Here is a 504,471-nt window from a genome sequence, read left to right on the forward strand (position 1 = left end):
ACAACAATTTTGTATAATTTAGTAGTATTTTGTATTTTGACAGCGACACCCGATTTGACCGTCAAAACGTTAATAAAATTATTTTTTCAATTTAATTGTGTCTTATTTCCCATCTAAATAGTTAATCATAAAAATGCCACAAGGAAATAGCTTCAGAACAACATTCCACAGGGTGTTCCGAACTTTGAGGAAAAAACACACTATCATTGTTACACCCGATATACAATGACACTTACCTGTTTGAAACAATATTATTACATTGATATTCTTGAATAATAAAACTATCAAATATTAAAAAATCACTCAAATCGGACAACAGGATTAGGAAATACGAGGCATCAAAAATGTCCCATTTTTAAAGTGGTGGGTTAATTGTGATGCTTAGTGTATTATTTACAGTAACAGGCCAATATTTTCTTGCATTGAATTTTCTCTGAGGAAGTTAATCTGATCTTGTCATTGTCATTGATTCCTAGTTATTATTAGCTAAAATTATAGATTGTTTCATCACAAGCGTTTAAAAATTGAACGAGCACTTGAAAATTGACGATACAATGAAATATAAAGTTGCGATTTATTTGTTCACAAGTGTTTTTCGTAATGTATGTATGTAATGTACTGAAAGGAATTTAGGTTGAAAACCTAGATTGCTTTATTTACTAACTTAGTTTTAAATTAAATGTGTAGAAAAAACTTATCTTACATCAACTAAGTAGGTACTTCAAAAATAGGGCTGGATCCCTCGTATCAAAAAAGAGGGGATTAATAGAAAGCTGAAAATTTGTTAATAGCTTAACGGTGTCTAGTCGGAGAAACTTTGATGAACGGGAACACTGGAACAGGGGAAGTTTTAATTGTGGAACAGGTTAAAATTTGGAACGTCAGACTACGAAAACGTTCCATGTAATTTTTCGAACAGAACTTTCAATTAATTTGTTACCCTTTCATTAAACTCTCATGCAAAAATCAGACTGCTACGTATCACCAACATAATTTCTGTCATTTGGCATGTTCTACGTGTCGGACTTATTAAAATGCCCAGTTGGTGATAAATACCAGTCTGATTTTTGCATAACAGATTAATGAAATGGTAATAAATCAATTGGAAGTTATGTCCGACAAAATACATGAGACATTTTCGTAGTCTAACGTTTCAAATTTTTGACCTGTTCCACAACTAAAACTTCCCCTGTTCCACATCTCAAAAATTAAAATAGACTAAATAAATATAAAAAAATAAACGCATAAATATTTTATATAAGTTTACTATACAATTGTACAAAAATACGAAGTAGATTTACACATTACAATCCTGCTGTTCATACGTCAAACACATTCCCAGATTTTCTTCTGGAGACGCTTCCCGGACCGTTCGTCCAAAGTGAACTCCGACCACAAAGGGCGTCACGGTGCTTTCGATCCTGCAAGGGTCTTCTCCATCGGGACATAACGTAGAACCGCAATGGATAACGTCACATATGCCTTGAATCATATCTTCTTCTCCCGACTAAATTATATATAATAAAAAATCTATTTTATTTCCGAATATACTATCAATATTATAATAAAGTAAACAAAGACATATATAATATGTATGTAAAGATACATATACATAATAATATACATAAATATATTCATAATATTTAACTTAGACACGCCACAAAAAATCAGTTTCAGAACCTTTTAAACAGAGATGTTCAAACGGTGAAAAAAATGGATAGACTCTTGGAATCTTGGATATTTTACGGGTACTCTGGGCTAATTAGCAAAATACAAGGAAAAGCCAAATTTACCAGCAATTTTATTGCTGAAATCGAATCATATGATTGTATACATTAATAATATAGGTATGCACAGTCCGCAGATAGTGTGCTACTTTTTTATAAACAAAATGGCGCCCGAAAATCGTGTTTTTTTTCAATTTTTGCTCTATAACTCAAAAGATTTTAACTTTACACCAAAAACACCCAAATGAAAATAAAATTAACCGTAATTAAATTCTCCATAGAGACCTGTTTTTCCGATTTACTTCGACAAAAATTTTCCCCGGAAAATGCGGGTTTTTCAACAAAATCATTAATTTTCAACTAAAATTTTAGATAAGTAATTGTTTATCAATAATTAAATAACTTAATAGTATAAAAGCACTTTTTGTATAGATTATAATTCCAAAAGCCAATGAAAATTGAATAAACAGTTTAGCAACAATTGAATTAAGTAAAAATTTACGGTCGCTACAACACTTAGAATAATTATGATACATATAAATAACTATTATCTTTGTATAAAACGAAACTGTACCTATCTAATATACTTTACAGAATTGAAATTGGATTATTTAAGCTGTCTCAGAAATATCTTAAAACTATGTATAAACAATTTTTTGGCTTATAAACAAATAGAATATCTCGGAGAATATTAAATTAAATTAAATCATGAAAACGGTATTGGAAAAGAAGCGGCCGGCCTCTTCTTCTAAAAGAAAAAACGTTTAATTGTGATAAGTGGTTCCTGAGATACAACCGGTCAAAGTTTACCGGCATTTACGGCAAAGATATAAACAATAGGGTCATTATTTTCAAACCATCACCTTTTTATCTTTGTCCTCCTTCTTCACACCAATTTTCATATCTTTAAAATATTCATAACATATATTATTATAATAAAAACTATCGATATTATGAGTGAAAATTGCCAAAAAATAGCAAAATTCCAATCAAAAATTAGGTAGGAGAAAATGTAATCTCAAAGTTCAAAATCGGTATACGTTAAAAAATGCATTTTCTCAGCTTCCCGTGGAACAATTTTCTTCATTCTTTTTTGTTCCCAAGTAACTCGATTATAGCCATCCAACTAACGCATAATGAAATGTCAAACTTGCTTTTGTATTGTTATAATAGATTAATTTATTTATAAGAAAAGAAAACTACATATTATTTCCAGTTGTAGACTTTTTTTAGATAAACTTACTACCAGTTTACCTTTTAAAGTTAAAAACACAAATATTCTAATTTAAAAGCTTTATAATTATTTAAGCAATCTTTATTTAAACAAATTAAAAAAAATTGTTATAATAAATAAATTAATTTATTATGACAAAACAAAAGTAATTTTAACATTAAATAATGCGTTAGTTAGATGGCTCTACTCGAGTTACTTGGGAACAAAAAAAGAATGAAGAAAATTGCTCCATGGGAAGCCGAGAAAATGCATTTTGTTAACGTACCTATACCGATTTTGAACTTTGAGATTACATTCTCTCCAACCTAATTTTTGATTGGAATTTTGCCATTTTTGGCAATTTTCACTCGTAACATCGATAGTTTGTATTATAATAATATATGTTATGAGTATTTTAAAGATATGAAAATTGGTTTGGAGAAAGAGGATAAAAAAAAAGGTGATGGTTCAAAAATAATAATCCTATTGTTTATATCTTTGCCGTAAATGTCGGTCAACTTTGACCGGTTGTATCTCAGGAACCACTCATCAAAATTAAACGTTTTTTCTTTGAAAAGAAGCGTCCGACCACTTTTTTCCAATACCGTTTTTATGATTTAATCTAATTTAATATTTGCCGAGATAATCTATTTGTTTATAAGCCAAAAAATTGTTTTTTAAATTTAAAATATTCCTGAGGCCGCTTAAATAGTTCAATTTCAATTCTATAATAGTTATTTATGATATAAGTGTTAAAAGTACACGTTTAAGGCACGCATGTGAAAGTTTGCAGAATTAGCGAAGCGAGTTCTGCAATTCACATGAGTGCCTTAAAAATGTACTTTTTAACACGCATATCATACAATATTTTTTCTACAAACGTAATTACAGAACGACATTCCATTTTTATATTTTTTTGACATTACATCAAAATTGCCTATACAGTCAATACAAACTGCAGTGCCTTAAAAATTTTAAAGCACTAGTGCCTTAAAGTAGCATTCTAACGCTCGTATGGGGTGCTAAAAATTGCATTTTTAACACGGTTGTAGAAAAAGTACATTAGATAGTTACAGTTTATTTTTATACAAAAATCATAGTTATTTATATGTATCATAATTATTGTGGTTATTATAGCGACCGTAATTTTTTAATTAACAATTCAATTGTTGCTAAACTGTTTATTCAATTTCCATCGGCTTCTGGAATTATAATCTAAACAAGGAAAGCTTTTATACTTCCAAGTTATTTATGTCCAACATTTGTCGAAGTTCCAACATTTTTATGTTGACAATGATATTTTTGATTGAAATTAAGCCACAATTGGTTCTGATGATAATTACATTTTTGTTAGTTTTTTACGTTTCGACTTCCGATCCGGAAATCGTTCTAAAAAAAAAGAAAAATTATAAAATCAATTGATGTTGGATTTCCGACTTTTTTTTGTCTTACCAATTCAATTTGACATGAATTCTTAGAAGAATACCGTATTCAAAATTTTAAAATAGAATTTTACCAAAACGTTGAAAATTCGGTTGACCCGGAAGACTTGTCCGGGACGCCGGGACACGACTTAGTAATTCGGGCCATATCCCGGATTTTTCGGACTAGTCGGTCACACTATGCATGACCAACCTGGTATTGGCCAAAAACATTTTAACTAATGGCACGTACACTTAACAACTGTTTACCTATAAGTATCTGAGACATGAGATGAAATTGGGAAGAAACAATCAAACAGAATTAAGCAGGAGAATAGGATTAACATGAGCAGCTTGCGGAAAACTGAGGAAAGTCTTTAGATTAGATATTCCCATGTGCTTGAAAAGGAAAGTCCTTGATTAGCGTGTACTCCAAGTTTTACGCTATGGAGCAGAAATATTGACTCTTATCAGACCAGTAATCAATAGAGGACAAGTGGCAAAGAGAGCAATGGAGAGGTCAATATTCATCAGAAACCCAGTTTCAAATCAAATAGTTAGAATAAAAACTAGTGTTACAAACGCAGTTAAAAGAATTACTACACTCGGCACGGCAGGCCATGTTACCAGAGTCAGAGATGGAAGATAGACCAAAAAACTTTTAGAATGGAGACCTAGACACAATGCTTGTTGTAATCGAGGACGTCTTCCAAAAATATGGTTGGACGACTGCGCATCCATCATAACTGTATTCAAGATGCTCAAAATCGGATTCAACGGAATTATTTACGGGAGACCTATGTTCAACGGTGGACACTAAATGGCTGATGATGATAAGGTATAACTGTGGCATATTTCTTAGACATTCAATAAAAGAATATGTGTAATTTATTTGCAAAATTAACTTACAAAAACTTAACAAAAACCTACAAAAACAAAGAGTGAAGACAGAGAAATCAACTCTACCCCCCACATACACGTGGTAGAGTCATATAATGCTGTGAGGTATATCTTTTTCATTTTCACCCATCGCCAGGGTTTAACATAATACACGCCCATGTAAGACTTTTGGTCGGCGTTTTAAGGGTTTTAACCTATGTATTTTTGGTGGCTTAGCATGTAGAGCTTGCTTAGAACACTGATGATGCTCTCTTTAGAGCGAAAACGTTCTGTCTTTTAATGTAGCCCTTTATTGGGGTTTTATTAAATATACCTTTTACACAGAAGTCTTTCTTCAATTTTTGTAATTAATGGTATACAGCCAGTTACGGGAAATTTTTCCTTATGGATATATAATAATGATAATATATAATAAATGATATACGTACGAGTAACAAGTCGTCAGATTCACAAGGTATTGTAATTTTATCACCACAGCTATCCATTTGTCGTCCTTCAACGATACCAGCTTCATCATCATCATCAGTGTAGTCACCTGAACCTACTTCCATATAGTCATCACCGGAATTTGGACTGATTCTAAATGCGTTTTCATGGCATGGTTCATATACTATACTGCACATGGCATCCTCTTGTCGAATACAAATGTTGTAGTCTTGATTAGCAAGATGGCGACCGTTGTCAGCAAAATTCATAGTTTGTATGATTCCAGTGGTACCTAAATATTAAAAATAAGATTACAAATAGAAAGGATCGCTTTCTTCAATTATTTTATAAACCAAAAGGAAGACGTTTAGAATGCATCATGAAACGATGGAGCAAAGTTTGATACTGAAAGAGATAACAAATATCTATACCCTAGAATAAATAAGAAAAATTAGATTTAATATATTTTTTAAAATAAAAATAAAACTAAATTCTTACCTTCATAATATTGTAGGCAACCCGCTGGAGCTCTTTGAGAAAATGGCATTTGAGTAACTTTCACTTCCCATAGTCTTGTGACAGCTTTTCTGCTCATATTCATTTTTATTTCGATGAAGTCGTTAGTGTTATCGACATCGAAATAAACTAAAAGTGAAAAATATATGTATAATGCATAAGATACATACTTACTGATCAATTAATATACTGTTATACAGTGCTAGTCAAAAGTCCGTACCCCCCCTCTTATCTTTTGAACGGTTATACGTACAAAAGTGAAATTTGGAGGGAGGAAATAAACGGACATAAGCTCCTTAACTAGTCATGACAGGTGACGTAATAGTGACAGATGACGTTACAGAGCCACTGTGACCGATAATTTTAAATGGGACCTTATGGCAAGTAATACCTCGTTTGAAAGGTATTTAAAATACCTATTCAGCCATACTAATTTTTTTGGGTGTAGGTGGATTTTTATTTTGGTGAATAAATTAAATAAATATAATATTGTAGTTTCTCATTTAATTAACAAAAATTCAAATGTCCGCCTATGGTTTCTTTGTCAAAAAATTTGACGTTTTTCAATTTTCTAGTAGTTTTTACGTAAACTTCAACCCTTTTGACAAGTAATCATAGGCAGAATTTTGAATTTTTATTAATTAAATGCGAAACTACAATTTTATATTTATTTCATTTTTTCATCAAAATTAGCTTAAACTCAAACAAAATTAGTATAAATGAATAGGTATTTTCAATACCTTTCAAACGAGGTATCACTTGCCATAAGGTCCCATTTAAAATTATCTGTCACAGTGGCGCTGTAAAGTCATCTGTCACTATTACGTCATCTGTCATGACTAGTTAAGAAGCTTACGTCCGTTTATTTCCTCCCTCCAAATTTCACTATTATAGGTATACCAGTGCTGTTTTTGTGACGGTACGCGCCGGTACGCCGTACCGGTACCTCTTGGTACAAAAAATAAAAAAATCAACAAAATTATAGACAAATTCTTGAATTTTTCCCTTGCTCCCAAATAGCTTTAAAACGCCATTATTGAGGATAAATTTAAAAAGTTTTCCCGGGAGTGGACCCCCCTTATGAACAATCCCCAGACCCCCAGGAACATTGCGTACCGGAACCTAAGCGTACCGGACCATTGCGTACCGGAACCTTATATTGTTACAAAAACAGCACTGCGGTATAACCGTTAAAAAGATACGAGGGGGGGTACGGACTTTTGACTAGCACTGTATAATTTTATGGGGAAATTTAGAGAATCCATTTTATGTCCAAACCACGAGATCGTAAAGTTCCATCGTCCTGTATATGGCCAAAATTTGTAAATAATATATTATTAATAATATTATTAAAAAACGTTAGTGGTTAAGATTCTACGAACCGACTTAACAATTCAAGAACAATAGAACTAAATTACGATCGGTTTTAGAAAGTGGATGTATTTGCGGTTGACGTGAACAATATAACGTTTTTAAAAGCTTCCTAGAAGGTAACGATGGTAAACAAAATTGTTTAGTTTTAGAAGATAGCGTCTTTCTAGCATGTAAGAAAAAAATTAATTTTTGTATCTCCTGGAATTTGGCAAGACAGAAACTTTGTATACAACACTATTTGTTTTTAAGAAAGGAAAGTGGGGATCTAATGTGTAGAGAGAATGCTTGTTATTGGCGAGGAGACTGATGGAGGGGAGTAGAGTGTTTGAGTCGCAGATTGATAAAAAAAGATTCACTGTATAATTAAGACCTGAAGAGAGCAGCCCAGTTCAAAAAGTAGTGATTTTGTGTGAAGTGGTTAATTTGGTGGCCGTGTAGCAGATTTCTGTTAAGACGAAATCGTGATCGAGTCGATAAGTAAAATCTCCTCGTATCCGAATTTATTCCAGTTTCTGTCTGGAACAAGTAGCCGTTTTGTATCAATTTTGCACAAGATATCGAGCTAAGGAAAAAATATTGGAATTATAAAGATTGATATTGTTTGTATCGAGTCAGAGACTAAATTGAGGAGAGATTTTGAGCGTCTGCTGTTTGTGGGTGAAGCAGTTGGAAGAGAAAGACCGTCGCAGCATCCGAAGGAGCACGTGTGGGTGAACCGAGGACAACACAATCGATGATAAGAAGTATAGAAGATAAAAAAGGTTAGTCAGATTATTTGTGAAAGGAGAGAATTTTTTATATTACATACCATATTTGTTTTAATTTAACAGTTTTACCGTTGATTGAGGCCAATACTTCAATCAACGGTTTTACATCATAATTCATTCATTCATATATTCATAGAAGATAATATAAGTAATCTTTTTAAAAGGTGAAAATTAAATTTAGTTTTTTTTATAATAATAAGAACAGTCTACCGAATCTTTTAAACGAAAATTTGTTAAAAAAGGAGATAGTAGAATTAAAGATTAATTTTACATATTAGATAAGAAATTTTTACATTAAAATTGAGTTTTTAGCATACATTTTGAATCGTATATTTATAGTATTCCCGGTGTGCAAGTACTCGGAAGGGAATTGAGAAACGATCGTGCGCGAATAGCGGAGAAATATTGCAACTTTCTTAAATAATTCATATTGTCAATTGAAATTGTCAAATTGACGTACATTTCATACCTATTGTCATTTAAGAAGAAAAATTATATATTGCTCCACAATATTGATATGATATGCAATTATTGTATAAAGGTAAATTTAATTAATTTTATTTTACTTGCAGTACTGCATTTTAATAACTAATTTTATTTACTACGTGCAATTGTTTACGTTTTAATAACATAACCTAAATCTTATTTTTTTTCTTATTATTTTTTTTGGACTATGGCCTTGACAATTATCCAGTAACCAGGACCATATGATTGGCCAATATAATTAAAAGTGCGAATAAGTACAGAGCGTAGAAACCAGGTGTCGCTTTTCCGAACTTGCACGGTCCCAATAGGATATAAATAAATAATATTTATAGAATTTATATGATTTTGAGTACATTTATTTTCCTTGTTTTGTCCTGGATGAAGTGAGCAACGAGAAATACTATAGTTTATTTTTTAACCAGGAGGAATAAACTAAAAAGACAGATTCACATCCAAGAAAGTCACTAGAATAATAACCAAATACATCTTCTTTTTTGGTTGATCTAGTCGACTTTCAACGGTAATCCATAAATACTGTACTAAATTAATATGTCGCTAAAGAGTTCCAAGAACAACTGCTTTTTATATAAAAGCAGACGAACAATCTAAAAATTAAAGGAATAACACAGAAAACACAAAAATCGCCGATATAACTGAATTAGCCTATGAAATGTCACTAGTGTCAAAATTTGATAAATGTGTCAAAATTCTATAGCAGTGGAGTAAACTTGCCTGCGGTTGGACCAATTACAAACAAGCAATACTGCGCGGTAAATTTGAATCACTCCTCTTGGTTAAAAAAAAACAATAGAAGCCACAAACTAAAGGTAATACCTACATTAAAATCAATTAGGCCTGAGAATAAATTTTATTGGAAAGTTTTATTAAATTTTGGTTTTGTTTCCATGAGTAGTAATTAAAACAATTAATTAATTAATCGAATTAATAAGATGCTGATCAATCTCATAACAGAGAGAAAATATAGAGCATAATAATACCTATCATAATTATTATTATTAGAGCCCTATCTTAGCATCTAGTTTTCGTACCCAATTACGCTAGTCATTCATATCCAGTATTTTCTTTGTTATCCCATACATTTCGCCTTCATCATCATCAATCAACCCTGATTCGTCCATTGTTGAACATGGGTGTCCTCCAGATATTTCCATCTTCTTCTATTCTGCGCCTCTGCTATCCAATTGGTCACAATTCTTTTGAGATTGTCAGTCCATCGCGTTGGAGGGTCTTCCCCGGCTTAGCTTATCTGTCCGTGGTCTCTACTCAAGCAGTTTTTTGGTCCACCTGTCGGTCCGCCTCATTTCTTACTCTATTTTTAATCCGTTTATTGCCTGATGCCGTTTATTGTCCGCAAAGACTACAACTATTCTTCGACCAATCTGGTGTAAATTCAACCTTTGTTGAACGTAATCTTCAAAACCGTTAATTCAAACAATATCTCTATTTCTATAATTGAAATTCAGCCATTTTTCCTTCTGTGACTGAAGAAGATATACTGTTTGTCGAATGACCCGTTTAATAATTGGGTAAAATATATTTCGCTTCAGCATCCATCTGGCTTGCAAATTTTAGAAGCCATGGAGGTGTTACCAAGGAAATGGACCAATAAGTTTTCAATTTAAAAATCTTTTAGTAATATTTTAATATTTTTACATATTATTAATATTGCTATTAGGATTTAAAACTACTTCATCTTTCAATTGCCAGATGACGCTAGTCACCTAGTTCATTCACGTCAGTTGCGGTGTGGGGATAAACTCTCGATATTGGTCACTTGGAGTATGGAGTAGCAGGCCTACGTTCTCTCCGATGAGACTCCAACAAGAGTCGAAAATCGTCGATTCAGAGTGCTGGACTGCGCTCCGTATTCTAAGTGAAAAATAAGATTGTTTTGCCTTCGCATTGCAACTGAATAAAAAATGGAATTTGTATTTTATTTTTAAAATATATTTATTTATCTTATATATCTTCTTTTTATTTTTGTATTTCTCGTTTCTTCGCCTGTCAGGTATCTTATTGTTCCTACTTATATAGTCTTAACTACGGTGATCAATCAGTTGTGGAGGTGTTTCAATTTGAGACTGAGTAGGTACCTACATAATATTTGAGTATGTATACGTAATACTTTGGCATTTTCTTTGTACAGTCTCTAAAGTTTAATCATGATTAAAGGTGAATATAAAGATTTTTTTTATTTCTGGCCTTGATTTGAAACTTTTAACCACGTAATTACTAATGAGTAATGTGTAATGTGTGTATTGAGTAAATGTCATGTTACTTAGTAATGTTGACTTAATAATATAAAGGTAGCTACGTTTTGTATTGAATATTGAATACTTACTATGTTGACCGCTGTTCAGTCCACATAAAGTGATGTCCCTGGAATTACTGCCGGTAGTCATAAGAAAAATATCTTCTTCACAAATACCATTTTTTCTATTGGGTTGTCCCTAAATGTTCAACACTGTTAAAAAACAGAAGACAAGATGTATAAAACGTAAGAAAACTGTGTAAAAGCTCTAATGAGATTTCTACATTATCATGATTTAAAAAACTGTTCAGGTATAATTATGACATTAATTATTCATTGCTTGTTCTGGTATCAAAACTGTTTTGCTGCGTTCAGTTTTCTAGATTTTCTCTAAGGAGTTACATGTATGTCTAGTCTAGTAGTTTTCACAACTACTAGTCCGAATCAGTAAAACAAAAAATAAGAAAAAGCAGATCACGAAGAACTTATGCTTCCAAATTGGAAGCGGCTATTGCACTTATCTACTAAATTCAAAGACTTACCAAATTAAAATGTACGAAATCTAAACGTAATTGGCCAATTTCTTCATCCATTTTTTTAACCTTTAAAGAGCAACTGCTCATATCTCTAGTCAAATCGGGAAAATCCGGATTTACAAAATAAGTAATATTGTTGGAAATTTCTTGATCGCAGGTAGCTGTAACTAAAACAAAAAGAAAAAAGTCGTTATTTAAACAATGAGTGACCTGCCTCAGCACTGTTGCGTACTTAGGTCACTGGTAAGGTACATCATATTGTAGGAATTTCCAGGATTTTCGGCACTAAATTGATGAAAGCCGATTACTCGAGGTTTTTTGGGGTTACTGAATAAGAATACGCCATCAGAACCGAACCCCGGAGCACCGGTGCCCAGAGTCACTGCTAAGGCACATCTGGAATTTCGAGGGTTTTTGGTTTTCCGAGGTCGGTTCTGACGGAGTATTCGTATTCAGCGACCCAAAAAACCACGAGTAATCTATTTGCATCAATTTCCTGTCGCAAAGCCTCGAAACTGTAGAATATAACGTGCATATCAGTCACCCTGTGCACTATATGCTCTGAGAGTTAGTTATGACGTCATATTCGTGTTCAGCAACCCCAAAAACTCTTGAGTAATCTATTTCCATCAATTTGGTGCCGAAAACTCTCGAAAATCCAGATAACGTCCAGAGCAGTGACTCTGTAGGTACCAGGTGCTCCGGGGCTCGGACTCCAGGTGATGGTTTCTGATGCTTCTTATTCGGTAACCCCAAAAAAAATCTCGAGTAATCGGCTTCCATCAATTTAATGTCAATAATCCTCATAACTCCAGATGACGTGCCTTAGTAGTAACATATCAGTCAATATTAGTTGTTCCCTCGTTATGGTTGTTATTCGTTATGTAAACATTGCGACATTTATTGTCATAAAAAGACTCTTTAATTAAAAATATACTTACTGGAAAAATACTTTGCTAAACTTACAACTTACATACACAGCAAACTCCAAATCCGTATGCACAAAATCCATATGACTTTCCTCCTTTCATTCTACATTCGTAGGTATTCATACATACTCCTAAAAATACACATTTCTTTGTTTAAGTGTTTTCTATTTAACTATTTATAAAAAAACATAAATAAGTATATTGAAAAACAGCTTTACCTTTTCGACGACCATCGTTTGCATTACACTCTTCTTCTACCGGAACTGGGAAAAAGTTTAAAACTGAAATAAATAAAAATATTTCTTCAGTTTACTTCCATTATCCAGGATACTAAAAAATTGAGATAGAAAGAGAGAAGGAGAAAGAGAGAGAGAGAGAGATAGAGAGAGAGAGAGAGAGAAAGAGAAGGAGAGAGGGAGAAGGAGAGAGAGAGAGAGAAGGAGAGAGATAGAGAGAAGGATAGGGAGAGAGAGAGAGAGACAGAGATAAAGAGAAGGGGAGAGATATAAATAAATGTAAAATAGCCACTACACATCCCATACCTTTTTAACTGGTAGGTGTACAGTTTTTTGTAAATATTAATTTTTACGACCAATAAACAGGACATGACAAAATATAACCAACGATAATCAGATGTAAAAAAAGTGAATAAAGAAATAAAATGCGCAAAATTATTGTTTACCTATTTTAAAAATACATAGTAGTTATAAATACATACACAAAAATTAAAGAATTTACTCGCAACAATAAAAAAGAAAACCAGGAATACTAATAGACGAAAATAGGAAACTAGTGTTTAATGCTAACGAAGAATTTAAGAGACGAACAGAATACATCAACGAGTTGTTCAAAGACAACAGAACAGAAGAGATGTGTAGAAGTAGAAGATAGTGTAGTTTTAGAACATATTAAAAGAGGAAATTAAAATGGCTTTAAAAACCAGCAAAAATGGCCAAGTAGTAGGCCCATAACAAATCCCAGTGGTAAACTTAAAATGCATAAATGATTAAATGTTAGAGATTATAGTATGTAGACTTCTTGTTTAGCACAATATACCAAACAGAGCATATACCGAAACAATGCACCGAGAGAACAATTTCTTTTCTCCTAAAACACTGATTTCTTTGAGCTATCTTTAAAAGTTACTATATCATATTAACTTAAACATACCGCTTCACATATATAAAGAAAAGAGTTTTTTAAACACGACTCAATAATTTCTTCCAGATAACTTTTTCATTACTAAGAAATGCATTAAGAGGAAACAGTAGCGATCAACAGGTAGCAAAAACGCCTTCCAAGATTGCGGCTGTAATTTTGAATATTTTTTCGAGATATTTGGCACACGTATTCGTAATATAATAAAGAATGGCGGTACAGAGCCCAATTTAAAAAATATATTAATATGTGGAAATTACTCTGTAATTAAATACAATATTAAAAAAACGAGCCTGTACCGCCATTAAGAAGAACAAAAAAATACACTTTCTTCAAATAAACTTTTTTATCCGATGCCTAGATTTTGTGTCATTTTGGAACTACTAAATTTTTTTATTTCATTAGTAGTTCCAAAATGACACAAAATCTAGGCATCGGATAAAAAGTTTATTTGAAGAAAGTGTATTTTTTTGTTCTTCTTAATGGTGGTACAGGCTCGTTTTTTTAATATTGTATTTAATTACAGAGAAATTTCCACATATTAATATATTTTTCAAATTGGGCTCTGTACCGCCATTCTTTATTGTATTAATAATACGTGTGCCAAATATCTCGAAAATATATTCAAAATTACAGCCGCAATCTTGGAACGCGTTTTCGCTACCTGTTGATCGCTACTGTTTCACCTTAATTGTTACATTTTAATTTTCTTATCCTAAAGTTTTTGTTTCTTAAATTGAAAACTACAAATATTTCGCAGTATAAGAAATATATGTTAAGTTAATCCATATCTATATTTTTTGTGAACAAGAAATTTTCTTGCAATGAAATAAATATTTTAAACCACAAGAAATAATTCTTCATAAATACCCCCTGTAGTAACTGTGGTTATTAAATAAAAACCTTATCATTAATGCCGAAATTCTACTTGCAAAGAGATTTTCTTTCACAAAAGAATTGCCCAGCAACCATTATTCACTATTTGTGATTTAATCCCAGTGTTGGGCAAGATGGCGTGCATGGCATTAGTTCATTTTCATAGATGGATTTTGGATTTGTTGGTTTTCTTTAAAATCTAAGGGACAGTTTGAAGGTACATACATAGGTATATAAAAGTAAATTGATTAATTTAAGATGTAATAATAATATTGTTGCATATCCGAATATGTAGTTCTAAAAGAAACATAATACTATCTTTATATGCATTTTAGATATCTATAATGATGGACAACTCTGAAAGAAAGGATCTTATTCTAACTGGGAAATAAGCCACAATTTAACTTAAAAAATGATTAGATTGACGTTTTGACTTCCACCTCGGAGAGAATAATACAATATAAAGCTTCAGAACAATATTGAAAGGAGCTATTAACCAACTAGGGGCTTCCATAAATGGTAGAGCTGTATACAGGTAAGTTCCTTTATAAAAATATGTATACTTATGTATAAACTATATGTTTCTTGAATGTATAGTCTTCTATATACGATCCTGCAATTCAACGTTATATCAAACATGGCGTGTGCTTTATTTGTCATAAAGAAATATTAGTTAGTCTAAAAGAAACATCTTAACGGTTAAGAAATTTTATTGCCGAAAACCGTGAATTAGTTAATATGTATTATTAAAAGATGTAAACTAATAATACTTTCCCGTAATAGAATTTCTTAATGATTAGGTTTGCTGTATCTTTTGGATTATATAAATAAATAAAATTACAATATATGTCTGCTTCAATGTTTTACATTGGTTGTTTTTTTTTCTTCTTATTTTAGTTAAACAATGGCTATTGGGTGACTTAATATTATACAGATAAATAACTAATATTTAATATACAAAAAAAATTAACAAAGATGGTAGGATAAATAAAGCCATGTTTGAACTAAATATATGATTGATTATTATTTGTTGAAATGCCAAGAAATGTTTTTGGATTGTAGACTGTTTTACTGATACGATACGTACCGTTCTTATACCAAAACTTAATAGTTTTTTGGGGGCCCGTGTATTTGTTTTTTTTTTTTTTTTCGTATTTCCTTTTGTCAAAATAAGTATGTACTTATATCATTATAAAAATTTTTTTATTAAAATAAGTTTACTCTTTCTACATAACGGTTTTGTTTTAGGTAATTGCTGATATACAAAGTGCTATTAACAAAAAGAAGGAAAAATTAAGGAAGTTGGATTTGTCTCACCATCCTTTTATTATTGTATAGAAGCCAGTGGTTTAAGAGTGGAGAAATTATTTGTATGTATTAATATCTAACGTTTTGCATCCTGTTTTTAATATCTAATAAAGAATAATTTTACCTTAACATAACGATTTATTTCGCCTTATGTAATATCATTTTATTTTTAGGAAATGTAACTTAATTCTAAATATACAATTATATTATCTGCGAAATATATTTCTTAACATTAAGTACATTAATTAATAATGGTAAGATAACAATATTTCTTAATAAGAAATATTATTGCTCAGAAAGAATAGTTTTGTAATGCCAAGAAAATATATTCTTATGACAAGTATAATTTCTTTCTGACAAATGGGTTTGCAGTTTGCAAGAAAGTGATAGTTCAATCATGTTTAAGATATATTTCTTTGGGTATCTTAAAATTTATTTGAAATATTTTAGAAAATTATATCTTACATACGAAGATATATTTCTTAGGCAATATGCCAAGTCGATCTTTCTTAAATATTAATAAAGTTTCTTTATGTCAAGAATTTATTTCTCTCGGTGTGGTACTCTCCACCTTTTGCGCTATCCTTAAAAATACAAACGCTAAAGACTGCCGTAAATATAGAACAATATCATTATTAAGTCAGAACATAAGACAATGGAAAGAAGGGCACAAGAGAGATATGAATGGAAGGACATAGCCAGACAGGCGAAGGCCCATCCAGGGTTATGTTGTCAAAAGCAGAAGAAAAAGAAGAATCAATATTATTAAGTCATGTTCTCAAATCATTCCTGACAATAATACGTGGTCGCATAAATAAAAGAACTTAAAAAGGAATTAATAATAGTCAGTTTGGATTCAGAAACGAGCTAGGACCCAGAATGTGCTAGCTCAAAGATACATTGATATAAATGTAGATGTGCATGTTTGCTACGTCGATTTTCAAAAAGCATGTAACAAATAAGACCTGACAAAGAAGCTCAAAGTATAAAGACAAAAAATAGACAAAAAAGACTTAAGAATAATAACAAACCTGTACTGGAATCAAATGGCACAAATTGTAAAATGATAACAAAGCCAGTAGAGGAATTTAGATCAGGAGAGGAGTTCGACAAGGATATATTATGTCTCCATTACTATTCAATTTATATAGTGAATCCTTTTTAAAAGAAGCATTACTATCTGAAAGTAAAAAATAATAATTAAGGCAAGAACTACAAGAAGCATAAGATATCCAAATGACATCTTGGTTGTAGCACTCTGCTGAACAACTCAGCGTAGAATACAAATAAATACAAAAAAGATTAAATTTGTGACAATCACACAGAAAAAACTAATGAAACAAACGTAGCGAGATATACCGATATAAAGGGTTGAAAAATAAAAACACCTGGGAACCTGGGTGCCAAAAAGCTAGATGGATTGGTGACATTATACGAATGACAGAGAGCCGAAATATTAAAACAATAATGAAGGAGGGAGAAATGAGGAAAGGGTGACAAAAGGACGTCCAAAGATGAAATGGCTGGAGGCAGTAAGGCGCGACTGTCCGAAATAGGCCTAAAGGATTGGAGAAAAAAGCAAGGAACTGGAAAAGTTCCCTTGTTGTAGACGTGGATCCTGTGTTCCAAAAAAAAGTTGATTAATAGCAAGCTGAAAATTTGTTAATAGCTTAACGGTGTCTAGTCGGGAAAACTTTGATGCATGGGAACACTGGAACAGGGGAAGTTTTAATTGTTGAACAGGTTAAAAATTTGGAACGTCAGACTACGAAAACGTTTCATGTATTTTGTCGGAGAGAACTTCCAATTGATTTTTTACCATTTCAATAAACTCTCATGCAAAAATCAGACTAGTATTTATCACCAACTGGGCATTTTAATGAGTCCAACACGAAGAACATGTCAAATGACAGGAATTATATTTGTGATGAATAGTAGTCTGATTTTTGCATGAGAATTTAATGAAACGGTAAGAAATCAATTGGAAGTTCTGTCCGACAAAATACATGTGGCGTTTTCGTAATCTGACGTTCCAAATTTTTAAACTGTTCGACAATTAAAACTTTCCCTGTTCCAGTGTTCTCGTACATCAAAGTTTGTCCGACTAGACACCGTTAATACTCTAGGGTAATAAGCTAGAAATAGACCATGTTCGGGACACACTTAAAGATCAAGGTAGCTGACTACTTTTTAAGTTATTGTATACCTATAGGATAAAAACCTACCTGTTTCCTGCCTAGAGTTCGCGTCCGTTATTTAATTTTTAACAATTTAATGGAAAAAATCGCGATTTTTTCTATTTTTTGCACCCCATTCAAAAGCTAAATAGTTGACATAAAATTACAAGATTTAATTTTTTGTAACATTAAAAAACCTTCAAAATAGATTTTTGAAAGTTAAAAAGTTAATTTGTTGCTACGCAAACTGCAAAATAAGTCAAAATCATTTATTTGTTAATAACTTTTACTAAAACTACCTTAAAACTTTAGTGTTTCACCCAAAGTTGGGTATTGGGTACTTAACAAACCCTTAAAATTTGAGACCGATCCATTAATTAATTTAAGAGTTATTCTAATTGTTTATCCCAGAGACCTTTATTTTGCAATAACATAAGACAGAAAATAATGAAGATAGGCCAATTCTGCCAAATGAAAGTAGAAAACTGATACTATCAAAATGTACTAAAAAACGATTAAAAAATTATCTAATATAGTCAAAAATTCTAATGCCAAATTTGTGAAATTTTGTAGTTTAAAAACATTTAGAATAACTTTAAAAATATTGTCCGTAGAAAAAGTTATTTTACATATTAGAAAGGCTGGTATCTTACACGAATTTTTAAAAATGTAGCTCAATTGGAGACTATACCCTATTCCACGAACATACGCCTGTTTTGGATTACTTCGACAAAGAATATTTTACTGTGCAAAATAAGAAGAACGAAAGTAAATTGCAAATTACATTGTGGTTTATTGGAATAATTATTAGCGCCATTTACTTTCGTACTTCTTATATTGCACAGTAAAATATTCGTTGTCCAAGTAATCCAAAACAGGCATATGTTCGTGGAATGGCCCATAGTCGTGGTAAGTGAAGGGGAAGCTGGGAGCCGACAAATGCACGAGTTCAAAAACTAAAAAAGCAACTTAAAACTACTATCATTTTCTATATCTCGGGATCTAACGAATATATTTTGATCGTTCTTTTTTTTAATTTGTATGTAATTTTTCTGTACATTACAAATTTAGTAGGTATGCACTTTGTCTAGACATTAATAATTAATAAACAGTCTAATTTGTTTAAACAATTTTTGAAAAAATAGTTTTTTCCCAAAAATCCATGATTTTATTCATACTATCCCTATTAATCATAGCAAAAGTTAAGGTATACTTAAATAAATAAATTATCTTCAATAAATAATTATCTAATAAACATCATTTATTTATTAAAGTGTACTTTTCTGTGATCATTAATGATACTACGATTAAAAAAATAGATATCTGTAAAAAATATATTTTTCCAAGAATAATTGTTTAAACATATTAGACTGTTTATAATTAATAAATTTATAAACAAATTGCATATTTGTGATGTACGTAACAATTACATACCAATTAAAAAAAGAAAGATCAAAATCCATTGAGTTGATCCGGATATACATCAAATTTTCGTTTGAAATTGTTTTTTCGGTATTTTAACTCGCTGGATTTGTAGGTTCCCCTAGTAATCGTTTGCACTACATTTTTGAAAAATCGTAGAGGGTGCTGTGAAGGTATAATGTTTGTGCAAATTTTTTAAGAAAAAATACAAATCCCATTCTTTAAAATGGCATTAATGAGATTCCTTAATTCTTATAAATAAATTAGCTGTGAATTAAAAAAAACATATGGCTAACTTTGTCCCAAATGAGCCCAGGCTAAATTTTTTATTTGAAAATTCGTGTTAAGATACTATCTTTTCGAATACATAAAAATATTGTTTCTACGGACAACATTTCTAAAGTTATTCTAAATGTTTATAAACTACAAAATTTTAAAAATTTGGCATTAGGACTTTTGACTGTTAATTATTTTTTTATCTTTTTTTTAATACATTTTGATAGTATCAGTTTTCTACTTTCATTTGGCAGAATTGGCCTATCTTCATTATTTTCTGTCTTATGTTATTGCAAAATAAAGGTCTCTGGGATAAACAATTAGAATAACTCTTAAATTAATTAGTGGATCAGTCTCAAATTTTAAGTGTTTGTTAAGTACCCCAATATCCAACTTTGGGTGAAACACTAAAGTTCTAAGGTAGTTTTAGTAACAGTTATTAACAAATAACGATTTTCACTTATTTTGCAGCTTGCGTAGCAACAAATTAACTTTTTACCTTCAAAAATCGGCATTTTGAAGGTTTTTCAATGTTCTAAAAAAATGAATTTTGTAGTTTTATGTCAACTATTTAGTTTTTGAATGGAGTGCAAAAAATCGAAAAAATCGCGATTTTTGCACTAAATTGTTAATAATTAAAAACGGACGCGAACTCGGCAGGAAACAGGTAGGTTTTCTTCCTATAGGTCCCTATAACTAAAAAAGTAGTCAGCTACCTGGATCTTTCAGTGTCCCGAGAAAATCCTTATTGCCCTGGACTATAAGCTATTAACAAATTTTCAGCATGCTATTAATCAACTTTTTTTGGTATGCGAGATCTAGGCCTATTGCTTTTCCCCTGCTATTCTACAAGGTATACACTATTATAATATAAAGTTGTCACTATTTTTTTCTTTTTTTGTGTATCAAATTAGTTTTATTAATAAAAAGTAATAATATCAATAATTAAAGATATTTACAACAATTGCACGAGAAATAATTAATAATTTTAGTATGTTACATACCTCTAGGCAATCTCGAGTGATTAACGGCACTACTAAAATTAACATTATTTACAAACTGCTCTTCTTCTTGATCATTTTTGTCCTGCCAAATATCCGTCTTCACAGCCGGTTTGGCTAGCACACTCAACTTCCCATAAATCAAAATCCAATGAAAGTAAAACCAAATCTTATTCACTTTCTTCATTTCACAATGCACTCACGAATAAATATTAGCTAATGATCCGAGTTCATTATCAAGGTCTGTTGATTGCAAATGTCACTACTGTACACTGATAACATTTCATTTGATCTTAAGAAGTAAAGGAGACATCTGGGTCAGCAGGTTGGTTGGGTCATAGTCTTCGTACTTTCTGCGATTTTGCGGTATTTATGAATGTTTTATGAAATTGTTGTTATCAGGCCAGGTACTTTTTTATTTGACATTTATTTTGAATAATGTATTATTAAAAGCGGTATTAAAAAATTGAGAGAATGAAGTAAACCATCCACCAGAAATGTATATAACGGTACCTACAAGCGCCTATTTTACCAGTAGTCCCGTAAGACACCTGCCTCGAGCCCGCGACTTAAAGGGGTCCAGCAAGATCAACAAAAAAAAATTTATTGCAATAACAAAATAAATTTTCAAAATTTTTTCATTTTACGAACACGAAATGATAAATAATAACAATGCAATAAACAAAATTGTTAGTCACCACCCCAAAGGATTGACAAGAGGTAGAAATAACAATTTTTATGCGATGGTTTGCCTTAAATTGGCAGAATTGTTTGTATTTCCTTCAGAGTTGAGACTTCTGAGCTTCACTGATGAGGCATAAGGATGCTAAAATAGCTATATGGAGATGGTGGTCCAACTCTGAATCAAATATAAACAAAACCTGCCTTGATCTTTTTTATCTTTTTCATTTTTACTCAGTTTGAGTATTTAGAAACTAAAATGAATAACCATTTTCAATTTCGTTGCAAAACGAAAACACAGCCGAACCATATTCTAGTCCAATCAGAGAGTGCTGCAAGCACCCCTACCGGTTTCGAAACTTATTAGTCTCTCATCAGGAGGCACATATGCTGCTCTCCCTGATCCAACCAAAACAAACCCCAGCGTGCAGTCCCGGATTGCAACGAACATTCTACACCCCACTAGAATGAAAACAATGGGAACCTTCTCTGGTTACACCTGCGAGGCTTCTACAATTTGCAAGTCATACGGATGCTGAGACTAAGGAAGATGAGGGAATTCTCTGTGTGGAGTATGAAGGGAACCATTCTCGTTGGAACTTTACCGCGCTGAGCAGATGGGACGTGAATTGTAAATTGTAGAATTCCCTCATCTTCCTTAGTCTCAGCATCCGTATGGCTTGCAAATTGTAGAAGCCTCAGAGGTGTAACCAGAGAAGGTTCCCATTGTTTTCATTCTGGTGGGGTGTAGAATAGCATTATGTTGTTTTATATGCTATTAGAGTGAAAACTTAGTATTTTTGCTAGCAGTTGCCGCTAGGGCATCTATGGCATTTCGTTCGTTGCAATCCGGGACTGCACGCTGGGGTTTGTTTTGGTTGGATCAGGGAGAGTAGCATATGTGCCTCCTGATGAGAGACTAATAAGTTTCGAAACCGGTAGGGGTGCTTACAGCACTCTCTGATTGGACTATAATATGGGTCGGCTGCGTTTTCGTTTTGCAACGAAATTGGAAATGGTTATTCATTTTTGATTTACATTTACTCTGTGTGGAGTATGAAGGGAACCATTCTCGTTGGAACTTTACCGTGCTGAGCAGATGGGACGTGAATTGTAAATTGTAGAATTCCCTCATCTTCCTTAGTCTCAGCATCCGTATGGCTTGCAAATTGTAGAAGCCTCGGAGGTGTAACCAGAGAAGGTTCCCATTGTTTTCATTCTGGTGGGGTGTAGAATAGCATTATGTTGTTTTATATGCCATTAGAGTGAAAACTTAGTATTTTTATTTAGAAACTGTCTTTCGGTCCTTTTCCTTGACGAAGGGAAGGTAAATGCGTGGCCTAAGCGTCCTCTATTTGCCTTCTCCTACTTTCGTCGTCTCTTGTGATTATATATTGTAAAATCCGGAGATACGGGATGCAGCCAGAAAGCAGTTTATTAACGAAAAGTCTTAGATTTAAAATATTGTTTATTATATTTTTATTTCAATTATTCTAATTGTTTAAAAGGTAGTAAACTTTGTATCTGGGGCTTTTCGTTGTTTTCCTCGTAATATAAGAGATGTCGCTAAATTACCTCTCAGAGGTGGGTTCATTGCATTGCGATGGTTTGCCTTAAATTGGCAGAATTGTTTGTATTTCCTTCAGAGTTGAGACTTCTGAGCTTCACTGATGAGGCATAAGGATGCTGAAATAGCTATATGGAGATGGTGGTCCAACTCTGAATCAAATATAAACAAAACCTGCCTTGATATTTTTTAACAATTTTTAATTGTTTAAATATAAATTTTATTTATTGTTAATGAAAATTTAAATTTTTGGTGCAACTAATTTACTATCTATTAAATGAAAAAAAAGTTCTTATTATTAAATTATATTTGGGGTCTGAAAATTGTGTAGTGTAGTGCCTCGGGCCCGATTTGAAGTTAAATGCGCTCTGATACCTACTAATAAAAAATTTCATTCCTTCCCTAGGTACCTACTCCTTAATTATTATCTAATTGTTATTTCGCAACAGAGCTAATATTAATAGGTCTTGGACCCACCATTAACAAAAGTGATTCCTCCCTCATGAGGTTTTTTGTTATTCAGTTATTCATCTCGAGTCGAACAACTTTTCTATTTTGGAAAATTTTCGGGAGGGGGCGTTTTGTAAATATAGAGGTTTTTCAACTTTGGTGCATCCGACAACTGGAGTAATACCTACCCTTACAAATTTGTCAGATAATACGGTATGCGGCAAAATAAACAGTACTGAAATTCATATGCCTCAAATTTGTATGTCAAATGTGTCATTTGTATGTCAAATGTCTCATGTGCCGAAACGTACTGAATGTTTCCGAACGTCGCTATAGTTTATGTGAATGTCGTGATAATGTTAGGTGCTTCAGAATGGTTCTCAGTTTTGTAGAAAAAGTTTTTATGGTGGAGTACCATTTTCAGTCATACGGTCATACGGAAAAGATCACGAAAACAGTCCAAGCTTAAAATCAACAATGGTTTCAGCAGGACGGGACAACATTCCACTGCCAGGGAGTCTCTTCGAATACTGCGCGATCATTTTGGGAGTTGCTACTCACCAGAACTAATGCCACCAGATGCGTGCATATGGGGAATTTTGAAGGAGTCAAACACGTCCACCGTCTGCCATTCGGAATTGCGGACTAGACTTAAAGATTTTTTCGTGCCGGAGGCAGTGGCGGATCTAGAGATTTGCCTTGGGAGGGGAAATTTGCCTTAGAGGGGAACTTACAATGAAAATACAACCAAAAGATATAAAAAAGATAAACTCAGATTACATAAATGCCATAAATAATAACTTATAGGCATTAAGTTCCCTTCATTTTCCTTACTAGCGTGTTTATTGAGTTGCATTTGTCTTTCTGTGGTTTCGGCTCCATGTCAGCGAATATATTTTTATGTTTGAACAATTTTTTTCTTTAATTTTGGACCTTGTTAGGGGTACAAATTTTTCCAGTTTCCCTCCTTGTAGATCAGCCACTAGCCAGAGGGCCTCTTTAACATCTGTTTTATCTGGAACGTGCGTCGTCGTGAATAATGTTTGCAAGGCTATATCATGTATATTAGGTATATAAATAATCATAATTATTTCAATATTCATTTCAGTACTGTTTATTTTGCCGCATAGTGTTTTTTTTTATAGTGTGTATTACCAGTTAATTATAAATATTTTTTCCGCAAATCGCCAGGAAATTTTGACATTCCTGTCAAAATTTCTTGAAGAAAAAGTCAGGACTTCCTTACTGTAAGGAAATGTCATTTCCTTACTGTAAGGAAATGATATTTCCGTACAGTTGTTAGTGTTCTACATAAATGATAAAAAGTTTGACAATTCAACCTCAATACGTTTCCATAGTAACCCAAGTAATTTTATTAGGAATTTCAAAGCACCATTTATTTGGGAATAAAATTATCGCGTTTTTTTTAAATCAATCAATATCTGTCGAATTTTAAACGATTTGCCGAAAAATAGTATGTTTACCTCGTAGGAAAAGCCACATTCCTGGACTCTGTGTTGCTAAGTCTCGGCTTGCGCCTCGACTTAGCAATCTTCACAGTCGTCCAGGAATGTTAAGCTTTTCCGACCCGGTAAACAATGTACTATTATCAAACAATTCTGCCGAAATCAGGTGTAAGGGTATAAATTTTGCTCCAATGACTCCATAGCGGCCCCCTTCTTTTGCAGGATTGTTTGATAAAAATCATACTTACAATTTACTGGTAATATTGTCGGACAAATTTTTAAGGTTACTCCAGTTGTCGGGCTCACCAAAGTTTAGAAATCTCTATATTTACGAAAGGCTCTCCTCCCAAAAGTTTTCCGAAATAGAAAAGTGGTCTGACTCGACATGAATAATTGAATAAAAAAGCCTCATGAGGGAGGTAATAATTTTTTTAATAGATGTCCAAGAACTATAAAACACCTTATTAAACTTAAGTTTTGTCTTTTTGTGGTGAAAAAAAAATCTAATTCGTATCATGTTAAATAATTAAGATATATTATGTTCTGTTTCCGAGCTCACATACCTGGGTGTACAGATAACTGAGGAAGGCAGCGATTAGGAGGAAATGCGAAAACGAATAATGCTTTGTTTGTATCCAAAGCGATCCATAGGGAAGTAAAATTTAAAATATATAAAACCATTAAAAAAAATAATAAAATCCTTTATAAAAGGTATATTTAAAATCCCTAAAAAGGGTTACATCACAATGACATAACTAGTTTTCGACTGGTTTACCAGTCATCATCAGTGCTTACCTAAAATGAATATAACCTGGTAAAATAATGCAAAGATTTTGAAATTTTGACTACGATTAAGAGAAGTTGTATAGCTTATACTTACGTGAAGTTTACATGTTAACCACCAAGATATAATTTACAAAAATATTAGGGTCAAAGCCCTGTAAAAGTAATCCGTTAAGGAAACATCGATTGAAAATGCTGACTTAAGCGTGGATGTTTGAAATATTTACTAATATGCCCCAGGTAACATCTGAGCTGTGATTCGACTTGTTCACATGCTGGAAGAGTAGCAGCAAGTAACAATGAAATGGATAGAAACCTCTGAACGATGACAACACAGAAATGGCAGTTCCACAGGAAGTTGAAAAATTAACCTGTCATTTTTAAAGACTATGGTGTACAGTTTATTAAAGTTAGAAATGATGTAACACACTCCATTGTGAAAATTATCATTTAAAATTCAGTAAACTAGATGTTACTAGTTAAAAATGTATTCACGTATACTTAGTGTGACCAACTAGCCCGAAAAATCCGGGACATGACCCGAATTACGAAGCCGTGTCCCGGCGTCCCGGAAAAGGCTTCCGGGCCATCCGAATTTTCAACTTTCGGGTAAAATTCTATTTTTTCGTTTTTCTTTTAAGAATACACATCAAATTAAATTGTTGGGACGAAAAAAAATCGACCGTAATTATGATTTTAAAAAATAAGCAAGTAAAGAGTTGGGACGAAAAAAAATCGACAGTAATTATGATTTTAAAAAATAAGCAAGTAAAGAATTACATTGCAAGAATACATCATATTTTGTTTGTTGAGGTCAATTTAAAACATGAATGGATTGATTTTTAAATGTTTTGAAGCTGTTTTCTTGTGGCCTGTTTGGCAATTCTATTTTTAACCTAAGGTTATATTTACATGGAAATCCAACATCACTTTATTTTCTAATTTTTCCTTTTTTGAGAATGACTGGAAGTCGAAACGTCAAAAACTAACAAAAATATAATTATTATTATAACCAATTGTGGCTTAATCCCATTAAAAATATCATTGTCAACCTAAAAATGTTAAATAATCAATAAAATGATGATATTAAAGTCCTATATTTAAAAAATAAAAAATGGCCCGATTTTCATTGAAAAGTCCCGGATTTCAAGTATTTTTTTTCAGTCTTGTCCCGTATTCAACTGAATTGTAGTTGGTCACACTACGTATACTGTAAGTGAAGATGGTTAGGCAAACTACATTACACAAATGTATGTGCTCGAGAACTAAAGTCTTTAGTTCTCGAGCACATACATTTGTGTACCTAATGTAGTTTGCCTAACCACCTACACTTACAGTATGCGTGAATACATTTTTAACTATTAACATCTAGTTTACTGAATTTTAACTGATAATTTTCACAATGGAGTGTGTTGTTACATCATTTCTAACTTTAATAAACTGTACACCATAGTCTTTAAATATGACAGGTTAATTTTTCAAATGTCTGTGGAACTGTCATTTCTGTCTTGTCATCGTTCAGAGGTTTCTATCCATTTCATTGTCACTTGCTGCTACGCTTCCACCATGTGAACAAGTCCAATCACATTTCAGATGTTACCTGGGGCATATTAGCAAATATTTTAAACATCCACGCTTAAGTCAGCATTTTCAATCGATATTTCCTTAACGGATTACTTTTACAGGGCTTTGACCCTAATATTTTTGTAAATTATTCTTGGTGGTTAGCATGTAAACTTCACGTGAGTATAACCTACAACTTTTCTTAATCGTAGTCAAAATTTCAAAATCTTTGCATTATTTTACCAGGTTATATTCATTTTAGGTAAGCACTGATGATTACTGGTAAACCAGTCGAAAACTAGTTATGTGATTTTGATGTAGTCCTTTTTAGGGATTTTAAATATACCTTTTATAAAGGATTTTACTATTTTTTGTATTACATGGTATACAGCCAACTACAGGAAAACTTTTTCCTTGTGGATTTTTATATAAAACCATTATGCAACCAATAACAACATATGGCGTAGAAACATCTTCTTTAAGTGCCATCTCCTAATCGGAGGTTGGATATCATCATCACTATCTTTACTCTCTACCGCTGCTCTAAAGAGTTCTATGGAACTGCATTTAAACTAGTCCCTTAAATTCTTCAACCATGACACTCTCCTTCTTTCTATACTCCTTCCGCCTCTTATCTTTTCCTGTATTATCAGTCTTAGCATTTCATATCGCTGTCCCCTCATTACGTGTCCCAGATATTGTAACTTTCTTATTTTTATTGTGTTTATTATTTCGAATTCTTTACCCATTTCTCGCAATATTTCCGTGTTCGTTTTCTTCTCTTTCCATGTTATTCTAAGCATCCTTCTGTAGAAACATGGATCATGACAAAAAAGACAATAAACCTTTTGATATTTTTGACAGAAAGATCTCTCTCTCCGATCCTGACCTCTTGGAGGGAGTGTAGTGGTCGACGTGAGTGATATCGTGTATTGTCCGTCTCCAAAGATCTCTGTCTCTGGTCATTTCTTTTAACTTATGCATAGGTCTTTTGCATATTCCTGTAATTTGATCGATCCATCTTGTTGGGAATCTTCCTAGTGATCTTCGGCCTTCCACCTTTCCTTATATAATGAGCCTTTCCATGTTTTCTGCGTTTGCTCTCATAACATGTTTAAAGTATTTTAATTGTTGGAGATGGACTTTACTGGAGAGTCGTTGGCTAACTTTTAGCTCTCTTGAAATTGAATTATTTGTTCCATGGTCGATCCAAGGAATTCGTAGCATTCGTCTCCAACAGAACATTTCAGTGGCGTCTATCTTTCTTCTTTCCGAATTTCTCAGGGTCCAAGATTCACATCCGTAGGTCAGTATTGGGAATATTAAGCAGTTGATCAACCTCATCTTTAACGCTCTTGAAATTTGACAGTCCTTCCATATTGTGATCATTTTTGCTGTGGTGACTTTTACTAGATCACATCTACGTTTTATTTCTTCCTGTAGTGACCCTGTGTTTGTGATTAATGATCCCAGATATAAGTATGAGCTCACAATCTCAAACCGATCAATTGTAGTTATGTGTGGATGATTGTTATGTAGTCTATCCACTATCATGATCTTTGTCTTTGATATGTTTAATTGCAGACTAAATATTTGACTTTCGTTTTCAACCAGTCGTATAAGATCAATCAGCTCTGCTTGACTATTTGCAAGAAGGGCTGTGTCATCTGCGAAACGTAGGTTGTTTATTTTATGACCATTTATTGAGATGCCTTTTTCCATCCTTCAAGTGCTCTTCTCATAATATGCTCTCCATGTATATGGAATAATTGTGGAGATAGTATAAATCCCTGTCTGACACACCGTTCTGGGTGAAATTCGTTTGAAAGTGTGTCAAGCACTTTAACTGATCCAGTAGTGTGTTCGCATAGTTTAGTTATAAGCGAAATAAGGTGTTGATGTACGCCTACTTCTTTTAGTATTCGCCATAAGTGTCTCCAGTTGACCCTGTCGAACGCCTTACGATAATCTATAAAGCATATGTACAGTGGAATATTGATTTCCGTAGATTTTTAGATTATCTGTTTTATATTCAACAGGTGTTCTCGAGTACCTCTACCTTTGGTAAATCCAGTTTGCTCTTGTGGAATATCTCTTTGAAGGAATGTTTTTAGTCTCTTATTGATTATATGTAGCATTATTTTACTGGCATGTGATATAAGAGAAATAGTTCTATAATTGTCGCATTTATGGAAGCAGCCTTTTTTATGAATTGTCGTTATTGTAGATTTTGTCCAATCTTCAGGCCATTGCATTGTTTAGAATGCCATATTTGGTTACAGAGTAGATGAAGTAATTTTACGCCAGTTTCTTCTGTGGCTTTGAGCATTTCGGCTCTTATCATATCTGGACCTGGTGCTTTATTATATTTGAGCTTACTGATCGCGAGTCTTACTTCATTTTCAAGTATATTAGGTTCTTCTTCCACATCATCAGAGATTTGGTTAACAGGTTCTTGACGTTGATCATCTTTATATAGATCCCTGCAATACGATCTCCATGTCCCTGCTATATCTTCTCTGTTTGTTCTCAGAGTTCCAGTGTTGTCTTCAATGACCCAAGTTCTGGCTTTAAAGTCTCTTGTTAAGTAGCGTATTTTTTTCTAAATAGATCTCTCGGCTGATTATTCTGATCATGTCTCTCAATTTCGTTGCATATACTTTGATAGTACTGTTTTTTATCTGCCTTGCATCTTCGTTTTATTTCTCTATTGAGGTTTCTTAAACTAGCTTTTTCCCTTTCGCTATGCACGCCCCTTTGACAAATATTTCTTCTATTCTCAATGATTTGAATGGTTTCATCTGTTATCCAGTGTTTACGTTTCACAGGATTATTTACCTTTGGATGATCAATTGGTGTTGTTACACAATGTTTAAAAGTCTCCCATATTTCTTGTGATGTTCCCTTACGAATAGAGGGCATTATTTTATGTACTTCCTGGAGCAGGTCGTCGTCACTACTTCGACAGAAATATATTAAGGAGAATATTGGGACCCATTTGCGACAATGGTACATGGAAAAAAAAAGGTTCAATCACGAGTTATACCAATATTACAAAGAACCCTCTATGGCAAATTATGCAAAAATACGAAGATTGTGCTGGATAGGTCACCTCATAAGAATGGACAATGACAGAACACCTAGTAGAACGCTTAGCGAAACTATGGTGGGACGTCGGCCAGTAGAAAGACCAAGGAATAGGTGGATAGACGAAAATCGTTTCACCAGTGGAAAATTCACAGAATTTGGTGTGGACATGTACATAAAAAAAATCGTATGAATTACAAATTACAGTTTACTTTATTAAATCAACCTTCGACACACTTACAACTGACCCACACTACCAATAATGAAGTAATAACATGGTTATTCATCCCGCGGCTCGCGGGTTTTCCGTACGCTCAAGGTTATCTTGTATGTATATCGAAAAATCACTGTCGTAACATACAAAAGGCAAGCTCATGCTCAATGATATACAATATAAGCTAAAGCTATATGCTAAGCAATATACATAAATATATTGGTTTATTTAGGGTATTATAAGAGTTTCCGTCAATGGAAACAATGGATGTGGACGTTATACAATATGCAACTTCTATCACCACTTACACTTTATACATTCAAAATGAAAAATTTATCACGCAGTAAGAAAAGTCGGCCGTAGCAGTGAGAAATAATTTCACACTGGTTGTCCGCCGGTTTTCCATACATATGATCGCCGTTTCCATGGTAACATGCACAATACAAACACAATTTATTATTGTCAAACAGAATATTTTGAAGTAACACTTACCAGGAATTACCTTTCAAAACTGTTCAAATATAACGTTAATTATAATTTTAAATAAATATATATACCGGTATTTTAGGCGTCAGCTTCCTTCCGGTAGGGATCTATGGGGGAGTATCACCGAACCGAGAGCCCTTATCCCTTGCCGTACTGCTCCCTCATAGGCCGATCAGACGCCCGCATATTCCAGTCTAAGAGCCAGATTCATATTTAGAATTTTATACTGACGCGTTATAGTCTAAGAGCTAGTGAGCCCTCCGAGTAACGGTCGTCCTGTAAGGCTAGAAATTTTTCTAGTGATAATTCATAGCACACCAAGGCTAAAAACCATGCCCTGGCAGGCATCAGCGGTGAAGTGTGAATCGAAAAGTGCAAATTTAGTGGGTAAAATAAACTTTCTCCTGTAAGGTTTAAATTTAAGTATGTGTTTGAGTAAGTCATTTAGAAGAAATGTGTACAATGACAGGCGATTCTGAAGAGCATAAGATCTTGCCAGGCGAGGGGAAAGATTAGGGGTTTTTCCTAAAATTATTTTTTTTGCATCGAACAAACTTTTCTTAAGTTTTTTGAATCATTCCAAACAGAAAAGGTCTTTAGTGATTTTTCTCTTAAGTTAATAGTTTTTGTTATATAAGCGATTGAAAATTTAGAAAATTGCGAAATCGGCCATTTTTAACCCTAAATCGGACATTTATCTAAAAATTTCAAAGTTACCAAGGTATATAGATATTCTTTAAACATTTATTGATGAAATCCCAAAGAGTTTTTTTCAATACGATATCGGAAATCCCTTTGTTTTTTAATTGCTAATCAAGCGGGCGCGACACTGTAGTATAAGTGAGGGCGTTTGAGTTGGCATAAATTCATTATCTCGAGAATTGGCAAATTTCAAGAGAAATCCTCAGACAGGTCGATTTTTATTTTTAAATTAGGACTTTTTGGCATATATATAATACTAGTGACGTCATCCATCTGAGCGTGATGACGTAATCGATGTTTTTCTTTTAATGAGAGAGGGGGTGTGTGATAGCTCATTTGAAAGGTTATTTATTAATTCTATATTTACAAATATAAACATTAACATAATTAAAAATGAATAACCATTTTCAATTTCGTTGCAAAACGAAAATACAGCCGAACCATATTCTAGTCCAATCAGAGAGTGCTGCAAGCACCTCTACCGGTTTCGAAACTTATTAGTCTCTCATCAGGAGGCACATATGCTGCTCTCCCTGATCCAACCAAAACAAACCCCAGCTTGCAGTCCCGGATTGCAACGAACGAAATGGCATAGATGCCCTAGCGGCCAAAAAGTCTGTCTGGAGTATGAAGGGAACCATTCTCATTGGAACTTTACCGCGCTGAGCAGATGGGAAGTGAATTGTAAATTGTAGAATTCCCTCATCTTCCTTAGTCTCAGCATTCGTATGGCTTGCAAATTGTAGAAGCCTCGGAGGTGTAACCAGAGAAGGTTCCTATTGTTTTCATTCTGGTGGGGTGTAGAATAGCATTATGTTGTTTTATATGCCATTAGAGTGAAAACTTAGACTTATTAACATAATTATTTATACAGGATGTACGAAAAAAAGTTTTTTATTAACTTAACTTTGATTAAATTTCACAAATAGAAGAAAAACATTTTTTGTACACCCTGTATAAATAACTATGTTAATATTTATATTACTGAATAGAGAATTAAATAACCTTTCAAATGAGCTATCACACAACCCCCACTCTTATTTAAAAAAATCATCGATTACGTCATCACGCCCAGATGGATGACGTCACTAGTATTATATATATGCCAAAAAGTCCTAATTCAAAAATAAAAATCGACCTGTCTGAGGATTTCTCTTGAAATTTTCCCATTCTCGAGATAATGAATTTATGCAAACTCATACGTCCTCACTTATACTACAGTGTCACTCCCGCTTGATTAGCAATTAAAAAAACAAAGGTGTTTTCCATATTTTATTGCAAAAAACTCTTCGGGATTTCATCAATCAATGTTTAAAGAATATCTACGTACCTTGGTAACATTGAAATTTTTAGATAAATGTCCGATTTAGGGTTAAAAATGGTTGATTTCGCAATTTTCAAAATTTTCAATCGCTTATATAACAAAAACTATTAACTTAAGAGAAAAATCACTAAAGACCTTTTTTGTTTGGAATGATTCAAAAAACCTAAAAAAAATTTGTGCGATGCAAAAAAAAATAATTTTAGGAAAAACCCCTAATCTTTCCCCTCGCCTGGCAAGGTCTTTTGCTCTTCAGAATCGCCTGACATTGTACACATTTCTTCTAAATGACTTACTCAAACACATACTTAAACTTAAACCTTACAGGAGAAAGTTTATTTACCCCCTAAATTTACACTTTTCGATTCGCCTGGTAGATACACGTGCACCGCTGATGCCTGCCAGGTCATGGTTTTTAGCCTTGGTGTGCTATGAATTATCACTAGACAAATTTCTAGCCTTACAGGACGACCGTTAGTCGGAGGGTTCACTAGCTCTTAGACTATTAGCCTTTTTTGTTTTTCCGATGTAGTGGATGGCAAGTGCTGTCAGCTGCTAGTCGCACTGAGCTATCCGATCGACAATTTTTTTACACATCTTCGACAATTTTAAATAAATAAAGTACATAAATATTAAGAATATTAAATATACTGTGGGAGCCTCTAAAAATCTACCCGATCTTAAGACAAACCCCCGAGATTCGAAATTAAATAAAAGCCTTTTTACTTTTATCTTCTATAATTAGCTTTAAGTAAAAAGAGTTTAAAAACAGCTTGCAAAATATTAAAGCGAAAAATAAACAGTATATCTCTAAAATGGATAATTATAACACACCGCTTATAATTAAAGTGTTTGTACCGTAATCCGGAATTTCGACGTGCATTACAGTATCTTCGGAACTTACTTATATTTTACCGGCTCGGAAAATCCGATCACCCGTATCTTGTCTTGTCTGTTCACATACTCATACTACACTCTGATTCTGAAATTCTCGTTACGCATTTCAAGGGTAAATTCTTCACATCATATAAGCGATTCTGCTGATTCAACAAAACAATATGATATGTATCTGACGTAATTATTATCAAAGCAAACCGAAGAATGTTCATGTTCCCATATTACGAAAATATTCACTATCCAGCGCTTTTAACAATTCTCAATAACTAATGGTTTTGTAAACAGGGTGCACACAAAACAAGCAACACTTAGGGCTGGTTGTTCGAACGCTAATCAATAACGATCACTATCAAATATTTAATTACTGTCACCAACTGTCAATGTAAACTCTTATTGGGTTGATGAAAACATAATTGATTATAATTATGAGATTAGTTAATCAATTAACATAACAATTACTAACATAATTGATTAAGTAATTTCATATTTATAATCAATAATTATGATTTCAGCAACCCAATCAAAGTTGGCATTGACAGTTGGTGACAGTAATTAAATATTTGATAATGATCATTGTTGATTAGTGTTCGAACAACCGGCCCTTAATATGATATTTAAAATGGCTCGAACATATACCTACCTACACATGTGTATGTATTGTATTTCAATTTAGGCATATTTTCTAATTTTTCTAATCTTCGGGCTCAGTGGAGGATGATCTTCAGTTTATTGAAACACCAATAGCACTTAGCAATTTTATTGATATCGACTGACACCAGGGTAGTATAACCTACAACCCCGAGAGACCGTTTGATGTACTGGTATGTTGCTTGTACGCTAGTTAGTTGAAGACTCTATTTGATGCTACATATTGATTCTAATGAATGAAGTTAAAGGCACCTCTAGCCTGGTTGAAGTTATTCTTGAGAATGATTCTAAAATGTATTATCTCTTGTTGACAACATGAATTGGGTCATAGCCCACACGCCAAAAATAACAAAGGTTTTTAATTAGTCAGCTTAAATTATGTCCATTGCCAAAATATTGTTTATAAATTGCAACAATTAAACAAATGAAATATCCCGCACATGTTTAAATATGATAACAAATTGGTTGATGTGATATACGGGGTGATAAAAATATACTGTTAAATATCGGATATGAATAATGAATGTTTGGTATTTAACACATATAATATGGGCTCCGTGCGTCACCATGGTGAAGATACACGAAACTATGCCAGCACCCGTAACGGCGATATATGACAACTTTGGCGGATAATGATTATACAGGGTGTCCCGAAAAGATTGGTCATAAATTATACCACAGATTCTGGGGTCAAAAATAGGTTGATTGAACCTCACTTACCTATATACAATAGTGCACACAAAAAAAGTTACAGCCCTTTGAAGTTACAAAATGAAAATCGATTTTTTTTCATATATCGAAAACTCACAGAGATTTTTTATTGAAAATTGACATGTGGCATTTTTACGACAGCAATATCTTAAAAAAAAAATTAAGTAAAATTTGTGCACCCCATACAAATTTTATGGGGGTTTTGTTCCCTTAAACCCCCCCAAACTTTTGTGTACGTTCCAATTAAATTATTATTGTGGCACTATTAGTTAAACACATTATTTTTAAAACTTTTTTGCCTCTTAGTACTTTTTCGATAAGCCAGTGTTTATCGAGATATTTTGAATATTTGTCGAATCCACCACATATTTGTATATGGTTTAGTACGGTTATAGAGACCTGTTAATAATCTGAAAATTTATTTATAATTTACATTTTTAGGTATATTTTGAAAAAGAAGCTACATCTCGATAAAAGGTGACTCATGAACAAAATACTAAGAGCCAAAAAAGTTTTAAAAACGTTGTGTTTAACTAATGGTACCACAATAATGAATTAATTGGAACGTACACAAAAGTTTGGGGGGGTTTAAGGGAACAAAATCCCCATAAATTTTTTATGGGGTGGACAAATTTCACTATAATTTTGTTTTAACATGTTCCTGACATAAGAATTATACATGTCCATTTTCAATAAAAAATCTCTAATAGTTTTCGATATATTGAAAAAAATCGATTTTCATTTTGTAACTTCAAAGGGCTGTAATTTTTTTTGTGAGCACATTTATACTAAGGTAAGTTAGGTTCAATCGAACTATTTTTGACCCCAGAATGTGTGGTATAATTTATGACCATTCTTTTCGGGACACCCTGTATAATAATTTTTTTCAATAAATATTTTGCTTACCTTATTATTGCCGTTTTAATTTTTATTATTTATTTTTATATTTTTGTACTGACCTCCTTTCCTTCCCCGATCTGATGGTATATTCCTATCGCCATCTATATCCATTTTGTGTTACACACGCCACAAAAGTAATAGTTCAATAGACCCAGCTAATGTTAAAATCTGCTAATAATAATTCACACCGCCTAATTGCTTTCGATGTACACTTAATTAATGTTAACATCTACAACTAAACTATAACGAAAAAGTGAAGAAAAACCCTTAAAATTGATATTTTTTTCAGATAACTTCCAAATCTCCGTTTTTTAATTCGACTTTTTTTGACACTCGTTAAAACTTACTATATGTATAATAAATTTTATTAAAAATGCTAAATAAAAAAACGTCAAATATGTCATATGTGTATCATATGTTTAACGTCAAATTGTGTTCTCCAAAAATGTTGGGCGGCTACGCTAGGTGTCGCATCAGTCATGCACGGAGCGAATACTTAAAAGCACCTAAATTATTTAATTTTAAAGCTTGAACTCTTGACGAAAACGCATCCATAGAAAAAGTACAGTGTACAACACGTGAGAAAATGACACATTTCTCGCTCGCTTAATTTGCGGCACTCGCCGTCGGCTTGGGCAACAAACTTCTGCGCTCGTGAGAAATAGGTCTTTTTTCTCACTTGCTGTACAATAGGTAGACTTACTATTTTTTATAGATACTATACAATCTCTCACTTCTTACATACATTCAAAACGAAAAATTTATCACGCAGTGAGAAAAGTCGGCCATTGGAGTATAATTTCTCACTGGTTCTCCGTTCTTCGTGGTTTTGATTTGAATTAAAACGAAACCGTTTATTTTCATTTTGTTTTATACCATACTCTGTAGTAGAGTGCAAAAATGATGACGATTCAGGTGGGTAATCCGAGATGCATTGTTGGAATATTTTCCTAAGCGTCGCCCTTTGGTATTTTAGTACCTGGGTTAATAGACTATAGGCTATTGATTATGTTCAAAATAAGAGAGCTAAAAGGAACTACAACGTTAACGGGATTATATTGTCTCATATTGTTAATGGACCTCTAAATTTGAAAAAACCGCGGAGTGCTACCATTTACATGGGTGCGTTTTTGAGAAAGGAGTGAATTAGTCCCTAGGCACAGGGTGAATTAGGGTGAGTACTATGCACTTTTGGTACAAACACGTCTACCGGAAAATTTTTCCAGGTTAAAATTACTATCAAAATATCACATTTTAGAGTCAAAAGTATTTTTTTTACAAAAAGAAAAAGCAAGAAAAAAACACGAAAGAAAGCAATTTTGTTGTTTGCCCCATAACTTTTTTCCACAGAGATATGGGTATGGGTATGGGCATTGCTGCAGCGAAAAACAACTTACATCCTTTCTCTTAAAAATGGAGTTTGGTAAATGGCTCTAGGATTTATAGTTTCCGAAATAGTATTTTTCAAAGTTTTGCCGCGCACAGCATTTTTGGGCCATTTTCCCTATTATTTCGCAAACTTTGCTCTGTAACTTTTTTCTACGCATTTCTACGTATATGCCATGGTGCATTTAGTAGAAAGAGAAGTCAATTACCTTTAAAATGGTGTATTGTGTAAGATTATACAGCTCTCTTTAAGCAAGTTATGCTTTTTCAAGGATTTATACTTTTAATGATTTTTGATATTTTTACAATTTTAACTATTTAGAATGGGAAATAAGCCACAATATTATTAAAAAATGATTTTTATTAACGTTTCGACGCCCAAATCGGGTGCCGTTGTCAAAATACAAAATACTATTAATATAAACAAAAATGTTGTTGCTTAGTAAAAAAATTCTTCTAATAATTTATTTAATTTGACTCATTTATATCGGCAATTCAGATACATATGATACATTTTAAAGTAGAAGACTTTAAAATGATATTGTCAATATTTATGAGTTGCGTTCCTGGGACGACTTTACTGAAAGATAGTTCATTCGATTACATGAAATCAACCCCAACTCAAGAATATCCGTCACAAAAAATCATAGCATGTGATCTGTCTTTAAAAAGACAACCACATGCAACGGTGACATTAAAATTCTCGCGTTAGAGATCTCATAGTAAATCACGAGGGAAAACCTGGTTTTCCCTCGTGATTTACTATGAGATCTCTAACGCGAGAATTTTAATGTCACCGTTGCATGTGGTTGTCTTTTTAAAGACAGATCACATGCTATGATTTTTTGTGACGGATATTCTTGAGTTGGGGTTGATTTCATGTAATCGAATGAACTATCTTTCAGTAAAGTCGTCCCAGGAACGCAACTCATAAATATTGACAATATCATTTTAAAGTCTTCTACTTTAAAATGTATCATATGTATCTGAATTGCCGATATAAATGAGTCAAATTAAATAAATTATTAGAAGAATTTTTTTACTAAGCAACAACATTTTTGTTTATATTAATAGTATTTTGTATTTTGACAACGGCACCCGATTTGGGCGTCGAAACGTTAATAAAAATCATTTTTTAATAATATTGTGGCTTATTTCCCATTCTAAATAGTTAAAATTGTAAAAATGCCACAAGAAAATAGCTTCAGAAAAACATTGATATTTTTAATGATTATTTTTTAAATTCCCTATTATGATTTTTATTCTTGTACATTTAGGTATATACATTGTGAAATAAAAAAAGCTTATTTTCTTTACTTTAAAATGGCGTTTTGCAAAAAATTTTATGACTATTTTTAAACAAGATATCAGTAGAAAATCCAAAGGTATCCGTAGTTTGAGAAAAATTTTAAACTTTTTTAATTTTTTTCAATTCGAAGAATATAATTGCATATTAAAACATAATTTTTAATTCCAAATAACTTTTCTTAATAACACTTTTTGATATTGTGAAATATAAAGATACTTTATTAAAGGCACTATTAATAAAATTTTATATCTGATGATTTTATCGTTTGAGCATTTTATAAAAAGTATTTGTTTTTCATAAAGTTAATAATAAAAAAGTTTTCCATGTGGTTCCAGCTTAGTGGGACCTATTGCATGTGTATAAATATGTCACATTTTGAAAAAGCATATCTTGTTTAAAAATAGTCCTAGAATTTTTTACTATTCACCATTTTAAAGTAAAGAAAATAAGCTTTCTTTTTTATTGTACAGTGTATATACCTAAATATACAGTGAGAACGTAAAAGTTGGAATAAATTCATTTTCTCGAGAATGGACGATTTTGGAAAAGAATCCCGAAACAGGTCAATTTTTATTTTTAAATTACGACTTTTTGGCATATATTTCATACTAGTGACGTCACCCATCTGGGCGTGATGACGTCATCGATGATTTTTTTAAATGAGAATAGTGGTCGTGTGATAGCTCATTTGAAAGGTAATTCAATTCTCTATTCAGTAATATAAACATTAACATAATTATTTATACAGGGTGTCCAAAAAAATTTTTTTTGAATTAAATTTATTGACATAAAAAGAAGAATATCTGTAATTTATTTAATTCAAAATACATTTTACTGCTCTCAGAAAACAGAAAAAAATGAATATTTGAAAAATAATCATTGATATTGGCTTAAATTAAATGTTCAAATTGTCACGAGGCTGGTGGGTGGCTGCTTTAATATTGAATTTAAGCAAAAAACAACATTTATTTGCCAAAAAACATTTTTTTCTGTTTTCTGATAGCAGTAAAATGTATTTTGAATTAAATAAATTACACACATTCTTCTTTTTGTCAATAAATTTAATTCAAAAAAAAATTTTTTAGGCACCCTGTATAAATAATTATGTTAATGTTTATATTACTGAATAAAGAATTGAATTACCTTTCAAATGAGCTATCATACCACCCCTATTCTCATTTAAAAAAAATCATCGATGACTTCATCACGCCCAGACGGGTGACGCCACTAGTATGATATATATGCCCAAAAGTCGTAATTTAAAAATAAAAATTGACCTGTTTCGGGAAAATATATCAAAAATCATTAAAAGTATAAAATTTTGAACAACCATATCTTACCGTAAATTTTGCATATACCTAAAGCTACGTAGAAAAAAGTTACAGAACAATGTTTGAGAAGTGAACAAGGAAAATGGGCCAAAATCGCTGTGAGTGGCAAACTTTGAAAAATCATAGTTTGAAAACTATAAATCGTACAGACTATTACCAAACGTCATCTTAAAGAAGAAGGATGCAAGTTATTTTTCTGTGAAGCAATGCCTATATCTATATCCCCGTAGAAAAAATTTATGGGGCAAAAAACAAAATTGCTATCTTTCGTGTTTTTTTTTCTTGCTTTTCTTTTGAATATAGTTTTATAAAAAAATATATTTTTGACATTAAAATATGACGTATCGATAGTAAATTTAACCTGAAACAATTTTGCTATAGACGTGTTTGTACCAAAAGTGCATAGAACTCACCCTAATTCATCCTGTGCCTAGGGACTAATTCACCACTTTCTCAAAAACGCACCCCTTTAAATGGTAGCACTCCGCGGGTTTTTCATATTTACAGGTCCATTGACTGTACGAAATAATAAAACCCCGTTAACGTTGTAGTTCCTTTCTAAAACACATAATCAATAGCCTACTACTTGAATCGCTGTCGACACTCATTTCCTTTATTATATGATTGCAGTATTAGTATATACTTCCGTTCTTTCATCGCAAACTGTAATCAAAGATCTTGGGATATGGCTAGATACCTCGCTAACTTTTCATGAGCACTTTAAACCCGTCATTAACAAATCTTTGAGGTTTCTTGGACACATCAAACGGGTTATTTCTGATTTTACGTTTATCCAACCCTTAAAGATACTATATCGTACGTTGGTTAGATCTCATCTGAAATAATGCTCTTCAGTGTGGTCCCCTTTTCTATATGCTTTTAAAATCTATCAGTAGGGTGCTAACCTAGCTGTAGATCCCCTCCTTCTTTATCCGGGCTTGGGACCGGCAACAGTTCTGTCGAGCTACTCAGATGTAAAGCCAATCAGATGTGAAAAGGAAATTTATGGTATCAGTATTGAACAAGTACCTGGACAAGCTACGGATACCTGATATCTGGGCAAATAAGTGGGAAATCAGATACAAAAAGCAAATAGACTGGCAGGATGTCTTAACACAATATGGCGAAACCGACATAATAACACAGAAATGAAGTCAATAATTTATATAGCCAAATTACTACAAATATTGACATATGCAACAGAAATAAGACCCGATACAGCCACAACACAAAGACTACTAGAAACGGCAGATATGCGAGTACAGGAAATACTATATTTCTATTTCTTATTCCTGCTAGTTCTTTGACTTTTTTATGTAGGTTGAAGTTGTCATATCTGTTTTGCAGTTATTCTATTTCTTTACATTTTTCAGAGAAGTAGGTTTCTTTAGCCTCCCCAATTTTTCTTCTTATTTGGTTTTGAAGCTGTTTATAGCGGGTCTTAGTGATGGTTTTGTTTTTTCTTCTTTCATTCATCAACTCTAGAATTTTCTCCGTCATCCATTGTTCTTTCTTACATTTGGTTGTTGCAAATACTTTCTTACTTGGCTCTAATATAGAGGTTTTGAAGAAATGCCACTGCTGTTCTACGTTGCAATTATTTCCTGGGTTTCTGTCTAGATTTGTGTTGATTTCGTGTTTCAGATTTTCTTTTGTTTCTTTTGACTTTAGTTTCTGTATGTTAAGTATATTGTTTGTTGGAAATTCCGATAAATTGATTTGTTGTGTGAATAGTTCGAAATCATGTCCCTCTTTTTACCCTTGTCGACGCCCGTGGTTCCTCGCTCGCATATTTTTCGAAATCCACCTGTGACGAAGAAAGGGATGCTTCAATCACTTGCGGTCCCAAGAATTCTTTCCCCGAAGAGAAGCATTGAGACGGCCAACGCGTAATCACGTAAAATGGTGACTTCGTAGATGATGTCCGATCGTAAGTACATACCTAGTATTTTCACCTTATATTTTGTTATTACCTATATCCTGTTATCGTTTTTTGTGCTATTTGACCACCAACAATTGATTTAAATGTGCGTATTAAGTTTATATGCGCCTATGAGGATTTCCATTTAATCTCTACCAATAGTAGCTATTCGAAGAGACATAGTAATTGGCAGGTAATTTGTATTGTTTATTGCTTGTGTTGATTTTATTAAATTGTTTTCGTTCAATACCCGCTAATAACCTCCATTTTTGGTCCTTCGAGCCGGATATGAATTATTTTTTAATATTATTTGATACACTGTTTAAAATTTGAAATGGTGGTTTGATTGATTCGTCGCAATTATAATACGTATTTATATTCGGTTATTGTTATATATTACAATAGGTTTGTAATATAGACTTGATATGTTAATTATTAATTATATTTGTTTTGTTTGATATCGGGATATGTACCTATTAGGAAAGTTTTATCGTTAATTTTGCGTCGTGTCGAAGCGAAGCTTATCTGTTTACCGTGACGAATTTAAGGGTTCTCGCCGCCAGGTGATTTATTGTCCAAAGTAGGTACTAAATAGTTTGAAATTCGGTTCCGTGAATGGGTCTAAAGATTTAATTATTCTTTGGTTAAAGAAACCAAATATTTTGTATTTTTCCGAGTGTCGCCCCATGGGCGTAGAGAAATATTTTTTTGTGTTATACTTTTAATTTTTTTGATTTTAGACTATAATCGCATTTCGTGTTAGTATTTTATTATTACTTTATTATTGCATTTTTTTATCGTCGCACTTATAGTACAGTTAATAATATTTTATTTTGATCATTTCATTTCTGTTTCAAATTTTTATATAAAAGATTAGAATGGATAGATCGAGAAAATTGAAATTCCAGCGACATACAGCGCTCAATGACATTCAGTCGATTTATGATCTAGGTAGTAAAGCTGTTTCTGATCATAGTTTACGATCGTTGTTTAAAATAAGGTGTAGCGAGTTAGACGTGATTAAGGAGGAATTTTTAAAGCAGCATACAAGCATTATTAATAATGTTTTGTCGGTACCGGATTCAGATACGGGGGACGAAGAAAAAGTCCGAGAATTATTCTTGGACTTATTCTACAAAATAAAAGTTTTTGACGCGGAATTCTTCGGGTCACCATCTGAAAGTCCAGGTTCAGCGTCTTGTGCTTCCGGCGGAGCTCATCCTTCGCACATTCGCTTACCTCGTATTGATCTTCCGCGTTTTCAAGGAAGTTTTATTAATTTTGCATCCTTTATAGACCTTTATAATTCGATAGTGCATAATAATGCAGCCCTAGGAAACGTAGAAAAATTCAAATATTTGAAAGGTTGTTTAGACGGGACTCCGCTTAGCTTAATTCTCAATTTGCCCATAACTAACGATAATTACCAAGTGGCTTATGATTTAATTGTTAAACGGTACACAAATGTTCGTCGTTGTGCGACCGCCCATTGGGATGCGATAATGGGCGTTCAAAAAATCTCTGCGGTTAACTCGAAAAATCTAGCTAAATTAGTAGACACCTTTTTAGAAAATTTAGCCGCATTGAAAACTTTAGGCCTTCCCACTGAGCATTGGGATTTCATTATGTTCAATTTGCTTTTGTCGAAATTAGATGTTGATTCCATTAAGTTATTCGAGTTGGAAAATAAGTCTAATCAAATTCCTTCATTTAAAAAATTAGTAGCGTTCATCGAAACCCAATACATCGCATATGATAATTTAGACAGTAGTATAGGTGAGGGAAAGAAGTCGTCGCGGGCCCCAAATAACACGGAGCCAAAGGCCAACTCCAAGCACCAGACTGGTGATTCAAGGCACAATCGTAGTAGCTCGTCGTTCGTGACAAATTCGTCTTCAGTATGTTGCGCTCTATGCAAACAAAGCCATTATCTCAACCAGTGTTCGTTGTTCTTGAAAAAATCGCCAAAAGAGAGATATCAGTTTTGTAAAGAGTTTTCTTCCTGTTTTAAGTGTCTTAATCAGGCTAACCATTCAGTCAAGTCGTGTCCTAAATCCTTCAAATGTAGCAAATGTAGTAGTCATCTCCATAATAGTTTGTTACACTTCGAGAGAAACCGTTCCAATAGTCAGTCGTCCTCAGAAAATAATAGTCCAGGGACATCGGGAATCGAATCGTCTCCTGAAGTATCCCATTGTGCAGCTAGTTTTGTAGGAAATAAAAATGAAACCAAAAAGGAAATCTTGCTCGGTACTGTTTTGGTTCATGCAATTGACAGTAAAGGGTGTAAGCAACCCTTGAGATGTCTTATTGATTCGGGTTCGATGAGTTCGTTCATTAGTCGAAAGGCTGCCAATCGATTGGGATGGCCTAAAACTCCTTGCTCGTTCGAAGTTAACGGACTCAATTCGATGCAAACGAAACTGAATCAGAGGCAAATAAGTTTCTCTATCCAACCTCGTCATCTGGAGTCACCGGTGTTTCATTTGGAGGCTATTATTACAGATCGGGTTTGCTCGGATTTGCCCAGCACCCAAATAGATATTTCTGCTTGGAATTATATTAAAAATTTGAAGTTAGCTGATCCCAAATTTAATTGTAGTCAATCGGTCGATTTGTTAATTGGTTGTAGTATATTTTCGAAGGTGTTCTTAGAGGGTAAAATTGAAGGTAAACCGGGACAACCTGATGCCCTAAATACCGTTTTTGGATATATTTTGTTGGGCCCAACTAGCACACCTAACCTTTCGTCAACTTGTTCTTCTTCTTCGTCGCTTGTTTGTCTTTCAAATGTGTAAGACTCGTTAGATTCTTCGTTAAGGAAATTTTGGGAACTGGAGAACATACCGGAAGAGCCAGTTTCAGAACCGGAAGACGTTCTGTGCGAAACCATTTATCGGGAAACACATAGTCGGGACGTCTCGGGAAAATATGTTGTGTCTTTGCCTTTTCGTGAATCGCCGCCTTGTTTAAAAGATAGCTATGATGTTGCTTTGAACAGATTTATTTCGTTGGAACGTCGCTTGTTTCGTCAGCCGGGTTTGCAAAAGGATTATTCGTCCCATATGCAGGAGTATATTGATTTAGGTCATATGCAATTGGTTCCTGAGGGCGAAAAGACAAAGGGAAAGTATTATATCCCACACCATTGCGTTGTTAAATCGGAAAGTGTCTCTACTAAAATTCGAGTGGTATATAATGCGTCTCAGAAAAGTCCCAGACTTGGTAAATCGTTGAATGATTATTTATTAGTCGGTCCTAATCTACAACAGGACATCGTCTCGCTTTTGTTAAATTTTAGACTTAATCGTTTTGCGTTGTGTGCAGATATTCGTCAGATGTATCGTAATATTTTAGTAGTTCCTGAGCATACGGATTATCAACGTGTGTTATGGAGATTTTCTAGCTTTGAGGAGATTCAGGAATATCGTTTGTTAACTGTCACTTTTGGAGTTGTATCCTCGCCGTATCTCGCTCTAAGAACCCTTCAACAACTAGTGTTGGACGAAGGCTCTCGTTTTCCTAAAGCCGCGTCGCTCGTTTGTAATGCTTCGTATATTGATGATTTTGTTTTCGGTGCTTCGACGCTCGAAGAAGCACAAAGTTTAGTCGAAGAGTTAGTCGCTTTGTTGAAGTTAGGAGGCTTTGAGTTACGGAAATGGTGTTCGAACGAACCCAAATTGTTGTCGCAATTTCCTGAATCGCATATTAATCCTCATTCTATTAATTTTGATCCAGAATCAAATGGTCCTTCTTTAAAAATCCTTGGTTTGAAGTGGATTGCACAGTCCGATGTCTTTCAATTTGCAGTCAAATTGCAGGATGTCCCTTGTACCAAAAGATCGTTTTTGTCCGAATTAGCTCGAATTTATGACCCGTGTGGTTATCTAACACCTATTACCTTTTCCATCATTTCACAGTTTAAAATTCCTCGTTTTTTGAATATTTCCTCTTGTCCCATCTTAGAACTTCATGGATTTGCTGATGCCAGTGAAAAGGGATACGCTTGTGTCGTTTATATTCGTAGTATTGATAGTCAGACCATGGTTCAAGTTAATTTACTCTGTGCCAAGTCGAAAGTAGCTCCTATGAAACAGATTACGATCCCTCGATTAGAATTGTTAGCTGCTGTTCATTTGGTCAAACTTATGTCGTTTGTGTCACAGTCGTGGAAGAATATAATCTTTCAAAAGGTTTATGCTTGGGTAGACTCGCAAATAGTATTGCACTGGATTAAAAGTTCACCTTCTAGGTTTAAAACTTTCGTCGCAAATCGCATTTCGTATATCCAGACCCATAGTCAAAATTATTTTTGGCATTACATTGAATCTCAAAGTAATGCAGCCGATGCGCCTTCGCGAGGCATGTTACCGGCCGCTTTTGTATCGAAACTAGACTGGTTGACAGGTCCTTCGTTTTTATATAATGTTCCATTAATCTTTCCAGAGGTTCCTCCATCATTGCGGGAAAAATCCCCTTCGGAAGAGGTAAAGAAAAGTTTAGTGTTTGTTTCCACTCGTGAGGAACATTTTTTGTCTTGTTTGTTAGAAAACCAATCGTCTTTTACCTCTATCCAAAGAATTTTGGCCTTTATGTTGCGATTCGCGCACAACTCTCGTTTGAAAAGGTCAAGACGTGTAGGACCCTTGAGTGCAGTAGAATTGGAAAGCTCGTTAATTATTCTTGTTAGGTTTACACAGGAACAGTATTTTGAAGACCAGCTTCAGTCGACCTCGTTTCCAAAACCATTTCGCAAATTAGGAGTATTTTTAGATGATAATACTCAGTGCTTAAGAGTAGGTGGTCGTCTATCGCAGTCTTCCTTGTCGTATGAGGCAAAACACCCCTTTTTGTTACCAAAGAAATCTCGTCTTACGACTCTCCTAGTTCGTCATTATCATGAAAAGTACTTACATGCTGGATTTAAGAGTACTCAATTTTTGGTGAGTCAAAGGTTTTGGATATTGTCTTCTAAGCAGTCCGTTAATTCAGTCTTGTCTAAGTGCATTAGATGTTGGAAGCAATCTCCTAGGGCTTTACAGCCCCCTATGGGTGATTTGCCTAAATTTCGTCTCGGAGCCATTAAACCCTTTTCGATTTGTGGGGTAGATTATGGTGGGCCCTTTTCGATAACTATGTCTCGTTATCGAGGAGTTAGAAGTCAAAAAGCATATTTGTGCCTCTTTGTTTGTTGTGCCACAAAGGCTTTACATCTTGAATTGGCTAGTGATTTGTCCGCAGAAGCCTTTTTAGCCGCTTTACAGCGTTTTATTGCTCGGAGAGGTCGAGTATCGCAAGTATTTTGTGATAACGGTACCAACTTTCATGGCGCGTATCGACAATTGCGTAGCTTTATGGAGGGTGCTCTTGATAAAGAAAATATTAAATTTTCTTTTGCTCCTCCTGCGGCTCCACATTTTGGTGGTATTTATGAGCGCGGCATTCGTTCTGTAAAAGAACATATTGCTTGGATAGTCGGGGCTCAAATTTTGACATATGAAGAGTTTTACACTGTTTTGACGTTGATTGAGTCCGTTTTGAATTCGCGTCCTCTCACCCCATTGACCAATGATGTTGAAGATCTCAACGCTTTGACCCCAGGGCATTTCCTGACTCTCGAACCTTTAACATCATCGCCTGTGCCTGATTTTTCGGAGGTATCCCTCAATCGTTTGTCCAGATGGCAGTTATTGCAACGCATCCATAGGGATTTTTGGGCTCGATGGCGTAAGGAGTATTTACATACTTTACAACAAAGGTCCAAATGGTTAGATTCTGGCTTTGTACCTAAAATCGATAGTTTAGTTGTTTTGAAGGAGGATAATTTGGCTCCGTGTAAATGGCCTCTCGCGCGTCTTGTTGAATTGCATGCGGGCAAAGACGGGGTAGCTCGGGTAGCCACCGTGCGTACGACTAACGGAACTTTGAAACGGCCTCTTGTCCGACTCTGTCCCTTGCCGATAGAGGACTAGATGTCAACTTTTCGTTACTTTAGATTTACTTTAGATTTACGTTTCGTTACTTTAGATTTAGTTTGTTTGTTCGGGTTTGTTAGTACGACTGCGACAAAACCACCATTTTAATGAGCTTAAGTTTTTAATATAAGTATTTTAGTATTTTTTTGTTTATTGGATTTGTTTTTTTTTTGTCATTACTTGTTGCCCAAGTAGTGATATATAGTATTAGTAATTGTTAAATGCCTTATGGCCTTTAAAGGGGGGAGAATGTTGGAAATTCCGATAAATTGATTTGTTGTGTGAATAGTTCGAAATCATGTCCCTCTTTTTACCCTTCTCGACGCCCGTGGTTTCTCGCTCGCATATTTTTCGAAATCCACCTGTGACGAAGAAAGGGATGCTTCAATCACTTGCGGTCCCAAGAATTATTTCCCCGAAGAGAAGCATTGAGACGGCCAACGCGTAATCACGTAAAATGGTGACTTCGTAGATGATGTCCGATCGTAAGTACATACCTAGTATTTTCACCTTATATTTTGTTATTACCTATATCCTGTTATCGTTTTTTGTGCTATTTGACCACCAACAATTGATTTAAATGTGCGTATTAAGTTTATATGCGCCTATGAGGATTTCCATTTAATCTCTACCAATAGTAGCTATTCGAAGAGACATAGTAATTGGCAGGTAATTTGTATTGTTTATTGCTTGTGTTGATTTTATTAAATTGTTTTCGTTCAATACCTGCTAATAACCTACATTGTTGTTGCGGCTTTTTTGCGTATTTTTTAGTTGAAGTTGAAACCTAGCAATAAGAAGACTGTGATCAGAAGATACGTCCGCTACTGGATATGCCTTTACTGCCTGAATTGAGTTTCGCTATCTGTGCTTTATTAGCATGTAGTCAATTTGATTTCTGACGATTTTGTTGTCTTTGTCAGCTGGCGATTTTTCCATGTATAAAGTCGTAGCTTAGGTAATTTAAAGAATGTATTTGCGGCTATAACATTATACTCCTGGCAAAATTCTATTAGGCGATCCCCTCTGTCGTTTCATTCGCCAAGCCCATATTATGGTCCTACATTAGGGTAGCATTTTCCTTCGCCAATTTTTGCATTGAAATCACCCATGATCACTGTTATGTCTCTAGATGCTGTGAGATGTAATGTTTTTTGAAGTTCGCTATAAAAGTTTTCTATTTCTTCTTCATTTTTGTCAGCAGTTGGCGCATAAATCTAGATTAGGTTCATTTTTCCATGGGTTGTCAATAACTGCAACATTATAATTCTTTAGGCCTCGGAACGAAGCCTGTTACGGATTTCGTTCCTTTTTCACTGAGGATCCATAGCAACTTCATATCTGTGTTGGGTGTCGCTGCTTCCAGAGTAATAGATTCGTCCATTGTCTGTATTGAGTTCGCCAGAGCTAACCCATCTTTTATCGCTTATTGCTAATATATCGATATCTAGTCGCATCATCTCTTGCTGTATATTCCTCAGTTTCCCAGGTTCATACATACTTCTTACATTCCATGTAGCGATTTTGTAGGTGGATTTGTATATATTGAGTGAACAGGGATTTCGTTGACTAACGGCCTGGGAAGCCCTGTCCTTACTGTTGTTTCTTCTCCTGCCGAATCTTGGCATCCGAGAACCATGATTAGTAGGTTGTTGATTGTCATTTCTGTAAGCCATGACGATTTATAGGGATACTACACGAATCTTTAATGCAGTGGTTTCCCGTTGCCTTCTGCATTCTTATACCGTTGACCATTCTGTAGGGTTCATCCGCCTTCGAGACCGATTTCTCAGTCTCAGGACAAAAGAGTGCCCTGTCACTTACCAACTCATCCGCCCGAAGCCGTTGGTCAGTAAGTGGGGGATTTCTTATACCGGCATTCGGTGAAGAGCACGTATGTAGTAGAAAGAGATATAGTGACCCGTCTGCCCTCGGAAGCCTAATAGCCATTCGGGGTCGGAAGAAGAAGAGGCAGCCAAGAGAGGCCGATAGGAAAGATTAGACATTTGACTCAAGACTAGTTGAAATAGAGTAAAATGTGAAGGCCCTTATGATCCGCCAGGTACGTTTCATAAGTGTATGAGTATTAATACACTTTGTATTCCCGCTCATACCTCGGGGTGTTGACTACAGGTTGTATGGCTCGTCCAGCATGCCATAGCACGGAGGATAGGATGTACGCCATTTTATATTGTAAACACCCCAACTCCATGACGTGACCTAAAAGCAAATAATAATTATTTGCAATTATTGCAAATCAATTTCAGGATATCGATTTCTCTTACAACTAATGGAGTTTAAATAAATTCAGGGCCATGTTGTCAAATATTACAAGACGTAGATTATTATCAGTAGTAATTGCACAAGAGGTCTAAAATTATTGAATTTTTCCCGAGTGACACTTTGACAGTTTTAATTTAAATTATGTCAAAAGTGTCACGAGTGCAAAAATTCTATATTAATTTTAGAGATCGAGTGCAATTTGTTGCGATTATTTTATGAATAAAACTGTTCAAAACCAAAAATGTATTGTAATTTATTTATGTAAGTACAAATTAGTACAATTAACACGCAGTTGTTATAAATATTTTACGGTTGAAAGTCATCACTTTTATAATTTTTAAAACATTAATTGTCATTAATGTCACTGAATGTATTTTTTCGTAGCAACGAAGGGCATCTGACGTAATATACTTGACGACGGGAAATTATCAAAAATTATCGATTTAATTTAGATTCCTGTAGCTTTCTATTGGTCAGAATCTCCTATGAATGAAATAATTAGTAGTAATTGCACAAGAGCTCTAAAATTATCGAATTTTTCCCGAGTGACACTTTGACAGTTTTAATTTCACGAGCCGAAGGGGAGTGAACTTATGTCAAAGTGTCACGAGGGCAAAAATTCGATAATAATTTTAGAGATCGAGTGCAATTTGTTGCGATTATTTCATGAATATAACTGTTCAAAACCAAAATTTTATTGTAATTTATTTATGTAAGTACAAATTAGTACAATTAAACACACAGTTGTTATAAATATTTGACGGTTGATAGTCATCACTTTTATAATTTTTAAAACATTAATTGTCATTAATGTCACCGAATGTATTTTTTCGTAGCAACGAAGGGCATCTGACGTAATATACTTGACGACGGGAAATTGTCAAAAATTATCAGTTTAATTTTTAATTCTGTAGCTTTCTATTCAGGGCCGGCGATAACGGGCCTGCAAGAAATGCACTGCAGGCGGGCGCCCCTGTTTGGGGGGCGCTATAATGACCTTTTTTCTGTCGGTGCTATACAAAATACTAATTTAAAAGACACCGAAGGGCGCCTATGCTTCTTTTGCAGGCGGGCGCCTTATGCCCTAACGCCGGTACTGTTTCTATTGGTCAGAATCTCCTATGAATGAAATAATCAGTAGTAATTGCACAAGAGCTCTAAAATTATTGAATTTTTCCCGAGTGACACTTTGAGTCAGGACATTGTTCAGAAGACTTTGTAGTGGGTACGTGATCCTAGCCCAACGTCACATTCAAGATGGCTTACTACTGCAAACCGAGTTTTGCGTTTCTACATCAGTGTGTCCAAACCTTCTGAAAATCTGAGAGAGATTTTCACATTCATTCTCAAATGGGACTAGACATGATTACAAAATCATTGAATCTTCAAGGTACTTACCAGAAGAGCTTATTCAAGTTGTTGATCCCGTTTTACAACGGAATGCTTACTTTGCCCATCCCGAAAATTTACTTACGAAATTTTACGAAATTATCAAATGGAACACCAGTACACTGACTCCCCTCCACTGAACAGAACAGTGACTAATGAAGAGATAAAACAGTATGTGAGCAATGACTTCAAGCCTGTTATAAGTATAGATACTTTCCCATGCCATACACAGGCAGTTGAAAGGTGCGTTAAGCTAGTGACTGAAGCTTCAAGTAAAGTATGTGGACACAGTTCCAGAGACGGCTATATTAGAACCACATTATTGCACCGCTCAGCGATGCCAACTTTGACATTGGGCCAGGATCACGTACTACAAAGTCTTCTGAACAATGTCCTAACTTGACGACTTCTGATATCTCAAGCAAGTACAATCGGTCCTTGCTATGAATACGCTTTTCAACTTTTTGAATCTCACAATCGATAAGATTAAAGTCAACAACAACTGGTAGTCTTTCACAATCAGGTAGGGCCTTTCCAATCGGTCCGGATATCCTTTTGTGCCTGTTGTATTTCCATATAAGTGTTGGAAAAGGTGGCGGAATGACAGTTCGTTGTAGTGGAGAAGACAAGTAGACTCCATTGTAGAGGTCTTCCCACATGTATCTCTAGTTGTGGCTGGGCGCGCTTCGCTGGCATTCGTCACTTTCGCTTAGCCTCTCGGTAGTCTGCTATTTTTTACGAATCTGCGCCACCGAATTCCACTTGAATATCAAAATGTATCTTATATGCTTGGATTGTAAATATATTATTGTAATTGAATTAAACTATAGCATCTCTAAAAGTAGTATGATTATATTGTACTAAACAGTCAAACTTTGAAATTTTGCAAAAACTACTAATTTTACTCATTTTGTATTACGTTGCGCGACCGGAAGATATGAAACAAATGTATAATAAGTGCATTTATATTGATTTTACATACTTTTAGTAGTTAATTCATGGTCTAGGAACGCAATTAAAACCATCTGGCCTGTTTAAAAAAATATGAAAAATTAAGGTTGTTCACAATTTGTGTTAATTTCGATGGCATTGCGCGACCGGAAGACAAATTAATAAAAAAATAATAATTAGTGCTTTTTCAAGTCTATACAAATGGCAACTTTTGCGCACTATAGCAATCCGAATTAAAAAAAAATTTTCGAACCACCCTAATATAGGTACATACTTAGTTTTTATGTTTAGTACTTTTTATATCCACAGAGAACGGCAGTTCTCACCAGTGGCGCACAACACCCCTACATGCGACACTATATATACACGAAATTTTCGATTTTCTAAACCTGACTGAATTGAAAATTGGGCTAAAACCCATCTTAAAGTTGTTCTGAAGCTATTTCCTTGTGGCATTTTTATGATTAATTATTTATATGGGAAATAAGCCACAATTAAAATGAAAAAAATAATTTTATTAACGTTTCGACGCCCAAATCGGGTGCCGTTGTCAAAATACAAAATATTACTAAAATAAACTAAAGTGTTGTTGCTAAGCAAAAAAAATTCTTCTAATAATTTATTTAATCTCACTCATTTATATTGGCAATTCAGACATATATTATACATTTTAAAGTAGAAGACTTTAAAATGATATTGCCAATATTTTATGAGTTGCGTTCCTGGGACGACTTACTGAAAGATAGTTCATTCGATTACATGAAATTAACCCCAACTCAAGAATATCCGTCATAAAAAATTATAGCATGTGATATGTCTTTAAAAAGACAACCAAATGCAACGACAGTAAAATTCTCGCGTTAGAGACTTCATAGTAAATCACAAGGGAAAACCAGGAAAAACCCTGTGATACTATCCCGACATCGTAAGTATTTGGTCTTACATTAATTTACTCTCAAAAAATAATACATTTACCCATCTTAAAGTTTAGGAAAAGAGTCGTCCATTCATATGTCAACCATCAATTTTGGTCCAAGGGTGTGGATTTTACGGCCCTTCCCATTTAAAGCCTGTTTTTCGTTCTCGTCCCCAAAACTCCCAAAAATTTCAAAAATTTAAGCCCGACGTTTGCGGCTTCTGATAGCACAGATAATTACCTTTCCAACGCATGTTAAATTTTGAAAATCGGTTTTACCATTCAAAAGTTATCGAGCTCAGAAATATGACTCAATTTTTATTTAAAAAATTGAAAATGTTTGTGGATATGTATGTATGTATGTATGTATGTATGTATGTATGTATGTATGTATGTATGTATGTATGTATGTTTGTGTGTGGAAAAGTTACACCGATCTGAATGATTTTTTCTGTGTTTCAAGAAGGTGTGAGGGCCGATTCAGAACCGGTCTAATTTTTGACTTCTGACTACCCTTAAGCCAGCTAGAGGGCTAGGTAGATACAAAATAGCATATTTTTTGGGCGTATATATCTTAGGTTCAAGGAAAGACAAGAAAACCGCAAATACACCAAATCAATAGGGTTGAGTTAAGCTTTTAAATGGCGCATAAGCGATCAAGCTGAGGCATATACACTGCTCACCATAGCCAAAAAACTGAAAAATTAAACTTTGAAAATTTTGGTTTTTCGACAATTACTCAAAATTTCAACCTACGAATTGTGCCAATAACTGAGCGTTTGTAGAAGGACTTAGGACGCGTCTAACGGTGTATACTTCATATCTGGGAAAATTCGAATTTTTAAGTTATAGGCTTCATAAGTATGATCAAATCTATTTCTTATGGGAAAAACGGGTTTTCAAGCTCAATAATTCCTGTAATACGTTCAGTTATCACACTCGATCTTGGATGCATCAGATACTACTTGTCAATACGTTTCAAACTCATGTTTGGTGATCAACATCAGGTAAGCCGTTCAGAAGTTATAGAGCTCCAAATATATAATTAGTCCAGGAACTGTAATTTTTCACTTCGCAATTTTTACAGAATGGATAGATTTGTTTGAAAATTTGACAATAAGTAGTGGATAGTCCAAGCATCAAAATCTATATGATGCAGAAATACGCTTTTACCATGGGGTGGTTGCCACCTCATCTCGAGAGTGGAAATTTTTTATTATATTTTGACCGCAAATGCTGGTAAAAATATTAATTATAAGCAAAAAAATGTTCATTATACATTTTTTTCATAAAATTAATAGTTTTCGATTTAGTGGTTATCGAAGCTATTAGTTTTATATCGAACAAATTACCAGAGACCGGCAGTTTTCGCCAGTGGCTCAGAAATACACCCCCCTACACGCGACACTATTATATGCACGAAATTTTCAATTTTCTAAATCTGACTGAATTGAAAATTGTGCCAACTCCCATCTTCAAGTTAAGAAAAAGACTCACCCATTCATATGTCAACCATCCATTTTATTCCAAGGGTGTCAATTTTACGGCCCTTCCTATTTAGGGTCTGTTTTTCGTTCTGGTCCCCAAAACTCCCAAAAACTTCGAAAATTTAAGTCCGACCTTTGCGGCTTCTAACAATACTGATCATTACCTTTCCAACTCATGTCTAATTTTGAACATTACCAGAGAACGGCAGTTCTCGCCAGTGGCGCACACCCACACCCCCCTACACGCGACACTATATTATACACGAAATTTTCGATTTTCTAAATCTGACTGAATTGAAAATTGGGCCAACTCCCATCTTAAAGTTCAGAAAAAGACTCACCGATTTATATGTCAACCATCGATTTTGGTCCAAGGGTGTAGATTTTACGGCCCTTCCTATTTAGGGTCTGTTTTTCGTTCTCGTCCCCAAAATTCCCAAAAATTTTAAAAATTAAGTCCAACCTTTGCGGCTTCTAATACAACTTATCATTACCTTTCCAACGCATGTCTAATTTTGAAAATCGGTTATACCATTCAAAAGTTATAGAGCTTAGAAATGTGACTCAATTTTTATTTAAAAAAGAGAAAATGTTTGTGGATATGTATGTATGTGTGTTTAAAAGTTAAACCGATTTGATATTTTTTCTCTGTGTTTGGGCCGATTTAGAACCGGTGTAGTTTGTGACTTTTGACCACCCATAAGCCAGCTATAGGACTTGGTAGGTACAAAACAGCATATTTTTTTGGGGTATATATCTTCGGTTCAAGAAGAGACAGGAAAACCGCAAATACACCAAATCCATAGCGTTGAGTTAAGCTTTCAAATAGTGTCTAAGCTGTCAGGATCAGACATACACACGGCTCAGTATCGCCGAAAAACTGAAAAACTAAACTTGGAAAATTTTGGTTTTTCGACAATTACTCAACATTTCAACCTACTAATTGCGCCAATAACTTAGCGTTTGTAGAAGGACTAAGACGAATCTAACGGTGTATACCTTATATCCGGGAAAGTTCGAATTTTTAGGTTATAGGCTTCATAAGTATGATAAAATCTATTTCCTGTGGGAAAAACGGTTTCTTAAGATCAATAATTCCTGTAATAGCTTCAGTTATCATACTTGACCTTAGATCCATCAGATACTACTGATCGATACGTTTCAAACTCATGTTTACTGATCAAAATCGGTTAAGCCGTTTAGAAGTTATTAAGCTATAAAAGTATAATCCAATTAACGATTATTCCCGAAATGGTTTATGTAGTTGTAGTGGTTACGACGCTAAATTTGATCTGGCAACGGGCAATCCGATTTCATTTACCGGCCATCTCAATATTTTTGTTTCAATCTATTTCGAATAGAAAAAAATCTAGTGTACATTCGATGGATACTAGATTATCTGGGATATAATGCAACAAAGGTGACCATTTATAAAGCTTGACGTGTAATAGGTAGTGTGACCAACTCCAATTCAGTCGAACTCGGGACAAAGCTGAAAAAAATACTTAAAATCCGGGACTTTTCAATGAAAATCGGGCCATGTTTTTCAAATATAGAACTTTAATATCATCATTTTATTGATAATATAACATTTTTATGTTGACAATGATATTTTTGTTGGGATTAAGCAACAATTGATTGTAATTATAACTACATTTTTCTTAGTTTTTGACGTTTCGACTCCCAATCCGGAAATCGTTCTTAAAAAAGGAAATTTTTTATGTGGTACTAGTAATACAAAGAGCACTGAACGCTAGAATGCTGGAAAAAAGACCGGTTGGAAAGCCAAGAAAGGGCTGGGAAGACACAGTAAACAGCGACGCACAAGCACTTTTAGGAGTCCGTGTATGGAGAAGAGCAGCCACATACAAACAAGGGTGGAGGCAAAAAATAAAGGAGGCCAAGGCTCAATTTGGGCTGTAGCGTCGTAGAAGAAAAAAAATTAGTACATATTACATTCCAGACATTGTCGACTTTTTTGCGTCCCACCAATTCAATTTAATGTGAATTCTTAAAAGAATAACGTATTCAAAATTTCAAAATAAAATTTTACCAAAACTTTGAAAATTCGGATGGCTCGGAAGCCTTGTTCGGGACACCTGGACACGACTTCGTAATTCGGGCCATGTCCCGGATTTTTCGGGCTAGTTGGTCACATTAGTAATAAGGGAAAATTGCATTCAACTTCATACATTTAATTTATAAATAACTTTGAAAAACTCCTGATACAAGAATAAAAAACCGCTAAACGCCGTAAAAATGAGTGGCGCATAAAATATTCCAACTACAAAATATCTGATATGAATATTACGTGGCGCGAAAATGGATTTTCATTTGATGCAAAACAAAATTCTTGTTTTATTTTAAAAGATTTTTCCATAATATTTGCTAAATTTGAAGTAAACGCGCCACAAAAGAGTTTTAAAATGCAAACTGTATCAAAGTTACTCTTTTGTGGCGCGTTTACTTCAAATTTAGCAAATATTATGGAAAAATCTTTTAAAATAAAACTAGAATTTTGTTTTGCATCAAATGAAAATCCATTTTCGCGCCACGTAATATTCATATCAGATCTTTTGTAGCTGGAATATTTTATGCGCCACTCATTTTTACGGCGTTTAGCGGTTTTTTATTCTTGTTTACTTATATAAGTATTTTATATTTATTTTGCCAATGTACATATTTAATTTTTATTGTTTATAGATTAGCTTATAAATGTTTACGTTGGTATACATCTGTAACTTGTAAATGGTAGGTTTTAAATTATACTTATTTTGTAAAATGGGTTGACTGATAAATAAATAAATAAATGTGTTCACCTTCGCTATCTACGAAAGATACGCTGCTGCTAAAGCATATTTATTACACGTTATTATCTGGTGTTTTGAATTTTTTAGTGTGTTGCTATCTACACACAGTGGTCTCGCGATCTCTCGCGGAAATACATTAAAAAATACAATCTTATTCGGTTCATTTTCTTTTTACTTTTAATCAAAATGGACTCGAACGAAAAAGTAAACTCGAAAGAATTAGTAGGGCACTGGGTGAAGCAATTCATGACGCGACGGCGGATCCAAGAATACCAAATCGTGGACGATATAAGCACCATAGAAAACTGCGGTTATTTAAGTGATATAAATCTAGTGACAGTGAGTTACTTGACTGAAAATAACAAACCAGAAACATTAAATTTGATTGTAAAACATGATTTCTACAAGAAGTCGCCGTTAATAGCACTGGCATTTAGAATAGAAACACACATTTACAAGACAGTATTAGAAACTTTCAACCAGTTCTTAGAGTCGAAGAATTTGCCAAGTTTGAATGTCATTCCAAGGTATTTTGATAGTTTTACAGATGAAAACGCGCAAGTAATTATAACTGAAAACATAGTTAAGTTAGGATACAGGTTAATGGATAGAATAGCTTGTGCTGATATGAATCACTGTTACGTTTTGCTCGAAGCTTACGCCAAGTTCCATGCTTTATCTTTTGCTTTAAAAGACCAACAACCAGAAAAATTCAAAGCTTTATGTGATACAGAAGAATTTTATAGTGTATATATAGATGATCAAAGAGACAGTATACGAAAGGATATAACTGAAATAAATAAATTATTCAAAAGGAAAGGAGATGAGGATCTAGCTAATAAACTAGAACAAGAATTAAAGAATCGTTTTACCGGAAAAATTAGTCTCGACTCTGAAGAAGAACAGGCTGTTTTTGTTCATGGTGACAACTGGAATCATAATCATATGTTTCTTTACGATGTAAGTAATATTTCTGTTTCATATCATTAGTAAATACTATTTTTTATTTCTTACTCCTCTATTTTACGCCACTACAGCTCAAGTTGGACCCTAGCCTTCCCAGCATTTCCTCCAAGCATGCATTTCCTTAGCTGCTTGCCTCCAGTTATCCACTCTCAATACCTCTTTAGCATACCCTCCACATAACATTGACACAAATGGGTCCCAATATAAATAATTATAGTATAATGGGGAGTGCATATAGATTTTCACTTCGGAAAAAATCAAACAAGATAGAACTTTTTGTAATTTCATTTTAGAAATGCTTAATAAACAGCATATCAAAAAGTTCTACTCGAGAAGTGGGTGCTTCATTTTTTATTAAACAAATGAACTACGAAATTAGATGTTTTGTTTAAATAACTCCGAAAATATAAATTTTAGAAAAAAACTGACTGGCCCATTGAAAAATTCAGAAAATTTTACAAAAAAAGCTTATACAGTATGTCCCTGTAAGTTGTATCCATATAGAAAACTTTTTTATTATTAATTTTACGTAAAAAAGTTATTCTTTATAAAAAGCTCTGCATGGTCCAAAACCTAAGATTTAACCATCAAATATCAATTTTTTTGAATATTATACGAGGTATGTCAAAAAGTTTGAATTTCACTCAAGAGTAAAGTAGCTTTATTTTTCGTAATATTGGAAATTGCTATTATGAAAAGTTGTTTGGAATTAAAAACTGTATTCTAATATGCAATTACATCCTTCTAATTGAAAAATTTTTTTTTGAAAATTATAGATAACTATCATTACTTTTTCAGTTATTTCAATTCTGATAAATCTTTTATTATTAATTTTACGAAAAAAAGTGATTCTTAATAAAAAGTTCTGGATGGTCTAAAACTTAAAATGCAACCATCTTATATCAAATTTTATCAATTTTATACGAGGTATGTCAAAAAAGATAAATTTAGATCAAAAGTAAAGTACCTTTATAGTTCAGAATATTTCAATTAGAAGGATGTAATTACATACTGAAACATAGTTTTTAATTCTAAATAATTTTTCATAATAACAATTTTCGATATTGTGAAAAATAAACTTATTTTACTCTTGAGCGAAATTCATATTTTTTGGAATACCTCGTATAAAATTGATAAAATTTGACATAAGATGGTTGTATTTTAGATTTTAGACCATGCACAACTTTTCATTAAGAATCACTTTTTTTCGTAAAATTAATAATAAAAGAGTTATCTGAAATAAAATAACTGAAAATAATGTTAGTTATCCATAATTTTTCAAAAAAAAAAAATTCAATTAGAAGGATGTAATTGCATACTAGAATACAGTTTTTAATTCCAAACAACTTTTCATAATAGTAATTTTCAATATTGTGAAAAATAAAGCTACTTTACTCTTGAGTGAAATTCAAAATTTTTGACATACCTCGTATAATATTCAAAAAATTTGATATTTGATGGTTAAATATTAGGTTTTGGACCATGCAGAGCTTTTTATAAAGAATAACTTTTTTTCGTAAAATTACTAATAAAAAAGTTTTCCATATGGATACAACTTACAGGGACATACTGTATAAAGAATTTTCTAAAATTAAATCTGTATCTTCTATAATTTTTTAATTATAACGCTAAAGTCACCCTTCTCACAAACATTGGCGCACTGTAAACGAACGTATGGCGAAGTGCATGGTTGAGTTATTTTAATGTAATTCTTTAACTAATGGATCAAATGAAATTTTACAAATTGAACATGTAAGAAGAATACTTAAGCTATCTTATGGTTATAATAGAAAGAAATGAAATGTATGGGTATAACTATGGTGTGGGCGGAAAGTGAGCTTTACATGAATTTTGCTTAAAAATTATTTAAAAATGTGTAACTAATACAGTTTTCCTTATAAAACTCTCAGTTTTGTACAACTTACCTTTCAAGCATCTTACTAAATGATGTTTCATTCAAAAAAAAATCTCAAAAATTGAATTCAAATGATATGACGTCTCAAAAAATGTAATTTTTGAAATCTTCGTAGTTTTATAGAATTACCACCACTTTAAGACGGTATTACTCAAGTTTGAACAGATATATTACAGTTTTATAAGTGCTTTTTTAAAGTTTAGGATGTAGTCTCTAAAATGCACTGAATTATTTTACTTTAGCAATGAAAATTTCATTTAATAAACTATTATTTAATAAACTATTTCTTATTAAGAAAATTAAGAAAGATAGCAAAAATGTAATACAAAAACCGAAAATTACCAGCTAAAAAAATGTTTGTACAAAGTGATCAAAACTTTTTTCTGTAAAACTTACCTAAAATACATTTAATAATAAGCTTCAACATAATAAATGTTCAGCAAAAAAAATTTTTTGTAGCTCTTATACAGTATGTCTGCGTAACTTGGAACCTATTGATAACTTTTTTATTATCACTTTTACGAAAAAAAGTTATTCTTTCTAAAATACTCTGCATCGTATATAATCTAAGATGCACTCGTCAAATATCAAATTTAATTAATGTTATACGAGATATGTCAAAAAATATGAATTTTACTCAAGAGTAAAGTACCATTACATTTCACAATATCGAAAATTGTTATTAAGAGAAGTTGTTTGGAATTAAAAAATTTGTTTTAGTGTTCAATTACATCCTTCTAATTAAAATATTGTAAATAATAAAGGCACTTAACTCTTAAGAAAAATTCATATTTTTTACACACCTCGTATAAAATTAAACAAGTTTGATGTCTGATGGTTGTATCTTAGATTTTAGACCAGGGAGAGCATTTTATGAAAAATAACTTTTTTCGTAAAAGTGATAATAAAATGATCCGTAATTACAATATCCGTAATTTGAGAAAAAAAATTTTTTTTTTATTAGAATGATGTAATTGTATATTTAGACATAGTTTCTAATTTCAAACAACTTTTCATAATAGCATTTTTTGATATGCTGGAATATAATGGTACTTTACTCTTTAACGAAATTCATATTTTTGACATAACTCGTATAAAATTGATAAAATTTGATATCTGATGGTTGAGTTTTAGATTTTTGACTATATAGAGCATTTCATTAAGATAACTTTTTTTCGTAAAATTGATAATAAAAAAGTTTTCCATGTGGTTCCTAGCTACGCAGACACACTGTATAAGAGCTTCTGTATAAGAATTTTCAAATTGCAATGCCATATTCGGATTCAGCATAAACAAAAACAAAATAAAAACATAGTTGATCAAAGTAAAATGATGAATTTAACGATATTTTTAAAATTATTTATACAAAACAATTGTTATTGTTTAAACAATTAATAAACAATTAGCGGCCAAATCTGCGAGTAGAACTTTTTACTTTAAGATGTATATAAACTAACAAAAAAAGTTTTAGAAAAATATAAGCTTGTTTGAATTTTTCCGAAACAATGCATATTTTCGTTCTAATTGCACTCCCCTAATAATCTAATGACACAAATGATGTAAATCTAGTAAGAGTACATTCATCATCATCCAGCCTCAAAAGTCCACTGCTGAACATAGGCCTCCTCCCCTCGTTTCCAACCCCATCTATCCTGCGCCGCCCTCATCCAGTTTTTATTTACCTTTCTTAAGTCGTCAGTCCATCTTGTAGGCGGTCGACCGACGCTTCTCTTGTCTTCTCTTGGCCTCCATTCCAATAACCTCTTCGTCCATCGCCCATCTGTCATTCTGGCTACGTGTCCTGCCCATCTCCACTTCAACCTGGCTATCCTCTCGATGACGTCAGTCACCTTTGTTCTTCTCCTGATTTCTTCGTTTCTGATTTTGTCTCGCAGAGTTATTCCTAACATTGACCGCTCCATTCTTCTCTGCGTGACTCTTAGTTTGGTAGCCGAGGCTTTAGTTAAGGTAAGTGTTTCTGATCCGTACGTCAAGACTGGGAGGACGCACTGATCGAATACCTTTCTCTTTAGACATGTGGGTAACTCACTTTTAAAAGTTTCTCTCAGTTTTCCAAATGCTGCCCACCCAAGACCGATTCTTCTCTTCAGCTCATGAGTCTGGTTATCCCTGCCAATCGTAATTTCATGTCCCAGGTATTTATATCTATCTACGAGTTCTATTTCCTTCCCACCAATACTGATGTTCTGGTTGGGTACCAAATTTGTCATTATTTTTGTTTTTGAGATGTTTATATTTAAACCAACATTTTCTGTAGCTACAACGAGTTCTTGTACCATCTCTCTTGCCATACCTAGATCCTCAGCTACTATGACTATATCATCGGCGAAACGTAAGTTGTTTAGGTATTCTCCATCTATTTTACAAGAGTACATTACTTGACAGAAAATAAAAAACCAAAAACATTAAATTTGATCATAGAACATGATTTCTACAAGGTTGCCGATAATAGCATTGGCGTTTAGAATCGAGACACACGTTTACAAGAGAGTGTCCTATACTTTCAACGAGTCCTTAGAGTCGAAAACTTTTCCAAGTTTGTATGTCATTCCAAAGTATTATGATAGTTTTACAGATGAAAACGCGCAAGTAATTATAACTGAAAACATAGTTAAGTTAGGATAGAATAGCTTGTGCTGATTTGAATCACTGTTACGTTTTGCTCGAAGCTTAAGTTCCATGCTTAATCTTTTGCTTTAAAAGACCACATAGGCGTAACCAGGGGGGGGTTTTGGGGGTTGTAACCCCCCCCATTGGGATGTACTTTGAGCTCTATACGCTTAACACCATAGCCCTCAGAGACCTTCCAGTAGTTGTAACCCCCCCTTTCAGGTAGTTGTAACCCCCCCCCTTAGGATCATCCTGGTTACGCCTATGAAAGACCAACAGCCAAAAAAATCCAAAGCTTTATGTGATACAGAACAATTTTATAATGTATACAGGGTGAGGCAAATAAAGGGCCTATTAGAAATATCTTGAGAACTAAAGGCAACAGAATCATCAAAATTTTAATTAAGGGGTTTTGAAGAGTCATCTGTTTAATGAGAATATTTTCATCTATCTGCTACTTCCGGTTATACCGGAAGTTACTTATAACTTCGCTTTTTTCAATGGGACACCCTGTATATTTTTACATTTTTGGGTTCTTTTCGATGTCTTCTTTCTTAAAGTATGAGGTTTTGTAATGTTATACAGGGTATTTTAAAAGATAATTACGTTTTTTTATTAATTTCGTAGCAATATTCACACCCTGTAGAATTGTAGTAGTTTGACATCTAAAACTCTACTTACGTTTAAATGATTTTTAATATTGTCTACTATTGTTAGGAATCATTAGTATAGCTAAATTTTTAATTTTAGTATACAGGGTTGGTCGAAACTCGGAATGAGTATTTTCTGAGTTTTCTTAAATGAAACACCCTGTATTTTATTATTGTAATGAAATGATATTTTATGGTACTTTTTTATTTCTTAAGCATTCCCTATACCTAACTGCTTTAATTTGTGCTTAATTGTTAATCGCACCAACAATCTTAACTACGTAGGTGTTTTGATAGCTACACCATTATTGGTAATTTTAAGGATCAGTCTGGATTAATATGTATTTATTTCTGAAAAATTATTTGTGATTGAATATTTTCACGGCCAACCTAATAAAATTTTACGTTTTTTTTTGCAATTAATGTTTTTGCTTGAATCACCAATAACTCACAAATTAAAGCAGTTAGCTATAGAGAATACGTCTAAAATAAAAAAGTACCATGAATTATCATTTCATTACAATACTAAAATACAGGGTGTTCCATTTAAGAAAACTCAGAAAATATTCATTCCTAGTTTCGACCAACCCTGTATACTAAAATTTCAAAATTAGCTATACTAATGATTCTTAACAATAATAGACTATATTAAAAATCATTTAAACGTAAGCAGAGTTTTTTATGTCAAACTATTACGAAATTAATAAAAAAACGTAAATATCTCTTAAAATACCCTGTATAAGTATAATATTACAAAACCTCATATTTTAAGAAAGAAGATATTAAGAAGAATCCAAAAATGTAAAAATATAGAGGGTGTCCCATTTAAAAAAACGAAATTATAAGCAACTTCCGGTATAACCGGAAGTTGCAAAGAGATGAAAATATTTTCATTTAATAGATCATCCTTCAAAACCCCTTTATTCCTATTTTCATGATTCTGTTGCCTTTAGTTCTCGAGATATTTGTAATAGGCCAGTTATCTGCCTCACCCTATATATAGATGACCAAAAATACAGTATAAGAAAGGATATAACTGAAATAAATAAAGTATTCAAAAGGAAAGGAGATGAGGATCTAGCTAATAAACTGGAGCAAGAACTGAAGAATCGTTTTAATGGTAAAATTAGTCTCGATTCTGAAGAAGAACGTTTTTGTTCGTGGTGACAACTGGAATTATAATCATATGTTTATGTATGATGTAAGTAATATTCTTGCTTCATATCATTAGTAAATACTATTTACATTCTTATAAGGTGACCCTGCCCAGTGCAATCTGTGTATGCTTGCACAATTTGCTATACAGGGTTTTTTGTCATTTTGGTATATCTCTTATTCTCCACATACTATTGTCGCATACGGGTCCCAATATTCTTATATTTTTCTTTTAAAAGTATTAATATGGTTCATGGTATTTTCTGTCTTGATCCATGTTTCTACGCTATGTTGTTATTAGTCGTATGATGATTTAATATATTTTAGACTTCAGTTCCCAGTGGGCGTCTTTGGATCCAAGCATATCCTTTTCCATAGTTCCTCCTTCTCGTTGCAGTCCTCAGTTATCTGTAGGCCCAGGTATGTGAGCTGTTCTACTACTTCAATATTAGCGTCATCTATTGTCAAATTTTGCAAGTTTCGTTGTTTTCTTGCTTGTATTAGGACTTTAGTTTTAGCTACGTTATTTCTTTCGCATTTTCTTCAAAATCCAATAAAGTCCTGTGTTGTCTGTTGCGGTTCGTCCCACTATGTTTTATGCCTGTTTATGTTATTATAGGGTTGTCGAAAATCTACAAAGATTTGGTAGATATCTATATTGTGCTTCTAAACTTTAGCTAATATTTGTTTTACGTTGAATACGTGGTCAATAGTAGAGAGTCCTGGTTTGAATCCGGCCTGGTATTATCTTATAAATTGCTCTGTAAAGGGACAATCTCCTATTTATGATCCACGTAAACACCTAATAACAACACAGTATAAGGATATGCCTCTATAGTTTTTGTAACTGAGTTTGTCTCCATCCTTGTGGTCATATAATCGCTTAGGTACTCCTAGTGTACACCCATTCAGCGATTATGAAGTTATATCCTTTCTCCAATTTTCAGTTATCCTATATAGACCTACAGTAGATGACTGGAATTGTAGATGAACAATTTTGGTGTACTTCTGACAGCTTTTGGCGGCTTCATATTTACCTCATCATCATCATCATTCAACCCGGATCTATCCTCTGTTTGATATAGGTCTCCCTCAGTATTTTCCATGTGTGCTGTTTGCATCCAATTTCTGTCGATCTGTTTTATGTCATCAGACCATCTTGTTGACGGTTAGTTAGTTAGTTAGTTATCTTTATTCCAAAAAATCACAAATTTACAATAAATATAATTTTAACAAAAATATTTGTACAAGAACAATATTTGATTTTAGCCTAAGCGTTGGAACCGTCTAGATCATTAAAATTTATTAAAAACAATTCATCCAGACTATAAAAAACATATTGACAATATTGACCTAACAATTTTTTAATTTTTTTTTTAAACTTACATATTGAAAGTGCTTTAATCCCAGTGGGCAAATGGTTGTATACTTTAATACCGGAGTACAATGGACCATTTCGAGTAAGTCTATAATTATAATTGGGAAGAATTATATCTTGCCTGCGTGTATTGTGACTGTGTATATCAGAAGGTTTTAACAATTCATGTCGTTTTCTATGTATAAGTAGAGACATCTCAATGTGTTGGAACCCAATCGATTCGGATGTACGGTAAAAATTGCTAACGACTATAGTGTTTCAAGTTTTTACGGTCGCCGTAGTTTGAGGATTACAAAAACAAATACGTACCTTTAAAATAAGTAAATTTTAGTGTATAAGTTATATTTTTAATAATAGTTTTAGTGTATAGTTTGAAAAAATAATAACAGTGGTTTGGTTTATGTGCATTTTTGTGAAGTAAGTGACAATGGAAAAAGAAAGTATCCCGCCAGATCGGGGTAAATCAAAAAGGAGTGAACAGGATGAGGAAATTATGGAGACGGAGATCAATGGAAAAAGAAATAAGGAAACCGAAGAGGAAAACGAGAGACTAAAAAGAAGAAAACTAATAGAAAATCCAAATAATGAGGCATCGGTAAGTATTGAAAAAAATGAAGAAAAAAATAAATATGCTGAGACAGACCAAGGACCTTATTTTGTATTTATACAAAACCTGGAGGGGAACATCGGGAGGCTGCACAAGGTAGGGACTGCTCGTTTGATTATTAATTCAGCTCCAGAAATTAAAAATAACATCATTAATATGACAGTCGTAGGAAAAAATAGGGTTAAGGTAGAGTTAAACTCTTCTAAAAGCGCAAACATTTTAGTCAATTCACAAATTTTGAAAGAAAAAAGATACGAGGCTTACATACCAACTTTTTTAACCCAACGTAAAGGTGTTATTAAGGAGGTTGACCTTGAGCTATCTGAAAAAGAACTAGCAAAAATTATTGAATCTCGATATGGAAATAATTTAGAAATTCTAAATGTAAAAAGAATGGTACGAAAGAAAGATAACGAATTGGTCCCAACTTCTACTATAATTGTGACATTCAGAGGTCAAATCGTTCCAAATCAGGTAATAATAGAAAAATTGATTTACAACGTTGAACTATATGTTCCAAGAGTCATTCAATGCATCAAATGTATGAGATACGGACACGTAATGGACAACTGTAGAGGAACTCTGCGTTGCAGACACTGTGGAGAAAATCATGAAACGGATGTATGTGAAAAAACAAGTGAACCAATTTGTATTTTATGCGGAGGCGATCATTCAGCAACAGATCGTAAAAATTGCCCAGAATTCGATACCCAAAAAAAAATAAAAAAGATTATGGTAACGGAAACCATACCATATAATGAAGCAAAAGAGAAAGTTGAAAAAAGTTATGCTAATGTAGTATTAGACCGAACTTCAAACGTAGGACATCGATTTACTTCCTACAAATCGCAATATAGATATAAAAATATCACATCTAATGCAGAATCGTCGGGATATTCCCAGCAACACAAATCAATTTTGGGAACTCCTAAAATAACATCTCACCCTGTATATGAAAAATATCCGAATATTCCAGAATATAGTGAACAAAATTTTACACAATCTCAAAATAATATACACCAACAAAAGTCAAAAATAGAAGAGTTGTGCTCTATTATCTTAACCTCATTTAAAGAACTTTTAACAAATAAGAATTTACAATCCGCAGAGGATTCAATGTTAGTAGATACATTAATAAAAGAGTTAAACAAAACAATAAATAGGTAAATTCAATATCCTTCAGTATAATATAAGGTCATTAATACACAATAAAGAGTTACTAGAAAAATTTTTGTTTGATAATAATATACATTTGAGTATTTTAAGTGAAACTTGGTTGAAGAAACATTTGAGACCAAACTTCAATGGGTATCATTTGTTTCGTTCTGATCGCGAGGACGGTTTCGGTGGCGTTGGTATTCTTCTAAAGAAAAATATTGCTTTTAATAATACAAAGATTTTTAAGAGTATTGAAAATTTAATGACTGTTTCTCTAAGTGTTAAAGTAAGTAACTCATTTACGCTAAATGTTTATTCGATATATGCTAAACCGAAATTAAATATATCTGAAAGAAATTGGACATTGTTTTTTGAAAGCTTGGAAAAACCTTTTATTTTGGCGGGAGACTTTAATTGTCACCATCAAGTGTGGGGTTGTGATATTACTGATAGAGCAGGAATTAATTTACTTTCAGCAATTGAAAATTGCAACTTAGTTTTTCTTAATAACGGTGCAGAAACTCTCATTCCTACATTAAATCAAAAAAATAAATCGGCAATAGATATTTCTATTGTATCTCCTGATTTGGCTACATTGTGCAATTGGCAAACAAAAATAACTAGTTTAGGATCTAATCATTTTCCCATATTAATAGAAATTAAAAGTGATAATGATATTATAAACACAAATAAAAACAGATGGAATTTAAACAAGGCAAATTGGTCGCTTTTTTCTGAAAGTATTGAACAAGGTATTAATCAAAATAATATAAAAGGATATGACAAGTTTATAGCAGAAGTAAACAAAGCTGCAGGCAATTCAATACCCAAAAAGAAAAAAGTGATCAATTCGAAATTTAATAAACATTGGTGGAATGAAGAATGTGACATATTAATGAAAAATCAAAAAGATGCTCTTTTGCGATTTAAACAAAATTCAAATGCAGTAAATTATATTTGCCTACAAAGAGCAATGGCTCTATGTAAAAGACTAATAAAAAAGCGCAAAAAAGAATCTTGGAAGAATTTTTGTACTTCTATAAATAAAAATACTCCAATAACACAAATATGGACAGAGGTTAGAAAGTTAAAAAATATTTATAAAGAACCAGTCAGTAAAGTAGTAGCAGGGGAGTGGACAACAATTTTTATAAACCAAGTCACGCCGCCATGGGTTGCAGAAGAAGAAGAAGCTTATCCTCGTCAAGTAGAAAACATCAATACAATTGAAATGGGCAGTCTACTAAAGAAATTTAGTCTAAAAGAGTTGCAGAACAGTATTAAAAAACACAAAAATACAGCTCCTGGTATGGACAACATTCATTATGTAATGTTATACAACCTTCCATTGTCCTGCAAAATTTCTTTGTTGGAAATAATAAATAATATATGGGAAACTACGCAGTATCCAGAAGATTGGAAGAAGTACATTATGATTCCAATGTTGAAACCACAAAAAGATCCAAATTTAGCAGAATCCTACAGAGGTATATCACTGGCTTCCTGTGTTCTAAAAACATTCGAGCGAATGATCAAAACAAGAATGGAATATTGGCTAGAATCCAACCTCAAGCTACCAAAATATCAGTTTGGGTTTAGAAAAGCTCATTCCACAATAGAAAATATTACTCATTTAGTAGCTGACATTAATATTTCGTTCTCTTTAAATCGTTCCACTATAGCGTTATTTATGGATATAGAGGCAGCCTACAATAAAGTAAATCTTGAAACTCTACATCGACAAATGACACGAATTGGATTTAGTTATGAATTCTCTACAAAAATAATAAAATTATACCGGAATCGAATAATTAACTTTAAAGTAAACGAGGAAATTTTAGATACAAGAACAACAAGTCTGGGATTACCTCAGGGCAGCGTTTTAAGTCCTCTATTATACACAATCTACACTTTTGACCTAGAAAGGCTGTCAGACGAATTTAGGGACATTAAGATACTGGAGTATGCGGACGATATATGCATTTACATTGATAATTGTGATCTTGAATCTGGTTACAGTTCTTTAAACCAATTTTTTCTTCAATTTAACGAATGGTGTCATGAGAAAGGCTTAAATATTTCACTAAAAAAATCAAAATCATGTATATTCACACGAAAACGCGCAGTTCCCAACCAGATTGTACTACAAGAGCATAGCTTTCCCGTTACTTCTCACGTAACATACCTAGGAGTAACTATTGATAGAAAATTACTCTGGAAAGAACACATAGAAAGAATATTAAAAAAAGCCGAAAAAGGACTAAATATATTAAGGGCTGTAAGTTCTTACAGCTGGGGAGCCGATCCAGAAATGTCCCTGTTATTATATAGATCATTTATTAGATCAATTCTTGATTACGGAAGCTTTCTATACTCCCAAGCAGCCTCCAGTAACTTAAAAAAGATAGATAATTTAGTAAATAAATGCCTAAGATTGTCCATTGGAGCCTTTAAAAGTACACCAGTTTCAAATCTTTACGTGGAATGCTGCGAAATGCCTTTACAGTTAAGAAGAAAATATCTCTGTAATAAATTTTTGTGGAAAATTTTATCTAAAAATAGTAGTCTAGTTAGTAAACTTCACAACCTATTTATAATGGATTTGACTAATAAGTACTGGAAGAAAAAGGAATCACTTATTTTATGTGAATCATATAAAGACTGTTTAGAATATAAAGACACAATGTATAGAAACGAAATGTTACCAATATACCAAACAAACTTAACTGATGTGCCTGAGTTAGAAATACGATTTCTAAGAGATTATTCCATGTATCCGAATTCGTTGAGAAATATGATGTTTAATTCAGACATAGAAAATTATTTTAAAAATCATCATATCGTATTTACAGACGCATCTAAAAAAGACGATAAAACGTCTTGTGCATTTTGGGACCCTATAGAAAACTATTTCGAGGCAAAAAAACTTCCGAGTGAATTTTCAAGTTATTCAGCTGAGCAAATCGGTATATTAGAAGCCTTAAAATATATAAAAAATAGCTTATTTAGTAAGCAAAATTTTTTAATAATATCAGATTGTAAAAGTATTTTAGATAAACTTAAAAACATATCAACTAATTGTAATATTAATTATCTCTTACTAAATATTTTAGTTAATTTTAAAAACTTGCACGAAGAAGGAAAAATAGTTAAGTTTGTTTGGGCTAAAGCTCACTGTGGGATTATCCATAATGAAAAAGTAGACATGCTCGCCAAGGAAGCATTAGATTCTGATAATTTTGTGAAATATTCGTTCATTCCAGAAGACCTATATACTATTTCCAAAAATATAATTAGGCAGGAATGGATGGATATATATAGTCATTCCACCAAAGGACTTTTTTATAAAAGTATTCAGCCGAAAATTCCTACTAAACCATGGTTCTCTAATGGCATTGTAAAAAAAGATGTAATTAGAATTATTTGTAGAATCAGATTTAATCATTCACTAGCACCTTCACACTTATTTAAATTAAAAATGGTAAATTCCCCAAACTGCGAATGTGGAGAATATAGCACACTAGAACATATGATATTAAATTGTAATAAAAATAGAACGAAGATCAATATGTTTATGGAATTAATTATGAAAATGAAATTTTTAGTAAAACCAATCAATCTTTATGAATTAATAGTGTCTAACAATTTAGAAGTTTATAAGTTGTTATATCAACACATAAGCAGTTTAAATATAAGAATTTGAAGTATTAGTTTATAAATAAAATGTATAGCAAAATTGTACATAATTGGAAAAGATAGAAAAAAAAAGTAAACAAAAAATAAAAGAAAGATCATTTTAATACAAAAAAAATATTGGTTAAAAAAGATAAAAAAAATAAAAAAAAATAAGACAAAAAAAAAAAGACCAAAAAATCAATAAACAAAAAAAAAAGAATTATGAGCACAATAAAAAAAATATAATAATAAAATAATAAAAAAATATTTCAAAAAAAAAACCAAAAAAAAAATCAATCACTGGGAGCGACACTGAACAATACGGGAGAAATATAACCATTGGATTCGGAACTAGATATGGAACTGGATAGTATTAGAAAACTGTGTACGAACATTAATATTATGTGATTTGCAAGTTTGCCAATTGTAGAATGTAGAATTTTTTACCATACTGATATTGTTTAAAAACATTAATATTATTGATATAAAATGTTAATAAATGTTATTTTTTGTTATAAGAATCAAAGGTAAATATGATTAGGCGAATGAAGCCTTAGGTTTCGCAGTCAATATCCCAACCACACACACACAAGTAGAGACATCTTATAAATATAAATATTAATAAGCGTCATTATTCCATGATCTTTGAAGAGAGGTCTACATGAAGTTCTATTTGTTAAGTTGAATAGTGCTCGAATTGCTCGTTTTTGAGCCACAAATGTGGATTCTGCTGTGCCAGCCGCGCCCCAAAATTCCACACCATATTGCATAATACTTTGAAATTGAGCAAAATAAACTATTTTTGCCACACAAAAATTTGTATTTTGTCTAATTGCTCTTATGGCATATGTAGCTCTGCTGAGGGTTTTATTAAGTTCAGTTATGTGGTAACTCCAATCAAGTTTGCTGTCTATGTTTATGCCTAAAAATTTAATTGTATGACAAGAAGTAATGCTTTCTTGATCTACTTTAATAACAAAATCTTCCACATTTTGATACAAATTAAAACGGATACTTTGTGTTTTATTAATATTCAGAACCAATTTATTGGCGACAAACCAGTCTGATATCTCTTCAACTGTAGTAGCGGCACAGGATGTTAATGTATCAGAACTATCGCCTTTAATTACTATACTCGTATCATCTGCAAAAAGTGAAAATGTGCTATTCGGGAAACTAGCTACCAAGTCATTGATATAGATAAGAAACAGTGTTGGTCCTAAAACAGACCCTTGTGGAACTCCACACTGAACTTCTGCGAAATTTGAATAGGATGCTTTACGGCTACTATCAGAATTATTTATTCTAACACACATTTTTCTGTGTGATAGGTATGTCTGAAACCATTTATGTGGTGTACCTCTAATGCCGTAGTAGTAGATCTTGTCCAGTAGTATTTGATGGTCTACGCAATCGAATGCTTTCGATAAAACACAGAAAATACCACGACCTCTTGATATTTAATACCAAGAAAATACGGACGACCTCTACTTAGATATGCTTCTTGTCTTGGTCTCCTGTGTATTATTCGCTGTGTCCATATGTTATCCTACATTTTGGCTATGTGTCCAGCCCAGTTCCACTTTAAGGCCATAAGGCCAGAGGTCTATGGCATCTGCCACTCCTGTTCTTCGTCTTATTTCCTTGCTATAGAAAGGCCTAACATTGAGCGTTTCGCTCAGTAAATAGTTATAATATGAGCGGAACGCTCATATTTACCTATATCATAATAAAAATTCACAAAACCAATTCGTTGAAAATGCTATATGATTATTTAGATAAATACAAAAATCATCATCTATTTTCGTATCCTCTTTTTACGAGGTCTTTTATAGATCCAATTTTTCATCATCTTTCGCAGATCATCTTGCCATTGTGCAGTTGGTCTTCTCCTGTTTCGATTATCTATTCTTGGTCGTCGTTAGGTTAAGTTTAATAATCAACTATTTTCAATTGGAAATAAGCCACAATTTTACCAAAAAAATTATTTTATTAACGTTTCGACGCCCAAGTCGGGTGTCGTTGTCAAAATACAAAATAATACTAAATTAAACAAAATTTAGTAGGTATTTTTTTTTCAACTTTTTATGAGCTATATTTTTACTAAGAATATTTTTTCTCTATAATACTTACTTTTTGAGTTATATGCGAAAAACCGTCCAAAAACATGATTTTTTTTGTTAAAAATGAACATATTCACTCGAAAATAACTCGGAAAAGTATTGACTTAGTGAAAAAACTCTATAGAGCAAAAGTTGCTTAGAATTAGTCATTTTATCCAATTCCGGGCCTATTTTGAACGTATATTTTTTCACTCCCGAGAAAATATTTTTCACCCCGTATTTCCCAATTTTTGTAAAATGGAGGGGATGTAGAATTGTAAACTTTTTCTCATATAATAATAGACAATTTCAACTACCTATTCCCAAATTTTCATCCTTCCTTTAGTTTTTTGGAGGTTTTCGTAAAATTTTCTGCTCCCTGATCGGACTAGAATGCAATATTAACAGTCTTTCATTTTCATTTTATTTTATAATATTTTTTATTTTAGAACGAAAATCCTACAAAACCGGCAGCAGTAATGCTAATAGATTGGCAACTGGCATGCCTTAGATCACCAGCTTTTGACCTGGCATTACTATTATTCTTAGTCTGTTCCAAGAACGAACTGGACCAACTAGAACATCTCTTACAAACTTACCACAAATTCTTAACAAATTACCTAAAGCAGCTAGGAAGCAGCGAAGATCTATTCACTTTTAAAGACTTGAAAAGACATTGGAAGGACTATTCTATCTTTGGGATCGTTATAATGATACTGGACTTGAAGATTGTTGTAAGCAATGACTTTTACAGTGGCTTCAACTTTACGGAGAGCGTTGAAGAGTTGTATTATCCGAGAGCAAAGGCTGTTCTGGAGACATATTTTAAATTTAAAGAACAGTTCTCAATATTATAATAAAAATTTGTATGTATTGCTATTTTAATCTAATAAAGGCTAAAAGTTGTTAGTTTTATACCTCAACTATTTCATTATTCGTTTCCCGAATTCCTATTATTTATATTGATCGTTAAGGGGATCGGTACAAAGTTTCGGCTCCAATGCTATTTAAATGAGATTCATTTTATCGAATCCTGAGAAAACTAATAAGTATTTTTGAAAAATTTAAACGCAGAATGAAAGATTGCGTTCTTACCGAGAGCCGAAAGTCCCTGAAATATTCTATAATGTTTATTTTAATAAGTTACAGGGGTGAAAATCTAAGAGAAAATGTAGTGTTTTTTATTTTTAAATATCTCATTCAAAAGAAACTTTTTATTTATTATAAGTGACTTTCGGCCCTCGATAATAATTAGTCTTTCATTCGGCGTTTAAATTTGTTTTAAATATTTATTAGTTTTTTCAGGATTCGAAAAAAATGGACACCATGTCCGTGGTGATATTTTCCAAATCGAACCTTCGCTATCGTTGTCATACAGCGCACTGAGTCGAATAGAATATGGTGACAAGACAGTGACAATTTTAAATATTTGACATGGCATCGGGAATATTTTGAGTTGTTGATTAAATAATATTGATAGTGTATTTGATAAATAATTGATTTAAGACGTGAACTTAACGACGTTCTATACTTTCGGCAAATAATTAAGGATTTGCATGAAATTTTAGTATGTTATAGTTTACTTCAAAAAACTAAGACTTGATTTTTTAAAAATTGTTTTACCGTGCCGTTTAATTACTATTAAGGGTCAAAGTTAAGTTTTAACATGGGCTCTTATGGGAATTCTTAAAAAGTTAATAACTTTTGACCCAAATTTACGATTTTTAATTATTTGTGCTTAAATTAAAGGTTTTTTTGTGAGGAATAACATATTAAAAAATGAGGATTGTTTACCGTACCATTTATTTTTAATTTATTTATTATAATTAACACGTTCGCGGACAAAGCGGCATGCCTCTCTACTTTCTGGGACAAAGCGCGATATCCCATCTAATGTTGAGAACGGCCAAAACGCAAAGCGGCTTACCACGCACATTTTTGTACATGAAATACTATCCAAGCACCTTAGGTGTCCCAGCAAATAACATAAAACATTGTGAACTGTCCGTGTCGGTCAGTTTAGCTTTGAAATATTAGACGTGTGTTAGGCGGCGAGCACGTGGTACTATATCACTTCATTTTTGTTGTTTTTTGTTGGTGTTTTGTTTATTTTGACTAGATTTGTTGGAGAATAATAAAAGTAAGTAATTGTTTTATTACGATTGTGTTATTTAGTAATGTGTATGCTGCTTATCAGTAGTAGAGACAGTAATAAAATGTTGAGGTTATATTTTCGGTAAATATACTATTTTTTGTTTTTACAGAAAATGGATTCTAGAGAAGAAGCAAGGCTTCTTGGACTTATGGATGAAGTGAGCACAGATGAATTTGAAAGTTCTGAATCAGAACCTTATAGCTCTGATGATGATTTACAAGATCCATCATATCAACCCAGTAGTGGTGAAGATTCGTTGGCAAACGAGAATCTGTTTTCAAACGAAAATCACGAAGACAGAGTTGAGCCAGAAAATGACGAAACAGGTGGTACAAAATTTGCTAGAGGTGGGCGATATTGGAACTGATAACGAGTGGGATGATATTGCCGCAGATATTCCAGATTTTTTGTTTGACGATTCCCAAAGTGGCCTTCATCTTAATTTTGACACAGATACTCCTAAAGCTACAGACTATTTTTTTAAATTTTGGGATCAAGAAATTATGCAGCTAATTCTTGATTCAATGAACAAATACATTGAAATATTGACCAATGTAAATAGGCCCAAGCAAAAATACAGCAGACAAGCATCCATTAGGCCATTTACTATGGAGGAACTTCAATCATTTTTAGCTATATGCATATTACAGGTTCAAATAAAATACCCCTCTGTAAGGAAGTTGTTTTCAATGAATCCACTTTATTATGCACCAGTTTTTCATTACACCCTATCTGGTAGAAGATTTAAAGAAATGCTGCGGTGTTTTAGCTGTGCTTGTAAAGAGGAAACAACAGGAACTGATCCACTGAAAAAAGTCAATCCTCTGCTCGATAAACTATTACTCAATTTTCAAAAAGCTTATTACCCTGCAGAAGAAATGTCACTAGATGAATCATTGCTTCTCTTTCGTGATCGTCTGAGTTTTTGGGTGTATATCAAAGGAAAAAAAGCGAAATATGGCATTAAGTTCTACGAGCTATGTACAGCAGACGGATACGTATTGAATATAAAAATTTATAAAGGAAAATCCGAAGATGTAGAAGGATTATCTAAAATTGAGTCGTTAGTACTGCAACTTATGGAACCTTATTTGGATAAAGGCATCATTTATTCCTTGATAACTTCTACAACAGCATTTTGCTGTTAAAAATTCCTTTTGGAAAGAAAAACTCATTCTACAGGAACTCTTAGACGAAACAGAAAAGGAAATCCAAAAGCTCTTGTAAACACCAATCTAAAGAAAGGAGAACACAAATGGCGAAGAGACGGTAGCATCTATATTTCAAAGTGGAAGGATAAAAGGGAAGTACTCTGCATAACAACCAAATATCACCCAAAACCTATAAATGTACAGAACAGGTTTGGAAAGACAGTAATAAAACCTGAAGAAGTTGCCAGGTACAATGAGTACATGTCAGGAATAGATAGGAGCGATCAAATGGTGAGTTATTATTCTTCTCCACGGAAACTATCAGGTGGTACAAAAAAGTGATGTTTCACTTACTATATGGAATTTCTACTATGCAATGAAGAAGCACAAAAATGTAAAACTGACCCTTTTGGAATACAGAGAAAATTTGGTAAGAGAATTATTGAACATTCCAGAAGATATGAATGATGGGAGAAAACTGATGCATAAGGGAGCTTTGCACGGTGGAAAACGACCTCGAATGGAAGCGAATATAGTTGTCAACCCTAACAATGAACAACACTTTCCAGATATAATTCCACACCCTACAGACCCCCGCAAAACTCACCATGTGAGGTGCAAGTGGTGTTTACGAAACAAAAAACGCAAGGAAACCAGATACTTGTGTAAAACGTGTGCCGATAAACAAGCACTTTGCATTGTACCGTGTTTTGAACTGTACCACAAAAATTAAATTTTTTAATATAAGCGTATCTCTGTATTATATTTTCGTTATAAGGATATTTCTTTATTATTTTTTACAGAAATAAAGATTTAGTTGCATTTACTAATCGAGAGCGGCATGTACCGCTTTGTCCAGTTGCACAACTTTTGTGACATATATGGACATAGCGGTATTTACCGCACCTTTTTTTTTATAAAAAACAACCTAAACATTCTAAAATATTATGAAACTACTTTTTTATGACAGAAAAATAACAAATTTTAAGATTTTTACAAGTGTGTTTTTTGCAACCCCCTATTAAAACTAGGTGTCCGCGAACGTGTTAATTCCGTAATTTATTCCGTAATTTCCGTAATTTATTATAATTTATTTTTATAAAGTATTCAATACTGAAACATATGATTTGAGTATTCTGCTATAAATGCATTGTTACCAACTTTCGCTTGCATATAAGTTTCCCCCCTTTCCTCTGAGAGGCATACCCCGCAACGAAGGTGTAGAACGTCGTTAATAAAAAGGTATTTATTGCTTATTATTTATGGAAGATCCAAGGAGAGAATACACCAGGATATATTCTGTGATCCAAGTATTTTGTTGTTAAAGATGTTCAAAATTGTAAGCGTTCCATAGTAACAATATATTATTAAAAAATCACTTTATCACTTTTCCTCTTTTCTCGATTGAGTATTACCTCTGCTTCTCTTGTCCATGCGAGGTCTCCATTCTAACAGTCTTTTTGTCCACCTGTCATCCTGCAGTCTCGCTATATGTCCGGCGAAACTCCATTTTAATCCGGTAATTCTTTCTATGATATCTTGCACATCCGTTGTCTTATTCCTGGATGGATATTTCCATTTTCCGCTGTGCTATTCTAAGTTTTGACACCCCTGCTTTAGTTAATGTTAGTGTTTCAGCTCCATACGTAATGACTGGAAAAACACATTGATTGTATACTTTCTAGGCAAAATCACTAAGAGGTATATGGTAGGTATAATTACTTTTGATTAGTTTGTTCTTAATGTAAATAAATATAATTCGCTTTAAAAAAACAAAAAAAAATCGTACTATAAAAAATTATTAAAAGTCCTGTGGTAAATGCATGCAGCTTTTTTTCTATTACCCGTTTATGAAAAGTTCTTAAGAGGAAACAGTAGTTAGCTATCAACAGGTAGCAAAAACGCGTTCCAAGATTGCGGCTGTAATTTTGAATATTTTTTCGAGATATTTGGCACACGTATTCGTAATATAATAAAGAATGGCGGTACAGAGCCCAATTTGAAAAATATATTAATATGTGGAAATTACTCTGTAATTAAATACAATATTAAAAAATCGAGCCTGTACCGCCATTAAGAAGAACAAAAAAATACACTTTCTTCAAATAAACATTTTTATCCGATGCCTGGATTTTGTGTCATTTTGGAACTACTAAATTTTTTTATTTCATTAGTAGTTCCAAAATGACACAAAATCTAGGCATCGGATAAAAAAGTTTATTTGAAGAAAGTGTATTTTTTGTTCTTCTTAATGGTGGTACAGGCTCGTTTTTTTAATATTGTATTTAATTACAGAGTAATTTCCACATATTAATATATTTTTCAAATTGGGCTCTGTACCGCCATTCTTTATTATATTACGAATACGTGTGCCAAATATCTCGAAAAAATATTCAAAATTACAGCCGCAATCTTAGAACGCGTTTTCGCTACCTGTTGATTGCTACTGTTTCCCCTTAATCTATTCTTTCTAGTTTAATATCTCGTTTATTTAATATTACTCAAAATGTTCATGTATTAGTTTTTTCTAGAAGTGAAGGATCCCAATTTTTGCGCCTTAGGAAGTTAATGTGGGTTCCACGGCACCCGCTGTGGCTACGCCTATGTAACTATGTGGCCTACATACCATAGAAAGTATTTACTCGACTCAATTATACAACCAGTTGCAAACAAAGATAAGTGACAAACTATAACAACACCGTATTAAGTATAATGTAGTTTATGACAGGTTGGTTGGTTGTTTATCCACCACTACCTAGTCAATATTATTATTTGTTTTGATTTTGATTACTATCTAGTACCTACTCACGCAGTGTTGTGCAACATGATATCATTATAGTTCAATATCGGTGTTAAAATGGTTTCTCAAGCAAAAATTAAATCGTGGGTGATCCAATTTCTACGAGATCAAAAATACGGAGACTACCAAATCGAGTTCAATGGAAAACCTGGTAAAGACGCTGGTTATATGAGGGATATTAACTTTTTAACTGTGAAGTGTGCGCATTCAAATGAAGAAAAAATCCTGCACATCATTCTAAAACACGACTACTTTCAACAGCGTGAAACAATCAAAAACGCGTTTATTATAGAGACATTAATGTACCATACAGTATTGCCAACATTTAGGAGCTTTGAATTAAGGAAAAATGTAGACGACGTTTTTGATAGTGCACCAAAATACTTTTATAGTCTCCAGGATCAAAATACACAAGTTATTCTTATTGAAAACGTAACGAACAAAGGATACAAAATGCATGACAGAAGAAGAGCTTTGGATATGGATCACTGCAAACTGATCCTTCGGGAATATGGAAAACTCCATGCTCTTTCATTGGCATTTAGAGATCAACACCCTGAAGAGTTTAGAGACTTATGTAGACGTTTTCCAAATATCCACGCTATATTTGCCGCCCAGAAAGATATGCAGGAATACGTGGAAAGTAGAATAGAAGAGATGGTGAATGTCCTCAAAACCAATGGAGATGTAGAACTCAGTGTACGGCTGCAAGCTGAATTAGAAGATGGATTTAAAATTGAAGATGACGAGATTCGTGCAGTAGATGAGCAGTATGTTATATGTCATGGAGACAATTGGAACAATAATTACATGTTTAAGTATTCAGTAAGTATACCTTGGGTTTCACATGAACTTCACTTCTCCTCAATCATGGACGTCTTTATTTGAACAGAGTCAGCGGCGTAGCGTGAGTGTCAGCTGCCCAGGGCGGAAGACAATTTTGCCGCCTTCTTATTTAGGTATTTCAATTTAATGTATACTATACAGGGTGTCCAGAAACTCTACCGACAAACGAAGACAGGAGATTTTTTAGATAATTTTCATATAATTTAACCCAATTCACCTAGTCCGAAAATGCTTCCTAAGGGAGCTAGAGCTCTTTGAAGATGGCGTCATGTTATTACTTTTTCTTAAATAACTCCAGAACGCTTCTATTTAGAAAAACAAAAATTGGCATGCGTATTTACTTTCCAGAAATGAATCGATTCCATCCATTGTGAATTTCTAGTACCGGTCATAGGCGTCCGGTTTGGGTAGGGCAACGGTTATTTTATCGCATAACTTTTTTGTCTTTAACTTTTAAGCACTTCTGACATTGGATTATTAAATTGTGAGGTATTCTAGTAGTACTAAAAGGTACTCTTGCTTTAAGTCGGTAGGACACACCGTTTTCTAAAAAAATCGATTTGAATGTTTTTCGTTTTGGGAATTTGAAAAAAATTGAAAAATATTTTCAAAAAAAAAACGATGTATTTTACTAAATTAAAGCAAGAGTAACTTTTAGTACTCGATTACCTCATAATTTAATAATCTAGTGTCAAAAATGCTTAAAAATTAAGGACAAAAAAGTTACGCTATAAAATAATTGTTGACCTACCCATAACGGACGCCTATGACCGGTACTAGAAATTCGCAATTAATGAAATCGATTTATCTCTGGAATATAAATAAATGTACCAGTTTTCGTCTTTCTAAATAGGTTTTCTTTGACATTTAAAGAACGAAAAATTTTCAAATCGATTTTTCTAGAAAACGGTGCGTCCTACCGGCTTAAAACAAGAGTACCTTTTAGTACTAGAATAACTCACAATTTAATAATCCAGTGTCAGAAATGCTTAGAAGTTAAATACAAAAAAGTTATGCGATAAAATAACCGTTGCCCTACCCAAAACGGACGCCTATGACCGGTACTAGAAATTTACAATGGATGGAATCGATTCATTTCTGGAAAGTAAATAAGCATACCAATTTTCGTTTTTCTAAATAAAAGCGTTCTGGAGTTATTTAAGAGAAACTAATTACATGACGCCATCTTCAAAGAGCTCTAGCTCCCTTAGGAAGCATTTTCGGACTAGGTGAATTGGGTTAAATTATCTTAAAATTATCTAAAAAATCTCCTATCTTCGTTTGTCGGTAGAGTTTCTGGACACCCTGTACATTAAATACACTCTGGGCCAAAATTAACCGGCCATCGTAAAAATGGGTCATTTTCGATGTCTTATATCTCCTAAACCTGTTGTCGGATTTAAGTGATTTTTTAAATATGTTACAGCATTCTTCCTTGACAATATCGTTATAATAATATTGTTGCTGAACAGGTAAATTTCAATTGTATACCGGGTGTACGAATCAAACTGTGTTTTCTGATAGTTTACATCACCCTGTGGAATATTCTAGCATTTGTAGAATACTGAAATTAAATCCTAACTATAGCCTCATGCTTTCTCAACATTTTGTTGTTTGATTGATTCGGTTATGTTGAATAATAAAAAAGTTAGGTGCTTTAACAACTAGACATGTTTTTTATCAATACAGGGTGTTTTTAAAAAAAATTGGCAAAGTTTAAGGGGTAATTTTGCATGAAAAAATAATGACAGTTTGCTTTATAAACTTATGTCCGCAAATGCTTCGTTTCCGAGATAGGGGGTGGTGAAATTCATTATTGTGTCATTATTTTTTCATGCAGAATTACCTCTTAAATTTTCCAAATTTTTTTAAAAACACCCTGTATTGATAAAAAACATGTCTAGTTGTTAAAGCACCTAACTTTTTTATTATTCAACATAACCGAATCAATCAAACAACAAAATGTTGAGAAAGCATGAGGCTATAGTTAGGATTTAATTTCAGTATTCTACAAATGCTAGAATATTCCACAGGGTGATGTAAACTATCAGAAAAACACAGTTTGATTCGTACACCCGGTATACAATGGAAATTTACCTGTTTAGCAACAATATTATTATAACGATATTGTCAAGGAAGAATGCTATAACATATTTAAAAAATCACTTAAATCCGACAACAGGTTTAGGAGATATAAGACATCGAAAATGACCCATTTTTACGATGGCCGGTTAATTTTGGCCCAGAGTGTATTTAATGTACAGGGTGTCCAGAAACTCTACCGACAAACGAAGACAGGAGATTTTTTAGATAATTTTAAGATAATTTAACCCAATTCACCTAGTCCGAAAATGCTTCCTAAGGGAGCTAGAGCTCTTTGAAGATGGCGTCATGTAATTAGTTTCTCTTAAATAACTCCAGAACGCTTTTATTTAGAAAAACGAAAATTGGTATGCTTATTTACTTTCCAGAAATGAATCGATTCCATCCATTGTAAATTTCTAGTACCGGTCATAGGCGTCCGTTTTGGGTAGGGCAACGGTTATTTTATCGCATAACTTTTTTGTATTTAACTTCTAAGCATTTCTGACACTGGATTATTAAATTGTGAGTTATTCTAGTACTAAAAGGTACTCTTGTTTTAAGCAGGTAGGACGCACCGTTTTCTAGAAAAATCGATTTGAAAATTTTTCGTTCTTTAAATGTCAAAGAAAAATTTCAAAAAAAACCTATTTAGAAAGACGAAAACTGGTACATTTATTTATATTCCAGAGATAAATCGATTTCATTAATTGCGAATTTCTAGTACCGGTCATAGGCGTCCGTTATGGGTAGGTCAACAATTATTTTATAGCGTAACTTTTTTGTCCTTAATTTTTAAGCATTTTTGACACTAGATTATTAAATTATGAGGTAATCGAGTACTAAAAGTTACTCTTGCTTTAATTTAGTAAAATACATCGTTTTTTTTTTGAAAATATTTTTCAATTTTTTTCAAATTCCCAAAACGAAAAACATTCAAATCGATTTTTTTAGAAAACGGTGTGTCCTACCGACTTAAAGCAAGAGTACCTTTTAGTACTACTAGAATACCTCACAATTTAATAATCCAATGTCAGAAGTGCTTAAAAGTTAAAGACAAAAAAGTTATGCGATAAAATAACCGTTGCCCTACCCAAACCGGACGCCTATGACCGGTACTAGAAATTCACAATGGATGGAATCGATTCATTTCTGGAAAGTAAATACGCATGCCAATTTTTGTTTTTCTAAATAGAAGCGTTCTGGAGTTATTTAAGAAAAAGTAATAACATGACGCCATCTTCAAAGAGCTCTAGCTCCCTTAGGAAGCATTTTCGGACTAGGTGAATTGGGTTAAATTATATGAAAATTATCTAAAAAATCTCCTGTCTTCGTTTGTCGGTAGAGTTTCTGGACACCCTGTATAGTATACATTAAATTAAAATACCTAAATAAGAAGGCGGCAAAATTGTCTTCCGCCCTGGGCAGCTGACACTCACGCTACGCCGCTGACTCTGTTCAAATAAAGACGTCCATGATTGAGGAGAAGTGAAGTTCATGTGAAACCCAAGGTATACTTACTGAATACTTAAACATGTAATTATTGTTCCAATTGTCTCCATGACATATAACATACTGCTCATCTACTGCACGAATCTCGTCATCTTCAATTTTAAATCCATCTTCTAATTCAGCTTGCAGCCGTACACTGAGTTCTACATCTCCATTGGTTTTGAGGACATTCACCATCTCTTCTATTCTACTTTCCACGTATTCCTGCATATCTTTCTGGGCGGCAAATTCGCAATTAATGAAATCGATTTATCTCTGGAATATAAATAAATGTACCAGTTTTCGTCTTTCTAAATAGGTTTTTTTTGAAATTTTTCTTTGACATTTAAAGAACGAAAAATTTTCAAATCGATTTTTCTAGAAAACGGTGCGTCCTACCGGCTTAAAACAAGAGTACCTTTTAGTACTAGAATAACTCACAATTTAATAATCCAGTGTCAGAAATGCTTAGAAGTTAAATACAAAAAAGTTATGCGATAAAATAACCGTTGCCCTACCCAAAACGGACGCCTATGACCGGTACTAGAAATTTACAATGGATGGAATCGATTCATTTCTGGAAAGTAAATAAGCATACCAATTTTCGTTTTTCTAAATAAAAGCGTTCTGGAGTTATTTAAGAGAAACTAATTACATGACGCCATCTTCAAAGAGCTCTAGCTCCCTTAGGAAGCATTTTCGGACTAGGTGAATTGGGTTAAATTATCTTAAAATTATCTAAAAAATCTCCTATCTTCGTTTGTCGGTAGAGTTTCTGGACACCCTGTACATTAAATACACTCTGGGCCAAAATTAACCGGCCATCGTAAAAATGGGTCATTTTCGATGTCTTATATCTCCTAAACCTGTTGTCGGATTTAAGTGATTTTTTAAATATGTTACAGCATTCTTCCTTGACAATATCGTTATAATAATATTGTTGCTGAACAGGTAAATTTCAATTGTATACCGGGTGTACGAATCAAACTGTGTTTTCTGATAGTTTACATCACCCTGTGGAATATTCTAGCATTTGTAGAATACTGAAATTAAATCCTAACTATAGCCTCATGCTTTCTCAACATTTTGTTGTTTGATTGATTCGGTTATGTTGAATAATAAAAAAGTTAGGTGCTTTAACAACTAGACATGTTTTTTATCAATACAGGGTGTTTTTAAAAAAATTTGGAAAATTTAAGAGGTAATTCTGCATGAAAAAATAATGACACAATAATGAATTTCAACACCCCCTATCTCGGAAACGAAGCATTTGCGGACATAAGTTTATAAAGCAAACTGTCATTATTTTTTCATGCAAAATTACCCCTTAAACTTTGCCAATTTTTTTAAAAACACCCTGTATTGATAAAAAACATGTCTAGTTGTTAAAGCACCTAACTTTTTTATTATTCAACATAACCGAATCAATCAAACAACAAAATGTTGAGAAAGCATTGGTATGAGGCTATAGTTAAGTTTTAATTTCAGTATTCTACAAATGCTAGAATATTCCACAGGGTGATGTAAACTTTAAGAAAAAAACCCAGTTTGATTCGTACACCCGGTATACAATAAAAATTTACCTGTTTAGCAACAATATTATTATAACGATATTGTCAAGGAATAAGGCTATAACATATAAAAAGAATCACTTAAATCGGACAACACATTTAGGAGATATAAGACATCAAAAATTACCCATTTTTAAGGTGGCCGGTGAATTTTGGCCCAGAGTGTACATTAATTATAGAGAACTTTTCGGCGAGAACAGTCATCATTATTTTGCATTATACAGGTTAGGTTTTACATAAAAAAGTTTATCTAAGTTTTACAATCACGTTTATTAATACAAAAATTCAATTAGATCCATTGATATAACTTAGGTACCTATCACTTAAGATTAGGTACACCTTAACGATCGACAAGATTAAATAAAATCAATTTTTAATTAGAACTAGAACGATACTATAATGTTCTATTTTTATTTTTATTGAAAAGTAATATGAGTATTTTTTATAATTAAAAACAAAAAATCCGTCTTTAATTAAAAATGTATACGTCTACTTGAGTCGTGTCATATCAAAATTAACAATCTGCAATTTTTATTAAAATGGGGATTTTCGTTCTCCCTTGCACTCTAGCTATTTCTTTATAGGATAAGTCGGAGTATTTTTGTCAAAGTAGACAAAATCCCTGACAAATTTATATAATAAAACTGGCATTTGCTGCAAAGTTAACAAACTCCTTGGGGTATTCACAGCATAGTTGACAATATCCAATTCAACCAATGAACATCAAGATATCCATCACGTGACTTAACCACACTTGATGTTCTTCTTCTTCTTCTTCCTTTATTGGGTTATATCCCTCGGGATAATTCGCCCAGCTTACACCAGGGAAATACTCTTGTCTTGCTCTGGGCAGTCGAATATTTCCAAATATATATGTTAAAGCCTCAATTTTTTTTTTAAATATATATTAGCAGGAACATCTTCGTATAGGGCCAGACAGTCCCTACAGGAAAGGCAATATTATACCATAAGGGTTAAGGCTTTTATCATTTGGAGGTCCAATATCTTTTTATATCTTTATCTTCTTAATTTTTTTAATTCAAATTTGGGAATTGATTAATTTATAAATTAAGTTTGGCTAAGTTAAGGAATTTAAGGATCAGGTTAATCCTACGTGGATTAAGGTTGGACATAAGTAAGCAAATTTCAATGGGAGTAGGGATATTTGTCTTGGCTAATTCTTTATATAGGTCAAAATTGGGTGACATATTTATAGGGCACTCAAAAATCAGATGATTTAAGGACCCAACTCGGCCACAGTCACAATATGGGTCATCTTTTACTCCTATCCTGAATAGGTGAACTGGAGTAGCACAATGACCTGTCCTCATTCTAATAATGGTGGTTATATGTCTTCTGTCTTGGTATGCAAAATTGTGGTACCAGGGGAGTTTATCTATCTGACCTACAATTTTAGAGTAAAATGAATTATTTCGATTTTTCCCCTGCCATTCTTGCTTCCACCGATTCCAGATGGAATGCTTGATGTCTGGTAGAAAGTTGGAATAGTGAAGAGTGATACCAGCAGCTACATTTAAGGTTCTACCTATATTAGCTAGTTTATCAGCCACCATGTTCCCTTTAATATTCGAGTGTCCTGGAATCCATGCCAGACTAATATTAACGTTATTTTCTTTCGCTTCAATGATGCCTCTCTTGGTCATGAACGATGAATGTTCTGTTTCCATAGAATAGGTTGTACTGCCTATTTTCTGTAAGGCACTTTTAGAGTCCGAGCAGATGATTGCTTGTTTAATCCCATTTTTCAAAATAATTTGGAGGGCATGATTAATTGCGACAATCTCAGCCGTACATATTTGGGTATACTTAGGTAGTTTACTGGTATAAGAATAGTTGATCTCTCGGCTAAAGACACCAAAGCCTGCTGATCCTTCATCATCAACCGAGCCGTCCGTGAAGAATTTGGTGTGACTAGGTTTATTTAGAATTATTTTTTGGAGTTGAACTGAGGCAAGTTCATCTGAACGATTAGATTGGATATTTATGATTGGAATTGTTGATAATTGATGGTCTAGTTCAAAGTTATGGCATGGGTATAAGTCACTTAAATATAAGTTGGGATAAATACTTTTAAATTTGTTTTTTAAAAGCACTAGAAATGGAATACTTCTGTTTTTCCAATGATTTTGGTTCCTTTGAATTGCCAAGTCTAACAGGTCGAGAGCGGAAATAATTGGGTTGCCAATTAACATTAAATTTTTTAATATAAATTTAGAGCTAAGCCATTCCCATCTAGATTTAAGCGAGATCTGACCACTTTCACTTAAGAGAGCATGAATTGGGGTAGATTTCATGCATCCAGTTATAATTCGGATACTTTTGTATTTTAGTTTCTCCAATCTTTTAATTAAGGAAGTTGGACAATCGAAAATTACCTGGCAGCCAAAGTCCAGATGGCTCTGAATCAGACCATTGTGTACAATTTGTAAAGTTTTTGGATCACTTCCCCAATAAGTCCCACAAAGAGCTCTCATCACATTCAGGCCACGATTTACTTTTAGTTCTATTGAGTTTACATATGAATTCCACTTTAAGTTTTTTTGAATATTTACCCCCAGGTATTTGACTGAATCCACCCAACCAATATTCTGGTTACAAAATATTACGTTAGGGGGAGAGATTTTCGTGTTTCCTTTTGTAAATAATATTGCAGAAGATTTGTTCTCAGACAGATTTAAATTGTGGTCTAGCAACCATGATTCCATCTGAATCAATAATTTATTTACATTAATTACCAATTCATTAATATCACTCCCTCTAATCAGAAGAACCAAATCGTCTGCATACTGAATTAGTTTGCATGAAGAGGGGATTAAATTATACAGGGAAAGACAATATAGGTTGAAGAGGATAGGGCTTAATGGGGAACCTTGGGGTAGTCCCAGACTTGATTTTCTTGGGCCATGGGTTTGTCCCAGTTTGTCTTTGACAAATAGCTCTCTATCATTTAGAAGGCAGAAAATCAAATTAGCCAGTTGGGTTGGAATGTTATACTTTAATAATTTGGAATACAAGAGTGATATATTGACATTATCATAAGCAGAAGAGATATCTAGAAATATGCCAACAGTGTATTGATTTTGAGCGAAGCCTATTTGAATTGTTGAGGTGAGGTATGTAAGGCATTCCGTACAACCTCTACCCCTTCTAAATCCTAGTTGTAGTGGATTAAAAATCTTATTATGTTCCACAATCCACTCTATTCTATTCTTTATAAGAGTTTCGAGCATTTTGCCTACACATGAAGAAAGAGCTATTGGTCTAAAGTTTAACGGATTATTACAATCTTTATCTTTTTTGATTATAGGTAAAATTACTGATTGTTTCCACTGAACAGGAACTATACCCGTTCTAAGACTTTCATTGAAAAGTTGAATTAATAACAAAGATCCAACAACGGGAAGATTTTTTAACATTGAGTAGGAAATCTGATCCAAACCAGGAGCCGAGTCAGATTTAATTGAGAGGGAGTTCTGATACTCGTCGAGAGCAAATGGCGGTTCTAGGGCTTGAGGAGATCTAACCAATACTTTATTGACAGCGGAAAGGGGGGTTAAGCAACATAGAATTTCGTGGGATATAGGAGTAGAGGGCAATTGTGTATATATTGAAGGTTTCGAAGCCGATACCTTATTAATTTTCTCCCACACAACTTTTAGAGGAGTGTTTCTATTTAATTTACTGCAAAATAGTCTGAAACTATTTTTACGTTTTGATTTTAGGAATTTTCTTGATTTGGCTATATTCTTTTTAGCCTCGATATAGTTTTCCATTGAGGGGATATTTTTAAATTTTTTTAAGGCAGACACTCTCGCAGAGACGACTTCAGCACATGAGTCATCCCACCATGGAATGTGGTATTTGGAATTATTAGGAGGGTGAAGCCAAGGTATTGTTTCATCAGCTACCGATGATATGGAGTTAGTAAAAAATTCGTAATCTTCCCTGGGAGAAGCTAAGAAAATGCTGTTTAAATTGTTATGATAAGTAGACCAATCAGCTTTCTTTAGATTTCTTCTTTTACATGAATGCGGGGGAGATTGAGGACATACACCTATCTGACATATTATGGGGAAGTGGTCACTAGTTCCAGTATCTGAAATAGTGGACCACTTGCCCACACTGGCTGCCACATCGACTGATGCCATTGTTAGATCTACTACCGACTTACTGCCTCCTGGGGCCACCAGTCTAGTTGGGGACCCATCATTGAGAAATACTAGCTCAAGTTCCTCCAAAGAATCAAAAATAATCCTACCATTGTGACTGTCTCTAGAACTACCCCATGCCTTATGATTACAATTTAGATCACCCATGATTAAAAATGGCTTATTAAGTAATTTAACAAGGGAAAACCAGTTGGATTTGGAGATAGAGTTGTCTTGTGGACAGTATATATTAAGAATATTCAAATTAAAGTTAGGGAGAAATGTGAGTTGGAATTGGACATCATGATTGAAGCCTGGATTGGCAATTTGAATTTCCCTATAATCAATATTATTTTTGATAAGAGTAATTAATCCGCCATAGCCATCCTCTCGATCTTTTCTGATTATTTGATACCCTCTACATCTTATAACATGTTGGTTTGAGAGCCAAGATTCGCTAATAAGGATTATATCTGGGTTAAGGTTTTTTATAAGGATTTTTAGATTGTCAGAATTAGTGTTATACGAACGTATATTCCACTGAATAATAGTTATCGGAGTGTTAGGATTCATTATAAAGAGTATGTTTGCTAGACCAAGGAGTCAAAAGATCTCGAATCCTCAGGCTCGAGATCCTCTATTTCCCTCCGACCCTGGTTTACATTTGTATTGAAAGGTGATACACTTTTGTTTATGCTAGTCTTTAGATCTGCCATATTGTAAGGAATGGAGTATGATTTTGAGTTTATTAAGTCCCCAATGAAGGTCATGACGAGCTCCCTGTGAGATTGGTTCAGCATAGACATGGCCTGATTGAAATCCAAATGAAGTTGGGATAAAGATTGTGAGTTAGTGATTTGAGAATCAGAGTGAGCAGGATTGAATTTTGAAGTCGAAGGCTCATTTATTCTTCTACCTGATGGATTAATAAGTAGTCTTTGGTGGGAGATTTTATCATAACCTGTATTTTCTTGTATTGAAGGTCTTCTTCTTTTTGGTGGAGATTGAGTGACTTGACTAAAAGGTTTTGAATATTGAGCTGAGGCTGCAGACCTCCTCTCCTGTGGTAAGATGCCATTAGAATTATTCTGATCGCTATGTAAGGGGGGGAAATCGTTTATGTTTAAAGATGAAATATTATGGATCCTAGGAACCTGCTGACTTGCCTCATAGAAAGATAGATTAGAAAAGGACATTAGATCCTTAATATCTTTTTGTCTGACTCTCTCTCTACAATTACGACTATTTGATTCATGGTCAGAAGATTTGCAGAAAATGCAATATTTTGTACACGTATTAGATGAAGAATCCTCATGAGAAGTTCCGCATCTAGCACATTTCTTTTTTCCTCTACATTGGTTCGTAGAATGGCCATAAAGTAAGCAATTTCCACATTGAAGAACAGGGCTGATGAATGGTGTGACCCTCATTGGTAGTTGATATATGGAAATTTCTTTAGGAATAGTTTTTCCTGAAAAAGTTATGCTAATAGTTCCCGTGGAGACAAATTCAACCTTTGAATCCACTTGTACTCTCCGGTTCATTCGCTTTACACTTAATATCTTACATAAAGCCAAGTTGGTTTCTGATGCCTCCTTTATTTCTTCCTCTGTGAATCTTTTGTTAACTCCCCTTACTATACCCCTACAAGAAATCTGATGAAATGGAATGAACACGTCATACCCTAGGGCTTCCCAATCTTTCCTCACAACGAAATCGTTGGCTGCTTTTCTAGTGGCAAATAATACCCCTATCCTGTTTTTACCTTTTCTACTGATTTTCGTGATGTCTTTAATTTTTAAAACAGAAATAGATTTAGCTATACTTAACACGTGGTAATCTCCAATATTTTTATCCTGACCCTGTACAAATACTTCATAAGGACCTATGTCGGTCTCCGAAAATAGTATTTGTTTTTTTGCTTTAAGACTTTTCTGAATAATTGGAGGTTGAGATTGACATTCATGTTGGTTGATTTTATTAGGAGGGTCAGGTGGTGGAGGAGGATCGGGAGGAACTTCTTCCTCCATCTTATGCGGCAGATTGACGAATTTAAAATCTATGCCAGTCGATGCAAATTAGAAATTAACAGGGAAATATAGATAGTTTTGGCCCTTACCCTTTGGATGAGTCGTCCGTTCACCTCGAACGATAATCACAGATTTGTCTATTTTAAGTTTTCTTCCAAAAAATCAAATGTCAAACACAACAAAATTCACAACAGATATTCACTGCGAAAAGAAGCCGAGGCTGTTCATCCCAGCGGACCTCGACTTCTTATCAACGATAAATAAAAAATTAACAAGAATTAACAACTGTTTTCACACTAAATTAGGTTTGATGAGGTTTTTTTAGCAAAAATTAAAAACTGTCAACTGTGACGTTTTCTAAATTACTAATCATGTCCAGAAAGTCAACCTTAAAATGTTTTCCACACTTGATGTTGATAATATAATGTCATTTTAGTATGCTTGTAAACATACAAATGGTGGTTGTTTCGTGAAAAACACAATTAGAAAATTTGGTTTATTACAAAAGGTATTCAGTTTTGAGGAGTGGTATAACGTATTTTTAATTATGGAACAATATCCTACTGAAACAAATCAAGAAAATTCCAGACAAAGACCTTCAAATTCGAAGAATTGGAAAAGAACTTTGAAGAAAGAATCAAGGTATGTAGCCTACAATTTTGTTGTAGGTATATCTACACTATACAATATGTCGTTTAAGTTTAATTCCTAAATAATTTGTTCACTTTAAATACCAATAAATTATAATTTAAGTTGAATGTTAATCATTAATCCCCATCTTCACTCATAAACGCATATGTTAAATTATCTGGTGCATAGTCAACAATCTCCATTATGCTATCACAACAAAATAAACAATCTCCAACGGTTCATATCAAAGTCAGCAATATCCATTATATTAATGCGATTTTCTTTTATATTAATGAGACTACAAAGTATTTACTCTTTTTATTATAGTTATGAATGTAACAACTTTGTACCTGTAGAAATAAATGTTTTAAAATTTCAGATTTTTATGTCTAAATTGTTTTTATAAATTTGCTCAGATTGGTCTGGGTGGGAGATTGTCACTTTTGATATGATAGCCCAATAAATGACCGTTTTGGAGTGTAATTTCCAGGGGCAACTCCGAATTGCATGAAAATTTGGATTTAGGTTCTACTTACCCTCCACTTGAAAGTTGAATTTGTGCCGTTGGTTGCTTTTACTTGGGGGGTGACATTTACCCCTTCTCGGGGGGTGAAACACGCGTGTTTAAAATAAGGTCGGAAATGGATAAACTGACTTATTTTAAGCACATTTTGTTCTATAAAGTTTTTTACGTAAGTCAATACTTTTCGAGTTATTCGCGATTTAAAATGTTGATTTTTCGACAAGAAAACTACGTTTTCAGACCGTTTTTCCCAAATAACTCAAAAAGTAAATATTTTATCGAAAAAAATATTTTTAGCAAAAGTATAGGCTATAAAAAACGAAAAAAATGGTGTACCAGTAAAGTCTACAAATTGAGTAGAAGCAAAGTTGTAGCTCATGAAAAATACATTCTTATTCGTCTAATTCCAAATCAAATAATTCAACGCGAAATCACCGAAGAAAGAAGCGTTTTTCGGGAAAACCTTATTAACATTTTTAAAGTATCTATCGAAAAAGGCTTATTATTTGTTTTTTACAAAAGTTTACAGCATCAAAAATAAACGAGTTACACTGAAAAAAAAAGTTGGCCCCTTTTTTTGGTAAAAAAAATAGTGAAAACCTCCCTCTATTTAGCACCCTAAATGAAATTAATCGTTTGGCTTTACCATTTATTTTAACTGTATGTGCATTGCTTATATGATCTGTAAGTTTGATTGGTTTGAAGGGCTTATTTTTGAAATCATTTGGTTTTATAGTAAAATAAAATTTTCTAAAAATTTTTGAAAAATTTCATTTTTTCAAAAAAAGTATTAGTGACAAGAAAAATCTTAAAGAGTAAAAAAAATGTAGATTTTGCTATTATAAATATGCTAGTTTTATTTTGTTTCTCCGTAAGATAAAAATTGGTTAAGATATGGCTGTTCAAAATTTGCATACGCTCGTGATTAGTGACCCATTCAAGCTTTCTCAATTATACCCCTTTCAAAAATAACACTTTAAACCGGTGAGACTGACAGATCATATAAAAAATAGATAGGTAAGTAAATTGTTTGTAAAGCGGTGGCGATTCATTTCATTTGGGGAGCTAAACACGGCGAGATTCTCATGATGTTTTACAAAAGAAAAGAGGGCGAACTTTATTTTGAGCGTAACTCGCTTATTTTTAATCCTAAAACTTTTGTTTATGGGGGTAGAGGGGGCTCCTTAGCTGTGGTGAAAGCAACCTCTCTAAGAGAAGGAACTCTGAAATCAAACCCTGGTCCTCCAAGGTGGGGGTTAAGGCATCGGGCTAACTCCTCGGTACTTGTAAAAAAAAATGACTGAAGTGGGGTAGAGAGGACTCCTTAGCTGTGGAGAAAGCAACCTCTCTAAGAGAAGGAACTCTGAAATCAAACCCTGGTCCTCCAAGTTGGGGATTAAGGCATCGGGCTAACTCCTCGATACTTGTAAAAACAAGCAAATGTTAAACGACCCAATAATCAGACTCGGATGAATGGACGGATCACTCGGCAACGAAAAAAGCGACGAAAAAGGACTATGAATTTTGTAACGTGGAACGTTCAAAGCCTCTCAAATAAAATGGATGAAGTTATATTAGAGCTAAAATACATGAAAATGGACATCGCAGTGTTGACAGAAACTAAGAGGAAAGGCCAAGGATCACAGAAATTGGGCTACTATGATCATTTTTATAGTGGAGTTCCAAAACACATAAGAGCTCAACAAGGAATATCGATCTTCATACGCAGAACATTAAGAAAGCACATAACATCGTGGGAAGGAATAAATGAAAGAATGATAAAGGTCAACATGAACATATATGGCTATAGAATAACTATTTTGGGAGTATATGGTGTAAACGAGGACGCACTGGTAGCTAACAAAGATGAGTTCTATGAACAGCTCAACGATGAAATCGTCAAAATAGGAAATGCCAGAGAAATTATATTATTAGGAGACCTAAATGGCAGAACAGGCAATAAAAAACAGGATGACGTAGTAGGCAGATACGGCGAGGAAGTACTCAACAATAATGGAACAAGAATAATTAACATCTGTAAACAGAACCATTTAAGAATTATGAACGGCTTCTTCCAGCATAGATGCATTCATAAATATACTCGGACCCAACCTACTATGAACCAGAAAAGTATAATTGATTATCTTTTGATAAAACAACGGAGTCGAATGAAAATTAACGATGTAAGAGTTTATAGAGGAGCAACATGCGGCAGTGACCATCATCTTCTAAAAGCGGAAGAACTGTTCCCCGGAATGAAATCTCAAAAAAATCTAAATCCACGAGAACAAAGAGGAAACAAATTGGCACCAAAAAAGAAATACAACCTAGAAGGCTTACAACAAACAAGCATAAGAACGTTATACGAAAAGCGACTGGACGAGAAACTGAAAGGACAATATACATTTATAAATACGGAACATCTTCATACACATATAACACAATGTATACACGAAGCTGCATATGAGGCATTGGGGGAGTACAAAGACAACATAAGAAATAAACCATACTGGTGGGACTTAGAAATAGCCACCGAAATAGACGATAAGAGAGAAAAATACCGGAAATATATGAGTACACAGAAAGATTCCGATAAGGTTTTATACAAAGAAGCACAAGCAAGAGTGCGGAAAAAAATCACACAGAAGAAAAACGAAACGTGGACAAACAAATGCAATCAACTTAACGCCTATATAGGGGGGACAAGAAACACAGAGAGCTGGAAATTCCTTAAAACGTTGAGAACAGATACCAAAAGGGATATAATAACACCGATTACTCTGGAAAAGTGGGATGGCTATTTCAAGCAGTTACTAGTAGAAAATAGAGAAGATTTTATTAAAAACGAAGATCACGAAAGTTTCAATGTAATTGTCAGTGGCTCACCGATTCGGTTAAGACTGGAAGAAGTACGAAATGCATGCAAATCCCTAAAAAATAGAAAAGCGTCAGGGCCTGGCGACATAGCACCAGAACTGCTCAAATACGGTAGCAACACCCTGTATGAATACCTAAGAGATCTATTTAATAGATGTATGAATGGCGAAGTCATACCAAAAGAATGGCAATTGTCTGTAATTTCTACAATACACAAGAAAGGCAGTAAAAATATATGCGATAATTACCGGGGAATATCTGTCACAAGCACCATCAGCAGAGTTTACGGAAAAATTATCAAAAATAAAATAGAAGAAGAATACAAGGACTTAGAGGCCGAAGAGCAAGCCGGTTTCCGCGCTGGCAGATCCACCACTGACCACCTATATTGTGTAACACAGTTAATAGACAAACAAATAGCCTACAATCAAGAACTGCATTTAGTGTACATAGACTTAAAAAAAGCATACGATGCTGTACCACAAAGTAAACTTTGGGAAGCCCTCGAAAAAACTAACATCAGTCTGAACCTCATTAAAGCTGTAAAAAATCTATACCAACATAATATAGCAAAAGTTAAGCTAGGCAAGGAAATCTCGTCAGGATTTGAAGTGAATAAGGGTCTTAAACAGGGCTGCTGTCTATCGCCGACACTATTTAAAATATATTTAGAGCAAGTTTTGAAATCCTGGAAAAGGAAATGTAAGAATATGGGTATACCGCTAAATGATGATAACATGCTATACACTCTATGTTTTGCGGATGATCAGATTCTTATGGCCCAGGATTATCACGATATTGAATATATGACCCGAAAAATCATAGAAGAGTACCGGAACTGGGGTTTAGAAGTGAATACCAAGAAAACTGAATATATGTGCGTTGGAGGTATACAGCAGGATCTAGCGTTGGAAAATGAAATAACTATTAATCACTGTCAGGAATATAAATACTTGGGTCTTACAATTACACAAGATGGAACGTTGGACAAGAATATCCAAGATAGGTGCACACAAGGAAGGAAAGCTATCGCATTATTGAACAAAATCCTATGGGACCAAAGTATCTCCAAAGAAAATAAACGTAACATCTATAACAGCATTGTTAAGAGCATTATAACATACAGCAGCGAAGTTTGGCCACTTAAAGAAAAATCCGAAAATATGCTCAGAACAACTGAAATGGACTTCTGGAGAAGATCTGCTGGTATATCAAGAATACAAAAAATCAGAAATACAAGAATATTGGAGATAATGGATGTAAAGCATACAATAATGGACGATATAAAAACAAAGCAACTAAGATGGTTTGGCCACGTACAACGTATGGAAGAAGACAGATTACCCAAGCAAGTGCTACGATGGGCACCAAAAGGACGGCGGAAGAGAGGAAGACCTAGGAAAAGCTGGATAGAAGGAATCCATAGGGAAATCGGAGAAAGAGGCTTGAACGAAGACATGTGCTACGATCGAGAGCAATGGCGATTGGGAATCGGAAGACGTCGTAGAACGTTATGAACCGATTATATATATATATATATATATATATATATATATATATATATATATATATATATATATATATATATATATATATATATATATATATAATATATATACTTTTGTTTAAAAATTAAAACAAAACTTTTTATAAACACTTTAAAAAAGTTTAAATGGATTTTTCCAAGTGCTTAATTTTTCGGTGATTTCACCTTGAAATATTCGATTTGGAATAAGACGAATAAGAACGTATTTTTCATGAGCTACAACTTTGTTTTTATTTGATTGATAGACTTTACTGATACACCGTTTTTTGGGGTTTTTTATAAGCTACACTTTTGCTAAGGATACTTTTTTCGATGAAATATTTACTTTTTGAGTTATTTGCGAAAAACCGTCTGAAAACGTAGTTTTTTTGTCGAAAAATCAATATTTTCAGTGGCAAATAACTCAAAAAGTATTGACTTAAGTAAAAAACTCGATAGAACAAAAGTTGCTTAAATTAATCAGTCAATTTATCCATTTCCGGTCTTATCTTGAAGGTATAACCAACGGCACAATTTCAACTTTGAAGTGGAGGGTAAGTAGAACCTAAATCCAAATTTTCATGCAATTCAGAGTTGCCCCTGAAAATTACACGGTATCGCCGAGTTTCCCGTTCATTTACTGGGCTATTATAGCAACTGTGAAAAATATTCCAGCTTGGATTTAACAATTTTAAATAATTCAAGTGCGTCTGCATTAATCAATTTATTTTCGTTGCCTGTAGCAGCAACGAAAGTCCGCAGTCGAAGTCTATTTAGCTTGAAATCCTGCTCGTGAATTTCGTCAGATGCGTAGTCTAGATCAGTGGTTCCCAACCCGTGGTCCGCGGACCACTTGTGGTCCGCGCCGAGTTTACGTGTGGTCCGCGGGCTGTTTCAGAGTACGTCTTATAATTCACGGTTTTCTTCATCAATACGAGTATAACAATGTTTTTACTGGCTATATAATGAGACATTCATCCTCGGAGATACGTTTGTTATGAAAGTATGCCACATGAGTAATGCTGTTTTTATTTCTGATGTTAGGCGTGGAGTGACAGTGGCACAGCGCGAGCGCGGAGAGGGTAGGCTATTAATAGTCACTGCGGGGCGGGCGGACACATGCTTCCACCACTCTCAAGCTCGGTCATTCCCCTCTGCCGCTGTGTAGCCGCACCCCCGCCCAGCATTGTCTACCTTCTCCTGAGTTCCATGGCCATTTGTCTGTCGTAGTGTCACGTACCGTGTGTACAGAGTGAGAGACTGCAATGAGTAAGCAAGTGAATTTGTTTAAGTTTTTAAAAAGAGCACATGATGAAAGTGAACCCGGACCTAGTGCTAGTACGAGTGTTAGTGACAGGTTTGTTTCAAGTGAACCTAAAAGTAGAAAACCAGCCAATCGTAAGTACAGCCCAGAATACTTAAAATATGGGTTTACTTTTAAAGAAGATGGAGATGTTCATTTGCCTCAGTGTGTTGTATGTTCAGAGGTTTTATGCAATGAAGCTATGAAACCGGCCAAACTCATGTGTCATTTTGAGACAAAACACAAAGAACTTGTTCAAAAACCATTGGATTTTTTCAAGCGCAAGGAAACTCAGCTTAAAAATGCAAAACAAGTAATGAAACAGTATTCTTCTCAGGATAAGGCTGCTTTAAAAGCATCTTTTTTAATTTCATTGAAAATAGCAAAAGCAAAAAAACCATTTACAATAGAAGATTTAATTTTACCCTGTATTTTTGAAGCCACTAAAGAAGTACTTGGTGAAGAGTCAGCTAAAAAAATGAAAAACATAGCTCTATCAAATAATACAGTTACTAGAAGAGTTGAATCGATGGCAGCAGATGTTGAAAACCAACTCATAATAAAGCTTCACCAATCTAAGTGGTTTTCTTTGCAATTAGATGAGTCTACCGATGTTACAAATAAAGCAATTTTACTGGTGTATGTAAAATACATTGATCATGAAGAAAAGAAATTAAATGAAGAATACATGACATCTATTGAACTGCCAGGTCATACAAAAGGTCGGGACATTTTTAATGCTGTTGATGGGTATTTAAAGTTGCATAAACTATCTTGAAAAGACTGTGTTGGATTGTGTACTGACGGCGCGGCTGCTATGACAGGCTCCAAACAAGGCCTTAAAAGTTTTGTACTGAAAGAAGCGGGAACCGAAGTACAAATAACACACTGCATTATTCACAGAGAAATGCTAGCAACCAAACAGTTGAGTCCTGAACTCAATGAAGTCCTCCTTACAGTTGTAAAGGCTGTGAATTTAATCCGGAGCAAAGCTCTTAATTCAAGATTGTTTGCTACGCTTTGTGATGATATGGGCTCGCTTCATTCCAAACTTCTCCTCCACACTGAAGTACGATGGTTATCCCGAGGGCGTGTATTGGCCAGATTTTATGAACTTAGAGAGGAGGTTTGTATGTTCCTTGACAAAAACAATCCAGAACTAGCGGCTGTGTTTCGGGATGGACAATGGGTGGCTAAACTTGCTTTTTTGACTGATATATTTGAAATTATAAATGTGCTGAATCTTGGTCTTCAAGGGCCCTCACACACAGTATTCGATCTGTGGAAAAAAATTGTTGCATTCAAACAAAAGTTAAAGTTATGGCAAACTGAAGTAGAGAAAGGATCTTTTGCTATGTTTAATCTGTTTTCTGAATTTATAATAGAAACGGAAGGTATGAATATAAATAAAGAACAGCTGTCATCTTTGGTAAAGGCTGACATAGCATCGCTTCAAGGGTATTTTGACAACTATTTCCCTGCCAGTTCTGACGTCAGTTCTAAAAACTTGTGGGTGGCAAATCCCTTTTTACCACTCAAGGATATTGATCTTACACTTAATGAACAGGAAGAACTTATTGAGATATCTTCTGATCCTCAGCTTGAAGTTGTCAAAATACAATGTGACAATATTGCAAGCTTTTGGATCAAGTTACTTGATGAGTACCAAACCCTCAGCCAAAAAGCCTTGAAAATTCTACTTCCTTTCAATTCTACATATCTTTGTGAAACAGCATTTTCAACACTAAATGTTATTAAGAATAAGCATCGTAACAGTTTGTTGAAATTGGATGCTCCATTCAGGTTGAGTTTGACCTCTTTGAAGCCAAATATCGAAGATCTTGCCAGTAAAATGCAAAACCAAGGAAGTCACTGAGAGACTTAGTGTCATATTTTGTAAGCGTTTTACAATAGATTTATAATGTTTATATAACTACACACACCGGCAAAATTAGCCGAACACGTTAAAAATGGGACATGTTTGATGTCTCGTATTTCATAAACCAGTGTTCCGATTTGAGTGATTCTTTTAGTATGGTATAGCCTTATTATTTAAGAATATCGTTGTAATAATATTGTTGCTAGACAGGTAAATACCATTTTATACCGGGTGTACCAATCATACTGTGTTTTTTTCTTAAAGTTTGGAACACCCTGTGGAATATTCTAGCATATGTAAAATATTAGAATTAATACTCGATTGTAGACTTAGGCTTGCTTAACATTTTCCTTTTCGATTCATTTACTTATGTGAGATAATAAAAAAGTTATGTGCGTTAACAACTATCCATGTTTTTCATCAATAAATCCTCATAGTAGGGGAGGAAAGTATACAAAATTTGCAGTTACTCGAGCGTTATGGGGACCTATTGGATTGTGAAGAGTATGTGCTAAAATCAGAAAAAGGTTAAGTTAAGTTTTCCATAAAGTGGGGGACTTTTCATTTTTTAATTTAATTTTCCATTTGAAACAATCATTTTTCTCCGATTTTAGCGCTATCTATCCATAATTCGAAAAAATATGTCGAATAAAAGTTGCTTATTTTTACGTAAATAATCCAAATCCGCAATAAAAATCGGGGGCTCCTATTTAAGATTTTAAATTAAATCCCCCACCCCACCTCCGTGGGGGCTCGTGACACCACACGGAGAGGGGTGGGGGGTAAATTAAAAATTATAAATACGAACCCTGCAATATTTTTCGAAATGAACATCAGATCGTAAAACTGCAAAATACACCTATTCAATATTTTTCAAAAATCTACCGAATGGCACCAAACACGACCCCCCACGGAGGTGGGGTGGGGGGTTACATTAATATATTAAATAGGAGCCCCCAATTTTTATTGCAGATTTGGATCTTTGACGTAAAAATAAGCAACTTTTATTCGCAACATTTTTTCCTATTATGGATAAGTGGCGCTATAATCGAAAAAAAAAACGATTGGTGGAAATGGAAAATTAAATTGAAAAATGGAGAGTCCCACACTTTATGGAAAACTTAACTTAACTTTTTTTGGTTGTAGCACCCACTCTTCACAATCCACTCCAGGTCCCAAGAACGCTCGAGTAATTGCATATCCCACATAACAATTTCATGTTCTTAGTAGATTCATAGAACATACTTTTCAGAAAAAGTATATACTAAGAATATGCGTAATTACCATTGCGAATGTGCAGAGCACATACTGAGTATATACTACATTACAGTACTTAAACGTTCTATGTATATACTTAGAATGTACTACCGCACTTCTTCTCAGTATATACCAAGAATATACTTTTTAGGATATTCTAAGAAGGTGCTATAAACCTTCTATTTATATACTTAGAATGTACTACCTCACATCTTTTAGTATATAGGAAGAATGTACTTTTTAGTATATGGGAAGAATATTACAAGGAAGTGCTATATTGCTCAGAAGCATGTTTTCAGCATCACCGAATCTCATCCTAGGTTCTACTTTCTACTAAATTTACATATTACATATGAGAATGTAATTAGTACATTCTACAATATTACTTAAAAAGTAAATATAAAATATTATATAAATTTTAGTTAGTTATATCAATATTATATAGGTAAGTAGGTATATATATTTAGTTATTATGTGCATATAAAAATAAAAATGCTGAATATATAAATTTATATATTCATATTCATATACCTATCGTACCCAAATAAATATTATGTAACATATGTATGTAAATAACTAAAATTTATATGTTGCTTATATGTACCTATATACATACTTACTATTTAAGTAATATTGAAGTACCAAAATGAATTTTTTATTTGTAAGTTGACCGCAAACAAAATAAAACGTTTAATTATGCATGTTCCTATTCCTGGTTGAAATACTCGGTCTTCCTCACAACACAGCATAGACATTGTTAGTGTTAAGTGTAGACACAGACACAAATGCCAAATGCCTATTCAGTAACTATTTTCATATTTTGTATTTTTCCTTTGTTCCCAACCCCCTACCCGCTAACCCCTATGCAGGTATGCAGCGGTCGTTTCCGCTTTGTTTGTGCCGGTTGTGGGTTTTGGCTCAGCCACACAGCTTACCTGAATGTCAATTCCATGTAAAAATAAAATTCTTCATAAGAATACTCAATAAAAATCAAAATAGTAAATGCATTTCAGTTATGAAAGCGAAACGACAATTTCTCCTTTTTCGTTAATACAATTAATTCTTAAACATTTTTACCATACAATTAAAACAATTTTAAATAATGAATTCGGTAGTTTAATTAATAGTACCTACATACATAAATTTTTAAATTTCATTAATTATTCTTAACGAAGTTGATAATCTATAGGCTAACATTATTCTTCCTATACATACATATATATTATTTTTAAGATATTTTAAAAGTATCTACTTATAAGTATGTGTTAAGTATGTACTTATAAGTATGTGCTAAGAATATTCGGTAAAAGTATATTCTGAGAATAGTATCTACTTATAAGTATGTGTTAAAAATGTACTTATAAGTATGTGCTAAGAATATTCGGTAAAGGTACATTCTAAGAATAAACTTTTACGAATATTCCGAGTTACTACGTACACGAATGTACTCAGTATATTCGGTACGAGAATATACTTTAAAGTATGTGCAAAGAACATGAAATTTAGAATGTTTTTTAAGGTACATGCTATGCTTGTACTACGCATATACTAAAAAGAATATACTCTGACGAATGTTGGTAGTATATGCTTAGAACATGATACGAACATCATTGTTATGTGGGATTTAGCATACTTTTCTCCCCTACTATGAGGATTTATTGATAAAAAACATGGTTAGATTTTAAAGCACATAACTTTTTTATTTTCTAACTTAAGCAAATGAATCAAAAAAGAAAATGTTAAGAAAGCATAATTCTACAATCGAGTTTTAATTTAAATATTTTATATATGCTGGAATATTCCACAGGGTGCTCCGAACTTTAAGAAAAAAACACAGTATGCTTGTTACACCCGGTATAAAATGACATTTACCTGTCCAGAAACAATATTATTACACCGATATTCTTAAATAATAAGGCTATAACATAGTGAAAGAATCACTCAAATCGGACCACTGGTTTATGAAATACGGGACATCGAACATGTCCCATTTTTAACGTGTTCGGCTAATTTTGCCGGTGTGTGTATATTAAGACTATAACTATGTTTTTTTTCTAATTACTTACTCTTAATACAATGTATATTAAAGGATTTAAAATATATTTCTCTAGTTCTCAATTTAATTTACCTAGTTATAAAATCATGTGGTCCGCAGACGTTTTCTTATAGATCTTGTGGTCCTCGAGGGAAAAAGGTTGGGAACCACTGGTCTAGATTACATTCAGTGTTGTCTGGATCTAATAATATAGCCGGCGCAGCGTTAGATAAGCAAACTTATCCGTTAAATTCTGTAGCTGAAAACGCTCACGATTTTCTACAATAACTCTATCTAACGAAGAAAACAGCTTTCGTCTCAACTCATTTTCACAAGACAAGTTAGCATCTCTAGTTCTGTCATCAAAAATATGCTTTCTTGTTATGCGCTTTCGAGGTTTTATGGAAATTCCAAGTCCTTCACACATATTTTTTGCATAACCTACAGTGCCATTTCTCTGTCAATCTCATCTGCAAAGCATTTATTTTCTGATTTTAAAGGCATTTAAAAAAATTGTAATTGCGATAAAAATATAAAATAGTTCAAATATTTACAAAATATTTTTATTATTTATTGTTAAATTTTGCCGCCCCCTCAAAAGTTCCGCTCGGGCGGACCGCCCCTACTACGCTATCCCACTGAACAGAGTGTACCTAATATTAGATGCGGCAACACTTGAGCTGTCATTTCATAAATTTACACAAAATATTACTTATTTTACTTAGATAATAGACACAGTCATTATACTCTGGGCTAATTAGCAAAATACAAGGAAAAGTTATTGAATCTTATGATTGTATATATTAATAATATAGGTATGCAAAGTCCGCAGATAGTGTGTTACTTTTTTTATAAACGAAATGGCGCCAGAAAATCGTGTTTTTTTCAATTTTTGCTATAACTCCAAAGATTTTAACTTTACACCAAAAACACCCAAATAAAAATTCAACGTATGTAATTAAATTGTGCATAGAGACGTTTTTCCAACAAAATTTTTAATTTTCAACTAAAATTTTAGATAAGTAATTGTTAATCAATAATTAGATAACTTGGTAGTATAAAAGCTCTTTTCGTATCTAGGTTATAATTCCAAAAGCCGATGGAAATTGAATGAACAGTTTAGCAACAACTGAATTGTTAATTAAAAATTTACGGTCGCTATAATAACCACAATAATTAAAATATATAAGAATAAGTATGATTTTTATATAAAAAGACACTGTACCGATCTAATGTACTTTACAGAATTGAAATTGGACTATATTAACCTTTAGGCAAAGGTCTTATGGCATGTGCTGCTTGTTCTTATAAGGACTAGATCGGGGCGAATGAGACGGCTTAGTGGAGTTTCATTTAAGCATTTGATCATAACTTCCCAACGGTGCGGTGGGTAGAGGATGAAAAAAAAGTTGTACACAGACTGAACAAGCCAAAAATACGATATTCCATTTGAGGGAAAATACGTTAGCCAATCTCTTTAAATTTTTGTTCCACTGATTTGTTTTCGAAAAACCATAGATTGTAACTTAGTTTCGGTTTCTGGTTCTTTAAGTTCTTGAACTGGAATAGAACTGCAGTTACATGTTTTTTCATCTTCTTCAGTTAGGGAAGCTATGTTTCCCTCAGTTATTTCTATTCCATCACGTGCATTTTCATTGGTTGCAGCTTCACTAGCTATGGATTTCCGTGTGAAACTGAGTTTAAATAAGTTTTGCTTCTGTTTTGGATTTTGATTAAGGATCTTTTCTTTCTCCTGAGTTTTCTTGTGTTTTTTTGCTCACTTTCGAATCTTGTTTTCTTGTTTCCATTTGTAGTACTGGTCCTTCTACCAAAGGGCATTTATTAGCGATGTATTCCCACAGCATATAGTGCGGCAGATTCGTGCAAATATTATTAAGACTTGCACATTTAATGATACAAGCATATAATTTGGTCCACATATACTGCACATATAAAGGTACAAATTTAGATATGAGGCCATCTCAGATTTTGCCTTTTACAAAAATGGCGGTCATTCAAAATGGGCGACTATACATATGTGACTAATAGCACGATATCTTTTGAATGAAAAGTCCGATCTCAACCAAATTTGCTACATAGGTTCTTTTTGTGATTTACAAGATCGATATCGTGAACTGGAAGAATCGGTTTACCAGAAGTTATGTTTTATCTGGTTTCTTATGTAAAACTATTTTATATTATGTAAATAATTTATTTTCAATTTTTTCACCCTGTATATATTAATTTTTCAAAATGGTAATACCGCCATTGAAAAGAGCATAAGAATGTGTTTTAGGAAATATTTTGAACTTTTTAGTTATGTTAATTACCATTTAATAAATGCATAACATATCTTCACATGTACCTATGTGTGGTAGATTCGTGCAAATATTATAAGAATTATTGTGCATTTAATGGTAGAAGCATATAATTTGGACCACATATACTACACATAAAAAAGTTCAAATTTAGATATGAGACCATCTCAGATTTTGCCTTTTACAAAAATGGCGAGCATTCAAAATGGCGGCTGTAGATATGTGACTAATAGCACGATAACTTTTGAACGAAAAGTCCGATTTCAGCCAAATTTGGCACCAAGGTTCTTTTTTTGATGAATAAGATCTAGATTTTGAACCGGAAGAATAATTTTACCAGAAGTTGTGTTTTTACTGTTTTTTATGTAAAAATATGTTGTTGTTTTTTCAATTCTTCCACCCTGTATATATTAATTTTTCAAAAAGGTAATACCGCCATTGAAAAGAGTGTAAAAATATTTTTTAGGAAAGATTTTGAACTTTTTAGTTATGTTAATTACCTTTTAATAAATGCATAACGTATCTTCACATGTAGCAATGTGTGGTAGATTTATTTTGAATGCCCGCCATTTTTGTAAAAGACAAAATCTGAGATGGCCTCATATCTAAATTTTAATATTTGTATGTGTAGTGTATGTGGTAGAAAATATATGCTTTTAGCATTAAGTGCACAATAATTCTTATATTATTTGCACGAATCTGCCGCACAAGTTTCATAGGTACATGTGAAGATACGTTATGCATTTATTAATTGGTAATTAACATAACTAAAAAGTTCAAAATATTTGCTAAAAAATATTTTTACGCTTTTTACAACGCCGGTATTACCTTTTTGAAAAATTAATATATACAGGGTGAAATAATTGGTAAAAAAACAACATGTTTTTACATAAAAATTAGGAAAAACACAACTTCTGGTAAATCGACTCTTTCAGTTCAAGACCTTAGTCTTATAAATCAAAAGAAAAACCTATATGCCAAATTTGGTTGAAATCAGACTTTGCGTTCAAAAGTTATCGTGCTATTAGTCACATATGTATAGTCGCCATTTTAAATGCCCGAGATTTTTGTAAAAGGTAAAATCTGAGATGGCCTTATATCTAAATTTGAACCTTGATGTGTTTAGTATATGTGGTCCATATTATATGATTCTACCATTAAATTCTCAATAATTCTTATAATATTTGCACGAATCTGCCACACATGGCACATGTGAAGATCAGTTATGCATTTATTAAATGCTAATTAACATAACTAAAAAGTTCAAAATATTTTCTACAAAATATTTTTACGCTCTTTTGAATTGCGGTATTACCTTTTTGAAAAATTAATATATACAGAGGGAAAAAATTGAAAAAAAAACATATTTTTACATAAACAACCAGTAAAAACACAACTTCTGGTAAACCTATTCTTCTGGTTCACCACATCCATCTTGTAAATCAAAGGTAAATTTGGTTGTAATCGGACTTTTCGTTTAAGAGTTATCGTACTATTAAACACATATGTATAGTCGCCATTTTGAATGCCCGCCATTTTTGTAAAGCAGAATCTGAGATGGTCTCATATCTAAATTTGAACCTCTATATGTGTAGTATATGTGTTCCAAATTTTATGCTTGTATCATTAAATGTGTAATTGTTTCACATATCGGCCGCACTAATATACTTTATATGTGAACAAAAGTATGCCTTTTAATGTAGCTGTATACGTCCACCATAACTTTTATGGTATTGTGCGATATTTGAATCTTTCAACATTTTTTCGTTTTGGCCTCGCAAGACCCCTTTGTGGCCGAGGCCCCTAGGCAACTGCCTACTTTGCCTAATGGTTAATCTGGCACTGGTCGTCCGCATACTGTAGGTTGCTAATTGGTATGGCGTTCACCTTAATACCTAATTCCGTGCCTTCTAATGCTTCCGCGAATATATTCCCACATATAAATTAAAAAGCATAGGAGAGACTATGCAGCCTTGGCGGACACAGACACCCTTCCGGATTTCAAATTCATCCGTATATTGGTCTTGATCAATCCTCATCTTTGCCACTTGGTTCCAGTAAAGATTTTAAATAATTCTGATCTCTTTCTGGTCAATGTTGGCTTTATGTAGTAGTTCCATCATGATATCATGCTTAACATTGTCAAATGCCTTAGACTAAGGTGAGGTAGACATAGTTTCGTTGATTTAAGCAGTTTTGTATTAAGGTGTTCAAACATAAAATTGCCTCTCTTGTTCCTAGTCCTCCCCCTAAGACCAAATTGTGTTGTCCCGCTTAAGTTCTTCTACATAGTATCTTGTACATTCTTGAGTGTAATATCCTAAGGAAGAGTTTCAGCAAGCGGCTCATTAAACTGATTAAGCGGTGTTCATTGCATTTTGTGGCATTAGCTGTTTTTGGGATCATTATAAACATACTCCTATGTAGGTACTTAAATTAGAAATTCCACAAGAAAAAAATTTCAGAACCTTACTCATCTTTTTATCTAATTTTTTATTTATCTTAAGATAAGATAATAAAAATAACAAAGCTAATTTTCAATTATAGTCAAGGTTACAGCAACCTGTTTATATGTTAAACTAATTGCTATTTATTAATTATTTAAATACATATAGCATTAAATAGGTACTTATGTATACGTTTGTTATATTTTTTTAGACTTACATTTGTTAAATTGCAGAACCTTTTTAGGATAACGGCTGCCAAATCCCCAATTCAGTAATGCTTTTAGACTGGCAACTCTCCGGCATTAGATCTCCTGCTCAGGACCTATCGAACTTCCTATTCCTCACTTGTTCCCAAAAAGAACTAAATCAACTAGAAAACCTTCTACACATATACCACGACGCCCTTACAGATCGTCTCAAACTTCTAGGAAGCTCAACAAACCTATTTACTTTTGACGATTTGAAGAGACATTGGAAAGAGCATTCATCGTCTGGACTTCTCAGTATGGTCATCGATTTAAATATCGCGGTGAAAGAGGATCAAGATTCTGATGTTATGGAAAGTGCGGAGATTTTGTTTTATCAAAGAGCAAAAGCAGCGGTTTCAACTTATTTTAAATATCAAGAAATATTTTGAATAAATGATTTGTATTTTAATTTATTTTAAACATTCCATTTAAATTATATATACCTATACTTATACACTGGTGTATTAAGCCTCAACACCCTTCCAGTAGTAATGTATGGAGAAGTATCAACGAACTGCAAGCTCTTATTCCTTTCCGTACTGCTCCCCCATATGCCAATCAGACACCAGCGTATTTCAGTCTAAGACGTAGATTCATTTTAGAATATTAAACTACTGCGTTAGCTTTTTTTATTTATTGTGCACCGGGACCAGATTCGAACAAACATCAACACTAGGGCACTTTAGCAATGAAGCGAAGTGAATTCGACCGCCTGTCTCGCTTGGCTATCTGACCGACGTCCCTTCCCCATTTTTCAATCTGTAAATTTTATAATAGGCAAATGTTAATGAAAATAACAAATCATTTACAAAAACTGTCCAATGACAGTTCTTGAGGTGAGCTAATTGACATTTGGCTTATAGTATGATAAGATTGACCCAAAAGATGGCATAACCCAGACATCCAAAGTGAAAGTTCTCCTCCAACACTAAATTGTTCTATATAGTCCACATAATGTTCAGAAAAAGTCACACCATTTGGTGCGTCGGGTTTGGGGGGGAGAGGGGGGAGAAATCGGCAAATTCGTAGTTTTTTAAGTTTTTCGTCAATATTTCTAAAACTATGAGGTTTAGCATGAACAACCTTCTATACAAAAATGTTCTACATTAAATTTGAAATAAAAAAGGTCCAATGCATAATCCTTCAAAAATGAAAGGTTCCAAAGTTACAGAGGTAAATTATAGTATAATTGGTCCAAAAAAAGGCCTAACCCAGACATCAAAAATAAAAGTTTTCCTCCAACACCAAATTGTTCTATATGGTCCACATATGGTTCAGTAAAAAGTTACACCATTTTGAGCGTCCGGTTTGGGGGGGAGATGGGGGAGAAGTCGGTAAATTAGTAGTTTTTTTAGGTTTTTCGTCAATATTTCTAAAACTATGCTTTAGCGTAAACAATATTCTATACAAAAATGTTCTACATAAAATTTAAAACAAAAAAGGTCCTATACATAATTGTTATAAAATCAACGGTTCCAGAGTTACGGAGGGTGAAAAGTGGAGGTTTTCGATACTTTTTATATATTTTGGGCAATTGATGATGATTTTGGGTGGTGAAGTTAACGTTTCTTCAAGGGCTTATCACTAAAATACCATCGGCCACTGAAATAGCAAATTTGATTTATAAAACCCAATCTTGTTAAAGAAAATCAGTAGGAAATTGCCCAAAAGATATAAAAAGTATCGAAAACCTCCACTTTTCACCCTCCGTAACTCTGGAATCGTTGATTTTATAACAATTATGTATAAACCTTTTTTGTTTTACATTTTATGTAGAACATTTTTGTATAAAAAATTGTATACGCTAAAGCATAGTTTTAGAAATACTGACGAAAAACGTAAAAAAAACTACTAATTTACCGACTTCTCCCTCATCTCCCCCCCCCCCAAACCGGACGCTCAAAATGGTGTAACTGTTTACTGAACAATATGTGGACCATATAGAACAATTTGGTGTTGGAGGAAAACTTTTACTTTGAATGTTTAGGTTAGGCCCTTTTTTGGACCAATTATACTATACTACCTCCGTAACTTTGAAACCGTTCATTTTAGAAGGATTATGCATAGGGCCTTTTTTATTTCAAATTTAATGTAAAACATTTTTTTATAGAAGGTTGTTTATGCTTAATCGTATACCTAGTTTTAAAAATATTTACGAAAAACGTAAAAAAACTACGAATTTACCGATTTCTCCCCCCTCTCCTCCCCAAACCCGACGCTCAAAATGGTGTGACTTTTTTCTGAACATTATGTGGACCATATAGAACAATTTGGTGTTGGAGGATAACTTTCACTTTGAACGTCTGGGTTTGGGTCTAGTTATACCATACTATTATGAGTTGTGTCTCATATCACTTTTTGTATCGATCTTCTAAAATGTTCCACCGTGCTCTCTATATCAACACTGGTTTTTAAAGGAATATAGAGATACAAAAATGGACTTTTATTTATTGTTCCTTGGTCACATTACAAAGGCTACAGTATTTTCCGCACAAAATGTTTTCGTACTTGATTCCAATACTTAGGTATGCTACTACACAAAAACAATCGGAATTTGGTTTTAGGACTTTGATTTAATCTTCCTTGCTATGGGCCATTCCACGAACATACGCCTGTTTTGGATTACTTCGACAACGAATATTTTACTGTGCAACATAAAAAGTATGAAAGTAAATGGCGCTAATAATTATTTCAATAAACAACAATGTAATTTGCAATTTACTGTCGTTCTTCTTATTTTGCTCAGTAAAATATTCGTTGTCGAATAATCCAAAACAGGCGTATGTTCGTGGAATAGGGTATAACATTAACAGTGCAACATCATTTTGCACCATGAAAAGTCTTCAAATTTTACCTAATACTTGTAGAAGCTACAAATATGGTTGTCTTTGGACTTTAATTTATTATTGCTTGGTAAAATTACAGAGGCTACAGCATTTTTTTCCACGGAATATCTTCATATTATTTGGCCTGATACATAATCATAATCAATGGTGTTAAAACTCTTCGTGAGTCTTTGCCGCGTTTACGATTGCCTTCCATGTTTGTCGGTCCTATGCCACTATTTCTCATGGTTTCACTCCCATTTTCTCCAGATGTTTTCCGACTGCATCTTTCCACCTTTTTCTAGGCCGTCTTACAGACCTTCTCCAATCTGGCCTTTCCCGAAACATATTGTTTATAAGGCGATTGTCGTTACTACGTATCACATGCCCTGTCTATCTATTGGCCTTTATATATCAGACTACATATATTTTCCTTTCCGAAGGAAGACTCTAACTCGTTATTTTATCTGCACCTCCATTCGTTTGCCATGCTGTCTTTGCAAAGGCATATATCATTCGAAGGATTTTACGTTCTCACACCAGTAATTTATTCACTTCTCTTTTTGTCAGCGTCCATACGCGACTGCTGGTCGTATTAGACCTAGGTATCTGAATTTTTGCACCTCGTGAGAGCAGTTTTGACTTCATTACATGTTGCATTGCAAAGAAAGTACTCTTATTATTGCCATTATTCGCGTTTTAACTTCTCGATCTATTTCAACAATGTCGATGATTGCTGCTCCAAGATATTTAAATTCTTTAACCTCTTCGAAGTTATGATCGTTTATTATAGCGTTATTCCTAAATAGTAATATTTTCCCTTATTCGCCGTCGTTTTTGTTTTGAGACAACCATGTATTTTGTTTTGTGTTCATTTATTTTTAGACCGATATTTATTGCAGGTTCTTCAAAGCTCGAGAAAATATCCTTAACTTCTAATGATGATTGTGCCACTGCATTTAGACATCGGCAAAGGCTAGTACTATTTTTGCTCCCCGAGCAGCTGTGTCTGGTTTAAGTTTTGGATAAATTTTTCGCATGACATATTCTAAGGCCAGGTTGAGACAAAAATGGGGAGAAAGGATCTCCCTGTCTCAATCCAGACTTGTGCAAAGGATACTTACACACATTTGCGTTACCGCTACTAGTTTATTGGGTACGCCCAGATCGACCATTGCATTCCAGTGTTGGATGATTAATTGAATCATAAGCCTGTTTGAAATCTATAAAGATCTGACGCACGTCTTGATTATACTCATATATTTGATAAATAGTCGTTGATAAATAGTCGATCTTCCATGCCTGAAACCACACTGGTACTAACCAACTATTTCCTCGGCACATGGGAGTAATCTTTTTAGTACTACCGAGGCCAACACTTTATACATAGTATTGATTAGTGAAATTCCTCTGTAGTTCACACATGGTTACTTTTTTCCTTACTTGTATATTAATACAATAATACTACCACACCATTCTTTCACTAGAGATAGCGGGAATAGAGCTTTCTTTCTCTTTTTCACTAGAGATAGCGGGAATAGAGCGCCTCACGCTGGCCTGCATTGATCGGGGTAGGATTTCATATGGGAGTCCGTGTACCCAAGACTCCCATATGATAAGCACTTTGCTGATTGAGAGCCCCTATAGCGCATCAGAGTGCTATCGGGGGGTAAGTGGATGGTCTGGAGCATTGAAGCGGGGTGGAGCGATTCCTGCTTACGGGAGTTAATCCTCCTCGCCCCAATGAATTGTATCACCCGAATGTCATTCTCTAGGGGTGAGCAAGTCTCTCAGGCTGGGTTAAATCACTATGCTTGCACACCATTCTTTCGGTATTATTTTATGCTGCCAGGTCTTTTCTATTAACCTTCCGCAACTAACATAGGTTTTCTGAACATTAAAGCTAACATCGGGTCTCAGAGACCGACATAAAAAAATGTTTCCATTGACACACTTTCAAGCGTAGGATTGTGGTTACTCCCTGGAGGAGTAAAATTAAACATAAATGATACCTATTTTAAAATTATTAAACCTCTTTAACATTAGCAAAGTACCAAAGAAAATAAAACAATCACATAACATCTGATTTGTCAAAAACAACCTCAATATTTCCATTGCCGTTTTCTTGTACCTAGGTTCACATTTTACTCCTTGGCAAATTATCAGCACTTGTTTGCACCGTCTTTCGTTAATCTAAATATTTTTTTCGAGTAGATCATGGGTCCAACATGGGTCTCTGAGACAAGATTTGCCGATAATTGCATAGGTAGTTGACACTGAAGACTCAAACTTCAACCCTAAAAACAGGCATCTAAATTAGGCAGCTACTGATGGCGGCGAAGATTCATAACGAACGATTTGGATATAATCGTAAAAACTCTAACTGGTCGGTCTCCCAGACCCAATGTTAGTCACGGAAGGTTAATTGATGAATTTTACTTACGAATCATAAAAACTGCCAATATTTTCTTTTAGATCTTTATTTTACAAAACAATACTGAAACAATAAAAAAAATCGTGTAAGTCTACTTTTTCCCTAGTTTACTATTGACATGTCTCCTCGGCGTCCACCTTAAGGCAGTGCTGTCCACACACAACCTGGGCCTCTTATATTGACTGGATTTTATATGTTCTTCTACTAGTTTTGGCGTTACGCAGATCACATGGTGACCTTTCCAATATTTGATCATGTTCATGCTTTGTAGAGTGGAGATTATATCTGTTTGGCTGATGCTCGTCATTTGACTGAAGTAAAAGATATTATTGTATCAGTGACAATATTATACATATATGACAAAATTCAATCTTAACATTACGTAATTGATAACACAATAAAAAATTACACTTACCTTAAATCTTTTATTGAAATTGTCCCCCGAAAACCTCGCAACACTTCCAGCAGTACCCAACTCCAATAACTCCTATAACTTAACTTGCCTAGATCACTTAGAGGTTGTTCGGGGCTACCAACTGTACCTTCCAGTCGAGATAATTCATAACTGAAAGCTATGAGTAATTTGCCATAACCTTGTCTTTGGTAGGGAGGTAAGGTGAGGATACAGGCTACGTTGTTGCCATCTGGAGATTCCTTTTCCTAAAAATTTTGAAATTATTTAGTATACATACACAAAAATTTAGTAACACAGAAAATATATAGTGGATTCGCTAATCTGAGACACAACTTTCTAGTGACGTTAGTAATTTCTTTTTTGGGAAGTTAGGTTGCTAGACGTGACTGGAAATTACTACACAACCAAACATACCTGCTCATAGCCAATATTATTAATAGTAAACAGACATAAATAACATAAACAAAAATAACAAATGAGAAAATTATTTATTGTACAAAATAAAAATATTTTGAAGAAATAAATTCCACAAAATTTTATGAGTTTAGTATACACTCCCACTATTTTCAATAAATCTTCTTTTTTTAATAAAATATTAAGTTGATTTGAGCAGTTAATAGTGTAAGGTAGGAATTTTTGTGTTGTATGTTTCCTATTCCGAATTTGTCAAAATGAATATCGACTAAGCGAATTCACTACAGTCAGAAAAATTGATAACAGAACAGTGAAAATGTATCAAATAATAATTACAGAAGTACCTTACCTTTGAAAAATATCCTACAATATGTGCGCCCTGTTTGTCGACTTCACACAAAATATAAAATAAAAACGGTTCAACATCAAAATATAAGGTTTTGTGGTCCAAAAACAGCTTCGCTAGTAGACATAAATTCTGACAGTACACTTTATGATCCTTTCCATCGACTTCATACACAGATAGGGTTCCCTTTCTATAAATTTCTTTTCCAACAGGCTGGCGTTGAGTACATTCACTCTAGAAATAAAAATTATGCTTTAAATTGTTTAAAAAATCTTGGTGATAAGAGATGTAAGTGTAGTATGTACACCTGGTTCCAAAAAAAACTGATACGACTCTTGACGCGTATTTTGTAGAAAATTGAGCAGTGTATTTTGAAGGATAAATACTTAATATTTACATACTGTCAATGTCACTGCCAAATCTTAAAATTTGTCAGATAGCTTATTCTGTTCCACGGTTATTAGACTTTATTATTAATACTTTCTCCGCAACTGAGGGTATATTATCAACTGTATTGTTTTTAAACAATAGATGATAAAATAAAAATATTGACAGTTCAAAAATGTGAACATTATTGCATTGTGTGTGGCCTAAGTTTGGGCTGAAAACTGAAATGTATTACATTTTTACAAAATTTTGGAATATGTTTAATTACGTAGACCAATTTTAACAGTTGTTTTCAATACAGATTTGAATCATCTACAAATAGTTTCTAATGTCTTTTGATGTCAAATAATTAGGGAAGCTGGAATTCAACAGTTTAGAATTTTACATTGAGTTAACGCAAAATTGTGACGCATGTCAAAATTCTCAATGTATTTTAATTGTATTCATTTTTTTTCGAATCCTAAGAAAGCTAATAAATATTTTTGAAAAATTTAAACTCAGAATGAATGACTACATTATTACCGAGGGCTGAAAGTCCCTGAAAACTTCTATAATATTTATTTTAATAAGTTACAGGGCTGAAAATAAAAAAAAGTGTGATATTTAATTTCAAATATTTCATTCAATAGAAACTGCTTGTTTATTCTAAGGGGCTTTCCGCCCTCGGTAATAAAATGTAATCTTTCATCCTGCGTTTAAATTTTTCTAAAATACTTATTAGTTTTTTCATGAATCAGTTGTTTGTTTATTTTATTATTTGTCTGTCATAATAAATATAATGTCAGATCCATCAAATACACTGCTCAACATGATGAAATCTTACTAAAAGTCGTATCAGTTTTTTTAGGAACCGGCTGTGCATCTATTCTCTGGCCTTACAACATCCTTTGTGGTTTTTACTGTTCCAGACTGAATTGGAAGGTTTTTTGTGTGATTTTCTTAATAATTATTTGTGTTTTATGCTTCATATCTTCAACAGACGATCACTTAACAAGTAAGTTTTAAGTACATGTAAGAATATTTTGACAAGGATAAGTGGTTCTATACATATTTGATATACAGTAGACTCCCTCTATAACGAGAGCTGAAATGGCGGACTAATTACCTCGTTATAAGCGGATCTCATTATATCAGACAACGATAATATTGTGCATATATACGAATATATTAGTTTTCTAAAACCTTAACTTCCTATAGTGAAGCCATTCGGAGCAATATAAGATGCTAAATATTGTTTCCTCAACAACATAAGGCTTCGCCATCATAAATTGTAAATTTTCTTTCAATATTCAATATTGGTTGATAGATAAACGGAACAGCAAGAAGTTTATTATAGGCGGTGGATTTTATTACAGCACTATCCTCGATAATCACACAGATGTTGGGGATTTTATTTACAGCCATTACAGTGCTAAAAACAGGTAAAGATACTATTTCTACGATTTCATTTTTCCTCGTTATAAGCAAATATGCCTCGTTATAGAGGTGTTACAGTTCAATAGGAATTTCATGGGATATCTAGTGTACCTCGTTATAAGTGGAACCTCGTAATAACCGTGTTCGTTATAGAGAGACTCTATTGTATTTGTGTCCATCTTTTCAGCAAGATAGAAACCATTTACTCTTATCAAAATATTATTACTTTAACTTGAAGATTTAAACATTAAAAAACTTTTTGTAGAATTACAATCGATTTAGTAGTTTTTTTAGGAAAAAAAAAATCTTAAAAATTACAAATTGAGTAATTTTTTTTTCAACAAAAAATTGCATATAACCGAAAAGTAAACATATGATCAAAAAGCCCAATAGGGGTGCCTATGACTGATACTTAGTAGAAATTTGAAATTTGTGGAATCGATTATCTCTGGAAGATAAATAGACGTACCAGTTTTCGTTTTTCGAAATACAAGCATTCTAGAGGTATTTAAAAAAAATAAATAAAAGACGCCATTTTCAAAGAGATCTAGCTCCCTTAGGAAACATTTTCGAACTAGGTGATTTGGGATAAAGCTTAATATTTGGAGCCTAGGAATCTAGTTAAAATATTTCTACTTATTAATGAAACACCCTGTATAAAAAACATACCATGTGATATCTATAACTTTTTTCTAATCTCATATACTTTAGGCAATATTCACAGATCCATAATTTACTCTGTCTTCCATATTCTTCTGGAAAGGGACTAAAATACCAGGTGTCAATTTCAAATCTGCCAATCTGTATTTTGTCTATATACTTCACTTTTGTTATTTGTTCGTGTTCTTTCTCTAAAGCTGCTGTTGTGGGGTCCATTTCAGCATAACTAAAATGCAGTAAGTACTTACAATACAATAAATAATAATAATTACAAAACAACAAAATGAAAAATTGTCCTAATTTATTAAATATTTGTTAGAAAAATGACAACAAAATGGCCAAATTATTGAGAACAATAGCAATAGTCTTTAGAGTATCTATTCAAGGAAGTTCTTACAATGTTTCAAACAGTTCGAAACTGTGACTGCTGTAAAAAACCTAGACAAAATCTATATCTACATATCTATTTTATCTACTCATATCACACAATCTTTAAGATTACTTATTTATCTAATAAATACTTACGTTTTTTGTATATGATTTATTTCATCATGCCTTCGTTTTTGGTTTCTAGTTATCTTCCTATCAGAATTATCAGATAGTAAGTCATTGATCAATGGTCTATCTCTCAATACTTTCATATCCAACATTCCTTTCTGCCCACTTTCTGTCATATTGAACCTGGAAGACATTATTCTTCCTCTTGGTACCTACCCACAAAAATTATATTTAAATATCTGAAAATGTGTGAAAATCGAATGTCTAGATTTAAAAGGCACTTAACACACTCACTGCCATATTGATTCTATAGAACCAACACTGATGTTGCCTCAGCGGGCCACATTGGTTCTATAGAGCCAAAATATATTTTGCCTTATCAGGCTATATTGGACATAGCTGCTGGACCATTAGAGCATATTTAACTATGTATGGTTGTAGAAATGGACCAACATGGTCTAGAGTCTAGAACCTATATGCTGCACATAAGTATAATTTCTTAGTTTTTTCATAATGAGAAATGTAGTCCCTATTGGAACACGAACACTAAAAAAACATCATACAAAGAGGGTTCTGGCTTTAAAATAGACTCTATTTTTGTTACTGTTTTGTTTTGCTAACAAATAAACATGTTTGTAACAATAGACTCTACAGGGTGATTGATTAGTGCGGTAAAGCTCAATAGATCCTTTATAGTAATAGATAGCAATAAAAGGTAATAACAAAGATTGTAGCCAACTTTGAGCTTCACATTACAAAATTAGTTAGAATGTTACAGGTTGTTCGATAACACAGTGACAGACCAAACTTATGTTTTTTAAATGGAACACCCTATATTTTATTTTATATTCGAAATCCTGTTAACTATCCATTACAAAAATATAAAGGTTTGTTATGTTATAGGGGAAAGGTAGGTAAAGTGGAATAATTACCGATTCAAGCTTGTATCCCGGTAGAAGTATTCGTCTTAAAAGTTTGAGTTTATGGAAGAAGCCACTTACGTTATAGCCCTACGTAGTACTGTTAAGAAATTAAACTAATATATCACCACTTCGGAGAAAAACGTCAAAAGTAAAAGTGGTGTAATATTCCACTTTACCCGCCATATTGGAGGTAAAGCGGAATACAAAAACTTAAAATGAATTAATATTATTTATTCAACTAAGCATATAAACAGAGCTCAGGAACATTGAAAAACCCTCGTCTTAACTGTTTTGGTTCATTAATAATCATTTTAATGTCCTTAATGTTGTAATCTAATACATCATCTTTATTAGGCCATTTGAAATATTTTTGCGTCCTTTCCATACACTTTACAGACGCTGATTCACCTGATTTTGAAATTACTAAACCGGGAAATGTTTGTCCGTTGTACTCTACAGCTACATATATCCCTTCCTTAATATCTTCTGTTTTTATGGTAGGAATTTGAACTGGTAGGTCCAACTCTGAACCGCTGTCGGTGTCACTATAAATGCTGATGTTTGCATCATCTTCTTCTTCGCTGTCGCTTTGAAATAGTTGCTTCGTAACTTTCTTGGTTGGATTTTTTGGGGTCGGAGCCTTCAAATTATTTAACTCTTCAATAAAAGGGGTAGAAGTTGCTACTACAGTTTTTCCTGATCGAGCCCTTTTCTTCGTTGGATTTTCGATATTTGAAGCGACCCGTGGGATAGGTAAAATATCCGCAGGACTAACAATAGTCTTATGGAGGAGAATGTCATTTGATACTGGAGTGGACGCTGATGGCAGGTTAGATGTAGCGAGTAGAGGCCCAGGACGATCAGTTGTATCTGCAGCCACGAAAACGTTTGGATCAGGTCTCTCAAACGGCCAAATACCCGTCTTCTTAAATCCTGAGATAGCTGTTGCCATACTAGCTGCCTTCAAGTAAGCTTCTCCGAAGAGAGGACCGACATCATGAATCGTCACAACTTTCCACGGGTGGGTTCGCAGCCACACTCGCACTGCCTGTTCATAGAAGGTCGACATGGGATACATAAATGATACGTCCAGTGGCTGAAGTCGATGTGTGCAATGTGGTGGTAGCACCAGGATGTCTACAAAGTTTTTCTTAGCAAGCTCTAAGACTTCAATGTTTTTTATGTGGGTTGAATGGCCATCTAAAATTAGTAAAACCCTGTCCTCGGAGGTAGGCTTCGCAAATTTAATAAAATGGTGAAACCAAGCCGTAAAGATTTCGGTCTGCATCCATCCAGAAGCATGCGTGAAAATTTTGGTATTCAGAGGAACTCCAATGTCGAATGTCAAGTGATGTCTCACCCGTGGAAAAATAAGAGCAGGAGGGATGTATTCCCCTGCAGCGTTGAAGCAAATTTCTGCAGTTGTAAGCGTACCTCTTTCAGCTGATGATAAAACTCCTACTTGCTTTTTCCCCTTTTTTGAAATAATCTTTGAAGGCTTATTTGGCACGGTAGAGATTCCGGTTTCGTCACAATTATAGATGCGGTTAGGTTTGTAGTTGTGTTTTTGGTATAAGTCTTCCAATAAATCAAAGAACTTTCCGACACTAACTGCGTTAAATGCTGACGCTCGCGCTGCTGACCTTTTTTCTGGAAGTCGAAGTGAAAGAACTGGGTGCCGTTTCATGAAACCAAGCAACCATACTTTACCAGCTTCTTTCTTCTCATTATTGAATCTATGTTCAATGTTATTTCGTATGGCAAACTCGTAGGTAAGATATTTTAAGTCAGAAATAGTTAGCCCAAACAGGCGTTCTTCCATTTTAAGAATATAGTCTACCAACATCCTCTCTTGATCTACCGTGAACACGCAACGGAATCGTCCAAGTTGCTTCACTAAACGTTCTTCTGGTGGTCGCTTTAATCTTCTCAAAAGAGTTGTCGATGGAATGTTATATTGTTTTGCAGAAGAATGAATTGATAAACCACCTTGACATGCAGTTAGAGCCTCAGCCATTGCCTTCTCGTCCCAACTCTGCTGCGAAGTCTTTCGTTTGTAAAAATTAGGCATGCTAAAAAAATGTTGTCACTTAATAACATTGTTAAACTTTTAGGAGGTAAAGTGGAACGTCATTCCGCTTTACCCGCATACGTTTCATTCCACTTTACCCGCATCAACATTTTTTCTGTACAAACACGATAGCTACTAACCAAACGTGCTAATAAGTTAAAGAAAGAGTATTTATGTCCACAAATAACCATTTTATACAATAGATAATAAATACGGTTAGAAAAACTTACCTGTTGCTGATAAGAAATTTCGTCTTAGTCACCAAATATTACAACTTTTTGTTAAAAAACAATGATCTTGTTTAACTCATATGAACATATCAATGAAAGTGCGCCATATTGAAGTAAATATTGCCAAATGTCAAAAGGTATATTGTGGTAGGAGTTACAACAAAAACCGCCAATTTTGAAATTAAATTTTAAGCTTATTCCGCTTTACCCACCCATTCCACTTGTCCTACCTTTCCCCTACAGGGTATTTACAAAGTTATAACCAATTTTGTATGAAAATCGTAACAAGTTCAACTCCCTGTATAAATAAAATAAGCACAACAGCAATCGTTTATTAATTTTTTATTTATTGTCAAATTTTCAAGAATTATTGACATTGCTAATTTTCTTTATATCAAATACAGGGTGAGTAAAAACGCAAGTATGTACATTATTTTCTCAGTAATGTTAATGGAACTTAATGTTGTTCTGAAGCTATTTCCTTGTGGCATTTTTATAATCAACTATTTTCAATGGGAAATAAGCCACAATTTTACCAAAAAATTATTTTATTAACGTTTCGACGCCCAAGTCGGGTGTCGTTGTCAAAATACAAAATAATACTAAGTGTTATTTTGTATTTTGACAATGACACCCGACTTGGGTGTCAAAACGTTAATAAAATCATGTTTTGGTAAAATTGTGGCTTATTTCCCATTGAAAATAGTTGGTTAAATGGAACACCCTGTATTTTATATCATTATTGATAAGTAACATTACTGTACTTTAATTTTTATAGTCCCTATGTCCAAATTTATTAGTTTTCGAGATATTTTCACTTTTTTCAGACTGAATTGACAATTGACGATTACTGATTATCAATCCGGTAATCAATGTAACAATGTAGCAAATAAAGAAATAAAAATAATTTATTAGTAACACATTTTACAAAAAAAACACAACCACAACATGCAACATTTTTGAAACAATTAAAAACTACTTTTTATGTAGATGTAACAAATAAAGAAAGAAAATTAGTAATAAATTTTACAAAAAAATACACAAACACAAAATACAACATTTTGTGAAAACAATTAAACACTACTTTTGTATGTAAATGTAACAATGTAACAAAAAAAATTTATCAGTAATACATTTTGCAAAAAAACATGTTTGAAAAAATTAGAAGCTACTTTTAATAAAATATTTTTAATATTTAATTACATAAGGTGTTCCTCCTAACACATTTATGCACCCCTAAAAACGATCATTGAATGAGCTACTTACTCTACGAAGCATTTGTAAATTAACACATCGAAATACAATTTGTATTCTATTTTTCATCTCATCCCTTGTTGTTGGAGGTATTTTATAAACTTCATTATTAACTTAACCCCAAAAAAATCAGTCCACTTTTTTAAATTTTGGTGATTTGGGTGGCCACGCTACTGGTCCATTGAAAAATGAAAATAACTCAAAAACTAGTAAATTTAGACATGGGGCATGTTATCTAAAAATTAAATTACAGTAATGGTACTTTTCAATAGTGATATAAAATACAGTGTGTTCCATTTAAAATTACTGAGAAAATAATGTACTTGCGTTTTGACTCACCCTTTATTTGATATAAAGAAAATTAGCAATATCAATCATTCTTGAAAATTTTGACAATACGTAAAAAATATGGCATTAATAAACCATTGCTGTTTTGCTTATTTTTATTTATACCGAGTTGAACTTGTTATGATTTTCATATAAAATTGGTTATAACTTTGCAAATACCCTGTATAACATAACAAACCTTTATATTTTTGTGATGGATAAGTTAACAGGATTTCAAATTTAAAATAAAATATAGGGTGTTCCATTTAAAAAAACATAAGTTTGGTCTGTCACTGTGTTATCGAACACCCTGTAACATTTTATACTCCGGTCAACTTACGCATCCGAGGCTACAAAAATTACCATCAAGCTGAAAATTGGCAGGATTGTTCAAAATACCATCATAAATGAAATCTAAAAAGTCCTCATAAATCCGACCCCTGCTAAAAATTTTACGCGGGGTCAAAAGTCACCAAATATGGTTTTTAGCGATTTTCAGCGAAACGGTAAGCTTTATGGTAAAATTAGTGCTAACAAAAAATGTAGATTAGAAAATTATCTATAAAAAATGCCTTATTACTTTTTTTCCTGGGAGCCACCGTTTTTGAGATATAACGATTCAAAAAGTGGTAATCGTCATAATATGCGCACACGTTTCAACACCACCTTTGAGGTAGTGTACTTAGCGCGTTTTTTAACGTGGTTTCCCCAGTAGGCCTATTCCACGGATCTGTTATGATTCTGTTTAATTTAAGGCTATTTAATAATTGATATTGGCAAGGGTTAAAAATGATTAAACTTTATATAAAGCGGTATAAATTAAAAAAAAGGGAAATTTATCAAACTGGTTCATAATTTTCTAATACTTCTGCTTCCCTTGTTCTTCTTCTCATTGTTCTTCTTCCTCTTCTTCATCTTCTAGTTCTTCTTCTTCTTCTTCTTGTTCTTATTCTTCTTCTTCTTGTTCATCATGGGTGCAAGTAAATTGTCCCAATAATAACACATCGCATGGCTCCTCGATAGAATCAAATGAATCCTCAATTGTTGGTGATTCAATATTGGAGCATGACCGGTTTTGACAATTAGTGCATGCTACCGAACAAAACAGTCCAACTTATTTGCAACAACATTTAGCGCTACATCCCTTTTTACAGTTGCGAAAAATTGTGTTCAGGAGTTTTTCCGGCGCAGGGGGGAGTAAAGTTTGAATTGGTTCTAATGAACTGTCGACTAATTTCCATCCCCAGTCTTTTGGATCTAGCTGATAACCAGGCCACACTTGAACTTGGTAATATACCCGAAAAAGATGTTGATAAGCAGCCGCTTATATACCCAGCCGATATAACTGTACTTGTTTTTTGTTTCGAGTACTTTTAAAAAAACATGCATATCGAAACTTATCTAAGCACGTAGTTTTCTTAGGCGCTCCATACATAGAGAGAAGAAAGCTAATTCCGTTGGAAATAACTTCTTGTGGAGTTGAATTAGTTTTTTTAAAAACTTAGTTCCAGTCCATATAATAACCATAGTTTTATGGTCGTTTTTTTTCATCGACGATTTGGGTTTAAAGACTATAGGTTTTAAAAAACGACCTAGACCATAGGTTTAACACGTATTTTCACTCCGGAGTAGTACTCAAGACTAATTAATACCTCGAGGGTGTCATCTACCTGAAGGATTTCGCCACCCAGAAAAATTACGGTGTAATTTGCATAAGTATTTATTAGTACTTAGCAATAAACATTTTGCCTAGAAAGTTGTCTTTCATTATTATGTTCAAACCCTTCCGAGAAGAGAATAGGTAGGGTGATTAGATTAGCTGACCAACGTGTTTATTCCGACAAAACCCATCTTTGCAAATTGAACTAAGGCGCATAAATAAAAAGAATTATTATAAGTTAATACTTTGTCATTTGTTGTATTTTGTTGTGTATTTTTGTTGGGATTAAGCCGTAAAATTTAAATAATTCTTATTATTTTCGCGTTACATTCACTTTGTAAAGATTTTTTTGTTGGCACTGTAATATAATACAGCTTATGGATTGCATCCCTCTATAGACCGCAAGCTGTATAGTAGAAACATTATCATATTTATAATCTTATATTATTATGTGTAATATAAGTTAAGTTGACCTTAGAATATTATGTTTACTTGTATTACAGCTTCAGTGATGTATATACCTGGTGTACTAATACATATATTATGACCTCGATTATGACAATTAGAAGTCTTTCAACTCTTTGAATCGTTGTATCTCAAAAACAGTGCCTCTTAGGAAAAAAACTATTAAGATATTTTTTATAGATAATTATCTAGTCTACATTTTTTGTTAGAGCTAATTTTACGATAAAACTTACCGTTTCGCTGAAAATCGCTAAAAACCATATTTGGTGACCTTTGACCCCGCGTAAATTTTTTAGCAGGGGTCGGATTTCTGAGGACTTTTTAGATTTCATTTATGATGGTATTTTGAACAATCCTGCCAATTTTCAGCTTGATGGTAATTATTGTAGCCTCACTCCTATTTTTGAGTCTAACTAGACCGGTCTATTTAACTAATTTTGTAATGTGAAGCTCAAAGGTGTCTAAAATTTTTGTTATTAACTTTTATTGCTATCTATTACTATAGCGGATCTATTGAGCTTTACGCTACTAATCAATCACCCTGTATTTAACAAATAAGCATTAAAACAAGTTATGCACAAAATGGCTCGTTTGCACAACTTTTAAAAAAGGTATCTACTTTTTAGTTTTGTTCAGTAGGTACACATATCTAGTACAGTTGCATATCTTTCTTCGTTGATATTTAGTTCCATCTTTGGACTTCAATAGCATAATTAACAATTATTGGTGTACATATTATTTGTTTATGTGAATTTGTCTTCATTGATTGGCAATTGATGCTTCACTATTTGCTTTTTAAAATATGTACTACAAATTTAAAATCAACTGTTGCTTTGCCTTTATTCTAGTCTAACACGTTAAGTGCCAGACACAATATTGAAAAATTGCACCCCAGGCCAAGGCATTTTGTCAAAGCAGTTTCGTCAACACAGCGGTGCCTAGGGACCTCCATGGCATATGGAGAACTTCCTACATCAGTCCCTACAGACTGCCATGGCGCTTATCATATTAATATACCTCATTTGGTTTTATTTTAGTTTGCTGATTATATATATACCACCTCGTGCATGTAATGTTCATCTTTAGAGGAAAGGATATAAATATTCCTTCTGTTTCTCTAGTTGGTGATGGTTATTCCATCCTCGTTTTCAAGAGAAGTAATTTCTCCTGCTTTGTTTTGTTACGTGGCACCAGACCAACGCCGCACGACAGTACTAACCTACCTCACTGGGTAGCACTGTCCCGATGGGACCTACATTTTTCTTATAATGTGACTCACTAGAGCTCAATGTAAAATATATATTTGGCGTAATGGGCACATATTAAAAAATATGTCTGGAAGCAAACATGTTAATACCAACATTTTCTTGCAATTCAGATCAGATATATAACTTTGATTCAAACAAGGACTAGACGAAAAACAAATATTTCATTTTTAGGTAATTGGTGTCATTTATTACTTACCCATTCATCCAATCTTCTGTTGTATCCTTCATAATGCACGTAATATTCGTACTGTCTTTCGAGCTCATTAAATCGAGACTGTATAATCTCAGCAGGATCTAAAATAAACAAACATTAAGAAACAGTAAGGATTGCAATTCATTTGTTAAATTATGTTTATCGTGTTTGTGAAGAATTAATTACACCAAATTAATTCATATTTTGATCAAATATTACACAGTAATCTAGTCTGTCATTACTAATAGTCGCAATTCTTTTCTGTTTATAACACATGCAAGTTTTGATGTTTTAGCCCTTTGTATATTACTTGAAATTGTAAACTTACGCCAAGTGTCGTCAGATCTTCGCACCAAATAGTGTTCGCCAACATCGAGAGGCTGTTCCTCAGCGCTTTCGCTGTCTTCATCCTGAATATTTGGTTTATTTTCGTTATCGCTTTTTTTCGGCATTATTTCCTCGTTAAAATCTTGTCTTTTAAAATCCGCCATCTTACGTCAGACAGAATGTCAGTTTGAAATTATTCCGCTTCGTTTCTTATTTAACAACGTAGTTGATCTGGTCTCGACATTTTATGAGTTCAGTTAGGAAAAGGTTTAAAACTCTCTAAAAAAATGGCCATTATTGGAAAAAGTTCAAAAGTCTGTATTGTTATTTATATGTTCCTTAAAAGGTTGGTTAGTATGTTTTAAATCTGTATCAGCTGTAGTAAATCTGTATCGTCCAATCCAGCTTTTTCCATTATTTCTAGCATTTTTGTGATGTCGGGTTTTGTCAAAACCCTTTTCAGAATCGATTGCACAAACGTACACATTTTGCATTTATATCTCTGCATATATTAGTACCTGGATGCTAAACAAGGCTTCTCTTGTAGCCAAGCCACTCCTAAACCCAAGGAGACTACCAAGGAGCTCGCCAGACCATTTAAGGAGATAACAATAAATATGATTTTCTTTTTGTTCCTACTCCAATTTCATGAAATAGTAACTTAAAATTTTCGCTCAGACTACAAAATTCCACTCACAATCACATAACAGAAGGTCTTGCTTTGTTGTTTGCTATTAATAAGTAATTCTCTCCTCCTTTTCATGGGACTCTCCCTTTTAGCACCATCTTCTTGCTTTGTCTAATTTTTGTTAGTCCTGGAAATATTTTTGGAACAGCACTTTCTCTAAGCGAAGGTCTTTTTCGTGGAAAAGTATTAAAAACCAACAGAATGCATATTTTATAGGACCTCTAGCCCTGTTGCCAACTTTCAATATTTTAGTCGTGTGTTAGGGGTCTATGATACCGCACATCTCCAAATGCTCCAAGCTTATTTTGTTGAATTATCTTCCATCTCTACTTTAAACAGATGTTCGTGTGCGTGTGTCAGTGTCATTGACGCCAAAACGCCAAATTTGACAGTAATAAATGAGGTTGCTAGAGAGAACGGAGCTTGTTGGTGTATACAGTGTGGGTGTCTGTGGTCATGCTTCTCGATCTTATGTCATATCAGTGTAATCAACTCAATTATTATTGTTTTTAATTAAAACTACAAAAAGTGTTAAATGAAGTGCGAATCGGACTTACAATTCGTCAATATATTAACATTATGTTGAAGACCAGCAACTGTTCCATCAAGAATTAGAATATTTTTAGTGAAAACTTAAGAATAAAACCAAGAGAGAGGGTTTTATATGCAAATTGTTTAAATATAGTTTAGTACTTAAACATATGTAAGCAACAATAATGGAAATCGCAAAAGATGATCAAAATTTAAATCAAATCCTTTTAGAAGAAACGTTTTATGTACTAACGAAGAAAAACTGTGTGTTCAAAGTGCGTTTAACACGACAAGGTCTTCATTTAATAAAAGAAAGTGAAGAAAATCACAAAGAACAAGTCGTACCAATTACAGACATAGTAGGCTGCAGATGTCTTAGAAGTAAAAAACAATCAAAAAGATGTGTATGCCAATCAATTACTCGATCAGGTAGTTTGGAAGTCGTAGAAGAAACTTCCGGGGATCTCGATATCAATGACACTAGTGCCTATTTGTACATTTACGCGTATTTATTCCAAAACACAAAATCGTCAAACAAAAAAAGAGAAAGAACCATAATAACTTTGAGGTTTAGGTCCTTTGATAAATTCGAAGATAACAACAGGGAAGCTCAGAGGTGGAGGACAATAATCAAAAAACTAATCAAAGGGGAGAATGTTCCTAACACCAGTATTGTCGAATTCACAACCATGCATAAGCTCAGAGAAGATAGGAAAATCCTGGTTTTGTGCAACCCAAAAAGTGGAGCTGGCAAAGCAAAAGACTTGTTTCAACAGAAAGTGGTACCTGTGTTACAAGAAGCAGAGATTCCGTTTGATCTGTATTTGACCAAACATGCCAACTATGCAAGGGAGTTCATGAGGACCAACAATGTCTTCCAGTGGACTGGAATTGTTACGGTAAGTTTTTTCTGTGTTATTCCATTTATAATATTATTCTTTTCTTATTGCACTGTCTCCTTTTGAAGGTTGGCGATCCAAATATCAATAATAGCTTGGAAACTGCTGCACGAAAGATTTCCATTGATGAGTAGTTGAACCATCTCCTCAGGTCCTTCAACCACTCGTTCTGGTAACTTCCTGCTGATCTTTTGTCTTGCACTTTACCTTCTAAAATGATTTAGACTTCATATCGTTCACCTCTCAACAGATACATAAACCAGACATTGTATTTTCCTATCTTTGATTCATCATCATTCACTTTGCCTTATTCCTATGCGGGGTCGGCTTCCCTAATTGTATTTCTCCACACAATTCTATCTTGGGTCATATCAATGTTATTCCCCTTTACCAACATGTCCTGCCTTATCGTCTCTCAGCACGTTTTCTTTGGTCTTCCTCTCCTACTCCTTTCAGGAATCTGCACTTCAGCTATTCTTCGTATTTGGGTGATTAATGTCTCGGCGTTGAACATGACCAAACCATTTTAACCCTGGAAGCTCACACTTGGGTGTGAGATACTCATCGCCACACTTAACTGCATGTAGCTTGCGCAGCTGCATTTCAATGGTAATGCTGCTTTATGTAAATTCAGTCTCTAGTCTGCCAAGGACAGGTGTGTAGTTGCAGTCTCATTTGAGCAATATTTCCAATCACGAGAATTTATTGAATACAGACTAGGGTATGTAGCACCCATGTGTGAGGTTTGCGATCAAGTGTGCGTTCAAGTTAATGACCTAACAACACAACATCCCACAAACTTAGTAAAGCAAACTAAGTGTTATTCCTGCAAAGGCAAAGATGTAAAAGCAAAGCGTGCATGCTCGGCTTGCTATAAAGCATAATGCATGGAGCATAGAGCCACACTGTCTTATGAATGTAAACTGGTTGTCTTATGAATACCTGGCTAAGAATGAATATGAGTTCTATAATCAAAAGGTGTTATATTTTAGTTAGAAAGACCATTTTGTTGTTAAATTAAATTAAAATATTTTGAATTATGTTTCCGGTTGTTTAGAAAATGTTTTTTGATTATTTTTAGGTATTTTTAATATTTTTTTTTCTTTTGTGTTACTACAATTAAGAGAGAGAGAAAATAAAATTATTGATTTAATTATTCTTATGTATTCAATAGTGATTAGAGAGTCTCTGGAAATCATAAGATATTTACTTTTTTTTTATTTCTTCACAAAAAATCATTGGGTATCTGATACCCATGTGTGCGGTTTATTTAAAAAAAAATAGGTGTGATCTTCCAGGGTTAACCTATCCCCTCTCATTTTGGCATCAATTGGTGCCACCCCTAGACTTCCCCTAATATACTCATTTTTAATTTTATCCTTTGTCATTCCACTCATCCATCTAAGCATTCTCATTTCCGCCACATGCATTTGTTGTTCCTCTTTCTCTTTCACTGCCCAACATTCAGTTCTGTACATCATAGACGGTCTTATGGCTGTTTTATATAATTTTCCCTTCAGCTTCATTAGAATCTTTCTGTCACACAACACACCACTCACTTCTTTCCACTTAATCCATGCAGCCCTAATTCTACTGCATGCATCTCCATCTACACTCAGGTGCAAAAAAATCGATCCACTAAAAATTTGGTCATTTTTTAAGTTTAGAAATTCCTAAACCTGTTGTTCGATTTAAGTGTTTTTTTTACCACGGTATAGCCTTATTCATTGACAATATCGCTGTAATAATATTGTTGCTAGAAAGTCAAACTGTCATTGTATACTGAGTGTACGAATCAAACTGTGTTTTTTTCTCAAAGTTCCTATCGCCTTGTGGACTATTCTAGCACTTTAAAATACTGAAATTAAAACCTAACTATAGCCTCAGGTTTTCTTAACATTTTGTCTTTTGATTCATTCGCTTATGTTGGATAATAAGAAAGTTAGGTACTTTAACAACTGGCCATGTTCGTCATCAGTACAGGTTTTTTTTTAAATAAGTGCGGCAAACTTTAAGGGGTAATTTTACACATGAAAATAATGACAGTTTGCTTAATAATCATATGTCCGCAAACGCTTCGTTTCCGAGATACGGGATGTTCAATATTTTTTTTACAAACTGACAAAATTTATTTATTGCTTTAAAACCAGTTGAGATATGCAAATCAAATTTGGTGGGTTTTAAGCCGTAGTTATTGCACATTTTTTGACATACATTTAAGAATTTTATATTCACCATTGGCGTGCGTACGGGTAATATTATGGGTCATAATACCCGTTTGCGCGCCAATGGTGAATATAAAATTCTTAATTGTATGTCAAAAAATGTGCAATAACTACGTCTTAAAACCCACCAAAGTTGATTTGCATATCTCAACTGGTTTTAAAGCAATAAATAAATCGTCAGTTTGTAAAAAAATATTGAACATCACGTATCTCGGAATCGAAGCGTTTGCGGACATTACGATTATAAAGCAAATTGTGATTATTTTCTCATGTAAAATTACCCCCTAAAGTTTGTCACACTTATTTAGAAACACCCTGTACTGATGACGAACATGGCCAGTTGTTAAAGTACCTAACTTTTTCATTATCCAATATAAGCGAATGAACGGAAAGACATAATGTTAAGAAAACCTGTGGCTATGGTTAGGTTTTAATGTCAGTATTTTATAAATGCTAGAATAGTCCACAGGATGATGTGAAATTTGAGAAAACGGCACAGTTTGATTCGTACACTCAGTATACAATGACAGTTTGACTGTCTAGCAACAATATTATTACAGCGATATTGTCAATGAATAAGGCTATAACGTGGTAAAAAAATCAGTTAAATCCAACAACAGGTTTAGGAAATTCGAAACTTCAAAAATTACCAAATTTTTAGTGGATCGATTTTTTTGCACCTGAGTGTATTTCTCCATTACTCTGTAATACCGATCCTAGGTACTTAAAACTATTGCTTTTCACAATCATTTCACCATCCAAAGATACCATTTTATTTGCAGTAACTCCATCTTTAAATGAACATTCCAAATACTCTGTTTTTGTCCTACTAAGTTTTAAACCTTTTTTCCTCCAGAGCTTGTCTCCACTGTACCAGTTTTTGTTCTGTCTCTTTCACTATTTCCTATTAACACTACATCATCAGCATACATTAGGCACCATGGAATACTACCCTATAGTTTCGCTGTTATCTGGTCCAAAACTAATGAGAATAAATATAAGGACTAAGCACCGAGCCTTGGTGCAATCCTACTTTCACCTGAAATTTATCAGTCTCTCCCACACTTGTCCTAACACTAGTCGTTACTCCCTCATACATATCTCTCACAATCTTTACATATTCGCCAGGGACTCTTTTCTTATTGAGTGCCCACCACAGAATCTCTCGAGGAACTCTATCATATGCTTTCTTAAGATCAATGAATACCATATGAGGGTTGGTCTCTTTATTCCTGTATTTTTCCATCAGTTGCCTTACAATGAGAATTACATCTGTTGTTGATCTGCCCTGCATAAAGCCAAATTGATTATCGGATATTTCGGTTTCTTCACGTATCCGTCTATCAATTATTCTCTCCCTATTTTCCTCTCTTTGATTATTCTTAGTATGTAATTATTTTTGTTCTGTTCCATAATAAATTAGAATATTTTTAATGAAAACTGAAGAATAAAACCAATAGGTCTGGATCCTGCGTATGAAAAAAAAGTTGATTAATAGCAAGCTGAAAATTTGTTAATAGCTTAAGGGTGTCTAGTCGGACAAACTTTGATATATGGGAACACTGGAACAGGGGAAGTTTTAATTGTGGAACAGGTTAAAAATTTGGAACGGTCAGACCACAAAAACCTCACATGTATTTTGTCCGACAGAACTTCTAATTCATTTGTTAGACCCTTTCATTAAACTCTCATGCAAAAATCAGACTGCTATTTATCACCTGTCATAATTCCTGTCATTTGACGTATTCTACATGTTCCACTCATTATAATTCCCATTTGGTGATAAATAGCAGCCTGATTTTTGCATGAGAGTTTAATGAAAGGGTAACAAATCAATTGGAAGTTCTGTCGCACAAAATACATGTGACGTTTTCGTGGTCTGACCATTCCAAATTTTTAACCTGTTCCACAATTAAAACTTCTCCTGTTCCAGTGTTCCTATATATCAATGTTTGTCCGACTAGACACCCTTAAGCTATTAACAAATTTTCAGCTTACTATTAGTCAACTTTTTTTTCATACGCAGTATCCAGACCTACAAGAATGAAGTTTTTATATGCAAATCATTTAAAGATGGTGTAAGTAGTACTTTATTATTCGTGAGCAAAAATAATGTAAACCGCAAAAGATGATCAAAATTTAAATCAAATCCTTTTAAAAGAAACGTTTTATGTATTAACCACGAAAAACTGTGTGTTCAAAGTGCGTTTAACACGACAAGGTCTTCATTTAATAAAAGAAAGTGAAGAAAATTATAAAGAACAAGCCGTACCAATTACAGGCATAGTAGGCTGCAGATGTCTTCGAAGTATAAAACAATCAAAACAATGTGCATGCCGGTCAATTACTAGTTCAGGTAGTTTGGAAGCGGTAGAAGAGACTTCCGTGGATCTCGATATCAATGACACTAGTGCTTATTTGTACATGTACGCATATTTATTCCAAAACACAAAATCGTCAAACAAAAAAAGAGAAAGAACCATAATAACTTTGAGGGTTTAGGTCTTTTGATAAATTCGAAGATAACGACAGGGAAGCTCAGAGGTGGAGGACAATAATCAAAAAACTAATCAAAGGGGAGAATGTTCCTAACACCAATATTGTCGAATTCACGACCATGCATAAGCTCAGAGAAGATAGGAAAATCCTGGTTTTGTGCAACCCAAAAAGTGGAGCTGTCTAATCAAAAGACTTGTTTCATGCAAGGGAGTTCATGAGGACCAACAATGTCTTCTAGTGGACTGGAATTGTTACGGTGAGTTTTTGTTTGTTATTCCATTTATAACATTGAAGGTAATATAATATTTACTTTTCAGAAGTTTTCGTTCAACACTTTATAGAATCATTTCTACCTCAATTTGTTGTTTGTTTTGCAAATAAATGACAATATTTGATAATATTAACAATATGACTTAAGTCATTTATAAATTCTTTACATTTTCCTACCTTTTATCTACTTTTCACGTCCTTATTCGTGACAAATGAGTAATTATTTCTTCATAACAAAAATATTTGTAATTGCTATGGAATTGCGAATTTTGTAGTATGACTCCATTTACAAAAGTTTTAAAAAATCTACAACTTTACAACAATAAATTTTTAAAATATCAAACATCTCAGAATAATAATCTATAACAATAATACAACTACCAAGGATTTGACATGTAAAATAGATCATTTATTATAAGACACCTTTTAGTTGTTTTTTAAATAAACTAATTTTGGAGTCAAAAATATTTATTTGTCTTGGCAGTCTGTTAGTACTCTGGACTATTCGTGGAGTCTGTTTACTGATACCGTAAAATTAGTGTGGTGAAATGGCACTGAAAAGATTTCCAATAGTCTGTTGTTTGTACTAGGTATTGTAAGACTAATGAGTGATAGTGATAACCATTGAAAATAATCTATAACAGCATTAATGACTTTGTGCAGGAAACATAAATCTACCAATGTCCTCCTTGACTCAAGTGTTGGTAAATCAAGACTGTCTCTTACCCACTGATAGTCATATTTCTAAAAGCTGCTATCCTCAAAATACTCATACTCTCCAAGTCTCCAGCTAAAAGCTGCTATTCTCAAAAATTTATTTTGGACCCTTTCAATCTGTTCAATGTAACAGTTGTATGATAGGGACCATACAACTGATCCATACTCTTAGAATGGGCCTAACGAGATCACAATAAATTCGTCTAAATGTGAATAAAAGCAGGTCGATATATAGATGTGCATTGGATAAATTGCAGTACAGTACAACCTCGATATAACGGACTTATTGGGGGGACGGGGAGTCCGTTAAAGCCGAAAGTCCGTTATATTAAAATACTTTTAAAATAAATCAGACTATTTAGAAATGTGTCCTCAATTTGCTATATTAAAAAGTTTATTGAAATTCTTTGTAAATTACAGCGTTTGGGGTCCACGGGGACCCCTTTGTTATGCAGTTTATCTTGGTAAGGGCAGGGTTAAGTATGTATAATATTAACACAACCTGTTTAATTTTTTTACATTTGATCGGATTTTTTGTCCGTTATATCTCCGAAGTCCGTTAAATAGAGGTCCGTTATCTCGAGGTTTTATTGTACTTTCATTGCATTGTTTTTTATTTGATTGGTGGCTTGAGAATGACAGTTTGGTGTCTAACCAGATTCCCAAGTCTGATACTTACTTCATTTTTAGAGGCTAATAGCAAGTGATTTATAAAGTAAACACATGTAATAATTGGTTTTCTTTGTCTCAAAAATGTCATTTTATTACATTTAGGCCACAAGCCTTGTAGCACCTCTGATGGTACTTGGTATTTATTTCATAATTTGTGTGACAGCTCGTTAATGGGTCAGATATGAGAATCATGTTTAGCTCTGAGAAATAAGATTTTTCTCAGTAAGTACTGTGATAAATTCAGACATCTGAAATTTTTTTAGTTATAGCCTATAAGTTCCTTTCAGAGATTTCAGTGTTTTTTCTTAATTATTGACAATTTAAAGACCAAAACTCCATTTTGTATATAGGACCAAAAATTCATTTAGGTCTTTCAATTTGGTTCATTTCAATTTCTTATTTAATTAGTTCTTACTTAAATCGTTTTTTATATTACAAGTTTTTTATCTCCACTAGCTTTTTATCTCTATTATGTTGCTGTCAGTATATAAATTAAAGAGCTTTGGTGACACTACAACCTTTTCTTTAATCCTAGGTTTAAGTGCCTAGTTGTTGGCAATACAAAAATGGTTTTTGATGCACAATAAATCTAGCTCAAACAGCTTCCATTGTTAAGTCTGTTTTCAGTTTTGCAAGGAATTAAAGGGTTTCTATTAAAAAATCCACGAGGAAAAAATTTCCTGTAGTTGGCTGTATACCATTTATTACAAAAAACCATGAAATCCTTTATAAAAGGTATATTTGTTAAAATCCCTATACAGGGCTACATCATAAAACAAACAGAACTAGTTTTCAATCGGTTGACCGATCATCATCAGTGTTTCCTAAAATGTTTATAACCTGATAAAATAATGTAAAGTATTTAAAATTTTGACTGTGATTTTAAAAAGTTATGGGTTGTACTCACTTGTATCGAACATGCTAACCACCAAAGTAAAAATATTAGGGTAAAAACCCTTTAAACTTAATCCGTCATAGGAACATACAAAAATGATATGATTTTACACATGGATGTATAAAATATTCAATGTTTCACTCTCGAGGTACCATTGAGCTAAAGACTTGATCACATCATGGCTGTGTAGAAGCAAGTGACTTTGATAGCGGAAACCCTGAATGGTGACATGACAGAAATGACAGTTCCAGAGGAAGTTACAATTTCCCTGATGGTTTTGTGATATTTATTGTAAAGTTTGTTATTATATATTTATAAATTAAATATTTATAATCACGAATTAATTTGTGAAATAAGAACTGATTGTACTAATTCAACAAAATACAAGCAATTGGACTTCATATAAGTCCTAGGTTTTCACCCAACGTGACCGGAAGTAGAACTGAAAGTCGATATTTGTACTCTTCATGTAAGTTTGCATGAATTGATATGATTTCACCAATTTTGAGTAATTTTTGCCAAACTTCCGGTCATAACTTTTAACCAGAAATAACATCAAAACCGGAACTAAGTATTCGAGCTCGATTTTTCAATACGCAATGATCGATAAATCACTTGTACTGTGATTATAATGTAGAACTGTATTTCTGCGACTATAATGTGGCACTTCGGATTACACCTTTTTAACCGGAAGAGATATAAAAATCGGAAGTATGTAGTTATTCTCGTCTTGCCAAGGCGCGTCGAGTAATATATCGCTTGAACCATTTCAGCAACTTTAAAACAGTATTTCCAGTTGCAAATCTGCAACCGGAAGTCCGAGGTTAAATTTCGCACCTTTAATACTATCCTCACTATTATGCTGTGAGAGTTAAAAGCTATCACTAGACGCCTCATTTGTCATTCTATCATTTTCAATAACGTAGGAGTTATATTCGCAGAGAAACAGACGGACGAACAGACAATTATGAATCCGAAGTACCTACCTACACACATGTCCAAAAGTTTGGAATACGTACAAATAATATATCTACGCCTATGGTGGTTTTAAAACTGTTGTTGATATTCATTTTAGAGCGTTTTTACATGAAAATTATAAAAACTTTGAATCGTTTTTGTATCATTTTGCCGATTTTGACCACATTCAACTGATTAGCGTATTTACACATTATAGTCCTGTCGCCAGGGGGGGTACAACGGCCTCGTTAATTCAGATGGACTTACCCAAATTTTTTTTATGTATTTTGACCCGTAGAACACGAATTTTTTGGGTAACAGTTGATCCGGATGTCGATAAGATTGTTATAGACCAAGAACTTGAGGAATCAAATAACAGCGATTTTTGGCAAAACAAAACAATATTTTGTATTTTTTGGGTCATTTTAAGCAAAAAATATTTCTACAAGTTTTTTAGTAGGATGCACAGTTTTCGAGATAAACGCGGTTGAACTTTCAAAAAATCGAAAAACTGCAATTTTTAAACCCGAATAACTTTTGATTAAAAAATAAAATAGCAATTCTGCTTAGCGCCTTTGAAAGTTCAAGTCAAATTATGTCGGTTTTGATTATTTGCATTGCTAAAAATTTATTGTGTTATTGCTAAACAAAGCTACAAACAACTAGTGCGTGAGTGATGTTTCTATGATTTCTCATTTAAAATCGAACGAGTAGGTAGAATAGGTACTAGTGCAATCAAGACTATTTCTACGTTACATGCGTTAAAACGCATGTAAAAGCACGGGAAACCCTACGTGTTTATAGCTTTGTTAAACAATAAAAAAATAAATTTTTACCAATGCAAATAATCAAAACCGATATAATTTGACTTAAACTTTCAAATGCGGTAAGCAGACTTGCTATTTTATTTTTTAATCAAAAGTTATTCGGGTTCAAAAATTGCAATTTTTCGATTTTTTTAAAGTTCAACCGCGTTTATCTCGAAAACTGTGCATCCTACGAAAAAACTTGTAGAAATATTTTTTACTTAAAATGGCCCAAAAAATACAAAATATTGTTTTGTTTTGCCAAAAATTGCTGTTATTTGATTCCTCAAGTTCTTGGTCTATAACAATCTTATCGACATCCGGATCAACTGTTACCCAAAAAATTCGTGTTCTACGGGTCAAAATACATAAAAAAAACTTGAGTAAGTCCATCTGAATTAACGAGGCCGTTGTACCCCCCCTGGCGACAGGACTATTATTTCAGTCTGTGTTTAAATTTGAATTGAGCCGTTTAAAAATGCCTAGAAACGTGATATCTCACTTTGACAGATCTAGAGTAATTGCTTTGTTACAACAGTGCTTTAGTCAAAGTGATATCGCGAATATTTTTGATGTTACTCAGAGTGCTGTATCTAAAATTAAAAAAAAAATTCCAAGAGACAAATGACGTCAAGGATCTTCCAGAAGTGGTAGAAGTCGATGTACAACAGCAGCACAAGATCGGCAAATAACATTGATAGCTCGAAGAAATCGTCTGGAATCCACAAGTGGTATATCCAGAGAAATTTCTAGGTTGCAAGGACTAAATATTTCACGGCAAACAATAACACGCCGACTAAATGCGGTAAATTTGTATCGTAGAAGGCCCTTACATGTTCCTAAACTAACGTACCAACACAAAATAGTAAGGTTGCAATGGGCTAGAGAAATGGTGTAACATGGTCCTAACTGGAATAACTTGATGTTCTCTGATGAGTCAAACATTGGCTTGGTATCTGATTTGCAAACACTGGTTTGGAGGGCCCCAGGACGACAAGCCCGACTAGAAACAGCCCAACCGCGTGTCCCGTTTGAAGGTGGCAGTATTATGATTTGGGGTGGAATTATGAGTGGTACACGGACGCCACTGCTGGTTCTGGAGAGAAGTGTTACTGGTGCTGTGTACATCGAGGAAGTTTTAAATTCTGTCGTACGTCTATTCCGAGGGGCAGGAGGTGATGAATTTGTGTTTATGCATGACAATGCACCTCCTCATCGAACAGCAGCAGTACAAAATTTTCTGCAAGAAGAGGGAATATCTACATTACAGTGGCCCTCGAATTCCCCCGATATGAACGTTATTGAACATGCTTGGGACATTCTCAAAACACGCATCAAAAAGCGAAACAATCCCCCTAGTACACTTCGCGAACTAAAAGATGCTGCTCGTGAAGAATGCGAGAGAATTCCGCAAGCCCAGCTCGACCAGTTAATCGGCAGCATGCCAAATCAACTACAGGCATGCATACTGGACTATATGGAGGAAATACTAATTGAAGACACGAGTGGATGAAGGTGCTATGTTACAAAATTTAGATTTTGAGAAAATTAAGGTTAAAGTTTTTCATTGTAAACTTTTCTCACATTCACTTTTATTAGGTCAAAACTTTTCTATGTCGTTACTAGTATATGGAATATGTTATTCACGGAAAAAAATATCAACAAAAAAAATGTGTCTTACCAAAATTTGAAAAAAACAGTACATAACACCTTCATCCACTGTATAATTCTAAAGAAATTAAAACAACTACTGTTTTATGGAAGAATCATGTATTAAAGAAAAACTTATCTAATCAGCTAACAAGATGTTATTGCTTAATATAAGGTAATAACAGTAATATAACGTAATACATTATTTTTTTTCTAAGATTGGTTCATAGAAATATCGATATTCTGGTTTTACAAACTTAAGCTGTTCTTGGAGATTTTTTCTTTTTTCTTCAGAGATAGTTCCATATTTCTCCCGAATTCTTTCGATTTCAATATTCTCTGGCGCTGCTGTTCTATTCTTATTTTGAAGAATATTTACTTTTCTAAAAGGAACTGTTTCGTCATATGATTCTTTATACAAATAGGAACCATACTCTTCCACTCTTATCCATTTAATACCGTCTCTAAATCTGACTGTTTCATTTAGTTCGTCCTTTTTTCTGTTAGTAAGATGAAGTTTTTGCGGTAGATCAGCAATCCTTCTAAAGTGTTGAGCCATGTCGATGACTTGATTTTTTCGGCTAGCCTTTGAAATTATTTCCCGGTACGTATCTGGTACATATACCGTGTCGTGTTTTCGTAAAACCTTCTCGATTCTTCCGAAGTCTCTGTCACAATCTAAGTAAGTATGGCCAACCTCAGGAAACTTGTGGTCAATACAACGGAAGTATCCCTTCAAAATAAGATACTGATAAAGGCAAATCATGTGGAAGTTCTTGTTCTGGCCCGCACATGAATCGGACCAGATGATCAGATAATCCTTTTTGGTGATGCTTTCGTCGACTTCAATATATCTGAGTAGAGAACTGCATATTTCTGCACTTCCTCTGTTTGCAAGATCTTCGGTCCAGGTACAAAAACATGCTTTGTCTAGGCCTTTTGTAGTAATATGCACCCCAAAATTATAAAACCACATTTGCCTAAGGTAAAATGCTTTGGACGTTGTTATTTTTGGCAGTGGCATTGTTTGTTGCATATCGATTGTAATATAGACCAAGTTGTCTGAATCTTTTGCTTTTTCCTTGTCAACTTTGAGCGCTTTAGTTGATGCTGTGTAGTTTTCTTTATGTCCATCGTTAGATTCACCTCCATCACAGATACTACACGTATCACTTTTCGGATACCCAAATGATAAATTAAACTCTCGCGAAAAAATATTGGAATATGAACATTTTTTAATTCTAAATTTTCCAGGAAGTTGTGCCAGATTACATTCCTCAAGATAGAACTCATACATTTTGCTCACATTTAGTAGGGGAGAAAGATATTTTTTATGAGGATTTCTATTTCTGGAATAGTGCGACTCTTCGACAGGAAATTTATTTATGTGCTCTATCACAAAATCCCTAACATCTTGCCTATTTTGTGTGGCCTATTGGAGTGCTTACCTCTGCGATCTGGAGGAGGTGCTGCTACACTACTATTTATACGATTCTTTATAACATCAAGTTTTTTTCTGCCTATTTGGTATAGAGCGCATAACGCTTCTTTGCACACCTTTACGGTAAATCCATTTTTTGTAACGTTATACGTATATGACGCAGTTTTATGTTTAACAGCATCTTTTCTTTCCCTCAACACTGGTTTTTTAATGATTGATTTAAATAGTAAAGCATTTTTTGCATTAATATCAAGTCTATAAAATTCATCCAAAAATGCCTTCCTGTCATCTGCTGAAAATTTAGTGCTACAAGAAAATCTACAGCCTTGTCTACAAAGAATACCTTTTTCTGGCTCCTTTCTTGGAACGAGAATGTTTTTGTAAGACAAATATTCTTCACCTTTTGCTCTATCTAAAGCTGCTTTGTGTTTCTTCCACGTATTTGGATCTCGTTTTCGTTTTTTGGAAACTTTTGCTGTCGTTGAAAAAATCTTTTGCTTTCTTTGTTTTTCATTTTCTTGGTCAACCTCGTTAGACCCGTTAGAAGGATTAATTATAGGCTTTTGAATAATCCCGCTTCCTTCTTTGTCTCCAGAAATGAATGTACCTCCAACAAGGTTTTTTACATGACTGTGGTCCGCTCTTTCTTCGTCCTCCGTGACACTAGTTCCTGAAGAACTGCTTCCTTCATTACTCGGAAAGTATTCAGCATCACCACTGCTGTCTGACAAGAATGGTTGGGTCCCCTCCAAATCTGAAAATAAAAACAGCTATTTACTTCTTACAGCTCCTTCTTTGTCTCCAGAAATGAATGTACCTCCAACAAGGTTTTTTACATGACTGTGGTCCGCTCTTTCTTCGTCCTCCGTGACACTAGTTCCTGAAGAACTGCTTCCTTCATTACTCGGAAAGTATTCAGCATCACCACTGCTGTCTGACAAGAATGGTTGGGTCCCCTCCAAATCTGAAAGTAAAAACAGCTATTTACTTATACTTATATTTTAATTCTTCCTAATTATTATTGTTTAAAAATTACTTTTGAAAAGATAGGGGAATCCCCGGAGCAATCAATTGTAAATATTTGTAACAGATGACAGTTGGGTTATGTATTTCAACCAGCTCATTTACACTTTTATATAAATATTATGATCTAAATACCTATTGCCCAAAATATAATAAAACTTAATTATTTCATAACAACAGGATTGCACTTACCTGTTACATTTGAAATTTCAATGTTGAGGTTAGAACTTGCTGTGAATTCATTTTCATCATTTGGCAAATTTTGTTCACAGTTTATTTGTTCCTGCACTAGTTTTAACATTTGTTTACCTCTGGAACTCATTATAAATGTTAACTAGCATTAATATTATGATATTACTGCAAAAAACTGTAACAATGACACAGAACACGTGCGCGCAATACCAACTCACCAAGTAAAACAAAATGGCCAGTGAGTGGATGAAGGGGTTATGTGTGTCACTTAACACCATCATTCATATGACGAAGGTATACAAAATATTACATGAATGTGGATGAAGGTATTTTGTGCCTATAACACCTTCTTCCATTATTCACTGGAAAATAATGTAACATAACTCCTTCATCCTTTAAAAAACCTAGACTTCTGTTACGAATCTTAGAATTCTAATGTGGCCACGTGATAAACAGGTACATAACACCTTCATCCATACAAAAAAACCGTTTTTAGAAAAATGTTACATAGCACCTTCATCCACTCGTGTCTTCAATTATTAGTTTTATTGAAAATTATTTTTTTCTTTACTAATTTATTTTTAAATGTAAGTTGTACTTTCTAAGTTTTTCACTCCAAGAGAATAAATATTTTTTTTGCATATCGTTTATCTGGTTTTGAGATTTATTTAGTATTGTTAAGAATTGAAACCAAATGATGTTTAACTATTCAGAAAAGTTTATATATAAAAGTAAAAAAAGTTTATATATAGGGTGTCCCAAAAGTAGTGGAACGGTCGAATATTTCGCGAACTAAACATCGGATCGAAAAACTGAAAAATACTTATTCAATCATTTTCAAAAATCTATCCAATGACACCAAACACCAACCCCCACTACACCCCCTGGAGGTGGGGTGGGGGTAACTTTAAAATCTCAAATGGAAACCCCTAGTTTTTCTTGCAGATTTGGATTCGTTACGTAAAAGTAAGCAACTTTTATTCAAGACATTTTTTCGAACTGTGGATAGATGGCGCTATAATTGGGAAAAACGATTTATCCTGATACCATAGGTAAATTATAGAAACGGTCTAATATCTCGAGAAATACACTTCCAAATGAGAAACCAAAAAACAGGTTTTTAATATTTTTCAAAAACCTATCGATAAACACCAAAAATGACCCTCCAACCCACCCCCTGGAGACGGGGTGGGGGGTAAATTTAAAATCTTAAATAGCAACCCCCACTTTTTATTGCAGATTCGAATTCGTCATGAAAAATTAAGCAACATTTATTCGAAACATTTTTTAAAATTGCTGATAGATGGCGCTAATAAATCGTATTTTTCCAATTAAAGCGCCATCTATCAAAAATTCTAAAAAATGTTTCGAATAAATGTTGCTTAATTTTTCATGACGAATCCGAATCTGTAATAAAAAGTGGGGGTTGCTATTTAAGATTTTAAAGTTACCCCCAACCCCACCTCCAGGGGGTGGGTCGGAGGGTCATGTTTAGTGTTATTCGATAGGTTTTCGAAAAGTATTAAAAACCTTTTTTTTTGGTTTCTCATTTGGAAGTGTATTTCTCGCGATATTAGACCGTTTCTATAATTTACCTATGGTATCAGGATAAATCGTTTTTCTCAAATATAGCGCCATCTATCCACAGTTCGAAAAAATGTCTTGAATAAAAGTTGCTTACTTTTACGTAACGAATCCAAATCTGCAAGAAAAACTAGGGGTCTCCATTTGAGATTTTAAAGTTACCCTCCACCCCACCTCCAGGGGGTGTAGTGGGGGTTGGTGTTTGGTGTCATTGGATAGATTTTTGAAAATGATTGAACACGTATTTTTCAGTTTTTCGATCCGATGTTTAGTTCGCGAAATATTCGACCATTCCACTACTTTTGGGATACCCTGTATATAAGTGTATATAAAAATCAATAAAAAGGCGAAATATTCCAATATTCCAAACTTTTGGACATATGTGTATATTTTGTTTTCGTCTTACTCAGGTACGTCAAATAATATATCGGTTGTACTATTTTCTCAACTTTAGAGAAAATGTCTCACCTCTATTAGAACAATATCGAAGGTATAGAACAATCCCGAAAGGTATTTTTTATGACTTATACTCTTAGTACATAGCACGTATAGCTATTCTCATATGAGTATAGTGTCACTGGTATTATAGGTAGGTCATCAAAGGGTGGATTATGAAGCAAAAGAACCTTGCACATATTTTTAGAAATATTTTCTCATGCATACTTATGGTAGGGGAGCCCAAGCGGGGATTTTTGCAGTTACTCGAGCGCGTCAGATTATTACATGGGGAGAATCCTTGTACCCTGAAATTTACCTCTACCATATATTCTCTCTCAACCCTTGTAGGACCAACCGTTTATTAGAAACACCGAGGGCCAAGGAGGGTCAATAAATGTCCACACATAAATTAATCAAAAACGTGCTTCTTTATTTAAACTAATTTAAAAATATCCTATATTATTCCTAGACGTTAATGGAACAGTTAAAAGATACGAATTTATAATTTACCCGGAGTCTTCGGCTTCAGTGGAATTGGCATCATCGTAGGATACAGTAACATTTTTGACTTCTTGCTGTGCTTACCGCATACATACTTGCATTTTGAACAAACTATGGTTGTTTTTGCCCACTTATTGGTCTTTTTTCTTTTAGATGTTGCTAATTTGACACATGAACGATATCGTCCCTTTCCATTTTGGGGTGGTGTTGAAGGTATTCAAGGGGATTATTTATAGTCCACTATCAAGTTTTTATAAAAGTATGAGGAAATTAATTAAATTATAGAAATGCTAATAATTATGCTATCTAATAGGGCAGTAGTACGCCGACAACTACTAATTATTCGAGATTTTTATTAACAAAGGTATTTAGAAAATCGGATGTAATGCAAGGGGAGTTAATGCAGGGGAGTTCGTTAAGGGGGGCCGAAAAAAAAATCTATCCTTAGAAAAACTTGAAATCGTCAGATGATAAAGTAAGTTAAGTACATGCAAAACAGTGTATATTTAAAAAATCTGACGATTTGAGCGGGGCGTAAGGAAATGGGTGAGTAAGGAAATGGGTGAGTCCCAAAGTTTCACAAGAAAAAAAACTATTATTTCGCGAAATGAATGACAGATCGAAAAACTAAAAAATACGTGCTCAATATTTTTGAAAAATCTATCGAATGGCACCAAACACGACCCCCCACGGAGGTGGGGTGGGAGGTTACTTTAAAATCTTAAATGGGAGCCTCCATTCCTTACGTAAAAATAAGTGTTGTTCTGAAGCTATTTTCTTGTGGCATTTTTATAATAAATTACTTTTAATGGGAAATAAGCCACAATTTTACCAAAAAAAAATTATTTTATTAACGTTTCGAAGCCCAAATCGGGTTTCGTTGTCAAAATACAAAATATGTACTACTAAAATAAACAAAAATGTTGTTGCTAAGTAAAAAAATTCTTTTAATAATTTATTTAATCTGACTCATTTATATTGGCAATTCAGACATATATTATACATTTTAAAGTAGAAGACTTTAAAATGGTATCGCCAATATTTATGAGTTGCGTTCCTGGGACGACTTTACTAAAAGATAGTTCATTCGATTACATGAAATCAATCCCAACTCATGAATATCCGTCACAAAAAAAAATCATAGCATGTGATCTGTCTTTAAAAAGACAACCAAATGCAACGATGACAGTAAAATTCTCGCGTTAGAGATTCCATAGTAAATCACGAGGGAAAACCTGGAAAAAACCTCGCGATACTATCCCGACATCGTAAGTAGTTGGTCTTACATTTAATTTACTTTTCATAAAACTAATACCAAATTCTGACTTTAATATGTTTAAATTATAAATAATATTAATAATACATAGATATACAATAAGTAATACTAAAATATAAAATTTGTACTAACTCGATATGTTATTGACTTACTAATCGTGGTATTTTCTTTCTATTGACTTCGTCTTTCAGTATGGGTAACCACATCTTACTGCATTCTACCGAGGAATTTGCGACACAATTGGTGTCATTTAGCATAATTAGAGCCGCTTCTTTGATTTTTCTCTTTTTACTATCTGATTCTTTCAGGACTACACTTGAATCTCTCCACTGAACTCTATGTTCATTATCCCATACATGTTGACATATTTGAGATCTATCAAATTCTCTATTTTTAATATAAGACTGATGTTCACTTATTCTAACGTTTAATGGCCTTGATGTTTCACCTAAATAAAATTGTTCGCATTCACAAGGTATTTTATAAATACAATTCTTTGTTCTTTCTTGTTCACTGTTGGGTTTAGTTTTAGATAGAATAGATCTCAATGTGTTTGTTGTTTTGAATGTTGTTGAAATGTTGAATTTATTTCCTATTGTTTTAAGTTTCTCGGATAGTCCTTTTATATATGGTATTGATATTTTCCTCGTATTATTTCTTCGGGATGTTATAGGATCCCGTTTTACGTTGTTTTGTTCTATTCTATCTGGTCTTGACAATTCCTTATTTATAAACGATAATGGATAATCCCCTTAATAATTCCCTTCTTAACGTTGATGTTGTGATTTGATTTGTAATTGAGATATCTGTTGGTGTGTGTTGGTTTTCTATACACTTGAGTCTCATATCCAGTATCCTTCTTTGATACTAAAACATCGAGGAAAGGTAGAGTGTTATTATATTCCTTTTCCATTGTAAATTTTATTGTCTCTTCTTGATCGTTTATAATATTTACAACTAGGACAAATTTTTGTGACATTGACAACTAGGACAAAACTAAATGTATCAGCTATAATGGAGTTATTGACATTATGTACTAATAATACCTATTTTCAACTAAATAATGAATTCTATAAACAAAATTTTGGTCTAGCAATGGGCTCTTCTTTATCTCCATTATTGGGTAATATATTTATGGAGGATTTCGAAACTAATATCATTTCTAAACAAAATTTAAAACCCACAGTATGGTGGAGATATGTAGATGATGTGTTTTCAATATGGCCTCAAAGATCAGAATTGTTGGATACATTCCTAAATATTATAAACGATCAAGAAGAGACAATAAAATTTACATTTACGCAACTCATAAATATTGGCGATATCATTTTAAAGTCTTCTACTTTAAAATGTATAATATACGTCTGAATTGCCAATATAAATGAGTCAGATTAAATAAATTATTAGAAGAATTTTTTTACTTAGCAACAACATTTTTGTTTATTTTAGTAGTATCTTGTATTTTGACAAGGAAATCCGATTTGGGCTTCGAAACGTTAATAAAATCATTTTTTTGGTAAAATTGTGGCTTATTTCCCATTAAAAGTAATTTATTGTAAAAATAAGTAACTTTTATTCGAGACATTTTTTCTAATTATGGATAGATGGCACTATAATCTAAAAAAAGATTGGTGGAAATGGAAAATTAAATTAAAAAAGGAAAGTCCCCACTAAAATGGAAAACTTTACTTAACTTTTTTTGGTTTTAGGACCTACTCTTCACAACCCAATAGGTCCCCATAACGCTAGAGTTACTGCACATTTAGCTTACTTTGCTCCCCTATCATTATAATAAAAATACAAACCATCTATTAAATATAAGTAGGTACATATATTGAGAGAATCTTACAATAATTTTATCCCAACGCAAAATCTTTTTTTTTTTTTAGCTTCACCCACATCTTTAAAATAAAATACCACATACAACTTTTGATAAAATGTGACAAGATATAATTCAACTGTTTTCAAAATGTAAAAAATAAGTTTTTGATGGAATAAATCTCGTTAATCTCGATATTTAAGGCCATCCGTTTCTTTTGTACACACAATAAATTTACAATCACTTGGGATTTCCAAATTGCTCACAAGAGAAATCAACCTGGTAACCTTATTTTAAAGAAATTACACAACTGTTCTTGAAATGATAACTCTTGCAAATACCTCCGTCATTTAAACCTATTGACCAAATATATTAACCAAAAATTGTAGTCAACAGACTATACACATACTCCAGTCATCTGAAACGGAAAAGCCACTGAACCTATAAAACTTATACAAAAAACTGAATTTTTCTATTAGCCCAGTAAATGAACGGGAAATACGGCGATACCGTGTAATTTTCAGGGGCAACTCCGAATTGCATGAAAATTTGGATTAAGGTTCTACTTACCCTCCACTTCAAAGTTGAATTTGTGCCGTTGGTTGCTTTTACTTGGGGGGTGATAGTCACCCCTTCTCGGGGGTGAAAAAACAAACGTTCATGATAAGCCCGGAAATGTATAATTTGACTGATTATAATCAACTTTCGTTATATAGAGTTTTTTATGACGTCAATACTTTTCGAGATATTTGCGATTGAAAATGATTATTTTTCGACAAAAAAACTACGTTTTCGAACGGTTTTCCCCAAATAACTGAAAAAGTAAATATTTTATCAAAAAAAATATTCTTAGCAAAAGTGTAGCTTATAAAAAATCTAAAAACGTGGTGTATCAGTTAAATCTATAAACCGAGTAAAAGCAAAGTTGTAGCTCATTAAAAATACGCTGTTAGACGTCTAGTTCCAAATCGAATATTTCAACGTGAATTCACCGAAAAATTAAGCACTTCGGGAAAAATACATTTAAACTTTTTTAAAGTGTTTACAAAAAGCTTCATTTTAATTTTTTATACAAGTTTCTAGCATTGAAAATAAGCGAGTTACGCTCAAAATAAAGTTAGCCCCCTTTTTTTGGTAAAAAAAAATCATGAAAATCTCCCCGTGTTTAGCTCCCTAAATGAAATAAATCGTTACCGCTTTACAAACAATTTACTTTACTTTTCTATTTCTTATAATATGATCTGTCAGTTTCACCGGTTTAAAGTGCTTATTTTTGAAAGTGTTCTAGTTGAAAGGGCTTGAACGAGTCACTATGTACGAGTGTATGCAAACTTTGAATAGCCATATCCTAACCAATTTTTGTCTTACGGAAAAGCAAAATGAAACTACATTTTTTTTACTCTTTGAGATTTTTCGTATCACTAATACTTTTTAAGTTATTTCGAAAAAAGGATATTTTCCACAATTTTTAGAATTTTTTTTAATATACAACCTAATTTTTTTAAAAATAAGCACGTCAAACTGATCAAACTTACAGATCATATAAACAAATATACATACATTTAAAGTAAATGGTAAAGCGGTACCGATTAATTTAATTTAAGGTGCTAAATAGAGGTAGATTTTCACATTTTTTTTTCCAAAAAAAGGAGCTAACATTTTTTTCGGCGTAACTCGTCTATTTTTGATGCTAGAAACTTTTGTAAAAAATAAAAATAAAGCTTTTTTTAAACACTTTAAAAAATGTTAATCAATTTTTCCCGAGAATTGCTTAATTTTTCGTTGATTTCACGTTGAAATATTCGATTTGGAATTAGACGAATAAGAACTTATTTTTCTTTAGCTACAACTTTGCTTTAACTAGGTTTGTAGGTAGACTTTACTGATACGCCATTTTTTTAGTTTTTTTATAAGCTACACTTTTTCTAAGAATATTTTTTTCGATAAAATATTTACTTTTTGAGTTATTTGCTGAAACCGTCAGAAAACGTAGTTTTTTTGTGGAAAAATAAACATTTTCAATCGCAAATATCTCGAAAAGTATTGACTTACGTAAAAAACTCTATAGAACAAAAGTTGCTTATAATCAATTTATCCATTTCCGGGCTTACCTATCTTGAACGTATGTTTTTTCACCCCCGAGAAGGGGTGACTGTCACCCCCCAAGTAAAAGCAACCAACGGCACAAATTCAACTTTGAAGTTGAAGTGGAGCTAAATAAGAAAAAAATAACATAATAAAAAAAATAATAGTAAAAAAATATAATAAAAAAAAAACAGTAAAAAACTTAGTAGTAGCGTGTAGTAATAATAGTTTTAAATGTAGATAGGTACTAAGCATATCTTTTGTAAAAGAGAGTGTGTGTGTTTGTGTTTTATTGGCGCACTGGTTTAAGCAACCAACTGGACAATGTGTTTTGAATTCTCTCTTTTACAAAATACATGCTTAGTATCTAAATTTAAAACTATTACTACTACTAAGTTTTTTATTCTGTTTCTTTATTATTATTTTTGAAGTTATACTTCTTTACGCGCAATATGAGGGTGAATTTTTATATGTTAAAACCTACGATCCCGGCGCATGCGCATTATAACTTTGTTCTGATTGGATGTTCAAATGATATGTCAAAAATTATCCAATATGGCAGCTGTAGCGCAGCTGTGGTTTGGACGGTTGACGGTTTGGTTATGTATGGATGTTGCGTTTTAAAATTTGTGGGAAGAGAAACAACAAAGGTTAGTTAATAGTTATACTGCCTTTTTAAATAGTTTTCATATTATATTTTTGAAGTTATACTTCAAAATGTTTTAATTTATGTATGTATCAGTCCAGAAAAGGTGTGGAAAGAATATATTAGTGTTTTTAAATATATTTTTCTACAAACTTGTTAAAAATGCAATTTTTAGGACTCCATAGGAGCGTTAAAAATGCTACTTTAAGGCACTAGTGCTTTTTTTAAGGCACTGCAGTTAAAAGTGAATTGTCAAATTGTGAAACGTCAAAATATTTATATTTCATTTATTAACATTAATATTAATAATACAACTTGCGCAATTTGAAAAAGGTGGTTTAAAAGGTTTTTTATTAAGAAAGTAGAAAACTCAAAGAGGTACCACAAAAATGTATATTATAAAAATGTCATACAAGGACGCGTTTCGGCTCTTACCGAGCCATCATCAGCTTGAAATACAGGAGCAAAGTCTAAAACTGTCCTACAATATAAAAAGGAAATTTTTTAAGCATGTGGTGATCACGCCCACCTCGGCAAAGGAACTTACCAGACCAGGAAGGAGGAAGAATCTAATGGCTTACATTGTATTGGGTTCTTTAGGTTTCATTCTAAGTTATAAGTAGTGTATTAGACATTAAGGGTCTAAATTCATTTTAAGATTTAAATGACTTCCTCTTTGAGAGAAACCATCTTGCGAACAGATCAGGTGCAAGGAACTTTTCGGTGAACTGTCAAATTGCTGTCAGTGATGACAGATGACATGTAGTACTCAAGAATGAATTTGTCGTTAGGTGGTAAATGTTGTAACTAGAAGACCCCACAGACTAGGGAAAGAAAAAAGAAGAAGATTAAACGTCAAATTCAAAATTCGTAAGGTGAAAGAATAGAGGAAAATAAATAGGACAATATTGAATGTATTCGGTATTAAAACGAAGAGGAAAAGCTGAAAAACAATGAAGAATAGCAATAACCAATAAAATTTGATAAGTAATTACCGAGGTGGACAAGACCACCCCAAGTTCAAAAAGAAGTAGGACAGTTTAAGAAAAAAGGACAAAGATTCAATCAGGACAAAACATATTAAGATAGCTCCATATAAAATACATTAAAAAGTCAAGTATCACAGTGCAGTTGTGTCAATACAACTTATTAATTAGATATCACAGTTTTTTTTTTCTCTCCCGTGTCACTGAAAGATTAAACCCAACCATAACAACACCTAGTTCACTCATAAGTATTTGAAATAGAAGAGTCTATAGACTCGGTGTATAAAGTTATTAGGTGATATTATAGGTGTTGTCACGGTTCTGCTGCAAGATGTTACAATCGTAATGAAGCCCTACAATGATAACAGTGACAAAATTATTATTGAAAATTAAAGGTGTATTTGAATGTGTTACCTGGCAGTGGTATCATTAGTAGTATTTGAAATAATAAAGAATTAATGTTGAAATGTTGTTGTTTGATTGAAAAGTATAAAGTAATTTATAACTTTATTATGACAAAATATTATATTTATTGTAATGTGGGAAATGAAGACAAGTAGAAAAGGTGGCTATGTTATTGAAAAAATTAATTAAAAAATTATTATTATTATTTGTCAAAGAGAACGTTAAAAACAGGTCATAACGACAACAGCAGCTCAACCCCAAGTAGACACCACCAACTTGGGGTTGAGCTGCTGTTGTCGTTATGACCTGTTTTTAACGTTCTCTTTGACAAATAATAATAATAATTTTTTAATTAATTTTTTCAATAACATAGCCACCTTTTCTACTTGTCTTCATTTCCCACATTACAATAAATATAATATTTTGTCATAATAAAGTTATAAATTACTTTATACTTTTCAATCAAACAACAACATTTCAACATTAATTCTTTATTATTTCAAATACTACTAATGATACCACTGCCAGGTAACACATTCAAATACACCTTTAATTTTCAATAATAATTTTGTCACTGTTATCATTGTAGGGCTTCATTACGATTGTAACATCTTGCAGCAGAACCGTGACAACACCTATAATATCACCTAATAACTTTATACACCGAGTCTATAGACTCTTCTATTTCAAATACTTATGAGTGAACTAGGTGTTGTTATGGTTGGGTTTAATCTTTCAGTGACACGGGAGAGAAAAAAAAAACTGTGATATCTAATTAATAAGTTGTATTGACACAACTGCACTGTGATACTTGACTTTTTAATGTATTTTATATGGAGCTATCTTAATATGTTTTGTCCTGATTGAATCTTTGTCCTTTTTTCTTAAACTGTCCTACTTCTTTTTGAACTTGGGGTGGTCTTGTCCACCTCGGTAATTACTTATCAAATTTTATTGGTTATTGCTATTCTTCATTGTTTTTCAGCTTTTCCTCTTCGTTTTAATACCGAATACATTCAATATTGTCCTATTTATTTTCCTCTATTCTTTCACCTTACGAATTTTGAATTTGACGTTTAATCTTCTTCTTTTTTCTTTCCCTAGTCTGTGGGGTCTTCTAGTTACAACATTTACCACCTAACGACAAATTCATTCTTGAGTACTACATGTCATCTGTCATCACTGACAGCAATTTGACAGTTCACCGAAAAGTTCCTTGCACCTGATCTGTTCGCAAGATGGTTTCTCTCAAAGAGGAAGTCATTTAAATCTTAAAATGAATTTAGACCCTTAATGTCTAATACACTACTTATAACTTAGAATGAAACCTAAAGAACCCAATACAATGTAAGCCATTAGATTCTTCCTCCTTCCTGGTCTGGTAAGTTCCTTTGCCGAGGTGGGCGTGATCACCACATGCTTAAAAAATTTCCTTTTTATATTGTAGGACAGTTTTAGACTTTGCTCCTGTATTTCAAGCTGATGATGGCTCGGTAAGAGCCGAAACGCGTCCTTGTATGACATTTTTATAATATACATTTTTGTGGTACCTCTTTGAGTTTTCTACTTTCTTAATAAAAAACCTTTTAAACCACCTTTTTCAAATTGCGCAAGTTGTATTATTAATATTAATGTTAATAAATGAAATATAAATATTTTGACGTTTCACAATTTGACAATTCACTTTTAACTGCAGTGCCTTAAAAAAAGCACTAGTGCCTTAAAGTAGCATTTTTAACGCTCCTATGGAGTCCTAAAAATTGCATTTTTAACAAGTTTGTAGAAAAATATATTTAAAAACACTAATATATTCTTTCCACACCTTTTCTGGACTGATACATACATAAATTAAAACATTTTGAAGTATAACTTCAAAAATATAATATGAAAACTATTTAAAAAGGCAGTATAACTATTAACTAACCTTTGTTGTTTCTCTTCCCACAAATTTTAAAACGCAACATCCATACATAACCAAACCGTCAACCGTCCAAACCACAGCTGCGCTACAGCTGCCATATTGGATAATTTTTGACATATCATTTGAACATCCAATCAGAACAAAGTTATAATGCGCATGCGCCGGGATCGTAGGTTTTAACATATAAAAATTCACCCTCATATTGCGCGTAAAGAAGTATAACTTCAAAAATAATAATAAAGAAACAGAATAAAAAACTTAGTAGTAGTAATAGTTTTAAATTTAGATACTAAGCATGTATTTTGTAAAAGAGAGAATTCAAAACACATTGTCCAGTTGGTTGCTTAAACCAGTGCGCCAATAAAACACAAACACACACACTCTCTTTTACAAAAGATATGCTTAGTACCTATCTACATTTAAAACTATTATTACTACACGCTACTACTAAGTTTTTTACTGTTTTTTTTTTATTATATTTTTTTACTATTATTTTTTTTATTATGTTATTTTTTTCTTATTTAGCTCCACTTCAACTTCAAAGTTGAATTTGTGCCGTTGGTTGCTTTTACTTGGGGGGTGACAGTCACCCCTTCTCGGGGGTGAAAAAACATACGTTCAAGATAGGTAAGCCCGGAAATGGATAAATTGATTATAAGCAACTTTTGTTCTATAGAGTTTTTTACGTAAGTCAATACTTTTCGAGATATTTGCGATTGAAAATGTTTATTTTTCCACAAAAAAACTACGTTTTCTGACGGTTTCAGCAAATAACTCAAAAAGTAAATATTTTATCGAAAAAAATATTCTTAGAAAAAGTGTAGCTTATAAAAAAACTAAAAAAATGGCGTATCAGTAAAGTCTACCTACAAACCTAGTTAAAGCAAAGTTGTAGCTCAAGAAAAATAAGTTCTTATTCGTCTAATTCCAAATCGAATATTTCAACGTGAAATCAACGAAAAATTAAGCAATTCTCGGGAAAAATTGATTAACATTTTTTAAAGTGTTTAAAAAAAGCTTTATTTTTATTTTTTACAAAAGTTTCTAGCATCAAAAATAGACGAGTTACGCCGAAAAAAATGTTAGCTCCTTTTTTTGGAAAAAAAAATGTGAAAATCTACCTCTATTTAGCACCTTAAATTAAATTAATCGGTACCGCTTTACCATTTACTTTAAATGTATGTATATTTGTTTATATGATCTGTAAGTTTGATCAGTTTGACGTGCTTATTTTTAAAAAAATTAGGTTGTATATTAAAAAAAATTCTAAAAATTGTGGAAAATATCCTTTTTTCGAAATAACTTAAAAAGTATTAGTGATACGAAAAATCTCAAAGAGTAAAAAAAATGTAGTTTCATTTTGCTTTTCCGTAAGACAAAAATTGGTTAGGATATGGCTATTCAAAGTTTGCATACACTCGTACATAGTGACTCGTTCAAGCCCTTTCAACTAGAACACTTTCAAAAATAAGCACTTTAAACCGGTGAAACTGACAGATCATATTATAAGAAATAGAAAAGTAAAGTAAATTGTTTGTAAAGCGGTAACGATTTATTTCATTTAGGGAGCTAAACACGGGGAGATTTTCATGATTTTTTTTTACCAAAAAAAGGGGGCTAACTTTATTTTGAGCGTAACTCGCTTATTTTCAATGCTAGAAACTTGTATAAAAAATTAAAATGAAGCTTTTTGTAAACACTTTAAAAAAGTTTAAATGTATTTTTCCCGAAGTGCTTAATTTTTCGGTGAATTCACGTTGAAATATTCGATTTGGAACTAGACGTCTAACAGCGTATTTTTAATGAGCTACAACTTTGCTTTTACTCGGTTTATAGATTTAACTGATACACCACGTTTTTAGATTTTTTATAAGCTACACTTTTGCTAAGAATATTTTTTTTGATAAAATATTTACTTTTTCAGTTATTTGGGGAAAACCGTTCGAAAACGTAGTTTTTTTGTCGAAAAATAATCATTTTCAATCGCAAATATCTCGAAAAGTATTGACGTCATAAAAAACTCTATATAACGAAAGTTGATTATAATCAGTCAAATTATACATTTCCGGGCTTATCATGAACGTTTGTTTTTTCACCCCCGAGAAGGGGTGACTATCACCCCCCAAGTAAAAGCAACCAACGGCACAAATTCAACTTTGAAGTGGAGGGTAAGTAGAACCTTAATCCAAATTTTCATGCAATTCGGAGTTGCCCCTGAAAATTACACGGTATCGCCGTATTTCCCGTTCATTTACTGGGCTAATAGAAAAATTCAGTTTTTTGTATAAGTTTTATAGGTTCAGTGGCTTTTCCGTTTCAGATGACTGGAGTATGTGTATAGTCTGTTGACTACAATTTTTGGTTAATATATTTGGTCAATAGGTTTAAATGACGGAGGTATTTGCAAGAGTTATCATTTCAAGAACAGTTGTGTAATTTCTTTAAAATAAGGTTACCAGGTTGATTTCTCTTGTGAGCAATTTGGAAATCCCAAGTGATTGTAAATTTATTGTGTGTACAAAAGAAACGGATGGCCTTAAATATCGAGATTAACGAGATTTATTCCATCAAAAACTTATTTTTTACATTTTGAAAACAGTTGAATTATATCTTGTCACATTTTATCAAAAGTTGTATGTGGTATTTTATTTTAAAGATGTGGGTGAAGCTAAAAAAAAAAAAGATTTTGCGTTGGGATAAAATTATTGTAAGATTCTCTCAATATATGTACCTACTTATATTTAATAGATGGTTTGTATTTTTATTATAATGATAGGGGAGCAAAGTAAGCTAAATGTGCAGTAACTCTAGCGTTATGGGGACCTATTGGGTTGTGAAGAGTAGGTCCTAAAACCAAAAAAAGTTAAGTAAAGTTTTCCATTTTAGTGGGGACTTTCCTTTTTTAATTTAATTTTCCATTTCCACCAATCTTTTTTTAGATTATAGTGCCATCTATCCATAATTAGAAAAAATGTCTCGAATAAAAGTTACTTATTTTTACAATAAATTACTTTTAATGGGAAATAAGCCACAATTTTACCAAAAAAATGATTTTATTAACGTTTCGAAGCCCAAATCGGATTTCCTTGTCAAAATACAAGATACTACTAAAATAAACAAAAATGTTGTTGCTAAGTAAAAAAATTCTTCTAATAATTTATTTAATCTGACTCATTTAGTAGACACCACCAACTTGGGGTTGAGCTGCTGTTGTCGTTATGACCTGTTTTTAACGTTCTCTTTGACAAATAATAATAATAATTTTTTAATTAATTTTTTCAATAACATAGCCACCTTTTCTACTTGTCTTCATTTCCCACATTACAATAAATATAATATTTTGTCATAATAAAGTTATAAATTACTTTATACTTTTCAATCAAACAACAACATTTCAACATTAATTCTTTATTATTTCAAATACTACTAATGATACCACTGCCAGGTAACACATTCAAATACACCTTTAATTTTCAATAATAATTTTGTCACTGTTATCATTGTAGGGCTTCATTACGATTGTAACATCTTGCAGCAGAACCGTGACAACACCTATAATATCACCTAATAACTTTATACACCGAGTCTATAGACTCTTCTATTTCAAATACTTATGAGTGAACTAGGTGTTGTTATGGTTGGGTTTAATCTTTCAGTGACACGGGAGAGAAAAAAAAAAAAAAACTGTGATATCTAATTAATAAGTTGTATTGACACAACTGCACTTGACTTTTTAATGTATTTTATATGGAGCTATCTTAATATGTTTTGTCCTGATTGAATCTTTGTCCTTTTTTCTTAAACTGTCCTACTTCTTTTTGAACTTGGGGTGGTCTTGTCCACCTCGGTAATTACTTATCAAATTTTATTGGTTATTGCTATTCTTCATTGTTTTTCAGCTTTTCCTCTTCGTTTTAATACCGAATACATTCAATATTGTCCTATTTATTTTCCTCTATTCTTTCACCTTACGAATTTTGAATTTGACGTTTAATCTTCTTCTTTTTTCTTTCCCTAGTCTGTGGGGTCTTCTAGTTACAACATTTACCACCTAACGACAAATTCATTCTTGAGTACTACATGTCATCTGTCATCACTGACAGCAATTTGACAGTTCACCGAAAAGTTCCTTGCACCTGATCTGTTCGCAAGATGGTTTCTCTCAAAGAGGAAGTCATTTAAATCTTAAAATGAATTTAGACCCTTAATGTCTAATACACTACTTATAACTTAGAATGAAACCTAAAGAACCCAATACAATGTAAGCCATTAGATTCTTCCTCCTTCCTGGTCTGGTAAGTTCCTTTGCCGAGGTGGGCGTGATCACCACATGCTTAAAAAAAATTTCCTTTTTATATTGTAGGACAGTTTTAGACTTTGCTCCTGTATTTCAAGCTGATGATGGCTCGGTAAGAGCCGAAACGCGTCCTTGTATGACATTTTTATAATATACATTTTTGTGGTACCTCTTTGAGTTTTCTACTTTCTTACCTCGAGACCACATTTGAGAATGGATACTTCTCTTCAGGTTTTTTATTATAATTTTGTGTCTTTGAATTTGTCTTCCTTGGGCGTAAAATAATAAAACATCTATTTTTATATTTCACTTGTCACCGTGATGTATAATTATGTATATCTGAAAGGTAACTAGCATGCGGCTTGATGGCCTTGTTGGTAGAGCATTGGACCAGAGATAAAAAAATCGCGAGATTGGGGGTTCAAATCCCGGACGATTCATATTTTTTTCTTTTTTTTTAATATTTGGCATTGTTAAGTTTTGGTTCATTTTTGGTAATTATTGTTAATTTTTTGTATTGTAACTGTTAAGTAGGTATATTTATTTCGTTGAAATTATATTATAATAGAAGTATAACTTCTTACGTGCGTACAAAGTACACACACATTCTTTTTTTTTTATTTTATTTTTTAACAATTTTTTTTATTATATTTTTTTATTATACTGTTTATTTTTTTTATTTAAGTAGTTGTTTTTTGTTTTTTTTCTTTTGTTTTTATGTATTTTTTTGTATATTTTTTTTACTGCGCTAAGACCTAAACCCGATTCAACCTCTCGGAGGTTTAGAACTTCTTAGTAACTTTTTATTTTATTTTATTATTTTTTTTTTATAATTTTTTTAATCAGAGCTTTAATTTTAAATAATTAACATGGTTGTATAACATTTTTTAAACATCCAGATTGTTTGATTGTTAAAGGTATATAAGATTAAAAGGAAATTGTACATTAACTTGAACTAGATTGGTGTAGAAATTTGATATTTCAATAAAATGTAAAGGACATTCTAACAACATGTTGTAGATCAGCTAGCTCTCCGCATAAACATTCATCATTATCTACAAGTCCTATTTCTCTTTTGTAGACTGGATCTCAAAACAAATTTACTGGCCAGTTGGTTGCTAAAAACAGTGCCAATAAAACACAAACACACGCGTAATATATAACAGACGAAGAGGTCCTCAGAGTGCCACAGCAAACTCTTTTGCAGCGCTCTACTTAATCCGATAGCCACTTTGCTACGGATTGTCCAAGTTTCTCATTTTTTTTTTCTATTAGGTATAATTTTTTTCGGTAATTTTTTTTATCTATTTTTATTTGTTAGTTAAAAATTTACCAGCTCACGTTGACGAGATTCTAAAATCTCATCAAATTTATCTCAATCACTTCAAAAATTGAGAGATAAAGTTTTTTGTTTATGCAAATTAATGAAAATTTAATATAAATCAAAGGTTAACAACGATTGTTTATTGGATTCAATTACAACACGTTGTTTTATTTTTATTGGTGGCAAGGATAACCAATGTTAAATTAATTACTTTCAATTTCACATGGTTCGAGACAAAGACCCGTACAATGTACAATGATCTGCACGTCTACAAAAATACGAACGATTTAATTGCTTTGACAATAAATCAATTAATTTCATGACTAGCAAAATTGATTGAGTAAATTCCATTAAAAAATATGTTATCTTCGTAACGGAAAAAGTTTCGATAAACAGGTGTCAGGATCAGGTTCTTGTATGTAGGCTTTAAAGCCTGTTTCTTCTTCAATATTAGCCTCCTAAATTGTTTAAGTTATCGCACCATCTTTTTCTTGGTCTGCCTATACTTCTTCGTCCATTTGGTGACTTATCTCGTGCTATTCATACTATCCTATCCTCTGCCATTCTAGTAATGTGTTCGTTCCACTCCTGTTTCCGTTTTGTCACCCATCCATTTATGTCTTCTATATTGCATGATCTTCTTATGTTTTCGCTTCTCTCCCCATCCAACCTACTTTTCCCTGATATTCGTCGGAGTATTTTCATCTCTGTTGTTTGTAGTAGTCGTCTCGTTTTAGATGTGTCAGATCTTGTCTCCGCCGTGTATGTCAATATAGGTCTAATTGCTGCTTTATAGATTCTTGCTTTTGTGTCTTGTGTTTTTTCTTCCAGATTGTGTCATTAAGAGATCCCGCCGCTTTACTTGCTTTTAAGCTTTGTTGTCGTACTTTCTCTTCAACATCTTCGTAACTGGTTATTAGAGACCGACCGATTAATCGACTTCGGCATCGGCATCGGCTTCGGCCACCTTCGGCCAATATTTAAACCTTCGGCCAAAATTCGGCTTCGGTCAAAACGAAGCCGAAGGTTTCGCCGAAGATGGAATAATAAAATGCTCTGTCAGTATACTATACTATATAAATAGGCTATTGATTATGTATTTTGGAAAAGAACTACAACGTTAACGGGGTCTTATTGTTTCATATGGTCAATGGACCTCTATATATGAAAAAACCGTGGAGTGCTACCCAAACGCGTCTACAGGAAAATTGTTCCAGGTGAAATTTACTATCAAAATATCATATTTTAGAGTCAAAAATATTTTTTTTTTACAAAAATATACTCAAAAGAAAAGCAAGAAAAAAACATGAAAGACAGCAATTTTGTTTTTTGCCCCATAACTTTTTACCACGGAAATATAGGTATAGGTATTACTTCACAGAAAAATAACCTTCATCCTTTCTCTTTAAAATAACGTTTGGTGGAAGTCCCCATGACTTACAGTTTCCAAAATATGATTTTTAAAAATTCGCCACTCACAGGGATTTTGGAACATTTTCCTTGTTACTTCGCAAACATTGTTCTGTAACTTTTTTCTACGCAGCTTTAAGTATATCCAATGGTACATGTAATAGGAAGAAAATACAATTACGTTTAAAATGGTCTACTGTTCAACGTTTTATGGCTATTTTTAAGCAAGATATTGTGTTTCAAAATTGTATACTTTTAATGATTTTTGATATATTTTACGATTATTTTTAAATTTCTCATTATAACTTTTTTTATTGTATATTTAGGTATATAGATTGTGCAATAAAAAAGAAAGCGTCTTTTCTTTGCTTTAAAATGGTGTATAGCAAAAAATTCTAGGTCTATTTTTAAACAAGATATGCTGTTTCAAACTGTGACATATACTCATGCAATAGGACCCAATAAGTTGGAACCATATGGAAAACTTTTTTATTATTAACTTTATGAAAATAGTTATTCTTTATAAATGCTCTGCATAGTCTAAAACCTAAAATGCAATGATCAGATATAAAATTTTATCAAAAGTGTACGACATGTTAAAAAATATGAATTCCGCTCAAGAGTAAAGTATCTTTATATTTCACAATATCGAAAAGTGTTATTAAGAAAAGTTATTTGGAATTAAAAATTATGTTATAATATGCAATTATATTGTTCTAATTGAAAACAGTAAAATTTTTCTCAAATTTCGGACATCTTTAGATATCACACGTATATCTTTTTTAAAAATAGTCCTAGAATTTTTTGCAATACACCTTTTTAAAGTAAAGAAAATATGCTTTTTTTTTTTCATTTGACAATGTATATACCTAAATGTACAAGAAAAAAAGTATACTGAAAATTTTTAAAAATAATCATAAATAATATCAAAAATCATTAAAAGTATAAAACCTTGAAAAAGCATAACTTACTTCAAAATAGCCGTACAGTCTTATACAATAGACCATTTTAAAGGTAATTGACTTCTCTTTCTACTAAGTGTACATTGCGTATACCTAAAAATGCGGAGAAAAAAGTTACAGAACAATGTTTGCAAAATAATGGGGAAAATGGCCCAAAAATGCTGTGAACTGCGAAATTTGAAAAATACTATTTCGGAAACTATTAATCCTAGAGAATTCTACCAAACGTCGTTTTAAAGAGAAAGGATGGAAGTTATTTTTCGCTGAAGCAATGCTAGTCCAGGGCGCATCTGTTTTGAGATGGACGTTGAGAGGTGACTCAAATTTTTTTGCAGAAATTGCTTGAAAATAAATCAAATAATAATATTTGAGTTATCCTCCCTCTCAAAAAGGTCCGGAACATTGTTTAAATAATCAAAATGTCAAAAATTGAAGGAAAAATTCGATTTTTTTCTTCGTTTTTTGATTATAACTTTAAAAGTATTCATTTCCGAGAAAAGTTGTACTGACATAAAAGTTGCGTAATTAAATTTCCTACAATATAGAATTGGTTAAAAATTTTAAAAAATAGTCACCCTAGTTGTAAAATAGCAATAATTACGAAAAAACCATACAAAAACAAGTATTTGCATTTTACGTTTTTCAACCATTTATGCTGCACTTAGGACCTTCATATTTCACCCAGAAAAATTTTATGATACAGGAAAACAATACTGTAAATTTCATTAAGATCGGTTCAATAGATTTTGCAAAATAAATTTTGCTATCCAGCTTTCGCAAAAAATATTCATTTTTTCAAAATGTTACAGGATTGAAAATAAAACAGATAGCAAGTTGAAATTTTTTTTGCTTATAGAAGTGTACTGTACCTTTCATTTGCAATTTTCAAAATTAAAATCGATTAATTACCAAGGCGTCAGAAAATTTTTAAAATAAACAATAATTTTTGGTGCTATACGCGCAGGACAGCGGTGTTCGATTCACACAAGTTGATTTCCACCAAAATTTCTTCCAATCTTTATCTAATATATTATTTTCTTACTCTATATTTTGTTGTATTTTAATATTTTAATTCCACAAAAATCAAACTAATTTTATTATTGTTTGTGAAATATTGTTTAAACAATTGCATATATTGAAAAATAATAAACTTTTATTATTTAAGTTAAAATATATGAACACAGAAAGTTTTTGCTAATAAAAGTGTTATTTCAAAGGATAGAGTATGTGTTTTTATTTTGCAATAAACAAATTTATTTATTTATATCGAAATGTAATAAAAATTAAAATGTATCAATCATTATCAAAGGTTATTGGAATGCCCAATCAGAGCAAACTATCCGCTGTCCTGCGGGTAGCACCAATAATTAATGTTTATTTAAAAAATTCCTGACGCCGTGGTGTTAATCGACTTTAATTTTGCAAAATTGCAAATGAAAGGTACAGTACACTTCTATACGTAAAAAAATTTTCAACTTGCTATCTGCTTTATTTTCAGTCCTGTAACATTTTGAAAAAATGAATTTTTTTTACGAAAGCTGGATTGCAAAATTTATTTTGCAAAATCTATTGAACCGATCTTAATGAAATTTACATTATTGTTTTACTGTATCATAAAGTTTTTCAGGGTGAAATATAAAGGTCCTAAGTGTAGCATAAATGGTTGAAAAACGTAAAATGCGAATACTTGTTCTTGTATGTTTTTTTCACAATTATTGCTATTTTGCAACAAGGGTGACTATTTTTTAAATTTTTAACCAATTCTATATTGTACGAAATTTAATTACGCAACTTTTATGTCAGTACGACTTTTCTCTGAAATGAATACTTTTAAAGTTATAATCAAAAAACCAAGAAAAAAATCGAATTTTTCCTTAATTTTTTGACATTTTGATTATTTAAACAATGTTCCGGACCTTTTTGAGAGGGAGGATAACTCAAATATTATTATTTGATTTATTTTCAAGCAATTTCTGCAAAAACAATTGAGTCACCTCTCAACGTCCAAATGTACTAATATTTTTACAGATGCGCCCTGGTCTATGCCTATACCTATATCCCTGTGGAAAAAAGTTATGGGGCAAAAAACAAAATTGCTTTCTTTCATGTTTTTTTCTTGCTTTTCTTTTGAGTATATTTTTGTAAACAAAAATATTTTGGACTTTAGAATGTGATATTTCGATAGTAAATTTAACCTGGAACAATTTTACTGTAGACGTGTTTGTACTAAAAGTACACCCTAATTCACCCTGTGCCTAGGGACTAATTCACCCCTTTCTCAAAAACGCACCCATTTAAATGGTAGCACTCCGCGGTTTTTTCACATATAGAGGTCCATTGACCATATGAGATAATAAAATCCCGTTAACGTTGTAGTTCCTTTTAGCTCTCTTATTTTGAACATAATCACTAGCCTAAAATAATCTCTAAACAATATGCTTCGGCGAGTCTTTGATAATTTGAATAATATTTACACGCTATTTTATACCCTAAACTAAAACGTTTTACAAACCTTCAGGTAGTAGGTAGGATATAAATTTTAACAATAGGCCAAGATGTCTCAAAGATATTCATTTGAATATTTCTCACGTAGTATAATTCTGATAAACTATAATAATTTTATTGTATTTGTTAAAACTCTCAAAGATCTTCATTTGAATATTTCTTGCGTAGTAAAATTCTGATAAACTATAATAATTTTATTGTAATTTGTTAAAACTCAAGATTACTGGTGTTTTAACCCATTTGATCCCACGACATTTTTTTTTCGATAATACAAGATTTTTTGAATGTCCTTGTTGAATCTGGGTTAAATAGTAACAATTCATTGTTATTTGATATAAAAAATTTAAATTTTTAGCAAAAAGTAGGTGTACTCATACGAGTACAATGGGCTGATCGGGGGTCAAAAATATAAAACATTGTGTAAAAAGGAAAATATTTTATGGTCTTAGAATATAGGTACATTCTTGGTTACATCCTGTATTATAATCTATTTAGTATAAAATTGTACAAAACAATCACGTTCAATACACAGAGTAACTTCACACTTTATACAAGTCCAACGTACTCTTTGATGGCATAAGCGACATCGAAGTTGTTTGTTATTTTCTTTGAAAAATGACCGCTTCCATCCATTTTTAGACTAATTGGTGTAGATCCTGCTAGTCGTTTTCTAGAGTAAGTAGATTTCCCGACACTTCTTAAATAATGACGTAGTGGCCTACTACATCTCGTTGAAAAGCCAAAAGATCCATTTCTTTATTTCCAGCAAATATTTGTAACCTCCGCGAGTTAACAAGAGCTGAGTTGAGCATGTGGGTAAAAATGGGCCACCACCATTTTTTACCTTTTATACTGACTCGGTAGTTATTAACCGATTGGTCAAAGAGATCAACACCGCCAATTGAAGCATTGTATGATGAGAAAAGTTTTGGTTGAGGTACATCAATTTTTCGTTTGGCAGCAGCACACCAACGATTCACTTTTGAAAGTGGTTCAATACCATCGTAATTTGATACCATTGTGACGACATTGTTGTCGTTCAATTTTAAAAAAGTACCTAGTAGATATGTCTTATTAAAGCGATATTCGTAATATCCACGATTCTTCTTTTTAATTACGGCGGAAGGTAACAAAGGACATTTTTTTATACGATTTTCACTTGCTGTGCATGTTGCTCTAAAGTCCTTCTCTTTTAAAGTTTCCATCAAATTGTAACTAGTAAAATAATTGTCAAAAAATACTTCGTGGCTAGTAGGCACATCAACGACATCAAGCATTTTTAGAACAACTTGTGATCCTAAAGGCAACGCCGCGACTTTAGATTTATCCACTGATGCTCGACAATATTGGACACATTGTGTCAAAATTGTAGCAATAACCAGTTGAACTACAAAGCATCCATTCCTTGTACCCGAATCTTACTGGTTTTCCCCTTATGAACTGTTTAGATGAGTGATGACCAATTAATCATTTTGATCTCATACAAACCCACTGTACTCAGATGAGTACAGGTCTATTTTGTAACATAAAAACAAAAATAATAAAAAAAATCTTATACTGAATAAATAAACATTACTAGTACTTACCCTTACAACAGTAAAAGTTAAAAAAATGATAAATAATATCAAAATCACAAAATAACAAGCACTTCAATAATCAAGCAGAAATATCGAGGTTAGGTTACAATTACTGCGGCAAAAATTACGAAGAAAAGCGCCACCAAGGGTATAAGTTGTGAAAATCTAGTAGAACACTTCCTAATAGAATCGTACATACACGTGGAGTACCACTATTTTACCAGATGTGTCATTACTAGGCCATTTTTGCTGCTGTACTTAGACGAGTACAGTGGGACCAAATGGGTTAACTACCTAAATATTAATGGAAAAACATCGACCATCGACTATCCCTACTATGAATGGTGACAAGCTTCTTTTTCTTACGTATAATATTAGGATGTTTGATTTCGAATATTAGCTGCCAGATCCATAATCATAAATACTCACTTACTTTAAAGTTTTTTAATGTTATTTATTTGTATTATCGCTTCTATTACCAAATAATGTATAAATGTTTGACTTTTTATCTTATAATTTCATATTTTTGTCTATCACTTATCAGTTAATAAAAATATAAATGCACATTATTTAAATTATTAACATATAATATATGTATTTTTAGCCGCCTTCGGCTTCGGCCAAAAAAATCACATTCGGTCGGTCTCTACTGGTTATATCTATTCCCAGATATCTAAACCTTGCTTCCTGCTTTATTATTTTCCCATCAATTTCGATTTTACATCGTAGTGGGTATTTAGATGTTGTCATACATTTGATTTTTTCTGCTGATATTATCATATTGTATTTCTTGGCTGTTGTATTGAAGATGTGTGTTAATCTTTGGAGATCGTCTTCTGTCTCGGCGATTAATGCGGCGTCGTCTGCATAACATAATATTTGGATTTCTTTGTTCCCCATTCTGTAACCATGACCTTTACGTACTGCTTCTATTAATTCGTCCATTATTATATTAAAGAGCAGTGGGCTTAACGAGTCACCTTGTCTGACTCCGCTTTGTACTGGTATAAACTGCGTTAGTTTTCCATTTATCTTTGCCTGTATTCGATTATGAAAGTAGATGTTTTCGATGGTTTGTATAATATTGATTGGTATGTTTTTTTCTATACAGTAAATGTAAAGGACAATGACTTGGATGCGATCGAAAGCCTTTGTCAGGTCTAGGGCAGGTCTTTTCTCTGATTTGTCTCAGTACAAATACGGCCTCTACGCAGGATCTTCCGGATCTGAATCCTTGTTGTTCATCTGATAAAGTTGTTAGTTTATTGATTTTGTTGGTTAGGACTTTTGTGGTTAGCTAAGTGCGACGTTCATTAGATTTATACCTCTATAATTGTTGGGGTCTTCGTTGTCTTCTTTCTTGAACATTGGTATCATCATGCTGTTTCTCCATGCGGAGGAAGACGATAGTCGTAAATATATGAACAATATTTTCATTTTTTCACCACTTCTGTCCGCGGATATTTACCAAATTTTAGTTAGTATTGTACTTTGAAAAAAAAAGCCTACAGCACTGCTATTTTTAGCCTTCTAGGTGGCCCTGGGTCTGAAATATGCCCCCCGAAATGCTTAGTGCCCGATTTTAGCGTACAAGGTCTCATTTTTTTTGTGATAATATCAATTTTTTGATAAAATAATTTGCAAAATCGCAAAAGGCACGTTGTATTTTATAGGTTCAGAAGAACGAAAAGAAAACTTACAAAATTGTATGGTTTTCAACTAATTGTCAAAATTTAACTTAACGAGGAAAAAAATGGAGAAACCGGTAAATTAAAGGGGTTTTAAATACCTTTCAAATGAGCGCTTGTAAATTAAAATCCATGTAGTATATTCGAAGATACAACTGTTTAAAAATAGCCAGTTTTTCGAAAATTATATTTTTTCGTCATTTGTATCGATTTAAATTTGTCAACCGATAATACTTTTTTCTACGAGTGTGCAAAAATGTCTACTTTCGCGCACGCATTTTAGTTTAGAAGGTTTCACTTTTCCGCACGCGAGTTACTTTTCCGCACGCGTGTTACTTTTCCGCACGCGGTTTTTACTTTTCCGCACGCGTGTTAATTTAGATATGTTAATATGGCCTTAAAGTAATTATAATACATGCAATAAACTAATATTTAGATATTATTTACTAATTTATTTCAAATATATCTTATTGTGTTCCTGTTTTAATGAAATTAACGCGACAAGTCGATAAAATAAAATAATTTTGACATAATATTCGAAAGTCAAATCGGTAGACAATACCAGTCGTTTTGAATCATTGTCATGGAAACAAAGATCGTCGTCATGCTAACTAATTATACTGAAAGTTTGGTTTTGACAACCTTGTCAAAGAATTAATTTGTGTATGTATTTTCATATTAATTAAATTAATTGATTAAGATTTGGTAATTTTTTAAAGACTCTTAGAAAAAATATTGTTCCTAACTCTTGCAGAAAGTCTCTTTTCCGCACTCGACTGCTTGCCGAACTCCCGCTTCGCGTCGTTCGGCAAACTGCAGTCGCGTGCGGAAAAGAATGACTTTCTGCACCTGTTAGGAAAATAACTATTTTCTACGAGCGTGCAAAAATGTCTACTTTCGCGCACGCGTTTTAGTTTAGAAAGTTTTACTTTTCCGCATGTGTTTAGATATTTTAATATGCCTTAAAATAATTATAATACATGCAATAAACCAATATTTAGATATTATTTACTATTTTATTTCAAATGTGTCTTATTGTGTCCCTGTTTTAATGAAATTAACGCGACAATTCGATTAAATAAAATTATTTTGACATAATATTCGGAAGTCAAATCGGTAGACAATAACAGTCGTTTTGAATCATCGTCATGGAAACCAAGATCGTCGTCATGCTAACTAATTATATTGAAAGTTTGGTTTTGACAACCTTGTCAAAGAATTAATTTGTGTATGTATTTTCATATTAATTAAATTAATTGATTAAGATTTGGTCATTTTGAAAGACTCGTAGAAAAAATATTGTTCCTAACTCTTGCAGAAAGTCTCTTTTCCGCACTCGACTGCTTGCCGAACTCCCGCTTCGCTTCGTTCGGCAAACTGCAGTCGCGTGCGGAAAAGTATGACTTTCTGCACTTGTTAGGAAAATAACTATTGCCTGACCATCTCAAAATGCCTAAAAATTTAGGCGAAGGTAGTTCTACCTATGCGTATACAAAAATATCTACCTATTTATGGGATTTCTAGGCTTTTAACTATTTTTTAACGCCTAAAAATTTAGCTTTTTGCTTCATAAGTAAGCCAATAAACGTTGTCGTTAATGATAGTTAAATTCAATGAAATATTAAAATAGATAACAAAACCTAAACTTTAAGCGTTTAAGCAAGGCTTTAAGTGGTCGAGAACCAAAATCACTACGTAAGGTTATCTCCGGACGGTTAAATAAAGTTCTAGTATTGAATTATTGTTAGTTTGGTTTTTGTATATACATATTTATTTTCAAACCGTATTCCTTACTCACCGTGCCCAGTTTATTCATAATTTGTTCCAGTTTTTCTGGTGAAGACGCCAATATAACCGTGTCATCAGCATATCACCGTGGCTTAAAAAATTCACATTGTACAGATTTTTATTTCTTAAACAAAAAAATAATTGTTGAAACTATCGATATCATTATTGACAAATTAGTTTTACTTTATAATTGCCTTACTGAGGGGATTTTCCCAGATGTACTAAAAGTAACAAAAGTGTTACCAATGTTCAATAAGGGGTCTTTAGATGAAATTGGAAATTATCGTCCCATCTCTATCATACCCATTTTCTGTAAAAATTTTTGAAGCATTCTTAATATTCGTTTAATAGAATATCTAGATAAAAAATACTTCACTGTAATCAATATGGCTTTAGAAAAAAGTGCAGCACTACACAAGCTATACAGAAAATTGTGAGAGATATAATCGACGGCTTGGAGGAAGGTCATTTCGTCTCTTTGACATTGTGTGATTTATCCAAAGTATTTGACTGTGTTTCGCATAATTTACTGTTATAAAAAAAAACGCATAAATACAGTAGTAGGGGAACCACTCTCAATATACAGGGTGTCCAGAAACTCTACCGACAAACGAAGACAGGAGATTCCTCAGGTAATTTTAAGACAATTTAACCAAATTCACCCAGTCCGAAAATGCTTCCCTAGGGAGCTAGAGCTCTTTGAAAATGGCGTATTGTAACTAGTTTTTCTTAAATACCTCCAGAACGCTTCTAGTTAAAGAAACAAAAATTTGTACGCGTATTTATCTTCCAGAGATAAATCGATTCCATCCATTGCGAATTTATAGTGCCGATCATAGGCGTCCATTTTGGGTAGGGTAACGGTTATTTTATCGCATAACTTTTTTATCTTTACATTTTAAGCATCTTTCACTTTGGATTATTAAATTGTGATGTGAGGTATGCTAGTACTAAAAGGTACTCTTGATTTAAGTCGGTAGGACACACCGTTTTCTAGAAAAATTGATTTGAAAATTTTTCGTCTCTTGAATTTGAAAAAAAAATTGAAAAAAATTTTGAAAAAAAAACGGTGTATTTTACCAACTTGAAGCAAGAGGAACTTTTACTACTAGAACACTTCATTATTTAATAATCTAGTGTCAAAAATGCTTAAAAATTAAAGACAAAAAAGTTATGCGATAAAATAACCGTTGACCTACCCAAAACCGACACATATGACCGATGCTAGAAATTCGCAATTCATGAAATCGATTCATCTCTGGAATATAATTGAACGTACAAGTTTTCGTTTTTCTAAATAGTTTTTTTTTGAAATTTTTTTTTTTTTGAAATTTAAAAAACGAAAAATTTTCAAATCAATTTTGCTAGAAAAAGGTGTATCCTATCGACTTAAAACAAGTGTACCTTTTAGTGCAAGAATACCTCACAATTTAATAATCCAGAGTCAAAAATGCTTAAAAGTTAAAGACAAAAAAGTAATGCGGTAAGATAAATACGCATACCAATTTTTGTTTTTCTAAATAGAAGCGTTCCGGAGGTATTTAAGAAAAAGTAATTACCAGACGCCATCTTCAAATAGCTCTAGCTCCCTTAGGAAGCATTTTCGGACTAAGTGAATTGGGTTAAATTGTCTTAAAATTATCTGAGGAATCTCCTGTATTCGTTTGTCGGTAGAGTTTCTGGACACCCTGTATTTAGATCATATTTAACAAATAGAAGACAGGCAGTTTTTCTTAATAATAGCTCTTCTGATTTTAACACGGTCGAATAGGGGTTCCTCAAGGTTCGATACTAGGACTCACTCTGTTTCTTATTTATCTGAACGATTTATTTCACTACACTTTTCGTATAAAATGTGCGTGCTTTGCAGACGATACCACTCTCATAAATACTGACATTAATCAAAATAATCTGAAAATAAAAATATAGTGATACTCAGAAAGCAAAAAACTGGTTTTTGCATAATGGTCTGAAGCTAAATGAAGACAAAAATCAGAATTTGATATTTAGTTCCGATCGGAAGTATGTCTTAGGAGATAGTGTTAAACTCTTAGGAATTTTCCTAGATGATAATTTGGTCTGGAAATCTCATACAGACTACTTAAGTTCTAAACTTGCTACAACTATATTTTTAATACGCAACTTAGTTTTTATGGTTCCTAAAAGTACCCTTAGAATGATCTACTTTGCACTGATCCATAGCCATTTACAGTACGGAATAACTGTTTGGGGTGGCTCTTGTCACGCAGACAGAATTTTTAAACTACAAAAGAGAGTAGTGAGGATACTTGCAGGAGCAGAGTATAGGGAACACTGTAAACCTTTATTTCAGAGGTTAGGTATTATGCCACTACCTGCACTCTGTTTAAATATTTAAATATTTATATTTAAATACCTTCATATTTAAATTTAAATTTAACTAGAATTTTTAATGTATTTATGTAATATTTATCACCATTCACACTTGTCAAAAACAAAACAAATTTTGTATATTGACCAAATAAATTCTATTCCATTCTATCATAGGTTTTTGATTTTTTCTTCTTCGCTCCACGTTGCCATTCTTCAGAAAACCACTCCACTATACAAATTTCACTCAATGCCGTCTTTATGAAAGCATTTCCCATGACGTGAGATGGTTTGTAATGTGAAAGTATAAATTCAGCTTTGTTTAGGCATATTTCAAATGGGTTATATTTATTGCCAAGACTAAAAATAAAAATTTCATGTTACATATAGGTTTTGAAGATAAGCTCTAAAAATCTACACTTTTCACCTTTAACGATCATTTTGCTCTTTGTCGATAGCACAATCTGATAAAAAGATGTCAATTTTTTACTCTCCAGTTGATAAAAATTTCTTTTAAAAAATTGATTTCGCTCGCGTAATATTGACATTCAAAATCGCCGGTAGATTCAAGCGTTATTTCTGAGAGAACGGTTTATTTTACAAAAAAAGTGTTAATAAACATGTTTGTTCAAAATTAACTTAGCTACATTTCTTGTTTGAACCTTTTTTTTCTACGGCGCGGCGTAGGTACAGATTCTTGATAAATCAATGTTTTCCTTTTTTGGTCCCCTACTGAGAGGGTTTTAGGGGAAGCCCGGGGGGTAAAACTTTTGAGTTCCCAAAATTGGTATTTTTAGGGATTTTTAGAGGTCAAATGTCTGACGACTGGACTATTTTTTAATACTGAATCTTTCAAATAACCTTGTTTTCGTTTGCTACATTTATTTACAAAAATATCTTCGATTGCAGATTCAGAATATTCCAGTATGTAAGTACTGTTTTTACATTATTTTAGATCTTTTTTTAGCCGTGGCCCAGTGGCGGCTCGCGACCTCAGTATGCGGGTAGGCTACACATATACTTCGGGTAGGCGACAAAAAATATCCTACAATTTGTAATACATTTTGAGCCGTCTTGCAATACTAAATGTAATCTATGAGCGCAACAATGTGTAAAAATTGCTTTTGGAGCATCTACTTTAATTTTTGAGTGTAATCCGTTTAAAGAGCCAGCCATTACACTTGCCCCATCGTAAAATTGAGCAATTTATTTATTTTTGTAATCATATGGCTCAAGCACGTTTGAAATTAAACTAATAGAGCGTCTGCAGATCTATTCTCGCTAACATCAAAAAACCCTAAAAATCTTTCTGTTACCTGACCAACTTTTTTAACAAAACGGATTGTTAAAGTACACTGTGATTTTTCGGTTATATCAGTAGTATCGTCCGCTAGTATAGAAAAAAATTGACTTTCATTAATTTCTGTTGAAATTTCATTTTTTACGTAATCGGCAAGGCAATCTATTAAATCATTTTGTATTGTTTTTGACAAACCCGTGAACACCCCTTCTATTTTTTAATATGATCCTGGATTTCCTGATCGCGTTTAACTACTAAATTAAAAATTTCTTTAAAATTACCCATGTTTGAAGAATTATGGCTCTCATCACGACCGCGAAATGCAGGTTCTTGTTTTACTAACAGAATTGTAACATCAATTTCTTCAACTTCTTCAATCTTTTTCAACTTCTTCATTATATATCTTATTAGATAGAGAAATTTGTCCGGCTAAAGCACTGTCAATAGTTTGTTTATTTTTTCTAACCGTTTTAAACCTAAGCAATTGTTTAAATGTTCTTTCGAAGATTCATGTTTTTTTACACTAGCTGATAAATTTTTCAAATCTGAATATCCCTGACTCACCCAAACATTTTGCTTCAAATTTGAGAGCAACAGACAAGGCCAACAGAAAAGTGAATTTTTAAAATAACTTCCGCTTAGCCATTTATGATTTTCATACCATATTGTTTTAAACGATCTCGAAAATGGTCGATTGTCTATTGTCTTATCTGTGGATAAAATTGTTAAATTTGGTAAAGTCCGGCCCATTGAAATAATTTCTGACCTTTCTTGACTAAAGTTTTTCCACCAATAAAACTAACACACCTACGTTTCAACAACGTCAAATATTACTTATTTTATTTTTGTATCAAATAATAATTTACTCTTCGAATAAATTGATAAGTTAACAATTAACCTCGCTTTAAATTTTTAATTATCTATAAATTCTAATAACACTTCTATCTATATCTATAAAATATAATGGACGACTGACAAATAACTATTCACATATTTATTTGTCGTTAGTGAATTATTACTAAATTAATATAAAATTAAAATGCCCTTCAATAGACCGATCTCAAATTTACCTGTTTATTATTCAGTTTTCATAAACAAATTTAATTTGTCCTACCTAGTTTTATTCAATACTTAACCTACTAATAACAGCCAAAATCAAAAAACAAAATTATTTAAAACAGTTTCACAAGACACAAGAGAAGCAACTGATAAAATTTTGGAGGTCCGGCTATAAGACTTTGTGCCTATGCGCCCTTTCAAAATCGTAGAATACGCGAGACCTGCAGCAGGCCTGCTCGCGTAAACAGAGAGAGATCGAACGTCAATTTGGTGTTGGCGTCGTTCTGTTTCAGGCTACGTTTTCAAGTGCCTGACCCAGGAAGAATATAGAATCTTATACAGTACTACTGATACTACAAGGAGCGTACAATAATTATAACTACGGAGAAAATTTTTTGGATATTTTTACAAATAATTTGGATAATTTTTGCTATTTTATTGTAGGTATTGTGTCAAAATTTATAAATTACAATTTTGAAATAAGTAATTTATATTAATAATTTATATTATTGTACTACATTTGAAGAGGGTAGGCGGCGCCTACCTTGCCTACCCCGACGGGCCGCCCCTGCCGTGGCCTCTTTCTGTATCACATAAAAATAAAAATCACCTTTTGTTGACTGTTTATTGAACTTGAATGTTATTTTTGACCAACTGGTTTAACAAGATTTTTTTTTGTTAATTATAAAAACCTATTAATTAATCGATATTTAACGTTGCTTTGATTTATAAATCATTAAGTATACTTTAATATGATATTTATAAGGATATTTCCCACAGTTACGTCAATAAACAGCTTAGAACGCACCATTAAAAAGTGGTGAATGTCCTGGTTACACAAAGGAGCAAGTGTTACGACACGGAAAAATCCATATTACGGAAAAGATGATTTGTGGTTTTTTCGAGTAATTTTCTACTGACGTTTATAAGGAAATTTATGCAATTTGTTTTTTCCGCAAAAGTTACATAGGTAATATGACCAATGAGAATTTAAGATTGAAAAAGTATCAGCCGTATTGCAATAAAATACTCAAGATATATTTTTGCACCAAAAATTCTTTAAATAGCAATTCTAATAAAGTTTATGAGCCTGTGGTACTTAGTTCTTTTAATCTGATTAGTGTAGGCTGATGGTAAAAATAGGCCATGCTAAAGAAGATTCGACGTAGTGTCAAGTGTCAACCCAAAATATCACACCAGGCTACTGAAGGACCAACACACAAAAAATATCGTAAAATAGTATATACAAAACAACTTGCAGAAACTGCAGATGAACCAAAAACCGGATGTAGTGAGAAGACCCAGAGCACGAAAAATTCCTGTAACTGGCTGTATACCATAAATAATTACAAAAAATAAAAACCTTATCTTCTAAAAGGTATATTTAAAATCCCTAAAAAGGGCTATATCACAACAAAACGTTTTCGGAATCAATATTCCATCATCAGTGTTATCACAGGTTAAGCTACCAAAATATACGGATAAAAACCCTTGAGTTGTTTTTAAACAGTTGAGGTTACATTATATTATCCGATTTTAAAGGATGTTAAAAATATTTCCAAATTAACCCCTGGCATCACATGACATCAACCATATTGGTTGGAAAATTTGTAAAACTGAGTTGTCAGTTTTACGGAAGTTTTTAAGTTTTACTTAGTTTTTAATATCAATTTTACGAAAAAAAGTCATTCTTTATAAAGTGCTCTGCATAGTCTAAAACCTAGGATGCAATCATCAGATATCAAATTTTGTCAACAGTATACGAGGTATGTCAAAAAATATGAATTTCGCTCAAGAGCAAACTACCTTTATATTTCAAAATATCAAAAAAATTTATTATGAAGAGTTATTTGTAATTAAAAACCATATTCAAATATGCAATAACAGCCTTCTACTTAAAAAAAAAAATTCTGAAATTTTCCTAAGTTACCGATTCCGAACATCATTTTTATTTATTATTCTTTCTAAATTCTTTTTAAATTCATATTATTTGACACACCTCGTATAAAATGAACAAACTTGGATAACTGATGGTTGCATCTTGAGGTTTAGACCATGCACAGATTTTTATGAGGAATAACTTTTTTCCTAACATTATTAATAAAAGAGTTATTACATGTCTAATAAATAAAAATGATGTTCGGAATCGGTAATTTAGGAAAATTTCAGAAATTTTTTTTTTTCAAGTAGAAGGCTGTTATTGCATATTCGAATATGGTTTTTAATTACAAATAACTTTTCATAATAAAATTTTTTGATATTTTGAAATATAAAGGTAGTTTGCTCTTGAGCGAAATTCATATTTTTTGACATACCTCGTATACTGTTGACAAAATTTGATATCTGATGATTACATCTTAGGTTTTAGACTATGCAGAGCACTTTATAAAGAATGACTTTTTTTCGTAAAATTGATATTAAAAAAGTTTCCCATATGGTTCTAATATACGCAGACACCCTGTATAATGTAACCTCAACTGTTTAAAAACAACTAAAGGGTTTTTACCCGTATATTTTGGTGGCTTAAAAAAGCATGTGAACCTGTGATAACACTGATGATGGAATATTGATTCCGAAAACGTTTTGTTGTGATATAGCCCTTTTTAGGGATTTTAAATATACCTTTTACAAGATAAGGTTTTTATTTTTTTTTTTAATTCAAAAACATGTGAAGAGTACAGAATAATAATTAGTATAATGAACCACTCAAAATTTAGTTTTAAGTGGTTCATAATCTTGACACGTGTTTAATAGTGATATATTAATAATTATAGAAAATACGAAAAACAAGTTAGTGTCATGGACACAATTTGGATTCCGCGATGCCTTATGCACTAGAGAGGCTCTATTCGCTGTTCAAGTGCTTATGCAAAGGTGCAATGATGTCAACTGTGGCGTATATATTTGTTTTATTGATTACAAAAAGGCTTTTGATACAGTAAACATAATAAGCTCATAACCAACTTTAAAGAAGCGTGCTTAAATTCTTTCTCGGGTGCTATTTAACATCTACTCTGAAGATATTCGAACAAGCACTGGGAGAAATACAGCGAAATATTACATACACGGCTTTTGGTAACCAACAGCCAATTGACAGGGTAAACAGTTACACATACTTTGGTACCAACATAAACAGCTAATTGGACCATTCTACTGAAATTAAAACAACGTACAGCAAAAGAAAAATTAGCGTTTGTTAAGATGAAGTCTCTTTTCAGAAGTCTTAATTTACTTATTGGTATCAAAATCTCTCATCGTATGCTATATGCTGTTTGCTACGTTATTATACCGAGTAGAAGCTTGGACACTGTCTGAAGCTTCTTTAGAAAATCTCGAGGCGTTGGAGATGTGGTGCGACAGACGCATCTTAAAAATTTCATGGGTGGATCGTGTGACTAATGCTGAGGTTCTACGTAGAATCTCAGATAATAGGCAAGGAATGCGAGATTATTAACACAATCAGAGAGCGGAAATATGGAATATATTGCTCAAGTTATGAAAAATGGACGTATCTCGTATGGCTTGTTGTAACTCATTCTTCTGGGCAATTGGAAACAGAGGACCAGGGAGGAGGATAATATGTTAACTTCTAGAATCGGACTATTCCGAATAGATTCAAGCAAAGTTATGATAGCCATGGTGATCGTGGATATCTGGAATGGATAGGCATAGTAAGAAGAAGAAGAAACATTGACAATCAAAATGTTTTACATATGTATTTGTAATATCTCGGTGTTTTAATACTCACGGACAAAAATATTGCATATTTTATCTTCAATCGTTATTATTTGTTTATATTTTATCTTTATAATATTAGGTATTTTTTTATTTATTTATTTATCTATTTATTTTATTTATTTGATGTATTTTAATTTATTAGAGATAAATAAATGGTTAAACATAGCCTTTATAACCGAATATGCAATAATGCCATAAATTAACAAACATTGCATAGTATGGAAATGGAAAGTGTGCTTTGCCGACTTGACAATTCTTGTTTTGTTGAAATGTCAGTTAAAATATGTCAGTAGAGTTTTATTTTTCGATTCTGTATTTTTCTTGCTGGTATGCCACATTTAAGCGAATTAGTGTGTGTTAGAATTGTTACTTTAAGAAATTAGGGTTACAGACAAGAGAATATTGCGTGGATAGCGGATATCCATCAGTCGACTGTTTCTCGTATAGTAAAACGATACAATGAGACTGGAGAATACAAACGGCGACTTGGTCAAGGACGAAAAAGATGTACAACGCCAAGCGGTGTCCAATATTTAAGACTTCAATCTTTGAGAAATCGTACACTACACTTACAGCTCCCCATCTCAAAAATGAATTACTGATCACAAGACAAGTTAAAAGTGTCAAAATTGTGACTAGAAGACTTAAAGAGGTTGATTTGAATACAAAACGGCCTGCCAGAGTTCCACTTCTTCTACCACGACATAAAACTCAAAGGTTGCACTTTGCAAGAGCCCACGTTAACTGGAACGAACATCAATGGAGAAGAGTTCCTTTCACAGATGAAACGAGGATACAATTATGGAAGCTAGATGGACGTGATCGAGTATACAGAAGGTCTGGGGAACGTTTCGCAGAATGTAATCTTGTACAAGTTGTTAGCTTTGGTGGCGGTTCCATAATGCTATGGGATGGCATTAGTTGGGAGAGTCGTACAGAGCTTATTGAGGTGAAAATTCGAATGAATGCTGACTGGTACATACGGAACATCCTTGAAGAGCATGTTTTTCCTTATGCCGGCATCATTGGGTATGATAACTTTGTGCTAATGCATGATAATGCCCGTGCACATACCGCAGGAACAGCCATACAATATCTTGAGGATGTTGGGATTGAGGCACTAGACTGGCCACCAATGAGCCCTGATGCAAATCCCACAGAACATATATGAGACATCCTAAAAAGACATATACGAGCAAGAAATCCAGCTCCAAACTCAATTGCAGAATTAAGAATTGCTGCACAGGAAGAATGGAATCGACTTCCGCAAAAAACCGTCCAAGATATTCTGAGGAGCATGCCTAGGAGGATGCATGCAATCAGTAGGGCTAGAGGAGGAAATACTAGGTACTAAATTGTTACAATGTTGCCATAAAAAATTGTTCTATTGTCGTTATTCTTTCTTTTTCTAATTAAATGTTATAAGCAAAATAAGACTATTTCATTAATTTCTCTACAAATTAGTTGTGACTCTGCAATATGTAAGTTACTTGACAATAAATATACGTAGGGTAGTCCAGCTCAACTTTTTAGCAATAAAAAGTACAAAACTTTTTAAAAGGAAAAAGATTTACTTCAAAAACAAAATATGCAATATTTTTTTCTGTGAGTTTATAATTTTATTCATCGAGTTTTGTTTTCGCTCAGATTATACATATTTTCGTATTATTCGTTTTATAGACGATTAGATTATTTGTTTTTCATAAATTTTTATCTCAACCCATATTGCCCAATAAATTTTTGCCGATTTTTATAGGCAGTTGTAAAATGGACTTGTTAGACCAGGGCCCATCTGTAAAAATATTAATACATTTGGACGCTGAGAGGTGACTCAATTTTTTTTGCAGAAATTGCTTGAAAATAACTCAAATAATAATACTTGAGTTATCCTCCCTCTCACAAAGGTCCGGAACATTGTTTAAATAATTAAAATGTCAAGAAATTAAGGAAAAATTCGATTTTTTTCTTCGTTTTTTGATTATAACTTTAAAAGTATTCATTTCCGAGAAAAGTTGAACTGACATAAAAGTTGCGTAATTAAATTTCCTACAATATAGAATTGTTTAAAAATTAAAAAAATAGTCACCCTTGTTGCAAAATAGCAGTAATTGCGAAAAAAACATACAAAAACAAGTATTCGCATTTTACGTTTTTCAACCATTTATGCTACACTTATAGGACCTTTATATTTCACCCAGAAAAACTTTATGATACACTAAAACAATACTGTAAATTTAATTAAGATCGGTTTAATAAATTTTGCAAAATAAATTTTGCAATCCAGCTTTCGCAAAAAAATTCATTTTTTCAAAATGTTACAGGACTAAAAATAAAGAAGATAGCAAGTTGAAATTTGTTTTGCCTGTAGAAGTGTACTGTAACTTTCATTTGCAATTTGCAAAATTAAAATCGATTAACTACAACGGCGTCAGAAATTTTTTTAAATAAACATTTATTTTTGGTGCTACGCGCAGGACAGCGGATAGTTTGGTCTGATTGGGCATTCCAATGACCTTTGATATTGTTACATTTTAATTTTTATTACATTTCGATATAAATAAATAAATTTGTTTATTGCAAAATAAAAACACATACTCTATCTTTTGAAATAACACTTTTTTTAGCCAAAACTTTCTTTGTTCATATATTTTAACTTAGAGAATAAAAGTTTATTATTTTTAAACATATGCAATTGTTTAAACAGTATTTCACAAACAATAATAAAACTAGTTTGATTATTGTGGAATTAAAATATTAAAATGCAACAAAATATATAGTAAGAAAATAATAAATTAGATAAAGATTGGAAGAAATTTTGGTGGAAATCAACATATTATTTTCTTACTCTATATTTTGTTGTATTTTACTATTTTAATTCCACAAAAATCAAACTAATTTTATTATTGTTTGTGAAATATTGATTAAACAATTGCATATGTTTAAAAATAATAAACTTTTATTCTCTAAGTTAAAATATATGAACAAAGAAAGTTTTTGCTAAAAAAAGTGTTATTTCAAAGGATAGAGTATGTGTTTTTATTTTGCAATAAACAAATTTATTTATTTATATCGAAATGTAATAAAAATTAAAATGTATCAATCATTATCAAAGGTCATTGGAATGCCCAATCAGACCAAACTATCCGCTGTCCTGCGCGTAGCACCAAAAATTAATGTTTATTTAAAAAATTTCCTGACGCCGTGGTAATTAATCGATTTTAATTTTGCAAATTGCAGATGACAGGTACAGTACACGTCTATAAGCAAAAACAATTCAACTTGCTATCTGCTTTACTTTCAGTCCTGCAACATTTAAAAAAAATGAATTTTTTTTGCGAAAGCTGGATTGCAAAATTTATTTTGCAAAATCTATTAAACCGATCTAATTGAAATTTACAGTGTTGTTTTACTACGTTATAAAGTTTTTCTGGGTAAAATATGAAGGCCCTAAGTGTAGTATAAATGGTTGAAAAACGTAAAATGCGAATACTTGTTTTTGTATGGTTTTTTCGCAATTATTGCTATTTTGCAACAAGGGTGACTATTTTTTAAATTCTTAACCAATTCTATATTATAGGAAATTTAATAACGCAACTTTTATGTTAGTACAACTTTTCTCGGAAATAAATACTTTTAAAGTTATAATCAAAAAACCAAGAAAGAAATCGAATTTTTTCTTCATTTTTTGACATTTTAATTATTTAAACAATGTTCCGGATCTTTTTGAGAGGGAGGAAAAACTCAAATATTATTGTTTGAGTTATTTTCAAGCAATTTCTGCAAAAAAATTTGAGTCACCTCTCAACGTCCATCTCAAAACAGATGCGCCCTGGACTATGTCGAAAGTACTCTTTATTTAGCAATAATTATTGTTTTGTTTGTTACGGTGTTTGCGATTATGTGAAAATTGTGGGAGGTCATATTTTGCAGAGTGTAAACAATGACAAAAAATACACAACGCATTAGGTGTTCATATTTGTTCATTGGAATGAGCATTTTTGGCGACTTTTGAATCTATCTTGGTCACAAACCGAAAGATTTTTTGTGCATTTCCAAAATATATGTGGAACTTGGGTCCAGTATTATACACGCGAAATAAAGAGAAACTCGAAAAAGAGTAAAAAGGAAACTATTTTTTGTAAGATGAGCATGGTATCCGCTTGGTATTCTGAGCAGTTGATGGTAATCGGTCTTCGTCAATGCATTATCATTTTAGCGATTTTATCATAATCACAATATATGTAAGTCACAAACCTTCTGCTTAATTTTTGATTAAACAAAATCTGAAAAGATCGAAAATTTTAGCTTTTTGCGCCATATTTTCCCATACAACTCGAGAAATATTGTCCCTAGGGTAAAAAATATACAGGGTAAAAGTTTCGTTTTTAAATAAAATTTTACATAATATTCGACTTAGATATTGAAAATTTAACGTTTATTGCGTAAAAATAGCAATACTTAATTGGAATAAATGCAAAAATATAGTCCTGTCGCCAGGGGGGGTACAACGGCCTCGTTAATTCAGATGGACTTACTCAAGTTTTTTTTATGTATTTTGACCCGTAGAACACGAATTTTTTGGGTAACAGTTGATCCGGATGTCGATAAGATTGTTATAGACCAAGAACTTGAGGAATCAAATAACAGCGATTTTTGGCAAAACAAAACAATATTTTGTATTTTTTGGGCCATTTTAAGTAAAAAATATTTCTACAAGTTTTTTCGTAGGATGCACAGTTTTCGAGATAAACGCGGTTGAACTTTAAAAAAATCGAAAAATTGCAATTTTTGAACCCGAATAACTTTTGATTAAAAAATAAAATAGCAAGTCTGCTTACCGCATTTGAAAGTTTAAGTCAAATTATATCGGTTTTGATTATTTGCATTGGTAAAAATTTATTTTTTTATTGTTTAACAAAGCTATAAACACGTAGGGTTTCCCGTGCTTTTACATGCGTTTTAACGCATGTAACGTAGAAATAGTCTTGATTGCACTAGTACCTATTCTACCTACTCGTTCGATTTTAAATGAGAAATCATAGAAACATCACTCACGCACTAGTTGTTTGTAGCTTTGTTTAGCAATAACACAATAAATCTTTAGCAATGCAAATAATCAAAACCGACATAATTTGACTTGAACTTTCAAAGGCGCTAAGCAGAATTGCTATTTTATTTTTTAATCAAAAGTTATTCGGGTTTAAAAATTGCAGTTTTTCGATTTTTTGAAAGTTCAACCGCGTTTATCTCGAAAACTGTGCATCCTACTAAAAAACTTGTAGAAATATTTTTTGCTTAAAATGACCCAAAAAATACAAAATATTGTTTTGTTTTGCCAAAAATCGCTGTTATTTGATTCCTCAAGTTCTTGGTCTATAACAATCTTATCGACATCCGGATCAACTGTTACCCCAAAAAATTCGTGTTCTACGGGTCAAAATACATAAAAAAAATTTGGGTAAGTCCATCTGAATTAACGAGGCCGTTGTACCCCCCCTGGCGACAGAACTAAGAGTTTTGCTTTGAATTTTTTGACCGCTGAAAAACAAACAAGCTACGTTGAATTTTTGGATAAAAGATCATTTGGGTTCTTTTGAATAAAAATGCCATCAGTTCGAATAACAAAATTGAAATTTTTATAGCTAAATATTTGTGATATTTTTCCCATTCTCAAGCGAAATTAAAGGTTTTTGTACATTTTTAGAGAAGTTGTTAATAATTTTCAAAACATCGACTTTTGAATTTTTGCAATAATTCAGCAACAAATTAGTAACAAGTGACGTTTTATCTCTGGCATATTTTGTTTATTATTGTATATTATATTATATTGTTTATTATATTGTTACCACCAAATTTATCAAAAGCAGTTGTTAAATAATTGTATCAAAGATTGTGAAAAAAAGGCTTTAATTTCTCTGGTCTTTTTTTTGTTTTAGTCAATATCAACCATCTATGAGTGATATATCGCTGGAGAAAACTGTATATTTTTATAAAAAAAAACGTGAATATTCTTTTATACTTTTAATATTACATTGCAAATTCTTAGTTAAATCGTTTAACCTTCCTCCAAATAAAGAAATCTAAAACCTTGGAAAGCAAGTTCTTAATAAAAATCTCCCCAAATGGTATGTTTTAAATTTTAAATGGTAAAATTTCCTTGGCGAGGTCATACTACAATTAAATTTCTTGTTGTTCACCGAGACAAGTGTTGAATACAAGAAAAAAAAACTGTATTTCATATTAAACTGGCACAGGTGACTCACCTTGAGTGTTTACAAACATATCTTTTTACATACAGAGCGGTCACTAAACTCAAGAAGGAAAAGGTAATTTCCTATACATAGTCGGCTGTATACCATATATGTATCACAAAAAATTTAGTAAAAAATCCTTTATAAAAGTTATAGACGAAGAGGCAGCGCCGAAAAATCTCTCTGAATTTACTAAAGCTAGTTTTTTCACAGCTAATTACTGTGATTGTGTAGAGAAACATACTGCGGCAGGTCAAGCGAAACGTAGAACAGGTGGTGGTACTGACAGCTTGTCAAAGTTGCTTACCTGCGGAGGTAATTAAATCCAGTTACTAAGGCTGAAAATCAATAAACACATCCTAAATTGAATATAAATAAAAGTTATTATAGTCGGTTAGCTGTATGACGGGACAGAGCCGGTCGGTCGGCCCCAATGAATGTACAGGGTTATTCACTATATTTTGACCCCCCTGTAAACTGCTTTATTTATAGAATTAGAAAAAAATGTAAATACAAAAGTTATTCCATTTTTTAATTATGATTTTTTGACATATATATCCTACTAGTGACGTCATCCATCTGGGCGTGATGACGTACCTAATCGAGTATTTTTTAAACGAGAATAGGGGTCGTGTGCTAGCTCATTTGAAAGGTTATTCAATTCTCTATGCAGTAATATAATCATTAAGTATAAACAATCATGTTAATGTTTATATTACTGAATAGGGAATTGAATATTCTTTCAAATGAGCTAACACACGACCCCTATCCTCATTTATAAAAATAGTCGATTACGTCATCACGCCCAGATGGTTGACGTCACTAGTACGATATATATGTCAAAAAATCATAATTTAAAAATTGAATAAGTTTTGTATTTTACATTTTTTTCTAATTCTGTAAATAAAGCAGTTTACAGGGGGGTCAAAATATAGTGAATAACCCTGTACATTCATTGGGGCCGACCGACCGGCTCTGTCCCGTCATACAGCTAACCGACTATAATAACTTTTATTTATATTCAATTTAGAATGTGTGGACGGATTTTGAGCCATAGTAAATGGATTTAATTACCTCCGCAGGTAAGCAACTTTGACAAGCTGTCAGAACCACCTGTTCTACGTTTCGCTTGACCGACCGCAGTATGTTTCTCTACACAATCACATAATATACATACATACGTAATATACATATTTCACATATACAAGGTGTCCCAAAAGTAGTGGAACGGTCGAATATTTCGCGAACTAAACATCGGATCGAAAAACTGAAAAATACGTATTCAATCATTTTCAAAAATCTATCCAATGACACCAAACACCAACTCCCACTACACCCCCTGGAGGTGGGGTGGGGGGTAACTTTAAAATCTCAAATGGAAACCCCCAGTTTTTCTTGCAGATTTTAATTTGTTATGTAAAAGTAAGCAACTTTTATTCAAGACATTTTTTCGAACTGTGGATAGATGGCGCTATAATTGGGAAAAACAATTTATCCTGATACCATAGGTAAATTATAGAGATGGTCTAATATCTCACGAAATACACTTCCAAATGAGAAACTAAATAACATATTTTTAATCTTTTTCGAAAACATTTCGAATAATACCAAACGTGACCCTCCAACCCACCCCCTGGAGGTGGGGTGGGGTGGGGGGTAACTTTAAAATCTTAAATAGCAACCCCTACTTTTTATTACAGATTCGGATCAATCATGAAAAATTAAGCAACATTTATTTGAAACATTTTTTAGAATTGTTAATAGATGGCGCTTTAATTGGAAAAATACGATTTATTAGCGCCATCTACCAGAAATTTAAAAAAATGTTTCGAATAAATGTTGCTTAGTTTTTTATGAAGAATCCGAATCTGTGATAAAAAGTGGGGGTTGCTATTTAAGATTTTAAAGTTACCCCCCACCCCACTTCCAGGGGGTGAGTTGGAGGGTCATGTTTGGTGTTATTCGATAGGTTTTCGAAAAGATTAAAAATCTGTTTTTTGGTTTCTCATTTGGAAGTGTATTTCGTGAGATATTAGACCGTTTCTATAATTTTACCTATGGTATCAGGATAAATCGTTTTTCCCAATTACAGCGCCATCTATCCACAGTTCGAAAAAATGTCTTGAATAAAAGTTGCCTACTTTTACGTAACGAATCCAAATTTGCAAGAAAAACTGGGGGTTTCTATTTAAGATTTTAAAGTTACCCCCCACCCCACCTCCAGGGGGTGTAGTGGAGATTGGTGTTTGCTGTCATTGGATAGATTTTTGAAAATGATTAAACACGTATTTTTCAGTTTTTCGATCCGATGTTTAGTTCGCGAAATATTCGATCGTTCCGCTACTTTTGGGACACCCTATATATGTGAAATAACTACAGTGGGAAAAATGAAAGAATACCCATGAACGAACATATAAAACACGCTGTATTTTCCTGTCACCGTGTCACACAAAAAATTGGCCAGCGCAAGTACACGAAATAATTATTGTTACATGTACTTCCACTGGACAATTTTCTTTGTGACACGATGACAGGAAAACACAGCGTGTTTTATATGTTCGCTCATGGGCATTCTTTCATTTTTCCTACTGTAGCTTTAGTAAATTCAGAGAAATTTTTCAGCGCTGCCTCTGGGACTATTATAGTTATTAACAAAATACCCTTTCGGACTAAATCGCAGAACGTTTGCGGAATAAATATTCCATATTTAGTGCTTCGACAAAGTATACAGGGTTACATGGGTAAACACCCTTTATGTCATAGTTCATCCGCTATAACTTTTCCCATGCGTCATGATTCATTTTCAAACAAATTAAGTCAAAACATAAAGTGAAACGTACGCCGATGTGTGTAGTATATAGTATACAGTATACAAAATGTATATACAGATCGACGTTCGTTTCACTTTATATTTTGACTTAATTTGTTTGAAAATGTATCGTGACGCATGGGAAAAGTTGTAGCGGACGAACAATATTACCTACATTAATATTGTGTGTGTGTGTGTGTGTGTGTGTGTGTGTGTGTGTGTGTGTGTGTGTGTGTGTGTGTGTGTGTGTGTGTGTGTGTGTGTGTGTGTGTGTGTGTGTGTGTGTGTGTGTGTGTGTGTGTGTGTGTGTGTGTGTGTGTGTGTGTGTGTGTGTGTGTGTGTGTGTGTGTGTGTGTGTGTGTGTGTGTGTGTGTGTGTGTGTGTGTGTGTGTGTGTGTGTGTGTGTGTGTGTGTGTGTGTGTGTGTGTGTGTGTGTGTGTGTGTGTGTGTGTGTGTGTGTGTGTGTGTGTGTGTGTGTGTGTGTGTGTGTGTGTGTGTGTGTGTGTGTGTGTGTGTGTGTGTGTGTGTGTGTGTGTGTGTGTGTGTGTGTGTGTGTGTGTGTGTGTGTGTGTGTGTGTGTGTGTGTGTGTGTGTGTGTGTGTGTGTGTGTGTGTGTGTGTGTGTGTGTGTGTGTGTGTGTGTGTGTGTGTGTGTGTGTGTGTGTGTGTGTGTGTGTGTGTGTGTGTGTGTGTGTGTGTGTGTGTGTGTGTGTGTGTGTGTGTGTGTGTGTGTGTGTGTGTGTGTGTGTGTGTGTGTGTGTGTGTGTGTGTGTGTGTGTGTGTGTGTGTGTGTGTGTGTGTGTGTGTGTGTGTGTGTGTGTGTGTGTGTGTGTGTGTGTGTGTGTGTGTGTGTGTGTGTGTGTGTGTGTGTGTGTGTGTGTGTGTGTGTGTGTGTGTGTGTGTGTGTGTGTGTGTGTGTGTGTGTGTGTGTGTGTGTGTGTGTGTGTGTGTGTGTGTGTGTGTGTGTGTGTGTGTGTGTGTGTGTGTGTGTGTGTGTGTGTGTGTGTGTGTGTGTGTGTGTGTGTGTGTGTGTGTGTGTGTGTGTGTGTGTGTGTGTGTGTGTGTGTGTGTGTGTGTGTGTGTGTGTGTGTGTGTGTGTGTGTGTGTGTGTGTGTGTGTGTGTGTGTGTGTGTGTGTGTGTGTGTGTGTGTGTGTGTGTGTGTGTGTGTGTGTGTGTGTGTGTGTGTGTGTGTGTGTGTGTGTGTGTGTGTGTGTGTGTGTGTGTGTGTGTGTGTGTGTGTGTGTGTGTGTGTGTGTGTGTGTGTGTGTGTGTGTGTGTGTGTGTGTGTGTGTGTGTGTGTGTGTGTGTGTGTGTGTGTGTGTGTGTGTGTGTGTGTGTGTGTGTGTGTGTGTGTGTGTGTGTGTGTGTGTGTGTGTGTGTGTGTGTGTGTGTGTGTGTGTGTGTGTGTGTGTGTGTGTGTGTGTGTGTGTGTGTGTGTGTGTGTGTGTGTGTGTGTGTGTGTGTGTGTGTGTGTGTGTGTGTGTGTGTGTGTGTGTGTGTGTGTGTGTGTGTGTGTGTGTGTGTGTGTGTGTGTGTGTGTGTGTGTGTGGTGTGTGTGTGTGTGTGTGTGTGTGGTGTGTGTGTGTGTGTGTGTGTGTGTGTGTGTGTGTGTGTGTGTGTGTGTGTGTGTGTGTGTGTGTGTGTGTGTGTGTGTGTGTGTGTGTGTGTGTGTGTGTGTGTGTGTGTGTGTGTGTGTGTGTGTGTGTGTGTGTGTGTGTGTGTGTGTGTGTGTGTGTGTGTGTGTGTGTTTTGTGTTTTATTGGCACTGGTTTTCACAACCAACTGGCCAGTCAGTTTCATAATGATTTTTTAAATTATAACTTATCACGAACTCAGGGGAGTAATGTGTAGTGTGTATTTAGTAAGTGTCTTGTTACTTTGCAAAGTCGACGTCATTGTCTTTGCAAAGAGGCGCTAATTGTATCCGAACGTCTGCGGCCCCTCCGGTGAGTACCTATCCCACAAGGACAGAAACTATTTTAATTTATTAATTTATAATAAACGAAAAATCTCTGACCCTGGTGAGATTCGAACTCACGACCATTCGGACCTTTCGATCCAAAGATAGGCGCTCTTACCACTGAGCCACAGAGGGGGTTACATTGATATTAAATTAAGTTGATTGTTGCTAATTTTATAGAATGTTTAAAATTTGAGCAGATTCAATTCACGGCAACGTAATCTCTCACGTAAGTTACTGGTGCGGAGATGTGTTCTAGACGTGGATCTCGCTTAGCAACTAATCAAAGTGATATTGTAGAACGGCTAATATCATGCGTTCTATAACATCATCGTAGTGACATGTATAGAAAACTGCCAGTGGAATATAATATTTATCCAAAAAGACTATTTGCAAAAATACTATACAGGGTTTTTTTGAGTGAATTTGATGGCCTTGGCCGAGCCAATTAGCCAGACATTTTGTTATTTTAAAAACAAACAAATTTGATTTTTCAATCAGAGGAATTTTTTCTGTATTTCTAACTCTAGATACATAACAAACTAACATTGTTATCTACAATTATTATCTAAATAATACTCTGTTTTGGTTGTTCATTTTTTTTGTAAATTTTTATTTTTTTTTGTATTTTTTGTTGCATTTTTTTTATATTGTTAATTTGTTTTTTTTTATTATTTTTTTATTGTTATTTTTTATAAATTGTTTTTTTTACTACGCTAAGACGTAAACCCGATTCAACCTCGCGGAGGTTTACATCTTCTTAGTTTTTTTTTTCTTTTTTTTTGCTTTTTTTTAGTTTTTCTGTTTTTTTTTTCTTTTTTTTTTCTTTTCTTTTTCTCTTTTTTTGTTCTTTTCTTTTTTCAATTATAATATACAATAATTACTTAAATCTACAGGGTTTAAAACAAAATAACAACAAAACAAACATGTTTGTTTTGTTTTAACAAACATGCCTGCTTTGTTTTAACAAAATTTCTTAAATACAGGGTAAATTTTATTGCTACAATCTATATTTACAGTTTTTGATATGTTCGTAAATTGTTTTTAATATATTAATATCTTCAGAAAATATCAAATTGTTCAGGTAGACGGGAAGTGGAATTTTTAATATATTAAGATTATCATAAAATTTGTTTATATTTACTGATTGATGTGAACATTCGAGGAGAATACGTAGTAGATCACCTTCTTTTCCACACTCACAGTTAGGTGACTCTGTGAGACCCAAACTGTACATATGAAGGGGGGTAAGAGGATGATTACATCTCAATATATTCATAACTCTTATGAAATGGCGATTTGATACAGAATGAAACCATCTTTTAATGGGAATTTCAGGCTGCATTTGTTTGTAATTACTACCAGTTCTCGTGTTTCGATAATACCTTTGCCAATTTTCTTTTTGGTGTCGTCTACTAATAATATCAATATCCGAAATGGGTAGTAAGTTCATGGGAAGTTCTTCGCCTATTTAAGTACTATACAGGGTGTTTCATTAATAATTGTCAATATAGTAACTGGAGAAACCTTAGCACAAAATACGAAGATTTAACCTAAAACCAAACACTTACATAAAATGTGGTTCCGTACTGAGTTACAGGGTGTTTTATCTAAAAATTTAAAAACTATTTTTGCTCACCATTTTAAAACTATTCGACGTATCCTTTTCATACTTAGAAAGTGCGACTACTATATACCCTACTAAATTATGATAAACAAACGTTTCTAGCTACTACCAGAGGCGTACGACAGGGGATAGGGAATGGTTGACCCTTCTCAAATTCTACACTACTGGAGGAATTACTATTTTAGTGCCATTTTTAGATTCTCCAATACTTTCTACGTAAATAATATACTCTTCATTGGTAACGATAAAGTCATTAGTTTTCGAGATGTTTGAAGTTAAATATGAAACGGCACAGTTATTTTTATGATATGATTCATAATATTAAAATGTAAAAATTATTTGTACCCAGTACATTAAAACTATTTGGCGTATCCTTATCATACTTGGCAGAAAGTTTAGGTACTGTAAACTCTACTAAATTAGGATAAATAAACGTTTCTAGCTACTACCAGAGGCGTACGACAGGGAATAGTGGCTGGTTGAGACTTCCCAAATTCTACGCCACTGACGAAATTGCTATTTTAGTGTAATTTTTTGATTTTCCAATACTTTTTATGTAAATAATATACTCTTCATTCGTAACGATAAAATGATTAGTTTTCGAGATATTTGAAATTAAAAATGAAGCGACACAATACATTGATCAAAATAACCGTATCGTTTCATCTTTAACTTCAAAGATCTCGAAAACTAATGACTTTATCGTTACGAATGAAGAGTATAATATTTTCATAAAAAGTATTGGAGAATCCAAAAATTGAACTAGAATAGCAATTCCGTCAGTGGCGTAGAATTTGAAAAGGGTCAACCTTCACTTTCCCCCGTCGTACGCCTCTGGTAATAGCCAGAAGCGTTTATTTAACATAATTTAGTAGTTTGTATAGTACCTATACTTCCTGCCAAGTATGAAAAGGATACGTCGAATAGTTTTAAAATGCTGAGCAAAAATAGTTACTAAATTTTTAGATAAAACACCCTGTAACTCAGTAAGTAACCACATTTTATTTAAGTGTTTTGGGTTAAATCTTCGTATTTTGTGCTAAGGTTTCTCCACTTACTATATGGACAATTATTAATGAAACACCCTGTATAAAGGGTTGTCTACAGCTAGTGCAGTTTCCCTTCCGTCAGTCAGGACTTCCATTTTTCCGACTTCATTTTTACATGATATTCTCGGTCGTCCTCTCCCACTAATTCCTCTTGATATCCATTCTGCAACTTTTTTATATCGTATGTTCTGCTCTTCCTACGTGGCCGTACCATTTTAGTCTTCTTTTATGTATATACTCCAGGGCATCGTTTTCCACCTTCATTCTTCTCCCTATCTCTTCATTTGATATCCTGTCTCTTCTGGTCAGGCCACAGCATCTTCTCTAGTATTCCATTTCGGTCGCCAGAATGCTCCTTTGGTTTTTATTATGATTCAAATGTCTGCTATGTCATGATACTTCTTCATGCTATTGTTTGGTATATCTTTTTTTTTCTTTTATGTTTTTATTCCAGATTACACTACGGAGTCTTATACAAGATCTTGCTTGTCCCAATCTATTTTTTTACTACAATACTATTGCGAAAAAGAAAACAAAAATTGACACGAGGGAGACAGAATGACGTAAAATGCAAATATGAAGACATAAATAGCGATAATTTCATCCTAAAATAAGAATTCTAGAATGATAAAACGTGTATAATATAGGTACCTATTTAGCATTTTACGAATCATAACATGCTGTTTAACCTTCATTTAAATAGTTTTGTAAACTACATACATATTTGTAAACATTGATAGCAATAATGTATTTATTAAAATATATTTGCAATTTGTAAAGTATTGGCGTCAAGAATATTGCAATGTGAAAGTTGTGTTAAAATGATGCATAAGACGGTTGTTTTGAAAAATATTGATTCACCTTCTTTGTCAAAAATGAATAACCATTTTCAATTTCGTTGTAACACGAAACTACAGCCGCATTATATTCTAGTTCAATCAGAGGGTGCAGCAAGCACCTTTACCGGTTTCTAAACTTATTAGTCTCTCATCAGTAGGCACATATTCTGCTCTCTCTGACCCAACCAGGAGAAACCCCGGCGTGAAGTCACGGATTGCAACGAACAAAATGGCAGGGATGCCCTAGCGGCAACTGCTATCAAAAAACTAAGTTTTCAATCTACTAGCAGATAAAATAACATTAAAAATATTACTCTAGAGTTTACTTCATCAAGTATACTTCGTCAAGTTTACTCTGATTGTAGTATGAAGGGAACCATTCTCGTTGGAACTTTACCGCGCTGACCAGATGGGACGTGACTTATAAATTGTGAAATTCCCTTATCTTCTTTAGTCTCATGATCCGTAATGGCTTGCAAATTTTAGAGCCTCGGAGGTGTAACCAGAGAAGGTTCCCATTGTTTACAATCTGGTGGGATGTAGAGAAATATTTTTAATGTTATTTTATGTGCTATTAGATTGAAAACTTAGTCTTTTGCTAGCAATTACCGCTAGGGCATCCCTACCATTTCGTTCGTTGCAATCCGTGACTGCACGCCGGGGTTTGTCCCGGTTGGGTCAGAGAGAGCAACATATGTGCCTCCTGATGAGAGACTAATAAGTTTCGAAACAGGTAGAGGTGCTTACTGCACTCTCTGACTGAACTAGAATATAATGCGGCTGTAGTTTCGTGTTGCAACGAAATTGAAAATGGTTATTCATTTTTGATTTACATGTTTACTCTGATTGGAGTACGAAGGGAACCATTCTCGTTGGAACTATACAGCGCTGAGCAGATGGGACGTGAATTATACATTGTAAAATTCCCTCATCTTCTTTAGTCTCAGCATCCGTTATGGCTTGCAAATTTTAGAAGCCTCGGAGGTGTAACCAGAGAAGGTTCCCATTGTTTTCAATCTGGTGGGATGTAGAGTAATATTTTTAATGTTATTTTATTTGTTATTAGATTGAAAACTTAGTCTTTAGTCTTGCACCTTCTCTGTCTTTATACGTATGCTATATATAATTATAGACCAATTAAGTAAGATTTTGCCAAGACACCATGTGATACAGGTATCGAGTATCTAATAACTGCTTTTGATCAATTTGGTGAAAATATGTAATACAAAATATGCAAAAGATTAAACATCATTTTTTACTTGTAAACAATGTAAGATCGCTATTTGATTCCAAATACTAAAGATGAAGACCGCTAAATTATATGGAAAACTGGCATAATTTTACTGAAACCCCATAGAAAATCCTTGAAAATGAGAGTTTACAAAGATATTTTTATTAATTTGTTGCTTAATTATTCCAAAAATAGCTTCAAAAGTCGAGGTTTTGAAAATTGATAACTCTTTTTAAAACACTTTAAAAAAACTTTATTTTTGTTTGATAATAGGGTCAATATAGCATGTATCTATTAAGCTATAGAAATTTCAAGAAGTTTTTTTCACTAAACAGTGTTTTTAATCATCTTTAAAATAATACTTATACTTAAGATTGATTTTGTTCACTTAGATTTGCATTAAATATTTACAAAACTATTGAATTATTTTTAATTATATTTTGAAAGCAACTATTAAATTAAAAGAAAGCTATATAGTGCGTTCCTTTAAGATATGGATATAATACACAATTTAGAACAAAAAAGTACTATAACATTTTTTTCTAGTTAACCGTTTCCAAGAAAAAAATTACATTGTTCTCCATATAAGTGAATTTTTATTTTCATAAATTTGAATGACATGGCAACGTAGCCTAGAAGAACTTGCTGTGAATGTGTAAATTTAACCTAATAACCCCTAGTTTATTTACTTTTAGGTGTGATTTTTGGGGTTGTTGACATCATAGGTATTTACACTATTTTACCTACCAGATACAACTGACCTACAAACCTACTTTTTTAATCTTTAGATTTTTGAGTTGCGCGTTGTTGCCAGACTTAAATTTGCATATCAAAATGTATTTTCGTTTTTTGGTCAAACAGATTAATTTAGAAAAAAATGTTATAAGACTTTTTTTGCTCTACATTGTGCCTTCTACCTGTACCTTTAAAGAACGCACTATTTTCGGGGACACCCTGTATATTATATTAGGGGAGCGAAGTATGCTAAATGTGCAGTCACTCGAGCGCTTTGGGACCTACTGGATTGTGAAGAGTAGGTCCTAAAACCAAAAAAAGTTAAGTAAAGTTTTCCATTTTAGTGGGGACTTTCCATTTTCAATTTAATTTTCCATTTCCAACAATCGTTTCTTCCGATAATTGCGCCATCTATCCATACTTTGAAAAAATATTTCGAATAAAAGTTGCTTATTTTTACTTAAAGAATCCAAATCTGGAATAAAAATTTGGGGCTCCTATTTAAGATTTTAAAGTAACCCCCACCCCATCTCCGTGGGGGGTCGTGTTTGGTACCAGTCGATAGATTTTTCAAAAATATTGATTAAGTGTATTTTGCAGTTTTTCGACCTATTGTTTATTTTGCGAAATATCGCGGGATTTGTATTTAAAATTTTAAAATTACCCCCCACCCCTCTCCGTGGGGGGTCATGTTTGGTATCATTCGATAGATTTTTGAAAAATATTGAACAAGTATTTTTTAGTTTTTCGATCTAACGTTCATTTCGCGAATTATTCGCATTTTTATTGAAACTTTTTAACTCGCCCATTTCCGTACGCCCCGGTCAAATCGTCAGATTTTTTAAATATACACTGTTTTGCATGTCCTTAACTTATCTTATCTTAGACAATTTCGAGTATTTTTAAGGATAGATTTTTTTTCGGGTCCCCCTTAACGAACTCCCTTGTGTTAAGAGCCAATATATGGTAGAGGTACATCTGCAGAGCACCAGGTTTCTTCCCATATGATAATCTGACGCGCTCGAGTAACTGCAAAAATCCCCGCTTGGGCTCCCCTACCATTATCTTTGCAAAATGATTTTGTGTGAACGAAGACAAACAAAAAAAAAGATAAGACAATATCGAACGCGAAATAATCACATCAATATGCTATATTTTTATCCAGCACTGATAAAATGATTTATGTAATTGTATTACCTATATTATGTAAATGTATTATATTTGCAATATTTACTAGCCAGGTGATGGCAATGAACGGGGAGGGGAAAGAAAGGTTCGTTATACATTTTTGATTGGAAGAAGATCTAATCATTAAGAATACGTATTACATTTTGCATTTAACAAGTCTACATAATATAGAAATCCCCATACGTATAGACAAATAATAGGAAAATAATACAATCACAGAAAGAAATAAAAAGATATGACATTACGGTCTTTGGGGGAAAAATAACAAAAAAGAAAGAACTTAAAACTAAATGGAAGTATAGTCACACAAAAATAATAGTCCAGTATAACATAATAAACAGGGATATACGAAATAAAGTGAAGTAAGCAAAGGAAGAGTGGTTAGAAGAAGAATATCAAGAGATAGAGCGATCATAACTTTCTCTCCGAAAGTAGCCTCAGAAACCTAAGAGGTAGCAATATATACAATATATACTCTCATTAGAGATCTCTGAAGATCTCTAATGAGACTGAAACTTACGTAAGGGCGTTTATGGTCCTCTCTGAACAAACGGAAATATAAAATGCCTCTTAATTTCTTTTTACAGAGAATTATTTTGTATTAGTTTTACTCCTAACTGAGTATCTTGACTAAGTTTTCGTTGGAATTTGGCCATGATAAATAAATATTTATTCGTCTTTTTGCGTCAATTAATTTAATTCAAAAATAATTTTTTTCGTCACCCTGTATAAGTAATGATATTATAGTTTATATTACTGAATAAATAATTAAACACCCTTTCAAATGAGGTGTCACACGACCCCTATTCCCATTTAAAAAAATCATTGATTACGTCATCACGCTCAGACGGATGATGTCACTAGTATGAAATATATGCCAAACAATTGTAATTTAAAAATAAAAATCGACCTGTTTCAGGATTTTTCTCCAAAGTCGTCCATTTTAGAGAAAATGAATTTATTCCATAATTTACATCCTCTCTGTATAATATGTATAGTATAGTTCTGCTGAGCGGGATGCCATTGTCCGAGTTGTGAACTTATACAGTGCTAGTCAAAAGTCCGTACCCCCCCTCGTATCTTTTGAACGGTTATACCTATAATAGTGAAATTTGGAGTGAGGAAATAAACGGACGTAAGCTTCTTAACTAGTTATGACAGGTGACGTAATAGTGACAGATGACGTTACAGAGCCACTGTGACCGATAATTTTAAATGGGACCTTATAGCAAGTGATACCTCGTTTGAAAGGTATTTAAAATACCTATTCAGTCATACTAATTTTTTTGGGTTTAAGTTGATTTTGATTTTGGTGAATAAATTAAATAAATATAATATTGTAGTTTCGAATTTAATTAATAAAAATTCAAATGTCCGCCTATGGATTTTTTGTCAAAAAAGTTGACGTTTTTTAATTCTCTAGTAGTTTTTTCGTCAACGCCAACCTGTTTGACAAGTAATCATAGGCGGAATTTTGAATTTTTATTAATTAAATGCGAAACTACAATTTTATATTTATTTCATTTATTCATCAAAATTTGCTTAAACTCAAACAAAATTAGTATGACTGAATAGGTATTTTAAATACCTTTCATACGAGGTATCACTTGCCATAAGGTCCCATTTAAAATTATCTGTCACTATGACGTCACCTGTCATAACTAGTTAAGAAGCTTACGTCCGTTTATTTTCTCCCTCCAAATTTCACTATTATAGGTATAACCGTTCAAAAGATACGAGGGGGGTACGGACTTTTGACTAGCACTGTATAATACTCTGGGCTAATTAGCAAAATACAAGGAAAAGTTATTTACCAGCAATTTTATTGCTGGAATCGAATCTTATTATTGTATGTATTAATAATATAGATATGCAAAATCCGCAGATAGTGTGCTACTTTTTTATAAACAAAATGGCGCCCGAAAATCGTGTTTTTTTCAATTTTTGCTCTATAACTCCAAAGATTTTAACTTTAGACCAAAAACACCCAAATAAAAATTCACCGCAATTAAATTCTGCATAGAGACGTGTTTTATCCGACTTACTTCGACGAAAACTTTCCCCGGAAAAAGCGGGTTTTTCCAACAAAATCTTTAATTTTCAACTAAACTTTTAGATAAGTAGTTGTTAATCAATAATTAAATAACTTAGTAACGTAAAAGCCCTTTCCGTATATATTATAATTCCAGAAGTCTATAGAAATTGAATGAACAGTTTAGCAACAATTAAAATGTTAATTAAAAATTTACGGTCGCTATAATAAGACAATAATTATGATGCATAAGAATAACTATGATTTTTTCATAAAAAAACACTATACCTATCTAATGTACTTACAGAATTGAAATTGGACTATTTAAGCGGCCTCAGGAATATTTTAAAGTTATAAACAATTTTTTGGTTTATAAACAAATATAATATCTCGGGAAATATTAAACATTAAATTGTGAAAACAGTATTCCAAAGACATCGGCAGGACACTTCTTTTAAAAGAAAAAACGTTTAATTATGACGAGTGGTTCCTGAGATACAACCGGTCAAAGTTGACCGGAATTTACGGCAAAGATATAAACAATAGGATCATAATTTTCAAACCATCACCTTTTTATTTAGAGTCATTAATATTCAGCTCAGCGGGGTACTATTGATGGAAATGTGTACTTAAAAACAAGGGATTATTCCATAAAACAGGTAGACTTGTGATAGATTTTCACACCTTGAAGAATAGCACCCGGTGAGCTGAATAGTAATGACTCTTTTATATATAGTTCTGCTGAGCGGGATGCCATTGTCCGAGTTGGGAAATTATATAAACAAAGGTTTAATTTCTGAACTCGGACAATAGCACCCCGCTCAGCTGAATATTAATGACTCTCTTAGATAGTTTGTCAGACTATATTCGTTATTTTCAGGTCGGCGGTGATGGAATCTTCTTCGAAGTACTCAACGGCATTTTCGAGCGATCCGATTGGGCCGACGTGACGAGATCGATTCCCATCGGGATAGTACCTGGAGGTTCCGGCAATGGACTAGCACGTAGCATAGCACACTATTACTCAGAACCGTACATGACCACGCCAGTTTTACCTTCGGCTTTAGCGATAGTTCGAAATCATTCCGAGTTTATGGATCTGGTGAGGGTGGAGACCACGTCGCAGATCGTTTTTTCGTTCTTGTCCGTCGGATGGGGTTTGCTATCCGATATCGATATAGAGAGCGAGAAATTGAGGATATTGGGAGGACAAAGGTGAGTCAAAACTGTTTTTTAAACATTCATACATGTTTCTTGTTCTTCCACAACATATTTATTATGCATTACCTAATGGAACACTGTATTTAGTTTTGAGAAAGTCTTCTTCTTCTTCTAATGGCGCTACAACCCTTTGTGAGTATTAGCGAGCGTTCACAACGAGGCGCCAAGCCTCGCTCCCTCTCCCTAGTATTGCTCGTACCATATTATCGATCGCCAGATTCATTATGTTAAACGCGAGCGTTCACGTATATGAAGAGTAGGATACTATGTTCAAGGCGAGGATACCATCCGATGGTCTCCGTAGTGAACGCACCCTTAGACTGCTTAACAATGTTCTTCCATTCTGACCTGTCGGATCCTTTCCTTTACCTCTGCCTGATATTCATGGTTTTAAGATGTTCCTCTACGTCGTTGATATATCTTTTATGCCTTCCTCTTGTTCTATTTCCTTGGGGCTTCCATCTCTGTGTGTGTGTTTGAGCATTATTGGCTTCGGAGTCAAAGTCCATTCGCCATCTTACCTTTTTGGAATTATTTTTATTATTTTTGCGGAAGCTCTAAAGGAGTGCTTCCTGCTTTCTACTGGTTTGTTTAGGTAGGTATTCAATCACAATCCTGCTCCAATTTTACAAAGAACTGTTTTATATACCTATATCTAATTTTTCAACGATTTTTATTTCTATTTGGAATTATTTCCTTTCGTGGCTTCCATCTCTGGATTAATTTACAGCTCGATTATCTTGCATTCCTTCTAAAGTGACCAAGTTAGTTTAGTCTTCGTGACTTTACAAATGTGACAATATCTGCGCTCTGCATTAGTTCATCCAGCTCGTAGTTCATTTTAATCCCCCACAAACCATCGCTGCAATAGGTTGGTCTAAATATATTTCTTAGTATTTTGCGCTCAAATATTCTCGGTTGATTTTCATCAGTGGTTGAAAGGGAGTAGCAGGAATTTTTCGTCAGCAGTTTTGAGGAAGTATAGAGTCCAATTATGTATGCAAAATATTTTAATAGATTTCTATGGCAATTCGACCCTATGTTTCCATCCAGTCTTTGTTGTATATTTCTTAAGGATATAGTGATCTTATGTCATTCAGTTGACAATTATTGCTGCCCATGTATATCTTTCTTCTGCATGTTCTTTTCTTCCGATAATGAGTATCCAGTAATATTCTTTACAGTTTCATTGCGAATGAGACACATAAGTTTATCTTTAATAAGCGTGAAAAGACTGGTGATGTGGACTCTTTATTGGAAATCCTACTAAAATCAGTAAGCGAACTGTTTAAATAAATGCTTACATGAGGGTAAGATTCCAAAAGACTGGAACAATGAAGTGATAGTCTTGTTACACCAAAAAGGTGATATTACTAAATTAGAAAATTATAAATCTATCATCCTCTCGACAGCTGTGTACAAACTCTTTATGAAAATATTAACGAATTTTGATTCCATAGAGTTTGAAACAGTACTGGAAGCTCTAAAGAAAAGCCCAATAGATTACAGGTATATGTTACTAACATTTATGATAACATGAAGGCACAGAAAAATTCAGCTTAGGTCGAGGAATAAGACAAGGAGACAATATTTCATAAAAATTGTTCACAGCAGCTCTAGAGTCAATATTTAAAAACACCGAATGCAAAATATGGTCATCAATATAGATGGAGAAAGATTAAATCATCTTAGGTTTGCAGATGAAGTTGTATAAATCGTAGGTAACTTACAAGATACAATTTCTATGATGCATTCGCTTAAAACTCTCTCGGAAAGGGGAGGATTAAAAATAAACTGAGAAAGCTAAATTTATGACAGATCTTTTAATGAGCGGAAATATAACTATTGACGATAATACCATACAACAAACAGAAACGAAACAAAAACGGATAGATCTGGGCAGTTTCCAAACTAAGGCAGAAACTAAGCCAAATTCTAAGAAGTTCAATTCTCATGTGTCTCAAGGGAAATGTTTATAACCAATGTGTTTTGCCCGTACAAACTTATGGAGCAGAAATGTTAACACTGACGTAAAAATCCGCAAATAAACCCAGAGTTACACAACGGGCCATGGAACGCGTATTACTGGATTATTTTGTCTTCTTCCAGTTCTTGCGCTCAGGTCACCAATCATTATTATTTCTCGTTAATTGCCTACCTTTGAAAGTATGTCTTCCAGCTGTTGCTACTATATTTACCAAGTATATGTACATAGACCAGGGCGCATCTGTAAAAATATTAGTACATTTGGACGTTGAGAGGTGACTTAAATTTTTTTGCAGAAATGGCTTGAAAATAACTCAAATAATAATATTTGAGTTATCCTCCCTCTCAAAAAGGTCTGGAACATTGTTTAAATAATCAAAATGTCAAAAAATTAAGGAAAAATTCGATTTTTTTCTTCGTTTTTTGATTATAACTTTAAAAGTATTCATTTCCGAGAAAAGTTGTAATGACATAAAAGTTGCATAATTAAATTTTCTACAATATAGAATTGGTTAAAAATTTAAAAAATAGTCACCCTTGTTGCAAAATAGCAATAATTGCAAAAAAAACATACAAAAACAAGTATTCGCATTTTACGTTTTTCAACCATTTATGCTACACTTAGGACCTTCATATTTCACCCAGAAAAACTTTATGATACAGTAAAACAACACTGTAAATTTCATTTAAGATCGGTTCAATAGATTTTGCAAAATAAATTTTGTAATCCAGCTTTCGCAAAAAAAATTCATTTTTTCAAAATGTTACAGGACTGAAAATAAAGCAAATAGCAAGTTGAATTTTTTTGCGTATAGAAGTGTACTGTACCTTTCATTTGCAATTTGCAAAATTAAAATCGATTAACTACCACGACGTCAGGAATTTTTTTAAATAAACATTAATTATTGGGGCTACGCGCAGGACAGCGGATAGTTTGCTCCGATTGGGCATTCCAATGACCTTTGATAATGATTGATACATTTTAATTTTTATTACATTTCGATATAAATAAATAAATTTGTTTATTGCAAAATAAAAACACATACTCTATCCTTTGAAATAACACTTTTTTTAGCAAAAACTTTCTTTGTTCATATATTTTAACTATAAGAGAATAAAAGTTTATTATTTTTAAACATATGCAATTGTTTAAACAGTATTTCACAAACAATAATAAAATTAGTTTGATTTTTGTGGAATTAAAATATTAAAATACAACAAAATATAGAGTAAGAAAATAATATATTAGATAAAGATTGGAAGAAATTTTGGTGGAAATCAACTTGTGTGAATCGAACACCGCTGTCCTGCGCGTAGCACCAAAAATTAATGTTTATTAAAAAAAATTCCTGACGCTGTGGTAATTAAACGATTTTAATTTTGCAAATTGCAAATGAAACGCACAGTACACTTCTATAAGCAAAAAAAATTCAACTTGCTATCTGCTTTATTTTCAGTCCTGCAACATTTAAAAAAAATGATTTTTTTTGCGAAAGCTGAATTGCAAAATTTATTTTGCAAAATCTGTTAAACCGATCTTAATGACATTTACAGTGTTGTTTTACTATATCATAAAGTTTTTCTGGGTAAAACATGAAGGTCGTAAGTGTAGCATAAATGGTTGAAAAACATAAAATGCAAATATGTACTTGATTTTGTATGTTTTTTTTTTCGCAATTATTGCTATTTTGCAACAAGGGTGACTATTTTTTTAAATTTTTAACCAATTCTATATTGTAGGAAATTTAACTATGCAACTTTTATGTCAATACAACTTTTCTCAGAAATGAATAGTTTTAAAATTATAATAAAAAAACAATAAAAAAAAATCGAATATTTCCTTCATATTTTGACATTTTGATTATTTAAACAATGTTCCGGACCATTTTGAGTGGGAGGATAACTCAAATATTATTATTTAAGTTATTTTCAAGCAATTTCTGCAAAAAAATTTGAGTCACCTCTCAACGTCCATCTCAAAACAGATGCGCCCTGGACTAACACAAATACATAACCAAACAATACCTTTGTTGTTAGTAATTACATTGTCAGACTTTTTCAATGAAACTGCGTGTTTTTCGTTTATAAATGATACATCAGACTATAAACACCAATAATTAAGAAATTCACATCCAAGGCTACACATGTTCGACATTAAAATACAATAGAAAGTTAGCGTGTTGTTGTTCTGATTTGGAAGATGATGAAGCAAACAACTCATTTTTCTAATTTTACGCCTAATTACCATGCTGGAGCGTTTATTGTGTTTTTTTTAAATATTCATCGTCACACTCTGTACACTTCTGCATGCGAGGAAATTTTTAAATATGTAGTTCAATTAGTGCATCTGGCGTTGAAAATCGTTGTCCACGCAATTGATTTTTAACTTTTTGAAACGTCGGGGCTGTCTGAAGAATAGGAGATCAATTATACGTTTTCACAGGTCCCGTATTTGTGGTTCACTTACAAGTTCTACGATGTTTTACTGGTATGGTCAAGTTTTAGACACAAAAAAACTTTTTTTAAATTAACTATTCTACTTAACGAGAACAAATAATTTTAATCAAACATATTTTACATTTGAACTATTTGTGAGATAAAAATAGAAATGCAACGAAGTGGAAATCGAGACTTCGACAGATTTGTAAGTAAGTCGTTGGGCTTTTCGAAATTGTGTAGAATTCGACGCCAACAGAAATTTTTGTTGAAAAATAATGTTGTTACGTTTGGGAAGTCTCGCAGTTATTCTCCGTGGAGTTTCCTGGTTCGTAAATAATAGAAAATGCAGTTTCAAAAGTGTTATAAATATATTGACGGAAAAGCGACTAAAGTATCGAGAAAAACGACGAACAGTTTTCAAAAATGCAGGGTATTTTTTGTAAAAGTGTCAAAAGCGACGAGAAACTATTAATAGCGTTGGAAATTGGTTTTAAAAGCAACTAAACACGGAGTGATTTTAAAAGTGCCTGTTAGAACGAAAAGTATTCAATATAATCAAAATAAGGTTGTAACAGTGACGAAACCCAATGAAAAGAGCGACAAAATCAACGATCCATTATCAAGAGTGCAATGAAACGTTTATAAAAGCGCCAAAAACGGCGATACAGTGTCAAAAAGACTAAAAACGAGAAAAAGGAACAAATTTAACGAAAAAAATCATATAATCGTGTGACGATAATATAATTTTATCGTCTAGAGTACGCCAGTGAATTAATTAAAACGTGTTTTTGTACCGTCTTGGACGATATAAAAGTCGGATCGAAAAGCCTAGTTGATTATTATTCTTGGAGCGTTGGTCGAAGAATAATAAACAACAACGAGGTATAAGAGGTGAGTTTATGTAGGTAGTATTTCCCGACCATTTTCCGCTGTCGTTTTGGCGAGCTGAACGAATCGGACAATTTTCCTCTTACCTATCCTTATACGAGTGGTGATCGTATATTCCTAATATGTCTTTTCATCTGGCGAGGTGAGCGAGATTCCTTTTCTTGCCTTTCCTTATACATTCATGTCGTATTAATAAAAGCAATTCCTATTTCACGCGATCGTCAAAATCATTCATTTATGTACAAAATATCGTCACATCGGCCCGAACAGAAAGCTCGATTCGTAGATTATAAATATATTTTATCAACGAAATTAACGAGTAAGTAAGGCTAATTATCTTATCTTTCGCATGTTTTGATTCCAAATAAAAAGCGAACTCTTTTCTTCGACTGATTTAGTTACCTGGAGCAACAAGGCAACTACCGCGTTACAATCGTAAAGCAAAATCATCAAAGGCATTATAAAATGGGTGTAAAAGTAACAACACACTGTCCAAAGCTCTTAACAAAAGTTAAAAGCGTTGGAAAAACTTGAAAACGCCGAAATAAGTTAGTACATGGAAAACTGTCAACTAGAACGAAAAAACGCCGTCAAATATTTTTATAAGTGACAAAAAATTAATGAACTGAAGTTCATTGTCCATGATCCACAAAATGGGAGAGCGTCAGTCAGTCAGTCAGTACTTATCGGATTTTTTAATGTATAGAGACTGGACAATCGGGAATCACTTGAAAATACAAAATAGCTTCGTCGATATATTATATACTTAGTGCTTTTCCCGATATTCATTCTATAAATCAGCATTATTATACGACGCACGGCAGCGTCACCGCTTGCCGGCGACCGGCCCTTTCTGTCTGTATGCTCGCACCCCTATCACCAACCTACCACTACCGTCGATGCGCAATGGAGATGGAACACCGGCAAAAATATGAAACGCCGTGAACAACCAACAGAAAACTGATTTCGATTTGGAGTATTGATCTGGCAAGAGCTTCTACACTGGGTCTCTGAGCACTGGTGAAAACCCATCGTCCTTTCCCGTACCAGCGATCGAATATTGTTCGACCAAATTCGACCCATCTCTCGCCTAAGCTAAGTACTGATCTGCCGTCCCCATGCTTTTTTGTATTGACCAAAGATCGTCCTTTGCCTAGCTCATTCGAACGCCACTAATATATATGTTTTTATTCTACATACATATTTTATTGAAGTAAATTTTATTTAGATAGATAAAGGCAGTTTTTGTTTTTATTTGACTCAGAGTTGGACCACCATCTCCATATAGCTATTTCAGTATCCCATGCATCTTCAGTGAAGCTATGCAGTCACTCACAACTCTCAAACAAATATCAACAACCCTGCTTATTTAAGGGAAGCCATCGCGATACAATGATTCCACCTTTTGAGACGCAATCCAGCGACATCTCTCGCAATACGAGGAAAACAACGAAAAGCCCTAGATACAAAGTTTACTACTTTTTAAACAATTAGAATAATTGAAATAAAAATATAATAAACAATATTTTAAATCCAAAACTTTTCGTTAATAAACTGCTTTCTGGCTGCATCCTGTATCTCCGGCTTTTACAATATATAAGCACAAGAGACGACGAAAATAGGAGAAAGCAAATAGAGGACACTTTGACCACACATTTACCTTCTCTTCGTATAGAAAAAGGACCGAAAGACAGTTTCTAAGTACTCAAATATGAGTAAAGATGAAAAAGATAAAGGCAGTTTTTGTTTTTTTTTTTTGACTCAGAGTTGGACCACCATCTCCATATAGTTATTTCAGCATTTTTTCATCGTTACTCAGATTTGAGTACTTAGAAACTGTCTTTCGCTCCTTTTCCTAGACGAAGAGAAGGTAAATGCGTGGCCAAAGTGTCCTCTATTTGCTTTTTCCTATTTTCGTCGTCTCTGTGATTATATATTGTAAAAGCCGGAGATACAGGATGCAGCCAGAAAGCAGTTTACTAACGAAAAGTCTTAGATTTAAAATATTGTTTATTATATTTTTATTTCAATTATTCTAATTGTTTAAAAAGCAGTAAACTTTGTATCTAGGGCTTTTCGTTGTTTTCCTCGTATTGCGAGAGATGTCGCTGGATTGCATCTCAAAAGGTGGAATCATTGTATCGCGATGGTTTCCCTTAAATAGGCAGGGTTGTTGATATTTGTTTCAGAGTTGTGACTTCATAGCTTCACTGAAGATGCATGGGATGCTGAAATAGCTATATGGAGATATTGGTCCAACTCTGAGTCAAATAAAAACAAAAACTGTCTTTATCTTTTTCATCTTTACTCAGATTTGAGTATATAGAAACTGTCTTTCGGTCCTTTTCCTAGACAAAGAGAAGGTAAATGCGTGGCCAAAGTGTTCTCTATTTGCTTTCTCCTACTTTCTCGTCTCTTGTGCTTATATATTGTAAAAGCCGGAGATACAGGATGCAGCCAGAAAGCAGTTTATTAACGAAAAGTCTTAAATTTTATTTATTTTTATTTATTTGAGTAGTTTTTATTTAAATTAAACTTGCATTTACTGAGTCTCATGTCTAATATAACCCATCACAGTCCCGCTAGTTCGAATTACAGGTAGTTTCCTATATTATTAAAGGCACTAAATTAAAGTAAATAGCATAATATATTAGCATTCTATGATCTCTTTCAATTTCAGGTTTACCATTTGGTCCCTGGCGAGGCTTATCGGTCTTCGAAGTTACGGAGGAAAACTATGGTATTTACCGGCTGAACTTCCTCTAGTAGAACAACAGAACAACCTTGCATTTTCTAGTATCGTAGGCAGTAATGTCGATCTTCCAAGTGAAGTCAATTTAGAGACTAAAGCAGGTAAATTATATACGTAGCATTTTTTAGCGTTGATCGTGTGGTTTTTTAAATATAGTTTTGATCTGTTTTCGCTTTATAATAGATTTGTTCCAACATGAACTTTTGGACGGTCCAGAAACGTCACGAAAGTACTTGTACCGTTTGTTGTGCGCATGTTCGTAATTGTATCGCCCATGACGGTAATTTGGAAACCGATGTTAAAACGGTTATCTGACTGATAACTGATTTATCTATCATTATCATTTTTGTTGGTAACAGCTGACAGCTTATGTGCTTTTAGTCGATCACGATTACCGCTTTCCCTCTTTCGATTTGCAATTTTCATGTTAAGCACACAATACATTTCCCCCGGGGGATATGTGCTATGGCCCGATTACTGAAATGATCATCACGAAACCGTTACTAAAAGATCACAATTCTTGTTGGAACAGTGGGAAGGACGATCCGATGACGATCATATTTTTGTTGGAACGGATTTTGTTTACTGCGCAGGAGCGTTACCGTTTCGTGACGGTTCTCGGTCGTGTTGGAACAAACCTATATTGTCATTGTCTCGTCTAAAACAGGTCACACAAAAAAAGATTTAGTGATTTACAGTTGTTGTCGAACTCAAGGTCGTCGTAGAAGGGGCTACAGGGTGAGCTGTAGCCGCGCCAGAATCTTTCTGGCTGCCTCAGGGAATTAATAAACCCTTTACGGTGATGTTGGATACACCAAGGTTTTAGCATCTCATACTTTGTACCACCAATGTGTTCACAGTCACCGAAAAGGACAAATAAAAGAAGAATATTATCCAGGAACCGCTCAAACACTACTCTTTAAGCTATTTGAAACGAAAAGGATCAATAGGTTTGTTCTAGCAAACAGTCAAACTAGTGAGAAACCGTCAGCAAACAGTTGGTCAGTGAGAGAACATAATACCACCAGTGCTATCCCCTCTACTGGCGCTGGTCCACTATTCGCTGATGGTTTCAAACCGTTTGAAATTGATGCTAGAACAAACATAATATTAACCCAAACCTAGCTAAAACGCTCAAATAATCAAATCTAGTAATTGTTGTGTTACCTTTTTCATTGACATATTTTATACAGCACTCTACCTTTTTCATTGACATATTTTATACAGCACTCTTGGAGAGGTTCTTGATGCCCCTAAAAATGTTTAACCAAATATGTGTATGCTCAAGCCAGCTTCGTGATCTTGATCCCTTCTCAGAATTTTCAACCAGCTATGTTTATGCTCCAGACAGCGTCTTGAGGGAGTTATTTACCTACATAATGCCCATAAAGGACAGAACTGGGCAAAAATCGACTGAAAAATCTACATTTGCCATAAGAGAAATCCTAGCTCTCAAGTATGAGCTTTTACATGTTGATGCTCGCACTACTGAACTTAAAATCAATCTATTTATGTGGTTGATTGCCTATTACGTTTTTCATAATAAGATATAATAGACTGCGTTTTATTTTTTCATAGTTGATCCAGAAGAACGGACAGAGGATACTAAAATTAAACATTGGTCCTTCGAGCCGGATTGTAATGTTACGGTATAAATCCAAAATATCGCTAATATAAAGAGAATAATAATGTGAAATTATATTTTAACAATAATCAGAGTCTAATTTTGTGACGATTTTAAAAATCTTTCTTCATTTGTGTCATTGCTATCCTTTACCGAAATTTTTTCTTGTATACATTTCCGTCTATAATATATTTTTATTTCGCACTCTAGGTCGACCGCGAGTGGACTCGTGGTACAGCGCAAACTCTCGGCGAAGCGCTTACTTCTCCGCTACCGGCAGCTCCTATCAATCGGCGGCAGACAGCGCCGGCGCAGTGGGTGCGTCGCCGAATCCCGCCGAAAGACCCCGAATGTACGGCCCCGCTTCTCAAATACCAGCAGTATTAGCACCACTCCCTGCGAAGTGGGAGTGTATATCGGGCCGGTTCGTCATGGTCCACGCTTCATATCAAAGCCATCTCGGGGAAGACGCCCTGTTCGCTCCAGATGCTACGTTAAATGATGGAAAAATATGGTGAGTTTAATTCTTTTCAGTTCCACAGAATATCCAACATTCTTTTGCCCAAGTAAGAAATCCCATATTTTTAATGAAGGATCAGTTAAAGCATTTAGCAGATTCTGGCTTCAGTATAAAATTTATTTGGATTAAGGCACGTGTTGGACTCGTAGACTATTTAGCTTAGACCAATATAACATCAGGCACTTTATTGACATATTCTTCATGTGTAACAGATGCCATTACGATTAAAAAAACAACTATCAATATGGAAAGATCAATGGAATTTTACTACTTAACAAAACACATGAGATACACTACTTTACAACCAGTTACTTGGTTTAAGAGTTTTAAAGCTCCACGTAAACATATAACCACCATAAATCGACTACGCTTTGGACTTGCGTGCTATCCAAGTTATTTGTTTAAAATAAATGTGACGGAAGAAGATAATTGCAAACATTGCGGAAAACCGAATGATCTTGGTCTACTATGTACTATGCATTGGTTTGCTCATATATGGCCTATAATGTTGTCTTGTGGGGAAACTCTAGGAACTGTTCTAGAGTTTTTATAACTCAAAAGGGAATTCTTAGACTGATATTGAATATTGATAATAGAAATCATGTCGTAAATATTTTATTGAACACAGACTGTTGACTTTCCATGCTTTATACATTTATAAGTGTATTATTCATGTTAAAACTAAATTTCAAAATTTTACCCTCAACTCTGACTATCATAGTTACCCGACAAGGCACGGGAGGTTGATAAGCGTGTGTAAACATTCCAGAACTCTTTTTCAAACTAGTCTCGATTTTGCAGGATCTAAATTTTACAACTGTTTGCCACATCATAACGAAAACTTTGTTTATTTACGTATTTTAATTCAAAATATAGAAAAAAAAGTTGTTTAGAATTAAAAATTATGTTTTATTGTGCAATTATATCATTCTAATTTAAATGTTGTGAACTATAAAGGGACTTTACTCTTGATCAAAATTCATATTTTTTATATACCTCTTATAAAATTAATAAAATTTGATATATGATGGTTGTATCCTTAGACCATGAAGAGCTTTTTATGAAGAATATCTTTTCTTCGTCAAATTAAAAATAAAAGAGTTATAAATGAAAAGGTTGTTGGTATCCATAATTTGAGAAAAATCTCAAATATTTTTTTCCATTAGAAGGATATAATTGCACATATCAGACCATAATTTTTTATTCCAAACAACATTTCATAAATATAGTCGGTTCGCTAAGCTCAGACACAACTGGCTATTGCTTTTAAATAGTTAATAATTAGTAATTTTGCCAGCAAAATTGGCAATAAACAAAAAAATTACCTACTATAATCACTAGCCAGTTGTGTCTGAGTTTAGCGAACCGACTATAATAACAATTTTCATTTCATAACAAATGGAACAGTCCATTTATCATTGGGTACTACCATTAAAGGGGAGGCCGTATACTCGTATAAACCTTTTTAAAATTGTTAAATTATTGCTTTCAAAATATACTCAAATTGTATTTTTGAACATCGTTTTTATTTTATATAATAATTAAATTCACTATCAAATCTCATTGATATTTTATTTATATATATACACCGTTCTTAGGCGTAAACGCCCTTCGGTAGGGATCTATGGAGGAGTATCACCAAGCTGCAAGCCCTAATCCCTTGCCGTACCGCTCCTCCATAGGCCGATCAGACGCCAGTTTATTCCAGACCAAGTCGTAGACTCTATTGAGTTTTATACTACGGCGTTGGCCTTTTATTAATTTCATGACCTAGCTGAGGCTCGAACCAGCGAAAGCAAATCCACTAAACTTGTCGATCGACTGCGCCTCAGCTAACTAGACCGTCTAGACCGACGATATTTTATTAATACTTAATTTAAAATTTAGTTTGACATTCACGAAGTGTCAAACTCAAATGTAAATAACCTGTGCTTTGCTTAACAAATTCAGATTAAAAAACTAGCCTACTTACTAGCAACGATTTCAGCTGACGTTTAGTGTGTCGGCAGAAAATAAAAGGATTGTGACGTCACATTTTAGACTTTGAGGTCGATTACCTCGAAGACGGTTAGAGATATCGAAATGCCGTTTTCAATTTGGATTCAGAAGACAAAACTACATAAGGATCCATCGATAAATCTGCTCTAAGTATTGCAGGAGCGGCAACGCAATAACACACAGACTTTGCGAATTTATAAACGAAAAGTTTTCGTTGAAAATTCAAAAACAGGATCACAACAAATATACAATATCATATAGATTTCTTGTCAGAGATATGCTAGTATTGAGTTCATTTATAATTAATAGTATAATTTATTCGCACTGGCGACCTTTTCATCATTTTAATCTTTTTTTAGGTTACTGATAGTTCATGCCGGTGCAACCAGATCTCAAGTCCTCCAGTTCCTGCTCGGCCTCAGCACCGGCGCCCACGCCACTTCGAAATCCTCCGACGGCCACGTAGAACTCATCCCCGTTCACGCCTTCCGAATAGAGCCGGACATGACTGAAGAGGGCTACATAACCGTCGACGGTGAACTGGTCGAGTACGGCCCCATTCAAGCCGAGATATTCCCCTCTTTGTGCCGCGTTATGGTTCCTTGATCCGAGTACTCCTCTAGGAGTAGCAACGGTAAAGTCAGAAAGAAATCCAAGGTTGTGATGTTATCTTCGTTTGAGCCTTTACTGATTCGACTTGATAGCTTTTAAGGTTTTGAACTTTGACAGTATTTTCGGGTTTAGGAAAACGGTCGAGAGGGAAAGTTTACTATATTATATTAAAGACATCTAGAAAATATTGGTAAACATGACGTTTATATTTATTATTTTATTAAAAATAATTTTTAATCATATATGTACAAACAATTCCATGACATTTTCGGCACATTTTGGTGCATGGCAATGCCATTTCCCCACCGAAGTGATATACATATGACAGTTGGTAAAAGATAAGTGACAGCTGACAGTTGCTATCTGCCATTGCCTATTTAGTTATATCTTGTAGCAGCCGTAGTAGGAGGGAATTTTTGTCTTAGTTTTTAAGATTTACTGTTTGGGCATTCCTCTATGATTTCTAATAAATATTGTGGTTAATATTTATCAGAATTATTAAAGAACTCCAAGAAAGAATCTTCGATCAAAAGACACTCTTTTCCAGTAGTTATTGTCATTAAGTTAATTTACAAATAGTGCAAGATAATGCACTTTTTCACCGAAGTGATATATGGCATTTGTCATTTGACAAGTGACAGTTTACAGTTGCTCTCTGTTACTGTTGAAGGCACAATAGAAAGGAATTTTTGTCTTAGTTTTTCAGTTTTAGTACTTGGGCATCCCTCTAAGATTTCTAATAAATATTGTGGTTAATATTTACGAGAATAATTAAATAACTTCAAGAATCTTCAATAAAAAGTAAAATCTACACTCTTTTCCAGTAATTACTGTCATATTGTCAGTCAATTTACAAATAGTGCAAAGTGAAGCACTTTTCCAATCGATGTGGCATATGATAGTTGTAATTTGACAAGTGAAAGTTGACAGGTGCTCTATGTCATTGCCTATTTAGTTTTGTCTTGTTGCAAGCATAGTAGAAGGGAATTTTTGTCTTCCATTCGTCTTAGTTTTTAGGTTTTGTTGTTTGGGCGTTCCTCTACGATTTTTATTAAATATTGTGGTTGATATTTACCAGAATAATGAAGTAATCCAAATAGTCTTGAACCAAAAGAACAACCATTAGTTGCTGTTATATTGTCAATAAATTAACAAATAATGCACTTTTCATATCGATGTGACATATGGCAGTTGTAATTTGAAAAGTGACAGTTGCTTTCTGTCATTACCCTTTGGTTTTTATCTTGTAGCAGGGACATTAGAATGGAATTTTTCGCTTTCTTTTGTCTTAGTTAAATAAGGCAAAGAATCTTCAATCAAAAGACACTCTCTTCAGTAGTTACTGTTGTATTGCCAATAAATTTACAAATAATGCAAGTTAACGCACTTTTCTCACCGAAATGACATAAGGCAGTTGACGGTTTCTTTCTATAGTTACCAAATACAACTTTCTCTTTCGTTCTGTTTCGTTGCAGTCACAGTTTTCTGTTTCAATCTGTGTAATTTTTTATTCCTTTTGTCTTAGTTTTTAATTTTTGTCGATAGGATATTTCTCTATAATGTTTATTAAGTATTGTAGTTAAACATACATGTTTGAAATTGAAAATGCAATATTGGGTGTTAAACCAGGTAAAAAATAGATATTTTCGCAAAATAAAAAGGTGTGACAGTTTTTACACTAGCATCTTTGATTTGCACAGAAATACAGAGTGTACAAAGATTCTGGTAACAAAATATAACTGACAAACTTAACAGTAGTTGATCTAAATCTAAACTAATGTGAATCCTAAAACAATTTTATAATTTGAAGTTGTGTTTTGTGGAAACCGTTTTGCACACCCTGTATATATTTATACGCCTCTCTTGTTTGTTCCTGTTCATGTTTTAATAATTATTGATTTTTTGAGTGTATTTTATAATAGTTGGTAAGAAACTGTGAATCTCTCTCGACCGTTTTTCTAAGCCCTGTATATTTTTGTTCTTGTCGTTACATAAGTGATAAATATGGCTTTTAAAAGTTGTGTAGATATAATATAGGCCGAATGCTCAAGTTTAGCTGTAAGTCAATGCATTTAGCTAGTAAAAAAGTTCAGTTTTATGTAACTTAAAAGACGAAACACTTGCCATACATTAATAAATATGAGATTGTGAAAATAACGTTACCATTTAGAATATTTTTTATTTTTCCGTCATTAATGATCATGTGATTCCAACAGTGGATTGTATCAACAGAATAAAGATAGTGAAACAAGCGACATTTGACGTTTGACGTTGACTGTTGACATATTCACGCCTAGAAGTGTCTTCCTGATGCTAATAGTCCAAGAGGCAGCGCCGAAAAATCTCTTTGAATTTACTAAAGCTAGTTTTTTCACAGTTGATTACCGTAATTGTGTAGTGAAACATACTGCGGTCGGTCAAGCGAAACGTAGAACAGGGGTTACTGAGAGGGTATCAAAGTGGCTTTCCTACGAAGGTAATTAAATCCATTTACTAAGGCTGAAAATCAGTACACACATTCTAAATTCAATATAAATAACAGTTATTATAGTCGGTCAGCTGTATGACGGGACAGAGCCGGTCGGTTGGCCTCAGTGAATGTACAGGGTTATTCACTATATTTTGACCCCCTTGTAAACTGATTTATTTACAGAATTAGAAAAAAATGTAAAATACAAAAGTTATTCGATTTTTTAATTATGATTTTTTGACGTATATATCGTACTAGTGACGTCATCCATTTGGGCGTGATGACGTAATCGACTATTTTTTTAAATGGGAATAGGGGTCTAGTGCTAGCTAATTTCAAAGGTTATTCAATTCCCTATTCAGTAATATAAACATTAACATGATTAATTATACAGGGTGTCCAAAAAAAAATTTAATTAAATTAATTGTTTAATTAATAATTAAAAAAAATTTTGGACACCCTGTATAAATAATGATCTTAATGTTTATAGTACTGTATAGAGAATTAAATAACCTTTCAAATGAGCTAGCACACGACCCCTATTCTCATTAAAAAAGATAGTCGATTACGTCATCACGCCCAGATGGATGACGTCACTAGTACGATATATATGTAAAAAAATCATAATTAAAAAATCGAATAGCTTTTGTATTTTACATTTTTTTCTAATTCTGTAAATAAAGCAGTTTACAGGGGGGGTCAAAATATAGTGAATAACCCTGTACATTCACTGGGTCCGACCGACCGCCTCTGTCCCGTAATACAGCTGATCTACAATAATAACTTTTATTTATATTCAATTTAGAATGTGTGTACTGATTTTCAGCCTTAGTAAATGGATTTAATTACCTTCGTAGGAAAGCAACTTTGATACCCTCTCAGTAACCCCTGTTCTACGTTTCGCTTGACCGACCGCAGTATGTTTCTCTACACAATCACAGTAATCAACTGTGAAAAATTTAGCTTTAGTAAATTCAAAGAGATTTTTCAGCGCTGCCTCTCCGTCTATAATGATACATTACCGATAATTGTTTGCATTTACTTTGCATTTAATTGCATTGCATTTTACTTTTTACCGATGTAGCCTTAGAAAATGTATAAAAATGGTGGAGGGTAGACTAATCCGTTCACGTCTACTCTGAACTCTATAACTTATAGAAATTTAAGTCTTGCAGCAAATATTCCGTTATAGTAATGACATTTAACAGATTAAGATAGGTTTGATTCAATCTTAGATAAACAGATTGATCCATAACAAACCCAACGTTTGACTGAAATAGAGGTTCACTGCATGATAACATTAAGGTTGGTGTTGTCAAGTGGATCGAATCACAAAAACTCCTTTTCCTTGTTAATTTTTGTTTGTTTTTCTGTTAGTTATACAAAAAAGATTTTTTTAATATTCTGTTTTTGAAATTTCAATCTAGTCACTGAAAACAGTTTTAACTGAAAAATTAATCCAAGTTGTGTACAGCAAGTGATTTCTATTGATAATCTGTTTGCGCATTAGGTATAATTTTGCCTGGTCTTTCCTTCATCGAGAAAGTTCCGAAATTTTGGGTAATTATTGAACTCGTGCGGTATATCAGTTGGATTTTTGCTCAAATGTGATATTTTTCTCAAAATAAGAATTAACATTTTATAACCTTTTTTTTTTCAGCAAAAAACTAAGTTTTGATATACGTCGTATAAATATCAATGATACAATTTGTGCAAAGATCTAGTGGACAAACACCTACAAAACATCAATTTTTTTTAAAGCAAATTTAGTTTGCAAATCTTCACGAGAGAGAAAAATGTATTATTTGCCATATAAATGAAATGAAATACTGTAAATATATTTGAGATTATCAAAATGTATCATCAAACATGCACATAAACAACTGCAGAACAATGAGCAACGCCAAAATAACAGCAATATTTAAATTTACATCTTAAAAAACATAAAAAATAGTGATATTCGCGAAATGTAGTTTTGGTTGTCTATATCTGAAACAAGTTTAACAATTTTAGAGATACATAATGGACAGACTGTCTGACGTCACAAATGGCACAAAATTGGGAGGAGCTTATATTGACTCCAAACAATTTTGTTTGTAACGTTAATTGGTCATAAGGAATTTTTCATTTATGTGCTTTGTGTGGCAAAATAAAACTTCATTTAGGTATTTCGTTAAAGAAACGTGTTAATTAAGAGATTTTTATTTGTTTTTGCTCAGGTGGTTTTTATTCCTTAGTGGTTGAAAATAAACATAACCTCAAAACTGTTTACGTTCTAATCATTGCATTAAATTAACTCACCTGGGCAAAAACTAATAAAAATCTCTTAATTGGCACGTTTCTTTAATTAAATACCTAAATGAAAAGTCTTATTTTGTCACACAAACCACGTAAACAATAAATTAAAAATTCCTTATGAGTGTTTAACATTATAAACAAAATTGTTTGGAGTCAAATACAAGCTCCTCCCAATTTTGTGACGTCAAGACTTAGGATGTCCATTGGGCGAAGAACATAAAAACATATTATGTGTTGCCTATATGGGAACCAAATTGTTTAATAATTATTTTTTCATTTATTTTCATATTATTACAATGTGATCAACAATTAAATTAATGATTAATTTTGTTGTAACCTAATTGTATTAAAGTTGTTCCTAAATCTAAGGTTCTACTCACTAGTTTCCCTTAGGCTCTAATACATTAACTGCACTAAAACTGATTTGTAGCTTATTTCCCGCACATTACTCTGCTTTGCACTATAATTTAATTTACTGACTCAAAAGGCTTTGCCCTTTTGAGCCTTCTCACTCTATTGTCCAGGAGCTGTATGACCTGAACATTCACATGTTGAAGTAACCGCTGTTCGTGAGCACTGGCAATTTTATAAGTGGTTTGGTAATATATTTCTTGTCGTAGCAGTACGTGCCTTATCGTGGTTATATCGTCTAATATGAGATATTTTAATTGCCCACCAATGCACAAGTAACTTTCATTTATTTTTCTGTACATATAGTTTCAATCGTTTAATTTATGAAGTAAATATAAAATTTTAGAGAAATGAGATATCCCAGATGTAAACAATAAATCTTACTCTGGGCTAATTAGCAAAATACAAGGAAAAGTTATTTATAAGCAATTTTATTGCTGAAATCGAATCTTATGATTGTATATATTAATAATATAGGTATGCAAAGTCCGTAGATAGTGTGCCACTTTTTTTATAAACAAAATGGCGCCCGAAAATCGTGTTTTTTTTCAATTTTTGCTCTATAACTCCAAAGATTTTAACTTTACACCAAAAACAATCTAATAAAAATTCACCGTAATTAAATTTTGCATAGAGACGTGTTTTTCCCAATTTACTTCGACGAAAATTTTCCCCGGAAAATGCGGGTTTTTTCAACAAAATATTTAATTTTCAACTAAAATTTTAGATAAGTAATTGTTTATCAATAATTAAATAACTTGGTAATATAAAAGCTCTTTTCATATTGGAGGAAATGGTTATTAAATGGAATTAAACCGATGGAAATTAAATGAACAGTTTAGCAACAATTGAATTGTTAATTAAAAATTTACGGTCGCTATAATAACCACAATAGTTATGATACATAAGAATAACTATGATTTTTATATAAAAAGATACTTTATCTATCTAATGTACTTTACAGAATTGAAATTGGACTATATAAGCGGCCTCAGGAATATTTTAAAATTATAAATATTTTTGGCTTATAAACAAATAGAATATCTCGGGAAATATTAAATTAAATTAAATCATGAAAACGGTATTGGAAAAAAAGCGGCAGGACGCTGCTTTTAAAAGAAAAACGTTTAATTGCGATGAATGGTTCCTGAGATACAACCGGTCAAAGTTGACCGGCATTTACGGCAAAGATATAAACAATAGGATCATAATTTTTGAACCATCACCTTTTTATTTTTGTCCTCTTTCTCCACACCAGTTCTCATGTCTTTAAAATACTCATAACATATATTATTATAATAAAAACTATGGATATTATGAGTGAAAATTGCCAAAAATGGCAAAATTCCAATCAAAAATTAGGTTGGAGAAAATGTAATCTCAAAGTTCAATGCTTTCACTAACGCATTATTAAATGTCAAACTTGCTTTTGTTTTAATAGATTAATTTATTTATAAGAAAAGAAAATTACATATTTTTTCCAGTTCTAGACTTTTTTTAGATAAACTTACTACATACAAGTGTACACAAATATTCTCATTTAAAAGCTGTATAATTATTTAAACAATCTTTATTTAAACAAATTAAAATGTTTTGTTATAATCAATAAATTAATTTATTATAACAAAACAAAAGCCACATTGACATTTAATAATGCGTTAGTTAGATGGCTCTACTCAAGTTACTTGGGAACAAAAAAAGTATGAAGAAAATTGCTCCATGGGTAGCCGAGAAAATGCAATTTTTTAACGTATAATGATTTTGAACTTTGACATTACATTTTCTCTAACCTAATTTTTGATTGGAATTTTGCTATTTTTGGCAATTTTCACTCGTAATATCGATAGTTTTTATTATAATAATATATGTTATGAGTATTTTAAAGATGTGAAAATTGGTATGGAGAAATAGGTCCGAAGTTAAAAGGTGACGGTTCGAAAAATATGATCCTGTTGTTTATATTTTTGCCGTAAATGCCGGTCAACTTTGACCGGTTGTATCTCAGGAACCACTCCTCATAATAAAACGTTTTTTCTTTTATAATAAGCGTCCTGCCGCTTTTTTTCCAATACCGTTTTCACAATTTAACAATTCATTTAACAACATTCTCTTTGAGAATATCCGTAATGTACCGATCCGCTGCCAAACCCCCTCGGCGACCACCACTGGGAACGAACACAAGCTCTATTTTTGCCTTCTAAAGATATACCACCCCCAAACATCCACGAACCACCTCCATAGCTGTTTTGGCACCGCAGCACTGGCCTAATCGTTCTCCAGGCCACCCATAAAGGCGTCGTCTTCTGATATTGCTATAAAAGCACATTCAACTCTCATCAGAGACTAAAACACTGCTCCATTGGCGAAGGTCCCAATTGACGTGTTCTCGGGCAAACTGAAGTAGAGCTTTTATTTGACGTGCGTGCAATTTGGGCCCTGTGTTAGCTCGTCTGAGAGTCAAAGTAGCAGTCTAAAGGCTTCTCATAACTGTCCACTGAGTGCCGATGACACTTCGTACATTCCTCAAGGATTGTTAAAGCTCAACCCCTATTGCGTGCCGATTCTGCCAGGCACTCAAGACCCTGAATCAATCGTCCCTTTCTGTTGTCACCCGGACTGTAGCTATCGGCCTCCTGGGGCCTGATTCTAATTCATTTCGAGGTCGCAATTAATTTCGACACCGCCATGATGGTCGCAATTTATAGCGATTATTATTCATTTCGATATTAGTTACAACTGGGTATATTAACGTTATCATTTTGACACTGCTCAAAATTTCCGTTGGCACTCCGGTTTATTGGGGCTACGCAACCACCGCAACATTTGTTGATAGTCTGGGAAAATTATCAAAAAAATGCCATTTTTGGGAAACGTTATTTACCAGCTATTTTATTGCCAAAATCGAATCTTAAGATTGCAGATATTAGTAATATGGGGTATGACAAGTCCGCAGAAAGTGTATTATTTTATTTATAAACAAATTAGCACTCCTAAAGCTTCTTTTTTTTTTTAATTAGTGCTCTGTAACTCCTAAGATTTTTCCTTTAAACCAAAAACACTCAAATAAAAATTCACCCTAATTTAGTTCTGCACAAAGTTATTCTTTTTCCGATTTCCTTCAACAAAAATTTTACTCGGAAAATCCGAGTTTTCCCAAAAAATATGCAGTTCTCAATTAAAATTTTAGGGAAGTAATTATTTATCAATAATTAAATAAATTGATGACATGAAAGATTTTTTATAGTAGATTATATATCAGGAGGCCGGCGACAATCTAACCAATAGTTTAGCAATAATTAAAATGTTAATTAAAAAATTTCGGTCGAAATAATAACCAGAAAGATTAGGATACACCAGAATAACTATGATTTTAGTATAAAAAAACACTATAACTATTCAACGTACTTAACAGAATTGAAATTGGACTATTTGAGCGGTCTCAGGAATGTTATAAAGAAACAATTTTTTGGCTTATAAACAAATAGAACCCCTCAGAAAATATTAGATTAAATTAAATTAAGTTAGCGCTGTTGAAAAAAGCACGTCTTCTGTGCTCTTTTCAAAGAAAAAAAATTGAATTGCAAGGAGCGGTTCTAGGTATGTATAACCGGTCAAAACAACAGGATTTCAATCTTTGAACCATTACCTTTTTATTCCGGTCCTCTTTGTACATACAAATTTTCATATCTTCAAGACACTCATAACAAAAAAGATTAATGTCACTAAGTTACTTGATTATTGATAAATAATTTAATTACTTACCTAAAATGTTAGTTGAAAATTAAAGATTTTGTTTGGAAAACCCGAATTTTTCGAGGAAAATTTCCGCCGAAGGAAATGGGAAAAAAATATATATGTGCAGAATTAAATTACAGTGAATTTTTACGTGAGTGTTTTTGGTTTAACGTTAAAATCTTCTGAGAACAGAGCAATAATTGAAAAAAAGATTTCGGGAGCGCTAATTTGTTTATAAACCAAATAGCACACTTTCTGAGGACTGTATTACAAATATATAATCTTAAGATTTGATTCCAGCATGTCCAGCAATAAAATAGCGGGTACATAATTTTCCTTGTTTTATACTAATTTTCCCAGATTATTACCTTACATATTTCATTGTGTTGATAATTCACGTTGTGGAAATTCTCAATTATTATATTTCTAATTTAAAACTATTCTACCTAATTCCTCCAAAACCAGCAAATGTCCATAAAACCCAGCCATATTAATACCTTTTGCTTTAGTTTTCGTTGCAAGAAACAAACACAACACATCTCCTAAACTAAACCTAACCTCGCTTTCGGCCATTCATTCATGTCCGTGTCACAATCATTTCGACTCGAAATTATAATAGTTGCGTTCGCGGGTACAGTTGACAAATTGTCGCCGACAATTTCTAACCTCACTTAATATAAATAATACCGTTAATAGATAAATATACAAGGTATATTTACTTTTAATTAATATTAATAACTAATTATTAAATGATACTAGGCAAATATACCTTGTATATTTATCTATTTAAGATATTTATTATTTATATCATTTTAAAGTGCGCATGCGTTTTGCTGCTAATTTGTCGCCGACTAGTCGCCGACAGACTCCCGCGAACGCACTTATTATCAACCACTTTTTTGGAGTCGCAATTAATTTCGATAAGTCGCTATTTTGTGACATTTCGTTAGTTCAACTAAAATCCACAAGGCTCGCACAGTCGCATTTCAACGTCGCCATATTGCTTGCGACTTGTTTTGAGTCGAAATTTGAATTAGAATCAGGGCCCTGGTAGCGACGGTAAGCCCTTGAGGCTGCTGACTGCGTCATAAGTAGGCGATGGGCGACAGTAATCTGACTATAGCCCTCTCGTAATAACGCAATTACCTAGGCCGCCTTTGCTGGTGAAGTATCCGTTTGTAAAATATTCACTTACTGCATTTCGTAGTGTACATACGCATCAACGTTTGAAAAGCGACTGAAATGACCACCAGCAAATTCATAGAATTCTAACAAATACTATTGACTGTAATACATACAACTCTTGACATTTCCCATTACATTTAAGGAAGCAAAAAAATAGCGCCATCTAGTGGTCCGCGGTGATAACCAGAGCAATCTAACCTTGCATTTATAAAATTGCTTTATTATTGTTTTTGTATAAATGTTTGAACTATTTTTATTTTTATTTAATTTTGCAAAATTGGCTCGTTATTCAAAAATTTATAAAATTAAATTTGAATGTTTACGTCAAATTTTACGTTGTCACAACGTAGTTTCACCGCAAGCCGACAGTGGCGCTAGTGGCAACGTGCTTCCAGATTTCTGTGGGAGTTGGATGTATTACAGTCAATAGTATTTGGTTCTAAATTGCGTAGGACATCCCGTTGCAATGTTTGCTGCATTCCCTATGCCATATATAAATAGGCAAATTTTACAACACGTTGCAAAATTGCATTTGGTGCTAATAGTACTATTCTCTTGGAACTTTATCGAAATATGGAAAGACCAGATCCTAGTCTATCAAGAGAAACGTCCTAATATTTTATTAAATAAGTTTTGTAATTTCAAATTATAATAATTAAGGTGTATATATATCGAGGGTAGTGTGATATGATGGCATCTGAACGTTTTTAATATTTATTTAGGATTTAAATGTTGTAAAAGATTTTTTATTTTTGTAAGAATGGTCGGACTATTATGGATTATCCAAAAAATATGCCTGTAAGCATTGTACCATAAGTATCTGCCTCTTTCGCTTCTGCTTTCAGAAACAAAAGCATTTTGAACGGGTATTTCATGAGACTTTTAGCAATTTTAGTTAAAACATACTAAAGGACTGTCTAAAGCTACATATCTTACCTATCTTAATGACTTAATAATCAAAATAATCAAAATTTTATTTTTAAGATGTTTATACTATCTCTAAATCTCTTTAATAACATTTAAGCGCCACAAACACTTGAAATATGTTTAGATATAGATAAAACCATTTTGAAGCTGAAGAGGAATATGATTTGTACAGGGTGTCCACATTTTTTCTCTATTAAATTTTTTTCCACGTAAAATTTTTCTGTGAAGAACATTTTTGGACACCCTGTACGTATTATATAAAGAAATTTGTTAATATTCAGATTTTTTGATACGTTCGGACTATAATGCTGGAAATACTACTTTGGTGTTTTTTTTATAAGAGTCCGTTTTTTGTTGTTTTTGCTTTCAATATATTCTCCAATCGGAGAAAGTGGTATACCACGGAGATTTTAAATAAGGCGGCGAAAGACTGAAAGAAAGAATATTCCGCTTGACATTAGCAGTTCTGTTTTCTGTTTTGTTCTATTATTTATTAAACAGAATACCACAAGAATGGAGATCAAGCATCCTAATACTTCTCTTCAAAAAGGGAGAAAAATCGGACCCGGAGAATTACAGAGGAATTAATTTATTAAACAAAACACTAAAATTAACGACCAAAGTGATAACAAACAAACTGAATAAAATTATAACATTAGCAGAAGAACAACAAGGTTTTAGGTCGGGAAGATCATGCACCGACACTATATTTATAATGAGGCTGATTCAAGAAAAATCGTTAGAATATAACAAACCGGCATACTTATGTTCCGTGGACCTTAATAAGGCATTTGACAGGGTCAAATTAAAGGACGTTATCCATTTATTGTACACAAGAGAGGTACCTCTAGGAATAATTAAAACGATCGAAAATATCTACCAGAACAACACAATAAAAGTAAAAGTAGATGAATAACTAACTGACCCACATGAAGCTGGCAATGGGATATGACAGGGAGATTCCCTGAGTCCTCTGTTGTTCAACCTGATCATGGACGAAATAATGAAAAAAGTAAGAACAAAAAAAGGATACCAAATAGGAGAAAAACAACTTAAAATAATCTGCTATGCAGACGACGCAATACTAATATCTCAAAGTGAAGATGATTTACAACGTATGCTGCACGAATTTAATAACCGCTAGAAAATTTAACATTTTAATTTCCCCAAAAAAGACTAAATGCATGGTTATAACAGCAGATCTAATAAGGTGTAAATTAGAACTGGAGGGTCAAATAATAGAACAAGTCATGGAGTTTAAATATCTAGGCATCACACTATGCAGCTACGGAAAGCTCGAAACAGAAGTGGAAGATCAGGTGAATAAAGCAAACAGAGCCGCAGGTTGCCTGAATGAAACAATATGGAGACATAAAAACATCGGAATAGAAGTGAAAGGCAGAATTTACAAAACAGTCATCAGACCAATAATGACATACGCGGCAGAAACACGACCTGATACAGAAAGGACAAAAATAATGCTAGAAACAGCAGAGATGAAAACATTGCGAAAAATCGATGGTAAGACGCTGTGGGATAGAGCTAGAAGTGCAGATATACGAAGGAGATGCAAGGTGGACTACATTAATAACTGGGTGAAAAGCAGAAGAGTAGAATGGAACGACCACATAAGCCGAATGACAAAAAATAGAGTAGTAAGGACGGCGAGAGACGGTTCCCCAATAGGAAGACGATCAGTGGGAAGACCACGAAAAAGATGGAATGACAACTTACTGGAGGCACATTGAAAAACAGACAGAGTAATGTCTATATAAAAAGAAGAAGAAGAAGAAGACATTAGCAGTTTGGCTAAAGGAAGAAATGCCGAAACAATGGAATAGCGTTCTTATTTGTCCTATACAGGGTGTCCCCGAAAATAGTGCGTTCCTTAAAGGTATAGGTAGAAGGCACAATGTAGAGTAAAAAGGTCTTAACATTTTTTCTAAATTGATCCGTTTGACCAAAAAAAGAAAATATATTTTGATATGCAAATTGAAGGCAACAACGCGCAGCTCAAAAATCTAAAGATTAAAAAAGTAGGTTTGTAGGTCAGTTGCATTGGTAGGTAAAATAATGTAAATATCAACCAAACCCATATCCATTATTTTGCAGGTAGGTACCTACGATGTCAACAACCCCAAAAATCACACCTCAAAGTAAATAAACAAGGGGTTATTAGGTTAAATCTCCACAATCACAGCAAGTTCTTCTAGGCTACGTTGCCATGTCATTCAAATTTATAAAAATAAAAATTCATTTATATGGAGAACAATGTAATTTTTTTCTTGGAAACGGTTAACTTTAGAAAAAAATGTTATAGGACTTTTTTGTTCTAAATTGTGTATTATATCCATACCTTAAAGGAAGGCACTATTTTCGGGGACACCCTGTATATAAAAAGCAGGCGACAAAACGGAGTGCGAAAACTATAGAGGGCAGGCACTATTAGAAGAAGTCTATAAAATTCTTGCAAAAGTTATTAGGAAAAGATTAATGAAATAACAGAGCACCGGAGAGTGTTTAGAGCAGGAGGAACAACTAATGATCAAATAAGAATGTTAAAATGAAGTCAAAATAATCTACGAATAAAACTTAGGATGACATAATATGTTATTCATCGATTTTAAACAGGCATACGACTCTATAAACCAAAGGATGCTATACATGGCCACGGGAACATTAGAGATAGCAGAAAAGTTTGTAAGGCTAGTAAGAATGCCTCTTAGGAACACGAGAAATAGGGTAACGATGGAAGAAAGCTTTTCAAGACAGTTCACATTAAATAGAAATTTTCGCTGTCAACGAATTTATTGGACCTAGTATTAGAACAAATCGTAAGAAGATCAAATACACTAAGCATCAAAATTAACGTACCACTTTAAAGATGGGACATTTTTGATGTCTCGTATTTCCTAAAGCTGGTGTCCGATTTGAGTGATTTTTTTACTATATTATAGCTTTATTCTTCCAGAATATCGATAATAATAATAGTAATAATAATAGCGTTTATTGCCCAACAGTTACCCATTTACAGAGGAATTTTACAAATAAATAATAAATAATTCTCATGCAAACAAATAAATAAATAAAAAAGAAAACAAATATACGTTATAAAGACAAAAAAAACCAAAATGAAATACCTTAGGTAAGAGCTCGACACTTGTTTTTTAATTCATAAGCACTACAACAGAAGATATCACAATTATTAGATAGTTTGTTTGCGTTTCTGCACATTAAGTTGATTGGTGCTTTCAACATTATATTCGTGTAGGATCTTTCACACACAAATGTATTATTAGATCGAGCTGATACCCGAGGAACAAAGATATCGATTTGTGCTAGTAAATTATGACAGTCAACTCCACCATTTAATAGTTTATGCAAAAATAATATCGCTGATTGATTCCTACGCATTTCTAATGAAATAAAATTAAAACTATCTAACAAAGCGACATAATCACAACCCCTTTGGGGATATGTTCCTGTAACTTTGAAGGTTAAAAATTTTGGATATTTTTTTGAACCCTTTCGATAACGTTGGAATATTTAAAATAAATAGGATTCCATATTAAAGCACCGTATTCCAATTTAGATCTAACTAAGCTCATGTACATAGCATTTAGTGCTGATAGATTATAAAAACTTTTGCAGTTGCGAATAATGAAACCATATGAGCGATATGCCGAGGAAACAATAGAATTAATGTGATAGTTAAATGTTAGTTGACAGTACATGTAAATACCCAGATCTTTGATACAATTAGTTCTTTCTAGTACAACATTATCAATTTCATATGGAAACATCAAAGTATTATATTTACGACTAAAAGTAAGAATCTTACATTTCGATTTTTTTAGGTGAAGTTGGTTTTGTAGACACCAATTATGTAATAAATTAATTTGTGTTTGCAACATAACACAATCTTCTAAGGTATTAATTGTTACATATAATTTCAAGTCATCCGCAAACATATCAGCTTATTACAATATAAGGACTCACTCAAATCATTAATAAATAATAAAAATGTATGTAAAAATCGATGTAATAATATTATTGCTAAACAGGCAAGTGTCATTGTCTACTGGGTGTAACAATGATAGTGTGTTTTTTCCTCAAAGCTTGGAACACCCTGTGGAATATTCTAGCGTATATAAAATATTAAAATTAAAACTCAACTATAGCCTTAGGCTTTCTTAACATTTTGCTGTTCGATTGATTCGCTTATGTGTGATAATAAAAAAATTAGGTACTTTAACAACTAGCCATGTTATTAATCAATACAGGGTGTTTCTAAATAAGTGCGACAAACTTTAAGGGGTAATTCTGCATGAAAAAATAATGACCATTTGCTTTATAAACATATGTCCGCAAATGCTTTCTTTTCGAGATACCGGATGTTGAATTTTTTCTTATAGACTAAGAGCCGCTATAGGTGAAATTTCTTAATCATTTTAGGCACGATGGGACCCTATAATTTAAATAGTAGAACCTAAAAGAAAACGTTTGAACACTGTGCCGTCACTTTTCAGTGGCACATGCGTCGACAGTGGCGCATCAAACTTTCCACTTATGGACGGGATAAATAAATTAAAAGTTAACAGAACTTACTAACAGAATTATTTTTTTTTATTTTTTTAAGTTCTATGTGATTAACACATAGGATTCATCGTGATTTTAACCCACCACCCCCTTCCCCCTGCCCCCACCATCAAAAACTTCATTTTTCGTTTTTATTTTTTTTTTGGTGGGATGCAATCAATTTTAAAATTGCAAAAAATTCACACGCATAGTTGAGGCTTTTATAAAGCATGCCTATTTTTTATAGACCCATAGGTGGAGTGTACATAACCTCAAAAAATTAAAAGGAAATTTTTTTTTTTTCAAAAAAGCGTATAACTTTTTTTGAGGAATAGCTGCCGGTCTAATTTTTTCTTAATCTTGTGTGTTTTATCAAACACTATATTTTAAATTTTTTTCAGATTTTTCCGTAAGTCTCCCCACCTTCAAAAATCCGAAAAACTGTTTTTTGGGGGGTTTTGGGGGATTTTCCCTATTTTATAGACTTCATAATATATCAAATCAATTTTGTTTTTATAGGTTATATGTAACTTGAAGTAACTGAGTTCTTTAGAATATTTAAAAATCAGAAAAACACGTTCAAACCCCCCAAAACCCCCTTAAAAAACAGTTTTTTGGATTTTTGAAGGTGACCAACGTTACAGAAAAATCTGAAAAAAATTAGAAATATAGTGTTTGATAAAATACACAAGACTAAGAAAAAATTAGATCTGCAGCTATCTAAAAAAAAAGTTATATACTTTTTTTCAAAAAAAAAATTTTAAAATTTTTTTGAGGTTATGTACACTCAACCTACAGTTCTATAAAAAATAGACGTGTTTTATAAAACCTTTAACTATGCGTGTAAATTTTTTGAAATTTTAAAATTGATTGCATCCCACCAAAAAAAATAAAATCGAAAAATAAAGTTTTTGATGGTGGGGGCAGGGAGAAGGGGGTGATGGGTTAAAATTACGATGAATCTTATGTCTTAATCACATAAAACTTAAAAAAATGAAAAAAATTAAATTCTGGTAATTAGGGAGGGTATTTTTTAATTTATGTATTCCGTCCATAAGTGGAAAGTTTGATGCGCCACTGTAGACGCATGTGCCACTGAAAAGTGACGGCACAGTGTTCAAACGTTTTCTTTTAGGTTCTACTATTTAAATTATAGGTTCCCGTCGTGCCTAAAATGATTAAGAATTTTCACCTATAGCGGCTCTTAGTCTATTACAAACTGACGATTTATTTATTGCTCTAAAAACGGTTGAGATATGCAAATAAAATTTAGTAGGTTTTAAGAGGTAGTTATTGCGCATATTTTGACATACAGTAAAGAATTTTATATTCACCATAGGCATATTACTCGGTCATATTACCCGTATGCACGCCAATGGTGAATATAAAATACTTAATTGTATGCCAAAAAATGCGCAAGAACTATCTCTTAACACCTACCAAATTTCATTAGCATATCTCAACCGGTTTTAGAGCAATAAGTAAATCGTCAGTTTGTAAGAAAAAATGCAAGATCCCGGATCTCGGAAACGAAGCATTTACGGACATATGTTTATAAAGCAAACAGTCATTATTTTCTAATGCAGAATTACTCCTTAAAGTTTGTCGCACTTATATAAAAACACCCTGTATTGATGAAGAACGTTGCTAGTTGTTAAAGTACCTAACTTTTTTATTATCCAACATAAGCGAATGAATCAAAAAGCATAATGTTAAGAAAGCCTAAGGCTACAGTTGAGTTTTAATTTCAATATTTTATATACGCCAGAATATTACACAGGGTGTTCCAAACTTTGAGGAAAAACACACTATCATTGTTACACCCGGTATACAATGATACTTATCTGTTTAGCAACAATATTATTACATCGATATTATTGAAGAATAAAACTATAACATTAAAAAAATCACTAAAATCGGACAACAGGTTTAGGAAATACAAGACATCAAAAATGTCCCATTTTTAAGGTGGTGCGTTAATTTTGATGCTTAATGTATGAATACAAACAACTATTTTAAATAGCAAGGAACAGTGCATAGGGCAGGCGGATGATGGGGTGCGAAATCGAGAAAACGAAAAGTTTTTCAGAAATTTTAAGAAGAGGCGAAAAGATACATGACACAAAATGAAATGAGAAGAGACAACAAATGGTTTATAAACCAACAGCAAGAACAGAAAAAAAAGTACTGGAAAAGAAAGTTGCTCAAAAAAATTTTTTTGGAGGAATACTGACTGCAAAGAATATTTGAAGAAGACCAACAAATAAAGAAATAATGAGAGTGTATTCTGGAAAAACAATAATTACGGCAAACATACGAGCCCAAACAGCTAGATGCTTGCTGAAATGTTTAAACAATACTGAACGAAGGAGATGTGAGGAAAAAAGAAGCGGACGTTCAAAGAAGAAATGGTTAAAAAAGAAGAAAAAGAAATGGTAAAAACGGACGGGGAAAATGGAGGGAAATAACAAACTTTTTGGAACCAGATGCCTACAAGACCTTTAGCGCTGTTGTATAAGTAATAATTATACTCTCATTTCTTCGATGTATCACTTATATTTTTGATGTTCTCATTCGCGATCTGCTCAGTAATACATAAGATACAACTTTAGTACTACTTTTAGGTGATACCGTTTTTTGTTTTTTTTTTATAACGTACTCTCAGATCTTAACCCTTTTGTCATGTCATATGTCAATGTGATTACAGCTGTTTTCAGTAAATATGGCCTATTCTTTCAGTGACGTAACTTCCGGTTTAGAAATGATGTTGTTAAAGTATTAGCACAATTTAATGCTAAAGAATCTGTTAATTCACTCTCAAATTTCGACGGTTACAATTTTGCAATCCACTCCTGAGACAAAATTTTGAATGTGCGACGAGGGCGCCCGCGTTTTCTCAACTGTCATCAATACGACTAACTTCACGCGTAACTTTGATACGAGAATTATAAAAAGATATATGCATTGAAATCCAGATCCCGTAATTTTTGAGCGTTCTAAAGTGAGTACAAATACATAAATACTTTTTTTTGTAATTACAGCTTCAATTTACCGTACACTTCTCGTAGGCTCTGCCGATAAGGTAGAGTCGTGTTGAGAAAACCTGGCGTGTCCGTGCGACGATAACGACCAATCACGGCAAACGTAGGATGCCGTAAGCTGTCATTCATCTGCGCGAAGCACAAAAATTTTTGATGCGCCGTCACCAAAATGGAACATAGGGAAATAAGGATTTTTTGCAGAGTGACCCTACTAATTTTTTAGCATTATACTGTGGTATTATTATGCCCTCTATACCACCTATATACTTCCTATTTATACAAATCAAAGTACAGTACAACTATCATTCCGGCATAATCATTATCTACTTCATTCCAAATTTGTTAAAGATACTTAGATAAAACTTTTTTGTAATACTTGTTTGTCTAAATCTATTAGAAATAAAAAATATTAACAAGTTTACTTACTGTTGGTGCATGCCATATATAATCCATAATATTCTCTGTAAAATATAAATACATTAATATCAAAACTATGTCATAGTTAATTCAATACAAAATTTTATCGTGAAATGTTACTGAAAATTTAAAAGTTTTAATCAATAGATATCTATATTAATACTAGAAAATTGTACGAGTAAAATTTAAATGAAAATGTAGTTTTATAAATATAATTTGGCTCAATAAAAAAATCTTCCAACATTATTTTGTGTTTTCCTTACTCGTAATTGCTAGATAAGAATTGCTGATACGCGGGTTCCTGCGAGGAGTATGAGAGGAACACCAGGAGATCTGAGTTAGTTACTCGGGCAGGACATATCGGTAAAGAGGTTTAATATTGGTATGATATAAGATAGAAACTAGAATATAATGGTAGGGGAGCCCAAGCGGGGATTTTTGCAGTAATTTGAGCGCGTCAGACCATTATCATATGGGGATAAACCTGGTAGGTACCCCGTAGATGTACCTCCACCATATATTGGTTCTAAACACAGGGGTGTTCGTTAAGGGTGGGGGAGGCGAAAAAAAATACGATCGAAATCGTCAGATTAAGATAAGGTAAGTTAAGTACAGTGGAACCTCGATAAGTCGTATTAATCGGGAGCGCGGCCGATCCGGGTTAGCCGTAGAATATAGTAAAAATTAATAAAATACGGTATCCTTAGAGATAAACTCCATTATAATTGCAAAAACATGAGATTATGCACAGTACATGTAAATTACGTACATTTATACAGGGTGGTTCATCTTATTCGCCTCGGTCTCTGTAAGGAAAACCACTTGATGTTTGAAAAAAATTTCTTTACAGAAATATAAAGGGCCTTTAATACTACAATCTAAAAATAATGTGAATTATATAGGGTGCTCCAATAAAGAGTGGTATATCAAAGTTATACTTTTTGTTATGAAATTCTCTATATCTGATGACATTACTGAATTGGCCTTAAAAAATAAGCTATACTTTCATAAGTGTTCCCTATACCTAAATACAGGGTGTTTTGATTTATTTCGATTTTTATGAAAATGTAAGGTTTTAGAAAAAAATAAATATCTACGAATTTAAGAATCAGTAACAAATTCTTTTTTGGACCTTAATAATAGACTATTTAGTTTACTTAAACAAATGCTTACTGAAACAATATTTTTTACAGGGTGGTCAAAATATGAGATTGTTCTATTAACAAATTCAGGCTGTAATAACTTACTTATTTTAAAAGGAACACCCTGTATCTTACTAGTCTATCGCGTAGAAAATTTACTTAGCTTTCAGTTTATATTAGGGTTTCCTATACCTATCTTTTACAGGGTGGTCAAAATATTAGATTATTCTATTACCAGATTCAAGCTGTAATAATTTACTTATTTTAAATGGAATACCCTGTATCTTACTAGTCTATCGCGTAGAAAACTTACTTAGCTTTCAATTCTTATTAGAGTTTTCTATACCTATCTCCCTTCATTTTTCAAATATTTAAAGATTTCCTAATTTGTAAGCTTTAAAAATTAGAATTAAGTACCTTGTCGTGGTTATGTACAACACATCACCAACACCGGCAATATACTTAACTATCTTAGTCAAGATACATTCGTTAATAAAATTTACATTGTTATTTAATCACACAGAGTGTTCTTATTTTAAATGACATACTCGATATTCTATTCTTTATAATGGAAGATATTTAAAATCTCTTCAATTCCATGTAAACATTCTCAATACACATGTTATTCTGTAAATACCCATTTTTACATATTTTTGTACAATAGGCTCGTTTTCATCATAGTAGCCATTGCATTTAATTGTTTGAAATTGCGATTCAAAGATTCAAACAAAAAGGGACGTTCTTAAATTTAAGTAATAACCGTTGGTTTAAGATATGGAAAATACTTATACGGAATGAAATATAATTTAAATATCTTCCAGGATACGGCATCTAATATAGGGAATGCAGTTTATTATAAACATATTATTCAATGTCACATGTAGGCCAAAATCAACTAAAATAATACAACACTGTGTAATTACATGACAACAATGAAAATTTTGTTAATGACAGTATCTTGTCTAAGTATATTGCCGGTGTTGGTGATGTGTTGTACCATTGATTATAGACACGGATTATATACACGGTTGTACATAACCACGACATAGGTACTTAATTCTAATTTTTACAGCTTACAAATTAGGAAATCTTTAAATATTTAAAAAATGGAGGGAGTTAGGTATAGAAAATCCCCAATAAGATTTGAAAGCAAAATAAATTTTCTACGCGATAGACTAGTAAGATACAGGGTGTTCCATTTAAAATAAGTAAGTTATTACGGCTTGAATTTGTTAATAGAACAATCTAATATTTTGACCATCCTGTAAAAAGATAGGTATAGAAACCCTAATACAAATTGAAAGCTAAGTAAATTTTCTACGCGATAGACTAGTAAGATACAGGGTGTTCCATTTAAAATAAGTAAGTTATTACAGCTTGAATTTGTTATTAGAACAATCTCATATTTTGACCACCCTGTAAGAAACTTTGTTGCAGTAAGCATCAGTTTAAGTATGCAAAATAGTCTATTATTAGGATCCAAGAAGTAATTTGTTACTGATTCTTAGATTCGTAGATATTTATTTTTTTCTAAAACCTTACATTTTTATAAAAATCGAAATAAATCAAAACACCCTGTATTTAGGTATAGGGAACCCTTATGAAAGTATAGCTTATTTTTTATGGTCAATTCAATAATGTCATCAGATATAGGGCATTCCATAAGAAAAAATATAACTTTGATATACCACTCTTTTTTGGAGCACCCTGTATAATTCATATTATTTTTAGATTGTAGTAATAATAGCCCTGTATATTTCTGTGAAATTTTTTTTAAATATCAAGTGGTTTTCCGTACAGACACCGAGGCGAATAAGATGAACCACCCTGTATACAGTATTGTTCATTACTTGGTAAAAATTTCAGTCAGTTTCGGTTGTCCATATTACATTTCGTTTTTATTGTTGAAATGTTGGTCTGATGAAAATCGGTCCGGGTTAGCCGGACTTCCGGGTTATCGGAGGCCGACTTAACGGGGTTCCACTGTACGTGCAAAACAGTGTATATTTCAAAAATCTGACGATTTGGGCAGGGCGTAAGGAAATGGCCGAGTCACAAAGTTTCACAAGAAAAAAGCGAATATTTCGCGAAATGAAAGATATAGTCCTGTCGCCAGGGGGGGTACAACGGCCTCGTTAATTCAGATGGACTTACTCAAGTTTTTTTTATGTATTTTGACCCGTAGAAGACGAATTTTTTGGGTAACAGTTGATCCGGATGTCGATAAGATTGTTATAGACCAAGAACTTGAGGAATCAAATAACAGCGATTTTTGGCAAAACAAAACAATATTTTGTATTTTTTGGGCCATTTTAAGTAAAAAATATTTCTACAAGTTTTTTCGTAGGATGCACAGTTTTCGAGATAAACGCGGTTGAACTTTAAAAAAATCGAAAAATTGCAATTTTTGAACCCGAATAACTTTTGATTAAAAAATAAAATAGCAAGTCTGCTTACCGCATTTGAAAGTTTAAGTCAAATTATATCGGTTTTGATTATTTGCATTGGTAAAAATTTATTTTTTTATTGTTTAACAAAGCTATAAACACGTAGGGTTTCCCGTGCTTTTACATGCGTTTTAACGCATGTAACGTAGAAATAGTCTTGATTGCACTAGTACCTATTCTACCTACTCGTTCGATTTTAAATGAGAAATCATAGAAACATCACTCACGCACTAGTTGTTTGTAGCTTTGTTTAGCAATAACACAATAAATTTTTAGCAATGCAAATAATCAAAACCGACATAATTTGACTTGAACTTTCAAAGGCGCTAAGCAGAATTGCTATTTTATTTTTTAATCAAAAGTTATTCGGGTTTAAAAATTGCAGTTTTTCGATTTTTTGAAAGTTTAACCGCGTTTATCTCGAAAACTGTGCATCCTACTAAAAAACTTGTAGAAATATTTTTTGCTTAAAATGACCCAAAAAATACAAAATATTGTTTTGTTTTGCCAAAAATCGCTGTTATTTGATTCCTCAAGTTCTTGGTCTATAACAATCTTATCGACATCCGGATCAACTGTTACCCAAAAAATTCGTGTTCTACGGGTCAAAATACATAAAAAAAATTTGGGTAAGTCCATCTGAATTAACGAGGCCGTTGTACCCCCCCTGGCGACAGGACTAATAGATCTAAAAACTAAAAAATACGTGCTCAATATTTGTTAAAAATCTATCGAATGATATCAAACACGACTCCCCACGGAGAGGGGTGGGGGTATATTTAAAATTTTAAATACGAATCACGTGATATTTCGCGAAATGAAGATCAGATCGAAAAACTGAAAAATACAATTATTCAATATGTTTAAAAAATCTATCGAATTGCACCAAACACGACCCCCCACGGAAGTGGGGTGGGGGTTACTTTAAAATTTTAAATAGGAGCCCCCATTTTTTATTGCAGATTCGGATTTCTTACCTAAAAATAGGTGACTTTTATTTGAAATATTTTTTCGAATTATTGATAAATGGCGCTATAATCGGAAAAAACGATTGTTGGAAATGGAAAATTAAATTAAAAATGGAAAGTCCCGATTAAAATGAAAAACTTTACTTAACTTTTTTTGGTTTGGGAACCTACTCTTCACAACCCAATGGGTCCCCAAAGCGCTCGAGTGACTGCACATTTAGCATACTTTTCTCCCCTAGTATAACATAGATACCACCATATTTTCATCGACTTCAAAGCAGCCTATGACAGTGTTAAAAGAACTGCATTATATAATACAATGATAGACTTTGGGATCTCACACCTAAGTTAGTTAAGTTGACCCAACTAATACTGCAAAACGTAAGCTCGTTCTTATTGAATTATTGAATTTTTGAATTCAAGGGGAAAACTCTATGTTCTTTAACATTAATAATGGTTTAAGACAGGGGGACGCGCTGGCGTGTCTCCTCTTTAATATTGCCTTGGAAAAGGCAGTCAGAAAACTAAATATTAGAATGAATGGAACTATTTTTAATAGATCGACGCCAATTTTCGCATTCGCTGACGAGATAGTTATAGTGGCCAGTAGTATGAAGGCACGGTGCGGTGTTCAGTGGACGCGGTAAGTGATAGGAGTTGTTGTAAACGAGGAAAAAACCAAATATATGTTGGTTTTTAAACTCCCGAAATATTCAACAGAGAATTAAAATTTACAACCATACCTTTGAGCAAATCAAGGAATTCACATATCTTGGATCGCTAGTAAACTCAAATAAACAGAACTGTTCACGGTCTCCAGAAACATTTAAAAAATAAAAATATAAAACGTGCAGTAAAGCTCAATATATGTATACAAGACCTTAATAAGACCGGTTTTGATATATGGAGCTGAAACGTAGAGCTTATCTCAAAATGATGAAAGACTTCTTGGTAATTTTGAGAGAAACATTCTTAGAAACATTTTTGGGGCCGTAAATGAAAATGCGGGCTATAGCGTCGAAGATACAACTTTGAACTGTATTCGTTATACACCGATCCAGATATTGTGAACTTTGTTAAAGTGTAGAGACTTAGATGGGCTGGACACATTGCTAGGCTGTCAGATCACGAATACACTAAGAAATTAACCTTTTCAAAACCAGAAAACACAAGAAGTAGACGACGACCACGAAGAAGATGGATTGATGACGTGGAAGAAGACCTAAAGATTCTAAGTATCAGAAGATCTCTAGTATTTTATCTACTCTATGTCATATTATGTATAAGTTTTTAGTTTGTGAAAACTGTTATTATAGATAGCAGTGCGTGAAGGGTTTAAAGTGTGCGTGAAGTAACAAAGTATTTTAAATGGGATTTACTTTTTCGCACTGTAGTCCAGAGAAATAAGATTTTTCTCGTGACACATCCCCCTCCAGGCCGAAACCAAATTTTTTGAGTAGTATGGACATCTATATTAATAACCTATATGTTTCCTGTAGCCGATTTTGATGATATACATAGCTATAAACAAATGAAGATCGAAAAACGCTAAATTTTCGCTTTTTTCGTCTATTACTAAAAAATGAAGAATTTTAAACAAATTTTAGAGTAAGAAACTGATAAATCATATAAAAAAATTCAATATGGCGTTCACTGCATATGTCTGTCCTTATTTGTTGCTTAGAAAATTGCAAAATAATTCATAAATTTTGAGATTATAAATACAGTGGAACCCCGATAAGTCGGCCCCCGATAACCCGGAAGTCCGGCTAACCCGGACCGATTTTCATCAGACAAAAATTTAACAAATAAACAATTTAACAATTTTATCAAATAAAAATGTATGTAGGCCAAATAATATTTGAGAGATAATGTGTATTTGTGTAATTTGAACACATAAGTACAATAGTAAAAATGATTCATGCACACGGCGGCAGCCAGAGCGACCGTCTCAGCTTATCGGAAAGAACAGACGCCTGTCTGTATTCCTTTTTCTTTATTTATGTCAAACTGTCTTGGCATTGTTTAAAAAAGACGTGACTATTTAAAAATTCTTTTTTAAAACAATGGTCTTGTCTTTTCTTAAATAACAACATTGTTCCTTGTGACCGTATTGTGTGTAGTACAGCCTATTAATCACTTCCGTTCTGTAATGTAATCGTGCTTCAGATTGTGTTTGCTTTGTCTACGTAATGGTAACAAAACGTAAAAATGTTGTAGTGACAATGGAAAAGAAACTAGAAACATTAGGTAGGATTGATAAAGGCGAATCTTTAAAATAAATTTATTGCAGCATCATAATATGATATTATGCTACCATAGGGCTGGATCCCGCGTATGAAAAAAAAGTTGATTAATAGCAAGCTAAAAATTTATTAATAGCTTAAGGGTGTCTAGTCGGATAAAATTTGACATATGAGAACACTGGAACAGGGGCAGTTTTAATTGTGGAACAGGTCAAACATTTGGAACGGTCAGAACACGAAAATGGCACATTTGTTTTGTCCGACAGAACAGACATAAACTCTCCGAACAGAGATTAAACTCTCATGCAAAAATCAGACTGCTATTTATCACCTGTCATAATTCCTGTCATTTGACATATTCTACATGTTCCACTCATTAAAACGTCAATTTGGTGATAAATAGCAGTCTGATTTTTGCATGAGAGTTTAATCTCTGTTCGGAGAGTTTAAGTCTGTTCTGTCGGAAAAAATACATGTGCCGTTTTCGTGGTCTGACCGTTCCAAATTTTTAACCTGTTCCACAGTTAAAACTTCCCCTGTTCCAGTGTTCCCATATATTAATGTTTGTCCGACTAGACACCCTTAAGCTAATAACAAATTTTCAGCTTGCTATTTATCAATTTTTTTTTGTACGCAGGATCCAGACCTACCATAGGTACCGGTACATCTCTACAGTATGACTGAGTTTTTTACCAAGAAATGAACAAAACTCTACACTCTATACAACTATACGTAATTTAGATGTGTACTGTGCATATGTGTTTCATGTTTTTGTAATTATAATGGAGGTTATTTATTAATTTTTACTATATTCTCCGGCTAACCCGGATTTTCGATAACCCGGATCGGCCGCGGTCCCGATTAATCCGAGTTATCGAGGTTCCACTGTATAAAGGTTCATAACTTATGTAAAAATTAAGTTAGAACTTTCTTATTACACAGAATGCTGAGACTTCTGGTGCTTAAATTACACACTAAATTTCAAAGCAATTGGTCGAATAGTTTAAAAGTTATTTAATTTGTTTATCCCAAATTATTTTTTTTTGCAACACTATAAGTCAGAAAACGATGAGCTTACAGTAATACTTTGGACAGTTTATGAAAAAAGAAGATTTATTCTATTAACTTAATTTAAAAAAATGACAAAAAATAATTATAAATAGTGTAAAATTATTTTGCAAAAACATGTCAATTTTTGCTTATAAACAATTAGAATAACTTTTTAACCGTTACCCGTAGAAAAATTATTTTTCCGTATTTAGAAAGACTAAATTTTTATACACATTTAGAAAGAAAAACAATTGTCCTACGACAATTAGGGACAAAGTTAGCTCCCTTCCTTTTTTAATTCACGGCAGCTTTGTTTATAACAATTAAGAAATAAAATTAGCAGCATTTGAAAGAACATACTTCAAAGTTTTAACGTACCAAGTATACAAAAGATTTCCTTTCAAGGAAATCGTCCACAAAGCTTAAAAATGTGGCCCTTAAAATCGGCCGGCGTTGAAACTTGGGATAGCGATGAGAGGGGGGAAGGAGCTGTTAACTGTATCTCTGGTTCTCGATTATTTATTTCGTTGTTTCTTTTTTTAATTTGTATGTACTTTTTACGTACATTACGAATATGCGTTATTTAAATAAACTAATTGTTATATACACCATCAAATTTGTTTAAACATTTTTTTTTCAATTTTTTTAATAATATTTGATGTAACTTTTATTGTAAAACGTACATATTAGTTATACAGGGCGTAAGAAAAATATAGGTCATAAATTAAATCCCATATTCTGGGACCAAAAATAGATCGATTGGTCCTAACTTACCTTAATACAAATGTTCACATAAAAAAAGTTATAGCCCTTTGAAGGTACAAAATGAAAATCGATTTTTTCAAATATATCGAAAACTATTAGAGATTTTTTATTGAAAATGGACATGTATCATTCTTATGACAGGAACATCTTAAAGAAAAATTATAGTGAAATTTTTGCATCCCATAAAAATTGTATGGGGGTTTTGTTCCCTTAAACCCGCCAAACTTTTGTGTACAACCCAGTTAAATTATTATTGTGGTACCATTAGTTAAACTCACTGTTTTTAAAACTTTTTTGCCTCTTAATATTTTTTCGATAAGGCAGTTTTTATCGAGTTGCGGCTTCTTTTTTAATATGTTTACATAAAAATTTTATGGGGGTTTGTTCCTTTACACCCCCCAAATGTTTGTGTACGTTCCAATTGAACCATTACTGCTGCGGCACCATTAGTTAAACACAATGTTTCTAAAACTTTTTTGTCTCTTAGTATTTTTTCGATAAGGCACTTTTTATCAAGATGTGGCTTCTTTTTTAATATGCCTAAAAATGTAAATTATAAATAATAAATTTTCATACGATTACCAAGTCTTCATAATCGTACTTAACCATATTATACAAATATGTGGTGGATTTGACGAATATTTAAAAAATCTCAATAAAAACTGACTTTTCGAAAAAGTACTAAGAGGCAAAAAAGTTTTAAAAATATTGTGTTTAACTAATAGTACCACATTAATAATTTAATTGGAACGAACACAAAAGTTTGGGGGGGTTTAAAGGAACAAAACCCCCATAAAATTTTTATGGGGTGTCAAAATTTTACTATAATTTTTTTGTAAGATGCTCCTGCCATAAAAATACCACATGTCTATTTTCAATAAAAAATCTCTTCTATATATTGGACAAAATCGATTTTCATTTTGTAAATTCAAAGGGCTGTAAGTTTTTTTATGTGCATATTTATACTAAGGTAAGTTAGGTTCAATCGAACTATTTTTGGTCCCAGAATATGCGATTAAATTTATGACCTGTATTTTTGTTACACCCTGTAATTATTATATTACTAATCCTATTCAATTATTCCTAAATCTAAAATTGGCTTATAATATTAAATTGAAAATAAAAAATCTCAAATAAACTAGGATTTATTTCTTGATAAACATGCTACTAGATAAACGAAAAATGAAATGTAACAAAATTAGAGAGAGGATAAAAAGAACAAAATTATTTTCAGAAATTTTCTACAATATTGTAATAATTGTATCTTACAACATTGAAAGTAATAATTTTAAAATTGCAAAAAAACAAAATATATTTCATACATTTTGGTATGATAGCAAGACTATTAAAATAAAATTAAAGAAGGTTTATCTAGGAATACTTGTATTTTTATGAAAAACGTAACAATTATCAGTTACCCATTTATTATAAGTTTTTGTAAAGTCAAGAGCATATGATCCACTCCTATATTTGCCAACAAAGTCATCCTAAAAATATCGTAAAAGAATTTCCAAAAATTGTTTACACAATTTACATAGTTAATTAAATAACCACTTTATTAACAAAAAACATATCCGTAACGTACGCAAAGAGTACATGCAGATTAAAAAAAAGAAACTCCAAAATAGATAATAGAGAAAGATTGAGGTTTTGATAACCGAAGTCCATAAACTATTTATATCTCTGTACTAACAAGTACTCGGTGCAACCAGTTTTGCAAGAGCAGATAGTTTATTTTAATAAAATATCTGATATAAAGAAGACCTGTTGATCGGATCGGCACTGACGGTTCTTAGCTTAATTTCCAACCCCAATCAATTACGTTTATCTCTTTTTTGGTGGTTCTGTAACTTCAGTTTTTCATTCAGCTAATAGCATGTTTACTAAAAAAATAAAACCTAGTTTATTTGAGATTTTCTGATTTCCATAGACCAATACTATTTTTAGAAACAATCGAATGGGATAATTTGTTTTTTCATACTTTAAATTATTACTAAGTTTAATAAAAAACTATTTATTATTATATTATTCATAAATATGTATGTTTTGTGATTAAAATTACTTCAAATATTATTAAAAAAAATGAAAAAAAATTGTTTAAACAAATTTGATGGTTTATATAACAATTAATTTATTTAAATAATGCATACTCGTACTGTACGCAAAAAGTACATACAAATTAAAAAAAGAAACGTCGAAATTCATAGGCGAGAACAAGAGATACAGCTAACATTTCCTTCCCCCTTCTCATCGATCTTCCAAGTTTCGAGGCCGGCCGATTTTAAGGGTCACATTTTGAAGTTTTGTGGACGATTTGTTTGAAAGTATATATTTTTTATACTTGGTACATTAAAACTCTGAAGTATGCTCTTTTCAATGTGACTGATTTGATTTGTTAATTGTTATAAAGAAAGCTGCTGTGAATTAAAAAATGGGGGCGGCAACTTCGTCCCTAATTGTCCTAGGACAATTTTTTCTTTTTTAAATTTGTATAAAAATTCAGTCTTTCTAAATGTGAAAAAATAATTTTTCTACGGGTAATGAAAATCGACATGTTCTTGCAAAATAATTTTGCGATACTTAGAATTATTTTTTGTCATTCTTTTTTAATTAAGTTATTAGTATAAATCTTCTTCTTTCATAAACTATCCAAAGTATTACTGTAACTTCATCATTTTCTGACTTATAGTGTGACAAAAAAAATTAATTTGGGATAAACAAATTAAATAACTTTTAAACTATTTGACCCTTTCATAATGAAATTTAGTGTGTAATTTAAGCACCAGAAGTCCCAGCATTCCGTATAATAAGAAGATTCTAAGTTCATTTTTACATAAGTTATGAATATTTATATAAACTCAAAATTTATGAATTATTTTGCAATTTTCTAAGCAACCAATAAGGATAGACATATTCAGCGGGAGCCATATTGAAGTTTTTTATATGGTTTATGAGTTTCTTACTTCCAAATTTGTTTAAAATGCTTAGCCATTTGGCAATAAACGAAAAAAGCGAGAATTTAGCGTTTTTTGATTTCAATTGTTTATAACTATGTATATCATCAAAATCGACTGCAGGAAACATATAGGTGATTATTATAGATGTCCACACTACTGAAAAAATTTGGTTTCGGCCTGGAGGGGGTTGTGTCACCAACAGGCTATTTTTTTCCTTATTTCTCTGAACTACTGTTTTTTGGCACACTTTCATATAATCAAATATCCTTAACTTTCGCGTTGTCATGGTGATGACATGTGAGCAATCAATTACAACAAAAGTTTTGACAGTTTTGTGGTTTGAAAGAAGCTAGAATTTTTAAATGTCAAAGTTCTAAAAATTGTAGAATAGAAATGAATTCCTGTGACGGAGTTACAGTTTTTTTATTTGTTTATCGTAGATAAAATATTGTATGAAACTGTGCGTGAAGTACTGTTTGCGAACTTACGCGATGTATAGCATTCGCTCGTGCTCTAAACATCGCGTGCGTTTTGCAAAAGCATACTTCACGAACTGTTTCATAAATAACTATTCCAAATGATCAGCAAATATGTCCGCTTTTTCCTGATTACTCTTAGCCCAAGAACCGTATCTGATTTTCTAATGGGTGGATTTTGTCTTATTGGCCTTTTCGTGGCTCTCCATAATGAGCTTCATAATGAAAACCGGCCCAATTGCTAGTTTTAAGGGGTTACATAGGTCTTGCGGGTAAAAAAGTGACTTTTTAAAAAATATATATCTCGAAAACTAAAAATTATTTATATTTGAAACATGTAAAAGTATAAAGGTACTCTCAAAAAAATTTTCAACCAAAATATTCATTTTTGTAGAGTTGACTACAATTTTTCGACAACAGCTCTTTTTTACGGTGGGCAGCATAACTAAATCCAGTCTCATCTAAAATCAAAAAGTTTCTTGTAGTTTAAACCTCTGGCTAGTGAATGAACGAAGGAATTTTAAAAAAAATGTGAAATTTGATGATTTTACATAAGTTTAAACACATTTTCGACCCCAATTTTTCTCATTTTTTAAAAAATGGCAATTTTTAAAGTAGTTTTTTTTATAAAACAATAGCAACTTCACCTAATAAAAATTCCTTCGTTATTCACTAGCCAGAAACTACAAGAAACTTTTTGATTTCAGATGAGACTGGACTTAGTTGTTATGCTGCCCACCGCAAAAAAGGGCTGTTGTCGAAAAATTGCAGTCAACTCTTCAAAAATGAATATTTTTGGCTAAAAATTTTTTTGAGAGTACCGTAAGTACTATGCTTTTACATGTTCCAATTATAAATAAAAATAATTTTTAGTTTTCGAGATATATTTTTTTAAGTCACTTTTTTACCCGCAAGACCTAGGTAACCCCTTAATAATGAAAGAAAATAATAATATTATATTATTAAATCCTTCTATATGCGTACAAAAAGCTGCTATTTGCCTAAATAGTTTTAAATTAATTGCGCGAAATCTCTAATAAATATATTTGATAAAATCAGTAATAATTTCTCATTAGAAAATGGTGTATAGAGATAAAAATTTCTTATAAAATAAAAATTTGTAATTTTCTAAACGTCTAAAAGTATGAACAGGAAGTGATTTACATAATTTAAAACGAGTTTGATTGGATTACATTCACCGCTTTCAACCCTTAAAAGAGCCAACTCTCGACAGCCGCAACCTCCTCGGCGCAGGCGTCCATACCAGCGTCGCGTCGGCGTCCCGGCACTCTCGATCGACTGTATCAGCCGCCCTAATCTTCAACCCAGTCTCGTCAGGTGCACAGTACCTGCAACAGACTGCCCTATGGCAGTCTTTCCGCGTAGTTAGACCATATGTGATGTATTCGCTGGAACACGGCGTGAATCTGTCAAGGCGGGCATGCAAGACAGGCTACGTGTTGTTGACTGTGTTGTTATTGTTGTTGTTGATCGGAAACAGACACTGCTTTGCCAAACCGCCGAACCATGCTGCCGACAACCACAAACAGCCCTCGGCTAACCTTGACACTAACTCGTATGACTTCAGCAGTTTGTATAAGGCCATTCCGACTCCCTCCGGCCATCGAACGAACCTCGTTCCGGTGGAAGATGTTAAGGACAATACACAGGAGGAGGTTATTACGGGGCTCGTTACCCAGAAAACGCCGGATAAAAAGGAGGTGACCAGATATCCCATCATTTCGGTCTCTTTTCACAGAGTCGAAACACCGTTCATCATTGCTTTATGGATTTTTTGTGCCAGCCTGTCCAAAATAGGTGAGTGTTATTCGCATCAGCTGAGAGCGTTCTTGATGTTTATGTGGCAACCACAGGTACAGGCGTTACGTATTATGTAACTCGCGGGGAGAAGGAAAACTACCTAAAATCCAATCAAATATTACAATGAACTGATACTTTCCTGTTAATATTCACGTAAATTAATATTCTGGTAAATTTTCATTAAAAATTCTCTATTCAACGATTTAATTTCAAATAGTTATTTATCTTGTACCGTTGCCAAGATGTTAATATTTGTCGGTTAATTTAGGGAAATTTAATACTTTTACTTAAAACTGTCCACAGTTGAGGTTGTCTTTCGATAATGATTGAAAATGAATAGATAAACAATTAAAATAAAATTTAAAACTGATTCTTTTGGTATTTCTACAAAATTTATGGACTAAATTATTGCAGCGTTTTCCGTAATCTTCATTAAATGAATTATTTAAGAATTCATAATAATATCTACTATTTTATGCATACAGGTGTTAGTAAATAAATTGCGACAAACTTCAGAGGGTAATTCTGCATGAAAAATAATGACAGTCTGCTATGTATGTCCGCAAATGCTTCGTTTTCGAGATACGGAGTGTTGAAATTTTTGTTACCAACTGATAATTTATTTATTGCTCTCAAACCGGTTGAGATATGCAAATAAAACTTGGTATTTTTAAAAGTGGGTATTTCACATTTTTTGACATACCTACAATTAGAATTTTATATTCATTATTGGCGCACATATGAGTAATAGTCTTGGATCCCGTGTACCAAATAAAAGGTTATTAATAGCAAGCTGAAAATTTGTTCATATCTTAACGGCGTCGTCGGGTCAGACAAACTTTGATGCATGGGAACACTGGAACAGGGGAATCTCTAATTGTGGAACATGATAAACGTGTCATCCTGACAAGTTTATGATTGTGAAAAATAGCAGGCTGATTTTAAGTTTATTCAATAACCAACGTTATATAATATACGAAAGAATGTTTGTCCGACAAAAATGTGGGCATTTTAACCAGTCCGACACATATTTTTTTATTTATTAAGCTCAACAGGCCGTGAAGGCCTAGGGCTGAAAGATTTAATTTTTCCTTACAATTACTATTACATATTTATATATAATGCTATATCCTATACTACTATAATATATACAATATTACATTTGTTTGTATAAAACACTTAATACTACACTTAACATTATAGTCTTTCCATACATTTCTTCACCACTTCCTTCCATTGTTTTCTGTCCAAAGCTTTTTCTTTCCAGTTTACAATATTACTTTGTTTTAAGTCTTCATATACGCTGTCCTTCCATCTCCTTCTTGGTCTTCCTATTCTTCTTTTTTGTATTGGCTTACGTAATAGAACCATTTTTGGCATTCTCGCCTTTCCCATTCTTTCTATGTGTCCTAAGTATCGGATTCTCTGTGCTTTGATTGCCGTCGTTATTTTTGGTTCATTATATAGTTCTTCAAGTTCCTTATTATTTCTTCTTCTCCATTGACCGTCTATTTTCACGCCTCCATATATTGCTCGTTGTATTTTCCTCTCCCATCTTTCTAAAAGGTCTATTTCTGATTTTTTAAGCACCCATGTTTCACATGCATATGTAGCTGTAGGTCTGATAACTGTTTTGTAGATTCTTATTTTTGTTTTTCTTGACACATCTTTGGATTTCATTAATGGACGCAATGCTCCATACTTTTTGTTTGCTTTTGCTATTCTTGCTTTTATTTCCCCTTCCCCATGTCCCTTTTCATCTACTTTTACACCCAGGTATGTAAATTCTGAAACTCTTTTAAATGCGCATACATTTTCTCCTTCTATCTCCAATGTGAAATTGTCTTCATTTTCTTTATCTGTTTCTCCCATTATCATGTATTTTGTCTTTTCCTTATTTATGAGAAGACCAAAAGGTTTGGCTTGTTTTATTATATTGCTCATTAATTTTGTTAGCTCTTTCTTACTTGTCGATAATAATGTTAGATCATCTGCGAATGCAATACATTGGTGGCCATTTTTAAAAATCGTTTCCTGTGTGCTTATTTTACTTTTCCTGATTATTCCTTCCAGTATTACATTAAAAAGAGTCGTTGATAGTGGGTCTCCTTGTCTTAATCCTTCCTTTGTTTCAAAATTATTTGATTTATGTCCCTTCCATGCTATTTCGTTTGTGGAGTTATCCATAGTCATCTTTACCATCCTGACGATTTTACTTGGTATGCCCATTTCTTTCATTAGTGCGTACATCTGTTGCCGCTTTACCGTATCATAGGCCTGTTTAAAGTCGACGAACAGGACGTATACTGCTATTTTATGTTCGTAGCACGTAGTTTGGATTTCTTTTAACGCAAATATTTGGTCTGTCGTCGACCTATTACTTCTGAATCCTGCCTGATATTCGCCCAATATCTTTTCCGTGTATTGATTCAGCTTTTTTCTTAAGATGTTTGTCAATATTTTGTACACGACTTCTAGCAACGCGATACCTCTATAATTTTCACATCTCATTTTATCACCTTTTTTATGTATGGGGCATATCCTTGCCCTGGTCCATTCTCCTGGCATTCTTTCTGTTTCCCATATACTTTTTATCAGGCTATGTATCTCCTTGTGTAGTCTTTTTCCTCCTGCCTTTATCATTTCCGCCGATATTTCCGTTATTCCTGGGCTTTTATTGTTTTTTAGCCCTCTTATTTCATTTTCTATTTCTTCCCTCGTAGGTGTTTCTATTACTATATGGTCATCTTCAATTTCCTGGATTGTTCCCCTTTCTTCTTCGTTTTTGTTTAAAAGTTGTGTAAAATAAGTTTGCCAATTTCTCATTATTTCCCCGGGTTCATTTATTAATATTCCTTCCTCATTTTTCATATATGGGTTATGTTTCTGATATCCCCTTTCCATTTTTCTTGTTTCCTGGTAAAAGGATCTTATTTCCTTTTTTTGGAATTTTTCCTCTATCACTTTGAGTTTTTCTTCGTTGTATTTTCTTTTTTTATTTCTGCATGTTCTCTTCATAATTCTCTTCAATTCTCTATATTCTTGTGTGCTAATGTCACTATTATTTCTTAAGTTTTTTATTCTTATTTTTCTAATTTCTTCTGCTATTTTTTGACATTCCTCATCATACCATTCTTTTGCTTTTTGTTTTCTATTACCTTTAATTAATATTTCTTTACTGGTGTTTAAAACTGCTTCTTTTATGCTTTCCCACTTTTCTTCCGGGTCTAGTGTTTCTGGTTCTTCGTTTAGTCTGCTGGTTATTTGTTGTTCGTACTTCTTCTGTGTCATATTATCTTTTAGTATTGCTGTGTTGAATTGTTTTTTGATTTCTTTGTCCCTTTGATTGTCTTTCTTTATATTAGCATTTATTCTATAGGCTGCTCTTACCAAAAAGTGATCTGAGTCACATTCCGCTCCTCTCATACTTTTTATATTTATTATATTATGGGCGTGCTTCTTCTCTATTAATATGTGGTCTATTTGATTTATTGTCCTTTTGTCAGGGGAAATCCACGTTCCTTTATGTATATCTTTTCTGCGTTGGTATGTGCTTTTTATTACCATTTGTCTTTCTGTGGCAAAACCTATAATTCGTTGACCATTATCATTTGATACATCGTGTTTACTGTATTTTCCTGTTATATTTTCATATATATCCTCTTTTCCCACTTTAGCATTGCAGTCTCCCATTACTATTTTGATATCAAATGCTGGTAATCTGTCATATTCTCTCTCTAGTTGCTCATAGTATGCATCTTTGTCTTCTACGGTGGCGTCTTCTATTGGTGCATGTACATTTATTATGCTTATGTTTCGTTGATTCCCTTTTAACCTGATTGTGCACATTCTATCTGATATCGGCTTGAAATTCATCACTCTGGTTTTCCATCTTTTCTGTATGATAAAGCCTGTTCCTAGCAATCTGTTATTCCCCCCACTTTTAAAAAATACTATATCATCTATTTCTACTATTTCTGTGTCTAATTGTTTTGTTTCTTGTAAAGCTAATATATCTATTTCATATCTTTTTGTTTCTCTAATTAATTCTTTAAGTTTTCCCGTTTCATAAGTGCCTCTTACGTTCCATGTTCCCAAATTAGTTTTCATTTTCTTGTTTTTAATCCCAATCGTCTCCTTGTCCATTGCCGTTGTTGCTACCGTTTCATTTACGTCGTTTAGTTTTTTTGGTTTCTGTTTTGGTTTTCTATTTTTAAGAGTTGTTGCTGATGTTTATTCCATGTCCATACCTCCTCATTTATTTTTATTTTTTGAAATCCTACCTTGACGTTTTTTCCTTCCAATTTAGCCTCTTTTGCCTTCGTTCTGATTTTACCCTGTATCATCCGTTCGTTTTTGTCCATGTCGTCATTAATATATATTTCTTTTCCCTTTATGTCTCTCAATTTGCCTTTATTTTTCATAATTTCTTCTTTGTCCGTTGCATTTTCGAGCTCAATCAAGCAGGATTTACTTCCAATTTTTCTTGCGCTTTTTATTTTTGTCTCAACTTTTAGTGCATTGCATAAAAAATCTTGGACGTTATCTTTTGTTATGTTTTGATCGTAGGTATCCATATCTACTCCCTGCAGTATTATATTATTTCGTCTTTTGTCCTTTTCCATTCTGTCTATTTTATTTTCCAATTCTTCCACTTTTTGTTGGGTTTCTCTGTTTTCCTGTTTCAGCTTTTCATTTTCTTGTCTGAGTTCCTTCATTTCCGCTCTGTACTCTTTTTGTTCTTCTCTTAGTTCCCTTATTTCCATTGTGATAATATTTAGGCTCTCCAATATTTTTTCTAGTTGCCTATCATTCCCAGGCGACCGATGTACTTTTTTACTTCTGCTATCGTCTGCCTCATCTTCCGATTCATCTCCTCTTTTTCTTGTCTTTTCGTCCACACTATACTCGTTCTCAGCCATTTTGTACGTAGCGTTAACTGGGCACACCCGTTTCAACCACGCGGAGGTATGCCCAATTATCCACGCACCAAAATTGCTTTTGTTTTTCGGCAGGTGTTTCTATTTTTTTTAAATCCGGCAACACCGCTTGAAATTTGACCAGCGTTCGCCAGTGTTTATAAGCTTATCTGTTAGCTGTTAACCTCACTTTTATTTGTCCGTTTAGTATTTTATACTATTTTTTACCGTTTTTACTTATATTATTCTTGCATTAGGTAGGGCACAGTTTATACCTTTCCTTTTTCACTCACTTAGCATTCAATGTTCGCTGCACCACGCGAAAATCGGGTAAAATGCAGGCGAAAATTAAAACACTTTGTTTTCTATCTAATGCCACGTTGCCAATCCCTTACAAGTCATGCCAAGTACGACACATAGAACATGTCAAATGACAGGAATTATGTTGGTAATAAATAGCAGTCTGATTTTTGCATGAGAGTTTATGAGACAAACATTTTTTCGTATATTATATGACGTTGCCTATTGAATAAAATTGAAAACAACCTGCTATTTTTCACAATCATAAACTTGTCAGGATGACACGTTTATCACGTTCGACAATTAAAGATTCCGCTGTTTCTGTGTTCCCATACATCAAAGTTTGTCCCATTCGACGCCGTTAAGCTATGAACAAATTTTCACCTTGCTATTAATAATCTTTTATTTGGTACGGGGGATCCAGGACTATAATGGTCTCAATGTGTTTAAAGAAAAAAAATGGTACGCCACTGAGATATGTCAAATTAAAAATTATTTTTGAATTGCTTATTTAATTTGTGACGAAAATTTTACCTTCTCTTTTTTCATATGGTATAGGTACAGTTTTTATTAAAAAAAAAATAGAACATCTTAGCGCGTATTTTTCGTTTCTATACCTAATACATTCAAGACCTATGTAATACAACAACATTAAACCAAAACAATAACAGAAAGCAACACTTAGAAGATTTTGGCTAGGTGTAGAATTACAATAAATGTTCAAAATGATCTCCTTCAGACGTGACACAAGATTCAACTCTTCTCCTTATCGATTGACATATTCGCGCAAATATTCCTGGAGTATTTCTTATTATCTTACAGCCGGCTATAATTCGATTCCGCCGAAAATGTTGATAATCTAAGGGAAGTGGAATAAACCAAGGAAAACGTAAAAGCCAAAAATCTAGAGGATTTAAATCTGGCGATCAAGCAGGTCACTGTACTGTACCTTCCCTAACGACTTGGATATACTGTACGCAAGTACATGAATTCTAAAAGGGGCTGATGCAATATTATGCTTGAACCATAAGTGTTACCTCAGTTGTAGAAGAATTTCTTCAAAAGGATAGGTAACTTTTTCTGTAGGAGACTAAGGCTGTTCGCTAAGATTCGCCTGTTAGTATTTGCCTACGTGTTGTTGACTGTGTTTTTATTGTTGTTGTTGATCGGAAACAGACACTGCTTTGCCAAACCGCCGAACCATGCTGCCGACAACCACAAACAGCCCTCGGCTAACCTTGACACTAACTCGTATGACTTCAGCAGTTTGTATAAGGCCATTCCGACTCCCTCCGGCCATCGAACGAACCTCGTTCCGGTGGAAGATGTTAAGGACAATACACAGGAGGAGGTTATTACGGGGCTCGTTACCCAGAAAACGCCGGATAAAAAGGAGGTGACCAGATATCCCATCATTTCGGTCTCTTTTCACAGAGTCGAAACACCGTCATTGCTTTATGGATTTTTTGTGCCAGCCTGTCCAAAATAGGTGAGTGTTATTCGCATCAGCTGAGAGCGTTCTGGATGTTTATGTGGCAACCACAGGTACAGGCGTTACGTATTATGTAACTCGCGGGGAGAAGGAAAACTACCTAAAATCCAATCAAATATTACAATGAACTGATACTTTCCTGTTAATATTCACTTAAATTAACATTTTGGTAAATTTTCATTAAAAATTCTCTATTCAACGATTTAATTTCAAATAGTTATTTATCTTGTACCGTTGCCAAGATGTTAATATTTGTCGGTTAATTTAGGGAAATTTAATACTTTTACTTAAAACTGTCCACAGTTGAGGTTGTCTTTCGATAATGATTGAAAATGAATAGATAAACAATTAAAATAAAATTTAAAACTGATTCTTTTGGTATTTCTACAAAATTTATGGACTAAATTATTGCAGCGTTTTCCGTAATCTTCATTAAATGAATTATTTAAGAATTCATAATAATATCTACTATTTTATGCATACAGGTGTTAGTAAATAAATTGCGACAAACTTCAGAGGGTAATTCTGCATGAAAAAATAATGACAGTCTGCTATGTATGTCCGCAAATGCTTCGTTTTCGAGATACGGAGTGTTGAAATTTTTGTTACCAACTGATAATTTATTTATTGCTCTCAAACCGGTTGAGATATGCAAATAAAACTTGGTATTTTTAAAAAGTGGGTATTTCACATTTTTTGACATACCTACAATTAGAATTTTATTTTCATTATTGGCGCACATATGAGTAATAGTCTTGGATCCCGCGTACCAAATAAAAGGTTAATAATAGCAAGCTGAAAATTTGTTCATATCTTAACGGCGTCGTCGGGTCAGACAAACTTTGATGCATGAGAACACTGGAACAGGGGAATCTCTAATTGTGGAACATGATAAACGTGTCATCCTGACAAGTTTATGATTGTGAAAAATAGCAGGCTGATTTTAAGTTTATTCAATAACCAACGTTATATAATATACGAAAGAATGTTTGTCCGACAAAAATGTGGGCATTTTAACCAGTCCGACACATAGAACATGTCAAATGACAGGAATTATGTTGGTGATAAATAGCAGTCTGATTTTTGCATGAGAGTTTATGAGACAAACATTTTTTCGTATATATGACGTTGGCTATTGAATAAAATTGACTATTTCACTCATCTTAAAATTTTCACATAATCTGACCAATCACAAACCAAAGACAGCTTGTGTTATCGCGAAAACACCAACTGTCTTTCAATTCTGATTGGTCTATCAGCTTCGTGTTTTCAACGACGTAACCATGGATACCGATCGCAAAGCAAAGTTTGACGTTTGCCAAAAAAATTATTGTAGCTGTATACGTCAAAATGAGTCGTTTCGGTGGTACTTCAAACGAAGTTATAAACCAAAACATTGAAGAAAATATACCGAGTAATACAAGAAAATCTAAATCTTATATATGGAGACAATTTATGATGTTCTGTGTGGATCGCAACTACAAATTAGATGCAGAAAATAACAACGAAAGACTAGCTTTCATTCTAAAAGACTGGGCCTTCAACATGCGAAAAATTGATGGTAGTGATTACAAGGAGAGTGTTATTAAAACCATATGGAACACTACTGCAAAATTGGTACAAGAAAAATATTTCTGTGAGTATCAGAGACATATTGATCCCTTCAAAGATATAACGTTCAAGGAAGCGAGAGCGGCTCGTGATAGTAAGAGAAAATTGTTGCAAACTGTACCCGATAAAAGGAAAATGAGTTCTGTCGCTATGACTTCGGATAAATATAAAAATATGTGCTTACAATGGGACGAAGACACGCCAGAGGGACTCCAAAAGAAGTTTTTTCATATAGCCGCCGTAGAATTAGCTTGGAGAGGTAACGAAGCAAGTTTTTCCATGTTACATTTTTTCAAGGAAGAGACTAACAACAAAGGCTGTTTAACAAACAGAATTGCATATAACCCGATATTCTCCAAAACCCGCCAAGGTGGTGATAAAAACTGTGCAGATAATAAATGGCTTACTCAAAATTTGAAGAATCCTGAAATGTGTCCTGTGAGATTATACCGGAAACTTATATCGAAAAGGTAGATGGTAAAAGGTAGACTATTACCAATGATAGACTTTTTCTGACTGTGAATGGCAAGTGGAATAAATATAATAATAGTAATTGGTACAAGAATTTTCCTATTGGTATTAATACAATATCCAAATGGACAAAAATGTCTGCAGAAAAGAGGATTAGACACTAAAAAAGTGAAAATAACGAATCACTCTAATCGTGCCACTGCATTTAGTCAGTTACTACAATCTGGCGTTAGTGAACAACAAGCTATAAAAATTACTGGACATGGAAGTTCGAACTCGATGAAACCGTATTTACATCTTAGTGCCGAACATCATCAGAACATAGTGAATACTTTTAGGAATACTCCAAGTACATCAAGTAATAATAGCAACAATACATTGTATCCACCTAATAACGGTCATACTATTCAAAATTTTTACAATTGCACCGTTTATAATAATTATAGTCGAGAATAATGTATTTTTTTCGTGTACAAATTATTTATTGTTATAGGTAAAAAATAATTATAACAAATTATTTATAGTTATAATAAATATTTCATGATTATGACTAATTGTGAATTATTCAAAAAAAGGGTAGATTTGGGTTACCTAGATCAAATGTATTATTATTACATTCCTTCCTCTCATTCTACTGAATTTTTGACCTATCGCTTTGTTCGTGAAATAGTCTAATAAAATACCACTCGTGATTTAATTTATCTTATAAGTCTGTCTTTTATTTCTAAACTCAACTGAGTTGCTTAAAGAAAACACCACTCGTCCTACGGACTCGTGGTGTTTTCAAGCAACTCAGTTTCGTTTAGAAGTAAATAATAATAATAATAGCTTTATTGCCCAACAGTTTCCCATTTACAGGACAATGATAAAAATATTACATAATTTATAACACCTATAGGTAAGATTTAAGCAGTAGTACCAAAAAAATAACATTAATAATACAAGTTAGACTAAAATTAATATAAATTCAAACCAAAAAAAAAATAAATTAATAAAAAAAAAATAAAATAAAAAATTAGTGCTTATTTCAGACACTCAATAGCTACTTTTATAAAGTTCCTTTGAGAACATGAAAAAATGTCACAATGCTTACCAATAACATTAAAATTTCTACACATTACATTAATAGGAGCCTTACATAGAATATTTGTACGAGCTCTTGTACACCTAAATAATACATTTGTTCTTAAATTTGACCTTGGAATATTAAAATTAATGTTTTGTAATATTGAAATACAATCAATTGCATTATTAACAAGTTTGTACAAAAAAATTAAAGATGCAACTTTTCTTCTTAATTCTAAACTACACATACTAAAACGATCACACAAGTAATTATTATCTATACCTCTAGCCGGATAAAGACCATTTACTTTAAACATTAAAAATTTTAGAAATTTTCTCTGAACGCTTTCAATTGCAATGTTATGACAATCATAGAAAGGACTCCATACAATACTGGCATATTCAAGTTTAGAGCGGACATAAGTATAATATAGCAATGTTAATGACTTTATATTATTAAATGACTTACAATTGCGAATTAAAAACCCATAAGCCTTCAACGCTTCAGAAACTTTAACACACATATGTTCCACAAAAGTGAGTTTTGTGTCAAAAATTACACCCAAATCCTTAACCGTGTTCTGCCTTTCTAATATTCTATCGTGACAACTATAGTTAAATACAAATAAACTTGATTTCCTAGAAAAAGTGACTACTTTACATTTTTTTGTGTTAAGTTGTAATTTGTTGCTGTTGCACCAATTTTCCAATATTTCTATATTCTGCTGAAGTTGGTTACAATCATCCAGCTCCCTAATAGTAGAAAATATTTTCAAATCGTCAGCAAAGCCCAATCTTTCGCATGAAATATTTTCAAGAAGGTCATTAATAAATAGTAGAAAGAGCAATGGACCGAGATTGGAACCTTGAGGCACACCAGACGCAGCAAGATATTTTTCTGAGACATAACCATTATATGCTACAAACTGCATCCTTCCCTGAAGATACGATTTTAACAATAAAAGAGCACCGTCAGTAAAACCAAATGTTGAAAGCTTGCTAAGTAATACTTCATGATCAATTCTGTCAAAAGCCTTCGAAAAATCGGTATATATAACATCAACTTGGCCATTATCGTCAATAACTTCAGAAAGATATTGGGTAAAATAAACCAAGTTGGTTACAGTTGATCTTTTATTAACAAAACCATGCTGATGAGATGAAATATAAAGTTGAACAGAAGATAAGATCCTATTATATAATACGATTTCGAAAACCTTTGAAAAAGTAGATAAAATAGAGACAGCTCTATAGTTTTCTATTTCTGACTTCACCCCAGCCTTAAATATCGGACACACCCTTGCTTCCTTCCATAGTTCTGGATACTTCATTTTTTGTATAGATAAGTTTATAATCTTGGTTAAAGGTATGACAAATGCACCAGCGCAATCTTTAATAAGAAACGAGGGAATCTTGTCAGGGCCTGATGTCATCTTATCTTTTAACTTTCTGATAGCAGCATTTATTTCATCCTCTGTAACCGATTGAAAATTAATTGATGTCATATATGGGTTTATTGGATAATTGCAACCACCTTCATCATCAGAAACTAAATAAACACTACTGAAAAATTCCGCAAAAGCATTCACTATGGCTTGCGGATCTTTGTAATCACTTCCCTCAAAACTCATGTTTCCAGGAATTCGTGATGATTTATTTCTAGAGTGAATGTAAGACCAGAACTTAGTTTTGTCTTGAGAAATATTTGTTTGAATATCCTCCAAGTAGTTGTCATATGCCACCTTGACCTGATATTTTATTAGTCGTCGTAATCTTTTAAACTCAATAAAATCGGAATGAATCTTAGATTTTTTATATTTGCGTCGGAATTTAACTTTTAGTTTTATGTTTTTTATAATCTCGGAATCAAACCAAGGTGGATATTTATGAGCATGATTTTTGTAAACCGGAATATGCTTATCAAAAATGTCATAAATTTTATTATAAAAAGTTTGTACAGCAATATCTACTTCGTCGCAGCATTCGATAAAACTCCAATCACTCTGTAGGATACTTGAATATAAGTTAACAAAATCTGCATTCCTAAAATTATAAGCTTTATCAAGTGAATTTGGAATAAACGTTACTTCTTTAGAAAATATGTTGTTAAAATTTATTAGTAGAGCCGGATGATGATCATCCTCAGCTACAAGAGGCAAATTATCGTGAGACACAGTACATTTTATATTGGATGCTATCAAATCAAGTATTCGTTCAAGTGTATTTTTTATATTATTATATTGATCCAAGTTATTAGTATTAAATAAATTTAAAATTGCTGCAGTTTTTCTATCCGATATGTCATTCTCAATAAATTTAGGCGCATTAAAATCTCCCAAAATAATCACAAAATTATCATTCAAATAATCAAGTTGCTCTAAAGATTCAAAGAAAAATTCAAAATCTAATAAACTTAACTTATCAGGAATATATAATACCATTACATAAAAAACGATATACCTTATGCTGCATTTAATAACTAACATATCAATTAATGGAAACTGAAGATCAAATGGTGAAGTATCCATTACCTCGGACTTTATAAAAATTTTTATTGCAAGCAAAATGCCACCGCCTTTTGTTTTATCCACTAAATCAAATTTACGATCTTTTCGATGTACATCGTAATCATCAGTAAATAATTCATTACTGGATACTTCCTCATTTAACCAAGTTTCACTTATAGCAATTATATCAAATTCAGAAACACTAGAAGTTTTGTTGGCCGTCCGAATTTTTTACAATAAGTTCCTCTTTTAATTTTTTATAATGTGTAATTTGACGCGGAGTGCGATCACTCGCAACAGAAACATTTTTATAATTTCCATTCCTAAGAACTTTTGAATTGCGAATTAATTTTAATACTTGATTTTCATCGCGTAAAACTACTTTGATCGGTCGAGTTCTTCCATCAGAAAATCGACCAACCCTAAATAGCCTCAGATTTGAAATATCAAATTGCGGATCTAAGAGATTAATAATTTTATTAACCTCCAGCTTATCATTAGCGACTTCACCCTGCTGACTGTGATCTGGAACTCCAAAGATGACCAAATTTTTCTTGCGTCTATTTCTGTCGTTAAGTTCCTCGATGACTTCTTCTAAATCCACCTGCTGTGTACTAGGTTGTATTTTCACATTTTCAGCTTTCAACTCTTGAATATCATTTTGAAGTGATATAATTAATTTTTTCAAATCGCTTATTTGATTGCCAATTACTCTACAACTTGAACAAGACCAATTATATCCTTTATCAGGATCACTCAGGACACGGAGTTCCTCAGATGTTATGTTAACACAAGCATGTCGATAATGTCTATTGCAGACCGAACATTGAATCATTAAGTTGGTTTTAAACGATTTATTACAACACATACAAATTTTTGAAGGCATGGTGTAATAAGAATAAAACAATAAATGAAAAAAGAGTAATACACTAGTACGCCACTGGAACCAGCGAAAAAAATCCAAGTTGATTCTGTATATAAACAGTAGTTCTTTTTTGGTGATTATGTTTTAATTACACGACCAACGCAAAAAAATGCATTTAATTGTTTCACTAAATTGTCGATTAATAGTCTTTGATGGCAATAATTCAAATAAAACTTAATAAGTAAATACCTTATTTCCAGCAAAAATCAATTAAAAAGCACGGGAGCACCAATTTAACGTGTGTACACTTCTAAAGCTAAACTACTACTGACATCGACAGACTTATCGCGTAAATCGTGTAAACTTATCGTGTCGACAGACGTAAATCGACAGACTTATCGCGAAAATTGAATCACTAGTGGTATTACTATTGAAAACAACCTGCTATTTTTCACAATCATAAACTTGTCAGGATGACACGTTTATCACGTTCGACAATTAAAGATTCCGCTGTTCCTGTGTTCCCATACAACAAAGTTTGTCCCATTCGACGCCGTTAAGCTATGAATAAATTTTCAGCTTGCTATTAATAACCTTTTATTTGGTACGGGGGATCCAGGACTATAATGGTCTCTATGTGTTTAAAGAAAAAAATGGTACGCCACTGAGATATGTCAAATTAAAAATTATTTTTGAATTGCTCATTTAATTTGTGACGAAAATTTTACCTTCTCTTTTTTCATATGGTATAGGTACAGTTTTTATTAAAAAAAAAATAGAACATCTTAGCGCGTATTTTTCGTTTCTATACCTAATACATTCAAGACCTATGTAATACAACAACATTAAACCAAAACAATAACAGAAAGCAACACTTAGAAGATTTTGGCTAGGTGTAGAATTACAATAAATGTTCAAAATTATCTCCTTCAGACGTGACACAAGATTCAACTCTTCTCCTGATCGATTGACATATTCGCGCAAATATTCCTGGAGTATTTCTTATTATCTTACAGCCGGCTATAATTCGATTCCGCCGAAAATGTTGATGATCTGAGGGAAGTGGAATAAACCAAGGAAAACGCCAAAGCCAAAAATCTTGAAGATTTAAATCTGGCGATCAAGCAGGTCACTGTACTGTACCTTCCCTAACGACTTGGATATACTGTACGCAAGTACATGCATTCTAAAAGGGGCTGATGCAATATTATGCTTGAACCATAAGAGTTACCTCAGTTGTAGAAGAATTTCTTCAAAAGGATAGGTAACTTTTTATGTAGGAAACTAAGGCTGTTCGCTAAGATTCGCCTGTTAGTATTTGCCTACGTGTTGTTGACTGTGTTTTTATTGTTGTTGTTGATCGGAAACAGACACTGCTTTGCCAAACTTTTTTTTATTAAAAAAATAATTATATTAAAAAATATAATTTTATTATAAAAAAATTTAATAATTTTATTAAAATTTAAAAAATATTATAATGAACTTATACTTTAATGTTAATATTCACATAAATTAATATTCTGGTAAATTTTCATTAAAAATTCTCTATTCAACGATTAAATTTCAAAGTTGTTCTGAAGCTATTTTCTTGTGGCATTTTTATAATCAATTACTTTTAATGGGAGATAAGCCACAATTTTACCAAAAAAATAATTTTATTAACGTTTCGAAGCCCAAATCGGTATTATTTTGTATTTTGACAACGAAACCCGATTTGGGCTTCGAAACGTTAATAAAATTATTTTTTTGGTAAAATTGTGGCTTATTTCCCATTAAAAGTAATTGATTAAATTTAAAATCGTTATTTATCTTGTACGGTTGCCATGATGTTAATATTTGTCTGTTAATTTAGGTAAATTTAATAATTTTTCTTTAAACTGCCTACAGTTGAGGTTGTCTTTCGATAGTGATTGAAAATTAATATATAAACAATTAAAATAAAATTTAAAACTAATGCTTTTGGTATTTCTACAAAATTTATGGACTAAGTTATTGAAGCTTTTTCCTTAATCTTAAATTATTTCAGGATTCATACTATTTTATGCATACAGGGTATTAGTAAATAAGTGCGACAAACTTCAGAAGGTAATTCTACATGAAAAAATAATAACAGTCTGCCTTATAAAAGTATATCCGCAAATGCTTCGTTTTCGAGATGCGGAGTGTTGAAATTTTTGTTAGCAACTGATAATTTATTTATTGCTCTCAAGCCGGTTGAAATATGCAAATAAAATTTGGTATTTTTATAAAGGTGGGTTAAAATATGCATTCAGCTGGAAACTCATTCTGCGAAGCTCTTAGAGCAGCTGAAGATAGAGACCAATGGAGAAACATTGTTAGGAATATTGGAAGAAATCACGATCCTCAGTAATGGGGAAACGACAGGAGAGAGAGGGTATTTCACATTTTTTGGCATACAATTAGGGATGTTATATTTATCATTAGCGCACATACGGGTAATGGGCTCAAATTATTTTAAAGGAAAAAACGGTACGCCACTGATGTTAAAATAAGAATTATTTTTGAATTCCTCGTTTCACTTGTGACGAGAATTGTACCTTGTGTTTTTTTTCATATGGTGTACTTTTTTATGCAAAAGAAAATAAAACACCTTAGCGCGTATTTTTCATTTCTTTAATACGTTCAAGAAATATGTAATACGATAACATTAAACCAGAACAAGAACAAAAACTAAAACTAATATGACTTTGGCTAGGTGCAAAGCTACAATAAATGTTCAAAATAAACTCCTTCCGACGTGACACAAAATTCAGCTCTTCGCCTCATCTATTGTCATATTTGTGCAAATATTCCTGGTGTATTTTTTATTATATCACAGCCATATCACATATTTTCGGCGGAAATGGAGTAAATTAAGTACTTACTAAAAACACCACAAATACAAAAGTCTAGAGGTTTAAATCCTGCGATCTAGCGGGTCACTGTTCCGTACCTCCCCTACATATCCTACGATTTATATATACTGTATGTAGGTAATTACATACATTAATTCTAAAAAGGGCTGATGCAATATCATGCATGCACCATAAGTGTTATCACAGCTGTAGAAGAATTTTTTCAAAAAAGAATAGGTATCTTTTCTTGTAGGAAACTAAGGCAAGATTGTCCTGTTAGTCTTTGGCTCCGTGTTGTTGACTGTGTTTTTATTGTTGTTGTTGATCGGAAACAGACACTGCTTTGCCAAACCGCCGAACCATGCTGCCGACAACCACAAACAGCCCTCGGCTAACCTTGACACTAACTCGTATGACTTCAGCAGTTTGTATAAGGCCATTCCGACTCCCTCCGGCCATCGAACGAACCTCGTTCCGGTGGAAGAGGTTAAGGACAATACACAGGAGGAGGTTATTACGGAGCTCGTTACCCAGAAAACGCCGGATAAAAAGGAGGTGAGATATCCCATCATTTCGGTTTCTTTTCACAGAGTCGAAACACCGTTCATCATTGCTTTATGGATTTTTTGTGCCAGCCTGTCCAAAATAGGTGAGTGTTATTCGCATCAGCTGAGAGCATTCTGGATGTTTATGTGGCAACTGGCAACCGGCAACCACAGGTACAGGCGTTACGCATTATGTAACTCGCGGGGAAAAAGAAAACTACCTAAAATCCAATCAAATATTACAAGAACTTATACTTTCCTATTAATATTCACATAAATTAATATTCTGGTAAATTTTCATTAAAAATTCTCTATTCAACGATTTATTTTCAAATAGTTATTTATCTTGTACCGTTGCCAAGATGTTAATATTTTTGGGTTACTTTAAGAAAATTTAATACTTTTACTTAAAACTGTCCACAGTTGACGTTGTCTTTCGATAATGATTGAAAATTAATATATAAACAATTAAAATAAAATTTAAAACTGATTCTTTTGGTATTTCTACAAAATTTATGGACTAAATTATTGCAGCGTTTCCGTAATCTTCAAACGACGTTCTACACCTTCGGAAAAGAATTAAGGATTTGCATGAAATTTTAGTATGCTATAGTTTACTTCAAAAAACTAAGACTTGATTTTTTAAAAATTGTTTTACCGTGCCGTTTAATTACTATTAAGGGTCAAAGTTAAGTTTTAACATGGGCTCTTTTGGGAATTTTTAAAAAGTTAATAACTTTTGACCCAAATTTACGATTTTTGTTTATTTGTGCTTAAATTAAAGGTTTTTTTTGTAAGAAATAACATATTAAAAATGAGGATTGTTTACCGTACCATTTATTTTTAATTTATTTATTATAATTAATTCCGTAATTTCCGTAGTTTATTATAATTTATTTTTATAAAGTATTCAATACTGAAACATATGATTTGAGTATTCTGCTATAAATGCATTGTTACCAACTTTCGCTTGCATATAAGTTTCCCCCCTTTCCTCTGAGAGGCATACCTCTGAGAGGCTAATTCTGCTTGAAAAAATAATGACAGTCTGCTATTAAATTTATGCATACAAATGCTTCGTTTCCGAGATGCGGAGTGTTGAAATTTTTGCTAGCAACTGATAATTTATTTAATGCTCCCAAGCCGGTTAAAATATGCAAATAAAACTTGGTATTTTTAAAAGGTTGGTATTTCACATTTTTTGGCAAACAATTAGGAATCTTATATTCATCATTGGCGCACATACGGGTAATGGGCCTAATTTATTTTAAAGGAAAAAACGGTACGCCACTGATGTTAAAATAAGAATTATTTTTGAATTTCTCGTTTCACTTGTGACGAGAATTTTACGTTGTGTATTTTTTTTTCATATGGTGTACTTTTTTATGCAAAAAAATAAATCATCTTAGCGCGTATTTTTCATTTCTTAATACGTTCAAGAAATATGTAATACGATAACATTAAACCAGAACAAGAACAAACACTAAGACTAATAAGACTTTGGCTAGGTGTAAAGCTACAATAAATGTTCAAAATGAACTCCTTCAGACGTGACACAAGATTCAACACTTCTCCTTATCGATTGACCTATTCGCGTAAATATTCCTGGGGTATTTCTTATTATCTTACAGCCGGCTATAATTCGATTCCCCCAGCCTCAGATCATCAACATTTTCGGCGGAAGTGGAATAATCCAAGGACCTAAAAACCCCCAAAGGCAAAAATCTATAGGATTTAAATCCGGCTATCGAGCAGACCACTGTTCCGTAACTTCTCTACATATCCAACGATTTGGATATACTGTGTGTAAGAAATTACATACATTAATTCTAAAATAATTTGATGCAATATCATGCATGTACCATAAGTGTTAGCTGTAGAAGAATTTTTTCAAAAATAATAGATTACTCTTCCTGTATGAAACTAAGGCAAGATTCGCCTATTATTATTTAACTACATGTTGTTGACTGTGTTATTGTTGTTGTTGATCGGAAACAGACGCTGCTTTGCCAAACCGCCGAACCATGCTGCCGACAACCACAAACAGCCTCGGCTAACCTTGACACTAACTCATGACTTCAGCAGTTTGTATAGGGCCATTCCGACTCCCTACGGCCATTGAACAAACCTCGCTCCGGTGGAAGATGTTAAGGGCAATACACAGGAGGAGGTTATTACTGGGCTCGTTACCCAGAAAACGCCGGATAAAAAGGAGGTTACCAGATATCCCATCATTTCGGTCTCTTTTCAGAGAGTCGAAACGCCGTTCATCATTGCTTTATGGATTTTTTGTGCCAGCCTGTCCAAAATAGGTGAGTGTTATTCGCATCAGCTGAGAGCGTTCTGGATGTTTATGTGGCAACTGGCAACCACAGGTACAGGCGTTACGCATTATGTAACTCGCGGGGAAAAGGAAAACGACCTAAAATCCAATCAAATATTACAATGAACTCGTTTACAAATTATAATTTCCTGTTAGTATTCACATAAATTAGTATTTTGTTGAATTTTCATTAAAGCTTCTGGATTCAACGATTTCATTTCAATTAATTATTTATCTTGTACCGTTGCCAAGATGTTAATATTTTTGTCGGTTAATTTATGAAATTTAAGACTTTTTCTTAAAATTTCTTACATTTGATGTTGCCTTAGATAATGATTGAAAATTATTATACAGGGTGCGGTATTAGTTCGAGGAAGTTCAATATTATAAGTATGGTATACTAGACCCAAACCCAGACGTCCAAAATGAAAGTTATCCTTCGACACCAAATTGTTCTATAGTGTCCACATATTGTTCAGTAAAAAGTTATACCATTTAGAGCGTCAGGTTTGGACGGGAGGTGGGGGAGAAGTCGGTAAGTTAGGAGTTTTTTGCGTTTTTCGTCAATTCTATCTAAAACTATGCGGTTTAGCGTAAACAATGTTCTATACAAAAATGTTCTACATTGAATTTTAAACAAAAAAGATCCTATGCTGCACACATCTCTCTCCTTCTAAAACGAACGGTTAAAAAGTTACGGAGTTAGTATAATATAATTAGTCAAAACAAAGACCAAACCCCGTCATCCAAAATAAAAGTTTTCCTCCAACAACAAATTGTTCTATATGGTTCACATACTGTTCAGTAAAAAGTTACACCATTTTGAGCGTCTGGTTTGGGAGGGGGTGGAGGGGAGAATTCGTCAAATTAGTAGTTTTTCGTCAATATTTCTAAACCTAAGCGGTTTAGCGTGAATAATATTCTATACAAAAATGTTCTACATTACATTTGAAACGAAAATTTTACTGTTTGAAAGATATTCATGCGACATTGTCCATAGAAAGTTCGGATTGGGTTTCTCCGTACCAGAGACTTATATGGCCTATTAGGCCTACAGTGGTTCCCAACTTTTTATGTCTGCCGATCCACCTTCTGATGTTTTTCATATTCGCGACCCATCCCTCACCCATGATGATATATTATATGTACGTTATTCAGCTACTGTAAGAGCCACGCCGCGACCCACCTGAAATCCTCTCGCGACCCACTAGTTGGTCGCGACCCACCGGTTGGGAAACGCTGCTGTAGAAGCCTCTTGGTGAGGTTGACGTTCCTTCAATGGCTTATTAGTAACATACCACCAGTCAATGAAATAGCAAATTATATTTAGAAAACACAATCCTGTTAAAAATATTAGTTTCTTCAGTAATAATATTATAATTTGTCCAAACAATATAAAAAATATGGAAAAACTCCACTTTACACCTTCCGTAACTCCCGAACCGTTGATTTTAGAACAATTGTGTATGGGACCTTTTTGGTTTAAAATTTAATGTAGAACATTTTTGTATAGAATATTGTTTACGCTAAACCGCTTAGGATTAGAAATATTGACGAAAATCCTAAAACACTAGTGATTTACCGACTCCCCCCAACCCCCCTCAAATCCGACGACGCTCAAAATGCTGTAACTTTTTACTGAACAATATGTGGACTATATAGAACAATTTGGTGTTGGAGGAAAACTTTAATTTGGGATGACCGGATTAGGCCTTTTTTGGACCAATTATTATAATATTCTACCTCCGTAACTTTGGAACCGTTCATTTTAGAAGGATTATGCATCGAATCTTTTTTGTTTATAATTTAATGTAGAACATTTTTGTATTGAACATTGTTCACGCTAAACCGCACAGTTTTAGAAATATTGACGAAAAACGTAAAAAACTCATAATTTACCGACTTCTCCCCCACCTCCCCCCAAACCCCACGCTCAAAATGATCACTTTTTACTGAACAATATGTGGACCATATAGAACAATTTGGTGTTGAAGGAAAACTTTCACTTTGGATGTCTGGGTTTTGCCTTTTTTTGGATCAACTGTATCATACTAATTACTCTTGTTATAAGAGATATGAAAAAAAATTGTAAAGGTAAAGTTGTGGGATACATAGGACCGTACTTTAAAAATATCTTCAAATATACAGGGCCTCCCATATTTACAATGTGGATGGAACCAAATATCTTTATTTTAATGCAACACCCTGTATATTTTTACATTTTTTAACTCTCCTTGATGTTCTCATTTTTTTTTAAATAACACCGTACAATTGTAGGCATTCGACATAAAAAAATCTGTTCTTGTTCAAACGATTTTCAATATTTGTTTACCATTGTTTAAAGTTATTATAGTCCGTTCGCTAAACTCAGACTCAACGGGCTAGTGAATTAAGCTAGTAATTTTGCCAATTTGATAAAATTGCCAAAAAAATTATTACTAAATAGTTAATAATTACTAAATATTTAGTAATTTTGCATATTTTGTCAAAATTGGCAAAAAACAAAAAAGTTACGTGCTAAAATATTTATCCATTTGCGTCTGAGTTTAGCGAACCGACTATAACATACCTATCGATATATTTAATTTTGCTATACAGAATTCGTCGAAAATAAACATAGTCTAATATAAAATTTTAAGCAAGTTTAGTGTCAGTCATAGCCAACTAGGTAGAATATTGTGCGTTTTCATTTATTTTACACACCAACAGTTTCAACTACTTAGGTATTTTGTTATATCATCCAATTTTAACACATTTTGGATCAGCTAAAATTATTTTTGATTTAGTATTTTCTTGGCTAATCTAATAAAAAGATACAAAATGGCTCAAGCTCCACACCGCCCGGCATAATTAAAAGCCGGTGGTGCAGCTCACGGTCTCTCCTAATAAAGAGCCTCGTGACCCGTTACCGGGTATACAGTACGTGGGAAAGTTTCCTGTCATCTCCCAGACCTCACCTCCCATCTTCCATTTTTCTTCAAACTATACGACATTTCCGTCTTTATTGAATTTACGACTATTTTGTATGAGCCTCCCCAAAGATTCTAATTCTTCGCACTAAGTTTTCCAGCATTCTCTTTTGGTCTTATTTATTTCTGTCTTTCTTTGACTTGACTTGACTTGGGATAAAGTTAATGTGGAACACAATGAAAATTTGGGAGGGAACTGTAGAGCAAATGTTAAGAAGAGAGACATCGATAGAAGAACAATTTGGGTTTCGTTAGATGCTGGGTAAGACTAGAAGGGACATGATCAGGAACGACTTCTTCTTCTTCTTGCTATTTATAAGCAATTCTGCTTATTTATTGGCGGATTGATGCCTATATGGAAGGTTGTCACTCCATCTTTTGCGCGGTCGGCCGATACTTCTTCTACCGATTGGTAATTTATCTCGTGCTATTTTGACCACACGTGTCTCCCCCATTCTGGTTATGTGGTTGCTCCATTCGTTTTTTCTATTTAGTGTCCATTCGTTTATACACTGTACGTTATATTGTCTTCTAAGATCTTCGCTCCTCTTTCCATCTCTCAGTGTATTTCCTGTAATTCTTCTCAGTACTCTTATCTCTGCCGTTTCCAGTAGTCTTTGTGTTGTGGCTGTATCTGGTCTTGTTTCTGATGCATATGCTATTATTGGTCTTACACTGGCTTTATAAATTCTTGACTTAATCTCAGTGTTAATATGTCGGTTTCGCCATATAGTGTTATTAAGGCATCCTGCTAATCTATTTGCTTTTTTTACTTGATTTCTCACTTCTTTGTCTAGGTCTCCGTAGGGAGGTGTCGTAATTAGGGAAACAGTCAGGATGATTACAGTCTCAAAAAGATACAAGAACAAAGACTCCAGTTTGGCCAATTTAGACGTAACAATAAAAACTATGTGGGACGAAGGATAGAACTGTTGATGTGGGATGAAGTTGATGGAATAAGAAGTAAAGAAAAACCGAGGAGAAGGTGGAAGGGCTGTGTGGCAGGGGACTTGATAGAGAAAGGTTCAGGTGAAGAAGACACGATGGACAGAAATGAGTGGCGAAGAACGGTAAGGAACAGTGACACCGGAAAAGAAAAAAGCTGAGGAAGAAGATGATTTACTGAGAAAAACAATTTCCAAAACAGTTTTTTTATTTAGTTACTATTTTAAACTCAAAAGGGGAACTTGCACATTTTTTTTATTACATAATAATGTTCAGTTTTGTATAAAAATGAGATTTCCAAAATTTCACGCTTCAAAAACTCATAATAACTTAGAAGTACAAAATTAAAATCTTCTTTATCTTAAAATAGTTCAAACGACCCGTGACGTCACAGAGTTTAACTATGTGGTTCCGTATATGGTTATATTTACGTATATTCTTCTTCTTCTTCTTTAGTTTATTGGCCTCCACCTACTTGGGTATTTAGCAAGCTTGTCGTCGGGGAATAAAGGAAAAATATTTATATTCTAATGACATTTATCGTATGTCGTTGTAATAATAATACCAGTTTGTTGAGATTGGAGTTTGATCCAGTTTTTGAAGGAAAAGAAAGAAGGTGTACTATTGAAAATAAAACCATTTTGTAAAAGTACAGATTTTCTATGAATAGTTCAAACGATCAAAAACACTTTTAACGTCACGTAACTATATTTTTTACTAACGTTTATAATGTCTAATTTAAAATTATATATACAATTTCCTTGTTTAGAATCTTTCTATTTTCTTTGTATTCATTTTTTGCTTCTTGACTTTGACATCTTTATGTTTTCCTTCTTGTTTCTGTACATTTGTTTCTTAAGGTGTCATTTCTTAGTTTTACCAACATGGCAGAATGTAATACCAAATTCACTTTCCTTCATTACTTAATTTGGGCAAAGAAATGTTGGTGGAGAAGTTGGAAAGTTGGAGGAGGCTTACTGAGGGAGGACTTAAGGTAAGCAGGTTGAAAACGGAGTATTTGTGGTCGAGAGGAACAAGATCGGTCGGGTACAAGTAGGAGAATTTAAATACGTTGGCTCCACAAAAAGGCTCAAGCTCCACACCGCCCGGCATAATTAAAATCCGGTGGTGCAGCTCACGTTCTCTCCGAATAATTGTTAGAGCCTCGTGACCCGTTACCGGGTATACAATACGTGGGGAAATTTCCTCCCATCTCCCAGACCTCACCTCCCATCTTCCATTTTTCTACAAATTATACGGCATTTCCGTCTTTATTGACTTTACGACTATTTTGTATGCGTCTCCCCAGAGGTTCTAATTCTTTGTACAAAGTTTTCCAGCATTCTCTTTTGGTCTTATTTATTGCCGTCTTTACAATCCTTCTGTTTTCTTTGACTTGACTTGACTTGACTTGGGATAAAGTTAATGTGGTACACAATGAAAATTTGGGAGGGAACTGTAGAGCAAAGGTTAAGAAGAGAGACATCGATAGAAGAACAATTTGGGTTTCGTTAGATGCTGGGTAAGACATGATCAGGAACGACTTAATTAGGGAAACAGTCGGGATGACTACAGTCTAAAAAAGATTCAAGAACAAAGAATCCAGTTTGGCCACGTTAGGCGTAACAATAAAAGCTATGTGGGACGAAGGATAGAACTGTTGACGTGGGATGAAGTTAATGGAATAAGAAGTAAAGAAAAACCGAGGAGAAGATGGAAGGGCTGTGTGGCAGGGGACTTGACAGCGAAAGGTTCAGGTGAAGAAGACATGATGGACAGAACTGAGTGGTGAAAACGAGTAAGGAACAGCGAGCCCTGAACCGGGAAGAAAAGTTGATGAAGAAGCGGAAGAAGATGATTTAATGTGAAAAAACAATTTCCTACAGATTGTTTTTATTTAACTTACCATTCTAAACTCAATTTAGAACAGTCGTATCCGCAAATATCCCCTATATGGATCACTTAATCTATTTTTAAACGAAACACACAAAAAGGCTCAAGCTCCACACCACCCGGCATAGAACCTCGTGACCCGTTACCACGTATACCGTACGTGGGGAAGTTCCCTCATGTCTTTTATTTTCCGCCAAACTATAGGACATTTCTGTCTTTAGAATAGGAAATGGTTGAATGCTCGAATATATCCGAATTATATATCCTGAATATATCCTAAATTTCCGTCTTTATTATTTTTATTACTATTTTGTAAGGGTCCTCCCAGATGTCTTGTTCTATTGCTGCGCACAAAGTTTTCCGAATAATTGTTAGAGCCTCGTGACCCGTTACCAGGTGTACCGTACGTGGAGAAAGTCCCTCCCATTTCCTATCTCTCACCTCCCACCTTATATTTTCCTTCAGTCTATAAAGCACTTCCGTCTTTATTGTTTTTCCGACTATTTTGTAGGCGTCGCCCAGATGTCTTCTTCTAGTGCTCCACATAAAGTTTTCCAGCATTCTATTTTGGTCTTGTTTATTTCATTCTTTAGAATATTTTTATTTGCTCTGCATTAGTTTTTTGCTTCTTGACTTTGACATCTTTGTGTCTTCCTTCTTGTTTCTGTACATTTGTTTCTTAATGTGTTGGTTGGTCCAATATGGCGGAGTATATTGTCTTTCGTCCCTATTACCAAATTCACTTTCCTTCATTACTTATTTTGAGCAAAGAAATTTTAGAGAAGTTAGAAAGTTGGAGGAGGCTTACTGAGGAAGGACTTGAGGTAAGCAGGTTGAAAACGGAGTATTTGTGGTCGAGAGGAACAAGATTGGTTGGGTACATAGAATTGCTTAGAGAAAAATTAGGACGAGTAGGAGAATTTAAATACGTTGGCTCCTACATAACGCACAAAAAGGCTCAAGCTCCACACCGCCCGGCATAATTAAAAGCCGGTGGTGCAGCTCACGTTTTCTCCGAATAATTGCCAGAGCCTCGTGACCCGTTACCGGGTATACAGTACGTGGGTAAGTTTCCTCCCATCTGCCAGCCCTCACCTCCATCTTCCATTTTTCTCCAAACTATAAGGCATTTCCGTTTTTGTGAAATGAATGTCGACACGTCCGTCTTTATTGAGTTTACGACTATTTTGTATGCGTCTTCCCAGAGGTTCTAATTCTTCGCACAAAGTTTTCCAGCATTCTCTTTTGGTCTTATTTATTTCCGTCTTTACTTCTTCTTGATGTATCTATCCGTGACGAATGTTGACGATCATCATGGCAATCTTCACCTTATCTGCAGCAACGCGGAAAAGCTGCACAGATGTTGTGTTGAACCAGATTCTCAGGTTCTTTAACCAGGATGTTCTTCTTTTTCCTGGACTTCGCTTTCCAAATATTTTTCCTTGCAGGATGGCTTGTAGGAGTACATATATGGCTTCATTTCGCATAATGTGTCCAAAGTATTCCAAATTTCGAGATTTGATGGTGGTCAGTACTTCTCGGTTCTTCCCCATTCTTCTAAGGATATCCTCATTTGTTACCCGATCAGTCCATGGGATTTTAAGAATTCTCCGATATAGCCACATCTCAAATGCTTTCAACTTTCGGCACACATCCTCGTTAAAGGTCCATGATTCAACACTATAAAAAGGGACAGAGAAGACGTAACATCTCAACATTCTTACTTTTATACCAAGAAAAAGATTGATCTAGATTGGTTGAAGATTGATCTAGCTTTTCCGATGCGCTCTCTTATCTCTTGGTTGTTGGTCCATTCTTCATTTATTATGGTGCCGAAATAGTTGTAGTGCCTCACTCTTTCTACAGGGGCTTGGTTGATATAGAGTTGACCTTCTGTTATCTTTTTCTTGCTGACGATCATAAGCTTTGTTTTCTTTACGTTTATATCGAGTCCATATTGTTGACTATAATACGTGATTTTATTCATGAGGACTTGCAGGTCTTCTAGGTTGTCCGCAAATACTATGGTGTCATCTGCATACCTGATGTTATTTAGCCGGTACCCGTTTAGTAAAATACCTTTTTCAGTTTCGTGCAAGGCTTCGATAAATATTCTTTCAGAGTAAACATTAAAAATTAGGGGGGACAAAATGCAGCCCCGTCTCACTCAACGCATGATTTTCACATATTCGGTGTGTTCACCGTCAACTCTGAGGTTTGCAGTCTGATTCCAATAAAGGTTCCTAATAATTTTCAGATCTTGGTTGTTAATTCCTGCTTCTTTTAGTATTTGCATCATCTTGGCGTGTTGTACTCGATCAAACGCCTTCTCGTAATCAACCAGACATGCGTATACGTCGCAATTGACGTCTCTGCATCTCTGGTCTCTCCGTCTTTACAATCCTTATATTTTCTTTGACTTGACTTGACTTGTGATAAAGTTAATGTAGTACACAATTAAAATTTGGGAGGAAACTGTAGAGCAAAGGTTAAGAAGAGATACATCGATAAAAGAACCATTTGGGTTTCGTTAGATGCTGGATATGACTAGAAGGGACATGGTCAGGAACGACTTAATTAGGGAAACAGTCGGGATGACTACAGTCTGAAAAAGATACAAGAACAAAGACTCCAGTTTGGCCACGTTAGACGTAACAATGAAAACTATGTGGGACGAAGGATAGAACTGTTGATGTGGAATGAAGTTGATGGAATAAGAAGTAAAGAAAAACCGAGGAGAAGATGGAAGGGTTATGTGGCAGGGGACTTGACAGAGAAAGGTTAGGTGAAGAAGACATTATGGACAGAAATAAGTGGCGAAGAACAGTAAGGAACAGCGACACCGGAAAAGAAAAAAGCTGAGGAAGAATATGATTTACTGTGAAAACAATTTCCAAAACAGTTTTTTTTATTTAGTTACGATTTTCAACTCAACAGGGAACTTGCACATTTTTTTTATTACATAATAATGTTCAGTTTTGTATAAAAATGAGATTTCCAAAATTTCACGCTTCAAAAACTCATAATAACTTAGAAGTACAAAATTAAAGTCTTCTTTATCTTAAAATAGTTCAAACGACCCGTGACGTCACAGAGTTTAACTATGTGGTTCCGTTTATGGTTATATTTACGTATATTCTTCTTCTTCTTTAGTTTATTGGCCTCCACCTACTTGGGTATTTGGCAAGCTTGTCGTCGGGGAATAAAGGAAAAATATTTATATTCTAATGACTTTATCGTATGTCGTTGTAATAATAATACCAGTTTGTTGAGATTGGAGTTTGATCCAGTTTTTGAAGGAAAGGAGAGAAGGTTTACTATTGAAAATAAAACCATTTTGTAAAAGTACAGATTTTCTATGAATAGTTCAAACGATCAAAAACACTTTTAACGTCACATAACTGTATTTTTTACTAACGTTTATAATGTCTAATTTAAAATTATATATACAATTCGTGTAGAATGTAGACATACAACCCCGTGACGTCACGACGCGTTTTGGGGTGGCTGGTATAAGTTGAATTTTTAGTCATCTTTCGGGGACAAACGAAAGACAAACCAAACTTTTTTTGTCTTTGATACAGGTTCTAAATTATGTTCTGTTGTGATTTATACCATTTTTTTCGAATTTAAAATTTTATGCAAGTTCCCTTCCCTATATTGGCGAGCTAAACTACTATTTTTAAACCAAACACAAAAAGGCTCAAGCTCCACACCGCCCGACATAATTATAAGTCCGTAGTGCAGCTCACGTTCTCTCCGAATAATTGTTAGAGCCTCGTGACCCGTTACCGGGTGTACCCGGGTATACCGTACGTGGGGAAGCTCCCTTCCATTTCCCATCTCTCACCTTCCATCTTATATTTTCCACCAGTCTATAAAGCATTTTTGTCTTTATTGTTTTTCGGACTAATTTGATCGTCTCTGATGTCTTCACATGTTCTAGTGCTTCACATAAAGTTTTTCAGCATTACTTTTTGGTCTTATTTATTTCCTTGTTTAGAATCTTTCTATTTTCTTTGTATTCATTTTTTGCTTCTTGACTTTGACATCTTTATGTTTTCCTTCTTGTTTCTGTACATTTGTTTCTTAAGGTGTCATTTCTTGGTTTTACCAACATGGCAGAATGTAATACCAAATTCACTTTCCTTCATTACTTAATTTGGGCAAAGAAATATTGGTGGAGAAGTTGGAAAGTTGGAGGAGGCTTACTGAGGGAGGACTTAAGGTAAGCAGGTTGAAAACGGAGTATTTGTGGTCGAGAGGAACAAGATTGGTCGGGTACAAGTAGGAGAATTTAAATACGTTGGCTCCACAAAAAGGCTCAAGCTCCACACCGCCCGGCATAATTAAAAGTCGGTGGTGCAGTTCACGTTCTCTCCGAATAATAATTGTTAGAGCCTCGTGACCCGTTACCGGGTATACAATACGTGGGGAAATTTCCTCCCATCTCCCAGACCTCACCTCCCATCTTCCATTTTTTTCCAAACGATACGGCATTTCCGTCTTTATAGAATTTACGACTATTTTGTATGCGTCTACGCAGAGGTTCTAATTCTTCGCACAAAGTTTTCCAGCATTCTCTTTTGGTCTTATTTATTTCCATCTTTACAATCCTTCTATTTTCTTTGACTTGACTTGCTTGGATAAAGTTAATGTGGTACACAATGAAAATTTGGGAGGAACTGTAGAGTAAAGGTTAAGAAGAGAGACATCGATAGAAGAACAATTTGGGTTTCGTTAGATGCTGGGTAAGACATGATCAGGAACGACTTAATTAGGGAAACAGTTGGGATGACTACAGTCTAAAAAAGATTCAAGAACAAAGAATCCAGTTTGGCCACGTTAGACGTAACAATAAAAGCTATGTGGGACGAAGGATAGAACTGTTGATGTGGGATGAAGTTAATGGAATAAGAAGTAAAGAAAAACCGAGAAGAAGATGGAAGGGCTGTGTGGCAAGGGACATGATAGAGAAAGGTTTACGTGAAGAAGACATGATGGACAGAACTGAGTGGCGAGATCGAGTAAGCAACAGCGACTCCTGAAATGGGAAGAAAAGTTGATGAAGAAGCGGAAGAAGATGATTTAATGTGAAAAAACAATTTCCTACAGATTGTTTTTATTAACTTAACATTTTAAACTCAATTTAGGACAGTTATATCCGCAAATATCCCCTATATGGGCCAGTTAATCTATTTTTAAACCAAACACACAAAAAGGCTCAAGCTCCACACCGCCCGGCATAATTAAAGCCGGTGGTGCAGCTCACGTTCTCTCCGAATAATTGTTAGAGCCTCGTGACCCGTTACCGGGTGTACTGGACGTGGAAAAGTTCGATAAATGTGAACATTTTTTAATTATTCTGTTTGGTTAGAAAAAAGTGAGCATTGATTTATTGGAAATGTCGGCCTGAAGAGTGGTATAAATGCTCGATTAATCCTAGTAACGTATTCTGGATTCTAGAATAATTACAAAATGAATTTTCATTTCGCCTCAACTGAAGTGTATATTTATGTAAAATCATCTTACACATATACATATTAATAGCAATCTTTTAGATTCTTTATAATATACAGTGGATTTTTTATTCTTATTTGTAATACTGTGTTATTTTTTTAATTTTTCTTTTCCGTACTGTCCTATTTTGTGCATGGTAATACATTAAGGCCACTTTTATGCACGCGTATTCCGTCGCCTGTCGCGTGGCTACAAAAAAGCGACGTTGTCTAAAGGAATTCTCTTACATGTACTCTTTTATGTAGCAACGTTAGTGAGTCGCTCGATGCCTGTGTCGCGGCGTTTTCAAATTATATCGCCCGGAATAATTAGAGAACGCGTCGCGACTGGCGTTTTAAAAGTACATACGTTGAATGTAATTGACGCTTTTATGAAACGCGTTTATTGTCGCTGTGCAGGAACTTTAACTCACACAGAAGAGTGAGTGCAAGTTCAAAATCAATTGACAGATCCCTCCCAAGGAAGTAAAGGGCTAAAACAGGGAGATGGGCTGGCTCCGACTCTGTTTAGTATATATGTTAACGGCCAAACCCGATTTCATGATAAACTAGTTTGGCCTATCGGCCAAACTAGTTTGTCCTAAGCGCGTTAAGCAAGAAACCCATTATGAACGGCCAGCACGGCACAGCCCGGCACGGCACAGCACAGGCCGGCCCGTCCAAAAACCCATTTGTAACGGCCAGCGCGGCACGGCACCGGAAAAATGATCATTTGCCATAAATGATAATGTATTTTTATTAATAAAATATATACAGAGAGGGGCTAAATTATCGAATAAATTCATTTTCTCTAAAATGGACGGCTTTGGAAGAAAATACCAAAACAGGTCTATTTTTACTTTTAAATTACAATTTTTTGGCATATACAGTGGAACCTCGATTATCCGTCACCTCTGTTAACCGTCAGGGTCCATTAAGTTATATTGTATACACAAGTAAAAATTGAGTCATCAATTCATTTTGTTTGAGCATTGCGATAAGCCAAACGAAATTCATTGAAATGTACACGTGCAGTTATGCCAACACCGCATTTTTTTATGTAAATAATTTTTGTTCTTATTCAGGGCTCTGGATTAAATTTCAATTTAAATAGGTAATGGTAAATGATACCATACTTTTAGAGTTCTATTTTTAGAATCGCAAGCCGAAAATAAAAATGTACATCACACAAATTATTAGTTAATATCTGTGTGTCACCATAACAGTATGATTTTTATTTTTTTAATGTTCTGTTAACCGTCTTCTCGATTATCCGTCATACCCTTGGTCCGGTGCCCTGACGGATAATCGAGGTTCCACTGTATTTCATACTAGAGACGTCATTCATCTGAGCTTAATGATGTAATCGATAATTTTTTTAAATGGGAATAGGGGTTGTGTGGCATCTCATTTGAAAGGGTGTTCAATCCTCTATTCAGTAATATAAACAATAATATCATTATTTATACAGGGTGGCCAAAACAATAATTTTTAAATTACATTAATTGACGCAAAAAGAAGAATGTATGTAATTTATTTAACTCAAAATACATTGTACTGCTGTCAGTAAATAGAAAAAAATGTTTATTTCACAAATAAACATTTCGTTTCACTTAAATTAAATCACAAACAGCCTCCCACCTACCTCTTGACAGTTTGAACATTTAATTTAAGCGAAAAGCAATGTTTTTTGCCAAATAAACATTTTTTTCTATTTTCTGACATCATTAGAAAGTATTTTGAGTTAAATAAATTGCATACATTCTTCTTTTTTCGTCAATTAATTTAATTAAAAAAGTATTTTTTGGCCACAAATGAGATGCCACACGACCCATATTCCCATTTAAAATAATCATAGATTACGTCATCACGCTCAGATGGATAACGTCACTAGTATGAAATATATGCCAAAAAATTGTAATTTAAAAATAAAAATCGACGTGTTTCGGGATTTTTCTCCAAAGCCGTCCATTTTAGAGAAAATGAATTTATTCCATAATTTAGCCCATCTCTATAATATATAGGAGAAAAATGTTATGTATTGTTTTAATTTTATTTTAGAAACGCATCATGTCATCTATGATATATTTTAAAAACTATCGTAAAATAAAAGTTTTTAAAAGACATAAACTACACAATTTTAATGAATATATCATGTTAAAAAAACGAATTCATGGTTAAAAGATAATGTACGTACCTGTCCATTGATCAGAATGTTCGGATATTTGTACCTATGCATTGTCCTTTTTCTTGCTATCGTGATAACCTGGGTCCGATGCATCATACAAAAATGGGTATTCTCTGACACTCTCAATTAAAAGTTCGGCCGTATTATTTCAAAAGAAACAACGCGCTTTCAATTAAAAAATCAACAATATAATATTTTATAACAATTATGACACACTGGCGCCGACTGGCCGTTCCTGGCCGTTCGACTCCAACGGATTTTATTCTACTCGGAGAATTTCGGCCGTTCCGTTTGCGTGCTGGCCTGTGCCGGGCCGGGCTGGCTGTTCATAATGGGTTACGTTGCATTTAAAACTATACAAATGAATTTGGACTGTCCTGTGCCGTGCCGGGCTGTGCCGGGCTGTGCCGTGCTGGCTGTTCATAATGGGTTTCTTGCTTTAGGATAAACTAGTATGGCCTAGGCGAAACTAGTTTGTCCTATCGCGCGTAGGCCAAACTAGTTTGTCCTAGGCCAAACTAGGAGTATGAGCTGTACAGGTTTATGGAATGTTATAAGAAAACTGTCCCTAAATCAAACAAATTTATTGTTTAATAAGTCTAAGCAAATTGTGATGTACGCGGACAATGTAAACTTGATGGGACGAACCGCAAGAGACATCACAGGAGTTTATGTGGAGTTTGAGGAAAATCAGAAAAAAATAGGGCTAGCCGTCACAACAAAATTTGTATAATTTGACAATAGACGACGCTAATATTGAAGTAATAAGACAGATCACATACTTGGGCGGATAATGCTGGCTAACAAAGAACACGACATGTCTTTGACGCAGAGTGTTGGATCCAACATGGACCATGACAGACAAGACAATAAACCTTATCAATACTTTTAAAAGACAGATATTGAGAAGAATATTGGGACACATATCCAACCATTGTATTTGGAGAATAAGGTTCAATCAGGGGCTGTATCAATATTACAAATAACCATCTACAGCAAATTATGCAAAATACAAAGATTGCGCTCGGCAGTTTAATGGATAATGACAGTATATCTAGTAGCACGTTTAGTGGAATTAATATGGGACGTCGACCAGTAGCAAGGACAAATAAGGTGGATAACTGGAGAAGAGCGTAGACAAGCACAAAGCTGGAGAGAGAGAGAGAGCGAGAGAGAGAGAGAGAGAGAGAGAGAGAGAGAGAGAGAGAGAGAGAGAGAGAGAGAGAGAGAGAGAAAGAGAGAGAGAGAAAGAGAGAGAGAGAGAGAGAGAGAGAGAGAGAGAGAGAGAAGTGCAGCTCACGTTCTCTCCGAATAATTGTTAAAGCTGTGAATAAAGCCTCGTGACCCGTTACCGGTTGTACCGGACGTATGGAAGTTCGATAAATGTGAACATTTTTTAATGACTCTGTTTTTGTTAGAAAAAAGTGAGCATTGAGTTATTGGAAATGTTGGCCTGAAGAGTGGTATAAATGCTCGATTAATCCTTGTAACGTATTCTGGATTCTAGAATAATTACAAAATGAATTTTGATTGCCCCTCAACTGAACTGCTATTTATATAAAATTATCTAGTCTTATAAAAGCCTAATGCGACAAGTCACGCAGTCTGTCCTGGACATTTTTCGATATGTAATAATTAAATGGCATTTAATAAACGTCATTTTATTTCTTTTATCTCTTGTATAACAGCTTCAGAATAGACAGAAAAATTCTAATGAAGCTGAAGGGAAAATTCTATAAAACAGCCATAAGACCGGCTATGATGCAAGGAACTGAATGTTGGGCAGTGAAAAAGAAAGAGGAACAACGAATGCATGTTGCGGAAATGAGAATGCTTAGATGGATAAGTGGAGTGACAAAGAAGGATAAAATTAGAAATGAGTATATTAATGGAAATCTAGGTGTGGCACCAATTGATGCCAAAATGAGAGAGCATAGGTGAAGATGGTTTGGTCATGTTCAACGTCGAAACGTTGATCATCCAATACGAAGAATAGCTGAAGTGCAGATTCCTGGAAGGAGTAGGAGAGGAAGACCAAAGAAGACCTGGGGGGAGACGATAAGGCGGGATATGTTGGTAAAGGGGATTAACATTGATATGACCCAAGATAGAATTGTGTGGAGAAATGCAATTAGCTTCAGAATAACTGAACCGATTTAGCTAATTTCAATTTTGAAACATTTGTAGAAATATAAGGAATGTTTAAAAGGTGAGAAAATGCGATAAAATTGTAAAGAAGATACTAAAAACAACAATTTTTATATACAGCTGGAATAAACTCCTTTAGATTTTTTTTCTTCTTTTATGGCCTTTGGGAACTGCGCCCATTTCAACACTTCTTAAAATCAACGCCTGACCATACATCAAGACCATTACGAATCCAGTCGAACAATCAAGGGTAGGAAAGGGAAAAAACTTTTTGCACCCAGGTCGTTCAGGGTGACTAACCACATACTAAGTAGGGATACAGGGTATTATTAATTATTTACACGACTAATTTTATAATCTAAAGTTTCAATTTACACGACTTAACATAATCTAGAAGAATCCTAAGATTGACGGTTTGTTCAAAGCTAGTAAGTTCGTCAGATTATATGAGGGATAAACGTTTTCTTGCAATAGCTGCATGTTAAATAGATTTCTTTGTGTCACATATTTGTCACATGTAAAAAATATATGATGCAAGTCACTTATTGTGTTGCAATTTTCGCACAAATCCGACTGTATTACATCGATTTTATATAGATGACGTCACTAAAAACTGCATTTATCTTCTCTTCCATTTATTTTTTACGTTGACCGCGAATGAGTTCGAATCCCTACCAGTGAGAACTTTTTTATTTTTTAAATCCTTAACTTTTTATCGGTTATTATTTTAAATCTTATAAGTGATTAAAAGATCAATCTAATCAAAATGAAATAAGTAACCAGTGTATAGAGCTGTTCATCGATTGTCATAATATGTTGTATAATCTGTGTATAATATTAACAAGAATAAAAAACCGCTAAACGCCTTAAAAATGAGTGGCGCATACAATATTCCAGCTACAAAAGATCTGATATGAATATTACGTGGCGCGAAAATGTATTTTCATTTTGATGTAAAACAAAATTCTAGTTTTATTTTTGAAAGATTTTTCCATAATATTTGCTAAATTTGAAGTAAACGCGCCACAAAAGAGTAACTTTGATACAGTTTGAATTTTGAAACTCTTTTGTGGCGCTTTTACTTCAAATTTAGCAAATATTATGGAAAAATCTTTTAAAATAAAACTAGAATTTTGTTTTACATCAAAATGAAAATACATTTTCGCGCCACGTAATATTTATATCAGATCTTTTGTAGCTGGAATATTGTATGCGCCACTCATTTTTAAGGCGTTTAGCGGTTTTTTATTCTTGTATCAGGAGTTTTTCAAAGTTATTTATAAATTAAATGTATGAAGTTGAATGCAATGTTCCTCTATTACTCTTTAAGCTTTATAAATGGTCATCTTTGTTGCATTATCTCCCAAATGATCAAGTGTCCATCGAATGTACACTAGATTTTTTTCTATTCGAAATAGATTGAAAAAAAATATTGAGATGACCGGTAAATGAAGTCGGATTGCCCGTTGCCAGATCAAAAGCGTCGTAATCACTACAACTACATAAACCATTTCGGGAATAATCGTTAATTGGATTCTACTTTTGTAGCTTAATAACTTCTAAAAGGCTTAACCGATTTTGATCAGTAAACATGAGTTTGAAACGTATTTGCCAGTAGTATCTGATGGATCTAAGGTCAAGTATGATAACTGAAGCTATCACAGGAATTATTGAGCTTGACAAACCATTTTTCCCTTAGGAAATAGATTTGATCATGCTTATGAAGCCTATAACTTAAAAATTAGAATTTTCCCGGATATGACGTATACACCGTTAGATTCGTCTAGAGTCCTTCTACAAACGCTCAGTTATTGGCGCAATTCGTAGGTTGAAATTTTGAGTAATTGTCGAAAAACCAAAATTTTCAAAGTATAGTTTTTCAGTTTTTTGGCTATACTAAGCCGTGTGTATGTCTGGTCCTGACGGCTTAAACATCATTTGAAAGCTTAACTCAACACTATTGATTTGGTGTATTTGCGGTTCTCCTGTCTCTTCTTGATCCGAAGATATATACCCCCAAAAAATATGCCGTTTTGTACCTATCAAGTCCTCTAGCTGGCTTATGGGGGGTCAAAAGTCACAAACTACATCGGTTCTGAATCGGCCCTGACCGCTCTTCAAACACAGAAAAAAAATTCAAATCGGTTTAACTTTCAAACACACATACATACATACATATCCACAAACATTTTCCCTTTTTTAAATAAAAATTGAGTCATACTTCTGAGCTCGGTAACTTTTGAATGGTATAACCGATTTTCAAAATTAGACATGCGTTGGAAAGGTAATGATCAGTACTATTAGAAGCCGCAAAGGTCGGACTTAAATTTTTGAAGTTTTTGGGAGTTTTGGGGACGAGAACGAAAAACAGACCCTAAATAGAAAGGGCCGTAAAATCCACACCCTTGGACCAAAATGGATGGTTGACATATGAATGGGTGAGTCTTTTCCTGAACTTTAAGATGGGACTTAGTCTATCTTTCAAATCAGTCAGATTTAGAAAATCGAAAATTTCGTGTATATATAGTGTCGCGTGTAGGGGAGTGTTGGTGTGCACCACTGGCGAGAACTGCCGTTCTCTGGTAATATACCCGGATTATACGACATATGACAGAAGCTCAAAACAAATGACTGTGAATGAAAAGCCCTATATCGTCCACATTTACTTCATATTTAACATAGTCTGTAACTTTTAACGCGAATACTTCTGAGCGCTATCCAAGATAATAATAATGATAATGAATAAACATAAAAAGAGGATGAATAAAATAGACTAAAATAAGATAGGTAATCTTCATTTATTCGTCACAAACCAGTAGTTTTATTTTTACAATGTAATAAAAATCAAAATTAAATAATTATTAAACACAAATATAAGCTCATAAAGGAGGCCACAAATGATAGGGCTGATGACATTAAGAAGATTGGAGGACACAACTAGAAGCAAGTGGTGCAAAATAGAAAACACTGCATTAAATTGGGGGGCTTACGTCCAAAGTTGGATTACTTAAGGCCAAAGAAGAAGAATAAGATAATACTGAAAATATAAATAACGAATACATTCTATATTATGTATTACCACATTTGATCAAACAAAGTGACAAAATCGGCTAATTCGAAATAGTTGTCATGTACCTACCATAACATTGGACAGTTTAATATCGCTCATAGGGGAGTGCATTTAGATTTTCACTTCGGAAAAAATCAAACAAGATAAAACTTTCTGTAATTTCATTAATGGTAGGGGAGCAAAGTATGCTAAATGTGCAGTCACTCGAGCGCTTTGGGGACCTATTGGGTTGTGAAGAGTAGGTCCTAAAATCAAAAAAAGTTAAGTAAAGTTTTCCATTTTAGTGGGCGCTTGCCATTTTTTTATTTATTTTTCCATTTCCAACAATCGTTTTTTCCGATTATAAGGCCATCTATCCATAATTCGAAAAAATGTTTCGAATAAAAGTTACTTATTTTTACGTAAGAAATCCAAATCTGCAATAAAAAATGAGGGCTCCTATTTAAGATTTTAAAGTAACCCCCCACCCCACCTCCGTGGGGGGTCGTGTTTGGTGCCATTCGATAAGCTTTTCAAAAATACTGAATAAGTGTATTTTAGAGTTTTTCGATCTGATGTTCATTTCGCGAAATATCGCGGGATGCGTATTAAAAATATTTAATTTACCCCCCACCCCTCTCCTTGGGAAGTCGTGTTTGGTATCATTCGATAGATTTTTAAAAAATATTGGGCACATATTTTTTAGTTTTTCAATCTGTCATTTATTTCGCGAAATATTCGCTTTTTTCTCGTGAAACTTTGGGACTCACCCATTTCCTTACGCCCGGTTTAAATAGTCAGATTTTTTAAATATACACTCTTTTGCATGCACTTAACTTACCTTATCTTAATCTGACAATTTCGAGTTTTTTTAAGGATAGATTTTTTTTTCAGGCCCCCCTTAACGAACTCCCCTGTGTTAAGAGCCAATATACGGTAGAGGTACATCTGCAGGGTACCAGGTTTCTCCCCATATGCTAATCTGACGCGCTCGAGTAACTGCAAAAATCCCCGCTTGGGCTCCCCTACCATAAGAAATGTTTAATAAACAAAATATCAAAAAGTTCTACTCGAGAAGTGGGTGCTTCATTTTTTATTAAACAAATGAACAGCGAAGTTAGATATAAGTACGGTGTGGACGGAAAGTGATCCTTAAATGAATTTTGTTTAAAAATGATTTAAAAATGTGTAACTAATACAATTTTACTTATAAAACTCTCAAATTTGCACACCTTACCTCTCAATAATCTGGCTGTATGACACTATACATTTTCTTGTATCATTTCTAATATCGTTTCTGATATGTCAAAAAAATGCATAGTGTCATACACAGATACAAGAAACGATATCAGAAACGATACAAGAATTTGTGTCAGGCACAGATTATTGTACAAGAACTGCGCCAATTTCTGCGCAAAGAGGAAAAACGTAAAACCTGCTGGTAAAACATCTAAAATGTCAAAATTACTTACTCATAATGGCGGCTGAAATGAAAATGGGATAATGTATTGATGAATTTATTTGTGTTTTTGTAGGTATTATTTATAAATCTTTTATTGATACTTAATATACCGTTTGGTATGGACTACTGTTCTACTAATAACCATATATTTAGCTCCTAGTAAAGTTCAAACTATAAATTTAGGTTTCATGGTGCATAATTTTTTAATAGACGAAAATACAATAGTTCCTAATTTGGATCAAACTGAAGATAATTCTAATGCAAATATTTTAGCACAAATATCAAAACAAAATAAAAACACAAATAATCAACCTCAGTCAACGTAAAATTCTGGTTAACATTAAAATGTTAATTGTATAAAAGTTTATAAATTTTATAAAATATTTAAAATCAGCTGTGTCTGTAGATGCAGTACTACCATAACGTGACACAGGGTGACAAACAAAATTTCGACCAATCACGTGCCGAATTTCATACAATTTTCGATACAAGAACTTGCATAGTGTCATACAGGGCACAAATGTACGTACAAGAAATGATACAAGAAAATGTATACGAGAAACGATATCAGAAACGATATTAGAAATGATACAAGAAAATGCATAGTGTCATACAGCCTTTACTAAACGATGTTTTGTTAAAAAAAAATCTCAAAAATTTAATTCAAATAATACGACGTCTCAAAACTTCGTAGTTTTACAGAATTCCCACCATTTTAAGACGGTATTACTCAAGTTTGAATAAATATAATACAATTTTTTTGATATTTTTTTAAAGCTTTTGATGTAATCTTAAAAAAAAACACTGAATTATTTTAGTTTGAAAATGAAATAAACAATTTCTTTTTGAGAAAACTAAGAAAGATAACAGAAATGTAATACAAAAACCGAAAATTACCAGCTTAAAAAATGTATATACAGAGTGATCAAAACTTTTTTCTGTAAAACTTACCTAAAATACATTTAGGGCCGCAGTTGTTCGAACGCTGATCAAAAATGATCATTATCAACTATTTAATTACAATTACATTTGATTGAGCGTACTTCTGATAGATGTCACATTTTGAGGTTATGTTGACATTTTTTACTGATTTATTTTATTATTTTGGTTTTAATCTAAAATAAACCATAATTAAACTCTTTCTGATGTTAATTTCTTGTTTTTACTTACAAATCAAAAATAATAATAAACAATTTTTAATAATTTAACAGCTGCGGCTATATTTTAATTACTGCTTTACCTACAATCAATGAATGGTTAGTGTTTAACATGTATTTTTGATGTCTCGATTGATTCCCATCAAGAAAATTGATTACAATAAACTGATTGATTATAATTAACTTCTTGATTAGCGTTCGAACAAACGGCCCTTAATAATAAGTTTCAACAATATTAAATGTTCAACAAAAAAATTTTTTTTTTCGGTAAGGTTTTAATTTATTTTATATGAATATAATGACAAAATACTACAGAGTTTCACTTTTTGACATAAATTTAGTTAACAATGTAGTAAATTTTGTATAATATTTTTAATAATTAAAGTAAATAAATTAAAGTTAACTCAAATAAATAATCGATTACTACCATCGACCACTTACATTCAATCTCGATTAATCGCGGCAGGTAAAGTAAAATTCTTCTTTCAGTACAGTAAAGTGTTACTTTACTGCCGCAAATGAGGGCAAATGAGTACAATAATGAATGACTTTAGTGACGGTTGGCGATAAAAACAGTTATTTAAATCGCATTGCATACAAATATACAATTACCCGGAAAACCGTTGCAAACGCCAAAATGAAATTTGTTAGATAATAACAAAAAACTGTTTTGATAATATTACTGACCAATTTTTGTGAATTTGAGTGTTGATTATTTGTATTAGGTACTATAGTATTATTGAATTGAAATTAATGCTAGATAATAAATAGCGTCACTAGTTTGCTTAACGCATAAAGAACGGTTTTCCATTAAAATCTTACTTTATAAAAATTTGTCGCTTACAACGTTTTTCCGGGCAGGTCTTCAAATGTCTCGGCCGTCCATCTAAACTAAAAGCTAAATCTCCACTCCCCTTTTTCTAGTGGAATGTTGTTTACCAAAGTGGGCGAGAAAATACACGATGATTTATATGTGGCATAAAATCCAAAAGTTTTCTAGCAACCTTGACATTATATTCCCATTTTTTGCTATACCAGCAGTTTCGTAATGGTCGGCCGTCTTAACAAGGTCAGCAGATTCGTGATCTGATGTGTATGATGAGATGTATAATACTCCCGCTCCTTCGGCGCCTGGAGTACACTACGAAAACGGGCTAAAGAAAAGAAGTTCTTCCAGAAATCGATACGTTTATGAGGCAACTCGGCAACTGAATATTGAACATATTCTTTTACCTTTTTTATACAAAATGTAAATTTTTTGAAGTATCAACTTCGTTTTGAAAAAGATGTAAAAAAATTGGATATAATTTTTTCTTGTCGTAACTGTATAATAGTTTTTTGAAGTTATACTTCTTAAGGCGCGTTGCGCGTTGGGAGTAAATTTATATGTGCGCGAATTCATCAAAAGTCTTGGTCCTGGGCGCAGCTCAAACGTTATACTGGCTCTGATTGGGTAATTACAATAACTTGTCAACAATTGTTCAATATGTCGGTTATTTTATTAATACGTCAATGGTTATCGGTAAACAAATGTTGTGTATATTAGTTTTTATTGTTGTGAGGACACAGACAAAAGCAAGTTTATAATTGTAGTGACTTTTTAAATAGTTTTTAAAAGCAACATGTACGTAATTATTGTAAATGTTTCAGTATTGTAATAAAAAATTACACAGGTACTTACCTACCTATTTGGAAAATGTGTGTAATACCTACCTAGTAGGTAATGCTTTGATTTACATAATTTGATTACCAACAAAATTTCTACCAATCTTCATCTAATATATTGTTTTCTTACTCTATAATTTGTTGTATTTTAATATTTTAATTCCACAAAAATCAAACTAATTTGATTAAATTCAGAACTGTCAAACAGTAAAACGTTCAGTTGGCCTATCTTCCCAAATGACGGATATGTGTAAGTGGGTAAATGAGTAGAGGCTTCGATTACAAATCTAAGCACCCTAACACGCGCGTGTTCGATCTCCAATGCAAATTTTTATTTTTGAAGTTATACTTCTTTAGGCGCGATTGGGAGTGAATTTTCATTATTCTGCGCGCATGCGCACACAGACAGTATGACGTTTGACGTTAGTTGTTAGTTGCTAAATCTTTCATTATATAAATATGTCAGAGCAAAAAAGGTGTGAAAAGAATATATTAGTGTTTTTAGTAAATATATTTATTATAATTTTTGTGTCTTTGGATTTGTCTTCCTCAGTAGTAATATAAGTATTATTTATTAGTATTTAAAACAAAATATTACATCCTGAATTTTTTCCTCATTTGGATACCCCCCACTACTATGAATATCCAAATACTTATTATTGTTAATTATCTGTAATTTCTCTTATAGCCATAAGTAATTTTCGTTAATGTAAATTTAAACTGAATTCTACAATAGTATTGCACAAAATTGTATTAGATCCAGCCAATATCCATTAATCATATTTCTCACAATCAATTTTATTGTAAAATGACAAAGCACGCAACTGTTACTACATCCTAATAGAAGCAGATTTTGACATTGACTTAACCTCACTCTCAGTGACATTGGAGCCTCCATAAAAACTTTTTTTTTTAATTTTATTCTGGCTTTGGTTCAGAATGGCCATAAAAACTTAATTAGACACTTGACTTTAATTCTGAATTAGTTATTAATGATTTTATTGTTTGACGCTTTTAATATTTTTAATACAAAATTTTTTTAGCAAATTACTATTGTTCAATTTCAATTTTTAAACAAATCAAACAAATTTCACAATCAGATCACAAATATTGCATAACCGACCGATCTTGTCAAAAAATCGCACACCCAATTTTTACATCTGTAAGTTCTTGAACATCCTGAACAACATCTAATAATCCTATATAAATAAAATCTACACTATTAATTAAAAATAACATCACTTTATATATAACTAATAATTTTTAGTTCCTCGGTTTAATGTCATGTATCTTACTAATGCCCTCAAGATCCTGCCAATGTTTTGTTAATATATTACATTCAAATCTATCCCTTTACTAATCATCCCTTTAGCAAAGTGCATGAGAAAAAGTATGATATTGAATACTACTATATTCTTCCCTTATACCGGAAAGTAAGTATATATCTTATACCTACTTGACATACTTTTGGTTGCCACTGCATATGAATGCGTGCATGTATGTGAGTATCAGGATTGTACACCATGCGTACGTACATGTGGGTATTCATGTGCATGCATAAATATATGCACTTTGATATTGGCTTGATCATTAACTTTTGATTTAAACTAGACCACTTAACTTACTCTGGTTTTTTGTTGTTTGTAGCATTTAATTTTACTTTAACCGGGACCTGAAGATGCTGTGAATATTGTAGACAGCGAAACCGGTCGTCAGTTGTAAAATAAATTGTTTGTGAGAACGTCTCTCTTTTCTTTACTACAATAGTATGGACTCACACATGCAACCCATTCATTATTTTTATTATTAAAACATTTATATTTTTATTATATTTCACTTCGTCTATTTGTTACCGTGAATTGTCATTATGTTCAAGACGACATACACAGAGACCTCGTAGCGTGATTGGTATAGCATTCGGCTAGAGATCGAGAGGTCTTCGGTTCAAATCCAGACCATTCCTATTCTTTTTTTATATTTGGAAATTGGTAAGCATTAAAATTAGTTTAGTATTTAAATAAAATTAAAATAAACTGTTTAACCTTCCGATGACAAACCTTTATTTGTTACACGGATGACCAAGAGGGGGGGGGGAATGACCCCAGGCCAAAAATGTCAAAAATGACAATTAACAAAAAAATAAAGTTTTTTTTTTAATTTTTAATTTTTTTGGAATGGACTTTATGTCATTCAGCCAGTCACAACATGAGTATTAGTGTCATGTGTAGTGTGTATGTTGAGTAAGTGTCTTTTGCAAAGTCGACGTATTTTGCGTAAAACTACTTGTAATTACACATAATAGACGCTATTTTACTAAACATCAACTTCAGAATATATTTTTTATTCGTAAAATATAGGGAATTTTTTTTATTTCAAAATATGACGATATCTAGAATCAAATGATATAAAAATTAAAAATACTTTTGAATTTATTAAAGAAAGACATACGCTGGGGTCACAATTTCCCCGCTTGGTCATCCGAAGGTTAAAGTATATTTATTTTTAAGAAATCATATAATAGAAGTATAACTTCTTACGTGCGTACACAGTACACACACATTCTTTTATTTTTTATTTGTTTATACATTTTATGATTGTAAGTAAATTTGTTATATAATTTTTTTTTCAGAAAATGCGTATTTAGTTTAAATTTTTGCCAACAATTATTGTTCAGAAATCATATCTTTGTGGCATTTTTCGATGTGTTTGTGTGTGTTTTATTCTTTTATTTTATTAATTTTTGGTATTGTTTTAATAAAAATTTTTGGAAAGTATTAAGTATTAAAATTAGTTTAATATTTAAACAAAATAAAAATAAACTGTTTAGAGTACATATATCAATTTCGTTGAACTCACATAATAGAAGTGTAACTCCTTACCTGCGTACAAAGTACACAAACAATATTTTTTTTTGTAATAACTAATAATAATCTATAATCTATAACAGTGGTGCTCAGACTTACACTGCATGGGTTCTACCACATAAACTCCAAGCGTCCAGCGATCGACTGCTAGTAAAAAAAATTGAAAATAAAAAACTTTATTTCACATTTCTATTTGATAAAACGTAACTACAGAGAGTTGTAATTAAAGATGTTTTTCATCTTAATTTTACTTGTATGTTAATGCACTTCATGAAGTGCATGGCACTTCATATCATCCACAAGTGAAAGCAGTCTCCACCTTTTCCATGTGTATTTTTTCCGTGAATCGCGATCGACTTCATAAACTTTGGCGATCGACTGGTCGATCGCGATCGACCATTTGAGCACCGCTGATCTATAACATATGTCCTAAAAATATTGGCACAAAATTTAATGGCTTTAATTTTAACAGAAACAAAACAATATCAAATTGCCTTTGGAAACAAAAGTTTGTTTACTTTTTTTACTGTCATTTGAGATTTATTTATGTTGAAGTTTTCACTTTAATATGTCGTATACATTAGAAATAAGAAAAAGTGTAAATACACCAATTGGTTGGACGCCTACCCAAAGCGAACTCTGTCGAATATTCCAGAATGAAAACATTTCAAGAAGAACCATTTATAGAACAATAGCGGAGTGCGAGTAGGGAAAACCATGTCCGAATCTCCCAAAAATGGAAGATCACGTGCACTCACTGGAGGTTCGGACAAATAATCCCCGAACAGATAATCCCTGACAAATAATCGCCACAAATTATCCCTGGACAAAAAATCCCCGCGAATAGTCCCCACAAATAATCCCTGGACAAATAATCCGCGGACAAAAAATTCCCACAAAAATTCCGGACAAATAATCACCACAAATTTTTTTGGACAAAATATCCCCACAAAAAATGCCGGACAAAAAGTCCCCAAGAAATATTTGCTGCCGAATACTTCTGCTTGCTGCTTGCTCTAAAGTCCCGTGAATGCAATCAACGCAAATATTTTTGGGCCTCAGTGCATGAAAGATATAGCAATCGTCATGAAACCGCTTTCCGGTACGAAAATAATGATTAGCAATTAAAATTAAGCATGAATTGTAATTTCGATTACCAAATTTCGAATTCGAATTGTAAGTTTTTTCAAAAATCGTGGAAGATATGGGGAATGAGCTAAGGCTCTGGGAATCATGTAATTATTCACTTAATTTTTTGCTCACTCTACTTTGAATAACTCTGTTCAAAACATTGCCTATCCGTGATGATAACTGCTGATCCTGAAAACGATAATCTTGATTGTAATGTAAAAAAACCTATTCCTTTTTGTAAATTTAACGTCAAAAATTTTTAGTAATCATCATCATCAATACCGTTATAACTCTTCAAGAGTCTTTGCCGCGTTTACTATTGCCTTCCATGTTTGTCAGTCCTGTGCCACTATCTCCCATTGTCCCACTTCCATTTTCTACAGATCTTTTCTGACTGCATCTTTCCACCTTTTTCTACACCGTCCTACAGATCTTCTCCCATCTGGCCTCTCTCCGACCAGCTATGCCTGGTTTTATTTTTGAATAAATTTTCGAACAACGTATTCTAGGCCAGGTTAAACAACGATGGGGACAACGGATCTCCTTGTCTCTGTCCAGAATTTACGCAGAAAGCATTTGATATTTCCCCCACCCCCCCTATTTTAACTTGTGCAAAGAAGTTTGCGTTTCCGCAGTTAGTTACTTGGGTAAGCCCAGCTCGACCACTGCACTCCATAGTGTTGGACGATTAATTGAATAGTAATCCTCTTTGAAATATATAAAGATCTGATGCACGTCTTGATTATACTCCCAATACTTTTCAAGCATTTGTTTAATAGTAAATATTTGATAAAATGTCGATCTTCCAGGCCTGAAATCACACTGGTAGTCACCAACTATTTCGTCGGCATATGGTAGGTTCTAAGGCAATTTTCTAAGGTTCAACACATTATATTGTGTTGAACAAATTTGAATTTTAGTTATTTCCTTATACAACGGTTGTTATGAAACACCAGACAAAGACAAATGTATTTCTGTTCCGATCTCTCTCAAGATTCTCTCAAGCAAGAACCCTGATAGATAATGAATATCTAATTAATAATTTGGCGTCTGAAAATTAGAATTATCCAAAATTATATAATTCTATTTTTTTCTTTGTTTTTAATTGTATTGAGATTAATTAAAATAGGAATTTTATGTTCTAATTTATTTTATAATCATAATAATATACGCTTCCTGGTACATTATAACCTGCTTTATATTTTTTAATTTAATTCGATTTTTACTAATATTGTTAACATACCTAATCATTTTTCATTATGATTGGCGTGTTCCACGTAGCTCTTTTATGATATTCCAGTCCGCAACGGCCAGCACTTTCATATTAATCCGGTCAACTTAGACATCAAAATAATTGGCAAATAGCAAAAATTGCCGAAGAACCAAATTTTGGAGGAGAGCTAGAGTTTACCATAACAAATAAAGTTTTAAAAGTCCCCATCGATCCCATGTGTGCAACGAAAGTTATTCGGGGTCAAAGGTCAAAATTTGAGATATTTAGATTTTTCTCGAAACGGTAAGTTTTATCAAAAAAAAAAAAACATCAAACCAAAGTTGTAGATCTTAACATTCTCTACAAAAATAGTCCTTACAATTTTTTTCCTAAGAGTTATCATTCCTGAGATATCGCGATTTTAAAAGTTACTTTATACATTATATGCACCTATAAGCCACGTACTTATATAATACTATTTTGAAAATATTTCTTCAAAAGATAATCAGTCCCAAATTGAATTTCCTTTCTCCACGTGGCCTTGAAAAACATTTGGCTATAGCATTGTTTAAAAAAAGAACAGATTGTCTATTGTAAACAATGGCTACAGTATTGTCCGTAGGTCTTGTTCATATTATCTGTTTCTTTTAGTGCTAAAGGTTCAGTTTAAGTGAATATAAGTTACTTATTACAAGCGTCTACCATTTAGCAGACATTACGGGCTTACAGTGACAGTGGTATTTGACGGCTACAGTGACTCGACAAAGAATATTAAAGCTGCAGAACAACGTCGTCGAACTACAAAAACATCATCGGGTTCCGAGATTATCTTTGATGAAAATATAACAGCTCCAGCGAATCAACAACAATTTTTCGCTAACATTAATAATAAATCTCGTTTCATTTCCATGTTAACTGACAAATTAACAGCTGCGAATATTGAAGTGAAACAAGCTAAAAATGACGCAGATGTCCTTATAATTGAGACAGCAATTGAAAAAATTTTAAGGCAACAAACACAACAATTGTAGTTGGTGAAGATGTTGATTTGTTAGTACTGCTTACTGCAAGGACCAAGGACTCCAGTAAATAAAGTTATTTATGTTCTGAAACCTGGAAGGGCTCAACAGCGAACAGAGATATTTCTTCGAAAAGTTTATCAGCTTATTCCAAATGCCAAAAGTACATTTTATTTTTACATGCGATAGTCAGCTGCGACACTACGTCAGCAATGTACAGAAGGGGCAAAACGTCAGTACTTAAATTATTCGAAAAAAAAATATTTGACTGACTGCTGTAAAGTTTTTACAGAACTTGATTCCACACCGCAAACAATAATTACAGAAGGAATTCGCTTTCTTCTTGCAGTTTATGGAGCTCCAAAAAAAATTAGTTGTCTTGATAAATACCGATACTTAACTTTTGTAAAAAATACGCGAAACAAGAAACAAGTACAACTATCATGTCTTCCTTCGACATCAGCATCTGCTTTTCAACATTTGTATCGAGTACCTATATTATCAAGTTCAAACATGGCTAGGCAATGAACTGAATTCAGAAGACTGGAATTGGAAATTAATAGATAATACTCTGGAACCGATTAAAACCTTACTCCCACCTGCTCCAGAAAAACTCCGTAACACTATTTTTTGCAATTGCAAAAAAGGTTGTACATAGTGCCAAATGTGGATGTAAAAAAGTCGGGTTGCTGTGTTCTCTAGTACCAACTGTTCTCTAGTACCAAGTGCCAAGGTCAGTCTTGCTCAAATGTCCAGTTTAGTACAACAGAGGAAGACTTCTGTGATTTTAATGAAGAGACCAATGACTCAGTCACATTTGAACAATTTTTGAACACCCAACAAGAGGAAGAGGAAGAAGATGAAATCGAAGAAGACTTGACTGTTAAAGTAGACTTTCAAGAATATGAATCTGATTAAAATATCTAAAGAAATCAAAACAATAGTTAACCTAATAATCAATATCAATAATAAGGTAATATCTAGAACATGACCGCTTTTGCTTTCTTAAATTATCCTAAAATTGTCAAAACAGTTAGTGGAGTAGGCCTACAGGGGAAACCACGGTAAAAAAAACGCGCCGAGTACACTACCTCACAGGTGGTGTGGAAACGTGTGCATATCAAGTATAATGTGACTCTTAGAATCGCGATATCTCGGGAATGGCAACTCTTAAGAAACAAATAGTAAGGACTATTTTTGTAGAGAATTTTATTATCTACAACTTTGGTTTAAAGTTCTTTTTTGATAAAACTTACCGTTTTCGAAAAAAATCCAAAAAATCTCAAATTTTGACCTTTGACCCCGAATAACTTTTGTTGCACACATGGGATCGATGGGGACTTTTAAAACTTTATTTGTTATGGTATACCCTAGCTCTCCACCAAAATTTGGCTCTCCGGAAATTTTTGTTATTTCAAATGTCTATATAGACCGGGTTATATAGCCCCTATCAAGGTCGATAAATTCGTTATTCTATTGTATTATCAGGCATTCCTATCGAGTTTCTGGCCACGGGCCAAAAGCTCCGACGAAATAGGACATGTCGGTGCTGGAAAATTGGTGTTTTACTGTTCTGGAGTGATCAAGCTCGCTAGATAATGATCTTGCTGGAAATATTATTTGTAATTTAGATAATGCTTAATCTAGATTTGTATTTAAGTATATTAGATTTAATTAAAAAAAACAAGTACATGGTCGGTTAGGTGTGGATAAAAATTAGGAAAAATGTGTGGGAAGAACTGTGCTTTTGATGGTAGGGGAGCAAAATATGCTAAATGTGCAGTCACTCGAGCGTTATGGGGACCTATTGGGTTGTGAAGAGTAGGTCCTAAAACCAAAAAAAGTTAAGTAAAGTTTTCTATTTTAGTGGGACTTTCCATTTTTAATTTAGGGTCATTCCATTTCAAATCACTCAATTTTGGAGCAAAAAAAATTTTGGACCTCCGATTTGTCTGAAAATTGGTATATAGCTTCTGCGGGACGTAAAAATAAGATATTTAAGGTCAAAAAATCTTCTTCTTCTTTTTTTCTCAAAATGTTATTTTATGCGATTTTACAGTGATTTGGTGTTTATTTATACAAATCTGCATTTTCTATCGTAAAGTATCAATGGAAATATGGAAAACATAATATTTTAATAGAAGGGACTCAAAAATGTCATTATATGGCATTATAATAAGTTACTTTGATTCAAAACAAGCTTTTGATCAAATTTTATAGTGTAGAAAACGTTAAAATACCGTTTTTTACATTTTTCTCCATTCCCAAAATACATCATAATCGATTTGGCTGAAAATTTGCCCACAGATAGACAAAACATAGGACTTTAAGTGGTGAGAAGGATTTGAATTATATTACAATACCAAAAAAGTTACATGCAATAATATAGTCAAAAATATAGGCGTCTACTGTGAGTACAATTAACTCGAAAATATCGACATCATGACAAAAATTGTTAAAAAGAAATTGTAATAATTGTAAACACGATTTATTTGGAACAATTTCAGTTCCTACCATTTTTGTCGAAAAGTTAAAAATGGCGGAGATATTGAGCAAAACAGGTTCTCCTTTAAAATCAAGATGGCGGCTAACGTAACGGAGGAATTCATTCGTGATTTTAAATTTAGGCTACTATTGACTCCCCTAAAGATTAGAAAAATAAAATTTTGGGCAGCTCGGCATTCAAGGTCAAATGCAATCCCGACTGAACTAATATATACTTTTGAGTCTGATATTACTGCATGTAACTTTTTTGGTATTGTAATATAATTCAAATCCTTCTAACCACTTAAAGTCATATCTTTTGGCTATTATTGGGCAAATTTTCAGCCAAATCGATGATGAAGTATTTTGGGAATGGAGGAAAATGCAAAAAACGGTATTTTAACGTTTTTTGCACTATAAAATTTGATCAAAAACTTGTTTTGATTCAAAATAACTTGTTATAATGCCATATAATGACTTTTTTGAGTCCTTTGTATTAAAATATAATGTTTTTCATTGATACTTTACGACAGAAAATGCAAATTTGTTTAAATAAACACCAAATCACTGTAAAATCGCATAAAATAACAATTTGAGAAAAAAAGAAGAAGATTTTTAGGCCTTAAATATCTTATTTTTACGTCTCGCAGAAGCTATATACCAATTTTCAGACAAATCGGAGATCCAAAATTTTTTGCCTGAGTGATTTGACATGGAATGTACCTTTAATTTTCCATTTCCAACAATCGTTTTTTTTTTAGATTATAGCACCATCTATTCATAATTCGAAAAAATGTCTCGAATAAAAGTTACTTATTTTTACGTAAGGAATCCAAATCTGCAATAAAAAATGGGGGCTCCCATTTAAGATTTTAAAGTAACCCCCCACCCCACCTCCGTGGGGTGTCGTGTTTGATATTTTTACATAAGGTATTTTTACGTAAGGAATCCAAATCTGCAATAAAAATGGGGGCTCCCATTTAAGATTTTAAAGTAACCCCCACCCCACCTCCGTGGGGGTCGTGTTTGGTGCCATTCGATAGATTTTTCAAATATATTGAATAAGTATATTTTTCAGTTTGTCGATCTGATGTTCATTTCGCGAAATATCGCGGGATTCGTATTTAAAATTTTAAATCCCCCCCCCCCTGTCCGTGGGAAGTCGTGTTTGGTATCATTCGATAGATTTTTGAAAAATATTGAGCACGTATTTTTTAGTTTTTCGATCTGTCATTTATTTCGCGAAATATTCGCTTTTTTCTTGTGAAACTTTGGGACTCACCCGTTTCCTTACGCCCCGCTCAAATCGTCAGATTTTTGAAATATACATAATAAAAGTCTCAGATCTTTATCATCTATTCCAAATATTCCTAGATATTCAAACAGCCTATCAAGTTGAACCCTATCAAACGCCTTCTCAAAACCTATAAAGCAGACGTAAATTGGTTTCTGTGCTTCCCATGATCGTTGAGAAATCAGTATGTACTATGATATAGTATTTCCTTGCTGTCCAAGTATACGGATCATTATAACCTCTGCTGCTTTCCATATTTTGGGAATATAATATATCTTAATTTGAACGAGGCATTTATAAGATTTTCCAGCTTTAAATACTATGATAGCTTGTCTAGGGATATGCTCCTGATCATGCCAATCTTAATATGGCTTATTGCGTGATCAAACAAATTAAATTGATCTACAAAAATGTCTATTTTGATCTATTTAACAATTTACGTCTACTTTTTATCCAAATTATAAAAATAAATATTCCACGAAAAAGAAACGTCTAATAGTACAAATTAATATAGACGAAACATGATCATTTATCAAATGTACAACCGAAAAAATAAATGGTAATCAATAGTCTTGCCTTAGATCTTTTGACAAATAGTTATTTCTTTTTCTCTTTTCTCTTCTTGTTTTTTTTGTTGCATTGACGTAAATCTGTAGCCTCAAATAAATGTAATAATTGAGTGCTAGTCTTTTCAATCCAAAGCCGGGAATTCAGCCACACCTACGTCCTAATCAATTTTCCCCTTGTGTATCGAAATAAATTCAACGATCTAGAAAATTGCAAGCTGGTTTACGTCCCCTGTCGCCTTCACATTCCTCCTACTCGACATTCATAATAATAATTGTAATAATGTAGCTAAAGAGTATATTCAGCATTAATGTAATAAATTAGTTTTAAATTATTGTAATAAACCAGGAAAACAACGGTTTTCCGAATTGAGAAAAGAAAACGAAGGGACTATCCGGTTAAGATAGTAAAAAATGTCCCCAGCCAGCCATATTCCAAAATAAAAATACCACGTTGTTCTACATCAAAAACTACTCGACACTAGACTCTTAGCTCCATGTGTAACCCCCCAACAAAGTTAAAACTGTTTTCTCGTTTTTTTGACGATATATTGGGTTCTAATCATCGTAGAAACTTCTTTTTTCTTTCTTTTTGTATTTTCTATAGCACACTATGTTTTGTTAAAATTTTTCAAATCAAATTCAATTTTTTTGCATTTGAAAATTTTAAGATTTTTTTGAAAAAATTACACCGAACAAAATGCAAAAAAAATATATATATTATTTATTGGATGTCAAATTATTTCCATGTTTTTAATAGGGTGGGCATCATGGTCAAAATGACCGTGAAATAATCATGTTTTGGTATTTTCTTTAATCGTCTCGACTATGTTTCATTTAAAATCATTCTCTGCCTTATTTTCCTTCAAATACAGCCCCAAAAAGATAAAAATAATGTTTAGACCCCTAGACCTGAACATAACCTCAAAAAAAATCGAAAAATCTTTTTCCGTTTTTAACGATATTTTCTTCTTTTTTTTTTTGATTTGTAGATCTTTTGCAGGGTGTTTCTAAATAAGGGTGGCAAACTTTAAGGGGTACTTCTAATCCGGTCAACTTAGACATCAAAATGCTTGGCAAATAACAAAAATTGCCGGAGAGCCAAATTTTGGTGGAGAGCTAGGGTATACCATAACAAATAAAGTTTAAAAAGTCCCCATCGATCCCATGTGTGCGTCAAAAGTTATTCGGGGTCAAAGGTCAAAATTTGAAATTTTTTGGATTTTTTTCGAAAACGGTAAGTTTTATCAAAAAAAAACCTTAAACCAAAGTTGTAGATCTTAAAATTCTCTACAAAAATAGTCCTTACTATTTTTTCCTAAGAGTTGCCATTCCTGAGATATCGCGATTCAAAGAGTCACATTATACATGATATGCACACGTTTCCACACCACCTGTGAGGTAGTGTACTCGGCGCGTTTTTTTACCGTGGTTTCCCCTGTAGGCCTTCTCCACTAACTGTTTTGACAATTTTAGGATAATTTTAGGAAACAATACCGGTCAAGTTCTAGATATTACCTTATTATTGATATTGATTATTGATATTGCTATTGATTATTAGGTTAACTATTGTTTTGATTTCTTTAGATATTTTAATCAGATTCATATTCTTGAAAGTCTACTTCAACAGTCAAGTCTTCTTCGATTTCATCTTCTTCCTCTTCCTCTTGTTGGATGTTCAAAAATTGTTCAAATGTGACTGAGTCATTGGTCTCTTCATTAAAATAACAGGAGTCGTCCTCTGTTGTACTAAACTGGACATTTGAGCAAGATTGACCTTGGCTGTTGGTACACACTAGAGAACACAGCAACCCAACTTTTTACATCCACATTTGGCACTACATACAACCTTTTTTGCAATTGCAAAAAATAGTGTTAAGGAGTTTTTCTGGAGCAGGTGGGAGTAAGGTTTTAATCGGTTCCAGAGTATTATCTATTAATTTCCAACCCCAGTCTTCTGGATTCAGTTCATTGCCTAACCATGTTTGAACTTGATAATATACTCGATACAAATGTTGAAAAGCAGATGCTGATGTTGGAGGAAGACATGAAAGTTGTACTTGTTTCTTGTTTCGCGTATTTTTTACAAAAGTTAAGTATCGGTATTTATCAAGAAAAATAATTTTTTTTGGAGCTCCATAAACCGCAAGAAGAAAGCGAATTCCTTCCGTAATTATTGTTTGCGGTGTAGAATCAAGTTCTGTAAAAACTTTACAACAGTCAGTCAAATCTTTTTTTCGAATAATTTAAGTACTGACGTTTTGCCCCTTCTGTACATTGCGGACGTAGTGTCGCAGCCGGTTATCGCATGTAAAAATAAAATGTACTTTTGGCATTTGGGATAAGTCGATAAACTATTCGAAGAATATATTTCTGTTAGCTGTTGAGCCCTTCCAGGTTTCAGAAAATAAATAAATTTATCTACTGGAGTCCTTGCAGTAATCAGTACCAACAAATCAACACCTTCACCAACTACAATTATTGTTGTGTTTGTTGCCTTAAATTTTTCAATTGCTGTCTCAATTATAAGGACATCTGCGTCATTTTTAGCTTGTTTCACTTCAATATTCGCAGCTGTTAATTTGTCAGTTAACATTTCAGCTTTCTTTCAGCTTTCTTCTTGCGGTTTATGGAGCTCCAAAAAAAATTATTTGTCTTGATAAATACCGATACTTAACTTGTGTAAAAAATACGCGAAACAAGAAACAAGTACAACTATCATGTCTTCCTCCAACATCAGCATCTGCTTTTCAACATTTGTATTGAGTATATTATCAAGTTCAAACATGGCTCGGCAATGAACTGAATCCAGAAGACTGGGGTTGGAAATTAATAGATAATAGATAATACTCTGGAACCGATTAAAACCTTACTCCCACCTGCTCCAGAAAAACTCCTTAACACTATTTTTTGCAACTTCAAAAAAGGTTGTAGTGCCAAATGTGGATGTAAAAAAGTCGGGTTGATGTGTTCTCTAGTGTGTACCAACTGCCAAGGTCAGTCTTGCTCAAATGTCCAGTTTAGTACAACAGAGGAAGACTCCTGTGATTTTAATGAAGAGACCAATGACTCAGTCACATTTGAACAATTTTTGAACATCCAGCAAGAGGAAGAGAAAGAAGATGAAATCGAAGAAGACTTGACTGTTGAAGTAGACTTTCAAGAATATGAATCTGATTAAAATATCTAAAGAAATCGAAACAATAGTTAACCTAATAATCAATAGCAATATCAATAATCAATATCAATAATAAGGTAATATCTAGAACTTGACCGGTATTGTTTCCTAAAATTATCCTAAAATTGTCAAAACAGTTAGTGGAGAAGGCCTACAGGGGAAACCACGGTAAAAAAACGCGCCGAGTACACTACCTCACAGGTGGTGTGGAAACGTGTGCATATCATGTATAATGTGACTCTTTGAATCGCGATATCTCAGGAATGGCAACTCTTAAGAAAAAAATAGTAAGGACTATTTTTGTAGATAATTTTAAGATCTACGACTTTGGTTTAAGGTTTTTTTTTTGATAAATCTTACCGTTTTCGAAAAAAATCCAAAAAATCTCAAATTTTGACCTTTGACCCCGAATAACTTTTGACGCACACATGGGATCGATGGGGACTTTTTAAACTTTATTTGTTATGGTATACCCTAGCTCTCCACCAAAATTTGGCTCTCCGGCAATTTTTGTTATTTGAGATGTCTATACAGACCGGGTTATTCTACATGAAAAACTAATGCCAGTTTGCTTTATAAACGTATGTTCGAAAATGCTTTGTTTCCGAGATACAGGGTGTTGAAATTTTTCTTACAAACTGACGATTTATTTATTGCTCTAAAACCGGTTGAGATATGCAAATGAAATTTGCGTATTATTTTTTTTTCACATACAACTAAGAATTTTATAATTCTGAAGCTGTTCCTTTTCTAAGAATTTTATATTAACCATTGGCGCGCATGCGGGTAATGGTCTGATGTTTTTAGAAAAAGAAATAGTACGCCACTGAGATATTTCAAAATCCACCTTCCCTTTTTCTCATAGGACGCGTCGTTTTCATGAAAAAAAATAAAACATCTTAACGCTTACAAAGTATTCGACAAAGTTTATTTTATACATTATATTCATAGAAACTTATGTTGAATACTTTGTAAGGGTTAAGAGGTTTTATTTTTTGCATGAAAACGGTGCGTCGTATGAAAAAAGGGAAGATAGATTTTCTGTCACAAATTCTCAGTGGCATACATTTAATAAGCAAACTGTAATTATTTTTTTTGTAGATTTACCCCTTAAAGTCTGTCACACTTATTTAGAAACACCATGTATAAAGATTTTAAAAACATTAAAAATTATTTGAATTTTGCACCAAAAATTTTGTAAAAAAAGTAACATATTGTAGGCAAAAACCTACAAATTAAAAGCAAAAAAGAAGTTTCTACGATGATTAGAACTGAAGATATCGTCAAAAAACGAAAAATCTCAGATCTAGTTGTCTAAAAATTTTTTTTTTTTTATTTTTTTATTTAGAAAGTATAGCCGCATCCACCTTAATGGTGATTAGCGGCGGCTACAGAATACAAAGGTAAATTCTATAAAATATTCCTATGGATTTCAGAAATGTTACAATATTGTCCATTGAGTAATTAGTGCCCAATAAATTACTTATACATTAGGTATATCCACTTGCACAAAACACGATTCTTAATGTAAGCTTTTATATCACTCGCGGTATTTCGGCACTCATCTTTTCTATATTAGCACATACGGCAATTTCACTCGCGCACTGGTTGGATTTTTCGTTGCCTGTAATGCCAATGTGGAATGGTATCTATAAAAATCTGATTCTTCTAGCGTTTTCTTGAGCCTGCATCAGTTCGAATTTATGTGTTTCTCAATAGGACATTGCGGATAGATCTGTTTAAGGGTTTGAAGAGCGCTTAGTGAATCTTAACTGAATCAGAAATGCCATTAGAATTCATATGCATGATAGCTTTGAGCACTGCATAGAGCTTAGCAGATAAAACCGCAATAGAAAATTCAGAAGTAAGTGTTTGAAAGGTTGGTAGTCGATGGAAAAATTTATCTATATTCTACTCCAGTAGCTTAGTGAATTTTATTATATGAAAATGTAAGTTTACTGGCTAACCTGAGATGACTCGCTCTCGGATTCAGAGAGCTCGTTACCCAAGTGTCGTAAGATTTTCTTTCTGAGAGTGGTGATAAAGCGTTTGAATGATCTGTTTTTCAATTGTGTATAAACTTCAGTTAACATATCGTGTAATTGCATTAGATCAGGAGTAAAATCTTGAATAATAATATCAATAGGATTTTTCGCTCCAGTAATATTGCTAATAAGAAGGTTCAGTTGGTCATAATTGAGGACAAAAGGGGTCGAACGATTTTGGATAAAATTTTTGACAGGTTCAAGGTCATATGATTTTGATGATTTTGATGTTACATGCTCCTCGTCGCTTTTAATCTTCTTGGCTTTAGGTTTAGATGTAGGTACAGTAAAGGGTTTTTCTGTATGACTTGTTTCTGGAGAAGTGAGAACCTCGCTGATACTACGTTTCGACTGAAGGTCGACATTAATGGCTATGGAGGTGTCCATGGTGCTATCTTCTTGACTTTCTTCTATATTAGGATTGTTTAGATTATTTGCGGAGCTTTCTTCGATAGGAATTTGTTCGTGAGATAGAATTGTAGCTGTAGGTTGAGGCATAGTTTCGGATAAGGGAGAAGAGATTGGTTGACTGTTATTTGAATTTGCTAGTGATTCCATTTTATCGGGACAGTTTGTGGCGATGTGTCCAGCCTTTTTGCAGGTATAACAGGCCATAGTTTCTAAGAAAATTCGATATGTTGTATTATCGAAGTCTAAAAGGAATGAGTCGGGTAAGGAGATATTGTGAGGACTAACGTAAATTTGTCTTCTGAAGCTCAAAATATGATTGTATTCAGGAAGATTAGAACTGATTTTTAGGAAGGTGACTGGGGAGAGAAGATTAAGTCCTATTTTTTGTAAATAATCAGTTAACAAACTGTGTGGTATACTGGGACATACGTTTGACAAAACAATATGTTCGGCTGGAGAAATCAGTCTTCTAGCTTGTACAATATTATTCTCGATTTTTATTTGTCCGTGCTTTTGCATAAATTCGTCCACCAGTTGTTTGCTTGAAAGGTACATACATATCCGATTGTTCGACAATCGAGACGAAAATATAATATTTTTTGGTTGAATTAGATTGCCCAACGGAATTAAGTAATCTTGCAGCTTCGTATTTTCTAAGGCGCTGAAGACAATCGCTTGCAGTTTCGACGGAAAAGAAGAAGAAGTTGCTAATGAATAGGTTTTATTGGTATTTGTCTGCGGTTGTTGTTCATGTTGCGAGTCAGAGAGACTCTGAATGTTAGGTTCCATTTTTAAATTTAACACGAGACATGTGTTCAAAACTAATACGGACCTGACCAGTAATTAAGCATGTAATTAAACCAGTAACAAAACTGGAATAAATTGTAGCGTATATCCTACCTTATCGATGTTATTAAATAAGAATTAGCCAAAACTGGTTTACCACGTTATGTTAAATAAAAATAATACGATGGATGCACTTACTGGTATCTAATAAACTTGTCACTGAACTATTTATAAATAAACTATTACTTTTTCTGCACAAAATTTGCCATTTTGTTGAGACCAGAAATAAACACACCTTTCGTTAGGTCATTCAGGGCCGTACTCCTTGTCTAAAAATTGTTTTAATATTTTTTGGGTTGTATTTGAAGGAAAATAAGTCAGAGATAGATTTTAACATTGAAACAAAGTCTAAACGGCTAAATAAAATACCGAAAAATGATTTTTCGTTATTTTGACCATGATGCCCACCCTATAAAAATCTGAGAAAAAATCATAGCGATAATATGAAATAAATAATATATTTTTTTGCCATTTTGTTCGGTCTAATTTTGTTTTAAACGATATTCAAAATTTTCAAAAGCAAGAAAAAATTGAATGTAGCGCCAAAAATTTTGAAAAAATACTGTATTATAGAAAATAAAAAAGCCTACAAAATGAAAGACAAAAGAAGTTTCTACGATGATTAGAACCCAAGATATCGTCAAAAAACGAGAAAAAAACAGGTTTTAATTGTTTTGGGGGGTTACAGGTGGGGCTAGGGATTTAAATTAAATTTTTTTGTCGAATACTTTTTGCCGTAGAACAACCTGGTATTTTTAATTTTTTAATATCGCGGAGGACATTTTTTACTATCTTAATCGGCTAGACACTTTAAACTTATTTGAATTATTGTTTTGCATTTCCTCCAAAAGTTTCGCTTGGCTGGCTTAACTACTATTTCCCCAAAAGTTTTGACTCTCACAACTCTCTCTACATACTTCTGCTATAGTTGATTTTAATTATTTTGGGCAAATGGAACAAACTTGGCTGCCCGAAAGGATAAACTTTGATTCCCAAAGGGAAAAAGGTGAATTCCCAAAGAGACCCTCATCAGATGAGAGAATACAAAATCAAATACGTGAAGAAACAATATATACAAATATAAGGGAGTTTAAGAATCTTTGAACTTCTAAAAGGGCCATGCTAAGTACAAGGACTGTACGAATTTCATACGAGATATCCCGATTTACATAGATAATACGAGTTAGAAAATCATTACTAATTTTTATAAAAAAAAAGTTAGGCATATGATCATATAAAATTGAAAAAATAAACGATATTAAATATTTATTTACAAAACTATTATACAGCTATCATCTTCATCATGAACAGCTATTCTATCCAGCATCGGATGTAAGCCTCCCTTAGGAGTGTCCATTCGTATCTCTTTGCTGTTCTTTGCATCCATTCGTGGCCAGGCATTCGCTTGAGTCATCAGTCCATCTTGTTCGAGGTCTGCCTCTACTTCTTTTGCTTGCCCTTCGATCGTCATTCGAGATTTCGCTTTGTCCAACGGTTGTCTTTCATTCTTCCTATGTGTCCTGCCCAGTTCCATTTTAACATGGCAATTTTCTGGATCACATCTGTTACTTTTGATCGTCTTCTTATCTCTTCATTGAACTTGCGATCACTGAGCTTCTTCTTCTTCTTCTTCAGCCTGTGTTCGTCCACTGCTGGACATAAGCCTCTTCCATTTGCTTCCATCGATTTCTACTCTTGGCAATTCTCATCCACTGTTTGCCCGCGACTTGTTTGATATCATCTGCCCACCTCTTCTGCGGTCTGCCTACTAATCGCCTGTTCACTGAGCTTAATGTTGAGCATTCCCCGTTCCATAGCTCTCTGAGTCACTTAAAGTTTGTGGACTACGCTGTTGTTAAAAGTCCAATTTTCAGTTCCGTATGTCAGAACTGGCAACACGTGCTGACCGAACGTTCTTGCCTTTAAAGTATTTAATAAGTTTGATTGTAATCAACCAAATGTTGCCCATGCTAAGGAACACCTTTTATTTAAATCAGCTTTTAAGTTAAGCTTTGACAGTTTAATTTTTTTGTCCTAAGTATGTATATGACTTAATCTTTTCTATAATATTGTTGCCCAGATTTATATTCCCAGTTACATCTAGAGATTCGTTGGTTCGATATTTAGTTTTTGCTAGATTTATTTTTGATCCTATTTCTTTTGATTTGATATTTAGGTCTAATAGTATTTCCTGCAATTCTTCTCTGTCTTTTGCTATTAGCATAACATCTTCTGCAAATCTCAGATGGTTTAGGTTTTCGCCATCTATCGTAACTCCTTTATCTGCCCATTCCAAATTTCAAACCATATCTTCTAGAGCTAAGGTAAATAGATTGGGTGAGATAGAATCTCCTTGTCTAATCCCTCTTTGCGTTTTTTTTTTCTGTTTTTCCTTCTGTTTTTATTTGCGATGTTGCATTGTCATATACTTAATGATTTTTGAACATCGGTCATCAACTCTATTGTTGTTTAAGGGATTAAGGATTTCCCATTTATACAACTATACAAAAATATTAATGGGTGGAGTGTCACTATCACTAGGTACCATTTGTTAAATAATTAGCTAAAATACATTGAAATTTATCTAGATGAAGATAGGAATTTTCAACTTTGGTCCGGCCGGATCAATACTAGCCGGAGCTGTCAATATTTAGTCAATACTCATGATCACGAAGTAATTCTTATTCAGATCAATACTCTGACAGAACTTTCCTCTGTATTCTAGCGAAATTCCTTTTATATCGTTGCCCGTGATCTATCTCCAGTGCTCATCGATGTTGGTGGAAGGTAAGGTGGGAGTGCGTATGTACAGAGCAGTGGCAAGCCGCCGGCCAGAGCTGGCGATGCTATCGTTACAAGCTGACAGGCATAAGGAGATTGGTGTTTGACGTTAAAACAAGTTATCAGAAGTAATAGCTCTAAAATTATCGATTTGTATCCCGAGTGACGCTTTGACAGTTTTAACCCTTAAGTACTAACACCCCGTCTCTCAGACGGCATCGCTTGTCAAAAATGAGATATTTCCCTCCCTAGAAAATTTTGAAGGTCACCCGTTTATGACTTTTCAAGTTGGGTTGTTCTTTAGTAGTATTAAATTCGTCAATTTGCGGCAGGTTGTTATTCGAAAGATATTTAGGCTCAAAGTGTGATTTCCCTCTAATAGACGGGGTGTTAGTGTTTGTGCCCAGTTCGTCATTACACATAATGTGCCCCAGATCATCAAAAAACATCAAAAAAGGGAATAAAGATCCTGAGGAAACTGTTTTGAAATAGTTTGATGAGGTAGAAGACGACATAAGCAAAGTGGAATCAATTTGTGATGAAAATGTTACCACTGACTACACTGTACTAACTATAGTACCTGTCAGTTTTTTTTTGTTTTAACATTTTTTAAAAACCTTTTTATTTTCATTTTTCTTACGCTTTGTTTAACTCGATTATAAATTTTTTAAAGATTCTTTAATTTGTTTAATTTTTATCACACTTTTTTTCAGGAGTAAAAAGGTACACAAACAATCCTTCCATGTTGTTTTTTATTTTAATAAATACAAAAAAACTAGTAGGTATTTTTGAGATAATCAATACTTTCAGTAAGTCATTGAGATATTTTTTTGCATTAAAATATTTAACAAAAACAAAAATTACCACTAAAATGTTAAACCCGTCTGTCAGGTGGTTAGTTAGTGTTTACATCATTGATTTAAGATGTTAGTACTTAAGGGTTTTTCACGACCCGAAGGGGAGTGAAATTATGTCAAAGCGTCACGAGGGCAAATACGATAACTTTTAAGAGCTCGAGAGTAATTCGATAGTATTATTTCATGAATAAAACTATCTTTTTAAATCAGATTAACTAATATTATATTGACATCTTCGCCTGAAAATTTGCTAAACCTGTTTCTTGGTGTTTTCTGTGACAAGTTGTAAAACATTAATCGCCACGAATGTCACTGAATGTATTTTTGCGTAGCAACGAAGGGCATCTGACGTAAAATACTTGACGACGGGAAATTATCAAAAATTATCGGGTATAATATCACAAGAGAGTGAGAATAAATTGAAAATAATGCGACAGTTTTTCGAAAATTTGTTGTCTGGAAATCGACACGAGAGCCCGCAGAGCTCGAGTTGCTATTGCCCAATGACAACAAATTTGAGTAAAAATGAAGCATTCTTGTCTTATTTATTCTTACTGTCGTGTGATATTCGTAAGATTATTTTTTAATACACACATACAAAAGTTAAGTCTTTAGTAACATTAATTTTATTGTATTAAGTATATTACAAAAGACAACAGCACATCACAAGAGAACTAAGGATTATGTGTGTACAATATTAAAAAAACGAGCCTGTACCGCCATTAAGAAGAACAAAAAAATACACTTTCTTCAAATAAACTTTTTTATCCGATACCTAGATTTTGTGTCATTTTGGAACTACTAAAATTTTTTATTTCATTAGTAGTTCCAAAATGACACAAAATCTAGGCATCGGATAAAAAAGTTTATTTGAAGAAAGTGTATTTTTGTGTTCTTCTTAATGGCGGTACAGGCTCGTTTTTTTTAATATTGTATTTAATTACAGAGTAATTTCCACATATTAATATATATTTCAAATTGGGCTCTGTACCGCCATTCCTTATTATATTACGAATACGTGTGCCAAATATCTCGAAAAAATATTCAAAATTGCAGCCGCAATCTTGGAACGCGTTTTGGCTACCTGTTGATCGCTACTGTATCACCTTAAATGTGAAATGTGAAAGTTGTCAAAACTAGAAAACGTCACAGTATAATGAGCGGTTGTCATGAAACAGAAACAATCTACTTAAAAAAATCTCAGTAGGAATTGCACAAGAGCTCTAAAATTATTGAATTTTTCCCGAGTGACCCTTTGACAGTTTTAATTATGTCAAAGTGTCACGAGGGCAAAAATTCTATATTAATTTTAGAGATCGAGTGCAATTTATTGTGATTATTTCATGAATAAAACTGTTCAAAACCAAAATTTTATTGTAATTTATTTATGTAAGTACAAATTAGTACAATTAAACACAAAGTTGTTATAAATATTTTACGGTTGAAAGTCATCACTTTTATAATTTTTAAAACATTAATTGTCATTAATGTCACTGAATGTATTTTTTCATAGCAACGAAGGACATCTGACGTAATATACTTGACGACGGGAAATTATCAAAAATTATCGGGTATAATATCACAAGAGAGTGAGAATAAATTGAAAAGAATGCTACAGTTTTTCGAAAATTTGTTGTCTGGCAATAGACACGAGAGCCCGCAGGGCTCGAGTGGCTATTGCCCAACAAATTTGAGTAAAAATGAAGCATTATTTTCTTATTTATTCTTACTGTCGTGTGATATTCGTAAGATTATTTTTTAATACGTATATTATGGATATTTTCTGAAATGTGACAGTTGTCAAAACTAGGAAACTGGTTGCCATTAAACAGAAACAATCTACTTAAAAAAATTCTATCGGTAATTTTCTACAGTAGATAATTCTCAGTATAATTTTAATCTGATTGGACAGCATTGAACACGTGATCAAATATCTTACTATACGATTGGAAGTTTTTTTTCCCCTCTGATTCTGGCCTTGGTTTAGAACTAGAACCTTTAGCCACGTAATTGTATAATTTATCGCTAAGTCAGGTGTAATATGTAGTGTGTGAGTGTTGAGTAAGTCTCTTGTTACTTTGCAAAGTCGACGTCATTGTCTTTGCAAAGAGACGCTAATTGTATCCGAACGTCTGCGGTCCCTCCGCGTGAGTACCGATCGATTGGAAGTTAAAATCATTAAAAAATAATCACTGTAATTTTTATTCTTGTATGTTTCTATTGGTCAGAATTTCTACGAATGAAATTATCAGTGGTAATTACACGAGAGCTCCAAACTTATCGATATGTATCTCGAGTGACACTTTGACAGTTTTAATTTTACGACCCGAAGGTGACTGAATTATGTTAAAGTGTCACGAGGGCAAAACAAATAGCTAATTTTTAAGAGTTCGAATGTAATTCGGTAAGATTATTTCTTGAATAAAACTGTTTTTTAAATCATTTTAACTCATATTTTATTGATATCTTCGCCTAAATATTTGCTAAACCTTTTCATGGTGTTCTATTTGGTAAGTTGTAAAACATTAATTGTAATTATGGCACTGAATATTTATTTTTGCGGAGCAACGAAAGGCAACTGACGTCATACTTGACGACAAGAAATTATCGAAAAAAATTACCGCTGTAATTTTTATTTTTCTAGCTTTATATTTTTCAGAATCTCTATGAATGAAATAATCAGAATCATTACATTCCACTTAAAGTATAGATATACCTTTTATCGTGTTTGCTTCTATAGGAGTCAAAATTATGCAAGTGATTCCAATAATACATATAGTAGGGAGGAAAGTATGCTAAATCTGCAGTTACTCGAGCGCGATGAGGACCTATTGGTTTGTGAAGATTAGGTCCTAAAACCAAAAAAAGTTTAGTAAAGTTTTCCATTTAAGTGGGGACTTTCCATTTTTTAATTTAATTTTCTAGCAATTGTTTTTTCCGATTATAGCGCCATCTATCCATAATTCGAAAAAATGTCCTCGAATAAAAGTTACTTATTTTTACGTAAGGAGTCCAAATCTGCAATAAAAATGAGAGCTCCTATTTAATATTTTAAAGCAACCCCTACCCTACCTCCATGGGGGTCGTGTTTGGTGTCATTCGATAGATTTTTCAAAAATAGTGAATACGTGCATTTTGAACTTTTTCGATCTGATGTTTATTTCGCGAAATATCGCGGGGTTTCTATCTAAAATTTAAAATTTACCCCCCCCCTCTCCGTGGGGGTTCGTGTTTAGTATAATTCGATAGATTTTGAATTGAACACGTATTTTTCAGTTTTTCGATCTGTCATTCATTTCTCGAAATATTCGTTTTTTTGTTGTGAAACTGTGGAACTCACCCATTTCCTTACGCCCCGCTCAAACGTCAAACCGTCTGATTTTTGAAATATACACTGTTCTGCATGTAAATACTTAACTTACCTTATCTTAATCTGACGATTTCGAGGTTTTCTAAGGATAGATATTTTTTTCGACCCCACCTTAACGAACTCCCCTGTATTAAGATCCAATCTATGGTAGGGGTATATTTACAGGGTACAAGGTTTCTCCCCATATCATAATCTCACGCGCTCGATTAACTGCAAAAATCCCCGCTTGGGATCCCCTACCATTACAATAAAATAATTATATGTAGTCAAATACTAACAAAAATATTTTTTGCAGGATTTCACATGGCGCCGAAGCTGAGCGAGATCTTTCCCGAATCGTGCCTACTGATCTTCGTGGGCGTGGTGATCGGAGTGATCTTGGTGCATATAACAGATAGCGTACACATGTCACCATTGACACCTGATACGTTTTTCTTTTACATGCTTCCACCGATCATCCTCGATGCCGGCTACTTCATGCCTAATCGACTGTTTTTTGAACATTTTGGCACTATTCTCTTGTTTGCTGTTGTTGGCACTATTTTTAATACTTTAACTATAGGTAAGTGATTATTAAATTATACAAGTCAAGTAATATGTTTAATGACAGGGCTGTAACTACCATTGGGGCAACCGGGAAAGTGCCCCGGGGTCCCCGGCCATCGGGCCATGGAGGGCCCCACAGGGGCCCCCTTTAGTTGGCCATGCGTAGATTTTAACGAGGTCAAATAAACTTTTCAAAGTGCTTTCAGTCAAGTTCTACTTCGAGTTGCCCGGTTGTAATATAGTGCAGGAAACAGTCTATCACGCACCGTTTAGCGGGGGTGGCGCCTGGCGCCCCAAAGTTGACAAGTTTTTAAAAAAGATGTTTTTAAAAAAAAATTATTTTTGCCTAACTGTAACGGAAATTAAAAAGAAATCCTGCGGCAATTAATTACAAATAAGTGGCTGATTTTTTGGTATAGGCTTCATTTAAGGGCAATTGTCCATTTTTTAATTACAAGGTGTTACATTTTAAAAAGCCCCTTTTTATACCATCTGAACCGCTTATGCTAGAGTAACAAAACTTTCAGCGATTTCCCATGTATAAGTATTATTTACAAATTTGTATAATGCACCCCCATATTTTCCCCGGAACCACCCCAAAAAAAGAAGAATCAATAAAGAAAATAAGCAAAAATTGATTTTGGGCCACCACTGTGGCTTTAGGGCACAACGAAAGTAAAATATGCATACGTCATAATGTGTAGCAGACAGTGTGTTCTTTTATTTTCCATAAGTACGTTATAAATAAAATGAATTGGTGACGAAAAAAAAACAAAAACTGGAGCCCGCCAAAGCATTTCTGAGGATTACGGCGCCACTGTGCCGTAACGGTTGCTTATACGAAAAAAAAATGCATATTTTGGACCTTATTTGTAGAGAAAATAGTGGACTTTAATTCTGTATAAGATTTGTTTCAAAAAAATGCATAGGTAATGAGAAAATCGTAAAAACATGCTTGCCAAGGGATAGGGGTAGTTTCTGCAGTTTATTTTTAAGGACAGGTGTAGTTTTCACAGGGATATTGCAATAATCATATATACAGGGTGTCCAGAAACTCTACCAACAAACGAAGACAGGAGATTCCTCAGATAAATTTAAGATAATTTAACCCAATTCACTTAGTCCGAAAATGCTTGTTAAGGGAGCTAGAGCTCTTTGAAGATGGCGTCTTGTAATTAGTTTTTCTTAAATACCTCCAGAACGCTTCTATTTAGAAAAACAAAAATTGGTACGCGTATTTATGTTCAAGATATAAATCTAATCCATACATTGCAAATTTCTAGTACCGATCATAGGCGTCCGTTTTGGGTAGGGCAACGGTTATTTTATCGTATAACTTTTTTATCTTTAACTTTTATGCATTTCTGACACTGGATTATTAAATTGTGAAGTATTCTAGTACTAAAAGGTACTCTTGTTTTAAATCGGTAGGACACACCGTTTTCTAGAAAAATCGATTTGAAAATTTTTCACTTTCTGAATTACAAAAAAAAAAATTCAAAAAAAAACTGTTTAGAAAGACGAAAACTGGTACATTTATTTATATTCCAGAGATAAATCGATTTCATTAATTGCGAATTTCTAGTACTGGTCATAGGCGTCCGTTTTGGGTAGGTCAACAGTTATTTTATAGCATAATGTTTTTGTCTTGAATTTTCGAGCATTTTTGACACTAGATTATTAAATTATGAGGTATTCGAGTACAAAAAGTTACTCTTACTTTATGTTGGTAAAATACTTCGTTTTTTGTTGTAAAGTCCTTTCAATTTTTTTTCAAATTCCAAAAACGAAAAACTTTCAAATCGATTTTTCTAGAAAACGGTGCATCCTACCGACTTAAAGCAAGAGTACCTTTTAGTACTAGAATCCCTCACAATTTAATAATCCGGTGTCAAAAATGCATAAAAGTTAAGGACAAAAAAGTTATACGATAAAATACCCGTTGCTCTACCCAAAACGGACGCCTATGACCGGTACTAGAAATTTGCAGTCGATGGAATCGATTCATCTCTGAAAAGTAAATACGCATACCAATTTTCGTTTTTCTAAATAGAAGCCTTCTGGAAGTATTTAAGAAAAACTAATTTCATGACGCCATCTTCAAAGAGCTCTAGCTCCCTTCAGAAGCATTTTCGAACTAGGTGAATTGGGTTAAATTGTCTTAAAATTATCTGAGGAATCTCCTGTCTTAGTTTGTCGGTAGAGTTTCTGGACACCCTGTATTTATGAAAAACCCTATTGATGGAGCATATGTCCATATGGGTCAAAAAGCAAAAAAAAATTTTTTTTCAACCCCTTATTTTATTTTATTTCTTGCCTTCAGGGGTTGCACTAAGAAATCGCTTTTGGTGTCCATGAATGGGTAATAAGAACGTGCACAAAATGATATATGAAGCATTTTAATAAAGGGCATGGTGTATGAAGGATTCCAAGAAAATCGCTTTCTTTATTAATTCCCCTTTTTTGGGGTGATTCCGGGGAAAAATGGGGATGCATTATACAAATTTATAAATAACACTAGTACAAGGATAATTTCTGAAACTTTTTTTACTCTAGCATAAGCGGTTCAGATGGTATAAAAAGGGGTTTTCTAAAATGTAACACCCTGTAATTAAAAAATAGGAAATTACCCTTAAATAAAACCTACACCAAAAAATCAGTCACTTATTTGTGATTAAACGCCGCAGGGTTTCTTCTTGATTTCCATTACAGTTACGGAAAAATAAATTTTTTAAAAACATCTTTTTTAAATACTTGTCAACTTTGGGGCGCCACCCACGCTAAAGGGTGGGTGATAGACATATGCTATCGGAAAATAAATAATAGGAAATATAATCCTCTTCATTTTAATATTAAGTAAATTTTTTGCAACACCTACAGGAAGTGCTACGTTTCGCAAAAACTACAAATAACCCCCTTTAAAGGGATGAAAAGGGGGGTTCTGGGGAGAAATTTTTTAAGAAAAAGTTAGTCTCATAATAAGCACCCCTTGATATACCGGAAAAAAATAAAACCGGACTTGTGTTCATTATGCAAGGTTCAACCTCTGTTTCTTACACTAATAAGTACACGGCATATTAATTCTAACAACTTCAATGATCGATTTTAATTTGTTTCACCTGCACCATTATAACAAATTTTGTCTCAAAATCTCTCCATGAAGTCACTTCATTTTCTTTCCTTTTATACCACAAAGCAACTCCTTCTTTTAAATGGCTTCTTATAATTTCGTTGCAGTTTTCGAAGTTCTGCATTTGTTGGAATTTGTTTTTTAAGATTTTAATTAAACGAAAGGTACCAGATGTCGTTTTCGAATATTCCCGCCAAATTTAATTCTGCTCTCATTAGAACTGTATACAATTACTTCCCGACGGTCTCCTCCTTTTTGACATTTTTCTATCTCCTTCCATTTTTCTTCCTCTTTTTCCATATCGAATTTTAACGCATTCTCGAATTTTTCTTCCAACTTTTCAATTTCCTGTATCTCCACAACAATCTGGTTTACCTCTTCCTGCATTTTCTCTAAATAAACCTTCATATCTTCATATTTTTCCATTCGGTTTTAAAGTTTCAAGAAATTTTCTTCTTATTGTTTCATTATATTATCTCAGTTTGTTTTACCATCGGTTCATTTTGTTGTTTTTCTTTTAAATTATTTAAAGCTTTTCTTTTAAATTCTTTTAATTTCTTGTCTTTTTGCTAATAGCCTATTATCTCACATTTGTCGTTTATTTTCTTCTTTCATTGCCTGTATTTGACTTGTTTGTCTCTATAAAGCCTTTTATTGTCTTTCCGTTCATAATTTATTCTCTCCTTATTGTGATTTCATCATTTGAAACAACTGTTCAAACCTTGCTGATTATTGTTTGCTTCTAGTTTCCATCTTTGTTTCGTTCTTATTGTACAGATAGACGATAATTGCCTAAAATGTTTAAAATATAAAATTTAAAATGTTCCCTTTTCAATTTATCGCTTAATAATAACATTGCCTATGAGCAATATAACGCGATTACAACCCTACATTGTAGCCGAACAATGTAATAAACATTATAGTATATTTTTTTATGAAAACAGAAAAGATGTTGCCTATGTATACAGTGTGTCAATTTTAAAACTTACAATGGGCTATATCTCACGAACAAAAGCTGATATCGAAAAATGCTTGAAACCGTTTCTAGGAAAGTACGGGGGAACTAAAATGACATGAAAGAGAACTCACCCCCATCAACCCCCTAGGCCCCACCCACCACAACCAAAAAAGTTTAAATTGCAAACCCCTACTTGTGATACATAATTGAAAAGAGTATAAAACATTCTATCCAATGGTATAAATAATAATTATACAGGGTGAAGCAATAATTGTGAAACTTTGGCTTAAATGAAAAATTTAATAAGGTTTTTGTTGAACTAGAAATTTGTTAAAAATGTCAATTAAATAAATGTTCAAAGTGGCTTCCGTTGTTTTGTAAACAATAATACAGCCTATTTTCAAATTCTGCACGAACTTTGGCAAATGTTGTTCTTGTAATAGCGCGACATGCTCGCGTAATTCTTTCTCGCAATTCCTCAAGTGACGCAGGTTGAGTTTTATAAACAACTGACTTGAGGTAACCCCATAGAAAAAAGTCAGGTGGCGGTAAGTCTGGTGATCTCGGTGGCCACTCAATAGGACCTCTCCTTCCAATCCATTTGTTCGGATAGTTAGTATCTAACCAGTGCCTAACTGGAGCTGCATAGTGAGGAGGTGCTCCATCTTGTTGGAAGTGCAGCAAATCTTCGTCTAGAGCTAGGTTGCCTTGGTCGCCCCTTTGGTTCTCTAGTTCATGCACAATTAAAGGTTCGATGGTGTTTTCCAGCATATCGAGATAAATGTCGCCACTTAAATTGCCTGGTAGGAACAAGGGGCCAATTATAGCATCGCCTAATATTCCTGCCCAAACATTCAGTTTTTCAGGATATTGAGTATGACCTTCTCTGAATCGATGCGGGTTCGCATCACTCCAGTACCGACAGTTTTGTTTATTTACATTACCATTCAGCATAAAAGTACATTCATCAGTGAAACAAATATTTTTTAACAAACTCGGTTCAACGCGAATCCTTTCAGTCATGGGTTCACAAAACTCAATTCGTCAGTCTGGATCATCATCGCCTAGTTCTTGAAGAATTTGTGTTTTGTACGGGTGAAACTTATGTAATTTCAACACCTTTCTAACCGACTCATGTGAAAGTCCTGTCATTGCAGATACTTGACGTGTTGATGCAGTAGGCTCTATTGCAAAATTTCCAAGGACCTCAATTTGGGATGCTTCATTCAGTAGTCTTGGGGCATCCCTTTTTTTATTTTGCACTGATCCCGTTTCTCTAAACTTTTCAACTAAATCGCGGACGTCCGCGTGACTTAAATTCTTGTCCGGATGCCTTTCATTAAATATTTGAGCTGTTCGTAAATAACACTGGTTCTGGGACGCAAATATGAAAATAATCTCCACGCGTTCAGGTATACTGTAAACCATTGTGACAACTACAGCTTAATGACAGTACCGATCGTACAAATGATGAAAATGAATGACATTTAAAGGTCTCAAATAAACCAAAAATTATTGTATCTGACAGAAACCAAAAAACAAATGTTTTTAACTTGTTTTGCAAAAACGGCAAATTAAGTTTTTATACAAAAAAATGTACCGACGGACATTTATCATTCACAATAATAGTCCGGGAGATAGCATTACAAATATAAAAGTCATAAAAAGCCGGCTGATATTAACACCCTGTATAAATATTATTTATACCATTGGATAGCATTTTTTATACTCTTTTCAATGATGTATCACAAGTAGGGGTTTGCAATTTAAAATTTTTTGGTTGTGGTGGGTGGGGCCTAGGGGGTTGATGGGGGTGAGTTCTCTTTCATGTCATTTTAGTTCCCCCGTACTTTCCTAGAAACGGTTTCAAGCATTTTTCGACATCAGCTTTTGTTCGTGAGATATAGCCCATTGTAAGTTTTAAAATTGACACACTGTATGGAAGGTACATGTAAAATTATTTCGCTTAAAATAAGGTGATTTCAAAATTATGTGTTGGTGAACTAAAATAACATTATGTATGTACAAGAAACTTCAGTCATGGAATACATTAAAATGCGTTTTCAAGGGGTCAAACATTTTTCCGGACCCCCTCCCCTTCCGCTGGGGAAACATCCAGACCCCCGGTAGGGGACCGCCAGATCACGTTTGCCCCGGGACCCCCAACATCGTACTTACGGCCCTGTTTAATAAGTGCTTAAAAACGAATTTCATAGATAATGGTGTCCGAGGTTGCTAATCACGGGGCACAAACTTAAAAACTCAAATGATCAAAACCAATATGGTCAATCCAATATCTAAAAAAATGCTTTTTAACTCAAAAAAGTAAGTTTTTTTTATGAATTCCATGTATCCAGCAAGATTTCTAGTTAATGTAATATACCTATAGCAAGAAAACTTGACTGAAACTTATTGATATGGTTTGGACATTTGCAAAGAAGAGCGGATCAATAATTAATAAAGGAAATGTTTTATATGGAAAGCAATGCAATATTGTTCTTTTAAACACTTCACCTACTTACTTTGCCCTCCAGCATGACGAATGTACGATCCTAACTAGATGGTGGTCATTGATTAATTTGTGATGTCTTTGTTCCAAAGCAGCCTCATAATTTTTTTTCGAAACCCTCTTAGAATTGGAATTAGAATTAGAATTAGAAATTTATTGTCATGAAAAATTGTACAATTTTATCGACAAAGCTTCTGAAAAGTCACAAAAACAAAACAATAACAATACAATTATTTACTAAAATTACATAAATCGTCAATTAAATAAAAAAATATAATAATAATGAAGTAAACAGAAAAAATCAATTGCAAAATTTAAAAATTTAAATATATTTCAGATTGCATAGTCTACCTCAGTAACTAATAAGTTTATTAGTACTATTAGCTATTATTAGTACTATTAACTATTTGTACAAAGGGTACTGTAATTTCTTAGTTATTGATTAAGTAATTCTTCTACTGAATAATATGGTCTTTCAGATAGGTAGGCTTTTGTCATTTTACGGAATTTAGAGAAAGATGTTGCAGATTTAAGTTGTAGAGGGAGATAGTTGTACAGTTTTTTTGCGGAATATAATATAGATTTCTTTACCAAGGGAGGATTTCTCAGAGGACGGGGTCGGTAAATAGACGTCAAAGGTAGGATTTCTCGTGAAATAGTCATGATTCGGTCTTGCTGGAAAGACATGTAGATGTTTACGAATTAAGCAAACACTTTTTAAAATATATAAAGAAGGAAGAGTTAAAATCCTGTGATCTTTGAAGTAGCTTCTGCAATGTGTTATTCTTCTGAGGCCAAACAGATATCGTAATGCTCTTTTTTGTAATTTGAAAATAACATCGGATTGGGCAACTGTACCAGAACCCCAAAAAGGAAGACCATATCGAAGATGCGACTCGAACAAAGAAAAATATGTTATTTTGGAAGATACTAAATTAAGTTCCTTCGAAACAGATCTTATAGCCATAGCAAGCTGAAGATAATTTCTTCCTTAACACATCGATATGAAGGGACCATTTAAGGTTGCTGTATAAAAAAATACCAAGAAATTTTACAGAATCAACGGTACTGATCTGGCTGTCATTAAGAAGTAAGGGTTGAAGAGCTCCTTTATAAGATATTGCTACTGTTTTATCTACGTTAAACGAGAGCAAATTAGAGTCGGACCAGGTTTTTATTGTAAGTAGATCAGAAGTTATAGTAGCATGAAGTGTTGCAATATTTGAGTTGCTCCAAGTGATACTGGTATCATCAGCAAAAAGAAAGATTTTTTCATGTCATTAATAATGATAAGAAAAGTAGAGAACCCAATACTGAACCTTGAGGTACCCCACATACAATGTTTTTGAGACTACAGTCTGTATCATTTGCTCGAACCAGTTGTTTCCTATCATCTAAGTAAGATTGGAACCAATTTACACAATCAAAAGCTTTGGCGTAGTCACAAAAAACGGTGGCAGTGTGAAGATTATTGTTCAGTATTCAGTGCTTGGTAAACGTCATGTAGTACAGAAAACATGGCATCAATGGTACATTTATTATTTAAAAAGCCGAACTGATTTTGTGATAAAATGTTGTTTTCAACGAGAAAGGACATAAGTCGGGCTTTTATGAGTTTCTCAATAATTTTGGAAAGTACCGGTAGTAGTGTACCGGTAGTAGTGCAGGTCTATAATTGCAGGTAGGTATTAGATCTTTCACCACCCTTATGAAGAGGAATAATGATGGCTGTCTTTAGGCCCTCTGGAAATTTACCTTACTCAAAAGAATCATTAATTAGTGAAATGAGGACTTCCAACACATTTTCTGGGAGATTTGAAAAAAAATTTATCGATATACCATCAGTACTACAGGAATATTTGCTTTTAATACTATTGATTGTTAGGATCAGTTCAGATTTATCAACTGGTTTTGTAAAGAATAAATTCGAGACCTTTCTTGAACTAGGGAGATAGGAAATAGGCAAAAGAGTTGAAGTAATATTTTTACTCACATTAAGAAAGTATTAATTTAGATTTTCAGGGTCTGGAAGGGAAAACGTTTGAGAAGTGTGGGTTTTATTTCGAAGATCGTTTATTATGGACCAAGTTTCTTTTGCAACACTTTTAGAGCGTCCCAGCTCTTTAATGTATTATGTTAGTGCCAGCTCTTGGAAGTTTTGTCGTGTTTTATTCCTCCTTGTTGTGGAAGAAGGTGCTTGTTAACCTTTTGTTTCTTCTATTGTGACTAGGATCAGTATATTTATACCTCTCGTATAGTTTGGAAAAATGAGATAAGAGGGAATAGATCTGTAGCTACTGGGATTTTATGGATTTTCTATCATGTTATCATTAGTTATTTTGACTAACTGAACATTCCTGGAATATGCTGTTGTCTACATCCCATCTACATCTGCTGTAACATTTTCCGTAGCTCTCATATACTTAATTTGCGAAAAAATTTGCATTCCTAAATAATTATTTTTCAGGTATTAAAATGTTTTTAAAGCTTTTAAATACACATCATAAATTTGCACATAACAGGAAAACAAATCGGGATTTGTTTTGTAAAATATTTATCTTGCCCCAGGGAAGCCAACGAGCAATTAAAAAAAAACCTGATGAACAAACATGCAAAGTGAACCCTTTTAACATGACGTGCTCAGCGAAGCTGTTAATCGATTTACACACTTTATATACAGGGTGATTCATTAAGAATGTCAAATCTCTGTGTTGTAGATTCTAGACCTCAAAATATGACTATTCTGCCCAACATGGCTTATAGGCCAGCGGCACGCTCCCCAAAATTACCAGGCACTGACCACGGTGTGCTGAATGACTAACGTTGGTCATAATTTTCGTGATTAAAATTTTTATTTTGAAAACATTTTGATCTAAAACTTTCCAGAAATATTTTCTGTATTCTATGTTTTAACACAAACGTGATTACAACGCTAAATTTCAAATTTCGTCACTCAACTTTTGCGATTAACCTTTGCAATTCAGGAATCTACACCTTTTACTTTAGAAAATTCATAATTTTTATTAGAGTAGAAGTCTGAAAGCTTGAAACAGGTCCCATTGTCTTCAGAAAGGTGAGAAATATATACTGTAAAAATTTCAGAAAAAAATATTAAAATAGAAGAGTTGTAGCGAGTTAAACGCAAAAAACGTGATTTTATTTTTATTTTTAGGGTAAAATTACAATTTTGACAATGTTCTCCCACATAAAATTCAAAATAAACCTCATTTTCATTTTCAGAACCATCAAATCATAAAATATGTTCAAAATTAGCCATTCACCACAACGTGGTCAGTATCTCGAGATATAAGCGTTTTTGGGGGTGTGCTGCTCGTCTATTATACAGATATTGCTAGTTTCCAATTACCGGGTATTTTAAAGTTTAAATATGAATTTGAATTTTCGGAATAATTTTGTATGTTTTCAGAATTTCTTGTTAAAAATTGACAATTTTACGTTTTTTGGCATGAGGATTGCTAAATTAGACTCTAATTTAGCATGGCTAATAAAGGGCGCTAGTTACATTTGGTTGTGTTTAGTAAATCAAAGCAATTTTTTGTTGGGTAAACTATGGGTAAACTAATTGAAAAATATGAAGAAGCGTCAAATTCTACAAAAACATTACTGGTGTTTGATTCATGTAATTCGATCGATTATCGAGTTTTTTTATTCTAAAAGTCAAATAAATTTTAATTTTACAATAAAAAATGTTATTCTTTATTCTCTAAATGTGTAACTAAAAAAAATTTACATAAATAATGAAAAAATAACAAAAAACTCTAAAGCAAATGTTCAAAATGCCCCACATTTACTTTAATAAACTTTAAACTCCGATTTTGTAAATATCCCTTAATATCAAATAACTATTTTGTATTATTTTTAATCACATTTGCGGCTTCTTCTATTTTCTGCTGTAATTCTAAAAGACAATTAATTATTTTCCTGTACCCTAATACCTTCATTTGCAACCAAATTGAAAAATCCAAAGGATTGAAAAAAGGACTCCTTGGTGGCCAAGCAAACTCACTTGGCCACGACCAATACATCGATACGAAAACTGTTGATTTCAGCATTGATGAACTTCTAAAGAATAATTTGGTGGTGCCCCGTCGTGCAAAATCTAGCAATATTTGTATATGGTACTGAAAACCGCAGTGAGGATGGTATACATTTTGACATTTTAGTTAGTAACGTTTCATTAGTAACGTGCTATTTCATCTAGAAAACTGAACTTTTCACACAATACTGCTTCATCATCTGAGCTTTCGATTCAAGCTAAGAAAAAAATTTTAAGTCGTGGGGAGGAGAGCTATAAATTGTTCTAGTGTGTACCAATTTGAAGTAGTCTTGCAAGGAAAAGTAGAAGGGAAGCGCGGACCAGGAAGGCGAAGGATTTCCTGGCTGAAAAATCTACGTACGTGGTTCAACTAAACCACCACAAATCTTTTTAGAGCAGCAGTGTGCAAAGTACAGATTGTCATGACATGATATTCGCGAATATCCGAAACGGATAGGTGTGCATTTTGGTTGCATTGGTGGTGTATTGGCTAAACGTGCAGGGCAGGGTATGGTGCTGATAGAAAAGGCATTCAGGCATCAAATATCCAAATAAAATCTTTTCAGGCCATAAAAATGAAAAGACCTTCTCCAAAGATATAAAAACTCATACTGAAATGATGGCATCTCCTGAGGTAAAATACACCGGAAATAAAATGAGCCTCCGTTCGGATCTCCGGGTGAGGACTAACTCAGGGGGAACACCATTGCTGGTTAGAAAAATCAGGATAGGGTCGTGGAATCTTCGTAGTCTTACAGGTAAGAGTCTGGAGTTAGTGGATGCGCTCAAACGAAGGAGAGTTCAAATTGTTTGCATTCAAGAAACTAGGTGGAAAGGTCAAAGGGCGGAAGAACAAGGTGAAGGTTACAAATTGTGGTATGCAGGGAGTAGTAACACTAGAAATGGAATTGGTATAATTGCTGATAGTGAAATGAAAGATAACGTAGTGGAAGTTGAAAGAACTAGTGATAAAATGATGTCAGTGAAATTTGTAATTGATGAAGAGGTATTGAATGTTGTGTGTGTGTGTATGCTCCTCAAACAGGTCTGGGTGAGAATGAAAGAAGAGCTTTCTATGACCAGTTAGGAGACGTCCTGAGTGATATTCCGTCAGAGGAGAAAGTTATAACAGGAGGTGATTTCAATGCACATGTGGGCCAAGCCAAGGCAGGATACGAAGCAATACATGAGGGATTAGGCTTTGGAACTAGAAATGAAGCTGGAGATGACATGCTTGAATTAGCAACAGCATTGGATATGGCGATTGTTAACACATTTTTTAAAAAGAGAGAAACTCAACTTATTACCTACAAAAGTGGACAACATCAATCCCAAATAGACTACTTCATGATAAGGAAAGAAGACATACGTGAATGCAAGGACTTCAAGGTAATAGTTAGAGAGGTTAGAGAGGACCACAAAAAATTAAGTGGTGGCTGCTAAAAGATGAGAAAGAAGGTCTATTCAGGAGAAGAATAGTAGAAAAAATATGTTTAAACATGAGAGGAAGCCCTAATACAATTTGAAGAAAAATGGCCAGTAGTATTAGAGAGACTACTATTGTCATTTGTGTGAGATCTATGAGCTACCCGAATAAATCTACTAGCTACAACAGAGATCGACAGGTAGCACTGGAATCAAAAATGATGTGACTGTACTATTCTCACCAAGTTTACGGTATGTTGGGAAGAATCATATTTTGAGGTCTAGAATCTACAACTCAGAGATTGGACATTGAACAACAAAAGTGTTCATTTATTTATTAATTAATCGATTTAATGCTTTATCGATTAATTAATTGATTTATTTGAATCTAAGCTTTGCTTTTAAACCAAGAGGAGTAAACTAAAAATAGATTCACACCCAAGAAAGTCACTAGAAATATCACCAAATACATCTTCTTTTTTGGTTGATCATATCGGCCTTTGACGGTAATCCATAAATACTATATTATACTAATACGTCGCTAAAGACTTCAAGAAACAAGTGTTTTTTACATAAAAACAGACTAAAAATCTAAAAATTAAAGGAATCGCTGATATACCTTATGGTAGGAGAGCCTAAGCGGGGATTTTTACAGTTACTCGAGCGCGTCAGATTATCATATGGGGAGAAACCTGGTGCCCTGCAGATGTACCTCTACCATATATTAGCTCATAACATAGAAGGGGGGCCCGAAAAAAAAAATATCCTTAAAAATACTCGAAATTGTCAGATTAAGATAAGGTAAGTTAAAGACACGCAAAACAGTGTATATTTCAAAAATCTGACGATTTGAGCGGGGCGTCAGGAAATGGGCGAGTTAAAAAGTTTCACAAAAAAAGCGAATAATTCGCGAAAGGAATGTTAGATCGAAAAACTAAAAATACGTTTTCAATATTTTTCAAAAATCTATCGAATGATACCAAACATGACCCCCCACGGAGAGGGGTGGGGGATAAATTTAAAATTTTAAATACAAATCCTGCGATATTTCGCAAAATAAACATTAGATCGAAAAACTGCAAAATACACTTAATCAATATTTTTGAAAAATCTATCGAATGGTACCAAACATAATGGTACCACTCCACGGAGGTGGGGTGGGGGGTTAGGATTCCAGATTCCAGATTTGGATTCTTTACGTAAAAAAAGCAACTTTTATTCGAAACATTTTTTCAAATTATGGATAGATGGCGCTATAATCGGAAAAAACGATTGTTGGAAATTAAATTAAAAATGGAAAGTCCCCACTAGAATGGAAAACTTTATTAACTTTTTTTGGTTTTAGGACCTACTCTTCACAGCCCAATAGGTCCCCAAAGCTCTCGAGTGACTGCACATTTAGCATACTTCGCTCCCCTACTATTAATTAACCTATGAAATGCCAAAATTTTATAAATGTCATTAGTGTCAAAATTTAATAACTGTGGAGTAAAGTTACCTGAGGTTGGACCAATTACAAACAAGCTTTATGGCTCGGGAAATTTGAATTAGGGTAAAGCGGGGGAATGGCGGCCCCCTAAGCATAATATCAAGTTGTTAGTTATTTATGTGAGTTATAACAGGGAAAATGAAGAAATAATAAGAACACATATTTCTCAATGTAATTTTAATGAAAAATATTTTTTAATGTGTAACACATATTTTCAAAAAATTATTTTATAAAAAGTGTCCGTGGCCGGTATTACCCAGCTTGGCGCGGTAATGCCAGCCGTCTTCACATACAAAAATCGCAAATAAACCTTTTTTTAAAGTCAAAAGGCAGATATCGAGCACTGAATTTAATTAAATCTTGCCCAAGTATACTTTCGCTCACAAGAGCATCCTCAGGGGCATTTCGTCAATAAAAAGAAGGTATCCTCGAATGTCATTTAATTATTATAGATCATTTTGGTGGCAAACTTAAATTAACAACTAACTACACACTGAACAAGGGACAAACATATAAATTAAATTGCCAGTAGGTTCTACATTTTAAATATGGAGGCAGAACGAAGAATTTGGTTTTGGATTTGCATTTGAGCAAGACGGAATAGGAATGATGTCGTTAAAAGTAAAACTTCTGACCAGTTCCTGACTTTCATCCCTAACTATCTGTTTCTCAGGAGTTCTAGCCTCATTTTCTTTTTGAGGCTCACATGTTGGCTCAACAAATTCAAGCTGTAGGGCTTCTGCGGGAGCAAAGTCTTCGTTGGAAAATACATCGGGGTTGAAGGGAAATAATCCTCTCACTTTAAAGCCTTTAATGGCCTTTTCCGGGGTAGCTACTCTACTGAACGCCATGTTAAATAACTCAGCAATATCCCCAGGATTAATTTTTCCCCAGGATGACTCGTCAAGAATTTGGAACATTCCGAATTAAAAGCTGCTTTCAAGGGTGCATAGAAGATCACATCCAAGGGCTGAAGGCGGTGGGATGAGTGTGGAGGAATTGTCAAAGCTATAATCCCATTTTCTTTGCAAAAATTGTACGCTGATAATGTGCAGTGAGTAACATGATTATCCATAATCAAAAGAACGGGATCTTCATTGGAACATTTTATGAATAACTGGAAATGTCTTAGCCACATAATAAATAGATCTTCTGTGATCCATCCATTTTTTGAGCAACCGTAGATGGCACCTGGAGGACCATTTCGCTGAAGATGTACTGCCATCCTTTGGCGAGCAAATATGAACATGGGTGGAATGTAAGTACCCGAAGCATTGAAAGCACACATTGCAGTAGTGTTTTCCCCGCTCCCAGCGTGTGACGAAACCGACCCGTTTCTGCCCTCGTTCTGTGAATATTTTTGCTGGGCGCTGCACCGTGGTAACGCCAGTTTCGTCACAATTGTATATTTTATTAGGTGGAAAGTTAAATTTTTCCATGAGTTTAGATAAATTATCGAAAAAAATTGTTACCTCTTGACGATTAAATGCCTTAATTCAGTTAATACTAGTCCCTTCGGGTTTTCTTAAGGTAATATTGTGTCTAGACGTGAATCCAGCGGCCCAGTCCTTGCCAGCCAATTGTTTTTCTTTATTGAATGGGACACTGATATTGTTGGATTGTGCATAGTCATATGCACATCTCCTAACTTGAATGGGTGTTAAGCCATAAAAATGTTTAGCCAGCTTTTTAATTTGGTTGGCCAGTTCAATCTCGGCTTCTTTTGAAAAGACTGGCTTACGTCCCAATGAAGGTCCAGAATTAACGGCGTCATTCTTCATTCGGTCTTGTATAGTTGATCTTGGTATCCCAAATCTCACTGCTGCTTGTCTCACGGACACACCATTTTGGATAGCACGTTGTGCTTCTTGCAAATGATCCTTCGACCAGGAAGCTTTTTCCGTTTTTCTTTTATAGTGCCGTGGCATCTGCAAATAAAAAAAAAGTAGATTACCTAATAGTTGTGACATTTTCTATAATGTGGGGAAATACCGGCCACAGCCCATGTGGCCGGTATTACCCCATTTACTGTGGCCGGTATAACCCCAAAATGACATAAGGTAATTTATTTGTGCTGGTATTTTTTCTCATAACTATACGTACAAAATATATTACAATTATTGAAATATACTTAGTAATCTATGAATTTACGTATTAGTTCATCAATTGCTAGTAACCAAATCGTCAATACTTACGTTTGACAATGCCAGTTCCTTATAACGACACGAGCAAAACACGTTTATTCACGATAACGATCGGTACGTACACACAAGTCGGGATTAAGCTGAAGACTGCGTCTGTTGTGTTTAAAATTTTAAAACCAAGCTAGCAATGAACACGCCGCTCGGTTATATACGGTTAGACTCGGAATAGTTGCCGGCCGGGATTACCCCACTGGCCGTAATTCCCCCGCTTTACCCTACTCTCTTGGTTTAAAAACACACTATAGTACTTGTGTCCTAAATAATTATTTTCATGTTGCAGGTGCTTCCTTGTGGGCGGTCGGACTGACAGGTCTGTTTTCCTGTGATACTCCCCTGCTAGACATGTTCCTGTTCGGCTCACTGATCTCCGCAGTCGATCCAGTAGCAGTTCTAGCAGTATTCGAAGAAATTCAAGTTAACGAGATTTTGTACATAGTTGTGTTTGGCGAATCGCTTCTCAACGATGCTGTGACGGTGGTCCTGTACCACCTCTTCGAGTCCTACACGGAGATGGGGCTCAAGAATATCCTGTACGTCGACATGATTTCGGGATTCCTGAACTTTTGGGTGGTCGCCATCGGCGGGACGGTCATCGGGGTGATTTGGGGCATCGCCACCTCCATAGTGACTAAGTTTACGAATGAAGTGCGTGTTATAGAACCTATTTTTATATTTGTTATGGCCTATTTAGCATATTTAAACGCCGAGATATTTCATATGTCCGGAATTTTGGCGTAAGTATGATTCGAACAGTAAACACTACCAAAAGGTTGTAGAAGTAAAATAAAGGCCGTCTGCACATGGGTCGATCGAATACACGTCTCGAAGTTCGCGCGTCTTGCTCGTCTTGTACGAACCCTGCGGCACAAGCGATTGCTCTCCGCACACTAGTCGATTCAGTTTGCTCACATCTTCCAACCAGGAAGAACGCATTTTTTATATATCAACCAAAACGATTATTTTGATCTGCAAAAAGTATGGTATTGTTACATTTTTAGTATAATTTGTATATAATGAGCAGTATACAATTGAGAGTATTTTTCTACTTCCCAACGAATTTTATAATAAACACCTAGAAACAAAAGTCCAATGTTTTCAGAATTTTATATTACAAGCAATATGTTTCCACAAAGCTACTAGCACTACAATCAACGGACATAACATTCACCGATCTTAAAAAAAAACTAAAATCGAAAAAAAAAACGAATAAAACAAATAAAATAAATCGAAAGTCAAATAAGTCAGAAAATAAAATTCGAAATTATTTATCCTCTGAGCTTTTTAAGTTGGAAAAATAAAGCGTAACAGAGTGGCGAAATACTCGACAAGGATAATCTAAAATTGTATTTCAGGTAATGTCATTACTTTATTAATATTAATTTTAGCGAATTATCTCCTTTAATATCCACAAAAGTGAATAAAGTATAAACTAAAAGAAAAGAAAAGATGGTTCAGATTTGATTACAGTACAGAGCCTCTACCATGTGCTTATACGTATTTCGGAATAACCGTTTCCTCATCGGAGCACCTGGGTAGAGACACTGAACTGCAATCAAATCCTTTCATCTTTCGCAGTAATTATCAAAATAATTACCGAAGATGCTACTAGCACCATCTGTGAATCGAAAGTCCAACAAGTCAAAGTATTTGACTTTCGATTCATAGATGGTGCTAGTAGCATCTTTGGTAATTATTTTGATAATTACCCCGAAAGGATTTTATTGCAGTTCAGTGCCTCTACCCAGGTGCTCCGATGAGGAAACGGTTATTCCGAAATACGTATAAGCACATAGTAGAGTAGAGGCTCTGTACTGTAATAAAATCTGAACCATCTTTTCTTTTAGTTTATACTTTATTCACCTTTGGTGGATATTAAAGGAAATAGTTCGCTAAAATTATTATCATGATGAATGACAGGACGTGAAATGCAATTTTAGATTTACCTTGTCGAGTATTTCGCCATTCTGTTACAGTGGCGGCTCGTGACCTCAGTATGCGGGTAGGCGACACATATACCTTTATATATACTCTATACTCTACTATTCGCGGTGTGCAAGTACTTGGAAAGGGAAACGAGAAACGACCGTGCGCGAGTCGCGGAGAAATATTGCAACTATCTTAAATAATTCATATTGTCAATTGAAATTGTCAAATTGACGTATATTTCATACCTTCTGTCATTGACGCAGAAAAATTATATATTGCTCCACAATATTGATATGATATGCAATTTTTATATAAAGGTAAATTTATTTAATTGTATTTTGCTTGCAGTACTGCATTTTAATAACTGATTTTATTTACTACATACAATTGTTTACGTTTGTTAAACATAACCTGCATCTTATTTTTTCTTCTTATTATTTTTTGGACTATGGTCTTGACAATTATCCAGCAACCAGGACTAATATAATTGGCCAATATAACTAAAAGTGCGAATAAAAGTACAGAGCGTAGAAATAGAGGTCGCTTTGCCGAACTTGCACGGTCCCAATACTCTATATAATATTATACAGTGATGAGAGTGCTAATAACCGGCAAAATAGCGCAAAAGATGGAAGACATATTAAACTGTAAGATAAAAAGAAATAAAACTAGTAGAGTTGTTACATTTAGCGATAGTAACATATAAATTGACATTATTATACTGATTGTTTCCCATCTTTAGACGTATCAGAGGAGTATGTCAACTAAAACTGTCACTTGACAGTGGCACTTCTCAAATAGGGCTTTTCATCGATTGTCATTTGTTTCGAGCTTCTGTCATGTGTCATATAATATTAATATATCTACGCCATACGTCTTTGGTTTCTATCATTGTTATTACCAATAACGTATGACGTAGATATATTAATATTATGTGACACATGACAGAAGCTCGAAACAAATGACTGTGAACGAAAAGCCCTATTCGTCCGATACGTCTAAAGGTGGAAAACAATCAGTATAATGTCAATCTATAAGTTACTATCACTAAATTTAACAACTCCACTAGGTTCATCTCTTTTTATCTCACAACTTAATTATGTATTCCATCTTTTGCGTTATTTTGCCGGTTATTAGTGCGCTCATCACTGTATACGCTGTGAGCTCGTACGTACAGGGGATATTTACAAATTCGCGAACGCCAGTAGTGACAAGTTTGTAAACGTTTACCGGAAATTTGACATAAATGTCAAAGTGATTAATTTAAAATTAAAATTAAAAACATTAATTATAAACAATATTAGTTGGTCAAAGCTGTGGTATATATTTTTACCTTAAATATACTTACGTTTTAAATACTGAATTTAAGTTTTTTTAATGTTCCGTAATATCTAATTATAAATAATCTATTATAATCTTAGCGCCATCTACACGATTATTGTCAAAGTATCCGAAGTAAGAAATTGATATTTTATCAATAGAACGTCAAAATGGTTAGAAAAATCTTAAAAAAATCGATTACAATTTAATTACTTTTTTGCGTTGTAAATATTAATCGATAACAATTAAATAATAAATTTAAAAATTACCGGTAAAAGTTGAATTAGTAACCGCTAGGAGCGACACCAGCGAAGCTCAGAGCGTATAATGTCAATCTATAAGTTACTATCACTAAATTTAACAACTCCACTAGGTTCATCTCTTTTTATCTCACAACTTAATTATGTATTCCATCTTTTGCGTTATTTTGCCGGTTATTAGTGCGCTCATCACTGTATACTCATATGTATAACGAGATACACAGTGTGTTGCATTTAAGATGAAGAAACCCCTAGATATATTGCGGCTATCAAAATAAATACAGATTTGAAATTTTACAGTGAAGCAGTGTGCTGGTTCACATTTTTTAAGATGGTCAACTCAAATTTAAATTTTAAACGCGGCCTACTGCGAATCCACAAACATGGCGAATATTCGATATTTTGCTTCGCGTTAGTGCTATCTGAAAAAGTTATTTGGAAAAGTTGTTTCAAATAGTATTCTAACCCCACGTACCAAATTTCATGACAAAATTCGCACTTTTAGTTTTTTCAGTATTTGTAGTCAGGATCCTAAAACATTCAATTGGCTAACCCGAGATGCAGCTTGGGACAACCAGGCGCAAAAAGATCTAGCCTAACCCCAAATAATTCACGGCCAGACAAGCCACAGTTAAAGCGCTGTGCTTAGTGAGAGTGAGAAACGGGTGAAAGAGTGAGAAACGCGTACCATTCTGTTCTGTTCTTAGGTCGGCGCATTTGAAACGTGCCTGACTATTATTATAGGGTAGAGCCATCATAGGGTAGGGTGAGTACACTACTACGGGGAGCGTACAATAATTATTACAACTTCGGAGAGAAATTAATAAGTAGCTTTTTTATTTTAGTTACTTAGGTATTGTGTTAAAATTTATAAATTACAATTTTGAAATAAGTAGTTTATATTAATTTATTATTGTACATTTGAAGAGGTTAGGCGGCGCCTACCTTGCCTACCCCGACGGGCCGCCCCTGCTCTGTTATGCTTTATTTTTCCAACTTAAAAAGCTCAGAGGATAAATAATTTCGAATTTTATTTCCTGACTTATTTGACTTTAGATTCATAGATGGTGCTAGTAGCATCTTTGGTAATTATTTTGATAATTACCCTAAAATGATGCAGTTCAGTGCCTCTACCCAGGTGCTCCGATGAGGAAACGGCTATTCCGAAATACGTCTAAGCACATAGTAGAGCAGAGGTTCCCAAGTCCCTGAAGTACCTGTAGGTGTGCCGTGAAATTTGATTATACTCACTATCATTATAGAGATTATTTACCCAAGTGTGCCGTGGCTGAACCAGTTTTTAAGTTAGTGTACTGTAATCAAATCTGAACCATCTTTTCTTTTCTTTTAAATAAAATAAACTTTCCTCCATGACTGTAAACGTGCGTCTCACTCGATCTTTCTCGTGCGCTACAGATTGCAAGGGACGAGAGTCGCACAAGACGAGGAGATTTGCGATTCTAACCGCTCCGGCTACTGAGCTCAAAGCCACAACGAAGGAACTTGAGTGGCGGGGAGAGATCTACGCGACTGGAATCGAGTCGAGTACTTCGAGCGTCGATTCATGTGCAGACGGCCTATACTTACAATCTATTTTATTCAAGCATAGGACGACCAGTTTCGCGCACTAAAATTTACTGTGCATCTTCACATATCTGGCAAGAAATGATGCCGGTTTAAGAAACATAGTTAAATAGACACGCCTAAACGCTTATTTATCCTATAGTGCTGTCTAAGTGGTATACACAATCGTTACATATGGAAAAGTGGGATGCGTCTTGAGGATGTATTTCTCCCTATTACACACAAGCTATCAGATGTATGTAGTGCAATCATTTCAACATTTAAACTTTAAGTTTGTATAGGTAGTGTCTTGTTGTGTATGACCCCTTTTTTCTACGATTATGCTCGTTTGTACCTCTTTCTAGTGTATCTATATGATCTCTCCTTTTTCTTCTTTTTGCATCATAACCCTGGATGGGTCTTCAGACCTCTATTGTGCCCTACTCTTCCATTGTCTTACATTCACAATTTTCAGGTCGTCTTCCACTTCATCTCACCATCTCGTTGTCCTCCTATCGTCTTCCTATCGGCCTTATGAGCCACACTTTGAAAATCTTTCTACGTATCATCCACAGTAGAATCAGAGATATGAAGAAGACCAGGATGAAACACAATTTGGCTTCAGAAATGGACTGGGAACCCGGGACGCACTCTTTGCACTAAATGTATTATTTCAGAAATGCCAAGATCAAAGAAAAGACGTCTTTGCTGTATTTATTGACTATGAGAAGGCCTTTGATCGAGTACAACATCACAAATTAATTAAAATATTAAAGGATAAAGGAGTTAATAGTCAAGATGTACGAATCATGGAAAAATTATACTGTCGTCAAACAGCGACAGCTTGCATAAATGGAAAATCAACAGAAATATGCAAAATACAAAGAGGTGTCAGACAGGGTTGTATACTGTCCCCACTGTTATTCAATTTATAGTCAGATAGAATATTTAAGGAACCGCTGCATAATTTGGAATGGGGTGTGAAAGGTAATGGAATTCTGATAAATACAATCAGATATGCAGACGATACAGTTATTTTAAATGATGATATGAATGGACTACAACACCTTTTAAATGCCACTGACACAGTGGGAAGAGAGTTTGGCCTAAACATAAACTGTTCAAAAACAAAATAAATGGTATTTAGCCGTTTGGCCCATCAAGATTCACGGTTATATGTTTATGGTCATATAATTCAAAGAGTACCCAGTTTTAAAGAGCTTGGTTACCATATTACTGAACAACTAGATCCATATAAAGAGATAAAATGTAGAATCGAGATAGCTTGCACGAAATTTTTAAAAATAAGGTCATTCTTCTGTAATAATAACTTGCAATTTCAACTTCGAAAGCGCATGATTAAATGTTACATTTGGTCAGTCCTCTTGTATGGTGTCGAAGCATGGACATTAAAAATATCCACCATTAATCGTTTGGAGGCCTTTGAAATGTGGCTGCACAGACGTACACTGAAAATACCATGGACGGCTATGCTGACAAATGTGGCAGTCCTTAGAGAGCAAATGCTGCCCGCGAGCTGCTTGATAACATCAAATAGAAAGATGGCCTATTTTGGATACGTAGTAAGGGGAGACCGGTATAATATTCTTCAACTTATTATGATGGGTAAAATCGAAGGACGCAGAGGAATTGGTAGAAAGCAGGTCTCTTGGTTGAAGAATATCCGGGAGTGGACAGGAATAAATAAAGCAGAACAACTATTTAAAATAGCTCGAGACAGAGACAGTTTCGCCATGTTAATCGCCAACGTCAAGGGGACTTGATAGGCCACGTTAAGAAGAAGATCGGCTTCCATTGTCATATTTCCTTTGTTGTTTATATCTTCTTGTCGATGGACATGTTCCAGTCATTACAATGTCGTAACTTTTATTTAATTCATTAACTTCGTCATCCATATCACCTCACAATTCTGTTTTTTCACAAAATATAAAAACAAGTGGATTCACTCAATTGTATTTCTTTACTAAAACACCTTGGATACTATCCATATCTAGAATATTTCTATTCTATTTGGTGACCCATATTACATAACGACCATTTAACAAATATTTTTTAATAAATAAATAAATAAATAAATAAATAACACATATTTTATCTCTTAAATATACCTCTATAATAAATAAAAATAACTTTATAAATGTTCACTAAAGAAGACAAAAACACCCCAACAATTATAGAGGTATGTATAAATCTACTGAACACCGCACTTAGCTTACCACAAAAGTCCTAACCAACAAAATCAATAAACTAACAGCTTTATCAGATGAACAAAAAGGATTCAGATCCGGAAGATCCTGCGTAGACGCCGTATTTGTACTAATGCTGGCCACTCACTTACGGATATCGAAGAGGCCGAGCGACTGACAGGCGGTTAATTGAAGCCAAAATCATCACATACATGCAGTTTTCGTAAAGGCGTTGGCACGCTCAATCACAAAACTGCATGTGTGTGGCGTCTCAACTGCAGTTCATTAACTTAACTACTCAAATAACGACCTTCAGTCCTGGCCTGCATGCCATAGCCTCTTCGATATCCGTAAGTGAGTGGCCAGCTTAAGACAAATCACAGAAAAGGCCATCAGTACAATAAACCAGCATATCTGTGTTTTATAGACTTGACAAAGGCTTTCGATCGCATCCAAGTCGAAGACGTCTTATAACTACTGTATAGAAGAAACATACCAATCAATATTATACAAACCATCGAAAACATCTACTTGCATAATCGAATACAGGCAAAGATAAATGGAAAACTAACACAGTTTATACTAGTACAAAGCGGAGTCAGACAAAGTAACTCGTTAAGCCCACTGCTCTTTAATATAATAATGGACGAACAAAACAAGCAGTACGTAAAGGTCATGGTTACAGAATGGGGAACAAAGGAATGGAAATATTATGTTACGCAGACGACGCCGCATTTTGCAGCCAAGAAATAAAATATGATAATATTATATGTATCATAGCAGAAAAAAACCAAATTTATGGCAACGTCCAAATACCCACTGCGATGTAAAATCGAAATTGATCGGGAAATAATAAATCAGGAAGCAAGGTTTAGATATCTGGGAATAGACATAACTAGTTACGGAGATGTCGAAGAAGTACGACAACAAAGCTTGAAAGCAGGTAAATCAGCGGGATCTCTTAATGCCTCAACCTTTAAGAACAAACACTTAAGACAAGACACAAAAGCAAGAATCTATAAAGCAGCAATTAGACCTATATTGACATACACGGCGGAGACAAGACCTGAGACATCTAAAACGAGACGACTACTAGAAACAACAGAGATGAAAATACTTCGACGAATATCAGGGATACGTCTGTTGGATAGGGAGAGAAGCGAAAACATAAGAAGACCATGCAATGTAGAAGACAAATGGATGGGTGACAAAACGGAAACAGGAATGGAACGAACATATTGGTAGAAGGGCAGAGGATAGGATAGTACGAATAGCACGAGATAAGTCACCAAATGGACGAAGAAGTATTGGCAGACCAAAAAAAACATGGTGCGATAATTTAAACAATTTAAGAGGGCTAATATTGAGGAAAAAACAGGCTTTAAAGCCTACATACAAGAAAAAAGAGAAAGAAGAACTTTATAAATGCAACATTATCTTAATCTTTCCTGAAATTTAAAAACTAAGTTTGCTTCCCAACTATCTCCTCAAGACACAATAGCACAAATGAGCGTTTAGTACGCGTCTATTTAACTACTACCTATATTCCTTGAAAAGTCATCGATTCAAATTAAGGTGTCCGAAACAGGTCGTCCTATCGCTAAATAAAATAGATTGTAACTTTGAATTTTATTTGTACAACCCTTTGAAACGGAAACGGACTCAATCATTTACTGCTTATTTCAGAATAACTTTTTGTGGCATTACAATGAAGAATTATGTGGAAGCTAATATATCTCATAAGTCTCATACTACCATCAAATACACCATGAAAATGTTAAGCAGTTCCTCCGAAACCATCATATTCATGTTCCTGGGAGTAGCTACTGTCAACAAGAACCACGATTGGAACACCTGGTTCGTCATTCTGACGATAGTTTTTTGCTCATTTTATCGAGTTATAGGTAAGTTGAACTTACTAATTATAATTAATATTAGCTGTAAAAGGCTTGTGGTGTAGTTTTTTATATACCTACATAGTAAAGTTTTGATGTCAGAAGATTTCAACGGTCTCTATAACTCTATACCAGAAAGTAGTCTTCAAAACGCAAAAATTATAAACATAATATATTTTTATCCATTTTCTAGACCCCTTCTCGACGTTTGTTTATCCCTACACATTTCCTCATCCAATTTCCTCGCATTTATTGGCTTTGTAATATTAGTTCCCCAACTAGTTTCGGTCTTATCCATTTCCTCTTTTCTGTGGGTTTCAAATTCCATGGTGCTTTCTGTAATCTTTCGTCCCCCATTTTAATGTCATATGCATGGACCATTTTAACTGAACCAGAAAATTTTAGATATCCTTTCATTTTTCATCTCCCTCTCTCTCTCTCTTGCTCTTTCCCTTTCTCACTTGGATTTATTATGACTATGACCTTCGCCAAACCTCTAATTTCAGAGCATGGAGTCGTTTTCTCTTTCATATTATCCTCATCTCCAGCTTTCTGCATCATAGAGTACAGATACTAGATAGAGAAGCAGCAAATATTTGAGGACTTAAAAAAATAAACAAGCGAGGTACTGGATCAGTTTGGTAACCTGTTCATCAGGGTCTCCGAAGCTGATGGACAGAAGAGCCTCCTTTGACCTTGGGGGTGTACAAGAAGTACAAGAAGTGATCAACAATGACCAGAGGGTTGTAAGAACTCATCGCTTATCTCTAGATCTTTTCTTCTTACCCGAAGAAGTGATTGACAATAACCAGAAGGTTGTAAAAACTCATCGCTTTTCTCTAGATCGATCTCTTCTTCTTTTCCGAAGAAAAGTTGACATCTGTTTATTTGTTACCTGTATAATGTATTGTATGTACCTTTAAGAGGTGATCGACAATGGCTAAAAGGAAGCTGCTGGAGAAGTAAAAGAAGTGATAGTCAATGACCAGAGGATTGTAAGAAGTGGTCAATTATCTGTAGATATCTCCTTCTTTTCCATAAAGTGGTCACCCTGTATATCAAGTGTAAAACTCATCGCTTATGGCTTCATCTCCTCTTCTTCTTATTAAATTTGTATAGGGTGATAAAAATAAATTTTGTATGTAGACTTGGATTGTTTCTTTCTTTTTTTTTGTTTTGGTGTTGATGTACGACATGCTTAGTCTTATAAAGAAAATCTGTCTAGCCTAGCCTAGTCCAGCCTAATCTTTACTCTTGAATCTTATAGAATAGGAAAGAGGAAAAATAACTTTTGACAGATTTTTTTTATATAACTAAACAATACTAAACATGTCGTACACTAACAAAAAATATCAAAGTCTCAATATAAAATTTATATGTATCACCCTGTAGAAATTTAATAAGAAGAAGAGGAGATGAAGCGATAACCGATGAGTTTTACACTTGATATACAGGGTGACCCCTTTATGGAAAAGAAGAAGATATCTACAGATAATCGACCACTTCTTACAATCCTCTGGTTATTGATCACTTCTTTTACTTCTTCAACAGCTGCCTTTTAGCCATTGTCGACCACCTCTTAAAGGTACATACAATACATTTTACAGGTAACAAATAAACAGGAGTCAACTCTTCTTCGGAAAAGAAGAAGAGATCTAGAGATTCTAGAGTTCTTACAACCTTCTGGTTATTGTCAATCACTTCTTCGGGAAAGAAGAAGAGATCTAGAGATAAGCGATGAGTTCTTACAATCCTCTGGTCATTGTTGATCCCTTCTTGTACTTCTTGTACACCCCCAAGGTCAAAGGAGGCTCTTCTGTCCATCAGCTTCGGAGATCCTGATGGACAGGTTACCAAACTGATCCAGTACCCCGCTTGCTTATCTACTCTAGTGTGAGGACATTACCCGAAGAAAAAATTATACATATAATCTTATCCAATAAAGATGAAGTGGGGAAAGGCAAAATAATTATAAAGATCTTAGAAGAGAAGTACTTCTAAAGAAGAAAGTGAGTTTTTAAAAATGTGATATTAGAAGAAATTGGGATGTTTAAAAGGCAAAACCAAATCAGAATAAATCTCTATATAATGCAGTAAAAGAGTTTAAACCAACACTGAAAATATGTAAAAATAAGGAGGGACATATATTCAATAGAAAAGAGGACGTATTAGATATGTGTGTGGAACATTATAAAGAGCTAATTTCCGTCGAATCGAAATATGAAAATCCACCACTTCCAGGAGCAAGAAACAATGCACCATTAGAGCCTCTATCAATTCAAGAAGTAGAAGACACAATAAAATATCTAAAAAATAACAAAACTCCAGGAAATGATGATAAACCTACAGAACTTATTAAATGTAGGGGAGATAGTCTTACACCATTAACCGTAGTTACCCGTAATCATGTATGGTAGCGAATCGTGGACGATAACAAAGGCAAACGAAGAGGGACTACATGTTTGGGAAAGAAAAATGCTAAGGAAGATCTCTGGGCCTGTGGTTGATGAAGTAGCAGGACAATATAGGATAAGAACTAACAAAGAGCCCGAAGAAACTATTCCCAGACGCTAACATAGTAAAAGAAATAGAGTCCAGAAAACTCCAATGCGCAGGACACCTCAGGAGTCATTCTGACCAAAAGAAGAGTAAGGCTGGTGTGGAAAGAAGTCCCAACTGGAAGAAGACCACGCGGACGCCCTCGACTCCGGTGGTGAGATAATATAGCAAGAGACCTGAAAACTATGGACGTGGAGAATTAGATAGAGGTTGCTCAAAATTTATGGACAGTCAGGAAAAATTAGGGGGAGTAAGAAAAAAGAAAAAATTGTAGTGTGTGTGTATTCACAAAGACGGGATGTCATTAGATAAATTTCTTGCCACAGATATTTGAAATTTAAAGATGTCATTATTAGATTTTTGTTTTAGAATCTTTAAGAAATTGTATGATATCATTAATAGTTTTTTTCTACAACCGTGTTAAAAATGCAATTTTTAGCACTCCATGCGTGTATGATGGTTCCTGTTTATCTGAACCATCTCAGATAATTGAGGGGTGGTTACCCCCTACCATAAGGGTTGATGAAGTAAAAATACTCACTGTAGATTCATTTATTGGTACGTTGAAGTAACTACGGTAAAGAGCTGGTGGTATATTATTTAGTAACTGTGATGTTTACTCGTTGGGATCTCAAATACCAATGACTAATCTTTTCGCCATGAAAGTAGAACTCAAAGTGGATTCCCCTGTTTACCATTTGGTATAAATAAAAGTGAGAGTGTTTAGTAAAAGTGCTGAATCGACTAGATTATAAATAACGAATGCTAATTGTTATTTCAAACTGACCTTGTATCGAAAATCGACACATTGATGTGGTAATATAGGTCAATCGTATTTATTATAAACAAACGTATTTGTTTTACCAAAGACATTTAATTATTAAAAGAATTTGTCTTAATAAGATGATTACTGAAATGCAGTGTATCCCAGTACATCTTCCCTTTCTCTCCAAAAATTTTCTGACTACGGAAAAGGAAGAAAATTTTCTGATAATACCATCAACTGCCTACTGCGTTTTAATAAATACAAGTTAAGTTTTTATTTCCTATAACTAATAATTAAATACAAAAAAAATAAAAATGTTCGTTATCAACATTGTTCCCGTTTCACTTGTCACTCACTGTGTTCTCGGATTGTAAGCATATAATCTATTCGTATGTATTTCCTTGATTTTATTGTTTTCTGTTTTGATCTTACAATTAACGTTGTTTACCTCTGTTATTGTGAAGGGGCCTACATAAAGACTATCAAACTTACCATTCTCTTCCCTTTTTACCAGGACTAGGTCTTCTATTTTAAAGTGTTGTGGTGTTGCTTTGAGCTTGTTATTTTCTTGTCGCTCTTTTTTGTGCTTTAGTAAGAAGGTTCTAGCTCTCTCGTGTGCGCTTTGTAGTTTGTAGCGTAACTCATTGTAGTAAGCATCTATGTTATAACATGGTTGAATCTCCTGTGTAAGATCTTCTGGTAGGTTAACCTTCCTGCCATATAACAGTTCAAACGGTGTGTAACCATGATACATGTTAGGGGTTGTATTGTAGCAGTATGTGAACATTCTGCAACACACGTCCCAATTTTCTCTGTCTTCGTCTATGAATGCTCTTACATACTCGTTCAATGTTCTGTGCAGTTTTTCGCAACTTCCAATGGACTGTGGATGGTATGCCGTTGAGAAGTTGTGCTCTATTTTAAGTAGCTTTGTTAGTTCCTGCATTACTTCATTCTTATATTCTGTGCCTTGGTCTGTTCTTATTTGCTTCATGAAGATGTATTGGGATACACTGCATCTCAGTAATCATCTTATTAGGACAAATTCTTTTAATAATTAAATGTCTTTGGTAAAACAAATACGTTTGTTTATAATAAATACGATTGACCTATATTACCACATCAATGTGTCGATTTTCGATACAAGGTCAGTTTGAAATAACAATTAGTATTCGTTATTTATAATCTAGTCGATTCAGCAGTTTTACTAAACACTCTCACTTTTATTTATACCAAATAGTAAACAGGGGAATCCACTTTGAGTTCTACTTTCATGGCGAAAAGATTAGTCATTGGTATTTGAGATCCCAACGAGTAAACATCACAGTTACTAAATAATATACCACCAGCTCTTTACCGTAGTTACTTCAACGTACCAATAAATGAATCTACAGTGAGTATTGTTACTTCATCAACCCTTATGGTAGGGGGTAACCACCCCTCAATTATCTGAGATGGTTCAGATAAACAGGAACCATCATATGGCGATCCTGGCAGGATAAAAGAATACGTTGTTGTTGTAATGGGGTAGTTACTCTGAGAAGAGGGTTGGTTGTTAGGAATACACTATTTGTCCATACTTTATTTATTGAACACTACTAATTATTATCAGTAACAAGTTGGTGTGCTTAAAGTAGAACCATCTACGAGTGCATCTGGATTAAGAATGATATTTAATTAACGAATCAATTAGAATGAATCACGGTGCCTTCATGTATAAGTATATAAACAAACTTGTAACATGTATTTTGTTTATATTGCCGATTCAGCTTGACCATGACATACCAAAATATGAATTAGTTGACTATGCATTATTGTCGACTGGTGCTTCTAACAAATCTAGGTCACCTACTAAAATGTAAACAAATGGGTATGTTTTGGTTTTGTTTCTAGTATATTTAAGAATTAAATGAATATGTCTTGATCTCAATTTTGGATGTTGATAAACCTTTACACGTGCGTTAAAAATGCTACTTTAAGGCACTAGTGTTTAAAATATTTTTAAAGCACTGCAGTTCGTATTGACCGTATACGCTGTGAACTCGTACGTAGAGGGGATATTTACAAATTCTCGAGCGTCAGTAGTGGCAAGTCTGTAAACGTTTACCGGAAATTTGACATAAATGTCAAAGTGATTAATTTAAAATTAAAATTAAAAACATTAATTATAAAAAATATTAGTTGGTCAAAGCTGTGGTATATATTTTTACCTTAAATATACTTACGTTTTAAATACTGAATTTAAGTTTTTTTAATGTTCCGTAATATGTAATTATAATTTAATCTAAAAATCTTAGCGCCATCTACACGATAATTGTGAAAGTATCTGAAGTAAGAAATTCATATTTTATCAATAGAACCTCAAAATGATTAGCAAAATCTTAAAAAAATCGATTACAATTTAATTACTTTTTTGCGTTGTAAATGTTAAACGATAACAATTAAATAATAAATTTAAAAATTACCGGTGAAAGTTGAATTAGTAATCCGCTAGGAGCGCCACCAGCGAAGCTCAGAGCGTATCCGCTGTGAGCTCGTACGTAGAGGGGATATTTACAAATTCTCGAGCGCCAATAGTGGCAAGTCTGTAAACGTTTACCGGAAATTTGACATAAATGTTAAAGTGATTAATGTAAAATTAAAATTAAAAACATTAATTATAAAAAATATTAGTTGGTCAAAGCTGTGGTATATATTTTTACCTTAAATATACTTACGTTTTAAATACTGAATTTAAGTTTTTTTAATGTTCCGTAATATGTAATTATAATTTAATCTAAAAATCTTAGCGCCATCTACACGATAATTGTGACAGTATCCGAAGTAAGAAATTCATATTTTATCAACAGAACGTCAAAATGATTAGCAAAATCTTAAAAAAATCGATTACAATTTAATTTATTTTTTGCGTTGTAAATGTTAAGCGATACCAATTAAATGATAAATTACCGGTGAAAGATAATTCCAGTAATCCGCTAGGAGCGCCACCAGCGAAGCTCACAGCGTATAGACAATTTTGATGTAATGTCAAAAAAATATAAAAATGGAATGTCAGTCAAGTTCAAGTAAAAGTTTTTGTAGATATTGTCCTGTAATTACGTTTGTAGAAAAAATATTGTATGATATGCGTGTTAAAAAGTACATTTTTAAGGCACTCATGTGAATTGCACGATATAATACTTTCACATGCGTGACTTAAACGTGTACTTTTAACACTTATATCATAAATAACTATTATGTTGAAGCTTACTAGGTGTGAAATATTCAGCGGTAAACTGACATTGTGCTCTTGAAGCCTAGCAATTCGTGTTTTCGTATGATATTTATTAAGATCACAGTTAAAGATTATGTGATTTAAATCTGCGGTTGAGTAGTTATCACATGAACATACAGAGTTGATACGCATTCCAATTTTAGCTAAATGTGCAGAAAAGTTGTCATGGTTTATAAAATAAAATCGAGTAACGTGATAATCAAATATGTGGGATATTTTGCGGAAGTTGTGGATATACGTAAGCGTACGGATTTCTCGGAGTTTGTACAAACTTGAGCCAAATAGTTTCCCATTTCTTTCTTAATTTTTTATGCAATTCTGGAATGTAATCGCTGGAGATTGTTAAATTTACTATTTCATTTAAAGTTGCTGAATTATTTGCCATTTCATCTACTATCTCATTTTCTTTGATTTCCAAAAAATTGTAAGGTGACTAGTTTGATTGTATCCCCCGTTGTATGGCGATGGGTAAAATCACTATAATAGTTAAAATATTTCTCATAAATGTTTATTAAATATACAGGGTGAGTCCAACTCGATATTTGGCAGTACAGTGGAACCCCGATAAGTCGGCCCCCGATAACCCGGAAGTCCGGCTAACCCGGACCGATTTTTATCAGACAAACATTACAACAATAAAAATGTATGTCCTTTATGCTGGATTTTCCAATTTCTTTTCAACATCTTAAAATATTTTCTTTTATCTTTCCTTATAAACATATTGTTCGAATACTATAATATCTTATGTTTTTCAGGCTAATTTTATTTATCATAATAAACTTTCTTCGTAAAAATTTGTCGTTTTAGCGAATTCCTATGTAGTTCATTCGTTTCAATTTTCAATGTCAAACACATTATACAATGAGAGATAATGCGTATTTGTGTAATTTGATACATAATATACCTTAGTAAAAATAACTGGCATGGCAGACAACGCTCATTCTCGTGTTATCGAAACCAATAGGCATCTGTAGTATCCTTTATTTACTTGAAACTCTCTAGCATTGTTTAGAAAAGACTATTAAAAAATTATTTTTCAAACAATGGTCTTAGTCTTCACTCTTATTAAATAACATAAGTTCGTTCTCGTTGCGAGACGGTATTGTGTGTGTGTAGTAAAGTCTCATTGTTCGTTCCGCGTAAATATATTCAGATTTTGTTGTGTTTGCGTGATTTTTTGTCTACGTAATGGCAATAAAACTTAAAATGTTGTTTTTGTTTCAAAATGATAACAAAAGACAGTTTGGACAATCGGTGCAAAGCTAAGAAAGCTAAAAATGAGACTCTCGACGACGCTTTGTATGTGTGGAACGCGAACGTGGTTTACAAGTGTCTGTGTGCCAATTATAACGGAGTTTATCTATAAGCATACCATATTTTAATAAGTTTTACCATTTTCTCCGGCTAACCCGAATTTTCGATAACCCGGATCGGCCGCGGTCCCGATTAATCCGAGTTAACGGGGTTCCACTGTAGTTAATAACTACTGCCAAATATCGAGGTGGTTTTTTTTCTTTGGCCCACCCTGTATGTGTATAAATGGGAAATGGGATGCTACCATTCCTTTTCAAATCCTATATACCTAATAAATACCTTCGATTTAAAGAGATACCTCATCACTAAAATAATTTCTCAGCCAATCCAAACATTATTTTGCAGACTCGACGTCGCGACAAATCTTTTCTTTTAAAAGAAAAAGTACGCACGAAAGAAAATTAAGACCGCATAATAATTATCTCCCTGTGGCTGCACGTGACTTAATACTTCGGTGTAGCTGCGTCACGTGACGCGTTGTTTATGTAAGACGACAATCGATCTGGTGGAAAGCAGTTGTCAGGGAGAGAGAAAAACATGTTTTGATGAAATTATGAATTAGTCGATGTTCGTAAGCAAAGAAAATTAGGATATAATGAAATATGGTTTGAAAAAGATTTTTTTTAGCATGGAAAGCAATAAAGTTGTTTTGTTGTCACGTGGATGGATAATGGATATAAATAATTATAATAAGACAGGTATTAGAACACGTGGATAACTCAATGGTACTAACGAGAAAAACTCTAAATGATAAAAAATTCTGATTTCTATATTGGTTTGTCCTATGTAAGATTAAAGATAAAAATAAGATAAAAAGTTTTATTGAGGAGTAAATGTTGCCTTTATTCCCTTTGAATTGAAAATATTGTTGATTTTATCCGTAACACTTTTGGGGACATCCATAAACTACGTCGTTGAAAAGGGGGAGGGGGGCGTCTTTGCTTATTACAACGGTATACGACAGGGGGGAGGGGGCCATGAGTGCACATCCGACGTCGTTTGATGTTCACGAATATGAAAAAATTACCCTATTTTAGAATTAAAAAGAATTAGTAGGTATATTACTTTTATCGCATACTTTTCATTTCGTTTTTATCACTCATAGCCTTAATAATATTGCTAGCAGTTTTGTACAGAATAACAAACAATAAAACATTGTTCTATGTATTTAAACAAACGCTTCTATAAATAACAATGTCTGGAAGTAATAAATTTAAACTGTTCATTTATTTACTGAATAATCTGTGTGAAACAATTCTACAAGAATGAATAGAAATAAAATATTCTATTTTCTTTAGTTAGTGCATTGTATTTATACTTAATAAAAGACATGGTATTGAAATCAAAACAAAGTAAGTATCAAGATTTATATGATGCAGTTAAGAAAGCATATCATAACTCCGATAAAAGTATTGTCTTTTGTCCGAATAAAGCTAATTAGTTGTACAGTAAATTGAAAGAAAAAAGTACGCCGATATTAATGAACTAGGTACATAGTAAGTAAATAAACTTTGATAGCTAACTTTAAAAAATCCAGAAATATCATGGAATTTTAAAAAATCACTAAAAAGGGGGGTCATGAGTTCCAATTGTGACGTCGATATGAGGGGGGGTCAACTGTAAACGACGCTTTACGACGGAAGGGGGGAGGGTATTAAAAAGTCCGAAATCTTTACGACGTAGTTTATGGATGTCCCCATTTGATGTAGGGAACAAAAACTAATAGATACAATTTGGACCCATTTAAACGTAGTTTTCATCGTTTTATTCTCTAAAAACTACTTAGAAATAAAGTAAATACAAGCAATTTCATATCCTAGCGTGATAAAATCCATTATTTCTTTATGAGAAAACTGTACATAACTAATAAAACCCTTTTATTTACCAAACGGTGAATAGTGTCTCTTTTGTGGTTTCGATTAATAATTTTTCCATAAAAAGATAATCAAACGGAAAAAACCTAACAGTAGACTTAAATGGTTGTTGTGCACGCTAAATATAAACATAAATGGTTTAGGTGTTAATGGGAAATGACGTAAACTTAAGATTTTACAGATTTATATGAATGTTGGTATGTATGTAGAAAGAAAACCAGAGCTACACAAATCTTTTTTTTAAACTAAGTAAAGGGTGGTTCAGTAAGAACTAAATCTTTAAAAACTTTTGTTAATTGAAGCTAGAAAACAAGTGCCTATGCTGAGATAATATATGTATTTAGGATCATTTTGTATGGAAATATCCACATTTTGTAAATCCGTGATGAAAAAAATAGAATCGTTAGATATATACTGACACTGCTAAAATATCCTATTTAGACAGAGTTACCAATAAATCTGTTATGCTGAGACTACCGATAGGAACAGAGATTTTTTGGTTTTGACTAAAGAATTTAAATACATAATATATCAATTTTTGAAACATGGTTGTTATAATATTACAATAAGAACAGATAGTTCTGAAACTATTTTTTTGTGGCATGTTTAAGTGAAATTGTATTTATATGGGATCAATCAACTGTGGTTAGTACCATATCAATACAATATTTAACAGAAATAGCTGATGAAATACATATTTTTATGAAAACTCCATTCTCTTTCTTTTCCCATCTGTGTCCAGCATGCAGTTCCGTACATCATACCTGGTTTTATAGAATTTTTCTGTTACACAACACACCACTCGCTTCCATCCACTTCACCCATCTAACTCTAATTCAACTAAATGAATATTCATCTATTTCTCCATTACTCTGTAGTACCAATACTAAGTACTTAAGACTGTTCACAATCATTTCTCAATCCAAAGATATCATTCGATTTGAAGCAACTCTATCTTTAAATGAACTTTCCAAATACTCTGTTTTTCTTACTAAGTTTTAAACCTTTTTCCTTAAGGGCTTGCCACTACTGTTCCAATTTTGTTCTAAATCGCTTTCACTATTTCCTACTAACACTACGTCATCAGCATACATTAAGCAGGGAATTTTGCCCTGTAATTTTGCTGTAATCTGATACAACGCTAATGAGAATAAATGAGCACCGAGCCTTGATGATGTAATCCTACTTTTACATGACATTTATCATAATCTCTTCCACACCTGCTCTAGCACTAGTTGTTACTCTTACAATTACTTACAATTTTTACTTATTCACCGTATACCATATGAGTCTTTGTGTCTTTATTCTTACATATCCTATATATTTCCGTCAACTGTCTTATAATAAAAATTGCATCTGTTGGTGATCTGCCTGGCATAGAGCCAAACTGATTATTGGATATTTCGGTTTCTTGACGTATCCATCTATAGATTACTCTCTCCATATTTTCATGGTACGACTAAGTAGTTTTATGGTCCTGTAATGTATACATTGTTGTATATCTCCTTTGGTTTTGTAAACAGTTACGAATGTACCTACTGCTTCTCCATTTATTTGACATTTTGTTCCACTTCCATAATTATATTGAATAAACCTGTTAGCTTACGTGTTCCTGTCACTCCTAAAGATGTCCATACTTTCCCAGGAATATCATCTGATTTTCTTTTCTGTATTTTTTGAAGTGCTTGAACCACTTCCTCTTTTATTATATCAGTGACCATTGCTGTTGTCTATCTCCATTAACTCAATCTTCCTCCAAATTATTTTAGGACTTCCTTTCATGTTTCAATGCAATTTTTCCATATTCTTGCGCTTAATAGACTCTTTCTCATCTTAATCTCCATCATTTGATTTTGTGTAGTCCTCTCCAATATTTTGCTTTAGTTTCGCCTTTTTACTTCGATGTCTAGCACAAGCAAAGTATGTTGTTGTTAGTAAAAGTTAAGCAGGTTCTACAATGCATCAGAGAAGAAAGATAAGAACAAAGAAACCAAAAATTTAAATTGTAATTTTTTTTTATTTTGCGTACATTTGCGTAATTTATTTTCCATTAGTTACCACCAGTCTCTTAGATACAGGTACAACTACATTTTTGTATATTTTTGCTTACGCAATGTATTGCGTCTCCCTTTTATATGAAAACGAATTGAGTTCATTGATTCTGCAACGTCAAATACTGCATAAAACAACAACTGTTGAGTTTCAACAAGTACCGTTCTTCCTAGATACATAAAATCAATAATGTTGTTTTAATTCTTCCAGGAGTTATAATATTTACTGCATTAGCGAACAGATTCCGCTTGAACCAGCTGAGTACCGTCGACAAATTCGTCATGTCCTACGGAGGCTTGAGAGGAGCCGTTGCCTTTGCCCTGGTGCTCCTGATAGATCCTCGAACGGTCAAGTTGCAGCCCATGTTCATGACCACGACGATTGCCGTTGTGTACTTCACAGTATTCTTTCAAGGTAATTTATAATATACCTATATACAACAGAAGTGTTTACTTCATTCTACGTTGTCTTTCAAGGTATTACGATCAAACCTCTGGTGAAGATTCTCAACGTCAAGACGGCAGAGAAGAAGAAGCCTACGATGAATGAAAGGATTCATGAAAGGGTACGTTATATCTATTTACTGTAGGATGCAGTGGCGTGCTGGCCATATTAATGAATCGGTGCAATCACTGAGAGGCCGCGGCCTCTTGAGGCCGGTCAAATAAGTTTGCATTATAAATAATGAATAAAAAATTCTGATGATAGAAGGTAACATGAGGATGGGAGACCGCTTTCCTATAAAATCACCGGGCCGCTTGAAAAGTTTCAGCACGCCACTGGTAGGATGTCTAGATTAGCTACACCATATGCTTGCTTGTATCGATCTAATCAACCCTAAACATCAATCCTTGGACATATTCCTCTGCTTCCTCTTTTTGGTCATTTGACCGTCGCATTTGTGGCCTTCCCCTATTTCGTTTGGGTTCTATGGTCTCCAATGTATAATCATCTTAGTCCATCTTTCATCCTTCTGCCGTAGGGTGTGTCCGGCGAACTTCCATTTAAGTTTTGGTACTTGGGTTGAGATATTTCTTACTTTTGTTTTGTTACGGGTCCATTCGTTTCTTTTCCTGACTGCTAGTTTAATTTTCAGCATTTGTATTTCCATGGATATTTCTGTCTTTGCTATTTTTCCATAGTTTCCTTTGTAAACGTCCAGGTCTAAGAGCCATATATGAGAACGGATAGTATGAATTGATTGAAGCCTCCTGTTTTTAGGTATTGGGGATATTTTCGGTTCTTTACAATATAAGGCAGTTTTCCGAATGATGCCCAGGCCAATCTTATTCTTCTCTTTATTTCTTGATTAACTATTTATATGGGAAATAAGCCACAATTAAATTGAAAAAAATAATTTTATTAACGTTTCGACGCCCAAATCGGGTGTCGCTGTCAAAATACAAAATACTACTAAATTAAACAAAAATGTTGTTGCTAAGTAAAATATTCTTCTAATAATTTATTTAATCTGACTCATTTATATTGGCAATTCAGACATATAGCCCAATAAATGACCGTTTTGGAGTGTAATTTCCAGGGGCAACTCCGAATTGCATGGAAATTTGGACTTAGGTTCTACTTACCCTCCACTTCAAAGTTGTATTTGTGCTGTTGGTTGCTTTTACTTGGGGGTGACATTTACCCCTTCTCGGGGGATGAAAAACGCGTGTTTAAAATAAGGCCGGAAATGGATAAATTGACTTATTTTAAGCACCTTTTGTTCTATAAAGTTTTTTACGTGAGTCAATACTTTTCGAGTTATTCGCGATTTAAAATGTTGATTTTTCGACAAAAAAACTACGTTTTCAGACGGTTTTTCCCAAATCACTCAAAAAGTAAATAATTTATCGAAAAAAATATTTTTAGCAAAAGTGTAGCCTATAAAAAAACGAAAAAAATGGTGTACCAGTAAAGTCTACAAATCGAGTAGAAGCAAAGTTGTAGCTCATGAAAAATACGTTCTTATTCGTCTAATTCCAAATCGAATAATTCAACGCGAAATCACCGAAGAAAGAAGCGTTTTTCGGAAAAACCTTATTAACATTTTTAAAGTATCGAAAAAAAGCTTATTATTTGTTTTTTACAAAAACACACAGCATCAAAAATAAACGAGTTATACTGAAAAAAAAGTTGGCCCCTTTTTTTGGTAAAAAAAATCGTGAAAACCTCGCTCTATTTAGCACCCTAAATGAAATTAATCGTTTGGCTTTACCATCTATTTTAACTGTATGTGTATTGTTTATATGATCTGTAAGTTTGATTGGTTTGAAGTGCTTATTTTTGAAAACATTTGGTTTTATAGTAAAAAAAAATTTCTAAAAATTTTTGAAAAATTTAATTTTTTCAAAATAACTTAAAAAGTATTAGTGATTAGAAAAATCTTAAAGACTAAAAAAATGTAGGTTTTCCTATTATAAATATGCTAGTTTTATTTTGTTTCTCCGTAAGACAAAAATTGGTTAAGAGATGGCTGTTCAAAATTTGCATACACTCAAGCTTTCACATGAATGGGTCACATTAGTGACCCATTCAAGCTTTCTCAATTATAACCCTTTCAAAAATAAACACTTTAAACCGGTGAGACTGACAGATCATATAAAAAATAGATAGGTAAGTAAATTGTTTGTAAAGCGGTAGCGATTAATTTCATTTGAGGAGCTAAACACAGCGAGATTTTCATGATTTTTTACAAAAAAAAAAAAGATGGCCAACTTTATTTTGAGCGTAACTCGCTTATTTTTAATGCTAAAACTTTTGTTAACAATTAAAACAAAGCTTTTTATAAACACTTTAAAAAAGTTTAAATGGGTTTTTCCCGAAAAGTGCTTAGTTTTTCGGTGATTTCACCTTGAAATATTCGATTTGGAATTAGACGAATAAGAACGTATTTTTCATGAGCTACAACTTTGTTTTTATTTGATTGATAGACTTTACTGATACACTTTACTGATTTTTGGGTTTTTTATAAGCTACACTTTTGCTAAGGATATTTTTTTGATAAAATATTTACTTTTTGAGTTATTTGCGAGAAACCGTCTGAAAACGTAGTTTTTTTCTCTAAAAATCAACATTTTCAATGGCAAATAACTCGAAAAGTATTGACGTAAAAAACTCTATAAAACAAAAGTTGCTTAAAATCAGTCAATTTATTCATTTCCGGTCTTCTCTTGAACGTATGTTTTTTCACCCCCGAGAAGAAGTGACTGTCACCCCCCAAGTAAAAGCAACCAACGGCACAATTTCAACTTTGAAGTGGAGGGTAAGTAGAACCTAAGTCCAAATTTCCATGCAATTCGGAGTTGCCCCTGGAAATTACACTCCAAAACGGTAATTTATTGGGCTATATGTCTGAATTGCCAATATAAATGAGTCAGATTAAATAAATTATTAGAAGAATATTTTACTTAGCAACAACATTTTTGTTTAATTTAGTAGTATTTTGTATTTTGACAGCGACACCCGATTTGGGCGTCGAAACGTTAATAAAATAATTTTTTTCAATTTAATTGTGGCTTATTTCCCATATAAATAGTTAATCAAGAAATAAATAATTAACAAATAGTTGCCCCTGAAAATTACACGGTATCGCCGAATTTCCCGTTCATTTACTGGGCTAATATACATATTATACATTTTAAAGTAGAAGACTTTAAAATGATATTGCCAATATTTATGAGTTGCATTCCTGGGACGACTTTACTGAAAGATAGTTCATTCGATTACATGAAATCAACCCCAACTCAAGAATATACGTCACAAAAAAATCATAGCATGTGATCTGTCTTTAAAAAGACAAACAAATGCAACGATGACAGTAAAATTCTCGCGTTAGAGATTCCATAGTAAATAAATTCTTTATTTCTTGTGTCTGATTTTCTTTATTATTTAATTTAGTGATTTGTCCTAGATAGGTATATACTCTTTTACTTCTTGTTTGTGCCTTTGAAATTATTAGTTCCCCTTGTTGATTGGTCACGGTTTTTGGTTTTTATTTTACTGCAATTCATGTTCAGTCCTATCTTTTCAGATTCTTCATCTAGTTCTTCCATTATTCTTTGAAATTCATCATTTTTTCATTATTTTGCTCCATTAATATCTAAAAATAAGCATGATACCTACTGAATTGTTTCGGGTACATCAGTAACAAATAGGCTGTAACTTCTTGAGTATGCATTGTTCTTCTGAATTTATACTGGACTGCTGTAATAATTGAGTTTTTCCAGCCAGTGTTCTAAATTGTTTTTAATAAGTCGTTCATACGTTTTCATGGTACAAGTTCCCAATGAAAGAGGTGTGTATGAGTCTCGAGAATCTCTAGGTTTATTAGGTTTAAAAATAAGTATTATTAATAAGTCGTCTGGTATATTCGACTTGTTTGTCTTTCTTTATAAAAGGTTTTATTTAGGATGTGGTCATTTGCTTAGTAATTTTTAAACCCTCTTGGTCTTTCGTTTACCCAATTCGGATAAATTTTACTACGGAAATATTCAGTCTCCCTACTCTATTTTGTGTGTATTTGCTTGTTTCCTGGTTTTGAACCTATTTAATTTAACCCAGACCTCTTGGATTAGAGTATTTTTGCTCAGAATTTCAAATTATGATCTCCAACTAGCTCTTTTTACTTTATACGTAATTATTTTAACGATCGTATTTTGATTTTGATAGATACTAAAGTTATCCAAATTTGGATTCCCTTTGTACTTATTATATAACTGTTTGTTGTAAAATTATTTCATCATAGTTTGCATTTTTCCCAAGTAAGTGATTTATTTGCACTCCTTTTTGGTGTAGCTATGTGGTAGCTGCTTCGTTTATATCTTCTAGTAATTTGTTTTAAGTTTTTTAGGGTTTAAAAATTTCTCATTTATCTACTTTTCTTGTATTAGGTTATTCTGTTTTTTTAAGAATAAGATTATTTTATACAACACAACTTTTTTCAGCTGATGGATCATGCCATGGCAGGAATTGAAGATATCTTAGGACAGCATGGCAACTATCACATTCGAGACAGGTAAGAGCTTTTATTTATAATAACTGTGTTATAGACTAATACTAGGTAATTGGTAGAGCCGAAAACTGATTTAAATTATGTAAATATTAGGTTTGTTCTAGCATCAGTTTCAAACGGTTTGAAACCATCAACGAATAGTAGACCAGCGCGAGTAGAGGGGATAGCACTGGTGACTGTATTATGTTCTCTCACTGACCAACTTTTAGCTGACGGTTTCTGACTAGTTTGACTGTTTGCTAGAACAAACCTAATTATTAACGAACCATATCATATTACCATATCAAGACAATCAAAGGATCGCGTTACATCAAAAAGGAACCTGTCACATGGTCACCTGTATCTAAGGACCTTTAGACCCTTTCACATATTCTGCAGGCAACGGACTGTGTTTATAAATAATCATAAACATTTCAATATTCTTGAAGTGAATTTCGACTCGATTCAAGTTCTCTGTTTAACCCAGGTATGTCAATACCAAAAGACACCGTTAGGAAAATATTAGAATTTACAGTTCAGAGAACCTGTATGAAACGAGTCTGTGTACTCTAATACAGAGTCTGGCATTAGTAAAATAAGAAAATCTACGGTTTCGTTTTGATTTAAATCTGTCTCCCTCCATCCTCCGATAGTACTATTTCTAGGTCTACCTGTTGTCAAGCAGGCTCTGAGGAAGACAAATTTACACCAACACGACCGTAGTTTCTCTATATAAATTAAAACTATGTATATCGCAGTCTGGTTAGAACGCCCTCTAAAGGGGAATAAGTGAAATGAATTTCGACTCGATTCAATTTCTCTGTTTAACCCAGGTATGACAATACCAAAAGGCACCATAACATAACACCATAAACAGAGAACTTGAATCGAGTCGAAATTCATTTCACTTATTCCCCGTTAGATGGCGTTCTAACCATACTGCGATATAACATACATACATAATCGGTTGCCTCTTTTACCATTAGGTGTCGAGGATTCCTCCTTTATATAATACTCTCTGCAAATTTACGCCACTTCTTCCTATCTGCTGCTAAAACTTTTGCTTCTTGCCACGATGTTCCTCTTTTCTTGAGTATTTCGTTTACACTAGTGTTCCAGCTTTTCCTTGGTCTGCCCCTCCTGCTTTTACCCACTGCTTTGGCCTCCCATGTCATTTTTACTTGTCTCTCACCACTCATTCTTATCATGTGTCCAGCCCATTTTAACTTCTTTTCTTCAACTTTTTCGTTGAGCGATTTTACCTGTAATTCATGTCTTATATCTTCGTTTAATTTGCGATATAAATAGTTTTAATTTATTTGAGAAACTACGGTCATGTTGGTGTAAATTTGTCTTCCTCGTAGCCTCCTTGACAACAGGTAGACCTAGAAATAGTACTATCGGAGGATGGAGGGATAGGGAGACAGATTTAAATCAAAACGAAACCGTAGATTTTCTTATTTCAATATTCATTTCAGTACAGGGCCCAGAGCACGCCAAATATAATTCTATTTTGCTGACGTCACAAAATAAAATTTCATAATGGCAGAATCGACGGTTGCTAGGCAACGTGACGTCACTAAAATATAATTCTATTTGTCGTGCTCCCACAGCTGTTTAAAGTTGAGTCCGCGAGTCTTTACCCGTGCGTCATTAATACCTGGTCAGATAAAACACATACTTTTTATTTAGCATCATTCTCTTGCACGCATGAAATTAATGACAAACCAGCTGCCGCCTGTTATTTAAGTAAAAACACATGTTATTTTTATGAACGATTTAGACTCAGTGTATTGAAAAGAGATAGATACAAAGAAAGATGATTGGGGATATCTTCACATATTTAAGTACAATTTCTGACGTTTTGGTTTGTTTTACTTTTGTCGCTGTCAGTTTGTTGAATTTTTTGCTGTTATTTTGTCGAGTTTTTGCATTTTGAAGTTTTTTATACTATACAAACAGTTGTTTTCGTAACTAATTTTATATTGGAGTTAGAAGTTTTGTGATAAGTTTATGTTATTTTAAGATAAATTTTGACGACGTACAAAGCTAACCTCATTGTTGACACAGTTGAATGTTTGTGTTTAAGGTTCCGCCAAAGTGAATAAAATAACAAAAAGAAAATATGTTATTGAATTTTTTTATAAATTGTTTATTTATTTATTAATCAATGATAATAAAATAATTTATTACGCTACTTCAAATGTAGCTGTAATTATGCACCAAAATTTTAAAGCAAAACTTAAATTTGACATTCTATTTATTTAATAACGTCAAATTTTATTATAACCCGTGATCGGAATAATATCCATTTGCCGTTGCGTTTAGTAAATTTCCGACTTATTTCGTATGCTTTAAATGATGACGCACGGGTAAAGACTCGCGGACTCAACTGTATTTTGCCGCATATTGTATAGTATTACTGTCTACTGCATATTCTAAAGTAAATGCCCTATGATCGCTTAAATGTGCTTCATAAACATTAGAATTAGACTGACGTATATATTAGTATATTATTAATAATATAATCCATTTTACTAATAAAAGTTTGATTCAAACAATTTATTACTACTCTCGTGGGAACCACTGAAGTTAATTCTCATTAGAACATCGTCAAAAAGAATTTTAAATAAACCATTTTTCAAAAAAATCAATGTTTAAATAGCTACAAATAAAAATGTCATCAATCTACCTATCACAGAGTTCAAGAGTACAGAAAAATTGCTTTAAAAACAAATAAAACTCTTCTCTGGAAATCCTGTAGATACGGTTGACTGCAATTTTTTTTTCACAAAATATTATTTTCAAAGCACTGCCTCATAATAGATCCTCGGATTACAATACGAAGTTCAGTCGCGATTTTACCCCTTATCCCTTTTTATGTACTGAAAACCTCATATAGGATAACCAAAAAAAGGAAATTTAAAAGGGAGTTGGACCAAGGCGCGTTTTCCTGAAAATCTAATTTTTCTTATTTTCTGCAACTTTTCCAAGGTAAAATTTTTCGTTTTCACGACCTGCAGTTATGCCTTTTTCTGCAGGTTTCTTATCGTGAAAACAACAAACTATCAAACAAAAAATAAACTTGTGACTATAAGAAGGTAAGTAACTAAAAGCGCGGATATAAGTATGTATACATTAGAGAGTAATATATGGAGGGCTCAGAAGCCAATCAGTGTAAGTCACTTTCCGCTAAAAATTGAGTTACGTGTCGAAGATTCCTTCTTACAGCTAAAACTTTCTACAGACAAAACGCCTAAGTCAATGCTTGACAGTAAAACCAACAGATGGCGGTTCTTTGTTTAGCGTCAGAAATAAACTGAAAAATTATCGGAAGTCAATTAGTGTAAGTCATCTCGGCGTGTCACAGTTTGATTTGAGATTTATTTCACGATTGTTATCGGTAAAAATGAGTGAAAATACCGTTGATTTTTCATTAGAACTTGAAGAAAATGATCCTTACTCGGATAGTGGATCAGAATATGTGCCTAACAGTGGAAATAGTTCATCTGATTCAAGTAAGTAACTTTTAACCTAAAAAGGCGGGAATAATTTCTTACGAAAATGTGTTTTATGCTTTTTCTGCTAACAATAGATTAAATGTTAAAATTATTACTAAAGATGAACACAAAACAATCCTTTTTATGATTATTGTGACTGAAATTGCATCAAATTCAAAGAAAAAAAAAATGATTTTGACTTACACGCTTTGACCACTGAAATTTGTTTCAGATGGTTCCAGTTTACCTGCCGACGATCTTGGGGCAGAAAATATTGTGATTGAAAATGAAGGGGGTGTTATGGTAGAATCTCCGACAAGAGGGAGAAAGCGAAAAAGGAATCCAACAGAATGGAGACCGACAGTCAACGCAGTTCGACGGTATAGTGGAAAAGCTTACGTGAACAGAAACCGGAAGAACATACCTGGCAAATCGTTTAAAAATGTTGATTGTAAATGTAGACGACTTTGTTCTTCTAATATAACACTCGAAGAACGACAACTCATTTTTGACTCATTTTACAAGTTAGCTGACAATACAAAGCAGAACATTTATCTTCGTGGACTGATTCATAACAGCTCTGTTCAAAAACGTCGCGTCAGAAATGGATCAAAAGCGCCAAGATTAAAATCAGTAAAATATTACTTAACTACTACAGACTTGTCCATTCGTGTGTGTAAGAAATTTTTTAAAGATACCTTTCAAGTGAGTGAGGGGCGTATCTATAAACTGTCTTGTAGTACAACGCCAGCTTCTTGCATAGACAAAAGAGGTCACAAAGAACCAACCAATAAAATAGACGTCACGAAAGTCAAGGAACACATCAAATCATTTCCTTGCTACAAGAGCCACTATACTCTTTGTGATGCTCCAGATAGAAAATATTTAAATCCAGATTTAAATATTAGAAAGATGTATCAACTTTATAAAGAGAAATGTGAACAGGAAGGTTCAGAATCGGTTAAAGAAAAAATGTACTATCATGTTTTCTCTTCAAATTTTAATCTGCACTTCAAACCTCCATCTAAAGATACCTGCCAGTTATGTGATTCTTTGCAAAATACCATCAGATTTGGGAATAATGAAGAAGATATACATAAAGCAAAAACCGATAAAGAAATTCATCTCAGAAAGGCAAAACTAGCGAGAGATTCGCTTAACAAAGATAAAAATTTAGCTAATGAAAACATCTATGTTCTTACATTCGATCTACAAAAAGCTTTACCTTTTCTCAAACTAAGCACATATGTTGCTTATTATAAGATGAATTTATATGTTTATAATTTGGGAATTCATAGTTTCAACGACAATAAGGGGTACATGTTTATGTGGGACGAAACACGAGGGATCGCGAGGTTCACAAGAAGTTGCCACCTGCCTGACAAAACATTTAAAAATGAATGCAAGAAATTGTGATAGTATCATTTTGTATTCGGACTGTTGTACAGGCCAGAACCGCAATATTAAACTAAGTCTGTCACTTCTCAAACTCACACAAGACCCCGAAATGAACGCTACTTCAATTGACCATAAATTTCTCACCTCAGGTCATAGCTACCTTCCGAATGATGCAGATTTTGGGGTTATTGAGTCAAAGGCAAAGAAAAAAGAGTTTATTTATGGTCCTGAAGATTGGATTAATTTAGTTGCCACTGCTAAGAAAACTAATGCATTTCAAATAATTGAAATGAAACGTGAAGAATTTCTTTCGACAAGAATATTGGAAAACAGCATCATTAATAGAAAAATTGATAATACAGGGGGGAAAGTTAATTGGTTGAACATAAAATGGCTCAGATATTACAAAAATAAACCGGAATCTATTTTCTATAAAGAAACACTGCAAGAAGATTTTCCATTTAACGAGATCAATATTGCAAAAAAGGCCGGAAAGGGAAGACCACCTAAGTTATTTAATATTGTTCAGGAGCAACTCTACCCAAATCGCAGACCTGTCAAAGACTTAAAAAAAACACATGTTTGATTTGCTTCCTTACATTCCACCGCACTACCACACATTTTATAAAAATTTGCCAGTAATACAAAGGAATAATCCTCGAGCTTCAACTTCAGTGATCGGCCAACTTGAGGCTAATAACGACAGTGACGATTCGGATAATTACATAGACTAATAATTGTTTTCCCGTTATTTTATTTTTTAGTTCAGTGGACACTTAGCATAAGTCATTTTTTCCTTGTGTAAACGCATTAAAAAAGAAAAACGCTTTTCATTTTCATCAACTTTTCTTATATTTAAGTTTATCAGTATGTTACATTTCAATAAAAATTATTATTAGTACTTATATGGGAGTCGTTATTTTCTTACAACAAGTTTGAAACAAGTCAATTTTCTCAGATTTTATATTTAGTGACTTAACCTGATTGGCTTCTGAGCCCTCCATATATAAATAGTTGATGCATACAGAAAGAGTCTGTAATTTGGAATACATTCAATATCTCAAATACTAATTGTTTTTTTGAAAAATGCTCAGACCCGTCGATTAGTATTTCAAATTGTCCTTTTTGAAATACAATTATAATGTATACAGGGTGTCCCAATTTAGAGATATGACGTCATCGTTGATTTTCTTAAATGGCAACACTGTCATTTTGATAGCTATTTTGATAGGGTGTGTAAAGTTATACCCAACTGCAAAATTTCAAATTTTTGTTCCCTATCATTTACAAGATAATAAAAAATAACAAAGTTATGAAAAACAAGTAATCAAATAATAATTGAATTTAATTATTTCAAATAAGCAAATGCTCATGACGTTGCCCATTGACAATTTGACAATAATTGAGGGCCAACATTCTGTCTGTTATCATCATTACAACAGTATACAGCCAAATTTAAACATTCCTCATCATGTTTGGCAACCAACTGTACATATATCTATAACATTTAAAATTAAAATCTGCTTTATTTACCATCCAATCTCTCCACTTCAGGTCATTTATTGTTTGCATATAGTATATATCTCATTCTATTATATTAAATTAAACTTTCACCTTTAAATTTTACAATCGATGACGTCACGCTTCTAACCATGAAATATACCAATCTTATAACTTATAATAATACCAAACTTATTTCCAACAAACCAAAAGTTTTTCTGGATTAGAGAGTTGCTAAATTAGACTTTACAATAGATGCTCAACATATTTTTTAAACAGTTTTAATTATATTTTCAATCAGTTATTAACTACCTTTACATTTTAATTAAAATCCAAAAATTAAAACTACACTTTTTGAAGTTCGTAACCAAAAATTGACTTTAACTTGTCTTGTCATGTCACTCTTTGTCATTCTTTTTCCTTTCATATCAGTTGGTCTGTGCTAATTGAAATGGCAAGTACCTAGTTTTTTCGAGCAGGGAAGCATGTTGCTCTTTAGGCACATGCATAATTTAATCTTTTAACATCGACTAGTAGTCACAATATTTCATTAAAATTTATAATGTAAGCCATATATTAGGAAGTTACCACCTTCATTGGTGTGCTAGTTACAACTACTTTGCGGAATGTAAGTATTCTCCACATATTTTTTCTCATTAACAGTCACAATTTTAACCTTTTTGCCTTAATCTAACGTGGAAATACTTCATTCCAGGCACTGAAGATGTTCTGTTCAGAACGAAAACGTTTTGCAATTCATGTGGATGACTTTTAGATAGTTTTTAAATAAACGATTTTATACCAAAATACAATTTGAAGTTTTTACTTCTGTATAGGTATATTATTATATTTTTACCTTAAATATACTTACGTTTTAAATACTGAATTTACGTTTTTTTAATGTTCCATAATATGTAATTATAAATTAACCTATTAATCTTAGCGCCATCTACACGATAATTGTGAAAGTATCCGAAGTAAGAAATTAATATTTCATCAATAGAACGTCAAAATGATTAGCAAAATTTAAAAAAAATCTATTACAATTTTTTACCGTTGTAAATATTAAGCGATAACAATTAAATAATAAATTTAAAAATTCCGGTGAAAGTTGAATTAGTAATCCGCTAGGAGCGACACCAGCGAAGCTCAGAGCGTATGGTACCCATTATTTGTCATATTTGTCAAATAAGACAAATTATTTCTATACGCTGTGAGCTCGTACGTAGAAGGGATATTTATAAATTCGCGAGCGCCAGTAGTGACAAGTCTGTAAACGATTACTGGAAATTTGACAAAAATGTCAAAGTGATTAATTTAAAATTAAAATTAAAAACATTAATTATAAAAAGTATTAGTTTGTCAAAGCTGTGTTATATATTTTTACCTTAAATATACAATACGTTTTAAATACTGAATTTAAGTTTTTTTTATGTTCCGTAATATCTAATTATAAATTAATGTATTAATCTTACCGCCATCTACACGATAATTGTGAAAGTATCCGAAGTAAGAAATTCATATTTTATCAATAGAACGTCAAAATGATTAGCAAAATCTTTAAAAAATCGATTATAATGTAATTACTTTTTTGCGTTGTAAATATTAAGCGATAACAATTAAATAAGAAATTTAAAAATTACCAGTGAAAGTTGATTAGAAATCCGCCAGGAGCGACACCAGCAAAGCTCACAGCGTATACGCTGTGAGCTCGTACGTAGAGGGGATATTTACAAATTCGCGAACGCCATTAGTGACAAATTTGTAAACGTTTACTGGAAATTTGACATAAATGTCAAAGTGATTAATTTAAAATTAAAATTAAAAACATTAATTATAAACAATATTAGTTGGTCAAAGCTGTGGTATATATTTTTACCTTAAATATACTTACGTTTTAAATATTGAATTTAAGTTTTTTTAATGTTCCGTAATATCTAATTATAAATAATCTATTATAATCTTAGCGCCATCTACACGATTATTGTCAAAGTATCCCAAGTAAGAAATTTATATTTTATCAATAGAACGTCAAAATGATTAGAAAAATCTTTAAAAAATCGATTACAATTTAATTACTTTTTTGCGTTGTAAATATTAAACGAAAACAATTAAATAATAAATTTAAAAATTACCGGTAAAAGTTGAATTAGTAACCGCTAGGAGCGACACCAGCGAAGCTCAGAGCGTATTGGCTCTGAGCTTCGCTGGTGTCGCTCCTAGCGGTTACTAATTCAACTTTTACTGGTAATTTTTAAATTTATTATTTAATTGTTATCGCTTAATATTTACAACGCAAAAAAGTAATTAAATTGTAATCGATTTTTTTAAGATTTTTCTAACCATTTTGACGTTCTATTGATAAAATATCAATTTCTTACTTCGGATACTTTGACAATAATCGTGTAGATGGCGCTAAGATTATAATAGATTATTTATAATTAGATATTACGGAACATTAAAAAAACTTAAATTCAGTATTTAAAACGTAAGTATATTTAAGGTAAAAATATATACCACAGCTTTGACCAACTAATATTGTTTATAATTAATGTTTTTAATTTTAATTTTAAATTAATCACTTTGACATTTATGTCAAATTTCCGGTAAACGTTTACAAACTTGTCACTACTGGCGTTCGCGAATTTGTAAATATCCCCTCTACGTACGAGCTCACAGCGTATACGCTGTGAGCTTCGCTGGTGTCGCTCCTGGCGGATTACTAATCAACTTTCACTGGTAATTTTTAAATTTATTATTTAATTGTTATCGCTTAATATTTACAACGCAAAAAAGTAATTAAATTATAATCGATTTTTTTAAGATTTTGCTAATCATTTTGACGTTCTATTGATAAAATATGAATTTCTTACTTCGGATACTTTCACAATTATCGTATAGATGGCGGTAAGATTAATATATTAATTTATAATTAGATATTACGGAACATTAAAAAAACTTAAATTCAGTATTTAAAACGTATTGTATATTTAAGGTAAAAATATATAACACAGCTTTGACAAACTAATACTTTTTATAATTCATGTTTTTAATTTTAATTTTAAATTAATCACTTTGACATTTATGTCAAATTTCCAGTAATCGTTTACAGACTTGTCACTACTGGCGCTCGAGAATTTGTAAATATCCCTTCTACGTACGAGCTCACAGCGTATACATTTGACAAATTAGTGCAAAAAATAGCAACTTCACAACGAAATTTTCATTGTCAAAATCATAGCAAAATGTCAGAAAACCGATCAGATAAATACGAACATTACAATTACGAATACGATAAAGAGCTCTACTGCAGCCATAGTGGAAAACAACGATCTAAAAAGGAAGTACAACAACATACAAATCACTCTGATCCATCGGGTCATACCAGAAAAATTACGACAAAGTTTATGAATACAGAAGCTAGAACAAAGAAGTAGAAAAATATCATAACATTTTCCAGAGAACTATGAAAAGACAGACAAAAGGTATAAATGGATTTAAATTTTGATTTGTTGCTAATATTTTGATTTCAATAAACGGTTTAAAAACTATTGTTTATGGTGTATTCTAATAATATGTAAAAACATGAATATTAACTCACCAGGCTTCCGGATTGAACCTCGTCGATTGTCACTGTGTCGAGCTTTCGACATTCTGTCTGATGTCTTCCTCAAGCTTCCGGGCTCTCAGTATCCCGAGCACCCAAGCCCCTAGACACTATACTCTTCACAACTCACTGCTCACTGCATACTGCATTACAACTTCGCACTTCTGCAATCTTCACTATGTTGTTAGTTGGTTCCCCTTCAGCAGCTTTCGAAATTGTCTTACCCATCGGTAACATTTTTCTTGGAAATGTTATCAGTATCTTATTCCTAGAAGAACAAACGAAAAGTGGTTTAAAAATTCTTTCTCCTACCAAGACCTTTATTGGTTATTTTTATTATTTATTTAAATCTTTTATTGACCTTACCATTCTAATCTATCAAGCAGTGTTTAAAATTATTCCTCCACCGTATTTCGCCCTTAATATAATGTAAAATTTTATGACATTTTTATGCGAATCTGTAATTCCACTTAAATTTTATAAATCCATTTACGCGGAACTCCAATTCCATTATGCTAATTTTTATATTTACCGAGTGGTAAACAGAATAAACGGATGAATACCTGTTTAACATAAAAGAAGAGTATACTACGAGGACAATTAATAATTCTAAGCGGGGTAGAAACCATAACATTTTTCACAAAAATTACACAATTATTGCTTCTTAAATTAATAATTCAAATTTTAACAACTTATTAAAACAATCGAAGATAAGTATATACAGAGAGAGTCTGTAAAGTGGAATAAATTCAATATCTCAAATACTAATTGTTTTTTTGGAAAATGCTCAGACCCGTCGATTAGTATTTCAAATTGTCCTTTTTGACATTCAATAATAATGTATACAGGGTGTCCCAATTTAGAGATATGACGTCATCGTCGATTTTCTTAAATGGCAACACTGTCATTTTGATAGCTAATTTGATAGGGTTTGTAAAGTTATACATAACTGCAAAATATCAAATTTTTATTCTCTACCATTTACAAGATAATAGAAAATAACAAAGTTATATCTGTAATTTGGAATATATTCAATAATTAAAATACTAACTGTTTTTTTGAAAAATGCTCAGACCCGTCGATTAGTATATCAAATTGTCCTTTTTGACATATAATAATAATGTATACAGGGTGTCCCAATTTAGAGATATGACGTCATCGTTGATTTTCTTAAATGGCAACACTGTCATTTTGATAGCTATTTTGATAGGGTGTGTAAAGTTATACACAACTGCAAAATTTCAAATTTGTATTCTCTACCATTTAGATGATAATAAAAAATAACAAAGTTATGAAAAAGAAGTAATCAACTAATAATTGAATTTAATTATTTCAATAAATTAAGCAAAAACTCATAATGTTGCCCTCAATTATTGTCAAATTGTCAATGGGCAACGTTATGAGCATTTGCTTAATTGAAATAAATAAATTCAATTATTATTTGATTACTTCTTGTTCTTCATAACTTTGTTATTTTTTATTATCTTGTAAATGGTAGGGAATAAAATTTTAAAATTTTTCAGATGTGTATAACTTTACACACGCTATCAAAATAGCTATCAAAATGATAGTGTTGCCATTTAAGAAAATCAACGATGACGTCATATCTCTAAATTGGGACACCCTGTATACATTATTATTATATGTCAAAAATTACAATTTGATATACTAATCGACGGGTCTGAGCATTTTTCAAAAAAAACAGTTAGTATTTTAATTATTGAATATATTTCAAATTACAGATATAACTTTGTTATTTTCTATTATCTTGTAAATGGTAGAGAATAAAAATTTGATATTTTGCAGTTATGTATAACTTTACAAACCCTATCAAATTAGCTATCAAAATGACAGTGTTGCCATTTAAGAAAATCGACGATGACGTCATATCTCTAAATTGGGACACCCTGTGTACATTTTTATTAATGTCAAAAAGGACAATTTGAAATACTAATCGACGGGTCTGAGCATTTTCCAAAAAAACAATTAGTATTTGAGATATTGAATTTATTCCACTTTACAGACTCTCTCTGTATACAAGGACAACAAAATGCAAGCCAGAATATATTATGGACAACTGATACAGAAAATAGACAAAGGTGCGGGTGTAAGCAGGGAAACTCCATTCGCTGCCGATCACGAGCCAACACGTGATACGGCTACTTCAGTCAGGTGCCGTTCACGTGCCAGCAAGTGATATGGTTACTTCAGTCAATGGACGTTCAATAAAATGGCTCCTAGCTGAGTTCCATCGTCTTCGATAGGCAGCGAATGTGTTAAGCTCTGTACTCTTTAATCTCGATGCCATACTAACAGCAGGAAATCAGGACAACTTACAAAGGTAGATCCATAAATTCAACATAATGTGAAAGAAGTTAAATATGGTCATTTTAGCCTAGAAAACCGAAACAGAATTTTAGCCTGCCTAAAAAGGTTTAAGTGAAGAAGATACGATATGCAGTTGATGCTAACTAAAATAAATACCGCAGGAAAAACAAATGGCTTGAAGACAGATGCTGGAAAAGCTAATAGCATGACAATAAGAAAGGGCGCACTTTTAAGAGTATAAATGCAAGTAGATAATGCTCCAATCGAGCAAGTGAAAACATCCAGATACTTGGGAATTAGGGTGAATGACCAATGGGATTATCAATAAGAAATAAAATGCCGTACCGAACAAGCAAAGCAATACAAGCTTTTATTAAATTTAAACCGCTACTTTGTAACCGCAGTCTTTCCTTTAATCTCCGTTACAGAATAGTTAAGTGCTATGTATGTTATACGGCGTGGAGACATGGACGTTGAAAATAGCTTCCATTAATAAGTTTGATGCCTTTAAATTGTACAACCTTGCGAAGAATGTTCCGCATACCATGGACATATAGAGTGAGAAACGAGGAAGACGGTCAAATACTGAGAGAGAATTGCTCAACTTGGATCAAGGCACTAAACATTGGATACCTGTGCCTTATCCTAAGAGAAAAAAAGTACGCAGTTCCTCAACTAAGGCAATATTGAGGGCAAGAGAGGAGTAGGTCGAAAACAAATGTCTCTTCTTCTTCTTCTTTTTATATAGACATGACTCTGTCTGTTTTTTCAATGTGCCTCTAGTAAGTTGTCGTTCCATCGCTTTCGTGGTCTTCCCACTGATCGTCTTCTTATTGGGGAACCGTCTCTCGCTGTCCTGACTACCCTATTTGTTATCATTCGGCTTAAGTGGTCATTCCATTCTTTTCTTCTGTTTCTTACCCAGTTATTAAAGTTATCCACCTTGCATCTCCGTCGTATATCTGTACTTCTAGCTCTGTCCCATAGAATTTTCATCTCTGCTGTTTCGAGCAATCTTTTTATCCTCTCTGTGTCGGGTCGTGTTTCTGCCGCGTATGTCATTATTGGTCTGATGACTGTTTTGTAAATTCTGCCTTTCATTTCTTTTCCGATATTTTTATTTCTCCATATTGTGTCATTCAGGCAACCTGCGGCTCTGTTTGCTCTATTCACTTGATCCTCCACTTCTGTTTCGAGCCTTCCTTAGCTAGATAATATGATGCCTAGGTATTTAAACTCCATCACTTGTTCTATTATCTGACCTTCCAGCTCCAATTTACATCTTATTGGATCTGCTGTTATAACCATGCATTTTATCTTTTGTGAGGAAATTAACATGTTAAATTTTCTGGCGATTATGTTGAATTGGTGCAGCATACGTTGCAAATCATCTTCACTTTTGTTAAAGTTGGTACATTTTAATACAAGCGGTACAATATTAGTAATTTATTAATTTTCTTTTGTCACCTTGGCAACACTGTTTTGGCACATGAACTAATATGTCTGACTTGACTGATCTTTTTTAATGTAATAATGGTTGTCGTTTTATTAAGCTTTGTTTAATTTAATGTATAATAAATATCTTTCATACTAATAACGTTGTGCGTTAAAATATACTGTGTATAAGAAGAATATTTGGAATCCTCTCATTTAACATGGTAGAAGAGTGTAGGTTGTAAAGTGATAAAACTAATTTTTGTCATTCAGTTCCTACAAGCACACAGATATTTTTTATTAACTTGTTTTTGTTAATCAATATGACAACTCCAAGTAATTCAAATAATTCCACAACAATGGTAACTTCAGTTTCTTCAAACGTACCAAACATTGATAAACTTGAAGGCCAGGTAAACTATGGTAGCTGGAAATTTGCCATGAGAATGAGTTTAATCTTGGAAGATATTTATGGGTATGTTGATGGTTCATTACCAATTGTATCAGATATTGACAAAGCAAGAGATCAAAGAGCATTAGCAAAAATATATCTTTGCATCCAACCAAGTTGTTATGTTCATGTCCACAATGCTAAATGTAGCAAAGAAGCATGGGATCATCTTAAAAAAGCCTTTGAAGGCTTATGGCGCTGTATGGCGACGAAATATGAACTCACACGAAAATTCTTCAATATGCGCCGAAATTCATGTTCCTCAATGGAAGAATATTTAAACAATATTTTAGTAACAGTACAAAAGTTGGCAGACATAGGTGAGGCCATCGAAGATAAATGGATATCTTTTGTTATGAGGAATGGAGTGTCTGGGGAGTTCGAAAGTTTTATTGCTGCACTAAATCAGCAATTAAGTGACAAATCAACATCTGAAGATGTGAAAAATGCTTTACTTGGTGAAAGTGAGAGACGAAGAGTTAAGGAAGAATTACCACAAACGACAGCTCTTCTATCGCAAAATACAACTTTTAAGAAGAAATATAATAAGCATAAAGTAACCAAGAAATTTGCATGTTATGAGTGTGGTGACCCTATTCATAAGAAATCTTCTTCTTCTTCTTGACTGGCTTTACAACTCGGGGTGAGTCTTCGCCGCATCCACTATGGCCCTCCATCGTCTGCGATCTTGCGCTTCGATTTGCCATTGTTGTACCCCAATCCTAGATAGATCGGTTTCAACATCATCCTTCCATCTTTTTCTGGGACGGCCCACTGATCTTCTACCGTCTGGTCTCTCGAAGAACACTGTCTTTAGCACTCTGTCTTCCTCTGATCTTACTACATGACCTGCCCATCTTATCCGATTAGCTTTTATATGTCTGACGATGTTTTCAGTACCATATAGAGTCACCAATTCAGCATTCAGCATAAGAAATCTGATTGCCCAAAATTGTGTCAAGGTTCTACTTCAAATTTTTACCAAAAGAAGAAGGAAGAAAATAAAGACAGTTCAAACAAAAGTGTAAAGAATACTACTCTTTTAACTAGAGCAATGATGACATCAGTTTCCCCTTCATCTTGGATAATTGACAGTGGTGCTACTTCCCATATGGCCTGTGATGAGACTGTTTTCCATAATTTGAATTCCAGTACAACTACTTCTATTTGTGTTGCTGATAATTCTGAAGTCAAGTCAAAAGGTATTGGTGAGGCTGTCATTCAGTTTGAACAAGGTAACAATTTAATTAAAACCGCTACAAATGTTTTATATGTACCTAACTTGTCAGCTAACTTGTTGTCTGTTGGAAAAATGACAGAAAAGGTTATGCTGTTGTTTTTGATAAAGATGCATGCACGGTATATTCTAGTTCTGATTTCTCAGTTAAGGGTGAAGTAGAATTTTTATGTAATAAAAAAGACGGTTTGTATGGTATTCACAATTTGAAACAAGAATCAATGATGGTAGTAAAAGAGGGATTTTTATCAGACCAAGAATTATGGCATAAAAGACTTGGTCACTTGAATCGTAAAGGGTTCAGATTGTTAAAAAATATAGCAGGTGGTATTAATTTTGTTGACGAACCAAACCAGGTATTTGTTACTTGTCTTGAAGGCAAGCAAACTGTGAAACCCTTTCCGAAAAGGGGTAAACGGGCAAAGGATCTTTTAGGTATCGTCCACAGTGACCTGCAAGGACCTTTTGAAGTGTTATCATGGGGAGGTGATGCATATTGTGTTATATTTGTTGATGATTATTTTAGGAAGGTTTTTGGGTACATGCTAAAATATAAGAGTGAAGTTTTCTCAACATTTTGCTTATTTAAAACTATGGTGGAAAATCAAACCGGGAAAACTATAAAATGTCTTAGGACAGATGGTGGTGGTGAGTATACTTCTAGGGAAATGGAAAATTTTCTTAAGGAAAATGGCATTATTCACCAGTTAACGGTATCGTATACACCTCAACAAAATGGGGTGGCAGAAAGGACTAATAGAACTATAACTGAAAAGACACGTTGTCTATTATTTGATTCTAATTTAGATAAGCGCTTTTGGGCGGAAGCTATGAATACAGCAATTTATCTCAAAAATCATTCACCAATAGCAGCTTTGCAGGGAGGTATTCCTGAAGAAGTATGGCGGAAAGAAAAAATAGATCTGTCGCATTTACGTATTTTTGGTTGCAAAGCACAGATACATGTACCTGATGTAAAAAGACATAAACTTGATAAAAAATCCTCTACAATGATTTTTGTAGGCTATAGTGAAGAAACAAAAGGGTATAGGTTTGTATCTGAAAGCAATCCAAAACATGTAACTATTGCACGTAGTGTAGTATTTCTTGAAAATGAAATTAAAAGTAACTTTTCTTCAAAATTATTGAATATTGATAGTAAAAATGTTAATATTGATGAAAGTGGTAAAGATAATCCACTTAGATCTGAAACTTTGAAAAAAACTTTGAAGAAAACGAAATATTTCCTGATTATACGAATGGTGATGTTAGTGAGGATGAAGATTTAGTCTCAGTCCATGATGTCAGTGAGGGTGAAGATTCAGTCACAGTCCATGATGTCAGTGAGGGTGAACAGATAGCTCCCACATTTGGTGGTCGGTATCCTAATAGGATTAGAACAGCTAGAAGGGATGAAGATTTTGAGTATTCATTTCTTTCTGTTGGGCCTAATGACCCAAAGACCTATGCTGAAATCTATGAAAGGTCAGATAAATCCTTATGGGAAAATGCTATGGCTGAGGAAATAGAATCTTTAAGTGAAAATAATACATGGGAACTTGTCGATAGACCAATAAATAGAAACGTTGTCAAGTGCAAGTGGGTACATAAATTGAAAAATGCAATAGATGGTTCTAAACGTTATAAGGCAAGGCTTGTAGCCAAAGGTTTTTCACAAATCCCTGGAAAAGACTATGATCAAACATTCGCACCAGTAGTGAGATTGTCCTCATTAAGAATGTTGTTTGCGTTGAGTGCGATAAATGATTACGAAATAGATTATGTAGATATAACTACTGCATTTTTGAATGGGGATTTAACAGAAACTATTTATATGGAGCAACCCGAAGGGTTCATAAAGGAAAATGAAAAAGTATGCAAATTGAAGAGGGCGTTGTATGGTCTTAAGCAATCTACTAAGTCATGGAATGACAAAAATTCATACATTTTTATTAGAAATAGGATTTGTAAGATCAAAAATGGATCCTTGTGTATATATAAAAGAGGATAATGGTATTTTCACAGTCATAGGTTTGCATGTTGATGATTTTTACATTTTTTCAAACTCTAAACATGAAATTAAAATTCTAAAAGGGAAATTATCAAGCTCTTTTAAAATTAAAGATTTAGGGGCAGTTAAGGAATGTCATGGAATGAAAATTACTAGGGATAGAAAAAATAATTTTTTTAAAAATGGATCAAGAGAACTATGCTTTAGACATAATAAAAAGATTTGGATTGGAGAATTGTAACTCAGTTTCAACTCCATTAGAATCAGGTATTAAACTTCAAAAACCTGAAAATAATGAAATGAATCCAGATTATCAAAAGCTCATAGAAGCATTAATGTATTTGGCAGTTGGGACTAGACCTTATATATTTTTCGCTGTTAGTTATCTCAGCCAATTTAACAATTCGAATAGCAAGGAGCATTTCAGTGCCGCTAAACGGGTTGTTAGGTACCTTAAAGGTGCAGCCAGTTTAGGTATCACATATTCAAAGAAAGACAAAAATTTGGTTGGTTATGCAGATGCAGATTATGGTAGTTGTGTTGTAGATAGGCGATCATTTACTGGTTATGTTTTCATGCTAGGTGGAGGAACCATTAGTTGGAAGGCTAGAAAGCAAACATCTGTAACAATAGCAGATAGTACTACGTTTGCAGAGTATGTGACAATAAGCGAATGTGGAAAGGAATTCATGTTTCTCAAACAGTTGATGAAAGAACTGAAATCACCTACAGGAACTGTCACTATTTATAATGACAATAGTAGTGCAAATCAACTTTGCAACAGTCATACGTCACATGCCAGGAGTAAACACATAGATGTTAAATATCACCAGATAAAGGAGTGGGTTAAAAGGGGTGAGATAGAAGTTAGTTACTTACCAGGCGAAGAAATGATAGCTGATTTCTTAACTAAAGTGCTATCAAAGAAGAAACATTGGGCATGCGCAGTAGGATTGGGTTTAAAAAATTAATGAATTAAGTGAGGGTGTTAAAGTTGGTACATTTAAATACAAGCGGTACAATATTAGTAATTTATTAATTTTCTTTTGTCACCTTGGCAACACTGTTTTGACACATGAACTAATATGTCTGACTTGACTGATCTTTTTTAATGTAATAATGGTTGTCATTTTATTAAGCTTTGTTTAATTTAATGTATAATAAATATCTTTCATACTAATAAAGTTGTGCGTTAAAATATACTGTGTATAAGAAGAATATTTGGAATCCTCTGATTTAACAACTTTGAGAGATTAGTATTGCATCGTCCGCATAGCAGATTATTTTAAGTTGTTTTTCTCCCTTTTGGTATCCTTTTTTAGTTCTTAGTCATTGATAACGTCCTTTAATGTGACCCTGTCAAATGCTTTCTGAAGGTCCACGAAACATAAATATGCCGGTTTGTTGTATTCCAACGATTTCTCTTGAACTTGCCTCATTATAAATATAGCGTCAGTGCATGACCTTCCCGACCTAAAACCTTGTTGTTCTTCTGCTAATTTCATTCAATTTGTTTGTTATCACTTTGGTTGTTAATTTTAATGTTGTGTTTAATAAGTTAATTCCTCTGTAATTCTCCGGGTCCGATTTGTCTCCTTTTTTGAAGAGAGGTATTAGGAGAGGTATGCTTGATCTCCGTTCTTGTGGTATTCTGTTTTGTTCTATTAATTTTTTGTATTAGTTTTAATAGTTGTTTAGTTAGATCTTGTCCTCCGTACTTTAGGAGTTCGTTCGATATTCTGTCCCCTCCTGGAGATTTTCTATTTTTTAATTTTCTTAATGCTTCCTTTACCTCTACCTCTACCCCAGGCTGTGGGTGAAAAAACGTGATATAATTCAGGAATTTTTGAAACCTATCAGGTGTTGTAAAGGACGATGCCAGGAATAACTTGTACTAAAATGCGACCAAAAATATTGTGAGCTTTTTTTTTAATTGCGATTTTCATTTGTTAAATTTGCAATTTTTAAAGATTTTTAATTTTGCAGCTTAGCATATTGATTTTAGAGAAAAACTTTTTAATAGAAAGTTGTAGTAAATTAAAAAACCTACAATTTGAGCTATGGTAAGTTTAATTTTGTTTATTGGTTATTGCAAAACAGCATGCGAAAGGTCCAAAATGGCCGTTTTTTACAATTGCGTTATTTATTGTACAAATAATTTTTTTTATTTTTTAAAGCTTTAAAATGAAGATATTTCAATTCCAAACATAAAAAAAATTGTAAGGCCGGATTAACGAATTTTTTGCTTAGATATTATAAATTGTTTATCCCAAGAGGTCAAATGTCGAAGGCTATAACTTTTTGAAGAAAAATCGTAGAGAGTAGTTGTAACATCCAATCTCCTTCTAAAGAGTTTTCATATTCTGATGCAAATAAATGCGTTAAATATTTCTAAACCTCTAATTTTTGGGTTTGAAAATAAGGGGGCAAATTTCGTTATAAACATTTAGAGCTCAAGCGGCCCAGTACATCCTATGAGTTTTTAACTTACAGATTATTGTTGCTGAAGAGGAAACGAAGATTTAAAAAAAAAAAAAAATTACGACCAGCTGAAGCCGAGCTAAATGTTGGGTTTGAAAATAAGGGGGCAAATTTCGTTATAAACATTTAGAGCTGAAGCGGCCCTGTACATCCTATGAGTTTCTAACTTACAGATTATTGTTGCTAAAGACGAAACGAAGATTTATAAAAAAATAAAAAAAAATTGCAACCAACTGAAGCCGAGATAACTGTTTATTTTTTCTTAAATCGTAGTGCCTTTATTTATAACAATTAAGAAATTATTTTCCAGTCATTGACTAAAAAAAGACTTATATTATCTTAAAATAAAAATTATTATAAACTATAATTACATTTAATTATAAAAATTATTTTTAAAATCGGTGCTTTTGCGAGCGGCCGAATTTTGCAAATCGCCCGGCTCGCTTCAAATCCGCGCGCTCGGAAAATTTTTACCTAACTTAAATTTTGACCGAAAACAATTTAATAATATTACCATTATAATATACAGTGTATTTACCACAAACCATACATACTCATGTATGGTTTGTGGTATTTACCACTGTATTTGTTTTTCTTGATAAACTTTTATATGTGAAATCTCATTTCTGAAGAAATAATATTACAAAAATGATACATACAGTAGGAAAAATGAAAGAATACCCATGAACGAACATATAAAACACGCTGTATTTTCCTGTCACCGTGTCACACAAAAAATTGGCCAGCGCAGGTACATGTAATAATTATTGTTACATGTACTTGCACTGGACAATTTTCTTTGTGACACGGTGACAGGAAAATACAGCGTGTTTTATATGTTCGTTCATGGGTATTCTTTCATTTTTCCGACTGTATAACTATATTTTTAATTTTTGCATTGTTATATAAATATAATAATAATAATGTTACTTCTTATTATACAATATAAAACTTTTTCTTCTTGTAGTGACTATCCGTTTTGGATGTTGGCGACCATCATGGCAATTTGCCAAACCCCATTTGGAAACTGAGAACCAGGAAGGCGAAGGATTACCTTGCTAGAAAATTTACGTACGTCGTTCAACACAACAACTACAAATCTTTTTAGAACAGCAGTACCGATTTAGTGTGCAAGTATAGATTGCCATTATGGTCGCCAACATCCAAAACGGATAGTCACTACAAGAAGAAAAAGTTTTATATTGTATAATAAGAAGTAACATTATTATTATTATATTTATATAACAATGAAAAAATTAAAAATATAGTTATATGTATCATTTTTGTAATATTATTTCTTCAGAAATAAGATTTATATGTATCATATTGATATGAAATATATATGTATCATTTTTGTAATATTATTTCTTCAGAAATGAGATTTCACATATAAAAGTTTATCAAGAAAAACAAATACAGTGGTAAATAGACTGTATATTATAATGGTAATATTATTAAATTGTTTTCGGTCAAAATTTAATACAAGTTACGTAAAAATTTTCCGAGCGGATTTGAAGCGAGCCGGGCGATTTGCAAAATTCGGACGCTCGCAAAAGCACCGATTTTAAAAATAATTTTTAATAATTAAATGTAAGTATATTTTATAATTATTTTTAATTTAAGATAATATGAGTCTTTCTTTAGTCAATGACTGTAAAATAATTTCTTAATTGTTGTAAATAAAGGCACTACGATTTAAGAAAAAAGAAACAATTATCTCGGCTTCAGTTGGTTGTAGAAAATTTTTATTTTTTTATAAATCTTCGTTTCGTCTTCAGCAACAATAATCTGTAAGTTAGAAACTCATAGGATGTACAGGGCCGCTTCAGCTCTAAATGTTTATAACGAAAATTGCCCCTTTATTTTCAATCCCAACATTTAGCTCGGCTTCAGTTGGTCGTAGAAATTTTTTATTTTTTTATAAATCTTCGTTTCGTTTTTAGCAACAATAATCTGTAAGTTAAAAACTCATAGGATGTACAGGGCCGCTTCAGCTCTAAATGTTTATAATGAAATTTGCCCCCTTAATTTCAAACCCAAAAATTAGAAGTTTAAAAATGTTTTACGCATTTATTTACATCAGAATATGAAAATATAACTCTTTAGAAGGAGATTGGATGTTTCACCAACTCTCTTCGATTTTTTTTTCAAAAAGTTATAGCCTTCGACATTTGACCTCTTGGGATAAACAATTTATAATATCTAAGCAACAAATTCGTTAATCCGGCCTTACAATTTTTTTATGTTTGGAATTGAAAGATCTTCATTTTAAAGCTTTGAAAAATAAAAACAAATTATTTGTAAAATTAATAACGCAATTGTAAAAAACGGCCATTTTGGACCTTTCGCAGGCTGTGTTGCAATAACCAATAAACGAAATTAAACTAACCATAGCTCAAATTGTTGGTTTTTTAATTTACTACAACTTTCTATTAAAAAGTTTTTCCCTAGAATCAATATCCTAAGCTGCAAAATTAAAAATCTTTAAAAATTGCAAATATAACAAATGAAAATCGCAATAACAAAAAAAGCTCACAATATTTTTGGTCACATTTTAGTACAAGTTATTCCTGGCATCGTCCTTTACAACACCTGATAGGTTTTAAAAATTCCTGAATTATATCCTGAAATCGACCTATTTTTCACCCACAGCCTGGAGTACTCATCGATGTTTATTTCTTCGTTTGTCGTAACTTCAGGTGTTGGTGGTTCATTATCGTCGCCTTTAGAAAACAAATGTCGGGCTGCGAAATATAAACAACTGGATAGGCATAAATAATATTGGCCAACTTTTGCATTCCGCAAAAGACAGACGTCTGACCTTAGATAATTCGCCAACGCACTATAGGTGCACGTCACCATAAGAAGAAAATACGATGGAAAAAAAGGTACTCGCGATGAAGAGTAAGGAACAGCAATCCCTGAAAAGGGAAAATCTGGGGAACGAGAATAAGAAGCTCCGTGATGGTGACGACATGTTGTATATTGATACAAGATACATATTATGCAAGAAAACCGTAGCCAAAATCGATTCAATTTATGCCAGCACAAAATAATAGTGGTCTTGTTCAATTTGTATTATTAGCTTGATTAGTTTTTAATTAAATATTGGCCTTAATTATAATTTTGACAAACACTGAAAGTATATCAAAACCAAAAAATTCATTTACTTAGCGATGGTTCGCCATAATATTAACCAAATAAACTTTAAAACTCGCGTAAAAGCGGTTGGGATAAACGATACAAATCCTTGAACACATTTATTGGGTTTTATTATCTCTGGAAACTACCCGGGTACATGTAAATGCAAATCCAGGCCTCCTTAACACCCTAGATATAGTTAAAAGGAAATGTACTGATTAGATTTTAGGCTACGAGGGTTGGGCTAGATGATTTTCAGTAATCTTAAGACTAAACTAATAAAGAACCAGATGTATACGTATATATAGTTATATATACTATTATTTATGTTCAAAAAGAAGACTAAAAGGAATTACATTGTTAAAGGCGATTTATTGTTTCATATGCTCAATGGATCCCAAAATATGAAAACACCGCTAAGTTCTACCATTTAAAGACGTGCTTTTTTGGAAAAGGAATGAATTAGTTAGTATGTACTAAGGTGCATTTCTATAGACTTTTAGTACACATAGATATACAGGAAAGTTGTTCAAAATCAAATTTCCTATCGAAATGTATCAAAATCCTTATAAATAAATAAAAATAATTTTAAAATAAAAATGTATACCATTTTTATTCAGTTGCAATACGAAGGCAAAACAATCTTACTTTTCAATTAGAATACGGAGCGCAGTCTAGTCCTCTGAATCGCGATTTTCGGCTCTTATTGGAGCCTCATCGGAAAGAACGTAGGCACTGTTCTCCATACCCCAATTGACTAGCGCGCTAGTCGCTATAGCGTCGCTATAGCGTTGAGAGTTTCTCCCAGCCATGGGTGGGACGCTAGTCAATTGACGCTAGTCAATTGGGGTATGGAGAACAGTGCCTACGTTCTTTCCGATGAGGCTCCAATAAGAGCCGAAAATCGCGATTCAGAGGACTGGACTGCGCTCCGTATTCTAACTGAAAAGTAAGATTGTTTTGCCTTCGCATTGCAACTGAATAACAATTGTATACATTTTTATTTTATAGTCGTATTACTCCTTGGAGTAACCAGGTGCATTTTTCGTTGGAACTTTACCGAGCTGCAGACGGGGGATGTGAATTGCATAGTGTAGAATTCCTTCCCTTTGTCTTCACTGCAGCATCCATTTGGCTTGCAAATTGTAGAAGCCTTGGAGGTGTCACCAGGGAAATGTACCAATAAGTTTTTAATTTAAGAATATTTTAGTAATATTTTCAATATTATTAATTTTAGAATTGAAAACTAACTTCATCCTTCATTTTTAAAAATAATTTTTTTTATAAAAATGTATTCCAAAAACGAAGCAAAAAACCGTATAACTTTTTTTTCACGAGTGTATAGGTATAGGCACTGTAGAAATAAAACCATAGTGAATGACGTAAACAAACATGCAGCTACTCTCAAATGGAATTTTTTACCTTTGTTACAGTACTAACAGTGGCGTGCTGGCCATATAAATGAATCGGTGCAATCACCGAGAGGCCGCGGTCTCTTGAGGCCGGTCAAATAGGTTTTCACAAAAATTTTTAGATGTAACAAAAAAATATTTTTTTAATTTCTAAGCGGATGTTAATTTTGCTAATAATATTAATAAAACATTTAAAAAAATCAAATTTTTTTATTGTGAAATACAGTTTAAGTAAATGAGTAAGACTCTATAGTCTATATACATAAATACATTGCTACAGATAATATTATTTATTTTCATACATACAAATATATTATTTATGGTTTTCCAATTTCCTTCAAACATGTATGTACTCTGCAGAATTAAAAAATGGAAAAACGTCTTGCTTATTTTTGACTGAATTATTGAAAGTATCTAAAAACGATTTGATCAAGACAAATCAAATCGTTTTATGATGATATAAGCACTCTATATCCTAGAAATGTTGATACAATAAAAAATGGTATACCTTTGATGCCATTTAAATCATTTACTGAACAATTAAGAAAGTTTTATCCTACCATATCTGCGACTTCAATTAGAGAAGAACTCATAGATTTTGCTGATAAATGGATTATATTAAAATAGGATTTTGCAAAATACTGAGATTATACAAGATAGAGTTAATGATGAATATGTTCAGCCAACATAAAATATGAAGGATGATATTATTAATCCAAGTGATAATGAACATGAAGTAACAAATGACAATGTTGATATCATGAAAACCTCACCTCCGTGTGGTACTAAAAAGTGTAAAGATTGTATACAGTGCGTGCTTACACAAACTGAAATAGTATAATATAAAGCATTTATTAACTCTTTCAGTGACGCAAGCATCTTGCGAAAACAGCTTTTCAACATTGAAATACACAAAAAATCGGTTGAGAAGTACTTTAACACAAGATCACTTTTATGCTAATGGCTATAGAAAAATGAGCTTTGTATGGGCTTAAAAATGATGAAATAATCGAAGAATTTGCTCAAAAATCTATTTTAATGCGGAAATTATTGATCGAGAGTTAAGTAATTATTTTATAAAATAATTGCAAGAAGAATATTTAGATTATTGCGTTGTATTAACATTTTAAATATTGTTAAATTAAAGTATTTGCACTGTACTGTATTTGTACTCTCTTGTATAATTGATTTACTAAAATGCAACTTAATACATAATTGAAAAATTCTCAATTTTATTTTACTTGTAGGTACCTTAATTACATCTTTATATTATATTGATTTAGGAAATTAAGGTTTCTGCCTTACTGCATAGAATATTGTCATACATGTCAATTATTATTTGTAAGATTTATTATTCTTAAATGAAAATATAAAGCAAATTAAGAAAAAACTCATTGAATTCAAAGTTTAAACATATTTTTATGTTTGATTGAAAAATAATTTATATTTTTGTTTTTTTTGTTTTTTTTTTAAATACCGAATAAAACATCCTGATAATAGAAGGTAAAATGAGCATGGGAGGCCGCTTTTCTATAAAATCACCGGGCCGCTTGAAAAGTTCCAGCACGCCACTGAGTACTAACACAAAAATACATTTGTTACAGATTCAAACGATTTGACAACCACTTCATCAGGCCTTACGTACTGCGGAATCACCAAGGAGCAGAACAGAAAATCCTGGAGACGTATTCAAAGCTAGCGATGAGGGACGCTATGGAGTACATGCGGCGCAATGCCTCTACCATCGGCAACATTTCTGGGACGGAGAGTATGTCAGCCATATTCAAGAATTACACTGCAGGAAATATTAATAGCAGGTATGTCATTTAAAATAAAAGTACGATATATTGTTAGTACACACTGTATACGATTTATTGGCTTGTTCCGAATTTATAGAAAACAGTATATAGTGTTGCAAATTGTTTTTCCACCTACCTCTACCGAAAGTATACTTTTCCGGACCTGATTGTAGGGAGCAAAGTTGTACTTTTCCTCCCTAGGGGAGGAAACGTAAGTATTCTATTACGTAAGTATCTATACATTTTAACGTTTATTTAAAAACACTCTGTATTTTGCAGAATGCTAAAAAACAGTAAATTGTTATTCTGATTTAACAATGTTTACATTAATAATTTGACTTATATTTGACAGTTGACAGTTATATTGTACATACTTGTTAGTTTTAGTTCTAATAAATTTTGTTGGTTAGTTACATAAATAAATTAAGTAAAAATGAAAAAATGACTTGTTATTTGAGGAAGGTGGAAAAACCATATGTATAACATGGGAGTAAAGTGCCTTTTCCTCCCTTGAATGATTACTACGCTCCGCTACGCGTCGGGCTGTAAACTTCGTTCTCGGGAGGAAAAGTAGCACTTTCCTCCCTTGTTATACAAATAGCTATTACATAAATATATATATTACTTTACAGTAAAAATACTACACTTGAGAGCAAAATAATCGACTCACTTGCTGAATTGTACACGTTAGAAGTCTCGAATTTCCTAAACCTGTTGTCCGATTCGAGTGATTTTTTTAGTATGTTACAGCCTTATTATTTAAGAAAATCGATGTAATATTATTGTTGCTAGACAGTGTAACAATCATACCGTGTTTTTTTTCTTAAAATTCGGAACACCCTGTGTATTCTTCTAGCATATATAATATATTTAAATTAGAACTCAATTGTAGCCTTAGAAGTTTCTTAACATCTTGTTTTTTGATTCATTCGTTATGTTCGATAATAAAAGAGATAAGTATGTACTTTTATATTACAAATGAGGTATGCTATTTGGTCTTGATCAATATAATTCCAAATCTCGAGAGCTATTGTTTCTGCCTCTTGTAAGGTTCTAGGAGGTGGCAAACGCTGTCGTAGTCTTCTGCCAATTATGTGCCACAAATTTTCGATCAGGTTAAGATCTGGACTATGCGATGGCCAATGCAAAGTCCGAAGATTTATCTGTTGTAAATATTCGGTTACAGTTCGTGAACGTGGTCTTGCATTATCGTGCATTAGCAAAAAATTGTTACCAATATAAGAATCCGATAGCATGGTAGCTAAGTCCTTCGCTATGTAAGATCACTACTTGAACACACTCATCGCAGGTCAAATTCCTTGTAGCGCGTTCCATTTCCATCAAATAACAAAAGAAACTACGGACTTAATTGAAACTTTAAATAATAAATCTACTCATTTTCACAACAAACCAGACACTTTTTGACTGCCAACCATTTGACATCCATTAAATTGTTAATTTCTCAGTGACAGTAAGTGACTTGCTGTTGCGTTTAGTAAATTTCAATTTCCGACTTAGCATCGACTTATTTCGTATGCTTTAAATGATGACGCACTGGTAAAGATTCAGGGATTTAACTGTATATGAATTATGCTTTTATGTTTCATGCTCGTTTACCCTGACACTTAGTGGTCTTGCAGTTTTTTCCACGTAGAAATCGTTGCATTCCACAGGGTATGTTATAGATGCAGTTTTTGCATCTTTCTTGTGTGCTGTTCGGTTTGATTTTGGACAGGATTGATCTCAGAGTGCTGGTTGTTTTGAATATTGTTGTGATGTATTTTTCCCATTCTTTTCAATTGTTCTGATAGACCTATTGCATATGGTATTGTCATCTTTGAGTCTCTTTTTTGAGTGTCTCTGGAATGTTTGTGGCGTTTTGTTGTTTCTTTTCTTTAATCTTGTGGAACTCCTATAACTCCACTAGAAATTTTACAATGGATAGCCATTTTAGTCAAAACCTTTGTAAGCATTTTTTTTCTGAAATGCATTTTTATTATTGGTACCGGGCAAGTTCAGAAAAGCGACACCTGGTTTCATAGCTCGGCAACTTTTTTCGCACTTTTAATTATATTGGCCAATTATATTAATCCTGGTTGGTGGATAATTGTCAAGGCCATAGCACAAAAAAAGTTATACGAAGAAAATTTAAGATTGAGGTAATTAAATGAGGATGTAATTAAAAGGTAAACAATAATTGTATGTAGTAAATACGTAAAATTAAATATTAAAATGTAGTACTGCAAGCAAAATACAATTAATTAAATTTACTTTTATATAATAATTGCATATCATATCAATATTATGGAGCAACATAATATAATTTTTCTTCTTCAATGACAGTAGGTATGAAATATACGTCAATTTGACAATTTCAATTGACAATACAATTATTGTATTGGGTATTTACAAAGTTATAACCAATTTTGTATGAAAATCGTAACAAGTTCAACTCCCTGTATAAATAAAAATAAGCACAACAGCAATGGTTTATTAATGCCATATTTTTTTATTTATTGTCAAAATTTTTAAGAATTATTGATATTGCTAATTTTCTTTATATCAAATACAGGGTGAGTCAAAACGCAAGAATATTATTTTCTCAGTAATGATATATGGAACACCCTGTATTTTATATCATTATTAAAAAGTAACATTAACGTACTTTAATTTTTATATAACATTCCCTATGCCCAAATTTATTAGTTTTCGAGATATTTTCATTTTTCAGAGCAAATTATTTTAAATGTTTAAATTTATCTAAATTTTAAGTAACCCATGACTGAATTGACAATTGAAGATTACCGATTATCAATCCGGTAATCAATGTAACACTGTAGCAAATAAAGAAATAAAAATAATTTATTAGTAATACATTTTACAAACAAAAACACAACCACTACATGCAACATTTTTGAAACAATTAAAAACTGTTTTTATGTAAATGCAACAAATAAACAAAGAAAATTAGTAATAAATTTTACCAAAAAAAACACACAAACACAAAATACAATATTTTGTGAAGACAATTAAACACTACTTTTGTATGTAAATGTAACAATGTAACAAATAAAGAACGAAACATAATTTATCAGTAATACATTTTGCAAAAAACATGTTTTAAAAGATTAGAAGCTACTTTTAATAAAATATTTTTAATATTAGTTACATAAGGTGTTCAAAATTATCTCCTAACACATTTATGTACGCCTAAAAACGATCATTGAATGAGGTACTTACTCTACGGAGCATTTGTAAATTAACACATCGAAATACACTTTGTATTATATTTTTCATCTCATCCCTTGTTGTTGGAGTTATTTTATAAACTTCATTATTAACGTAACCCCAAAAAAATCAGTCCAGTTTATTAAATTCTGGTGATTTGGGTGGCCACGCTACTGGTCCATTGAAAAATGAAAATATCTCGAAAACTAATAAATTTAGACATAGGGAATGTTATCTAAAAATTAAAGTACGGTAATGGTACTTTTCAATAGTGATATAAAATACAGGGTGTTTCATTTAAAATTACTGAGAAAATAATGTACTTGCGTTTTGACTCACCCTGTATTTGATATAAAGAAAATTAGCAATATCGACCATTTTTGAAAATTTTGACAATACGTTAAAAAATATGGCATTAATAAACCATTGTTGTTTTGCTTATTTTTATTTATACATGGAGTTGAACTTGTTACGATTTTCATATAAAATTGGTTATAACTTTGTAAATACCCTGTATAACATAACAAACCTTTATATTTTTGTGATGGAGAAGTTAACAGGATTTCAAATTTAAAATAAAATATAGGGTGTTCTATTTAAAAAAACATAAGGTTGGCCTGCCACTGTGTCATCGAACACCCTGTAACATTCTAACTAATTTTGTAATGTGAAGCTCAAAGGTGGCTAAAATTTTTGTTATTAACTTTTATTGCTATCTATTACTATAGCGGAGCTATTGAGCTTTACCCTAATAATCAATCACCCTGTAGAGAGATTTAATAATTCCTTTTTTGAGGTTTACATTATGGCTCAAGAGGTAATTTAAATATCTGTTAGTGTGGGTTGGTGTTTTGTAGACTTTGGTTGTATAATGCTGTCTCCTTTTGTTATTAGCACATCCATAAAAGGAAGTGAAATTGTTGTCTTTTTCCATGTTCTTTTCAATAAAATTGGTATAGTTTTTTTATGATTACATAATCTCTGCAATGAAGAAGGCGAGGTTTTTGTCACAAAAGATTGATAAAGAAATATTGTAGGGGATGAAATGTTACAAGGGACGAAAAAACACACTATTAATCCCAAAAAATGCCAGAAAATATACCAATTTTGGTTTTTTTGTAAGTTTGTAAAATATTTTTCGGTATCAATCGTTATGGAATTTGTCAATGTCCACCACAGCTATTCCCATAACAAAACAATCGGTTAAATTTACCCGATCGAAATTATTTTCATATTCAATATTTTAATCAAAACGTTATCCAAATATAGGTCCGGCACTGATTCTGATGAGCCATTGAGGGAGAGGTGAGTCAAAACTTTCCCTCAATTTATGAATGTTTAAAAATGTTTTTGTATGTATTATTTAGTCTTGTTTCACTGTTTATTTCAAATAAAATGGCAAATATCATTCGATTCTCCTAATTTAACTTCCTCAGTTGTTTCTATATTCAACCCGTGACAAGACATCTGATAACGCGACAGTTCGTAACCGCATAATTGGTAACGGACAATTCGCAACGGTGACAGTTCGTAACAGCGACATTCGTAACCGGACAGTTCGTAACTATACATATTCGTAACGGGAAAATTCGTAACGTCAAAATGGAATTACTTTGTTTATTTCTGTTAATGCGGAAACTAACGTTTATTACAGCTTCAATTGAAATTACGTTTAACAATTTAACGAAACAGCGTCAGGATAAACATTTTTGACACATTTCAGATTTTGTGGAGAAATAAATTTTTAAAACTATGTCTTAAAATAAATATAATCTAGTAATGTAAATTTGTATTAATTATTATAGTAAATACATTATTAGTAAACGGTTTTTATTTGTTTCATTATTATGTAAACGCTTTTCTTTACTTCAATAGTTTGCATCAAGTCTTTAGACGTTAATTTGACTGACTTTTCTTCAATGCAAATGAATGAAAATTTGCAGACGTATGTATTCGCGGGAACAATACACGAATCGTCAATAAAAAAAAGTTTATGTTTATTAATTGTTTAAATAAAAAAAACGGTTTTAATGAAAAATGTTTAAATTCTCTTGTTTTTTACAATGTAGAAACTTGAAGCTTTTACGGATTGTAGCTAATGATATGAACTATACATAATATCACTTTTTACGTTAATTGTTTACGTTATTCTTCATAAATAAACAATAAAGTTTCAAATTTTTAACTCTCATATATTTGTTTATATATAAATCGGCGTTTATTCGTGTCAAATTTCAATACGATACGAAACAAAACTTCAACCAAAACTCGAATTCAAAAAATTCGTGTTTTTATCGTAGTCTTAGAAAAACCACTGGTAGAGACGTTTTGTGCTACAATTAACATTAGAATTCATTTTGTCGTATTAATTAATTAAACGCTTTTCTTTAGTTCAATCGTTTGGGTAAAATATTTAGACGTTAATTTGACTGCATTTTCTTCAATGCAAATGACTAAAAATTGGCAGACATATGCATTCGCGGGAACAATACACGAACAGTCAATAAAAAAATTTTTTGTTTGTTAATTGTTTAAATAAAAAACGATTTTAACGGAAAATTCTTAAATTCTCTTGTTTTTTACAGTGAAAAAACTTGAAACTTTTACAGGTTGTAGCTAATTATATGAACTATACATAATTTCACTTTTTACGTTAATTTTTTACGTTATGCTTCGTAAATAAACACTAAAGTTTCAAATTTTTGGCCGATTCCGACTACTTTTCATGTTTGTACATCATATGTTTTATACATATTTTAATAAACATGACGATATGTTTTAATGTTTGAAAAGAGTCAGACTAAAAAGTAAAAAATAAAAAAATATGATAAAAATATTTTTAAGAAACGCTTTTCTTTAGTTACGAGTGACTAAAATTAAGAATATAAAAAAATCAACTAAAAAGCAAAAAATAAAAAAAATTTTAAAAATCTACCACATTCGTTAAAGAAAAACGTGATGCGAAAACCGTTTATTGGATGAAGACGCGCCACGCTTTTCTTTGGCGTGTTAGATTTTTAAAAAAATTTTAATTTTTTGCTTTTTATTTGATTTTTTTATAATATGTTTAATTTTAGTCACTCGTAACTAAAGAATAGCGTTTCTTAAAAATACTTTTTTCATATTTTTTTTTTTATTTTTAACACTTAGTCTACTAATTTAAAGTGATAATTCAAAATCAACAATTTGAAAAAATTCTTAAGTTGTCATATTAACAAGATTATTTTTTTAAAAAAATATGTTTAAAAAGAAGTGGCCAAAAAAATCTCCATTAGTTTTAGTGTAGGAATTTATACAAACTGCATTTTTGTATAAATTCAATAATACTAAATTTACAAAAAAAATAGTAAATGTTGGCGTTACGAAATGTACCGTTACGAATATGTATATTTACGAACTGTCGTCGTTACGAATTATCCGTTACCATTTGTCGGGTTACGAACTGCCACGTTACGAGATGTCATGGAACTTCTAAAAATATACAAAAATCGCTTATTTGCCATTTAAATTTAAATAAACAATAAGTTATATGTTTATTATTTATAAAATATGCGCAATCAAGAATTTCCCGCCTACCATAGATGACAACTGACAGATGATTCACATAAATGTGTGGAATGTTAACAAAGAATTTTATTTGGTTTAGGTTGTAGTGATGCCTTAATGCCTTAATCTATAAATCACGATTTTTGTGGTCGTTCAATAATAAACTGTCGCGTCGGTGTACAGTATTGTAGGTAAATGATATGTTCCATTCCAATTCTGGCACTAGTTTTTCAATGCATGATCTGTGGTTTATATCTTTGTAGCACTTCCTTTTTGTTCATATTTATAAAAATATAGATGTGTTTCTATGCTTCGTAGATGCCAAAAAGCTGTTCAATCGTTTGAACCATAAAATATTGCCGAAATGTCTGGGTAATTTGGATATGGTTAATTTCCTCACAAAAGACAAAATGCATGGTTATAACAGCAGATCTAATGAGATGTAAATTGGAGCTGGAAGGTCAGATAATAGAACAAGTGATGGAGTTTAAATACCTAGACATCACACTATCTAGCTACGAAAGGCTCGAAACAGAAGTGGAAGATCAAGTGAATAGAGCAAATAGAGCCGCAGGTTGCCCGAATGACACAATATGGAGAAATAAAAATATCGGAAAATAAATGAAAGGCAGAATTTGCAAAACAGTCATCAGACCAATAATGACATACGCGGCAGAAACACGACCCGACACACAGAGGACAAAAAGATGGCTCGAAACAGCGGAGATGAAAACCCTTCGAAAAATCGATGGTAAGACTCTATGGGACAGAGCTAGAAGTACAGATATACGACGGAGATGTAAGGTGTATAACATTAATAACTGGGTAAGAAACAGAAGAATAGAATGGAATGACCATATAAGCCGAATGACAACAAATAGGATAGTCAGGACAGCGAGAGCCGGTTCCCCAATAGGAAGACAATCAGTGGGAAGACCATGAAAACGATGGAACGACAACTTACTAGAGGCACATTGAAAAAACAAACAGAGTCATGTCTATATAAAAAGAAGAAGAGAAGAAGAAGGTGTCTAGTAGTATCAAGATATGCAAATTGGTAAGATAATAGGTCTAAGCGATTATATCTGAAGCCATTAGTGAGCTGGTTTCTTTCCGATTTACATCTTAATTTTTACCTAAGACACAAAGTTAAGTATATGGTGTCATATAGAATCAATATTTTTTTAATGAATGGAAACATGAATTCTTAAAACTCTAAGTAAATTAGCTTACAGATAGGTCTTAGTCCTATCTAAAAAATTTCGGCATATAGCAAGAAGACCAAAAGAAGCCAGTGAGAAGAAAAACTGAGCGTAAGTGTAAAATTAATAGCAAACGACCAAGAGAAAGATCTCACGCACTCCTCGTGAATTAAGTATCCTAAGATAATGAAGCATGGAGAAACATGGACATTATAACGATATACTCGTCTGAGACACAAAATAAGATGCCTATGACATGTCTTGATCGTAGAAGATACGGTGTAAAGGATCAAACAGTGGCGTAGCTAGGGTGGGGCGGAGGGGGCGGTCCGCCCCGGGTGTCACCCGTTCGGGGGTGACACCTAAGTGACCCGATTGTAAAAGAAGGAGATCGCAAAGATCACAAAAGAATCAAAATACAATTCGATATTATTTTATGAACACACGAAACGGAGAAAAGTTTAGGCCAAAGTGGCATTTCTTGGATTTTTTCCGTTAAAAAGAAAAAAGCAGCTGAAACTAGCGAAATTCTCAAGAAGCTTGAAATTGATGGTTTAAATTATTAGAAAGTGTAAATTTGTGTAAATTTTGTGTAAATAAAAACACTGATGGACTCATAAAATAGAGGTTGGATTGATAAGATTTGAATGGCCCGCATGCAGCCCAGATCTCAATCCTATTGAGCATTTATGGGATGAATTAAAGAAAGTTATCCGCCGTCATCCGAGGCCTCCAGAAAATTAGGTACAGTTATGGCCCTGGTAGAGGAATATAGGGTCTATTCCCCAGGCAAGGATAACATATCTTTATTCGATGCCAAACAGATTGCGAGCAGTCCTTGCTGCTTTTGTTTTGTTTTGTTAATTTTATTGCGTTTGATATTTTTAAAATCTTCAAAGCAGTGTTTTTATTTACAGTTCTTACAATAAAAGAGATATTCGGATAATTCAAAAAACAAAACATTAGCGATACCTCCAGGATAATACAAAAGGAATATGAAATAAAACCAGCCCTCCAATTTTTCCACAGAATTTTTTAAAGTTAGGAGAAGATACAACGTTTCCATTCACCCCCGTATAATGCCATCTAAGCAAAAAATTTTTGTTATCGGAATAATAACAAACGACATCAACACACCTACAAACTGATGTAAGAATCTTGAAAATCGGAGTACAAATAAGAAAGTTATAGATTGTTAAACTTAATCAAAAATTTGGGTGGCGGAATTTTGTGCCGGTGAGTGTAGTTTGTCAGTTTTGTTACATGGCATCGAGACTTGGACTCTGAAGTCTAATACGATCAATCGCCTAGGTAGACACGTTTGAGATGTGGTTGCATACAAGAATGCTCCCAAAACCCTGGTCAGCGATGCAGATCAACGAAATATGGCAAATGCCGAGGAAGCACATCTCATGGCTCAAGAACATTTAAGATTGAACAGGAATACGCAGTGCCGAAGGCTAAAGACGGTTAATAGCTCATCATTGTAATTGCCAACGTTAGAGAAACCTGATATAGATTTCAAGAAATGCCAAAGGAAGTTTTATTAGAGTTATCGCTAACCTCCTTTGATGGAGACAGCAATAGAAGAAAAGAAAAGACAGAAGAAAAGGAGAAGATGCAAATTTAATGCTTTGACAATAAAAAGATACTGTTTATTTTTCTGTCTTCCAATAAGTAAAAATCGTAATTTTAACATTTATATTAGTAATTAATTGGTATTGTTTTGTTTCAGTACAAGCTTTAGTCAATTAGATTCTAGCACTTGGAACATAGATATGCAAGAATTAGAGTATAACCCTTCGAAGAAAGATTTAACTGATGCAAAGATTCATCATCTGTTGGCAGAGGAACTGGGAAAGCCTTATAGAAGGGTAAGTTAGTTGTAGAAATAAATTGTAAAGGTAGTCATTCTTTTTAGAATAACATATGTTTATATTTAATGCAAAAACTGTACCTGTAAGGTACCTTAGAACTGTACCTCGTTGGTACCAAGAAGATCTAAAAGAGTGAAAGTAATATGTCGAAGGTATTTTTAAATATTGTCTATCAGACTTTCTTTTACTATTACACAAAATGAATGGAAAGAGCTTTAAGATTATTAGGGATGGGCGGAGGTAAATTCCTCACCAACCAGTAGAACCATATAATCCGACAGGTATTTTCCTCACCACGTTTAAGGGTTCGTATTAATCCGGTAGGTATTTTCCTCACCAACTCACTCAGGTAATAAAATAAAAAATATAGATGTAATTTAAGAATGATTATTATGAAAGCATCCGAAATCCGAATAAAAGACATTCATTTCCTTACGTTGTAATAATAGTTTATAATATAGATAATGTGCAAAACGTATAACTTATTATTTATTATTTACTATAATAAGAAACACACTTTACAAAATCCATTATAGTCATTTGATTAGCCTGATAACTTATTATAGTTATTAAGGTACCAAGGGTATTATAAGGATAATAACGCTTGAGGTCAATAGTGTATAGACCGAGGGTCTTCGGCCCGAGGTATATACGTTGACCGAAAGCGTTATTATTTTATTATTATAATACCCGTGATGCCTTCAACGTTTAATGTCCGACTAAATTATTCTTTTTATGCAAAAAATTTGAATAAATTTTGAATTAATTAGTTTTCGAATAAGTACATTTACCAGAAATAGTCGTAACGTAATTGTGGTAACCATAGTTTTACTTAGAGTTTTATTTGTCAACTTGACAGTATTTAACTCGTTATTTAAATTTAATAGGCGATATGGCGTTATTTTTCTATAACACCCCCTTGGGCGGCGTTATATCTTACTTAATAGACTTCGAAATAATGTCATTATTTGTAAAATAATAGACCATAGTGTTGAAATTGCATTTAAACTGTGCACAGCGAGAAAAAATAACTCCCCACGCCGCTGATGGAACACAGATAAATAGTTGTGGCCCGAGCCACTGATTCCCAAAACTTGAGCTCAGCTGTTGCTGTTGCTATGCCAAAACAACACATTTCTTGTAGTTTTCCCCTTCGCCCCCTCGAACCACCGGTAGTTCTTTTTAGTAAGTCACCAGTAGCAAATTAGACACCGTTTGAGTATGTACCTAGTGTAGCGCCGATCGTTTTAGGCACTATTGGCTCGCGTAAGCTATGATGCCAACTCTCTCAAGGGCTCTGTACCTACAAACAATTTATTATATTTAGTATCTCTGTTGTCAAAAAACAGTAAAGTGTATGAAAGTGCAGTGCCCCACTCTAGTGTAAATAGAAGAGTATGTGCAAGATTCTGACGCCTAGCCACAACGAATTTGTTGCTAACACTCTCTCTCATGTTCGTAAGTAGTGTAGTTATTCTCGCAGCTCACACCATGTATTTCTCAACCCTTTGTTTAACAATAACAAACTATTGTAGAGTATAATTCTCTCGCAGAGTATTGTTTATTTATGTTCAATGTTGATTTCCCTTTAACATTAAAGAGTTTACAGTTTCCTGTGGTATTATTTCGTAGTATTTGAACCATAGGAACTGTCCCCTTGCTCTAACCACAGGCTGAATGATTTACAACCATTCACGGTTAAAAAGTGCAGGAACCAGTGCGCATGAGCCAAAGCCCCTGGTTAGAACAAATGGTCCTTCGAGCCTTCAAAGGGTAAATGGCCCTTCGTAGCCTATTAATTTTAGTATTTCAGCCCGTGGCTGACCTTAGTTGATGTATTTGCTCTTACACCCACATTCCACCCCTTTGGATAGTATCCTAAAGCCATTCTTAAGGGCATCAAAGGTCCTTCTCGCATCACAAGCTCACTCTATCTCTTAAGATTGTTTGGAGTCCGTTCGGACTCTCTCTCTCTCTCTCTCTCTCTCTCTCTCTCTCTCTCTCTCTCTCTCTCTCTCTCTCTCTCTCTCTCTCTCTCTCTCTCTCTCTAAGCACGCATAGACAATAAAGTGTAATAAGTCTCCTATTTAAAGACATTGTCTCCGGTTAAACCAACTCGCGCCCGGGCAGAATCGCTAGCGCGTGAATACAAGTTCTTCGGAAACAAAAGAATCGCAGACGAATCAACACCGCCAACGCTCCAATCAAGAAAACTTCAAGGCTCTCAAGAAAGTTTTGAAGCGACGGCAACACCGCAAGCAATCTAGCAGTTGAAACCCCGACCCGACAAGTGGACTACAGACAGGTTTTTTCTTCATAATTTTTAAAGTAGAAATAGTTAAAACTGATTTTAATCTCACAATGATGATGAGTTATAATATTAATTTTTCGAGTTTAGGTGTATAAATATATGAAAACATTTTAGGATTTACAGGGTGTAACTCGTAATTGTTACAGTTTATGATGCATTTTATTCGTTTTACGCTGATTAAGATATATGATTTTTTTTTATGTTGTATGTAAATAGGTAGGTATAAGTATTTAGATACATGAAAAAGGTGATATGTATAACAGGTATCGCTAGTATAAAAAGTTTTTTTTGTCGGTTTACTCAGTTCAGCATACACGCGTATTTAACATAGTTTTTTCTACGACCTTGTTTTTAGTGCATAACTCAAATCTCTTAGGAAGTAAATTGATGAAAATTTGTATTTTGCTCATATAAAAGTTAAATAATGGATTACAAATCGCTATGTAATAACAGGACAGCTGCCAAAGGGCAGGTAACTCGCGTTCAGGATTGGATTAATAAAAAATCACAGGGTACTAAGTCGATTTCAATTTTTGAAGCAAAGTTAGACATTGTAGAGAAATATTTTGATAAGTACTCAATCGCACAAGACTCGATAGAGATTTTAGTAGCAGAAAATGACAATTTGTCAGATTCTGAAGACAGGGAGGTAACGGAAGAAATGTTTGTTATTAGTATCGCCGCGCTGAAAGATTCAATTAAAAAATTGTCTCCCTCTAGTAGCTCTACCCCCATACGCAATAATAGTTCTGTACCTGTCTCTCAAGATTTACATAGTAATGTTAAGTTACCTGACATTAAGCTCGGAAGTTTTGACGGTTCACGCCCTTCCGAATGGGGAGGCTTTATAGATATTTTCGAAGCTTTAATTGGCAGTAACTCTCGGCTTAAAGATGCTGAGAGGCTCTATTATTTACGTACCTTAGTAAAGGGATCCGCCCTTAAGTTAATTGATACCTTAAAAGTTACAGACTCTAATTACGCAGTTGCACTTAAGACATTGAGAGACCGGTATGAGAACAAATCTATTGTAGTAAACGAATATTTGTCAAATATTGTACATTTCCCCCAAATTAATAAGTGTAACTCTGAGGTTTTGAGAGAGTTTGCCTCATCGCTGCGCAAGGATATCGAATGTCTCAATAATCTAAATCTCACCGATAAAGTTTTGACAGAGGCTCTTTTAGTATTTCTGTTTGAACAAAAATTAGATGCAAACTCGCGAAAGTCCTTTGAAGAAGAACGCAAAACTGCTCAAATCCCCACTCTTAAAGAATTTTTTGATTTTATAGATAAACGTTGCGTTATTTTAGAAAATTTGTCCAGTTTTGAAAACGCTAATGAGAAAAAGCACAATGTACAAGAAAATAAAACGGTCGCGTTCAAACCTAAGGTTAACTTGCATGCAAGTTGTGAATCTAATGCTCGCCCCCCCTCGCCACGAAACCGCCCCCACTCACGCCCCAGTTCTCCGAATTTTAACGCTACTTGTGTGATTTGCAACGGTGCTCATAGAATTTATTCTTGCGCTAGATTTACCGCTCTCCCTCCTCGCGAAAGATTTAATAGTGTGAAACAGAAAAAGCTGTGTTTCAATTGTTTAGGTTATCAGCACTCAATCAAGGATTGCCGGTCAACAATAAGTTGTTCTATTTGTCGCCAAAAGCATCACACTTTGATTCACTTAGACTCACAGGCAAACTCCAACACTCAATATGCGCCGCGCTCCCAAACTTATCATACGAATAATAATCACACTCACCCACAGCACTCTAATATACGGCAAAATAATTCTTACCACGATAATTCAAGGAATCATACTCCGGACTCTCGCACACGCCGCTATTCGCAACAGGACGCACATTCGCGTCAAAGTACTACGCCAGACGCACAAGAGCGTCCAAACCAAGCCCCCCAAGCAGGTAACCATGTAAATCGTGGAAATTATAGGTCACAAACCGATGTCTCTTACGCGAGCTCGCACAACGCAGTTACACAAAATAGAAATCAGGAATCGCAAGTTTTGCTAGCCACAGCTGAAGTGGTAGTTTTCTCTCACAACGGTCAACCCATGACTGTTAAAATGTTATTAGACAACGGCTCTCAAAATAGTTTTGTAACAACAAAGTTGGCTGAAAAATTAGGATTACCCTCTGAAACACAAAATTTGCATGTGTCCGGCTTATCCGGACAAGAAACGCTAATCTCGCGCGAAAAAGTTGAGCTGGAAATTAACTCAAAAGTTAATAATAGGAAATTTGTTATTGATTGCTCTGTTATCGATACCATTTCACAACGTCTGCCACAGTATAGTATAAACCCCGCAAAATTAAATATACCTGCACATTTAATCAGTTGCTTAGCTGATAGCACATTTGCAGTGCCGTCCGAGATTCAAATTTTAGGAGGCGCTGAAATTTATTACTCGCTATTATCTCATGGGTTGTTACATTTAGGTAAAGGACTCCCATCGTTAATTAATACACATTTGGGTTGGGTGATCTCTGGTAATGTCCCCCAACATTGTCTCCAAAATACCCCCAAAGAAAAAGTTTACGCGTTTACAGGTATCTCCGACGCTCTCTCCCTCGAACATAATGAAGAAAATTTATGACTAGATACTCTCTTAAATAGATTCTGGAATCAAGAAGAAATTCTTGACACTTCCTCCCACTCCGCACCTGAAAATGAAATTGTTGAAAATTTGTTCACCTCCAGTACTAAAATTTTAGAAAATGGCACTTACGTTGTAAAAATGCCCTTTAAAACCCCCGACGAATACCTCAAGCTAGGTGACTCCTTTTCTATAGCAAAGAGGCGTTTCTTATCGCTAGAAAACAAACTTCAGAAAAACCCCAATCTGTTGAAAGATTATCAAGAATTTATTAATGATTATGTAGCTCAAGGTCACGCTCGACCCATACCCCTAACCCTTACGAATTCGCTCTCGCAGAACAAGTATTTCGTTCCCCACCTGGCCGTCATTAGAAGCGACCACGTTACGACAAAAACTCGAGTCGTGTACGATTTCTCTTGTCCCAGCAGCTCGAAGCTCTCTTTCAATGATATAGCACTTAAAGGTTATCAGGTCCAACCAGATCTGTATGACATTCTCTTAAGATTTCGTCTTTTCCCCCTCGCACTCACCGCTGACATACGTCAAATGTTTAGGCAAATCAAAACAGACCCCACACAAAATTTTTTGCAGAACATACTTTGGCGCAACTCCCCTTCAGATCAACTGGAATGTCTTGAACTCTTAACCGTGTCATTTGGTCAAACTTTTGCTCCCTACTTATCTTGTCGAGTTTTAAAGGACATCGCACAGAAAAACACTAATCTCCCTCTTGCTTCTCATGCGCTCCTCTACCAAACGTATGTTGACGATATTTTGTGTGGAGCGCACTCTCTCTCTGAATTAGAAATTTTGTACACTCAGTTAAACTCCGCCCTCGCTAACTCTGGTTTTCAATTACACAAATGGTGCAGCAATTCAATAGAGATGTTGCAAAAAATCTCTCACTCTGACCCCCAAGAAAAAGATTTAAATTTAGATGACTTACCCTGCAAAGTTTTAGGCATCAAATGGAACCCCGCTACCGATGAATTTAAAATCTCTGTCCCCACTGCTCTAGAAGTCACTCCTCTCACGAAAAGAAAAGTTTTGTCGATAATTAGCTCCTCATATGATCCCCTAGGTCTAGTAAATCCAGTCATAGTAAATGGAAAAATCCTTATGCAGAAACTTTGGCTGCAAAAAATTGATTGGGACACTCCCATCTGTGACTCCGCTATTCTTGAATATTGGCAAGATTTTGTGTCAAATCTCCTCCAGTTAAAAAATCTCGTCATCCCTAGACAATTGCAAGTTAGTAAAGATGTCTCTCGTATTGAAATTCATGGATTCGCTGACAGCAGCTCATCAGCGTATGGGTGTGCTTTGTATCTCAGAGTTAAATACTCAGATAATAGTATTTCATGTAACTTAATTTCCAGTAAAAGTCGTGTATGCCCTCTCAAGAAAATAATCACTATCCCCAAACTAGAGTTATGTGCCATGTTGCTCCTCGCGAAGTTGACTACAAAAATTTTAAGTATATTTGAAAATGATCTCCGCCCTCACTCAGTAAATTTGTGGACTGATTCCACTATTGCTTTACATTGGATAAATTCTCACCCAAGTAGATGGAACACGTTTGTAGCTAATCGTGTCAGTCAAATACAGAGTCAGTGTGAAACGTTCCAGTGGCGGCACGTTTCATCCCCAGATAATGCAGCCGACATGCTGTCTAGAGGCTCATTTCAACCTAGTAATTTGGAAGTTTGGTTCCATGGCCCAGAGTTCATGCGAAACCCAGGCTTTGAAACGCCGCAAGTAAATAACCTACCCCCACTCTCTCTCAAATTACCCGAAGAAAAGAAAGTTGTTCTTACGACTCTTGTTCAGCCTGAAAATTTTTGGCTATCTCTATTCTCTCGTTTTTCTAAGTTTTCCACCCTTCAACGTACAGTGGGGTACGTATTAAGATTCACTCAAGTACTGAAAAATAAAAAGAAAAATTCTGAACCGCTCTCCACCTCTGAACTCTCTCAAGCGCATGATCGCATAGTGAAAGCCATACAATCGCATTATTTTGCAAAAGAAATTGCAGAAATCTCCGCAAATCGCCCCTTGTCAAATAAGCAGTTATTAAGTTTGAATCCCTTTCTCGACTCTTCTAATTTCCTCCGCGTAGGCGGCAGGCTCGCTAACGCTGAGATACCCTTCGATCAAAAATTTCCGCTATTGCTCCCCTCCAAAGCTCACGTTGTCACACTCATGATCAAAAAAGAACACATTCGTTTGCGGCATGCAGGACCGCAAAATACACTCTCAAATCTCCGACTCAGATATTGGCCACTCAATGCTCTTAGAGAAATTAAACGCATTATCCATTCTTGTACTATTTGTCACAGATTCAACGCAAAAGTAGCTGAACAGATTATGTCAGATCTCCCCAAAGAAAGGATTTGTGCATCCCGCCCATTTTTCAAAGTAGGTGTCGACTTTGGAGGACCCTACCTCGTAAAATCTTCAAAATTGAGAAAAGCCCCAGTAACGAAATGTTACATCGCAGTTTTTGTCTGCATGGTCACGAAAGCGGTACATGTAGAACTTATCTCCAATCTCACCACAGAGGCATTCTTAGCGACTCTCAAAAGATTCATAGCTCGTAGAGGTAACCCTTCCAAAATATTTAGCGATAATGGTTCGAACTTTCAAGGGGCAAGAAATCAACTGAAAGAACTCTATGACTTTTTCAAAACCCAAAGTAATTATGACACAATTAGAGAATATTTATCACAGAATGAAACGCAATGGCAGTTCATTCCCCCTAGGGCTCCTCACTTCGGTGGGCTTTGGGAAGCTTCCATCAAAAGTGTAAAATACCATTTACAAAGAATCCTAGGTAACTCTAGTTATACCTTTGAAGAACTCTACACAATATTAGCACAGGTTGAAGCAATATTGAACTCTAGACCTCTATCTCCAATATCAAATGACGCCTCCGACTTGCAGCCACTCACACCTGGGCACTTCCTCATTGGTGGTCCAGTAACCGCGTATCCCGACAAAGATATTTCAGAACAATTAGACAATAAACTCACATCTTGGCAAAGGTGCACTAAGGCACAGCAAATATTCTGGAAAAGGTGGACAAAAGATTATCTTAACAGGTTGCAGCAACGCCCAAAGTGGTTACGCCCACAAACAGATCTGAAAGTAGATCAAGTTGTTTTAATAAAAAATGAAGACACGCCTCCATTAAAGTGGCCTCTAGCTAGGGTATTAGAGGTAATACCAGGGAAAGACGGTAAGGTTAGAGTCGTACGTCTTAAAACGACAAATGGTGAATATACCAGGTCCATCACAAAAGTTTGCCCCCTCTCTTCAGATGACATGGTCGCCTCATCAAATTAAACCAGCTGCGTTATATATATATGCATATATGTAAAATTGTTAGGTATCGTGTTGTCGTTTGTCGCGTAGTGTAGTCTTCTCCGCCTTGTACATGGATGGCCGCTTTTCCGGTGGTGGCAGAATGTTGAAATTGCATTTAAACTGTGCACAGCGAGAAAAAATAACTCCCCACGCCGCTGATGGAACACAGATAAATAGTTGTGGCCCGAGCCACTGATTCCCAAAACTTGAGCTCAGCTGTTGCTGTTGCTATGCCAAAACAACACATTTCTTGTAGTTTTCCCCTTCGCCCCCTCGAACCACCGGTAGTTCTTTTTAGTAAGTCACCAGTAGCAAATTAGACACCGTTTGAGTATGTACCTAGTGTAGCGCCGATCGTTTTAGGCACTATTGGCTCGCGTAAGCTATGATGCCAACTCTCTCAAGGGCTCTGTACCTACAAACAATTTATTATATTTAGTATCTCTGTTGTCAAAAAACAGTAAAGTGTATGAAAGTGCAGTGCCCCACTCTAGTGTAAATAGAAGAGTATGTGCAAGATTCTGACGCCTAGCCACAACGAATTTGTTGCTAACACTCTCTCTCATGTTCGTAAGTAGTGTAGTTATTCTCGCAGCTCACACCATGTATTTCTCAACCCTTTGTTTAACAATAACAAACTATTGTAGAGTATAATTCTCTCGCAGAGTATTGTTTATTTATGTTCAATGTTGATTTCCCTTTAACATTAAAGAGTTTACAGTTTCCTGTGGTATTATTTCGTAGTATTTGAACCATAGGAACTGTCCCCTTGCTCTAACCACAGGCTGAATGATTTACAACCATTCACGGTTAAAAAGTGCAGGAACCAGTGCGCATGAGCCAAAGCCCCTGGTTAGAACACATAGTCGTACGTAAATTTTCTACATTTTTCTCAGCTTACTTGCAGACTGCAGTAATAAAAAAAATTCATTTTATAGTTTGCATGACATTAAATCAAACACAAAACAATCTGATACGTCTTCCGGTTTTATATAATGTAAGGCCAAAAGTATCTTTGAGCCTACTTCAGAATCATTTGTATATTCTGATGTTAAATCAAGAGACTGAATTTTCTATACCAAGTTTGGTGTACTTAGGTGAAATCTTCAATCATGTAGTTCAGTGTTTGGACACATGTGAATGATTGCATTATGTATAAATATAGCCTTTTCAAAATCTACAAAAACTTTACTAGGATTAAACTCAATTTCGAGAGCTTTAAAAATTTCTGATTTTAACAAATAGAAAAGATTGTTTTAAGTTTCTGTTTTTTTTTTTGTTTGACAGTAAATATAATAAAGAAATATAATGCCCATTAATTGGCCCATGAATAGTGAATAATTGCAAATAATATGTGGTACGGTAATTGTGCCATACATATAATATACGAGAGGGGCAAAATTATGGAATAAATTAATTTTCTCTAAAACGGACGATTTTGGAGAAAAATTCCGAAACAGGTAGATTTTTATTTTTAAATTAGTATTTTTTGGCCTATATTTTGATAGTAGTAACGTCATCTAACTGTGCGTGATCACGTAATCAATGATTTTTTTAAATGGGAATAGGGGTCGTGTGGTAGCTTATTTGAAAGGATGTTATATTCTCTATTCAGTAATATAAACATTAATGTAATTATTGATTGATTGATTGATTGATTAATGACGTCACTAATATGAAATATAGATATGCCAAAAAATTGTGATTTAAAAATAAAAATCGACGTGGTTCGGGGTTTTTTGTCCAAAATCGTCCATTTTAGAGAAAATGAATATATTCCATAATTTTGCCCCTCTCTGTATAAAATTCAATGTTGCTAAAAATCTTATATTTGTTTCACATTCGAAACTAAATACAGTTATCTTACTTTTGACACAGTTTATAAAGAGAAAAGTTTCCTCCTTGGTTGTTTTTTGAGCACAGCTCTTCACAAATTCTTGAACCTCATCAATATTGGAAGGAAGTCGACCAGGCATCATTTTCGTCGATAATTATATATATTTTTTCTTATGTAACAGACATCAATCGTAGTAATTGTTTCAGGCAAATTAGCTGCAAGCTCTTGGCGAATGATTTTTGGCGGTTTTTCAGTATATTCTCTTCGGCTCTACGTTTACAAGAGTTAGAAACAATTTCTCGATCTATCTTCTGCAGATCTGATTCATGATTATGTTGTAGGCTACTTCTAGTTATTGTAAAATTTGCCCCAATAGTATTCAATTTCGCACTAAAAGTTATTTTATTGCCTCCAGAAGGTTCAGAACACTTCTTCACTTTCTAAAACTTTCACCTTATAAAAAATAAAATTTTCAAATACCGAGATTACTTTCTATTAAACATGCCATTTTTGTCAAAATTCCAATTATTACTAAAAATAAAATACTATAAAATTAATTTATTTATTTATTATAGGTACCTACTGTAATTTTATAGTAGATAAATAGTTTCCCATTTCCCATAGAAACCATTTCAGTTTTGGTGAGGAAAATACCTGTCCGATTATGACATACCCTTCCAAATTCAGGTATAAGATTATTTTGGTGAGGAAATTACACCCGCCGTTAGGGATGAGTAAGGAAAGAGCTATAGGATTTATTCAACTATAATGTCCATTTTTTGTTACTTGTGTATAGGCCAAGAAGTACACATTAATAAAAAATTACATAAATTTTATAATATGTAATCACAAATGTATGTAGATATTACGAGTACTTTTTTTGTTCTTTTCTTTGTTTTTCTGAACAGTACATCTTCAAAATTTCAACGAAACGAAAGATTTCTCATTAAAAAAGGTGTAAGGCACGGTTTTATACTTTCTTCAACGTTGTTTAACTTATACGTAGAAAAAGTATTTGTAGAAGAAATAGCAGTCTCTAATATGGATATTAAAGTAAACGGCATATATTAACATTAGGCATGCCAATATCACAGCGATAGCGGCAGATAACATTGAAGATCTTCAAAAATGCTCTAACTCTTGCAAGTGAAGCTTTGGGCTTAAAAATAAATATCAAGAAAGCGAAAACCATGATTATAAGTAGAAATAATTATTGGAAAAACCAAATCAAGATGCTGAAATTAAAAGAATAAAACAACTGGCATGGGCCGCTTTCGGTAAACTAGCATATTATCTTAAAAAACACCTCCATCCATATAAACTTAAAGAAAAAAGTGTATAAGACACGCATACTACCAGTATGTACCTCCGGCTTGGAGAGCTACCCCTTACAAGAAAATCTACTAAAAAACTAAACACAACACAAAGAGCGATGGAACGAAACATGCTTGGCATATCACTGAGGACAAAATTAGAAATACCAAGATAAGACGTAGAACGAAGATCACGGATATCGGAAGAAATTATAAAAATAGAATGGTGCCTGGCAGATCACATAGCCGCCAAACAGCAGTACTGACAGCAGCAGCGTCCACCCTGGGAAACAATAAAAAGGAGAGAAGAGGAGCACGGTTTCATGACGAGTGCAGACAAGCAATAAAGGAAAGAAATGAAGCACACAAAATGTACATAAAAAGAAGAACACGGGAAAGACGAGCTTATGAAAGAAATTTCAAAAACAACGAAATTAAAGGGGTTCACGAATACCTAAAAAAGATAAGAAGTGGGTATAAACCTCAAACAAGTATATGTTAAGATGAAAGTGGGCAAATAATCAGTGACCAACAGAAAGTCACAGAAACCTAGAAGCATTATTTTCAGACCCTACTTGGAACACAAGTAGACATGGAAGATGAAATGGGTATGAACTACGTAGAAGAGAATGAAGTAGGTATTGGAGTAGAAGCTCTAACTATAGAGGAAGTTCTCGAAGCTATTAAGGCCCAAAAAAACAATAAATCTCCGGGAGTTGACGAAATACCAGCAGAACTGTATAAGGTAGGTGGCGACCACCTAGCAATTCACATCCACGCGCTAATCAAAGACATATGGCAAGAAGAGAAAATACCCGACGACTGGAAGAAAAATATAGTATGCCCGATCTATAAAAAAGGAGACAAACTCCGGTGCAAAAACTACCGTGGAATCTCTCTACTATGTACAGGATATAAAGTCCTCACGTTTATTATAAACCAGCGGCTCCAACCACTAGCAGAAAATATTATTGGAGAGTATCAGACGGGCTTTCGACGGGGAAGATCGACATTGGATCAAATATTCACAGTTAAACAGATCTTGAGCAAATCATGGGAACACGATATTGATGTTCACAACGTGTTTTTAGACTTCAAACAGGAATACGACTCAGTCAAAAGGAACAAACTATACTATATATTGGCTGAATTGGCAATACCACACAAGCTCATTAAAGCCACAATGGATGAAACTCAGGCATGTGTACGAATACAAAACCACCGAACAGACTTTTTCAAAATTTCGCAGGGACTAAAGCAGGGAGATGGTCTGGTCCCAACATTGTTTAACCTGGCACTTAGGTGTGCGGTTAGGCAAATGCAAACTGGACGAGGAAACCTACTGACCAACCGAACGGTTCAACTGGCCGCTTATGCCGATGATCTTAATATTATGAGTAGAACATCAACAGGAACACAGGAAACATACGCAGAGTTAAAAACACAAACAAATATGCTAGGTCTGGAAATTAACACCGAAAAAAAAACAAAAATAATGACTTAGACGAGAAGAAATATAGTCCCACAAAACATTATACATGAATATGACATTGGAACGGTTGGAAAGTTTACAGACCTGGGAGTAGAAATATATGCCGACGGATCAGAAGACGGAGAAATACGGAAGAGGAAGAGAATAACGCAGGAAAACAGAGCTTATTTTGCCTTCTCCCATATATTTTGGTCTAAAAGTGTCCACCGAAATACAAAAATGAGAATCTATAAAACTTTAAATGGACCAATAACATGCTATGGCAGTGAAGCCTGGGTCCTGAAAGAAACATCCAAAAACAAACTCGACACATTCGAAAGGAAAGTACTTAGGAGAATACTAGGACCTGTGAGGGAAAACGGAATCTTCAGAAGTCGATACAACAACTAACTTTATCAACTTTATAAGGAAGCACCCCTGTCAGGCTTCATTAGAATACAAAGATTGCAATGGACCGAACATGTGATAAGAATGGGAGAGGATAGGCTACCAAAAAGAGCACTGAATGCTAGAATGTAGGGAAAGAGACCTGTTGGAAAGCCAAGAAAACGCTGGGAAGACACAGTAAACAGCGACGCACAAGTCCTTTTAGGAGTCCGTGTATGGAGAAGAGCAGCCACAGGCAAGCAAGGGTGGACGCAAAAAATAAAGGAGGCCAAGGCTCAATTTGGGCTGTAGTGCCGTAGAAGAAGAAGAAGAAGAAGAAGAAGAAGAAGAATATTACATAGCCAGATATGATGATAATAGCTGGACATGGAGAGTCCTAGAATGAATACCAAGGAGGACAACAAGAAGTATGGGAAGACCTCAAAAGAGATAGGTAGATGACATAAGAGCAGTGGCAGGCCAACAGTGGATTAGATTGGTGCAAGATATAGAAAGATCAAGGCAATTGGAAGAGACCTACATTCGGTAGTGGATGGAAAATGGTTGACGAAGAAGAATAAGATTCTTGTTATAATTTCCACGTATCGTCAACATACGCTAGAATCTGAACAAAAAATAATTTTGAAATTTCTTCTTTCTTACTTTGTACTTCAATCGTCTATCGCGTTTTGATAAAAAAGTATAAACCTATTTCATAGATACTTCTTTTAAGAGTTATCGAGGCCTGAAAAGACCGGATATTTTTTCGACTTACTTAAGCCCACATAAATTATTTTTTTGTTATTGTTACATTAATTTTTATAATTTTATTTCTTCAGCACAGTAGACGAGGCAATTTAATAACGGTGAGTGTCGCGGTACCGCTTTTTTTGTTGTCAATTCGATGTTTTGTTTTTTTCTTTTTAGTTTTAGTTTTATGTCTCACCAGAAATTGCTGTAATTTCGTACCCAATCTGTTCAGCAAGTAGTTTTATTTAGATTTGCATCTACGTTAGTATAGATTATCATTTAAAGACGTATTTTTATGCTTTGTTGATTAACAAATAGCGTTCGACTAAGTCCAACATGGAAAATGAATTATTAAAACGAGCTGAAGATATTGTAAGGTTTTACTTATACGTTAAATCGATAACTTACAGAAGGCACACATAATATCCATGTGCCAGGCTGAATCTGTCGAATAGCAAATCATAATGAACATTTTTAATAAGAGTCTGCATTTTTCGTGAAATCACTTCAGGATGTACCTTGTATCACGATATGTGCCGCTTGCAAAACCCTTGGCTTAGTTTTTTATTTAACAAAATCTGAAAATGATCGAATATTTTTGCTTTTTGGGTCCATATTTTCTAGGTCTGGATCCCGCGTGTGAAAAAAGTTGATTAATAGCAAGCTGAAAATTTGTTAATAGCTTAAGGGTGTCTAGTCGGACAAACTTTGATATATGGGAACACTGAAACAGGGGAAGTTTTAATTGTGGAACAGGTTAAAAATTTAGAATGGTCAGATCACGAAAACGTCACATGTATTTTGTCCGACAGAACTTCCAATTGATTTGTTACCCTTTCATTAAACTCTCATGCAAAAATCGGACTGCTATTTATCACCTGTCATAATTCCTGTCATTTGACATGTTCTACGTGTTCCACTCATTAAAATGCCCATTTGGTGATAAATGGCAGTCTGATTTTTGCATGACAGTTTAATGAAAGGGTAACAAATCAATCGGAAGTTCTGTCGGACAAAATACATGTGACGTTTTCGTGGTTTGACCGTTCCAAATTTTTAACCTGTTCCACAATTAAAACTTCCCCTGTTCCAGTGTTCCCATATATCAAAGTTTGTCCGACTAGACACCATTAAGCTATTAACAAATTTTCAGCTTGCTATTAATCCACTTTTTTTATACGCGGGATCCAGACCTATTCGCCTATTTTGCAATTCCTAGTTAGTCAAATATTACGTAAAACTTTTACGTATAGAAAAACAAAACTTTTACCTTGTATAATTTTTTTGTAGAAGTAATATCTCTCGAGTTAAAGACGAAAATATAGGCGCAAAATGCAAACATCTTTGATTTTTTTCATATATATATTTTTTCTACATAAAAAATTAAGCGCAAAGTTTGCGACTAGCGCATGTCGTGATTATTGATGCAAGACACATTTTGAAGTGATTCCAGTAAAAAATAGACTCCTATGGAAAATTTCCAATTCAAAACAGATTCCATAGAAATAGCATTCTAATATGAAGGGGAATAAAACAACGATGCATTTTGCCACTGTCTGTTGTAACTGTACTGAACATTTTTAGTGACGCACTCAAGACTGTTATTTACGACGTTTAGCTACAAAATGGATAGGTACTCAATACAAACTGCACACCATCATAGAAATATTCAAGGAAGGCTTACCCCCAACAGTGGACAAATGTGAACAATGTTCCTACACTGCTCAGAGTGGAAAAAGGGAGCACATATATAGTTCAGAGAAATAAGGAAAAAAAATATCCTGTTGGTGACACAACCCCCTCCAGACCGAAACCAAATTTTTTGAGTATGCTTCTTTTCATGAGCATTTTTCAGTGCGTCACAAGAAAAAAAGATAAGTCCGTGATAATATATATTTTAGTGACATGACATTTTAGTTAAATCTGACAGTTGTCAAATTTTATTTGCAATTTGGCATAAAAACAAATCAATTCTGTTTATTGCATTTATAAAATGGTATTTTCTTTGATTTGTATAGTCTTATAAATTGTACAGATTATATTCGTAGATATATTATATAATTCTAAAATAATTTCTATTTCGATTATAGCCCCATCTATTGACAACTAGAACAAATGTTATAAATGTCACCGACGAAATGTAATCACTGACGTGAATTTTTTTCAGTCACATGCAATTTAACGCGTTAGAAAGAAATCAAAAAACTGTGACTCACTGAAAGATCCTCATGAGAAAAAGCATAGTACGGACATCTATATTAATAACCTATATGTTTCCTCCAGCCGATTTTGATGATATACATATATACAGTTATAAACAAATGAAGATCAAAAAACGGTAAATTTTTGTTTTTCCGTCTATAACCAAAAAGTTAAGTATTTTAAACAAATTTGAGAGTGAGAAACTCATAAATAGTTTTTAAAAAAACTTAAATATGGCGTTCGCTGAATATGTCTATCCTTATTGGTTGCTTAGAAAATTGCAAAATAAATAATAAATTTTGAGTTTTTATAAATATTCATAATTTATGTAAAAATTAACTTAAAACGTTCTTATTACACGGAATGCTGAGACTTCTGGTGCTTAAGTCATACCCTAAATTTCAAAGCAATTGGTCAAATAGTTTAAAAAGTATTTAATTTGCTTATCCCAAATTATTTTTTTTGCAACGCTAAAGTCAGAAAATGATGAAGTTACACTATAACTTTGGATAGTTTATGAAGGAAGAATATTTATACTATTAATTTAATTAAAAAAAAAATGACAAAAAATAATTCCAAATACTGCAAAATTATTTTGCAAAACATGTGAATTGAAAAAAGGGGGGCTAGCTTCGTCCCTAATTGTCCTAGGACAATTGTTTTTCTTTCTAAATGTGTATAAAAATTCAGTCTTTCCAAATATAAAAAAATAATTTTTCTGCTGGTGATGGTTAAAAAGTTATTCTAATTGTTTATAAGTAAGCAAAAATCGACGTGTTTGTGCAAAATAATTTTACACTGTTTAAAATTACTTTTTGTCATTTTTTTTATTAAGCCAATAGTATAAATGTTCTTCTTCCATAAACTGTCAGAAGTCTTACTGTAACTTCATAATTTTCTGACTTATGGTAGGGGAGCCCAAGCGGGGATTTTTGCAGTTACTCGAGCGCGTCAGATTCTCATATGGGGAGAAACCTGGTACCCTGTAGATGTACCTCTACCATATATTGGCTCTTAACACAGGGGAGTTCGTTAAGGGGGGCCCGAAAATAAAATCTATCCTTAAAAAAACTCGAAATTGTCAGATTAAGATAAGGTAAGTGAAGTACAGCTGGTTCCAAAAAAAACTGATACGACTCTTAGTAAGATTTGATCATTTTAAGCAGTGTACGATTGGTCTGACATTATATTATATTTATTATGACAGACAAATAATAAAATAAACAAACAAACAGCCATTTTTTTAGGTTGAAGTTATCTGACAAATTTTAAGATTTGGCAGTGACAGTGACAGTATGTAAATAATAAGTATTTATCCTTCAAAATATAATAAATATAATTAAACTCATATTCATTATATCACACCTCACCAAAAGCTTTTTACAAGAACATTAGTCAGTGATTTTGAGATGGCTTAGAGCCAGACTACATCAAGATCGCCTATAAATCGTGCTGGTAATCGCCTTGCAGCGAGACCAAAAACAAAAAGAAAAAGAAGAAGAAAATACACTGCTCAATTTTCTATAAAATACGCTTTAAGAGTCGTATCAGTTTTTTTTGGAACCAGCTGTACATGCAAAAGAGTGTATATTTAAAAAATCTGACGATTTGAGCCGGGCATAAGGAAATGACCGAGTCCCAAAGTTTCACAAGAAAAAAGCGAATATTTCGCGAAATAAATGACGGATCGAAAAACTAAAAAATACGTGTTCAGTATTTTTTAAAAATCTATCGAATGATACCAAACACGACTTCCCACGGAGAGGGGTGGGGGTAAATTTAATATTTTAATTACGAATCCCACGATATTTCGCGAAATGAACATCAGATCGAAAAACTGTAAAATACATTTATTCAATCTTTTTGAAAAATCTATCGAATGACACCAAACACGACGCCCCACGTAGGTGGGGTGGGGGGTTACTTTAAAATCTTAAATGGGAACCCCCATTTTTAATTGCAGATTTGGATTCCTTACATAAAAATAAGTAACTTCTATTCGAAATATTTTTTCGAATTATGGATAGATGGCGTTATAATCGGAAAAAACGATTGTTGGAAATGGAAAATTAAATTAAAAAATGGCAAGCGCCCACTAAAATGGAAAACTTTACTTAACTCTTTTTGGTTTTAGGACCTACTTTTCACAACCCAATAGGTCCCCAAAGCGCTCGAGTGACTGCACATTTAGCATACTTTGCTCCCCTACCAAATGTTGCAAAAAAAATGACAATGGGATAAACAAATTAAATAACTTTTAAACTATATGACCAATTGCTTTAAAATTTAAAATATAATTTAAGCACCAGAAGTCTCAGCAATTCGTGTAATAAGAAGGTTCTAAGTTAATTTTTACATAAGTTATGAATATTTACTTTTAAAAACTCAAAATTTATGATTTAATTTGCAATTTTCTAAGCAACCAATAAGGATAGACATATTCAGCGGACGCCATATTGAAATTTTTTAGACGATTTATGAGTTTGTTACTCTCAAATTTGTTTAAAATGCTTAACTTTTCGATAATAGACGAAAAAAGCGAAAATTTACCGTTTTTTGATCTTCATTTGTTTATAACTATGTACTTATATCATCAAAATCGGCTGCAGGAAACATAAAAGTTATTAACATATATGTCCATACTACAAAACATTTGGTTTCGGCCTGCAGGGGGATGTGTCACGTCACGAGAAAAATCTTATTTCTCTGGACTAATAAGTCAAATACAATATTCTGACGACACAGTATCAATAAAAGTAACATACAGGCACAAATAATAGATTGGATAGATTTTGTCGATTAGACAGAACCATTTCGTGGACTTTTCTTTAGCACAGACAAAGGAAGCAAAATTTAAACTTTATAGGAATTAAAAAGGCTTAAAATTGTGCAAATCCTGGATTTTCAACCTTTCTTTGCAAATAACAATATGCCAGTCGTTTCGTCACACTTCGGCTGTCACCCTTAAAATCTCTTCGTATTTTTCTATATTTAAACTATATTTTTTACATTACCACAAAATCAATAGTAACCTCTTAAATAATCTCTTGTTTTTGTAAATCACACAAAGCATACACATAAGATCGTCCCTCTCGACGTCAGAGTGTATCACGTGACCTCTAATCACAGTTAACACTCCCAGCGGATACTAAGTTAAAAATTATTTAACTAAATTAGTTTAGGTTTTTTTTGTTAAAACAATTGAAGTAATATCTAAATTTTGTCCCTTCAGCACAGTCGAAGAGGCAACTTACTAACGGTGAGTGACGCGGCTTTGATTTGGTTTTTGATTGGATGTTTATTTTGTTTTGTGTAAATTTTTTTATTCGATTTTGAGTGGTTTGGCTTTACGTTTGTTTTTTAACAGTTATCACAAGCAGTATAGCACTCTTTGAAAAGTGTGAAATGTCTATTGAGCTGCATGATTTAGAAATGTTTAAAATTGGATTAAAAATTATGATGTATTTATTGTTTGTTAGCCATTTTATTTTACAATCGCTTTAAAAATTAAAGATTTTTAGATATATAACACTTGACATATGATTTTTTTGTTTATTTGAAATACTGTTCAATAATTGGTTGTTTTTTTTGGTAAAAATTGAATTGTATCGAATATTATTAATTAGTCGTGTGTTAGATTTTTTCGAAGTAATCGTTACAACGCATTTACTATACTTAAATAGGAATATTAGAAAAGAAGTCACATGATGCTAAATCAGGAGAGAATGACGGATGAGGATGAGGCTATGTTCTAGAATATTTGTTTTTTATTCCTACGTCGTTCCATTATCAAACCATATCCTAATATTTGTTTATTTTGGGTATTTTTTTCCAGAAAAAAGTAACAATTGTGTGCGAAAAATACCATACAGAAACAAGATAAGAGGATGCAGAAGAAAGTGATAATCATGCAGAAATGTAAAGTTTTTTGTCAATTAATGAGTTTTACTAATTTTCATATAAATTGGAATAGCGTTTTTTTCTTATTCTTCTGCTTTTTGTCTATTTTATTCGCTATTTGGTAGAAAGAACGAGAGGGGGAGAGGACGGAATAAACCATGAAAATACTTAAAAAGTCAACTAAAAAGATATATGGAAAGGCTTTAAAAAATGTATGAAAAACATGATGCTTATAAAGTTACGCAGCAAAGAAGAAGTCGGAAAAAGCAACAAAATTATAAAGATCTTAAAAATAAATAAATAAGAGAAGAAGACCTTTTAAAAAATATATATCGTGGGTTTCGCACACTTCCAATAAAAATGTTCTTAAAATTATGAACTCAGGAATCCGTTCATAAACAATATAAAGAGGATAAAAACAGAATGCTTCGGCCATTTAATTAGAGGACCTAAATCTCATATTTATACTTTGCCTTATAATACGAGTAGATGAAAAAGTGGATGGAAAGAGGTGGACTGGTGCAAAGAAACTTTTATGGCTGCGTAATATTAGGCAATGATTTGGTTCCATAGTGGAAGAATTATTTCGCGCAGCAGCAGATATACAGATAAGCATCAAAATTAACGCACAACCTTAAAAATGGGACATTCTTGATGTCTCGTATTTCATAAACCTGTCGTCCGATTTGAGTGATTTTTTTAGTATATTATAGCTTTATTCTTCAAGAATATCGATGTAATAATATTATTGCTAAACAGGTAAATGTCGTTGTATACCGGGTGTAACAATGATAGTATGTTTTTTCCTCAAAGTTTGGAACATCCTGTGGAATATTATAGCGTATATAAAATATTGAAATTAAAACTCAACTATAGCCTTAGGCTTTCTTAACATTTTGCTTTTTGATTCATTCGCTTATGTTGGATAATAAAAAAGTTAGGTACTTTAACAACTAGCAATGTTATTCATCAATACAGGGTGTTTCTAAATAAGTGCGAAAAAATTTTTAGGGGGTAAATCTGAATAAAAAAATAACGACCGTTTGCTTTATAAACATTACGTCCGCAAATGCTTTGTTTTCGAGATACGGGATGTTGAATTTTTTCTTACAAACTGACGATTTATTTATTGCTCTAAAACTGGTTGAGATATGCAAATGAAATTTTGTAGGTTTTAAGCGGTAGTTATTATGTATTTTATGACATACAACTAAGAATTATATATTCACTATTGGCGTGCATACGGGTATAAACATTTTAGATACATCCCGTATGCACGGCAATGGTGAATTTAAAATTCTTAGTTGTATGTCAAAAAATGCGCAATAACTACCTCTTAAAACCTACCAAATTTCATTTGCGTATCTCAACCTGTTTCAAAGCAATAAATAAATCCTCAGTTTGTAAGAAAAAATTCAACATCCCGTATGTCGGAAACAAAGCATTTGAGGACATATGTTTATAAAGCAAACTGTCATTATTTTCTCATGCAGAATTACCCCTTAAAGTTTGTCGCACTTATTTAGAAACAACCTGTATTGATGAAGAACATTGCCAGTTGTTAAAGTACCTAACTTTTTTAATATCGCACACAAGCGAATGAATCAAAAAGCAGAATATTAAGAAAGCCTAAGGCTATAGTTAAGTTTTAATTTAAATATTTTATATAAGCTAGAATATTCCACAGGGTGTTCCAAACTTTGAGGAAAAAATACACTATCATTGTTACACCCGGTATACAATGACACTTACCTGTTTAGCAATAATATTAAAACATCGATATTCTTGAAGAATAAAGCTATAATATTCTAAAAAAATCACTCAAATCGGACGACAGGTTTAGGAAATACGAGACATCAAAAATGTCCCATTTTTAAGGTGGTGCGTTAATTTTGATGCTTAGTGTAGAATGGTTTAGGACAATAAATTTCTAACAGGATGACTCTTAACGTTTGAATACGGTACACGGCACCAAAAGAAGAAGTTATTATTATATTGGACCAGGAGAATAGAAAACGCAGAGAGATTAAAAAGTCCATTAGAGTTTATAGAATTACGAAGATTCTTCGTAAGTGGATATTGCTCAAAGTTTTATTGCAGAATCAGCATAGACAATTCGAAATGTCTACAAGGTCCACTACTAACCTTTAACCACCCTTGGAAAAACTTTTCTGTTTTTTTTTTCGTGGCATTTATGAGTCATCCAGTTTCAATTATTGAAAGAAATTGACAGAAAAAATCAAACAAGCAGTATTTTGCTAATTGAGCCAAATTCCTTAGTAGAATATTATAATAATTAATTACGAACATGAATCAAGAATTGAACATCATGAACAATAAGAACCTCATGAACAAATTGTTAAAGAAGTAGCAATTTTTTAATTTTTGTAAACGAATAAAAAAAATTTGCCACGTTAAAGAGAAGGGAAATGAGGTGCAAATTATAGACCTCCCCGTTTCTTCTTTTTTTCAACATTCGCTTGGTTTGCAGATAATAGAAACCACGAAGGCGTAACCAGAAACTTGGTCTCAATTTAAAGTATTAAGAGGAAACAGTAGCGATCAACAGGTAGCGAAAACGCGTTCCAAGATTGCGGCTGTAATTTTGAATATTTTTTCGAGATATTTGGCACACATATTCGTAATATAATAAAGAATGGCGGTACAGAGCCCAATTTGAAAAATATATTAATATGTAGAAATTACTCTGTAATTAAATACAATATTAAAAAAACGAGCCTGTACCGCCATTAAGAAGAACAAAAAAATACACTTTCTTCAAATACATTTTTTTATCCGATGCCTAGATTTTGTGTCATTTTGGAACTACTAATGAAATAAAAAAATTTAGTAGTTCCAAAATGACACAAAATCTAGGCATGGGATAAAAAAGTTTATTTGAAGAAAGTGTATTTTTTTGTTCTTCTTAATGGTGGTACAGGCTCGTTTTTTTAATATTGTATTTAATTACAGAGTAATTTCCACATATTAATATATTTTTCAAATTGTGCTCTGTACCGCCATTCTTTATTATATTACGAATATGTGTGCCAAATATCTCGAAAAAATATTCAAAATTACAGCCGCAATCTTGGAACGCGTTTTTGCTACCTGTTGATCACTACTGTATCACCTTAACGTATGGTCCTAAAGTTTTGGGAAACATTTCACCTGGTCTGATTGAGAAGCAAAATACATTTAACAAAGAAGACCATGGAATTGAAATGTCATCAGTTATTGACATTTAATAAACAAAGCAGAATATTTTCGTTTGTGCTCTGCAAAATGTCTTATAAAATTGATATTCGTCGAGGTGTTTATAATATGGTTGGGCGAATGTCGAAACGAGATATTGTTAATATTTATCGAGATCAAAACATAAGCAAATCGACAATTTATCGCACAATCAGAGAATGTGAAGAAGGGATACCATGTGTTAACTTGCGTAAAAGTGGCCGACCGTGGATTTTGAACCATATAAGAGAGGCAAGACTGATTGAAGCAGCTAAGAACAAAATTGGGGTCTCACAGCGAAAACTGGCCAGAAGATTTCATGTTGGAAAGACTACAGTATACAGGACCCTATCGAGTAACAATATTATCTACCGGAAAAGAAGGAAAGCTCCAAAATACACAGAGGATCAATTAGAGAGAATTCCGAGATGTTGCCGCGCGTTAAGGCGAGTGCATTTCGTCAACAAGTTGATCGTGATGGACGGTGAAAAATATTTTACTTTGTCCAACTCTGAGATGAAGGGTAACGATGGGTTTTACACGAACGATTACGAAAATGTACCTGATGAAATAAAATTCAAAAGTAAGAAAAATTTGAGGACAAAATTTTGGTATAATGTGCAATTTCTGAGGCTGGCTTTATCTCACAGCCCTACATTGGTGTTGTTCGAGGCGAAGCCTTAAACGCATATTTATATTCAAAGGTGTCTCTCTAAATTGCTTCAGTTTGTGAACACACATCATGCAAATGATCAAATAGTCTTTTGGCCAGATCTTGCTTCATGTCATTACGCGAGGATCACAAGGGACTGGTACGAAACTAACAACATTACCTTTGTACCGAAAGCAGACAATCCCCCCAACCTACCTCAGGCTCGTCCAATTAAAGAGTTCTGGGCAATATTAAGTCGGAAAGTCTATAATAACGGATGGGAAGCACAAAATCAAGAACAGTTAAGACGCCGCATATATACAAAAATTAGAGAAATTGACGCCGAGGTCATCCAAAGGATGATGCAACGTGTCAGGGGAATTATTAGGCAAATCGAAAATAATGGTCCCTTTTCTGTCATTTGAATTTTGATTTATAATAAGGATAGTTAAGTTAAATTGTTGAATAATTTAATAAAAATATAAGATTATTGTGGTCAGAGTTATATGCTTTTGAAATTTTTCCCAAATCTTTAGGACCATACGTTATTTCTCCGCAAATGAAACTTCTAATTGTTTTAGGCAAATCGCAGACTGCGATTTTGCGCTACGGCATCCATATCGAGTTATTTTGTCGTGATTAGGTATTAGGAGTCTCTGTTTGTGTCGGTTAGTTTAGAGATAACCATAGGTTTGTTCCAACACCACGAAAAACCATCATGTAACGACACGCTCCTGCGCAGTAAACAAAATATCCCACGGAACGTATTATTTTGTTTATACACGCAAGAACGTGATCGTTACATGACAGTTTTTCGTTGTGTTGGATCAAACCTCTTATATATGTTACAGTTCAAGTTGATTCTCAGTTAGAGTTGACTTTCCCTAGTTCGAGTCAACTCCAACTGAAACGAGCAGTAAAAGTTGACTTGAAAAATTTAATTCAACTTTTACTAGTTGAAGTTGACTATTCCTGGATCGATTCAGCAAATGTCGATTATACGATTTATACGAGTATAATCTCACGTGCATTTTTGATGAGTGTGCGTCTCTTTGTTTTGACCGTTTCAACTACTTATTATTCCAGACTGTAACGTCGCCCCCGTTAGGTAAATTATTCTATTCGATTTTTTTGCACAAACTTACTCAAACAAATACATCCTTATAACAAATACACAGTGTCAGGCGGTATCGCGGTCGAAAAATTGTTTGACCAATTTTTGTTAACCAAATTCACAAAAATAATTCTTATCTACTCTACCTCATATTATGTATAAGTTTTTATTGTGTGAACATTGTAAATATCGATAGCAGCACATGAAGAGTTTAAAGTGTGCCTGAAGTATTGTCCAAGTAAAAAATACTGTGGAATAGCTTTAAGCCGGTGAAATATGATATTCTTCAAATGTAGATATTAGGTCAAACGTTTAAGAAGCGGCCCTTTGAAAGCATCTGTGTTTTTACGGTCAGACCTCCCGCATATCTATTCACAAGTTTCGTGCAAAATCTTAGTTTTAGTTCGGTAGCTAGCAGTGTGTTAGTATTGGAGTGTACGTGTGTTAAGTGATACGAGTGTTTTGTTGCTGTAATTATTTTGAATATTGGTTTAGTATTTCGTTTGGAGAGTGTCAATTGTTAATTATTGTAATTTAATTAATGTGAATAGTGATGTGGCGCCCGTGGGATAATGTAAATATCGCGTACGATAACGCTGATATTGTAGAAATTGCCAGTGCTAGTGTGAATGTAATTACTAAAAAAAAAGAGCTCGTAAAGGAGATTCGAATGCATTTAAATGCAGAAACACAGCCATAGGCGTAACCAGGGGGGGGTTTTGGGGGTTGTAACCCCCCCCATTGGGATGTACTTTGAGCTCTATACGCTTAACACCATAGCCCTCAGAGACCTTCCAGTAGTTGTAACCCCCCCCTTTCAGGTAGTTGTAACCCCCCCCTTAGGATCATCCTGGTTACGCCTATGAACACAGCAAGTATGTTTGAATGTATACAAAAATCTACGTACGAAATTCGGCTTCGATGAAACACTATTGGCACCAGCCACCTCTGATTTAACAGAAATTCCACTTTCTAATGTATATAAAATAGTTAAAAATGAACCCTATCATCGCAAGAAACGATGTGACTACAAATTTTCAAGACCTTTAAATCCTTCACTCGTAAAACTATTCAAAATCACAATATACGACTGCTACAAAAGCAATGAAATACCTACAATAGAAATAATAAGAAAGAAATTGGAAACAACCGGTCGAAATATGAACTGCTGTGAGAAAACTCTTCAAAATTGAATAAAAAAAATGGGCTTTAAGTTAAAAAAAAATAAATAAACGTCAAGCAATTATGGAAAGCCAGAGAATAGTCAACAGACGTAATATGTACCTAGAAGAAATTACTAAATATAGGCAAGAAAAGAGGAGAATTTATTATTTAGATGAAACTTATTAATTATGAAACTTATTTAAATGAATTAAAAAAGAAGTAGCCAATATTACCAAAGTAGACTGGCAGAAAAGAATCGCCAAAGTGATCAAAGTAGAAGAATATTATAAGAAGATTGGGCACTTCCACATTAATGGTGGAAATAAATTTATTATTGAATTGGGCGATGATAGTGACGAAGAAAATACGGAAGAAGGAGAAAATGAGTTAAGTGTATCAGTATTTTAATTGTTGTGTTGTGCAATTCATTTTCCAAGCATAAGTGTACTAATGAAAAGACTCGGTTAAAAAAATATTTTTAGATTTTGTATTTTTAATAAAAAAAGAGCGGGGACATGCTTGCATTTTGTGCTGAATTTTAAAAGTTTTGAATTGTATACCTAAAGTAATTTTAGATCTAACTGTGTTTTTATAAAGTTCTTTTAGTATCAGTAATTCTAACAATAACAAGATTAATTATAAAAGCTATTCTACATCAGTTATTAATGCAAGCATGCGGTAAGAGGGAGGTCCCTGTGAGGTTAAATGTTATTAAAAAATTGATAAAATTAATTTTAACACAATATTATGTCCTGCTTTAACGGTATTTACCTAAGTATAAATAAATATTTTTAACTACATATTTAATTACCAGAAAACACCAGCTGTCGGCCTAATAGCTTAAAGAAGAACAACCCAAAGCTACAATAATCTTACCCAGTACACTATATAGATTGCTTGAACAATAATAATGTATTTTAAATGGGATTTACTTTTTCGCACTGTTTTTTAGCACACTTTCATATAATCAAATGTCCTTAACTTTCGCCTTGTCATGGTGATGACATGTGAGCAATAAATTACAAAAAAAGTTTTGACAGTTTTGTGGTTTGACAGAAGTTTGAATTTTTAAATGTCAAAGTTCTAAAAAATTGTAAAATAGGAATTTATTCCATTGACGAAGAGTTGCAGTTTTTTTATTTGTTTTTGGTAGATAAAATATTGTATGAAACTGTGCGTGAAGTACTTTTTGCGCACTTAGGCGATGTATAGCACTCGGCCCGCTCGTGCCATAAACAATTTCTTTTTAGATTATTTTGGTCATTCGTAGCAAAAAAGGTCTCTTGTAATTTTTCTCTAAAATTGATAGTTTTCGAGTTATACGCGATTTAAAATTTGAAAAATGCGAAATGACCATTTTTTAAGGCTTAATAACTCGATTAAAAACTATTATTATGAAAGTCAGAAAGTCACCTAATCAAAGTTTAAAGCCCCCCCCCCCTACAAGATCCTGAAGAAATTTTTGTCCATTATTTTATTACTAAGCTGTTATTTTTAATTATCAACAATGAGCGCTAAAAGCATATTGAGGCGGCCGTCAATGTGAGTGCGAGTAAGATCCTCCATTCCGACCGTCCAATGATGCATCTCAGTCGCACTCACATTGACAGCCGCCTCAATATGCTCCTAGCGCTCATTGTTAATAATTAAAAATAACCGCTTAGTAATACAATAATGACAAATATTTCTTCAGTACCTTGTAGGGGGGTCGTTAAAATTTGATTTGGTGACTTTCTGACTTTTATAATAATAATTTTTAACTGAATTATTAAGGTGATACAGTAGCGATCAACAGGTAGCAACAAACGCGGTCCAAGATTGCGAAAGTTCTGCGAACTTTCAAAAGTGAGGCAACAGTGCGTCGGTAATTCGACACTGACAGTGACGTTTATACTATCAAAAACAATAATATTTATACAGATAGGCGCGAAATGTTGCCAAGTCAGTGACGTTGGATTTCTTGTTATAAAAAAATCGATTTTTAGTAGTTCCAATGTGACACAAAATCTAGGCGCGTGATAAAAAAGTTTATTTGAAGAAAGTGTATTTGTTTGTCTTTCTTAATGGCGGTACAGGCTCCTTTTTGCAATATTTTATTTAGTTATAGAGTAATTTCCACATACTAACATATTTCTGAAATTGGGCTCTGTACCGCCATTCTTTATTATATTACGAATAAGTGTGCCAAATATCTCGACAAAATATTCAAAATTACAGCCGCAATCTTGGAACGTGTTTGTTGCTACCTGTTGATCGCTACTGTTTCCTCTTAAGCCTTGAAAATGGTCATTTTTGCATTTTTCAAATTTTAAATCGCGTATAACTCGAGAACAATAAATTTTACAGAAAAATCACAAAAGACCTCTTTTGCTCCGAATGACCCAAATGATGTAAAAAAAATGTCCGAAGTGAATTTTTTTTGTGAATTTGTTTAAAAAAAATTGTTTAAACAATTTTTCGATTACGGTACCACCTGACATCCTGTGGATCCGTTATAAGGACCTCTTTTTGAGTAAGTTTGTGCAAAAGAATCGAACTGGAATAATTTACCTAACGGGGGCGACGATAAAGCCTGGACTATAAATATCACGATTTGAACATAATATACAGTAACATTTAATTTCTAGAATCGGTTGTTTGTGTGAATCAACTTTTACTAAATGGCATAAGGAAGAGTATACTTTAACCAGTTGGAGTCTACTTTTACTAGTAAATGTTGAATAAAAATCTTCATTTTATATTTATAATCAACTTTTACTAAAACCAGCCGTTTGAGTCGACTCGAACTAGGAAAAGTCAACTCCAACTATAATCAACTTGAACTGTAACATATACACTCTCTGATGATTTCTAATGAGAATGAAACTACTAAGGGTGTGCTTTCTGAACAAACTGATTTTTTTGCATTTATTGTGCATTATTTTCCTTTCCTTTTCTTTATTAGTCTCGTTATTCGATTAAATATGACAGTTTTAGCAATTCACTATATAAAAACATGTGATAATTTATCGCTAAATCATTGTAATTACATTGTTACAGCATCGCAAACTTAGCTATAGTAGACATGCAGTCAACGATCGAGATCTTTCGACCCAAGTCAATTACAGGATGCACTTTAACATGCGGAGGTTGGTGGCTGATAAGAAACACCATCACAAAAGACACAGCAAAAAGCTCAATAAGGTAAGTGCCAAAGATAATTGTTATCAAGGTTTATAGATCTAATTTTCTTACCCCTCGTGTCTTTTTTATTCTTTGTCATTGATTTGCATCGTGGAAATTACTAATAATCAAAAAATCAAATACGCATATAAAGTTGAAAGTCTTATATGAGTGTTTTTGCACTTTCAATGAGAGGGTTGGCATTGTCTGTTCTTGACAAGTTTGTCGATATTCGGTTTAAACTGTGTCAGAGCACACCTCAAGTCACTTTCAACGTCTAGCCTTGAACGGTATTTTGATTTTATATACGCCAATGCAGAAAAACGAGATGCGCAAAGATATGTGGATGAAAACTGGACTAATAATTTCGCAGATACTAAATCCACTTCTGGGTAAACAGGAAAGTAGGTTAACCAAAATTCTTCTAAGTCCATGTTTGCAAAATCTGCTTTTGCTTGTGAATCACATTTTAGGTCAATTGCCTGATCTTGAAGGTTAACTGGAAGAATGTCAACTTCGATATGAAAAGGATCTCTTGTCAACTTAAATTCCCAGTTTGCCGAGCTAACATCTGGAAAGTACTTTCGAATTTGATTTTTCAGTTCTTCCAAATGCTGTGATATGACGTCTTTCAAATCCGAAACTAGATGTAGTGGTAGTGGAAGGGTTTGAATATCATCGAAGAGGTCGTTCAGTTTAGGAAAAGAGGAAAAGCTTGGCTTGGAACTGTGAAGGCGGCGTTGCCAAAGCGATATTTTTTCTATAAACCCCTTAATTGCATCATAAGTGTTTAAGAGGTTTTTACGGCTTTGACGCTTCAGATTCAGGACATTCAGTGTCTCAGAAAAGTCAGACAAATAAGCCAGGTAGAAGATATTTTTATCATCTGTAAATCTTCTGTGAAGATCTTCTTGTTTTGAAGTCATTAACAAAATTTCAACTTCTGACTTTCAATTGAATAATCTTGCAAGCATATTTCCTTTGGATAACCACCAGACTTCTGTGTAAAACAGGAGGGTTTCCTGATCACTATTCAGTTCTTGGCATAGTGCCTGAAAGAGCCTAGTGTTTAATGCGCTGGATTTGATGTGGTTAACTATTCAGGTAAAGTCTGACTAGCTAAAGCTTGTCTGTGAATAATGCAGCGAGAACCAATTATCCTAGGGTTCTTCTTTTTTGCCAATTCCATAAATCCAGATCGACATTCTGTCATGGCTTGGGCACCATCAGTACATATGCCAATTACTTTCTCCCATGGAAGTTCATTAATTACTAAAAAATCTTCAACAGCAGAAATATGTCAATGGCTTTAGTTGTTGTTTCAAGAAATGTTGAAAATAATAATTCCTCCAGGAACTGTTTTCTGTCAATAAATCGACAGTAAAACAATAACTGTGCATGCTTTGAAATATCAGTTGTTTCGTCACACTGCAAAGAAAAAAACGGTGAACCTTTTAATTTTTGCAATAGTTGATTTTTTAAATCCAGAGCCATGTCGTCAATTCTACGTTTTACTGTGACGTTTGAGAGAGAAATTTTTTCTACTTTCTTACAACTGTCTTCACTAAGTACGGTACTACAAGCAGTAAGTAAACAAGGTTTAATTAGTGACTCACCAGTAGTATGCGGTTTCTTGTCTTTAACTATCAAAAGTGCTATTTTGTATGATGCTTTCACAGCTTTCTCATTTTCAACACAAAAATTTGCAGTAGAGTCAAGTTTCATACGTTTTAGGCTGCTTCTTTTGGCAATAAAAAATTCTGGGCCTTTATCTTTCAAAGAAGAATGGTTTGTAATTAGATGCCGTTCCAAACATCTGGGACGCATTGCATCATTACTAAAAACAGCATGGCAGTTGACACACTGAGGTAAATGACTGCCGTTTCTCTCCATAAAGGTAAAACCATACTTGATATAATCGTCTGTCTATAATCTATAATCGTCTAATCGATATAATCGTCGATATAATCCATACTTAATACAATCTTTTCTTTGGAAGTGACTTAGCCATTTTCAAAGTTGTTACACAACATTATTAAATAATTCACAAACAATCACTCTGTTATTAAATAACGATTACACTGATTGCTACAAACAGCACACAGACGCTGTCGACTGAGACTGACGCGTGAGACGGAGTCACTGAACTGGAGCCAGGAGTGCTTGCAATACAGTGTTGGTAAATATACTTTGCGCTCCTACGATGTTGCCATACACAAGACTGTCGTGTTTAACTCAGGTTGTGTGTTTGATTAAAACGATTTTAATCACGTTTAAATAAAGAAATATTTCTAAACAAAATAAAAATACGAAATACAAAATATTTTGTTTTTTAACAAAATATGTATTTTTTATTTTTATTTTTTTCTTTGTACCCTCACGCCTCCCCTGAAATTCTCTCACGCCCCCCCAGCCCCCCAGCCCCCCAGAGGGGCGCGCCCCTCAGGTTGAGAACCACTGAATCTAGAAGGTGAAGTGTGTAGGTAGAGCCTGTTTTTCTATTATTCAAAGCCCTTTTGTGTTCTGCTACACGTTTGTTAAAGTTTCTACCAGTTTGACCTATGTAAGTTTTTGGACAGTCACGACATGTAAGTTTTGTCGTCTGAATTGGTCATAAAAATGTATCATTTAGATTTAGAAGTTTATATTATAAATTTGAGATTATTTTTATCTTTAGGATACGTTTCGACTAAAATAACTATGTTGTTACAGGATGGAAAGCAAAACCACGTGAGTTTCCCGGAATTCCAGCAAAATGGAACGGCGAAGCAGTTCTGTTCGGGTAACAATTTAATTTTTTGACACCTTCGCCTCACAAATTAAAATTTTGCACACCCCTAGCAATATGATTTTACTCGTAGTTGCCTTTTTTTTTACAAAAAGCTTCAAATCAAATCAAATTGTAAAGTTAAAGTATTTGCCAAAAAAATATATGACTCAAATTTTTTCAATCTAAAATACTTAGAATAATTTTAATCAACTAATATTCTAAGAAACTGACATAAACTGCCCAACGTTATTTCACTGAATATATCCAGAGTTTTATTCTATTCTTTGTTTTATTTGTGTCTTTACATAATATCTTTGGTTTTTCTTTGTTTATCAATTTCATCTGGAATTCTTCCGCATTATTTACCCTTGGAATAGCTAATATTCTAAAAAATATATTCGTTTCCATTATTTCGTGCTACAAAGATCCTGTGGTTCTGATCTTATTTTTATATTTTCTACCTCTTTCTTTTGCCTCTTTTCGTATGCCAACAGTTGTTCGATATTTTCTTTGGATTTCACCAGATATTCTGTTCAAATGGTTCTTTACCATATTTAAAATCTTTGTATGTTCTTATGGATTACCATTCAGATGTCTCTTTTTTACGATCATTTCCAGGTATTTGAAGTGGTGAACTTTTAGTTATCAGGGGTGCTTTATCTGGAGTACGATCATTGTTTCAATGATCATGTTGTTACTATGTCGAATTACACATCCTTATCTTCATTTATGAGTCTAAACTCATTCTGCTAAGTTCTTTCTTGATTGACAATTAATATGGCAAATTTCTGTCTGACCTGAGCTTGATGAATTGCTTGGTTTCCTGTTGTACGGGTCTACACTCTTATGTAATGTAGCCATTATTTTTCTTTTCTCCTATTCTTCTCTTGTCTTTGATATTGTCTTATAATAATTGTATTTGAGTTTCTTTAAGTCACATTATTTGTCTTATTTGTTCAATCGATGATGTTTTCCTAATTTTAGCGATGTTAATCAGTTGTGAGAGTGTGTTCATGCTGTTCATTTCTTCGTTATTCTCTCCTTCTCTGTCGTGACACACAACTGTGGGCATAGCTCATTCTGTGTTTTATATGTCAGCTACATATGTACTTGCTAAATTCATACAAGTCAACAATTAGATACTATTACACAAACAATTTTAAAGAATCAGGGAATAAACAAATTGGCGATATGACAAAATTCTATATTTTCATTCAATAGATTACATAACAGAAGTTCTCAATGAGGACGAAACAGAGCCTTCTTCAAAAACGACGAAAGAAGACTGGGATAGTCCCATTACCTTTACGGCAAAATCATCACGTGAGTATCTGAAAAATTGGCTTATTTTGCATGCAAAATTATAAGTAATTTTCGCGTTTAACAAATATTTATTAATTGAGGAATATTTTACAGTGTAGGCCGGTATTTCGGAGGGTTGTGATAGCATGGCAGAAAATATAGTGTTCATAAGCTGAAAGGTGACTATTATACTTATTTACATAAATTGTGATACATAATCGTTGATAAAATTTAGGAAGTGAAAGTAGCCAACAAAAGCTAAACCAGAAGCGTATACAAATCTATACGATCAACTTGATGACAGGGAAGGAGAAACAAAGGTGTATGAAATAACCAAACATAGAAAGAAATAAGAAGAAGAACCGGAAACAGGAGCCACGGATGCAGTTGGAAGAATAGCCATGGCTAAATGGGCTTGGGCCGGACATGTTGCTAGATTGACGGAGGATAGATGGACCAGAAAGATTCTGGATAATGGCAGGACAGAAAAGACTGGAAACGTTGACTGAAAAAAGGAAGATGGCCTAGGAATCCCTAGAAATACTTCTATATATTTAATCAAAATCTGAAATCTTTTTGCAATTCTGTACAACCATCCGAAAGAAGCAAGTTGTGGCACACTGTATCGTAAAATAGATTTTTTTACTTTTTGTCCATTTATTGAAACACGTAAAATATAAACTCTGACTGATATTAAAGTTTTAGAAAAGTACATACATAAATAGAAAATACAAGAGTAGTCTGGGCAGATTATCGGAGAATAGGCCATTTTTGGGAAAAGTTATTTACCAGCAATTTTATTGCTGGCTGGAATCGAATCTTATGATTGTATAATATATTAATATAGGTATACAAAGTCCACAGATAGTGTGCTACTTTTTTATAAACAAAATGGCGCCCAAAAATCGTGTTTTTTTCAATTTTTGCTCTAAAACTCCAAAGATTTTAAATCTACACCAAAAACACCCAAATAAAAATTCACCGTAATTAAATTCTACATTGAGACGTGTTTTTCCCGATTTACTTCGACGAAAATTTTCCCCGGAAAATGCGGGTTTTCCAACAAAATCTTTAATTTTAAACTAAAATTTTAGATAAGTAATTGGAAATCAATAATTAAATAACTTGGCAATATAAAAGCTCTTTTCGTATAGATTATAATTCCAGAAACCGATGAAAATTGAATGAACAGTTTAGTTACAATTGAATTGTTAATTAAAAACTTACTAAAAACGGTCGCTATAATAAACACAATAATTATGATGCATAAGAATAACTATGATTTTTGTATAAAAAGTTACTGTACCTATCAAATGTACTTTACAGAATTGAAATTGGACTATTTAAGCGGCCTCAGGAATATTTTAAAATTATAAACAAATTTTTTGGCTTATAAACAAAAATAATATCTCGGCAAATATTAAATTAAATTAAATCGTGAAAATGGTATTAGAAAAAAAGCGGCAGGGCGCTTCTTTTAAAAGAAAAAGCGTTTAATTGTGATGAGTGGTTCCTGAGATACAACCGGTCAAAGTTGACCGGCATTTACGGCAAAGATATAAACGATAGGATCATAATTTTTGAGCCATCACCTTTTTATTTTTGTCCTCTTTCTCCACACCAATTTTCATATCTTTAAAGTTCTCATATTATAATACAAACTATCGATATTACGAGTGAAAATTGCCAAAAATAGCAAAATTCCAATCAAAAATTAGGTTGGAGAAAATGTAATCTCAAAGTTAAAAATCGGTATACGTTAAAAAAATACAAAAGATTCTTTAAATAATTATACAGCTTTCAAATGAGAATATTTGTATTTTTAACGTTAAAAGATACACTTGTAGTAAGTTTATCTAAAAAATGTTTACAACTGGAAAAAATATGTAGTTTTCTTTTCTGATAGAAAAATTAATCTATTACAACAAAACAAAAGCAAGCTTGACATTTAATAATGCATTAGTTAGATGGCTCTATTCGAGTTACTTGGGAGCAAAAAAAGAATGAAGGAAATTTCTCCGTGGGAAGCCGAGAAAATATATGTTTTTAACGTATACCGATTTTGAACTTTGAGATTACATTTTCTCCAACCTAATTTTTGATTGGAATTTTGCTATTTGAGATTACATTTTCTCCAACCTAATTTTTGATTGGAATTTTGCTATTTTTGGCAATTTTCACTCGTAATATCGATAGTTTTTATTATATGTTATGAATATTTTAAAGATATGAAAACTGGTGTGGAGAAAGAGAACAAAAATAAAAGGGTGATGGTTCAAAAATTATGATCCTATTGTTTATATCTTTGCCGTAAATGCTGGTCATATTTGACCGGTTGTATCTCAGGAACCACTCATCACAATTAAACGATTTTTCTTTTAAAAGAAGCGTCCTGCCCCTTTTTTTCCAATACCGTTTTCATGATTTAATTTAATTTAATATTTTGCGAGATATTCTATTTGTTTATAAGCCAAAAAATTGTTTATAATTTTAAAATATTCCTGAGGCCGCTTAAATAGTCCAATTTCAATTCTGTAAAATACATTAGATAGGTACAGTGTCTTTTTATACAAAAATCATAGTTATTTTTATGTATCATAATTATCGTGGTTATTATAGCGACTGTAAATTTTTAATTAACAATTCAATTGTTGCTAAACTGTTCATTCAATTTCCATCGGCTTCTGGAATTGTTATCTATACGAAAAGAGCTTTTATATTGCCAAGTTATTTAATTATTGATTTCCAATTACTTATCTAAAATTTTAGTTTAAAATTAAAGATTTTGTTGGAAAACCCGCATTTTCCGGGGAAAATTTTCGTCGAAGTAAATCGGGAAAAACACGTCTCAATGTAGAATTTAATTACGGTGAATTTTTATTTGGGTGTTTTTGGTGTAGATTTAAAATCTTTGGAGTTTTAGAGCAAAAATTGAAAAAAACACGATTTTTGGGCGCCATTTTGTTTATAAAAAAGTAGCACACTATCTGCGGACTTTGTATACCTATATTAATATATTATACAATCATAAGATTCGATTCCAGCAATAAAATTGCTGGTAAATAACTTTTCCTTGTATTTTGCTAATTAGCACAGAGTATAGAGAAATATTACAATTATTGTAGTCTTCACGCTTTATATTTCCAATAGGTATTTTCCCATTTGCTTTACTTTCAAGTAATTTGGACTTAATTTTTGTAGAGTAGTGAGCTAGGCTTGCATTTGAGCTGTTAATTAGTAATAGAAGATAACAAACTTCTACATATTTTTTTTGCTGAGTTCGTAAAAATTTCTATCCGTCTTTATTAATTAATGCTCATTAAAAAACATACAAGAGTCATGTATATGTTATAGTCAAAGCCCGAATTTCAGGCACTCCTGGGTTTGACTAGGCAATCCTCAGGTCTGACTGACGGTCTTAGTCCAAGCCCGTAATAAATTACAGTTTCAGCCTTTGACTAGTCAAACCTAGGAGAGAATAAGTTGGTCAGGCAAAGGTCGAAATTCAATTTTATGAAATCGGGGTTTGACTAGTCAAACCCAGATCAGCTATTAAAATTTGTTAGATTGTAATTGCAATTTGTTAGATTAGGTTTAATAAAACGTCATTTTTTAATTCTAATGTTCATTATTTTTATATTGTCGTAATTAATATAAAAAAAAATAGTGTTTATTCTCACATCTTGAGGCATTATGGCATTTAGAGTTGCACAATACGTTAGACCTTTTACACTTACATAATTTTGAAGAGCATTTATTATTTCAGTAGAATTTTATAAAGCCTTGTCCTCTGGCCTCTGTATAAGGCCCAAGCCTAAAGCTTAAGAATGCAAAGAAAATTTTCTTAATTTCGAAAATGTTCCAGATGTTAAGCTATATCTAAGAGAAATTACTACAAAAGATTCTAAATTTGGAGGACAAAGCTTTATAAAATGCTGCTGCAATAAGAAATGCTCTTCAAAATTATGTAAGTGTAAAAGGTCTAACGTATTGTGCAACTCTAATGCCTCAACATGTGAGAATAAACACTATTTTTTTTATTTTAATTACGACAATATAAAAATAATAAATATCAGAATTAAAAAATGACGTTTTATTAAACCTAATCTAACAAATTACGGCATTTTAATAGTTGATCGGGGTTTGACTAGTCAAACCCCGATTTGATAAAATTAAATTTCGACCTTTGCGTGACCAACTTAGTCTCTCCTAGGTTTGACTAGTCAAAGGCCGAAACTGTAATTTATTTCGGGCTTTGACTAAGACCGTCAGTCAGAGACCTGAGGATTGCCTAGTCAAACCTAGGAGTGCGGAAATTCGGACTTTGACTATAACATATATACAAAAAGAAGACAATTTTTATCCATATTTCTGAATAAATAAATGAAACTGGCTCTAAAAAAAGAAATCTCCACTGCGAACAAAACTGTCCAGTCTTTTAAACCGTTGATTGAAAACCCGAATACACGATTCGGGTTTTCAATCAACGTTTAAACTGATTTTAGATTTTTATGATTCAAATGCTCTACACATTCAAATGCTTTTTCGAAATCAACTTATATTTTTTTTTATTTGGTAATCTCCTGTCTCTATATCTTTAAATTTTGTCTTGTATGTATATTAAAAAATAATAAAACGTAACATAGTAGCATTGTTTATATAGGGAGATAGTTGGTCAACCCAATAGGTAATTATGTTTGATTCAAATTGAGACAGTCACCAGATGTCCCCACAATTTCTGTCAGGGTCGCAACGTCAAAATACATGGACACCAAGTTGGATACGATCCTATTCATAACACCCCAACTCGCATACATATTAAGAAAAATAAATATAAAGAAGAGTATATTTAGAAATTGAATTAATGATGTCATGCTACTATACATTATATTATATATAATAGCATGACATCATTAATTCAATTTCTAAATATGTATATTCTTCCATATATATATTTATTTTTTTATTCTGTATGCGAGTTGGGGTGTTATGAATAGGATCGTATCCAACTTGGTGTCTATGCATTTTGACGTTGCGACCCTGACAGAAATTGTGGGGACATCTGGTGACTGTCTCAATTTGAATCAAACAAATTTTCCTATTGGGCTGACAAACTATCCCTATATATAAACAATGATAGTAGTTTCAAATAGTTATTTATGAAACAGTTCGTGAACTATGCTTTTTGCGCTCGCTCGCGATGTTTAGAGCACGAGCGACGCTAGTGCTATACATCGCGTAAGTGCGCAAAAAGTACTTCACGCACAGTTTCATGCAATATTTTATCTACGATAAACAAATAAAAAAACTTCAACTCTTTGAACATTTCTATTCTACAATTTTTAGAACTTTGACATTTAAAAATTCAAACTTCTTTCAAACTACAAAACTGTCAAAACTTTTGTTGTAATTTATTACTCACACGTCATCACCATGACAACGCGAAAGTTATGATATTTGATTATATGAAAGTGTGCCAAAAACAGTGCGAAAAAGTAAATCCCATTTAAAATACATTGATTACTTCACGCACACTTTAGACTCTTCACGTACATCTATAATGACAGTTTTCACAAACTAAAAACCTATACATCAATAAATACTAATACTAAAAACAACCTAATCAAAGATATAGGCCAGGGCATTTAGAAGTAAAAACACCGGAATAAATCGATTTTTAAATAGAGAATTGCAACTTTTTGCATTGCGTTCAGAATGACGTCGTCAGGAAAAAAGTCTACTATAGAAAATGTGGAAATGCATAAGAGGGATCCAAATCCAAAAGTGCATAAAAGTATCAAATTCAGTATATTAAGGGCCTGATTTTGTTATTCGGGTGATTTTTGGGGTCACTGAACACGAATACCCAATCAGAACCAACCACCGAAGGAACTGGTGCCTAGGATTACCACTAAAGCACGTCATCTGAAGTTCCGAGGGTTTTCGACACTAAATTGATACAAACAGATTACTCAGGAGGTTTTTGGGGTTGCTGAACATATGACATCAGAACCGATCCTCGGAGCACCTAGTGCCCAGCGTGACTGATATGCACGTCATTTTCTGGAATTTCTAATGTTTTCACCAGGGGTGTAACAGAGGCCACCGCAGCATGAAGCTTGCGGGGGCCCCAATATATCAGGGGCCCCATCTTGTTGTCTAACATATGTAAAAATATGTCATTGATATATTTTTTTAACATGCATACGCAACGTTTTTCAGCAGTGCCTGGAAATCTTCAAAAACTTCCCTCGACTCGATTTAGCAAACAATGCAGAAAAACGTCCAACCAAAATCGCTTACTCTAAAAACGTTATCGGTGACTAGGTGGTCATCCAGACTACAAACTGTGCTTGGTGTAAAGCAGAACTACATGACAATATTAAAAACATTGTCTAAAATAATACGCTGTGTCTAGGTACACGCTAACGTGTACGCAAATAAAAAAGTTAGGTACACGCTTAAACGTCATCAAGTCAGTGACGTCATTATTTAGCGTGTACTATGACTGGGTTTTTTGGTACACGCTAATTTGAGCCGCGTGTATGCTGTATTATTAAGTATCTGTAAGTATCGCGAGTGTCAGAGTGTGGTTAGAATTTGTCTAATCGTCTTATGTTTACACTTTAATATTGATTTGTAAAGAGTTTCCTTATTTCTTACTTGTTTAGTGTTTTTTTAAAATTAACTATGGAGTGTGGACAATTACTGAGTTCATTTAATAAGTTTAACAACATTCTAAAACAGTATGAAAAAGATAAGAGATAAAAATTCGTGATTAAGGGCAGCAGAAGTAATAAGATAAAATATACGGGGCGATTGATTAGTGTGATAAAGCTCAGTAGATCCGCTATAGTAATAGATAGCAATAAAAGTTAGTAACAAAAATTTTAGCAAACTTTGAGGTTCATATTACAAAATTACTAAAATTAGTTAGAATGTTACAGGGCGTTCGATAATATAGTTGCAGACCAAACTTATGTTTTTTAAATGGAACACCCTATATTTTATTTTATGTTCGAAATCTTCTTAACTTAAGATTTATTATGTTATACAGGGTATTTACAAAGTTATAACCAATTTTCTATGAAAATCGTAACAAGTTCAATTCGCTGTATAAATAAAAATAAACACCACAGCAAAAATAAACACCAATATAAACCGGTATAATTAACTTACGTTACGTATAAAAATTATTTTAGTAGTATTTTGTATATATCATGTTAACTAATATTTATTTTGCTAACCTGAATATATACTTTTATATACATATTGTTTTATTACAATTAAGTTTGAAACATCTGAATAGCTTTGCTTCCCTTCCCCTTCCCTTAATAAAAATATTTTCTATCAAAGAAACAACAAACACTAAACATATCAAAATAGCGTGTACCAAAATATAAAGTCACTGAGCACGCTAAATAATGACGTCACTGGCTTGATGAAGTTTAATTCGCGTGTACCTAACTTTTTTATTTGCTTACACGTTAGCGTGTACCTAGACACAGCGAAAATAATACTAACTACCACAGATCGTGAGTAGAGAATGACAACTAATAATTATTTTGTCCCAGGTATATAAATACGACTCAACTGTTTCTATTAAAACAAATTTTGTTGTCCAGAGTTATTTCCATTTATATCTAGAGATTCGTTGGTTAGATATTTAGTTTTTGCTTGATTTATTTTTAATCCTATTACTATGGAATATTGTAATAATTTAAAGAGTGTAGGCGCAAAATTTCGGACTAGTGATTTTTAAATGCATTCATTTTTTCGAATCCTGAGGAAACTAATAAATATTTTTGAAAAAACTTTATACGCAGAATGAAAGATATTACCGAGGGCTAAAAGTCCCTTAGAATAAACAAAAGTTTGTTTTGAATGGGATATTTGAAATTAAAAATCATACTAAATTTTCTCTTTTTTCGCCCCTGTAACTTACTGAATTAAACATTATAGAAGTTTTCGGGACTATCGGCTCTCGGTAATATTGTAATATTTCATTCTGCGTTTTAATTTTTCAAAAATACTTATAAGTTTTCTCAGGATTCGAAAAAAATGAATGCATTTAAAAAGCCTTAGCACGAAATTTTGCGACTACGCTTTTAATTTTTGTTCTATTTTATTCTATACCGATAAAGTTGTTGTAAATGATAGTTCTATACCAATAAAGTTGTTATAAACAGTGCACAAATACACTACAGTGCGTCCATAAAGTAACGCATAAATTCGATATTTCGTAAACCGACGACTTTAAGGAAAAATCCCGAAACAGGTCAATTTGTATTTTTAAATTACGCTATTTTGGAATATATATCATACTCGTGACGTCATCCGTCTAGGCGTGATGACGTAATCGATGATTTTTTTAAATGAGAATTATCATGTGATAGCTTATTTGAAAGGGTATTGAATTCTCTATTCACTAATGTAAATATTAACATAATTATTTATACAGGGTGTTCAAAAAAATATTTATTTAATTAAAATAATTAAGACAAAAAGAAGAATGTATGTAATTTATTTAATTCAAAATGCGTTTTACTACTGTCAGAAAACAGAAAAAAAATTTATTTGACAATTAACATTGATTTTCGCTTAAACGAAATGTTCAAACTGGCAAGAGATAGGTGGGTGGCAGCTTTAACATTGAATTTAAGCGAAAAACAATATTTATTTGTCAAATAAACATTTTTTTCCTGTTTTCTGACAAGATTAAACCGTATTTTGAATTAGATAAATTACATATATTCTTCTTTTTGTCTCAATTATTTTAATTAAAAAAATGTTTTTTTGAACACATTGTACAAATAATTATGTTAATGTTTATATTATGGAATAGAAAATTGAATACCCTTTCAAATGAGCTATCACATGACCCCTATTACTATTTAAAAAAAATCATCGATTACGTCATCACTCCCAGATGGATAGCGTCACTAGTATGATATATATGCCAAAAAATCGGAAATTAAAAATAAAAATCGACCTGTGTCGGTATTTTTCCTTAAAATTGCCGGTTTACCAAATTATGAATTTATGCGTTTCTTTATGGACGCACTGTATATGTAAGTACAGTCGGAAAAATGAAAGATTACCCATGAACGATCACATCAATCACTTTTTGTATCTGCTGTTTTTTTCTATAAATAACAAACGTTTGTTTTAAAAAAAGATAGCAAATACAAAATAAGTGATTAATGTGATCGTTCGTGGGTATTCTTTCATTTCTCCGACTGTATACGTTTTTGTTACACAAGTCGCATTTAGTAATTTTTTAAAGAGAGCCCCATTTTCAATTCTGCGGGGGGGCCCGACGGAGTTTGTTACGCCACTGGTTTTCACTTTTCGGAGGGCGGTTCTAATTGCTTATTCATGTTCGGCAACCCTAAAAACCCCGACTAGCAAAATCTGGCCCTTAATATACTGATTTTGACATGTTTATGCACTTTTAGATGCATCTTATGCACTGTAAATACAATTATGCATTTCCACCCATTTTTCTCTTGTAGTCTTTTTTCCTGACTTCATCCGTAACACAATGCAAAAAGTTGCAAGTCGATTGGTGTTGTATTTTTTCGTCATTGTACGTCGGAAGTCGATTTTTTCCTAAATACCCTGGTCTAATAACAACAACGTGAAATACACGTTTTACAACAAAGACATATAACTACACGATTATATCGAATGTCAAAACTTTCAAATTGACTAACTTAGAAACTTGGGAAAATCAAAGCATATTGGAAAAGTTTTACTTGGAAGTTCTTTGTTGAATTTATATAGTTCAGAATTTCTTTAGCGCGCGTATTGTTAATTTATAGTTATTTGAGCTTTTAAATGTATTGTGCAAAAGCTTTTTTATACAGGGTGTCAAAAAAGTAGCGGAACAATCGAATATTTCGCGAAATGAGAAATGAACATCGAATTGAAAAAAGGTGTTCAATATTTTTCAAAAATCTATCGAATGACACTAAAAACGACCCCCACTCCACACCCTGGAGGTGGGGTAGGGGGTAACTTTAAAATCTTAAAAAACTCCCATTTTTTTATTACAAATTTTAATTTCTTTCGTAAAAATAAGCAAATTTTATTAAAGAAATTTTTTCGAATTGTGGATAGATGGCGCTATAACCGGTAAAAACGATTTATCGTGATACCATAGGTAAATTATAGAAACGGTCTAATATCTCGAGAAATACACTTCCAAATAAAAAAAACCAAAAAAACACGTGTTAAATATTTTTCAAAAACCTATCGAATGACAACAAACACGACCAAATTCCACACCCTGGAGTTGGGGTGGGGGTAACTATAATATCTTAAATAATACCCCTCGTTTTTTGAATTGAATATTTTTTGAATTGTTGATAGATGGCGCTGTAATCGCAAAAATGCGATTTATTAGCGCCATCTATCAACTATTCTAAAAAATTTCGAATATTTGTTACTTATTTTTTCGTGAGAAAACCAAATCTGCGATAAAAAAAGGGGGTTTCTATTTAAGATTTTAGAGTTACCCCCACTCACCTTCAGGGTGTGATGTTTGATATCATTCGATGGGTTTTTGAAAAATATTAAACACATAATTTTTTGATTTTTTATTTGGAAGTGTATTTCTCAAGATATTAGACCGTTTCTATAGTTTACCTATGGTATCACGATAAATCGTTTTTACCGATTATAGCACCATCTATTCACAATTCGAAATAATGTCTCGAATAAAAGTTCAGTGTTTTTACATAAGAAATCCAAATCTGCAATAAAAAATGGGGGTTTCCATTTAAGATTTTAAAGTTACCTGCCAGTCCACCTCCAGGGGGTGGAATGGAGGGTCGTTTTTAGTGTCATTCGATAGATTATATTAGTCCATGTGGTGAGACCGCTCCCGTCTGAAAAACATTTCCAATTCGGTTTCTCTGCGGATTCATATTCAAAAATATCCCCTTTAAACAAATCTGAAGGGTACGGGACGGAATTTTTGGGCAGAAATTGTTTAAACAATTTTTTTAAACAAATACATAATACATACCTTTTACTGTTCCAAAAAATATATTTTTAGGTTTTTTGGGTCATTCTAAACAAGAAAGGTATCTTGAGTTTTCTCAAAAATTGACAGTTTTCGAGTTATTGGCGATTTCAAATCTAAATAATGCGAAAATACGCATTTTCAAGGCTTAAAAACTCATATTTAAATTAGTATTTTTAAGGGCGCCAATAACTTGGATTAAAGTTTAAACATTCCTTTTCAAGATTCCGAAGAGTGATCGGGTCTAACTTCAATTTAGACCGTAGTTTTTAATTGTTAATTATGCGTGTCCATCCGGATTTTTGCCGGTGTGGCGCGCACTATTTTCAAAAATCTCCTATTTTCCTCCGAAAAATATTTTTTCTAGATTCTTTGGGACATTCTAAATAAAATAAGTTTCTTGACATTTTTCTCAAAAGTTACTATTTAGTTTTAAAGTTATAAGCGATTTAAAATGCGAAAATGTGTTTTTTTCTAATTTTTCGGATTTTAAATCGCTTATAACTTTAAAACAATTAACTTTTGAGAAAAATGTCAAGAAACTTATTTTATTAAGAATGTCCCAAAGAATCTAGAAAAAATATTTTTCGGACACGCATAATTAACAATTAAAAAACTACGGTATAAATTGAAGTTTGACCCGATAACTCTTCGGAATCTTGAAAAGGAATGTTTAAACTTTAATCCAAGTTATTGGCACCCTTAAAAATACTAATTTAAATATGAGTTTTTAAGCCTCGAAAATACGTATTTTCGCATTTTTTAGATTTTAAATCGCCTATAACTCGAAAACTGTCAATTTTTGAGAAAAATCACAAGATACCGTTCTTATTTAGAATGACCCAAAAAATCACAAAATATATTTTTTGGAGCAATAAAAGGTGATCTTATGTATTTGTTAAAAAAAATTGTTTAAAAAATTTCTGCCCAAAAATTCCATCCGGCACCTTTCAGATTTGTTTAAAGGGGGCATTTTTTTAATATGAATCCGCAGAGAAACCGAATTAGAAATGTTTTTCAGACGGGAGCGGTCTCACCACATGGACTATATTGAAAAATATTGAACACAAATTTTTCAGTTTTCGATCCGATGATCATTTCGCCAATATCGACCGTTCCGCTACTTTTGGGACACCCTCTATATTTTCTAGATATTAATTGAAATTTTTCTTAGTTACAGATGAAAGCGTTTGTTCCGATAGTGCAAAGAGATCTTCAAAGGGATCGATAGACGGTAAGCGTTATTCTAGAAGCTAATGTTTGTAAATTATTATAAATTATGGCTGTTTAATATGTTTTATGGTTCGATAAGAGAGGGCATTGGGCATTGCTACTAGCGTAATAGACCAGGGCGGATCTGTTTTGAGGTAGATGTGAGAGGTGGCAGTCGGATTTTTGCAGATAAAGTTAGGTGACAAATTCAATAATAATAATTGACTTATGCTCCTTCTCAAATATGCCCGGAACATTAATAAAAAAATTTAAATATTTAAAAATTTCAAAAAATATCGATTTTTGAAGTTATACTTCTTTACCGGCGATAGAGGGTGATTTTTTTATATGTTAAAACCTATCAGCCCGGCGCATGCGCATTATAACTTTGTTCTGATTGGATGTTCAAATGACATGTCAAAAATTATCCGATATGGCAGCTGTGGTTTGGAGGTAAAGGTAAACAAATGTATAATATATTAGTTTTATTGTTGTGAGGACAGAAACAAAAAAGTTTATAATATTGTAGTGACTTTTAAATAGTTTTTAAAAGCAAAAGGTACGTAATAATTGTTAATGTATCATGGGTATAAACCTACCTATTTGATCTGCCAAAATACATAGTACGTAATACTTTTATTTATATAATTTGATTACCATCAAAATTTCTATCAATATTCACCTAATATATTGTTTTTTTTACTCTATGTTTTGTTGTATTTTTTCAATTCTAAATCATTTCAATTCAAAATTAAAATAATTTGATCAATTTTCAAAATATCAAAATATCACAAGTTTAATCCGTTTAGTTAGTCGATCTTCGTAAATAATGACACATAGTGTCCGTGGCTAAGCGGAGAAGGCGAATGAATTCCAATACCAACCGCTCTTATCAGCGCTGGTTCGAGTCCCAGTAGAAACTTTCTTTTTTGTTTTTTTTTTAATACATTTTATGATTGTAAGTATATTTATTATATAATTGTATTTTCAGAAAATACGTATTTAGTTAAAAAAAATTTCGACAATTAATGTTCGGACATCATTTGTGGCTTGTTTAATGTGTTTGTGTGTGTTTTATTTTTTTATTATTTTAATTTTTGGTACTGTTCTAATAAAAATGTTTGAGAAGTAGTAAGTATAAATTAGTTTAATATTTAAACAAAATATAAATAAAAAGTATATTAATTTCGTTTAAATCATATAATAGAAGTATAACTTCTTACGTGCGTACAAAGTACACACACATTCTTTTTTTCTACTTTCATTGCTTATAACTTTAAAACGATTCATTTTGGAAAAAAGTCGTAGGGAAAGAAAATAGAATTGAATTTTGTATAATATACGACTGGTTTAAATTGTCTTTAATTATTACCCTTTCTGCAAAATAGCAATATATAGAAAATAAGGGGGCAAAAAAGACTGTTTTTATTGAATGTTTTTCAACCACTTTGGTTGCACTTAGAAGCTTCATAATTCGCTTAGAAAATTCTTACGACATATTTAAACCGTCCACCAAATTTCATTAAAATCGACCTAATAGATTTTGCATAATAATTTTTCAATCTAAATTTTTTTTTAAAAGTTCAAATTTTTAAAAGACTTTCTGAAGAAAAGTAGACCATTTAGAAGTTTTCTAATTTTTTTACATATAAAGAGGTTCTCTACCTATCTAATACACTTTACAGAATTAAAATCGGATTATTTAAGCGGCCCAGCACTGTTTTAAAGTTATAAACAATGTTTTGGCTTATAAACAAATACAGTGAGGACATTTGAGTTGAAATAAATTCATTTTCTTGACAATGGGCGACTCTGGAGATAAATCCCGAAACAGATCGATTTTTATTTTTAAATTATAATTTTTTGTCATAAATATTATACCAGTGACGTCATCCATCTGGGTGTAATGACGTAATCTAAATATTGTAATTAATTTAATTCAAATTTTTTTTTTTAATTCAAACCCTCTATCAATAATTATGTTAATGGTTATATTAGTGAATACAAAATTGAATAGCCTTTCGATTGAGCTATCACGCGGCACCTATTCTCATTTAAAAAAATCATCGATTACGTCATCACGCCCAGATGGATGACGTCACTAGTATGATATAAGTATATACCAAAAAAATAGAATTAAAAAATAAAAATCGACCTGTTTCGGGATTTATCTCCAGAGCCTATTCTCGAGAAAGTGAATTTATGCCAACTCAAACGTCCTCACTGTATTTGTTTATAAGCCAAAAAATTGTTTATAACTTTAAAACAGTGCTGAGGCCGCTTAAATAATCCGATTTTAATTCTGTAAAGTGTATTAGATAGGTAGAGAACCTCTTTATATGTAAAAAATTTGCAAATTTCTAAATGGTCTACTTTTTCTTCAGAAAGTTTTTTTAAAAATTTGAACTTTTTTAAAAAAATTTAGATTGCAAAATTATTCTGCAAAATCTATCAGGTCGATTTTAATGAAATTTGGTGAACGATTTAAGTATGTTGTAAGAATTTTCTAAGTGAATTACGAAAGTTTTAAGTGCAACCAAAGTGGTTGAAAAACGTTGAATAAAAACAGGCTTATTTTGCCCCCTTATTTTGTATTTATTGCTATTTTGCAGAAAGGCTAATAATTTAAGACATTTTTAACCAGTCGCTTATCATACAAAATCCAATTATCTTAATTTTATTTCCCTACGACTGTGTTCCAAAATGAATCTTTTTAAAGTTATGAGCAAAGAAAGTAGAAAAAAATCGATGTTTTTCGAAATTTTTAAGTATTTTAATTTTTTTATTAATGTTCCGGGCATATTTGAGAAGGAGCATAAGTCAATTATTATTGTTGAAGTTGTCACCTAACTTTATCTGCAAAAATCCGAATGCCACCTCGCACATCCAAAAATAGACGTTTTTTCACAGATACGTCTTGGTCTATATAGTCCAGAAAGCCACTGCGCATCCGCTAGGAAAAATATTCTTATTCAGATTTTTTGCACAATCTTACTCAAAAAGTACTCCTTTTAACAAATTTGCATGTTGCCAGGACCAAAAGGTGGTCAAAAATTTTTTAAAAGTTTTTTTTTTGTTTTTTTCCTAAAATTATTTTTTTTGCATGGAAAAAAGTTTTCTTAGGTTTTTTGGATCATTCCAAACAGAAAAGGTCTTTAGTGACTTTTCTCTAAAAATGATAGTTTTTGACATATAAGCGATTAAAAATTGGAAAATTGCGAAATCGGCCATTTTTAACCCTCAAAAACTATGTGAAAAACTGAAAATTTGAATGTTGCCAAGGTAGGTAGATATTCTTTAAACATCTATAGTCCAGGGCGGATCTGTTTTGAGATGGACGTTGAGAGGTGACTCAAATTTTTTTGCAGAAATTGCTTGAAAATAAATCAAATAATAATATTTGAGTTATCCTCCCTCTCAAAAAGGTCCGGAACAATGTTTAAATAATCAAAATGTCAAGAATTGAAGGAAAAATTCGATTTTTTTCTTCGTTTTTTAATTATAACTTTAAAAGTATTCATTTCCGAGAAAAGATGTACTGACATAAAAGTTGCGTAATTCAATTTACTACAATATAAAATTGGTTAAAAATTTAAAAAATAGTCACCCTAGTTGCAAAATAGCTATAATTGCGAAAAAACCATACAAAAACAAGTATTGGCATTTTACGTTTTTCAACCATTTATGCTAGACTTAGGACCTTCATATTTCACCCAGAAAAACTTTATGATACAGTAAAACAATACTGTAAATTTCATTAAGATCGGTTCAATAGATTTGGCAAAATAAATTTAGCAATACAGCTTTCGCAAAAAAAATTCATTTTTTCAAAATGTTACAGGACTGAAAATAAAGCAGATAGCAAGTTGAATTTTTTTTTGCTTATAGAAGTGTACTGTACCTTTCATTTGCAATTTTCAAAATTAAAATCGATTAATTACCACAGCGTCAGCAAATTTTTGAAATAAACAATAATTTTTGGTGCTACGCGCAGGACAGCGGTGTTCGATTCACACAGGTTGATTTCCACCAAAATTTCTTCCAATCTTTATCTAATATATTATTTTCTTACTCTATATTTTGTTGTATTTTAATTTTTTAATTCCACAAAAATCAAACTAATTTTATTATTGTTTGTGAAATATTGTTTAAACAATTGCATATGTTTAAAAATAATAAACTTTTATTATTTAAGTTAAAATATATGAACAAAGAAAATTTTTTCTAATACAAGTGTTATTTCAAAGGATAGAGTATGTGTTTTTATTTTGCAATAAACAAATTTATTTATTTATATCGAAATGTCATAAAAATTAAAATGTATCAACCATTATCAAAGGTCATTGGAATGCCCAATCAGAGCAACCTATCCGCTGTCCTGCGCGTAGCACCAATAATTAATGTTTATTTAAAAAAATTCCTGACGCTGTGGTGTTAAGCGATTTTAATTTTGCAAAATTGCAAATGAAAGGTACAGTACACTTCTATATGCAAAAAAATTTTCAACTTGCTATATGCTTTATTTTCAGTCTTGTAACATTTTGAAAAAATTAATTTTTTTTACGAAAGCTGGATTGCAAAATTTATTTTGCAAAATCTATTGAACCGATCTTAATGAAATTTACAGTATTGTTTTACTGTATCATAAAATTTTTCAGGGTGAAATATGAAGGTCCTAAGTTTAGCATAAACGGTTGAAAAACGTAAAATGCGAATACTTGTTTTTGTATGTTTTTTTCACAATTATTGCTATTTTGCAACAAGGGTGACTATTTCTTAAATTTTTAACCAATTCTATATTGTAGGAAATTTAATTACACAACTTTTATGTCAGTACAACTTTTCTCGGAAATGAATACTTTTAAAGTTATGAAAAAAAAACCAAGAAAAAAATCGAATTTTTCCTTAACTTTTTGATATTTTGATTATTTAAACAATGTTCCGGACCTTTTTGAGAGGGAGAATAACTCAAATATTGTTATTTGATTTATTTTCAAGCAATTTCTGCAAAAAAATTTGAGTCACCTCTCAACGTCCAAATGTACTAATATTTTTACAGATCCGCCCTGGTCTACTATTGATGAAATCCCGAAGAGTTTTTTGCAATACAATATTCAAAACTCCTATTTTTTTTAATTGCTAATCAAGCGTGCTCGACACTATTTTCCACCGACAGTATGGTGCAAATGAAAGGAATAAATTCGTTATTTCGTAAACCGGCGACTTTAAGGAAAAATCCCGAAACAGGTCGATTTTTATTTTTAAGTTATGATATTGTGGTATATATGGTATACTAGTGACGTCATCCGTCTGGGCGTGATGACGTAATCGATGATTTTTTTTTAAATGAGAATAGGGATCGTGTGGTAGTTCATTTGAAAGGTTCTTCAATTCTCTATTCAGTAATGTAAACATTTACATAATTATTTATACAGGGTGTCCTTCTACTTCTTTTTTTGTCAAATAATTTAATTTAATAAAAATTTTTTGAACACCCTGTATAAATAATTATGTAAATGTTTTTATTACTGAATAGAGAATTGAAGAACCTTTCAAATGAGCTAGCACACGACCTCTATTCTCATTTAAAAAAATCATCGATTACGTCATCACGTCCAGATGGATGACGTCACTAGTATATCATATATGCCACAATATCATAACTTAAAAATAAAAATCGACCTGTTTCGGGATTCTTCCTTAAAGTCGCCAGTTTACGAAATAACGAATTTATTCCTTTGATTTGCACCATACTGTCCGTGGAAAATAGTGTCGCGCACGCTTGATTAGCAATTGAAAAACAAAGAAGTTTTGAATATTGTATTGCAAAAAACTCTTAAGCCGATGCCGCACTGCAGGATGCTAGATGGTGGCTTGGAGGGTGGATTTTAAAGGTGGATGGTGGAGGGTCGCTGCATCCTGGACGCAGTGAAAGAGTGAAATGAAGTCAGAAGTCAGTATCCAACTGACTGCTGAGGAATCGTTTGTTTCATTTGTTACGTTACATTTGGTTTGTTTTTAGCTTATCGTCATATTAGAGGTAAAACTCACTCACTAAACTTTTCAGAAAGTTGAGAAAAATCGACTTAAAGACAAAAATTGTTTTTTTAAATTCACCTGACTTGAATATTGGATTTTTTTTAATGCAACTGCAAAGAATAAATAAAACAGATATTTTAAGCCATGTTTCGTCACCAAGTGGGTCTGCTGGCTCCCAAATTGCCCTCCTTTTATACACAGCACTTATTACGCTTTCATCCATAGCGAGGCTACCCGGATGGATTATCAAACACGACTGATATGGGTGGATAGACGCCTGGCGGACCACCGGGTGGGTAGATGGTAGTGGGAGGCCACTGCGTCTACCGTCGTTGAATTATTCGTGGTATAAGTATCTAGATGGTCGCCAGGTGGGTATCTACCATCCACCATCCTAGCAAACTTCCTGCACTGCGGCATCGGCCTTGAGCCGATGCCGCACTGCAGGATGCTAGATGGTGGCTTGGAGGGTGGATTTTAAAGGTGGATGGTGGAGGGTCGCTGCATCCTGGACGCAGTGAAATAGTGAAATGAAGTCAGAAATCAGTATCCAACTGACTGCTGAGGAATCGTTTGTTTCATTTGTTACGTTACATTTGGTTTGTTTTTTAGCATATTAGAGGTAAAACTCACTCATTAGACTTTTCAGAAAGTGGAGAAAAATCGACTTAAGGCAAAAATTGTTTTTTAAATTCACCTGACTTGAATATTGGATTTTTTAATGCCGCTGCAAAGAATAAATAAAACATATATTTTAAGCCATGTTTCGTCACATAGTGGGTCTGCTGGGTCCCAAATTGCCCTTCTTTTATACACAGCACTTATTACGCTTTCATCCATAGCGAGGCTACCCGGATGGATTATCAAACACGATTGATATGGGTGGATAGACGCCTGGCGGACCACCGGATGGTTAGATGGTAGTGGGAGGCCACTGCGGCTACCGTCGTTGTATTATTCGTGTTATAAGTAGCTGGATGGTCGCCAGGCAGGTATCTACCATCCACCATCCTACCAAACTTCCTGCAGTGCGGCATCGGCCTTAGGGATTTCATCAATCGATGTTTAAAGAATATCTACCTACCTTGGCAACATTCAAATTTTCAGTTTTTCACATAGTTTTTGAGGTCTAAAAATGGCCGATTTCGCAATTTTTCAATTTTTATTCGCTTATATGTCAAAAACTATCATTTTTAGAGAAAAGTCACTAAAGACCTTTTCTATTTGGAAAGATCCAAAAAACCTAAAAAACTTTTTTCCATGCAAAAAAAATAATTTTAGGAAAAAAACAAAAAAAAAACGTTTAAAAAATTTTTGACCACCTTTTGGTCCTGGCAACATGCAAATTTGTTAAAAGGACTCCTTTTTGAGTAAGATTGTGCAAAAATTACGAATTAGAATTTTTTCCCTAGCGGATACGCAGTGGCTTTCTGGACTAATAAATAGTTTTTGTTTTATTAGTAAAATTAAGTTTCGTGCACTGATTGAATTTTTATTTTTGAAAGGTTTAAAAGCAAAGGAAATTGATGAACGAATGTCAAAAGTGTATAAGGACTCTTCGACTTCAATTGATACAGCAGAAAGATGAGTTGCTGGATTTAAAACTGGTCGTGCAAGCCTCGAAGACGATCTCCGTCATGGACGTCCAAAAACAGCAACACCAGAAATCGTAGAAAAAATTTAGTATTTATACAGATTTACTAGAAGCTCTAGCCATCACACTAGGGCAGTGTAAGAAATATTTCTACTGAAGTATTGGATCTCAGAAAGCTGTGTTCACAATGGACGCCGCATTCACTAGCCATTGAACAAAAACACATTCGAATGCGACTTCTCAGCAATAATTAGAGAATTTTCGAAAGAATAAAGTTTATTTTGTGCGTCGATTCATCACGATAGATGAGACTTGGCTAAGACTAGAGAAGCTTATAAGACTCATTAAAGCCACAATGGATGAAACTCAGGCATGTGTACGAATACAAAACCACCGGACAGACTTTTTCAAAATTTCGCAGGGACTAAAGCAGGGAGATGGGCTGGCCCCAACATTGTTTAACCTGGCACTGGAGTATGCGGTTAGGCAAATGCAAACTGGACGAGGAAACCTACTGACCAACCGAACGGTTCAACTGGCCGCTTATGCCGATGATATTAATATTATGAGTAGAACATCAACAGGAGCACAGGAAACATACGCAGAGTTAAAAACACAAACAAAAATGCTAGGTCTGAAAATAACACAGAAAACAAAAGTAATGACTCAGACGAGAAGAAATACAGTCCCACAAAACATACATGAAGATGACATTGAAACGGTTGGAAAGTTTACATACCTGGGAGTAGAAATATATACAGAAGATGGAGAAATACGGAAGAGAATAACGCAGGCAAACAGAGCGTATTTTGCCCTCTCCCATATATTTCGGTCTAAAAATTTCCACCGAAATACAAAGATGAGAATCTATAAAACTTTAATTCAACCAATAACATGCTACGACAGTGAAGCCTGGGTCCTGAAGGAAACATCCAAAAACAAACTCGACACATTCGAAAGGAAAGTACTGAGGAGAATACTAGGACCTGTGTGGGAAAACGGAATCTTCAGAAGTCGATACAACAACGAACTTTATCAACTTTATAAGGAAACAATCCTGTCAGACTTCATTAGAATACAAAGATTGCAATGGGCCGGACATGTGATAAGAATGAGAGAGGATAGGCTAACAAAAAGAGCACTGAATGCTAGAATGCAGGGAAAGAGACCGGTTTAAAAGCCAAGAAAGCGCTGAGAAGACACAGTAAACAGCGACGCACAAGCCCTTTTAGGAGTCCGTATATGGAGAAGAGCAGCCACAGACAAGCAAGGGTGGAGGCAAAAAATAAAGGAGGCCAAGGCTCAATTTGGGCTGTAGTGCCGTAGAAGAAGAAGAAGATAAGACGTGGGTCTATCACCATGATCCTGAATAGAAAAAGAGACTGAGGAGTGGTGTGAACCTGGTTCTTCGGCTCCGAGTCGAGTTCGTGTCAATAAATCGACCAAGAAATTGTTTAGCCAAGTTTTTTTGAAATTTTGTTTGTGAATTGCTTGCAAACTTGTAAAACAATAAATTTTGAATATTTTTGTAACCTTCTAGATCAGCTCAAGGAAAAAAATTCGTGAAAAAAGACCCAGTTTGCAGAAGAAAAAAATCAGTTTTCATCAGGATATATGAGCATTTTGACAATGACTAAAATTCATGAATTAAAGTTATAATAATGAAGCACCCACCGTTTTTACCAGATCTGACCCCTAGCGACTTCCGTTTGTTTCAAAAATTCATGCGTGGAAAATTTTTTTCATAAACTTATGATATAACATCTGTGGCAGCGTATTTTGTAGCCCCTTAAGATTCTCACTTCAGGGATGCTATTCATAAATTGGAATCTCATTGGAATAAATTATTGTATTGTGTACTGGAGTAGTGCAAGAAACAAACAATGTGAAAAGTATTGAAGTATTATTTTAATTGACCTTCATACCGTACATACCCTCAAATGTTTAGTTTACCCAAATAAGGTAAATTAACATAAAATGTAAATAACTAAAACCAAGTCTGTTACCAGTAGGTGACTTCATGAGAGTGTCTACACCAACGGCGACAGAGATGATGCTCCCTTGGAAACGGGAAGAGGAAGGATGCGTCCCTATCCTGCAAAGCGAGTTCCCGGGATGGGCGTCCAATAAAGAATACCTAGCATATAATTCACCCTCGGCCACCTTCTTAGGTATGTTGAAAGCGTTTAGGTTGTTTCAGTAAACATATTATGCAACCATGAAAGTAGTCAAAGTAGTTATTATGTGTTTATGTTTTTTTTTCATTCTAGGTTTGTTTTTAAGTTATTAGTTATTTATTTATAGGCTATTGATTATGTCAAAAAAAAAAAAGACTAAAAGAAACTACAACGTTACAACTCTGCAACCGATTTTATTGTTTCATTTTTTCTCTCGATTCGTATTTATCTTCAGATGTGTGTAGTTCTACTTGTGGCAATGCTATTTATGTACGCTTGCAAATTAATGAAACTCTGAATAATACTCTTCAAATTATACATTGGTCCTTCGAATTTTTTTAATCATAGACGAGAACAACGAACAAAGGAACTGAAATTATGCATACACTCTGCACAGTTTTTGTTTTAAACTTAGCAGTCACATACAGAAACGAAATATACTCTTCCTCTGTTCAGGAACTTGAATTCCAGCTCCTACTCTACCAACGTGAGGTCTGTGCTAGGTAGATTTGTTGTGATATGTACTCAAATATTTGATTTATTAGCTGCCAACTGCGTCCAGCCGACAATGTTATTTGCTTCTATTGCAACTTGCAGAGCCTTTTAGCAAGTATATATTAATCTGTTTTATAACAGCTTGGTGAACAATTTCTTTTCACAGCTTTCTGCTTTTTACTTTTGCATCTAGCTGCTAATGTTTAACTTCTTTACATATACTTCCATTTCATCTCCCTTCATCTATCCTTTGGCCTTCTTCTTCCATAATATTTCCTCAAATTTGGCTGATTAGAATTTATTTTATCGCAATTAGATGATATTGTGAATTGAGATCGACAAAACGATGACTAATAGACGGAGAGGCAGCGCTGAAAAATCTCTTTCAATTTACTAAAGCTATATTTTTCACAGTTGATTACTGTGAGTGTGTAGAGAAATATACTGCGGTCGGTCAAGCGAAACGTAGAACAGGGGTTACTGAGAGGGTATCAAAGTTGCTTTCCTACGAAGGTAATTAAATCCATTCACTAAGGCTGAAAATCAGTACACACATTCTAAATTAAATACAAATAAAAATTATTATAGTCGGTCAGCTGTATGACGGGACAAAGCCGGTCGGTCGGCCCCAATAGTCGATTGAGGAAATAAAGCATTTTGGCTCGCAATTTTTTCGTCCAGAATGGCTTTACTAGAAATTTTCACAGAAGGTAGGGAATAGTCCAAGGATCATTTTCTATATCATACCGCTATCATACGCTAAAACCTTGGGGGTGGTTGCCACCCCATCTCGGGGGTGGGAATTTTTTATTACATTTTAACCATGTAATTCTATGGAAAAAGTGATTCTAAGAAAAAAATGTTTTTTGCATTTTCTTCGTAAAACTAATATTTTTCGAGTTATTCGCGCTTGAAAATAACAGTTTTTCGACGAAAAAATCGACTTTTTTAGAGGGTTTTTTGAGAATACCTCGAAAAATATGCATTTAATCAAAAAAACTGTAGATATCAAAATTGTATCTTTTAGTACACAAACCAAATTATTTTCCAATAATATCTTTAAGACCAATACAAACCGAGATACGGCATGTTAAAGGTTAGCTTTTTTCGTCCAATGCATAATTTGAAATATTCAAAGCCAAATAATGGGAAAAATTTGCATTTTTCGAGTAAAACTTAAATTATCTTTTTTCAACTATGCAATTAGACCTTTCAAAAAAAAATTATAAAAAGTTTCTTGCATGAAAATTAAGTGACTTATAATCAAAAAAATGTCGGTACCTGCTTTTCTCTACGAAAAAATCAGTGAAAACAACCCCCTACCTACCTTCCTAATTCAAAATTGGTCTTCACCTTTCTGTAGTTTCTTTTATACTTATATTATCAATACACTCAAGGAGTTTGACCTATTTAAAAAGTCTAATTTTGGAAAAATTGGAGTTTAAAGAAAAATTTATTTTTTGCAATTTGGTATTTTTCACCTTTTGCTTCAAAATATCTCCGAAAATACTGAAGATACGAAAAAAAATATAAACTACTAAATTGTAGCCCTTATAATGACTAAAATTACCCTGTGCATAGATTTTCATTACAGTGAATAGTTAGCCAGATATAGCTGTTTAAAACCTCTATTTACCAGCAAACACCCCCTTATTCGAGCCTTTCAAACCCGCCCCAATTAAAAACTAAGGGATCTTACGGAATTTAATTTACAGTCTTATAGCTCTTTAAAAATCCTATAAAATCATTTTTGAAGAAACTTTTTATCGCCAAAAATATGTAGAATATTTTTCGAGGTATTCTCAAAAAACTCTCTAAAAAAGTCGATTTTTTCGTCGAAAAACTGTTATTTTCAAGCGCGAATAACTCGAAAAATATTAGTTTTACGAAGAAAATAATATAAAAAATATTTTTTCTTAGAATCACTTTTTCCATCGCATTACATGGTTAAAATGTAATTAAAAATTCCCACCCCGAGATGGGGTGGCAACCACCCCCAAGGTTTTAGCGTATGATAGCGGCATGATATAGAAAATAATCCTTGGACTATTCCCTACCTTCTGTGAAAATTTCTAGTAAAGCCATTCTGGACGAAAAAATTGCGAGCCAAAATGCTTTATTTCCTCAATCGACTATTGGGGCCGACCGACCGGCTTTGTCCCGTCATACAGCTGACCGACTATAATAATTTTTATTTGTATTTAATTTAGAATGTGTGTACTGATTTTCAGCCTTAGTGAATGGATTTAATTACCTTCGTAGGAAAGCAACTTTGATACCCTCTCAGTAACCCCTGTTCTACGTGTCGCTTGACCGACCGCAGTATGTTTCTCTACAAAATCACAGTAATGAACTGTGAAAAATCTAGCTTTAGTAAATTCAAAGATATTTTTCAGCGCTGCCTCTTGGTCCATAATGTGCCTGGGCAAGATTTTAGCTGCTGGTTTACAGCGCGAATCAGTGGGGTAGTACAGCTGGTTCCTAAAAAAGCTGATACGACTCTTAGTAAGATTTTATCATTTTGAGCAGTGTATGATAGGTCTGACATTATATTATAACGAGCGATCCACAATTATTGGGATCAAAGCAATCCGTGCAAAAAACTACGTATGTCTTGTTTTAATCTGAAAGACAGCCGAAGTGTGACGTCACAACCAACTGCGACTATATTCAGTGTTGTTATGATCAGTTTCACTTTCCAAATAAAGAATAAAGATTGAAAACACATTGAAAAAATACCCATCTCAAGACTTTTTAATTCGTATAAAGTTAAAATTTTGCTTCCTCTGCTACTTTTTATGTTCAGTTATAGTGTTTGTAAGTTGAAGTACGTACACTGACAAGTATCTGTCAAAGTTGACGTAAGCTGGAAAGTATATCTGAATTAATAATAGACATGCACTGTATAGCTATCTCTGTCGTTTAGAGCCACCTATAGTAACAATAATTTTGGATCATACGTTATTTATTATGGCAGACAAATAATAAATTAAATAAACAAACACCCATTTTTTGAGGTTGAACACGATAAGTTATTGTTCTTCCGCTATAACTTTTCTCAGGCGTCACAATTCATTTTTAAACAAATTAAGTCAAAACATAAAGTGAAACGAACGTTGATGTGTATATACATTTTGTATACTGTATACTATACTACATACATCGGCGTACGTTTCACTTTATGTTTTGACTTAATTTGTTTGAAAATGAATCGTGACGCATGGGAAAAGTTATAGCGGACGAACAATATCTGGCAAATTTTAAGATTTGGCGGTGACAGTGACAGCATGTAAATAATAAGTGTTTATTCTTCAAAATACACTGCTCAATTTTCTACAAAATACGCTTTAAGAGTCGTATCAGATTTTTTTGGAACCAGCTGTACAACAGTTGAATTTTTACTCAGGTTGATATTCAGACAAGTCCTCGCGTGCCACACGGTAGTATGCGTGCCGTTGGCAGTGACGGATCCAAAGGGTTGTCACAGGGGGTCGTGACCCTCCCCCGGATAAAAATAAATTTCAATCCAATAATCCAAAAAAAAATCGAGAGCTCTCAAACAAAAAAGAAAATAAATTTTAGGCCCATCCAAAAAATAATTGTAAACCCACTTATCCTAGGAGTGGTAAGGCTAAGTGACCTTGCATCAGAGAAAAGTAATTAAATCACCTGCAAAACCCATGACCTTCCCTCGTCCCGAAAAAAATTTCCTGGTCGTTTGATGACCACGTGTGCTCTACACTAATGTGTAAATCATCATCATTCAACCCGGATCTATCCACTGCTGGATATAGGTCTCCCTCAGTCTTTTCCATGCATTTCTGTTTTATGCTGTTTGCATCCAGTTTTTGTCGATCCGTTTTACGTCATCAGACCATCTGGTTGGCGGACGACCTCTACTTCGATATGCTTTTTGTCTTGGTCTCCAGTGTATTATTCGCTGTGTCCATCTGTTATCCGACGATTTAGCTATGTGTCCAGCCCAGTTCCACTTTAGGATGATAATTCTTTCTACGGCATCCGTCACTCCTGTTCTCCGTCTTATCTCCCTGTTCGTAATTCGATCCCGACGAGAAATGCCTAGCATTAAGCGTTCCATGGCTCTTTGGGTAACACAAAATTTATTTCTTACTTTCTTGGTTATTGTTAAAGTTTCTGCGCCATAGGTAAGTAGGTACTGGCAACACACACTGATCAAAGACTTTTCTTGTGAGACACATAGGCAGTTCTGACTTGGACATAGCTCAGCTTGCCGAATGCCACCCAAGTGAATCCTATGCGGCGGCTTAGTTCGCACGTTTGATTATCTCTTCCTATGCGTATCTCACGCCCTAAGTACTTATAAGAGGTGGTTTCTTCAATAGGCATGCCATTTACTGAAATCTTTTCGCTTAACACAAGATTTGTCATGATTTGCGTTTTTGTATGGTTGATTTTTAATCCAACTTGTAAGGAGGCTAATAGGTATAGTTTCTCCAGTTGCGATACTGCATCATCGATGCTGTCAGCAAAAAGAACAATATCGCCAGCGAATCTCAAATGACTAAGTATTTCTCCGTTGATATTAATTCCTTTTTCACTCAGATTTGCGTTCTTAAACATATGCTCTAATAATGTTGTAAATAATTTTGGCGAAATTGTGTCTCCCTGTCGGACTCCCTGTTTTAATTTAAATGCGTTGGTCTTTTTATCTGCCAGTTCACGCTTGCTGTCGCATTTTGATAGATGTATACATATAGATGTGGAAATAAATACAGATATAGATAGATGTGATAGATGTGGAAATACATATATTTTATTACTTTCATAGGTGGTCTAGAAAATCCACGCTCATCAGTCATAGGCCTCTTTCGACGTGAGAGCATCGGCTCTGAGCAATCGTGCAGCGCCGAATCTACTCCACAAAAGGAAAGAAGGAATTCGTCAGGACGAAGTACTTCTCTTCTCGTAGATGACAGCGAAAAAGAGTCGGATCCGTTAGGTGTGTTACAGAAACCGCTGATGCCGATATCTCCTCTTCCTCAACCACCCGGACAGAGACGACAGGCTAGAAGAGGATCGATGATGGAGTTGAATAGTGGGTAAGGAATAGTTTTTTCCACAGTTTAATTTGTATGTTTATCTATTTTATTAATTTTTTTACAGTTAAAGTTCCTTATACAGGGTGATCCATTAGTACAAGGAAGTCCAATTGCTCATTTGTTATAAGACATACGAAGAAAATTGTTGAGGTAAAAAAAAGTTGGGGTATACATAGATATGGTCGTACTTTAAATTTTTAAAACTTTTACTTTTAAAAGTTTTTTTTAACTATCGGATAATACAGACTAAATTTTTTTCATGGTTTTTAAAAGGATTCGACCAATCCGAGCGGTAAGTGATTCCTGCGCATAAGAGACTTTTCAAAAAATGAATGATCCGAGCCATTCATCTGACTGTTCGGCTAGCCGACCCCAACACATCCGTAGCTTGACAATTTACACGTAAAACTCAACGAAAAATACAGGTCGATGAGCAACCAAACATACATTTCTCCGTAGGCATTAAGCGGCAGGTACGGCACATTTAAATCTGCCGGTTTCATTTGGAAGCATCGGCAGAAATTGTAAAAAATAATCACGCCGTTTTACGTCGTTTAATTGATATTGTAATTTTTTTAAGTTGTCAGGGATTATCATTTATTTATAGATATATAATATCGTATAATCGTTATATCATATAATTATAGATAACTAATAAAATTGTTTAAGAAATACGATTTGGATTTTCTAATTTACTTTCTGATTCTAAGATATTTAGCGGCATGTCTAAAACAGTGCAGAATGAACTAATACAAGGTGAGTCATGAGGAACTGTACATACTCCTACCTCGTATAGAGGCTCCTATGGGGAATAACAAATGACCATTAAAAAGTGTCTGCTCCCCTTGTTTAGTAATATACAAGGCGAGTTTCGCATTTTGACAGAAATTTATATTCGTCATAATTTTTAAACGGTCAGGTCGATGTGTCTCTTATTTTGGTCAATAGTTACATTATTACCACCTAATCAACTGATTTATTCAAACTAGAAAAAAATCAGGTCCGGCTTTAAAAAATTAGTTCGTTTGGGTCTTAGAAAAAATTTCACCCTGTATATGCTTTTTGAAAACTCTAATATGAATTTTATAAATTAGACAAATAGGCAATTAAAATGGCATATTTATTTTTTTCCCCACACGATTACTTAATTTTTTATAAAAAAATCAAATTTGACTATGAATTAAAACTTTGCTAAAGTAAACCATAGATTTAAAAAAATTAATTTTTATTGCAAAAATTATTTTTTTTAACAAATATTTGATTTATGTTACCACCCAATCAACTGATTTATTCAAACTAGAAAAAAATCAGGTCCAGATTTAAAAAATTATTTCGTTTTGGTCTTAGAAAAAATTTCACCCTGTATACGCTTTTTGAAGACTCTAATATGAATTTTACAAATTAGACAAATAGGCAATTAAAATGGCATATTTATTTTTTCCCCACACGATTACTTAATTTTTTATTAAAAAATCAAATTTGTCAAAATCGGAATTTTAACCGAAAAATGAAAAAAAAAAAAAGATGAAATCATGGTTTAAGTCGCTACAACATTCCATTTAAAAAAATTTTTTCTGAAATTTTTACAGCACATATCTCTTACCATTGTGAATGCTATGACAATTATTGTAGACTTTCAGTCTTCTTCTCGTAAAAGTTATGAATTTTTAAAAATAAAAGGTGCAGCTTCGTGAATTGCGAAGTTAAATCGCAAAAATTAAGTGAAAAAATTTAAAATTTATCTATTTGATCACGTCTATGTTAAACTATAGAGTCCAAAGAAAAGTGTTATGGGGAGTTTTAGACCTAGACGTGTTATAGAAAAAAAAATGGTAAAACTTAATTTTAAGAAAAGCGTTTTTTTTTTATTTTTATGGTAAAATTGCGATTCTGACAAATTTGATTTTTTAATAAAAAATTAAGTAATCGTGTGGGGAAAAAATAAATATGCCATTTTAATTGCCTATTTGTTTAATTTGTAAAATTCATATTAGAGTTTTCAAAAAGCGTATACAGGGTGAAATTTTTTCTAAGACCCAAACGAACTAATTTTTTAAAGCCGGACCTGATTTTTTTCTAGTTTGAATAAATCAGTTGATTGGGTGGTAATATAAATCAAATATTTGTTTAAAAAAATTAATTTTTGTAATAAAAGTTAATTTTTTTTAAATCTATGGTTCACTTTACCAAATTTTTAATTCATAGTCAAATTTGATTTTTTTATAAAAAATTAAGTAATCGTGTGGGAAAAAAATAAATATGTAATTTGAATTGCCTAATTTGTCTAATTTGTAAAATTAATATTAGAGTTTTCAAAAAGCGTATACAGGGTGAAATATTTTCTAAGACCCAAACGAACTAATTTTTTAAAGCCGGACCTGATTTTTTTCTAGTTTGAATAAATCAGTTGATTAGGTGGTAATAGTGTAACGATTGACCAAAATAAGAGACACATCGATCTGACCGTTCAAAAATTATGACGAATATAAATTTCTGTCAAAATGCGAAACTCGCCCTGTATATTATTAAACAATGGGAGCAGACACTTTTTAATGGTCATATGTTATTCCCCATAGGGGCCTCTATACGAGGTAGGAGTATGTACAGTTCCTCATGACTCACCCTGTATAATCAATTAGTTACATTTTGAATAACGTTATTGGATCTGAGATTGAGAAAACCATTTGCTTTTCGCTAGAAGTAGATGAGACTTCTGAGTATCATGTCATTTACAATAATTATCAACTGTTGTCCGATAGGCGTTACGTGGTAATATTTATGAGAAGTTTTTAGGTTTTAGAGACGTGAGTAAAAGCAATAAGGCAGAATATGTTTTTGGTGTTTTAAAGAACAGATTAAAATTTTTTTGATATCAAAAATAAATTGGTAGGGCAAACTGGGGCAAACTTATGACGGCGCTGCCGTGATGTCTGGTGAATTGAACGGTCTCCAGGCAAATGTTAAAACTATTGCACCACAAGCTTTATTTACTCACTGTCATGGGACTAGAATGAATTTAGTTTTACAGCATAGATACGTGTAAAAAAAATTAAAGAATATCGTCTTTTCTTGCCAGTTTAGCTCGCCCAAACGGACTACTGTTTTAGAACAATTTGTTTCGAAAAAAATGCAAACAGTTTATCAGGCGCGATGAAATTTTAAACCTCGGTTAGTTTCCACTGTAGCAGATTTTCGTGAACAGCTTTTGGAAGTTTTTTTAATTTATTATCGAAGGCGACGATTTTGAAAGTTGTGATATGATATCTTGATCCGTGAAGCAATCGGTTTGAGAACTTTATTAAATGATTACTCTTTTAATATTCTTTTAAATATTTTTAACAAAGTGTTTTGCCCAAACCGATTTATTTATTTATTTATTTATTTATTATACGGGATAACCCCATTAACAGAAAAATTACAGTTAAATATTAATACATTTCCAAAAGGTAATAATAAATTCAATGTGTTAAATATGACTTAATTAATCTAAAAAATAGAGAATTAGAAAAGTATAAAAACACTGAAAAATTTCATATGTCACAAAAATTAATATATAACATAAATATTGAGTACAAAAAAATATACAACATACAAACATAACACTTAAGAGTATAAAAATAACATCACAGAGCAAGAGATCTTTTTAATTGATTTAGAGTTATATTAAATAAATCAAGTTCGTAATTATTTAACAATCCCATATACCTATCAAATGGATTGTGAACGCCATACAATGTTCTATGGAAAGGTATTTTAAACATATTATGGTAACGGAGAGCTTGATAAGGAACATTAAAATTAATCTGACTTAAAAGATTGGGAGAATCTATAAGTCCATTTATGATCCTAAAAATGAAAACAGCACCTGCTATGTCACGGCGTACCTTAAGTGGAGGTAGGGACAACTGTTGTTCAAGAAAAGAATAATCGTGATTGACAATGATAGTTTGTGTATAGTAAGCACATGATCTCAAGAATCTATGTTGTATTCTCTCGATAGTATCAATATGAGTCTGGAAATAGGGTGACCAAACCACAGAACTGTACTCCAAGAGGGACCTTACTAAGCTACAGTAAACAAGCCTAGTAGATTCAATAGAGAAGAATTTGCAATTTCTTGTAACAAATCCCAAAAGTTTAGCTGCCTTCACAGATACAGCATTTATATGCTCCACAAAAGAAAGCTTCTCATCCAAAACAACACCCAAATCCCTAACGGAAGATACATATTCAAGTGGCTGATTATTAATGATGTAATCTGTTTCAATTCTACTGACTTTCCGAAAGAAGCTTATAAAACAGCATTTCCTGGCATTCAAGAAAAGTTTGTTTCGAACACACCACTCCTGCAGTCTATCAAGATCCTCCTGCAACAACGCCTGGTCCAACAAACCATCCACTGGTCTCCAGAATTTCAGATCATCAGCTAGCATTAAGCATTTACTATTCAAAAAGCAATTATTTATATCATTAACAAAGATGATAAATAGAAGCGGAGAAGTATGGCCACCCTGAGCAACTCCGGAGCTTACTGTAATAATGTCAGATAAATAGCTACCAATCTTCACTCGTTGAGTACGCCCCGATGAGGAGTTCTTAATCCACTCGACAAAGTTAACATCAAAACCCACAGATACCAGCTTTTCCAAGAGTATTTGGTGATCAACACGATCAAACGCTTTCGAAAAATCCGTGTATATGGCATCTATCTGTTTACGATCCTCCATTTGACACAATAAGTCAGACTGATACTCGACCAAGTTCGTCGCAGCAGACCTTTTTATGCGAAAGCCATGCTGCGAATCGGAAATTAATCCGTTACACAACCAAGAAAGCTGCTTGGCCACCAGGCTGTCAAAAAGCTTGGGTATTGCAGACTGAATGCATATGCTGCGATAATTTTCAATGTTATCCTTTTGCCCATTTTTATATACAGGTATAACGTAGCTCTCCTTCCAAGCAGCCGGAAACATAGATGTCGCTAAAGACCTGTTAAACAGTAAATGCAAAGGTATGACTAGAGTACAGACACACTTTTTCAAAAGATAATTAGGCACACCATCAGGACCAGCTGACAGCTTATTGGGAAGATCACTTATACTGTCAAAAATTTCAATTATGGATATCGCAGCAGGTCTAATACATGTACTTACATTGCTACCCTCAGGGTAGCAGGGCACCCGGAGCTGACCATTATTAGGCAAGTAAACAGTTTGAAAGAACTTCTTAAATAAATTTGCTATATCTTGACCGTTAGATGCTGATTGGTCTAAATAAAATAAAGAGCTCGGTAAGCTATGAGTAGATCGCTTGTCATTAATGAACTTCCAAAATGATTTAGGGTTATTTTTTAAGCTAATGTCTACTCCACCCATATAGCCACTAAAGCATGTATCAGACAAACGCTTACACTCAGCCCTAAGGCGAGAAAACCTAACATATTCAGCATCAGACTGACTTCTCATGTACATAGAGTGGGCACGTTTTTTCTCCTGCGTTAAATTCCTGAGTTCGTGGGAAAACCATTTAGGGAAGGTAGATGTTCTGAATCTTTTTAATGGTACAAACAATGCTATCCCCGTCAACAGAACATCATAGAACAAACCCACAGAATTATCAACACCCTCAACCAGACAGTTCTGCCAATCTATGGATGCAAGGAAGTTATTGAGTTCAGCGTAGTTTCCATTTACAAAATCATAAAAAAATTCATCATATTTTAAATTTTTTGAATCAGTTAAATCTAAGTTTAAAAAACACTCATAACCCACATGGTGTTGGCTAGGGTCTACCAAAGGATCTTTTGCTTTCAAGACATTTAATTCCCTAACATTTGAAAAAACCAAATCTAAAAATACATTACGATTATTAGGAACATTAATGTGTTGAAAGAATTTTAAAAACCCTAACTCTTGAGCAACATCTATTGCAGGATCCCCTCCAGGACACTGAACCATTAATCCATACTCGTCATTCAGCCAAGTTGCATTGGGTAGGTTGTAATCACCAAATATGTATATGTTAAGTGAAGTGTAACGTATGGTAATATCTTCTATAGATTGACAATGCAAACTGTAAGTATCTCGTGAAGATTGTGGAGGAATGTATACTCCACCCACCACAAACCTTGTTGTTTTATATTGGCATAGGATATAGATTTGCTCAACTCTGTCTTCATTAATAGAGATACGTTGAGATTGTATCTTCTTGCTCACAAAAACCAGAACACCACCACCGCTTTGTTTGGGACTCGTCCTTAAAGATCTGTCAAATCTGTAGATATTAAAGCCAACACATGTAATCTCACAATCGGTTATATTATCATTAAGGTTACTTTCAGCAAATATTATAATGTCATACGAACAACATGAAATACTCTTTATCACATCAAATAATTTGGTTCGCAGGCCACCAACATTTTGATAAAATACTGCTAATGGGGATGAAACTAGTTTTTTTGCTTGATATTCATTATTGTTCAAAATCAGTCAACTGGCATTATTTATTCCAAAGATAGAATAAGGAAACTGGTGCAAAATCTCAAAGATTTTCGTAATGATAGTAGTTTCCAATATATTCGCAGTGACGTTTTGGGTTCGCTTGATATTTCCGAACCACCCTAAAAAAGACACAGGCATGATACATATGTCGAAAAACGAGTATATTTTGAAATTTTGGATACCTACTATACAGGGTGTAACAAAAATACAGGTCATAAATTAAACCACATATTCTGGGACCAAAAATAGTTCGAATGAACCTAACTTACCTTAGTACAAATATGCACATAAAAAAAGTTACAGCGCTTTGAAGTTACAAAATGAAAATCGGGTTTTTCGAATATATCGAAAACTATTAGATACTTTTTATTGAAAATGGACATGTGGTATTCTTATGGCAGGAACCTCTTAAAGCAAAATTATAGTTAAGTTTGTGCACCCCATAAAAATTTAATGGGGGTTTGTTCTCTTAAACCCCCCCCCCAAACTTTTTTGAACGTCTCAATTAAATTATTATTGTGGTACCATTAGTTAAATTTAATATTCTTAAAACTTTTTTGCCTCTTAGTATTTTTTGGATAAGGCAGTTTTTATCGAGTTGAGGCTTATTTTTTAATATTTTTTCATAAAAATTTTATGGGGGGTTTGTTCTTTTAAACCCCCCAAATGTTTGTGTACGTTCCAATTAAAATATTACTGCGGTGCCATTAGTTAAACAAAGTATTTTTAAAACTTTTTTGCCTCTTTGTATTTTTTCGAGAAGGCGCCTTTTATCGAGATGTGGCTTATTTTTTAATATGGTTCAAAATATACCTAACAATATATAAATTTTCATATTATTACCCAGTCTCCATAATCCTACTTAACCATATACAAATTCGACTTTTCGAAAAAGTACTAAGAGCCAAAAAAGTTTTAAAAACATTGTGTTTAACTAATGGTACCACAATAATAATTTAATTGGAACGTACACAAAAATTTGGGGGGTTTAAAGGAACAAATCCCCCATAAAATTTTTATGGGGTGTCAAAATTTCACTATAATTTTTTCTTAAGATGCTACTGCTTCTTAAGAATACCACATTTCCATTTTCAATAAAAAATATCTAATAGTTTTCGATATATTGGAAAAAATCAATTTTCATTTTGTAACTTTAAAGGGTTGTAACTTTTTTTAATATGCACATTTGTACTAAGGTAAGTTAGGTTCAATCAAACTATTTTTGGTCCCAGAATATGTGATTAAATTTATGACCTGTATTTTATGCATATAGATACTCGTTTTTCGAATTTTGAAGATTTCCAAATTTTTGACCTCTTTGACGATTCAAAATTTAAAAGTTACCTTCGCCAAAGAATTTTCAAGATACATATTTATTATTACAAATTACTTAAAAATTACGCTGATCCAAATATTTTCAGTTACAAAATATGTGTAATTTTATATTATAGTAAGTACCTACTGCAATTCATTACAACAAACCGATCATCAATTCTCTTATATCCACCAACTTCTGCTTTAAATGAACGGGATTTCTCTTGTCTCAAAAGAATCAAAACATATTGTCGAAACACCATGAAACAAGAGAGAATGTCAAGTAAACCAAACAAAAAAATCTCCTATGATGATTTAAGGCTTTTAATTAGATGGTATATATGAGGAGGCAAAAAGACCTTGCCGACCCTGTCTCTAAGGCCACGAGCCGCCACTGGAAATTCCAACCTTCAAGAAAACGGAAACAGGGGAGGCCGATAAATACATGGAAGAAAACAATTATTAACACGTTGACGGACAGTGCGTCAAATGTATAAGCAAGTGTGGTGACACCATATGAATTTTGCAAAGTAGAATAATAGGGAAATTGCTGAATTTCTTTTAGCGCTTAGAGTTTATGGAAACAATAAGTTTTTTAACATTATTTGTAAACATATGGACGACGACAATGGATGGCGTGTCACGTTCCATATGCATTTGTATATGTAATATTGCACTAATTTTAAACATGGCGTCTATAGACGTTGTGTCACATTACTTCAATGGAAATTAGACATCTATAGACGTTCTATCCGTCAACGTGTTAATGAAGCAGAAAACATCGGCCTAATCTGGAAAGAAGTCAGAGAAACAGCACAAGATCGGCAAAAATGGAGAGTGAAGTAGATGCCCCATATTCCAGTGGGAACGAAGAGGATAAGTGAGTAAAAAGAATATGTACATTATTTTACATTTACTTTTATTCGTAAATTAAAAGTAACTTCATTCTATGTTTTTTTATTTATGAGTATAAATTTAGATTTTGTATAATTATTTGGATGGGAATATCTGTTATAATATCTTCACAGTCTAAGTGTAAAAGTCTTAATTAATGGGTGTTTTTATTACTATTTTACGCACCAACAATCTACATAGGTCGGTACTCACCTGAGGGACCGCAGACGTTCGATAAGTGTCTCTGTGTAAAGACAATGAAGTTGACTTTACTAAGTAACAAGACATTTTCTGAACACACACACTACACATTATTCCTCTAGAGATAGAGATAAACTATAATCTGATTGCGTCTGGCTAAATGATTAACGACAATGTCATTAAAAAAACTACATTAACATACTACTTAGTATCTAAGTATTTTGATATCTAATCCAATATTAACAAATTAAGGATCAGTTTAGATTATGTTCTTTTTTTCTAAAAATTATTTTTGATTTAAAATTTATATATCCAACCTAATAAAATTCAAGTTATTGCAATTAATACTTGACTCAAAGAATCACTAATAACTCATAAATTAAAGCAATTAGATATAGGGAATGTGTAAGAAAAATAATAAAGTAGGAATAAAATAGCATTAAATCACATTACTAAAATACAGGATGTCCCATTTAAGAAAATGTTAATAACTTCGGACAATAGTAGATTATTATATTAAAAATCGATATAATTTGAATAGATTGTTTGATGCTAGATCTCTACAACTCCACAGAGTGTTAAGAGGAAACAGTAGCGATCAACAGGTAGCAAAAACGCGTTACAAGATTGCGGCTGTAATTTTGAATATTTTTTCGAGATATTTGGCACACGTATTCGTAATATAATAAAGAATGGCGGTACAGAGCCCAATTTGAAAAATATATTAATATGTGGAAATTACTCTGTAATTAAATACAATATTAAAAAAACGAGCATGTACCGCCATTAAGAAGAACAAAAAAATACACTTTCTTCAAATAAACTTTTTTATCCGATGCCTAGATTTTGTCATTTTGGAACTACTAAAATTTTTTATTTCATTAGTAGTTCCAAAATGACACAAAATCTAGGCATGCATCGGATAAAAAATTTTATTTGAAGAAAGTATATTTTTTTGTTCTTCTTAATGGCGGTACAGGCTCGTTTTTTTAATATTGTATTTAATTACAGAGTAATTTCCACATATTAATATATTTTTCAAATTGAGCTCTGTACCGCCATTCTTTATTATATTACGAATACGTGTGCCAAATATCTCGAAAATATATTCAAAATTACAGCCGCAACCTTGGAACGCGTTTTCGCTACCTGTTGATCGCTACTGTTTCACCTTAATATGGCTACGAAATTAATGAAAAACAAGAATGTGTGTGTACTTTGTACGCACGTAAGAAGTTATACTTCTACTACACATTATCTGATTTTTAAGACAATACCAAAAATTTAAAAAAATAAAAGAATAAAACGCACACAAACACATTGAAAAATGCCACAAAGAAAAAATTATTTCTGAACGATAATAATTGTTGGCAAAAATTTTAAATACGCATTTTCTGAAAAAAAATTATATAACAAATATATGTACTTACAATCATAACATGCATAAAAAAATAAAATAATAAAACTTGCATCGGGAATTGAACCCGTGAATTTCGTGGCGCTTTGATTCATAATCGAAGCGTAGACTCACTCATCCAATCCCACATTATTTATCATGTGGAAAAATACGGTAACTGAACGTTTTACTGTTTGACAGTTGTTTTGAAAATTAAATTATGTAGTTTAAATTTTGTGGAAGAAAATATAAAAATATAACAAAACAGTAAGAAAACAATATATTAGATGAAGATTGGTAGAACTTTTGTTGGTAATCAAATTAAGTATGTAAATCAAAGCATTACATACCTACTAGATAAATAAATCTACGCCAAAAAATCATAATTTAAAAATAAAAATCGAACCTAATTTGGGATTTCTCTCTAAAATCCGCATTCTTGAGAAAATAAATGTATGTATTTCAACCTAATCCAAATGTATAATTACAATATGATTATAATAATAACTACTTACCAAATTAGAATGAGTTTTCTTTGTCCAAAATAGTCCAAAAGTCCAAAAATATAGGTATATGAAAACTATTTAAAAAGGCAGTATAACTATTAACTAACTTTTGTTTGTTGTTTCTTTTCACACAAATTTTAAAACGCAACAACCATAAATAATCTAACTACAGCTGTGCCACAGCCGCCATATTGAATAATTTTTGACATGTCATTTGAACATCCAATCAGAACAAAGTTATAATGCGCATGCGCCCGGTCGCTAGGTTTTACCATATAAAAATTCACCCTCTATCGCCGGTAAAGAAGTATAACTTCAAAAACGCAATTATCTTTTAAACTATCTCGTATAACATTGCAAAACCTGATATTAAAAAAACAAGAACATCGAGCAGAGCTCAAAACTGTAAAAATATGAAGGGTGTCCCATTAAAAAAAGATAAGCTTGTTTTTTGTGTAAAATATTTTTAAAGTACAGTCCTATAATATGCCCCAACTTTTACCTTAACAAATTTTCTTCGTAGCTCTTACAACAAATGAGCAAATGGCCTTCCTCATACTAATGCCGCAACCCATGTATCGTTCGTACACTATAAATACCGTTGCACGTCATGCGCGTCATAGCAAGTACCTTCACATGATACCAACACAAAATATTTAAGTCGTAGGTCTGTTCCATTTTAGAATCGTTTAGCGAAGTACACTGGAATTACCTACAGCCACTAGACATATTTTATTATATACTCGTAGAAATAATATTTTAAGACTTCTATTAATGTAAACTTATAGAAGTATACCATAAGTTGCTTCATTTAATAGTCTAAGAGCTAGTGAACCCTCCGACTAACGGTCGTCCTGTAAGGCTAGAAATTTGTCTAGTGATAATTCATAGCACACCAAGGCTAAAAACCATGACCTGGCAGGCATCAGCCGTGCACCTGTATCTACCAGGTGAATCGAAAAGTGCAAATTTAGGAGGTAAAATAAACTTTCTCCTGTAAAGTTTAAATTTAAGTATGTGTTTGAGTAAGTCATTTAGAAGAAATGTGTACAATGACAGGCGATTCTGAAGAGCATAAGACCTTGCCAGGCGAGGGGAAAGATTATGGGTTTTTCCTAAAATTATTTTTTTTGCATCGAACAAAGTTTTTTTGGATTTTTTGATCATTCCAAACAGAAAGGGTCCTTGGTGATTTTTCTCTTAAGTTAATAGTTTTTGTTATATAAGCGATTAAAAATTTTGAAAATTGCGAAATCGGCCATTTTTAACCCTAAATCGGACATTTAACTAAAAATTTCAATGTTGCCAAGGTAGGTAGATATTCTTTAAACATTGATTGGTGAAATCCCGAAGAGATTTTTTGCAATACAATATCGAAAACCCCTTTGTTTTTTAATTGCTAATAAAGCGGGCGCGACACTGTAGTATGAGGACGTTTGAGTTTGCATAAATTCATTATCTCGAGAAAGGGCAAATTTAAAAAGAAATCCTCAGACAGGTCTATTTTTATTCTTAAAGTAGGACTTTTTGGCATATATATAATATTCGTGACGTCATCCGTCTAGGCGTGATGACGTAATCGATGATTTTTTTAAATGAGAGTAGGGGTTGTCTGATAGCTCATTTGAAAGGTTATTTAATTTTCTATTCAGTAATATAGACATTAACATATTTATTTATACAGGGTGTACAAAAAAAAAATTATTAAATTAATTTAGACAAAAGGAAGAAAAAAATTGTGTGTACACCCTGTATAAATGATTATGTTAAGGTTTATATTACTGAATAGAGAATTAAATAACCTTTCAAATGAGCAATCACACAACCCCTACTCTCATTTAAAAAAATCATCGATTACGTCATCACGCCCAGATGGATGACGTCACTACTATTATATATATGCCAAAAAGTCCTAATTTAAAAATAAAAATCGACCTGTCTGAGGATTTCTCTTCAAATTTGCCCATTCTCGAGATAATGAATTTATGCAAACTCAAACGTCCTCACTTATACTACAGTGTCGCGCCCGCTTGATTAGCAATTAAAAAACAAAGGGGTTTTCGATATTGTATTGCAAAAAACTCTTCGGGATTTCATCAATTAATGTTTAAAGAAATGTGTACAATGACAGGCGATTCTGAAGAGCATAAGACCTTGCCAGGCGAGGGGAAAGATTATGGGTTTTTCCTAAAATTATTTTTTTTTGCATCGAACAAAGTTTTTTTAGGTTTTTTGAATCATTCCAAACAGAAAAGGTCTTTGGTGATTACCTACCTTGGCAACATTGAAATTTTTAGTTAAATGTCCGATTTAGGGTTAAAAATGGCCGATTTCACAATTTTCTAAATTTTTAATCGCTTATATAACAAAAACTATTAACCTAAGAAAAAAATCACTAAAGACCTTTTCTGCTTGGAATGATTCAAAAAACCTAAAAAAATTGTTCGATGCAAAAAAGATAATTTTAGGAAAAACCCCTAATCTTTCCCCTCACCTGGCAAGGTCTTATGCTCTTCAGAATCGCCTGTCATTGTACACATTTCTTCTAAATGACTTACTCAAACACATACTTAAATTTAAACTTTACAGGAGAAAGTTTATTTTACCCCCTAAATTTGCACTTTTCGATTCACCTGGTAGATACACGTGCACGGCTGATGCCTGCCAGGTCATGGTTTTTAGCCTTGGCGTGCTATGAATTATCACTAGACAAATTTCTAGCCTTACAGGACGACCGTTAGTCGAAGGGTTCACTAGCTCTTAGACTATAATTTGTATGAATGGATTATAAAGCGTTTTTATGAAGCACATTTGTCCGGATCACACTTTAACTGTGATCGAACAAGGTTACATTTTGACATAAATTGGTAACACTTGAAAGTTGTGGTGTTGATACTTCAGATTTGTTTTTATTATTTACTAAGTATATATTTTATTATATTTATTGTTTTTATTATTTAGGTACTTTAACTAGATTATTACTTAGTTCTTGTTTTCTATTTCTAATGTTTTTATTTATTTACATTGAATACATGTAGTCCTGTCGCCAGGGGGGGTACAACGGCCTCGTTAATTCAGATGGACTTACTCAAGTTTTTTTTATGTATTTTGACCCGTAGAACAAGAATTTTTTGGGTAACAGTTGATCCGGATGTCGATAAGATTGTTATAGACCAAGAACTTGAGGAATCAAATAACAGCGATTTTTGGCAAAACACAACAATATTTTGTATTTTTTGGGCCATTTTAAGTAAAAAATATTTCTACAAGTTTTTTCGTAGGATGCACAGTTTTCGAGATAAACGCGGTTGAACTTTAAAAAAATCGAAAAATTGCAATTTTTGAACCCGAATAACTTTTGATTAAAAAATAAAATAGCAAGTCTGCTTACCGCATTTGAAAGTTTAAGTCAAATTATATCGGTTTTGATTATTTGCATTGGTAAAAATTTATTTTTTTATTGTTTAACAAAGCTATAAACACGTAGGGTTTCCCGTGCTTTTACATGCGTTTTAACGCATGTAACGTAGAAATAGTCTTGATTGCACTAGTACCTATTCTACCTACTCGTTCGATTTTAAATGAGAAATCATAGAAACATCACTCACGCACTAGTTGTTTGTAGCTTTGTTTAACAATAACACAATAAATTTTTAGCAATGCAAATAATCAAAACCGACATAATTTGACTTGAACTTTCAAAGGCGCTAAGCAGAATTGCTATTTTATTTTTTAATCAAAAGTTATTCGGGTTTAAAAATTGCAGTTTTTCGATTTTTTGAAAGTTCAACCGCGTTTATCTCGAAAACTGTGCATCCTACTAAAAAACTTGTAGAAATATTTTTTGCTTAAAATGACCCAAAAAATACAAAATATGGTTTTGTTTTGCCAAAAATCGCTGTTATTTGATTCCTCAAGTTCTTGGTCTATAACAATCTTATCGACATCCGGATCAACTGTTACCCAAAAAATTCTTGTTCTACGGGTCAAAATACATAAAAAAAACTTGGGTAAGTCCATCTGAATTAACGAGGCCGTTGTACCCCCCCTGGCGACAGGACTAATGTTTAGAATCTCAATGTTATTGTGAATTATATTCAACTCACATATCGCCTGAGCCAAACAGGGTGTGAGTTAAATACCACTCACATGACGTTTAATGTGTTAATTTGTTCCATTGTATAATCCACTTCGGCAATAATAATTATTTGTGATATATTTGATTTAAAATTATTTCAGGATTTTTTTTGTAATTTGGCAACAACGTCAACTCATATCTCTGACGTAAATAATGACGTGTAACGGTATTTATACTGTACCAACCATATGCATGTTTGTTTTTTTTTATGTTTCAAGAAGTAATTTTGTTCACAAGCATTTATCAAAAGACCTCCATTTTCATCGCACAAAACTAAAAGAACTTGTTTTTTTTTTCTAACAGGAATCTTTTTTAGATCCATCACTAGGGACATAATTCCCGAAGAAGCTTTTGGCACGTCGTCGTTGCGGAGGCCATCCTGGGTGAACTCCAATACAGCCCAACGACGATCGAGCTTCACTAGGCAACCGACGACGACCTTGGGAGCATCCCTAATGACCACAGTTTCGTCCCCATCGCCGACACCTTCAGACGAGTCGACCGACGACGCCGATATTGACTGTTTGATGAAAGCTGGGTTCTAGGGCTTATTTATTTAAATATTAGCGACTGAAAGATTATTGTGATTGAACTAGATTGGGTACATAGCTTAATTGGAAGATTTAAGTTTCGTTATTGGATGCTGGGCTCTCTTATGTGAGTAACGAAGGTAACATTAGTTACTAAAGCTTTTGCTCTTGCGAAGTCGCGCAAATACCTTCTTCGGAGATCCCTGGTTCAAAAATATAGAACATATACAGAATATATACATTAAATAAAAATTACTATTGTGTAAAAATACACAAGAGGCTCACAAGGTTGTATGTCTATATCGTTTGGTAGTACAACCTTAACAACTCTATCCAAACCCAGTCATAACTTTTTCAATTGTATTTTTAGGTTTATCATTACAACATTTCTCCAGAGTCTTTTTTTATTTATTGTTCTGTTAGTGTTTTCAGGGTTAATATCCCCTGCAACCACAGGAGTTATTAGCTACATAAAATATAATACAGGGAATGTTACAATAACTTATATAAATCTTCTTCTTCTTCTTATACTTGTTGTAGATCTGTCGATCTGTTAATTCCGACGTTAACGTATTTCTTGAAAGGTAGACTGCCAGCTATCTCTCCATATTTTTGGTGGTCTCCCCGGTGGACGTTTGCCTGCTGGTTTTCCTTCTAGCGCAATTCTTGGTAGTCTGTGCTCCTCCATTCTTTTTACATGACTGAACCATTCTCTTCGTCTTTGCCTGCCCCATCTGAGAACATCTTGCACGCCACATTGTTCCCTGATGATGTTGTTTATTATTCTATCTCTTCTTGTCTTCCCTGCTATTGCTCTTAGTGTCTTCATTTCGGCTGTTCGTAGCATGCTTTTGGTTTTATTGGTGTCTTCTCTTAATTCAATGCCCTAGGTCATAACACTGATGCAAGTTTTATAAATTCTAACTTTGCTGTCCATTCTCATATATGGGTTATTCCAGCCACACCTCTCAAACATCCGGACAAGACAGCGGCCTTGTTAATTTGTCCTCTTAGGTCTCTGGCTGGGTCATGATAACTTGATAACTCTACACCTAGATATTTGAACTGGTTTAGCTGTTCTATGGGGTTCCCCGCTACCACGAGATTGCATCTAATTGGGTCTTTCGCAATGGTAATGCATTTTGTTTTCTGCGTGGATATGTTCATGTTGAGTCGTCGACATGCTTGATAGAATCAATAAAGTTGTCTTTGTAGGTCATCCTCGTCTTCTGCAATCAGGGCTACATAATCCGCATAGCACACTATACTGATTCTACTGTGGCCGAGTCTGTATCCTAGTTGTAGCGATTCCACATCTATTATTTCATCCATTAGCATATTGAATAGAAATGGACTGAGGCTGTCTTCCTGCCTGATTCCTGCTGGTATTGGTATGTTGGCCGTAGTGGTGTCGTTTGTTTTAATTTTTGTCGTGTTGTTATTGTTCATTTGTTTTATGACTTCAACAATGTTTGCCCGTATCCTTTTTTGCTTAATTTTCTTTATTATATCGCTAAGTCTGACTCTTTCAAATGCTTTCGTTAGGTCTACGAAGCAAATATATGCAGGTTTGTTATATTCTATCTACTTCTCTTTCACTCGTTTCATGACAAATACTGCGTCCGTCGTCGACCTGTCTTTTCTGAATCCTTGCTGTTCTTCTCTGTTCTTTATCTGTGATTCCAATTTATCCTTGAGTATGCTTGTGAATAACTTCATTGTCGTATTTAAGAGAGTTATTCCTCTGTAGTTGTCCGGACATGATCTTTGTCCTTTCTTATATAAATCAATGTCTTTTATATAACCTATGGTCTTTTCAACAATCTCTTTGCAGACGAGAGGACTGAGCTGGAAGTCATTCAGGAAAAAGTGATAGATGTTCACAACTTAACTGGTCCCGATATCACAATTTTATTGAAGAAATTACTAGAGCAGTAAATACCTCGAAAGACGGGAAAGCAATTGGATCTGATCAAATTCCTGTTGAGTTACTCAGATTGTTAGATGAAGAAGGAATTACGATACTCCAACGATTTTTCAACCATATCTATAAAAAATACAGTTGTTTGGCAATCTTCGAACATTGGTGACACAGTTCAAGTAAAGAGGTATTTATGGGTTAAGTTACTATGCCCTAGCTGCAAATGCGTTATTCTCACTTGGGTCTGTTCAATGTTGGTTGGGGCCACTGTTTCACTACATATTTATATTTATTTTTATTTTATTTTGCGATACACTCGACATATTTTGCCACCCACTAAACACTTTCGATTTGAAGAATGAACACATAAGAAGAAACTTCATTAATGTAAATGGGTTCCTGCCTGAAGGATCCTTCTTCTTCCTCCAAGAAGAAAGATATGTTAAAGAGTCTGTATAATATCGTTAAATAGACTATACTGACAACCGGACAAATTACGAACTGAATTTTTTATATAAAGTCTCAATAGACTTCAAAAGTCCCATATCCTTAATATTACAATTTCTGACATAATTACATAGATCTTCAAACCTATATAGCAGTAGCAAAAGCTAAAGCAGAAGCGTATTCAAACCTATACCATCAACTTGATACCAGGGAAGGCGACGCAAAGATATATAAAATAGCCAAACATAGAGAGCAAAGAAAGCAAGAGATTTTAATCAGATTAGATGTATCCGAGATGAAAATAATAAAATACTAATTCACGAAAAGGATGTCAAAAAGAGATGGAGAAAGTATTTTGACAGTTTATTAAATGAAGAATTTGACAGACAGCCTGTGGAGTTAACGGAGACAGTAACAGCAATGGTTACCAGAATAACAAACGCGGAAGTGGCTCAAGCACTTCAAAAAATAAAGAAAGGAGAAGCAGTCGGACCAGATGATATTCCTGGGTAAGTATGGAGAGCATTGGGAGAGACAGGAATAAGTTGGCTAGCAGGTATATTTAATAGAATTATGGAAGTTGGACAAATGCCAGACGAATGGAGAAGCAGTATATTAGTACCTGTCTACAAAAACAAGGGAGACATACAACAATGTACAAATTACAGGGCTATAATATATGAAAAATACTTAGCCACACCATGAAAATATGGGAGAGAGTAATTGATAGACGGATACGTGAAGAAACCGAAATATCCGATAATCAATTTGGCTTTATGCAAGGCAGATCAGCAACAGATGCAATTGTCATTGTAAGGCAACTGATGGAAAAATACAGAAATAAAGAGACCAACGCTCATATGGTATTCATTGATCTTGAGAAAGCATATGATAGAGTTCCTCGAGAGATTCTGTGGTGGGCACTCAATAAGAAAGGAGTCCCGGGCGAATATGTAAAGATTGTGAAAGATATGTATGAGGGAGTAACGACTAGTGTTAGGACAGGTGTGGGAGAGACTGATTAATTTCAGGTGAAAGTAGGATTGCACCAAGGCTCAGTGCTTAGTCCTTATTTATTCTCATTAATTTTGGACCAGATAACAGTGAAACTACAGGGTAGCATTCCATGGCACCTAATGTATGCTGATGATGTAGTGTTCATAGGAAATAGTGAAAGAGACTTAGAACAAAAACTGGAACAGTGGAGACAAGCTCTGGAGGAAAAAGGTTTAAAACTTAGTAGGACAAAAACAGAGTATTTGAAATGTTCATTTAAGGATGGAGTTACTACAAATAAAATGGTATCTTTGGATGGTGAAATGATTGTGAAAAGTAATAGTTTCAAGTACCTAGGATCGGTATTACAGAGTAATGGAGAAATAGATGGAGATGCATGCAGTAGAATTAGGGCTGGATGGATGAAGTGGAAAGAAGCGAGTGGTGTGTTGTGTGACAGAAAAATTCCAATGAAGCTGAAGGGAAAATTTTATAAAACAGACATAAGACCGGCTATGATGTACGGAACTGAATGTTGGGCAGTGAAAAAGAAAGAGGAACAACGAATGCATGTGGCGGAAATGAGAATGCTTAGATGGATGAGTGGAGTGACAAAGAAGGATAAAATTAGAAATGAGTATATTAGGGGAAGTCTAGATGTGGCACCAACTGACGCCAAAATGAGAGAGCATAGGTTAAGATGGTTTGGTCATGTTCAACGTCGAGACGTTAATCACCCAATACGAAGAATAGCTGAAGTGCAGATTTCTGGAAGGAGTAGGAGAGGAAGACCAAAGAAGACCTGGCGGGAGACGATAAGGCAGGACATGTTGGTAAAGGGGATTAACATTGATATGACCCAAGATAGAATTGTGTGGAGAAATGCAATTAGGGAAGCCGACCCCGCATAGGGATAAGGCAAAAAGAATGATGATGATGATGATGACATAATTTATTTTTATTTGGTAAATTACTCAAATGACACTTCTACTATCCCGCTCCTGACGCCATGCTTGTCTCGTGATGACTTACTCTCCATTTTTTCATTCCCTGATTATCACTCTTCTTTGGTACTATAAGTAATGGTGATGAGTATTCCGATACTGCGTTTTCAATGATTCCTTCCTCTAACATTTTGTCTATCTGTTTATTGATTTCCGTTTTCTGTCCGTGTGGCAATCTATATTGTTTTCTGTAAACTGGTGTCGTATTTTTCTGCAATATAATTCTTGCTTTGTATATATTCGTTGTAGTGCAAGGATCGTCCTCCAGATAAAAAAACATCTGCGTATTTCGCACAGATTCTTTCTATGGACCTCTTTTCTTCTAACTTACTGGGATGTGGTATGGTCGAAGCGAAGATCGGTGAGATATGCGCATTTTATCAATGAAATTCGATATTTGTAGGACATTCCAGAAGCCGCTACAGATAAAATGTTTTAACAAGCCATTAATCATTCAGAATTAGTCGACGGATATTAGTACAGTTAAAATAATTCAGACGATAACTGGCCGATAATGATTTAATGAGTAAATTTAAAGTTTTTTCTACTTTAATGACAAAAAAGCAAGCTCATTAACAGAGCCCAATTAAAAATTATTTTGCACATCATTTTTGAAACATTATTTGGTTGAAAAATCTCATTTTGGTTGGCTAAAAAATATATTAATTTGTCTGGACTAAATGACAGTTATGTTTATCTTAAAAGTTATGTTACTATCAACATTCACACAGTGTTGCCAAACTGAATTTTGTTATTTTGAGTGTAAATTTTCCCAGCGATCTCCGGGGGTACAATACAAAAGATCATCCTAGGCTATGAATTCTATTAGTCTTGGCACTTTTTATAGGTTTTACCAGTGATTGCGTAAATAAAATCGAGGGATTAAACTTGGATCCAATAACGAAATTTAAACAGAAAAAATTCTTAAATTGGATAATGAAAATACGTTAAGGTACTGATAAGAAAATATTTTGTTAACGTCCATTCCATGATAGTTTGCTCATGCTAAAAAAATCATCTGTTAAAAGAACTATTCGTCTATCTTGTTTGACTAAAGCTAACAAATTATGTTAACTTTCTATCGGTAATGTGTGACAATTTTGGTTTACTGAGAACATTACCGTAAATAAGTAAGTAAATAAGTGTGGGCGAGATTCACTACAATATATAATTTTTCGTACATAATTTTATATACATAAAAATATAATAAATAGGCTCAGTTGTAGTAGTTTCCTTTAAACTGGAAAAACCATTGGAGAGGTTTCAACATTTTTGAGAACTCTCAATAAATATTGGCATTTAGTAACACACAATTTAGAAACAAATTTTATCAGCACCATCCTCGTAGATTTTACACATCACGTAGCCCAGATGAACGAACCAGAAATCAAGATCAAGATGCAAATCCTCAGCCAACAACTGTAAAACATACCTACCCGGGAGGAGACTGTGGAAGTGACCATCAACTCCTAGTATTAAACGTCATCCTTAAAAGGAGACCCCTAAGAAAAAGCATGTTCCCAAACTCCTCAAAAATCAACGAACTCCAAGAACATTTAGAACAACAACCTTTCTTTAGATCAAGTAGATAATGATCCTAAAAAAGTTGGATCTATCTCAAAAACAAAATAATCTAGCGTAGAAAAACTATACGACACCCGTCTCCACTAACCGTAAGCCATGGATAACTGATGACACTTGGACTATGATTTAACGCAGAAAAGAACAAGATTTGGAGTAAACGATGGATATATAGCGTTATATAATATCTCCCAAATATACAGAGAAGAAAATGTTTGCCAGAAGGAACCGAGAAATTTATTTCAAAAGGTCAAACTCCTTACCAGATGGATAAGAAATGTAACCTGAAGAACGATACTGATGAAATATGTGATAATCTCGGATAATAAATTCAGCAGGAGACAGAATTCGTTTTTATAAGACATTTACATACATACATCGGACTACATACTTTCATCGGAAAAGTCTGTTGTACAAGACGTAACCGTTCTTAACCATTTTACAACTGGTAGTGACCATAGATTAGTTAGAGCGAACCTAAGCATTAATGGGCAACTTGAAATGAAAAAGAGAACACAAAATTTACAAAATTTAGATATGAAAAATTAAGGGAAAATAAACAAGAGTATAAAGAGAAAATAAAAACATCATGCCCGATAAAAATCAACTCGTAAATAAAGGAGTCGACTAAATTAATAACATTCTAACACAAACATTACTGAAAGCCGGGAAAGAAGTGGCACCCATGAGAAAGAAAAGACAAGAATGGATCTCACATGAAATAAAAACATTAATGGAAAAATGGAGAACACTAGCTCAACAAAACAAGAGATAAACAGCAAAGTATTCGAAGATAAACAAAAGCATCAAGAAAAAGATAAAAGAAGAGAAAAGAAAGGAACAAGAAGGACAAGTTGAAAAAGATATTCAACAAAACAAGAATATGAAGTGCTTACGACCAAATCTGGGAAAAACAGAAATAAATACCATCAAAAATCAGATAGAAGAGACCAACGATATACATGAAATATTAGAGCAATAACACAACAGTATTACTTAGACTTATATCAAGAAAAGCAACCACCGACACAAGAAACTCTTCAAAAATTGAAAACTAAAATAAAAAATGCTAACTCTGACCTACAACCAGAGATTAGCAAATCAGAAATAAAGAAAGCCCTGAGAGAAATGAAAAATAATAAATCACCAGGAAGAGACGGCATTACAGTGGAGATGATTAAAAATGGCGGAAAAATTACAAGGGAAGTTTTATATATATTAATGAACAAAATACTAAGTACACCAAACATATCCAGTAATTGGAATGATGCAATCACCTTATTATTGTTTTAAAAAGGAAACAAAAAAGATCTGAAAAATTATAGACCGATTATCTTGCTTAATGTTATGTATAAATTGTTAACTAAAATATTAACCAACAGACTAACTCCTAAATTCGACAATTATCAGACCTAAGAACAGGCAGGATTCAGAAAAGGCTACAGTACATGTAATCACCTACTAACAATGAAGTTACTTATTGAGAAAATAAATGAATACCAAATACCCATATTATATATATATATAATACCCATTTATAGATTTTGAAAAGGCATTCGACTTAATAGAACACTGGGCAGTGAAACAATCACTACACAATAGCAGAGTAGATTACAGGTATACAGAACTAATCTCTAATATATACAGTAAGGCCACAACTACGATCCAACTTGAACAGAATACACACCCCATACCTATCAAAAGGGGCGTTAGACAGGGAGATACGATTTCGCCGAAGCTCTTCAACCAAGCCACCAAGCTCTAGAAGACATTTTCAAGAGATTACAATGGGAAGAATATGCATCATTAACGGCCAATACTTAAATCACCTAAGATACGCTGACGATATCGTCATTATCGCTACAGACAAGGAACAACTACAAATAATGATACAACAACTAGACCACGAAGCCAGTAAAGTTGGATTAAATATGAATTACAGCAAAACAAAAGTGATAACAAATCAAGAGGATGAGTTAAGAATCGTAGTTAAACAAAACCAAATAGAGGAAGTGAATGAATACATATACTTGGGACAAATAATAAAATTGAATAGAGACAACCAAACAGCAGAAATAAAGAGACAAACGAAGTTAGCGTGGGCCTCGTTTGGTAAGCTCAGCTTCATATTGAAGACTAAAAAATACCCTCAATATCTAAAAACGAAAATCTACGACCAATGTATTCTTCCGGTCCTTACATATGAATGTCAAACATGGACGTTCACAAAAGCGAATATGGACAGAATTGCGAAAACACAAAGAGCAATGGAAAGACAAATGATCATCGTAAGACTGTCAGATAGAAATAGGAATTCCTGGGTAAGAAATATCACAAAATTTAAAGATGCTGCTCGTCAAACAGCTAAACTAAAATGGAAATTCGCCGGTCATACGATTAGACAAAAAGACGAAAGATAGAATAAAATTATTACAGAGTGGAGACCATGGACATATAAACGAAAGAGAGGAAGACCACAGATGAGATGGGTAGATGACCTAAAACACCAAGCAGGCTCAAAATGGATGCACATGGCTCAGGATAGAGAAAGATGGAGGAGCGAAGGGGAGGCCTATGTCCAATATTGGATGTCGCAAGGCTAATAGATAGAATAGAAGACTTATTTTAAAAACCACACATACAAAAGATAAGAAAATTAGCGTTAATTACTCGTTTATTTCGTTATCGAAATATATTTACAATCTACATATCGGAACCTCAGGTCAATGTGACGATATTTGATACATGAATAATGATACTAAACGACGATCGAGTGGATTAGGAATTGCATTTATTTATTAATGCGAAAATGGATACATAAGGAGAGGAAATCTCGCTCAACTCGCCAGGGGTAAGACATGGAAGGAATTACGCTCACCTCGCGTAGGGGAAGGGGTTGTGAACCGTCGAACCGTCGACCGTCAACCGTCGAAATCGCTCAGCTCGCCAAGACTATGAGGTTCGGAAGGTTTCGGAGTATGGTCGGGATATACTTAACTCACCTATTATACCTTGTTGATTATTCTCCATTCAACACACCGAGAATAATCAAATGGATTTCCGATCCGTCTTCTGCACTGTTAGAGACGGTAAAAATCCCGTGTTGCTTAATAGGTACATCTGCTTAATAGGTTGCTTAATAGACGTACTCTAGACGATAAAATTATATTTTCGTCACAAATATTGGAAACGTGGCGAAATTATTGTAGCGATTTATATAAAAATAGACTTCAGCCGAACATTTATAGCCATATTGTATTAAGACAACTATTAGTTCTTTGGTTAGTATACTTCAACAAGATAGACGAATCTCAGCACATTTGCGGATTTAGCGTTAAAAAGACAATATAAAAATCGATATTCTGTTGATAAATTATTGTTATTGGTGGTACATAGGTGTAGTACATTCGCTAGATTTACTTCTATTTTGAATGGATTAGGAAATTATTGAGTTTCAACTGTTTTATTCATCTATACTCGATATGAGCTGTTTGACGTTTATCTTTATGTATCAAATTCGCTAAATAGAAAAAGAGGAAATGGCTCAGTTCTCTTAATACTCTTAAGTAGGCAATATTATATAGTATCTTTGTCTGCAGTGTTTCCATAAAATGAAGCTACTTCTCTAGTATGTGCATTCTTTATAGTCTTCGTCGTGTGTCCCTAGACTCTGTCGGTTAATCTAGAGTCTAGAGAAACGTTTCATATTTTGCAGCGCTGAAAACCACATAAAATATCACGTAAGGCTTTTATGACTTAGAAACCAGTTTTAGGTAACAGAAACCTGTCTATGTATATCGCAATAAAGTCCTGAAATGTTATGTATGGTCCTATTATATATTTGTGAAACATGGACATTACCAACACTATGCTTCAACATTCTAACAAATTAGAATCATTCGAATTGTGGTACTATTGAAGGATCCTAAAAATATTGTGAGTTTCGCACACTTAAAAATGAAGATGTTATTATAATTATTAATTCAGAAGAAAAACAGAATACTTCTGCCATATAATCAGAGGACCTATTTCATCTTATAATACAAGGAAAAGGGGAAGGAAGAGATCAACTGGTCGAAAGAAACTTTCATGGCTGCGTAAAATTAGTCAATATTAGAGGAAATGGCTCAGTACTCTTAAGTAGACTATAGTTAGTATATTTGCACTGGTTCCATAGTAGAACAATTATTTCGCACAGCAGCCGATAGAGCATGGATTCAGGAAATTGTAAACATGATAACAGCCAATGTCTGAATATGGACACGGTGACTAAAGAAGACGAAGAAGTATAACTAAGCACCTGTGCTTCGTTAAATAAGATTTTACAGTTTTCTTGTATGATTAAGCAAACAAGACGACTTTTATTAAAGTAGAGGATATACAATACGTTTAGTTTTCGATTAGATATATGTGGCTGAATGAAGCGCTAAAATCGGCAACACTGATTATAAAGAAGAGCTGCATTTCCACTGTAGAATGACTGAAAGCGCGAATCAAATGCATTAGGTGGGCAGCGGGGAAGCAGTGTTGCCATTTAGAATGCGTATATCTAATTTAAAACTAAACAGGCTGTATCAACAATTTTTTAATTCTCTGTTGAACTGACAAAAAAAAGTAACAAACAACATAGGAGAGGAATCCGCTTCTTTGGAATACTTTTAAAATACAACTTTACCACTTTAGTAAACCAAATTGAAAGCAAATCTAGTGAATGTATTTCACCGACCATTTGATCTGTTGTTTCTGATTTCACAATTTTCTATCGTGGATGAACAGCACCAAAAATGATATCAAAATAAGATGTTTGAAGTATCTTAGTATCGACCTAAAGTATCTAAGTACTTATAGCGAGTTTTTTCGAATTTCTTTCGTTTTAAGTCCGGTACGTTTACATTAAATCGTAATTTACGCAATGTTCATTTAGTATCATTGACATTATTCTTATTATAGTCTAAGATTTAACCACATGATTATGTACTACTATGTAGTTCAATTTTTTTAATAGAAGTTATTCTTGGCAATTCATTTAATGCATTATTGGTACTATTGGTCATTATCTATAGGTTATTTAGCATTATAAAACATCATTATAAACCAAAGATTCCATAACACCATAGTATGGACTAAGCTTACCCAGGGGCAATAGCATACCCAGGGGCATTACCATAGCAAGTAACGACAACCTTGTTTTAGCAGACATGAAAATCAAACAAAAGAAAATTAAAACAGCACCCAAAACCCCTAGAATTAATCTAGAAGACTAAAACAAGCTGATCTCTGCCAATATATCAAAGAACAAATACACAAGGAAGTCCAGAAAGTAGAAAGACAAGGATAACTTAACGCTAAAGAAAAATGAAGTGAGGTAGAGAAGATTCTGAGGTACATCATACAACAACTAGAGGGCGATACATCCCCTAAAAGCAACAATAGATATTTAACACAAGAAATATAGTCATTGATATCGGAAATAAAAGAATCGAAACGAACAACAATACAAAAACGTAAATAAAACAATCAAACAAAAAATCAAAGAAGCGAAGGAATTGTAGCTATCAGAAAAATGTACAGAAATAGAAAGATTAAAAACAACATGACAGCTTTAACATACACCTACAGGAAAATTAAAGAAACATCTGGCGTATACAAGAAAAAAGGTTTTGGAAACATAATGGACGAAAACAACAAAATATTGATTGAAAGTGCAGAGAACATAAATATATAAAAGAGCTATTTGAAGACGAGTAAATAATGGAGACAATAGAGCCAACAGGTAGAAATTAACCTACAGTTATCAAAAGAGAGATTGAAAAAGCACTAAAAGGAATAAAAAATGATAGAGCCATGGGACCGGATGAAATACCTACAGAAACTTAAGACTACTAACAGAGAGCCACATTGAAATACTAGTATAATTATTCAATGAAATTTACTATATCGAGGAAATTCCAAAAGAATAGATAATATCTGAATTCATCTCAATACCCAATTTTTGTCATCAACCCAGGATCCCAGATATTTGTATGACTTAACTTTTTCTATTTGGGTTTGCTCTATCATTAACCTTTCATTTCCATATTCTGTTTTTGAGACGATCATAAATTTAGTTTTTTTCTTGTTTATTTTTAGTCCGTATCGAATGCAATAATCGTTAATTCTATTTAGCAATTCTTGTAGCGATTCCAGGGTGTCTGCCATTATAACGGTGTCATCAGCGAATCTTATGTTATTTACTATTCTTCCGTTTATAGAGATTCCATCACTTAGCTCCGCTATCGCTTCCTGAAATATGGCTTCACTGTACAGGTTAAACAGTAGCGGCGACAGAACACAACCCTGTCTTACTCCTCTCTTTATATCAATATTCTCAAATTTTTGTTCTTCTATCTTTATATTGGCCTTTTGATTCCAATACAGATTGATGATAATTCGTAAATCTCGTCTGTCTATATCTCTGTTTTTCAATAATTCTATTAGTTTTTCATGTCGGATCCTGCCGAACTCTTTTTCGAAGTTGATGAAAGAGGAATAAATTACCAGGTTCATATGTAAGCATCTTTGAGAGAGGACATTAAACGCAAACAATGCCTCTCTTGTTCCAAGGCCTTTGCGGAACCCAAATTGGGTATCATCCAGAAATTAATACTAGATTATTAGGATGCTATGTATTCTGTGCCCTTTTATATGAAGTTGAAGCTTCGATAATTAATACGGACGCAACTGAAAAAGACTTGCCAGCTGAGATGTGATGTTATCGGAGAATGTAGAAAATACCATGGATACAACACGTAAAAAATCCGGAATCATTAAGAAAGATGAAAAAAGAAATACTGGACACTAGGAAAGGAAAGAAAAATCTACTTTGGTCACATATAATGGAAAATTCTCGAGAATGAAAAATCGGAGAATATTCCCGAGAATATTCTCGATATGGAGAATTTTCTGAGAATGAACCTTATGACGCGCTTATGGATATTGTTAAAGATGAAATAGGGTATTAAAAATCATCAAATTATATACAAAATTATGAGACGAAAACAACAGTGTTCTTTATATATAAGAAAATACAAAAACAACAGAAAATAAAATTTATTTGACAAAAAAAATGAAATTTTCTTAACAGCAAGTACTGGATGTGGTGAGCTAATCTGAAAAAGATGAGGCCTCAGATTCAGAATCTATTTCTATCATTAGCTCATTCTGGTCATCTACATTCTGCATTTCAATGTACTGATGAGAAGTTGTGGGATTTTGTTTTTCACTAGTCGCCAGCTCAGTCATGGATTGGTCTACGTCTAACAATTTTAAATTGTAAGCAATAAAAGTTACCTTATCAACCCGATCATCAGGAAGCCAGTTTCTTTTAGAGGAGTGGATAAAACCATAAGTACTGAAACTTCTTTTAGTCGATGCACTGGATGAAGGCATGCTTACCGTCATTGGACGAACCTAACAACTGTGTTGGCTGAAAAGCAGTTGATGAATGTTTCTGTTGATCCTTTTCAAATAATTGTCTCGCTCCCACCGGACATTTAAAACATTTTACTAAATGTTTTGTCATTCTTGTTGCATTTTTCAAGTATTGACTATCACAAAATTTGCAAAAGTACTTGTTTTACCTTGTACACTTTTAATTTTACAGTAATTTCATATATTCCTTTTAAAGCGAGCACCACACTCTCGCGAAGTTACTTCGGGAAAGTTCACCGAAGTCCGAAGTACCAGTCACTACACACTCATTCTACTTCGCGAGGAACACATTCACGCCGGGCGATAAGAACTTCGGTTCCTTTGACTTGGTCTCAAAAACCGCCACAGAATGCAAGTAGGCCGAGACGCAGCAAAGCCGCATGAACAACCTGTCTACACTCTCGTACTCGCTGAACTTCGGTCGACTTCGCGAGTAGTATAGTGAGCGTTTTAGATTTTTTTAGTAAATTATGCTTTACTTCGATCCATTCTAACGGTTTGCACGTTAATATAGCACCAAAGCAATAAATACTGACACTGTAAACACCCTAGCTAGTGGTTCATGGGATTTCCCAGCTCCGGCTACTCAGATTTTCGGGGATTTAATCTAAAATCGCGTGAAAGCGAAAAAGCATTTCATAAGCGAAGCGGCAAGTAGGTGTTTGAGCTTCAAGAATAATAATGTTTGGGATCCAAAAAATATACTAGGTGAATTGGCAAAAACAATACAGAAAATTCTCGAAAATAATTTTCTGCCCGAGAATATTCTCGCTGAGAATTTTCTGGTCGAGAATATTCTCTTCTTAAAGTTGACACCATCTATCTATCACCCGTCGGCAAATTCAAACAAAAATATAACTCCAGACCATCTTTTACCACCTTTAGTCCGGACAAATTAATATATGTATTTAATATATTTTTTACCATCAAATGAGATATTTTAATCAAATATTGTATCAAATGTAATTTGCAGAATAATTTTGTATTACGTTCCGCTAATGAACTCGCTTTTTTGTCCTTCAAAGTAGAAAAAAGTTTCAATTATATTGCTTAATAGTATAATTGTCTAACAATTTTAACTGTACTAATCCCCAAGTATAAATTTTTAAGTGCTAAACTGATTGATTTACGATGAGTAACCGGATTGTAAGAAAAACCGGCATGTGCCTAGATAAAGGGACATCGGTTTACTCGAATTTCATAACATACAAATATTATCTCTTTGAATTTGCCGACGGGCGAAATATCGATGGACCCGACTTTACATCACTAGTCACATACTAAAAAATGAAAATAAAAGTTGATGCGAATGGCTATACAAAGCAAAGTGGGAGGAAAAAGAGGACCGGGGAGAACGAATCACAATCATATAATAATATCTAAAAATAAAAGGGGGGATCGAAATGTTTTGTTTTTTGATAAAAAAAATCTGGAAATGGAGCAATCATGTGGTCAAATCTAGCACGAATAGAAATAGAGTAACTATTTATAAAGAGTTACCAGTTTGCTTTGTTCTAGGCAATATGTTACGTTTGTAGGTTCATGGAACACTTAAACTAACTAGGTTATTATTTGGAAAACGCCATAATGTTCTAACTGAATCATTACATTAAGAATACTATACATGATATTAATTATTAATTTTAGGGATTTTAGGGTTTTTACAAGAAAACTACGATGGTGGATAAATATGTGTTTCGAATATCTTTAACGTACAGAGTTTCAAAGCTAACTATACTAAATTTACATTCATGATGCAGTAGAAATAAACAAACCAAGACACGTTAAATGCTACTAGGAGCACTCTCGAATCATAATTTACAATGTATAAACTTTGGAAATCATGATTTGGGATTTACAATGTATATAGGTAGGTATATTGTAAATTATGATTCGGGAGTGCTCCTAGTAGCATTTAACGTGTCTTGGTTTGTTTGGTTCATCAGGTTACCAATTTAAACTTCGTAAGCAGAGATAAATAGCAAATATATGATAGTGAAAAGAAAAGAGTACTGTGAAATTAATAAATATTTTAATAATATCTTTTCTTTTTGATAAAATCGGTTAAATCATCTTGTTACAAGAGTATCAAGGCCAATGTTGGCGTTAGTAACTTTAGTAGGTTGGTTCTAGACACAAAATTATATACCACGGCACTGACCGTACAGATGTAGCTGAGTTGAAAGGGTCCTGTTTCAGCTACTGATTTTATGAGGGACAACCTACGGAACCTATAGATACAGACAATGGAATAAGACAGAAGGTTCACTAAACCACAGTATAAAGAGGGACAGTAGAACCACTCTTCGAAAAATTGGAAGCAAAATCTTTAGTAGCGCAAGGCGACCGCGCAATGTTCCCAGTCGCTTTTGCCCCACTCTCGCATTGCTAGTCGCATAGAAACGTACGGGTTTTAACAGGCATCCAACACTGGTGAATTACCAATTGTTTACTGCCGGTATTACTTCTTGAGATCAAAGTGCCGACATGGAAGAGGTTTTACTGTCCCTCTTTATACTGTCACTAAACCCTATGCTATTTAATCTAATCATGGATGAAGTCATAAAAACCGTCAATAAAAGAAGAGGATACAGAATTGGGAATAATGAAATTAAAATTTTCTGGTACGCCAAAATGAAGATAGCCTTCACAGGCTAGTTTACAGATTTAATGTAAGAGCCAAAGAATTTAGCATGATGGTTTCAACTCAGAAAACAGAACAATAGTAATCAGTAACAATGCAATGGCATATAAACTGGAAATCGATGGGGTTAGCATTGAACAAGTAATGGAAATAAAGTACCTAGGGCAGAGGTTCTCAATCTGTGGTACATGTATACCACTGGTGGTATATATCGCATTATTGGCGGTGGTACACAAAACACAGAAAAAATTAAAATAGTAGTACTTAGTAAGTATTTATAATGCAATTTAAAAATATAGGTGGTACTAAAAATAATAACAATAACTGTAGGTGGTACATCACTCAAAAAGGTTGAGAACCGCTGACCTAGGGATTACAATGTCCAGCTATGGAAAAAAAGTAAGAGATCAAGTACAGAGAGTAAATATATTAGCAGGATGCATTAATATCACTATATGGCGTAACCGATGCATTAACTGTGAGATGAAATGAAGAGTTTATAAAGACAATATAAGACCAATAATCACGTACGCATCATAAATACGACCCAACACAACAAAAAAAAAATACTGAGAATCCATCCAAGTTAAAACTAGTAAAAAATTACAAATATACAAAAAAATAATAAAATGTTAAGTTGTCCTAAAGATATTGGTGCGATTTTTTCTTTGGAAAATATAAAATATAGTGTTCTTAATGTAATGATCCACAAATAGACATAGAACTTTCTTTAACACAATTACCATGTTTACGTAAAATGTAAAATAAAATAATTATAATTACATGTTTTGTTTGATTTTAAACAACCCAAGACCAAAGTGTAAAGCCACGTATCCATTACGTTAGTGCTCCGCGTAACTGCTCCACATAGTGGATACGTTGGCGCTCCGCTCGGCGCTCCAATCGGTGGCGGTTTATATGTAGAGGAGCACATGCCATATCCATTGGAGCAGTTACACGGAGCACGCAGCACCAACATAATGGATACGTGCCTTTACATTTCTTTTTGTCATAATAGTTTGTTGTTAGACGGGGCTGTATCGTCGCCCCCGCTAGCGAAATTATTCCGATTCGATTTTTTTGCACAAAATTACTCAAAAAGAGGTCCTTATAACATATCCACAGGGTGCCGGGCGGTGCCGTGGTTAAAAAATTGTTTAAACATTTTTTTTAAACAAATTCACAAAAATAATTTTTTATTTCGAACAATTTTTTTTAGAAAATTTGGGACATTCTGAGCAAAAAGGGTCTCTTGTCATTTTTCTATAAAATTGATTGTTGTCGAGTTATGTATATGCGATTAAAAATTTGAAAAATGCGAAAATGGCCATTTTCAAGGCTTAATAATTCGATTAAAAATTATTATTATGAAATTCAAAAAGTGACCAAATCAAGTTTCAAATCCCTTCTTCAAGGTCCTAGAGATTTTTGACATTATTTTGTTACAAAGCTGTTATTTTTAATTATTAACAATTATGCGCTATAGTCCAGGATGTATCGACGCCCCCGTTAGTGAAATTATCCCGATTCGATTTTTTTGCACAAACTTACTCAAAAAGAGGTCCTTATAACATATCCACAGGGTGCCGGGCGGTGCCGTGGTCGAAAAATTGTTTAAACAAATTCACAAAAATATTTTTTTCACTTCGAAAAAAGTCTCTTGTGATTTTTCTCTAAAATTGATTGTTGTTGAGTTATACGCGATTTAAGATTTAAAAGATGCGAAAATATCCATATAACTCGACAACAATTAATTTTAGAGAAAAATCATAACACACCTTTTTTGTTCAAAATAAACCAAATTATCTAAAAAAAATCGTTCGCAATGAAAAAATTATTTTTGTTTTGTTTAAAAAAAAATTGTTTAAACAATTTTTCGACCACGACACCGCCCGGCACCCTGTGGATGTGTTATAAGGACCTCTTTTTGAGTAAGTTTGTGCAAAAAAATCTAATCGAAATAGTTTTGCTAACGGGAGCAACGATACAGTTGGACTATAGCGATAATTGTTAATAATTAAAAATAGCAGCTTTGTAATAAAATAGTGACAAAAATCTCTTCAGGGCCTTGAAGAAGGGGTTTGAAACTTGATTTGGTCACTTTTTGAACTTCATAATAATTTTTAATCGAGTTATTAAGCCTTGAAAATGGCCATTTTCGTATTTTTCAAATTTTTAATAGCATATAACTCGACAACAATCAATTTTAGAGAAAAATTACAGGAGACCTTTTTTGCTCAGAATGACCCAAGTTGTCTAAAAAATATTGTTCGAAATGAAAAAATTACTTTTGTGAACTTGCTTAAAAAAAATTGTTTAAACAATTTTTCGACCAAGGCACCGCCTGGCACCCTGTGGATATATAAGGACCTCTTTTTGAGTAAGTTTGTGCAAAAAAAATTGAATCAGAATAATTTCGCTAGCAGGGGCGACGATACAGCCCGGTCTATGTATTGATGTGATCTTGATTATTGATATGAGATAATATTCTTATGTCATTTAATTTAATCAATGCATTAATCATAATCTAATTAATTTACCAGATCACATATCAATATGTTTTCAATCTCAGGGCGAATTATAAAATTAATTACTTACTCTCGTGGCTTCTAAGTATTTCTCAATGGTTCCTAATCGGGATAGGAAAGAAAAGAGTAAAATAATACACACATATGGGTTACAATTATAATCAAATTATTGTTTATTTTATTTAAATGGCAATCACTGCTTAATATTTGCTAGATCTTATTTTTCTTAAACATAACATTTACAAATGGGAATCTTATTTCCTTTTGGTTTCCAATTGAAAGTTTTTATTTATTTAACTATTAGGATTTATTAGCAACAATTCTATTTAAGTTTGATGAAGCTTTTCTGATATTGTTTATTATGTTCTTCAATTTATAATGTGGTATTTAATACGAAAAACCCATACATTCATGTCCAAACAAATGAGACTGACCTTTTTCTGGTGAACTGAGAATGTCTTCACACAAGACCCGTTTCCTGCAATCCTTGGCTGCGATCAAAACCTCGTCCTGGCTTTCAGTAATGTTCTCCTTTGAAAACTAGCTCGTATTGGGACCGTGCAAGTTCGGCAAAGCGACCTCTATTTCTACGCTCTGTACTTTTATTCGCACTTTTAATTATATTGGCCAATTATATTAGTCCTGGTTGCTGGATAATTGTCAAGACCATAGTCCAAAAAAATAATAAGAAGAAAAATAAGATGCAGGTTATGTTTAGCAAACGTAAACAATTGTATGTAGTAAATAAAATCAGTTATTAAAATGCAGTACTGCAAGAAAAATACAATTAATTAAATTTACCTTTATATAATAATTGCATATCATATCAATATTGTGGAGCAATATATAATTTTTCTGCGTCAATGACAGAAGATATGAAATATACGTCAATTTGACAATTTCAATTGACAATATGAATTATTTAAGATAGTTGCAATATTTCTCCGCGACTCGCGCACGGTCGTTTCTCGTTTCCCTTTCCAAGTACTTGCACACCGCGAATAGCTCTCGTACCTGCTTCTGTCGTGATGCTGTATTCTACCTTTTTCGAAACTGCAATCAGCTACCGGGACACTCTTGGCTCAAGGAGGTTCTTTTACTCTCAACCTGGCCTACCTCTCGTTCCACGATAGATACTCCACACTCACGGAACTACACCGGCTTTCTCACTCTCCGTACACTACCGTCTACTACTGGACTTCACTTCTCGACAGCTCAAAACATTCTGATCTCTATTTGTCATTCATTCCCCTACTTTCTAAATATCCCTTCCAGATTCACAAATCAACCTTCCACCACCAACTCTCATTCGCAGTCTTCCTCAAAACCAATTTTTAATCTTTCTAAATATGCTTAATGGATTTCAAAGAAAATAGTTAATTCCCATTCTAAAATTACTTTCTACTATTTACAAAATTTAATGACCTATTCTCTATTTCCACTAAGTCTTATTTAGCATCGGCTAATGATCGAACCTTCCGCGAACAACGATAATGACCTATTATCGATTTCACTTGAGTTTTATTTAGCATAGGCTAATGATCGAACCTTCCGCGAACAACGATAATGGTACGCGCCATTCACTTTGTTTTTTCTAAGCGCATTGTCCCGAGTTCCGTAAGCTTTTTCTAATCACTTCTTAAAATTAAATATAACAATTTGTTGTATACAGGTTGTTCTAAATTTATATGCCCGTGGTTGAGAAAATTGAAAATATTTTATATTAAATTGAATCCTGTCTATAATTATCAAAATTTAATTTTCATATCAAATAGAAATATAACAGTATATAATTCTTATATATACTTTTTTGTCTCTTTATTCCATCATGCTGTCCCCTATGCCATTCCGTCATGACAATTTTGTCCCCACAAGATAATGATCTGAGTCAGAGTTCGCTCCGAGATACGTTCTGACATTAGTTATGTCTGTTGCCCATCTTTTTGCGAGTAGGATTTTCCACGTTCCTTGCAGATTCTTCACCTGCTATCACCGATTAACTGCAAAAGTAAGGGTCCGAATAAGTTAACTTGGTATCTTCTGCTTCAGATGAAAATCCACCAATGGATGTTAGCGATCACATTTTCCATTAACTCTCTGTTTCTTACAATATGTATCAGAGATTGTATGTCGTTAATCCCTGTCCATTGCCTTATATTTCGGAGCCACATTTTTGCGTCTCATTTCACTCTTGCCTTCAATTTTACCCTCGATTATAAGTTGAAGGAACTGGTATTTTTCTGTGATCCTCACATCTTTTTGAATTGACTTTCTTGGGCAAGGGAATAAAGGAAGAGCGTAACCACTGTTCAGGATAGCAACCAGTTTCATAAATAAAATTAAATATTTTGTATAGTGCTGAAATTCCTCTTTCATCCAGTAGTTTGAGTAATTCTGAAGGGATTTCATCCGGTCCAGGTGCCTTATTGTTTTTTGGAACTTAATGTTGCCTTTTCCATCTCATCTTTTGTGATTGAAGGGCCAGTCAGCTGGTCGTCTGTATAAACTTCACTCATAGGTCTTCCGTCATGGAAGAGGTCCTGTATATAGTTTTCCCATACATCAATTTTCTCCTTTTCACCCAGCACTATCTGGTTATCCTGGTTAACTATGGTAGTTGGTCTTCGTTTTCTGTATATTCCAGCAGTCTCCTTAAGCTTTTAATATAAATTACGGTCGTCGTGCTGTCGTAAATGTTCTAGATCGATACATTGTTGCTTAAGCCATTCATTTTTTGCCATTCTTACCTTTGCTTGTATTTGCCTGTTAATGTTTTTAGACATATTGCTGCAATCTTCGTCATTCTTGTGTCTTCGTCGTTCATCCATTAGTAATAATATTTTTTCTGTCATCCGTTTTTGCTGCTTGTTCTTTGGTTTGTACCCTAAGTTGTTTTTCATGGTGTCTGTTACAGCACTTGTAATCGTATTCCATGTTGGTGTTAGATCTTTGGCAATTGTGTCTTCAATATTTGAATTTGTGTGTTTATTTCATTGCTTATTTCTGATTGTATCATTGGGTCTTTCAGTTTAACCAATGCTATCTGTTGTTGAGTTTCAGTTTTGTTCTTGCATGAAAGAGCAATCTTTATGACGGCCACTAACAGTATGTGGTCAGAAGGCACATCTGCTCCAGGATATGTAGTTGTGCTGAACCTACCTTTGATGAGAATGAAGTCTCTCTGATTTCTTATTATGTTCTAAGCTCTATCGGCTTCTTCTAATCAGCTAATATTCGTAATAGGGTTATTAAAACAACAATTACAAATCAAATTACGCTTTAATAGGTCATTTGAGCACCATTATGGTGTAATTTGAATATTCACGGGATATATTCAATCATATAATAATCTATTTCAAATATAACAACTGGAAACTCACAACACACTGAAATATACAAAATTATAAATAGTTTTTCGAAAGAACAAAAAACAACTACCTCCCGGAAAAACTTAAAAAATGAGTACGTACAGTAATGACAGTCTATGAAAACTCTAAGAAAACGTTTCTATATTGGTGTTAGAATCGATTATTCTGAAGTGCAAGATTATTCCACACATATTTTTAATACATATGTAAGCCATTCATGTTCCACAAAAAAACGTTTTCTTAGATACATCTAAAGAAAGTAGTAATTTTCCGTCTTTCTGATGAAGTAGAATTTAGTAACTTCAATGACGAGTCTTTTGATCAAGATGAAAACGAATTGGATGATTTTTTTATTCAGTCACTAGTTAACACTACTCTGATCCAGTAGTACGTTTGACTTTCCTCTGCCTTGGGCTCTGTGGTTTGCCTTTGGGCGATTTTTGCAGCTTTTCCTTGTCTGTAACAAACATACATTCGTTGTAGGTTTGGATGTATATGATGGTAGAATCACAGGTGAAGGTTGTGAAGGTGTAGGATGACATGTGTTATGTTTTAAATGCTTTAGACACTAATTTTGTGGTGTATCTAAGGTGGAAGTTCTAATTCATCCTTAATGACCATTGAAAATCACGTAACAATGCAGCATGATGAAATAAATACATTCTTGATAATGCAACGGATAACAGGAATAACTAAATCATAGATAATCCTATAATATGTTCAATGTTTAGAGATGTGCAACATAGATGAAGGTTGTGAAGGCGTTTGATGAGATATGAGATGATTTCAATGATGTATGCACTGAAAAGTATTGTGTATCCAAGGTAGAGGTACTAATTGACTTTAGAGTCTATTGATTATGTATTTTAGAAAGGAATTACAACGTTAACGGGGTTTTATTATTTCATAATATGGCCAATGGACCTTTAAACATGAAAAATCCACGGAGTGCTACTATTTAAAGGGGTGCACAGGGCGAATTAGGGCGAGTTCTATGCACTTTTGGTACAAACACGTCTACAGGAAAATTGTTCCAGGTTAAATTTACTATCGAAACATCATATTTTAAAGTAAAAAATATATTCAAAAGAACAGCAAGAAAAAAACACGAAATATAGCAATTTTGTTTTTTGCCCATAACTTTTTCCCACGGGGTATAGATATAGACATTACTTCACAGAAAAAAATGTCCGTCCTTCCTCTTTAAAATGACGTTTGGTAAAAGTCTTTATGATTTAGTTTCCAAAATACGATTTTTCAAAGTTCGCGACTCACAGTGATTTTAGTCCTATCTTCCTTGTTACTTCTGAAACATTGTTCTGTAACTCTCTTCTACGTAGCTTTAGGTATATCCAATGTTACATTTAGTAGGAAGAAAAGTCAATTACCTTTAAAATGGTCTATTGTAGAAGGCTGTGTGACTATTTGTAAGCAAGGTATGGTTGTTCAAAGTTTTATACTTTTAATGATTTTTGATATATTTTACGATTACTTGTAAATTTCTCATTATAACTTTTTTATATTTAGGTATATATGTACATTGTACAATAAAAAAGGAAGCTTATTTTCTTTACTTTCTAATGGTGTATTGTAAAAAATTCTAGGACTATTTTTAAACAAGATATGCTTTTTCAAAATGTGACATATACACATGCAATAGGTCCCACTAAGTTGGACCATATGGAAAACTTTTTTATTATTAACTTTATAAAAAAAAATATTCTTTATAAAATGCTCTGCATAATCTAATACCTAAGATGCAATCATCAGATATAAAATTTTATCAATAGTGTACGAGGTATGTTAAAAATATGAATTTCGCTCAAGAGTAAAGTATCTTTATATTTCACATTATCGAAAAGTGTTATTAAAAAAAGTCATTTGGAATTAAAAATTATGTTATAATATTCAATTATATTCTTCTAATTGAATAGAAATTTTAAAAAAATTTAAATTTTTCTCAAATTACGGATACCCTTGGATATCTTACGGATATGTTGTTTAAAAATAGTTCTAGAATTTTTTGCAATACACCATTTTAAAGTAAAGAAAATAAGCTTTTTTTATTCCACAATGTATATACCTAAATGTACAAGAAAAAAGTCATAATGAGAAATTTAAAAAATAATCATTAAAAATATCAAAAATCATTAGAAGTATAAAACCTTGAAAAAGCATAACTTGCTTAAAAAGAGCCTTATAATCTTACACAATAGACCATTTTAAAGGTAATTGACTTCTCTTTCTACTAAATGTACCATTGCATATATGTACCTAGAAGTGTATAGAAAAAAGTTACAGAACAATGTTTGCGAAATAATGGGGAAAATGGCCCAAAAATGCTGTGAACGGCAAACTTTGAAAAATCGTATTTCAGAAACTATAAATCCTAGAGACTTTTACCAAACTTCATTTTAAAGAGGAAGGATGGAAATTATTTTTCGCTGAACAATGCCTATACCTGTATCCCTGTAGAAAAAAGTTATGGGGCAAAAAACAAAATTGCTTTCTTTCATGTTATTTTCTTGATTTTCTCTATCTATAAGCTGAGCTGGGCTAAGCTGGAGCTTAAGATTTGTTGGTGAAACCAGGCATTAATGTTGTATGCAATGAAAAGTATTGTGTATTCAAAGTAGAAGTGCCAATTGACTTCATAAATAAAAATAAATATCTTGGACTATTGAAAATCACGGAAGAATAACCATAGATTTTGTACCAGTGAAAAAGATAAGAAAATTAAAATATTGGTCGTGAAGGTAAAGCAATAATTTTTTATAAAATATGTGTATATTTTGATGTCTGTAATATGAAAAGTAAGTAATATGAAAAGACTTCAAGCAAGCCTTTGACAGCTTAACAAGACCCGACCTAATAGAAGACATGAAAAACCTAGATATACCAATGAAACTTATAAAGCATACGAAAATGACAATGAAAGGATCGACTGCAGCAATAATTACAGATAACGGAATCACCAAAAATATAGAAATAGCAAGTGGAGTACGACAAGGCGACTCTCTATCAACGTCACTATTTAATGTCGCTATAGAAGGAACAATAAGAGCTACAGAAATAAAAGGTACGATTATAGCATCGACGTCGCAACTTGTGGCGTATGCTGACGACATAGCATTAATTAGCAGAAACCTAAACAGTTTAAAGGAATAATTTACGAAGTTACGCAAAGAAGCATCCAAAAGGGGTTTAGACATAAATCAAAGCAAAACAAAATACCTATTATGCTCAAGAAAAAATCCAGTTAATATGATAAGCTTAGATATCGGTGAATATGAATTTGAAAAGGTAGAGCATTTTAAATATCTTGGAGTCTCAGTTAATGGAACTAATGATAGAAATAGAAGTATCGAAATTAATGAAAGAATCTTACTCAGAATACAAAACTGAAAATTTACAAAGCAGCAATTAGACCAGTAATCACATATAGTGCTGAAGTAATGTGTCTGACACAGAAAGAGGAAGAAAGATTGAGGATCCTAGAAAGGAAAATAATTTGGAGGATAGCAGGAACACTAAACTTAGGTAATAATGAATTTAGAAAACTCATGAACCACGAAGTAAGACAACTTCTGAGAGGAGAAGACATTGTCAGATTTATCAAGACACAGAGACTCAGATGGATGGGACATATAGAAAGGAGGAATCCAGAAGCCGTTATCAAGAAAACTGACAAATGGAGACCTGTATCAGGCAGACCACGAAGAAGACCCAAAACTAGATGGGAGGACCAGATAGTGGAGGACCTTAAGAAGATGGGAGTCAGAGAATGGGTAAACAGAAGCAAAAACAGGAACGAATGGAGGAAAATTGTAGAAGATGCCAAGTCATACAACCAATTGTAAAACGAAAAAATGCGGATTGGTTCACCGCGAGAAACGAATCGGAAGAGCCCAAAGAGGGCGGCAATCACTTCGCTAGGAGTGTACATGCCATGATGATGATGAATATGAAAAGTAATGGTTGATTGTTGATAACTAATACAAAAAGTACTTACTTAAGCTAGCTAGTGTTTGTTTTGGCAACCAATCGTAGTCAACATTGTTTGGATTGTTAGTTCCAGTCTCAACAGGTGCCGATTTCCTGCTGCTACCTCCACTTCCTCCACTGCGCTTCTTACCAACTGATAGCAGAGTTTGTTGTCCAATAACCAGAAGCAATACTACACCAGCGGCGAGGAAGACATAGAGGAAGAATGTTTCTCCATCAAGTCCTGTATAAAACATACCAAATAAAGATAAATTGTATAAAAAATTATGATTGTTAACTTAAGCTTAAACTATGTGTTTTATTTGTCTCCTGTGTCAACTATGTAGTGGAAAGAACAATATTTTGGTCTTTCAGAGCTATTGAAAGTAAAAACAATCGTGTTAATTAAAAAACTTGTAAAGAAGACCTACCTTCTTCTAATTCAACAATTTGGACTGTTTCATTGAAGACAGCTTCTTGGAAAGCGTTTCCTGAAGCATCATGATAGTTCAACAAGATGTTCAATCCAAATGGTCGGCCTGCGTAGGCTTCAGCTGGTAGGAAACTGTAGAGGAAAGTGGCTTCTTCTTCAGGTTGAACAATTTTGCTGTGAAACAAATTTACTCTTCAGTGAAACTCATAATTTTTTTCAAAAATATATAAATAAAAATAGAACGTTGTATATTAATTTCACAAGAAATATTTAAGATCTCTTAAACAACATGCGTTTCCTATGTACAGCTGCGGCCACTGAATAGTTTACATCCATACATGTCTAGTAGCTGATTTTTCAAATTTTTACCTCGTTTAAACGCACCTCTTACGTCAAGGTGACATTACCAGTGGCAAACCCACAAAAGATTGATTAAAATTAAAAATCAAAACAAAATAAATGTATTTTACAAAATGTAACAAAATGGAAATTTTGTTAACTCTAAAAATTGAGTTAAAATTATCGAGTTTGGGAATTGTTCTTGTTTTTGTGTGTCATTCAATTGCATTCTAGGCATTTTAGATGTGTTGAATACCTTTTTTATTTTCAATACGTGCAAAATTTTTGACATTTAGTATATCTTTAAGACAGTGACCCCAGCTGTACATGATATAATGATATCCCATATAAAAAAAGATCAAAAAAATATTTACCTATATCCAACAGCTGAGAAGTTTTGGATGAAGAAGTTGAAGTCCATTGGATAGCGGAAGGAAGCTTCAAGGGTGTCTACAACAAAATCTTGATCACCTTTGTTGCGGAATCCTACAAGGAATTCGACAGGAAGGCCAGCCGGAATTTCTGAAAGTAAACAAATGTGTTAATAGTGAATTGATAACATGTTTATCAGGTTATTAATGAATATGACAGTTTTAATTATACTGATAGTTCCATCTGGTGTTTTAATATAGAACAGATACAATTTAGAGTTAACGATATATAAGAAAACAGCTACAGTTATAATTAATGGTGTAATAATTTAAGAAAAGTGTTGCAATTTGCTTAATATCAAAATTTTGTTTTAATCTGTCTTTGTTTCTTTAAGTCTACAGCGAACAGGTGAGGCCTGTCAGCCTTCACTCATATGGAAACACAATGTAATTTTATTTTGCCAATCTGCTGAAGTGTTAATACTGCTTTGCAACATTTTATGTCTTTTAAAAGAGTTTTGGTCCCTTTTCTTCCTGATAAATTTCATATCCATACTTTTGTTTTGCCTTTTTTGTGTTTAAAATTATTATCTTTGTTACTATTCTGGTCAGTAAAACAGTCCTATACAAGGAAAAGAAAAGATGATAGCAGATATAAAAGATGAATACCAAGAATGGTTAGATGAGGAATGTAAAATAGAACTAGATGAATGAAATAAATTAAGATTCAAAATAATGCAAGAAAAAACACCAGAGTTTAAATAGAAAAGACAATGAACAAAGGAAACAGGCCAAAGAATCATAAGATCAAAAAAATACAATGTGAAATGCATAGAAGAAAGCTTTAAAAATAGATAAATTCGAAACTTAAATCAAGAAGTGAAAAATGAGAAAGAGTTACTAAAGAAAACTACAAAAGCAAAAATAGAAGGAATTTAGTAAGTTATAGGGAAATAAGGAATACTTATCATCAGAATATGAATATGAACAAACAGAGGAAAGATAACCTGATAAAAGATAAAATAAAAATAAAAGAAATCATAATGAAACTAAAGAACAATAAGAACCCAGGAAAAGATAGCAACTAAAATGTTCAAATATGAAGGACTAGTACAAAAGTAAGCATTTGGAAAAGTTTCAAAGAAATATGGGAACAAGAACACATACTGAAAGAATGGAATAAGGATTCAGAAGAGATATTTCACAGCATATCAAATTTTCCTGCTACGAAATACGAGCAGAAATCTATGAATATGGGAAATCCACAGTGGCCCTATTCATTGACTTTAAACAAGCTTTTGACATAGTAAAACAGAAACAAATATACAAATCACTATGTGATAATATGGGAATTAGTGAAAAATTAGTGAGAATGATAAAGTGATAAACAGAAAAACAGAGAATAGAGTTAAAATAAATGGAAAAGAAACTGGTAAGTTTGAAGTCAGTGAGGGAGCCCAACAAGAGGATCCCCTATCATCAGTGTTGTTCATTGTAAAATTGAAATTGTTGTCAAAGAAGCCAGAATCAAGAATAGGACTTGTATAATATCAATGAAGACACCAATGCCTAGCATTTGCTACTGACAGAGTACTGATAGCCAGAAATATCAAGAATTAAAATAAATACTAAAAAGTCTAGAAGTAAAAGCAGGAAAGAAAAGACATAGAATGGACAGAACAAGAATACATACAAGGACCATACCTGACCATAATCACAGAAGCAAAAATATACAAAATCCAAGAAGTAGAAAGATTCATCTAGTAGCTACATTCGCTGGACGATTATTGCTGGTAATTGTTGGATCTTTGCTCTAATCAAGTTACTAAGAAGTAAAAACATATTTAGAAGGGCTAAGATAAGAATATAAGAAGACAGAAGACACCTACAGCATTATATGCCAGTGAAACATGGACAATGAACCAATCTGAACAAGTTATGCTACAAGGGTGGGAAAGAAAAGTTCTCAGCAAAATATTTGGAGGAAAGCTATGGAATGGCATTTGGATAAAAAGACCAAACATAGTACAGTAGAGCGTCGATAATCCGAACTAATTGGTACAGGGGTAGTTCAGATTATCAAATTGTTCGGATTATCGAACATATCGCCTGGTGAGAACAATAATGATGAAACTTCAAAATGAACATTTAGAGATAATCGTATTTGAAGTTTTGATGAAACTGCTAAACAGTATAACTGACTAATAGGTAATCATTTTGCAGAATTTTTCTAATAATATGCTTTCTAGATATGTAAACCAATTAGTAGAAGTAATTTTATTTGAAATAAAGATGGATATTGTATTTATTTTTGATGTTTTTTCTGCGTTACGCCATTATTGCATTATCGGGGATGTTTAATTTGATGTTTCGCCACTATACTTTACTGCTACTATACTACAACAGTTTGGTTTCTGTTTTAAATAATTAAAAAATTTACTTTTAAAAATAAATTAAACGCATCAAATAAAATATTTTATTGTACACACCAGTTATTCGCAAAATGAAACTAAAGTACAATAGAAAAATAGCAAAATAAGATTGTAAGTAATAATTATGAAAACGATAAACATGATAAAAGATAAAAGGTAAGCAAAAGAACTATGAATAGTAAAATTAAATTCATCATTTCACTCACGTATGTTTCGTATTTCAAACTACTAAAGAAATGATTGTGTGTAGAAGGAATTGATTTATTTTGTAAGACGTCTTTTTAGAAATGAATATTGGTTCTCGATAGTGTGGAATTAAACAATACTGATCCAAAGTGAATAGACGCTTTCTTGATTTGCTATTTCTAAGTACCTAAGATTATTGAAACTGAGTTTCTCTGTAAGAAGTTTTATAAAAAAAACACAAAAGCAAAAACGACCACACAGACAAAAGTGCTCATTCGCCACTATTGCACATTGTACTACTATCTTTAATAAAATATCTAATATTTCAAATACATGCAAGCATGGCACAATTACAGATTTGCCAGTGTTGATATAAAGTTTGGTGTGCTTTCGTCGTTAATGCATCAAAATATTTGACAAATTCACAATACCATAAAGACTTGTAGGCGCCCTCTAGTAATAAGGAAATTAAATAATTGTTAGCCGATATTGCACATAAAAGAGGGCATATTTAGATGTCGATTTATGGACTTAACTCAAAAACGTTGATTTTCGTGTTTCGCCATTATTGTTCTCACTAGGCGATATGTTCAAAATACATACAAAGCTCATAAACCTACTCATATTTACATATGTACAGCTGGTTCCTAAAAAAACTGATACGATTCTTAGTAAGATTTGATCATTTTGAGCAGTGTATGATTGATCTGACATTATATTATATTTATTATGACAGACAAATAATAAAATAAACAAACAAACAGCCATTTTTTGACATTGAACAGAATAAGTTATGTGACAAATTTTAAGATTTGGCAGTGACAGTGACAGAATGTAAATAATAATTATTTATCCTTCAAAATACACTGCTCAATTTTCTACAAAATACGCTTTAAGAGTCGTAGCAGTTTTCTTGGAACCAGCTGTACATACGTTTTAGTTACAAGGAATAAAACACCTGAATAATAAACAAATGTATTGTATGTATTTCTGCATAAACAAAACAAAAATCCGCGATCATATTTTGCCCATATTGTCATATTAAATCCAAAAATTTGGTCCGTGATCATATTTTTTAATTTTATAATTTTTTTTGCGTTCGGATTAGCGATAGTTTGGATTACCAGGGTTCGGATTATCGACACTCTACTGTACTAGGGAAGATATATGGAAATCTGAATTTTGTAGAGATCATAAAATTACAAACACTGAAAGGGTTGGAACATATTCAAAAGATGCCAAACATAAAACTACTCAAAAGAATACTAACAGAAGGAATAGAAGGAAAGAAGAATAAAGGTAGAATGAATACTAGGTGGAAAGATGTTGAAAAAGACAAAGAAATAGAAGAACTTAAAATTCCCAATTGGAAAATACAGCAGCAAACAGGAAAGAATGGAAAAGAATAGTAAACCAAGCCATGGGACTTCCAGACCTGAAGAGCTAGAAGAAAAACGTAGAAATTAGTGGTAAACTTATTCCAATGGTAATTTCATAACAAAGCATTTCCTTCTTTCCAAAATATATACTTTTCTTTCCAGATAGTGATTCTGATATTAACTCAAATAAAGAAATCTACATTTGATGGTATGGTATACCTAACACTAAGAATATTCTCACCAAGAGCTAAAAGCCCAAAATTTTACATAGGTGAAACACTTCTTCCTCTGAGGATAATATACCTTTATATTAACATTAAGTATATTAATTTATAAAGAAGTATTTATACACAAACCTAGTTGAGAGGCTCCAGTAGATTCAGGCTTCACAAACAACAGGGTAGTATCAGCATATGGTGATGAAAGTGACTTTGTATCTTCATCCACTTCTTCATCTGGAGTCGTCGCTTCAACATCAGAGTCCACTTCCCCTTCAACTTCTACTTCGTCCTCAATGGGGTCCTCTTCAGCATACGATACCATTTTGCCTTAAATAAATAGAAAATGTGTCAAAAAGAAGTTACTTAACCTCATTCAAATTTTGAGTTTTACAAGCTTTTCTCCAAAGATTCCAATTCCTACGCGAAACCTACGTTAGGTAGGTAGGTAGATAAGTAAACTCAATATGGAACAAAACAAAAATCTACTGAAAGATGTAAGATTATGATAAAATTCGTATTTTTGTTAGATTTGAAGGTACTTACCATTTTCGAAAATGAAAATGACTGCTGGGAACACTAATAAAGCTAAAAATATTAATTTGTTCATGTTTACTGAACCACAAGATCTCACAGCCTCACTTAACTTGCTTGTATTTTAACAAGTCTCTAAACTAAATGACCGGCCACCTTTCTTGACTTTCTACAAGCACGGTTGGTTTCGACGTGGAACAAAATTTGTACACATCACGTTGCCCACCTTACGTCACATGACAGTTCAGCATAGGACGGTTCCAGCGTTGCCAACACGAAGGAAAGTTCCCTTTTTGTTGGATTTTTTAACACAAAAGGGAAAAAAGAAAAAACTCAAAAGGGAATTTTGTCTCCAGTCCAAATTATAAAATATTTAAAAAAAAATCAAAAGTCAAAAGATTATTTGAAAAGAATTAGACATATCTCCTTCTAGTAGAAATTTAAATTATCAAACTGATCGACGTTGAAGATATTTCTTCCTCTTTCTGCTCGAGTTTGATGAGAGGAATGAGGAATCACATGTCTGTCATGAAATTCGATCAGCGACACAGCATAATAGGGCTTTTCATCGATTGTCATTTGTTTCGAGCTTCTGTCATATGTCGTGTAATCATAATATAGGTTTGTTCTAGCAAGCAGTCAAACTAGTCAGAAACCGTCAGCAAACAGTTGGTCAGTGAGAGAACATAATACAGTCACCAGTGCTATCCCCTCTACTCGCGCTGGTCCGCTATTCGCTGATGGTTTCAAACCGTTTGAAACGGATGCTAGAACAAACCTAATATACACGGATTACACGACAATTGACAGAAGCTCGAAAAAAATGACTGTGAATGAAAAGGCCTATTAACCAACAGGACTTTTCAACGCTTCTCATTTGTTTCGAGCTTCTCTCATATGTCGTATATTAACATATACACGGAGTATACGACATATGACAGAAGAAGCTCGAAAGAAATGAAAAGCGTTGAAAAGTACTACGTACTACTCAGCGAATTCAATAATGGTAGGGGAGGAAAGTATGCTAAATTTGCAGTTACTCGAGCGTTAAGGCCGCGTCTCACCATCAAATAATTTGATCAAACAGTTTGAGCAAACTTGACGTACTTGAGGAAGTACGTCAAAGTGACGTCACAATTGCAGTTTTTTTGAAATTTTAAAAATCTGTGCTCTCACTATCAGTCTAGTTTGATCAAATTTATTGTATTGAGTTGTCTAACTTGTTTGTACTTTATTTAAAATTAAAATTTTTCATTATTATCCACAATGAACACTCAGGATGTGACGTCACTAACTGTCACTTTCAGTTTGCTCAAACCAGTTTGATCAAATTATTTGATCGTGGGACGCGGCCTTTATGGAAACCTATTGGGTTGTGAAGAATTGGTACTAAAACCAAAAAAAAGTTAAGTTAAGTTTTCCATAAAGTGGGGGACTTTCCATTTTTTAATTTAATTTTTCATTTCTCAATCGTTTTTTCCGATTATAGCACCATATGTATATCCATAATTCGAAAAAAATATCTCGAATAAATGTTACTTAATTTTACGTTAAGGAATCCAAATCTGCAATAAAAAAAATGGGAGCTCTTATTTAAGATTTTAAAGTAACCCCCACCCCACCTCCGTGGAGGGCCGTGTTTGGTGTCATTCAATAGATTTTTCAAAAATATTGAATACGTGTATTTTTCAGTTTTTCGATCTGATCTTCATTTTGCGAAATATCGCGGGGTTCGTATTTAAAATTTCCCTCCCACTCCCTCTTTGTGGGGGGTCGTGTTTGGTATCATTCGATAGATTTTTAAAAAATATTGAACACTTATTTTTTAGTTTTTCGATCTGACATTAATTTCGCGAAATATTCGCTTTTTTTGTGAAACTTTGTGACTCGCCCATTGTCAGATTTTTGAAATATAACTACCGTCGAAAAAATGAAAGAATAGGGCTTTTCATTTACAGTCATTTGTTTCGAGCTGCGGTCATGTGTCACTTAATATTAATATATCTACGTCATACGTTATTGCTATATACCAATGATACAAACCAAAGACATATGGCGTAGATATATAGGGCTTTCCATTCACAGTCATTTGTTTCGAGCTTCTGTCATATGTCGTATAATCCGTATATATTAATATTATACACAGATTATACAACATAATGACAGAAGCTCGAAACAAATGATAATCGATGAAAAGCCCTATTAATATTATGTGACACATGACAGAAGCTCGAAACAAATGACAATCGATGAGAAGCCCTATAGGGCTTATAGAAGCCCTGTCGGGCTTTTCATCGATTGTCATTTGTTTCGAGCTTCTGTCATGTGTCACATAATATTAATATATCTACGTCATACGTCTTTGGTTTGTATCATTGATATATGCGTATATGCCAATAACGTTTAACGTAGATATATTAATATTATGTGACACATGACAGAAGCTCGAAACAAATGACTGTGAATGAAAAGCCTTATACCCATGAACGATCACATCAATCACTTATTTTGTATTTGCTACCTTTTTGTATAACAAACGTTTGTTATTTATAGAAAAAGAGAGCAAATACAAAATAAGTGATTGATGTGATCGTTCATGAGTATAGGGCTTTTCATTAACAGTCATTTGTTTCGAGCCACTGTCATATGTTGTATAAACCGTGTATATTAATATTATACACAGATTATACAACATATTATTATGACAAAAGCTCGAAACAAATGACAATCGATGAAAAGCCCTATTCTTTCATTTTTCTGATTGTACACTATTTTGCATGTACTTTAACTTACCTTATCTTAATCTGACGATTTCGAATTTTTCTAAGGATAGATTTTTTTCGGACCCCCCTTGACGAACTCCCCTTTATTAAGAGCCAATATATGGTAGAGGTATATTTAAAGGGTACAAGGTTTCTTCCCATGTGATAATCTGACGGGTTCGAGTAACTGCAAAAAATTCCCGCTTGGGCTCCCCTACCATAATATAATAATATGACGTATTTCAAAGGGATCTCTAATCACTTTTCTGTTTATTATGAGTGAATCACAGGATTACAAATTACAGTCGAAAACCGACCGGAATTGTCTTATTTGGTAAGAAAGTTTAAGGAAAGTAGGTACCAAATAACATATGCTTTGTTTTTAAACCAAGAGGAGTAAACTAAAAATACAGATTCACAGTATTCACACCCAAGAAAGTCACTAGAAAAATCACCAAATATATATCTTCTTTTTCTGTTGAACATATCGGCCTTCGACGGAAATCCATAAATATTATAATATTATATTATTACGTCGCTAAAGAGTTCTAAACAACTGTTTTTTATATCAAAGCAGACTAAAAATCCAAAAATTAAAGGAATAGCACAGAAAACACAAAAAATCTCTAACATAACTTAATAATTTACCTATGAAATGCCAGTAGTGTCAAAATTTCGTAAATGTTATTAGTGTCAAAATTTCATAACAGTAGAGTAAACTTGCCTATGAGGTTGGACCAATTACAAACAAGCATTACGGCGCGGTAAATTTAAACTATTCTTCCTGGTTTAAAAACAGACCATAAGTGTTAATGATTAATTATTGCAATTTAGAGAGTCAACAAGTAAAAAATAAACAAACAAAAAGGAAAAGGAGTGGTTAAAAGATTTTTGGATTTGGCAACACTGGACGGTTCTGTCAGCATTCAGGAATAATAAATACATACACATTTGCCACATTTAATACTATTTTTATCAGTGTGATTTGATTGAAGTTATTTATTTTTACAGTAATTTTTTACGTATTTTATCAATTAGTACATTTATTAATTGCACGATTTGGAAAATCTTTAATACAAAAACAAGCAATTTTTTTTATTTTACATGCGATGTTGCCCAGTCCTTCAGAAAGCCATTTAAATCGAAGAGTGAAGTTGCTAATTAATATAAAAAATAAAAAATTATATATTTTCGCCTTTAAATGAGATATGTAATGAGAGTATTTAAATGAGATACGTAAGTAAATTGGGTTGTGACGTTTTGAAATTGAAACTAAAATAAATTCAGCTTTATTTTAGTTATATTCCGTAAATTTGGCAACGTTCTTCAGAAGTGACTAATGCACCAACAGTCGGTATTTTTATCACGACATAGGCAACTCTTTATTCACTAATTCAGATTTTTTCTATATGCAGTACAAAATTCAACAAGCAGTACATAATATACCAGTATATACGGTATAAGTATACTTTTTTATGTTGCAACTCTTTTTGTCGAATTTTTAACAAGTATGATTTAATTTTGTTTGTAGTTTTGTTCTGATGCTATTTTTGTTGCGGCATTTTAACAGAGTTTACTATTTTTACTGGCAATTAACCACAATTTAGTTTAAAATCTTTATTTTGACGTTTCCACTTCCGAAAATTGATATTTTGATGTCCACTTCCGAAATCATTTGTTATTTATTAATCTACTTCCGAAGTGGAAATGTAAACGTCAAAATAAACATATTTTGAACTAAAATGTGGTCAATGTCCAGTAAAAATCGTAAATTGTTTAGTTTTCTTTTGAAACAGACTTTTCCTATGGCAATGGCAACTTTTCAATCCAGATATGTATATATATTAGGTATGCATTAATAAGTAAAAAAAGAAGTGCGTCCATAAAGTAACTCATAAATTCATTATTTCGTAAACCGGCGACTTTAAGGAAAATTCCGAAACAGGTCGATTTTTATTTTTAAATTACAATGTTTTGGCATATATATCATACTAGTGACGTCATCCATCTGGGCTTGATAACGTAATCGATGAATTTTTTAAATGAAAATAGGGGTCATGTGATGGCTCATTTGCAAGGGTATGCAATTCTCTATTTACTAATACAAACAATAACATAATTATTTTTACAGGGTTTCCAAACAGAATTTTTTAATTATATTAATTGAGACAAGAAGAAGAATGTATGTAACTTATTTAATTCAAAATTCGTTTTACTTTTGTCAGAAAAACAAGAATACATATACATGTTTATTTGACAAATAATAAATATTGCTTTTCGCTTAAATTCAATGTTAGAGCTGCCACCCACCTGCCTCTTGGAAGTTTAACATTACGCTTAAGCGAAAATCGATGTTTATTTTTTAAATAAAACATTTTTATGTTTTCTGGCACGAATAAAATATATTTAGAATTAAACAAATTACATGCATTCATCTTTTTGTACCAATTAATTTAATTTAAAAAAACATTTTTTGGACACCCTGTATAAATAATTATATTAATGTTTAAATTATTGAATAGAGAATTACATACCCTTTCAAATGAGCTATTACATGACCCCTATTCTCATTTAAAAAATCATCGATTACGTCATCACGCCCAGATGGATGACGTCACTATTATGATATGTATGCCAAAAAATCGTAGTTTAAAAATAAAAATCGACCTGTTTCGGGATTTTTTTCTTAAGTCTCCGGTTTACGAAATATTGAATTTATGCGTTACTTTATGGACGCACTGTATGCTATGCTATGAAAAACAAAGTTCAGAAATGGCTGATAAGGTAGGTATCATCAAAAGAAGTGGAGAGACACTCAAGAGCAAATCCAGACTAAGAAAACAATCAAGAATATTGATAAAAACAACTCTCAAACAGTTTGATGAACCTCAATAAACGAGAGATCAAAACGGTCACAGAAATGGTGACTGGACATTGCCGTTTAAGAAACCACCTATACCAAGCTAGGTAGGTACCTAAGAGTGAATGAACCATGGTGCAGAAAGTGCGAAATGGAAGAAGAGACTTCCGTATGACATTACAACAATGTGCTAAGTGATGTAAGGCAGGAATTCACTAGTCAATTGAAGTTTGAGGTTTTAACCAGAAGAGATCCTAAAAGTACCAAGAAGAAAACTGTTGGCCTTTGTTGAGGCCATAGTACTTATTAGAGTTTAAGGGAAAAACAAGGTATGGTACAAAGGCCTTATGACTAACGAGTCTCGCCTGAGTTAACA

The 504,471-nt window shown here is 33.3% G+C and overlaps 8 protein-coding genes across 19 annotated transcripts; 5 read left to right on the forward strand and 3 right to left on the reverse strand.

Annotated features, from left to right (window-relative positions):
• Window positions 1-1,237: 1,237 nt before the first annotated feature.
• On the reverse strand, window positions 1,238-21,055 carry LOC114327953 (uncharacterized). Its single transcript, XM_028276669.2, has 8 exons — window positions 20,789-21,055; window positions 12,786-12,848; window positions 12,612-12,698; window positions 11,645-11,805; window positions 11,193-11,301; window positions 6,186-6,332; window positions 5,690-5,979; window positions 1,238-1,507 (listed from the first exon to the last, which is right to left on the reverse strand). The coding sequence occupies exons 1-8, from the start codon at window positions 20,970-20,972 to the stop codon at window positions 1,298-1,300; spliced, it is 1,251 nt and encodes a 416-aa protein (XP_028132470.2). The 5' UTR covers window positions 20,973-21,055; the 3' UTR covers window positions 1,238-1,297.
• A 22,031-nt stretch (window positions 21,056-43,086) lies between these two features.
• LOC126880706 (uncharacterized) lies at window positions 43,087-57,924 on the forward strand. The gene is made up of 4 exons (XM_050644746.1): window positions 43,087-44,878; window positions 45,017-45,976; window positions 46,655-47,151; window positions 57,913-57,924. Exons 1-4 carry the CDS (start codon window positions 43,087-43,089, stop codon window positions 57,922-57,924), a joined length of 3,261 nt encoding a protein of 1,086 aa, XP_050500703.1.
• Window positions 57,925-58,088: 164 nt separating this feature from the next.
• On the forward strand, window positions 58,089-110,047 carry LOC114327960 (uncharacterized). 2 transcript variants are annotated; one of them, XM_028276677.2, is made up of 2 exons: window positions 58,089-58,979; window positions 109,590-110,047. In XM_028276677.2, exons 1-2 carry the CDS (start codon window positions 58,206-58,208, stop codon window positions 109,980-109,982), a joined length of 1,167 nt encoding a protein of 388 aa, XP_028132478.2. In that variant the 5' UTR covers window positions 58,089-58,205; the 3' UTR covers window positions 109,983-110,047. The 2 variants fall into 2 exon arrangements, with proteins under 2 accessions (XP_028132478.2, XP_028132477.2); XM_028276676.2 differs by lacking the exon at window positions 109,590-110,047 and adding an exon at window positions 74,706-75,171 and having other exon boundaries at window positions 58,094-58,979.
• LOC114327961 (uncharacterized) lies at window positions 80,233-81,266 on the forward strand. Its single transcript, XM_028276678.2, has one exon. The coding sequence runs from the start codon at window positions 80,420-80,422 to the stop codon at window positions 81,248-81,250; it is 831 nt and encodes a 276-aa protein (XP_028132479.2). The 5' UTR covers window positions 80,233-80,419; the 3' UTR covers window positions 81,251-81,266.
• Window positions 110,048-114,882: 4,835 nt separating the features above from the next.
• LOC114327965 (histone acetyltransferase KAT8) lies at window positions 114,883-460,179 on the reverse strand. The gene is made up of 10 exons (XM_028276691.2): window positions 460,081-460,179; window positions 363,828-364,101; window positions 231,662-231,696; window positions 127,708-127,985; window positions 127,383-127,480; window positions 119,016-119,200; window positions 118,500-118,716; window positions 116,031-116,261; window positions 115,268-115,512; window positions 114,883-115,163 (listed from the first exon to the last, which is right to left on the reverse strand). The coding sequence occupies exons 4-10, from the start codon at window positions 127,868-127,870 to the stop codon at window positions 114,944-114,946; spliced, it is 1,359 nt and encodes a 452-aa protein (XP_028132492.1). The 5' UTR covers window positions 127,871-127,985; window positions 231,662-231,696; window positions 363,828-364,101; window positions 460,081-460,179; the 3' UTR covers window positions 114,883-114,943.
• Window positions 128,779-214,747, forward strand: LOC114327964 (sphingosine kinase 2). Its single transcript, XM_028276690.2, has 5 exons — window positions 128,779-129,824; window positions 199,431-199,765; window positions 207,765-207,937; window positions 209,671-209,974; window positions 212,338-214,747. The coding sequence occupies exons 1-5, from the start codon at window positions 129,111-129,113 to the stop codon at window positions 212,582-212,584; spliced, it is 1,773 nt and encodes a 590-aa protein (XP_028132491.1). The 5' UTR covers window positions 128,779-129,110; the 3' UTR covers window positions 212,585-214,747.
• On the forward strand, window positions 245,023-483,483 carry LOC114327962 (probable Na(+)/H(+) antiporter nhx-9). 11 transcript variants are annotated; one of them, XM_050643634.1, is made up of 19 exons: window positions 245,023-245,521; window positions 311,806-312,072; window positions 328,109-328,562; window positions 336,791-337,008; window positions 349,049-349,252; window positions 349,315-349,403; window positions 353,782-353,852; window positions 379,933-380,145; window positions 384,625-384,660; window positions 389,839-389,977; window positions 404,122-404,148; window positions 409,467-409,493; window positions 419,338-419,481; window positions 422,173-422,242; window positions 423,452-423,553; window positions 435,736-435,795; window positions 445,416-445,577; window positions 450,889-451,159; window positions 466,425-483,483. In XM_050643634.1, exons 1-19 carry the CDS (start codon window positions 245,104-245,106, stop codon window positions 466,651-466,653), a joined length of 3,201 nt encoding a protein of 1,066 aa, XP_050499591.1. In that variant the 5' UTR covers window positions 245,023-245,103; the 3' UTR covers window positions 466,654-483,483. The 11 variants fall into 11 exon arrangements, with proteins under 11 accessions (XP_050499591.1, XP_050499592.1, XP_050499593.1 ...); XM_050643635.1 differs by having other exon boundaries at window positions 445,419-445,577; XM_050643636.1 differs by having other exon boundaries at window positions 435,742-435,795.
• A 5,006-nt stretch (window positions 483,484-488,489) lies between these two features.
• LOC114327968 (translocon-associated protein subunit alpha) lies at window positions 488,490-498,717 on the reverse strand. The gene is made up of 6 exons (XM_028276696.1): window positions 498,486-498,717; window positions 498,078-498,269; window positions 493,728-493,875; window positions 493,013-493,188; window positions 492,610-492,825; window positions 488,490-489,054 (listed from the first exon to the last, which is right to left on the reverse strand). The coding sequence occupies exons 1-6, from the start codon at window positions 498,547-498,549 to the stop codon at window positions 488,969-488,971; spliced, it is 882 nt and encodes a 293-aa protein (XP_028132497.1). The 5' UTR covers window positions 498,550-498,717; the 3' UTR covers window positions 488,490-488,968.
• Window positions 498,718-504,471: the final 5,754 nt, after the last annotated feature.

The sequence above is a fragment of the Diabrotica virgifera genome, chromosome 2 (genome assembly GCF_917563875.1).
Source record: "Diabrotica virgifera virgifera chromosome 2, PGI_DIABVI_V3a".
Classification (NCBI taxonomy): Eukaryota; Metazoa; Arthropoda; class Insecta; order Coleoptera; family Chrysomelidae; genus Diabrotica; species Diabrotica virgifera.

What these genes read in the sequence shown, in the direction of transcription:
- LOC114327953 (XM_028276669.2), bottom strand. Translation starts at nt 20,972, where the DNA reads ATGAAGAAAGTGAATAAGATTTGGTTTTACTTTCATTGGATTTTGATT. An exon ending in ATTTCGTACATTTTAATTTG is followed by an intron (nt 11,302 to 11,644) that starts GTAAGTCTTTGA and finishes TTGAACATTTAG; the next exon opens with GGACAACCCAATAGAAAAAA. An exon ending in TTGCCTACAATATTATGAAG is followed by an intron (nt 5,980 to 6,185) that starts GTAAGAATTTAG and finishes TTTAATATTTAG; the next exon opens with GTACCACTGGAATCATACAA.
- LOC126880706 (XM_050644746.1), top strand. Translation starts at nt 43,087, where the DNA reads ATGGATAGATCGAGAAAATTGAAATTCCAGCGACATACAGCGCTCAAT. An exon ending in CTTAGAGGGTAAAATTGAAG is followed by an intron (nt 44,879 to 45,016) that starts GTAAACCGGGAC and finishes AAGACTCGTTAG; the next exon opens with ATTCTTCGTTAAGGAAATTT. An exon ending in TCCTTCTTTAAAAATCCTTG is followed by an intron (nt 45,977 to 46,654) that starts GTTTGAAGTGGA and finishes TAATCTTTCCAG; the next exon opens with AGGTTCCTCCATCATTGCGG.
- LOC114327960 (XM_028276676.2), top strand. Translation starts at nt 58,206, where the DNA reads ATGGACTCGAACGAAAAAGTAAACTCGAAAGAATTAGTAGGGCACTGG. An exon ending in ATCATATGTTTCTTTACGAT is followed by an intron (nt 58,980 to 74,705) that starts GTAAGTAATATT and finishes TTTTTATTTTAG; the next exon opens with AACGAAAATCCTACAAAACC.
- LOC114327961 (XM_028276678.2), top strand. Translation starts at nt 80,420, where the DNA reads ATGGTTTCTCAAGCAAAAATTAAATCGTGGGTGATCCAATTTCTACGA.
- LOC114327965 (XM_028276691.2), bottom strand. Translation starts at nt 127,870, where the DNA reads ATGGCGGATTTTAAAAGACAAGATTTTAACGAGGAAATAATGCCGAAA. An exon ending in ATAAATCATATACAAAAAAC is followed by an intron (nt 118,717 to 119,015) that starts GTAAGTATTTAT and finishes ACTGCATTTTAG; the next exon opens with TTATGCTGAAATGGACCCCA. An exon ending in ATTTCAATAAAAGATTTAAG is followed by an intron (nt 115,164 to 115,267) that starts GTAAGTGTAATT and finishes CTTTTACTTCAG; the next exon opens with TCAAATGACGAGCATCAGCC.
- LOC114327964 (XM_028276690.2), top strand. Translation starts at nt 129,111, where the DNA reads ATGGAAATCGCAAAAGATGATCAAAATTTAAATCAAATCCTTTTAGAA. An exon ending in AGTGGACTGGAATTGTTACG is followed by an intron (nt 129,825 to 199,430) that starts GTAAGTTTTTTC and finishes CGTTATTTTCAG; the next exon opens with GTCGGCGGTGATGGAATCTT. An exon ending in TTAAATGATGGAAAAATATG is followed by an intron (nt 209,975 to 212,337) that starts GTGAGTTTAATT and finishes ATCTTTTTTTAG; the next exon opens with GTTACTGATAGTTCATGCCG.
- LOC114327962 (XM_050643634.1), top strand. Translation starts at nt 245,104, where the DNA reads ATGTATTCGCTGGAACACGGCGTGAATCTGTCAAGGCGGGCATGCAAG. An exon ending in CATATGTCCGGAATTTTGGC is followed by an intron (nt 328,563 to 336,790) that starts GTAAGTATGATT and finishes TGCTTATTTCAG; the next exon opens with AATAACTTTTTGTGGCATTA. An exon ending in ACAGCAAAAAGCTCAATAAG is followed by an intron (nt 419,482 to 422,172) that starts GTAAGTGCCAAA and finishes ATGTTGTTACAG; the next exon opens with GATGGAAAGCAAAACCACGT.
- LOC114327968 (XM_028276696.1), bottom strand. Translation starts at nt 498,549, where the DNA reads ATGAACAAATTAATATTTTTAGCTTTATTAGTGTTCCCAGCAGTCATT. An exon ending in AATTGTTGAATTAGAAGAAG is followed by an intron (nt 492,826 to 493,012) that starts GTAGGTCTTCTT and finishes TGTTTTATACAG; the next exon opens with GACTTGATGGAGAAACATTC. An exon ending in ACAAACACTAGCTAGCTTAA is followed by an intron (nt 489,055 to 492,609) that starts GTAAGTACTTTT and finishes TGTTTGTTACAG; the next exon opens with ACAAGGAAAAGCTGCAAAAA.